The 576,716-nt window shown below is 45.0% G+C and overlaps 2 long non-coding RNA genes across 2 annotated transcripts; one reads left to right on the top strand and one right to left on the bottom strand.

Moving 5' to 3' along the window:
• The first annotated feature begins 9,610 nt into the window (after positions 1-9,610).
• On the top strand, positions 9,611-341,090 carry LOC146799201 (uncharacterized). The gene is made up of 3 exons (XR_014969247.1): positions 9,611-9,883; positions 282,443-282,566; positions 340,976-341,090. It is a non-coding gene; the product is annotated as an uncharacterized LOC146799201 (long non-coding RNA).
• LOC146799202 (uncharacterized) lies at positions 237,621-473,589 on the bottom strand. The gene is made up of 5 exons (XR_014969246.1): positions 473,382-473,589; positions 378,520-378,666; positions 268,990-269,109; positions 238,168-238,421; positions 237,621-237,711 (listed from the first exon to the last, which is right to left on the bottom strand). It is a non-coding gene; the product is annotated as an uncharacterized LOC146799202 (long non-coding RNA).
• Between the last annotated feature and the right edge of the window lie 103,127 nt (positions 473,590-576,716).

Raw genomic sequence — 576,716 nt, forward strand, 5'->3', positions numbered from 1 at the left:
AGCAAAAACGTCTTGCAGTTCTAAATTCCCTGCACTGCAACGTATGTCCCATCTGTATCCACCCACTTTAGAGTGACATGAAAGGGAGGGGCCTTTTTAATGAGGATTGCCACTCCTCTCAAACCCTTGGTGAACCTCGCACGTGCCAGGGCAGTGTATTGTCCCCTTCCCAGGAAAGAACAGCTCGAGCCTATCAGGTGTGTTTCTTGTAGAAATATGATATCGGGATTAAGCCTCTTGAGATAACGAGATACCAGACCCCTTTTGATTTTATTTCCTAATCCGTTGACTTTCCACGTCATTACTGTAAATTTGACTTCTGCCTTTGTGAAACAACTCTTGGTTCATCACCTGCCCGGTTCTCCACCAGAGGCCTGCCCATCCTGCCCCCTCTCTTTTCAACCCCAGTATGCATTCGAACAAATTAAGCAAAACAATCCCCCTCCCCGTGAAACAATCTCAACTCACAACGTGTAACACTATCAAAATTAGCCCCCCACCCCAACTCTTCAGCTACCCACACCACCCCCCAATTCGTCAACATGACAACTCAGGCACAGGTAATCCACTAAGAGATCTATAGCCCTCCCTTCCAACCCGGTCAATTAACTACACAATAATAATGCAGTAACACACAATATACTTCCCTGGCACGGGCCTAAGTCCTGCAATGCCCTCTAAGCTCTAGGGTAGTCTTACTGTCTTTTGGAGGCCACCTGGCCCCTTATCTCAGTCATCTTCGCCATTGCTGGGTAGTTGTTGCTGCTGTGCACTGGCGTTGAGCAAGGTCAGCTCCGGTGCTTCCAGTCGTTGAATGCTTTCAAGTAGTGGGTGCTCGTTGTCTGCGTCAGCTGAGTCTTCCCTCTCCGACAGTTCAGTATGGACAGTGTCATCTGATCTGACCAGGGTTCATGATGGGCGTACCTGCACAGCCGCATCTTTAGACTCTGACAGGTGTTCCTTATTGTCTCTAGATCTCAACGTCCTTCCCGGTGTACCCCCGGCTAAGTTCTGGATTTTCTACACTCGCCTCCGATGTTTTTTTTTGGGTCGTTCTTGGCTTGAGCCGAATCGCTTTTCCGTAAATTGGCCCAAAGCATTGGGTGTCCCACTTCGCAGCTGGGGCCGCTCCTCTATCCAGGACCATGCCTCGTCTGGAGTGAAAAAACAACGTGGAACCTTGAAAAATGACCTTGAGTTTAGCTGGGAACAGTAACATATATTGAAGTCCAAGCGTCCGTAGTTTCGCCTTGATCGGGTCGAAAGTCCGACTCTGCTTCTGCACTTCGTGTGAGTAGTCTGGGAAAACCATCACTTGAGTATTCTCGTATTGGACCTCCCCTTTCTTTCGCAGCTTGCGCCATATCAAATCTCTATCTTGAAAGTTCAGAAAGCAAGCTATCAAAGGTCGAGGAGGGCCCCCCGGCGGCAGCGGGACATTACGCATCCTATGTGCTCATTCTATGACAAAACAGGTCGAGAAGGGAGCATTCTGCAGGGTTTTCTTTAAGAGAGTCAGGAGAAATTGACCCGGATCTACCCGCTTTTTCTGGAAAACCAATAAATCTCAGGTTATTTCTTCAGGCCCTGTCTTCTGCATCATCTACCCTCCAGGCCAACTCCCTCATAGAAGGCAAGAGTCCTGTCACATCTTTCCGTTTGGAGTGAGAGGCATCTTCGAGTCCTCAGATGCAGTGTTCCGCCTCGGTCACTCGTTCAGAGACTTTGCGGAGATCGTGGCGAAGCAGTATCACCTTCGAGCAGATCTCTGCGATCTTCCCCTCCAAGCTTTCCCTGGATGCATGTATGGCTTGCAATATGGTCGCATTGTCTGGAAGAGGAGCAGGACCTCCCTCTGCACCTGTTACGCTGGGAGCACTTTAGTATAGCGGTCCAGTTTCCCCTGTCTGGATGATTTGGGCTCTTTATCTTTCGCCATCGTGAGCGACCTCACGTTAGTGTATGTCCCGGACCATCCTCTCACAGTCACAACCTCCGTCGTATCACTGGCGACTCCACCGCCCCTCATTCCCAGAGCGTCTCGGTTCTTTTGGGACAGCCGCAGCAGCGCTGGACAGGCCGTGTAGGTTGGTGCGGGGATCCAGGGGCGCGCTCGCACTAAGGGAGGTCTAAGGAGTAAGCCACTACTCAGAGTGCTGCCTGAGCCTCCAGTAGTCGTCTTCAGTACAATAGCGATAGGCAAAGTGCGGAGGAGGTAGTGAACTGTTCCCGGTCCACTGGGCCACTTGGTGTACTTCTTTCGGTGCCCACCGTGCATGGGAAGTTAATTGTGCAGGTCCCAGGTCTCAGTCCACACGGCACTAGCGCACCTCTAGGGTTATGACCAGCCTCAAGGAATGGCGGATCTTGGAGTGTATGCGTAGGTGGTGGCAGGAGGTGGGTGAGTCACAGCCGCGTGTCACAGTAAGAGTGCTAGGGCCCAGAGCGCGCATCAAGACAAAGAAGTACGTCCCTCATTGTTGGTTGTGGCCTACTCGACCCCTCTTATGGTATTAGAGTCTGCGGAGAGGGGGCAGACGGAGGAGAGGTAATTTACCTGTGGCCCCACCGAACCTTACTCCACGATAATGCCGTGTCTCCAGCTCCGAAAAGTGTTATCACTGAGAGCAGGAGGGGCCATCACTCACCCAGCAGCGTGAGTCCCAGGGTAGGAGGCCGGAGCACTCCCCAAAGCAGTAGGCACCCAAGCGGAAAGACAGCGGCCTCTGGTGGTTTACTGTCCCATGCAGTAGGCCCAGGGGTCGTACCTCGGTATCCTTTGCGCAGTTCTCCCAGAAAAAAACGCATGTGTCCTGGTGCGTAGTGGCAGAGAGGCTGGGATGGGGTCACAGTGCCACACCGCCTGACTTTCTGCGGAACACACCGTCGGGCCAGCCACGGGGCACAATCCTCATCAATGGAGAGCAGGTGTATCGGCCCTCCAGTGTGCCGTCCGTCGGAATCCAGTCATGGGGCTGCGATCGTGGAGACTGGAGAACTAGCGAGCCGGTCACCCCACCACAGAGGCTCCTGTTCAATCCCAGCAGACGGGTAGTGGCACGATGGCAGCCGCTCCAGCCGTGGAAGTTCTCCCCTCAGTAACAGGGTGTGGGGATGAACCCGTGCTCCCGACTCCCACACCGCCAACTGTGGCCGTTCGGCATCAGCGCAGGAGTCCACCGAGTCAGCCTTACATCGCCGATGTTGCTGCCGCGGCTCAGGATCAGAGAAGCTCACGGTGTCGGATATGGAGATCGTCGCCTTTGTTCTTCCACGTTCACCACTGCCACGCCGGGCGGGAGCACCGCAGCTCCGGCCCCGGGTCCCAGCTATCCTGCTGCAGTCGCCATCCTGAGAGAGACCGCGCGCTGATAATCGCGCTGAAAAGGTCTCGATACAAAGCAAAAGACGCCGCAATACTTCTCGCTGGGCACACCACCGCTTGCCGGCACCATGCGATTGCCAGTGTAGTGTTGCTGCAGTGAAGAGGAACAGGATTATCCCAGGATTTAGACCGGGGCCAGCGGAGCTCGCTATGAACGTGGCTACTTGGCCATCTTGCTGGCCACGCCCCCGCTGCTGTTATTTTTTGTTTTGTTCCCTGGATTTTCTGCTTTTGCTGTAGATCGGCAAAAGTATGTGTGCATGTTGTCGGGCACTTCGGGGCCGGCCTGATCAACGTTGAGGCCATGATGCGCTGTGCCGAGGAGACACGGTGCGTCTTTTTGTTATGGATTGGTTGCTTGTGGGATTTGCTGCTTATTTGACAGGGGAAGCCTATTCCTTGTTCATTATTGTTATGGTGGCAGGGAAGCGATCTTCCAAGCGCAAGCATGTTTTGTCATCTTCGGAGGAACATGAGCCTATTCCTGCTCGCCAGAGTAGATCCAGGGGCCCTGCTGATCCTTCTGCTTTGCTGTCTGCCTCTGAGGTCCAGGATATGATGGAGGCAGTTGTGGCCAGAGCATTGGATGACGGAGCTCAGCCCAAGCACAGGGGCTCACTTCCTGATGTGGGTTCAGTGGTTTCCACCTCTGGAGATTCCTTGGCTTCGGAGACTGACTGCCCATCCACCTATACAGGGAAGTTTGTGCACAGAGAGGAGATCCCAGACATTCTGCAGCACACCTGGGAGAATTTGTTTTTTTTTTTTACTTTCCCATCCGCTGAGGCAGCAGAAGGGATGTTCGCATAATATGTTAAACCTCCCGTTTTTTATATGCCATTTCATAGCAGAATTAAGGACTTGATTACTGGTGAAGGGCGAGACCTGGAACGCTCCTCGGTTCCCTGGGTTCTACAGAAGCTGTATCCATTAGAGGAGGGTGACCAGCCTTCTTCTTCTTCTTCCTTTCGTTCCTCCCGGAAACATTCCAGCCCGTTTTCGGATCATCAGAGGAAGTTCCAGCACAAAAAGTCTTCGGCCTCGGCAGGGGCCAAAGATCAGCAATGTTCCTTCAAGATGAAGTCCTGACAACGATTGCAATTGGGCAACAAATCCTGTGGGCGGCAGGCTTTTGTTTTTTCTCGATGCCTAGTGACGGCATGTGAAGGATCTATGGGCCTTGAACATTGTCAGGAGTGGCTATCGTATTGACTTTGTCAATCTGCCTTCTGGCTGGGGCACCATCCGTACTCCTGTCCCCAGGGATACGGAGAAAAACAGGCTCTTTTGGAAGGTGGTGAAGAGGGCAATTGTTCCTGTTCCCGTGGTGGAGCGGGGAAAGGGTTGTTATTGGATTCTTTTCTGGTTCAGAAGGTACCCGGAGGTGTCAGGCCGGTTCTGAAGGGAGTGAATGGGTGGGTCAGGACCATTTATTTCAAGACGGTGACCTTACAGTCCATAATTCTCTTGGTCGGTGTCTGGGACTTTATGACTTCCATCGACCTCCAAGACACCTACCTCCATGTTCTCATGGCTCTAGATCATTAGAGGTTTCTGAGATTTGTGATTGGGGAAGACCACTTTCAATTCGCTGTATTGCCATTTGGTCTGAAGTCTGTCCCGAGGGTCTTTACAAAGCTGTTGGCCCCTTTGGTGGCAGTGGCTCACTGTCAGTGGATCTTCGTTCATCTGTACCTAGACGATTGGTTGGTTCGTGCTCCCACAAGCCTGTTGGCTCGCAAGCACACGGGTGTTGCTGGCCATGTGTTCAGGCAGTTTGCATTAACAAGTAGTTTCCCGTTTGTTGATTCTTCACTCCAGTGAATATTATTTAGGGCATGTTTTCGATGTCGGGCGGAATTCCTTCCGCCCGACACCGACTCTGTCTCGGGACCACTGACACCCGGTTGGCGGGCCTGACCACCTCATCAGAATGGTACCGAACAGTGTTCAGTCGCATTCCTCTATTTCTCTATGAGAGCATGCATTATGCTCCCATAGTGAAATGGGAGGTGAGGTTCATCCCAGCACCGCGTGGCAGGCACCTCAAGGCACCTGTCACAAGGTGCAGGGAGCAACAGGGGGGCATCATAGGTGCCCCCACGGCCTCCAACTGAGGCCGTGCACCAAAGGGAACCCTGCTGGGGGCCCCCAAACATGATTTCCGACATGGTTGTCATGTCGGACAGGCCAGCATGGAAACCATGTCGGAAATATGCATTGTGATCACAAGGGCAGAAAGGCCCGCCCTTGAGCTTCCGACTGGCGAACGGGGCTCTCTGAGCCCATCAGATGCCAGCCAGAATGACCGGCCAGTTTCCTTTCTGACCACCTCCATCATAATGAGAAAATTTAAATGTATAACCACGTCCACTTGAGGAAGGACCACAATGGTCAGAAATGCACTGAAAAATGGCAATGTTCTTTTCCTTTTGAATTAAGAAGGATACGGACATTGAAAATATATCTATATTTCATTAACTATTAAATCAAATACCCCCTAATAAATGTTTGGTAGACTTTATCAAACTTCATTGGCTGGAGTAATATATTTATGTGTTGAGTTGAGTTGAGTTTAGGGATTACATCTGCGCCTATGAACAGTTGAAGAGCAGACTGTAATGCTAGTCTGTATGTATGTATGTATGTCATTGAATGAAATTACCCCTTTAGAATAATGAAGGGGCCTTCACACAACTTTTTGTTCAATATCCTTGCTTAGAGAATTTGCTTTCATAGCACACCATAAACCGTACAACCCATAGAAAAAGGGAGTGCAACACTAGTAGTGCAACTACAGGGGTACATACTCACTCATATTGAATATGAAGAGACTTCATAATTGTTTGGAGGCAGTTAAATGGGCAACTGAGCCACGAGTGATACTTTCCCCAGAGGCAAAAAAGATGTTGAGTCAATAGAATAGCTATTTAGGTTTCAGGTTTTGAGATGGGTGGGCTTGGATCCTGGGGCCACAGAGTGGATTAAGTTGCTCTCACCTCACCGATGGCAAGCGTGACAGTTAATGGGGTACAGTCCCTCTTATTTCACATGGGAAGGGTAACCAGATGAGTTAGCAAATGGGAAGGCAGAGCTTCCCTGCATGTGAATGATATGCTGTTATGTACAGAAGACCCAAAAGAGTTGATTAGTAGAATTTTAGAAAGCTTTTTAAGTTATAGAAAACAATAATTGGACTGAGTCTGTATTACACTGCATTGAAGGTTCGAGGTTATCACAACAGACAGATTCTGCCTTTCTAATTACAACAGAGAAACCTACCTACCTGGGCATTCATTTGACTAGAAATTAAAATAGTTTTACAAACAGAATCCTAAGAGGCTAGATACACTATCACACAAAGATGCCCCAGGTGAGGAAGGACACACTGTACCTAAAAGAAAAGACTGCACTATTTAAAACTATGGAATTCAACAGTTTCTCATATGATTTGCAGAATGTGCCATTCTGTGTTCTGAATGGTTTATTTTGAACAGTTGAGACAGTTTAACAAAATGTCTTGTGGAGGGAGGGGGGGGGGTGACTCCTAGAATTGTGACTACTGGATATTGGGGGGTGTATGATGGGGCATATGATGGTGGGTTATATCTTTCTAAAGCGTTACTACCCCGTACTCATCATCATCAATACTTTCCTCATGCTAGGCATCTACCCAGAAGCTCTTAAGACAGGCCAGATTCTATCACTCCTGAAGAAGACCACGATAGTCCTTCATGACTTTCCTCAACTACTTGCCCATCACTTACTTATTTTTCATTAGTAAGATCATTGAAAAAGCAGTCTATGCGCTGCTCCAAGATCATATCAATGCCACCAGCAATTTCATGTATGACTGCCAGTGGAGAATGGAGACAGCTACCTTACAAATCTTATACAATGCCCCCCTGACCTCTTATAAAGATGTCCTCCGCCTCCTGAAATTCCTTGGGCTCTCATGTGCTTTCAACACTGTCGACCATCTTATCCTTAGCCAAAATCTTAATTCCTGAATTTGGGCTGATTGGCAACATCCTTAACTTGTATTCCTTCTACCAATCCAACCAACAGCACTTTGTTCACATGGCTACCTCTGGGTAATAGAAGATCACTATCAGCGGGGAATACCACTGGGTTCTATCTTGTATCCATAATCTTCCACTTCTACATGGGGCTCCTTGGGACTTTACTCACTGGTAACAACATCAAACTTCGTCAAGATGCCAAAAACACACAACTCTACTTGAACATCTCCTCCACTTGACATCCAACGCCTCAAACACTTACTTCATCTCAGCCAGACCTTGCTATCCACTATATATCTGAAGCTCAACACCAACAAAACTGAATTGCCGCTATTCGCCAAGAAAGAAAAGTACCAGCTAGTCTAAACAAGACTCAAGCTCATGAATGAGAACCAATTTGAACCCCAATTTTTGCCCAATGCCAAGTCACTCGATTTCACCCTAGACATCAACCTCACACTAAAGAAACCAATTACCAGGACAACAAAGACAGCCTAGTACCAGCTCATTCTACCAAAGAGGGTGAAACTGTTCCTCCCAAAAAGCAATGTTAGAACTGCTGTTCAAGCCCTCCCACTTCTGGATGGTACAAATGCCCTGCTTTCTGGCCTCTCAGACTCCACACTGGCCTGTGTTACATTCATTAAGAGCCTCAAGAAATATAACCGCATTACTCCCATCCTGAAGAACCTGCAAAGGCACCCCTTTCCAGCCTGTACCATCTTCAAAACCAGTTGCTTCATCAACAAAACAAAAGTGGGCACCCCTGCCTATCTGCCTGACAAGCTCACCACCTCCAATGGTACATCTACAGCCAGGGCACCACCAGTCTGGGGACAAAAAGGGGAGAAAAGAAAAAACAAGGAAAGAGGACTTCTTCATGTATGCAACTAGGATCTAGAAAAACATTCCCGTTTCCTTCAGGTCTACCTTAATAATTCTCAAATGTAAGGATGAATTGAAGACACAGTTCTTTAAAAATAAGAGTAGACCACAGTGCTGTAACTCTCTACTTCCACTCTCAAATCCCAGCTATGCCTCCAATCACATGTTGATGGTATCTTTACTTTTGACCTTGTACAGCGGCCCGCAACATTTTTGCTAGTTTGCGATGTACAGTGATAGCAAACATAAATCCATACCTGGTGTCACATATGGTGGTTAATGAATGGACTTTTCTGCCAGTTTCTGTAGTTCCTTTATGGTGGGAAGGCCTGAAGTGATCTTCCATACCCTACTTCAACAGTGATATAATACCAAAAAATAAAACTTATTGGAATGGGCTAGAAGGGGGGCTCTCAAGGGAGCACCTGCATGGGTGGATACATGTCCATGCCCAAAATTGTATATTGGGTAAACCAATTAAGAGGCCCGCCAACGCATGACGCAGCATATGTCCACAATTCGTAAACAGACTGTTAATGCGCCTCTGGTGCACCGTTGGATATTGAAAAATCACAATGTGAACGATCTGAAATGGACTATTCTATCCAAAATAGAAAGAGATCTACGAGGTGGTGACGTGGAAAGGGCACTATTGCAAAGAGAAGCAATGTTATTAGTAAAATACACACGGCTGTGGACGGACTGAACAAATTATCTACAATCTATGAAATCGTCTCCCTTTACTTTTTTCCTAAACGGACATACCAATCCGGACATATATCACTGCAGATGTTAGTGTCACACTAGATAAATCTAGTTTCTTCTGGATATGGAGTGTCCTCACTTTATGATAGTAGTCACATTTTCCTAGTTGAATCATTTTCTCAAATGATTTTATTAGTACCACTGTTTTATGCAATTTAACATCTAAGCTGTTTGTAAGGTGACAGCCCACATTGTTGTGACAATTTTTTGGACATCCAATATTTTTGGGACATCCAATTTTTGGATATCTAATTTTTGGGCATCAATTGTTTGGACATCATTTTTTAGACATCGGCCTGACATTTGTTTTGGTCTCCAAGGTATTCTTTTGGATTTAATGCAGTCTTCATTTAAACTGCATTTAAGTCAACACTCCATGTGACAGCTTCAACAGTGTCGTCACCGGATTGTAAAAACTGTTGGATTGCACATGTTTTTTCTCAATGTTAGCAATAAAGTTGGGTGAGACCAGTGGGGTCACATGACATGGCCCTCGGTATCGTCATAAAAACGCGCACCTAAGTGCCGGCGTTGCTGCTGGCCATAAAATGGATGGGTGTTCCGTACATGGATGCAGAGAATGAAAATACTGGCTCGAGGTGAGCAAACATTGCGCCTCTCTGCTGTTCGGCTTAATTTCGATAACGTGAGTCTCGGCTTAACGTCTTCAAAACAATGCTTTTGCAACAGCACGTCCTGCCTTTTGACCGTTGGCAGTTAAACAGCCTCTTGTTATTTTTCCACTCACCGATTGAAAGGCACGTAAACGCGTGGGCCGCAATAATCTGGATTAAATCCACGGACATTCTTGAGAGGTCGGCTCAAGGTATGTTATAATGCGGTGCTGTGTGGACTATGCTATTCTACCGAACGGACGCTGTGAAGGCTATCTTTGATTCTTGATTGTTCACTTTTCTTCTGGAAGATGCTCTCTTCGTATATTGTTGAAAGAGGCATTATCCATCTCCACCCCTCTTTAAATATCGCCACAAACACTTAAAAACTTCAAGACAATGACATGGACGTCTTGAAAGTAAGTCGATTGAAGTAATTTGTAAATCAACGTTTAGTGCGCTGTCGTGGCGTCTTTACTAAATACTTTCCTTTTTTCCTTACTCTGTCTTTATTTAACAGTGGAGGTTGACACATAATTGACAGTGCACAGCTAGTGCCAACATAGAATTCTGATAAAGTAAAAGTTAAACAGCGTTTGGTGTGAAGTCCGGAGTGCTTACAGAGTGCTGTGGTTTAATGTTAACACGTGCACTTTTTTCTTTTGTTTTTCATTTATAGCTCCCTGTTCCGGGTCTTGAGGATAACACCATTAAAACACTAAAGGGGTTTGAAACACGTCGACCTTTTTTTGTAACCAAACAAGTTCTCTTAAATTTATGTATCAGGTCCAGAGAGTATAAGTACCGTATAAATGGTTAATGAAGTTGATATTTGATGACCTGAATACAGGACTGTTTGGCCAACACTTTCCTAGGGTTAGGTTGTATTTCAGACATTTCTAAACATTGTTACGCCTTAACCTTGCCCTTGGTTTACTCTTTCTCTTTTTTCCAATACTTGTTTGTTTATGTTTTTATTTACTTTTCTTCTACTTCTTTTGGAACTTGAGCTTCTTTACATTTCTTAACTGTTTCAAATGTGATATGTAATGTACTGCCACAAAAAAGTAATGTGTATATAGTTTTATGTGGTCCTGACAACTCTTTGAAAAGTTCATTGAAATAATAACATGAACAAATTGGATTTGAAATCAAACCTTTCAAAAAAATAAGAATAATACAAATTAATATCTTTCAAAATGTATTTTCTCAATCACTATGAGTGTCACTTGTGATTGCGCAGAGTGATTTGTTAAATAGCTATCAGTATTTGCAATTTTGTTGTTGTTCACATTAGTATTGGCCTAGCCTTGCTGATTATGGACCAGAACCCTTTATTGATTTAAACCAAGACAATAGTGACAGCCGACTGCCCCCAACTCACGGTTTTTTGGGAGGGTAGCATAAAAGAGGAAATCTTTGTGCTGCCTTGTTTGCATTCGATTCTCCCTTGGGCTGAGAGGTTATGCAGCACATTACAGATTTGCATATCTTAATAAATGTATTCCAATAATGATCTAAATCTTTACATTTCAAATTTGCAAAGATGCGTAGGTGGTGATGTGTCAATAATCAGTAGACCATCCACAATTTTTCTCTCGGCACAAAAATAATATGGTGTTGCATTTAATTGGCAGAAACTATGCTTATCCTAAACAATGTGAAATTTCCAAACAAAACATATTGGATGTACTCATATTCCGTAAAAGGGAAAGGAAGAATGCAATAAAGTAAACACGAGATGTCTAAATTGTTGATTATAGCTTTAAACAAGGCTGTTAGCCACATTAATGGAGGCTGTATGATTCACAGTGACAAAAATGTAATATAGCAGTACTTCGAAAAACAGTGCTGATCACAGGGACATTCCATCTGCAGGGGAGGAGGAGCTCTGCTGATGAAATGCCGAAAACAGACTGCCTGCAGGGGTTCTCTGCACCTCTCTGAAAGGTTGCCGCTTGCACAGTGAAAGGTGGACTGGCTGCTTCAAACATCCTGCCTGCCTTTCACTAATGTTCTGCCCTCTGAGCAGGCAGGAGTTCATGGATACCAGGGGACAGAGTATTAACTGTAAGAAGGTGCACTGAAGATTTTTGTTCCCGGCGTGCCCTTTTCAATGCGCGCTGAGGTTCAGATCAGGACAGTAAGCCCTATAAATAGATGACCCCAAAAGTCTACTAATATCATTGTGGGTGTTGATTTGAAGTTTGCCATAAAAAACCCAACCCTAGGGCAATTCAGTATTATCTCCCAAAACATAGACAAAATACTGTTTCCTGGAAGAATTAATGATGTGCATAATATCTAAAAAGCAATAACATCAAGGACATCTTATTAATAGACTGCAATACCCATTGGATAGATGTGTCAGTGATCAGTTACATCTTTTGTGTCCTTCCTCAAAGAAAATGATCTCACACAATATTTTTTTAAAAACTTTATTTATCATTTGTTACATCATATAGAAAAAGTCATAGGTGGTAACTGTCAATGTCATCACAATAGATAAAGATAAGATGGAGCTTTAGGCGTCAATACAGTAATCCGACTGAAAAAAGGCTGTAAGGGAAAACCTACAAGGAAGATATACCAAACTCAGTCTTGAAGGACATAATTCCACACCAAGAGCAAATACCCCCTCCACATCAGCGAGTCCACATGCCCACCCGTGCTCAACCATCGCAGATAAAATAACATAATTTAAAGGACAAGAGCATTGCAGAGGACCACAGAATAGAGTCAATTATATGGAAAGGGCGAGGTAAGTCACCCGACCCCCGTAGGGACAATACCCCGTTCCAGTTGGGAGTCAGTGGCCTGTCGAGCTTTTTCTACATAGGATCTGTATGGCCCCCAGATGTCCTTGGGGCGAGAGGAGCCAGGCAGGGTACTGGAATATATTTCACTGTTGATGTTACAGCAGGCCAGACTGCTCATCCAACCTTGCAACGTGGGGGTTGGCCTACGTCCCCAGTGAATAGCAATTGCTCTTTTGGCTAGCAGCAGGCAAATAGCTGCAAACCTCCTAGTAGTTTTAGGGAAGTTGACCACATATCCCAGCTGTGCCACTTCAGGTATGGGGACCAGTGACAGCTCCGTCGTAGCGCCAAGTGTTTTGTGTACCCCCACCCAGTAGGGCTGTAGTTTAGGGCAGGTCCATGTGAGGTGTGCAAAATCAGCATAAGGGGTGTCACATTTACGGCCGTTATGGGGACTGGACGGGTCCAGTCTATGGGCCCTGGCCGGGGTAATATAGATTCTGCGTAAGAACTTAAAGTGTAGTAGCGTATGCCTGCTGTTGAGTGATACTTCTTTGGTTACTGCACAACACTAAGCCCACTGGTCGTCTGTGATGGGTCGGCCTAAATCTTCCTCCCAGAGCTTACGGAACCTGTCATCATTGACCGGTATCATCTCGGAGCATGCCTTATATAGTTTTGAGATGAGGTGAACTCCACTCTCGTTTTCAATGACAAGTGAGAGGGGGTGAACGAGTCCGGTTCGATGGGGAATCCAGGCAGAGTGGCATGATTCGCAGAGCGTATTCAGCCCAGTACAAAGCTGTTCATAAAAGTGGCATCGTGGATGGGGACCTCCTCCGTTGCTGAGAAGATTTGGCCATCTGGAGAAGATTTGGCCATCTGGAGACAAATAGCCCAATTTAGAGATTCCAAATTTGGCCAGTGTGCGCTGCACCAGTTTTTCGCCGGTGACTGGCAGCCAGCGGGCATTGGGGACAGGAAAAGCTGAGGAATAAAGTAAGAGGCGCCGGTGATTCAAAGCAGCTTCTCCCAGGCCCCGCTGGTGGTGGAGACAGTCTGAATATCATTAGGGTCTCTGGGCATGCCCTTGGGTAACACGGTGGATAACCGCTCGGGAAGGGTGAAGTCAGCCTCCGGGCAGAGGAAGGGAATCCTGGCGTCTGGGTGGTACCATGCGAAGGCGTAGCTGCATTGGGCCACCAGGTAATATAAATGAAAATTTGGCACTCTGAACCCTCCCTGCTCATACGGAAGAGTGAGCACCTGCGAGCGCACGCAGGCCTGTTTGCCCCCCACACCAATCTGATAAGATGTGACCGCAACGTCAGGAAAAAACTATTTGTGAGGGGTATGTGAATATTATTGAAAAGATACAAAAATTTAGGGAGCGCCACCATCCTAATGATTGCAACTCTGCCGGTGATGGACAATGGTGACCGCAACCACCTTGCCACTTGAGCCTCCAGGGCGCTGATTGCCTGCCCGTAATTAATGCAAAGGATCTGGGCGGAATCTCGATGAATGTGTATGCCTAGATACTTGACAGTCAGAGCACCATTCGAGGGGGAACTCGCAGTCCCATGATGTCGTAATGGGGGTTAAGGGAAAAATAACCGATTTATGCCAGTTGATGTCTAGGCCAGAGTGTTGACTGAATCGGAGGATATCCCTAATGAGTGGCTCCAGGTTCACCTGGGGATCTCTGACATAAAGGATGGTGTTGTCAGCATAGAGCGAGACCAGAAGAGGACTGGTATTGAATTGAAGGCCTCTCTGCAGATGCCTTTCCTGAAAGTGACAAATTAAGGGGTCCATAGCTAAGATGAACAGTAAGGGTTACAGAGGACAGCCCTGCCGGGTGCCGTGTAAGAGAGAAGGGACGGGAAATCATGCCGTGCAGGCGGAGTCGCGCAGTGGAGAGGCAATATAATAGAGCAGTGGTGGCAATTAATCCTATAGGCATTCCCATATGACAAATAACCGAAATAAAAAAGGGCCATTTTAATGAATCAAAGGCCTTCTCAGTGTCCAATAGGATTACGGCGGCGGGAACATCCAGATTAATTATGTGGAGGACCGAAAAGAGAGTCCTGAGATTCAATGAAGTTGATCGACGGGGGACATAGCCAGATTGAGCCGGCGATATAATATATTCCATCAGCTGGGACAGACAATTGGCGATTATCTTAGCTAAGTTCTTGTAATCTAAGTTCAGTAGGGACAGAGGTCTATATGACCCAAACAACGGGTCTTTGCCCGGCTTAGGGAGGAGTATCACGACCGCCTCACGGAGAGTGGGAGGAAGGATTTGTTTCTCGAGGGCCTCTGCATATACTTCAATTAGTTGCGGCACCAAAAGATCTTTGTATGCCTTATAAAACTCTCCCATAAAGCCATCCCGCCCAGGGGCAGAAGAGCAACGAAGGATATCGATGGCACCAAGGACATCTGCCTCGGAGATTGGTTCTGCTAAAAATCCCTGCATGTTTTTCTCCAAGTATACCAATGAGATCTCCAATAAATAAGCTTCCTGAGCCGTGGAGTCTCGCCCAACCTTGGAGGTATAAAGAGATGTAAAATAATTAAGAAATTCGTCACGAATTTCCAAAGTAGAGCCGGAGAGCATCTGGTTTGTGGAGGATCGCAGCTCCGTAATGTAGGCCCTGTTATAAGGGGGCCGAAGCATCTGAGCCAGTACACGGCCCGGATGCTCCCCCTCGCCGTATCGCCTAGCAGTGTGATATTTGCCTAAGTAAAGGATCTCGCAATCAGCAGTGTCCCTGTATTCGGTGAGGCGGGCCAAACGTTTCCCAGCTGCATCTGGGTTAGGAGAGTGTGTTATAAAGTTGTCCAGTTCGGTCAGGTCACTCTCTAAGCATGCAAGCGTGCTGCGAAGATCCTTGTGAACCCCGGCATGTTTGGCGATACATACTCCCCTGAAGCCCTCCCATAGAACCGCCCAGGTATCAACTGAACCCGTATTGATAGTGAAGTAGTCTTCAATAGCCTCTCGCACTTCGGTATGGAAAAGGTCGTCATTGATGGCGGGGCTTGGGACGCGCCATTGCTGTTCAAACCTTTCAGGTCTGGGAACCCTAAGGAGAAGTTGTACCGGGGAGTGGTCCGAATACGTCCATGGGAGAGTCACAATGGAATGCACCCAGCCGGAGATGGCAGGGGATACGAGCCAATAATCAAGTCTAGTCCAGGTGTTGTGTTGGCCAGCGTAGTAAGTATAGTCAGTGTGGGAAGGGTAGCACTTCCGCCCTATGTCTAAGAGAGAGAAGTGCTCGCAGAGATCGAGCAGAGCACGACACGCACGCTGCTTGACGCCGGGGGAGGCGGCAGTGCTATCTAATGCAGGGTTGAGTTGAAATCTCCCCCCACTAAGAATAGGGTGGGATCTATTTTTGCAAACTAGGAGTGCAGAGAATGAAAACATTCGGTGAGTCAGTGTTCAGAGCGTATATGCACATCAGAGTGGAACTGTGACCCACTAGTGACCCTGTGACAATTAGGTATCTACCCTCAGTGTCCGGTATGACTGAACAGGGGTGGAAGGGGACCCTCTTGTGAATGAGAATGGCCGTGCCCCTAGCGTAGTTGCTGAAATTGGCGAAGTAACTGTGTGCGCCCCAGCTAGAAGCAAAATGACCAGTGTCAGATTTAGGTAAGTGCGTTTCCTGCAAAAAGGCAATGTCCGCGTTATGTTGAATAAGATAATGGACAACATGCTGCCTTTTGCGATTGTCGTTGAGACCCCTGAATTTCCAGGACATCAAGGACAGGCCATCAGGACCCTCAATATTACGCAGTTGAGCCATCTGTTAAACGTAACATGAGTGACAAATATAAGCTCCAACAATTGAATTCCAGCCTTGACAGTGTACCAAACAGAAGAAAACCACAAATGGAAAAACAGTAGCAACGTACCCCCACTCCCCACACCCACCCTTACTACCAATAGAACAAGTCAAACCCATGACAAACCACAATATGTTGAGTACCAATCTACTTTACAGTGGAACTAAGAAACCCTGAAACAGTACATCCGTGTAATCAGAAACAAACCCAAGGTGTACACCGTGAGGGGTGGCAACACCACGTTAGCCAACCAGCTATTTGAAACATGACAGTTTGATGGATAACATTATCCCAATATAGTCCTGCTAGAATAAAGGAGGAACAGTGCAATAGTGTCAACCAGTCCCGGAACCAGAGAAATGTTCCATGCTAGCGTCAGAGCCGCTGTGTGGAGGAGAAGGCCTGCCACCCTCTGCACCCGTCTAAATGGTGGTCTGCCTGTATGCACAACAGAATTCCTGTGCCTCAGAGGGGCTATCAAAGATGCAAGGTCTGCCATTCACATCGATTCTCAGTCTGGCGGGATATAACATGCCATATTTCAGACCTAAGTTCCAGAGGGTGGCTTTGACTCCATTGTATTTGTGACGGGCCTTTTGAACCATGATGGTAAAGTCCGGGAAGAAGGATAATTTGGAGCCCTGCCATGTGGTGTCCCTGCGTTCTCTGGCCAGGCGCAGCGCCGTATCGCCATCCCGAAAGTTCATGATGCATGCAATGATAGGTCGGGGGGGCAGCCCAGATTGGGTTGGGGATCCAGAGTGTGGTGTGCACGCTCCACAACAAAGCCGGGTTAAAGGAGTCCTTCCCATATATGTCAGCCGACAAAAAGGTCTAATCGGCCCGTGGCGGTGGATTCTGGAATCTCACACAATATTTAACCCACCCTACTTACAACAATGGCTTTACTCTGGATCTTATCATTGGTAAAGAAGTTCACTTTAGGTTTAAATCTTTTAATAATATTAGATCTCAGCTTTTGATCCTTTACATCACAATATCGCACCACATAAGGTTGACCAGCTTTATGAGACTAAATTTGCGTGCAGTAATAAACTCCATCCATTAACGTAACCTATCTCAGTAATCCACTCACTATCTGAACACAGTGAGTCTAAATGACCTCCAAAATGGGAAAGAGAAAAACAGACAAAGTCATCAAGGAATAAGAAAGGTCATGTGGTCAACCTTTTATTTCTCCTACCTCCCTGCCCCACAGGAGCTCCTCAGATTAATTTATATATAGCTCACGCTCCGCTGCTTAGAGGGAAGACAATACAATGATCGTACCATCTGGTGCACAGTATCTATGTCTGAGTTCAGGAGCTCCATTGCCAATCCTCATATTTCCTCTGACAGCTTCTCTTTTGTAATATTTGCTGGATTGCCTATTACACTAAGAAGAGGACCATGTGCTAAATTTTCCAATTGTTCCAATATTGCATCGAGCCTGAGGATCCCTCTGCCACCACTGATTTAATGGACGTTAAATCCTTACCTCAGCATCATATGCATTAGAGTTGTTTTCTAGATCCTGGATCCTCTGTGGTGCTCTATGCTGCTCCTGTAGAATTCCCTGCTCCTGCTTGGTAGGCTCTCCATTTTCTCCTGAACTGCCTTCTTAGCAGAGGCTATGGACCCTCTTTTTCCCTCCAGGTCAGATTCCACCCTGGGGGAACACAGAAGGAATCTCTTGCCTAGTGTCATGCTGGCATCCTCTGGATCATGCTGCTCCACGCTGATATCCCTTTTGGGGACCTTTCTAGAAAATAGAAGAAATACCATTCCTTTTTTGTCACCCACCTATCATTGCAACTCTGCAGGATTATGTCTTTCTGTTGTATTTTCTGGGTTCACTCATCCAATTTCTGCTATGGGCATGATGCTGCTGCTTGATGCTGGCAAGATAAAATCACCTGCAGCAATTATTGGTTCCTTTCGTTGTTCACCAACTAGGGATATATAACCTCTCCTGTGGCCTCCCCGACCGCACACCCGTCCCCAAGCATCTCTTGCTGCCTCGCTGGTGAGCTATGGTTCTCAGGTGTTTACTCTGCCTTCTTTCTCTGCTGGAGCTCCATGGTAATTGGTCCTCCCTGTGTGCTGCTGAGCGGGCTATGCAGCCCAGGTTGCTACTGCCACATTGCTTCTAGTGTGCACTACACCCTTCTGATAGTTGACAGGCTGGAGGAAAAAGCAAAGTTAATTTGTATCACTCCCATCAAAGTTGTAGCCTAAGAAATGACCCACATGGTCTTCGTCATCTCATCTTCTCTCTGAGGCCTCAGACTGCCAAGAATAGTGCTGGTGCAAGCAGCTGATAGGAGCTGATCTCGGGGGCTCACAAGAGAAGCAGCCATCTTGGCCTCCGGTCAGCTTCGCCCAAAAGTTCAGTTTACCATTAAAACCTCATGTTGGTTGAACTGCCAGACTATCTACAGATCTTCCAAATTTGGTTTTCCCGCTGTCCCTCTGGAGGGAAACCAAAGTATTGTCTAGGGCAGGCTACTGGTAGCTCTCCAGATTCCAGTCAGTAGCTCCCCCCTGTGCAGCCAAGCTTCATAAATTAGAACGTTTTGCTTGATGTAATTAATATATGTATACAAAATTTGAAAAATGTGTGTATTTTGGAACTCACAAGCTGATGTTCGGAGATAAATAGTTTCCAAAATATATTTAACGCTGATATTTGAATGATGAATCATGCTGCATCTGTTGAGTTTTTACTATTATTGTTACCTTGATGCCACTGGCATTGTGGCTATGGTTGTTGTGTTACCCATATTGAGGAATTCCAAAATGATACAGCATTTTTTTTTACATCACTGCCGCTGCACTAAGGTCATCACTGCTGATAATCTTGCAAAGATTGACCACTAAATGTATTTTATCTGATGTGGTCACTATTACAACACTGACAATATTTTTTAGTACCTCGGAGTGATTTTTAATCGAGCATAAGTCGCTCTTATTAAATAACAGGTCGCAGCCCACTGGCAGAAACCTAATTATTAATTCTGAAAAATAGCCACCAACCTTATTTCTCTTTCTGTTAATAAAGATGTTTATCAAACATTTCCAACAACATTCCACCCGCAGCTCATAAAATTTAAAAAAACAACAGTGTGGTCTTTTAAGAACTCAGGGCCTGATTTCGATTTCACAACCATGATGGATATCCCATCCACTGTATTACAAATGCCATAGGATATAATGCACTTGTAATCCCAAGTACGTGATATCCATCACGTTTGTGTCCCATCTCCCAAACTCTAAAGTTGGCCCTCAATAAGGAGAAGAAAGCAGTTGGAAAATTGGTTGGGATCTGGAGGCAAAGACCATAGATTCCCAATTCAAAAAGTCTCAAATCGGCTAGAAAAACATATTAAAAAACATAAAATCATTGGGCTCGATTCACATAGGTAAACTGCGACGAAAGTCTAACTTTACGACTTTTTGTATTCTTAAAGGGCAGTTACTACTCGTAAATGTCCTATGTGATATAAAAAGTTGAACTTTGCGGCTTTTGGTATTCACAAAGGGCATTTATGAGTAGTAAATGCCCTTTGTGAATACCGAAAGTCGTATAAAGTAAGACTTTTGTCTCATTTTACCTTTGTGCAATGGGCCGAAAGCCTCTTATTTCCAGAATGACTTGAAACAAGGAATAGACCAAACAACTGATCAATTTGATAAACAGATTCACTAAACCACCACAACCAGTCACTCTTGAGTCCTCTAAAGCCAAGTGCAATGGAATTGCCTATTTCTTTCTGACCCAAGAAACAAACAAAAAAAGAAACACTATGGCCTAGATTCGCAAAGACCTTCCGCAATCGTGGCGGAGGCTCTGCAGTCGTGGCGGAATGTTCACACTCGTGCCGGGATCTCGGCAATGACAAATTGCAATGCGGAGTTTCTGCCACGATGCGGAGCCTCTGCCGCCAGTGCCCTATGTAAATCGGGCCCTATCTTAGTAGCACAGGATAATACCTTCAACTCTGAATAAAAGGAAACATCTGACCTAATAAGATACTTTTGAACCCATCTTTACTAATTGCCTAGTAAAAACCTTATAAAATCTAAGGCCCTCATCTAGTGCTAAAGATCCGACTTCAGTTCCCGTAACTAAAAACGTGGCAACTCGCATCCCTCTATACTGGACCAAACACGAGCTGCTCACTGGGACAGAGAGTATTCTCCGACTGCCTAAAAATGGACTGGTCAAACTCTACTGAAAAGCACTCTGCTGCTACCGAAGAAATTCAGGTCACTAACACTGGGTCAATATTTAGGCAAAACAATAGAGAATGTGGTCAACAAACAACTAAAAGACCATATTAAGGATAACAAATTACCAGTTACAAACTAGTTAGCCTTCAGAGAAGGCTGCAACACCCAGACTGCAGACTTAACAGCCATTAAAGATGCAATAACTATTTGAGACAAAGGAGAACATGGCCCTTTAGTTCTCCTGGACATCAGAGCTCTATTTGGTCCAATCCAGTTCTGGCAGCTGGAGACAGAGCTATTCTATGGATCCAAGAAGGCGCCCCCCCCATTGAAGGACCCGCAGCTCATCAATGTACAACGCTGGAAAGCAAGGAATAACCCCTCCACTTCCCAGGGGTAGTGAAACACATGAATCAACAAAGAGAGGGACAGCTGGGGCTTAATAGAGGTCCAACGTACTTGCCCTGAGTTAAGCTAGAAGACAATGAAAGGTGCGGAGTTCCTCGGTGGCAAGTTGGCCACCTGGTGTGGACTTAAGGTAGTGAGGAGGTGGGGGATACCTACTGTCGAAACTAGAACCCTCACACACCCAGCAAGCTAGGTGTCATGCTTCATCATATGGGTCTGCTCCTCGTCGGGCCGGTGCTGCAATGCTCGTCGGGCACCCATAAAGGGGCTCTTTTTCGGAGATCTTTAGTTCCTTGCCGTATAGGTGCCGTGGGTGTGAGGGGCCTAGAGGCGTGTAGATGTGCTGTGTGGATTAAAACAGGTAAGGGAAACCTTTGTGGTCATTTTTATTTATTCTGCAAAGGTCCCAACCTCAATAAAAAGAGAAGAGAGGGGGGTGACTATTTTGTTTTAATGTGACATGTTTCTCGCCTCAGAATGTCACAAAGTGATCAGTTGGCTATTTCCTCAGGACCAGGTGACTAAAAAACTATCTACAGTGGGTGGTGTGGTGCAACGCTACCTACCAATCTTTCTATCCGAGGGTTAATGCTAGGGGTGGGCGGAATTTGCGAAAGCGACTTTCACAAATTATCGCGAAAATGTTAAAAATCTCCGCAAACACGCGGAAATATCGCGAAGATGCGGAAGTTTTTTTCCCGTCCGTTCGCGGTATTTTCTGTGTGGTCGCGGCTCGCCAACTTACCCATGCGGTTGCTCGCGGGCCCGGCCATCTTGTTTTCACTCTTCTCGCAGTGCATGATCGCGAGAAGAAAGACGTGATCGCGCGACGCATGACGTTAATGCGGGCGCGAACTGTCGCGAGACAGCGCAAATGGCTACCAACAATCCAACATCTCGTGGAGAACGCGACCGGATCGGGAAAACTTGTCAGCGAACGCGGGGATTCAGGCAAGGCGATAGCGCGCGCGAGAATGTATTATTTTACAGCGCGAGCAAGAAACAAATTATCGCTAAGCTGCGAAATGCGGAAATTTTGACATTTTCGCGCTCTCCGCGGAACACGAAAATGTCAAATTATAGCAATTTCCGCGAGCGGAACGGAAATTTAGCCCAGGCCTAGTTAATGCCCCGGAGAAGGGCAGCAAACCTCTTTGGTTTTCATGTGCTGCCTCATCAGAACGCAGTGGAGTAATTTGGACACACAGTGTAGTGTCTCTGCTCCCGCTCAGAGCTTCGTGGCTCACCTACCCACTCCGCTGCATCAGGAAGGTGTATATATATATATATATATATATACTGGAGTCGATACGCGTTGTGTAATAAACACTTGGGGCCCGATTCACAGAACTAACTTAAGACAAAATCCTAAACTTACTACCATTTTCGTATTCACAGAAGGCACTTGCTCATTTTGGTATTCACAGAAGACACTTACTCACTTCGGTATTCACAGAAGTTAGGAGTCCTAACTTTAGGACTCCTAAATGCCTTCTGTGAATACCGAAAGTCTTAAAATTAGGATTATTCTCAGTTTAGGTGTTCCTAAACATAGGACACCTAACTTTACTACTACTAAACAGAGAAAAATCCCAATTTTAAGGCTTTTGGTATTCACAGAAGGCATTTAGGAGTCCTAAAGTTAGGACTCCTAACTATACTACTACTAAACTGAGAAAAATCCTAATTTTAAGACTTTCGGTATTCACAGAAGGCATTTAGGAGTCCTAAAGTTAGGACTCCTAACTTCTGTGAATACCGAAATGAGTAAGTGCCATCTGTGAATACCGAAATGATAGTAAGTTTAGGATTTTGTCTTAGTTAGTTCTGTGAATCGGGCCCTTGGAACTTATATTGGTGACCTGTCTGTTTGTCCTGAGAGCGTACGATATTCAAGCTTTTGAGGAACATTGTCATAGCCGGTACGCTCTGCCGGCATGTACGCCACTCTTCACGGGTCCCCGCGCTACGGAAAGAGCAACTCTGGTTTTATATATATATATATATATATATTCACTTAAAAAACCATAGGTTTCACATATGTTATAGTTAGGTGGATATTTCACTCGTAAAAAAACAATGAAATTCCCCCGTTATAGTTAGTTCAGATAACTATAACTCGCGCGCCCGCAATCCTGCTCATGACGTCACATATTACATCACTCATGACATGGTCAGTGGCATCACTCATGACATCACTGATGACATCATCCTTGTGATAGAGTGGCGGTCGCGCGAGTTATAGTTATCTGAACTAACTATAACGGGGGAATTACATTGTTTTTTTACGAGTGAAATATCCACCTAACTATAACATGTGTGAAACCTATGGTTTAAGTGAATTTGCAAGGTTTTTTAAATGCTAACTCCTAACTATAACGTGTGTGAAACCTATGGTTTTTTCAGTGAATTTGTAAGTTTTTTTAAATGCTAAATTATGAATGTATTTTTTTTTATATATATATTCATTTTACAATAAACTACGTATTAAAATTTATTATTTTTTTTATGGTTTTTCAACATGCCGCGATTTAAAAAAAAAAAAAAAAAAAAAAAAAAATCTGCCTTCAGAGACCCCCTGAGAAAGGCTAGGGGGTCAGGAACTCTCTACCCTTCCCCCTTTTCACGTTAGCCACCTTCCTTTTTCACTCTTGCACTGAAAACAAACAAAATGGCGGCCGACACTTCCTGATTTCGAACGTTGACTGGCATGTAACCACCAATCAGAATTACACTCGCGCACGGTGCGCGCACGGCTATAGATATTTATGTGCTTTCACTGCAATTTTCTCAGGAACTACTGAACAGATTGACTCCATATATGCAAAAGGCACATGCCTGACCTGAGGACTACCTCTCTGCCAAATTTCAAGTAATTCTGTGCAGCCGTTCGGGCTGTACCTTCGACTAAAGGTCCTATGGGAAAATGCATGGGGAAAACGCGTTTTGGGACCCCCCTTTTTTTCTCGGCCCCCGCTTGACGAATCCCCCCGAGACTTTCAGGGTAGGAGCTGAGCGGAGCGCCCCATTAGTTTTGAAAATTTCGCGAAGATTCGTCAACCGGCGCCAAAGTTATTCAAAATAGAATTTTGAGATTTCCTATGGAAACACGGTCCTAACTATAACTATCTACTGGCGACCGCCAGTAGATAATAAATATATATATGAAGAAAAGGTTACCCTATGATTGAGAGGCACTCGCAGGAGGCCCATTACAAACCAGGGAAGAGCTCACGGTTGCCGCGCTGCCTGACGCGTTTCGGGCTACGCCCTTTATCAAAGGTATGCTGCGCACAAGTCACCACCAAATGAAACCCAGTATCTTCCCATTTCTTTTATTTCTTTCAGCATGATTAAACTCAGGTGAGTAAATCCGCAGGCATTCTGGGACTTGAAGTCCATCGTAAAACCCATGTGGGCTGCTGATGTCTCGCAAGCACAGTTCTTTAAAAGCACGGCTCCCAAACAAGCAACTTTCCCACTCCTCCTGCTCCGTTGGCCGCTGTTGCCTCCAACAGCGGCGGATCCGCATCACGCAGTGGTGCCTCTCACGACCTGGGTATGGCCGTATGTATGTGAAGAAAAGGTTACCCTACGATTGAGAGGCACTCGCAGGAGGCCCATTACAAACCAGGGAAGAGCTCACGGTTGCCGCGCTGCCTGACGCGTTTCGGGCTACGCCCTTTATCAAAGGTATGCTGCGCACAAGTCACCACCAAATGAAATCCAGTATCTTCCCATTTCTTTTATTTCTTTCAGCATGATTAAACTCAGGTGAGTAAATCCGCAGGCATTCTGGGACTATATAAATATATATATATATATATATTTTTTATCCCACAAGTTGCTCAGATTTGAGGCCGCAACTCGCCAGCAGGTGACTCACAAAGCCATTTTAAAGATCATTGCAGATTCCCATCAAGTATTTTGTCCTTCGGCCTGACGCGTTTCGAAGCCTTTGCGCTTCTCCTCAGAGGCCCCACGCAGGAAATCAGAGCATTTATGCCGCATTTACCCAGCATGCTTTAATGAGACCGCCATTAGTCCCCTCTTTAAGTAAAGTTCAATTTCACACATAGCATGTTGGGAGATGTAGTCACTAGGCAATTCATTACCCTGAATGGGTTCCGTTCCTGCATGTGTTTTAGGACCCGTTTCCAGCCCTCCAGTGGGCTCCCCGATGAGATTCGAACAATGTCAATTATTCTACCTGCTGACGCCACTCAGGGAGGAACATTACCTCTCTGTAGGTCCTGATACGATTACAGGCAGCGCGATCCCTCCACGGCCGGAGCCGCCGCGATATTGATTATCCCACAAGTTGCTCAGATTTGAGGCCGCAACTCGCCAGCAGGTGACTCACAAAGCCATTTTAAAGATCATTGCAGATTCCCATCAAGTATTTTGTCCTTCGGCCTGACGCGTTTCGAAGCCTTTGCGCTTCTCCTCAGAGGCCCCACGCAGGAAATCAGAGCATTTATGCCGCATTTACCCAGCATGCTTTAATGAGACCGCCATTAGTCCCCTCTTTAAGTAAAGTTCAATTTCACACATAGCATGTTGGGAGATGTAGTCACTAGGCAATTCATTACCCTGAATGGGTTCCGTTCCTGCATGTGTTTTAGGACCCGTTTCCAGCCCTCCAGTGGGCTCCCCGATGAGATTCGAACAATGTCAATTATTCTACCTGCTGACGCCACTCAGGGAGGAACATTACCTCTCTGTAGGTCCTGATACGATTACAGGCAGCGCGATCCCTCCACGGCCGGAGCCGCCGCGATATTGATTATCCCACAAGTTGCTCAGATTTGAGGCCGCAACTCGCCAGCAGGTGACTCACAAAGCCATTTTAAAGATCATTGCAGATTCCCATCAAGTATTTTGTCCTTCGGCCTGACGCGTTTCGAAGCCTTTGCGCTTCTCCTCAGAGGCCCCACGCAGGAAATCAGAGCATTTATGCCGCATTTACCCAGCATGCTTTAATGAGACCGCCATTAGTCCCCTCTTTAAGTAAAGTTCAATTTCACACATAGCATGTTGGGAGATGTAGTCACTAGGCAATTCATTACCCTGAATGGGTTCCGTTCCTGCATGTGTTTTAGGACCCGTTTCCAGCCCTCCAGTGGGCTCCCCGATGAGATTCGAACAATGTCAATTATTCTACCTGCTGACGCCACTCAGGGAGGAACATTACCTCTCTGTAGGTCCTGATACGATTACAGGCAGCGCGATCCCTCCACGGCCGGAGCCGCCGCGATATTGATTATCCCACAAGTTGCTCAGATTTGAGGCCGCAACTCGCCAGCAGGTGACTCACAAAGCCATTTTAAAGATCATTGCAGATTCCGTCAAGTATTTTGTCCTTCGGCCTGACGCGTTTCGAAGCCTTTGCGCTTCTCCTCAGAGGCCCCACGCAGGAAATCAGAGCATTTATGCCGCATTTACCCAGCATGCTTTAATGAGACCGCCATTAGTCCCCTCTTTAAGTAAAGTTCAATTTCACACATAGCATGTTGGGAGATGTAGTCACTAGGCAATTCATTACCCTGAATGGGTTCCGTTCCTGCATGTGTTTTAGGACCCGTTTCCAGCCCTCCAGTGGGCTCCCCGATGAGATTCGAACAATGTCAATTATTCTACCTGCTGACGCCACTCAGGGAGGAACATTACCTCTCTGTAGGTCCTGATACGATTACAGGCAGCGCGATCCCTCCACGGCCGGAGCCGCCGCGATATTGATTATCCCACAAGTTGCTCAGATTTGAGGCCGCAACTCGCCAGCAGGTGACTCACAAAGCCATTTTAAAGATCATTGCAGATTCCCATCAAGTATTTTGTCCTTCGGCCTGACGCGTTTCGAAGCCTTTGCGCTTCTCCTCAGAGGCCCCACGCAGGAAATCAGAGCATTTATGCCGCATTTACCCAGCATGCTTTAATGAGACCGCCATTAGTCCCCTCTTTAAGTAAAGTTCAATTTCACACATAGCATGTTGGGAGATGTAGTCACTAGGCAATTCATTACCCTGAATGGGTTCCGTTCCTGCATGTGTTTTAGGACCCGTTTCCAGCCCTCCAGTGGGCTCCCCGATGAGATTCGAACAATGTCAATTATTCTACCTGCTGACGCCACTCAGGGAGGAACATTACCTCTCTGTAGGTCCTGATACGATTACAGGCAGCGCGATCCCTCCACGGCCGGAGCCGCCGCGATATTGATTATCCCACAAGTTGCTCAGATTTGAGGCCGCAACTCGCCAGCAGGTGACTCACAAAGCCATTTTAAAGATCATTGCAGATTCCCATCAAGTATTTTGTCCTTCGGCCTGACGCGTTTCGAAGCCTTTGCGCTTCTCCTCAGAGGCCCCACGTACGGGAAAAGTCCGCCCTGAATGGGCCGCTCCTGTCGAGAGCAGCGAATGCTGGGTCTTGTAGTCCCTGCGGCTGGACCTGCCGCCAAATATCACTGCTCAAGGATTGCCCTCCAAAGGGAAGCACTCCAACACCGTAAGAAGTGTGGTCTAAGGCAACACCAGCACGGGACTACAAGACCCAGCATTCGCTGCACTCGACAGGAGCGGCCCATTCAGGGCGGACTTTTCCCGTACTTAATGAAGGGAGTGCCCGACATATGATTTCATTAACGTCCATGCCCCAGAAGAAGAAGGATGTAAACTTCGAAACGCGTCGGGAAGACGCTAATGAACTGCCAAATGCGATCAGTGCCTCACTGCCTCTCCTATTTCCAATAAAAGGTGTTCACACTACTTATGGTGTTGGAGTGCTTCCCTTTGGAGGGCAATCCTTGAGCAGTGATATTTGGCGGCAGGTCCAGCCGCACGGAATGCACCACCCCTTAATGGGGGCCATGGGACCTTATTTCACTGGTCTCTGTGTTGGAAACATCGTAATGGATCAAAGGAGAAGCGGAAGCACTGAAGCCCATCTGAGGGCTTTAAACTTTTCTGCAGCAGTTTGAACTACGTGTAAGCTGGTCTAAGGCAACACCAGCACGGGACTACAAGACCCAGCATTCGCTGCACTCGACAGGAGCGGCCCATTCAGGGCGTACTTTTCCCGTACTTAATGAAGGGAGTGCCCGACACATGATTTCATTAACGTCCATGCCCCAGAAGTAGAAGGATGGAAACTTCGAAACGCGTCGGGAAGATGCTAATGAACTGCCAAATGCGATCAGTGCCTCACCGCCTCTCCTATTTCCAATAAAAGGTGTTCACACTACTTACGGTGTTGGAGTGCTTCCCTTTGGAGGGCAATCCTTGAGCAGTGATATATATATTCACTGAAAAAACCATAGGTTTCACACACGTTATAGTTAGGAATTAGCATTTAAAAAACCTTGCTAATTCAATGAAAAAACCATAGGTTTCACACATGTTATAGTTAGCTGGAAATTTTACTGATAAAAAACCAATGAAATTCCCCCATTATAGTTACTGTAGGCAACTATAACTCACGCGACCGTAATCCTCTGCTGATGCTAATACTGTATTTAGACACTTATTTGCCGATGTCTTCTTCCATTAAATTTTAGCTATACATATTTTACAAATTTTTTTTTTTCATAAAGACACATATGTCATCACCAGAGGATTACGGTCACGTGAGTTATAGTTGCCTACAGTAACTATAACGGGGGAATTTCATTGGTTTTTTATCAGTAAAATTTCCAGCTAACTATAACATGTGTGAAACCTATGGTTTTTTCATTGAATTAGCAAGGTTTTTTAAATGCTAATTCCTAACTATAACGTGTGTGAAACCTATGGTTTTTTCAGTGAATTTGTACGGTTTTTTAAATGCTAAGTTACTTTACGCCATTCGTGGCGTGCACGCCCACTTAACGCAGTTCGTTCCGTGCGCGCACAGTGAGCACGCGGTGCGCTTCGCGCACCGCGCGCCCACTTTACGCAGTTAGTGCCGTACACGCAAGGTGGGCACGCAGTGCGCTACGCGCACCGCGTGCCCACGTTACGCACCGTGCGCACATGGAGGACATATTATGCGCTTCCTTGTGATAGGTAATCTGTTAAATTTAATTTGTAAGTGAACAGCCAATCAGAATCGCGCTCGCGCACGCCACCGTACGCGTACGGTAAGCGTACCGTAAGCTGGCTCAGGTATATATATTGATTTAAAGGCTATTTTCTCAGAATCTACTGAACAGATTTACACCAAACCTACAAAAGGCACTTCCTTGACCTGAGGACTACCTCTCTGCCAAATTTCTAGTAATTCTGTTCAGCCGTTCGGGCTGTAGCCCTGTCTAAAGGTCCTATGGAAAAATGCATAGGAAAAACGCGTTTTGGGACCCCCCTTTTATCTCAGCCCCCGCTTGACGAATCCCCCCGAGACTTTCAGGGTAGGAGCGGAGCGTAGCGCCCCACCTATTTTGAGAAATTCGCGAGGATTCGTCGACCGGCGCCAAAGTTATTCAAAATAGAATGTTGCGGATTTCCTATGGAAACAGGGTCCTAACTATAACTACCTACTGGCGACCGCCAGTAGGTAATATATATAATTTTTGCTTTACTGCTGGTTAGTCCAGTTTTGAGACAATTATTTTTTAACTCAGAACTACTATTGTAGGTATGTAAACGCAAATTTGTTTTCCTCTCCTTTACTCCAAAGTGAAGTGGTTTGACATCAAGATGATGAGTCCTGCCCTACATAAAATTCATTAAAAAAAATTAAATATATAAATGTGTGTGTCCTCAAAATATATGCTGTACATATTAAGTACTGTCTAATGTGAGCATATCGGCTCTTAGCACCATTTTCTGCAACAGTTCACTGAATCAAGTATGTTTTTCAAAGGGGCAATAGAGGCTCACTCCTTCCGAAGGCGTCTCAGGCAAAGACCCTTTTAGAGACACTTCTGCTTTCCTTTTTCAATCCCGTAGTGGGCCAGAGATACCTCGGACATGGATCCATCCCCTAGTCCACCAAATGTAAGGTCTCCCTGTCATTTCTCTTGCCTTCTCTGACATAGTTACCTTTAGAGCACAAACACCATCCACAGTCCTCGTAAGTTTGTTACATACTACATCTTTGCTTAATTAGTAGGCATTGCTATCCCATTATCAGCAGGGCTTAATTTAAGTTGGTGGTTGCTGGCAGTGTTTAATTTGAGCCGGTGATTTTCGGTGCTCGGCACCAGCACTCAATTGTCAATTCCGGCACTTATGACAGTCTGCCACATGGTAGCACTGTCTGTCTAATTTTGAGATGAGCACAATAACAGTTATTCAATAATTCAATATACCTGCTTCTCAAGCCATTCGTATAGCTTTGGGTCACCTGGAATAGTCTGAATTGTCATACTTCTAGGAGTGTGATGGTTAGTAGTTTTTTGGTACTGTTATTGGCAGCACTGGCAGGGGCAATGGGTGGTGCAAGCTGCAGTGGCCTCTTGACAGTGGCCCTGCCACTTATTTTCTTACAAATTAAGCATCTGTTGCTAGTGAGGGCCACCGGCACTTATTTTTGAGGACTGGCACTAATATTTCAGCATCAGATAATTAATCTTGACAAATGGAGAAAGCAAGAACCTACAAGAGTACATTAAAGGTGCATGGAGTGTCTGGTGGTCAATTAATTTTTTTATTTTTTTTAATGTATTTTTATTTGCTTTTAGAACATTCATACAAACAATGCGATCAAAGCCCAGCACTTACAGGAGGCATAGCAAGGCACAGCTTCGTACCGCCAATTCTAATCTGTACTAACAGTGGTATAGCTCCCCCTACAACCCTGTGGAGTAGTCCCCTGTAATTCATCCAGCCAGTGTCCACCTTCCGGCAGCTGGCTCGGGTATAATTCACCGATGCTTCACTCACAAGGCTCCTTGGTGCTATCGATACCAGTAAACCAAAACCTAGTTACTACCCTATAGTATGACCCTCCCCTCGCCCCCCCATCCCCTTCCCTCCCCCCCCCCCCTCCGGCATGACTTATTGAGTGGATACATGTCAAGGCACCCACTTCTTTCACTCTACCCCACAAGCTCTCCCAACACAGGAGCACCGGCAACCCAAATACAACAATGTCCGACTCTACCCCGCACTCCTAACTCAACCCAGGGGAGGGAGGGACCTGCCCCTCCTCCATTTCTGAGGCCACATCTGTCTCAGAGCCGGCAGCCTTCAAAAGTTCTGTCAGTGCGCCCCAGGCCCGGGCCAAATCCAGCGCCCTATCGCTATGAGCGCGGGTAGCCGCCTGCACCCGAAGGACCGTCTCACAATCTGCCCACCTGGTAAATTCCGCCCTCCATTTCTTCAATCTCGGTCCCCGCTGCGACTTCCAATTAGCAGTAATTTCCCGTTTGACTAGCACCAACCCAAGGTCTATAAATTTACTGGTTATTTTCGTCTTGGAGGTGTGGGGAAACCAGTGCAACAAGCATGGGCCCATATCAAGTTCGAACTCCCTGCCTGTGATGGTACAGAGCAACGACCACACCTCCTCCCAGTAAGCCCTGATCTGTGGGCAACCCCAAAGCATATGGCAAAGATCAGCCCCCTCCGCACGACAGCGGGGGCAGGGCGCCATAGTAGTGTGAAAGTAGCATTGAACCTTAGCTGGGGTTAGATAAGCTCGGTGTAAAATAAAAAATTGTATCTGCTGGAATCGGGCGTTTCTAGAACACTTCCAAGGGCGCTCGACCAGTTCAGCCCACGCTTTATCGGGTATATCCCTTCCAATATCCTCCTCCCATTGCTGTTTCAACCTTTTGAGGGGGACCAACCGTTCGTTAGTCATTCGCAGATACAAGCATGTGACCGCTTTAACGGTGCCCGCTGCCAGCACTACATACTGGCAGGCCAATGAGGTCTGCGGCTCCGATAACCCACTCCTCCACCGGCGCTGAATAGCCGATACTAAGGCCGCATGAAGCAAGTAATCCCCCCGCGGTAGGCCATAATGCTCACAGACAGTCGTAGGGCAACAGCACACCATCTTCGTACAGATCCCCCCCCCTATCGCCGTCAAGCCCGCCTCGCTCCACCCTGTTAATGCCGACCAGTCGCCCCCATGCGGCAGCTGCTGGCACATCAAGAGCTGTATCTCTGGTGCGTATGGGTAGGCGATCCGCGCCCTCCTTTGACTCTTATTCCAACACAACCGATAGGTCTGCACCTCAGTGGACAGATCCCCCGATGCGAAGCGGTTGCTGTAGGATAATCCGGGCTAGGATAGAAGCGGGGGTCCGCCCAGCCGCACCCTCCCCAATTCCTCGGAACTCGTGAGCCACCGTCTGGGTCAGCCATTGGAGCTGAGCGGCTAAATAATAGGTCTCCAGATCTGGAACCGCCAACCCGCCCTCTCCCCGCGGTCTCATCAACTTCTGTAAAGCTACTCGCCGCCGACCGGCATTCCATAGGAACCACGTGATCATCTGTTGGAGTCGTTTAAACAGGGACGCCGGGATCCAGACTGGCAGCGTTCTAAAATAATATAGCAACCGGGGGAGCGCCACCATCTTAAGAAGTGCCACCCTCCCCATCAGGGACAGTGGCAACGTTTGCCAGAAATCCATACTGCCCCGAAGACCACGTATCGCCCTGCCAATGTTGCCCTCCACTAAGTCTGCGCGGTCATGGTATATTCGCGTCCCCAAGTATCCTATACAGGTATATTCCCACCGAACCCCCTCCGTAGTCTGGGGGCCCCCTGCTACCTTGGAGACTGGAAAGAGACACGACTTAGCCCAGTTCACCTTCAGGCCTGCCAGCTCCTTGATACAACTAAGCAGCCTCTTGGCTCCCACCAGGTCGCCCTGTGTATTATTTAAAAACAGGAGGAGGTCATCCGCATATAGCGCTATGTAGTGCGCATCATCATTCACCCGGAGCCCCCCGAACCAACTCCCCGTCCGAGCCTGAGCCGCCAACGGCTCTATGGCCAGGGCGAACAGCAACGGCGATAGAGGGCACCCCTGGCGCGTCCCTCTACCCACCACACAGGGGGCGGATATCGGCCCTCCCGTTCTAGTTCGGGCCGTGGAGTCCCTATATAACAGAGGTCCATGTCACAAAGCGATCTCCTAGGCCAAAGGCACGTAAGACCTGAAATAAATACGGCCATTCCAGGCTGTCAAAGGCCTTTTCTATGTCGACCGAGAAAACGTGTGGGAATAAACCCTGCCTGGTCTCCATGCACCAGTCTAGTCATGTAGGGCAGAAGCCGCGAGGCTAATATCCGGCTCAATACCTTATTATCGGTCGTAAGCATTGCCAGCGGGCGGTAAGCAGTCACATCGGAGGCGGATTTCCCGGGTTTCAACAGCGGTACCATCAACGCCTCTCGCATCGTGGGGGGAAGTCTACCCACAGCCCTCGACTTGTTGTACAAGGACACCAGCCGGGGGGCCAGGACGTCGATATAAGTTGCATAAAATTCAATGGGAAGACCGTCCACTCCCGGAGACTTCTTCCGCGCCATGTGCTTGATCGCGGTCCGGACCTCTCCGATCGTTACGTCCTGACCCAGCAGATCCGCCTCCCCCTTGGTTAGAGCCGGTAAGTTCCCACCAGCTAAGAATCTCCCCAGGTGGGCTTCATCGAGGTCTACTCTACTGGCATACAGTTGCTCATAATAGCCTGCGAAGATAGAATTTATGCCTTGTTGGGTATAGCACACCTCCCCCCGCTGGGTCAGTTAGTGCTAATACGGGGCCCGACTACTGCCGGGGATTCGCCAGCCACGCCAGCAATGCACCAGACTTGTCACGCTCCGCATGTGCCCTGGTCAGATATCGCTTATGGTCGTAGCAACGCAGCCTCTCTACCCCCACTGCCACTGCCTCACGGGCCTCCAACAAGTCCCCCTGCCCCTCCGGGTGCTCTGGGCGAGCACGCTCCAGATCACGCAGGCGCTGATCCGCAGCATCTATGTCCTGAAGGAGGACCCTCCGTACCCCAATCTTCTGCGCAATACAAAGCCCCCTTGCTACCACTTTGAAGGCATCCCACTCTACCTCCACCGAGGAGGCCGTACCCGCATTCTCTTGAAAATACTGGGTGACCCCTTTACCAATCGCCTCCTGAAATACCGGGTCCTCTAACAGTTCCGGATTTAGCTTCCACGCCGCTGGTGGTCAATTAATGAGGCATGAAGTGGATTTTAGACTACTCAGTCTTGGCATTTGGCCCACCGGCATTGAATTGTACCAGCCACGTACTTCTGAGCTGGAGCTTCAGGCACCAGCACTCATTGTTTTATCAATTAAGCGCTGATTACTGGTAAGGACAAACACAAATTCAGAATATAAAACATAATGCAGTGATTGGACTTTATTAATTTCCAGAGGAGCTCTGCTTCTCCATCTTAGAAATACAACAGATTGAGGAAAACAAATAAGGATCTAAACCCATGACTTACAGTTTGCATGCAGCTCCTTGATGCCAGAAAAATAGATCACTGTGCTATATTAGCAGGATTGCACCTTATGAACTGGAAGTAATAAAATGATATCAGTGTCAAAAATAGTTACAAACTTACCAATTTATATAAAATACAAGTGCATGATCTGCATGTTAAATGATGAGCTTTTCAGCAGCCACATTAACTCTCTATGCTACTTTATGAGTCAAAACTGTGACTGGACAAAACACAGAACTCTCCCAGAATTGCATTAACCACCAGAGTTATCTTACCACTATTCTAATCCCCACAAAATTGCTGTGGACACACAGATTTCTGAAGCAGGTGTCTTAACCCTGTAAAATGCATTAAAATGCATCCTCTTTGACTAATTCAGTAAGCTAGAACTGTCCTTCTTGCCAATTTCTTTGCAGCAGTTAAAAAATATATAAATGCATAAGTTAACTGTCAGACTTTGCTTTTTAAGCTCCACTTCTCGTGACTCCACCCCCTTTCCTCTGCCACACCTAGACCCCCAATTTATGAGCTCCCAGAGTAAATTGTTTCCAATTTCAGCATTGAGAATACGTGTAACTAGTGAAGGTGCAATAACGGTGAATGGTGGAAAAAGTGATATGTGCACTAGAAAATAGATACTGTGTACATAGGTCACATAGGAAAACATTTAAACACCCAGAATTGTAACAGCTCGGAGGAATGATGTCCACAGTTAATGCATGACCAAGTTACAAAGTGGGACTCCATAGGAAGTTTAACCAACTCTTCTTTTTCATCTGTAGTCCTCAGAGGGATGAAGGGAGTGATGCACAAAACCATTTTGTGGTCACAAACCTTGCAATTTGCAAAATGACAGGGTTTGTGACAGCAAAATGGTTTTTACTATGTGCTCATCGCACTTTGCAAACCGGAAAGCATTTCAGACTCACAAATTGGGTTTTGTGAGTCCTTCTGAATTGCAGTTAGGAGGGACATGAAACTGTGTCCCATCATAGGTGCGATTCGAAATAGTATGTATCAATGTTTTGCAACCGCAATTATAGTCATAAAACATTAGTAAATTGGCCCCTGCTCAAAGGAGGTGTTAACCCAGCTCGGCATTGTGTTGGGTGAACTCAAGGATAGCAGACCGCTGGGTAGTAGGCAGTGGTCCAGGAGACTACTGCCTGCTCCCTCTGATGTATTTCTAAACGGGAAACATGTTTTTTAAGCAGCTTGTTTTGTGTTTGGGAATGCAAAAAATAGCAACAATAGTTTGCTGTTCTTTTTAGTTCACTATTCCTTTGTGTGTAGCCAATCACCTGGGGTTGCAAATAGTAATCTGTCTCATTAATATTCATTAGTCAGGTCATTATGCGACTCCTAGTGATTGGAGATTTTGCTACATGATCTAGGAGTACATAGGTCGGTATGCAAATTCAGAGACATGTTGCAAAATGTTGGTGTGCATTTTGCATCCTGTTTCAAGGAGCAAGTGCCAAAATACTGCTGACTGCTGATTGACCCTACATTTTATGTCACATTACCAAATACCAATGTGTTGCCTTGCATCACTTAAACTATTGACTTTGAACTACATCTTGCATGTCCAGTTTGTTTATATCGGTATGATGAAGTGTAGAAAAGTGGGTTATTAGTAGGTGGAAAACCTTTAGCTAGTATTATTGCCACAGTCACTAATAAGGTTCAGTCAAGTCCCAATAAATTAATCCTTGCTCAACCCTTAGTACCTTGACAACGAGAAGTAAGGCTTAACTGAATAGACAGGCAAGTAAGTAAGTAGGTAAGTAAGTAAGTAATTAAGTAAGTAAGGCATTCTTTTTTGCTTGATTAATACACATAATTGCGAATAAAACATCTTAAAAACAATACATTATATAAAACATTGTCACATTCATATAATTAATTTATAATCGCCCGTATTTATACGTTTCTTTTCACAGCTTCACCAAGATGTCCGTAACGTTTTGTAGTTTCATTCGTAATCATACATTGAAGCAGTGGTGGCTGGTGACATTTGAAAGTGGTGGGCGTAAACTTTATTGGAGGGCACCGTGGCGAGCGCAGCAAGCGAGCCTGAACATCTTAAGCTTCTCCCCCGAGAAAATTTTGAAAAAGTGTGGGTAAATGGTGCATTTTCAAGAAAATCTGAGACGCAAGAAGTAATAGTGAAAGTGCAGTTATTACATTAATAAAAGGATGTCATATTTCCCTCTGCCTTTCCACAAAGTCTGTAAAGAATTATCCCGGAGGTAAGTTTGAGTCCTTCCTCTTTTTACTTTTATCAGTCTCCTATTACAAAGGCAGCGATTAAGATTTTAATAAATATTAAAACTTTCCATCCATAAACTCCCTCCTTTTCTTTCCTACCCTATTTGCGTAAATCCTCGGAAAGGTGAATTCCTGTTAGTGCAACAGTCTTTCAAACCACAAGCAATTTAAAGATATATGAAAGGTCTGGATCTAGGAAAATCAGAATACAGTTGTCAGGATACAATGCACCAAAGAGCAGGAAGCCCTGTGGAGCAAACGAGTGTGAGATGTGTTTGAATAGCAAATGACTCCAACTTCCTGCCATGCTGTGTATAGATGTTTATATATATATGTGCCTTTTGGAAATGTAGTTGACCACTGCGAAGGCCTAAGTTCCTGTAACGCTCATTATATCTGCACATGATTGGGAAATGTGCTTTGGCACCTCTGGAGACCCAATAGTTTCTTTGTACTGAAACCTCCCCAAAAATGTCTCTTCTCTTTTACAATGAAGGAAAACATTATGATAAATTTGTGCCAAAGCAAGAAACACCATCAAATCAGGCAATGCTATAGAAATGCAGAGATTAAAGTGCGCTAGCGAACCTTATGCTTGCAAGCAGTGACCTTGAGCTATAGACCCCATATGCACAGCATGCGAGGGCAGTGGGATGTGGTTCCTGACATTGTCTCAAATACTCGGAGCATTAGTATTACACATCTTGCATAGGACAGAGAGAAAGGAGAATGACGGAGACCGGGGAATAATCACACCATCCTAAAGCAAAGTAACTTGTGGCATGCAACACTTTTCAGTTCTCTTAAAATGCCAGCTTGTATAACTTTACAATGCAAGCTCCTTGCACTCAGGTTTCTATTTTCACAGGTTTTCCCAATAGTACACACATATAACATTGGGTTTCCCTGAGTGTATTTACTTTTTAGATCGGAAAAATACGAAAAGTAGTTCTTCTTTTGTGTAACTAACTCTCCTTGATGTCGATCATCGCTGCTAGGCCAACATCTATGCGCAGCAACACTACTGCAAAGTGAATTAAAAAAGAATGAGATTTCCATTAAAAAAAAAAAACCAAAGGTGTGGCTGTTTGAATTGCAAATGTGAATATTTTCAGATGTCTGTTTGTGTGCATTATACAGGACTGCACATGGTGCCAGGATCTGGCCAGCATCTGAGTGCACCAACGTAATTTCTTTTAACATAAAACAAAACATAAATATTAATAACGATAAGCAGAAATATGGAAGAATACAGAAATGTAACAAAACAAATACATAATACAAGCAGTATCCCTACCTACCAACTAATTGGAAGAAATCATTTGGCTCCGACTGTTTTTTTTTTTATCTTGGCTCTACTTTATGTTTCTTGTCAAGCTGATTCAAGGTTGTAGAGCCCGCTTCAAATATTGTCTGCTATCAGCACTCACAGAAAAGTCAAGATTTAACATCTTTGATTAACTGACATGTCCCCGGGTAAGTTACAAGGCTCTGCAGATTCCAATGCTTTCTAATTCTAAAATGAGTATTTCTTAGCTTCGTTAATCTACGTTTAGCCTCGGATTTAGTACACACGCAGAGAACAGACCTGAACATATTCCAATCAATCCCCGTGAAGCCCTGTACCCCACCTGCCTCCTAAATACTGGACTGACAAAGAACGAGATGTGCAGCGTGAAGGAAGCTCGATCTCCTCACACCCTTACTCCACAACAACGTTTGCATGCACTTCCCTCAGATCATTGCTGTGACAAGAAAAGCCTGTAGTACCCACACGAACACAAACAAACGCCGCATCTCATCAAACTGCTCTTTTCTGTGGACATACACAGCACGTCCCCGGAACTGTGGCTATCCCAGCCGGGGGTGGAAGTTACTCATGGAAAACAGCAGAGTAAATTGTAGCAGGCCGAGGTCTCATTCGCTGACGTCCAGTCAATTAGACTAAGCATGAGCATCCTGCGTGGGTGAAGGAATTGAGGGGCTACATTGTGCGTGCGGGGACTCTCTGAATCCACGGAGCACAGGGTCAAACGAGGCCAAATATAGGGGCATATTATCAAGCACGGCGTTAAAATTATCGCCGCTTTAGCGGCAGAAGACTACCGCTAAAGCGGCGATAATGGGCTTGATAATATGCCGCAGAGAATTCCAATAGAAGCCCAGGTTGACACCAGAAGATGGGCTTCTATGGGAATTTTCAAGGGCATATTATCAAGCCCATTATCGCCGCTTTAGCTGCAGTTCTCTGCCGCTAAAGCGACGATAATTTTAACGCCGTTTCTTGATAATATGCACCTTCATCCGATAAGGAAACAAATGAACAATGTTAATGCCTCTCAATCCTTGGCCTTCACACTACACTGCAATTTACTTTACTTCCTGCTCGCGCTGTGCAGGATTTCTTCCCCAAATCTCAGCCAGCTGGTAACAATAGTTCTTTCTCCCTCGAGCCCGGGCTTCCTCCAAGGCTGCTGTGTGGTGATTCATCACGCTTGCGCTGCTAGTCGCGGCCCGTGAGTCATGATGCCGCCGGCCGGGACTTAACATGGGAGCCAATCACGAGTGATTGATGAGGCACTGTAGGAGAGCGCCCCAGCCGCGCCATTTTCTCCATGTAGGTAAAAGGGAGAGTGGGTGGTCCTGCTCAAGGGCAGGGGGTCCAAGGCCGACCAAACAGTCAGTACCCACAACAGTGGGCAAGCCACTTCCCCCCCCCCCCCCCCCCCCCCTGCCGTCAAGCAGGACCGCCCACCCGCCCTCCCACAACCAGGCACTTCTGCTTTCGGGCAGTGCAAGAAGCAGAAACATAAAATGGTGGTTTTTACCATTTTATGTTTATGCTTCTTGCACTGTCAGAAAGCAGTGGGGCAACGCCCATATAGAGGAGCCGCCACTGCATTGAAGTCTGATTGACCTTACAGATCGTTGTGCAAGTCAACTTTGTAATTCATTGAGACCTAGACCAAGTTTAAAGTGCAAGTGTGCGGTACAGTAACAGTATTTTCTTTGTGCAAGCAGACTAAAAGAGTGCATCAGCGTCTTCTGTTGTGCAAACAAGGCTATAACAGGGCATCAATATTTTGTTTCAATAAATTACTATAGCAGCATAGACACTAGGCCGTAGTGTTGCTCTTACCTGCTTGCCGCTCCCTTGCAGGTTTCGACTACCAGCAACAACAACGACAGCATTGATTTGTTTCCAGTTGCTTAGAGCCATTAAAAGATTGACCACACTAAAAGAGAGAATCCACTTCTTCATAAAATCATGTTAATACATTTAAAATACCCTGATAACTTTAGGCAGTTTGAGCCGCGGTTACTGTCCCCAGATTCATTAAAAAAAACGCATAGATAAGCTCAATTATACAGTAATTTTAAACCTTGTTAATGTAGCCTAAAAGTATAATAGTATTTGAACAATTTTCTCTGTTCAGGACAGAAGCTTTCAACCAAAGACTCAGAAATCAATTAGATTTTAACCAGATAAAGGTTATGCGGCTAGTTCTAAGTTGGTAGTAGTCACAGACTTTTAGCCACTTTGTCAGTTTGCTGCTGGATTTAGCTTTGTTTTTGCTGCACTCATAAAACGGACCAGGCTACAGGCTAGTTGAATGTCCCCGCCTTCAAAACAAACGTTCACTGCTTGTCTGCATGTTCGAATCTGTCTTTCCTTTAGGAGTGGTTTCAATAGTAATCTTCGCTCCTTATCTAAACCCTTACAGATACACAGTAAATGTAGGACGTCCTCTTTGGCTGCGCCACATAGTCTGCACTATGTTATTTCATTTCATTTAAATGGTGGAAGGTGCAGCATTGTCGGTAAAATTCCCAGTCTCAAACGGAGGAAGCTTTCCTTCACTGCTCTCGTAAAGCCTGTTCCCAGATATGTTTGTGGCAGGCTCCACGAATAAGTCTAAATAACGAGCCATCCGTGGGCCCTCCCTCTCAGTGTAGCCTTATTTACTTCGAGGAATAATATCTTTACAGATTTATTTGCTAATCCTTTCAAACTGTTATAGGACCCAATGGTTTCCCAGAGGTCCTGTAGGCACATAATATTTAATGCTAATTGGAGGTAAGCCATGGCTGGGCTATCTTTTTTCTGTGTCAGCTCCTTCCATAAATATGAGTTCAGTGTTCCAGACTCAGCCACCTTTATTTTGTGCCAGCATTTATTGTAGGCACCTTTGCGTGCTATTTGCTGCTTTTGGAGTCCAAACTCTAGCCTTATTTGTGCCGGCGAGGTATACTGTGGGAGGTTGTAGATTATTCTCATTGCCTTGGGCACCACTTTATCTAAGGTACTCTCAACTCTCCCTCTCATACATTCACTACCATATGTGATAGTTGGTAGAAGCCTTGCTCGGATCACCTCTAATAAAGGGGTAAGGTTGGGGCAATTTATTTTATGCTTTATGTTTTTTAGTGCAACAGCCAGTGCAGTCCCTCTGCATCTAATAGCCACGTTTTTGTTGGAGGAACGTGCCCTTCTTGTCAAAAATTATGCCAAGGTACTTGAATTCTCTTCCGGTTTCTAGCCGATGGCCTCCCAGCATCCATCGATGTTGATGTTTGTTAATCCTCTGATTTAGTACCATCACTTTAGATTTTTCTAAATTTATACATATCCTGTTCTTATCTGAGAAGTTACTTGTGGTACTTATAAGATGCTGCAAGCCGATTGGAGTTCGACTGATTAGTATTAAATCATCGACGTACAGTAAGTTTGAAAGAGTAAAAAAAAACAAATTCGGGGTATGACGGCTGCATTTGTCGAGCTCTGTTGTAAGTTCAGACATAAAAAGATTAAACTGGGTACTCCCTTCCAGCAGATCACAGAACCAACCCCTCCTTTGTGATCTTTAAAAAAAACTTAAGGATCTCCTCCTCACCCAATACCTCTAACCTTCGGACCAACACATGGTAGTACCTTCCCGAAGACTTTCCTTTTTGCTTTGCCCCATCTATTCTGCTCTCTCCTGTTTACATTGTGTACATGTTGTAAAGTGCTCTGATACCCTTGGGTCTTGTCAGCGCTATATAAAACTCTCTAAATAAATAAAATAAAAAAAGGGTAGGAGCCAAGACGCAACCCTGCTTCAGTCCTTTAGTGGTCGGTATTCTCCTCAATAAGTATCGCCTACCCCCAGCTTTATTTGGACCCATGTTTTTGAATGGAGTAAATTTAATTAGGTTTTGGGGCCATTTCCCAGCCAGACAGTTTTACCCAAAGTTTCTCCCTGTCAATGCTGTCGAAGGCGGCTGTATAGTTGATAAAGCAGACAAATAATGGTTCACTGATGTTTTAGTAGCATCTATTAGGAGCGAAAGCGCAAGGATGTTTGTTGTTGTCCCCATACATTTTTGGAATCCCATTTGGTTGATGGGGATTAAGGCTTTTTCAGTTGCCCACTTTATAAGTTCTTCCAGTAGGAGGCCCGCATAATATTTGGCTTCAATATCGATTAGTGCAATGAGCCTATAGTTCTTAGCTTCGTTCCTAATGCCTTTCTTATTGATCAGTAAAATGATTGATCCCTTCCAGGAATCTGGAATTCTTTTGGCTTCCATAATGTGGTTGAAGAGGGGCAGTAATGCTTTGACCCAGTAGTTTGAGTCCTGCTTATATAAGATTGGAGGGACGCCATTAGGGCCGGGCGCACCCTCCTTTCTGCCTTTCGCAATTCTATTCTCAATCTGTTTGATTGTAAGAGCAGATTGAGTCTCCAAGGCTTGCATTGTTGGGATCAGCTGGACACTTCGACACACTACGGCATCTTGTTTGATTTCATCTACTTCGTTATTGAAGTGGTGCCATAGATACTTTGCCCCATCTTCTTCAGTCACATGGGAACTGATTGCAGGAGCCCTTGGGTTCTCTATGCTATTAACTGTCTGCCAAAACCTGGCGCTGTTATTAGTTTTAGCATCATATAATAGTTTAGTCCATAACTTGTCCGCATTGTCCTGTTTTGCTTGCCAGATGAGCTTTTTCTTACTGGACTTTAGCCTCCTTAGTTCCGTCAGTATGTTATCGTCAGAACCCGTTTGGCGAAGACTTCGAATTACTCTGTTTATGTCGGACTTTATTTGCCTTAATTTGGTGGTTTGAATTATAGAAAGATAAATACTTTGCTTGCTAATGAATGTTTCATGATGGACCATTGGCTCCACACATGTTCTGGTTATTTAAGTCTCGCCTAGGCAGCACTTGCGCTGTCTCTTCCAGACATGCAGCATATGCTATAGTGTGGAAGCTTCATGGAAGTTCCGCCCACTCTCCGCCCATCTTTTTCATTGGCTTAGGTTGTAAATGCTACTATTAGAAAAAAGGTTATCCCCAGTTACTTTTAGGTCCAAGAAGAGGGAAAAGGACAATTATATAAAGTTGAAGCCTCTGTCATGCCACGCGATTTGGCCCCTACAGGTGGCAAGTATATAAGGGGCAAAGAGCGTATACACGCCGCTTCGCGCTCTTGCATCGAGCCCCATTTCCGTCACAAGCGCTGTTGCCTGACTTCCTGTTTTGTTCGTTCCGGTTTCCTGTTTGGTGTCGGGGACGTTCCTCGGCGCTGATGGTTGTAGCGTGTGGATCCTGTCGTTACTGACAGTGGAAGGTGTCCTCTCTCTTCAGGATATTCACGAGGGTTGCTCCTGGTTATGGCATCTTCACCCAAGTAAGGTCGGCTGGGTGGTTGGAGTTCCAGGGGTTTCCTGTCTCGCGTTTCCTCGTGTTGAGAGGTCTGACATTGACGGAGCGCTTTCTTCATTCCTAGCGCTTTCTAGCGAGGTGTCCTCTGTCGATCGCCTAGCTGGTTCATGTGTCATTCTTGAATATCATTTAGTATTGTTTTTGCCTGTTGTTAAGGTACTCCAAGTTTGGATTAGCTGGAGTCTTTTCCTTTGTCCGGTTTTCACGCCCCCAGTATACTTTCCTCCCGTCACCTTTACATCCATTCCCTTCATCATCCGGAATAGCTACCTGGAATCCGGTGGTGATATATTGCGAGGACCATTGAGCAGGGGGGTTAGGTTTCCCGCTCTTCTAATTATCAAGCAAGGTACTAGCTCTTCCCCGCCTTCCTCAGGTGTTATAGGGATACTCTACTTTCCCAGGAGAATAATCTTGATATACTTATTCCCTACAGCTGCACCCTAAGGAACTACTACTTAAATCACACCTGTTGGTTCATACAGACTTCTACTTAGCAGCAGAAGATATACCGGTAGGTGTTGGGGGTCCAAGGAAGTAGGGACACAGGGTGGGCGTTACTGAGGTACACCACTAACTACCTTTATCTTACAGCGGGGAAATCTACTTGTTTGCCTTGTGGAGATCTCTTACGCTCCTGTTGTTCCTCCTGACGACATCACCTATCCAGACCTACCGGATCCCCCCACCTATCCTTGTTTTGTTTCCCTGTTTTCCCCAGTGGATTCCTCGCACTCTAGAGTTTGATAGAGTCGGGGAGACACGGGGGACGGCTGTGGACTCATCTACACGACTCCAGACGCTCCTGCAGAACATCCGCGATCCTTACAGCCTCTTAACCGACCTATATCTCTTTTGGCGCCAATAAATGCTCAACAAAAATCTTAGTATGAATACATCAATAATTCCCCATAACCAATAGACTCATTGTCTACAAAACCGTTTTCCTTTTTGTCTTTTGTTTTTTATTTATCAAAAAATATCAAAATATATCATTATTTCATTTCTATGTTTTCTTTTGTAATTTGCAATTAATCATGAAACATATATGTACATACAATCATTAATGTAAACATAGTACACAGAAGTATCAAGTCACAGTTATTTAAACAAATAAGAAAACACCGATTGGCACCATAAGTTCTACATTCTCACCTCACAGCCGTTCTTGCATTCCAACAGTCATACCGCACAAAAAAGGGGAGAAAAAAAGAGAGAGGAAAAAAAACCTTAACTATCAAACAGTAGAAAATGTAATGGAATAGATCAACTGGGATATCATTATTTTTGATTTTTTCCCAGAGTCAAATATAACAGATGGAACGTCAAATAGTATCTCCTCCTTTGTTCTGTTTTAGTCGATCCTTGTAGGGTTTATTGTCCAGTTATGTTGTAGCTGGTCTACGTACGTTTCGGTGAACTGTATTTTGGTATCCCCTTCTTCAGGACCAATGAACAAACAGTTTTTTATTTCTGTGTATTGTATTGTATAAAATATTTATATCGCGCAACTATCACCCCACGGGTATCCTGGCGCAACAAGGGGGATTCTTATTGTAGGCGAGGCATCAGAAGTCTTCATATTCTCATCGCCCTATGGCTTCCAATAGGACAGATATTATACCACAAGTTTGCCCACAAATAGTGTATTCTCTGGTATCGATCTATTTGAACTTTGATCAGCAGAGGAAGAATCTCCAGCCGCGGCTGTCATTCTGTTTCATGATTCAAAGTATCACCATTTCTCTGTCCTCCTGCACTGCAGCTTGACGAGGTCACTCTCATGAGACTCGCGTTGATGACAGCGATGTCCAGAAGGTGCCGAAAAAGCCAAGGTTGTAAATGCTGCCTTCTGATTGGTTTAAGGCTTGTTAGTCCCTCCTCATGACGATCATGTCGTCATTTGTATCCTTCCAAGACTACTGGCCCCTTTACTCCGCACGTTCTTCTGGCGCTGACGGTCGAAGGTCACAGCTTCTCAGAATGAAAGGGGGAGGGCGGGCAAGGCATGCGATGACGTGCTTTCTTCCTGGCCAGAAGGCAGCGCACAAGCTGATTATCGGATCCCCACAGGAATCCTCCAAATATTTAACACAGTATTCCCCCATTCACTTTCACACGGAGTACAGTGAAGGAAGGAAAGAATAATGTTGTCGGTACAAGAAACTTAAAAATAAAACTTAGATCACACCAATGTTACGGGGGTATAAATGCACCTTAAACGTTTAGTAGGCACGGGGAGATGAAGTGATTTGCCCAGGATCACAGAATGTGGAGTGGACCCTGAGGTTCGAAGCTTGGTTAACAGCTCCAAAGTCGGTACGGTGACAGTTTTCTCCTCTCTAAACAGACGCAGGTTCCCGCCCTAGATGTACATATGGAGCCTCGGTAGGATCCTAGGTCACCCCTGTCGCTGAAGTCTAAAGCCGGCCCTTCTTAAAACGACATAGATGTCATATTTCTAGCCCTCCGAGGGCGGTCCTCGTGCTCGCGTGCTCATATGCAAGCAACCAGAAGGAGCCCCAGAAAAGGACAGAACTGTGCATGCCACCTGTGGCGCATGGTCAGGTTTTGGACGCAGACCCCAGTGCGGGCACAGTTGGTTTCAGACGTCGGTGCTTGTGGGCCCTTTGCAAAGTTGCACTTATACTGCTTTCCTGGTTCCTTGTGCTTGCATATTCTGTAGTTACACACCTTGGACTTTATTTGCAGGTTATTTAACACGCACACCCCTGTAATGTGGAATTTTTAAACGTAAGGCAGTGCACGAGCTGATTAGCAGATCCCCGCAGGAATCCTCCAAAATTTTAACACCGTATCTCCCCCTTCACTATCAAATGGAATACAGTGAACAAAGGGAAAAAGGTTGTCATTATTGAAAATTTTAGTGATACAAGAAATTTACAGATAAAACTTAGATCACACCAATCTTACGGGGGGTATAAATGCACCTTAAACGTTCTGAAATATAAATAATGAACAAAGCTGAAAACAAAATTATTATCACATGATATACTCTTAAAGAATGTAATCATGCGAGAATAAAACCGTGACTGCTGTGTTGCAAAAGATTGTGGGAATGCTAATTTTCCAGGGAGTATTGTGCTTCCTGCAGACGCCGTTTCCTGTACTACTATCTTGTAATGGGACTTAGCTCTCTTTATTAATTAGCTGCATAAAGTGCTGCTCCTCTCTTTTCGAATTGCTATAAAACATGTCGCTGCAAAAAGGATTCATTCCTGTTACGAGGGGCCAATGAGTTTTAAGGCTATGGTTGGATATATAAGTTAATCTTTCAATGTTTATTTGTGCCTAGGGGGCAAAACCATGCTTGACCAAAAACAATCATTAGAACTGTACCACTGTGATTGAAACTAACACGGCAATGACACTCTTCAAATGATGCCCTCATTTGAGACATTTAAATATGTTTAATTTTATCCAATTTACTTTGTGTGCATTTTACTTTGTCTTCAAAACATTCATACTTAACTCAAAATATTCAGCAACGTTAATTAACAAAAATGATAAATGTTTTCAGCATAGGTAATTTTTTTTGTTTTTTTGTTCAGGCTCACAAAATATATTTCACTCACTGAAATCTCACCATCAGCGGCCCAACCCAAAAAATAGCGTTTCTCTTAAGAACTGTTTGTACACACTGGACTTTTTGTTTGCATAAGAATCTTAAGCTATTGTTTTCAATGCATTTGTTTAAATGTAAACGCAGCACGTTACACAAACTATTGACATTGTAAATGACAATGCCTTTTATTTATGTTTTTTTACAAACTGCAAGCGGTGTGTAAACACACACTTTGTACTTATAGTCGTTGCTTAGGAAAAGCAAGGCTGGCAGTAACTGCACCTCTTTTACTGACAGCCTTGCTTCTCGTAAGCAAGGATTATAAGTACAAAGTACGTGTTTACGCCCCGCTTGCATATTTTCAAAACACATAAGTAAAAGGCATTGTCATTTACAATGCCAATAGCTCAGACTCTCGCAAATGCAGAAGCACTCCATAGCAGCAGCAGGAGGGTAACTGGACAGAAGCACCAGTGAATGGACAGAAGCAACAGTTAATGTAAAAGGGAATCTTATAGAAGAGCAGAGGTTGATAGCGACATTGGTTGCAGTGCAGTAAAAGTTATCGTGGCAGCTATAGAGAGGAGCTGAAAGGACTATTGGTAGTCTCGAGAGAACCAGATCACGTTAGAACTAAAATAGAGAGAAAGTTGAGGAGGAGAGTGTCACCTTTAAGTAGAGATGGATTAGATACAGCCAGGGGAAATTCAGAAAGTATAAAAGAGTCCAAGGGACAATCTAGGGAGGTTCCTATAGGCTTATGTTGTTGTTTTATAAGCTTTATTTCGACAGCTCATGTCATAAAAGCTTGTTTGATAGAAAACTACCAGTAGAGGTCATTAAATTACCAGAATTGCTTTCTGCTGAGGGCTTTCTTTTTTTTATTTTCTGGCAAGTTCCTCTATTTAACTTTCTTGATAGAAAACGATCAGCAGAGGTCAGTAAAACAACAGCATCACTGTAGCATTCTCTAGATTCCATTCCATAGAAACTGTCTTCCACGAGCACCCATAGACAATAATATTTTTTTCAAATCATGTATTTTTAGTGATATGACCACCAAAGGCCCTGATTTTATATTAAAAACAGAGCTTTGGACTATACCATTCCCCTCTGAAAGGCAAGATTTCTCTACATGTGTTCCCATACCTGGCATGTCACACAGTTTGGTGCTTACTTTCCCTCCATATTAAAAAATAGTAGATGTTTCAGCTCCCAGGCTAATATGCTGCATTGCTAAATACATATAAGGTCCCAAAGGCGAGACCGATGCATTGCAAATGCTTGTTTTATTTTAACTGCACCAAGACTTTTAATACATTTTTTCAAGTTATTCAAGATATATTCATTCAGCAGCTTATTTCCTTCCCACCAAATTTTTGCCTCTCCCAAAAGCTTTTCCGGGTCGCAAGTTTGACATTTAATTCTCTTTTAATTTGATATTACCATTGTACTTGGGTCCTTATCTGGGTGGGTAAGTGCTGTTCCCTGTACAGCAAGTGTAAGTTCTTGTGGTAAATGGTTGCTGTAGTCTGACTTTCCAATTCTGAAATCTTTATTCAATTTGAAAAGTGGTAATAATATGAAGGTGTAGTCTATTGCAGTGTTTGCCAAAGCGTTATGAAAAGTTGTTGTTTGCGGGTGCTCGTCCACAAAACGACCATTTGATGCTACCAGGTTCAAACTTTCTAGGTCCATTAACAGATCTTTAGATACCCTTGTTTGTTTGCCCCTCTTGCAGTCGTCCTGGGGTGGAACCCCCCCATGTAGACAGCTGGTCTTCTGCAGGGTGGGCCTTGTCTGCGCAACTTAAAAGGACCATATTAAAATCTCCTGACACAATCTAATTCGGGGTTGCCTCTTCCGTGATTAGCCTCGTCAACTCGGCCACCAGACGTTTTGCGCCGTTTTTTTCTCTCACGTGGATATATATAAATATTTGCAAGTATTAACCGTTGTTTGTTTTTTTGGCCTACTATGTCCATCTGTATTATTTTTATACCATTATTTGGTGTATTTTTGCTTGTCAATTCCTTGACTGTATTTATGGTTTTTATTGAGGCATATGTTGTGAGATCTCCTTTTAAATGGCCAAATTTAGAGCTTCTGCTTGTCGGTAGATGATATGATTTGTAGCCTTGTAACTGGACTGGTTCTTCCAACCAAGTTTCTTGAAGTAAAAATAGGTCGAACTGTTGAAAGTACATCAATAGATCTTTAGCCATGATTTTAATTCCAAGAACAGATTTTTAATTGTGGTTCATTTTTTAGGTGTTCCATGATCTGTCATGGGGTCTCGAATCTGGTATTTATGGTTCTTGCTATCCAGGACTGTTCTATTGTTGTATTCTTGTGACCTATATCTCGTAGGCTTGGGATATTGCTCTCCCTGCCTTCTGCTGAGGTACTACGGGCCCCTTTGAGCACAGATTTAATGGAGCCATTACTCCTTATATTTCTGGGCCTGTTGTCGTTATGCTTTTGTTGATGTCCAAGCAGTGGCTCTGAGTAGCTGACTTTGTGGTAGAGCTTTAGACGGATCCCCCAGGCTTCTACTTGTTGTTCCTCCTTGAGGATTTTCTCCGCTATTTCCTGTGTGGCCCAGGTTGTTTTAGTTACCTCTTGCTCCGATAGGTGTTTAAGCACTTCGAATTCTACAGATTCCAGATCATGTGATCCTCTCCCGGCCAGGTTGCTGATGGAGGTTAGTAATCAGAGAATGTTTCCTCTATTTGGGATATCGTCCCGGCCTTTCGATTTATATTCTGGAATGAACATGATTGTCTTAGAATCCGTCCGTCGAAAGCTGTTTTGGAGTGTTTCTATACTTGGCTCTGTTTCCTTCCTCCTCCAATGTAGAGGTGGGCGTGATTCAATACTTGGCTCTATTTCCTTCTTCCACAAATTTCGGGGTGGCAGTGATTCGCTTCCCTGTTTGTTTAATATTTCCTCTTTCATTGGCTTAGTGGGCACAGTAACTGCACCTTTTGTTGCTTCGACTGACCGAATTCCCGCTACTAAATGCCTATTTGGGATGAGCGAAGTGGCTTTTGTTTCCAGGGGTATCCGACAGTGTAACTGCCGGATCATTCATTGCACGCTGGCAGTTCCAAATTATAATATTTGGCTCCAATGGTATTCCTAGAGTCTCCTTATGATCTGTATCTGCTGGGCAATTTCCCTATTCCCTTTTTCGATGTATTTGCCTGTGCGATCCCTTACTTGCGCCGCTTGCCCCTGATCTTGGTCTAGTCTCTCTTCTTCGCTTCTGTCAGTTTTTTGTTCCATGTTGTGTTCTCTGCTACTTCCCAGTGTTGATTTGAGTGATACACCTGTTCCTGTTGGAGCTGCCATTTCTGGATGTAAGGGGGAAGGTAGCCCCTTTTGCTTGCTGTTGCTGGCATTTAGTACAGCCCCTGCATCCTTCACAAATGAGAATTTTTAGTATATTTTGGGTTGGTAGCAGATTTTTGTTAGCTTTACTGACTTTGAGGTGACGGTATTACTCTATCTATTTCTACCAGTATGTCTTGGTCTCTATAGGCGTTGACCCCAGTTGTGTCCATAGGTTCGCCCAGGATTTTCTTTTTCCTTTTTCTATTATTAACGCTTGTGATAGACCGCCTTTTTTCCCAGACCTCATACTCCTCTGCAGTGTAGTGCAGTGCAGTCTACTGGTCTGCTGGTCTGCGGGAGAATCTTAATGTGTGAGGGAGTGGGAGGTGGTAGTCGTGGGTGTCACGATCTCTGGGTCTCCTCAGGCTTCTTAGGCTCCCCGTCAGACTTTTTATCGGCTAGTGGGGCCACGGAACCTGCGCTGGTTGCACCTGGAACTAACCAGGCCGTCTCCGCGTTGTTCCGGGTGCGCTCTCTGCTGCTGCCATCTAACTGCGTTAAACTCGCTCTCGCAGTTGGCGTCTTACTGCCTCCGCGAACTACCTGCAGACTGGTCGGCGAATCTCCGTACTTGCCGTTTGCTATTTTGCTTTTCTTTTTTCGCGTTTCCTTATTCCACGGTTGTGGAGCAACGGTAACAGCACAGAGCTCCAGTTCCAGCTCCTGCCCCGATTACGCCCCACTTTCTCTCTCAACGTGCTCTCGGCGTCTCAGGAACCAGAGCACCTCAGCCAGCAGGCTAGTCAAGTCAAATCTCCTGGGCGTCAAAATTCGGTGGTTTCTGGGTGAGCTAAAGAGCAAGGGAGGCGACTTGGGTCCTGCACCTAGTCCCGGTCCTACACCTCCGCCAAACCCTGAGACGCCTGTAATGGTGATGTTTAGCGATATTAAAACGATGGCAGAACTGACTCCGCTGCTCCAATCGGTAAACACCGAGGTAATAATTAGGAGCAAATATGGGAATGAGGGGCTAAGGCAAGCGGGGCACTCCGGGCGGAACTGCAGGCTACACCTGATCTAATAAGGCCGCCTCTGCGGTGCCACCAAGGGCTCATGCTCACTGCAGCCACCAACTAAACGGCGGCTGCGCTAGCCACCAGTAACCGCCAGGCACCCTTTCCTTCACGTCCTTTCCAGCTGCGGCGCTCAGGATGGGTGGGACAGCAGGACAGCAGACACAAGAGCGATGGGAATGATTGGAAATTAGGCGCCAAGCCCGTGCTCCCTCACTGGCTCCCGCTCGCTCACCTCTCTCGCCTTGCATCCCGGCTCACGGCTCTGTCTCGCTCCGTCTCGCTCTCACAGCTTCTACTTCCGCTTCCGGCAATAGTACAAAGACAGGCAAGTGTAAAGCATTTAAGATCACAAAAACAGTAAATAAGTAAAAAAAACACAACACAATAAAAATCCAACACCAATTTAGAATATTTTTATCTTTAAAACGACACCAAAATGACAAAAATCCAATGCAGGGAACTGGAGATATGAATTTTCAAAGATTAAATAAAAAATATGCATTTTAGCTCTGAAAAGCTTCAAAAGCCACTCATGGCTATCTGGTTGCGCTGGACTGGGAAAAGTCAAAGTTTCAGGCTGACCACGATGGAGCGTGGGTCAGATAAGTTGAGCAGCAGGTTCCGGTCAAGATTTTATCGTTGCACGTTGTCTCTTTTTTGGAGCTTTTTCTCTCAACGTTGAGCCCTCTGATCAGGATTTCACATTGACAATGGCGGCTTGCTGCAGTACGATGCCTTGGTGAGCCCTGGAAGTCTTTGTCCTCAGCATCGACAGCAAGGATCTCCGAAGCTGTCAGTTGGACAAATCAGCACGATGAGGCCGATTCTCGAGTCAACGCTTGCGGCTTGGCTCTCAACATTGAGTTGGCCTTGTTCTGGAGCTTTTCACCAAATCTCTGCAAGAAGTTCCCAAACTTTCAATAGTTCTTCTTTTATGGTTCATGTGTGCAGAAAAGTGTCCAGCAGCACCATTCAAGGTTTCAGAATCTCTGGATTGCCTCTTGGGGTCTGGGACTCAGTTTCCCACAGTGCACCTTAGCATTCCAGGAACATCCAGTTGTAGATGGTCAGCTGGAGCAGTCATCTCTTGGTCTGCTGCAGGTGGCTTCTTCCAGCACTTTTCTACCTGTTGCTGCTCAGGGAATAAGCTTTTTCCTTTGAGCCGGCACAGTCCTTTCTTGGTGGAGCCTTGAGAGTGCAGTAGGTCTAGTCCGTCTGAGTGCAAGCCTTCTGTAGTGCAGTCCAAAGGTTTATCAGGGCAATGTTTCTTCTCCAGATGCTCCAGGCAGTGATCTGAGGGGCTCCAGTTCAAGTTGCCACACTCTGCTATGACCACTTACCGCAAAGTGTGGCATATTTTTGACCCAGAATGCACTGTTCTACCAAAATTAAAATGGAGAAATGTATAGTGTGTGTCTGGCTAACTCAACACACAGGTGTGGCTAACATTTCACTACACTCCCCTTCCATCTTTTCTCCTAATCTAATTAGGAGGCTTTCATCTTGCTGGGGATCAAGGAAGTCCAGGCTGGCCTGGGTCCCATGACATCTGCTCTTCTGCCTTTGAAGTCCAGCTTATCTCCCCAGCCCCTTCCTCTCCCTGGCATCTCCAAGAAACAAATCTCCTCCCACTATATTGTTTCAGCCCCAGACCTCTTCACACCTACTCAGGGAGCTGCTTGGCCCAGGCTGTCAAAGACTGACCAATCAGAAGAGGCTGCTACAGGGCTGTTTTAGGTAACTTCAGGATAGTTATTTCTAAAACTACTTTCCTGTAATAGTTACAATAAATCTGATCTTGACAAGTTTTTTGATTTATTGTAACTATTATTTTGATACTATGAATCATATTGCTAGCTAGTACCCATCAAAAGTAAGACTTTCTTAAGTTTAATAAAGCCTTCCCATGTAAGCCTATGGAGCTACTTTGCCTACCCTTCTAAAAGGCTTGCTTCAATCTGATTAATATTTGTCTTCTGTCCCTCCTTTTGGTATCTTGCTCCCTCCCATGGAGCATGGCCCTATTACTTAAGATTTCACTTTCGTCCAGTTCTGTTTGTTTTGATGAACTATTTTGTTTGTTAATTTCTGCCCGTAACACGAGCAAACGTATTTTCAGACGCTCCGTTCCTGTTTATTGTCACATTTACTGGGACAGATGTCGCTCTGAGCTCTGTTCCTGTTTATCGTCACATTTACCACAAATTTACACAAGCGCTTCGTTCCTGTTAACTGTTACATTCCCCGTGAAAAGTTTTGCTCCGAACTCTGTTTATGTTCATTGTCACATTTGCCTATTTGTTTGTTATGTGTTGTAATTTTGGTTTTTACTTTCTTTTAAGCATAGTTTTATTTTTAAAATGTTGGCAGGTGATGTAACTATTCTTTGCTCATTTTGATCCTCATAATGCTCAATCCGTTAGTAGAACCAGAGCACCTTGGAGGATTGTACACGGGAGGGACGGAGCAAGCACCCGACACACTACACATGAGCATAATCTCTGTGTGTGGCTCGTTACTTCAGCTGGCGCCGCAGCCATTTTCTGTAAAGGAGAGTAGAATGCTTCACACTTTAAGGCGGCCTCAGCCACCAGTACTTCTAAAGCATTATAACAAGGTACCCTACCCTTGGGGCACCTAGGGCAGACCTTAGGGGTGACTTACATGTAATAAAATGGTAGTTTTGGACTTTGGAAGTACTTTTATTTCCAAATTCGAATTTTGACCCAGTTTTAATTTAAAACCAGCCTGCAAGACAGGACTGGCTTTAAAATAACAGACACCACAGCAGTGCACACTTAAGTGCATTAAGTCCTTTGGGGTCTCTAAACATACATGCCCTACCGTATACTAGGGACTTATAGGTAGACTGTCTTGGCCAGCAAGAATTCTACTTATTACCATACAATTTTTAAGGACAGAGCACTGGCCCTGGGCTTAGTTAGCAGAGCCCAGAGCACTTTCATAGTCAGTAACCACCAGTATCAGTTTCAAAATAGGGGTTATCGGGGCAAAAATGATGACTTTCCTACACAAAGTTATTTGAAATGTTGGCTACAGCTCTTTTATTTTGAAATGATGTTGTTTATTTAACTTTCTAATCAAAAAAATGAAAGGGAACACACACTGTAATTTCAACGATTAATCTCTGTACTCAGTTTGTAGCGTGCTATAAAGGGTCTCACTCTCTGATCATAGAGCGTGTGTAACAAATCAAGTAGCCGTGTACCGTGTTAGGGTCGGTCCCCTTTAGCATCGCGAATGCCCCTACATCCAGGGGTTGTTTGAAAATGGAGAATGGTGAATTTCGAAACAAGCAATGAGCTGCAGATCACAAATTTGAATCTTGGGAAGGCCAACTGTGAGCTAGTGGCTACCCTGCCCTCCTGTTACCAGATACTGTGGAGACTGTATAGAGGGTGTCCGATCTTTTATTGAGTCAGGCGCACCTATCACAATGAGTCTTGGGTCGGTATGTCTTGTCTCAGACTTGGGAGTGTCAAGTAATATAAGTCACAAAACAACAATGAAGGTAACATGAAATGTAATCCACGTCCACGGGAGGCTATTTTCTTCCCCTGTTGGGGCTTCATCTCAGCCTTGCTTTTTCCTCTGGAAGGGGGGGGGTGGGCTTTACCGGCAAAGTTATGTTATGTTATCCAGAGTTTTGTTAAGCGCTCAGCTACTCGGACAGAGTGTCCCGGCGCTGACAGACCCTAGACCACAAAGCATCTACAGAGAGGAGGACTTACATGCTGAAAAGCCAAGTTTTGAGCTTCTTTCTAAAGGTCGTCAAGTTATCACACTTTCTTAACGCCAGAGGGAGGGCATTCCAGGCGAGTGGCGCTAGGTGTTTAAAGGAACGCCCTCCGATCTGGGCACGCCTAATTGCCGGGACCACAGTGAGGGACAATAACGCAGAGCGCAAGGATCTGGTGGGTCGATAGAAACTGATCCTCTTTCTCATATAGAGAGGGCCAATGCCATGAAGCGTTTTAAATGTCATGGTAAGTGCCTTGAATTCAATACGCTTCTTAATGGGGAGCCAGTGCAGGGATTGCAGTAGTCCCGTGGCATGGGAGCGATGGCTAAGGCCGAAAATAGCTTGCGCGGCCGAATTCTGCACGACTTGTAAGCGCGAGAGAAGGCACTTAGGGAGACCCAGGTACAGGACATTGGCGTAGTCCAGCCTGGAGCCTATCAAGGCCTGCACCGTAATCTTCCTGTGGGCGATGGACAGAACACGAAGAAATTTTCTTAGCATTTTTAAAATGCCAAAGCATTGGCCAACTAGGCTCTGGATCTGCGGTTTCAAGGTGAGACAATTGTCCAACTTAGCGCCGAGATTTTTGGCCACCGAGGCCACATCCGCAGGGGGAAACATGTCAGCAGGCCACCAAGACCTCCAGCATGGATCAGGAGGGCAACCAAAGAAAACAACCTCCGATTTATCAGTTACATTTTAGCTGATTGCAATGGAACCATGTAAAGACCGCGGCCAAGCAGCTCTTAGTACGGTCTCCATTGAAATCCATATTTTTGCTGCACGTGAAAAGAAGCTGAGTGTCATCGGCGTAAGAAACAATCTGGGCTCCAAAAGACTCGACCAGTGCAGCCAGAGGGGACATATAAATATTGAAAAGGATCGGACTTAGTATAGATCCTTGAGGAACTCCTACTTCCAGAGGCGGCACTGTCGTCGAGTACGGAGGTGCCCAGACTCTGTTGGCGGTTGGTCAGAAAAGACTTAAACCATTTAAACACCGTACCTCCAACCCCGATCTCCCCAAGACGGGTCAAAAGGCGGTCATGAGGAACGGTGTCAAACGCCGCCGAGAGATCGAGTAACACCAACAGTGCTTTCCCCCAGAGTCCTGAACTTCCTTGATGGCCTCCACCACCTCTAACAGAGCGGTCTCTGTGCTCATGTTCGTACGGAAGCCGGATTGGGTGTGGTGTAAGAGGCCGTGGGCCTCCACAAAGTGAGAAAGGACAGACTGGACGTGCTTTTCAGTCACTTTAGCCAAAGCGGGGAGTAAAGAAATAGGTCGATGGTTGGCATGGACATCCCGAGCAAATGATGTTTTTTTCAGGAGCGGAATGACCATTGCCTGTTTCCAGGCAGACGGCACAGTCCCTGTAAGCAATGAATAATTTAGAATAGGGTTCACCAGGGGGTTAATAGCACAAGCTATTTTAGCTAAAAACTTTGCGGGACATGGGTCCAGAGGAGAACCAGATCTATTTTGGCAAGGAGTTCCAGTGAAGATTGGGGTGCAATCGTTGGGAAGCTCACCAGACTAGGATTTACCAGGTCCGAGGTAGCGGCCTTAGTTTCAGGACCAAGGGCTCCTCCCCGTGCGAGAGCAGAGAAGGTAGCCTGAATGCTTTTAATTTTATCCGCAAAAAAACTTGCTAATTGCCGAACCCAAGGTTCCGAAAAAGAGCGCCTAGGTGTAATAGCCACTGGAGAGGTAAATTCTTTCACAATTGTGAAGATTTCTTTGCTGGTGTTAGCAGCCTCCTCAATCCGATGAGCGAAATAGGTTTTTTTGGCTAGGAAAACATCCTTATGATAGGCCATGGCGCAACTTCTGTATGCCTCCTTCAGCGGGTCCAGATACTTTGCTCGCCAAGCTCTTTCTGCTTTTTTGCAGAGCTTTCTACTAGAGTTAAGCGCAGGTGTAAACCATGGGGCTGATGCACGTTGGGATTTTTTTGACAGCTGCCTAGGCGGGGCTAAAGCCTCTAGGCACCGTACAAGCCACTCTTGAAAGCACGCAAGGTCCGATTCTAGATCGCCCGTGAGAGAGCAGGGGTGGGTTAGTCGATACTGATCGATCATTTCCACGGTTACTAAGTGGAAAGGACGCGACCGCAGGGCTAGACACCCCGCACCTCTGCTAGTCTTACTGGCTTGTGCCTGGATATTAAAAGCCACCAGAAGATGGTCGGACCATAACACTGGGAGAGGGGGCACAACTGTCACAAAAGTGGTGGAAAAAATCTGATCCAGGGTGTGTCCTTTGTTGTGGGTGGGCAGCATGACATAGGGGAAAAAGGCCCAGTGGGCTAGTAATATCTAGAATTTTGATAGTATCAGACGCCTCCGTCTTATCAAAGTGGATATTAAAATCACCCAGGAGAATAAAATGCTTAAATTGAACGGTCATGCCTGAGATTACAGCGTCCAGCTCCTCATTAAAAGATCCAACCGGGCCAGGGGGTCTATAGACCAAGAGACCAGCGCAAGATTGGCCGGGGGAGAGTGTAAGACAGAAGCCGAGTGCTTCCGCCCCTCGAATGTCGTCAGTAGGTATAATAGAACACTATGGGAACATAAGGGAACAAAAAAAACAAAAAGGACACAGTCCGATCACTTTTGGTCTGGTGACGATATCATGGGAGAGTGTTCCCGTCACCTGTGCTCCCTAACGTGTTGTGCCTAGGTGCCAGGAAGATTTAGTGCTTTGGGGTGGTGTGGCACTTAACCCCCGCCCACCAACCCTTAAAAGAAAAGAACCCTGCTTGGGGCACTTGCCTGGACCTACGACCCTCCTGGGCCATGGGAGTGGAAGTCACAGCCTCCCCTTCTCCTGTTGGAGTGCTGGACTTGAGAGCGTTGCTCCTAGAGTGGTCGTCTGTCTGCTGCTCCTCCTTGTTGGCTGGAAACAATCCTCCAGTCTTCTTTCCCTCGTCTGCTTCTCTCTTCTCCTCGCCTTCCTCGAGTTCGATACGCGGCATCCTCTTGTCATCCGTGGCTCTGCCCAACTGCTCTCTGGTTGGTGGTCAGTCACTTTCCATTTGGACCACTAGACCGCATACCCTGTTTCCGGTCTGAAACATGGCGGCCACCATGTTGGAAAAGTCAGAAGGATCCGTCGTTGTGGGAGGATCCGTAGTGGCGGGAGGGAAGCCCTCACACCAACGTAGGGCCAAATTTATATTTCTCTGCCAGAGAGATGGAGTAAATTACTCCATCGCTCTGGCCGAGGGTGCGCCTGCCAAATTTAGAAATTACTGCCAAGCAAGAGATAATTTCTGAAACATTGGCAGGAACCGTCATCATTGTGGTTCCTGCCAATGCTGTTTACAGTTTGTTGTAGGGCTCTATTTACCATGCATCAGTGTTGTCATAAATGATGTAATTTGAGATGTCATGAGTGTAATTATGAATGCTATGATTTAACATGCTGTTAGCGATGTTAAATGAAAAGGTATAAGCAGTGCATAGAGAATGCAAAAGTTCTAGTTAATTTAGTCTGGGTAGCAAGTTTACAACACTTTATACAGAGGTGCGCGAGCTATAGTCTGTTTCGCTAGGGATGCAAAATTAAAACTAAGTTATAACTATAGCTTTTCAATTTCTAAGGTTTGTTTAGTTTAAGTTGGTTTTATGTAGTAATAATAAATAGATTTTTTAGAACTATAACTAATCTTAAACCTTTGTTTTTTTAATTGAATTTTGTCTGGTTTTTGTTTTATAGAAATGTGTTTCTAATCATAAAATGTTGTTTATTATGGTAGTAATAAAAAAAATGTTTTGGTCCTGTGGTACTTTCGAGAAAGTTTATAATTCATTATGAGCATCAGTGTTGTCTGCATGATTGTTTGCTTTCACTTGTGCTTCCTTGAAAGTAATGCGGTACCTCTATAGATTTTAAAATGATATTTACACAACAGAAATATTTTTTATTTAAAATATGAATCAAGAGTTTATGGCTAGTTACATTTTTAATGGCATATGTGTTATTATTGTAACTGTAGGTTGTGTTTGTGAACAATACAGGTATCCCAGTGGTGTTGAGAAACTACTGCGGTACTTTCACTTTTGTAAAACAGCATTCCATTGGTTTAGAGCTCCATCGAATGTAGGAAACAGGAAGTTTATACGTCCTAGCACCATTAAATTTGATATCTTCAAAGGAGAAGGGTGTGCTCCTTTGTTGAGGGAGTATCTTTTGTTCTGAAGCCACCTTTGAACTTTTGGAGAACTGCAATGGCTCAAGAAGATGATCCTGTGCTGTTGCAAGAGAAGGAAGCAGAGGTGGAATGGAGGAAGAAATAAAGGAATCCAATCTATGGGATTTTCTTTCATTGCCACCTGGAGAGAGAAAAATGGATTTAAAACATTTTACCTGCAACCTATTTAATAAAGTTATTTCCTGTGGTAACGTGAAACAATACTTATTTGATACCACAGGAAAGAAGGAGATAGAAGAGATAGAAGCAGGGACATTGACACCGGACATTTCTTTGGGTAGTGTAACACATTTTACTTTTTCTGCTTCATCAGCATCTCGAACCACAACCTGGTGCATCTGTCCCTCTAGTATCACCTTCTAATTCTTCTGCTCCATTAGCACCTCCACCAACACCTGGTGCATCTCTCCCTCCACCAGTACCTGCTCCTGGTATAGCGGTTCCAATACATATTTGTTGACAGATTTGGGAAATTATAGAGCAATATGGCAGTACAGCGAAGTAGTGTCTCATCTGCCATACTGTCATTACTGCGGGAGAGAGAAATATGACCATTAATTGTGAGGTTGGCATGGGTCACCAGTGTCCTCCCCCAAAAGCCTTATTTTTATATTTACTTTTGTTGTCCTCCTTTTAGACTATTGTTTTGGTTGGTCATGTTGACCTTACAAAAGAAAATGTTCCAAAACAAGAAAGTAAAGTTTTTTTCAGAACTAATCAAATATCTCAAAAGAGTTTCTGCCAATATTAACCCCATTTTTCAGGTATCATAAATACTAAATTATAATTAATATAGAGAACTAGTAAGTGTGACATATGATTGTATTTAATAAACATAATACAAAGCCAATCCTTCATTGTTTTCTTTTTTATGTGTTTCGGACAAAACTACCATTTCTGCTACAATACCATGTCATCATGTAGAGCATTTACAGTTCAAGATGATCATATGGTAGTAGTCATCATTAACTTTTAATTATTTAAGGACTCTACCAAGTTCTTTGCATGAATCAGCATTTAATGTTAAGTATTTCAGTATGTTGTCATGCTCAACAGGTAGTAAGAGTAGATAATGCAAGGTAATTCCTTTTATGTTATGTGCCGCTAAGCCAGTAGGAGCAGTAACTACACAAGATAATTCAGAGAAGGCAACTTTCTGGACATAAAGCAGTAATTACTTTAATAATAAAGCTTTTCCTTGTGCCTGCTAGTCCACTTACGTATTGTAATGTAGGTTCATAAGAAGTACATTCACGTTGTATGTCAATTAAATAACGAACAACTACAAATTTAAAAATACATAAAAGGATCTATAGATCATGCGCTTCCACATGAAAATGTAATTTTCATGTGGAAGCCCATGATCTACAGATCCTTTTATGTATTTTTAAATTTGTAGTTGTTCGTTATTTAATTGACATACAAAGTTATCTAAATTATGCCTTCCTTTTTGACGTGGTCTATTGCATTTAGAACCTCGTCCATGGTAACCACACTTTAGTATAAATAATTGGTTGTCCAAGCGGGTCAGCAGTCCTGAAAGTAGATGGATTATTAGCAGATGGAGCATTGCATTGAATTTCTGCATTCATGTTGCTTTCTTCTATTTCTTGATTTGGCATTTGTAAACATGACAATGCAATGTAATTTTTATAAACATTAAATGCTTCTTCATAGCACTGAAAGAGACATACAAGTTCTTCTTCTTTGAGTTGTGGTGTAAATAGTTAAAGAAGTGCTAAATAGTAACATTCTTTCACTTCTCCTGTGTCACAATTTAGTGTACGATGATAAATAAGAGTAGGTTTACTATGATGAATGAAACAACCAGGGATACCTTCTACTCAATATTTACCACTGTTGACATTTTCGTCACACTGTTTTTATGTGTGTAGAACTGAACAACTGTATAGAGGCATAGTTTTTCTAACAATGGACTTCTCTTTGGGTAGAATGTGTCCAATATTTTATTTTCAGAATGCCTGCATGTGTGTGATCAAAATTAGGCGTGGGCATCACTCATGGAGCAGAATTTTGTGGAGTTACAAAAAAAAAAAACAAAGGCAGCTGCTTATGAAATTGATTTTGCTGCTGCTCGAGTAGATTTTCTACTCAAGCAGCAGCTTTTTGACCATGAATGGTGGCGATCACCTTCAACCACCTTTGATGGGGAAATCTCACCAGGTGCCCTCCTAGCGACCGAAAATCACACTAAGGGATGCCAAATCATGCTTCCGCTTGCAAACTTACCATGTGGCATAAGGTGGAATTTTGCTGGAAACCCTTGTTGCATATGTAACGCAGAGTGGCCAAAACTCTGTCACCTACACCGGTAGAGCAGAATTTGTCGCCCATCCCTAATCAAAATGTCTAATGAACAGTTTTGTGTAGATTTTTCAGAACGCTACGGTTTGATGATAATACTTAATTTTATTTCTTATCTAGCTTTTCTTGTCATGTGACCACAAGTCTGTGTCAAATGCCTTTCTAATACTTGTTAAACCTCATTGCTGCAGACTAGTTATTTTCTTATATTATTTTGTTTTTGGTAGTATTGTGCTACATTTATAGCCCAAAGTGTATTTAAGCCAAAAATTGTCCTCCTTTCAAAATAAAGTTGGTGGTATGATGTAGTTTCCCAATGGCCAATCATATAACTCTTTATAATTTTCTTTTGTCTGCCTCTACGTCCCTTATTCTTGTATGTCAGTGTATGTGCAATATTGTTAGGGTTTGGTTTGTTGGGCAGAAAGTATGGGTTGAAAATTATTTAGGTTTGAAAATAGTTGAACTAGCATGCATTGGTGAAAGAGGTTTGACTTTGAATCAATTACTCCCTCTAATTTCCTCTGTTAGTAAATGGTACCATCCCCACTTAATAGTTATCAACTGTTTTTATTATGTAACTGAAATTAGATTCGAAATTGAGATGGAGACATTTTCCATCCTAATGGCTATGGGCCTGATTTATATAACGGCAGGTGGCTCGCCGCTCCACCATGAAGGAGTAAATTATTCTGTCCCCATCACTGACAGACCAGGCGGTCATTTATAAAAGCATTGGCAGTAACCACTGTGATGGAGGTTTCTGTCAGTGAATTTTACTCTTTGCCACAGGGATGATCAGAAGGACGCAGACGTGTAGCAAATAGTGTTGTTTTTTCTTTTCAAAAAGAAAATCCCAAAATAGGATTTTCTTTTTCGAAAGAAAAAATAGATTGCCCCCCTCGCTTCTCTGCTGGCAGAGGAGCGCTTTATAGATTTTACTGTTCCTTACCGGCAAATTGGTGTGGCGGATATGCACCAATTTCTCCAAAAGCACTTATTCCCCAGCGCCTTCAGAGAAGTTTGGCCATGGCAAAGACAGAGTAGTGTTCACCGTGGCTAAACTTTGGGTCTGCCCACTATTAAATTTGGAGGGTGGACCACTATATTGGGGCAAAGGGAAGTCCATTGCAACGGAGTACCCTCTATGCCAATATATAAATCAGGCCTTGTATTTCCAACCAAACATTTTGCACTCTCAAATATTTAGCAGAGTCACAAGTGGAAGTGGTCTTCTATAAATACAGCTACATTTGAAAGTACTCAAAGACAGGTGAACAAGGCAGTGTCAGCAATCCTTCATGATCATAAAATGTCTTCTATTTTTCAGCTAAATATAAAATGGCAATGCAGCACGGTATAATCCTGATGGTGTACATTTTTCTACCTATGGAAGCCATATTTACATTTCAAATCTAAAAACTTGGCTTGAAAAACATAAATAAATGTGTTTATTAAAAAAAACAAAAAGCTCTTTTAAGAGCCACCCAATATTATGTCTAATTTTATTTTGTCATATACATATATTTTTTATTTCAATAAGTACCGCAGTACTTTATAGATAATTTTGAAGAAGTACCTTGGTACATCGTAAACTAATAAAAACATATAAATCAATAAAAATACTTTTCCCTAACTATCCAGACTTTGCTAAACTGCCTCATGTCCTACTATACATTACAAAAAGAGTAATAAGCTATATTTGGAGTTAAACAAAGACAAAGTGTGGTCTAAACAATATGGCTGCCTTTTTATTCTGCAAGGGTTATAATGAATGTGTTTATTCATTATCATGTACCGCTGAATGCTTTGATGGTCCCAAGGTATACTACAGCCCAATATTTCACTAAGATTTTGCCCCCTGCTACTTAAAAACAACTGAACAAATTCAGATCAAATATCAAAAAGGACCCTTTCCACACTATCATCGATATACCTGCCAAATTTCATATAAATCTGTTCAGCCATTTTGCCACTACGTCTTTTTAAAAAGTCTATGGAAAATGCGTTGGTGGAAAAAGGTGTTTTGGGACCCCCTTTGTTCTTTGCACCCCCTTAACTAATGACCACAAAGCTTTGCATCATCAGCCAATGTAGAAAAAAGAATACTTCTGCAAAGTTTGTGGAGATTCATCAAATGGTGACAAAGTTATTAGCAAGCAAATATCTTTGCAATTCCTACTTCTCAGAATCCTAACTATAATTCGAGAGTGGCCACTGCAACTCTCTAATATGAGTATAAATGCATGCACACACGCACGCGCAAACACACACATAAATAGCCAGAACCCCTTTCAGAGGGCCTTGGGGTCCGAAGGGGCTACAGCGCGCAACAGCGAGGGTTGAGCCCTTTTACTCCTGATGTCTCAGGACTGAACTACTATTGATCTTTAACAACTGGCCAAAATAATCCTTCTGCACTTGACTTTCAGGGTATGTGTGGTCAGAGCAGCCAAGGCCACTTCGGGGGGAGAGTGGCGGGTGGATACAGGATAGTGAACACGGACTCATAACTTAAAATACATGCTGCTGCAATAAATCAATGCCCAGCCAAATACTCACTTGTAAGAAAAGAAAGAAGCATTTTACTTTTGAATGACTTTCTAACTTTACCCACACAAAAGAAAAATACAACACCCACAGACAATTACATAGTCCGTCCCTGAGGTCGGGGCTCTAGTGTTTCTTTGGTGGTTCCCTCACCCACTCACTCCTTGTGTTAGTGATTGTGGTTATTCCCAATTGGCTATGGGTAACAACCTGGGTATGTGCCACTAGTAGTTGAGTCTCAATCGCACACGTGCCACTAGTAGTTGAGTCTCAATAGCCCACTACGACTCTAGCTTAAAGTCAATCGTTTTCAAGACTAGCACGTCAAATAAACAGCAAATTCCCTCGGGCCGACAGGCTCAAAACGAGTCTTACCTGCACCAGCAAGTGTGAAGCATTCAAAGTTCCTAAGTGTGCCCCGTCTGCTGGCATTCATAGAAGCTGCAGGCAAAATCACGTAAATCACCCGCGTGATGACCAGACTGCTGCAGTCAATGGGTACAGACTCGCTCACTTGCGGTCATGCTCTAGAACCGACTGAAGGTGATCTGCAGCTCTTCCTGCGGGGTAAGTCTTTGTTTTACTCCCGATGCGGGGTAGATACAATGATCCTGTCTTGGATCCTTCACCTCAGTGAAGGAGCATGGGTGCTCCCATTGCATCCTCACTTATCCGGTAGGGGTGTAATAAAAGTGGCAGTCCTTGGTGTTCCCAGTGACCCCTTCCAACATACGGGGTCACTGCAACTCGCTGTAGGCAGGCTCCTGCCCGATCCGCACGATGAAGTTCTCCACAGCGGCCACTCCTTGCATACGGGGTCGCTACTGCACAAAGCTTTGGCCCTTACCGCACAGCAGTCTTTTCCACAGTGGCCCCTCTTGGCATACAGGGTCACTGCCATGCCACGCCACTGCACAACACTTTGGCCCTTACCGCATGGTAGGCTTCCCATGGCAGCCTTGCTACTACAGACGGGCTCCAGCCCGATTGGTGCAGCACGACACATGACTAATTTCACAAAGGCCTTCGCTTGGCATACAGGGGTTGCTGACTCTATTCTGCATAGGGCAACAACGTGATTGGCGCAGCAGCCATTTCCTCATACCTCCCATGGGGAGTCCACTCAACAGAGCTTCGTACGTGAACTCACTCCCTCCAACCTTCTCCTCTTCCTCACAGGTCATACTGGACTTGGCAAGCAGGCAGGTGCTGGTGCTCCAGTCTCCAGGGTAGGTGGTCCTAGATTCTCTGGATGATGTCCCCTCACCCAACAGGAAGACTAGCAGGCCTCGGACCCAAATCCTGGTCACAAGCAGAAGTCTTTCAGAGCTCCCCCTTCTCACACAGCCCATCTATCTGCTTGGCAGATGACAACTGTTTGGGGCTCAACCTCCTCTACTTATAGTCCATTTCCAGACACCAAGTGTGATTTAGTTTCTGAGCTTTGAAGTTTTATGTTGGGGGGGGGGGGTCTGCTTCTTTTGAAGTGCCTACTCCTCTGCTCTCTCTTCTTGAAAAGCAGTCTGGCACAGGAGGAATGTCTCCAAAGCTTAACACAGGCCCTGAATGTGACTAGAGTTCACACCAGGATGTCAGCCACAGTTATATGTGCCTCAAAAGGTTAGCCCAGGGCCCCAGCCCTACTCTTTATGATTCTCTTATTATCCCTATCTCCTTCACAAGCCCCTTGATTGTGACCTGAATCAAAGAGCACCCTTTGAAGTGTACAGGGGAAGCCTGGCACTCCCATCCCGAGTGTGTGTCCCACCCAGCTTACAGGAATGCAATGTTTCACCATGCAGGCCTGGGTCTCCCAAAATATAACCCAGGGCCCTCCTTCTAGTATTCCATTCACAGGCACTCATACACCCAATGCATGGTCACGCACGACAGTACTGTATCCTCCATGTACTGTACCACTCAGAGGAACACACACATCCAGCGCCTACATTTAACATGCACACACTCCATCCTTCATATATTGTACTACTCACAGGTACACATACACCAAGCACATACACTCATCATGCACTCACTGCATCCTTCAAGTATTGTTCCACCCACAGATACACATGCACCCAGCACATACAATTATCATGAACGCACTGCACATCACTACATCCTTCATTCACTGTACCACTTATAGGCACTTATATATCCAGCACATGCATTCACCATGCATGTATTGCTTGGTAGTGCAGTATTCCTCTATCGTACCCTTCCAGCACAGATACGCCTTGTCTGCGCTACCCAGCACTTCACACCAATCTGAGGTAGGCTAAGGATGAGCTAAGCACACAGCAGCAGAACTTTAAAAAGTGAGTTTGCCTGTCGGCCTCGCTCCAGTGACAAAGGTTATAAAGGACCTGTTCACTCCTACTGATCACTACACTGTATGCTGCCATCACAGCCCTTATGCTGCTTCACTCCTAGTGAAGGCGGTAGCCTTACACCACTACGAGGGTATCGCTTTGGGTGCCATTCCCGGTCCAACAAAACCGCAATCCGTGAGACACGCCCATGTCATGGTACACACATGCGATCCGTGTCTGCCTAGGACAACAAAAATCAGCATCGGGGATCAGAACTCAGTACAGATGGGCACTCAGGACAGGGGTTCATGTCTATTACCATGCAGAATTCATATACACATATATGTATACAAATTTATATGGAAATTGAAGTTAAAGTACCATCTACTTCAAAAAAAATCAACAAAATAGTAAGAGCAAAGAATCACCAACCACGGTTCAAAATACAATGGATTTAACATCAGGTGACCTCTCCCTGTTGCAGGATCTTTATGATCTGCAAAACAAAAATAGAAGTCAAATCAACAGAGAAGAGGAAAACACAGAAATAAGTACCCAAAGTGTATCACTGCAAACGGCTTTTGTAAGACCTAATACTCTTTTAAAAACAAGTCTAAGTTCAACCCAATCATGCCTCATGATTCTCTGGATACATTTCATGAGCAGGTGGTAGCGCAAATAAAAAAATTGAATTTTGCCCTTCAAAAATCCAAACCAAGGTACACAAATCGAGAGTGGAAATATCACCAACTAATAATGACACTATAAAAGGATAAACAAGTGGTGATCAGAAATTCGGACAAGGGTGGAAATATAGTCCTCTGGTCACTCAAGGACTATACGGAGGAGGCACTTTCCCAACTGAATGATCCTGAGTGTTATAGAAAAAGCTTGATGCAAGCCGTTAAAAACACTCACAATAAATATTGCATGAAACTTTTGGCATGGAAAAGTGCCGGACTGCTAAGATTAAAGGAATATAAATTTTGAAAAAAGGAATATTCAATCATGTCAGCCATCTATTTTATTCCCAAAATACACAAAAACGTGAAGAAACCGCCTCGTAGACCTATATCGGCATGTGATGGTCCCTTTGAGAATATCTCTTGTTATATAGACTATTTTTTACAAGAGTATGTTAAGAATTTGGAATCCTATATACAAGATACTGGGGACTTCCTCCGTAAAATACAAGACATAAAATGGCACAAAGAATATAACCTATTGATGTTACATCATTATACACGTCATTATACACGAGAATTAGTCATGAAGACCGTATCCGGGCATTTGATCACTTCTTCAAGAACCGACCCATGAAGTTTTCACAACACACAAAATGCTGACAAATATCACCTTGTTTTGCCTGGAGAACAATCTATCTATGTTTCAGAGCCAGATTTACCAACAACTAGGTGGGGTGGCTATGGGGGCCAGCTTTTCTCCCAGCTATGCCTGTCTACATATGGGCTGGTGGGAGGAGCTGGTCCTTAAAAAGCAGTTTAGTCATCAGTATCCACACCATGTAGTTACATGGCTCAGATTTATTGATGATCTATTCATTATCTGGCGTGGGACAGAACAAAGTGCCTTGGATTTTGTCTCAAAAATCTATGTGAATGACATTAACCTTAATTTTACAGCTAGCATGAGTATTGAAAAGGTTAACTTTCTTGATGTTGAAGTGAAAATTGCCAATAACAAAATTGAGACAACTTTACATGGAAAGGATACAGCAGGGAATTCAGTGTTACATGCCACCAGCTTGCAATTCGGCACATCTAAAACAAAGTATCCCTTATAGCACAGCTTTCCAAACTTTTCATGTTAGACACACTTTTTGGAGATGCATCATTTTGGGACCCAGTAAGGCAGTGTAGCGAGCGTAGCAAGCAAGCCCGAACCACTTAAAAGGGGTCTGGGGGGGTTCTCCCCCGGAAGACCGACACGCACAGAAAACAGGGACCTGAAGCAATAGAGATCTCCGCGACCGATGCGTATGAAACACAGAAGAAAGTCAGCGTGAAAGACCCAGAGAAGCCCGCACGAGCCAACATCAGCATCCGTCTCAGTCAGAAGAACGTCTCCTTCGTGCCTAAAAACCAAAAGGAAAAAATACAAAAAAAAGGACCAAACAAGCAATGACAAAGTCGATAAATATTTTTTTAAAAAACCTGGAACAAAGACACACCCACAACTCCATCTATATAAAGGCTACACATCACTGCCATGATCCTTTGTAAATTCAAGAGAACAGCCAGCAGAGAACACCATCAGACAGCAACCACAGACACATTCACAACTCACCCATCACACAACCTTCACACCATTAGCACCTCTCCAAAAGCACTCCCACATACACCTTGCAAAACTGACACTCACCCACCCTCACTTGCACCCTCACACACACATCACTCACCACCACCACCCATCACCATGCCCCCAAAGAAGAATCCAAAGTTCACAGATAGTGAGTTAGAAGTCCTGGTAGATGAAATCATCAGAGTAGAGCCGCATTTGTTTGGTACATTGGTCCAAAGGACCCCCATATCACAGAAAAAAAAGATGTGGGCGAGGATTGTGGACAAGATCAACGCACAAGCACCAATGTTGCGCACAAAGGATGACATCCAGAACAGATGGTATGTTGTGCGCAGGAGGGTCAAGAAGCTCATCGAGAAGGATCACGCCTTGAGTCAGCGCACTGGTGGTGGCCCTCCTGCCAAACCACTATACTTCAGGTCCTGTGAGGAGAAGGTGTGGGACATCCTACCACCAGAGAGCCTCCATGGTCTATCAGACATACCAGAGCCTGGTGAGTACACAACCAATATACTCATTATTGTGTGGCAATACACACACATCACTGTCAAGGGGACAGTGAAACCATGCACCGTTAGCAAAGCCACAGTAACCTATAGATAATCATCCCAAGATGTGTATGCTAGTCAGACAAACACAATACCTGCCATCGCATAGTAACTTGTGACTGTGTCATGACATGTACAAACCTACCAACAAATAGAGCAAGGCAGTGTCACAAATCTAAATAAACACTGTCAGACATTTTGCCACTACAAACACACTACCTCACAGTGACGCTGACTGACAGGAATGAATAGTGGGTATGCTGGTGAAGTGAGTATATCCAAAAGCATAATGCGGTTTGTAGTCACAGATAATGCGCCCCCACCCAATTGGCCCATCAAGACCTCTCTGAACCATGCTCACATCACAGGGAGTGGAAAATAACTGACAAGATGGCTGACACTGGGTCCTGCTGTGGGGAGCACAATGCCCTGGTAGGGGTTGTGCTCAAATCAGAAGCAGGACACCACTGCCTGACATCCTGAAAGCCAACTTGCATGCCCTGCAAAGTAAGCACGTTTCATGGTGGGATGTCTGGCCGGGTAGGAAGGAGGACTGACAGCTCTGACCATACTTACCAGCATGTTTCCTCACACACACCCCTCAACACAAACTCCACACAACTCACCTGGGACAATGCATTGACTCACACTCTAATGAAATATCACCCAAACGTACACCACACAGGATTCCGCTGTGTGAAGAAAAGGGGCTCTTTTTGGACTTGTAGCCAAACAAACACCAGGACTGCACTGTCAGCCATCTTGACATTGCTGTCACACTCCCTCACAGAGAAGCAGAGTCAAAAGGAAGGAAGTATGGGCATGCTGGGAAGGGGGGTGTAGCCAAGAACATGATGGGAGTTTTAGTCACAGACAATCCCCACCCACCTACATGGCCCAGCAAGCTCACACTGAACCATGCTCACCTCACAGGGAGTGGAAATGGACTGACAGGATGTCTGACACTGGGCTCTGTTGTGGGGAGCACAAGGCCCTGCTGGGAACTGTGCACCAACAAACAACAGGACTGCACTGTCAGCCATCTTACCATTGCTGTCACACTCCCTCACAGGGAAGCAGAGTCAAAAGGAAGGAAGTATGGGCATGCTGGGAAGGGGGTGTAGCCAAGAGCATGATGGGAGTTGCAGTCACAGACAATCCCCATCCACCTACATGGCCCAGCAAGCTGACACTGAACCATGTTCCCCTCACAGGGAGCGGAAATGGACTGACAAGATGTCTGACACTGGGCTCTTGTGGGGAGCACAAGGCCCTGCTGGGAACTGTGCACCAACAAACAACAGGACTGCACTGACTGACATCCTGAAAGTTAACCTGCACCCACTGCAATGGTGGCACACTTCATGATGGGATAACTGGCCTAGGGTAGAAGGAGGTCCTGACATAAAAACAAATAACACCGATGCTGGTCATACACACAACTTCTCTGATCAAACACATTGCACACGTGGTACCAGTCACTCACAAAGTAAATGCCCGGGCAAGATGGCTGACACATGAGCCTGATAAAGATGTGGCTGCAAATCACACATATGCACTGGCCAACTCAAACACGTCTGCACTCAATCATTGCAACTGTATGTTCAAACTCACTGTCTGGGGATGCAGTGTCCAGGGGTGCCCCCTGCCCTGGCTGTAGAGGTGTGTCTTGCAGATGACAAGTGTGGAGATCCATATATAGTACATTGCACAAAACACACAGGAACTCACATATACATAATTGACAGGGGACATCTGACAATGAATGGAATGGACACACCAATATAGCTGACACTGTAGCATGGTCTCATTCACACTAGGTCTGTTGTGAGCTACATTCCATTCCTACATCGTTCTGCAACATATGCATCCTTCACACAACACACCACTCGCTGTCATAGACACTGTAGACACAAGGTCTAAACTGGACTGCATTGGAGGAGACATGCTACTCGCAGCAGCAAAACCGCAACAAACACAACACTGGCTATCACTGTCATGAGCATGGAAAAGCCAGAGAGCTGCCTTGCTCAATCCATATCACCATGGAGAACATTGACAAGTTAAATCACTTCTGCATGTACAAAACTCAGCACCAGCCTCATTAGCTACGGTGACATCATCACTTGTATGAAATGAGATGGGAACTAGGAATACAGGGAAAAAAACACTTTCCCCCAAGAGATCACAGCCATACTGGACTGTGACCATGTCGTACCAACACACCAATGTGACGCACAAAGACTAGCAAAAACTGCTACCACACATGCCCCAATCTTGCAATATATCCTAAGTGGAATTGCACGTATGTCCTCGTTAAAGGTCAAATGTGTACAGGGATGACACACCTGTGTCAGCCACGTGATGGCCCTTGAGTAGCAATGGCCTTGTACAGTCAAATCTATACATAAGCTGGTCATGCACACACTTCGACATGCACATTGAAATGCTTCATGTTGGCTGTACAATGTGCTACAACAATATCAATCTCTGTCCATGAAAACTTTGGACAATGCAGTGTACAGGCACGCATCCTGACGTACAGTTGCAAATGTCATGTATGTGAACCATTGATGCCTGTAGAAACATAACTTACATTGTGTGTCTCTTCCAAACACAGGTGGTGCTGGGGACACAGCAGCAAACGAAGAGGAGTCCCTGTCCCAGACTCCGGTGGACCCTCCGCTCTCTGGTGTGGATCAGTCTCTGTCCACTTCGGATGACTCTGGTGTGAGTCATCATGCAGCACCACCAGTACAAACATCTGCACCGATGCCTCCAACATCTGGCAACAGACAGAGCACCCCCGCCAACATGGTCAGATCAAGGAGAATTCCGACAGCACAGGGACACAGGCCACCCAGGAAGCTACGGACAACACCACCAGTAACAACACCCAAGGGGGCCCAGGGTCACCTGTGCGTGCCACCGCAGGTTCTGCCCGTGTGGCTAGGGGTGGTGGGAGGGGTGGAAGGCAGAGGTCATGGCTTGCAGAGGGGTCTGGACTGCATGATGACCCCCAACTGGCACGCATTGTAGATGCATATCAGGATAGCACCGGAGGATTCGGCCAGGTAGTGGGGATCCTCAAGGACATTCAACAGGAGCAGGCTGCCCATCATGCTCGCATGGAGTCCAAGTGGGATGAACTTACTGCGGTGCATAGGGACATACTGACATGCCTCCGCCAGATAAGCACCAACATGTCCACAGTTCCCTGTGTGCCCACAACATCTGTTGCCGCTAGATCTGCTAATGCCACAGGGAGGGAGGATGACTCTGGTGGAGAGTCCTCTGCACTGTAGACGCCTGCACCTGAGAATCCCCCCCCCCCCCCCAGGAGAAGAAGAGGGGTCGTCCGAAGACAAGTGAGACGCAGATGGCCATGCACATCCCCCAGGGACACAAACCTGTTCTAGAAAATGTTCTTTGTGTGCAAACCGTTCACCTTGTTGTATATAATCCAACTCGCCAACATGACATGGAGGGTTTATGTTGGTCTAATGTAGCAGATGACTGTGGACTTTACTCTGGACATTTCAGCTACCAACACTTCCAACTCATCTGTGAACTTTGGATTCAAAACCCAATGTAAAGCACCCACCATCCTGTGCACTATCCTCACACATGTTTGTAAATAAACTCACTATCACACTATACTTGCCTTTGTTGTGATTCCAACTTGGTATGTGTCATGGAGATGATGATCTGCTAAAGAACACAGTGCATGCTAACTACTACAGCAATGTGATCACCGTTATGTGAGTCATGGTGATGTGACACATGTGAGGGAGACGCACCACTAGGGCACCACAACACATACTCACCATGGCCATGTAACTCATCGTCTACATTGATGTTGACCAGAAATACAGTGGAATGCACAGACACCACACCTATCCACAGTCCGTGGTAACAAGCCCACTGGTGAGGTAAGCAAATGTCAGTCAGATGTTGGAAGACAGACAACGCACATAACAAAGGGTAGCACAGGTTCATTACACATCAGCAACATGTTTATTCCACAACAGTTGCAAGGTAATTCTACGTGACAGTGGACACGCGGTCACCAAGTGTCAAAGAATTGAAGTCCAGAGGTGTGTGGTACATCACTTGATGGGAATCGACAACTTCCACCCTGGGATTGGATTCTGGGTGTTGGAGGTCAGAGTTGACCAAACAACAGGCAAAGTACCCTGGCAAGGACAGACATAAGACACAGTCAAAAGCACAGCAGAACAGGATAGAAATGCAATACACATGCACAAAACATGTTATAAGAAACCTACACAGAAACAAGTTAGCATGTCAACACTATTGTGGAGTACAGATTACCTGAAAGGACACATCACTGCACGCATCCAGTCAAGTAGCACACAGACACACTCAAACAGCAACAGAGCAGCACAAACACATTTCAGGCTAACTCAATACATTGACATAGCAACCCTGTAAACTCACATTCAGGTGAAGAAGTTGTTGATGAGCTGTGTGCGGACGTCAACCTCATCATCATCACTGGCATCGTGGCCCAGGCCTGGATCCTCCACAGGCGGCGGATGTAGGTCATCGTCATCCTGGATGAGAGGCAACTTCTTCCGCACTGCCATGTTGTGTAGCATGCAATGATAATTTTGCACACCCTTACAGGGTCATATGGGAGGGCCCCTCCGCTCTTGTCCAGGCAGCAGAAGCAGCTTTTCAGGAGACCAAATGTCCGCTCGATCAATCTCCTGGTTCGACCATGTGCCTCATTGTAGCGCATCTCGGGTTCCTGAGGGGTGTCAGCAACCACGGCATGTTCGGTTATCCGGAGTCACCTACATACAAACAATTGAACAATTAGCTGAGTTTTGAAAGAGGGTGGAATACAACATTGCCAAACACACACAATGGTAAACAGTCAGTACACACCGACAAGTCAGGCACGCTGGTTTGGCATCTGTGACATGATCGTTGCAATGCGACCACTCCTAATGATGTAGGCATCGTGCGCAGAACCGGGGAAACATGCACACACATGTGTGATACACATGTCCGCTAGACATACCACCAGAGCATTGATGGAGTGGAAATGTTTCCTGTTCCGGTATGTCTGCTCATGTACCCGTGATGGTACCAGGGCCACATGTGTACCATCAATAGATCCGATGACGTTCGGCATCCTCCCGAGTGTCTAAAAAGCGGCCTTTGTCAGTGAGTTGACCTGGGCTAGGAAACTTGATCTACAGGTCAAGGAAATGCAACATCTCCTCCAAGACATCGCGTAGCACACGACTGAACAAAGTTTGCGACATACCACCAGCAGTAGCCACAGTGTACTGGAAGGTACCGGTAGCAAAGAAGTGCAGGGCTGCAATCACCTTCACCTCTGGGGTCAGTGCTGTAGGATATGTCCGGCAAGGTAGCAGATGTGGCGCCAACTGCTCCGCCAACTCCTCAATCAGTGGCCTGGTGGAGCGTTACCGTCAGATGCAGTCGCGTTCCAGCATGATTTCAAGGTCTGGGAATGGTCTATGGACAGCTGGTGCCCTGCAGTATAGAGATGAACAAAGGAAGATTGTCGATTCATCCACCCATGTGGCTATGACCAAGCAAAATATCACATGATACATCATGACAATACACAATGTACTGAGGTGTGTGCTGTTGGGTATGGGCACATATGTCACCTACATGCCCATCATCTCACATCTCAAGTCCACATGTCTACATAAGTTCCATGTAGTGCAATGGCAAATCATTAGGCTGTGTCACAGTACCGATGTACTGCTGTCATGTTCCAAACGCACACCACAGTGACAAGTGAGGACTGATGTCTCCCAGGCATCACATCTCTTTGACGAGCAGACACCCAGGGTCCCTGTATTGCCACATGGACACTGGCATGACATGATGTATCATGTACATGCCACAAAACAACCATGAGTCCCACATGTAGTGGCCCCTGTTGTCTCTGCAGGCCATACATGGACGTCTCTGAGACACACACACACACACATCATCAATGTTGATGCACAAACCACATGGATGTGGAGACTGTCTACCATTGGGCACATGGGATCAGACACATCTGAGACACAACATGCACACAGACTGTGGGTGTACATCAGAAGTGTGGCTATGGGTCTCACTGTGACGTACATACCATCCCACCCAGGGCTCAGGGTGTATGTGAAATGTCATAAACATATCCAACCTGCAACTGTGTCCATGACTCATGCCCATAACTGTACAGTTGCACATCACAGTGGTAATGTGCACAACACACAAAGGATTCTGTCTCCATGAACCCGTGCACAGCCTGGGAGTGGCTGCACCAAAGTGCCACACAACAAGCCAAATGTTGCCCCCCCTAAACACACAGGTAATGCAGCCTTACATGCCATGGGATACAGTGTGGCACATGCTGTGGTGTGGTAGGTGTGCACCTGAGTCCCTGGCAAGTATTTGTGTGTGGAATCCGTTAACAAGTCACACCAATGTCAACCGACGCGGGTGACTTCTACAGAGACGCATCGCACAGTTGTGGACCGAGCCGTGCGCACGCCTTGGCCAGTGACTGCAATGTAAACCGACGCGGGTGACTTCTACAGAGACGCATACCACAGTTGTGGACCGAGCCATGCGCATGCCTTGGCCAGTGACTGCAATGTGAACCGACGCGGGTGACTTCTACAGAGACGCATCGCACAGTTGTGGACCGAGCCATGCGCACGCCTTGGCCAGTGACTGAAATGTGAACCGATGCGGGTGACTTCTACAGAGACGCATCGCACAGTTGTGGACCGAGCCGTGCGCACGCCTTGGCCAGTGAGACTGCAATGTGAACCGACGCGGGTGACTTTTATGCATACGCGTCGTGCAGGCATGGACCGAGCAGTGCGCACGCCTTGGCCAGTGACTGCAATGTTAACCGACACAGGTGACTTTTAATCATACGCATCGCACAGTTGTGGACCAAGCCGTGCGCACACATAGCCCATTGAATCATATGGAGACGGGTGCGTGTGGATTTTCAAATTACGCGTTGTACAGTTAGTTGAACGAGCCGTGCGCACTTCTTGGCTATGGACTGTCATGGAGACGGACGCGAATTCAAAACTTGTACGAGTCGTGCGCTGGAAATTCAGTTGGCTGCCTACAATAATGTTGCAATTCCTAGGGGGTCATGAAGTTGAAATTTTGAACGATGCGGAAGATGTGTACGAGTGGTACAATTCCATGGATTGGCCAGATTCATAGGATGCAGCCGTGTTGGACCTATCACTTAGGACACATGGCACAGATTCTGCCTCTGCAGCACAGATATAAGGCTGGCTGGCTGGCCCCCAGGAAGCTCACTTGCCTGCACTACATGCTACTGGACCACATCTCTGCTATCACTGCTGCTGTCTCTGCATCCTCTGGCTACTGCTATGGCACGTACTCTGGAGAGAGCCCCAGCCTTCACAGAGGAGGAGAACCAGGCCCTGCTGGACAGGCTCCTTCCACAGTACTGCAAGCTGTATGGGAAACCAGGGAGCAGGTGAGTGTGCAGTCCATTGCCTTCCTAATTGTGCATGTTGTCTGACTAGCAGTACTAGCAGTGTGTACACCAGTGGCATGCGTACCCACTGAGTACTTTCAACCCCCAAAGTGTCTAGCTACATGTGATGAACAGGTGTTCTGCAGCAAAAGTGCATTTTTGCAAGCATTAACTTCCCAGGCAATGTTACCATGTCAGACGGGCAGGGCAATTGTCCATTTCCATGGGTGCACTACCTGTGTACCTCATTTACCTTTGTGATGACTACATGTATATCCAACTGTGTGCAGCACAAATATGTGGCATGTGTGGTAATGGCCTTTTCACTTTGTCATCCTCACAGGTTGATGCCCACCAGAAGCACGAGATCTGGCTGACCATCACCCAGGCAGTTAGATCAGTGGGGGTTTACAAGCACCGGATCCGCAACTGCCAGAAGAGGTGGCAGGACCTTTGGGGCTGCACCCGGAGGATTGCAAGGGTCCAGCTGAAGCTGTTGCCTCCTCGCAGGACACTGACCCCCACATGCTCAGGATTCTGGCGGTGGTCTTCCCGGACCTGGATGGGCAGCTGAAGGTCAGACAGCAGCAAGGAGGGGGTAAGTGCATGCCTAATCTGTGAACTATGTCTGACATGCTATTTGCAGTCTTTTGGCCTGGTTACACTTCCACATTAAGTCGGTCTTGTAGTCCAGGACTCATGTCCCTCAATTGTGTAATGCACCCTCCTCATCTGATCCACAGGTGTGGCCCCTACAGTCTGTGACTTGTTTCACTTGGGCACTGTGTCCCTGCAGTCAGCTATGCTTAAGGTTCCGGACAAAATCTGTTACCGGGATTCTGTTGTGTGCTTCGTGGGTGGGTCAATTGTTTACACAATGCCTGGGATATGACATGTGATCTGTGTGTGCCTTTGATATGTGTATCACTTGCTGTTCTGACTCGCCACATGTGCCTAGGGTATTTCAGACACACCAATGCAGCAGGTGACTCCAATTTTGGGACCTCAGGAGTATGTATATCAAGTGTGTCACACTTGCTTAGCCACCTGCCTACTGTCCAGGGCTATACACTGTTCCACGTAGACCTGGGCAGTCATGCTTACCCCAGGGCATTTAAAAACACTCTGTACTCCCACTCCCGTGTATCAACTTACAGATTGTGCTTAGTGACATGTGCCCTCAGGTGTCTGCCTCTGTGTCATTGTGGCGTGGCTTCCTTTTCAGGACAACTGGGGTGTTAATGAGTTTGAGGGTCAGCAGGACATCTGAGATGTGACTATAGGAGACGAGATCTGTGTGACATATAGGTGTGTGATCACTTGACAGTGCACAATGGTGTATGCAACTGTGAAGTTCAGGAAGCTGTGTTTCATTCACAGCAGACTGAGGTGCTCATGTTCAGGGGGTTGAGTACGCAGTCACTCATATGTCTGATTTGTATGATGTGGGGTCATCAGAGTCCGGAAAATGTTTGCAGGGGATGGACAAGTGCACTTGTCAGCTGCAGAGTTTGCTTTACCCATGACCTATGATTGTGACACAGTGCAGACTGTTGGTGTCTGGATGCCCTGCCCCTGTGACAGGAGACAGTGATGACTGACTTTCCAGGCATGCCTGTGCCATGGCATTTAACTTGCTATGAGGGATCCTGCATTGGAGACAAATGTGCTCCATGCACCCCATTGTGGCATTGACTATCAGGACATGAGAACATCATTGTGTGTGGTGCTGGAATGCATCGCAAGCATGTGAAATGAGACTCTGGCCATCCCTTCTTCCTGACCCCTGTACTGAGTCAATGGCAAGAGATGTGATGTGTGTATCGTGACAAACTTCTACATGTTCACTTGCATTTCCAACAACTGTGTAGGTGGTGCATGTCTGCCCATTGGCGCATTAGCATCCAACATGCAACAGACATATGGGTGCAAGTCCAGGAGGGGTATGAGTGCCAAGGGTTGATGCTCAGACTGACAATTGGCTTATTAAAAAGTGTGAGCACTTTGAGCAATGTTCAGATGATGATGCTAGGGCTTGCCCTGTGATGTGCTGTACTCACTGTGGTGTGTGCGGTCAGTGCAGGTGACTGATGTTGGTCTGGTTTTCCTAATTCTATCCAGATACATCCACGACCACAGGAGGGGACAGCGCCACGGACCAGGAGGAGCCGCAGAGCCAGACTGGGACAGCAAGCGAAGAGTTGGAGGGACCCAGTGGCACAGAGGGCGAGGGACCCACACCGAGGAGTCCTCAGCACCATCCACCCCAGCTGAGGACCACAGCAGCTCGGAGGATGACTCCCTTGTGGAGGCGGGTGTCAGCAGCCACCAAACCCCAGCTCATGAGGCTGTCCCCACCACCACCAACACCACCACCATCACAACCCTCCCATCGGCTCCTATCCCAGAGGTCCGTGGAGGCTCCTTTGTGCCAGGCACTACACCCCCTGCCCCTGTGTCCCCTGCTGCCCTGAGTGTGGAGTATGTGGACTTGCTCCTACAGATCCATGTAGGGCAGACATCAATGCTGAGTGTCCTACATGCACACACCAGTCTCTTGACACAACTGGTGTCATTCATGGAGGGCATGTCATCAGGCATGTCTGCCCTATAGAGGACCAATCAGTCCATGGCCTCCTCCCTGACTGCAACAGTGTCCCTCCTCCAACAGTCCCTCACCCCTCCTTACTCTTCCCCATCCACAATTCCTAGCACCCTACCTGTTCCAAGCACACACACACCAGCACAATAACCCAAACCCACAGACACGGGCAGCACACAAACACCCGAACCAATGTCTAGACATGCACACAAGCAACCTCAGGGGACTGATACCACACTCACAGGGGATGGTTTGCAAACACACACACAGGCATCCACAACCACTCCGCAGTCCTCCGATACCACTCCCTCCAAGACCCCCTCCCTTGCCTCACCTGCAACCACATCTCCCAAGAAGCTCTTCCTCTGTGACCTTGGCCTCTTCCCCACCGACCCAGCAGATCCAGCGTACAAGGGGAAGAGGAAGTCCCCACACACAGAGGGGAGTGCCCCTCTCATCCAGACACCCTCCCCCAGGCACAGGCAGACTGAGGCCCCCACCCGCAAGTCTCCCCGGACCCGGAAGAGCAAGACCCCACCCCCGCCCCGCAGCTCCACGACACAGTCTCCGTCCTCCATCCCCCAGGTCACCACTCCACAGGTTCCCCTGCCACACCCTGCCCCAGGTTCCCCCACCCACAGATACACCATCCCCAAAATGCTGAGTTCCTCCCCCCTAACACTTGCTCTTCCACCCCCACCCCCGGTCAGCCTGTTTGTGCCACTGGTGTGGGGACCGTGGCCCCCCTCTGTCCTGCCGACCTCACCTGAACCCCATTCCGCTCCCATGGAGTTAGGCACTGCAGTGGAGACCACGACCACCCGGTCTGATTTGGGCACTGCAGTGGGGACCCAGTCTACTCCATCTGACCTGCCCACTGCAGTTGTGCCGGCACCCACCCCATCTGACTTGTGCCCCACAGTTGTGACTGCACCCACTATGTCAGACACCTCCATTGCAGTTGCCAGTGACTCTCCTGCACCCACCACCCCTTCACTGCCTCCTTCTGCTAAGCCCTGATCTTGTCCCTGAGGTGCCTGGCCTGCCCGCATGTATGCCCAGCTGAGTGGATGTCCTCTGTCCTTAGCAGTGCAGGCAAGCAACGTGTGACAGTTCTCACTCACACCCTATTTGGATTTTAGATAGGGACTGGCCATTGGCCTTTGTTTTGCATGGACTTTGCATTTGAATTTCAAATTTGCTGAATAAAGCATTTGTTGTTATCCTTGTGAATTTGATTTAGCTGTACATTATGTTGATGATGTTTACCATGACCTTGCTGTTATAATGCTGAATTTTCAATGTTGAATACTGAGGTGTTGATGTTATGTACTCCATGTGGTCCATGAGATATGTATCCTATTCTGGTCGGTATCCATGTCATCCTTTGCTGCAAACTGGGTGTGACATGATTAGTGCAATTTTTGCACATAGATGTAAACATTTCATTTGCATGGTCACATCTGTGGCTTGCACCCATGCACATATGATGTGCTTCCCATTGTCCCATTTATCTATTTCCCTGACTGTGGGCCCATCTCCACTGGACATGCAGGTGTGGGCATCATTGGTGTAGGAGCAACTGTGTCCTCTGTGCAACTTAGTAGACATATGTATTGAGTATGAGCAGATTTATTTATTTATTTGAAAGTTTTATAGAGCGCGGACAAGACCCTTGCGGGAATCAGAGCGCTTAACAGTAAATAAAGTTTTTATACATAAACAAAAGACGAATTGAGGCATCTATACACAAAACATGTTACAAAAGCAAGGTGATCAGGTACAACCGGACGCTATCCTCATGCGACAGGCACCAGGTAGATGGCATGTCCAGCTTGCTTAGCAAGTCCCTTGTCCTAGTCAGGGTAATGGCCACGCTATAGTAGTTCGTCACAAAACATTGGGCTTTATTCAGGTGAATTTGGCCATGAAGATTGATTTTACTTCCTTTTTGAATGAGACAGTAGAGGGGTTAAGTCTGGTTTCGGATGGTAAAGCATTCCAGATTCTTGGTGCCATTCCTGAGAAGGTACGGTTGTATGTTTTTTTCTTGTTGAATCGCTGTGGTTTTAGTAATAGTTTTTCCGCACTTCTGGAAGATCTGAGCCCACCAGAGATAGTCAGCTTCTGTGTTAGATATCTAGGTGCGTTGTGGTGCATGGCTTTATGCGTCATACACGCTATCTTCAAGTGAATTCTGGCTTCCAGGGGAAGCCAGTTCAGTGATTTGAGGTCTGGTGAGATGTGTACATTTCTTTTTGAACCGGTGATGAGTCTCGCTGCGGCATTGATTGAGGCTCTTAGTGGTGCCGTAGTTGCTTTAGGAAGGCCGCAGAGATAGACGCTTCCGTAATCCACTCTGGGGATAACTAGTGCTTGTACTGCTTGCTTGAAGTCCTTGCTTGGTAGGAAAGGTTTCAGCTTCCTCAATGTGTTGATCTGGTAGTTAGCTCCCTTTGTAGCATTGCTGATATGTTTTTGCATATTGAGGCTACTGTCAAGAGTTATTCCCAGTGATTTAGCTGAGTCAACGATGGTAGGTTGACCATTGAGTGCCGTCAGGTGTTTTATCCACTCTTGCATTACAGGGACTTGGGCGGGTGGAGCTATAAGCAGGAATTCGGTTTTCTGGGCATTTAATTTGAGATGTTTTTTTGCCAGCCATATCTGGGTGTCCGCAAGCGTTGAGTTGAGCAGTTTGATGTCTTCTAAAGTGTTGATCTTGAGGAATAGTTGCGTGTCATCCGCGTACATGTGGTAGTGCACGTTAGATGCTTGAAGAAGTTCGGTGAGGGGTTCCATGAACAGGTTAAATAAAGTCGGGGATAAAGAGGACCCTTGCGGTACTCCAAGTGTAACTTGTACGGGTTTTGACATGGTGTTGTTGGCCTTGAATTGTTGTGTTCGATTTTGGAGAAATGAGGTAAACCAGTTTAACACTGCACCTGATAAACCCATTCTATGTTTCAGGAGATCCAGCAAGTTCTCGTGCTTGACCGTATCAAAAGCTGAGGATAAGTCTAGCAGGATGAGTAGGCAGGCTCTGTTTTGATCCAGGATTTGTAGCGCGTCATCAATTATGTGTGTCATGGCTGATTCAGTACTGTAACCTACTCGGAATCCTGATTGGAATTTATTCAGCAAGTCAAAGTGGTCAATATGCCTTGTCAGTTGGAGGTGTACACATTTTTCCAAGAGTTTGGCTAGTGTAGGGATGTTGGAGATAGGGCGATAGTTGTTTAGGTCTGTCGGGTCCGCCGTGGGTTTCTTTAGAATGGGTGAGACCTGCCCCATTTTGAGGGTGTCCGGGATGCAGCCTTGTTGAAGTGAACTGTTTATGATCTTAGTCCAGAGGGGCAGAAGTAGTGGTGTTAGGTCTTTAACGGCGTTTGCGGGTAGAGGATCGGCAAAGTGATTGGCCGGGTTCATGTCCCCAAGTATTTTACTTATGGCTTCTTCGGAGTATGACGCAAAGGATGACCAGTTGGCGTCGTTTTTCGGCTTAGGCTGTGATGGGAAGTGGTACAGTGCAATTGGTAATTCAGGGGAGGACTTCGTGTGCGATCCCATGTGTAGGGTTAGATCATTGAGGAGGTCCATCTTGATGTTATCTGTCTTCAGGGTGAAGAAGGCAGAGAATTCTTCACAGTTGGGTTGCCTGCAATCTAAGTGTTGTGGACGTTGAGGGGTGTCCTTACATTGGGTTTCAATTAGTTCGAAGAGTTTTTTGGGACGATTTCTAGCCTGATCTAGTTGGTGGCTGAAGAATTCTGCTTTAGTGCGCTTGATCTTTCTGAAGTATGCGTTTCTCTTTTGCCTTAGTGTATTTAGGTGATTGGCTGAAGGAGTTGACCGCCAGGTGCGCTCCGAGGCTCTGAGGGAGCGTCTGTCATTGTTGAGCGTACCATTGAACCACGGTTTGGAGTCTTTTATGGAGGCTCTCTTTAGTTGCAGGGGGGCTACCTCATTTATTATCCTGGTCATGGTATTAAGGTAGTGATTGGTAAGGTCATGGACTTCCGACGATCCAGTGGGAGGCAGGAGTAGGTTGTAACTGGACGATGGGAAGGTGTTAGGGTTTATTTTTTTTGTATCTCTTTTCCAGACTTTAGGTCTTGTGGATTGCATCGGGTTCAATTTCACTACTTCCTTGATAAAGAAGGTAATGATATGATGATCTGACCAGTCACAAGGTTGGATCGAGTCGAGCTGAGTGCAGTCTCTTTTTGAGATTATTATATCCAGTATTGAGCCTTTTTCGTGTGTGGGGCTGTTGCATATTTGGGTACGGTCTAGGTCCTCTAAGAAGTTTTTGAGGCTATTCACCATTACATCATTGGGGTCGTTCCAGTGGAGATTGAAGTCGCCTAAGAGTATTTGTGTATTTTGGCGCCCGGTGTTTGTTGATATCATGTCCATGACGTGTTCAATGAAGGCAAGGTTGCCACCTGGTGGATGATATATCGTGTGTAAGGAGCAAAGTGGTTTGTCATTACTGGTGATGTTGAGGCATATGTATTCGCAGGAAGGGAATACCGGGGTAAGTTATCTGTTTACTGATATACTACTCCTGTGTATACAAGCGATGCCCCCGCCTGTTTTATCAGTTCTATCCAGATGACTTAAGGGACACTCTCGTACCCAGGCTGATGTGACCAAAGCCTTCATTGGGTGGTAACTGATGGCTGACTGACCAAGTGTTCTGCTGACATGACTGAGACCTGCTAGGACTATGTTTGGCACAGCTCAGCTTCCACAGGAGTTGAGTCCCCTCAAGTAAGTGTGTTGTTCCGTGACATTGCCTGGGCCCAGGGTGTGTGTTGTGTGAGCATGTGCGTGTGTCTACATCCCTTTTTCTACACAGGCTGTGTTCCCTTGATATGTTCCTGTTGGTGATGCTTGCTGAGTTGTCATGTGTTCATCCCACATCTTTGTCCTGGGCTACCAGATATGTGGGTGCATGACACACTACTGTTCATTGGTGTGTCATCATTGGGATTTGTCAGTTCTGAGTGGTGATGATGTGGCCAGATGCAGATGGGTCACAGTCAGCGGTCCCCATGGCACTTGTTTGTTCGCAATATCATGTAGTTGTCCCTAGGTGGTACCTTTCAGTGATTGAGACATGAGTATGTGTGTTTGACTGCTCCCACTCGTCAGGTTCAGAGGTGCAATGTTGGCAGGTGTCAGCATGTGTGCCTTGTGGTTCTCCTTGGCTTCTGCATTGTCCTGGGACTGTGGCAGGGATTCCGAAGGTTACAGGAGCTTTGACGTCATGGCCATGTACCGCATACTTTGCAGTATGTCTGTCATTCACCAGGGTTGTAAACTGTCCTTGTGTGATGAGTCTGTGCACCTTAGATCCTCCCAACATGACTGTGTTTGTCATGGGTGCATGTGCAATGTCACATGTCCATGTGGGCTTCACTGATGCACATTGGTGCAGTTCAGGGTGTGTGGTGGTGAGAGTGGACAGATGTGAATGTTTGCATGGCTTGGCCCCTACCTCCCTTTTGTCCCTGGATGACGGGCCATGCTGAGTGATTTGTGTTTGTGTAGATGTGATGTACGTTTGTGGCACAGGACACATGTCTGAGTTTCACAGTTTGAAGGACATCTACCTTTGTCATCACAGTGGACGTATCATGCAGGCTTGTGTCACCCCAATGTATGGTCCTTGGGGGTAGTGCTGTTGTGGGTCTGTCTCTTGCTGTTTTAGTTGCTGTTCATTCCAGCTTGTGTCACATGTCTGTTGGGATCCCTCTCATCTCACAATGCCTGATTGCCCACTAAGGGGTGCCCAATTAATGGGTTACTTTTGTACGGCACTGTGTCCACATCTGTGTCATTGTGGTTCAGCCCCCCTCATGTGTTGTGTAGTTTCCTGGGGATCTGAGATACACACACACATGTTGTGTCAGATGTGCAGTGTGATGTTGCCTGTTTGTGTTTGTGCATCTGCACCAGTGCATTGGTATTGCTGTTGTGGGCCATTGGCTGGATGTTGTTTGGGTGATTTTCCCTGCTGTCCCTGTGAGTCATATCTCATCATTCTGCACATTCATCCTGGTTGTTAGGTCCCATTGCTGCCATGGAATGGGAGTTTGTGACCTGACACCTACAGTCTACGCAGGACGTATTGATTTGTGTGCCTCACCACATCTCTTTGGGTATGGGACACAACCACTTCTTTGCCACATAAGTGTTTCATGTGTTGGGACCAGGAATCATACATGCTGTTTGGCATTTGCAGCTTTTACCATGATGACACTTACCTTTTGGTCACTGTGATGATGGGGGTTTAGACCCCATTACCACAATGCTCAACATTTGCTGCAGTTTGGAACCCCACACATAACTTTTGTTCTACACAGTGAGGGGGGTTAGTGCACATTGACACAGTGCTATTGTGATGCTTGACTTGTGTAGGCCCTACTCAGTTTTTGGTCACACATGTGATGGGAGTTACATTGTATGTTCAAAGTCATATTCACTGTTGTGGGCATTTGTCACAGACTACACACTCTTGTCATTATTTTGGGGGGGATGTATTTTGCTGACGTACCTAATGTTGGTGTATGATGGATGTGTGGCGCATCACCCATTCTATGGGTGTGGGTGTTGATATTGATGGTCACACAGCACCCTATGAGTGGGGGTGGCAGTAGTGATAGGCAACATACCCCCTATGAGTGGGGGTGGCAGTAGTGATAGGCAACATACCCCTATGAGTAGGGGTGGCAGTAGTAATAGCAACATACCCCCTATGAGTGGGAGTGGCAGTAGTGGAAGGCAACATACCCCCTATGAGTAGGGGTGGCAGTAGTGATAGGCAACATACCACCTATGAGTGGGGGTGACAGTAGTGATGGACAACAGGTCCCCTATGAGTGGGGGGGCAGTAGTGCTAGGCAACAAGTCTCCTATGAGTGGGGGTGGCAGTAGTGATAGGCAACATACCCCTATGAGTAGGGGTGGCAGTAGTAATAGCAACATACCCCCTATGAGTGGGAGTGGCAGTAGTGGAAGGCAACATACCCCCTATGAGTAGGGGTGGCAGTAGTGATAGGCAACATACCACCTATGAGTAGGGGTGGCAGTAGTGATAGGCAACATACCACCTATGAGTGGGGGTGACAGTAGTGATGGACAACAGGTCCCCTATGAGTGGGGGGGCAGTAGTGCTAGGCAACAAGTCTCCTATGAGTGGGGGTGGCAGTAGTGATAGGCAACATACCCCCTATGAGTGGGGGTGGCATTAGTGATAGGCAACAAGTCCCCTATGAGTGGGGGTGGCAGTAGTGATGGGCATCAGGTCCCCTTATGAGTGGGGGTGGCAGTACTGATAGGCAACAAGTCCCCTATGAGTGGGGGTGGCAGTAGTGATGGGCATCAGGTCCCCTTATGAGTGGGGGTGGCAGTACTGATAGGCAACAAGTCCCCTATGAGTGGGGGTGGCAGTAGTGATAGGCAACTTACCCCCTATGAGTGGGGGTGGCAGTAGTGATGGGCTACAAGTCCCCTATGAGTGGGGGTGGGAGTAGTGATAAGTAACAGGTCCCCTATGAGCTGGAGTGGCAGTAGTGATAGGCAACAAGTCCCCTATGAGTGGGGCTGGTAGTGGTGATGGCCATGCAACCCCTATGGTGGCCTGTTGCTAGTGGACAGGATATGGATCCCCTGGGTGTGTGTGACATTTGGCGGGTACGTGTTGTTTGTTTGTGTGGTGGGTGTCTGACTTACCATCTGCTCCGTCCGCGTCTGTTCCTGATCCGGTCATAGATGTACTGTACTGGTATGACCTGCGCGATGGGATTCATGATGTGTTCGTCTCGTGCACGCTGCTTGTTGCTCCGTCTCGTACCCGTTGCTAGCTGGTCCGTCTCATAGCTGTGGATTGTGTTCTGGCGCGAATCGTACCTGATATGCTGCTTTCCCAGATGCTATGATGTGCTGTACGTGGTGACCCGTCCAGCGCGTATGATTTGCGCATCGTACTTGTCCAGCTGGAAACTGCTCTGGGAACTGCTTCCGGGGGACTCAAATCAGCGATCGGAGGTACGGCTCGTACGGGAAATGCGGCTGGAATCGCAGCCTACGTGTCGGTCAGAATTGTGTCAGTTATGCACATCGTACTTCATTGCCAGGACGGACCGGCTCCCGGAACGTGTCGGTCGTAAGGTAAGGCTATGAACAGCTCTCGGAGGGCTGTCCAACCCAGATCGGAATCGACTCCTAAGTGGAGAAACAAAACGCAGGTAGAGAAAGATTTCTAGCAAGAGGCTACCAAGCAAAAACAATTGACGCAGCCATGGTCAAATCTAGATCTCAGACCGGGTCTGAATTATTACTTAGTAATACGAAAGATGCACACACAGAAAGAGACACTATGACCAATCAGGAAATGGAACCCACTAGATTAATTCTAACTTACAATAAATCAGAAAAACAGTTGAGGAGTATTGCAAAACAAAATTGCCCAATCGTGTTAGATGATCCTATTATAGGCCACCTCCTACCACAAACACCATCAATCACATACAGAAAATCAGCGTCTATGAGCAATGCTCTGGTGAAGAGCAGCCCAGAAGTCACTGCAGTGGGTTCATGGCTCACCGCAAGAAAGGTTTTTTTTAAATGTGCAACCTGTAAAGCATGCAAATTTGGTATTCATAAAACCTCTTATTTAACACCTTTTAGCGACAAAATGCAGCTAATTAACAAACATCTTACATGTAAAACAGATTTTGTCATCTACATATTGTAGTGCACATGTGGACTCCGATATATAGGAAGTACAAAACTACAGGCACACAAAACTAACTAATATACCCAAATGAAACAACCAGGAATTCGACATGAAAGTTATATTTGAAGTTTCGCCACAAGGCAGTTTAGAGCACGCACCTCCGTACCCCTTATATCCAATAGACTGAGATATTAGCCTTCCTCTTAGTAGGGATATACACCCTCAGGGGAGGCAAATCCCAGTTCCAATGCAGCAAGTAGCCACTTGGCGGCGTGCTAGTATTGTGAATATCTGCCTTAAGCAGACCGGTAACATAGTCGGAAGGTGATGTAACCACTTTGGTTATATTAGTTAGTGTCACGCAAACACTTTCATATCTTTAGTTACTGTCATAGATGCCGTAATTATGGTATCAAATGGCACCACTGCATTTGTGAGTGGCAAGTGACGTAACACGAAGGAATCTGTACTTAACTTTCCTTTTCTGTTTCTGTTTCTCTTACCTTTAATAAATGCAAATACATCTGTTTGTGCACATAAGGTTTGTAACACGCTCCGTTTCAAACAGGCATATGTGACATTAACATTGCTGTAAATATAAATATGTAAATATGTCAAATGTTCCAATATGGCCTCCATAGCTGAAGTGCAGCCCAGGGTGATTTTGACTTTAATTCCCCTTTCTGTGCCAAGCACCTTTAGCATGTATGTATAGCACCTCGTCACAACGCTCAGTGTTTGATCAAGGAAGTGTAACGTTCAAAATGCGTAACATTCTGAGGAAATAAATCAATACTGCTTTCCAAACTGTATCTGGGAGTGCGCTATTATTTGCAGGTCTGTGGAAGATATATATATATATATATATGTATATATATTCACTGAAAAAACCATAGGTTTCAGGCACGTTATAGTTAGGAATTAGCATTTAAAAAATCTTAAATTCACTGAAAAAACCATAGGTTTCAGGGGTGTTATAGTTAGCTGGACATTTCACTCGTACAAAACCATTGAAATTCCTCCGTTATAGTTAGTTCTGCTAACTTTAACTCGCGTGCCCACAATCCACTGCTGATGATGTCACATATTACATCATTCATGACATGGCCAGTGACATCACTGATGACATCACTGATGACATCACTGATGACATCTCAGATGACATCTCAAATGACATCACTGATGACATCATCCAGTGAATGTGGTTTGGTTTATTTAAATATGTATTATATATATAGCAATCTGCATTGAAGAATGAGTAGATATATAAATATCTGGGTGGAGTACTTAGTAGCAGTGTGATTGACTGTTTACTTGACTAATTTATAGTGTCTCACTAAATATATTGGATAGTGATTAAACTGTGTGAATATCTGTATCAGTTGTTGTGTAAACTGCTGCGCCAGTTGGGTACTAGCTACGTGAAGGTCTATATTAGTTATTGATTAGTATTTGTATGGGAGAGTAAATGTGTGTGTGGTTCGGTGGGGGGTGTGTGACTGCCCAAAGATGTGTGAATAGTTGATTCAGTAGGTATATGAGGTTAAGACTGCATGTTATAAAAGTTGTTTGGGTGAGTGAATATCTTTATGGGTGTGGTGATGAGCAAATATATCTCTCAATGGTACATGTCCAACAAACTAGAAAAATAAAAGGCAGTGTATGTGACAGTTGTATATAAATACGTGTACATAAGACTCAGTGATTGTATGAGTGACTGTATGGATAACTGTATACTTGTAATAGTGATTTTATAACACACTAAGTATGAGTTACTATCTATATGAATAACTGAAGTGGTGTTTGTATAAGTCTGTAGCTGACTAAATGTAAGTATGATCCATTGTTTGGATAAGTGAGTAGGATGACTGCATAAGTGAATAGGATGTGTGCTTGTGTGTAATGTCGATATAGGTGTATAAGTATATTTGATAGTGTTCTATTGATCATTGACAGCATGTATGAGTGAATCTATAGGTAAGTGATTAGATGTGTGTGTAGATCTAGGAATCACTGAGTGGGTTTTGGTGTGTCAATAGATTCAAATATGGTACTCTTTTTTACAGTGAGTGATGAAAGGTTATACTAGTGTATGATGAGGTGTATCTGATTGTCACGTGGATGATGTCATCAGTGATGTCATTTGAGATGTCATCAATGATGTCACTGACCATGTCATGAATGATGTAATGTGTGACATCATCAGCAGTGGATTGCGGGCGCGCAAGATATATTTAGCAGAACTAACTATAACGGAGGAATTTCAATGGTTTTGTATGAGTGAAATGTCCAGCTGACTATAACACCCCTAAAACCTATGGTTTTTTCAGTGAATTTCTAAGGTTTTTAAATGCTAATTCCTAACTATAACGTGCGTGAAACCTATGGTTTTTTCAGTGAATTTTAATGTTTTTTTAAATGCTAATTTGTAACTATAACGTGCCTGAAACCTATGTTTTTTCAGTTAATTTTTAAGGTGTTTTAAATGCTAGTTTCTAACTACGCCTACAGAGGTAGGACATGTGAAGAAAGAAGAAAAAACACACAGAAAGAAGCAAAAGAAGTCCACAAAGAAAAGTGAAGGAAGACATGCAGAAAGAACAAACAGAGGAGCAGAAAGAGGCCTTGTTGCAAAATCAACAAGTACCCTCAACTTTTTCAGATGAGTACTGGTGGTAACTGACTCTGACTAACCAGTCCTAGAGCCAGTGCTATGCTAAAAGACACTTAGAATACAGTTAAAACACCTTCATACACTAGGGAACACTATGCGTTGGGGTACCCCTGTGATTAGAATGACCTCCTCTGTAAGCCCCTAGTACATAATAGGGCAGGGGGATTAAAATTACCTCTTAAAACGCACCACAGGGCGCGTTTGCACACTGGTGAAGGGAGGGGGACTGAGCTGATGTGTGCAAACACGCCCTGAGTCTGATCTAAGTTGGGAAATTAAGTCCCCTTGAATCCTAAGGGTCCCTAGGGTCAAACTAGCCCACTAGGTACCTCCAGTAAGCGCCACAGAGCTGCGTTGCAGAGAGGTGGAAAAAGGGGCGTGGTCTCTGAACACCTGTCTGCAACAAAGCTCCCTGCCGCATACTGGAGATACCTGGTGGGCTAGTTGGCCCTCTGGGACCCTCAGTATTGAAGGGGAATTAATTCCCCAACTTACAACTTGCCAGGGGGTGCATTTGCACAATGGTGAAGGAAGGGGGCGGGGTCTGAGATGACGTGTGCAAAAACGCCCTGTGGCGCATTTTAAGTTGGGGAATTAATTCCTCTTCAATCCTGAGGGTCCCTGGGGACCAACTAGCCCATCAGGTATCTCCAGTATGCGCCAGGGAGCTGCGTTGCAGAGAGGTGTTCAGAGGCCACGCCCCTTTTTACAACACTAAGCAACGCAGCTCCGTGGCGCTTACTGGAGGTACCTGATGGGCTAGTTAGCCCCCAGGGACCCTCAGGATTCAAGCGGAATTAATTCCTCAACTTAAAAGGCGCCACAGGGTGTTTTTGCACACATGTCACCTCAGGCCCCGCCCCATCCCTTCACCACTGTGCAAACACGCCCCGTGGCACGTTTTAATTTGGGGGATTAACTCCCCTTGAATCCTGAGGGTCCCTGGGGTGCAACTAGCCCACCAGCTACCTCCATTAAGTGCCACAGAGCTGCGTTGCAGAGAGGTGTAAAAAGGGGCGTGGCCTCAGAACACCTCTCTGCAACGCAGCCCCCTGGTGCATACTGGAGGTTCCTGGTGGGCTAGTTGGCCCCCAGGGACCTCCAGTATTCAAGGGGAATTCGTTCCCCATCTGCAAACGCGCCAGGGGGCGCGTTTGCAGAGTGCAGCAAGAAGGGGGCGTGGCCTCCGCTATCCAGTTTTTCTTTTTTTTTTAAGAAGGGGGGCTGTGTGGCCTACCTTGTTTTTCTAATTTATTGGCCTTGGGGACCCCATCCCCCAGGGCCTGCCTCCTAATTCTTAAAAAATAAAAACAAAATTTGGAAGGGGGCCGCGTGGCCCCCCTTCTGAGGCCTTAATCGGCCCCGGGGACCCCATCCCCCGGGGCATGGCCTTTAATTATTTTTTTTTATCTTTCGGAGGGGGGCTGCGTTGCCCCCCTCCTCGGGCCACCTATGGCCCTGGGGACCCCATCCCCCGGGGCCGGCCTTTGATTTTTTAAATTTATTTTTTATTTTGGGGAGGGGGACCACGTGGCCCCCCTCCTGGGCCACTAATAGCCCCGGGGACCCCATCCTCCGGGGCTGGCCACCTCGTTGGGGACCGTGGGGGGGTCCCCAATCCCCCCACGGTCCCAGCCGGCTCCCCGCCTCCTGCGGGAGGCGGCATTGCTTTTAAACATGGGGAGCAGCTATCATGCTGCTCCCCATGTGGAAAAACAATCTGCTTTGCTTCAATGAAGCGAGAGCAGGTTTCCCTGCTCTCGCTTCAATGAAGCAAAGCAGTTTGCAATGACATGGTGAGAGCCGCGAGGCTCCCGCCCTGTCATTGCAAACTACAGTGTCCCGGGGGTGGGCACCCTGGGACACTGCAGGAGCTGGCCCTGGGGGGTGGCAGTCCCCAGGGCCACGACAAGGCTCCAGGAGGGGGGCAGTGCGGCCCCCTCCCACTTAATTTAAAGTCCCGGGGGTGGTGGTACCCGGGGTTTGGGGGTCCGTAACGGACCCCCTATGTTAAATATTTAGTGCCCTGGGGAGGTGGCGGTCCCCGGGGCATGTGGGGGGGCTCAAGCCCCACCTACACAGGTTTATTTTTTTTTAAAAAAGCCCTGGGAGTGGCGGTCCCCGGGGCTGCAGGGGGTCAGTGAGCCCCCCGCATATATTATCACAAAGCCCTGGGGGTGGCGGTCCCTGGGGCTTGGGGGGGCCTTTGAGCCCCCCACCTATGTATATTAAAGCGGTCCTGGGGGGGAGCTAAGAGCCCCCCCATAATGCAGAAAAGCCCCGGGGGTGGCGGTCCCCGGGGCTGTGGGGCCCCTCTGGGCCCCCCATTACCATTGTGCATATTGCCCCCTGGATTGGCGGGATGCGCGGGTCCTAAGCGCATCCCGCGATTTAAAAAAATATATATATTTATTTTTTTGGCCTCGGGGGTCCTTGTGGGACCCCCTGAGCGGGCCTAGGGGGTCAGGGTGTTTCTACCCTGCCCCCTGTTTGCGTTTTTTTCACTGCTTTCTTGTGCCTCGGTAACCGATATGTATGAATGAGTAACAGGAGGTGGTGAAATTAATCATTTATACACCTTGTTTTTCCCCCCTGCAGCACTCACAGAACACCCGGCAACCCCAGCCAGTCAACTATTGGGTCAAGTGCATTAGTGTCGAGGGTAACGTCGTGAGACGACAGTCCAGTCTTGTTTATCATTTTGTCCAACTCCCCCATTCCCTTTATTGCAACTCGGACCGGCATCAATGTGGTTCTTGGAGCTTTAGGGGGGTGGCCGAACTATCAGCGGGCATCGCTCCCTCTGGGTCAAGGAATTCAGTTTAGTGTATCTGAACAGTTTAAAATTTGACACAACTGTATGCTATTACACTGTAGCCAATGACACTCTACACCACTCCACTGTACGCCTCTCCAGTCTTTTCCACTCCAGTCTATGCCACACCACTGTATGCTCTTCCTATGTACAAACCTACACTCTATGCAACTATACTTATGCACCTCTGTTCACAGTATATTCAATCAATCAGGGGGCTTATAAAGTGTGCTACTCACCCGTGAGGGTCTCAAGGCGCTGGGGGAGGGGGAGAGTGCACCTCCGGATCAGTCGAATTTCCAGGTCTTGAGGCACTTCCTGAAGGTGTGCAGAGTGGGGGAGCGTCTGATGTTGACTGGGAGCTCGTTCCAGGTCTTTGCTGCGACGTATAGGAAGGCACTTCCGCCTGCTCTGGTTCTGCAGATGCGTGCGGTCTCTGCCAGGGCGAGATCGGCGGAGCGGGGGTTCCTTTTGGATACGTGGAAGGAGACTCTTTAGTTGAGGTATTTGGGTCCAATATTGTTGAGAGATTTATAGGCGTGGGTGAGAAGCATGAAGGACACTCTCTTCTAGATGAGGAGCCAGTGGAGGCCTCGTACGTGCTGGGTCATGTGCCCGTGTCGTGGTGTTCCGAGGACAAGTCTGGCTGTGGTGTTCTGTATGGTTTGGAGCTTGTGTAGCAGAGTTTTGATGATTCCGGCTTAGAGGGTGTTGCCGTAGTCCAATCTGCTGGTTATGAGTGTTTGGGTGACGGTCTTTCTGCATTCGGGGGGATCTACTTGAAAGTCTTCCGGAGGATGCGGAGCGAGTTAAAACAGGTGGAGTTGAAACAGCTGAATATTAAACTCAGTAGCCACACTATATTAACTATAACTCGCCACTCTACCATGCACTGTGTTCTCACAAATGAGGTGATTTGCTATGTTGTGTTATTGTAAATGCTACTATTTTAGATGGTATATTTGATATAATAGATTAGAGTATAATCAGTGCATGGAGAAGGTGCGAGTAATAGTTAATGCAGTTTGGCTGGATGTATGACGATACATCACGCACACTCCCATCGCGTGCGTTAACAACGCGGCGAATACATCACAAAATCCATCACATCGTCATTTAGAACATCGTGCGCCGTTGCAACGCGAATGCGTTGCTGCTTATAGCCAAGTATGAAACCTCGCCAACGTTAACATCGGACGTCGTAACATCGGACGTCATAACATCGCATCCCCCCGCCCCCCTGCGGCCCCCCCTTACCCATGACGGACAAACGCTGGACAAACATTACAATTACAGATGCTGTGAATTCAGAATTTATTTCCCACAAATAAGTTTTGAATACTAATTTGTTGTTATAAACATTCCAAGTTTACCTATTGTACAGCGCACGTAAATAAATGCCCAAATAAATTGAGAGATCATTAACACACAGTTTTTCTTTGGACCCCCATGAATGTGAAAAGTGTCAACTTTGGTGCGAAGTAGCTGAACTCCCTTGTGTCCTCTGATTGCGCGTCATTAGAACACGTCCACTACAGAGCGGAGACACCTACGCTCAGCAGCTGTGATGAAAAGCCAAGAAGGCGGTCCCTGCGCCGTAGATGATGATCCATGGGTTTCAGTCGGTTTTTCAGTTTCTGCTCCACCGTGCTATGTACACACGTGTGCATGCTGACGATGTGTTGCTTCTGTGGCACCTCACAGGCGGGTCTAACCTGGGATATCTCGAATCCAGGGGCGTAACACAGGCCCCCGCAGGCCCCGCGGTGCGGGGGGCCCCCTGTGCTCCAGGGGCCCCAGCGCAGCCGTCAGCTTCTCTTTCTTCTCGCTCCTCCTCATTTAGTGAAAACCGAGACTTCAAGAAACAGGTATTACCTTCTCTTTCCTCCTTTCGTTTATTTGCTCCCCTGTGAAATGGATCTAAAAAAGAAAAACTGTTTTGCTGGAAACTGTGTCTTTTACTGTCATTTTTCAATTTCTACGTGCAGCCTCGGGGTGGAGAGAAATAAAACATTCCGAATATGAAAAATAAGCAACTAACTAAGGAAAGCAAGACAGAGTGGTTGCAAGGTGGCCACATTGATTTTTTCACACTTAAACACATTAGCGCCACTTTACAGTGTTTGCCAGAGACGCGCTACTTTTGTTTTCTCCTCTCTTTGAACAACATTGTTTTCCCTGAGTGGGAAAGTGCACATTTCCTGGAGGTACTGAAATACCTGCTTGATGTGTGAATTGGAAAAAAATGTGTGCAGCGGCTGTGTGTTCACAAATGTGGTCTTTTCAAAGCAGACTGCCTATGTTTTGTAAGGATATAAAAAATGGACACTGAAACAGGTCCTTTCCATGCCCTTTAGTCATTGCCTTAACTTTTTAGGCAAAAGCACTCACTAATTTCTGAATAATGAGTGTAAAAGGAAAAAGGTAACCATGTTGTTCCTGCTTACATTTCACATGCTTCACTTAATCTTGCATTCCCTGTGAGTGTTTGCTTTTTCTAGGATGTTGTTAATTTTTTTTAGGCGGCATATTGCTCTTGTCTATTGCGTAATTTTAATTGAGGCACATCCAGGTGTTTATAGCGGGTCAGTGCAGTGCAAGTTTCTCTCAGTGGGGCAGTATGGTGTTCAGTGGGGAAGAGGTTGTGGCGCTATGGCCAGAGCTACTGAATTTGGAACTGGTAAACCAGGTTCAGCCTTTATGACCAGTCTCCCAGACCGCTCTACTGAGGGAGCACATTTCCATGCTAGACCTTAGAAGGCCCGCAAGACCTTAGAAGCCCTGGTGTCTTAGCACCAGCAGGTGAACCCTAGCGGTGGCAAGTGCGGGTTAACCTTCTAGGCCTGTCCACCACGATCCAAGAAGTTCACCTCCAGTCTTGGGGGCAGGCCTATGAAGCAGCACACCCTAGAGTGACAGTGACTCTGTCACTGAGGTCACAGGACCCTGGAGCAGGGTGGCTCTAGGGCAGTGCAACCGCACCGGGCACTAACCTCGGGTGGGGGCGTCGTGTTTATAAGTATAATATGGTTTTTAAAGAACTTGCTGCCCCCTTCCTGGCCTCCAACAATTTTCGGCTACAATAAAAATGTCATGATAACTCCAGTGATTAATGTTCTTAGTAGAGAGAGATGGTGTTTTGTCTAGTGGAAGTTTTGACTCATAAAAAGGAAGTGCAGAGGGTTAATGTGCCTGCTGCTAAGAACATGTACCATGCAGATCACAAAGTGCACATAATGTAAATAGGTCAGTGGGTTACTACTTTGTCAGAGAGACCCTATTGTTACTTGCAGTTAATAAGCAAAAATCCTAACATAGAACCGTGAGATATTAACTGTCATGTAAGAGCTGCATGCAAACTGCAAGGTATAAATTAGAGCGTTATGGTTTTTCCCCCAGTCTTTGATTTTCCTAATGTTGCAAAAAAGGGTTCATTTGGCTAGAAATCAATTCTGATTATTAAAGAGAACGCCCAACCATGGAATTACATTTTGAATTCTGAGTTTGTGTTTCTCCAGACCAATCACTATTAAACTATGCTGCCTACTAGTATGCTTGTCATGTGACTCCTACACCTTGTAGTCCTTTGTGGTATGTAACATTTCCTATACAGTGATTTACACACGTATGAATGATTGTCTCTGTGTAATATGTATGATGAAAGTGCTCTGACACCCTACACTGGTATTAGTGGTGCTATACATTTTCTTTGTTATTTTGACATTTTTACACATGCTAACAGTCTCTGCAAAGATCTTTCCTTATTAGTACCAGTGGAACATACAACTGCAGCAGTGAGAAAGGTGATCAGTCAACCTTTGCAAAGGGCCCTCCACTTCACAGCAGCACAAGTCACATTTGTTGTAACATTTGATCCGTTTGAGCTATGAACAATTTATTAGTTACATCGTCAGATTATGCAGCAGATGATGTATTATGTGGCAAATATGGCAGAGCCATAATTATGTGCAAAACATTTGCAAACTAGGATATTTTGCCATTCATGTTTGAACTGCTCTTGTGGAAAAAGGGAGCAGAAGTGCTGATGACAAAAACTCCATGTCTGGGAGAGAAATGGCTTGTGATTCCACTTTTAAGGATATTTGGGACATTCTGTGATTGGAAACATATCCCACTTGGTGAATGTATTTTAATGTCAAAAACTCATATTAAACCTTAAATAAACATGTGTATCTATTGGTTAAATTAAATAACATAATAAATAATAATAATAATAATAATACTGGATTTTATAAAGCGCGAACAGCTACCTCACGAGGAGGTGTCCCGGCGCTAGAGGAACCACAGAAGTCCTGGGGCAGAGATAGAAGACCTAGCGTGGCTGGGAGAAGAGCCAGGTCTTTAGCATCTTCTTAAAGCAGGGTTCAGATGGAGCCTGCTGGATTGCTTGAGGTAGGGAGTTCCACAGAACGGAGACGTTTGCTGAAAAGGTACGACCGCCAAGGCGGGCCTTTTTTGCTCGTGGGACGACCAGTAGGACACGGTCATTTGACCGTAATGCTCGGTTTTGGGAATATCTTGGAAGGCGTTTTTTTAGGTAAAGTGGGCAGGAGCCATGCAAAGATCTGAACGCAAGCGTCAGAGCTTTGAATTTTATCCGGTTGACCACAGGGAGCCAGTGCAGGGTTCGAAGATGCGGAGAGACTGACTGCTTGAAAGGAATTCGCAGTAGCAGCCTCGCAGCCGCGTTTTGAACTACCTGCAGTTTATGGGTTAGGAATTTTGGGAGGCCCAGGTATAGACCATTGGCATAGTCAAGCCGTGAGGTGACCGTTGCATGGACTACCATTTTTCTGCAGCTCTCTGGTAGAAGTTTAAGAAATTTTCGGAGGTTTCTTAGTTTACTTAAACAGCAACCAGCCACTTGTTGGATATGGGAAGTGAAAGACATTTTATCATCCCATCTCACTCCAAGGTTTTTTGCCGAGTGACTGGGCAAGGGGGGGGGGCCCATCTCCACCGGCCACCATAGCTCTGGGGCGGGGGTGGGACTCTTACCGAAAAAGATAACTTCGGTTTTATTGGCATTTAGTTTTAGTTTGTTAGTATTCATCCAGTGAGCAATGTCCTGGAGACAGCCTTTAAAGTTTGCGAAGGATTCCTGTGTCATCTCAGAGTATGGAAATACCAACTGGGTGTCGTCGGCATAAGAAATTGCCTTAACACCCCAGTTGGCAATTAGCGTAAAAAGGGGGGCCAGATAGATATTGAACAAGAGAGGGCTGAGGGCCGAGCCCTGCGGGACTCCACAGTTGAGGGTTTTAGGTGTGGAAGAAATCGTCCCAAGTGCCACCTTCTGCGTTCTCTGAGATAGGTAGGAGTTTATCCACCTCAACGCGTTGTCTTGAATGCCTATCTCTGCCAGCCGGCTGAGTAGTCTAGCGTGGTCCACCGTATCGAAGGCGGCCGACAGATCCAGGAGTACCAGCATAGCTGAACTTCCTGCATCCATCGACCACCTCACTGACTCGGCTACCTCTAGGAGCGCTGTTTCTGTGCTGAAACCGGGTCGAAAGCCAGATTGAGTTTCATGGAGAATGTTGTTGGTTTCCACAAATTTACTCAATTGGCGTTGTATCACTTTTTCCAGCATTTTTCCCGGGGCGGCTAGAAGGGATATTGGGCGGAGATTCGTGAGGTCATCTGGGTCCCCGTTTGGTTTTTTCTTTAGGGGAAGGAGAGTGGCATGCTTCCAAACGTCAGGGAATATTCCTGACGTGATGGAAGAATTCCAGATACTTTGAAGTGTGGGCGCTACAGAGTCCGCTATGGCACTCCATAGTTTAGCAGGACAGGGGTCATCAGGGGAGCCGGATTTACAGCGGCTGAGTTCTTGCCTCACCTCGTTCAGAGGGATATGCGCGAACTGGGTGAGGGTTTCTCCTGTCTCGCCATTGTTCGCTGTGTCCTGTTTCACAGTACTTATTACTGGGCCAAAGGAGTCATATACTTTCTTAATTTTATGATCGAAGTATTCTGAAATTTGCTCGCAAAGTAATGGTATGGGAACAACCTCTCTTTCAATGCATTGAGGTTTGAGGAAGGACTGTACTACTTTAAAAACTTGTTTGCTGGACTGTTCTGCCTGTATAATCGAGTCCGCGTAGAAGCGCTTTTTATTATTCCTAATGGCTTTTCGGAATTTTTTTGATGCTTCCTTATATCTAGTTTTTTCTTCTAAGCCGTAGTTTTCTCTCCAGAGTCTTTCCAGTTTTTTACAAGCCGCTTTCTCCTCTCTAAGTTCCTGCGTAAACCAGGGAGCTGAGGGGGATTCTCTTTTTGATAAAGCCCGAGAGGCTGGGGCAATAGAAGAAACCATCCCTCCTATCCATTCATTGAGTAGTAAAGCATCCATATTGGGATTATTTGTCAAGGGGGGGGTGGTTTGCGCCAGAACCGGGAACATAGACTCAGGGGTCAGTTTTTTCCATTGTCTTTTCATAAAGAAGCATTTACTTGGTGCCTTGGTATCACTTCGAATGTTCAGAGTGAATGGGACAAGTGAGTGATCTGACCATATCAAAGGGAGAGGTTTTTCAGGCCGCACATCCTTGATATTAGCAAAGATGAGATCAATAGTATGGCCCCCAGTGTGTGTGGGGCCTTCATTGATCAGTCTGAGGCCGGCAGCGTCTAACGTTGTTCGGAGCATCTCTGCCATGGCGCAGTCTGCTTTATCCATGTGGATATTAAAATCACCTACCACTAAGAAAAGGGGGTGGAGGAGCGAGCTCTGCACTATCGTGTCTAATAGGGTAGTTAGAATGGGGTCCGCGCTGGCCGGGGGACGATATATCACTAGTCCTGCTAGTGAGAGCTGAGGGCTCACTTGGAAGCAGAAGTGAAGACCTTCAATTCCTTGGATAGCCGTGGCAGCCGAGGATGTCAGTACTAGATGCTCTTTGAAAATAATAGCTACGCCACCGCCTCTTTTTGTCCCAGGCCGGTTGGCGAGGCATATTTTAAATCCCGGAGGGATAGCAAGAGCGATAGAGGTCAAGTTGTCCTCTTTGATCCATGTTTCAGTTAGGACCAGGATATCCCAATCCTTCTCTTGTAGTAGGAGCCAGACCTCATCTGTGTGTTTGACGAGGGATCTACAGTTTAGTAGGCCCGCCCTGAGGTTAGTTTGAGGAGGGGATTTAGGGTTGGGGGGTATTGCGGGGGCAGCGCTGTCAAACGTTATCCCGCAATTGCTACAAGTTTGGGCGGGGTCAAAGGTTGCTGGGTCTATAGAGTGAGGGCAGCAATTGGATGGTGGGTTGAATGCCTTTAGGTCCTCACCTGACCAAGATATCTGTCCACCATATGTTCCGATTTCGGCAGCATGTCTGGCCCCGGCCGCAGTCTGGTCGCGGACGGGCGCAGACGGGCTTGCCTTAGGCGCGCCTTCAGCGCGCGAACGGCGCTCCCGCTGCGCTCGTCCGCTGCGCTTCCTGTGCATGCACATTTGTAGGCGGGAGGGGGGGCGTGGCCTCCAGTGGGCGTGTCCGTCGAGTGCGCCTGCTCTAATGGCGGCCGCTATGTCAACAGGGAAAGCACAACAGCGTCTGCACCGCTGTGTGCAACAAGAGGTCGTTGGCAAAGATTTAAAAGCAGTTTTCACAGCAGGTAAATAAGTGACACCACACAATGTTTTTTTTTAAAAAAATGGTTTTGCCAATGCTAGGTGAGAGTACCTCCAGCTCCCGGCTTCCGCCTCAGGACTGGGTCAGTGGTCTAATCGTTGCGCTGAAGATCAGCGTTTAAGTAGGGAATGAGAAAGGGGCGTGGCCTCCAGTGGGCGTGTCCGTCGAGCGCGCCTGCTCTAATGGCGGCCGCTATGTCAACAGGGAAAGCACAACAGCGTCTGCACCGCTGTGTGCAACAAGAGGTCGTTGGCAAAGATTTAAAAGCAGTTTTCACAGCAGGTAAATAAGTGACACCACACAATGTTTTTTTTTTTTAAAAATGGTTTTGCCAATGCTAGGTGAGAGTACCTCCAGCTCCCGGCTTCCGCCTCAGGACTGGGTCAGTGGTCTAATCGTTGCGCTGAAGATCAGCGTTTAAGTAGGGAATGAGAAAGGGGCGTGGCCTCCAGTGGGCGTGTCCGTCGAGCGCGCCTGCTCTAATGGCGGCCGCTATGTCAACAGGGAAAGCACAACAGCGTCTGCACCGCTGTGTGCAACAAGAGGTCGTTGGCAAAGATTTAAAAGCAGTTTTCACAGCAGGTAAATAAGTGACACCACACAATGTTTTTTTTAAAAAAATGGTTTTGCCAGTGCTAGGTGAGAGTACCTCCAGCTCCCGGCTTCCGCCTCAGGACTGGGTCAGTGGTCTAATCGTTGCGCTGAAGATCAGCGTTTAAGTAGGGAATGAGAAAGGGGCGTGGCCTCCAGTGGGCGTGTCCGTCGAGCGCGCCTGCTCTAATGGCGGCCGCTATGTCAACAGGGAAAGCACAACAGCGTCTGCACCGCTGTGTGCAACAAGAGGTCGTTGGCAAAGATTTAAAAGCAGTTTTCACAGCAGGTAAATAAGTGACACCACACAATGTTTTTTTTTAAAAAAATGGTTTTGCCAATGCTAGGTGAGAGTACCTCCAGCTCCCGGCTTCCGCCTCAGGACTGGGTCAGTGGTCTAATCGTTGCGCTGAAGATCAGCGTTTAAGTAGGGAATGAGAAAGGGGCGTGGCCTCCAGTGGGCGTGTCCGTCGAGCGCGCCTGCTCTAATGGCGGCCGCTATGTCAACAGGGAAAGCACAACAGCGTCTGCACCGCTGTGTGCAACAAGAGGTCGTTGGCAAAGATTTAAAAGCAGTTTTCACAGCAGGTAAATAAGTGACACCCCACAATGTCTCTTTTTAAAAAAAAATGGTTTTGCCAATGCTAGGTGAGAGTACCTCCAGCTCCCGGCTTCCGCCTCAGGACTGGGTCAGTGGTCTAATCGCTGCGCTGAAGATCAGCGTTTAAGTAGGGAATGAGAAAGGGGCGTGGCCTCCAGTGGGCGTGTCCGTCGAGCGCGCCTGCTCTAATGGCGGCCGCTATGTCAACAGGGAAAGCACAACAGCGTCTGCACCGCTGTGTGCAACAAGAGGTCGTTGGCAAAGATTTAAAAGCAGTTTTCACAGCAGGTAAATAAGTGACACCACACAATGTTTTTTTAAAAAAAATGGTTTTGCCAATGCTAGGTGAGAGTACCTCCAGCTCCCGGCTTCCGCCTCAGGACTGGGTCAGTGGTCTACACTGTAACCGGTTAGTGAAATGGGAAACAAATACTAAAAATTGGGATATTTTGCTCTTTCTGCCACACCTCTGACTCCGCCCACTGACCCAATCTAAGTTACTCCGCCCTCTGATTCTCCGCCCACAGTTCCTCTACTTTTTTCCCCCCACTTCACTTCGACCACCGCTTCCATTGTATTTCCTATTACAGGAGGGGCCGCTATCTGGTTCTTGTAAAATGGAGTGCGCGGGAATCGGCTCATTTCTGGAATGGTACAAGCTCATTAACATAGCGCCACGGGCCACGCAGACGAGAGAACCCCTTATAGGCGCAGGCAGAGGCGCAACTATAGAGAGACACATTTCGGGGGGGTGGGGGGCTACCATCAATTTCGGGGGGGAAGGGGGCCCACCATCAATTTCGGGGGGGAGGGCTAATTCTTCCAGTGATAGCCAGAGTGGAGATGCAGGGGCTCTAAGAAGGTGTGAAAGAACAACAAAGTCTCGTTAGCAAGTAAATGGTCTTTTAGAGACTTGTGAAGTACTCGGGTGAGGCTGTGTGTGCGCCAGGGAAGCCGTCTCAACCCGGGCTGACACACACAACGGGAGGGGGGTGGGGGTGAGCTTTGAAGCCCTTTCAGCCCAATGGGGGTTGCACACCTGGGCTCAGGTACATGTTTTCATTGTGTGTAGGGGTCAATGCAAGATAGGGAGTTTTAGGAAGATGAAAGTGCAGGGTGGAGCTGCGGTTGAGTGGGGGATGGTGCCATTGGGGGCTATGGTGACTGAGGCAGATGGGTAGCAGCAATATTTAGATGTAGGGGACACCCATCTGATACCGCTGTAACTGGGAGGTCAGTCACACTGTGAGACATAAGCACTGCCCATGAGGTGGAACATTGTTTTACTCCTTGTGGAGGTGGGCTGTGTAGAAGGGAGGTGAGATTTTACAAAGCGTTTGTAGCACAAATTGTGGAAACATGTTTTGCACTTTAATTTCCAGCCTCTGTGGTGCCTCTCTTCACCATCACCCCACCCTTCCTTCTCCCAGTCTCACTGGCAACCATTAACCTATTCAGAGTCGTCACTAGCTCGGGCAGAAAGCACACTGGGTGCATTCAGCTGCGGCATACTCCACACTCCATTCCATTAATTTTAGGCCTTGCTATAGAGAGTCCTTGCTGATAGCTAAGGTTCACGTCACCGATAAACAAAAATCCACAGAGTGGGCTTTAGGTCACCTGCCTCCAGCCACTGAATTGTTTGGGTCGGCCCCCTTCAGCATTGCTTACTTAAAGAGTATTTCCAATTTGAATGAGCTGCCATCCTATCACGTTCATGCACACCAATTACCCTCACGTGACAACTTTCTACGGCAGTTTCTGTCTTTTGCAACTTCATATTACACTATTGCCACACTGCTATGATAACCAGATCGTGCGACCCAAAAACTAGGACATTTCGCAAAAATAGAGGAAGGACTACAAATTTACAACAATAAAGTGGCAAAGAATGACAGTCCTCATCCCCATAGACACACATAAGAGGCACTAGGAAAATAAATAAAATGTAATTTTTAAAACCAGCATCATGCCTGTTAATTAAATTTCTTACTCATAACAGCTGCTTACTAGCCATGCTTTGGAACACCTAAAAAAGAGCCTCACACTGTTTCCAGTTTACCCTCTCAAAAAACCAGGACATGAGGCACTTTTACCGCAATCTGCCTGGACAACTGTTGAAAAACCGGGACCATCCGGGCAAATCCGGGACGCCTGGTCACCCTAGTGTCACACTACTCCTGTTTATGTTGTACCAAATGTGATTTTGCACCTCATTGAATGGGCGTAACATAGGCCCCACAACTCCTGCGGTGAGGGGAAGCCCCCAAGCTCCAGAGGGCCCCCTCAGCATAGCACCCAGAGCTCCTGATTGAGTCGGAGGGGGCCCCTCCACATACCTTGCAGGGGGGCCCCCTCAAGTTTCGTTACGCCACTGCTCGAATCCCTTCCTTGTCAACTTACTAAGTAAACACCGTCAAAGCCAGTTGGTCTTGCCTTTCCTACCAGGCGTTGTACTGTGACTTTTTGTTGTTGCAGTTTTGTGTAGCGCGAACTCGACCCAGAGGTATTGGAGCGGGGAACAACCTTTACAACGCAACTTTTACAACGCACTACCATTACAACGAAACTGTTACAACGCGAGTGCATTGACAACGCAGGACATTACAACGCAAGTCTTTACATCGACTTGCACTAGATGGCGTGCTAACATTAAAAATAGTGTAGTTTACTATCCCAACACCTTCCCTACTGTTACGTGGACTGGAGTTGGAATAGTAAATTACACTTTTTTAATGTTAGCACGCCATCTAGTGCAAGTCGATGTAAAGACTTGCGTTGTAATGTCCTGCGTTGTCAATGCACTCGCGTTGTAAAACTTTCGTTGTAACATTATGCGTTGTAACAGCATGCGTTGTAACGTCATACATCCTATTGGAGCCCATTACAAGAGCACCAGTTATACATTATTCAAGGTGACATACATTTGAGAGGCGCATAGTGTTTAAGTTTCCAGAATCACTGGATTTTGAGCCGATGTTGAGAGTTGAACTAATCTCACAGTTCGAGTCGGCAGCTTGGGCCGAAACGCCACATCCTCCCCAACGCGTGACTGTCCGTGCGTGTTTTTATTTTTTTACTGCTCTGCATTGTGCAGGAGGCAAAACATGGATCAATAGCGCCAGCGCCCAGCAGCAAAGGCGAGACCTAGTGGCTTTCCCAGTCCTTATTCTTAATCGCAATTGAACGAAAACTAAATGGACCCTGTGCCCTCAAGTTTTTGAGGAAACATAATTTCCACGTCATTGTAAAATAGCGAGAGGGAGTGTTTTTGTGGTGAATGAGTATGCACTTTTATTTAGTCTGGAACGCAATAGTGCCTGAGGTCAAAGGGCTACTTAGCACTCCTCAGCTTGCTATTCGATTCTTTATTTAACATGTTTTCACACAAGAGATGAAAATTGCTTGCTGCACACGTCATTATTTGTTTTAAAAAGCGTCTTGCTGGGCGAGGGTTGTCGAAGATCTGCCTTTCCAGACTTCGTGCTTGACTCTGATTGGCATAATTGCCACTTGTATCCAACTCAAGATAACAGACAGTGTCCAGTAAAACACTCAGTGCAAACATATCAAATGAGCAGGACACGCCTAAATGCTGTCTAGAGAAGAGTGCATAAGTAATACTGGAGGTTTATGTTACCAACAGTCAGACCTGCCAACTTGCACTGTGGCACTGAGTGACAGACGATATTGGCTCACTTCACTGTCGCCTGATGAAGAGCAATCAAAACCGTAAGGAGCAATCCTGAGTAACCTCCTGCCGATATGCGCCTGTCCTGACATCCCCAAGTTTAAAGAAACTACTAAAAACCTGTGTGTTTTTATTCTTCTGTGCCGCCACTGAGTAGCAAGTGCCGAGCAGATACCATAATATAACAACTGCCACGCGTGCTGATCAAGCTGCAGGTAGCGCAAAATACAGCAGCACGATTATTCTGCAACCTCCACCTGCAGATATGCGCCTGTCCTGACATCCCCAAGTGTAAAGAAACGATGCCACTTTCTGTCTCAAAATTATGCAAGTTTAGCAAAGATGCAAAACAACTGGCACGGGACATTTTCGTCTCCATTCGGCCAGAGATTTAAAATTCAACCATGCTACGCACGAGTTTCAGCGTTGCAACTGCACGCGTTGTAAACGGTAGCGATTTAAATGTGCCTGCGCATTACTAGCATGCGATGTAAAAGCATGCGGTGTGAAGCCTCCAGCGATGTAAAATACGCGTTGCGATGGCAGCGCGTGAACACGGAGTCGTTGTAATGGGTGTTTCCTTTTTGGCTACCGAGTTGAATACACTGTATATGGAGTTGCAGGAGTTAAAATAATTTGAAGGTTTTGCATAAAGAATAAATTAAAGGTATCAGTATAAGTTTAGAGTTTATACTTTTTGTGTAGCTTACATCTGGTTTGTAAAGAACAAATAAAGTTATAGTAATTTAAATGTGGTGTATACATTATAAATGTAAGGTATAACTATAACTTTAGAATTGTAATCCTTGTGTAGTTTAGGTTTAGTTTTTAAAAGAATATATAAAGTGTTCCTAACTCTAACAAAGCTTTAACCTTTGTTTTTTTTATTGTGTGTGTACACACATACATACATATATCTCTCTATATATATTTTACCTACTGGCGGTCACCACTAGGAAGCTCTAGTTAGGTCTGCTTTTCCATAGAAAGAGTGTTTGGTGTGCTAATACCGTTTACCCCGTTTGATGAATCTTCACGATACTTTCCAAGGAAAAAAAGTTAATCCACCTCAGCTCATTCCTGGTGAGGTTCGGGGTGATCTGTCAAGCGGCCCTTCAGCCAAATCCCCTATAAGCAGCTAACACCTTGCTGCACACGACCTTTGCCGTGCACAGCATAAGTTTGGCCTTTGACCTCATCTGAGGCCAAATACAAGAAAAAAGAGGAGGGGGCCATATCAGGTCGGATGATCCCATTACCGGGGTGATACCAATACAAAACAGGAAGGGGGCTGTGTGTCCCCCCTCCCGAGCCTCCTTGACCCTGGGGACTCCATCCCCAGAGCCTAATATATTTTAAAGGGGAGGGGGCCAAGCGACCCCCTCCCTGAGCCTTATTTAGCCTGGGGCCTCAGGCCCCATGTCCGTTATCTCTTCAAAGGAGAGGGGGGCCATGCAGCTCCCCTCCCTGAGCCTCAGAATGCCCTGGCAACCCCATCCCTTAGGGCCCCATGTATTTTAAAGGTGATGAGGCCACATGGTCACCTCCCTGAGCCTCTTTAGGCCCTGGAAACATCAGGGTCATTATTTATTTTAAAGGGGAGGGGAACTGTGTGACTACCCTTCCCAAGCCTCTTTAGGCCCTGGCGGCCCCATCCCCAGGGCTTTTTTTTTTAAGGGAGGAGGGTTGCATGGCCCCTCACCAAGCCTTATTAGGCCCATCCTTCAGGGTCTTTTTTTATCAAAAGGCCCTGTGGACCCCATCCCCAGGGCCACTACTTATCCTCAAAGGGAGGGGGCCACACAGCCCCCCTCCTTAAGACGTAAAGAGGCCCTGGGGACCCCATTCCCCAGGTTATGTACTTTTTAAGGGGAGGGGGCTGTGAGGCACCCTTCCTGAGCTGTTTTTGGCCCCAGCGATCCCAACGCAAGGGCCCACATTATTTCGAAGTTGGTGGCCTGGTGTCTACCAAGGGCATCCGCCATCCACAACGTTGAGGGCCATGGGAGGAGCCCCAAGGCCCCCGCTTCTCCAGCTTGCTCCCCTCATGCTGAGGGAACCAACATTGCTACCGCTCGCAGAGAGCAGCTACTTATGCTGCTCCTTCCAGACTGGAGCAATCTCTTAATCTCATTCCCTTAACGTAACAGTGCAGGCAGAGACTTAGGGATCGATTAGGATGGCGGGCTGACTTTAGTCTGCCCGCCACCCTAGCGATGCTGGGACCAGCCTCCAGTGGTGCGGCGGTCCCACACCTGCAATTGAACAAAATATACAACCACATTCAATCCAAGCAAAATGAATGAAAGAATGAAAAAAGAACAGTCATTAATTCCATTAACAGAAATGAGCAAATAACCAAATGTAAAACCAAGAAAGGTTAAAATTACGTACACTAGTATATTAAAATATCATAGAGCATGAATTGAAAAATATTAAACATTTACCAAACCAAATGCATTTTACATTTTCACAAGATGAAGAAGCAGATAAGAGGGAGACAGAGAAAAGAGGGCAAGGAAGGGAAAAGAGGGAAAGCGTATAATAAGCAACAGCAACATTATCTAAAGAACATTATTAACCTACTAAAGTTTTATAACATTTATGGTGGTTCGTAATTGGTAGCAGTGAATATGGATTGAGCAGGTTGTCTGGATAAGAAAGACGTAAGTGGTGACCATAATAGATCCTTTTTAATAATAAAGAAATTGAGGTAGCATATGCACGGTCCAATCTATGATGATGGCATAATAAATTCCACCAACCAGTAAAAGAAATTTTATTGGAATCTTTCCAGTTTGAGGTGATAATCTGTAGGGCAATAGCTATAGTCAAGTCTATGAACTTTCCTACCATACCCTGGGAGTGCCATATAGGAGAGGACCCTCCTACACAATTTGTAAAATATCAAAAGGAAAGGACATGGACAAAATGTTGTTTAGCTTCTCCCAGATGAGCATCCAAAGCTTCTTAACCAAAGGGCATAGGAATAACATATGTAAAAAATCATTCTTATCATGCGAACAAGACCAGCATTTTGCATCATTTGTCAACTTAAATCTGTGAAGATCCGTACGGGTGAGAAATAGACTACTGTAAAAATAATATAATGTATGTGTTGTGCTTGCAGAAAGAAATGAAGTATGAATTTTAGCCCAGAACGATTCTCATGCCTGAAGAGAGAGCACTTTGTTACGGACCTCTTCCCACAAGAGCTCCACCTTGGATTTAGTTCTCAAATCCGTGAGGCAAGACAAAATCCCATGTACCCAGAAGCTTTCATACCAGATGAAAAGTCTAAATTGAGAGATGGGGTTGACCTGCTGGGACGGGGCTGTAAGCCTGAGATAGAAGAGGAAGAGTCTTGAGATGAAGATAATGTGTAGCATAATAAGAAGATATGTCATACTTCTCCTGAATCTCGGAAAAATTCATAGGAGAGCCCCTATTAAGTATATGGCCAATGGTAATGATACCTTTGTTAATCCACTCTCTCCAAAAGAGAACTCTGTTATTTAGTTTTAGGTGCTTATTGTACCAAATCGGAGTTCATGACATAGTGTCCATATAGGAATTAGAATAATCAATTAATGTTTTAGCAATGGCTATGGAATGGGTGAGTATTGGAAAGAAAAGGCCCTGGGAGATAAGAACCCCTTTATTCAAAGAAAAAGGTGGATATTGGGCTTGTTCCAGTTAACCCCAAGTAGTCGATTCTGCTTGAGGGGTTAACGAAAGGGAAGGCCAAATTTGTTTCAACGTAAAGGCAGAATGATATTGTCTAAGATTGAGAAAATTGACCCCCCCAGATTCCTTTGATTATTGCAAACGTACTAATGAGATTTTAGACTTATGACTATTCCATGAAAATTTGATAAGGGAGCGATTAATAGTTTTAAAGAAAGAGAGTGGAATACTGACAGCATGGATAAGTAAAAATTAACTATCGGTAGCAACATCACTTTAATAGTTGCAAGTGTACCCCACCAAGAGAAGAATTACGGGGACCAACCCTCTATCAAAGCCGAGATTTTTGTATTCATTTCTTTAAGATTAATTCTTTAATGTTGTTTGTATATAGAATACCTAAACATTTTATATTTTTTGAAAGCTTGTGTCCTTTAACGTGTCTGGAAGGCAATATTTATTTATAGGAAGGAACTCGATTTGCCTACATTAAGTTTGTACCCAGAAACCTTGGAATAGTCATGTAATAATGAAAAACATTCCGGTACAGATATACCTCGGTTAGTAAGGTATAGTAAAATATCATCCGCATAAGCAGTACATTTAATGTGTATATCTTTAAATTGGAAACCTGTAAATTGCGAAGAAGGGCATTGGTATGTCCATTGTTTTGAAAATTTTAGTCTCTATTTTTGAATGTGTGTATCAAAGGTTATATTAGGGTGAGAGGAGGTCTGCCACTCTATCACAAGGATGATGTCATGAGTGATGTCATGAGTGATGTCATGAGTGATGTCATGAGTGATGTCATTTGAGATGTCATCAGTGATTTCATGAGTGATGTCACTGACCATGTCATGAGTGATGTAATATGTGACGTCATCAGCAGTGCATTGCGGGCGCGCGAGTTATAGTTAGCTGAACTAACTATAACGGGGGAATTTCAATGGTTTTGTACAAGTGAAAAGTCCAGCTAACTATAACGCCCCTGAAACCTATGGTTTTTTCAGTGAATTTCTGAGGTTTTTTAAATGCTAATTCCTAACTATAACGTGCCTGAAACCAATGGTTTTTTCTGTGAATTTCAAAGGTTTTTTAAATGCTAATTTCTAACTATGCCTATAGGACATGTGAAGAAAGAAGAAAAAATGCACAGAAAGAAAAAAAGAAAAAAAGAAGTGCAGAAAGAAGCAACAGAAGTCCTCAAAGACGAAGAAAAGTGCAGGAAGAAAGATAACGTGCAGAAAGAACAAAAGAAGAGCAGAAAGAAGCTTTGCTGCAAAATCATCCTGTACCCTCAACTTTTTCAGATGGATACTGGTGGTAACTGAGTCTGACTAACCAGTCCTAGAGCCAGTGCTATGTTAAAAGACACTTAGAATACAGTGAAAACACCTACATACACTAGGGAACATTATGCGTTGGGGTCCCCCTGTGATTAGCATGACCTCCTCTGTAAGCCCCTAGTATATAATAGGGCAGGGGGATTAAAACTACCTCTTAAAACTGGCCACAGGGCGTTTTTGCACACGTTAACTCAGGCCCCGTCCCCTCCCTTCACCACTGTGTAAACACTCCCTGTGTCCGTTTTTAGTTGGGAGATTACGTTCATTTGAATCCTGAGGGTCCCTAGGGTCCAACTAGCCCACTAGGTACCTCCAGTAAGTGCCACAGAGCTGCGTTGCAGAGAGGTGTAAAAAGTGGCACGGCCTGGACCACCTCTCTGCAATGCAGCTCAGTGAGCTTACTGGAAGCACTTGGTGGGCTAGTTAGCCCCCCAGGGCCCTCAGGATTGAAGGGAAATTATATCCCCAATTTAAAACGTGCCATAGTGCGTGTTTGCACACGTCACCTCAGGCCCCGTCCCCTCCCTTCACCACTGTGTAAACGCGCCCTGTGGCTGTTCTAAGTTGAGAGATTAAGTCCCCTTGAATCCTAAGGGTCCCTACGGTCAAACTAGACCACTAGGTACCTCCAGTAAGCGCCACAGAGCTGCGTTGCAGAGAGGTGTAAAATGGGGCTTGGCCTCTGAACACCTGTCTGCAGCGCAGCTCCCTGGCACATACTGGAGATGCCTGTTGGGCTAGTTGGCCCTCAGGGACCCTCAGTATTGAAGAGGAATTAATTCCCCAACTTACAACTCGCCAGGGGGCGCGTTTGCAGAGTGCTGCAAGGAGTGGGCGTGGCCTCCGGCACGATGCCAGTCTTTAAGAAGGGGGGCTGTGTGGTTCCCCTTCTTATTCTAATTTATTGGCCCTGATGACCCCATCCTCCAGGGCCTGTCTCCTAATTATATTTCCTTGAGAAAAAAATTTGGAAGGGCGCCGCGTGGCCCCCCTCCCAAGGCCTTAATCGGCCCCAGGGCCGCCCACTGTTTTTTTATTATTTAAAAAAAATATATATTTATAAACACACCTAGGACATGCTGGACAAACCGTACGTACCTATCACCATGACGATTTGCGTGATATTCATTAAAAGGCGACTATGCATACAATGAATCCACGTGGAATGTATTTACACCACAAGTGAACCTCTGACATGTCTGATGCCCTACCGTGCCTAATCCCGGTAGACACCCTTGTCGTTTATTTATACAAACATGGGTAGCTATTGACGGGCACATTTAATACACACGCACACCAAGCCATTCAAAGGGGATTCGACAAAAATTCGACCAAATCTATGCAAGAAACCCCCCTCATGGTTAATAAAACACACATCCACTGCCGGATGTGTAATACTTTTTATTTTACTCTCTGGAAAGGGGACATACATCACTTGAGAGTCACAGCGCGCTCCTGGCAGAGCCCAATGCTGTGTTACACCCACCATTGCCTGCCGAGTGCCACACACCTCTATGTTGTATTCCACTAGCTAGTGCATATGCTATGACACTCTCTAGCCCATATGCACTGTAACACCATCCCGTGAATATGTCATGCCACACTTGTCTTCGCACGGGTTATATTGCCCCATCTAACGTGCCTTCCTCGATGCCTATGTTATAACGCACAGCGCTATGCCATACATATTACAATCTGGGATCCATATCTTTGTCACAGTGCATATGCAACATTACACTCCCCAGCACATATTTTATATTACAACTTTAGAGACTAGTTAGGTTACACAACACTGCCCTGTGCATATTACACTCCAAGGCACATATCGCATAGCACGCGCTAGTACCTGTGCTGTCTCGCGCTCTCCAATGAATCTGTCACTGCGCACAATGTATTGCATATTATATTTCACGCCCGGTTCATCTTATATCACACTTTTTGGTGCATAGTTTATACCATACACTATATCTAGTTTTCATTTTCAATCGTGCTCTCAGCACTATGTTCTATATAACACTGTGTTCACCTACCCTTTTCACGGGCATTACATTTTGCGATAGGGGGTGGAGGGTCAGGGTGTGTTTCTGCCAAGTGAGCCCGGAGTCACAGTCACAAACGTCCCCTTCTTCCTGAATAAAAGTGAGATTATGCTGCATACTTGTTCATATTTTAAGTAGTTCTCACAGACACACATTTTAAAAACAATAAAGTTCCTAATACCCACCTTCTATGAACAGTTAGCTTGCTGCCCCATCCACCTCCTCCCTATCCTCTGTTGTCTGAATCCATGGACTAGCCTCCTCCCTCCTGCCATGCATGGTCTGATGTGCTGCCACTGCCCTCCATTTAGCATGATGTACCAGTCCACTCCTCCTGCTCTCCATTGCCCAATTCTATGGGCAATCATTGACCTCCTGCTTAGCCTCTGTGCTTAGCTTGCTGCCCCTATTCTCCTTCCCCCTGCCCTCCGATGTCTTTGTGCATGCCCCTGCTCCATCCTTTTTGACCACCATGTTCCATGGACCTGCCACTCCTATCTACTCTGAGTGTTCTGTTGAGCTGCCACTCCCCTCCCACCTGCCTAGCATTGTCAGATGACTGTAACCTGTCCCTGCCACCTCCACCCTGCCTGTCCACATGCCATGCCCCTATCCCCTTACTCCTGTCCTTCATGGTCCATTTTACTGCCACACCCTTCTGCCCTCCCTGGTCTGTTGTGCTGCAACTGCTCCTCCTGCCTGCCCCGCGCGGTCTGTTGTGAGGCCCCTTCCCCTGAACTCTCTTGTCTGTGCCCAGGTCCTGACCCTCCCTTCTATCCTCCATGGTCCTTTGTGCATGCCCCTGCACCCTCCTTCTTGCCCATCATAGCCATTGTGCTGCCACTAACCCTCCCGCTTGCCATGCATGGTCTTCTGTGCTGCCATGGCCCCTCCCACCTTCCCTGTGTGGTCAGCTAGCTGCTCCTGACCCCCTCCCACCTTCCCTCCATGGTCTGTGTGTATGCCATCAGTCTCACTGTTGCTCTCCATGGTGTGTCTTGTTTCTAGTGCCCATCCTGCCTGACCTCCATGGTCATCTTGCTGCTCCTGCCCTGCCCTATTGCCCCCAGCCCTCTGTTTCCATGTGCAGACCCCCTATTCCCTCCTTCCTGGCTTGTCGGTTCCATTGTAATGCCCCTGATCCGTCCCTCCTGCCCTTTATGGTCTGTTATGCTGCAGCTTTCTCTCCTGTCTGTCCATTATGGTCAGCTAGCTACCATTGCCTCTTTCCCCTCTGTTGTCTGTTGTCCATGTGCATGGTCCTGTCCCCTCCCTATTGCTTTCTATGGATTGTTGTGCTGCACTCCCGTCCCGCATGCCCTGTTTGGTGTATTGTGCTGCTGCAAACCCTGATGCCTGCCCTGTAGGGTCAGTTTGGTGCACCTCTCAATGTCCCTCCTGTCCTCTGTTATCCGAGTCCATGTCCCTACCCCAATTCCTCCTGCCTACCATGATCCAATGTACCATACTTGCGAACATTTTGAACTTGGTAAGAGGGAGATTTTGAAATAAAACTGGGGTATTGATTTTCCCCTTTGAGTTACATTGAAAAAGAGAAGATTGTAGACAGGAACCAGATCAAGTAAAGCCCATTTGAGCTTAAAAACATTGGACGTTTCCTGGCTGAAACGGGTCTGTTGGCAGGTATGGTTGCATGACCACTGCCTCTTCCTTCTGCCCACAATGGTCTATTACATCACCACAGCCTCTCTTGCCAGTCCTGTATTGTTGGTTTGTAGCCCCTGCCCCCCTTTCCACTGCCCTCCATAGTCTGTTGTGCTGCCACTGCCCTTCCTGCCTGCCTAGTGTGGTCAAATTGTTGCCTCTGCACTCTCTTACCTGCCTTCAATTTTCAGAGTCCGTGCCCCTGGCCTCTGCCTCTCAACAGTATCCCAATGAACAACTGGATTGCTAACATTCTATATTTATTACAAAAGTGTGGAACGCCTGACGTCATCTTGATGTAATCAAAACTGTAATGCCTAGAGCATTTCCTTTAGAAATTACATATATGAGATGGTCTTATTTGCATCAAAATTATGGTTAGTGCTCTAAAAAACTAAAATGAGGACATATTTTTCTGAGTTTTCAAATAGCGACAAAGAACTTTTAAATTATTTGTAATCTTAGTTTTTTTATCCAGTTGACCACTTGATTAAATGTTGCATCCACGGGGAGAGGGTGTGGTGTTACTTCCAGAGCTGCAGACTTTGCAACTGGGGAACCAGGTTGGAGTTTCTGCTTCAGCACAACATTCTGTGATTCTGGTCAAATCACTTAATCTCCCCATGTCTACAACCAAAATGAATTTGATATTGTATGATGTAACCAATGCTCATGTAAAGCACTCCAATACCTGACAAGTCTGCACTATATAAAACTGCAAATACACAAAAATTAAGTGTTTTGCACACTTCTGTCATTGGGCTACATTTGGGCTACATTTGGGTGATATTTGGGCTACATTTGGGCTACATTTGGGCTCTTTTGTCTCTGGTGGCCATTTTAGGAGATTTATTTGTTATGAAGTTTCCTGATTTCCTCATTTACTGCAGTCTCCTCAGTAGGAAATGCTTTCAGTTTTTTACTTTGATTCCATCAAGAAGGTATTCAGATATGTCACACATTTGCCATAAATTCTGAATGTTAGCACTCTAGTTGCTCATTAGATCACTGTAGTAAAGCTACTGCTCACCATGGAAGTCTGCTGCTAGTATTAGAAGTGCATGTTTCAGTCTGCATATCAGAATTTTTTAATGATATAGAAGAGGATTTGAGAAGTCACTCAAAATATGCCCTAATTTTTCTTTCTTCAGCACTAATCATAATTTCTATGGCAAAATGAACCCCCTCATTGTGTTCCGTTTTAAATTAAATGTTTTAAGTGTTACCAGTTTATTCCAATCAAGATGGCTTCAGGTATGCCATACTTTTGTCATAAGTAAGACAGTAAGCGCTCTAGTTGATCTTAAGAACACTCTGGGACGTTCTGTCATTGGGATACATTTGGGCTACATCTGGGTGATATTTGGGCTACATTTGGGCTACATTTGGGCTCTTTTGTCTCTGGTGGCCATCTTGGGAGATTTATTTGTTATGAAGTTTCCTAATTTCCTCATTTACTGCAGTCTCCTCAGTAGGAAATGCTTTCAGTTTTTTACTTTGATTCCATCAAGAAGGCATTCAGATGTGTCACACATTTTCCATAAATTCTGAATGTTAGCACTCTAGTTGCTCATAAGATCACTGTAGTAAAGCTACTGCTCACCAGGCAAATCTGCTGCTGGTATTGAAAGTGCATGTTTCAGTCTGCATGTCAGAATTTTTTTATGAAATAAAAGAGGATTTCAGAAGTCAAAATGTGTTTTTCTTTCTGCAGCACTAATCATAATTTATATGGCAAAATGAACCCCCTCATTTTGTTCCTTTGTAAATTAAATGTTTTAAGTGTAGCACATGCCCTGCATTTACCACAGGGGAATGAGCCATGCAAGTCCATCAGACCACGCTGTGGTTTAACCATGGTCTCTTGACCAGGTGATCCTTAATGGATCTGGATCTCCTAAAAGTTATTCCTGGCTTTTCTGGTAGATCGTTCCCAATCACTGTGAAGAACCAGAACCTTTTGGACCTGGCGGCGCAGGGTACGCCCTCCGTCTTCTGAGTTCACCTGCTTCACTACACAGAGACACGGGACACTCTGTCGGCGGTAGAAGTTCAGGTTTATTTAGCTGCAGCTAGTACAGTTATCCTAGAAGTACATAAAGTAGGTTCTCAGGAGACTGCCACTTCACTCTGTGGCACGTTGGATTAAATATCACACAACACAGAATTATTAACAAAACACACGCCCCAAGCAAAGAAGAAATGAGCCAATAGGGTAAGTGGAAAACAAAGCGGAACCAGTAAGAAGGGTTCGAAAACAGAAAGATCAGATGACTCGGAGCAACCTCTCCTCTAACTGTGTTTGTCATCCCACCCCCGAACTAATTTATTAACAGATTACAACTGACTTGCAGGTGGTGAGATACGTTTGTGTGTATTGGAGGACAGGCATGACACAAGAGAATGCTTCCGACATGGAAAGCTTGTTGGAAAGTGACTTTAGGGGCCCCAGCATGGCCCGCTTGCCACAGCGTCCTCCAGTTTGGGGTAGAGGAGGGCCATTCCCCCTGTGTATCCCTGCACTGAGTGGCAGGCACCGTGAGGTGCCTGCCACACAGTGCAAGGATTCACATAAACTCCCATTTCTCTATGGGAGCTTGTGCTGAGGCCAATTTAAGGCCGCCACACAAACTCCCATTGGGAAATGGGAGTTTGCGACCGCACCATGTGCGGTCGCATTGTATTTAGGTATGCGAAACCGCCAACCAATGGTTGGGCGGTTCCCATACGGATACGGTTGCGTCCTCCCGACATCGTAATAAGGTCTTTAGTGGTAAAGGATGTTTCCCACTCTGCAGCAATGACTTTAGGCTAAATATAGGTTTTTGTTTTTGGATTTGCTTCTTCAATGGATCAGGAAGTTTTCTTGGTGTCCACTTTCTCTGGCTCAATCCAGATCTAGCACGTCAGTCTATGCCCTGAGAGATGACACATCTGAATAAAGGTGGTGGCTGAGTGTGTGGTCACTGCAATGCCATCCCCTATTTCATGTTTCCATGTCTGACCAATTAGCAGGGGCACAGAAACCACCCCAGATTAGATAGCTGTCGCATGAACCTAATATACATCAGAGTGGACATTATGAACGCCTGCCTTTGCCACAAAAACACAGATTGCCTGCAAACTGTTTGGTTGCTGGTTTCCCTGGAACTAAACAGTGCCAGTAGAAAAGATGCACTTTGTGGTAATGGATTTCCCTCCAGAGTTTTGGGGGTAACTTTTAATTTGAGTGGCCAGATGGCACTGGCCTATCTCTCACTGTTTCTAGATATAAATTGGCCATGTGACCCATATCAGAGATCACTTTTTACTTGGAGAAGCTCTGTTTACACACAAAGAAAGCACAGTAACAGAGGCAATAGATAAGCATGTATCCACTGAAGGATTAAAATATATACTTCAAGACTAAGGAAGAGGCTTTCTGCTCCTGTGACCTGAATAAGAAAAAGGCTGGCATCATACTATGTTGAGACCCTGTCCAATTTTAAGCAATAAAGTGAAGACCCACCTGCTCTATAAGCTGCAGTGAGAAATGTGTAATGGCTCTGAATGCCAAGATGAGACACCTGTTGCTGCTAATCAGCTTGAATCATGATTGATGATACAGAGAAAATAACTCTTTTCCCACTAATCAATTTTCCACCAAGGGAGATTGCAACTTGCTTGACTTGCATGACTTTGTCCACTACGTGAATATAAGGTGATGACTGAAGCATTTTCTACCTACAGCTGTGTTTCCTCACAGTGAGGTGTGCAGCATTATCCTGGTGATTCCCTAGTGTCCATTGGTCTTACTGGCCCTGATCTAACTACACTGCTGCCCTTCAATTACACCCTTCTTTGTCAAAGGCACTGTGAGTAGGATTGTGTGGGTGCTGCAGCACCCCCAAAATTACAATGCTGCAGTTTAGAAGGTGAGAGAGTAGTTTAATTTAATCCATTTGTAGAGCGCATGGTGACACCACCGGTGTATCCCCATGCTAAAACAGACTCACTAAAAAGGAAGGGAGACAGGTTCTGCTAATAGGACCTAAATTCTTGGGGAGCTCTAATATTCTGAGGAGAATAACCAAGTCTTCAGGTGTCTCCGAAACCTGATTTCTCAAGGCTCCATTCTTAGATCCTCCGGTAGCGTGTTCCACGTTTTGGCAGCGAGGTATCTGAATGAGCGTGCCTCCATTCTTGCTTTGTTAATTCTCGGTACAGTTACCAGCGCCCTACCTTTAGATCTTAGGTTTTGGCTGGGAGTATTTTGAGTTATTAGAGAATATAGATTTCGTTGGCTTTTTATTAACAGTATTCGATGACAATAGTACATTGCTTTGAACATGATTCTTTTCTCAACCTGCAACCAGTGCAATTCTGCCAAGGCTTTCTTTGTAGATGCTCTTCTAGGGAGGCTTAGTACCAAACAAGCAGCCGCATTTTGTACTGACTGAAGATTAGTCAGCCCTTTCTTTGATGCCCCTAAGTATAGTATATTGCCATAGTCCAGTTGGGAGGTCACTAAGGCATGTACAATGGTTTTCCTGGCATTGGTCGGCAGTAAATCGAGGATCTTCCTAAGTATTTTTAGAGTCCCAAAGCATTTCCCTGCTACGGATTTGACTCTCAAATGACAATTTGGAGTCAAACCACACTCTGAGGTTTTTCACCTCAGTTTTTTGGGTAGGTAATTGGCCTAAAGACTCCGACTACCAGGCAGATGTCCATATGTTTGGGGCCTTGCCCACAATCATTACCTCAATTTTGTTCCCATTCAACTTTAAGCAGTGATTTGACATCCATGCTGCCACACCCTCCAAACACATGGAGAATTGGAGAGCTATCTGTTCACCATTTTGAGACAGCATCACAATCAACTGATTGTCGTCAGCGTACGGCACAATTGTAACATTGTACTCCTCCACTAGATCGGCCAATGGTCCCACGTGTAGATTGAATAATGTGGAGCTCAGTATCGATCCCTGTGGAACTCCCTGAGGTAGAGGGATGCTCTTTGACAGGTATGATTGCTGGGCAACTTTGAAGCTACGTGAGGAAAGAAAAGATACCATCTATCGTAATGCAGTACTTCTGATACCGCATTCCTCTAATCTATGAAGGAGCAGCCCATGTGAGACGGTATCAAAGGCCGCGCTGAGATCCAACAGGATCATTGTCGCCGTCTGCACTTCATCCGCGTATTGTCTCATTGTATCCATGGCCATGAGTAGTGCTGACTCTGTAGATTGTGCAGCTCTAAAGCCCGATTGTGATGGGTGCAGTAAATCGTTCGCTATTAAATCGTTCTAATAGCGAAATAGGGCGAAGATTATCTAATACTGCTTTATCTATCGATGGTGCCCGAGATCCAGATTTAATTCCTGTTGCAGTAGCTTTTAGTTCATCTAACTCCTGTACCATGAATACGTCAAGGGTTTCACTTACGAATGTAATATCTATTTTACGCTCTGTGCTCGTCCCCAGTCGGGCTTCCACTGGGAAGGCATTGTATATTTTCGTTACTTTGTCAGCAAAATATTCAGTTACTTTGTTGCAGTTCTCTAATGAGGTGCTTGTCTCATTATTTGAATTATCGCGTGCTTTTAGTGTCTTTAGTGTGGAAAACATTTCTTTGGATGAATTATCTGCTCTTTCAATCTTTCCTGTGTACAAGTCACACCTGGTTTTCTTAATTAGTGCATGGTACTTTTTTAGTTACCTTCTATCGCTCTCTTTGTCCTTGCTACAATAACCCTTCCGCCATGTACGTTCATACCGCTTACACTCCTTTTTAGCTCTCGCCAATGTTTCATTAAACCAGGGCGCCGATGCCTTGTGTCTCTTGGGGCTCCTGGTGCTCAAAGGCGCAATCTCGTCATGTGCATCCGTTATCCAAGTCTCAAATTGCCTATTGGCTATGTTTATGTCCTTATCTAGTTTAAAATTGTTCCTCAATAGTGCCTGAGAAAAGGAGCTAGCATTGAATTTAGTCAATTTCCTCCTAGTAACTTTCAGTGCTGGTCTCACTGTCCTAGGTCTGTGCACAGGTATTGTAAAAAGGACTAGATGGTGATCTGACCAAGGAATCGGCCAAGATGTCCCCACCTCCATCGCCATTGAGTTGGGGAATATTGGGTCTAAAATGTGCCCCCCTTGGTGAGTTGGTGTTTCCACTTTTTGGACTAGATTAAGTGTCCCCAGATCCAGACAGAGGGCTTGGGCATCTTGGTTTTCTTTATTATCAAAGTGTATGTTCATATCCCCCAGTATGAAGAAGTTATTATACCGTAGGGCTAGTTGAAACACTATCTCTCCCAGGCTCTCAATAAATTCGGCTGCTGGGCCTTGTGGCCGGTATATTAAAAAGCCCGCTATGGACTTGTCCTCGGCCACTGACAGTGTAAAGAGGAAGGCCTCACAATTTACTAAGTTAGCTTCCTTTATGCTACACTTCATTGCAGATTTATAAATAATTGCAATTCCGCCCCCTCTTTGTCCCACTCGATCTTGTCTTAGTATCTCATAGCTATCTGGGAGCGCATCCAGAACATCAGGGCCAGAGCTCTCGTTTAACCAGGTCTCAGTAAAAAATAGGGTATTGAATCTCTTTTCTTTCAAAACGTCAAAGCGTCAAAACGTCAAAGGCCTCATATTTATGTTTGGGGAGCGACCGACAATTCAATACAAACATTTGTAGATTACACTCCAGACTCCTTGTGTGATTACTGGCCGTTAGGTTTAGGTTGCAGTACGCGCATGTTAGCGGTTTCCTCTCTACATTGATGTCGTGTTTATAGCATAATGTGTGATAGCTTGTGTAGCTTATCAGCTAAATACATTATCCTGCTTTGGGACATCAAACCTGCAGGGGTTCTGGTCCTTGGGCCCTGCCTGGCGCAGACGGGCGCATTCGGGCTTGCCTTTGGCGTGCCTTCAGCGTGCCAGCAGCGCTTCCGCTGTGCGTCCGCGACAGGGCTCGCATTGTAAGGAGTATCTCCCCCGAGAGACTAGCCTGCCAACCTCCCCAAAATGGCAGTTGTGTGGCGTCCAGCCAAGGAAACCAGCCTCACCAGCACCCTGCAACACGCAGTAGCGCCGGGGACCGACAGCACGCACCAAGAACCGTAAATGTGCAAAAAACAATAGTACAGTCGATAAAGTGTCAATGCGATAAATCCTAAACCTAAGAACAGTTATGAATGCAATAAAATCCTTATCTAAGAGCCGTGATAAAAGATTTAAATATGATTCAATCATATTTGTAAAGCAAGTCCGATATGTAGCTTCAAGCCCCCTTCCTTATAGGAGACCGCTGCACGTCCGCGACAGGGCTTGCATTTTAAGGAGTATCTCCCCCTGAAAGACTAGCCTGCCAACCTCCCCAAAATGGCGGTTGTGAGGCGTCCAGCGAGGAAACAAGCCTCATCAGCACCCTGCAACAGGCAGTAGTGCCGGGGGCCGACAGGACATGCCAAGAACCGTAATAAAGATGCCTTTACATTTTTTTAGCTTGTCACATTAGATGTGTGTTCAAAAACTAAACTCAAATGTCAGGCTTTGTCTTCTGACAATTGCTATTTATTCTTTTACTATGGAGATTGGTATTTACTTTTCTTTCTCTGCCAAGTGAGATTTTTTTTGTAAAGTGAACTATGTGACAATGTTGCTGGGGCACAAGAAGCATGAAAGGAAAGGCTGTAGGATGTAATTTTTTTCTAACAAACAACATCATTTAAATGCCTGTAAATAAACTGTCCACATATTTTAAAATACTTCGTCAGTTAGGAAAGTACAAATGAAGCACATTTTTGTGATTCTGAAGTGTGATGAAGACAAATATTTTAATAGGATCAAACCAAATCAAGACAACTGGAAATACGCAAATGATAAACATTCACTAAAGCTCATTTTCCCCACATTATTGTTTGTACCTAAATGGTTTGTATTTTCAATTTATAAAGCAGAACGGTTACCCAATGATCTATTGGAAGTACAAGTCAGGGGAATTATGCCCAGCAGAAAACAGAATAAACGTTGACAAGAAAAAAGCCAAGTTTTTAAGTCTTTGCAAACAGGAAACAGTTGATCAAGCAGGCATATAAACAGATGAAAAGAATTCCAAGTTTTAGCACTTTGGTGCCGATTTTGATGTCGGATGAATCTGAGTTCGTCCGACATCTATCTGGTACTGGGACCGACCGACCTCCTGTCAGCGTTCCCAAACCAGCAATTAGGATGCAGCCAAACACTGTCCGGTTGTAATCCTATTCTTTAAAATGGTAGCATGCATTCTGACTGGAATGCATGCTCGCACTGTAAAGAGCTGAGGTGCAGTTCATCCCTGCACCCCGTGGCAGGCATATCATGGTGCCTGACAAGGAGTGCATGGATCAAAAGGGGGCACCGTCCGGAGGCCTTGCACCCATGGGGCCCTGCTGTGGGCCCCCAAAGTCGGATTCCGACAGCCTTTCTCTGTCTGAAAGGCCGGCACAGAAACGCTGTAGGAATCAGCCATTGTAATCCCTCAGGCGGAAAGAGCCACCCTTTGGATTACCGGCCCCTTTCCAAATGGCAGACGAGCTGTCCGAGCCCATCGGAAGCCCTTTGGAAAGGCCGTTCGGATTCCTTTTCGACCAACCACATCATAATGGGTCAGTCAGAAAGGAATCCGAACTGGACATTTTGATGCGGTTGGAACCGTCGGTCAGAGCAGTTTCCGACTGCATCGAAATTGGCCCCTAGGATGGAGAAAGCATGCCCCCCAGAGCCTGGTTCCTCTGAATCTACGTACCATGAGCAGGCTGGCATCGGCAGACCTGAGAGACCGAGAGAGGCATAGTGAAAGAACTTGTTCTGAAGATACCTAGGACCTGTTACATTAAAAGCACAAATGGGAATATAGAGAGATTTAAACAGTACCCTTTCTGCTGTAGGTAGCCCGTGAAATTTGTGGAAGGCAGCTGAAGAAGAGGCCTAATGATGAAGTTGCAAAGCCAGCCTTTGCCGTCCCCACCTATATATTAACAGTAAAACTTCATATCTGTGCAAATTTAGTGGCAATTCCAATGGAAAATGCGCCATTTGTAAATGACCGTTCACTACCGTGCCATGCTTTAGTAATATATTTCTACCAGTGTGCTTTAAAAAGCACCACCAGCTACATACCTAACTCCAACCACTCTGATGCTTGATGACGGTGAATCATTTGCTACACTTGTTCTGTGTGTGAGCATGGATTTTTCACAATCTCCATGGCATTAGTGATGGAACATTAATGGTAGCACCACCACTCTGGAAATTGTTCTAGCACCACTGCCCTTTGTAATAAATTGTTTGAGCTGCTTGCTCACCCATTTCGACCATTGCTACTGTGAAAGTTTTAGATTCCTGCCTCACTGTCATATCCCTGCTAACCTGTGCAACTCGCCACGAGTGAAAGTAGAGTCAACATTAACTCTTAAGCAACCATTGCTATGCCTGCTGCACCACCACTGTAATTACTGTTCCCCACATAGTAAAAGAGGGTTGGTGATGGATGGTGCCTACTTTTTTCCTGATTGAATTGTGTATGTGCAACTGAACTGAATAAGACTATCATGTGCATGCTCCTAACAGATCCTGACACTGTGCTTAGGTTGTCCCTTTGCAACCCTGATCAAACTCTCTTTAGTGCATAGAGAACACAGCAAAGTGTTGTAAAGTGCTCATCTGTCTTTTATGTAATGGAATGTGAAGTATGGACCGCTTACATATTTTCTAAGCAACGTAAGTTAAGAGAAATAGAGTCTTACTTCAACACGTAACCAGACAATAGGTTTATTAGACTGTATATATGTGCTAGTTAAAGAGCAGCCTTCAAGAGTATGCATTGTCTAAACCTCCTCGCTACTCACTTAAAAAGTCAAAGTTTAAAAAGGAGATTCTAGGTAATTCTCTGACCCACAGAAGGGTGTTTGAACATAATATTATTCCAAATAGATAATGTTGGACTTTAAAATCATTGTTATATTATGTGTATTTGCAAAGTACACTATCACCATCAGAGGTATCCTGGTGCTGAGCAGGTATATGTGCCTAGCCCTTCCTATGTCAGTATGGTTATATAAAAAGCCTGGGGTTTGGCTTCTTGAGGAATTCAAGAAGAGAGGAGGAGCCTCTGATGTGGAGTGAGAGGCTGTTCCATGCTTTAGGAATGATGTAAGAGAACACCCGTCCTCCTTACCTGATTCTGTGTATGTATGGGGTGTGCGTAAGTAGGAGTCCTGCAGAGCAGAAGTGTTTAGGTGGTTGGTGGAAGGAGATAAAACTGCTCAGGTAGGGTGGCCTAATTTTTTTTTTGCCTTGAATGTGTATGTGAGAAGTCTGAAATTAGCGTGTTGATGTATCATGAGCCAGTGGAGCTCCACGAGGTGTGGTGTGGTGTGTGAGTTCTGAGTGGGAGGTTGAGGATGAGTCTGGTTGACAAGTTCTAGATGGTCTGTAGTCTTCTGGTGAGTTGCTTGGTGACTAGGTCATGAATGAGGGTTTTTCTAGTTTTGCTTGGAAGTTATTTGAAGATATTCCTCAGCACTTTCAGGCTGTGGAAACAGGATGTAGTGGCGACGTTGACTTGTGCGGTCATGTCCTTTTTGCTGTCGATGATGATTCTGAGGGTCCAAGTTCAGCCAGCCACCAGTTGAAGCCCCATGGTGAGATTTTTTTGCCATGAATCACTACTTATGTCTTTCTAATGTTGAGATTGAGACAGTTGGCTTTCATCCAGTTAGTGTCATAGGTCATGTTGACATGAATGTATTTCGGGTCTTTTCCGAGGGCGAGAGTATGAGTTGCATGTTGTCATGGAAAGAATATTGTAAAGTCCAGAATATTGGGGAACATATTATTGAAGGTAAAATTATTGTTTGTTTTTATTTTGTTAATAACATAACATTTTGAATATTGTTTTATTTAATATTGCAGTATAAAATGACATATTTTCTTTTTTTTAAAAGTATTTTATTACTTTGAGTGTTATAAGTTATTATTATTTTTTCAATTTTTTTGCATAGTTTGTTTGGTTTGGGGATGTATTGAAAGAGTTGTATCTGATTTAATTTAAATTTGATAGTTTTTGTCGGTGGGTTGCTCGATTTGTAGCGGAGTTGGTTGGGAAGTGTATTTTTTTTTTTTTTTGTCCTCATTTGCCTTACCCTCAGTATGGGAAATTTCAACCACCTTACATGGCCCAAAAGCGTAGAATGTTATAATGGTGGCGTACATGACCCATTACCGGAGGGACTTTCAACAACTCCATCTAGGTATGTTACAACCTACAGGACCATTGATGGACCTAGGCAAAAACTCGGTCTAAGGAGTATTCAACGCATAATCATAGGATCCGGGGGAAAAAAAAAAAAAAAAAAAAAACCCCGGACATTAACGCCAATTGATCAGAAAATTCCAAAAAGCTAAATTTTGTTTGCTACAAGCTCTGTTAAGGTCCGCTTTAGATGTTTCATATAGAGACGAGAGCCACCCAGAGTGTGATGGGGCAGTTTTCTCTGTCCAATGTATACAAATTTGCCTTCTGGCTAATAAGATTGCGTAGAAAAGAAAGGATCTTGCTCTACCAATGATGTTATCTTCCAACCCAAAGATGATAAGTGATAGGGTTATTGACAGGGATACCTTTAAGATAGAATTTAAAGTGTTCTTCACTTCCTCCCATAATCCAGCAATGACCGGGCAATCCAAGAACATATGAACGTCGCAGGCTTCCATAAGGTCACATTTATTGCACTTCTTATCTGGAAGAAATTTGGAAAGTCTCAACGGTGTTATATATGCCCAATGCGCTGAGAATAGATGGTTTCGTTTTAGCCATGATGGTTTCACAATTCGATGGAGGAGGCCGAAAGAGTTTAACCAAAGCTCTTCACAGTGAAGACCGGTCTCCGCCCCCCATAACTGGTCTGGAAGGAGAAGCTCCCCATCAATTTCCTCCAACAGCTGCCAATACTATGTGGCTACTTCTTTCCCGCCCTGTGGTCGTTCCACTAGCCGTTGCTCCAGTATACTAGCCTTTCCCATGTGGGGGTCTTTACGCCTTTGGGATCTCGCCCAACTTTCCAATTGAATGTATTTAAAATTAGAAAGCCCAGGGCCAACCTGATCCTGTAACACATCCCAAGTTATTAGTGCTCCTTCTTTAAATAGCTGACCCCATCTTATAATACCAGCTTGTTGTATTATGAAAGACAGACTATCCCTCAAACATGGTGAAAGACCAGGCGAGTCCCAAATTGGAGAAAAATTGGAGTAGTAAGACAGCCCAAATCGTTTTCTAATACTAAGCCAAGCTGTAGTCCATGACTGCAAAATTTTTAGTTTAATTTTTTTGAAGAATTTCTGACTCCCAAATTTGGACATGAATCCATCCGCAGTTAAATTCGCCCCCATTAACATAGCTTTATACATTGATCCTGTAGGGAGATTAGATGGTATTTTTAAAAGCATCCTAGAGTGTGACAACAGGAATGCCCAAGCATAATATAATAGATCTGGCAGAGCAAGCCCACCCTTCTCCCTTCTTCTCCTTAACTTTTTCCAAGCTATTCTAGTAGATTTGTAATTCCATATGAAGGAGTTGATTTCTTGTTGACATTTTTCAATTATTTTATAATCAAGTGCCAAGGGGATTGCGTTAAAAATAAATGTAAACTTAGGGAGAATGGACATTTTTACCAAATTTACCCTACCTGTTATGGAGAGTGGCAGATGCGACCAAGATTTTAAAAGTTTTTTAGTCTCCATATATACTCTGTTCAAATTGGATTGTCCGATGCTGCCCACATCTTGGGTAACTCTTATTCCTAGATAGCGCATGGATGTCGAAATATTTACTCCCAGTTGTATATCAGGAAGGTTCCAAACCATTATCTCGGTCTTACTCGAATTGATATCGTAGCCCGAGATATGGCCAAACTCTTCTGCCCATTTAATAACCGCAGGAAATGCTTTTGATGGGTCGGATGTAAAGATCACAATGTCATCCGCATAAAGTGCGACCCGCCTTTCCCATTCTAGAAAGCTAAAAGATGGAATGTTAGCATCCTCTCTCAATAACTGGGCAAATGGTTCGATGTATAAGTTGAAAAGGAGAGGGGAAAGCGGGCAACCCTGCCTTGTACCTCTGGTTATCTTAAAGGCATCTGTCAGAACGCCATTAATCAGCAATCTGGCCACAGGGGCAGCATAAAGCTGTTTTATAGTTCTACAGAAGCCATCCCCACAATTGAATTTTTTAAGTACATCACTCTGGTAGAGCCAATTGACCCTATCGAAAGCCTTAGTTGCATCTAAGGTAAGAGTGGCTAAGGGTATGGAAAAGGCTGTAGCGATGTCTATGGCTCCAATCAGTTGATGTGTTAAATCTGAAAGTTGTCGTCCTTTAATGAAGCCTTTTTGGTCTGTATGAACTATGGTGCCAATGACACTGGCCAGTCTAGCTGAGAGAATTGCTGTAAAAAATTTGTAATCATTATTTAATAATGATATTGGTCTGTATGACCCACATTCAAGTGGAGATTTCCCTGGCTTCGGGATAAGTACAATTGTAGCCTCCCCCCAAGATTTAGGTGGCACCTCTCCTTTTATTAGGATTCCATTAAATAGGGTCGTCAGGACAGGGGCGATAACATTTTCCAAAGATCTATAAATCTCCCCCGGCAGACCGTCTGGACCAGCCGCCTTACCTTTTTTTGATTGTCGAATAGCTTTAGTCACCTCAGCCTCTGTGATCTCAGACTCTAAAGCCTTACTTTGCGATGTCGAGAGGGTAGGAAGCTTAATAGCTGCCAGCCATCTATCTCTTGCCTGCTGATCGTTGGGGAGGTCCTCCCTATATATTGCCTCAAAGAATTCAAAGAAGGCAGTACCTATATCTAGGTTAGTGGATCTTGTCACTACCTCCCCTTCTATCCTGATTTCTTTAATAAATTTGAGGGCTTGATCAGATTTTATCTTCCATGCTAGCACTTTCCCTGCGGCTTCGCCAAATTCAAATTGGGAGGTCTTATGCACTTCCCATCTCTTGTTTACTCTCTCTTGTAGGATATTATTAAGTTGTACCTTCCGCTCATCCAATTTTTCTTGATCCTCTGATGTTCCTGAGGATGAGCCAATCCTTGACTCTAGAAGTTTCATATCAATCTCAAGGCTGGCCACCCTGTCTCTATATATCTTCCGCCTAAAAGAGGCTCTGTTGGTTATCTGACCTCTTAAAAAGGCCTTAAATGTTTCCCAGACAACGGCCGAGCCTGCAGAGTCACTATTTATATCGAAAAAAATTAGTGACTCAGCTACCAAGAATTTGACCTCATCCTCCTCAAGCAAGAGAGTCCGGTCAAAAGACCAAGATGGATAGTTAACGGTGTTTCTAAGTCTCAAGGAAAATGCTAGTGCAGAATGGTCAGATAAGTGCGCAGGTAGATAATCTATCATAGTCAGGGTGTCCTTTAAACAATAACTGAAAAGGGCGTAGTCGATTCTAGAATTATGTTTGAAGCGACTATTCCGAAGAGACACCCCTATCTTATTGCCCGCTCTTTCTCTCCATACATCGGCCAAGCCAAGTTGTGTCATGATTGTAATGAGAGTGTGTCTAGATTTGACGGAGCTACTAGATCTAGATTTTACAGATGTATCCAACCTGGGGTTAAGAACGATATTAAAGTCCCCCATCCAAATCACTGGATCTTGAGCTAATACTAGTTGGTTTCTGACCGCATCCAAATATAATGGATCATCAGAGTTAGGGCCGTAATAACCAACTAAAATATAGATCTGAGCATCCAACGAGACTCTCACTAACAGCCATCTCCCTGAGTGATCTTCTTTACAATCCAGGATTTGAGCTTTTGCGGATTTTTTAAAGATGAATATGATCCCCCTAATATTAGCATTGTGGTCTGTTGAACAAAATTTATCAATCCACCTCTGTTTTTTAAGGAGGGTAATGGCTTCTGTTTTAAGAAGATGTGTCTCCTGGAGAACTATGATCTGCGCCTGGGAATCTCTCAAATATTGTAAAATACAATCTCGTCTACCTCTCACGCGCAGACCATTACCGTTCCAGGACAGAAAATGTATAGATGTCATGCTCTGTATATTATCCCAACTCCTTCATTGTTATGCCCCTTGATTAATAACATCTTGATTATTAAAATATTGAATGGTCCAATTGTGAAAGAAATTGCCTGAGAAGGTAGACAAATGAGGTTTTTTAGATATGCTACCTTACCCCCCCCACCACCGCCCCCCCACCCCAACCCCCCTTGGAAAACCCTCCCCTGTCTATTCTAGCCTGATGTCTGGCCAGATTTACGCCCTCCTAAAGCCCTACCCTTTGACCCCCCTGCTGCTCTGTTGTCAGAATGAGGTAGGAAACTGCTGTTGCCAGCCGATAAAGGTTGGGAAGTGTATTATATACATATGTTTTTTCCAGTTTAAGTGGTTAATGGAATTATTACTTATGAACAATAAGTAATCAATTTGGATATGTACACTTTTGTGTATTTAATTTTTTAAGTATTTTATATTTGCATTTATTAATTAGCACATTTTAGTGTAATGTTTGTCTGTTTTTAATATGTGATTAATTAATAAATGTTTGGTGGGTATTTATAATTATTAGGGGAGTAGGGTAACTGATAAATATATTTTGAATTGGTTAACTTGATTATTGAGAAATGCAAACTATTACCAATTCTTTTCGAAAAATGATATGACTATTTGATTGGTTTAAAAAATTGTAAAGCATACATATTTTGTTAATTTTGAAATGCATTTTTTTAACTATTAATTGGTGAAGTCCTTTATTAATTTTGTTAGCTATGTGTTTAAATATATTGTATTGAGTCAATAGTTCTTGTTTATTGGTTAAAGATTTTTATTTATTCATATATTGCTTAATTAAGTAGTTGTTTTTCTGTTCTGTATAGTTATTTATCAATGTATATTTATTTATTTTTTACACTTATTATTTATTGATCTATATTTTATATTTTATTATTTGCCATGTTGTGAATTGTTATTACTAATTTATATTATAATTGATTAAGATAATGCATCTGATAAGATTGTGATGGTAAGAATGATTGAATATTTGTATTTGTTTATATTTAGTTGGATTTTACTTTGTTTCTATTAATTACAATTAGGAATTGTAAATGTGATTTTCAAAATTCCTAATTTTTATGTACTACTGGTCATGTCGCATTCATCCCTCCAAAGACCATCACTTTCCCTGTTGTTTATCAGTTTGAAGTAGATGTGACGTCTCCAAGGTCCAACACTTTCATTAGTGATGTTCAGGTTAGAATGAGAATAGTATGTACTTTTCTCAATTTGAATGCTACTATGATCGTATATATTTAATATGCATTTTTAAAATGTTTTTTTAGATAGGAGATAAAATTGTAAATACTATGCCCTTATATCCAAATGATATATTTTTATTTTTATTAATGCTTGACGGATTTTATTTATAATAGTATTTGTGAATATATGTAATAATTATTTTTGTTATTGTTTGTATTTGTTTTATTATTGGTAGATATTTTTCATAATTTAATTGCAAATTATATATTTATTCATTGTTTGATAAATGTTAGTTTCAGTAATGTATGTTATATTTATATTTTTATAATGTAACAATTTATTGCATACATTTTAACATAATTGTATCATGTTTTAATAACATGAAATTTTGTATTTGACTTTTTATTTTATTTTAATAGTTTGATTAATTATTGTATTTATTTATGATATTAATTTTTGTACATTTCTATTTTTTGTTTACATTTATTTTAAAGGTAAAAATGTTATAATATTTTAAGGTTAATACATTTATTTTTACATTTTCTTTATTATCCATATTTTTAAATTTAATATTTTTCAAAGTGAATTAATATGACATTGTTAAGTATTTTTAACTATATATACTTGCAAGCACACCTCACCAAAAGCAGCCCAAAGGACCGAAAGAACAAGTCAACCCTTTGATGTATATTTGATTAATGTTCCCAAAGCTCAGAGGGCCCACACTGAAACTCATGAGGGGTTGGTGAACAAGGTAACCCACTGGATACGCTACAAAAGAGGATGCAGATCCATAATAAGAGAGGATATATTGGATGTCAAAAGGTTTGCTTGTGGTAATCAAGAGAGGGACTACATAGGAGTAGCCTTCAGGGATAGAGCCCTTGCAGAAGGTCTGGTTGCATTGGAACTACGTTTCAGACCAGACAATGACATCCAAATAAGACTGAAACTACAGCCCCCAGATTTTAGGTCAGATATTAGGTATAAAAGAAAGTACAAATCTCTGCCTAGGATGGGCGAGACAATCCCAAGGAAAGTATGTACCACTTCCAAAACCTCAGATGTAGAGTGACTTCATAACGCCAGTTCCGATTTCCTTTTAGAAGCATACAAGTCTCCTGCTATCGGTGGGCCCCTTTCTAACATACCACCTATGATGTGTGGCATTGGTAGTCCGGAGGAAACTGATTACAGCACTAATATCAAGGATCACATGTTATTGCTGGGAGGTTGCATACAGCCAAACATTTGTAGCCAAGGCCTGACAGAGTGTGATTGTTTAAGATTGTTATCATGGAATGTTGCAGGTATTAAGTACAAACTTTCAGATCCTGAGTGGGGTGCATTTTTTGACTTACATCCCATTATATTTCAACAAGAAACGTGGGTCACTGATCCAGTACTTCGCCCTGGTTTCCTGACATTGACTGAAAATGCAGCTCCCTCCCCGGCTGGACGCCCATCTGGAGGTCTCCTGATCTGGCTATGTCTAAACTTATTTTCTGAGGTAAAACGATCCCCACTAACTCTAGAGATCTATTGGCCCTGCAAATTAAAATCACCATCCAAACAGGTACTAGATATATAGCCCTGGTGAACATATATATATTAGATCAGTTCCCCCTAATGTACAATCCCTGACTGTAATTAGACTTGAAGAACTGATGGGTCAGTTCCACCCTAACGCGTTAAAAATTGTAGCTGGAGACAGCAACACCAATATCCCGACAAACGCTGAGTGTATTCCCTCAGAACAACTCCCCAACAAGAGTATAAGAAGGCAACGGAAAAATCCAAAGTGTGTGCCCAATTATTAGATTTTACTATTTTCCGTCGGTTAAGAATTGTAAATGGCAACACGGATTCTGATTGTACACCCCGTTCCACTTTTAAAAGAGGCCTTAGCACCTCTAGGGTTGATAATTGATATTTGTTTGGAGTATGAATGTGGCTGCAATTTTGGCGTGAATTGCTTTATATAGGTCTTGGCCAAAGGAATAATTTATTTTTAACTTTTCAGTTATTGGGATCTCCAGCCCTTTGGATCTCAGAACCCCCTTTCCTTGATTTCAAGGCCAATTTAATTGATATGCAGGTTGCCCCTCGACCAGATAGTGATCACCAAGCATTAAGTGCAACCTTTCGATGATCCCTTTTAAATATGTAAAGATGGAAATCGTTGTAGCTGCCTCACTAATTGATACTAATTGATACTACAAACAAACTTAGAAATGTTAAATGGGCAGACCTGATAACGGACCCAAAGAAAATGCCATCTTGGTTTAATAAAACCTGCCGTCTAGGGAAAACGCACTTACTGAGAGCTGTCAAAGAGGGATCAAGGCTAGATATTTTCAAGGCTAGGCACAGTTATAAAACTCTGTTATTTAAAGCAAAAAGGGAATGGGAGGAGAATCAATGGTTGACCATTGCTGAAACACTAGAGAAGGGAGACCTTAAAAGCTTCTGGAAATTATTATCAGTCAATCAGGCCACTGGTAACAATCTAGACCCGGTATTTAAACCTGACACCTGGGTCACCCATTTCAGCAGCCTGTATAGTGGCACACATCCACAAAGTAATGTAATAAGCCTTCTCTTGGACGGGGCTTATGGCCATGCCCCAATGCAATATGAGAAGGAAAATCCTGCTATAGGTGAAGCTCAGCTTACCTTTACTCTATCAGAAACTTACCAAACAGGGAAACTAACAAAAAAGGCAAGGCCCCAGGAATGGATGGTGTCCCTGGTGACCTTTTCCTTTCCCAGCCTGACATCTGGTGTGCATATTTGAATGTTTTATTCAATAGTATATTAAAAGGCATTTCATTCCTCCAACATGACACGGTGTCGTCATAATACCTATTTACAAAAAAAGTGACAGAACAAACCCTTCCAACTACAGACCCATAAGCATGCAAGACAATACACAAACAATATTCTGCAGACAGGTCCTCTTCTAATTGAATGAATGGGTTGAACAGAATAACTTCCTTGATAAGGTGCAAGCAGGGTTTAGAACAAAGGTCAGCAACCTGGACCAGGTCCTCCACTTCAAGGTGATATATGGAAATACGTCACCTTGAAGCTAGACCATCTATATGTCGCTTTCATCGATATGAGAGCGGCATTTGACCTGGTGCCAACAAATACCCTGTGGGAATCATTGGCAGGATATGGTATCCCCCCAGAGCTACTAAGAATACTGATAGCGCTTCACGCTACGACCTATGCATGGCTTAGATGGAACAATGTTGGCGATCTGACAAAAAGGATAAAGATCAAGCAAGGAGTCAGACAAGAGTGTATCCTCCATCACTTTTTTGTTTATATATTAATAGCGCAGCGAGGAAGCGGAAGGAATGCACAAATGATGCCCCTACACTAGCTGGTTTCCCTACCCCTACCCTGATGTTTGCAGATGACGCATTGTTGATTTCTCGTATGCCTATGGGCCTGCAAACAGAATTGAAAATTTTTGCAAAGATAGAGGACTTGAATTAAATCCTTCCAAATCAAAGGTTCTGATTATAAACCCCCACAAAAATATAGAGGCAACCTGCTTATTGAGGGACTTCCTCTAGGAAAAGTGTCCCATTTCGATTATCTTGGGGTGAGGCTAAGCAACAGCCAAACAAGGGGTTCGCATCTGGAAAAAAGCAAAGTCATAGTCCATCAAAAAGCCTCAGCAATAGTGAGAAAATACAGGGCCGTATCAGGAGGTGCGATGTCCCCTGTTCTTATGGTATATGGAGTAGCAGTCGTACCATCGGCGATATATGGACCAGAGATATGGGGCTATGCTACTTCGGTGTCCCTAACAAAGATTGAAAATAAGTTTATTAAGAGCCTATTTAAACTTCCCCCAAGCTCGCCCACCACCCCATTACGACTTGACCTAGCACTTAGTCCCATACACCTAACAGTCCTAATAAAACCATTGTTATATTGGATTAGATTGTGTTCAATGCAAGAATTAGGAACCTATAGAGACTGTGTTAGAGACCTAATAGGTGTTGATAGGTCACTGTGCACTCCATGGCTGAAAAATATTAAAGAAATATCACATAGAATAGGCATGGATGAACTATGGACATCTCCTGAGTCGATTGTTAAGGGCAATGCACAAAAAGCAAAGCAGCTACACTGGGAGGCAGTTTTGATCCAAACATGGGAAACATACCCAGAAAGCACCCTGACAGACCAGTTCCTGAATCATAAGTGTCTCCCAAAGCTTGACCCCTATGTGGATAGAATGTACTCTTTCCAATCCAAACGCCTATATGTTCAGTTCAGATGTGGGCTTCTCCCCCAAATAATTCATACTTCGGCATTGACCAATGTACCTTCTCCATCTAAATTTTGTCCTAACTGCCCTAACATCGAAGAATCGGAGGTTCACTTTATGTTTTTCTGCTCTTCTTATAGTTTTGCCCGAAAGAAATGGCTCATAGCTGTATGAAAACTTGCGGGTCTGAGACACTATTGGAAAGCCATGAGACTCTTCAAGAGTGGCACTAGTGAACAACTAGCCTTTGCAGTATCTCGGTATCTGCATTGTGTGTGGAAATTAAGAAAGAAGGCCATAGATAAAACCTAATTATTATAACTAAACTGGCGATCAACACTCAAATAGGCTGCCTAGTGTCTGCCTTCTCCTTTTTTACACTCAGGATATTGATTGATGCAATATTTTTATGAACTGTTTTTTAGATTGACATATGAATGTGTTTCATTTCTATAATATGATATCTTTTCTTGTTTGACTGTTTGTTGTACGAGAGGATACATTCTCATTTTATAGGGAAGCAGAATTATTATATAGCAGCGATATGGCCATGATCGACTGTATTAATAATGATTGTTAGCTACTATTTTTCCTTTTCAATATGGTTTTATCTGTATATCCCCATGTGCAATAATTTTGTATGTATGATATTTTTTGTTAGTGTTCTTATTTATGCAAACTTTTTATGGCTTGGTGCCGAAGTAAAAGATATCTCTCTACTTGCAATGTCGATATGTTTGTGCACTGTATGTTTGTAGTCACCGTTTTTATACTTTACATAGAAAACACATAGGTGCCGATTCCAATCCTGTAAAACCCGGGTACGAAACGCCGTACGGAGCGTATTCTCCGTCCGACACGTACCCGGGAAATCCACCGTACAATCCAGCAAGTACGATTCGTACAGAAATACCATTTCCGTACGAAACGTACAAAACTCCGTACGGCTAAAAAATACATACAAGTCTGATCCGGGACAGCGCGTACACGACGTCCTTAGGGAGTCAGCCAGCGTTTTACGGACCAGCAAGTACGATTCGTACCTACGTCATTCCGCACAGCAATTTTTTTACGGCAGCTAAAAAACCCCGGAAACCTGAGTCTGACGCGAAAAGGGAGCCCCGGTACGCAACGGACAGACATGGACCCCATCCTACGTGTCATCCCGGCCCTCTTAGCCTACGACCTGGTGCACCGAACCTGACGCACACGCCGCAGAAGGTGAGAACAACACCCAGGGGTCAAGGGGGGGTGAGGGGCATGAAACATACCCCCTACCCAAATTAAAACATACAATATGGAGGACCTACATTACCTCCAGGGTCTGGTCACTTCGGGGGGTGTGTCCACCAATCCCTGCTTACCGCAACAACGGAAGTGGACGTGTATGCGTACCCCTACGGCAACACTACAATAGTGATACGTACCGTACTCACACATACATTGCGTGGGTACGGTCCGTAGCACTATATTAGTGGTGCCATGGGGGTACGCGTGGTACGGACCGTACACACGCCCTCAGAGCGTGTATACGGTCCGTACCACGCGTACCCCTACGTCACCACTACAATGGTGGTACGGACCGTACCCACGCTCTGAGGGCGTGTGTACGGTCCGTACCACCATTGTAGTGGTGATGTAGGGGTACGCGTGGTACGGACCGTACACACGCCCTCAGAGCGTGGGTACGGTCCGTACCACCATTGTAGTGGTGATGTAGGGGTACGCGTGGTACGGACCGTACACACGCTCACAGGGCGTGTACGGGCCGTACCATGCGTACTCCTACGGCACCACGACTATAGTGATACGGACCGCACCCACAAATACATAGTGTGGGTACGGGCCGTATCACCATTGTATTTGTGCCATAGGGGTACTCGTGGTACGGACCATACACACCCCATGAATGCGGGGGTACGGTCCATATTACACGTACCACTACGGCACCAGTACATTTGGGATACAAGGCGTACACACGCCACAAATGTTGGCCTACGGACAGGTGCAGCATATTACCTCTATATTGGTGTGTGTGTAGGCCCAGGACAGCAGTGTACAGCACCAAAGGGGTGGGTGGGTGGCTGCATAGGATTCCCAGCAGTGGACAGACATGTGAGGAGTGGGTGCAGAGGACTCCCAGCAGTGGCCTGCAATATGAGGGGTGGGTGCATATCACTCCCAGCAGTGGACAGACATGTGAGGGGTGGGTGCAGAGGACTCCCAGCAGTGGACAGAGACATGGGGGTGGGTGCATATCACTCCCAGCAGTGGACAGACATGTGAGGGGTGGGTGCAGAGGACTCCAAGCAGTGGACAGAGACATGGGGGTGGGTGCATATTACTCCCAGCAGTGGACAGACATGTGAGGGGTGGGTGCAGAGGACTCCCAGCAGTGGCCTGCAATATGAGGGGTGGGTGCATATCACTCCCAGCAGTGGACAGAAATGTGATGGGTGGGTGCAGAGGACTCCCAGCAGTTGAAGAACCAGAACCTTTTGGACCTGGCGCCCTAGTCTCCGGAGTTCTCCTGCTCAGCTACACAGAGACACGGGACACTCTGTCGGCGTTAGAAGAGTAGGTTTATTAGCTGCAGCTAGTACAGTTATCCTAGAAGTACATAAAGTAGGTTCTCAGGAGACTGCCACTTCACTCTGTGGCGCACAGTCTTATATATCATATGGAAACACATTCATTAACAGAGTAAACTCCCAGAGCAAATAAGGAAAGTTGGAAAACAGGTCAGAACCAATAGGAGAGTTTGGAAAACAAAGTATCAGATGACTCGAGAAGACCTCTCCTCCAACTATGTTTGTCACCCTTCCCTCAAGCTAATTCATTAACAGATTCATAACTAACTTGCAGGTGGCGAGATACGTTTTTGTGTGTTGGAGGACAGTTGTGAAACGAGAGAATGCTATCAGAAGACAGTGAAGGCCAGACGATAAGATAAGGTCAGGAAAGAATAGTGTGAACCAACAGATAGTTGAGACGGGGATTTAGAAAAGCCAGACAGGGATTAGTGTACTCGGCTAGTCCAAACACCAGCTTTGCAAACAGAGGCAGAAAGCGTATTTCGACACCAGGTTACAGAAAAAGCAGAATAGACTTTGTTCGCCGTGCTGCCTGAGTGATGGCAACACAAAATGGCGGCGGGCACAAAATGGCGGGTCGATTCGATCGTGATTAGAAATCGAAGTTCCTCAGACCCTCCTTTTGCCAGAACTCAGGCAAGATAGACTCATGCTAATCTGAGTCAATATCGATTGCCATGAGGTCATCGAGCTGTTGCTGTAACATCATCCTTATGTTTTCTGTTACTTGTGGTTTGGGTTTTGGGATGCACATAGTAGCACAGATGTCACAGATAGCGGGGCCACAGTGCATACAAAGGCAGCAGGAGAAAATTATGGTCAGAATTATTCCTAGAAACGTCAACCCTTTCCAACCCCATTTGGACAGTAGTCCCCAAAACCATTCCGTAAAAGACCAATCTCCTTCGTCCTGGTGAATAGACTCAGAGATTATGTGCAACTTGGAGATAGCTTGGTATACTGTCGGAGCGTCATTAGGTATGAAAATACAGCAACTTGACCCGATCAATTTGCACACTCCACCACGATCGGCAGGAACAAAATCTAAGGCAACTCGATTTTGTAATGTCATAAGACGGTCCTGTAGTTCTGCCGTGATGTTACTTAAGGCTCCTACAGTGATGTCTATTGTAGTCTGTACGACACGGACCAGTTGCCTTATATTTCTGCTGTTGGCCATTGGACCCCAAAAAGGAAGAAATCCTTTAAGGAAATCTCCACCCTTTTGTCCTGCTGTGTCCTTCGAATCAATAATCCCTCTGCGGTATCTGTTTCGATAATGGTTTGCGGAAGCGGTGTAGGTAGGGGGAAGAAGAAAGGCTATATAATAAGTACCAGAGAAACCCGTTGGTAACCATGTGTAAGCCCTATTATAGCAAATGAAATAGGTGCCTCGAGACGGCACTAGAGGAGGCGAGTTCTGAGAGGAATAAATATACGTGTAGGAGCAGTTATCCCTTTGTATAGTGTCAGAAGAGCGATCATTTATCTGTAAGCAGAAGTTGCCCTGATGTGGTATAGTTCAAATGGGTAAGGACTTTCCTTTCCTAACTTTATCACTAAGACTAGACATATATTGGGTGACGTTCCAGTTAGTGTACGCTTTTCTTTCATCAATAGAGATTTTACCATTTTCCATGATTTTAGCCATAGCTACCATTCCTCTAATCAAAGAACTATGACTAAAATCCGGATCGCTAACATGTGAACTAATGGATCGTCTGAATTTGCTTTGATAAGCATTGGAGAAGATGACGAAATAAGCCCAGGCAGAACCTTCATAAGAGAACGGGAGAACTAAGTATGGCATTCCTTTCTCTGTGGTATGTGGCATAAGTCCACACACCCAACAGTCAGTTGTATTGACCACTAATTGGTGCTGATGTAAGAGCTGGACAAAGGAATTGTTATAATATTCAGTTCTTCTAAAGAGTTCATGTGGAGGAAGAGTATGAAAGAGATGTGGAGAGACAGTAGAAGAGAACGAAGAGGAAGAAGGAGAGACAACTTTTTGCTGCAGAGCATAAATAATCCAACCTGTAAACGCCAAAACAATACACAATAATATAATAATACATAACGTTATGCTGAAACGACTATACATTATCTTAGAGAATCTTTTCTTCATTTCATCTTTTCTCTCTCTTTTGTCTAGTGTAGTTTCCATCTTTCTAATGGATGCTCACGGCAATCTTCCTCAATCGCTAAATCACGATGGTCTACCGTCCTATTACACTGTAGGTCCTGCAGGCCTATTGCCACTACTCAGGCCGCAATTCAGACTCCTACTGTGACCCTGCAACCGGGACAGAATACTACACCAGAGAGAAATTTTAAGACTTCTTTGGTCTAGGTCTCAAATCATACCTTTTTTTTCCAGGAATGTTCTGATCTTGAAATAATGTTCGAGGATTAGTCGTATCCAAGCGACGATGTTATGGTATTGCTTCCTGCAGAATGTCGTCGTCCTCTTTCTCAGATAGTGTCCCATTCAGGTGTGCATCACTAAAGGGTACGAATCGTGGAACCTTTTCACTTTCAAAGTCACCAATATCACTGTGTACCCATTGATCGTAGGGCAAAGGCAAAGGCACTTTCTTACAATGCACACCGTGAATCAAATTTTTCTTTCCTTCGACTTTAACTGCTGTTCTCGTAGTGAGTAAAACCATCCGGGGCTCTTTCCACCTCGGTTCCAAATTTCTCATCCTCTGGAAATTTTTAACACAGACCCAGTCTCCTGGTCGGATGGAATGACCTGGGTCTGTGGAGGCCTCCGGCAGAGCACTCTGAACCTGTTGATGGAGAACACGCAATTTAGTCGTAAGATCATGCAAGTAGTCAATCAACATTGGATATGGCAAGTCTGAGTATTTCTTAGGGCGAGAGACTCCCCAGACGTTAGCCGGGCGTCCAAAAATCACTTCGTATGGGCTAAGTCCCAAACGGGAGTGTACTGCAGTTCTGGTGGATAACAAAGCTAATGGCAAAGCATCGGGCCAATTGAGTCCTGTACTTGCTTGAACCTTTGCTAGCTTTAATTTCAAGGTTCCGTTGTAACATTCTACTAAACCCGCTGACTGTAGATGATTTGCCGCATGGAACTTTTGCTTGATACCAAGACCTGCACAAACTTTCTGCATGACTTGGCCAACAAATTCACTCCCATTGTCACTCCAGACAATGCCCGGCAAACCAAACCTGGGAAAGAATTCTTTTAGTAGAATTTTAGCTGTGGATAAGGCTGTGTTATCTTTTAAAGGGTATGCTTCTATCCATTTTGAAAAGGCGCATACTACCACCAGAACATATTTGAGGTTGTTGCATCGTTCCATATGAATATAATCGATTTGCAACACCTCAAATGGATATGTTGGGGGAGCAAAATGACCTGTTGGAGTTGGGGTTCCCTTTCCCGGGTTGTACATTAAACAAATAATACAATGCTTCACTACATTGTCTGCACATTTTGGGATTTGTTCGTTTCTCCACACTGCAGCCAGAAGTTTGCATATACCTTTTGCACTTAAGTGGGCTGGACCATGTGCCATAGTAACCACTGGGAGTACATAGGCATCTGGCAACAGCCAACGTTGTTGTTCAGATAGTTCTATCCAACAACCAATCTCATCTAACATTCCGGTACTTTCTTTCCACTTGTTTAACTCCCTCTCTGAAGCCTCTTTCTGAATCGCTTTTACACTTTCCACTGTATCCTCATACATTCCTCTCTCTTTAACCCAATTCGCAGGACCCGCCACATACATTCGACTTGTTGCATCTCTTGCTGTCTTTTTCGCTATTCCATCTGCAAATGCATTTCCTCGACCAACATCATCTGTAATCTTTTTGTGTGCACTACACTTCACGATTGCTATTTGGGTGGGTAAGGCAAGTGATTCGAGAAGATCAGTCACTAACTGACCATGTTGTATTTTGGTGCCATGTGAAGTGAGAAAACCCCTTTCCTTCCAGAGACGCCCAAAGTTGAACGCTACACCAAAAGCATATTGGCTGTCGGTGTATACGTTCACTCTCTTTCCCTTTGACAATGCACAAGCTCTTGTTAATGCTATCAATTCTGCTGCTTGCGCTGAATTGTGTGTAATGCGTGCAGTTTCCACAACTGTATGTAGAGTAGTTACAGCATAGGCTGAAACTATTTCCATTAGGCATTTTAAAGCAAGAACCGTCTACCCATAGAGTTCCATCCGGATTCTCTAGCGGTGTGTCTTTCAAATCAATTCTTCCCTTTGTCTCTTCCTCGGTACGGAAGAAACAATCATGTTGCTCCTCAACACTTTTCTCATCCGGAAGGGGCAACAGAGTAGCTGGATTTAGGGTATTACATTGTTTAATGTGTACGTGACTAGCCAAAAGTGTCAGCTCGTATCCAGTTAGACGAGCACTCTTCAGGTGCTGCGTTTTTGTTCTGTTTAATAAAGTATCCACTGCATGTGGTACCATGACAATGAGATTGTTATCCAACACCACTCCAGCAGACTGTCGAATAGAAATTGCTGCTGCTGCTGTCGCTTTAAGACAACTGGGCAATGCTTTAGCTACAGGATCTAACGTAGCCGAAAAATAGGCACATGGCCGCTGTTTGTCTCCGAACTGCTGTGTTAGAACTGACAATGCACAACCTTCTCTCTCATGAACATAGAGCGTAAAAGGCTTAGTGTAATCAGGGGTGCCTAGTACAGGAGCAGAACACAGAGCAGTACGTAAGTCAGAAAAGCTCTTTTGGCACTCATCAGTCCATGGAAGGGGCTGAGGCGTATCTTTTAAAGTGAGTGCCAATAAAGGTTTGGCCAACAAAGAGAAGTTAGGGATCCACTGTCTACAGTAAGAAGTAATACCCAGAAAGGCATGTACCTCCCTTTGTGTGGTTGGCACGGACATTCGCGTAATCGCCTGAATTCGTTCTGGTGTTAATCGTCGTCCCTCCTTTGATAGGAGATGACCCAAGTAGGTAACCTCTCGACAAACATATTGTAGTTTGGAAGGTGAAACCTTGTGATTCAAATTAAACAAATGACGTAATAATGCAATAGTGACATCTTTGCAGATATCTTCTGAATCAGCGGCGACTAACAAGTCATCCATGTACTGTATAGGAGCAGCACCAGACGGCAAATGAAAAGTATCGAGATGACATTTTAAAGCTTGGCTGTAAATGGAGGGACTTTCACAATAGCCCTGAGGTGCACGCTTAAACCGGAAGCTTCGGCCTCCAAGAGAGAAGCCACAATTGTCCCTACTCTCTTCTGCAATAGGAATACTAAAGAAGGCATTCTTTAGATCAAAAACAGAGAACCAAGTCGCTGTAGATGGTATCATTGTCAACAGAGCAGTGATATCTGGAACAACAGGAAATTGTGGGACAAAATTTTTGTTTACCTCCCGCAGATCAATTACAAAACGATATATAGGTGGTTGAGAAGGGTGAGTGCGTTTGAGAACAGGAAGAATTGGACTATTGCATGTGTTACCTCTTGTTTCTTCAACCACACCCTTCTGGATCAAATCATGAATGATTTCCAAAAGCACTTTTTCACCCTCAGTAGAGATTCTATACTGCGGAATACGCGGTAATTCAACATTGGGTTTGAGAGTGACAACATAAGGTGGAATCTCAAGACAACCCACATCATTCGGACCCGTGGCCCAAAGCGCTGCTGGAAGAGAAAGCAATTCAGGTGGAAACTGATCTTTGGACAAATACATTGGGGAGATCAATTTCTGTCCTAAAGTAAGATGTACACCAGAAGGAGAACAATATATTGTAGCATGCATTCTTTTCAATAGGTCTAGACCCAACAGATTTTCACCGCAACCGTTCATCAACAGAAGTGGAGCTTACAAATCATAAGGACCAACTGAAATATGCAAAGGGCAAGAAACTGGATTACGAACAGGGGCGCCAGAAAATCCAACAGAAACATTCGTTAAGCCAGACAAAGGTGCCCCAGGGAGTTTAAAATGAATGATAGAACTTCTCATTGCCCCAGTATCTAGAAGAAATGGCTCTGAAACACCCATTGTAGTGACGTTAACATAAGGTCCATTTTGATCTTCTGGGATCGACACAACTCCCTTACTTTGTCCATGGCTGTCCTAGTTAGCATGAAGACTTTCATTCTCACCTTCAATGTAATGGTCTTCATTGTAATACTGTGCAGACCTCACATTTTGCTGATCAAAGTAGTTCACGGAATTGGGAGAAGGAAGGGCACGCTGTTCTTGAGTCAACACACCCCGGCCTCTACCTCTGTTTGCTGACTGAAGGCCAGCACGACCTCGTGGAGCAGATAATGCTCCGTTGCGTTGCAATAAAACCAGACAACTATTCTTAAAATGACCTTCCTCTCTACAATAGGCACATTGATTAGGTCCTAATAAAGGTCGCGGAATATATGGCTCAGGTTTTTGATACAACCTCTGAAGCTGCGGAGGCTGTTGAAATTGAGGCTGAACATAACGAGGAGGATAAGCTTGTTGCAAGAGAACCTTCGTTTTTAATTCTTTCGTCTTTTTCTCTTGCTTTTCTTTTTCCTCTTTATCCCTGTTTTCATAATATTGTGCAGTAGCCAATATCTGAGCAGAAGAAGAAACAGCCCATGGACTTTCTGAATCTTTTAATTTGTGTGACAGCTTGGGGAGCAAATTAAATACGAATGTGTCCACAAATAATCGCTGTCCACCTTCTGTAGCCATATCTTGACCACTGTGATCAATAAAGGTCTCTTCAAAACGAGTAAAGAAGTCAGAGACACTTTCATCTTTCTTTTGTTTGCATGCTGCTAGTTTATCCCAATTTACTCTCAATGCAGGCATCGTAGTTTTCATTAATGTAATGATTCTACCAGGGAGTTCCGAGATCAGAGCATCAGGCTTTGTACCACCCACTTGATTACTATCTGTGGTAGTTATAACATCCCAAGTAGCACCTAATTCCTGCGCGTGATCCTCTCTACGGATCTTAGCCCATATTGTCTGTGGGACTACATTTCCCATCAACATGTCAATATCTGCTAACTTCATAATGCAAGCGTCAACTGTCTGTGATAATTCTTTATAATAACCTGCAGGGTTTTTACGAGGATCCGGTAGAGTCTGCTTAAGGGCTAAAACTTCAGATCTCTTCCAAGGGACATGTACCCATATACGTTGGAAATGAGCAGGGATAGGTGCATTACCACCTACTCCCGCAACCTCTTCTTTCCATACTGGAGGAACCTCTCTCATAGGATAATTTTTCAACGTCGGTCTAACCGACGGATCAGAATCAGGGAAAGCCTGAGAGGACAATAAGGATCTATAAGAAATAAGTGTCCTTACAGCTTTCTCAACTTTAGAACCCACAACAAGTCCTTTATCAAAATCTGTCTGAACATCTAGTAGATCTTGTGGGATCGGACTCGAACTCACATCTTCCCATTCTTTATTACGTGTATCGCACATTACATTAAAAACATATCTTTGCGTAGGCGCGTTCCATTGTAAAAAGGTAGGCATAATATCGAGCACACTGTATTGTGGACCCTTTTTGATCCATCTACGTGCAAGAGAGTCCAACCTTTCTCGTTCTTCGAAATCTGGGAACTGACTACGAGACTGTCTTCGAGCAAAAGCTGGAGACACATTTAAAGCTCCAAAGAAAGGAGATAAAATACCAGTGACTGTGTCTGTAAGACGCTTACGCACAGACGGAGAATTAGACATAAGAATTGGAGACAAAGTATTAGGAGCACTGACAGGAGAAGAACCGATAATTGCAGGAGGAGCAGAAGGCAAAGGAGATCTAAGATCAAGTGATGAGGGTAAAGAAGTCGAGGTTAACGGTAAAACCGGCAAGGGCGGTAATACTGGAGGAGGCAAATGCGGAAGAGCCGTAACAGGCGGAGGTACCGCTGGCGGCTGGACAGGCTGTAACGGCTGAGGTGCATTGGCACTTTGTGCATAGGGCGGAGGCAACCTTAATAAATGGGACATTAGGGGATCTTCTTCTAAATCTTTCTTATTATCGGAAGGAGAAGCAGGCAACACCGGATAGCATTTATCTATCGCCATACGATGCTGTCTTTCTGAAATTTCAGTCGCATTATCAATTTCATCGTCTTTAAACTGTTGGGCAGCCTGTATAATTGTCATACCCTGTGCTTTCCTATCTCGTTTTGCTTGTTTAATTTCTTTCTGTTTGGCTTCCTTACGCCAAAGGCGGAAAGAGTCAAACATTGCCGGCCGGGCTTTTCTTTTGAATAAAACTGCTTCTAAATTGTCTAGCACATCAGGATCAAAACTACCATTTTCTGGCCATTTTAGAACACCATCTTTCTTTGTGTATCGGGTCCATGTCTCGTTAAAGGCAATGGGGCCAATACCATGTTTTGAATAGAGCTCATATGTGGGAGTTCCAACCGAAGGAATCGGACAAGAGTCCTCAAGTCGGGAATCCCTATTACAACCAAAGCAACAAATTCTACCAAACTTAGTCAGACCAGGCATCTCGTAATATTACCAGACTGTTCACAAACTTCAAGGGAGTAAAACTCAGTTTACACAGCACAAATGCACTTACCCTCGGCTTAGTTTATTGCAATAGACAAATCTAAGGACCAAAGAAAAACAAAGAACCAAAATTGTGGGCGCGACCCACGAAAATACTTAACTAAGGACGTCTTCTCCCACCAACAGACGCCCGTCTATCGTCTCGCCTTACCATACATCATCAAAGGAAGGGCCAAAGCAGGGTGGCAGTCAGGGCAGCGGTTGTCAGTAGCCGTCAGGAAGGAGTAACCGCGCTGCAAAAGACCTTCGGACCACTTTCGACATACAGGGGTCGCTTAATGTGGCTCGCGAACCCTCCGGAATTTTCTTGCGGGGTTCCTCACGACCTTCGGGCAGAACCGGTACCACTGAAGCCGCCCCACGTTGGGCGCCAGTTGAAGAACCAGAACCTTTTGGACCTGGCGGCGCAGGGTACGCCCTAGTCTCCGGAGTTCTCCTGCTCAGCTACACAGAGACACTGGACACTCTGTCGGCGTTAGAAGATTAGGTCTATTAGCTGCAGCTAGTACAGTTATCCTAGCAGTACATAAAGTAGGTTCTCAGGAGACTGCCACTTCACTCTGTGGCGCACAGTCTTATATATCATATGGAAACACATTCATTAACAGAGTAAACTCCCAGAGTATACAAGAAAAGAGCCAATAAGGAAAGTTGGAAAACAGGTCAAAACCAATAGGAGAGTTTGGAAAACAAAGTATCAGATGACTCGAAAAGACATCTCATCCAACTATATTTGTCACCCCTCCCTCAAGCTAATTCATTAACAGATTCATAACTAACTTGCAGGTGGCGAGATACGTTTGTGTGTGTTGGAGGACAGTTGTGAAACGAGAGAATGCTAGCAGAAGACAGTGAAGGCCAGACGATAAGATAAGGTCAGGAAAGAATAGTGTGAACCAACAGATAGTTGAGACGGGGATTTAGAAAAGCCAGACAGGGATTAGTGTACTCGGCTAGTCCAAACACCAGCTTTGCAAACAGAGGCAGAAAGCGTATTTCGACACCAGGTTACAGAAAAAGCAGAATAGACTTTGTTCGCCGTGCTGCCTGAGTGATGGGAACACAAAATGGCGGCGGGCACAAAATGGCGGGTCGATTCGATCGTGATTAGAAATCGAAGTTCCTCACAGTGGCCTGCAATATGAGGGGTGGGTGCATATCACTCCCAGCAGTGGACAGACATGTGAGGGGTGGGTGCAGAGGACTCCCAGCAGTGGACAGAGACATGGGGGTGGGTGCATATCACTACCAGCAGTGGACAGACATGTGAGGGGTGGGTGCAGAGGACTCCCAGCAGTGGACAGAGACATGGGTGTGTGTACATCATTATCAGATGACCACAACTCCATGGGTGTATATACGCATCCCTAAATTTTGACGATGATGATAGTGCCATAACAACACATCACTGACAGCAGTGTCCCACTCCCAGGAGGATGGATGTCTTTCCCCCACTGCATGACACACCACATGTGGGTGTGAGGACAAATAACACATGCATACCCACCCCAGGCGGATGCAGCACAATACACACACTGAGATTATGCCACAAGACTGTATAGTCATGTCACTGGCTACTAAACTAAGAGAGCCAAAGGGAACACACACTGTCACGCACATCCCAGGACTGATAGGAATGTACAGGTGCTGGGACAGCCACCAAGATGTTGTCTCTCATGGAAGGAATAGGGTGGAGTTCCCACATATACAATGCCCACAATTGTGAGTCAGGTTCCCAAATACCCTGCAGGACAAGTACCATATGTGTGTTAGGCCGGGATAACACACATGCATAGTGCGGAAAAGGAAGAATGTCTCCATGAAGGCATTTCAACATACTCAATACACAAGTACAGTGACTAGCAAGGATGGCACAGACGATTCAGCCGGAGACATTGCTGAGCAGGCATGGCCATAGTTGAAGGGATCCGTCACCAACAAAGGAAATGTAGAGACAGGTCAGCACAACAATTGTGCAACACTTTGCAGGGAAGATGTCAGGTGCCACAGAGGAAGGAACACTCCTTGGGACAATGTCTCCAAACCAAAATAACACACTCTACTAAGGATTCTTTGCAGAGATCTTGTGATGGCACGCAGATACCCTGGTCCACCTCATGACCATCAGACTAGAACATTTCTCAGAACCATAACACATTACCACAACATCCAACTCCTGGAGCCTCAGCACCAACATCAATACCTGAAATGCAATAGTGGTCAAAGTAAAAAGAAAATGTTTTATTCAGCATAAAAAAAAAATGAATGAAATAACACTATACACAAAGGCCAATGGCCAGTCCTTAATAGAAGTCCTTGGGGGGACACACGGGCACGCGTCTCCCCAAGCTTGCCTGCACAGTGGAACCCTCAGGTTCGTCGACCGGGGGGGCATCATGTGGGGAAGGACCAGGCACCGCAGGGACAGGAGGGGGAAGGGTAGGTGTGGTGGGTGCAGGGGTGGACGTCTCCACCACAGGGGGTGGGGCAGCACCAAAGGTGGAGGTGAGCTCGGCGCTGCACACTTCTACAAGGGCGTCCAGAGTAATCCCTACACCGGAATAAACCCCAGCCCCAACGGAGGGGGCGGTGGGCCGAGGGATGGGGTGCAGCACTCTTGGGGGAGGGGGTGGACATGGGGGGGCTCAACTCCCCTGCCCGGGGACTTCCTCGGCCGCTTGCGGGGTGGGGTCACAGTGGGGCTGAGGTCCAGCAGCCACGTCGATCTCTTTGCGTGACATTTTGGCAGGGGAGCCAAGGGGAGTGCTTTTGGAGGGACTGGGTTGTGAGGCATGCGGACTCAGACTTTGGCTGCGTGTAAGACATTTTGCCCCAGACCCAGTGGGTGTGCCTACCTCCCCCTGAGTGTGCGTGTCAGTAGGTGTGCGCTTGCCCTTCCTTGGTGGTGTGCTGCCTGTGTGTGGTGGGGTGCGTGCATGGGAATGTCTGGGTGTGCATGGGACAGGTATGGGAGTGGGAAGTGTGGATGGTGCTGGCGTAGGGGGGGACGAAGCGCTGCAGGAGACTCACTGCTGCCATTAGTGAAGAGCCCATGGACCGCAGAAACATCCGTTGGTCAGACATCGTTGCTGACATGACCTCCATGAACGACACCATCTGTGTCAGCAGTGTGGTGTGGCCATGGAGGACATTCAGCATCGATGTCTGCCCAACCTGCAACTGCCGCTGAATGTCCACAGACTCTGCAGTGAGGGCAGCAGGGGTGACAGGGGCAGGGGGTGCGGTGCCTGTCCCGAAGGAGACATGGTGGTGCCCTGCATGGACAGAAGGGACAAGAGCAACTGGGAGGGCGGTGATGGGAATGGAGGAGGCGGTGACAGATGTTGGGCTGCTGCCAGGTATTGTAGCAGCCTCCGCCCCCTCGCTGAGGTCAGCCTCGGACCCGTCTGCGTCGTAGTTGGGCTCGTGACCAGACAGGTCCTCCGACTGACTCTCCTCGCCCTCCGTGCCACTGGCTCCCGCAGACTCGCCAGCACTGGTGGCACTGGTGCTGGATCCCTCCTCCAGGTCCGTGCAGGTGTCTCCCGCGGTTTCCTCCTATGATGCTGTGGGCAAGGTGAAGAGACAGAAAAAATCAGTCACCTGTGTACATCTGACACATGAGTCCATAAAAAATAGGTCACAGTGCATATCAGGCAATGCATCATGAGTAACATCTAGATTACTCCGCACATATGTAAGCCCTGTACTCCCCAGTTGGTTGACCCACCATGCCACTTGGACCCAAGGAAAAATAGGAGACACCAGCCAAAAACTTGAATGAGAAATATACTGAAAAGCTAGTGTCTGGGAACAGTTGAGCACAGCAATACAATGGAGTCATGCCACCTCTTGTTTACCCGGAAAGAAACAGTATTGGCGCACCCAAGGCTAAATAACAGACCTGTAAGTACTTTGGAACACAAAACGAAATACATTTTGGTCCCTTGGGAATCACACAACTTTACACAATCGACATGTGTAGAATGTGGGAAGGTGCCATTTTGTGAACAGAACACACATGTGCCTGTATAAAAGATGTCTCCCTAGGAGGTGCACACAAAATGAAGAACCAGAATCTTTTGGGCCTGGCGGCGCAGGGTACGCCTTAATCTTCTAGGTTCTCCTGCTCAGCTACACAGAGACACGGGACACTCTGTTGGCGTAAAAGATCGGATTTTATTAGCTGCAGCTAGTACAGTTATCCTAGAAGTACACAAGGTAGGTTCTCAGGAGACTGCCACTTCACTCTGTGGCGCACAATCTTATATACTATATAGATAACATATACATTAACCAAGTATACACCCAGAACATACAAGAAAGAGCCAATAAGGAAAGTTGGAAAACAGGACAGAACCAATAAGAGAGTTTTGAAAACAAAAGTGTCAGATGACTTGAAGAAACCTCTCCTCCAACTATGTTTGTCACCCCTCCCTCAAACTAATTCATTAACGGATTCGTAACTAACTTGCAGGTGGCAAGATACGTTTGTGTGTGTTGGAGGACAGTTGTGAAACGAGAGAATGCTAGCAGAGGACAGTGAAGGCCAGACGACAAGATAAAGTCAGAGAAGAATAGTGTGAACCAACAGATAGTTGAGACGGGGATTAGAAAAACCAGACAGGGATTAGTGTACTCGGCCAAACCTAACACCAGCTTTGCAAATAGAGGCAGAAGGCGTATTTTCGACACCAGGCTGCAGAAAAAGCAGAATAGACTTTGTTCGCCGTGCTGCCTGAGTGATGGCAACATAAAATGGCGGCGGAGCACAAATGGCGGGCCGATTCGATCACGATCGAAAATTGAAGTTCCTCAGACCCTCCTTTTGCCAGAACTCAGGCAAGATACTCAGGCTCATTTTAATCTGAGTCAATGTCGATGGCCATAAGGTCATCGAGCTATTGCTGTAGCATCATTCTGATATTCTCTGTTCTTTGTGACTTGGGTTTAGGGATGCACATAGTGGCACAGAGGTCGCAGATGGCGGGGCCACAGTGCATACAAAGGCAACAAGAGAATATGATGGCTAAGATTACTCCAAGAAAAGTCAATATTTTCCAACCCCATTTGGACAGTAGTCCCCAAAACCACTCCAATAATGACCAATCTCCTTCGTCCTGATGAATCGACTCAGAGATCATGTGTAACTTAGAGATAGCTTGGTATACTGTCGGAGCGTCATTTGGTATGAAAATACAGCAACTTGACCCGATCAATTTGCATACTCCACCACGATCTGCAAGAACAAAGTCTAAGGCAACTCGGTTTTGTAAAGTCATGAGACGATCGGCCTGTAGTTCTGCCGTGATATTGCTTAAGGCTCCTACAGTGATGTCTATGGTGGTTTCTACGACACAAACCAATTGCCTTATATTTCTTCTGTTGACCATCGGACCCCAAAAAGGAAGAAATCCTTTGAGGAAATCTCCTCCCTCTTGTCCTGGTGTGTCTTTCGAATCAATAATCCCTCTGCCATATCTGTTTCGATGATGATTTGCGGAAGCGGTGTAGGTAGGGGGAAGAAAGAAAGCTATATAGCAAGTACCGGAGAAACCTGTTGGCAACCACGTATAAGCCCTATTATAACAAATGAAATATGTGCCTTGAGACGGGACTAAAGGAGGCAAGTTTTGAGAAGAGTAGACATATGTGTGAGAACAGCTATTTCTTTGTATAGTGTCAGCAGACTGACCATTTATCTGTAAACAGAAATTGCCCTGATGTGGTATAGTCCAAATCGGTGAAGATTTTCCTTTTTTAACTTTATCAATAAGGCTAGTGACATATTGGGTGACGTTCCAGTTAGTGTACGCCTTTCTTTCGTCAATGGAGATCTTACTATTTTCCATGATTTTAGCCATAGCTACCATTCCCTTTATCAATGAACTATGACTAAAATCCGGATCACTAACACGTGAACTAACGGATCGTCTGAATTTGCTTTGATAGGCATTGGAGAAGATGACAAAATAGGCCCAAGCAGAACCTTCATAGGAGAACGGAAGGACTAAATACGGCATTCCTTTTTCTACGGTATGTGGCATGAGTCCACACACCCAACAGGTAGTTGTATTGATCACTAATTGATGTTGATGTAACAACTGGACAAAGGAATTGTTGTAATATTCAGTTCTTCTAATGAGTTCATGTTGAGGAAGGGTATGAAATAGATGTGGAGAGACAGTAGAAGAAGACGAAGAGGTAGAAGGAGAGACAACTTTTTTCTGCAGGGTAATAGCAATCCAATTTAAACATGCCAAAAGAATACATAATAATATAATAATACATAAAGCAATACCACAACGACTATATATTTCTTTGCAATAACTCTTTTTATCTTTACCTTCTCTTTTGCCTAATGTAGTCTCCATCTTTCTAAGTGGATGCTCACGGCAATCTTCCTCAATCACTCAATTATGATTATCTGCCGTCCTATGACACTGCAAGTCCTGCAGGCCTATTGCCACTACTCAGGTCACAATCAAGACTCCTACCGTGACCCTGCAACCAGGACAGAGTACTACACAAGAGAGAAAGATTCTAAGTGTTCTTTGGTCTGGGTCTCAAATTATAGTGTTCTTTTCCAGGGGTGGTCTGGTTTTGGAACAATGTTCGTGGATTGGTCGTATTCAGGCGACGATGTGATGGTATTGCTTCCTGAAGAATGTCGTTGTCCTCTTTCTCAGACAATGTTCCATTCAAGTGTGCATCACTGAAGAGTACAAATCGTGGAACTTTTTCTCTTTCTGAGTCACCAATACCTCTACGAACCCACTGATCAAAGGGTAGAGGCAAAGGCACTTTCTTACAATGCACACCGTGAATCCAATTTTCCTTTCCTTCGAATTTGACTGCTGTTCTCGTGGTCAGAAGTACTAAACGGGGCTCCCTCCACCTGGGCTCCAAATTTTTCATCCTTTGGAAATTCTTGGTGCAGACCCAGTCACCTGGTCGGATGGAATGACCTGGGTCTGTGGAAGCCTCCGGTAAAGCACTCTGAACCTGTTGATGGAGAACACGCAATTTAGTCGTAAGATCATGCAAGTAGTCAATCAACATTGGATATGGCAAGTCTGAGTATTTCTTAGGGCGCGGGACTCCCCATACATTAGCCGGGCGTCCAAAAACTACTTCGTAAGGACTAAGTCCCAAACGAGAGTGTACTGCAGTTCTGGTGGACAGAAGAGCTAATGGTAAAGCATCGGGCCAATTGAGTCCTGTACTAGCCTGAACTTTCGCTAGTTTTTACTTTAAGGTTCCGTTGTAGCATTCTACTAAACCCGCTGACTGTGGATGATTTGCCGCATGGAACGTTTGCTTGATACCAAGACCTGCACAAACTTTTTGCATGACTTGGCCAACAAATTCGCTCCCATTGTCACTCCAGACAATGCGCGGCAAACCAAACCTGGGGAAGAATTCTTTTAGTAAAGCTTTAGCTGTGGATAAGGCTGTGTTGTCTTTTAAAGGGTATGCTTCTATCCATCTTGAAAAGGCGCATACTACCACCAGAACGTATTTAAGGTTGTTGCATCGCTCCATATGAATATAATCGATCTGCAACACCTCAAATGGATATGTTGGAGGAGCAAAGTGACCCGCTGGAGTTGGGGTTCCCTTTCCCGGGTTGTACATCAAACAAATAATACAATGTTTCACTACATTGTCTGCGCATTTTGGGATCTCTTCATTTTGCCACACTGGAGCTAGAAGCTTGCATATACCTTTTGCACTTAAGTGGGCTGGACCATGCGCCATAGTAACCACTGGGAGTACATAGGCATCTGGTAACAGCCAACGTTGATGTTCAGATAATTCCACCCAACAACCCATTTCATCCAACATTCCCGTACTTTCTTCCCACCTACTTAATTCCTTCTCTGTAGCCTCTTTCTGAATCGCTCTTACACTTTCCACTGTATCCTCATACATTCCTCTCTCTCTAACCCAATTTGCAGTACCTGCCACATACATTCGACTTGTTGCATCTCTCGCAGTCTTTTTCGCTACTTCATCTGCAAATGCATTTCCTCGACCAACATCATCTGTAATCTTTTTGTGTGCACTACACTTCACAATTGCTATTTGGGTGGGTAAGGCAAGTGATTCAAGAAGATCAGTCACTAACTGACCATGTTGTATTTTGGTGCCATGTGAAGTGAGGAAACCCCTTTCCTTCCAAAGACGCCCAAAATTAAACGCTACACCAAAGGCATACTGACTGTCGGTATACACGTTTACTCTCTTTCCTTTTGACAATACACATGCTCTCGTTAAAGCTATCAATTCTACTGTTTTAGCTGAATTGTGTCTGATACGTGCAGTTTCCACAACTGTATGCAAAGTAGTTACAGCATAGGCTGAAGCTGTATCTCCATTGGGCATTTTAAAACAAGATCCATCTACCCATAGAGTTCCATCCGGATTCTCTAGCGGCGTGTCTCTTAAGTCAATTCTTCCTTTTGTCTCTTCCTCAGTACGGAAGAAGCAATCATGTTGCTCCTCAACACTTTTCTCATCTGGAAGGGGCAACAGAGTGGTTGGATTTAGGGTATTACATCGTTTGATGTGTACGTGACTAGCCAAAAGCGTCAGCTCGTATCCAGTTAGACGAGCACTCGTAAGATGCTGCGTTTTCGTTCTGTTTAGTAAAGTATCCACTGCATGTGGTACCATGACAATGAGAGTATTATCTAGCGCCACTCCAGCGGACTGTTGAATAGAAATTGCTGCTGCTGCTACTGCTTTGAGACAACTAGGCAATGCCTTAGCTACCGGATCTAACGTAGCCGAAAAATAGGCACATGGCCGTTGTTTGTCTCCAAATTGCTGTGTTAAAACTGACAACGCACAACCTTCTCTCTCATGAACATAGAGTGTAAAAGGCTTAATGTAATCAGGGGTGCCTAGTACAGGAGCAGAACACAGAGCAGTACGTAAGTCAGTGAAACTCTTTTGACACTCGTCAGTCCAAGGAAGAGGCTGAGGCGTATCTTTTAAAGTGAGTGCCAACAAAGGTTTGGCCAACAGAGAGAAGTTAGGGATTCACTGCCTACAGTAGGAAGTAATACCTAGAAAGGCACGTACCTCCCTTTGCGTGGATGGCACAGACATTTGCGTAATCATCTGAATTCGTTCTGGTGTTAATCGTCGTCCCTCCTTTGATAGGAGATGACCCAAGTAGGTAACCTCCCTACGGACATATTGTAATTTGGAAGGTGAAACCTTATGATTCAGATTAAACAAATGGCGTAACAATGCAACAGTGACATTTTTGCAAATATCTTCTGAATCAGCAGCAATTAACAAGTCGTCCATGTACTGCATAAGAGCAGCACCAGACGGCAATTGAAAAGTATCGAGATGACATTTTAAAGCTTGGCTGTAAATGGAAGGACTTTCACAATAGCCCTGAGGTGCGCGCTTAAACTGGAAGCTTCGGCCTCCAAGAGAGAAGCCAAAAATGTCCCTACTCTCTTCGGCAATGGGAATACTAAAGAAGGCATTCTTTAAATCGATAACAGTGAACCAAGTCGCTGTGGAAGGTATCATTGTCAACAGAGCAGTGATATCTGGGACAAAAGGAAATTGTGGTACAACAATTTTGTTTACCTCCCGTAGATCAATCACAAAACGATATACAGGTGGCTGAGAAGGATCAGTGCGTTTAAGAACAGGAAGAATAGGACTATTGCATGTGTTACCTCTCGTTTCTTCAACCACACCCTTCTGAATCAAATCATGAATGATTTCCAAAAGTGCTTTTTCACCTTCAGTGGAAATTCTATATTGCGGAATACGTGGTAATTCAACATTGGGCTTGAGAGTGACAACATAAGGTGGAATTTCGAGACAGCCCACATCATTCGGACCTGTGGCCCAAAGCGTTGCCGGAAGAGAAAGCAATTCAGGTGGAAACTGATCTTTGGACAAATACATTGGAGAAGTCAATTTCTGTCCTAAAGTAAGATGTACGCCAGAAGGAGAACAATATATCGTAGCATGCATTCTTTTCAATAGGTCCAAACCCAACAGATTCTCACCGCAACCATTCGTCAACAGAAGTGGAGCTTCCAAATCATAAGGGCCAATTGAAATGGGCAAAGGGCAAGAAACCGGATTACGAACAGGGGCACCAGAAAATCCTACAGAAACATTCGTTAAGCCAGACAAAGGTGCCCCAGGGAGTTTGGAATGAATGATAGAACTTCTCATCGCCCCAGTATCTGGAAGAAATGGCTCTAAAACACCCATTGTAGTGACGTTAACATAAGGACCACTCTGGTCTACTGGAACCCATACAACTCCCTTACTTTGTCTATGACTGTCCTAGTTGGCATGAAGACTTTCATTTCCGCTTTCAATATAACAATCCTCATTGTAGTACTGTGTAGACTGAGCGTTTTGCTGATCAAAGTAATTCACGGAATTAGAAGGAGGAAGGGAACGCTGTTCTTGGGTCAACATACCTCGACCTCTACCTCTGTTTGCTGACTGGAGGCCAGCACGACCTCGTGGAGCAGATGGTGATCCATTGCGCTACAATAAAACTGGACAACTATTCTTAAAATGACCTTCTTCTCTACAATAGGCACATTGATTAGGTCCTAACAAAGGTCGCGGAATATATGGCTCAGGTCTTTGATACAACCTCTGAAACTGCGGAGGATGTTGAAACTGAGGCTGAACATAGCGAGGAGGATAAGCTTGTTGCAAGAGAACCTTCGTTTTTAATTCTTTCGTCTTTTTCGTCTTTTTCTCTTGCTTTTCTTTCTCTTCTTTATCCCTGTTTTCATAATATTGTGCAGTAGCCAATATCTGGGCAGAAGAAGAAACAGCCCATGAACTTTCAGAATCTTTCAATTTGTGTGACAGCTCAGGAAGCAAGTTAAATACGAATTTGTATACAAATAATCGCTGACCACCCTCTGTAGCCATATCTTGACCACTGTGATCAATAAATGTCTCCTCGAAACGAGTGAAGAAATCAGAGACACTTTCATCTTTCTTTTGTTTGCATGCCGCTAATTTATCCCAATTAACTCTCAATGCAGGCATCATCGTTTTCATTAGTGTAATAATCCTACCAGGGAGTTCTGAAATCAAAGCGTCAGGTTTTGCACCACCCACTTGGTCTCTGTCTGTGGCAGTTATAACATCCCAAGTAGCACCTAATTCCTGTGCGTGATTCTCTTTACGAATCTTAGCCCATATTGTCTGTGGGACTACATTTCCCATTAGCATATCGATATCAGCTAGGTTCATGGTGCAAGCATCAACTGTCTGTGTTAATTCTTTATAATAACCCGCAGGGTTTTTACGAGGATCCGGTAGAGTCTGTTTTAGGGCCAAAACTTCAGATCTCTTCCAGGGGACATGTACCCATATACGCTGAAAATGAGCAGGAATAGCTGGATTAGCACCTGCTCCTGCAACCTCTTCCTTCCATACTGGAGGAACCTCTCTCATGGGGTAATTTTTCAGTGTCAGTTTAACCGACGGAACAGAATCAACGAAAGCCTGAGAGAACAATAAGGATCTATAAGAAATAAGGGGCAGATTTATGTTGCCTGGCGCATCCCTGCAAATCAGCAAGGATGCGCCAGGAATGATGCGTCACGCAAGTTTACCCTTGCGCCACACATGATGCGCCGCATTTATAATGCGGCGCATCATGGCGCAGGAATAAACAGATGCGTGACGCATCCAATGGCGTAAGGTTGGCGCAGTGCTTCAGTTGCGTCGCAAGCGCGACGCAACTCCAGCACTGTTCCAACCAACCCTATCCCTAACATGGTGCGTCAAGCCTTACGCCTGCTTCAAGCAGGCGCAGGGTTTTGGCGCATCAGCGTTGGGAAAGTGACTCAGTCAAATCTTATAGATTTGACTGAGTCACTTTTCAGGGGCGTTCCTGCGACGGAACGCCCCCCCCCCTATGTCGACACGCCCACGTGAAACCTGACGCAGGTTTTACGTGGCGCAGGGCTTTACATCGTGACGCATCTCCATAGATGCGTCACGATGTAAATATGGCGCAACGTGGCGCAGGGTTTACACCGCCGCTGCGTCACAAAAGTGACGCAACGGCGGCGTAAAAGTGGCGCATCTCCGACATAGATCTGCCCCTAAGTGTCCTTACAGCTTTCTCAACCTTAGATCCCACAATAAGTCCTTTATCAAAATCAGTCTGAACATCTAACAGACCCGGAGGAACCGAATTTAAATTCACATCCTCCCATTCTTTAATGAGAGTGTCGCACATTACATTAAAAACATATCTTTGCGTGGGTGCATTCCATTGTGAGAAAGTAAGCATAATATCTAGCACACTATATTGGGGCCCTTTTTGATCCATTTTTGTGCGAGAGATTCCAATCTCTCTCGTTCTTCAGAATCTGGGAACTGACTACGAGATTGTCTTCGAGCAAAAGCCGAAGACACATTTAAAGCTTCAAAGAAAGGAGATAGAATACCAGTGACGGTATCCGTAAGACGCTTACGCACAGACGGAGAATTAGACATAAGAATAGGGGACAAAGTATTAGGCGAACTAATGGAAGGAGAACCGATATTTGCAGGAGGAGCAGAAGGCAAAGGAGATCGAAGATCAGGAGATGAGGGCAAAGAAGTTGAAGTTAAAGGAAAAACTGGCAGAGGCGGTAATACTGGAGGAGGCAAATGCGGAAGAGCCGGAACAGGCGGAGGTACTACTGGCAGTTGAACAGGCTGTAACAACTGGGGTGCATTAGTACCTTGTACATAGGGCAGAGGCAACCTCAATAAATGGGACATTAGGGGATCTTCTTCTATATCTTTCTTATTATCGGAAGGGGAAACAGGCAACACCGGATAGCATTTATCTATTGCCATGCGATGCTGTCTCTCTGAAATTTCAGTCGCATTATCAATTTCATCGTCCTTAAATTGTTGGGCAGCCTGTATAATTGTCATACCCTGTGCTTTTCCATCTCGTTTTGCTTGCTTAATTTCTTTCTGTTTGGCTTCCTTACGCCAAAGGCGGAAAGAGTCAAACATTGCCGGCCGGGCTTTTCTTTTGAATAGAACTGCTTCTAAATTATCTAGCACATCAGGCTCAAAGCTACCATTTTCTGGCCATTTTAGAACACCATCTTTCCTTGTGTATCGGGTCCATACCTCGTTAAAGGCGATGGGGCCAATACCATGTTTTGAATAGAGCTCATATGTGGGAGTTCCAACCGAAGGAATCGGACAAGAGTCCTCAAGCCGGGAATCCCTATTACAACCAACGCAACAAAATTTTCCAAACTTAGTCAGACCAGGCATCTCGTGATTTCACCTGACTGTTCACAAACTGCAAGGGGGTAAAACTCAGTTTACGCAACACAAATGCACTTACCCTCGGCTTCGGCTATTGCAATAGTCGAATCTAAGAAACCAGAAGATCAAAGTACTAAGAAAACAAAATTGTGGGAGCGACCCACCAAATACTTAACTAAGGACGTCTTCTTACACCAACAGAGGCCCGTCTATCGTCTCGCCTTACCATACATCACCAAAGAAAGGGCCAAGGCAGGGCGGCAGTCAGGGCAGCAGTCGTCAGTAGCTGTCAGGAAGGAGTAACCACGCTGCAAAAGACCGTCGGACCACTTTCGACATACAGGGGTCACTTAGTGTGGCTCGCGAACCCTCCGGAATTTTCTTGCGAGGTTCCTCACGACCTTCGGGCAGAACCGGTACCACTGAATCCACCCCACATTGGGCGCCAGTTGAAGAACCAGAACCTTTTGAGCCTGGCGGCGCAGGGTACGCCTTAATCTTCTAGGTTCTCCTGCTCAGCTACACAGAGACACGGGACACTCTGTCGGCGTAAAAGATCGGATTTTATTAGCTGCAGCTAGTACAGTTATCCTAGAAGTACACAAGGTAGGTTCTCAGGAGACTGCCACTTCACTCTGTGGCGCACAATCTTATATACTATATATATAACATATACATTAACCAAGTCTACACCCAGAACATACAAGAAAGAGCCAATAAGGAAAGTTGCAAAACAGGACAGAACCAATAGGAGAGTTTTGAAAACAAAAGTGTCAGATGACTTGAAGAAACCTCTCCTCCAACTATGTTTGTCACCCCTCCCTCAAACTAATTCATTAACGGATTCGTAACTAACTTGCAGGTGGCGAGATACGTTTGTGTGTGTTGGAGGACAGTTGTGAAACGAGAGAATGCTAGCAGAGGACAGTGAAGGCCAGACGACAAGATAAAGTCAGAGAAGAATAGTGTGAACCAACAGATAGTTGAGACGGGGATTAGAAAAACCAGACAGGGATTAGTGTACTCGGCCAAACCTAACACCAGCTTTGCAAATAGAGGCAGAAGGCGTCTTTTCGATACCAGGCTGCAGAAAAAGCAGAATAGACTTTGTCGCCGTGCTGCCTGAGTGATGGCAACATAAAATGGCGGCGGAGCACAAAATGGCGGGTCGATTCGATCACGATCGAAAATTGAAGTTCCTCAAAAACTACATTTACCCAGTCATTGTATGAGCAGGCATCCTTATTGAAAGAAGTCACTGTCCAAAATAAATGGTGTTGCAGAAAGTACATATACATGCGCCCACGGAGGTCTGGATGACTTGACACTCGTAAGTTGGTATCACCACCAACCAAGGACTTACACAAATTCCACAACACTGTGGAAACATGTATTTGTATAATCTGAAAAACAGTCTCATTCGAACAGTGCCTTTTTTTTTTTAAATGTGACAGTGTGTTCCCTGAAAGTGTAAAGGTGGTTTCTTGTGCACTTCCTTTGGAGACATCTGTCATGCAGGCACATTATTGTTCTTCACAACAAAACATCAAAATATAGCATTTAAAACATGAAGACATGTTGACGAGTGTAGAGAGTGCCAAGGTACAATACTTATTGACTAACAACTTGAATTATGCCAGTTGTCACATGGCCATTCGTTCCCTGATGACACAGTTGGGAACACATCTGACCCACTGCCTGTCATGTGGAGTGGCACACATGTCCAAACACAGGACAATGCATAAGCTAATGGGCCTGCAATTGTGTTGTAAAAAGGCATACCTGCACTGAGGAGACACCCTCATGGCAAGCCAGAATGTCCACACAGATGTCAGCACACAAAGACAAAACTACGTAGCACCTGGACCACACACTGGTGCCAAAAAGGTATGAGCAGGAATCATGTATTTAAACTATTGACACATGCTGCAAAGCACACACATTAAACCCTGCACAACATGACTGGGTCAGTGCACGTTGAGTCTCTGTCAAGCCAATTCTTGCACACAGGTCAGACCTGGCAAGGAGACATAAGGTTTGGCCATGTAGGCCTAGCCCGCACAAACCCCCCATCCCTGAGACAATGTGATTGAGACAGATCAAGAAGTGACACCTCTTAATCAGGCTTTACAAAAATGTTCAGCAAGAATTCCCAAATGTACTCCACATCACCTCGTGAGGCTGCCAACACATATTTGTGACAAACAACCATCAACAGATAGTTGCGAATAGACACACAGGCACTGCCCAGTGTGAGTATGCACAAGCCAAATGGGGTCTCCCTGTCCAGTGGACACATGTAGCACACTTTGGATAAATACAAATGAGGCCAGGGAACAATGCCACAGAGGCAAACCAATGCTGAACACACAGAGAATGGGCATAGTGTTGGATGACACACATGATTACGAGGCAAGGGTGTCTCAGGGGACTGTAGTGGGCACACTGCTCATTGTTCCTGGAATGATCTGACTGTAACATGGGCAACCGTCCGGGCACTATGCATATCTCCCACTCATGCACATCATGTCTGAGGCCACAACATCGGTCATGCATGCTGCAAGTGTGTTCATTTGAAACCTCACACTCCTATGTTGAGACTCATCATCAGTGCCAACAAATATGGACCCCCAACTGAGTGAACAGGACAGGGCACAGGCAAGGTACCAACACATGTCACAGACCACCCTCACACATGATGCAGAAAGCAATGTGCACTTGGATTAACTGGCAGCCTAGATGACCATGTGCAATAGTGATTACACACAGACCAGGGGACACATGTCAAGGAGGGGAAGGGATGAATAAGAGCACCGTTTGACTTTGGGGAACAGAATATGCACTGCACATATAAACCCTGGCAGTGTATCCAGGCGACAGAGCACTTCCAAAAGCTGGTTACACACAACACAACAAACACACATGTACCTACCCCCTCCTTGCTGCTGTCTCTCCTGTAACTGCCTATCCAGGTCAGGGAAGACCACCGCCAGGACACGCGTCATGTGGGGGGTCAGGCGTCGGCACCCGCCATGGGGGCATGGAGGTGAGAGCTCCAGCTGGACCCGGGCGATCCGCCGGGTCCAGCACCGGATGTCCTGCCAGCGTTTTCGGACTTGGGCTAGGTGCCGACAGCGATCCCCCGCCGATCTCACGGCTCTGACGAACCGCTTCCAGATCATCCCCTTCTCGTAGGCAGTTACCTGTGAGGATGACAAAGTGAGACAACATCACTACACATGCTCCATGTCACAGAGACACACATTTGAACATCTTTGATATGTTGAACAGGGCATAGGATGCTGCCAAGGAATTTCATCTTTATCATATGGATATTGGCCTCTGTGGAAGCCCCAATGCACTACATGACATTGAACGTACACATGTGGCATGAGGGGTGTGACACACTCCCTGATCATGGCACACACTGTGCATCACATGCAACACCAGGCTGATGGACAGCACCTCTACGCAGTTACATGCCCTAGGCCACTGACGCAACCTCAGCAGAGTACACAGACACACACAGGCACAGATCAATCACCTGCCATTGGCAACAGCGGATACAAACCTCACTCTGCACATGTGCCACTGGCCTGTGGGGTGTCACAGGTGTCGATCTAGCTCAGCAAGTCAGACACACAGCACGGCTTGCTTCTCACATCAGATGGGTAGAGCTGTTGCCTCCTCCATGCAGCTGTGGTGCAACACTTCACATAGACACTCACCCACATGACAAGGAACATTCACACACATCAATGTCCAGGGGGCGTGCACATCACTTGGACACTCTCACCACAGCTCCACTCAACTCACACACATCTGTGGCTATAGTCACCTGTCACACCGGGGGGACCACGGAATCACCTCAGGAGAATAGACAAAAAATGCCACAAAGGATTTGCAATGCTGAATGTGTCATGCACTATGCAGTGAATGTCACAGTAAGCACAATGCAAGTGAGGAGTGCACACATGAACTACATCATGCTCTGCATGAGAGATATAAGCCATCCCCCCCCCCCGGGACCCACTCTAAACAACATTGCATGTCTGTCACACCTGGACACAATGCCAGAAGTGACAGTCATAAAAAAGGTGCACAAGCAAAGGTAGTGGAGTCAGTACTCACCTGCTCCCCTGGTCTCCCATACAGGCTGGGGTACTGTGGGAGGAGCACATTCAGCAAAGCCTCATTCTCCTCAAGTGTGAATGGCGGGGCCCTCTCCACAGACCTTGACATGGTGCCAGAGGAAGCACAGACAGCAGCAGTGTTGTTGACAGGAAAGTTGTGCAGGCAAGTGCCCTCTCATGGGTTCTGGCTGACTTATATCTGTCTTGCTGGGGGCTTTCATTTACAGGAGCACAGAGTGATTGGTCAGACTCATTTGCATCCTACGTTTCCTCCAATCCCTTTACACATACACCAATGACACGAATTTGCATGGTTCAAATTTTGAGCATCATAGCTAGGCAAACCCCACTTTGCAACATTGTAATTTTTGGGCCAACTGACTTTTCCAGCCCACATGATGGCCACATTGCAACTGAAACTCGGTATCCATGACAACCAGCATGCATTTTGGGCCTAACACTTGTCCACTATGTAATGTTTGAATCTTAAAAACATGTACGGTGCATTTCACACGTACCCGTACGGCACCACTACAATAGTGATACGGACCGTACACACGCCCTCCGAGCGTGTGTACGGTCCGTATCACTATAGTAGTGCTGCCGTAGTAGTACACGTGTGTGTACGGTCCGTACCACGCGTACTCCTACGGCAGCACTACTATAGTGATATGGACCGTAAACACGCCCACCGAGCGTGTGTACGGTCCATATCACTATAGTAGTGATGCCGTAGGAGTACGCGTGTGTGTACGGTCCGTACACACACACGTACTCCTACGGCACCACTACTATAGTGATACAGACCGTACATACGACGTGTGTACGGTCCGTACCACGCGTACTCCTACGGCACCACTACTATAGTGATACGGACCGTACACACGCCCTCCGAGCATGTGTACGGTCCGTATCACTATAGTAGTGCTGCCGTAGTAGTACGCGTGTGTGTACGTTCCGTACCACGCATACTCCTACGGCAGCACTACTATAGTGATACGGACAGTACACACGAAGTGTGTACAGTCCGTACCACGCGTACTCCTACGGCAGCACTACTATAGTGATACGGACCGTACACACGCTCTCAGAGCGTGTGTACGGTGTGTTTCACACGCTTACACTGGTGATAGGAGGCACAAACGAAAGGAATGGAGGTCTCAGACTTGCACAAGTCTGTACATCAAGTCATATTCATAGGAGACTTTCATGTACAGGGCCTAGGTGTGTCAGGCAGTGATATTGCACATGTCTCCTCATGTAGTTGCACAATTTATGTGTGAGGACCTGTGTACACATGTCATGTGTGATGGGGCACTATGTGGCACACTTCCCCTTCACACTTTGCACATGTGTGCCTGTAGTACAAATGTGTTAAGCACAGCATCACTGGTATGGCACAGTCACCACCACCCGCAACTGTCCCCTGATGCCAGGGACAGGGACACTAACAACTGTCATTTAACGATCAGCGTACCCCGATGTGACTATGTCATGTGTGTGTCATGTGTTCCCATGAGCTTGATGTTGGTGTTTAGTCAACTACATCTGCTGTTGCCGCATCCAACATGTGTCTGTGTGGAGATGGGCATGTCACACATCTACGCACACCATGCCACATGTGGATTCCCATGTAAGCAGTGTCTGTGTGCATCGAACATGACATTTTGACATGAGGACATATCTGCGTCGTCTCAATGTCTGTGTTTTCTGTTTTCACGTGTCCCCCTTCATCGCAATGTGTGTGATCTGTACATTTGACATTCCAGGTGACCTGTGCGTCTATCTTGCCATCAGCTGTCTGTATGAGATGACATCCTTCAAATGCAGATATGTGGATGTATGTCACTCCTGTCATGTCTCTGGCTGTTCACTCAGACTGGCCCCAAGCTCGTTTCACGGCATGTCATGTATACTTGCCAATCAAAGGGTGTATCTGGCTTTTCGTAGGAGTATCACCAAGCTGGCATACGTGTCCTGGATGTATTGCACAGACCAGACTCTGTATTTAACAGATGTGTAGTAGCAGTTGAGCATGTGCTCTGTTCATTGACATTGATGTTGTTATGCTCTCAATCTTTGTTATTCATTACAATTTTCTGCAGGGCACCGCCTGTCCCCCGACCAATGCCAGACTTGGGTGCCATGAGGGAACGTGCCTGCATCAGACGTTATAGATTCACTCAACAGTTGATTGAGGACTTGACCGCCAAGGTGGCACCACACCTCCAACTGCGACACAGGTATCCTACTGCGCTGACCCCCAAGATGAAGGTGATGGCAGCCCTACATTTTGTTTGTCACAGGTATGTTTCAATTCACCATAGCTGATGTTGGGGGCATGTCACAGACAATGTTCAGCCGTGCCCTGCGTGATGTTTTGGCAGCCATGTTGGAGCACCTTGATGAATTCATCCATTTTCCGACTCCTGAGGAGTTGACAGGTGTCAAGGGTGATTTCTATGCCCTGGGAGGGATGCCCCATGTCATTGGGTCCATTGATGGGACACATGTGGCTTTGGTACCACCACAGGCACAGGAGGTAGCCTATCGCAACCGTAAACATTACCACGCTATAAATGCCCTTGTGGTGTGTCTTGCTAACATGCTGATTTCCCATGTCTGTGACCGTTTTCCAGGGTCAGGACACGATGCCTACATCATGAGGAGTAGCAGGGTGCCACAAATGATGCTGCAGCTGCACAACGAACGAGCATGTCTTGTTGGTGGGTATACTCTGTTTGTCCTGTGTGTTGTGGTATCTTTTGCTCTTACGGCATCTCCTGACCCACTTATTTACATGATGTTTCCATGTAGGGGACTCTGGCTATCCCAACATGCCTTGGCTGATGACGCCTCTCCGCAACCTAAGATCAGCTGCAGATCACCGGTACAACAATGCACACGGGCAGACCAGGCGAGTGATTGAGATGACGTTTGGCCTCCTGAAGAGCCGATTCCGGTGCCTTCACAAGACAGGCGGGTCCCTCCCATATGCACCGGCAAAGGTCTGCAAAATCTTTCTCGTGTGCTGCATGCTGCACAACATGGCAGTGGAGAAGGCAGTGCCACTCATCCTGGAGCAGGATGAGCAGGAACATCCACCCATGGAGGATGAAGGGCTTGGTCACGAGGCAAGTGAGGAGGAGGAGGAGGATGAGGATATCCGGAGTCAGCTCATACGCAACTTTTTCTTATAATGGTGAGTCACTGGGTCTGAGTGTGCACGCTTGTAGCCTTGGGTGCCATGTGTTGCAATGTGTGTGTCCAGCTGACTGTATGCTAAGTGACTTAGATGTGTGTTCTGATGTGTCACCCGAGTGATGATGTAATTCCACACATTTTTGCTGAGACACTTTCTTTTAAATTAGCATGGGGACAACATTGTTCCTGTTGAGTAAATGACCATGTATGCGGAGAAAAATCTTTTAGCTGACTTCTTGTGTGCCTGTCATTCCCAGGTTCTTGCGCATGTTGTCTGCTCGTGTCATCGTTGTCCTCCTGCTATTTCTCATGAGTATTGCAACGTGGGCTGAATCAGCATTCCATGCACGGACATGGCGAAATGTCATTTTGGGTAAGGATTGCAGCAAGGCATTTTGGGTGTGGTACGTGTTTTGAATGTGTGGGGACTGCTCCTGTGCATGTTGTGTTACCATGCATACATGTCGACTCACCATGGGGCACATAACATGTAGCATGACTCCCATGAATTGATAGTCACCCTTCGTGACAGTCATCTGTAATGGTTTTTGGATTCTGATGAAGGCATCAATATGTGTAACACTTCCCTCTGAAACATACGGGATGCTACGGGTGGACATAGTGTGGGACATCCCCATAACAGGCTCAATGGGGAATTGCAGCCTCTCCGTGTGCAGCAGGAGGTGTTTGGCTCATCCCCTTATCCTGTGTGCCAGTTCATTTGGATTTACTACATCCATGTTGTGAAGGGGGTGTCCAGCGTATGTCCCACATGTTCAGTCAAATGACCTTTGAGTTTGTTCATATTGATGCATTTCCCTTAGTGTGAGCATGAGTAATAAAGGTGTTCCTCACCCTCCAAAGTGCCAAATCTCTGTCAATGCAGGTCTCTTGCCACTTTGCATGCGTCATCTCTGGCATAGTTGTCAAAGATTGTGCATATGAGTCTATGTGTAGTTTGGCAACATGCATGCAGTTCTTCATGTATTATAATCTCTATTCTGCATGAAGTCCATGGTTGTGTATGTATTTGGGCCGGTTGCTCCCCCCAACGGGCCGTCAACGCCTGCTGAGGGTGTGTCTCCTGTGTGCAGCTCGGCCTTCTGTTTCCTGATCCTGTGTCAGTCATCTTTGGTGATTGTTCATCCATTTTCTCTGTGTGTGCCATGAGTAACCGGACACTCCTTCCTTTACGTACGCCTGTTGCAGTTGTCCTTTCTGACATCCTTGTCTTTGTGTGCAACTTTCGGCCTAGTATCCAGTACATGCCGCCTGCTGCTGTGGCCCCTGCAGCAAGGGCCCACCAAGTTCACGGATTCGGCAACCCACATGCCTCCAAGATGCTCCTCCCTTCCTCCCTCCACCCATTCATTCTGCTGTCATCAGCTTGTATGTGCCACTGTTGCGGCCACGCGGTGCCAAAGGCAGGACCGTCAGCGCATGCAACGTGCACATTGCACGACCCTCATGTCCTTGCATGACCCACATCACACAACAGTCTCATGTTGCAGCCACCCTCCAAGCAATGTCCAACCGAAAATCAACCACCTGCTCTCATGCATACCCTAGGTGCACACTCGACACCTTTGCATGCTGAGTGTGCAACTCCAACTGCCTACACAGCACTGTCCCACCTTCCAGGCCTTGTCACACCAACCAGGTCATGTCCCTGCTACTCCACACCGGCTCCGTCCACCAGCACGCCATGGGACTCTGTTACCTCCTCAACACAATAGGCCCACACATCACCTTCATGACAGTGACCTGGATGAAAGCATCCTCAGCACACAACTTCTTCATTGCCATCTCAGATGGATACAAGGGCACCCGCAGGGACGGCACTAACAATCCCGGAGGATGAATTGATATCTATTCCCAAGTACGCACTCAGGGTCACAAATCCGGTTTAGCACAAACCCCCTGCAAACCCTCAGAGTAACACTCATCTACAGATCTCCAGGTCTACATCCACAATTACGCAAAGCCATCAACACGTCCATCGTCACGCACGCCCTCACATCCACAGGATACATAGTGGCTGTGGGCCAGGAACTTCTGGCTGGATGAGAACCACACCAGCATCCATCATTGGTCCATCCACATCAGCATCCACGTCTCCGGCGAGCAACACACTGCCACACACCCCGCTACCAATCCCCCGAAGATGCTTGATGTAAGTCAACACAGACATGCTGTGTGGGACACTGGAACCAACACCACCACCACACCCTGCAACCTCACACACTGGATCAGCAACTGAGGCAACAATCTAGCCACGTTGACAGACTTTCCTGTGACGCACATCAACAATTAAGCCACCTGGGACAAGGCAGACCTACTGGACTCATACACGTCTAGCAGGACTCTTGTGCACAGCTTGCAACACAAATAACCATCAGTGGCCTTACAACCCTGGAAAACGGCACACACAGCCATCACCATATCATCAGCAAGGACAATTGGAGATCCTTCTGATGAGGCCGAGGCCAAAAAAACACACGACATCAAGGAGCTCATCAGCATCGTGAGTGCACTGACATCAGCTCTCCATCCAAAAGACACCCCACCCTTGCAAGGCTGAGCCAATCCCTTGCAAATTTCTAACACTGCAAGCTCATGGACATACATGCAAGCTTTGGCACATAGAGGCAAAACGCACTATTATACGCGGGACAAACCCCCCTCAGGTTTTGGACTTCCAGCATCAGCAGATACAACACCCGGCTCATGTGCAACATCCCCTGGGGATCTCCATTAGGCACCTTCCCACACAACACCTCAACCACATCATTCCCCATCCTTGTAGCCCCCGTCCAGCACGTCATGTATGTATCATTTGAGTTAGCCACATTCCATGGTAGATGGAGGCATGCAGTGAACCAGGCCATTCTTAGACAATGGACGGCAGGAACGCTGGCTCTCAAGGAACATCACCGTGCTTCCCTAGCCAGCTAATGTCATCAGGAAGACAGTCAACGAGCAACTGACAAACTTCCTCCACGCAAATAGCTCCAGGCAACCTGCACAAGCCCATCTTCCACAGTAATCACCCCACTGCAACCGTCATCGTTGCCACCAACACCGACAACTTTGCCCTGCTCAACAATAGTGGGGCCACCCCCCTTGACCTCTCCACAGCATTATGCATGATGTGCTCACACACTGTCAGCTCACACATCTCGAACACTGGTATCCAGGGGATGGACCAGGATGAAATCACCAAGTAGCTCACCAGCAAGGCTATGGGAGTGGGACTCAAGCCTTCAGCATGTAGTATAGTGGCGTCATCTGGCACATGGCCCAGCGATCATCTCTCAGCGTGTCAATCTTCAATGTGCCCAGAACCCCCCTCTCCACCATCACATGCGCACACAACCTCATCATCATCTCGTATGCCATTGACAGCCAGCTGCTCCTCACCCTCACCAAAGACGCAGCCATTGCCAGTTCCAACCTTCAAAAAGGCATGAGGTCCGTTGATGAATGGCTGAACATCAGCCACCTGAGGCTGGACTTGTACAGGACTGAGGTAATCATCTGAGGATTGTCCCCTTTCAGCTGGGTCAACTCCTTGTGTCCCACCCGCCAGGGCACTGCACCAGCACCCAGTGGCCACGCAAGCAAGATGGTGTGCATCATGGACTCGTCGCTCACAATTGCCATGCAACTCACCAGCATCTGTACCTCATGCTGCAACACCCTCCGCATGATGCACATGATCCACAGATAGATCCACTCCAAGGCAAGACAGACCGTCCCCCAGGTCCACGACACCAGCCGTGTCAACTACTGCCCCGCCCTCTACGGAGCAAGTACTGCCAAACTCCCGGACAACTTGTCCACATCCAGGGTGCATCTGCACACCTCAGATGCAACATCCCGCGCCCCAGCCACATCACCGCCCACCTGAGATAGCTGCAATGGATCACTGTGTGCTGCAGGATGACCTTCAGACTCCTCACCCACACTCAGGAGGTAGTCCACAACCCCAGACCCCAAACCAACCTTGGACGTCTGTCATCTGAGACCCCGTTGGGCCAACTCCGTGCATCCAACCTTGCCCTGCCACCATTCTTCACATCCACTGAACTCCAGCATGCAGGACATAGTTCTCCCACCTGGCCAAACATACCTGGGACTCCCTCCCCGGGAACCTCCACATGAGCCATGACCTCTATGCCTTAATGATACTCTTCCAAATTTGTCTGTCCGCACAGTATTGCAAGCCCCCCCTCAGCAGCTTGAGGCCATCACGGGTGAGTATTGTGCTCCATGTCTGTATTGGATGATACATTGTGACCCATGTGTGTCCTGTACCGGACTCAGATCCCAGGGTATGGATGGCTGGAGTTAGTTCAACACTCAGGCATTGTTTGACATTTCCCCACACGTATGTTGTGGACTCATGCAAAATGACTGCAACATCTAATTAAAGAAATGTAGTTTTATTCTCGGTGGGGGGCGTGTTTGGTGGTAAAAATAGGTGCTATACAGTGTGCATAGAATCCAAAGTTCACAGGGGGAGATGGGATCCTTGGCATTTGAAGTCATCAGAGTCCAGAACAAAGTGTTTGTCATCATTGGTCAGACTGTGACCAGCAAGTCCATGTGGCAGAGAATGTCAGTGAATGAGGTGCTGCTGTTGCGCATGAAGGACAAGTGTCAGGCCAGGTGACCTGGGAGATGTGGATGGTCCGCTGCCTCTCACGGTCTTTTCCGTGGACAACCTACCTTCCTGGCGGGACCCTCAGATGCAGGCCTTGACGATGTTTGGGACGCTCCGTCGGACGAATCCTCCTCCTCCTCCCTCCCTGTGGCTGCTGTTGGTCTTCACCTGGTGCCACAGGGAGGGTTGCCCATGTTGTCGGCGATCCGACGGAGTGATCGGCTTATGTTCGTTTGCACCGCCAGGAGCTCAGCCAGTCTTGCCTCCATCCGTCCTTGGTGTTGTTGTTGACTGGCGTGTTGCTCGGCCTGCTGTTTCTTGATCTCTGTGAGGGTCTCCACTACCTGGCTGATGGCCCTGGTGTCACGCCGGTATGCGTCCATGATGTTGCGTTTGTGTGACATACCGGTCCCTTCAGCTGGCTGGTCAGGTTCTCGCCTCCGCCTGCCTCCACTCCCACCACCCCTGCCCACACGAGCCTGGCCTGCCGTTGTGGGCACATCGGGTCTACGGGACCCCTGAGGGATGGCAGTTGCGGGGTTGTCTGCCTCCTCCTGGGTGCCCGGCGAACCTTGTCCCTCCAGGTCAGACTGGCTCAGTTGTTCAGTGCGGGCAGGGCTCCTGGGTGTCTCCTGGGATGTGGCAGAAATGGGGGTGGTGGTTGGCACAGATGTACCTGAGGCAGGTGCTGCAGGGGCTTGGACACCAGAGGGTCCAGGTGGGTTGGGGTCATCCGCGGAGTGTTGAGAGGCGTCGCTGCCGGTGGGATCAGGTTCCTCCAGAGCCTGGGACTGCTATTCTTCCCCCCCATTGTTGGGGGGAGATCCATGACGTTGCCCTGTGTGTGAGAGAGAGACAATGTTAATGCTGTTTCATGCGACATCCATGTTTCATACATATTCAAGTTGGCACAGTTCCTCCAGGTAGTTGTATGTGCCTAGCACTACCCTCACTGTTCACTTGTGGATGGGTATGTAGCGGGGCACAGATTGATATGTTCTCCTGAGTGTTTGACATGTAGATTTTTGGCTTGGATGCTTCTTTGGCTATGGATTGATCTTGTTGTGTCACATGTCCATTGTGAGAGTGGGTAAATCCATTGCCTGCCCCGGGGGTGTGTGCTTGTGTAAGGGGTGTGTGTAACAGGGCCTGCTGGTGGGTGTAGTGTGATTTGGCTGTGGGTCTCCCAGGTGATGTATCTGTCCCCTCATGGTGCATGCTGCCATGACAGTGAGTGTGAGTTCCTGTCCTAGATATCTGAGCTTGTGGTGTTGGTGTTTGAGTTTACAGTGGTCACAGGAGGGCCTCAGCAGGGCCAAGTGTCAGCTACCTTGTCAGTACTTTGCCAGTCCCTATGCATTGAGCATGGTGCATCGGTATGTACCTGGGCCATGTGGGCTGAGGGCAATGGTGTCTGCTTCTGAGTTGAACAATGTGTTTTGTGAGCCCCACCCTCACAGCATCCCGGACATCCAGTCTTGGGTTTGTGGTTTGTGTAGCCTGGGACATGGCCTGGCCTTGCTTTGTGGATGGGCCATACACATGTTAGTGGTATGAGCGTTGTTTTTGAGTGTGGTGGTGTCCGGTGAGGGCTTGGGGGTAGTTGCGTGCATTTGGTGTAGTTGGGGTGTGGATGCCATTACCCCCATGTTACGTAAGTTGTTTGTGTACTCACCAGGCTCTGCAACTCATTCGACTCCGTGTACTCCCACCAGCGGAAGCAGGGCCATCACCTTCTCCTCCCAGGGATGGTAATGTACCGGTCTGCGGAGCAGCCCACCTCCAGTGATGTTGCTCTGGGCGTAGTCCTCATTCATTTTGCGCTTGACGGCCCTCCGCAGAACGTACCACCTGGTCCTTCTGATGGGCGCAACAGCATTCACCCTATCGACGATCCTCTGCCACAGGCGCGTGATTTTTCGGCTATGCTGCTCTGTCTGACCAATGTTCCAAAGAGCTGTGGCTCGACTCTGATGACTTCGTTGACAAGGATGTCCAGCTCCTCCCTTGTGAACTTTGGATTCTTGTCTGTGGGCATGGTGTGGGGTGAGGGTGTGGATGGTTGTGGGTGTGTGGGTGTGAATGTGAAGGTGTGTGTGGAAATGTGGAGAGGGGGTTTGTGTGAAGGAGTGTGTGTGAAGGTGTATATGTTAAGGTGTATGGGTGTAGTTGTTGGTGTGTGCTCTCTAGCTGCAGTGAGTCTGTTGCAAAGGCTCATGGTTTGTGTGTGTGGGCCCTTTTTATTGGTCCATTTGTGGGTGGGCCTCAGTTTGAATTTTTGGTGGGTGTGTTATAAGAGGTGGTTGTGAGTTTGGGCCTCTGTTTACCTGTTTGGATGTGCCAGGTCAGTCATTTAGATGTATTTTCTACTGTAGACGTGTTTTGTGGTGTTTTGCGAGTCGAATTGACCCTCCTTGTGCTGTTTTACATTGTCCTGGTTCAGTACGAGTCGTTTTTGCGTATGTAAGGTGCGTACAACATACGCGATGTTGTTGTACCGTGCTCGCATATGCAATGTTGTTGTAAGGTCCGTAGATACGCGATGCTGGGGGACGGTGCTAGGGTACGGTGGTGGGGTACGGTGCGTCCAAGTACGGGGCTGGGGTATGGTGCGGACAAGTACAGGGCTGGGGTACGGTGGTGGGGTACGGTGCGTACAAGTACGGGGCTGGGGTACGGTGCTGGGGTATGGTGCGTCCAAGTACGGGGCTGGGGTACAGTGCTGGGGTACGGTGCGTCCAAGTACGGGGCTGGGGTACGGTGCGTACAAGTACGGGGCTGGGGTACGGTGCGTTCAAGTACGGGGCTGGGGTACGGTGCGTCCAGGTACGGGATTGGGGTACGGTGCGTACAAGTACGGGGCTGGGGTACGGTGCGTCCAAGTACGGTGCTGGGGTACGGTGCTGGGGTACGGTGCGTGCGAGTACGGGGCTGGGGTACGGTGCGGACATGGAGGGGGGGTACGGTGCTGACATACGGGGGTACGGTGCTGACATACGGGGGTACCTGCGGACATACGCGGGGGGGCTGTACGACTCGTATCCCGGGCACAAGTTTACCCGGGATACGAGTGGTACAGACGTTTTACATACGCTTGTGTATTTGGAATGGCGGTACGGATCGTACTTGTGCGCTCGGACTTCAGTTTTACGATTTGTACATAAAACTGTCCGGGTGCATCTCGTAGACCTTTTCCCGAAGCGATTCGTATGTATTTTTCACGTACGAATCGTACTTCACCAGTGGGACGGCACTTGTACGATTCGTACGTAAAAAAATACGGATACGAGTCGTAGGGAAAAAAATGTTAACGGATCGTAATCGGCACCATAATGTTAATATTTGTTTCCTAGATATTTTTGTAACAATATGTTTTGTATCACAGTATTTTTTACCTCAATATTATGCCATTGGAGTCACACTAGTAACTGGCTGATGTTATTCCAGGGGCAATGTCAATACTTGTCACAAGGTTAGCCTACATGTCCTGGAGTACCATTGGCACCAGATAACTGGCTTGCCAGCATTGCCAAGCATTAATGGATCAAGGAACCAAGTTGCAGAGAGCACCACATAAGAAACAATAAACCTCAATACTTTTACTGGTAAGAGCATAAGAAAATGCTATATAGCCAGCCGTGTGAGGATACTGAGTAGAAGCCTATGACAACTGGTGAGTTGCCCGTATAGTTAATCTGCTCAATATGCTAGATTACATAAAACAGAGGTATGGCTGCAATAATTAAATGGCAAGTGTCCCTTCTTGTGACCAGTGCTAAGACTCAAGAGGGAGTAGACCACCCTTAGGCAAGGAACCTTAATCAAACCACCCCTTTTATTTTACTTGCTCCCTTTGTGTGCCATGCTAACCTAAAATCTAGTCCTATAGTTAATTGTGTGCCCTTAAATACCATCACACAGTTGCCTTGAATGTTAGAGAAGGAAAGGAGTCACAGACGGCTAGGGAGGATCAGGTAATTCAGGCTACGGAGCTTAGAAGTGAAATGAGAGTCAAGTAAGAAAGCAAGAAATGTATCAGTAAAAAGAATAAAGAGCTAAAGCAGAAAGAGAAATATGTGGTGTCCGAAGAGAATTCTGTCGACTTTCTGGAGCTAAAGAAGCATGAGAGAACACAAAGACAGAACCTGCATTAGTATGGAGAGCTGTGCCTCATAATGCACTTAGCAGTGACATTACACCCTAAAGCAGTGCTTCTCAAATTTTTTAGAACCACCTATCTTTAATGGACATAAGGCATGTTAACTAAAGCATTGTGTGGTAGCGCACATTTTCTATTGAAATGGCCACTAAATTTGCACAAACATACAGTTTTACTGTTAAAACTATATTGCAGACAAATGATAATGTATGCAAATTGGCTTTCAGATAATATTTGTTTTTATTGATTTGTTTTCATTCTATTAAAATCTCTGAGCCTGATTCACAAAGGTAAGCTTAACATTTCTGTAAATGTATTCTTTTCGGTATTCACAAAACTGCCAATTAAATACTAACTTTAGGACTTGGAGTCTCCATAGTTGAATCGGAGTACTCCGTACCTAACCAGATAGGTCTATCCTATCCTAGGACAGGCCTATCTTTTAATGTGAGGGGGTCTCCGTCTGACTGCAGAGTCTCCACACTCATAAACTTACTATTAAAATGCAGTTTTGTGAATACTGAAAAAGTGAAACGCACACAAGCATGCATTTAAGTTTACCTTTGTGAATCAGGCCCTACATGTCTAAACTGGAATACCAGTGCTTCACTTCCCAACATCTCCTCGCAATGTGACTATTTGAATGACTCACAGAAACAAGGTTCCTCAGAGGAGCTTCCATCTGTCACATCACATGCTCCTCTCATCACACCCGTATCTATGGACTTTGAAGCACTTTGGGTCGCCCTACTTTCAGAGCCCCCAATCATTGCAGCAAGCCCCCTCCCACGACTCGACCCTATCTGATATTGGCACTCACCCCCTATATCCCAAGCCTTTACCTGGCACAAATAATGCTGAATGGCGATCATTCGCAGCCCTACCACCTAATCGCCAGATTCCTTCTCACACCTACTTTTACCCTTTCCTGCCCCTCTTCTCTCCTATTTTGGTCTATGATTGAACTGTTCTTATCACTAATTGGTCTAGAATGTCAGAGGCTCTCTTTGCTAATACTGCTTACAAAATGTTTCTCAATGTATTTGATCTTTCATACTCAAATGAAATAAAAAGAAACATACACAAAAAAAGAAAAGAAAATAGTGCTAAAAAGTGTTAAGCACCAACAGTGATCACCTGGTTGCTTTTGACTGGCACCCAGGCGCAATTTAAGGCGTAGAATGGTGGAGAGATAGCTGGATACAGAAACCAGGTTTATCGCCGTCAGATGTTTTACCTTCAGACTTAGGGCCTGATTTAGAGGTTGGAGGATGGGTTACTCTGTCACAAGCGTGACAGATCTCCTGTCCGCCTTATTACAAGTGCATCATATTCCAATGCACTTGTAATAAGGCAGATGGATATCAGTCACATTTGTAACAGAGTAACCCATCCTCCAAACTCCAAATAAAGCCCTCAGTGTCTGAAATGGGGGTCAAAAACCTGCAGAAGGACATGGTAGCAGGCTGTAGCTGAGAAGGGCTCCATGAGGCTTGATAGTCATTGGACAAGGGCCTGGAAAAGCTGTTGAGTTTTGGAGGGAAAGCTCAGAGTGGTTGGATGTTATACCTTCTGACAGAATGGGTGGGAGGACCTGATTTAGTATTTGGCGTACGGGTTACTCCATCACAAAAGTGATGACTATTTTATCTGTCCCATTACAAGTGCATCATATCCTCACCAAGCTCTAAATCAGACTCGTAGCCTCTGAAATGGGAGTAAAAAATTGGCAGCCGGGCAAGGCAGTAGGCGTTGGCTGACACAGACAGGCTACAGTTGTAAACCTGCATTCGTCTTTGCACTGTTAGAATAGTAATTGGCGGCACAAGGGATCCCGCAGTCCAGACAACTGATCCTTGAAGTCACTCAGATAACCTGGGATGAAGGGAAGATACCAAGTCTTCCTTTTCAGAGAGCAGGGCAGGCCTCAAACAGCCAGGCAGTCCTCTGAGGAACATAAGCAGGTGTTATGCAACAAGGCAGTCCTCTGGGGACCAAGGTAGTCCTTCTGTAATGTCCACTGGTCCAGGAATGTACTGACGAGTTGGCCTTAGCGTCCAATATTTATACCTTTTGCTAGGCTTTGAAGGGTGGAAACCGTCTAGGCTACCCCTACATCTGGTTCTGGAGATTTCATTCCTTCCCCCACCAAGGCTCCAAGAAGTTTGGGGTGACAAAAGCCTAGTATTAGGTTTCTGTGAGTGTGCTGAAGACAAGTCCCTTCAAAGTGCAAATGGGTCAGGGAACAACTCTGCCCCCACCCATTCTGTCAGGATGGGCCATCCTGTTCACACATCAGTCCTTTTGTCTCACTGTCTAGGAGGAATATACAAAGCCTAACATCAGGGGCATGTGACCCAGGACTCTGGCAGCAGGCACCACATGGTTAGAATAAGAAAATGCCACCTTTCTAAAAGTGGCATTTTCAGAATTTGGACTTAAAATCTGACTTTACCATTAAAGAAGATTTTAGATAACAATTCCTTTGAGTCCAAACCTGACATCCGTATCTGGTCCCATTCAGAAGTTAGCACTTACTAAATGTAATAAGGCAACCCAATGTTATCCAATAGGAGAGATAGGCCTCACATGAGTGGAAGACACGTTTAAGAAGTATTGACTACCAGGACATGTACAACCTAAAAACAGATGTCCTACTTTTTAAATAAAACACACCCTGCCCTATGGGCTGCCTAGGGCCTACCTTAGGGGTGACATATATGTTTTAAAAAGGAAGGTGTATGCCTGACAAAAACATTATTTTGCCAGGTCAAATTAGCACTACAGGCTGCAAGGGCAGGCCTGAGACATGTTTTAAAGTGCTACTCTAGTGGGTGGCACAAGGAGTGCTGCAGGCCCACTAGTAGCATTGAATATGCAGGCCCTCTGTAATGTAGTACAGCATATTAGAGATTAATAAGTACATTAAATGTATCACTCAGGTGTAAGCCATTTTAACAATTTTTAGGGCGAGAGCACAAGCAGGGGCTTGGACACCAGAGGGTCCAGGTGGGTTGGGGTCATCCGCGGAGTGTTGAGAGGCGTCGCTGCCGGTGGGATCAGGTTCCTCCAGAGCCTGGGACTGCTATTCTTCCCCCCCATTGTTGGGGGGAGATCCATGACGTTGCCCTGTGTGTGAGAGAGAGACAATGTTAATGCTGTTTCATGCGACATCCATGTTTCATACATATTCAAGTTGGCACAGTTCCTCCAGGTAGTTGTATGTGCCTAGCACTACCCTCACTGTTCACTTGTGGATGGGTATGTAGCGGGGCACAGATTGATATGTTCTCCTGAGTGTTTGACATGTAGATTTTTGGCTTGGATGCTTCTTTGGCTATGGATTGATCTTGTTGTGTCACATGTCCATTGTGAGAGTGGGTAAATCCATTGCCTGCCCCGGAGGTGTGTGCTTGTGTAAGGGGTGTGTGTAACAGGGCCTGCTGGTGGGTGTAGTGTGATTTGGCTGTGGGTCTCCCAGGTGATGTATCTGTCCCCTCATGGTGCATGCTGCCATGACAGTGAGTGTGAGTTCCTGTCCTAGATATCTGAGCTTGTGGTGTTGGTGTTTGAGTTTACAGTGGTCACAGGAGGGCCTCAGCAGGGCCAAGTGTCAGCTACCTTGTCAGTACTTTGCCAGTCCCTATGCATTGAGCATGGTGCATCGGTATGTACCTGGGCCATGTGGGCTGAGGGCAATGGTGTCTGCTTCTGAGTTGAACAATGTGTTTTGTGAGCCCCACCCTCACAGCATCCCGGACATCCAGTCTTGGGTTTGTGGTTTGTGTAGCCTGGGACATGGCCTGGCCTTGCTTTGTGGATGGGCCATACACATGTTAGTGGTATGAGCGTTGTTTTTGAGTGTGGTGGTGTCCGGTGAGGGCTTGGGGGTAGTTGCGTGCATTTGGTGTAGTTGGGGTGTGGATGCCATTACCCCCATGTTACGTAAGTTGTTTGTGTACTCACCAGGCTCTGCAACTCCTTCGACTCCGTGTACTCCCACCAGCGGAAGCAGGGCCATCACCTTCTCCTCCCAGGGATGGTAATGTACCGGTCTGCGGAGCAGCCCACCTCCAGTGATGTTGCTCTGGGCGTAGTCCTCATTCATTTTGCGCTTGACGGCCCTCCGCAGAACGTACCACCTGGCTTGGCATTCATTCCTGGTCCTTCTGATGGGCGCAACAGCATTCACCCTATCGACGATCCTCTGCCACAGGCGCGTGATTTTTCGGCTATGCTGCTCTGTCTGACCAATGTTCCAAAGAGCTGTGGCTCAACTCTGATGACTTCGTTGACAAGGATGTCCAGCTCCTCCCTTGTGAACTTTGGATTCTTGTCTGTGGGCATGGTGTGGGGTGAGGGTGTGGATGGTTGTGGGTGTGTGGGTGTGAATGTGAAGGTGTGTGTGGAAATGTGGAGAGGGGGTTTGTGTGAAGGAGTGTGTGTGAAGGTGTATATGTTAAGGTGTATGGGTGTAGTTGTTGGTGTGTGCTCTCTAGCTGCAGTGAGTCTGTTGCAAAGGCTCATGGTTTGTGTGTGTGGGCCCTTTTGATTGGTCCATTTGTGGGTGGGCCTCAGTTTGAATTTTTGGTGGGTGTGTTATAAGAGGTGGTTGTGAGTTTGGGCCTCTGTTTACCTGTTTGGATGTGCCAGGTCAGTCATTTAGATGTATTTTCTACTGTAGACGTGTTTTGTGGTGTTTTGCGAGTCGAATTGACCCTCCTTGTGCTGTTTTACATTGTCCTGGTTCAGTACGAGTCGTTTTTGCGTATGTAAGGTGCGTACAACATACGCGATGTTGTTGTACCGTGCTCGCATATGCAATGTTGTTGTAAGGTCCGTAGATACGCGATGCTGGGGGACGGTGCTAGGGTACGGTGGTGGGGTACGGTGCGTCCAAGTACGGGGCTGGGGTATGGTGCGGACAAGTACAGGGCTGGGGTACGGTGGTGGGGTACGGTGCGTACAAGTACGGGGCTGGGGTACGGTGCTGGGGTATGGCAAGGGCAGGCCTGAGACATGTTTTAAAGTGCTACTCTAGTGGGTGGCACAAGGAGTGCTGCAGGCCCACTAGTAGCATTGAATATGCAGGCCCTCTGTAATGTAGTACAGCATATTAGAGATTAATAAGTACATTAAATGTATCACTCAGGTGTAAGCCATTTTAACAATTTTTAGGGCGAGAGCACAAGCAATTTAGCACTGGTTAGCAGTGATAAAGTGCACAGAGTCCTAAGGCCAACACAATCTAATTTCAGAAAACTGAAGGGATGAAAGCAAAACGTTTGAGGGAAGAGTACATCAAAGACACCAGTCTAACAGGAATTCAAATTCAAATTTCCTTTAAAAAGAACCCCAAAGTATTTGAGATCCTATTGCAGCACCTATTAAAAGGCACCACAATGGGAGCCCCTAAGGTTGTTCCTGCACGGCATGGACTGTGCAGTCCATGCCGTGCAGGAAAGGGGGTGCATGCAGACAGGGAAGCACAACATGTGCACCCTGAATGTATACCCATGCACAGGGGCAACAGGGGGCCCTATGTGGACCCATTTGTTTCTCTACCCCATGTCTTTTCATGACGGGCTCACCGCCATGAAAAAGCTGGGGGTTGGGAAACTCGTAATATGCTTGCCGGTGCTGCAGCAAGTACAGACCCTTGTTTTTGGTAGTTCTCAATACTAACTTTACTAGCCACTTGCTCTTGAGTTTCCAGCTGAACTTTTGCCCATGTATCGAAGTGCAGCCTTCTGAGTAAAAAGATCAAAGAAGGGAAAAAGCCAAACGCTTAAAGTGATCAATTATGATCTGCAGCATGAAGTGTACCACAGAAGTTCACAAAGTAGGCTGATAAATTGATCTCCAACTTGAACCTCCACAACCAATACCATATGAAATAGATCGGATGAGTCCACGCTGGAATCTCACCTATGATATGAGGATCAGGTTATGCTCTGCTTCTTTCTCCTCCTAATATTGACATTCCTTGTCAAACCAAATATTCATTTTTTCTTGTTTTTACTCGCATGCATTGATTAAATTAATTGATTGTTGTAATTGACATTTTCCCCAAATAATTATATATAGGATCTTCCTTTTGGCAGCCTCTGTAAGCTTCTACTTTGCCCACTGTACCTTCCAGTTACCCACTGATTCCCCATCACATCTAATTGCCATTTTATATGCACTGACTCATTAGTAACAGCCTACAAAATTTCAGAGGCATCTTCTTTCGCAACGCGCATCAAAGAAGCAACCTGGAAATTATCACTTTCATCCCTGGCTAACGCCCTAAAAGAAAAACACGATTGATATGTCTCAAAATCAAAAGCAATATATTCAAACGGGTAACTATGGACCTATGGTATCAATGCACATCTTACTATTATAAACAAGTTGGTGTTGTGATGACCTTATTCTATGATGTTCTTCATGTTGAGTAGCATGCATAATCCTGGTTTGATGCCCATTCTTAAGGGTTGACCTTTGTCATTTATTGAGAATTGGTGGCTGTGGTTCACGGAAGTTTGGAAGGTGAGAACAACTGTCTTCTATTGGTCTTGGGAGGCGGCCAACTAAACTTCTTCACGAAACTTCAGAAGTTCAGGATCAACAGTCTGATCCATCCCCAAGTAAAAACTGGAACAGCAGGGAATGCGGCAAAAGAAACCTTAGGGTAGATACGGGTGAGACTCAGCACCTTATAATTAAGGAAGCTGTATCAAAGCGAACCTAACGCCTGCAGTGTGAGTAGTAAAGAAGATATGTTTGTAATATGTAAATTCCTGTTCGACTCATCTGGCCAACCCATTGCATCTGAGTGAAAATACCATATTGTGATATAGGCACTGGATGTCGATGCACTTTAGCAGGTAAACTACTTGTTTTTCAACAGTTTTAACACAATAAACATATCTAGTTTAGGTGCAACATTCAGCTGTTGTTCTGTTGAGTTGTAATGGGACGTGCTCTGTTGGATTTGTCAAAAGCCTGAATGGCACCAAGGTGCTTTCCCAAGGGATTTTATCTGCAGAAACTTGTATTTCAACTTCTTATACATTGTAGAAAAAGGTTTTATACAACACCCTTTTAATATAATGGTTTTGTTATTGAGTTTTACCAGTTAAGAATCAGTTCACGTTACTCGCACCTCAGTTGATATTCTACTACTGATTGAGCACTCGATTTTACCATGGTAACCCCTTTATGTTGAGGTATTATGTGAGATGTAAATTCTATGGAAAGTGCTGATTATCCAGCTGCTTTTCTGAATCCAGCAGCTGGACCAGCATGTACCAAGGCATTACTAACGAACTGTACTGAGCTGACCATTCTGCACAACAGCAGGAGAGGAGCCGCGTGACCACAGGAAATAGGGTAGCACGAGAATTATTAGCACTGCATTATGTGTCACTCCCGTACTTTTAACATGTCAGGCTCAGATTTGTCTCGTTCAAATTTGTCTCATTGTAAACTTAATGCATTTACAGATCAGAGTGCTGGGAAAGTACGAGCGCTGTCATTGCTGTGATTTCTATAGTTATTATAACTACTATTATCATCGCTGTGATGGGTAGTATTATTCAATTATACAGTAACAAGGATAACTATCCCTAATCAATAATAGTGATAGTAAAGTGACATTTGCTATTGTTTTTTAAAAGATGTTTAAAAAACACACATTCTTGCTTATGTTTTGAATCCGCGCCTTGTTCACGTGGTCATCAACAGTGACCAGTGTGAATAGTTTGAACGAAAGGTCCTACACAATGTGAATATTGACAGTTTACTGGCAAAAAAAACCTCACTGTTTGTCTTGTAAGTAACCTTAAATCACTTTTGGCCATTTTTGAGTGTGTTTGTGTGTGTGTGTGTATGTGTGGAAAACAAATCTTATACACAAAGCAATAAACTAGAATATAAAGTGGCTTCTAATTTGGTTTGCAATTGTACTGAAGATACCTAATTTGGCACGCATATTATCTACTTAAAGTAAAATTAAATACTGAGAGATACACCAAGTGTACTTTAATTCCATTTGCGCTTCTAAACTAATGGATTATGTGGAAGTTGCTTTCCTAAAACCTAACCCCAATCTCCCATCTGTCCTCTCTGCCTGGTTTAATCTATTGAACACTCACCGAAGTCCCTTTCAGTAATAAAGGTTAACTATAGATGGGTTTATTCTGATTGTACTTCAAATCCATATTTGATGTACCAAGAGGAAATTCTCTTTGACTGCAGAAGAAAACAAGCATTGATAAATGCATTAGGTTTCACCTATGGGATTAATAATAGGTTAAGAGGCTGGGAACTGTTGTATGAGTGCAGGGAGAAAGGTGGGGCTGCTCTCTGTGCAGGGTGAGTGGTGCATGAATGAAGGTTGATATGTATATGAGTGTGGGGTGAAAGTGCCTCAATGCATGGTGATTGGTGTGTGTTTAGAGCAGAATGAGAATTGTATGAGTGTACAGGGTGAGAAATGTTACCCTGTACCAGGTGGGATCGTGTGCATGTGCAAATAGCTGAGTGTTTGCATATGGATGTGTGTTTCTGCACAAGTGATTGTGTAAATGAATCCTTACGTATATGAATGTGCCTTTGTGTGAGTGTATCATCTGTGTGTACAGTGCACATGTGTAACATAGCCCTGTGTTGGTGGGGTATGGATTCTCCTAAGCTCAGGGCTTTGTGTTAGCTAGCTCACTGGTGGAGCTTGGCTCAACTCGCCTGTTTGTTACTTAGAGGTACCAATGACACATACAGCTCGAAAATGTACTTACAATAATTTTATTCAATTTCAGCCAACTGAATCACAGTGAGAAACAGGATTATGTGCTGCAATTCATGGAGATGAAAGAGAATCAGACTGATCCAAGACTGCGTAGATGAGGGAGAATAAATGGGACTGCAACAAAGAATCAATAACAGTAAAATACAGAGTTTAAGAAGGCAAGATGAATAGTAGAAGGAAGGGAGTGTGAGGGGTCAGGAAGAAAGGCTGGTGGCTTGATGTGCATTTAAAAGCAGCGCTGAAAGGAATCAGGGCACATTCATGAGGCCGAAGCCATTCCCCCAAGATCCGTCCGTGCCGGGCTCATCACAAAGGCACTAGCGGCAAAAACATACTTTGCAATTGTTATTGCATTTCTTGAACTCAGCCTTGACTAGATATCAGGAGCCTGTCTTTCACTGTGTTCGGCTGAATAGAAGGGCATGCAGTAAGCACGAGGGCAAGAAATCAACTTACCGGCAAAACGTACAGCAAAGAATCCCTAACAGTGAAAAGCAGAGTGCAAGAAAACAAGATGAATAGTAAAAAGAAGGGAGTGTGAGGGGTCAGATGGAAAAGCTGGGGCTTTTCCACATTCAATATATAGCAGGTGCCTGATTTATTCTCCAATAAAACCCTCGTACGTTTTCCTTCACTGTGTGCAGCTGAATAGGAGAGCATGCAGGAAGCGTGAGGGCGACCAATCAACTTGCAAGTGGCATCTTTTCATTTTCAAGGCGGGAGCGCACTCGGGAACTGTGCTGCGGGAGATGACTGCGCGTGTAAGATAGCGTGCTGATTGGCGCAATTCACCACATTAGGGCTACGTATTTTGATTTGTGTTGCTACTGGCAACCGGGAAAGTGCAAGACGCATTGTAGAGTACCATTTAAGTTTGGGTAAAACATCCTTCCCAGTGAAGATACAAAAGCTGCATGTGTGGAGCAGTGCAATCAGATGAATCTCGTTCGGCGGCATAACCTTCAAGTGCAGACTCTACAAAGCTGTGTTTTAATTAAAAGGGAGAAACAGAGGCAGAATGTCTGTCGTCTAGATTAGTGATGTACTGAACAACTGAGGGACCTCACGTTACTCCGAGCTGGACGCAAAGTGAAAGAAGAGGGAGTGCTGAAACGCTTGCTTATAAGAAAGAAGTTCCATCAAAGTGGATGAACACAGTTGTCAGGGTTTCTGCCACAGCTTACCTCTTCTGACTATCACAATATACCAGCATTACTCATAGCATTCCTCCCAACACTTACGAATGAATAAACGTCTTGTACCCTGACTTTTGACCACATTACATGCTGTTGGTGATAGCTAGCTGCAGTTGTGTACCCCTGTTTGTTTGAAAAGGCTTAATAGCTTTCACAAATGTTTTACCATGCATATGCAAGGTCAGATTGCAGGTGCCACGGAAACATCCATAAAATCCATAAGGTCCATGAAATCCACCAGAATAAGCATCAAGCTCATCGTGAACCTTCCGGAAGACAGCCCTCATCAAATTAATCCCGCACCTGTTGCTTGCTATAAGCAATTAGAACGCAACCTTTGTGAATGTGAGAAGCTGGCCTTGTATGCGATGTACACTTATGTAAGTGGACACCTTGCACTAGTCCAGACAACCCTTATGGTGATTTAAGAGGTCTTAGAAAACCTTAGAAAGCTCTCTAAGTGGTAGCTGTGGACAGCAGCCTTCAGGCTTATTCCAGAAGGAGTGTAAAACAGCTTGTTTTACCAGAATGCAATCTTATAGTATAGTCTGAGTGAAAAGAACCACACCAAGTATTTAAAAAAATATGTATTTATTATATAATACTCTCTAGAATGTTCAAGTAAATCCAACATGGAGATAAACAGAATGCACACAATACTTTAGCAAAGAAACACAGTAAATAGCACGAAATATACAGTGGTCACAGGGGGGCGAACGAAAGCATATACCTAGAAAGTGGTATAAGAACCACGACTCAGGTCAAGACAGTGTTGAGAGGACGTAGAATTGCTGGGACCCCAAGGAACCACCCAAGGTGAGTAGATAGGGACCCCACAGAGAACGTGTTCAGTGTGGGAACACGACCGCGTGCTCTGTACAAGTCTATGTGCCAGTCGCGGTTGGATTTTTAATTATTAAGGACCCTTCCCAGTGGACCCTGATGAAACCCCGTGGAAGACAGAAGATTGGAGAGCCACCCCACCCGTGGATGCCCTAGTACCCACGTTACCTACACCAGGGAAGCTGGGTGCATATGTGTGAAGTGGTGTCGGAAACTGCAGTCTAACCCAATGGAGGACTTCAGGAAAGTGCCGCTGCTGGAAGAGGAGAAGGTGTATGTGGGAATCCAAACATGGATTCTTGAAGAGGAGTACCTGAAAGCAGAGGGGACAGAGTCAATGTCACTCAGGAGTGACCAGGAGACTTGGAAGACGAATGCCCTCCGATGTCAGGTGCTTCAGGAAAGGACCAGGCGACGCTGAGGAATGTAGGAGTAACCTCCCCCCTGTCCTGACCCTCCAAAGTTATTGAGAACACATTTTTAGGAACAATATTTGAAATACAACTGTATCATTGTTCTTTTGTACATTTAAATCATGTATGATTTATGGATGAGTATGGTTGATGTGTGGTATGATTGAGAGTATGGCATAGTTTTAATGTTTTGCTTATCTAAATGTATATACATTTTTTGTACTGTGGACAAGATTAAAATATGTTTTGTTAGTTTTCCGTAAGTCAGTGCTCTGTGTGTTTTGAATTATCATGATTGTATGGTATAAAATACAGTTTAGCAGATGTACAAGTACAAACCCCTGTTTTTGCTAGTTCTCAATACTAATTTGACTAGCCACTTGCCCTTTAGTTTCCAGCTGAACTATTGCCCATCTGTTGAAGTGCAGTCTTCAAAGTATAAGGCTCAAAGAAGGGAAAAAGCCAAGTGCTTACGGTGATCAGTTACTGTCGGCAGTATGGCATTTACCACGGAAGTTCACAACGTAGGCTAATAGATCGACATCCAACTTGAACCTTCACAACCAATACCACAGGGAATAGATCGGATGAATCTACCATGGAATCTCACCTATTGCATGAGGATCAGGTTATGCTCTGCTTCTTTCTCCTCCTAACATTGACGTTCCTTGTCAAACCAAATATTCCTATTTTCTTGTTTTTACTCACATGCATTGCTGAAATTGATTGACTGTTATAACGGACATTTTCCCCCGAATAATCTTGTAAAAGATCTTCCTTTTGGCAGCCTCTGTAAGCTTCTACTTTGCGCACCGTACCTTCCAGCTACCCACTAACTTCCCTTCACATCTAATTCGAATTTTCTAAGCACTGACTCATTAGTAACATCCTACAAAATTTCAGAGGCGTTTTCTTCAGCAAGGAGGACCAAAGAAGCAACCTGGAAATTATCACTTTCATCCCTGGCTAACACCCTTTAGGAAAAACACAATTGAAATGCCTCAAAATCAAAAGCGATATAGTCAACCAGGGAACAATTGATGTCTATTATCATTGTACCTGTTACCATTATAAATAAGTTGGTGCTGTGGTGACCTTATTCTATGATGTTCTTCATGTTGAGTAGCATGATTAATCCTGGTTTTATGCCCATTCTTAAGGGTTCACCTCTGTCATTTATGGAGATCTGGTGGCTGTAGTTTATGAAGGTTTAAAAGGTGAGAACAATTGTTTTATAATGGTCTTTAGAGGCGACCAATGAAACGTCTTCACGAAAGGTCAGGAGTTCAGGATCAATTATCTGTTCCAACCCTGAGGAAATACTGGAAACAGCAGGGAATGCTGCAAAAGAAACCTCAGGGTAGATACAGGTTGGATTTAGCACCTTACAATTAAGGAAGCTGTGTCAAAGTGATCCTTACACCTGCAGAGTGAGTAGTAAAGAAGAGATGTTTTTAATATGTAAATTCACATTTGACTCCCCCGGCCATTACCTCATTGTGATAAAGGCACTGTATGTCGATGGCCCTTTAACTGGTAAACTTCTTGTTTTTCAACAGTTTTAACACAATAAAGTTATCCAGTTGTAACATTCAGCTGTTGTTTTTTTTTGGGTTGTTATGGGCCATGTTGTGTTGGATTTGTCAAAATCCTGAATGGCATGGAGATGCTTCCCCAGGAGGTTTTATCTGCAGAAAACTTGTTTCTTAACTTATTACACAGTTTTCACAAAGTTTTTTACAACACACTTTTTTGTTGTTGAGTTTTATCCAGTTAAGAATCAGTTCGTGTTACTCCTCAGTTGGCATTCTGCTAATATTGAGCTCTTTATTTTGCCATGGGTTTTTCAACAGGCACAATTGTATACTTTGCTCCTCTTTGTGCCATTGTTATCTGCTCGTTAGTCATATTATATACAGAGAACAGGGACGTACTGTTGATAAATTGTCAAGGCACATAAATTGAATGTAATGATTGAAGCGTCCAGCACAACAACATAATAGAACTTAACTGAGACTGCCCGTGCTGTAAAATGGACAAATCCTGTTCTAGTATATCTATAGCAGAAGATACAAAGTTGTCCAGTGAATAAATCCAGGATGTTAATGTGGTCATACCATTATCAACATCCGCTAAGGTCTTTTCTAGGTTAATTCTGTCAATTTCTCGAAGTCTCTCTGCAGATTCCTGTTGAGAGATTTTCTAGATTTCATTATAAACAGCATATAAGAAACATTTCTGACGTGGCTTTCTGGGATCTAGTAAAAAAATCCCTTAAATCCATGTCTTCTGACAGTAAGGATAAGTGCTGTTTCCCTTGAGACAGTGTCAAGGTTTTTAGCCAATCGAGGCATAACTTCTCAACACTGTAAGTCACTACCCCCGGATGTTCTTTTTGTAGATATCATTGGTCTGGCCTATGTATACTAAACCCCTCGGTGGTACCCCTGAATCTTGATTGACATCTATTTGTGTCTGTAGGCAAAACTAATCATCCCTTTCACTCTGGGTCTGATGAATTGTATGAAACTGTGTGGATGATGTCATCAACTGTATCCCCACCCGGTGTCGTATAATTTTGCCAGCCCTTAAAGTGTATAGGTGAGGGAATCCGAGGTGTGTTCAAGTCTTTGTTCTTGGCTAGTCCAAGACAAGAAGTCTGTTGCACAGTGTCATTCAGAAAGATGATTTGCTGTGGAACAAGGCATGCTCCAAATAGTGCCTCTGTTCCCTGAACTTGCCATTCCTTTGAACCCCAGACTGATTTTATGTCTATAATGTCCGTCCATAAGTCAAAAGCCTGTTCAGACAGTTGGGAAATAAAGGATGCAGAGTAAATCTGTTTGGGTGTTTGTTAACATACTTTTCTGTGCAGTTATAGGTGCAACCTTATAGTAATATGAGGTTGGGTCTGAAGTGTTAAACCCTGAAAAATAGGAAAACGTCTGTGCAAATGTTCGTGAACTACCTTAGGTGTTGTTGGGCAATGTTCCCATTGATGGTATGTAAAAACATTACATGGCATACTGGATTTGTGTAAAAAGTGATGACCATAATGTTAGTAACAGTACATACTGTCGAAGTCAGTTGTGTCCTCTAACATTTCAATGCTTGAAAATGCAGCGGATTGTTCTAAATCAGACATCATGTTATTTACAGATTCAAAATCCCAATCATCAGAAAATGTACTTAGGGTAATGATATAATTTAAAGAAATTTTAAATACATAAGGTATTTTCAAAAGTTCAGTGGGACCATATACATCATAATCAACCCTGTCCAACACTATATAATCAGGAATTGGAACAGCTGTAATGTTCACGATGAGATGCCATATGAGGTTTCAGGACCAAGTTCACACTTGAAACTGCAGAGCGTTCTGGGCGATAGTTTCCATTCACGAGCAAGCAAAAGGCAGTCATTAGGCCAATCCAGAATAGAAAAAAACAATATTCCAGTTATTATCCAGAGCTATAGCCACGGTGAAACTAGGTAAGTCTTTTTCAGAGAAATGTAGAAATCATGAAGTTGTTTTTTACAGGAAACTGGATCTGGCGTTGATTCAGGTTCACTTGGATCAAGAGAGAAGGTATCAAAGTCAATGAAGTAGCCAGATGCAGTTCGATCTATCTTCTGTAGCTCAGCAGGTTTAGTTGAACTAGCAGATGTCTCTTTTAGAGGCATATTGAAGTAGACATCGGTGGTAGGCCGAATTGATATTTGTCTTTTATTTGTGTTTTGATGCATTGGTAGTAAATTCATTAATTTGTACGGGTGACTCTTGAAATGTTATGAGTCTTTCTGTCTGAACTTCCTGTATGGTAGCGAGAGGAGAGTGGCTGTTACCCAGGAGCCCACGAGGCCTACTATTCAGTAACGGCCACATAGTGTGGTTTGATCAGATCAATGGAGACAAATCTCTTTTCATTCTTGCTGGCAAGGGGTGGAAGAAGTACTGTTCTTGTTCCTTCAACAGCCAAGACAGGGACAGGCTTTCTGTATAATGGCCCAAATTCTTTCTTGCTCACAATCTTTTCCCTAACCAGATCCCCGACTTTTGGGATCCAAACAGGTCTTGCCGTGACTGATTTGACTTCCCCAGAGGGGGTGCATTTTACTTGCACGTTGCTTTGTAGTGCCCGGAATTCATTGAGATCCTATAAAACAGCCAAACGTTTATTGATGTCAAATGTCAGGAACCCACATTCTCGTCCCAAATAGGACTTCGTAAGGAGTGACACCTCATAGGGAATTTCTTGGCATATTGTTGAGATCCCTCTAGACCCCATATAAGTGATTGACCCAACTACCACCCAAACCTAATACTCTTGTTGCTAAAGATTGCTTTAAGTCCCTGTTTTTCCTCTCCATGACCAAATTTCCCTCGGATGGTATGGAGAGCAGTACCACAATGCAGCATCCAAACTTCCCATGACTTCCTTGCAAACCCTAGAGCTAAACACGGGGCCATGATTAAAATGTAATGTGCCAACTGCGTGTGTCCCTATGAAGACTTACAAATCTTTTATAACAGTTTGAGCATCAGCCGAGCGCTGAGGCCAAACCCACAGGAATCTAGAGCATGAATCCACTGCCACCAAGATATACTTGTAAGCCCCATCAGATTCTAGAGGGCGCAGTGGTCCAAATAGACACATGCAAGCGGTCTGTCTGATATTAGTAATGGTGTTTGTGGTGGTCATGCTACTGTTGAATCCTTCATCTGCTGACAGATGTCTCACCTGAGTACAAACGCTTTAGTTTGTTTTGTTAAACCTGGCCACCAATAGCGTTGTTTCAGTAAAGAAACAGTCGCTGTAACTTCTGCGTGTGCAGAACCCAGACCCTCGTGTGCAGCTAGTATTAAGCCCAATCTGCGATCCATGTTTGGTATTACTCTATCCCCCACTCCTAGAATCTGAGCATATGGAATGTTATTTGCATCTAACTTGTAGGAGTACTAGAGTGAAAATTAATTTGGTACAGCTGAGTTGTTGTGTGTAGCAATGACAGCTACCATTATGTCTCCGTCTATTTTCGTTTTGGATTGAGTGATTGCAGCTACAGCAGCAGTTCATTCCACCCCTTTTGCAGCTTTACCAGCCAATGAATTCCCTTCAACGTGAACGCCATCACGTTGATGACTCAGCGTGTGTATCACGTTAGCACTTGGTAGTTCGTTTTTCAACTCAGCTACTTTCACAATCGCACACGCGGCACTGTATTGTTATTTACTTCCTATGGCTGGCTGAGCAGATCTGTCAGTGTAAATAATATATTCATACTGATCTAGAGGCATTATTTCATTTTGGAGTGGATATTCTTGTTCGTATTGCAGGAATGCTTGCGTTGTAAGTGTAGAGTCAAATTTGTAATCTACATCTGTTGCAGTGAGAAAATTAGCCCATTGTATCCATCTTGGATGTAAATCCTTAGCAGTGGAAACACCTGCCTTTGTGACAGCCTCTAAGGTTGGTACTGGAGTTAGAAAAATTATTAGTTTCCCCTGAGCCAGTGATCTTTCTCTCACTACAGCAGTCAGCACTGCTGTCAGAATTTTTTCTGTTGAAGTAAAACGCATTTCTGCGTTTGTGTACAAGTGTGATTTATATAATATTGGTACAGTTTCGCGTTCATTAAAGGTTAGATAAGTGTACCCAGATTGACCCGCTATAATGCTGATCACCAAATTAGTGGTGTTTACACGTGTGTTTAGGTGTTTGGAAGCTATCATGTCAGCTGGTAGGGAACGTAGTATATCGGTGTGTGCCTGTTCCCAATGACGATCTGAAAAATCAGGTTTTATTAGATCGTAGAAAGGTTTTACTTTTTCTGCGTAATCCAAAATGTAAATTCTGCCAAAATTTAAGAATCCCAATATGGATTGTAAGTTTTTCATAGATTTAGGCGGTTGGAGCAGTGCATACTTTTCTAAAAAGTTAGTTGCCAAGATTTTCCCTAAGGGTGGGCGAAAATGTCGAAACTTCTGCGATCCGCGGCGGAACGGAAATATGCAGGGCAGGATTCATTCTGGCACGATGCTCCTGTCATTTTAAACCTCAACAGGAAGCACTTACAGATTTAAATAAAGCAGGTGCCCGAGTTGAAGGTCAAATTCAGTAACACATTAATCAGCACAAAAGATTCGTGAGCACGGTGGAGGCTAGGCAGGTGTGCTTTCTTCCCATATCTACCGTCAACAATTTGCTGTAATCCTTGATGGAGGACTGTGCATCCATGAGTTTCTCGAGCGCAATCCCTGTGTAGTTCCTGACACCAGGAGGTTCTGTCTCCTCATCTGCTGCGCTGGTCAGTCTCTGACCCTTTATAAACAAGAGGCATGGGAACTGCATAGTGCCCCGCCGTTTGGTCCCAGCCCACACACCAGCGGTGTGCAACGTCTTCCCTCCCTTCCCCACTATGATGGACAGCTCACTCGAGGGACCCCGGCGTACATCGGCGCGGTGGCAAAAGTTACAGACACACATGGTCGCTGGAGACAACTCTTCTGGCCCTTTACACAGCTGTAGTGTAGGAAAAGCACTATACATTTACCCACCGAGGTAGCACTTACTGATTAGCCAGTAGAAAGTACTCCAGTTGAGTAGAGGTATTGCACAAAACGATGGCATCTTCTTGGATAAATATGCGGAGATTTTTTGCCGTTTTGCAAATTCCACCCACCCTTAATTTTCCCTTCAATTGAATGCTTATATCCCAAAAATAGGACATTGAGGTGGGTTATTTTTGATTTTTTAAAGTTGAATTTGTAGCCTTCAGAGACGAACCCCAAAATATTGTTGCTCACCCTGGTCAAGTGATCCATTAAATCATCATCCATCAGATAAATATCATCTACATTAGACAAGGCCTCTTCATCCAAACTCTGAAGTATCTCTGTTACCCTAGCTTGGAACAACCCAGGGCTATTCTTATACCCTTGGGGGAGTCGCAAAAATTGTTCTGAGAACCTAACACTGAGAATGCTGTCTAACATCTGCTTTCAGGTGCAAACTTTTGGCAGAAAAAACAATTTGAGATATTTAGTGTTGTTTTGTATTTTTTCCGCACAATGTTATTCATTAATGCGGCAAAGTGTGCATTCTGTACTGTAAATGTTTTAGTGCATGTGTTCAGACGTCTGTAGTCTAAAACTAGACGGTATGAATTATCGGATTTCATTACAGGGAACAAAGGATTATTCATTGAAGAGGTGCAAGTTTCTATTACACCCTGGTATTCAAGTTGATCTAAGATCTCCCTGACTTGTTTTTTCACTTCTTGTTTTATTGTGTACTGTCTCTTTGGAGTTGGAGTAGTTTTTACTGGGATTACATGGTGAGGTGACTCAACATCCCATCCAACATGTTTGCTATATAATGCTGGAGCGAGTGCTACAGCCCTCTCCTTTGCGTATGAATGTTTTAAGTATACTGGAACGAGGTCAGAAAAATCGGGTAAAATTATTGTTTTTCCCTTTGGGCACGCCATAACAATTTCAGGCGGCCAATCGTTTTCAGCCAAAAGTATGTCATATCCATAAATCAGGTTCTCCCAAAAGAGACCTTTAATTTTTCTGGGTTTGTCCCCGTCCATCTGGAGTGTTATTTCATATAATGGGTGTGGGACACTTACCCTTGTATCAGGTGTTTCCACTGTGATGTGTTCATTCAACGCGCTGTCACCAGAAATTCCATCAGGTTCTGGTGAGCTATTGTTACTTCTGCTGCGCTGTCTAGCATCCTCAGAGCACATTCCCCGTTCAGAAGTTGAGTCCTCAGAATTCTGGGCATGTCTAACATTAAGACCTGCTACTTTCTTCTTTTTAAATTGAAGTTTTGATTTTTGTTTCTCTTCTTTTTTGGAAGCATAGTCTAAAGCATGTTGCATGTCTCTGTGCTTTGTACGTTGTTCTTGTTTGTGTTCTGACCGTCCTTCCCTCTCTGAGTTTCTTGGTGAACCCTGAAAGGAACGAGAGGAACCTGTATCAGTATCCTAATTCCTGTCAGGTTTTATAATGTTGTCACTGTTCCTAAGGTTGTACCTCCTTTCAGAGGGCTCCTGTTGAGGAGACCCACCCCTGGATTGAGTCCTAATTTCTCTATTCTTTTTTTAAAAATTATTATTATCCCATTTCTTCTTAGAAGAATCAGGTGCTTGCTTGGTGTTATCTTTTTCAGGACCACCCATGAGTTGAGGTTTTGTTGCTCTAGCCCCCAAACTATCTCTACCTAATTCAGCATAGGTGTCTTCGATAATTTTAGGTAATTCACGCTCCTGTTGTAAAGGAGTGAAATCCCTCAGGCGTTGGTGTATTGCCACCGCTGCTGCCTCCCCTTTTATGTTTGCTAATATAATAGTTCAGTGTTTCCCAAACTGGGGTCCAAGGACCCCCAGGGGTCCCGTGGGACATTCCCAGGGGGTCCACAGGCAGCAGTTATAAAAGCACTGCAAAGTTCCTTGTAAATTAGCAGTTTTCAAGCAACTATAAAAGTGTCAACAAAATGCCAGTGATTAATGTACCTACTTGAGAGAGATGAGAGTTTTGTCCAGTGGCAGTTTTGACTTATCTAATGTGACACAGAGGGTTAATATGCCTACTGCAAAGAATGTGTACAATGCATTTAAAAAAAAAGTATTTTATGTGCATAGGTCAGTGGGTTACTGATTTTGTGACAGAGATTCTTTTGTCACTGTGCATTTCATAAGGCACAATCGTAATCTAGCACATTGTCCTATAAACTGTCTTCAAAGAGCTGCTTGCAAACTGCATGGTAAAAGTTAGGAACATATGTTTATTTCCAGTCTATCATTATCCTGATGCTGCTATTTTCCCACTTCCTGCACATGAACAATTTTGTAATGCCGTTTTGTCACTTCTATGTGTGCTGCCTAATGCAGCACACATGGAAGTTACAAAACATCATTTTTATTAAAGATTGTTTATGTGCAGGAAGGGTCACCTTCCTGAACATATACAATCAAAGGTGTTTTGCTTTTTCCATTGGAAAAAGCAAAAACGAGGAGAAATAAGGCATTTCTCCTCATTTTGCCAAGTTAAGACCAGGTTTTTCATGGTCTTAATTTTGGTCCTGTCTCCTATTTAAGCTGACCTTGTAAATAGAGGGCAGCGTCAAAATCAATGGGTGTTGGAGTGAAACGCCCACTGCAACTCCCAATGCCCACCTTTTTCACGCTAAGCATTGCGTGAAAGGGGGCCTTATTTACAAGGCAGCGTTAAACCACAATAAGTGGCTTAACGCTGCCTTGTAAATAAGGCGAAGCCCCTATTGCCACAGGAACATCGCAAAAAGTGACGTTCCCATGGCGATAGGGACTTGTAAATATGCCCCTAAAATCCTTAGTAATTTAAGTATTTGTTTTGTGTGCACACATGTGTTTATTTATTTCAAATTACTGTTTTAATGTTTGAAATTTAAATCCTGCAAATTGCTTGGGGGTCCCCGACTTCCAGTGGTGACTCAATGGGGGTCATCAGGAGTCAAAAGTTTGGGAACCACTGTAATAGTTGATACCTGGGCAAAATTGCCTAACAATTTAATTCCTATGTTCAGAGCAGGTCCTGCTCCATATTCATTCTGTATTTGTCTTAATACATCTGGTATTACTGCTATTGAAGGGAAACCACGAGTTGTGGTATATATGGCAGCGAAAACTGTACCCCCAGGAGGTACAATCCTCTATCTGGGGAGCTATCACCATTGGCAAGCAGATTGTTAGCATTCTGTGTTTTTCTTGAGGGCTTGTGTGTGGAAACGCTGCCTCTAACTGTGTTTTTTCTGAGCTATCCAGAATGGCATTTGCTCACGCTTAGTGGGCATTTTACCCATAACTGTGTGTAGCATTTGTGGAGTAATTTTAGTTGCAGATTTGTGAATTGGTCCTGGCTGAAGTGTGAGTGTTCTTATTACAAATTGCGTCAAGTTTCTGTAAAGTTTTCTTATTTCTTTATGGTGCTACTGGCATTAGGTCAATATCTGGATGGGGTGTGTAAGCCGCTAAGACTGGCCAAGTGGCTCCTTCTCTTCTGAGTGGACTGAGTCTCACTTTGTCTTTTGTGTGTGGGAGGGCACCTTTAAACTAGTTTACATGCTCCTGGTAGGTGAGCGGAACTTCAATGTCCTAAAATGGGCAGTGTTCCCCTGGTGGTTCATCTTCAGTGTAAGAGTGATATGTATTTTTGCGTGTATCTGCTGGTGGGAAATTTTTAACCTATGAAAAGAATACCCCTGTTATTTATGACTCATGTGCCTCAATCATGAACGTTACTGTCCCATCCCTAACTGTGACTCCATATTCTGCTAGTTTTAAAGTAAGGGCAGTTCCGACATATTCTGAAATGTTTATTTCATCTTCCTGTTCTCCTCCCTTGCTGCGGCCGCACATTGTGCTGGCACAGCGGCGTCTTCGTCAGCCATTATTGGAAAAAGAAAAAGTTTCAAGGAAACTGAGATAAGGTTTTATGCACAATAGGGAACTATTTGTCCCTCAAGCTTGATAAACCTACAACCAATACATAGGACATGCCTACTCAGCTGTGGCGGAATGTTCCGTTCCCACTCTAGACAACTCTGGGTAAATGTGAGTAAGGGTCTCTGAGAACAGCACAACTGAACTACTCAGATTTGACCGTTAAATAAGTACCAAACCAACGTTGGTGGCACCATGTTGTGTAGTTCCTATAAACCTTTATAGGATCTGCGGGATTGGTGTCCAGACAGGTTCCAGACACCCCCACCGAGAATGTTAGCCTGTATACCAGCTAGCTCACAGTGCCGCTATAAACCCCTCTTACCAAGGAGAGAATAGTTCTTGGCAACTATCGAACACGACAACTCTGTCCCATCAGGGATTGTGGAAACAGTACAGTACTTTTCGCTCAGTCACTCGTGCTCACTTCGTCTCAGAGGAAGAGAGCACAGAATAAATGGTGGGGACGTTTTTCAATAAATATTTATTGAACCAGCATCATTCTAATGTAAAATAGGTGTGCTGAAACAACCATAAGACAGAAACAGATATAAATGATTGTAAGCACCAATAGAGTAAAAGAATGGTAGATTACTACCATAGCGCTAAAACAATGAATACAGGCAAGTAAAGTATAAAAATACATGACAGTAATAATACGTACGCCTACGATGCAATCCTAACTAGATGTACCTAAGTGTACCTAGCATGTATGTAGGTGTAGCGCCAGGAAGCCCCCTAGGATAATGCCAACCCCATTACCTGAATTGAGAGACTGTGGGACCTTATCTTTGTCTCGAGATGGACACCCCGTGAGGGATGTCAGACCACAGCATGCTGGAGTGTCTGCATGCAGGAACCACTGCGTCTCATGTCAGTGTGTCAGCATGGAAGTCCTTTTTCTCCTCTCCCTGTCTCAGCAAAGATATGGTGTTTATATACCCAAAGCGGTACTTTCAGGGGATATACCATGCTGTGTCATGTCGGTCTAGGATGACGGAAGGAATGACCTTAATACGTAGTTATTATGCAGGAGATGGTAGTCCTGCTAAGATTCCAAGAATCCTCATGCATAATGAATGAGGCTAGTTTTCGGAGAAAACCCCATGTCATTTAGTAGGTAACTAGGTAAAAGGTCAGTACTATGAACTGTTATGTAGTGTAATGGCAGGGGAAATGTAGGTGAAAGGTTTATTCACTGCCTCAGCCTATTTCGGGGTACCTGTATGAAACAGAACAGGTCGGTAGGGCAGCAACCAGTCTGGACTTGCCACCAGAATCAAAACCAGCCCCCATGTGCCCAGGCATAATAGATTCAACTAAAATTATAAAAAATAAAATATCCTCTTTAAAGAATTTATTTAAGCATTCGTCCAGTAGCATTACTATAATGGAGCCTGCAAAATGTTCTGTTCCTTTAGACATTGCAAGACAGCAATAAAATGGTACACATGAGAAAAACGGAGGAGTGAGAGGAAGATGCGAGAGGGGGGGCGGGCATAGGCAGGAAACATACTCAGAGGAGATAGCGAGGATGGGACTGTGATCCAAGAGGGTGGCAAGTGGGGAAATGTGGAGCATACAGGTCGAGTTGGAAGTGGTGGAAGATCAGCATGAAGAGGAACATAATTAGTGACAAAGAAGGGAGCCAGCAGGAGCTATGGTTGTAAAGTAGTCCACCATGCTGGTCAATGCCAACATTGCATTTCCAGTTGGAAAGGCGCGCTCTAACAGACGATAACATCAGGTGAGGGAGAATTACTATTCAGGCTGATCCAAGCTGGGAACGGCAATTCCTGAAAAGAGGTGAGTCAAAAAAAGCAATGGTTGAATGGGAGCGTTCCTTAAGCCCGTTCTAACCATATGGTAAGCAAAAGGTCTTTCAACCAATGTGCTGTAAACCCAGAATTTTACAAACCTGGAAATAATAATATCCCACTTTGCAAACAAATATTAATGAAATAAATTAATATGGAAACACTACTATATCTTGAAAACACAGACTAACTGTTAGCTTGACAGAGTGTTTTACTTTCGTCCCATGGAAATGTCTGCTGATGCAGTAGGTAACAAAGGCAGTATCAGACCACAGGAGGTAGCCCATAAACCACAGTGAGACTGGGGCAGTACATGATATCAGACAACAATGTCTCAATGTGGAATTCAATGGAAGGACAAGTTATTCAAAGGTGAGCTGTATTTTACAGTATCAGAGGAGTGAATCCATACAGAGAGGACAACAGGAGACCAAGTTTGTAGGAAAGAGTTGTATTTTCAACACATGATGAACATATTGCGTCATATGTACATATCATATAGGTTAAAAAGCACTGCGTGACACTTAGTGAAAGTGTAACCGAAAGAATACTGTGCACAAGTGCTCGTGGAGTTTGTGACGGCGCAAGTGACACATAAAGTGGTATATACAGCGGTGAAACGGCGCAACAGGGAGAACAATGGTACTTTGAATATGCCAAAGTTAGGGCATTTACACAATAAATGTATGAGATTTCAAAGGACAGTAGAGCAAATGCCCATGTTTGTAAATGCGCCAACAGTAACGCTGTTGAAGTCGACGGCGTTTCGGCCCGTGACACTCTAGGCCATCATCAGGACTGGTTACACATATTTTGAACAGTGCTAGGGTAAAGGAAAACAATTCTCAAAAGCTGGACCAAAGAGGGAGAAAAGGGAACAGTCGTACAAATGGTGGTGAGCACGGCGACGTATAGTGGCCGTAGGTACGGGTCTTATGTATGGCCATAGGTGCCGGTGTTCAGGAAGGCCAAGGAACAGTGATCGGTCGAGTGGTGAAGGCGAGAGCGGGTATCACAACGGCACAAGAGTAAAGTGGGGCGTGCCCGAGTTGGCAGAAAAGTCCAGGCATAGAGTAACTAGAGACCGGGGCCAAAGAATGGTGAGCAGTGTGGTGGATTTATGCAAGTGCCCGATACCGGAGTGAAAAGAATTTGAGATCGCGCGAGGTGATGGTAGAAGGGGTGGGAAGGAGTGCCACGGTGGGGGAAGTGGGAAGGCCGGGAGAGAACGGGAAGTGACAGCGGGCAAAACACAAGGAAAGGGACAGAAAACTTACTCGCACGGAAAGGGCGAGCCGAGTGAATCGGCAAAGCTGGACCCCGTGTGGAGTCAGACGGGTCCGGGGAAGTCCAAACTAGACGGGGGAAGAAAGCTGGTGGTGAGGAAAAGGGCCAGGTAGAACGGTGGGAGGGAGACAAACAGGAAAGGAAGAGGGACAAAAAACGTACTCGTTCGGAAAGGGCGAGCCGAACAAAACGGCAACGCTGGACCACGTGAGGTTAGAAGGGTCCGGGGTAGTTCACGCTAGACGGGGACAAAGGACAAGGAGTGAGGAAAGGGCAGGGGGGAACAGTGGGAAAGAGAGGGAGTAAGGGAGACACTTACTTCGGGAGGGAGGCGAAGAGCAATCAATGAAGAAGCTGAAAAGGAAAGGGGAGGTTAGAAACGGGCCAGATGGACGGTTCCAGGGGGAAAAAAGGAGTCGGGAGGAGAACTTACTCACATTTAGGCGAGGCGAGTAAATCACCGAGAGGGGGTCCGTGAAGAGGGGCGTGCCGGTGTGAATCAGGCAGAGAGTGAAGACGGAAGAACACTGGCGAGAGTTATGTGGTCAGTGCTTCCGGGTCACGAGGAGCGTCAACCAATCCACGGGAAGGAGCAGACGGCAGGACGCGCGCGGATGGGTGCTGGGGGATGATATGTTATGTTATGTTATGTTATTTATTCTTTTGTATAGCGCAACGGTTACTCAAAAAGAGTGTCCCGGCGCTTTTAGGTAAGGGGAACAGATTTCAGAATAACACAACACAGCTAAAAGAGGTTAAAAGATAAACAAAAAGAAAGCAAAACTACTGGCAGACCTATTGGGAAAACAGCCAGGTTTTGAGACCTCTTCTAAAATCAAGGAGAGTAGACGCCCCCCGCAAAGGGAGCGGTAGTGCATTCCACATCTGTGGCTGGGAGGTGCTGAAAGGGGAGTGAAGCGGAAAGGTCACCAATAGAACGGAGAAGGAGTCATGGTAACCGATGGTGAAATAGCCGGCAGGTAGCGCGTGTATCGCTCGAGTGGAAAGAGGAGGAGTAAAAAGATGACAATTGAAGGGAAAACAATGGAAACAATATGGTCATATCCATAGACCCAAGGCGAGCCAATTTAGGACGGATAACAACTTATGCAAAAATCACAATAATTACAATACAATCGTTTCAATAGAGCAATGGGCAAACGAAAGGCAGTATTCCTGATAATACACCATGGGTAGACATATTTAAGGGGGGGGGGGCGGGGAGGGGAGGGGAAGGAAGGGGAAGGGAAGGGGATGATAATGTATAAATATTTAACAGAAAGAGACAAAAAGAACAATCAGCAAATTTATAATTGAATACGACCAGTGTACTTTAGGGTAAAAAGCGAAGACAGAAAGAAAAATCAACAAATTAAATACTATACGTATACTTTGGGGTGAACCGGGGGGGGGGGGGTGGGGGGGAAAGAGGGGGGGGGGGGTTTGGGTATGGGGGAGGGAAAAATTAATACGTACAAAGTACAAAATAAAATAAGCAAGGGTAGAGAACGTATCAGCTGTAAAGAAGGCAGACCAGTAGATCACAATCATGCAAAGGATCACAATTATGCAAGGGTAGAGTTCCATTCATCAAGGGAGTTCAGGCCCTGCTCAATGGAGTTAAAGCGAGAGATCCAACGGCATTCGCACCTATTTAGGAGTCTTTGGGTATCACCGCCTCTTAGTGGGATGGACGGTTTGTCAATTACCAGCCAGGTGAACTCGGCTTCACTGTGATTCTTTTCTTTGAAGTGGGAGACCAGGGGGGCTGTTAGGACTCCACATCTAATGCGGCTGCGATGTTGTAGGATGCGGTCCTTTACCATCTGGGTGGTTTGGCCAATGTATATTTTATCGCAGGGGCATTTTATCATGTAGATAACGTTCTGAGATCTGCAGTTGGTGAAGGAATGTAGGTCAAATTTCAACCCATTATGTTCAAACGTCTTTGTATTGGTTGTAGAGGAGCATGCTGCGCATCTTTGGCATCTATAGTGGCCGTGCACCGGCGGTAGTTTCCATGAGTTTGGGAGTGATTCTGATATGCTTGGTGCAGTGGGCCAGGCGATTGCATGCACCAGATGGTCCGGTATGTTTTTGCCCCTGCGGTAAGAGAAGAGAGGTGGTTCATTGAAAATGGCGAGTGGAGCACGAATGTTCCAGTTGGATTTGATAATCTTGGCTAGTTTATTGCTGGAAGGTGAGAAGGTGGACACAAATGGGATGCGAGTATTTGTCCTTTTTTCTTTGGGGGTAAGTAAGGTATCACGGTGGTTATACCATGCTCGTTTTCTTGCCCTGTTGACTAATTTCCTGGGATAGCCGCGGGCCACGAGTTTGGCAGTGAGTATTGCTGCCTCCTTGAAGAAATCTCTGCGCCATTTGCAATTGCGACGGATCCGCAGAAATTGTCCAAATGGAAGACCGTCACGTAGACCACGTGGGTGGTTACTAGAGTAGAGTAGCAAGGTGTTACGCTCTGTGGGTTTTCTGTATAGTGAAGTGCCAATTTTATCATCTTCAATTCGTAAGGTGAGGTCTAGGAATGGAAGATTATCTTCTTTGGGGTCCGCTGTGAATTTGAGATGTTGTTGGCTATTGTGTAACCAATCGACGAAGTGGGACAAAGAGGTTTTGTCGCCTGTCCAGATAAGGAGGATGTCGTCAATGTAGCGACGCCAGAAGGTGATATTATTTCTGAAAGGGTTGAGGTCAGTGAGGATCAGTGTGCTCTCGAGATGATGTACGTACAAAATGGCAAAATTTGGTGCAAAGCATGCGCCCATGGAAACTCCCTTGATCTGTAAATAGTAGGTATCTTTATACAGAAAGTAGTTATTTTCCAGGGCAATTTCCAATAGAGACATCACGAAATCAGTAGGTATTCTTGAGGGAGATGGTCGAGCGTTAAGGATGTTTCTTATAACTTCAAGACCTTCTCTGTGAGGTATGTTGGTATATAGCGATTCGATGTCCATACCAACCATTAAATTGGTACCTGGTATGAAAGGAGTGTCTTCGATCAGGTTGATTAAATCCATGCTGTCGCGCACGAAAGTGTCCGTTTTGGGTACAAATTCCTTAAGGATGCTATCGATGTATTTGCCAATGGGCTCCAGGATGGACCCACAACCAGAGACTATGGGTCTACCAGGTGGGTTTTGTTGATTTTTATGTATTTTAGGTAATACATAGATTACTGGAGTCCGTGGACTGGTTTTGTTGAGGAACAAAGCCTCCTTTTCAGAGATGATATTGTCCAGTTTAGCTTGGTTGGTCAGAGTAAGAATCTTGGATCTTATGCCCGGGAGAGGGTCAGAAGGAAGAGTACGGTAGTGTTCCGTGTTGTTAAGTTGGCGGAGAATTTCCTTATCGTATGCAGTCTGATCTTGTATGACAATACCACCCCCTTTGTCTGCGGGCTTGATGATTAATTCCTTGTTTTTGCTGAGGTGATGGAGTGCCTGTTTTTCTTCCAAGGATAAATTATAAGGGACAAATTCATGTTGTGATTGAATGTCCTTCATTTCAAGTAGAATCCGTCTTTCAAAAGTGAGAACTTCTGGGGGCATAAGTACTGAAGGAGGATTAAAGGTGGATGGTAAATGAAATGGGGAGCGTGTGTTCAGGTCCCGTGAGGGCCTCTCCGAGAAGAACTGTTTCAGTCTGATTCGTCTGAAGAACAACAATAAGTTCTCATGGATTTCGAAGAAGTTACTTCGGTCTGTGGGTACAAACGATAATCCTTTACTAAGGAGATTGGTTTCATATGGCGTGAGGTTATATTGGGAGAGGTTGAAGATAGGGAGTGTCATTGGAGAGTTCATAGTGTTACTTTCAGTTACCATTGGTAAAACTTTCTCCTTGTCTGACGTTCTCCGGAGTATTGGTACTGGTTGTTGCCTCTCGATCTGCCTCTGCCCCTCCCTCGGTTTGACTCTAAAAAACCGGCAGGCAGTAGGGGTTGTGGTCTCGGTGGTTGGTTTCTCTGGGGTCGTGAGGTACTAGGTCCTTCTCCTGGACTAGAGTCCTCGGCTGATGTATTAGAGGAATCAGAAAATGTCCCTTGTTGCTGATTACGATAGCGGCCCCAGTTTCTTTGTTGTTTAGGGGGTTGGTATGGTGTATCGTAAAAATCGTCCTTTAAGTATGGGTAGATGTGGTCGTTGTTGTAGTAGCGGATGTCTCTTTGAATTTTGTTGATTTTCTTGTTTTGTTCAAAGGTATTAAAGGTATTAATGGTGTCGTTCACTTTGTCTAGAAGGTTCTTGGGATCGGTGATGGTAGAGTCCTCGAGGATAAGTTTTTCAAGTTCAGCGATTTCTGCTAGTTCCTTACGACTATGTTCCAAGGCCGTATCGATCCCAAGGACCATCCAATGTCGCGAGCAAGTGGTGGCCAGATGGCTAAACCCAGACCTAAATTTGGGGTCCTGTGTGAAGATTGCCGGGACGTTGCGAATCTGTAAACCGAGCGGGATGACGTTGGATTTGAGATATTCCGTCAGCATACGTGCATGAAGATCAGTACGGATCTGTTTCTTCTTAACCCTTTCAAGTCTGTCCAATAAGATGCAGGATTCAGTTGCACCAGGTGGTGTAGGAGTGATGGAGGATGAAAGAAGAGAAGATCCAGAAAGAATTTTTTGGATATATTCGTCGGAGTAGTTAGGGGTCTCCCTGGAAACCATGCTGTGGGAGAAATAACCACAGCACAGGGCAAGCTAGAATAAATCAAGCAATGATATCGAAAGAAGTCCCAAGGGGGACAACCTTTCGCAACAAGCAGTTGCTCAAAGTAGGCAGTATCAGACCACAGGAGGTAGCCCATAAACCACAGTGAGACTGGGGCAGTACATGATATCAGACAACAATGTCTCAACGTGGAATTCAATGGAAGGACAAGTTATTCAAAGGTGAGCTGTATTTTACAGTATCAGAGGAGTGAATCCATACAGAGAGGACAACAGGAGACCAAGTTTGTAGGAAAGAGTTGTATTTTCAACACATGATGAACATATTGCGTCATATGTACATATCATATAGGTTAAAAAGCACTGCGTGACACTTAGTGAAAGTGTAACCGAAAGAATACTGTGCACAAGTGCTCGTGGAGTTTGTGACGGCGCAAGTGACACATAAAGTGGTATATACAGCGGTGAAACGGCGCAACAGGGAGAACAATGGTACTTTGAATATGCCAAAGATAGGGCATTTACACAATAAATGTATGAGATTTCAAAGGACAGTAGAGCAAATGCCCATGTTTGTAAATGCGCCAACATTAACGCTGTTGAAGTCGACGGCGTTTCGGCCCGTAACACTCTAGGCCATCATCAGGACTAGTTACACATATTTTGAACAGTGCTAGGGTAAAGGAAAACAATTCTCAAAAGCTGGACCAAAGAGGGAGAAAAGGGAACAGTCGTACAAATGGTGGTGAGCACGGCGACGTATAGTGGCCGTAGGTACGGGTCTTATGTATGGCCATAGGTGCCGGTGTTCAGGAAGGCCAAGGAACAGTGATCGGTCGAGTGGTGAAGGCGAGAGCGGGTATCACAACGGCACAAGAGTAAAGTGGGGCGTGCCCGAGTTGGCAGAAAAGTCCAGGCATAGAGTAACTAGAGACCGGGGCCAAAGAATGGTGAGCAGTGTGGTGGATTTATGCAAGTGCCCGATACCGGAGTGAAAAGAATTTGAGATCGCGCGAGGTGATGGTAGAAGGGGTGGGAAGGAGTGCCACGGTGGGGGAAGTGGGAAGGCCGGGAGAGAACGGGAAGTGACAGCGGGCAAAACACAAGGAAAGGGACAGAAAACTTACTCGCACGGAAAGGGCGAGCCGAGTGAATCGGCAAAGCTGGACCCCGTGTGGAGTCAGACGGGTCCGGGGAAGTCCAAACTAGACGGGGGAAGAAAGCTGTTGGTGAGGAATAGGGCCAGGTAGAACGGTGGGAGGGAGACAAACAAGAAAGGAAGAGGGACAAAAAACTTACTCGTTCGGAAAGGGCGAGCCGAACAAAACGGCAACGCTGGACCACGTGAGGTTAGAAGGGTCCGGGGTAGTTCACGCTAGACGGGGACAAAGGACAAGGAGTGAGGAAAGGGCAGGGGGGAACAGTGGGAAAGAGAGGGAGTAAGGGAGACACTTACTTCGGGAGGGAGGCGAAGAGCAATCAATGAAGAAGCTGAAAAGGAAAGGGGAGGTTAGAAACGGGCCAGATGGACGGTTCCGGGGGGAAAAAAGGAGTCGCGAGGAGAACTTACTCACATTTAGGCGAGGCGAGGCGAGTAAATCACCGAGAGGGGGTCCGTGAAGAGGGGCGTGCCGGTGTGAATCAGGCAGAGAGTGAAGACGGAAGAACACTGGCGAGAGTTATGTGGTCAGTGCTTCCGGGTCACGAGGAGCGTCAACCAATCCACGGGAAGGAGCAGACGGCAGGACGCGCGCGGATGGGTGCTGGGGGATGATAGGCTGGGAGGTGCTGAAAGGGGAGTGAAGCGGAAAGGTTACCAATAGAACGGAGAAGGAGTCATGGCAACCGATGGTGAAATAGCCGGCAGGTAGCGCGTGTATCGCTCGAGTGGAAGGAGGAGGAGTAAAAAGATGACAATTGAAGGGAAAACAATGTAAACAATATGGTCATATCCATAGACCCAAGGCGAGCCAATTTAGGACGGATAACAGCTTATGCAAAAATCACAATAATTACAATACAATCGTTTCAATAGAGCAATGGGCAAACGAAAGGCAGTATTCCTGATAATACACCATGGGTAGACATATTTAAGGGGGGAGGGGAGGGGAAGGAAGGGGAAGGGAAGGGGATGATAATGTATAAATATTTAACAGAAAGAGACAAAAAGAACAATCAGCAAATTTATAATTGAATACGACCAGTGTACTTTAGGGTAAAAAGCGAAGACAGAAAGAAAAATCAACAAATTAAATACTATACGTATACTTTGGGGTGAACCGGGGGGGGGGGGTGGGGGTTGGGGGGGGGGGAAAGAGGGGGAGGGGGGGGGGGGGTTTGGGTATGGGGGAGGGAAAAATTAATACGTACAAAGTACAAAATAAAATAAGCAAGGGTAGAGAACGTATCAGCTGTAAAGAAGGCAGACCAGTAGATCACAATCATGCAAAGGATCACAATTATGCAAGGGTAGAGTTCCATTCATCAAGGGAGTTCAGGCCCTGCTCAATGGAGTTAAAGCGAGAGATCCAACGGCATTCGCACCTATTTAGGAGTCTTTGGGTATCACCGCCTCTTAGTGGGATGGACGGTTTGTCAATTACCAGCCAGGTGAACTCGGCTTCACTGTGATTCTTTTCTTTGAAGTGGGAGACCAGGGGGGCTGTTAGGACTCCACATCTAATGCGGCTGCGATGTTGTAGGATGCGGTCCTTTACCATCTGGGTGGTTTGGCCAAAGTATATTTTATCGCAGGGGCATTTTATCATGTAGATAACGTTCTGAGATCTGCAGTTGGTGAAGGAATGTAGATCAAATTTCAACCCATTATGTTCAAACGTCTTTGTATTGGTTGTAGAGGAGCATGCTGCGCATCTTTGGCATCTATAGTGGCCGTGCACCGGCGGTAGTTTCCATGAGTTTGGGAGTGATTCTGATATGCTTGGTGCAGTGGGCCAGGTGATTGCATGCACCAGATGGTCCGCTATGTTTTTGCCCCTGCGGTAAGAGAAGAGAGGTGGTTCATTGAAAATGGCGAGTGGAGCAAGAATGTTCCAGTTGGATTTGATAATCTTGGCTAGTTTATTGCTGGAAGGTGAGAAGGTGGACACAAATGGGATGCGAGTATTTGTCCTTTTTTCTTTGGGGGTAAGTAAGGTATCACGGTGGTTATACCATGCTCGTTTTCTTGCCCTGTTGACTAATTTCCTGGGATAGCCGCGGGCCACGAGTTTGGCAGTGAGTATTGCTGCCTCCTTGAAGAAATCTCTGCGCCATTTGCAATTGCGACGGATCCGCAGAAATTGTCCAAATGGAAGACCGTCACGTAGACCACGTGGGTGGTTACTAGAGTAGAGTAGCAAGGTGTTACGCTCTGTGGGTTTTCTGTATAGTGAAGTGCCAATTTTATCATCTTCAATTCGTAAGGTGAGGTCTAGGAATGGAAGATTATCTTCTTTGGGGTCCGCTGTGAATTTGAGATGTTGTTGGCTATTGTGTAACCAATCGACGAAGTGGGACAAAGAGGTTTTGTCGCCTGTCCAGATAAGGAGGATGTCGTCAATGTAGCGACGCCAGAAGGTGATATTATTTCTGAAAGGGTTGAGGTCAGTGAGGATCAGTGTGCTCTCGAGATGATGTACGTACAAAATGGCAAAATTTGGTGCAAAGCATGCGCCCATGGAAACTCCCTTGATCTGTAAATAGTAGGTATCTTTATACAGAAAGTAGTTATTTTCCAGGGCAATTTCCAATAGAGACATCACGAAATCAGTAGGTATTCTTGAGGGAGATGGTCGAGCGTTAAGGATGTTTCTTATAACTTCAAGACCTTCTCTGTGAGGTATGTTGGTATATAGCGATTCGATGTCCATACCAACCATTAAATTGGTACCTGGTATGAAAGGAGTGTCTTCGATCAGGTTGATTAAATCCATGCTGTCGCGCACGAAAGTGTCCGTTTTGGGTACAAATTCCTTAAGGATGCTATCGATGTATTTGCCAATGGGCTCCAGGATGGACCCACAACCAGAGACTATGGGTCTACCAGGTGGGTTTTGTTGATTTTTATGTATTTTAGGTAATACATAGATTACTGGAGTCCGTGGACTGGTTTTGTTGAGGAACAAAGCCTCCTTTTCAGAGATGATATTGTCCAGTTTAGCTTGGTTGGTCAGAGTAAGAATCTTGGATCTTGTGCCCGGGAGAGGGTCAGAAGGAAGAGTACGGTAGTGTTCCGTGTTGTTAAGTTGGCGGAGAATTTCCTTATCGTATGCAGTCTGATCTTGTATGACAATACCACCCCCTTTGTCTGCGGGCTTGATGATTAATTCCTTGTTTTTGCTGAGGTGATGGAGTGCCTGTTTTTCTTCCAAGGATAAATTATAAGGGACAAATTCATGTTGTGATTGAATGTCCTTCATTTCAAGTAGAATCCGTCTTTCAAAAGTGAGAACTTCTGCGGGCATAAGTACTGAAGGAGGATTAAAGGTGGATGGTAAATGAAATGGGGAGCGTGTGTTCAGGTCCCGTGAGGGCCTCTCCGAGAAGAACTGTTTCAGTCTGATTCGTCTGAAGAACAGCAATAAGTTCTCATGGATTTCGAAGAAGTTACTTCGGTCTGTGGGTACAAACGATAATCCTTTACTAAGGAGATTGGTTTCATATGGCGTGAGGTTATATTGGGAGAGGTTGAAGATAGGGAGTGTCATTGGAGAGTTCATAGTGTTACTTTCAGTTACCATTGGTAAAACTTTCTCCTTGTCTGACGTTCTCCGGAGTATTGGTACTGGTTGTTGCCTCTCGATCTGCCTCTGCCCCTCCCCCGGTTTGACTCTAAAAAACCGGCAGGCAGTAGGGGTTGTGGTCTCGGTGGTTGGTTTCTCTGGGGTCGTGAGGTACTAGGTCCTTCTCCTGGACTAGAGTCCTCGGCTGATGTATTAGAGGAATCAGAAAATGTCACTTGTTGCTGATTACGATAGCGGCCCCAGTTTCTTTGTTGTTTAGGGGGTTGGTATGGTGTATCGTAAAAATCGTCCTTTAAGTATGGGTAGGTGTGGTCGTTGTTGTAGTAGCGGATGTCTCTTTGAATTTTGTTGATTTTCTTGTTTTGTTCAGGAACTAGCAGAAATCGCTGAACTTGAAAAACTTATCCTCGAGGACTCTACCATCACCGATGCCAAGAACCTTCTATACAAAGTGAACGACACCATTAATACCTTTAATACCTTTGAACAAAACAAGAAAATCAACAAAATACGAAATAACTACTTTCTGTATAAAGATACCTACTATTTACAGATCAAGGGAGTTTCCATGGGCGCATGCTTTGCACCAAATTTTGCCATTTTGTACGTACATCATCTCGAGAGCACACTGATCCTCACTGACCTCAACCCTTTCAGAAATAATATCACCTTCTGGCGTCGCTACATTGACGACATCCTCCTTATCTGGACAGGCGACAAAACCTCTTTGACCCACTTCGTCGATTGGTTACACAATAGCCAACAACATCTCAAATTCACAGCGGACCCCAAAGAAGATAATCTTCCATTCCTAGACCTCACCTTACGAATTGAAGATGATAAAATTGGCACTTCACTATACAGAAAACCCACAGAGCGTAACACCTTGCTACTCTACTCTAGTAACCACCCACGTGGTCTACGTGACGGTCTTCCATTTGGACAATTTCTGCGGATCCGTCGCAATTGCAAATGGCGCAGAGATTTCTTCAAGGAGGCAGCAATACTCACTGCCAAACTCGTGGCCCGCGGCTATCCCAGGAAATTAGTCAACAGGGCAAGAAAACGAGCATGGTATAACCACCGTGATACCTTACTTACCCCCAAAGAAAAAAGGACAAATACTCGCATCCCATTTGTGTCCACCTTCTCACCTTCCAGCAATAAACTAGCCAAGATTATCAAATCCAACTGGAACATTCTTGCTCCACTCGCCATTTTCAATGAACCACCTCTCTTCTCTTACCGCAGGGGCAAAAACATAGCGGACCATCTGGTGCATGCAATCACCTGGCCCACTGCACCAAGCATATCAGGCCACTATAGATGCCAAAGATGCGCAGCATGCTCCTCTACAACCAATACAAAGACGTTTGAACATAATGGGTTGAAATTTGACCTACATTCCTTCACCAACTGCAGATCTCAGAACGTTATCTACATGATAAAATGCCCCTGCGATAAAATATACATTGGCCAAACCACCCAGATGGTAAAGGACCGCATCCTACAACATCGCAGCCGCATTAGATGTGGAGTCCTAACAGCCCCCCTGGTCTCCCACTTCAGAGAAAAGAATCACAGTGAAGCCGAGTTCACCTGGCTGGTAATTGACAAACCGTCCATCCCACTAAGAGGCGGTGATACCCAAAGACTCCTAAATAGGTGCGAATGCCGTTGGATCTCTCGCTTTAACTCCATTGAGCAGGGCCTGAACTCCCTTGATGAATGGAACTCTACCCTTGCATAATTGTGATCCTTTGCATGATTGTGATCTACTGGTCTGCCTTCTTTACAGCTGATACGTTCTCTACCCTTGCTTATTTTATTTTGTACTTTGTACGTATTAATTTTTCCCTCCCCCCATACCCAAACCCCCCCCCTCCCCCTCTTTCCCCCCCCCCCCCCCCGGTTCACCCCAAAGTATACGTATAGTATTTAATTTGTTGATTTTTCTTTCTGTCTTCGCTTTTTACCCTAAAGTACACTGGTCGTATTCAATTATAAATTTGCTGATTGTTCTTTTTGTCTCTTTCTGTTAAATATTTATACATTATCATCCCCTTCCCTTCCCCTTCCTTCCCCTCCCCTCCCCCCTTAAATATGTCTACCCATGGTGTATTATCAGGAATACTGCCTTTCGTTTGCCCATTGCTCTATTGAAACGATTGTATTGTAATTATTGTGATTTTTGCATAAGCTGTTATCCGTCCTAAATTGGCTCGCCTTGGGTCTATGGATATGACCATATTGTTTCCATTGTTTTCCCTTCAATTGTCATCTTTTTACTCCTCCTCTTTCCACTCGAGCGATACACCCGCTACCTGCCGGCTATTTCACCATCGGTTGCCATGACTCCTTCTCCGTTCTATTGGTGACCTTTCCGCTTCACTCCCCTTTCAGCACCTCCCAGCCTATCATCCCCCAGCACCCATCCGCGCGCGTCCTGCCGTCTGCTCCTTCCCGTGGATTGGTTGACGCTCCTCGTGACCCGGAAGCACTGACCACATAACTCTCGCCAGTGTTCTTCCGTCTTCACTCTCTGCCTGATTCACACCGGCACGCCCCTCTTCACGGACCCCCTCTCGGTGATTTACTCGCCTCGCCTAAATGTGAGTAAGTTCTCCTCGCGACTCCTTTTTTCCCCCCGGAACCGTCCATCTGGCCCGTTTCTAACCTCCCCTTTCCTTTTCAGCTTCTTCATTGATTGCTCTTCGCCTCCCTCCCGAAGTAAGTGTCTCCCTTACTCCCTCTCTTTCCCACTGTTCCCCCCTGCCCTTTCCTCACTCCTTGTCCTTTGTCCCCGTCTAGCGTGAACTACCCCGGACCCTTCTAACCTCACGTGGTCCAGCGTTGCCGTTTTGTTCGGCTCGCCCTTTCCGAACGAGTACGTTTTTTGTCCCTCTTCCTTTCCTGTTTGTCTCCCTCCCACCGTTCTACCTGGCCCTTTTCCTCACCACCAGCTTTCTTCCCCCGTCTAGTTTGGACTTCCCCGGACCCGTCTGACTCCACACGGGGTCCAGCTTTGCCGATTCACTCGGCTCGCCCTTTCCGTGCGAGTAAGTTTTCTGTCCCTTTCCTTGTGTTTTGCCCGCTGTCACTTCCCGTTCTCTCCCGGCCTTCCCACTTCCCCCACCGTGGCACTCCTTCCCACCCCTTCTACCATCACCTCGCGCGATCTCAAATTCTTTTCACTCCGGTATCGGGCACTTGCATAAATCCACCACACTGCTCACCATTCTTTGGCCCCGGTCTCTAGTTACTCTATGCCTGGACTTTTCTGCCAACTCGGGCACGCCCCACTTTACTCTTGTGCCGTTGTGATACCCGCTCTCGCCTTCACCACTCGACCGATCACTGTTCCTTGGCCTTCCTGAACACCGGCACCTATGGCCATACATAAGACCCGTACCTACGGCCACTATACGTCGCCGTGCTCACCACCATTTGTACGACTGTTCCCTTTTCTCCCTCTTTGGTCCAGCTTTTGAGAATTGTTTTCCTTTACCCTAGCACTGTTCAAAATATGTGTAACCAGTCCTGATGATGGCCTAGAGTGTTACGGGCCGAAACGCCGTCGACTTCAACAGAGTTACTGTTGGCGCATTTACAAACATGGGCATTTGCTCTACTGTCCTTTGAAATCTCATACATTTATTGTGTAAATGCCCTAACTTTGGCATATTCAAAGTACCATTGTTCTCCCTGTTGCGCCGTTTCACCGCTGTATATACCACTTTATGTGTCACTTGCGCCGTCACAAACTCCACGAGCACTTGTGCACAGTATTCTTTCGGTTACACTTTCACTAAGTGTCACGCAGTGCTTTTTAACCTATATGATATGTACATATGACGCAATATGTTCATCATGTGTTGAAAATACAACTCTTTCTACAAACTTGGTCTCCTGTTGTCCTCTCTGTATGGATTCACTCCTCTGATACTGTAAAATACAGCTCACCTTTGAATAACTTGTCCTTCCATTGAATTCCACGTTGAGACATTGTTGTCTGATATCGCAGTAGGTAACAAAGGCACCATTTCAAGATGGCAATTTCTTTAATAAATGTAATACTTCAATCACCAGGCGGCAAAATTAGTTTGCAAATAGGATTATTGTTACTGCACCTGATTTGCACCCATGGGAAAATCGGCACTAGGCACTTTTTGAATACAGCTGCATAATGTGATGCATGTCTTAGTTAAAATAGATTTGGTCCCTTATGACTCACAAAATATCTTTCTCTAGTTGTGAAAATGCACCACCACACCAAAATGAAAAAAAAAATCTGTGTTAAATAGTGCATTACTGTGCAATGCATACAAGTAGCAAGTCAAAAATATTAGATCATTGATATAACACATAAGTACAATTCCTAGAGCTGCAGAGAGTAGAATTGGATCCTTCATTGTGAGATTCTGTAGCTATACTGGAACAACAACATGGCAGTGCACAGACAGCCCTTCCATCATTTTTCACCCACCATGCCACCTCAGTTTGGACCCAGCCTGTGCAAATCAGTCTTGACCCTGCTCCTCATGGGAACAGATCAGCCTGAATTGCCAGGCCACGTCCTTCCTGAACTGGAACACAAGCAATCCAGGACCCGTTTTGCTCTTATTAGAGCTCCTCAGCCAGGTTTAGCTTGATTCCAGTGTCACAGTGAGCTTGGGACCCACGTCGGGCATACCCAGTGCATTTAGGGCATCAAATGCAAAAACAACATGGTGATGGATGGAATGCTTGAATTAATCTCAGCCTTCTACTATGGAGGTTGCAACGGAGTACATCACAAGATGCAGTATTAGAATGGAAAAATCAGTTTGGAACTGTAATATGCATGATGTTTTTAAAAGATAAAAGGTCAAAGTAGAACATTGCAAACCACAGGTAGGTTTTCGTACGGATTGTCATAGATTTTGCTACCCCTCTAACAAACCACGCTTTCAAACCCAGGAACAGCAAAAAGCGTGGGAGTAAAATAGGGTACTACACCAAAAGAAACTGCTGCTTAAATGGCTGATGAAGAATAGGGGCAACATAATAATCTGAATCAATGCAGCAAATTGAGTTCAAAACCTTGAAGAATAATTAGAAGAAAGATATTTAGACCTCTATGGAAGTGATTTTAGCAAAAAGATGACCTGATATTATTGGTTGGGCCAATTGTCATGACTGTAAGAAATCCTGTAAATCAGTGACAGAACTGAATAAAGGTTGTAAGAAGTTAAGTAACAATGATATACGAACAATGGTTTGGGAACAGCACATAAGGTAGTTAAGCTTCAGATCCAGTGTAACAGAATGGGCACCCGTTGACTCCCCCTTTTTAAGCATAAATATATGCGATAAAATGATTGTGTCAATGATACGTTCCTCACAAACATCAAGGGCTCTTGGTCGAAATGGACTTCACATGAATATCATCAAATCAGACTGTAACGTATGGATTCAGCCCACCCTTATTTCAGCAATCCTCAAGCTTAGAGCGATCTCAGAATTGTGGCAGGGATTGTTCCTCCATATTATACCCGACAAAAGAGACGATAGTAATCCCCAAACTTATCACACAATCAACCTATTAGATAGCAAGACTAAACGTTTTGCCAAAATCCTATAAGACTAATTAATAATATGGGTGGAAGACAGAAAGCTCTTCGACTGTATCCATCAGGGGCAGAACAACAACAGGTAATAACTGACAATGAATATTCTGGCAAAGAAAAATATACTATTTTAAGGTGTGTTGATTTTGTTAAGTGCGACTACTTACCCGTAAGGGTCTCAAGGAGCTGGGGGGTGGGGGAGGGTCGCAAGTTGCAGTCCATCAAGGAGGGGGTCTGTTGGATAGCCAGGTTTTGAGGTTTCTTGCGAAGATGGGGCGCGATGTCTGTCTGAGGTGGAGCGGAAGGTTGTTCCAGGCTCTAGACTAAGGTAATACGTTATTTGCCTGTTTCTTAGATTACTCATCAGCTTTTGTCAGGGTAAATATGGCCATTATATGCAAAAAACTGCTTAAACAGAGAATTGAGGGTTCTCTCGTTAGAGCAATTCACCTGTTAGATTGGAAAATCTGGGTCCGAGTCAAGGTCTAGGAACAACAGAAGGTTTTCAGCTTAATTCATACACCTCAGGCATGGGGAGTGCTCGAAGGGAGTGATATACTTCCTGCCAAAGTTAGGGGAAAAAACATTGTCCTGCTCCAATGTGCCGATTATATGCCCCTTTTGGATTCCTCCCCAGTTGGTTTGAACAGGGCACCAGAAGCAATTAATAGCTACAATAATTCTAATGAGTTGGGATCCATGATAGCCGAAACAGAAAAAAATTGTGTATTGTAAACAAAGAAACAAATGTTTTTGGAGGCTGGTCTCTGAAAAACTTGAAAGGTTGTATACGTGTAACTATCTTGGTGTCTGGCAGGATAGGAATGCAGGACCAAAGGCACAATTGCAAGCATTGGAAATCAAATGCGCACATGTGAAGTTTACACTTGGATTATTATTTTTAAATATACAGTCCCACACTGTCATAATTTCATGAAGTGTTCAAAACTAAGTTAGTAACTTTACTCCTATATGGAGCTCTAACGACTGTGCTATGCTGTCTAGAACATGGTTAGCGTACACCTAATTTATTTTACTAGATTTACCAAAGGCAGGCTCAACAAACCAATCGAAGTTGGAGCAGGGATTCTCTGTGTATAAAATACTATGATTGTCTAAACGATGCCGTAATAGACTCTCTCAGGAACTGGCTGTGGATGAAATATCTGAGCGCAATTTATTTTTTAAGGATTAATCAGAGCGCATAAAACTATTGTGGAAGAACAGCAAATTTGTACAGACTGGAATACAATGAATCTGTACAACTCCCTTAAAATGTGAATTAAAAAATGATTTCTGATAAAGAGACCATGAAGTACTCAGCAAACTTTGTCCTTAACACTTACATTTCCCTAACTCCACAATTTAATTTAATAGACCAATTGGATAGGGAAGTTAAAAATTAGTTCATGTCGTTTCAATTCCAGTTCTTCCAGTGCGCCATCAGAGTTGCAAGGGCGAGTGATCCCAAATACATATGTAGAGATTGCTGGTTAAAATGAGGTAAGTTGAATAGTCCTTCCAGGTGCAGCAAAGCAGTTTTGTTGATTACACACTAGGCCACAGGCAGTCCTCCGAGAGTCTTTCTGCTAGTCCAGAGGGTGAAGTGAAGAATGGGTCTGACAGTCCTATTTTTATACCGGGTGCCTTATTTGAAGTAGGAGAAATTTCTAGAGAATACCCTTTGAAGTGCTTGAAATTTTGCGCTTCCCCTGCACTGGGGCCTGGCTGTCTGCATGAACAATGCAGGTATGGCAAGTAATTTGTGTGAGGGAGGACACAGCTTATTCAGTTGCAAGTGGGGGCTGTGCCCAGATCTGCTGCCCCACCCTGCCAGTGATAGCCCATCTAGGCACACCTTATCCCTATATTGTGTGGCTGTCTGGGAGAAATAAATAAAGATGAACTGCCAACTACATCCAAGTCATGTGACCCAGGAACAGGCTGAAGGCACCAAATAGTTAGGGCAGGAAAATGCCAACTGTCTAAAATTGTCCTTTTCAAAATTGTACCTTAAAATCCATCTTTAAAATTAAAGATTTCAATTACATTTTCTCAGAAACCAAACACAACATGCTACCTGTTTGCAATCAAAGGTTAGTACTTATGAAATGTAATAAGGCAACCCAATGTTATCCTAGGGAAGATGTAGATGTCACAGTAGTGAAAAATGAATTTAGGAATTTTCACTACCAGGACATGTAAAACTTAAACGTACATGTCAAACCTTTACATTACAATGCACTCTGGCCTGTGGGCCACCTAGGGTCCACCTTAGGGGTGACGTATTCAATAAAAGGCTTGGCAAGGGGGTTATATAATATTGCCAAGTAGAATGGGCAGTTTAAAACTGCATGCAGGCTGCAATGGCAGACCTGCAACATGTTTTAAGGGGCTTTTAAGTGGGTGGCACAATAAGCGCTGCAGGCCCACTAGTAGCATTTGATTTACAGGCTCTGTGGATGGTACTACAGACCAAATATGGCAATGAGGTGTAAGCCAATTTTACCATGTTTTAGGGAGTGAGCACAAGCATGATAGCACTCGTTAGCAGTGGTAAAGTGCACAAAGTCCTATGGCTGCCAAAAACTAATTCCAGCAAAAATAGGAGGGTAAAGGCAACATGTTTGGGTGAAGACCACCCTAAAGATGACAGGTCTAACACTGGTGCAGTAGCACTGGGACCCAAAGGTAGGATGGGCTGGGCCCTTTCACTGGCTGCTTCTTTTAGTCCTGGCAGTGTTGCCCTCAGAGTTCATTCACGATGCAGTCAGTGTGACACACCTCCAGGGGTAATTCTTACAAAAACACCGGGCTGGCTGCTAGTTTACAGCCCTGCCACAACCCCCTTGTATTCTGTCAATGCAGATCACACATGTTGTCTGTACCAAGCATAGAGTGGCAGGCCTGTGGAGTGCATGCTCAGATTTTTACAAGAATTATACGCATTGGAGAATATAAACGCTGTACAACCTGTGCTCTGTGTTAGAAGATAAATGGTGTGGAACTTTATATTGCAGACTGACAAGGGGTGGCTGCCAGTTTACAGCCCTGCCACAACCCCCTTGTATTCTGTCAATGCAGATCACGCGTGATGTCTCTACCAAGCATAGAGTGGCAGGCCTGTGGAGTGCATGCTCAGATGTTTGCAAGAATTATACTCATTGGAGAATGTAAACGCTGTACAGCCTGTGCTCTGTGTTAGAAGATAAATGGTGTGGAACTCTATATTGAAGACTGACAAGGGCAGACGGTCAGTGAAACTCAGATAAGTTCCCAGTGAAGAGTGCAATAGCAGTATTTTATGTGTTACATGTCCCATTTTTGTTACAAATTATGGCACATGCAAGGAAATAGATATGAGACGTTGATTTTGAAATGCTCCACACTAGTATGCTTTCTCTGCTATACCAACACAGTTCCAAGAGTTACAAGACAGTCTCATTAAACGTACTGTTGGCACAGTGAGATTTACTACTGTTGATAATTATAGACATCTATTGTTGAAATAGCAAATGCCTAACCAAAGGATTCTGATGTTTATTCACAGTGCCACTCTGTCGGTGTTTTCTTCCACAAATTGTCTTCATAAGCATTACTGTTTGTTTGGATTGTCTATGCTTAGTGTTATAAAGTATTTTTGTTCCGAGTCAGAAGAAGACTTGTTTAGAAAATATGGTTGTGGTTTCTAAACTCTTATTAGTATTAATTTTAAATCAAAAACTCATAGCTGTTTTGTTTGGAGATGCAGCACAGTGGCACTATGCAAGGTATATTCTTGTGCAGTGGTAGTACCCTCAGATAATCTTTGAATCCCTGTCCATCTCCTATCACGGTCTGCTCTTTCACTTCTTCTGCCCTTTGCGCTGGTGATAGGTGCAGATATAGTGGGCCTCATTTTGTATGGCACAGCACAAAAGTATCTTGTAGTTGCTGTAGATCATTTTTCAAAGTGGCTAGAGGTGATAATTGTTGAACACATCGACACACACTCTGTAATTAAATTCCTTGGCAATGTTTTCCAAAGAGAAGGTTTGCCCAAATCAGCCTTCACAGATAATGGTGTTCAGTTCACCTCTGAAGCATTTAAGAATTTCCTAGAGCATAATGGCATCAAGCATTGTGCCACCTCACTCTATCATCCAGTGGGGAATGATGCAGTGGAAAGATGTAATGAAGTGATCAAGGGACTGCTACAGTTGGCTAAAAAGTACAGTTTGGCGAGGGAAATTGAATTGTTCTGCACCATTTAGGTAAGTTAAATATACCAATTAGGAGTATAACCAATCACAATAACTTTATTTTTGCTGATAAGATAGCGGCATAAAAAGTATGCTACAATAAAAACATTACAGATAAAAAGACCTCTATTAGCACTCGAAGTTATTATACAAAATAAAAAAAATAAAAAGTCATACTAAATACAAAGAATTCATCAATTAAAAGAAAAAAGGAATAAAGCAGGGGTTAATCATGTTGCAGGGATTCTGCTTATGCACAGAACTATGCACAGGAAACCAGGACCTCAGTGAATTGTGGTGTACCAAAAACTCACCTCAGAACCCAGAACCCCTTATCCGACCAGCATCAGTGTCCCATTCGTTATCCGAGTTTTATCTCGGCGGTCCCAATGTATAGACAACCCAGAACAAGCGACTTAGGGTATTCTCAGGAATGGTGGGAATCAGAAATACCTGTTCGTAATTATTCTCATATCAGTCCACAACAGAATAAACAGAGACACTGTAAAGTTTAAAGAGTTTATTTTATAATCCTCGTGTCCTAAGATGCAGTACTTTGGCTAACATAAGCGGACAAATTATTAAGATCAAAACCATCAGCATAGTTACAATACCATAGAAAATGAAAGGAGTAATCATAATAAAATGACAGTGGATATCAGCCACCTTCCTTTCGCTAGTAAACTAATATTATTATTATTAGACTAATAAAAGGTCTCTAGGCTTGAATGGGGAACCCCCTACCGTAAAGATCAGATTAGTGGAATCACATCACAGGATCAGCTTAGACTCTGCTCCTGGGAAAGCTCTTCTTCTGAATGTGTGCAAAACATGCAGCACTGCAATATTAAAAGCACTCGACTTTCAGGTATTTGCAGCTGCGTGCGTGTTATGGCTAAATAGTGGGCCGATCAACCTGAACCCAACAACATGCACCGTCTAGCGACCCAGACTGTTTCTTTACACAATGTTCAGACCAAGGTCGCTGCTCACTGTTAGCGATGTGAACAACAGACAGTTCTTATGTGAAGCGAAGTCGAGCAAGCATTTCTCAATTAATAACATGTAACTACAGTGTTGTGTACAAAAGCAGCAAAAGCGGCAAGATGGCTTTCTAACATCTAACGCGGTTGTGCTAACTTAGCATTGTACGTATATAGATAGCAGTCTTCACTACACCCCCCTTGATCAGACCACTAACCAGTAGGGGCGCACTTTCAAGAATGCAAAGTTCAAGTTTGATATAACGGAACCAAGGGCATAAATTGTGAGTCCATATAAGGTAAGTGAAAAGTTCGAAGAAAAAAGGGGAGAGAAAAAAACCATTTAAAGGGGAAAAAAATATCATCGATGGATGTACAACGAAATGAAGGGGGAGAAAAGTCAATCCTTCAAGGTATAAGCACAATAAGTTGCAACAGCTTCCAAGAGGAAATCATTGGAACGTTCTGCAAAATTATCTGCCATCCAGTTCAGCAAGAGGAAGGAACACACATGTTCCTCGACAACCGGAGCCTCTAGTACCATCCGAGGACAACTGGTGTGTTCTGCAAGATACCTTCTCGCTAAGAATTCAGCTGCAGCCGTTCCGATGTCCCAATTCCCTAGGACTCCATGTGCTGCTCCACAGGCCATAATCCTGACGCCAGAACAGTCCAACTCATGAGCCACTAAGGGGCTCATTAGCCGATTATAATCCGGGGCAGGAGACACCGAGTTCGACAGGCACAAATCCAGACCCCATTGTAAGGGACAATCTAGGCAATGAAAGACGGGCTGCAGACAAGTAAAGTAGGGAAACCGGAAGGACAATCCATAGGCTATGCTTAAAGTCGCCAGTGGTAAAGTGCCATAGTGTTCAAGCATCCGGTTACGAAGATGGAGCAGCCGTGACATGCTGTCGTGTGACGCAAGTTGTGCATCCATAGCGTAGTACGCAGATCAACAAAAGCACCCCAGCTACGAGGGCGAGAAGCAAAGGGAGACCTCCGAAGACGCTGGAAAAAATAGAATGAAAAAATGCCGGGATCACACCAAAAATAGTTTGAAAGGATGTCACGAGGCCGGAGCCCACAATTTAAAAAAAATGAGCCAGGCCACTTGTTGACGAGGCATTAAAGATAGTCTGAATCAGGGCCCCAAAATGAAGTGGGAGATCAGTATTCAAAATTGCTTGCACCTCTGTGCACGTGTTTGCTACGTGAAGGACAAATGTTTCCCGGGATGAAGTCAACGCGACTTCTTTTTGAGACAATAGAGCCCTTATTCTGCTCATCTTGTCGAACTCTGCTTTCAAGGTTGGAATGAAAGGCCAGATGGATACATCGAGCCGTCCATACGGGGGTTGGAAAAGGACGTTATTACAGCAGACTACTCTCTGTGATACAGTCACTATGTAGGGAATTCCCACTAACATCCCACAGCAAGCTTCATTATTTAATAGCAAATAACTACCGTTAGCAAGCAGCGTAAAAGACGGTGTTATAAATGGCACCGGCATCCCTTTCAGGACGCAAGCTAAATTAGGAGCGTGCACATTACATGCACCATGCAATTGAATATGCCTACACACCACAGAGTGATCTGGAGTGGAAGTGCACTCTTCACCTTTTAAGTAAACCTCTTTTCCGTCCCTCACGCATCTGTACGTGAATGGGAGTGACCAAACTCCGTGCAGGAAGGCAGTACCCAGTTTTTCATATCTGCCAAGGGCATAATGTTTCATGCACGAACTGAACTTAAACAGGGGGAATGGTAATGTGATCAACCCGTGGATAAGCCCCACAGCGGAGTTTAATTCGGCAACAGAGAAAGGTAAAGGTTCTAACTTTTCAATGTGCAGCAATGAATATGTTGCATCTTTCATGGACATGAACTGTTGTTTCGTAGTTAAATTAAAAGGAAGGAACAAAGATGAAGTATTCATTTAATCCCAAGGGACTTTCCCAGCCTTTAGCGTTTGCAACGTCCATGCAAACTGCATAATGGAACGCAATTGATTCTGACCATGATACAAAACAGACAAATCATCCTGCACAATGTCTACCACAGATGAAACAATATTATCTAAGGTATAAATTCTGGAAGACAGGGTGTTAATGCTATTATCTATTACAGCCAATACCTTTTCCATATTGGCTTGATCAATAGCTCGTAATCTGGATGCAGCTTCAATCTGTGATAGCTTCCAAACTTCGTTGTAAACAGCATACACCCATCTTTTGGACCTGCCAACCGCAGGACCCTTAACAAAATCATTCAAATCTATTTTGTCGTTCAATTGTGATAAATGAAGTTTAACAGATGCTAAGGTGGAATGTTGCAGCCAAGACTGGCATAACTTCCCTACTGAGTAGGTAGTTACAGTGTGAGAAGATTCAAAACGGGGGTCTACACGAACTTGTGTATATCCCGGTGCTAAATCCAGAAACCGATGTTGACAGGAATCTGAGCTCGTTTGCCATACTAACCACCCTTCCGGATTCAATTCAGAAATATTGAAGGATGTGTTGGAAATGTATGACTGCAACGTAGCAAGGGACAGATCCGTATGATTATCCCAATTAGGATAAGCACCCAGACCCGGAGTGGAGGGAGAATTTAATTTTTTAGAAGTAGCCAATCCAAAACAGGTGGTCTGAAAAATTGACGAATTCAAAAATGACATGTGGTTCGGGATGAGGCAGGCACGATGCAAAGCTTCTGTTCCCTGTACCTGCCACGGTTTAGAACCTCAAACCGATTTAAGATCGATAGTAGCTTTCCACAGGTCACAGCCTACGATTGCCAACTCGTCCATAAAGGACTTGGAATACAACAATTTGGTGTGTGTCAGTCTAACTTTAGAAGCAGACTCAGCCGCAACCTTAAAATAAAAGGAGGCCGGATTCGACACACTAAAATCAGAAAAATATGTGAATTTGTCCACTAACGTGGTGGACAGAGTTCCCAATGTGTATAATTTCCAAAATTTCGAAACGTATTTGCTTTGTGTAGGATATGCGTGCCATAATGTTGATAGCACAATTGCTCATCATAATTAGCAGTATCTAAATACAAATCTTCAGCATCAAATGCAGCATAATATTTCAAATCAGAAAACAGTGCTTCTATCGCTTGTACATCCCAATCATCCGAGTGGATGTTCGCCTTAACTACATCACCCACAGAAACACGAAATATATTTGGCACATTGATTACTTCAGTGGGACCATGAATCTGAAATTTTACAGCATCCCAAGCGATCCCATCCAGTACAGGCCAGGCAGAAATGTTCACAAAAGTCTGGTCCCTTTTCATAATATGTGATGAGGAGTGGGGGGCCAAAGTTCCATCAATTAGTCCAAATGTAGTTCTTTCTTTCAGGTAGTGTCCATTTATAAGTCTAAAAAATACTACCACAAAACCAATGGACATAAACAAAAAAATACATATGAGCACCAGACAAATGCAAGTCCAAGGGGGAATCAAAAAATGTCTTTTGAATCAGGTCACAAAAATCGAAAACTTTCGATGGGGCAATGGAAGTCATTGAATTAGTGTCAAAGGAGTAACACGACTGGGTAACTGTGGTGGATTGTAAAACAGGCAACGGGACATCCGCAGGATAAGCATTCTCAACATCTTCAGGTAGACCACCAGGTGTCGGTGGCAATAAAGGACCAGTAACTGTATGCATCTCAACAGCAACATCAGGCAAGGTGTTAGAAGCTGGGGCCACAACAGAATTTCTCAGCATCGAAGGGCAAGAAACCGCTGGTGTCATACTAAGAAGAATCGGCCACTCGCTGCAGCTTGACATTGTCAATAGAGATGTACCTGTTATCCTTGCGACCAGGAAGTGGAGGTAAAATGACTGTACGTGTACCCTGTACTCCAAGCACCGGAACTGGTGCACGATAAGAGGGGCCGAACTCCTTCTTGTTCTCCACCTTCTCACAGACCAGATCACCAACTCGAGGTCGCCAGCCGACTACCGGAATCTGAAGCGCAGCATCAGATGTGGAGGGTACGTGTTCCTTCGCTAGACTGTCTCTGGCTTCTTGTAGATTCTGCAATACAGCACAGTGATCATCTACGTCAAAGGGTGCGGCCGATGCCGCCATGTCTAGACCATCAAGGTCTGGGACAAACATTCATATGCCAAAGAGCATCATGTATGGGGTCCGCCCACCCAGAGACCTTCTAGGGAGATTATTAAGTGCACATTGCACGTCATACAAGTGGGCTAGCCAGTTCCGGCCAGTACCTAAAACCCTGGCTGTCAAAGATTGCTTTAAGTCACGGTTCATTCGCTCCACACACTATTACCCTCAGGTCGGTATGGAGACGAAAATTTGACTTGGACCCCCAAATTTCTCATGGCTTCTTTGTACGCCTTAGAGGCGAATGCAGGGCCCTGATCAGAATGAAAGGTATCACATGCAAAACTTCCAACAAAGACACGCAAATCCTTGATGACAGTACGGGCTTCAGCAGTCCTTTGTGGCCACACCCACAGAAAACGTGTGCACGAATCCACTGCAACCAAGATGTATTTGTACGCAGTATCAGAGGTAAATGGACCGCAATGATCTAAATAAACACAACCCAGTGGTTTATTAAATATTCACAACTGAGTTTGTGGTGGGCGCGCCGCAGTTGAAGATTTTATCTGCTGGCAAATGTCACAATTAAGAACATAAGCGCGAGCTTGTTTATATAAACCGCACCACCAGTAACGTTGTTGTAACAGAGATACAGTAGCTGCAACGCCGGCATGTGCGGACGCCATGCCCTCGTGAGCCGCTAAAATCAAAGATGGTCTGCAGTCCGCGTTGGGAATCAATCTGTCACCAACGTTGTTAATCCTCACTAACGGGACGTTATCAGGACTTAAGCGATAATGGTAACGAGAAGGGAAACCTCTAGGATATGTTGTTCCCTTCTCTGTAGCAGCAATAGCTGCCAAGATGTCATCATCGATCTTACTTTGTGATCTTGTAACTGCTGCTACTAAGTATGTCGCCACTGCTGTTTTTGCTGCCTCGTCAGCTAGGCTGTTGCCGACAGCATGGACACCAACTCGTTGGTGACCAAGAGTGTGAATAACATTCACGAGAGGCAGATGTTCTTTAAGTTCTGCCACTCGAACCCAAAGCATTTTATGCTTAATTGTGCTACCTTTGGAATCACGATAGTCATTTCGAGACCAAAAATGTAGATTGTCGTTGTAAGATTGTACACAATAAAACGAGTCACTCACTATAAGAGTAGTGACTCGAGGATCAGCAAACTCCAGTGCAAGCACCAGAGCACGAAGCTCCGCCAACTGTGCGGTACAATCACCCATTGACTGCGTATGCACGACATCGGATTGGAATTCACCATTCACGAAAGTACCGACCACAATTGGGCAGGCCGCTGAATAGGCATGCTTCGATCCAGTAGCCGGTTGCGCAGAACCGTCAGTGTAAATAACACAATGGTAATCCTCGAGCAGGCGCAAAAACAGAGGAGCTGGATGAACGAATTCATACTGCAAGAACTCCTGAGTTTGTAGAGCCGCGTCAAAGATATATGTGACGTCGGGCGATGTCAAGGAAGTGGTCCATTGTATCCACCTTGGATGCAAAGCCTTAGAGTTAGGTACACTTGCTTTCGTCACCGCCTCAAGGGCAGGATATGGTGTTACCACCAACATGCGTTTACCTTGCGATAGCGCTCGTTCTTTCAGAATCGCCATCTGCACTGCCGTCAGAACTTTCTGGACAGCGGAAAATCGCAGTTCAGCCGAAGTGTACAGGTGTGATTTGTAGGCAATGGGGACGGTGTCGCCCTCATTGAACGTTAAGTATGTGAAACCCACTGCGCCCGGCACAATTCTTATGACCAGGTTAGTGTGGTTATCACACGTCAGTAAGTATTTTGAAGCAACAAGGTCAGCTTGCAATGATTGCAATATAGCTGAATGCTCCGGCAGCCAACATGATTTGGAAAAAGTAGGTTGTACCAAGGCATAAAGCGACTTGATACGCTGGGCATAATCAGGAATGTACGTTCGACCGAAATTCAGAAAACCCAGCAGAGATTGTAATTTCTTCAGTGTCGTAGGAGCACGTAGGCATGCGCATTTCTCTAGGAAGTGCGGAGCCAATTCTCGACCTTAATTGTTGAGTTAGCATCCCAAAAACAACACTGTATATTCCGCAATGTGAGACTTCGCAAAGTTGAATTTGTAACCGAAGTCTGCAAACAAAACAATAATGCGATCAACGCAACACAGATGCGGCCACAACTCGTCATCTGTGAGATAAATATCATCCACATACGAGTACGCATCAGGGTCTATGCTCTCTAACAGAGAGACAACACGAGCGGCGAAGACACCAGGGCTGTTTTTATAGCCCATCGGTAATCTTTTGAAATGTTTTTGTTTGCCACCTGAGGTAAATGCCGTCCACTCACTACTAAGAGAGGACAGGTTATGGCTGTAAAAGCCATTGGAAATGTCAAGTGTGGTTTTAAACCGTTTTCTCACGAGACTATCGACGAGAGCTGAACTGTGGGTATTTTGTACTGCGCATGTCCGGCAATGAGAGTTTAAATGCCGGTAATCCAAAACCAGGCGGTACGACCCATCAGGCTTCGTCACAGTGAATAAAGGATTATTCATTGGTGACACACATGTTTCAATTACACCTTGATATTCCAATTGTTCAAGGATAGCCGCGACGTGAGGTCTTGCTTCGCGATGCATGGGATATTGGGGTTGTGGCCGGGGCGTGTACCGCAACGGAATCTCATGGCTGGGAGACAATTTATCCCAGCCTACCTGATTACGATACAAAGCAGGTGCAAGCACCAGAGCCCACTCCTCTGCAAACTTCTTAGCTTGGTCCTTTGACACTGTGTGCGCAAAGGACGGGAGGATCATCTCCTCCCCTCTAGGAGCATCTAAAATGAAAGCCGAGGGCCAATCAGCCGCTGCCAATAGAATATCATAGGAAGAGGTCAGATTATCCCAAAAAATCCCTTGAATCGTGCGTTGTATGCCACCTTCAATTAAAAGGACTATATTATACAGTCTATCAGGGGGAGCCCCTCTAGTGTCAGCAGTTTCTACAGTTATGAACGTATCAGTTGCTGTCGCCACCAGATATGGACGCAGTGCTTGTCGCACTACTGTAACTTCCGCCGCGCTGTCGAGCAGCGTTAGTGCCCATGTCAGGTTCTGAAGCTGTGTCCGCACCATCTGTGGCATACCTCGCTGTTAGCGCAGTAACTTTCTTCTTCTGAAACGGGGGTCGTTGACGTGCAGACTTGTCCTGCTTGCCTTTGCCGTCAGTCTGACGGGGTTGCTCACGACTTTGGGCACCCCTTCCTTTCCCACGGTCTCCGCCACCGGATTGTGAAGCCGATGTTTCCTGTGAAGAACGAGGAGAGCGTTGTTCAGAAACCTGAAATCTATCAGGTGACTTAATACTAGAACGATCGCGCAGATCATATGTGCGTTCGCTAGACGACTGTACGGGTGAGGCAGGACGAGACCCCTGTTTCTGTTGCTGCTTCCCCTATTTCTTTGCTCGCCAATTTTGTTTAGGAAAATTTGGGTGTTCGTCTTTAGTAGACGAGCTCACCTTAGTTTGCTGTACTATATCAGGAACTATCACAGTTGGTTTAACACCCAAGGCACTACGGCCCTAAAGCTTGCGCAATTATTTTAGCGAACTCCTTAGGCCTGTCGAGTTCATCCACGCGGTCCAGCTTATTAGCTACTTGGAACTGCATGGCATCGCCTTTGAGGTTGCCCATTACCATGGAAGCCACCATATCGAACACTCCGACAAGCCTCATTCCTAATTCAACAGCAGCCTCCGCTCCGTGATTCTCTTGAACACGTTTAATGACGGAGGGTAGTACAGACATAGACGGAGTGCCGAAGCACTTCGAGTAGGTCGCGGCAAAGACCTTGCCCCAGTTTGTGCAATCAGCCATATCTGGGACCAAGTCTTTCGGCAAACTAATGGTGAGAATCCTGTGTTTCTCCACAGGAGAGGTATGCGGAAAAACCGCCTCCAGTTGGTCAAATTTCTCAGCAAGCCAATAAGGTGAATCATCCTTACTTTGGGGGCGCTTGCCCATAACCGAATTAACCATAACAGGACTAATAACCACCACGTGGTGGTCCGTTGGTTGTCCCGCAACAGCAGGTGCCCCCACTAAAGCCCTATGAACTGTAATCAGGGCTGTGTGTAGTACCCGCAACTCAGCCACCGCCACCGTGAGATAGCGGGGATGAGGTGTAAATCCGGCTAGCACCGGCCATGTGGCCCCTGCAATAGACAACGGGCCCATTCTAGCCGGTGCAACCGCATGGGGAAGGGCGCCATTAAACCAAATGAAATGCTGCCAGGCAGAAATAGGAAATTTGTGTGTCCTATACGGCGTATAGATCGCAGGTAGCTGCGTGGGAGTATAGGAATGAAATGTATCATCGTCTGCATCCACCGCCGGAAAACTCACCCAAGAGTAAAACAACTCATAAGGGTATAACGCATCAGCGCTCACCACAAAAATAACAGCCATCCTATCATCCGGCACCCCATACGTCGTCAAATGACGGTGTAGAGGTGCACGACTATGTGCGGCTATATCAACCGCCATAAGGACACACTAAAGAGTATCAACGATATCAACAGTAGCACTGGGGTTCAGTAAAAATAACCTTTTTAATGATCAAGCTTGAAAGAACCTATTAGTCGAAACACAGGTAGGTTAAACCCGTCACTCCCGTTAACCGGAAACCAGAGTGAGGGTGTTGTGGACTAATATAAGCACTACAAAGGCGTTTCAAATCAATCGACCAAACGTTAGGTGCGCCATGTTGCAGGGATTCTGCTTATGCACAGAACTATGCACAGGAAACCAGGACCTCAGTGAATTGTGGTGTACCAAAAACTCACCTCAGAACCCAGAACCCCTTATCCGACCAGCATCAGTGTCCCATTCGTTATCCAAGTTTTATCTCGGCGGTCCCAATGTATAAACAACCCAGAACAAGCGACTTAGGGTATTCTCAGGAATGGTGGGAATCAGAAATACCTGTTCGTAATTATTCTCATATCAGTCCACAACAGAATAAACAGAGACACGGTAAAGTTTAAAGAGTTTATTTTATAAACCTCGTGTCCTAAGATGCAGTACTTTGGCTAACATAAGCAGACAAATGATTAAGATCAAAACCATCAGCATAGTTAAAATACCATAGAAAATGAAAAAATGACAGTGGATATCAGCCACCTTCCTTTCGCTAGTAAACTAATATTATTATTATTAGACTAATAAAAGGTCTCTAGGCTTGAATGCGGAACCCCATACCGTAAAGATCAGCTTAGTGGAATCACATCAGAGGATCAGCTTAGACTCTGCTCCTGGGAAAGCTCTTCTTCCGAATGTGTGCAAAACATGCAACACTGCAATATTAAAAGAACTCGACTTTCAGGTATTTGCAGCTGCGTGCGTGTTATGGCTAAATAGTGGGCCGATCAACCTGAACCCAACAACATGCACCGTCTAGCGACCCAGACTGTTTCTTTACACAATGTTCAGACCAAGGTCGCTGCTCACTGTTAGCGATGTGAACAACAGACAGTTCTCATGTGAAGCAAAGTCGAGCAAGCATTTCTCAATTAATAACATGTAACTACAGTGTCGTGTGCAAAAGCAGCAAAAGCGGCAAGATGGCTTTCTAACATCTAACGCGGTTGTGCTAACTTAGCATTGTACGTATATAGATAGCAGTCTTCACTACAATCATATTGAGCCTACTCTCAGTTATGAAATTTGAGCTAAGGAATACATCTTCTTATCTTTAGTGCGGATAAAGGCCAGAGAGAAGCATACCAAGGGTTCCGGTAATTGATGTAAGTAATAAAGTGCTTCGTGGCATTGTCTAATCCCTAGCTTGTGAGTAAGGGAAAGAATAAATCTATTGCTTTAAGTTGTGTAAAAGTTACAAAAGAAGATAATGTGTAGATCATCCTGTGCTGAGTGATTATCACATGGACATAAAGAAAGGGCATCAATGGAATACGTTCTTGGAGGGAGAGCCAACATAAGCGGAATATATTTAATCGAAATCCTAATAATATGTATCTGTGATGGCGATTCATCACAAATGACTGGTATGAAGTTGAAATAATAATTATAGACGGAGCTGAAATATAATGTCTCACAGTAGTCCGATTACCATTAGATTCATACCTCTTTATAGCAAAAATAATCTAGAAGGCGCAACTTCAGTTCTTTTTTGGTAACTTTCAGACAGGATTTCAGGTCCTTGTATAGGTTGTGTAAACCGATTGTCTGGAAGGTTGTCTCCATATAGTTTAACCATTTAATTTGATGTGCGCCATCTAAGTTCAAACAGTCTGTCAGGATATGTCTTGTCAGGGTCAATGTTTCTTTCCTCCAGACTGAATACCACAAGAGAATTGGAGAAATTCGAATTTTGTCTAGTATGTAAGGGAGACTCAGCTCAGAATGGGTTATATATGAGGAACAGGAATGTGGAACACATACCACCCTTTTAAAAAAGCTGTCCTCTATACTCTGCAATTTTGTAGAATTGGAAAAGCCCCAAACAGCTGCCCGGAAAGTGGCAATAGATAATGGTTTTGCCACGTAGATCTTTTATTATTGCATGTAATGGTTTTGAGCCGAGCTTCTTTGTAGGAGTATAGCCATTTTCAATATATTTTAGGAGTTGGAGCACATGCATTGGGGCCTGGCAAGCAGAGTCCCATTGCATGGACTCAAAAAACAGCAGCATCATTCCAAAAAAATGGCAATGATCATACAACAAGAGGGATTTTCCAACACCTACTATTGTTGCTGTCATGGGCAAAATAAACATTTGGATGATCTCAAAGAGATTTTATGATGGCTAAATACCAGGAGAGAATACTTCTGGCTCACATATTTTGCATCTTTCATGAATGACTGAGCCTTGCATCTCTCCTTTATAAATGCTCAATCAAAAGGGAAGTGAGCCATACATTCTGAATGCACAAGGATACAAAAGCCTATCATATAATCAGAGGAAGAAGACACTACATTGCTAGTGGTACTTAATTTCCCTGACAAAGTCTTGCAGTTAAGACACCATATAGCTTGTTGAATATGACAAGGACAATCATAGCACCTAGAGCAATACTTGAAGACATTTCTCTATGGAAATTGTAAGAAATCAGGTTATTAGTTGAGGGTTGGAAGCCCTACTCAGGCAGCAACCACAATCCTTGCCAGGGTGAACCACAAAAGTCACTTAAATAACATGTGCTTAACCCTCGAGTAGCTTGGCACAAAAGCAGTCACACGTAGCTTGGAAGCAATGTGTAAAGTATTTATGCAGCACACACAACAGTAATAAAGTGAAAATAATCCCACATCAAATTAGCAAAATAGAGTCCATTTTTTATAAATTAATCAAGAACAAAACAAAAACAATTCTATCATTAGAACTGGAGATGAGCAATCTCAAAGGTTTAAGTAAAAATAATATTTAGGTGCACAAAGAATCCATTGTGATTATTTGGTCATGGTGGACAGGGACATAGTTACCAGTTCAGGCTGACCATGATGGAACGCAGCTGGATACAGGGCCAAGTTCAATCTGCTGAAGGTAGCACCTTGTGTCCTTGGGGTTGAGATGAGAGGTCTTTGTCAGCCGGTGCCATACTGCATCAATGTCATTGGAGCCGTCGAACAGGAGATGTAATGCAAGGTCCTATGCTGAGATGGGTCATGCTCTGTCAGTGCCATCTAGCTGCCGCTCAGGTGCTGCGATGTGAGGTCCGGCATCAAGATGTGTTGAGCCGTGGCAGGCCAGTGAGCCACTGCTCTGGTTCTGCAATGTGAAGTCTTGTATCAAGATGAGTCATGCTGGGTCGGTGCTGGTGAAGCTGCCGATCAGGAGCTATGTTGTGAAATCCGGTGCCGAGGTGTGTGCACTGTGTTGGTTCCGATAAATCTTTAGTTGTGCCAGGAGGGATACACGCCGAGACCAGCCGAAGGTCTAGGACCTGGGGAAGCAGCTCTTGGGGATCAGATACTCACTCCAGCAGAGGCCAGTAGATTTCAGGCAGGTCAAGTTGCAAATCAGCTGGGCAGTTGTGGGGAGGCCTCTACAGCTTGTTGTGTCCCTGTAGCTCAGACATGGACAGCCTGAGATGAAGGGGGTAGGTCCAGTCTTCCTTCTCAGACATCATGGCCGGCCTCAAACAGCCAGGCCGTCCTCTGGGGAACATAAGCAGGCCTTATGCAACAGGACACTCCTCTGGGGACCAAGGCAGTCCTTCTTCGATGATATCTGCAGGTCCAGGAATGTACTGAAGAGTTGGCCTAAGGGTTCAATATTTATATATGGTGCCAGACTTTGAAGTGGGGGAATCGTCTAGGCTAACTGCACACCTGGTTCTGGAAATTTCATTCCTTCCCCTGCCAAGGCTGCAAGAAGTTTGGGGTGACAAAAGCCAAATGTTAGGTTTCTTTGTGTGTGCTGAAGACAAGTCTCTTCGAAGTGCAAGTGGGGAAGGGAACAACTCTGTCAAGATGGCCCTTACTGTTCGCACATCAGCCTTTTTGTCTCACTGTCTAGGAGGAATATACAAAGCCTACCAGCAGGGGCATGTGACCCAGGACTCTGGCAGCAGTCACCAAATGATCAGAATAAGAAAATTTCACTTTCTAAAAGTGGTATTTTCAGAATTGTAACTTAAGTCCGACTTTACCATTAAAGAGGATTTTAGATTACAATTCATTTGAGTCCAAACTTGACACCCTTATCTGTTCCCATTCAAAAGTTAGCACTAACTATATGTAATAAGGCAACCCAGTGTTATCCATAGGAGAAATAGGCCTACCAGTAGTGTAAGACAAAGTTAGGAGTTATTTACTACCAGGACATGTAAAACTTTAAAACAGATGTCCTACTTTCTAGATACAACACACCCGACCCTATGGACTGTTTAGGGCCTACCTTAGGGGTGACATATATGTTTTCAAAAGGAAGGTGTAGTCCTCGCAAAAGATTTATTTTGCCAGGTCAAATTGGCACTATAGGCTGCACGGGCAGACCTGAAACATGTTTTAAAGTGCTACTCTAGTGGGTGGCACAAGGAGTGCTGTAGGCCAACTAGTAGTATTTAATTTACAGGGCCTGGGTAATGTAGTACAGTATTCTAGGGAATAATAGGTACATCAAATGTGCCCCTCAGGTGTAAGCTGTTTTAACTATGTTTAGGAAGAGAGCACAAGCAATTTAGCACTGGTTAGCAGTCATAAAGTGCGCAGAATCCTAAGGCTAACAAAAACGAATTTCAGAAAACAGAAGGGGTGAAGGTAAGAGGTTTGAGGGAAGACTACACCAAGGGCACCAAGTCTAACAGGAATTCAAACAGAGATTTCCTTTAAAAAGAACCCCAAAATATTTGCATCTTTTACAATACGAGGACTCTAATTTCTAAACCTCCACTTATGAGAATAATCTCTGCTACTGATCAGGAGGATCTACATTATCATAGTGCTGGTGTTATGTTTGTTCTTTAGAAAGTACTCATGTAAACCAATGACACTGGATCCTGAAAGGAGCTCTGTCCAGAAAGGCTAAGCCATCAGCTTATAATATTACGTCAAGTTCTCTGCCGTGAACCTTACATATAAATCCTGCAGCTTGTACCAGTTTCAGGAATATTAGCTAAAAACAAGGTGAATAGCAGGTACATATGTATAAACCCTAATTGTACCAGCCACTTACCCTTTAGTTTCCAGCTGAACTATTGCCAATGCATCAAAGTGCAGTCTTCTGAGTAGAAAGATCAAAGAATGTGAAAAGCCAAGTGCTTATAGTGATCAGTTATGATCTGCAGTATGAAATGTACCAAGGAAGTCCATAAAGTAAGCTAATAAATTGACCTCCAGTTTGAACCTTCACAACCAATACCATAGGGAAGAGATTGGATGAGTGCACACTGGAATCTCACCTATTACATGAGGATCAGGTCGTATGCTACTTCTTTCTCCTCCCAACATTGACCTCCTTCATCAAACCAAATATCACTTTTTTCTTGTTTTTACTCACGTGCATTTCTGAAATTGATTGATTGTTATAATGGATATTTTTCCCCAGATAATCTGATATAGGATCTTCTTTTTGGGAGCCTCTGTAATCTTGTACTTTGTCCACTGCACCTCCCAGTTACCCACTAATTCCCCATCACATCTAATGCAATTTTCTATGAACTGACTGATTCGTAACATCCTACAAAATTTTAGAGGCATGTACTTTCGCAAGGAAACTCAAAGAAGCAACCTGGAAATCATCACTTTCATCCCTGTTTAACACCCTAAAACAAAAACACAATTGAAATGCCTCAAAATCAAAAGCAATGTATGCAACCGGGTAACTATTGACCTCAGGTATCTTTGTAAATCTTACCACTATAAATACATTGGTATTGTGGTGACCTTATTATATATTGTGCTTCATGTTGAGTAGCATGATTAATCCAGGCTGGACGCCCATTCTTAATGTCATATATGGAGATCAGGTGGCTGTCGTTTCCGAAGGTTTGGAAGGTGAGAAAAATTGTCTTCTAATGGTCTTTGGAGGCAACCAACGAAACTTCTTCACGAAAGGTCAGGATTTCAGGATCAATGATCTGATCCATCCTTGAGGAAATACTGGTAACAGCAGGAAATGCTGCAAAGAAAACCTCAGAGCACATGCACGTTAGACTCAGCTCCTTAAAATTAAGGAAGGTGTATCAAAGCAAACCTTTCACCTGCAGTGTGAGTAGTAAAGAAGAGGTGTTTGCAATATGTAAATTCACGTTCAACTCATCCGGCCAACCTATTACTTCTGAGTGAAAATATCATATTGTGATATAGGCACTGTATGTCGATGGCCCCTTAAGAATGTAAACTGCTTGTTTTTCAACAGTTGTAACACAATAAACGTATCCAGTTCAGATGCAACATTCAGCTGTTGTTTTGCTGTGGTGTTATGGAACGTGTTGTATTGGATTTGTCAAAAGCCTGAATGGCATGGAGATGCTTGCCCAGGGGATTTTCTCTCCAGAAACCTGTTTCTCAACTTGTTATACAGGGTACAAAAGTTTTATACAGCACACTTTTAATATGACGGCTTTGATATTGAGTTTTATTCAGTTAAGAATCAGTTCAGGGCACTCGCACCTCAATTGACATTCTGCTACTATTGAGCACTTTATTTTGCCATGGTAACCCATTTATTTTGAGGTATTAAATGAGCTGTAAATTCTATGGAAAGTGCTGATTATCCGGCTGCTTTTCTGAACCCAGCAGGTAGACCAGAAAGTAATAAGGCATTGCTAAAGAACTGTACTAAGCTGACCCTTCCGCACAAAAGAAGGAGATGAACCGCGTGACCACAGGAAATTGGGTAGCACGAGAATTATTATTACTGCATTATGTGTCACTCCTGTACACTTAAAAGGTCACACTCAGACTTGTCTGATTGTAAACTTAATGCATTTACAGAGCAGAGGGCTGAAACTTGCGAGAGCTGTTGTTGCTGTATTTATAATAGTTATTATAATTACTATTTTCATCGCTGTGATGGGTTGTATTAATCAATTATACAGTAACAATGATAAATATCCCTAATCAATAATAGTAATTATGCACAAGTCTAGAAACAATTCTTGAGCTAGTAAAGTAACATTTGCTTTATTTTTAAAAAGATGTTTAAAAAGACACACATTCTTGCTTATGTTTTTAATAAGTGCTGTGTCCACGTGGTCATGAATAATGGACTTGAACAGTATGAATAGTTTGAAAGAAAGGTCCTTAACAATGTGAATGTTGACAGTTTACTGGCAAAACAAACTCACTATTTGTCATATAAGTAAACTAAGTCACTTTTGACAGTTTTTGAGATAAGAACATGTGTGTCTGTTTGTGTGTGTGTTTGTGTGTATGTGTGTGTGCAACACAGATCTTCTACACAAATCAATAAACTAGAATATAAAGGGGCTTCTAATTTGGTTTGCAATTGTATGGAAGATACCTAATTTGGCACGCATATTATCTACTTAAAGTAAAATGAAAACTGAGGAATGCACCAAATTTACTTGAATATGATTCATGGGGGTGCGCAGCTCAAGAAGTCCAATCCAAAGCGATAGTTAGAAAAAATAACTTCTTTATTCTGATAATTTTCTTTTCTAAAAAAACCAACCACTATAAGATATCCAGCCAACGCGTTTCATTCCCAAAAGGGAACTTCCTCAGGGCTGTAAAAATATGACAAAGATACAAACATTACATGTAAATCTCAAGGCACAAGACTAAACAGACAAACTCAAATTGAACACTTAATACAAACACAAAAGAAAAAGCACATGTTGTAAATGCAAAACAGGACAGAGTCACATACAAAACAAAACCTATTTACCGACAAATATATGTAGAACAGTCACATGACAAAATCACAAGAATATATTAATATATACAGAACGTTCAGATAATATCAAGTATTCATAAAAGCAGATGTTATATTAGTGATTAAATATCTCTTATCAAAAAATTGATTCGCAAAGAAGCAAACCCAAAACGTATCCTTATATCTGAGAAACATTAATATCACCTCTAATTTACAATAAATAGACAATTACAATTGCAATAGATAGGCAATCTCATCTAGCTGTTTTGTAGTAACTAATCACAAGTATACCAATAAAGATTCTTACCTAAGAGAATATTCGTATGCGTCACAAGTAGAAAGTTCTTCATATATAATGACTTTAATAGTTCTGAATCGCAAATATGTAGTAATATATAGCTTCATTGGTATGTTCTTATGTATGTCTCCAAGTTGTCTTTAGATCCCCAAACAATGTCCCATAGTCCAAAAGTATCAAGGTGTTTGGAAGGATCTTGTGTTGTAATCGCAGGTCACACAGTGTATTGCACTGTTGCCCAAATAACAAGGATCTGTGCAGGTCTACAGAATATGAAAAAAATCAAAATAAAGAGTGTGATACAACAAAATAGTATAAGCAGTTCAGCAACTCCATCTATAAGACTCAGAAGGGAATCACAATAACCTGTAATATAGAGTTGTGTGTCCCCAAATAAGAACTGCGACTAGAAGGCACCATAATAAAACAATTCACCACATACAAATAAAGTTATTCCTCACCTATAGCTAGTGATCTCCCAAAGCATATTCACTTGATACTAAACAACAAAAGAGGAAGAAAGAAACATACAGTCATAAGAGAGTCTGTAAATAAGGTCCATTCCCCCTTTGATCAAATAAGAATGCCTGACCCTTAGTATGCACATATCTTGACCTATTGTCGTTATCGCATTACACCCCCCCCCATTGAGTTGAAAGGCAACAGTGTTTAAATGGCGACAACGCCTGTAATTCTGGGCAAGAGCATAAATCATAGTATGCACATATCCCGATCACTTATCGACATCGCATAACACATCCCCCATATAATTGACAAGCAACAACATATCTATGGTGACATTGCCTGTAGTTCAGGGCAACACCCCAATACCAGTATCAGATTTTCAAAAGACAACAACGGCGGACCTCCTGTGCAGCACCTCGTGCCAGTTCATATTTATAAGTCCGCTGTGCAAAACTACCCCTGCACCAGCCGTTGAATAGCGCCACTGTGCTCCAGATCAAACAGAAATATGATTCATGGGGGTGCGCAGCTCAAGAAGTCCAATCCAAACCGATAGTTAGAAAAAATTACTTCTTTATTCTGATAATTTTCTTTTCTAAAAAAACCATCGACTATAAGATATCCAGCCAACGCGTTTCATTCCCAAAAGGGAACTTCCTCAGGGCTGTAAAAATATGACAAAGATACAAACAATACATGTAAATCTTAAGGCACAAGACTAAACAGACAAACTCAAATTGAACACTTAAATGTACTTGAATTCCATTTGCGTTTCTAAAGTTATGTGGAAATTGCTTTCCTAAAACCAACCCCCAATCTCCTATCTGTCCTCTCTGCATGGTTTAATCTATTTTACACTCTCCTATTCCTTATGGAAATCCCCCATAAATAAAGGTGGATCATTTTAATATATGTTCTTCTCAGAGTCAAACCTCTAATATTTTTATTAAATTTAAACAAAGCATCTTTGTTCATAGCAAACATTGCACATAAGAGGTTGAAACAATATCTTTGAAGTCCCTTTTAAAATTAAAGGTCAACTATATATGGGTTTATGCTGATTGTAAATTCATATTTGATGTACCAAGAGGAAATTCTCTATGATTATAGAACAAAATATTATCTTTAAGTTTTCACTTACCAAACCACTTATATATATAGCTGGAACAAAATCTGCATTTCATGTATTAACTAATTATCAAGCTTTCTTTGTCCAAGTCCAACTACGTGACACTAGCTCTTGCCGTGGTTAGAACAAAATGTGACAACATAAAATAAAAAACATCAGTCGTCAGGTGCCTCACCCAGACAACTTTCAGAACCCACATCATCACTTGCTGAATTAATTGGACTGGCTCCAGGCTTAAACTGGCACCGCGTCCATACTATTCATGTACATTTAACTGTGTGTTGCTCCCTTCCAGGTGTCGCAGCACTTTGTGCAGTGGTGGAGATAGGGGATTCGGATTCAGTTCTTTCAAGCCTTTCTTATGTATGGAGCATACAAAAGCCAGGAGTACCGGTGAATCAAACTATAATATGTTTCAACTTACAGCCTGAGTTGTGTCTTAACTCTATTGAACACTGCCAAGAAATGGAATACACTAGGGGTCTGATTACAAGTGGCCAGTTAAATTGCAATCAAACAAAAATGCCTGTGTGTGCATGGATCGCAATTACAGATGGTGTGATACAATGTTCCCTCTATTATTTAAGATAACTTTATATGCAAGAATGTGCGGTGTGCAAGCTACCAAAATCAGTGTCATAGTAAGGGTGCCATTGGTTATAAGGCAAACCAGTAAAAAAAGAACCCCCCGACACACACACCTCTGGCTTGGTATTAAAAGACACTCATTACTGGGGTACAGATTGGTCCTTGCACTCCTGGGCATGGGTGCCACTGCATCTGGTGTCCTAATCATTATACCTATAATTACTTTCTATTTGATATCTCCATGCCACTCTTATCTCCTCCTTGCACCTTTAATATCTCTGTTCACTTCCAATCGATCTCCTGGCTTGTCCTTATCACCTTCCTCCCTTTTGTTTTAGCTTTTTTTCTCTCATTGCTCTTCCTTACACTCCCACTTTTCTCTATTTCAGCTCTGCTCCACTTTTCCCTTATTCTGTCTCCTTTCTTCAATCTATGTCCTATTCTTTCCTCTCCCACAAAGTCTCTCTAATCTCTCTGTTCTCTTTCATTTCACCCTTACTCTGTCAAATCTATATCTTGACTATGCTTCTCTCTCATCTTGTTTCTCTCCTTGGCTCCGACCTCTGTGTATGCCACCTCTTGGTCTACCTATTCACTTTAGCTTGTTTTATCGTCCCTTCCTTCTTTCTTTCCTTCCCTTTTTCCTGACATTTCTATGCTTCACTCCCGGTTTCTTTCTTCTTCTCCCCCATTCTCGCTTTCTATTTTACTTCCACATTTCTTCCTCTCCATACATTTCTTTTTGATTCTACACTCAAATCTCCCCTCTACCTCACACTCCCAAATCATATTTCCTCTCCATCTCTCAATTATTTTTTTCCTTCCTATTTTTCTCCTTTCCTAGCCAGCGCCTTCTCTTACTTTCCAATCCCTATTCTTATATTTTCCCCTTTTCTCCACTCTTCAGTCTTTCTTTTCAATCTGTCTTTCCTATTTCCTTGTTCATTTTCTTACCCTGCCTCTCCTCTTCCTTTGTTCTCTTTACTTCATATCCCAGTCTCACCCTTCCATAAATTCCTTAATATCTAGCCTTCATAGCTGCCCTCCTCCTCCCAACCTCATTATATCCACCTCTATTTCATTTCACCCTTTTGTATTTCTGCATTTCTGCTGCCTTTTCGCCACATCCCTCAATGTCTTCAATGTCTCCTTGTATTTTTTTCTACCTCATGACAAGCTCCTGCACAAACCCAATTAATTTAACTTTGATCCCTGCTCCGCTATAGCCTCTGTTCTGAGTTTTACTAGTGCCTGCCTGAGACCGGTTTCACACACTGTGGCAATGACTCTTCCACAACCCCTCCCAGAGGAAGACACACAGAGCTAAACCCGGGGAGACAATTAAAAAAAAAATATTCGCAAAATCAGGGTAAAATCATTCTTGGGTTGATTGAGTTTTGTTTCAGAGAGGACCTGGCCTGGCAGTTTAGGCTAGAATGCTCCTATTGGAGAAGGATCAAAATTGATTTCCATATTTCTGGGTCCAAACTAAGTTGCTCTGGTGGACAAAAGAACAATTGTTTGAAATGATACCCTGAGTTATTGCCATTGATTAGACCTACTGAATGTATTCCTCCCATCACCTTTTGTGCGTTTGATGTAATGCACTAAGTAGCCAAGGGTATGCTCAGACGTGGGCCCCTTGCTCACTGTGCAACTGAAACCAAGCTACACCCGACTAAAGATCCCCAATCAGCATTAAACCTGTCTTGGGTTCCTTGTGTTCCTGTTCATGAATGACCGGGCAGTTCAGAGTGGACTGCTCCTCGTGGAGCAGGTTTAAGACTGAATTGCATATGGCTGGGTCCAAACTGAGGTGCACGGTGGGCAAAAGAAGAATAGGTTGAAATGTCACTTGGAGTGACTTCCCATGTTTAAACTTATTGCCAGCATTTCATTCATCATTTTCAGTGTCTCTGATGTTAAATAAACTGCAGCCAGTGCTGAGAAGACTTCTCTCATGTCTGGGCTGTGATGCCTTTTCACTGGCTGCAGTAAAAGCCCCTGACTATATTCACATGTTAACATCACAAGTGGGACTTGCTGTCTAACCTTCGCCAGAATCCTCAAAAGTTAATAAGCCATGCAGTCATGGCCAGGCCCTCTGCCACCACCCTTGCTACCACTAAGAGGCCCGCTCTACACCTTACCACATGTGATGGCTATAGAACAGTAACACCGATGTGGTTGTTTAGTTCTCTTGTATTTCTATAGTGCTTAATACTGTGACAAAGCTGTGAGGTATTCTAATTTGACTTGTGATTCTAGATACCTCTTGGACTGCATGGTTGATAAGGATGTTGGATGTAGTGTATCCTATATGGGAGATGTTGGATGAGGACCATGAAGTTCAAAGTCATGATTCAAACATGACTCTGTGAACATCGATGCAGATAAATATGAGGTGCCGCAGAGAGAGTGAAAATGTGCCTACTGTTTGATTAAAACACAAATGTGCAGTAGGTGATTTGGCGCAGCTACAGTTTTAGACACCCCTGAAATTTTATGATTTAGCACTCTTCAAGAACCATAATTAAGTGGTAGCTGTTGGAGCAAGTTCAGACCTTCTTTACAATCTGGAACTTGTCTACAGAAATTTGGCATCCTCAATGCCAGGTGCAAACCATTTTCCCCTCATGCTTCAGGGGCCCCCTTCTCTTTGGCATCTTCCTTGCCTTCTGATTTTGCACTTTAAAGCAATATTTGCTCTGCATTGGTCATTTGGTAACCTCACATTAGCTTGCAGTAAGAACATAAATTCTCGTCATAATTTTGACAAGTACCTGTATAGAGATTCTGATCCTGATTTATTAACTCTGCGCTAAGTTTGCATCGCAAAAGTGACACAAACCCAGCACACAGTGTTGTGGTTGGATTTACTTTCCAACGTAAATCATACTTTGTGTAAGAAAGTTGCCCACAGTAATGCAAAGTAGCACTATGCACTAATTTGTGCTACTGTGCATCAAGGGAGCCATACCCTGGGTGGTCCATGCAACCACCCATGGGTTTTGATGCAAATCCCTATCTAATAACATTTATAGACATGGAATTGAGCCAAAAATTATATACCCTCGAGGCCGGCTTAACAGTGGAGTAACTTTTATATGACTCCATATTTTTTAAACTTTGCAAGTGTGATGCACTTTACAGCACACACACAGTGAGAGACGTCTTTAAGGATATTTATTGTACTGGAAGGATCCCATTCCAGTACATAACCTATGCTTGACAGAATTCTCACATCCTTGTTCTAAGGTCAGGCACTGGAATTATAAGATTTTGCGTCCGTGGCCTTTTCTGCATGAGTATGGATTTCCCACACGTGCCACATAATCCATCACCTACTGTATAATTTGCAGATTTGAATCCCAAAATATTGTTTCTAGATTGAATGCATAAAGAGTTACTAAAACCCGGTCTACCCGTATTGCTGCAAGTGGAAGGCCCTTCATAAAGGTTGACTGGTCAGCTTTCTGCTACTCATTGTTGTATTTGGGTGTTAAATGGGTACCAAGGAGGTGGACCATTTGCCCACTAAGGGTTAGCATGTGTGAAATGTCTAAATAATACATTAATAGTATCACAAAATATGCAGCATTACGCCAGATTATATGCAAAGTATTTATTAAACATGAACTGAGAATCGTTCCTGCCCCTTTCTCCCTCCCCCCAAAAGCCAATGCTATTAGTGAACTAAAAGGCAAGTCAGGGTTCATATGTAGCCATATGTTGCCGACGTTAAAATTATGGATGGAGCAAATTTACGAGCTATTAAATCAAACACAAAGAGTAGTTTTGTACAGTGCGAAGCCTGAATTCATGTATTAGAAGATGCCTCTTTTGTGATAAACAAAAAGGAGGATCGGTTTAAAAGTATTTGCCTATTCTTGTATGTGAAAGTTTCATGGTTGCTTACAGTTCTTTGAGCAACCTTGACTTGAAAGTATAGGATCTCTTTACTTGAGCATCCAGACTGGAACCTGTTTCCCCAGTCCCAATGTAAGCAGCACTAGCCATAATGCCACATCCACAACCTCTCATTGCAGTGTGAAAAACAATCACACGTGTTTTGTTTCACACTGCCTGCTAGGGGCCTCTTGAAACACTGCGGTCTTAAAAGAAGCAGCCCTTTTGTCATTTAATTGATTTACTGGGCCTCCTGGTGCACCACCTGCTTTGAAAAGGGACGTTTTCACTCTTCCTTTTGTTATGAATTTTGTTTTTCCAGGGGAAAGCGAGCTCCCACAGAGTGTCTGCTCGCTGTAAGAAGCAAGACTGAGTGCGCGCACACACATGCAGCCTAGTGGAAACATAGGTGTGATGTTTATTGCACCCAAGGATTCCCTGGTACCACTGCATTATTTCCAAAATTTCAGCTGGAATTTACCAAGGAGACAAGAACCATTATCAGAATGAGCATTAGTTCTTTTACAGGCACATGCATCAAAGGAAAAACCGGTCGCAAACGGGCAGATTCTCAGAATCTGCCCCTTTGCGACCGGTATTTTTGCATTTGGGATGCATCATCCCAAATGCAAAAATCGTAATTTAAGGAATCACTAAATTGCGATTGCTTAAATTGCGATTGCATTTAAGGAATCCCAAATTGAGATTCCTTAAATGCAATGCATTAAAGTAAAAAAATTAGCGATTTCGCTACTAGGGGGAGCAAATTACCATGAAGTTGAACTTCATGGTAATTTGCAAAAACTTTGAAAAATGCACTTCTGTGCATTTTTCAAAGTTTCATGTTGCGCACACACATGCCCTGAAGGCATGTGTGTGTGCATCATATGTGCACAGATCACTTTCAGGGGTGCAATAGGGTGTCATTTTTACATCCTTGCACCCTTGAAATTGCATGAGCAATTTGCGAGTACCTACTGTCCCATTCATTCCTATGGGCCTGGAGGCCCATAGGAATGAATGGGACGGCATTCCTTAATTGCGACTCGCAATTTGCGTGTCGCAATTAAGGAATGTGTAGGAATCGCTATTTTTTTAGCGATTCCTACATGCATAGGCTTTTGCAATTCCTTAATTGCGATTCCTTAATAATCGCAATTAAGGAATCGCAAAAGCCTACGTTGATGCATGTGCCAGATAATAGACTGCACAGTACATGTTCTTGCTGCTGTGATCGCCTACATCATTCTACCAGTTTCACCCCATGCTTCTTCTACCACAGCTGCCAGCATGTGATGCTCTTTTTCTTGACAGTATTTACTGATACGGGAACATGTATTTCTTGATATCTTGTGACAGTTATCGGTAAGGTATGGGGGCTCGAGGACACCAATATTTCGAGTTTTAAATATTTAATTGCTCAAAGTCAGGTGCCGGAAAGAGTGGGTTGGAGGTGAGGGTATTCGGGAGTTGTAGGAGGGAGGTTCTGTTAAACCTAAATGTCTACACTTCAGAAGAACAACTGCAGCAATAATAATAATAATAATAATAATAATAATAGTAATAATAACATTATTAATAATAATAACAACAAATCTAATAATAATATTAATAATAATAAAAATTATCTAACTGATAAAGTACCTTCTGCCATACATTATAAGGATATTGCCATTCACAGAGGAGTTCCATAACAATATAGGAATTACGCTGAAAGCTGATTTCCTTTATACGGTTATGAAACTCCATGGTGATTTGCAATATCCTTATCATGTACCCAGGGGTACTTTATCCCATATATATGGTCACACCATCACCTTTCCCACAAACCACTTACACACTTGGTGCGTAGCTCTTCCATATGAAAGAGCAAGCATGTTTGCAAAAATGAAGAATAAAAATAAAGCCTCCAGTGCAAAATTAACACATCAAAAACTTGTTAGATATTTGTTGCAAATAGATATTAGAAACAGTTCAATACAATTCAATTTAAAAATAACAAGCTGCGGTAGCTTGGAATGTGTAGGAATGTCAGCTTTTCTCTGTCTAAGGAGTGCAAAAATAGACATATTCTCTCTGCTTGTCATTGTAAGCTATTAAACTAGAGCAGAAGAAAGAAAAGTAAGTTCTGTTATAGTTGCTTTAAGCAGCTGCTTAATCCCTTCTTTGCTAGGCCTGACCCCATGCTAAGCTTTCTTTTGGATATTTGGGTTAGGTCGCACTTAGGCCCTGTAACTTTTTTGTCCACATAAGGTATCCACGTCAAATTTGCGTCCTTTTCTTCCAACATCCTGAGGATTCTAATGGTTCCCACGGTTTGTGGATTTCCCTGGAGGGGACCGGGAAATTAGCCAAAATACAGTTACATTCTGTTTTTTCTGGGGAAAAATGGTGAAAAAGTGCTGCAGAAGAAAACGTCTGTTTTTTTCCATGCAAATGGTATCACCAAAGGGTTTGTGGTGCTAAAATCACCACCATCTTACCAGCTTTCAGGAACAGGCAGACGTTTGGCAGAAAAACTAAATTTGCTACACAGTTTTGGCATTTTACTGGGACAAAGCGTATTTTTCCTATTTTTTTGTGCCTTCAACCTCTTTCTAGTTAGTGGAAGAAAAGGGTGTGAAACCAATAATGGATCCCCAAAAGCCATACATTTGTGAAAATTAGACACACTTCTGAATTAAACATTTTCTTATAAACAGTTGAAATAAAAAAATATTGAAATTGAGTGGAAGAAACAGCCATTTATGTCAACGTTTTCACCTGTAACTTCTTCTAAGTATGGCAGATGTTTGAAAGCAATATACTGTTACGTCCACTAGACCCTACTGAATATGGTGATATATTAGACTTGTAGGTTCACAAAGAACCCAAGGTACCCAGAGCCAATAACTGAGCTGCACCTTACAACGGTTTATCATTGTGTACCGGGTATATAGCAATTCATTTTGTAAAATAAAAAGAGTGAAAAATAGGTATCAAGGACACCTATGCATTTCTGAAATGGAAACAAAATATAGGGTTTAGAAGCAGTAGTTATTTGCACATCTCCCAAATTGTGGATACCCATACTAGCATGCGAATTAGAGGACATTTTTCATTTTACACAAATGGCTTAAATTTAGAAGGCAGAAATGCAAAGAAAGTCAATTGGTAATAACAAGCATTCTATAATTCTGTGTTCCCTTAAGCCTCTCAATAAAATTGGTACCTTGTTTGCGTGGGTAGCCTAGTTGATACAGGAAAAGGCCCAAATGCAAGGTGGGTACATCAATTTTTCCAAGGGGAGACTGACACTTTTTTCGCAATGTGCCTAGCTGTGGATTTTGGACCCTAGCTCAGCTGGCACCTAAGGAAACCTAACAAACCTGTACATTTTTGAAAACTATGCACCTATGGAAATCCAAGATGGGGTGACTTGTGTGTCTCTCTAGGTTCTATTGCCCAGAAACCCTTGCAAATCTGCAGACCTAGTAAAAATCTTTGCAGACCTAGTAAAAAAAAATCCTCATATTTCTGTGATGAAAAGTTCTAGAATCTGTGGGGAGCCACAAACTTCCACCCACCCAGCATTTCCCCAAGTCTCCCAATAAAAATGGTAACTCACTTGTGTGGGTAGGCCTGGTGCCCGCAATGGGAAACGGCACAAAATGCAACGTGGGCACATCACATTTTTCCAGTTAAAATGGACCCTTTTTTCACAATGTGCTTAGCTGTGGATTTTAGACCGTAACTCAGCCAGCACCTGGGCAAACCTAACGAACCTGTAAATTAAAAAAAATTAGACACCCAGGGGAATCCAGGATGGGGTGACTTGTGTGACTCTCACCAGGTCATGTTACCCAGAATCCCTTGTAAACCTCAAACTTTGTAAACAAAAACACATTTACTTCACTTTTCGGTGATGAAAAGTTCTGGAATTTGTGGGGAGCCACAAACTTCCACCCAGCCAGCACTCTCCTTAGTCTCCCGATAAAAACGGTACCTCACTTGTGTGGGTAGGCCTTGTGCCCGCGACAGGAAATGCCCCAAAACATACTGTGGACACTTCAAAATTATCGTTCGCAAAACTATCTGGTTTGCGAGGGAGTCACCTGCAATCCTGGTCCTGGGCTCGACGGCCATCTGGGGAAACCTACCAAACCTAGACATTTCTGATAACTAGACACCCAGGGGAGTCCAGGGAAGTGTGGCTTGCATGGATCTCCCAACATTTTCCTAACCACCCAATGTTCCCCTAGGTCTCCCAATAAAAATGGTACCTCACTTGTGTGGATAGGCCTAATACCCGTTACAGAAAATGGCCTAGAACGCACTGTGGAGACTTCAAAATTATCGATCGATTTATGCTAGATAGCAGGATGCCTCTGTTTATGGTCATAGGTTTGGCAGCCATATAAGAAAGCCTTCTAAACCCAGGCCTTTCTGAAAACTATACAGATACCTGGAGGAGTCCAGGGAGGTCTGGCTTGCGTGGATCCCCCAATATTTTCTTTCCCAGAATCCCCCGTCAACCTCAAATTTAGCTAAAACATCACATTTTCCTTAAATTTTTGTGTGAGAAAGTTGAGGGATCACAGCAACGGCATACATTTCCTACCACTCAGCATTCCCCTTGTTCTCCTGATAAAAATGATACCTCACTTGTGTAGGTGACTCAAGTCCCTGCGACACGAAAGGGCCAAAAACCTGTGGAGACTGTGGGGGAACCAATGTGGGTCCAAAATGGCAGTTTCTTTATACGTTTTAAGGTTGACTCTGCTTGCGACACCCACAGAAGTGAGGTATCATTTGGATTGATAGACCAAGGGAAACGCTGGGTGTTAGGAAATTTGTACTGGTATGGTGATCCTAGAGCTTTCCCACACAGAACTGTCAGGAAAATATGTCTTTTTAGCTAAATTTGAGGTTTGCAGGGGATTCTGGGTAAAAAAACGTCTTTGGAATCAACACAATCCACACTGCCAGCCCACGCACACCCAGGCACGGCTGGTGTGCTAGACGAGTGGCAGTGTGGGTGGGGCTAGAAGGGGAGTTGGGGTGGGCATACGTGTCACAAGTAGGAAAAATTAAAAATTAAATTAAACAACGTACTTGCAGCTGGTCGTATTGTGCTCTTCTCCTTTCTTCTCCAGGTGGCACAGGCTCCCAGAATGCCATGTGGCCAATACTGAAGCTGCTCTCATGCATGAGAGCAGCTTCAGGATTAGCCTGAGCACCGACGATTGGCTCTCCAGGACAGACTGTGAGTCTGTGCCTTCTCTCTCCAACCCAGCTGCATTGCTAGGTTAGAGAGAGCTTTCACTGCGCATGATGGTTTGGCCATTCTGAGACGGCCAAACCATCATGCTAAATGAAGCGAGGCAATCTACCACTCCCCTCTGTCACCCACCTTGGCCCTCCCCCAAAACTGGGAAAGAAAGGGAACATAAAACAAGTGTTTCTCATCATTTTATTTTCAGTTTCTTGCCATTTTTGGATGGGGTGACACTCCTCTGCCAGAGAGGAGGAGCCGCTGCTGCACACACCACCAGCCAAGCGTCATCCACGCACACCACCTGCCAAGCACCATCCATGCATACCATCAGTCAAGCCCCAGTCCACACACACAGCCAGGCAAGCGTCAGTCCACGCACACCGGTAAGCAAGCACCAGTCTACACATACCACCAGCCAAGTGCAAGTCCTTACACATCACCAGCAAAATGCCAGTACCCACACAGCAAGCCAAAAGCCAGTATATGCAGGCCATAAGCAGAACTCCAGTTCACACACACACAGAAACTTTCTCTGGTATCTAATAGTTTTAAGAACCACTTGGGGGTAAGATGAGCAAACATTTTTGATCTGCCCTCAAGGGGGGGCAAAAACAGCCAAAATGTTTCCCTAAAAAAAAAAAAAGGGCAGTGAGCCTTGTCTATGGGGCCGTTCTCTGACAAGCACATAAATATATCCCTGGTTTCTAGTGGGCTTTCTGCCCCCCGGTAGGGCAGATCGGGGGTAATAGCTCCCATCTGTCCCACAAGGGGGGCAGAAAGACTGTCCAATTTGTGTTTGGGGTCACTGGCAGCCCCCACCCCTGCATATAAAAAACATAATCCATGATGCCTAGTGGGCTTTCTGCCCCCCGGTGGGTAGCAGAAAGACTGGAAATTTCTTTAGGGAGTGGGGGCATTGGCACGCCCATTCTGGGCAGCCCCCATCCCTCAACTACAAAAATATAGTCCCTTGCTGCCTAGTGGGCTTCCTGCCCCCCCGGGGGTACAGATCGGGTGCTATTGCCCTCATATGCTCCAAAGGGGGACTGTCCAATTAGTAGGGGTGGGGGCTGCCCAAAATGGACATGCCAGTGCCCCCATATCTACGTATTTAAAAAAAACATAATCCCTGGTGCTTAGCGGGCTTTCTGCACCCTACCCTGGGGCAGATCAGACGCTATTGCCCTCATCTGCCTCCCAGAGGGGGCAGAAATACGTTGACAATTTCTTTAGTGGTGGGGGCATTGGCATGCGCATTTTGGCCAGCCCTCCCGTCTTTTATAACAAATCCCTGGTGTCTAGTGGGCTTTCTGCCCCCCAGGGGCAGATTGGGGGCTATTGCCCCTACTGAATAATGTCTACAACATTGGAGGAAGTAAAAGCCCAAGGTGCTGCTCCTCCTCCCTGGCACCTAGTGGGTGGATCCCTGCTTGGGGATCGCCCTCCTGCGGCAATCTCCAAGCAGGGATCCACTCCCCTTTACAATGATATCTCTCCTTCTGCCTCGGTGCTCAGGGGGCTGAGATAGCCCACTGAGCACCGAGGCAGTGAAACTAAAATGAGCTGATCGGTTCATTTCAGTTTCTCTGAAATGACGTAATTGTGACGTGTGCGCTGATTGTCATTTCAGAGAAACAATCAGAACAGCCTCGGAGCCAGCTCCCGAGGCTGTTTTGATTTAAATGAAATCCCTCTGGTGCCCGCACCAGAGGGATTTCCTGGGCCATGTGTGCGGACAGCCGCAAAGTGTCAAACCGTGGTTAACGCTGCTTTTTTACGTCTGGTATTTTTCTGACTTAGCCATGATATCCTTTGGAAGGAGGATATCATGGCTAAGTTTGTCTGTCCCTATCAACAAGCTAACGTGAGATTATGGCTGGGTTTCCAGCGATAATCTCACGTTAGCCACTTAGCGTGAGGATTTTTATCGCTATTGAGATAAGCGTTGCTAATAGCACGCTATCTCAGCGATAAAAATCAACGCTAGCCGGCGATAATTATCCTAGCGCTAAGTGCGCTTAGTGATAATTATCGCCGGTTGTTGTTGATATGCCCCATGGTTTTGTGGCAGAAAAGGTTGGGGGTACTCAAATTTGTGAATGCCAACGCATGCCTGCAAATTAAATTTGGTGAAATCCAGAAATTGGCTATCAAGTTTAAGAAGACCTACAACTCATCGATGAGTTAATCACAGTATGGAAGTCTGACAATTGTCAACTATTTTAAGGGGCGCGCACAGTCACCACTCATTATATGAGGACCAAGTTGCCCTCAGTCACGTGGTGAAAAAAATCACTCTGTGAAGGTCCAATAACACGGTCAAGCGAAGACGTATAAGGTTGCCACAAGGCTGATACTTTCAATGAGACGGCGGCTGCCTGGCAGTTAATGCATGATTTTCAGGCAGCTTAGGTGAGAATCAGAATGAGGCCAACCCTGGTCACTCATTCAAAGTGGCGCAAACTGAAAATCATGCTCCTACTTGGAGAAGCATCAGGTTAAATGAAAGCATGTTAGACAGTTTAAGCACATAAAATTGGTTCTCACCTCTGCCAATGCAACTGTTCATGATGGTGCTTCAGGAGCTTTGGAACATTGGCCCCTCTGAGTTTTTCATGCCTTCAATTTAGCGCATCTCATGAAACAGGTAATGAAGCAATCACTTACCTGTAATCTTCATTAACCTGATTTGTAGTCCTCCTCATCCCGGTGCTAACACCTTGAGGCGGGATCACCTCAATGTGCTAGGACTGCGAGGAGGAGCACGCAGATGAGGGATCCATGCACAATTAAAGCAACTGTATAGGGATGCAAGGGGAAACTGTTCTACTCAGGGCTGGAACGGAAACCAAAACCAGCCATGGCAGATTGTGCCTTACCAGCCCCCGTACTGCAAAGAGCACATAGCACACGTTTAAAGAGAGTTTGCAAAAGTTCTTTCACCTAATACTTTTTTTAACCTTTTAACTTTTTCTCATCTCCTATTAACCCAGTTCTTCTATTTTTTACCACAACCCCCCCACCTTTTTCCTCACTCCATCTTCATTCAGTTCCATTTGCCACTTCTTCCTTCCACTTCTCCGTGCAGCTCACACCCTACTCTCATTTCCTTCTCCATCTCCCCCCCCTTATCCTTTCTACTCCTTCTTCCTTCATATATAAATAAGAGTAAGGGGTCAGAATTTGTGTTTAGAGGATGCTACCCAACAACAGCCACTTTACCACTAGTGCCCCCCATCTCTAGGTGGGGTAACTGTCTGTGATGCTGCAAGTGGTCCAGTTAGAAAGGAGGGAAAGGGCTAAAGCATGTGAAAGACTTACCTTCTTGGTGTATCCAAGTAATCACAAAAATCTAAATGCATTCTCTTCATCAAATCCAACACTGCCATTAGGAATCAGTGATATACATTATGCTTCACTAGCATACAAGTAGTTATGATGGTTATGTAGGTTAATGCATTCACTGCAGCAATTGCTGAGTAACACAGACGTCAAAGTAATAATCATCATTTGAGGTTGGTAAAATGATTACCATATTACCACCTGCATACAGCGTGCCATGTTGGGCTTTAGCTAGAAACTGTAATATGTGAGTATATTGCTTATGAGAATTGCTGAGGTTATTAAAACGGTTGCACAAAAGGTCAGATGTGATCAAGGTTTTTTTTATATAAACTGTTAGACCTGTCAGCCCTAGGGTGGTCTCCCCATCTATTTTTGATTGTGCCTCATTCTTTCCATCCTCATTTTTATGTTGGACTAGGTCTCCGGGCGCCTTTTCATTGCCAATCAGTGTTAAGGTGCAGGTGCTCCCTTCTCCCAAGATGGCTGCCACAGACCCCTGCTACTGCAGAGTGGTCTTTATTAGTAGCACCCTAGCTGCCAGGAGCTGGCTGGAACCCCACAACAATGTTGCGACACCAGCCCGCCTTTTTGTCCCATAGGTAGAATGGGGAAGCTCCTGGAATGTGCTGGAACCTTCTAGAAGGGAGGTGTGGTTTTACTTTTGCCGCCTTGGCTAGAGGTCACCTGACCTAGGGCTACTTAACAGAGGGAGGGAACTTTTTCTAGTCAGTTGGCCAGTGGGGTAAAGCAGAGCTGGAGAATCCACACAGAAGTGTAGGCGGTAGGGCCTAGCCAGGGACTTATGCCTCTGAGAGTGACAGGATTTAGGTGCTGCCTCTTAAGTGAGTGAGGGACCCTGTGAAACCCACTGATCTTGCCCAGCAGTAGGAGGACCCAGGACACCTCTGTCCAGCCTGACTAGGAAGGTCCTAGTCGCCAACTCACTCCCTACCCCCCAGAAACGGAACCCCCAAGGGCGCCAGAGACAACAGCGCCATCAAGCTGCATGTGCCAAATGCATGCTGAACCTGAATGCTGAAACTACATGTACCAACTGCAGGCGGAAACTGACCGCGGAGACTTTCTGATATAACTGAACATTACAAATGCCCAAAAGCGGAATGCGGTACTGCTGGGGATCAACCAGGTATTAGCGCTGAGACCCCTGTGCTCCCTGAACTGGCCTGGGATCCCCTGCACCGGGCCCTGCTGAGCGCTGACCAGACCCGCTTAATTTGACCCCCCCCCCCTGCGTGAGGGATCCAAAGAGCGCTCACCGTCGCGGCCCGGAAGCTGAAGTGTGCCCCTCGTGGTGACGAGGCCCGCGGAGAAGCCCGGGGCCCCGTTGCTGCCGTCGCCGCTGGGTGAAGGTGGCGGAAAGATCGAAGGAGGAGTGCGGAGCTGGTGCGGACGCCGAGCGACGTCGCGATCAAGGTAAGCCGGGAAGGCTTGGGAAGGTCCCCGGTGCGCGCCCTATTGTCCGGGAGCTGCACCGCACCCTGCATCCCTGGTACCCCTCCATGGGAGCCCCCCCTGCTCACCCCCGACGACGATACCCCTCCGAGGGATTGGCCCCGTCCGAGCGGACTGACAAGGAGAGTAGTGCCCCACGAACTGCACGGAAACCCTTGAAGCTTGCGGATACGAGTACCGCTCCGATTGCAAGCCCCGCTCTGAAACATTCTAAGTGCCCTTGATACGATTCCTGCTACGATTGCAGGCTTGCGCTGAACTGTTCTAAGTGTCATTGATACGAGTAATGCTACGATTACAGGCTTGCGCTGAAATGTTCTAAGTGTCATTGATACGAGTAATGCTACGATTGCAGGTTTGCCCTGAAATGTTCTAAGTGTCATTGATACGATTCATGCTACGATTGCAGGCTCTACTCTGAGATGTTCTAGGTTATCGTTATACGAGTAGCGCTAAGATTGCAGGCTCCGCCCTGAGAGGGTCGGCGCTTCGTTGTTACAAGTAGCGCTACGGTTGGAAGCTTCATGCCAAAAGTCTATGCGCTCTAATTACGAGCAGCGTGCAAGTGTCCAAAGCTTAGTGGTATTCGCCCGCTGAGGCGCTAAGGGTACTAGGGGTGGCGGGAAGGTCGCAAGATCTGCCCTGAGTCCCAGTTGGCACCCAAGTGTGGCGCTACGACCCACCATCATTACCACAGAGGTTAAGAAGTGCTGGTGAGAATAATGCTGGCGTATACAATGCTAGTGAATCGATTGCCAATCTAAGGGAGCCCTGCTAATGATATCTCATGAACTGCTTGTATACCTCATGACCTGCATGTACACCTCCTGAACTGCATTGTTACCTCAAGAACGGCATGTATATTCCATGAACTGCATTTGCCTCAATGCTTGGATAAACTTGAGTATTTTCATACAGACTACAGTGTGGCGTCCCTTATTGTGTGCGTTCCTTGCTTCAGGGGATGTGGTTGTTGTATGGTCGCTTTACACACAAGCCTTTGGGTGCCCAGCCGCTCGTGTCACGTTACCCCCTTAGGGCCTGGAGACCCCAGGTCTTACATAAACATAGTGGGCATTACATTTAACCATAGTAGTAGGTGATTATGCACAATTAGCAGGGATCAAACTTACATTTAGGGAGACAGATCAACAGACAAATGAGATAGTGCAGGTAGTTCAGCACCTCGCTGCTGATATTTGCTTGTAATCTGAAAGTCTCAGCCACAAATTCCAGTGGGACCATTCGACTTCCACAGTGGATCGCTGTTCTCTAAAAATTAACATTTATCTTACTAGTTTTCGGACAATATAACATGCATTGCCATTTTGGGACCAAGTCTAAAATGTTCTTATCTTGAGGAGACCGCAGTTAGCTGTTGATCAGCCCATCCACTTCCATCTTCTACTCACAGGCAATAATGCTGGAGCATCCTGGGCCTTGAAGCATAATTTCTTAGTCAAATTGATGAAGATTATTCCCTATTGGTCAAAGGAACCTTTTATAACTGACATGAAGCACTGAAAGGGAGAAAACACCAACAATGTAATTTAACCCCATGTGATTCCACCGTCAGGACCAGGAATCACTGAATATGAATAAAGGGCTTTATTTGGAATACCAATCAATCCAGTAAATAGGATAACCATATGCAAATTCAGCAAATGCATCAGTACAATAGGCAAAGTAAAATATCTCAGTTGGTTGAGACGCAATAGAATGAGATACAGAATTGTAACACCCACAATTATACAACAGCGAATCAAAGTGAACAGTTGTTCAATAAAAAACTTCCCATCTCTATTCTAACATTGGTAAAATATAGGAACATCTGTTGAGGGTCTATAATTCGGGAGCATATAAACATAAGCTGTCAGCATGGTCAGACTTCAGTAGAAGTCCAAAGAAAAAGAAAATAAAGTTCAGCATAAAGCTCACAAGAATACGGCAAGCAGAGAGGTTTGTACCTCTAGCCTTTTTTTTTCACCATATATAGGTTGGTATTGCACGTATTACAATATCCTCTCCATTAATGCTGGCTTATAATATGCTGTTATATACAGTCAGTTCAGTCATTGGTGGTCGTTTCCTCATCCCACCTCACTGCTGGCTGTGCTCTGTTTCTTTATTGGTTATTACACCTTCAAAATGGCGCAGGACAGTAATATTTCCTCGAAAACTGGTTCTCTCACAAGCATTGCTACTGTTTCACACAAAGAGAATACTGGCAGAGGTAACAATGGCTTGTTGTTGATATGCCCCATGGTTTTGTGGCAGAAAAGGGTGGGGGTACTCAAATTTGTGAATGCCAACGCATGCCTGCAAATTAAATTTGGTGAAATCCAGAAATTGGCTATCAAGTTTAAGAAGACCTACAACTCATCGATGAGTTAATCACAGTATGGAAGTCTGACAATTGTCAACTATTTTAAGGGGCGCGCACAGTCACCACTCATTATATGAGGACCAAGTTGCCCTCAGTCACGTGGTGAAAAAAATCACTCTGTGAAGGTCCAATAACACGGTCAAGAGAAGGCGTATAAGGTTGCCACAAGACTGATACTTTCAATGAGACGGCGGCTGCCTGCCAGTTAATGCATGATTTTCAGGCAGCTTAGGTGAGAATCAGAATGAGGCCAACCCTGGTCACTCATTCAAAGCGGCGCAAACTGAAAATCATGCTCCTACTTGGAGAAGCATCAGGTTAAATGAAAGCATGTTAGACAGTTTAAGCACATAAAATTGGTGCTCACCTCTGCCAATGCAACTGTTCATGATGGTGCTTCAGGAGCTTTGGAACAGTGGCCCCTCTGAGTTTTTCATGCCTTCAATTTAGCGCATCTCATGAAACAGGTAATGAAGCAATCACTTACCTGTAATCTTCATTAACCTGATTTGTAGTCCTCCTCATCCCGGTGCTAACACCTTGAGGCGGGATCACCTCAATGTGCTAGGACTGCGAGGAGGAGCACGCAGATGAGGGATCCATGCACAATTAAAGCAACTGTATAGGGATGCAAGGGGAAACTGTTCTACTCAGGGCCGGAATGGAAACCAAAACCAGCCATGGCAGATTGTGCCTTACCAGCCCCCGTACTGCAAAGAGCACATAGCACACGTTTAAAGAGAGTTTGCAAAAGTTCTTTCACCTAATACTTTTTTTAACCTTTTAACTTTTTTCATCTCCTATTAACCCAGTTCTTCTATTTTTTACCACAACCCCCCCACCTTTTTCCTCACTCCATCTTCATTCAGTTCCATTTGCCACTTCTTCCTTCCACTTCTCTGTGCAGCTCACACCCTACTCTCATTTCCTTCTCCATCTCCCCCCCTTATCCTTTCTACTCCTTCTTCCTTCATATATAAATAAGAGTAAGGGGTCAGAATTTGTGTTTAGAGGATGCTACCCAACAACAGCCACTTTACCACTAGTGCCACCCATCTCTAGGTGGGGTAACTGTCTGTGATGCTGCAAGTGGTCCAGTTAGAAAGGAGGGAAAGGGCTAAAGCATGTGAAAGACTTACCTTCTTGGTGTATCCAAGTAATCACAAAAATCTAAATGCATTCTCTTCATCAAATCCAACACTGCCATTAGGAATCAGTGATATACATTATGCTTCACTAGCATACAAGTAGTTATGATGGTTATGTAGGTTAATGCATTCACTGCAGCAATTGCTGAGTAACACAGACGTCAAAGTAATAATCATCATTTGAGGTTGGTAAAATGATTACCATATTACCACCTGCATACAGCGTGCCATGTTGGGCTTTAGCTAGAAACTGTAATATGTGAGTATATTGCTTATGAGAATTGCTGAGGTTATTAAAACGGTTACACAAAAGGTCAGATGTGATCAAGGTTTTTTTTATATAAACTGTTAGACCTGTCAGCCCTAGGGTGGTCTCCCCATCTATTTTTGATTGTGCCTCATTCTTTCCATCCTCATTTTTATGTTGGACTAGGTCTCCGGGCGCCTTTTCATTGCCAATCAGTGTTAAGGTGCAGGTGCTCCCTTCGCCCAAGATGGCTGCCACAGACCCCTGCTACTGCAGAGTGGTCTTTATTAGTAGCACCCTAGCTGCCAGGAGCTGGCTGGAACCCCACAACAATGTTGCGACACCAGCCCGCCTTTTTGTCCCATAGGTAGAATGGGGAAGCTCCTGAAATGTGCTGGAACCTTCTAGAAGGGAGGTGTGGTTTTACTTTTGCCGCCTTGGCTAGAGGTCACCTGACCTAGGGCTACTTAACAGAGGGAGGGAACTTTTTCTAGTCAGTTGGCCAGTGGGGTAAAGCAGAGCTGGAGAATCCACACAGAAGTGTAGGCGGTAGGGCCTAGCCAGGGACTTATGCCTCTGAGAGTGACAGGATTTAGGTGCTGCCTCTTAAGTGAGTGAGGGACCCTGTGAAACCCACTGATCTTGCCCAGCAGTAGGAGGACCCAGGACACCTCTGCCCAGCCTGACTAGGAAGGTCCTAGTCGCCAACTCACTCCCTACCCCCCAGAAACAGAACCCCCAAGGGCGCCAGAGACAACAGCGCCATCAAGCTGCATGTGCCAAATGCATGCTGAACCTGAATGCTGAAACTACATGTACCAACTGCAGGCGGAAACTGACCGCGGAGACTTTCTGATATAACTGAACATTACAAATGCCCAAAAGCGGAATGCGGTACTGCTGGGGATCAACCAGGTATTAGCGCTGAGACCCCTGCGCTCCCTGAACTGGCCTGGGATCCCCTGCACCGGGCCCTGCTGAGCGCTGACCAGACCCGCTTAATTTGACCCCCCCCCTGCGTGAGGGATCCAAAGAGCGCTCACCGTCGCGGCCCGGAAGCTGAAGTGTGCCCCTCGTGGTGACGAGGCCCGCGGAGAAGCCCGGGGCCCCGTTGCTGCCGTCGCCGCTGGGTGAAGGTGGCGGAAAGATCGAAGGAGGAGTGCGGAGCTGGTGCGGACGCCGAGCGACGTCGCGATCAAGGTAAGCCGGGAAGGCTTGGGAAGGTCCCCGGTGCGCCCCCTATTGTCCGGGAGCTGCACCGCACCCTGCATCCCTGGTACCCCTCCATGGGAGCCCCCCCTGCTCACCCCCGACGACGATACCCCTCCGAGGGATTGGCCCCGTCCGAGCGGACTGACAAGGAGAGTAGTGCCCCACGAACTGCACGGAAACCCTTGAAGCTTGCGGATACGAGTACCGCTCCGATTGCAATCCCCGCTCTGAAACATTCTAAGTGGCCTTGATACGATTCCTGCTACGATTGCAGGCTTGCGCTGAACTGTTCTAAGTGTCATTGATACGAGTAATGCTACGATTACAGGCTTGCGCTGAAATGTTCTAAGTGTCATTGATACGAGTAATGCTACGATTGCAGGTTTGCCCTGAAATGTTCTAAGTGTCATTGATACGATTCATGCTACGATTGCAGGCTCTACTCTGAGATGTTCTAGGTTATCTTTATACGAGTAGCGCTAAGATTGCAGGCTCCGCCCTGAGAGGGTCGGCGCTTCGTTGTTACAAGTAGCGCTACGGTTGGAAGCTTCATGCCAAAAGTCTATGCGCTCTAATTACGAGCAGCGTGCAAGTGTCCAAAGCTTAGTGGTATTCGCCCGCTGAGGCGCTAAGGGTACTAGGGGTGGCGGGAAGGTCGCAAGATCTGCCCTGAGTCCCGGTTGGCACCCCAGTGTGGCGCTACGACCCACCATCATTACCACAGAGGTTAAGAAGTGCTGGTGAGAATAATGCTGGCGTATACAATGCTAGTGAATCGATTGCCAATCTAAGGGAGCCCTGCTAATGATATCTCATGAACTGCTTGTATACCTCATGACCTGCATGTACACCTCCTGAACTGCATTGTTACCTCAAGAACGGCATGTATATTCCATGAACTGCATTTGCCTCAATGCTTGGATAAACTTGAGTATTTTCATACAGACTACAGTGTGGCGTCCCTTATTGTGTGCGTTCCTTGCTTCAGGGTATGTGGTTGTTGTATGGTCGCTTTACACACAAGCCTTTGGGTGCCCAGCCGCTCGTGTCACGTTACCCCCTTAGGGCCTGGAGACCCCAGGTCTTACATAAACATAGTGGGCATTACATTTACTCCATAGTAGTAGGTGATTATGCACAATTAGCAGGGATCAAACCTACATTTAGGGAGACAGATCAACAGACAAATGAGATAGTGCAGGTAGTTCAGCACCTCGCTGCTGATATTTGCTTGTAATCTGAAAGTCTCAGCCACAAATTCCAGTGGGACCATTCGACTTCCACAGTGGATTGCTGTTCTCTAAAAATTAACATTTATCTTACTAGTTTTCGGACAATATAACATGCATTGCCATTTTGGGACCAAGTCTAAAATGTTCTTATCTTGAGGAGACCGCAGTTAGCTGTTGATCAGCCCATCCACTTCCATCTTCTACTCACAGGCAATAATGCTGGAGCATCCTGGGCCTTGAAGCATAATTTCTTAGTCAAATTGATGAAGATTATTCCCTATTGGTCAAAGGAACCTTTTATAACTGACATGAAGCACTGAAAGGGAGAAAACACCAACAATGTAATTTAACCCCATGTGATTCCACCGTCAGGACCAGGAATCACTGAATATGAATAAAGGGCTTTATTTGGAATACCAATCAATCCAGTAAATAGGATAACCATATGCAAATTCAGCAAATGCATCAGTACAATAGGCAAAGTAAAATATCTCAGTTGGTTGAGACGCAATAGAATGAGATACAGAATTGTAACACCCACAATTATACAACAGCGAATCAAAGTGAACAGTTGTTCAATAAAAAACTTCCCTTCTCTATTCTAACATTGGTAAAATATAGGAACATCTGTTGAGGGTCTATAATTCGGGAGCATATAAACATAAGCTGTCAGCATGGTCAGACTTCAGTAGAAGTCCAAAGAAAAAGAAAATAAAGTTCAGCATAAAGCTCACAAGAATACGGCAAGCAGAGAGGTTTGTACCTCTAGCCTTTTTTTTTCACCATATATAGGTTGGTATTGCACGTATTACAATATCCTCTCCATTAATGCTGGCTTATAATATGCTGTTATATACAGTCAGTTCAGTCATTGGTGGTCGTTTCCTCATCCCACCTCACTGCTGGCTGTGCTCTGTTTCTTTATTGGTTATTACACCTTCAAAATGGCGCAGGACAGTAATATTTCCTCGAAAACTGGTTCTCTCACAAGCATTGCTACTGTTTCACACAAAGAGAATACTGGCAGAGGTAACAATGGCTCAAATAAAGACCCAGCCTCTCCTAGGAAATTCCATTGTCCCCCCCATTACTATGGAGCACTTAAAGGATAAATTAAAAATGCTGAAAACCTTCATGGTGGAAACTACCTCTACTCTTCAACTTCTTGGAGACAAATGGTGTTCTCTTGAGTCTAGGGTATGGGACATTGAAATAAAACTTGCAGAGTCTCACGACGTCACCTTAAAAGTAAACAATATGGATCAGGAAAACACCTCCCTCAAAAGACAAACTGAAGATTTAGAAAATTGAAACAGGCGTAACAATCTTTGCATTTATGGTTTTCCAAAGGTGGCGGAAGGAGGTGATATAATTGCTTTTCTTCAGACAAACTTACCAAAGTTAGTGGGTCTCTCCAGCGGTTCACCACTCAACATTCAAAGAGCACATCGTCTTAGCCCTGGCTCCTCCACCACCAATTCTAATACTAAACCTAGAGGAATGATTATTCTCTTCCTCCAATATACAGACTTGATGTAGGTTCTAGCAGCTTCCAAGCAACGAAAACAGTTGATTTGGTCTGGTCACAGTATTGTTCTTTCACAGGATGTTTCCTCAGCCGCAGCCAGTATTCGCAGAGAATTCTTGAATTTGCACCGCTTGCTGCGCGCTATGAACACATATATGGTCTTATTTATCCATGCATTTTGAAGGTTACCAACAATGACAGGACCACTTCTTTTGACTCTACAACTTAATGAATGTATTAATCTCCATAAGAGAGAATCAATGGACACTGGTGGCTCCTGAAGTTTTATTTATGTTCTGACTTCTAATTCTGTTTTAATCTACAAAATGTTTGTTTTTACTTCACTACTATATTGGTCTTTCACCAGAGGTGTTTTTCTTTTTCCCCTCAGGTCTTTTGTTTGTTACCCTTAGCATCTTTGTATTGCTTATTAACTGCATGTTGTATAATCTTCATATTCATCCCAAGCTTCTCCTCCTAAATGGGTAGGATCTTCATTTCTTTTATGGTTTATTTAGGTGTTTTACTTTAGTACCTCACTTACATATCTATTTCCTTCGTTTTCCTTCTTCTGCGGTCTGATTGTCTCTTCACCTTTTCATTTCCGGACTGAGTTTCCTGGTCGGTTCATTACTCATGGTGCTCCTCTGTCCTTAATTCACTACTTTGCTTTTTAGGTCAAGCTAGACAGCGCAGGTGCTGTCTCTTTGAAACCTGCTGTAATTTGTCTGTGGGCTTCAAGTCCATGCCCTTTCTTACCATTGCTTTTCATTTGTCTATGTCGGTGTCCTTTAAAAAGCATTGCCTGCTAGTGGTCAGTCCTAACTCTTTGTCCCTCCTTTCTCTCTTCTGTTCCCCCCACAGAGCAGGGACTTAGTACTGTCTCATTCCATATGGTTCTTTATCTGTTCTTGGGGGACTATTTTTTTCTTGGTTTTCTGCTCTGTTACTGTTTGTTTGTATTTAGTTTCAGCGTCCTAGCTGCTTACATTCAAATATGGCATTCTTCCTCCCACCTCTTCTTAATGCCACGTTTGTTTTACTGCTGCCTCCCCCACCGTGGCTCACGCTCTGTTGCTAGTATTTTTTATATAGGGCTTTTTGCATTTTTCGATCTCCACTGTTTGGTGGGCTTTTTCTAGTAAGATATTTGCTTGGTTTGTGCTTCGTTTTAAGGGGGAATGGGCTTGTTTTTTCGGTACGGCCTGCAAAGGGTTTACATCCTGCCCTCTCATTTTCCTGGCCTTCGATTCTTGTGCGGGCTACTTACTTTTCCTCCAGTTCTATTTTCTATTGTCCAATGCTTGTTTTCCACTTGTTGCTTGAAGTTACTTTTGCAGCAGTTTCATCCTCAAGGAGTCACATCATTCATCTTGTCATCCTGGACAAATCAACTCAGGCAGCTCCCTTCCTTCCGAGACAGCAGCACAGCAGTGCTTTCAAGTTGCGCTTCCGTTGGTGGGTGTACCAGGATATCCGGCTGCCTATTCCACGATCAGCTCTGCAAGCCATGCCACAGAACAAATTAAGTCCTATAGCGGCAGCTTGGAAGGGTTAAATTGCAAAATATTAACTTACAAGTATTGGATTACCCCTGTGAGACAGTGACATGCTCAGGCTGCACATCTCTCACATGTATAATTAGAGACGTGGATTATTCGAATGTCAACATTAACGAACGGAGATTGCGTATAAAAATAACCCTCTTCTGTTGAAATGTTGCTCTTGCAGTGACCCTTTTCCAGCCTAACTTCACATGACAGCTGTCCCACACCGGCAAGTCCCTTACACCCCACCTAGAGTTTATTTGCTTTTCAAACTTAAGACTTTAGCATGTTCTGTGAAGTGGACTGGAAGGGAGAGAATGGCAACGTAGCCAAGAAGGAACATTGAGAGAGAGAAATAGTAACCTTCTGGAATGCCGCTAATGCAACTGTTAAAATTAATTTGTTTTTGTGGCCTTTGTTTTGCTTCCTCAGAACATTTTTGTGTGTCCTGGCATTTAACTATTGTGAAAGGTACAGCAGCAATGTAGGGCAAAAAGGGCACTAATGTACTTCACTGGGACGATTAAGTTTTTATTTCAATTTGTGTGTCATCGTTTTTTTAATGAAAATGTAAAATGTGCTTTAGTTCTTTGTCGTATTGACATTTAAATGATGTAGGCTATTTTTTCCTGGCTCTTCCATAGCACGTTAATAGCACAAACCAGAAGGCATTTACTTCTGTTTTATACCCTGCTGTTAATTTTTAGAAACAGCTCACAAGGAAACAGTAGGAGTGCAGTGCTTGTTTAGTAGAAGCTTTTCAGCCACATGTTTCTTTCATGGGGTTTCGTAAGCAAAAGTTTACCCACAAAGTAGCCACACTCACCATATCCAACAGCATTTTTTTTCTAGCATGTTCCTTTTAAAAATAAAGCGGTGCGTTTTAATTGTACGTCCATGATAAACTGAAAAAATTATGTGGAATTAACAATATCCCCATCCCCTCCAGACAGACGTAGTGTCAGTGATGCTCGTCGCTGAAAATACACATTTTTTGAGTTCAAATAGTTTTATTGAGAAAAGAAAACAAAACAACAACAAAAAATTGAAGTGACCAAACACATTGTGCAATAAAAAATTGTACATCTTTACATTCCAAGCTCATTACATACCAAACAAAAGAATTAGACCAATAGTAGAAAAGTGAAAGAGAAAAATGCAAAGGAGATGAAATACATATGTCATCTGGGTACGTGATAGAAACTTATGGAACTATTGGGGAGTCTAGGGTGGTTTAAGAACCTCCTGTTGAGAGGGTTGTGGTAGTGAACACTTTTTGGCACTAGGATCAATAAAAAGTGTAACAGGCGACCACAAATCAGCACGTTTGGTTGCCAAGGAGGGTGGGTACACAAAAGCAGTATCTAATCTATGTTTATGGCAAACAGTGTACCACCAAGCCCTGTAAGAAATCTTCGATGAGTCTTTCCAATTGACAGTAATTTGTTGAAAGGCAACCGCCAGCAGTAAATCTATAATCTAAACATTCAGAAAAGTATCATCCCAGATGGGCGAGATACTACCCAAGAAGATGTGAGAGAAAGAAAAAGGAAACTTAGTGTCATAAATCAAATTAATTTGAGACCATACTTGTCTCCAAAAGCGATGTACCTGGGAACAATTGAATAACATGTGAAAAAGGTCAGCATTGGGAGAGGAACATAACCAACATGTGTTGGGAATCGATGAAAAGCGTTTAGATAGAGTAGCTGGTGTAAGCAACAATCTATTATAGACAAAGAATAACGTTTGAGTTGTATTTGCTGCTCTAGAGGCTTTACGTAGTTTGGACCATACACCGTTCCATATTGATAGTGGCCAGCATATGGCAAAATCCTGTTCCCAGGCATCTTCCGTTTTTGTCTTCCGTATCTTGTCATTAACACTTTGTAGATGCTTATAGATAACAGAGGCCTTAGGTGTAGTCAATAACAAGGCCTGAAGACGGGCAGAGGAGTTCAACGTGTCAGAAGTATGTGGTGTAATGGGAAGGTGAGAAAGAGAATCCAACACTGCTGTTTTAAGTAAATTATATTTATTGATAAAGGAGTTAGGTAAATGAAATAGCTGTTGGAGCGTATTAAAGGGTATAAATTGTGAATCTAAGAATAATTGATGTATCCATATGAATCCTTTTTGTCTCCAAGTCTTCCAGTAAAAGGGTCTGTTATGGATTAATACATTTTTATTGTGCCAAATCGTTGAGTTTAAGAAGGATTTTTTAGAATCACGAATAAAGTGAGAGGGCACCTCGAGTAGTTTAGAAGTGTGTTTTATTATGGGAGTAGAAATGGATTGTGGTTTGCGTGAAAAAGAAAGATACTCAGAAAATGAGTAAGGAGTGAGAAAAAGGCGTTCCAATGAGGTCCAAAGAGTACAGTCATCCATAGAATCAAACAACCACAAAGAGGCCTGACGTAATAGGAAAGCTTTCTGGTAAGCAGGAAAATCTGGAAAGTTTACTCCGCCTTCTGATTTAGGGCGAATTAATTTTAACAGGGATATTCTAGGTTTTTTGTTACCCCATACAAAAGAGGATAGAATGGAATTGACTCTTTCAAATAATGCAGTTGTAATGGGGAGCGGTATGTTCGAAATGGTGTATAAAATTATAGGCGATAACATCATCTTTATCGTGTCCAAACGACCCCACCAAGACAAGTAAAGAGGATGCCATTTAGCAGTCAAGTCTGAAATCTTTTGAATACACTTATCTATACATAAGGTTACCATTCCTGGAATTGAAGATGTAAAGTGTAGACCTAAATATTTAATGACTTTCGGATTCCATATAAAGTTGGAGGCTTGGAAGTCTGAACGAAAAGTATATTTCGTTAGAGGTAATATTTCGCATTTGTCTTTATTCAACTTGCACCCAGAAATAGAAGAGTAGGCTCTCACCTCCGCTAAAAAGGCAGGAATTGACTCTTCGGGCTTAGACAAGAAAAGCAAGATGTCATCTGCATAAGCCGCAAGTTTAATGTGAGCATTCGGTGTTTGAAAACCACATATGTTGGGATTTTCGCGTAATTTGGAAAGAAATGGCTCAAGAGCTAAATTAAAGAGGAAAGGCGAAAGAGGACAACCTTGACGGACTCCTCTGCCTAGATTAAAAAAAGAGGAGAGCAAACCATTAGCACATATTGCTGCTCGCGGATTAGAGTAAAGGAGAGATACCAAATTTATAAAAATTTGGACCAAATCCAAACCAAGCCTTTTCGGCATCCAACGCTATTGCTGCTAAAGAATGATCAAGATGGCACGACTTGGATAAAATATCGAAAAAGAGTTGAGTGTTATCAGTTTATGACGCGACCTTTGACAAAGCCAGATTGTTCCTTCCCGAGCAAATTCGGTAGGAAGGAGTCTAGGCGCATGGCTAATGCTTTGGAAAAAATCTTATCATCAATATTAACCATTGAAATGGGTCTGTAGTTTTTGTAAAATTTGGAATCCCTTCCCTCCTTACGGATAAGGCAAATGTGGGCCTCTAAAAAGGAACCAGAAGAGCCATCGGAGGAGATAAAAAAAATGAATAAGTGAATGTAACTTGGGTAGTAAAAGCTTAGAAAAATTTGTATAAAATTCAACAGTAAAGCCATCCGGACCAGGGGCTTTATCCTTTTTAAGATTTTGGAGAGCAGTATGTAATTTCTGCTGGGAAAGATCAGACTCCAAAGGAGATAAGTCCAGAGGTATCTGCTGAGGCCGCTGAATGTCAGAAAAAAATTGTGTTAACAAGTGATCCGTAGGGTCAGTTTCTGAGGAATATAAAGATTTGTAAAAAAGAGCAAATTCATTTAGAATTTCGGCATCTTTAAACTTTAAGACTAATTGTTCATCAAAGACAGAATCAATATTTAATTTGTTTTGGCGAATCTTTAAGTAGTTAGCTAATATTTTTCCTGCTCTATTTTTACCTCCATAAAATTTCGAGCTGAATTTCAACAAATAAAGCAAAGCATCTTCCGTTGTCTTTTTATTAAAGTCCTATTTGGCCTTAACAAGGGTTTTTAAGCAATCCTCTGAATGAGAGGTATGGTATAAATGTTCAAGTGCTTTAATATGCCGGAGGAGATCCATTAAGGTCTAGCGATTAATTTTTTGCTTCTTTGCCACGAAATTGATAATGAAATCTCTTGCTGATGCTTTAAAAGCATCCCAGATAGTTGCAAGTGACAAAGAATCTGTGTGATTCCTTTCAAAATAATCAGTAAAAAAAGAAGTAAATGACGCTGAGAATTTGGAATCCAAGAGGAGAGCGTTATTAAAACGCCATGGTCTGGGAGCATTGTTCCTGGGCAAAATATCAAAACCAATGGAGATGGAGGCATGATCTGACAAGAGAATGGGACCAATGACTGCAAACACAAGAGATTGTGAGATATTATGGGAGACAAACACATAATCAATTCTGGATTGGGTATGATGTGTTGAGGAATAGAAGGAGTATTCCCAGGTGGTGGGATTAGAAAGGCGCCAGGCATCAAGTAACTTATGTGAGATATAGTGTGAGTAAAAGATTTGTGTATGCTATTGGGAGTGAAAGGCACTTTTGAATTCCTGTCAACAAAAGGATCTAACACTTGATTGCAATCCCCAGCCATAATAAAATTCTCCTCAATGCAATTAGAAATTTGAGTGGACAAAGCAGGCCAAAAGGAAGTGTCTCCACCTGTAGGTGCATAAACATTAAGGAGAGAGACTGGGACACCTTTTAGCAATAATTTGACGATAAGCCATCTTCCCTCAACATCGGTTTCTTGTAACACTAAGGTAATTGGAAGAGATTTGCAGCACAATATCGCAACTCCATTTCTTTTACCGTCCCTGGGAGAGAAATAGACCTCACCCACCCAACCCCTTTTTAAATTCATAGACTCAATTTCCGTAAGATGCGTTTCTTGTAGGAAGACAATATCAGCATTCAACTTGGCTAAATTTGATAAAACTCTCTGCCTTTTAATGGGAGAATTTAACCCCTAATGTTCCAAGAAACCAACTTAAGTGACATAACAGATAAAATCAAAATTCATATAAAAATTGAAAACTGTTGACCAATTCGATGCAATAAAAAAAACAACAGTGAAAGAAGCAAAAATTGTGGTACATGAATCTAAGTCCAGATTCATATAAAAGCATGGAAAAATGTGTGAAGTAGAATAAGAGAGGACAGAGAATAGGATGAGCTTAGAATACTGCAAATCATAGTAGATGTAACAACTTATCCAAGGACGTAGAGAAAGAAAAGTCACGGAAGAAAAAGTTTGTACATAAGTTAGATAGTTAAGGAAAGAGATGGAAGGGTGAGCTACAAAACATGAAAGAAAAGTCACAACATAAAACAAACCAACAAAAAACATACCTACAAAAAGGAAAACGCAGGAAGAGACGTGAGGGGGGATGGAACCACATGGAGTAGGCAGCACGTCTGGGGCAGCTGAACAGGGGAACCACGAGAAACTGCATTACAGGCACGAGAAATCTGTAGGGGTGATGAATAACCAGGTTAGAAGGAGTATAAAGGAAAACAGTCAGGAGATATGGTGAGACAGGCAATGACAGATACAACAACTAGGAGCTAATAAACTAGGCAAAATCAACCATCAACATATACTCTATAAAATCCAAGAACAGCAATAGAAGAGAAAAGATATGAAATGTGAGAAGAACAAAATTACAAGAGAACAAAGAAGATAAAACAAACCCACAAATCAGACAAAAATCATACCAAGAGAAGACCGGAGCGAAGCCAGAGTAAACTGAGAAAACAACTTATATATACAATTCTATGCAGAAAAAATGGAGATCGAAACAATGTAAAAATATAACGGACATAACCAACAATGTATAAACATTAGAACATGGAGAACAGCCAACACCAGCACCAAAACCACATGGGGTGAGGAGCTGTTAGCTTAGAATAGAGAACAAAGTCAGGCGTTGAGCGTTAGAGATGAAGGTCGTTGAGTGTCCATAGCAGTCGGGTTACAAGAGTTAATAAAACTCTGCAGTCATACTGGATCTTCGTAAGTTGTTGTTCTGTTGTTATATGTGACTTTGAACAAGCAAGGGTGGAAGAGGCCATAACGGGCACCTAGAGATCGAAGAGCAGGCCCCAAGTTGAGAAAAGCTTTGCGCCTAACAGCAGTGGCTTTGTCATAGTCCTGAGCAAAGAACAAAGTTGAAACTGACCAGGTAATGCATTGAGCCGATTTGACAGCAGACAGCACCAAAAACAGGTCTATATATTCCAGAAAGTATATGATTACTCCTCTTGGTCGTTGTGAGGGTGACATATTGGAAGAAGGACAACCCAGCCTGTGAGCTCTTTGAATGTTGCGCGAAGTGCCCTCCGCCAAATGAAGCACCTTGGAAAGAAAGGAGGTAAAGAAGGTGGGGGGATCAGACCCTTCAATTCCCTCCGCCAAACCATAAATGCATAAGTTATTTCTTCTACTTCGATTTTCAAGGTCCTCGACCTGCTTCTGGAGCGTCGATACTTGAGACTGAAGCTGGGAGACATTCGCACACGTATCACTGAAGGTGGAAATACTTTGTTCAACAGCAGTGACTCTAATGTCAAGTTGAGACCAGTTGTCCATAAGGACTTGAAGCTTAGAGTTGGTTTCCTCCATAAAGGGCTCTTATCTCTTCCAACAGCATCTCCATGAAGACCGGAGAGGCCGATTTAGGAGGAGACGGGAGATTGTGCTTTAGGCGCTTGGTGATAGCCTTACCGGAGGGAGTAGGTAAGGGATCCATGTCGGCCTCCAAGGAGCTTGATATTGACACCTGAGAGTCTTCCAGCTTAGAAAAGGTGGTGAATATCCTGGAATTTTTAATAAAAACATGTTTCTGGTGCGATTTCGTTGACAGAGCACCCTTCGTTCTTCTCATAGAGATATTAGCGCAGTAAAAGTAAGCGTAAAAGTCAAGAGAATGAGGAGGATTGTATGAAGAGCTGCCAAAGGCACAGAAATGTCTCTCAAGTCAGGTTGAAGGTGCACAAAGAGGCTTAAACAGGCAGCAAAACATGAAAAAAGGTAATCGTAAGCAGTGAAAAGAGTGAACAAATTTAACAAAGCCATACAATGAAAATGAGGGCCTCATATGTATAGGGAAATAATAGAAAAGTTCACTATTTTGATACAGTTACGCCTGTGAGATAAGCAAAATGTCTGCCCAAAAAAAAAAAAGGGGTTGGATAAATAGTCACCAGTCTAAAATGCCTCAAAACTGCATTTGAAGGATTCTTGCAATTGGAGAAGAAGCATGCCCAAAAGAAAACAAGAGAAAAAAAAAATATATTTTTTTTTTTTGAGGGACATGTGGGCAGCAAGCTCTCAGTTCAGGGAAAATTGCCGTTGCAACGAGCTAAAATGGCGGCCGCAACATCGTGGGAACGCCTGAGTGACTCCCTTGGGAAATAAAAGCATTCCTTCACTGCGTAGAGGAGCGCTGTTGAGCACACGGCAGCCAGCGCGTTATCCAGTATCCAGTTCGAGTTGTATTTTCGCCCGACATCAAGCCAATACGCAGAAACTCACGGTCCCGGTGAAGCGCTTCAGCCGGACGCCGCCATCCACCGCGGGCGCCAAGCCACGCCCCTCCTGAAAATACACATTTAAGTTGAAGACATTTCAAATTTTTGCTCCCTGGAGGGTCACTGGAGATCCTTGCCCAAATATTTCGGCAATATGTGTGGCTAAATTTTAATGCCTATTTTATGCTGAATATAAGAAGCTAAACTTTCCTGCACTAGACATTATTGTTAAAAAAAATCATGCTAGGCTATCCACGTAATTGCTTTATTTAACCTGTCCGTTTTCAACTAGATAGAAACCACGCAATCAACATTATTTTTCTCTCTGCGTTTCACTTTTTATCTCCCTCAGTCGGTATTCTAACACACGGTAATTGATTTTAATCTTTAAAATGCTTTCAAAAAGTGTGCACTTCATAAAAACGTATCTGCTTTAAAAGAATCCCATACCATAAAATCCTTTTTTTAAACAAAAAACAAAAAAACAAAACAGGTCATATATTTTTTAGACCGGTTGAATTGATTCGGGATGTGATTTTTTTTTTTTAACGATGTATGTAAAGTTTCTGGGATCTCTGGAGCCTCCTGTCCCAAGCCCCCTTCAATGATGTATAAATGATATATTGCAGTGTGGGTGTCACTATAAAGTGACGGCCATATTTGCTGGTGCTGCCGCTGTAAACAACAAGTTGTTTCTGATAATTTTATAGCCTCATTGTTATCTTGATTATTAATACATAGCCATTGTTGAGGTTTTATAAGCATATTTTCTTTAAGTTTGTGAAATTTAAGAAGGAACCTTGAAAATCCATATATATGTTCACATCTAGCTGTGTATTTAGACTTGGCAGCAGTTGACGATTCACCTTGTCAAGTAACACTATTCCACACGTTAAAGGAGCTCGTCTGTCACCTGCCTCTCTGTAAACAAAAATTCAGTCATACCTGTGGGTCTTGTCGCTTCCCAGCTAGACCTGTGCAGTTTCATTATACCTCTGCCTACACACATAGTCAATTAGTAGTTTCAATTCAACCCATTAACCATATCAGCAGTGTCTAAGAGCATAAAAGCTTAGTTATTACTTAAGCATCCTCAGACATTTGTGCTGTATTTATGTGAGGCCCGCTGTGCGGGTACAAAGTTTGCAGTTATTCACCCATTGGAGATGTGCTACTGTTTGCGATTATCTGCTCTACAAGCTCTAGGAATGAACCAGAACATGCCAGCAGCAGGTGTGTACATGGAGGTCAAGCATCAGGTACTGATTTTCATGCTGTTTTTTCCCGTTCTTATTTGCACTTTAAACTTAATTTGGGTTTAATGTTATTTTTTATTACAGCCAAAATACAGTCTGGTTTGGTTCACAATCTAAAAAGACTAAACAATCGAAATAATGAACCAAAAAATACATAGTTGGTTAATTGAATGGGCTGAACAACCAAATGGTCTCCTACCCCAACACACTCACATAGGCATTCCTCTTGCTCTGCAATTACATAGGCACATCTCTAACCCTGCAGTCAACCAGGCACAATGTCAACCAGACATACACACAAGCACAATACTTCCCCTGCACCAACACAGACACAATGTTTACCAATGCATTCACACAAGCAAAGTGCTCACTCTGCACTCATATGGGCACAATGCTCACCTATGGATTCAGAAAGGCACAATACTCACACTACACTTGTACTCCACATAATACCACTCAACACCACATAATTCAACTCCATCTAGTTACACGCTACTCAATACCACATAAATACACCCCACATAAATCTACTGTATGCCAATTAACAATCTACATAAATACACTCCACATCATGCCACATAATTCCACTCAACATAATTTCACTTAATACCACCCTGTTCCATGCCACACTATTCAACTCAACACAAATCCATTCCACACCACATAATTCCACACCAAGTCACTTAATTTCACAACACAATTCCACTCAACTCCACATATACCCAAAACACAACATAAAATTCAACGTCATACCACAAAATTCAACAGCACACCACATAATTAAACACCACTACACATACCATTCCACAAAATTACACATTACAGATAATCCCACTCTACATAATTCCAATACACCAAAACGCATAATTACTATCCACATAAAACCACTACACACCATGCCACATAATTCCACTACAAAAATCCAGTCAACAGCACACAATTCCACACCTCACAATGCCACAACTATCAATTCCAGTCCAACACACATAATTCCAATACACACTACATACATCACCTAACTCCATAACACAGGTAACAAACATTTACATTTACAACCCCAATAGCTTTAACACTTTCTTTTTTTTAACACCCAAACACTCAGATCTGGAGCTTCAATTAATCAATCATTTGTAAAGCGCACTACATACCCGCGAGGGTCTCAAGGCGCTGGGGGGGGGAGCCGCTACTGATCGAACAGCCAGGTCTTGAGTATCCTCCTGAAGGTCAGCAGGTCTTGGGTCTGCCGTAGGGTCAGTGGGAGGGTGTTCCATGTCTTGGCGGCGAGGTGGGAGAAGGATCTCCCGCCGGTGGTTGTTCTTCAGATGTGCGGGACGGTGGCGAGTGAGAGGTCGGTGGAGCGTAGCTGGCGGTTGGGGATGTAGAAGGAGAGCCGTCTGTTGAGGTAGGCTGGGCCGGTTTTGTGGAGTGCTTTGTGTGCGTGGATGAGGAGCTTGAAGGATATCCTCTTGTTGATGGGGAGCCAGTGCAGGTTTCTCAAGTGGGGGGTGATGTGGCCGTGTCGTGGTATGTCGAGGATCAGTCGCGCCAAGGCGTTTTGGATGCGTTGTAGTCGTTTGATGAGCTTGGTCAAGGCTCCCGCGTAGAGTGCGTTTCTGTAGTCGAGTCTGCTGCTGACGAGGGCCTGGGTGACTGCCTTTCTTGTATTTGTCGGGATCCATCTGTAGATCTTGCGGAGCATGCTGAGGGTGTTGAAGCAGGAGGAGGAGACGGCGTGGACTTGCTTGCTCATTGAGAGAGTTGTGTCGAGGATGATTCCCAGGTTGCATGCATGGTCGGTGGGTGTCGGGGCTGCCCCCAGTGCCGTCGGCCACCAAGAGTCGTCCCAGGCTGAGGGGTTGGAGCCGAGGATGAGGACCTCCGTCTTGTCCGAGTTCAGCTTCAGGCGGCTGATCTTCATCCAGTCGGCGACGGCCTTCATTCCTTCATGGAGGTTGGCTTTGGCAGTGATGGGGTCCTTGGTGAGGGAGAGGATCAGCTTAGCTCCTACCTTTATTAAAGTTTTGTATAACGCAAACATGACCCAAGCATGTATCAGAGCGCTTTACAGAAGCGGTGCGACAGACGAACGGGGAGACAATAGTGGCAAAGCAAGAGTAATATACAGTAACAGTAGTATACAACAGTAGTAACAGGAACGTAAAGACAAAATAATGGAGGATATCGGAGCCATGACATTGCAAAATACCATAGGTAGGCAGTGGTGCCAACAAGGACGGCCGAGAATGAGCTTTTAGCACAGAGAAGTACTCCTAAGTAAAGCTTTAATTTCCCTTTTGAAGCACTCTGTTGATGGAATCAGTCTAATTTCCATAGGTGGGGAGTTCCAGATTCTCAGAGCGACACATGAGAAGGCTCGATTGTAGGTTTTCATTTTTTAGAATTTGTTTGGTTTCAACAACAAGTCACTGGAACTCCTGGAGGAGCGGGCACCTCCAGAAAGGACTAGCTCATTTGCAAGGTACAGAGGAGACTTTAAATTAAGTGCTTTGTGGGTCATACAGGCAAGTTTTAGTTGTATCCTTGCCTCGAATGCTAGCCAATTTAGAGATTTCAAAATTGTGGAAATGTGGTTGGATTTCTTGGAGCTCATGATGAACCTTGCAGCCGCATTCAGTGAAGCCCTTAGAGGGGCCAGCCTATACCTTGGTAGCCCACAGAGGGTTGCACTGCCATAATCCAGTCGAGAAATAACTAGCGCTTGCACAGCATATTTGAAGTCATGAGGGGGAAAGAAGGTTTTTAGTATCCTAAGGATGCTCAATTGGAAAGTTTGCTCCGTTGGTAGATGCGCTGATGTGCGCTTGCATGTTTAAGTTCTTATCCAGCACTATTCCCCGAGATCTTGTAGAATCTATGATATGTGGTGTGCAATTGAGAGCGGAGAGATTGTTCATAAATTTCTCCACGTTGAGGGCTGGCTTGGGAGGTGAGATAAGGAGGAATTCTGTTTTGAGGGCGTTCAGTTTGAGATGGTTGTAGGTTAACCGGTTTTGGGTTTTGTGCAGGGTTCCGTTGAGTGTCTTGATATCTTCCGGTGAGGAGATTTTCATGTATAACTGAGTGTCATCCGCATACATGTGATAATGTATGTTAGATGCTTTGAGGATTTCAGTAAGAGGTTCAATGAATAGGTCGAAAAGAGTGGGGGGGGAGAGATGATCCTTGGGGGACCCCCAGAGTGCAAGGACTGGAATTGGAGAGGGTTTGATTGGTTTTAACTCTTTGAGTTCTGTTATGGAGAAAGGAGGCAAACCATTTTAGAACTAAGCCAGAGAACCCCAGCCTATGTTCCAAAAGGTTAAGGGTGTTGTCATGTTTGATGGTGTTAAAGGCTAATGAGAGGTCGAGTAAGATTAAAAGGCAGGATTTGTTCTGGTTAAGCATCGTAAGAGCGTCGTCAACTATATGTGTGATGGCAGTTTCGGTGCTGTATCCCTGACGAAAGCCCTATTGGAATTGATCCAGCAGTTGGAATAGCTCAATGAGGTTACATAGTTGTACCTGAACAAATTTCTCAAGAAGTTTTGCCAAAGTGGGGATTTTTGAGATTGGTCGGAAGTTATTCAGATCCTCATGGTCGGCTGAAGGCTTTTTAAGAATAGGCAGCACCAGACTGAACTTTAAGCAGTCGGGGATCTCACCTTGAAGAAGGGAAGCATTAAAAATCTTGGTCCAGAGAGGGACTAGTGGCCTTATCAGATCTTTGAAGAAAAAAGAGAGAAGGGGATCATTGAAGTGATTAGAAGGTTTCAGGGTAGAAAGAATGTTGAGAATGGATGTGTCATTGAAGGTAGCAAATTGACCATCTGTTTTTTTTTCATCACCAATAAGACAACGCTATCCACACAGTTCCACGCCTCACAATTCAACTCCATGCATTTCCAACCAACACCACATAATTCCACACCAAACTGTCTAATACAACTCAACAACACACCACATACATCCAGTCACACCACGCACTTCCACATCATGCCACAAAAATCAACAGCACACCGCATAATTAAACTCCACTATATACCACTCCACAACACAAAATACCATAGATGCCAACTCTCCAGATTTAGGCGGGAGACTACTGATTTCAAAGCTAGTATCACATCTCCTGATTCCTGTATGCTAAAACCCGATTCCTCTGTGGGCTTAAACTGACAGGGACTGGTCTTGTGAGACTCAGAGCATGCCCTTCCAGTAAGCTGCTCCTCCAGGCCAAGGCACAACATTATCATCACACTATCTCTGCCTGCCATATTGCGTGGTCCATGCTCCTGACAGGTAAGAAAAACAAAATACATATTTGCATTTCAAACATCCGGTCCAGCAGCAGCATTCTGGCACGCACCGTACATGACAATAACCTGATGTAGGCCTCAATTGAAGTCAATGGAGGAAATACATTCTTCCGATTATATTTTTAAATCTCCCACTTCTCTTTTCTAAATTGTTGGCATGTATGAAATATCATTCGATGTAATTACACACCCTAACACACAGTGCCACTCCACATAATTCCAGTACACTCAGTACCACATAATTACTATCCACATAATTACACAGCACACCATGCCACATATTTCGACAGCACAAATCATACCGCACAATTCCATGCCACAAAATTCCCAAACTAATCTAATCCAACCCACATAACTCCACTACACACCACATACATACACTCCATAATGCACAAGTAAAAGAATTGCCATTTACAATGCCAATAGCTCTAACTCGAACAAATGCAAGACCTATTGCATTTCCAATGCTTGTTCTATATTCCTGTGAGCCCCTTTTCTTTTCCTAGTTCATGTTTCAATATTCTGTTTTTTTGCATTAGATGGTATACAATTATGAAGTTATCTTTTTCCTTTTTTTAATGGAGGTAACTATTTTCTTAACATAATGTTTAACATTACTCCCAATGAATAGTTTTAGAATTGTTTCTTGGAATGTCAAGGGCCTTAGAAGCCCCATCAAGAAACACAGAGTTCTTACTAACCTCTCTAAGGGGCATATTATCAAGACAGGCGATAAAATTATTGCCGCTTTAGCGGCAGAAATCTGCCGCTAAAACAGCGATAATGGGCTTGATAATATGCTCTATGGAATTCCAATTGAGGCTCAGGTTAGATGTGAAGGAAATCTAACATGGGCTTCAATTCGAATTCCATAGAGCATATTATCAAGCCCATTATCGCCGTTTTAGCGGCAGTTTTCTGCCGCTAAAGCGGCGATAATTTTATCGCCTGTCTTGATAATATGCCCCTAAATTGCTTGTCATGTTGCTATGTTACAAGAGACATATCTCCTCAAAAAGGATAGTCATATGTTGAAAAAAGATGGGTTAGTTCTGTTTATTGTTCAAATGTTGTTCATCATAAAAATGGTGTGGTTATTCATAAATCTCTGTCTGTTACCATTTTATAGCAAGAAACTGATGACAATGGCAGATGGCTTTATCTTCCTGCTACCATCAATGGTTGCCCCTACTCCTTTTTTAATCTTTATGTGCCTACTGGGATAGAAACTAATTTCTGGGAGTTTCTCTCACCTAAATTAATGTTGGTAATGCATGCCAACCATGTTTTTGGTGCTGACTGCAACCAACTAATGGATCTGCCTTAGAATATATCTCTAACAGCATGCGAAAGTCCTTTCACAGAACAATCACACACAGAGGATTATTTGATGCATGCCATATTTATAATCCCGATCCTTAAGAATATTACTTTTTTTCTTCTACTCACCACTACTCCTCTAGAAAAAGATTATATCTTTTTTGGATACAAATCTCACACAACATCTCTTACACACTGAGCTAAGTCTTATCTTTGTATCAGATCATGCCCTGGTGACAGTTGATTTAGTGCTCACTCAATCTTCCACTTGCTCTAGCAGGTGGCATTTCAATAACTGGTTTACAAGCTCAGCAGTGTGTCACAGGTTTGAGAAATTTATGACTGAATTTTGTATGATAATATCAGTCGAGGTATCAAGTTTCTTCATGTTTGGGACAACTTTAAAGCCACTGCGAGAGTCAATATTAATCATTACATATCGAGTACAAAAAAGGTGACTGCTCTTTTACAGTATATTGAGAAATTAGAACATGTATACCACACCTCGTCTCACAAAGATGTTATAGACTAACTCATCCACGCCAAACTTGATTTTAATAGATCTTCCGTTACCAATGCTAGTAATGCCCTTCTAAAAATCAATGCATAGTACTATAGTACCTCTAACAAAGCAGGTAAGATGATTGCCAACTATTTAAAAGTTACAAAAGAGAGATTTAGGATAGATGCCATTCATGATGATTCCGGTAGTACTTTATTCAAAGATCCGGAAAGTAAGACCCGTTTTGCAGAATTGTTCTCAAATATTTACATTGGGGACACTCTGTCCACTCAGGATTCCCTGGAACCCTTCTTTAATACGATTCCAAAACTACAAACCCCACAGGTTGATGTCTCCCCACTAGAAGCAGATATTTCTTATGCTGAAATAGTTGGGGCCATCTGTAAACTCCCAAAGGACAAAGAACCAGGCCCGATGGTTTTACAATAAAACTTTATTCTAAATTCTCATCTCTTTTGGTTCCTCATATGCTATCATTCTTTCAACATATTTTATTTATTAACACCAAGGTGACTCCTTTACGGAAGCCATGATCTGTCTAATTCCTAAGAAAGATAAAGATTTGGCTGAATGTAAAAATTATAGACAAATTTCCCTTATCAAACAGATTGTAAAATTTTCTCTAACCTATTGGCACTATGGGTTAACAACTTAACCCCTTCTTTAGTCGGAATTGTAAAGTCCGGCTTCGTCAAGGGTCATAACATCTCTCATAATTTAAGCACCTCTTTAAATATTATTCTTGGAGCTTCCAAAAGTGAAATACCATTGGTTGCGGTCACCTAGACACGGAAAAAGATTTTGCCTGTGTCATTCGGGATATCCTTTTTAGAGCTCTCAAGAGGCATTGCTTCGGTCCTACATTTTTGCAGTATATTAAAACTCTCTAGTCTTTCCAATCTATTTCGGTCTTCACTAACGGTCTCCTGTCTCCATATTTCACCCTCGCTAGAGGCACCAGACAGTCCTGCCCTCTATCACCATTACTCTTCATCCTTCCATTGGAACCCTTCTTAGGGAGTGATTACTATGGCGGACGGACTTGAGTCCGTCTGCCATTGTCACAGGAATCGGGACCGCCTGGCGTTATGGTGGCAGTCCTGCACATGCAATTATAATGCGACCGCCACTGTGGCGGTCGTATTGTGCATGTTTACCATTGCGGTGGGTGCTGCTGGCTGCAGCACCCGCCGCAATGGCAAAAATGCAATGGCCTAAATGCATGTTGTGCATTTCCCTACACGGTGCCTGCCATCTGGTGCAAGGAACTGTAGGGGGGCACCATAGGGGCCCCCCAAGTGCACAATTGCATTGCCCCTGCACAAGGGAGGCCCGCAACGGGCCCCCAAAGTCAATCTCTGCCAACCTTTGAATGGCAGAGGAACCGCTATTCAAAGGCATCCTAATGTGGCGGATGGTGCCTGCTAGGCACCGCCACCATTGTAGGTATGCTGGCCAAGTCCGACAGGCAATCATAACGATTGTCTGTGTCGGACCCGTGGCAGACGGGCTTTCCATCCGCGAGCACTCCGCCCGCCATCCTTATCTGGTGGGGGGATAATGGCCACACAATAGTGGTGAACCCGCCACTGGCAGGCGTCCGGTGGCGTATTCACCGCTATCATAATCAGGCTCATAGAATCTCTACGTAGATCCCAAGCTCTTGTTGGCAATACCTATAAACAGTTAAATACTAAATTTACTGCTTATGCTGACATTTTACTTTATGTTTCTGACCCTTCCACCTCCATCCCTGAGTTCATTTAACTTCTGTCTCGCTGCTCTTTAGTTTCCGGTTACAGACTCAACATAAACAAATCTGAAGTTATTCCTCTTAACACATTTTGTCTAAAGGATATGTTTAAAGATACCGGTTTCCTATGGAATTCTTCCAGGACTGACGACTAGATGTACCATAGTGTTTTACCCATTTTGTGTCTATGGGAAAGTGTGCTCGTACATATGGCCTTGAATGTCTAGGAATTCTATATTCTTCATGCATCAAAGAAACAATCAAGGCCAATATAGAAGCTTTAAAACAAAAGATTACTACATTTTCTGCCAAAGAGTCCCATCTTTACCTTTCCTGCTGGGGAAGACTAGCCGCAATTAAAATGATGCTGTGGACCATTATTACTTTTTACCTACAGTTGCTCCCTTTTCAGCTATCTCGCATCTTCTTCCGTTCCATTGATAGTTTATTATCAAAGTTCTTATGGTACAAGCGACTGGCTCGGATTTCTCTATCCAAACTCAAGAAGCCGAAAATAAATGTTGGGATCAACTTCTTGCCTTTTCACAATATCATTTGGCTTTTCTCCTCAAGCAGATTTGGTTCTCTCTAGGTGCTTTTACTTCTACTCCTTCTCCCCTCTGTCATTCTCTCAAACTTTCCCTAATTTCTCCCTTCTCTTTTCTTCAATTTGGTCTTATTTCTCAAAAACATAGACACAAATATTATTTTCTCTCAGACGTCCTTAGACAAAAAACACTGATCCCTCTTCCACCTCAGTTCAATCCTTTGGTCATCTTACATCACCTATCAACTTCTCCAAAGAAGTTAAAGCTGCTTTCATATGTAAACAGCTTTTTATCATAGATCCAGACAGGGCCAAAACTGAACTTACTTGGGAATAGGATCTTCAGTCTTCTTTCGGCATTACTTTATGGAACAAATTATGGCAGAAAATACACCACACTTCTAGCTCAGCCAGCACTACGCAGGCCATGTTTTTCAATAGGCTATTTCTTACTCCTTCCACTTTATTCAGAATGAAATTACTGAACAATAGCAACTGTTCATCTTGTGGCGCCTCTAGCAGACACTTTTTTCTTATGTTCTTTCTCTGTCCCAAGCTCTCACTTTTCTGGCAGCAAGTATGGTATAAACTCTTTCAACTATTCTCTGTTTTATCTCCCTTCCACATAGTTTGTCTTTTTCTCAGTGGCTGTTCAGACATACGGTCAAGAGATAAGACCAAAGGTACGTTTGTGGATCTTCCCCTGGTGGTTGCCTTTCAGGTTATTACCTCTAATTGGACATTTTTTTGACAATGTTTCTTATTCAACATGGTGGAACTTGATATTTTATAATCATAGATTGGATACCTCTCACTCATCCACATTACAGACAACCATTAAGAGAGATTTGCTATGGATTCCTCTGAATTCCTACCTTTCACAACCTTTCAACCCTAATATCACAAACTGAAGTCTCCAAACCTCCTAGAAATCCATTTTTTTCTGGGTTTACCCTTCTGTTATTTTCTATCCCAATTCATAGTTTACTGTATTGCTTCATTTTCCTCACCATTCTCCTTCTTTCTTTTTATTTCCTTATTGGGATCTACATGGTATAGTTAATTTCCCTTCTTTTTCATCTCCCCCCATTTTCTTTATAAAATACATACACGTTACAAGATGCTATTAGTGTTATGTTGCAAAACTGTTTCCTTATTTTCTTGTGAGATTTGATTATTTTATACTGGTTCTGCAATTGTATTTCATGCATACCTTATTTCTTCTCCATTATTAATGCTGTGTTTATATGACATGTCTCACTCATAAGTATATGTCCATATTTTGCTGTACTTCACTCTGATCAATAAAGTATTTTTGAACATAAAAGAAATAAAAGCAGCAGGAGGAAAAACACATTTCTATATAAGTTGCAGCTCGAGATGACATCAACAAAAAGCAGTTTCATTGTAAAATAAAATGTTACTCTGGAAAAACCACTAGTGACTGTTCACATCAATAATGTTTGTATTGTATCTTGGCTGGGCAGTAGACATCATGAAAACCAATTTTGTCAACCATCCTGTACTGATTTTGTTAACAACATGTATATTGCTTTACAGCTGCCAGAAGGACCCTCTGATCTACCTTCGATATGCAGGTTGAAACCTATTGGGCACCCTGAGAGATGTTGGGTGGAATATTTTGTAGGATCAGGACCAGAGGATGTTGCCTACACCTGCTTAAGTGAGTCCTTTTAGATGTTTGGTATTGTCGCTTTTCCCCGACAGAGCTAGGTTAGGTGTTAACTGCTGCATTTACCAACAGTAGAATAGAGAACAATAGCACAAATACCTGTCTTTTAGGAACCTGGATAAATGCATTTATAGGAAGCACTCATTTACCAAGGACTCATTTAATATCAGTTTTTCAATTCTCATCAATTTAATTGCTATATGGAACTCACCTGATACTCACAAGACTGATGTCTCTAACAAAGAAGTATTTAATAATGAAAAAGTGTTATGCACAGTGACCATGAAATGGCAAAAAGACAGAAGTGCTCAGATCTCCACTGATCGCACAATTGAAAAACAGAAATAAACTCTGAATACACGTGTATATACAAAATACAAACATCTTGGATCAGAATATTCAATTTGTGTAGAAGATAGTTTTTTAAAATATCCAAAACTGAGTCCTATTCTATTTCTTGTGATGTTGACACATTTTGATCTCACGTATTGCCTTTAAGGTCATCATCACAAGAGAAGATAGTAAATGACATTGTTTTGTGACAGAAAAGGGTGGGGGTACTCAAATTTGTGAAACCCAATGCTGGCCTGCAAATCATTTTTGGTGAAATCCAGAAATTGACTATTAAATCTAAGAAGACTTATAGCTCCACTGTGAGTTAGTCATGGTATGGGCATCTGAAAATTGACAAGTATTTTATGGGATATGGTCAACAATTACTAAAGAGAACACCAAGTTGCCCTGACTCATGTGGTGGAAAAAAATCACTCTGTGAAGGTCCAGAAACATGGCCAAGATTACACAAGGGGCATAAGGTTGCCACAAGGCAGAAACCGGCAGTGGGCCCATTGCTGTCTGGCGGGGGGGGGGGGGGAGCTTTTAGTTAATGCATGATTTTCAGGGAGCTTAGTTTAGAATCAGAATGAGGTCAATACTGGTCAATTCTTTCAGAGCGGTGCAAATTAAAAACCATGCTCCAGCTTGGAGAAGCATCAGGTTACATGAAAGCACTCTAGACAGTTTAAGCACATAGAAGTGGTGTTCAGCTCTGCTCTGAGCCAATGTTCCAGGAGTTTCAGGACATTGACCCTTCTGAGTTTTTCATGAAACAGGTAATGATTCAATTACTTACCAGTAATCTTCATTAACCTGATTCGTAGTCCTCCTCACCCCAGTCCGAACACATTGAGGGGGTCACTTCAATGTGTTAGTGTTAGAAGGTGGTTCTGACACTCTGAGCCGCCTGGATTTTTCGCTTTTTGAGCACCTATTTGTTGAGCTTTTACTGTGGAAGAGCCTCATATGTTGGGACTCACCCACAGTGAACTCATGATGAAAGAGACTGCGTGTGGATTGTACTGGTGTCCCCCTAGCTTGTAATGCACAATGTAACTAGGAGAGGCTTCCAGACTTACGGGGGGGCCGAGAGGAACTAAAGAGGGGAGTGCACCCTCCCGTGTTTTAACACTGCTTTACCACAAAGTACTCCCCACTACCGACTCGCTAATGAGTGGTTGGATCCATTTGAACAATCCTGGAATTCTGATAGTGTGGAGATCCCTAAGTGAAGTCACTATAGGACACCACTATTGAGTGGGGAAGGAGGCAAATCCTTTTGTTTTATATTCCCTCACACACCCTAGTGGTGTCATGCTTCATCATAGGGACACCCGACGCCTAGAAGTCAGGGTGGGCTCAACCGTCTTTCAGGGAGCTCTTAGGAAGATATTTTTGGCCAGGGGGATAAAGATTAAAAGCCCACCAACAGATCCCAGTTTCCCTTTATTCTTGGATCTGTTGGGGGTGATAATAAAATACAAAGTAAGGGTCAGTAGGGATATTATGGTCGTAAGACCCTATAGCCAACATGTTTCAGTCCTTGTAAGCCCCATAAAGGGTGCTGGACTTTCTTCAGGGCGGAGTAATGTGCCCCCTTGTATGAGTAATAAAGAGAATTTCCCTATACTACTTGTTATAAGGGCAGCTAGCTCTCCTTATTGATTTTTTAAGACAAATTAGTCTCACGTAATCAATCCATCCCGTTTTGGAAGGGGTTTCAACTCCTAGTGGAGAACCAACGCTCTTCGGGGTAGCCCTGTAGTCAAACAGCCATCAAGGGTCCTGCCCCTCCTCCCGTCCTATTTGGAGGTGGTCCCCCTAGCTTGCCTAGGCCGCTGCACAGCAACTGAAGTAAGGGCCACCAGGCTGGTTACATGCAGACACATGTGTACATCGGTGTGCACACGTATACGGGCTACGCAGGGGAGATTCCTGGCTTGCACAGCCAAGGAGCAGGTGCCCATAGGCTGGTGTGGCAGGACTTATGCAGAATTGGGTGGTGACATGGAATAGGCTTTATACACTGGGAAGAAACATACCAGGGAAAGTCAGTGTGTTTTACTGTTTCACTTCATTATTCTCCCATGGAGATGTGGAGCCCATGGGCCAGTGGCACTTTACTAAGGCCTACAAATTCCAGACACGCACTAAAGTCCACTGTAACTTGTGAGAAAAAGTATTCTGCAGAGTCCAAAGTCATATTTGTACCACTTTTGGGTCATCCAGAAATGTTGATATTTCTCTGAGTCAGCTCATCACAAGGGCCTGGCTTTGGGCTAACCCTGCCAGGCTGAATTAATGACCTTCCTCTCCAAGGCGTGGCCTCAGAGGGCCATCCCAGCACAACAAGCATTCCAAGGGCAAGGGCCTCCACTCCAAGCAGAGAAGATGGGTCGAGCTACAGGTTCATCCATCAGTAGCTGACACCAGGTGCCAGGCACCAGGCCGCTCTGGAGCGAAGGCTGCGAGGGGGGGGAAGGAGCTCTCAGAGACCATGTGGCAGGGCACCCTGGACGACGCCATTTTGAACCAACCCAGAGGCCTGGGCAGGAAGGAGGGAGCAGGGGCAGAGAAATGATGTGTCGCTGTGTGATAGGGCAAACGGAGACTTCCTGCCAGCCCCCTCCCCAACTTCTTAAAAGAACTTGCACAGGAAGAGGCGCTCTCTCTGGGGTGTGGTCTGCTGAGGAAGACTGGTGCTGGAGCCTGGTGCAATGGGCAGTTGGAAGGAGGAACCCTCTGACTGTCCCAGGATCCAGAACAGCGCCAGGAGAAGAGACCAGGACCAGTGCGCAGAAGCAGGGGCCTCTGCGCAAGGAGAAGAGAGGCCCCGGAGGAGAGCCAGCCGGAAGGCTGGCGCAGGGAGCCAGTGAAGACAGCTCCCTGCTGAATCCACCTTCTGTGTGACCATGAGGGCAAAGAAAAGTGCTCCCAGTGGCTGTGGTGCGCCAACAGGAGCAAGAAGAGGCCAATATCACCATAATCGGCCACCTGGGGGCCAAGATACGCCTCCCAGAAGGCAGGCGACCTTTGACCTCTGGAAGGACTGACGACGAAGCTCGTGGGGCTCCGCCGCCGGTACACGATGTGCCCCCGGGGTGGGTCAGGCCCCGGGGGATGCCCCCAAGCGAAATAAAGTCGGGGTGTGCCATGAAGGTACCCCGCGAGGTGCCAGGAGTCCACCCTAGCCCCCGCCGAACATGAGGAGCACCATCCCGCTCCCCATGAAGATGTGATGGGGAGGGGCCCGGGACCGCAACTCCGGGCCCCGTGTGAGGACGGAGGCGGGGGAGCGCCGTCGCACCCTCACGAAGATGAAAGTCGGGGGAGCGCCGGCACCCCCCCCCCCGTGAAAATGTGCACAAGGGGCCCAGGACCCGATGCCCGGAAGAAGAAGAGGAGCAGGAGGCGGGCCCGATGCAAAGCCAGGGAGTGCCGTGAAGATTTCCCCAGGGGGTGCCAGGAGCCTACCCTGGCCCCCGACGAAGGAAGGGGAGTGCCGTCGCAGCCCGCGAAGGTGAGCAGAGGGGCCCAGGACCCCATCTCTGAGCCCCAAAGTGCTGGAAGGAGGGGGAAGTGCCGTCACACTCCCCCCGAGGTCTAGCGAGGCCAAAGAGGCCTCCGCGTCTGCCGCCGGAGTGGGCAGAACTGAATGGATGTGCCGGCTTCCGCAGCCGCATCCGGAGGTGCAGACCAAGCGGGGAGCCGGTAGGAGCAGCCGGGGGTGAGTTCCCCGGGCTGCCCTTCAGCCTGGTGATGTAGGAGTGCCCGGGTGGGACCGGGCCTCCCTGAAACAAAAAGAGTGGCTCTCCAGCGAGCCACAGGCACGGGGTTCCAGGGTGGGACCGGGACCCCGAGGTGGACAGAGTGTGGTGCAAGGGGCCCAGGTGGGACCGGGCCCCCCGAGAATCAGCATAAACAGCCGGGGGTGGGCTACCCGAGCCGTATCACTCACCTGGGGGTCCGGGTGAGACCAGACCCTCCAACGGCAAGCAGGCGCAGCCAGAGGCCCACATCGTGGCTCAGATGATGCAAGTGCGCAGGGCCCTCGCCCCAGGTTATGTTCAACTAACTGTATTGGGGGCAAGATGATGTGCATACCTGGGAGTGGTGGTACTAGACCCCCCCCCCGTGGGAGGGATGGAGATGTTATGCAATGTCACAAAGTAATTCCAACAGCTTATGTATATTTGTAAATTGGTGCATAGTATTGAGTAGTGTGTGTGTTTAATAAATGTACTCTTACTTTTATAAAGCAAATAACAGACTGGACAACCAATTATTGAGTGTTATTTCTGCGCACCTGCAAATGGCGATTACAAGCCCACACCACCTCCCTTGAGTAAGCCTCAGACTGCTCTGCAACGCTACCCTCTGAGAGTCAGGCGCTACAATTGGGTGTTTGGTTCCCAGTGAAGGACAAATCTAGTCATGTTATTTGTGCAGGCCTCACAGATGCTGCCTCGTTTTCCAACAGTTAGAGTGTGAGAGAAGCTTGTAGCCAGCACTGGCTTCACAATGTAAGTTGATTACCTTCCCCGATGAACATATCATTTATAATGTTTGCTGAAAAAAAGGAAAAAGTATTCCAAGTGGGGTCCCTGCTCTCAAAAGCACATTACTAGAGCACTGACATATTGATAAAATGTCTGCACTCACTCAGTGGTAAAATCACGTTCAGATATGTGGCAAATAAATAATCTATTTTATATAGTGCCTGGTTCCATAATTGAATGGCTTCACAGCACTACAAATGCCACGTGTCACTATTACCCAGAACAATAATTTTCATTTTGAAGTTTGGAACCCCTGGAAGCAAATGAAGGCTGTGCATGCTACTTTGAACTGTGACCTTATGACCCCCTGTTGTGTGGATCTCCACAATAAGCACTTTAGCCCTCATAGCTGCCTTGTTAGTTAGCCTCTGTGATCTTATGTTGATCGGAAAGCTAACTATCCACAAAATTGCCCATGCACAATTGCTTTTGCTCTGTAGATAGCAAAGAAAGGTTACTTTTTTCATAGAGACGTCTAGTTTGTTCATCTTAATGTTACCATCGGAAGTTAATACATTGTTGCAACTCAATGTTGGTTTGTTAACGTGTTATTTTCCAACATGCATACTGGTTACAATATGCCGTCAAAAACAACCCTAATAGAGTTGTTTTATCTCGCCACCTCTCTTTCCTTTTGTAGGTGTGTGGGTCTGACTTTCACAAGCCTGGTGCAGGGTTTGAGACTGGCATTCCACAGTGCACGGTGTTGGGTGAAAATGAAATATGAAGCTGCCATTTTCATTCTGAGCGATTAGTCAGTAGGTCTCTGGTTTAACTGATAGCCATAAATGGCCTTAAGAGTGGCAAAACGAGCAGTGAAGAATCTTACACAGGGTCAAAATGGCCCCTCTGAGAGCTGAACCTGTGGCACACGGGTTAAATACAGGTCACTGCAGCACTCTTGCTCTAGTAATTGCTTCTGGAAAACGAGGGTTCTGAGGATTTCACATAACCGAGTTCCTGCCCTTTGAATGTGTTTGCGTTGCTTAGTGACAGATAACTCTACAGCTATGAGGGAGCAGCACGGAGTCAAGTCTGCAGCATCCTTGAAAGCCACATTAAGACACTTTCACACGGGGTAAGAATGAGAATCCGCCATTTCTAAGAGGATAGTGCCATACTTAGAGCTCCATGAGTTGAACATGCTGGTTTTGAGTTTCTCGTGGAACTTCAAGAAGTTAGGAATTTTTCTTATTTTTTCCTAGCTTTAGTTCCAGAGCTTAGGTGCGAAAAAGTATTAAGGCTGATTAGCGGTTTTCGTTTTTCTGAAGGGCTGATTTCTAAGTTTAGCCTCAATTTACACTCTGTCCCTCAAAGGTACGTAGTATTTTTCTTTTAGGTAACCTGGCAGGCCTGAGTGAAAAATGTGTGTAACAAATGTGGTTTTGAAGTTTATTCGTGCCCCGACAGTGAGTCGGTGGAGTTGTCCCTTTTGGGGGATTGGATTTTTTATGTGATTTTATTCATCAGGCGGAGTTGGTATATTGCTCTCTTCGAAAGGTTGTTGTTGGTATGGTCCTTAAAGTTTAAAGTGCAGTCGACTGAGAAACCCAGTGAATTATCCTTGGGGAGATTTCTTGTCTAGCCACTGCTCTCTAGGAGGGAGTGGTTTTTGAAGTGCATGAGTATGGATTCAGTTTCGTTTGGATTGAATTTCGGAGGGAAAAGAGTCCTCTCTGTCTCTTTTAAAGAAGTTTTTCTGGCTAGATGTGTCTGATTGGTTGGAGAGTCTGAGATAGAGCTGGGTGTCATCAATGTATTTATGGAATTTTACTTTCTTATCCTTTTTCATTGATGTTAAGGGTTAGATGTATAAGGTAAATAGTAATCTTGAGAATGACGAACCTCATGAGTCACCAGATCCTAAAGTATAAATTAAGATTTAACTGAGTCAAGTTAACAAAGTGTCTACTAGGTAATACAAAGTACCGGAACCAGCAGAGTGATGTGCCTTCTATGCCAACTGTAGTCAAAAGGATTTTGAGTAACACACAATATTAAATTGTGTTGCTAGGTTGAGTAACACTGGAAAGCATGCATCACCTTTATCTAAAGTTTTGCGAATGTCTTTCAAGACATGTAGAGTGTCTGATTCTGTATTAATTAAACTCTGAATCCTGACGGATTTTTTTTAGGAGTGAGCAATACAGTCCACCTTGCTGGCAGAGTTTGCGGAGTTCTGGCTACTACGTATTATGCTTGTAACACAGAGTTCCAGCCAAATTCCGCGAACCGCCACATTGTGGAGTTTTTTTTTGGCGTGCTGCTCGCCAACGGTAGGTTGGCAAGCGCTAGTGAGTTTTGGCGTACCCTAGTGCGATTTTCAGTCAATAGGAAGACCTGTTGAGATTTCTCCAACGCGGGCAGTCGTGACCGTTTGCAGTCAGAAAGCTGCAGCTCAAGTAGAAAATCTACTCTAGCAAAGGCAAAACCAACTCAAGAAGCTTCACCCTGTGGAACGCCGTGTGGTGTAGTTTGTACTGATTTTTCAGTGCGGAACAGGTTTCTAGCGTTAAGTCACAGCACGATGTGCCTATTCCTGCCCCTTTGCGGAATTCCGTGGAATCTCGCAGAGATTTTTTATAACTCCGTGGAATTCCACGGAGTTAAACTCTGCAAATTCCACCCAGGCTTAACTTTTTTGGAGGAAGTTGTTATCGGATATGCGCTTGGCAATTTGAAGAAGTGCCTTTTCAATTATTTTGCCAATGAACAGTGGAGTTGTCATTGGCCTTAAGTTCCGTAGTTTTTCTGGCTCTAAATTTGGTTTCTTCACAAGTGAGGTAACCTGACCAGATTCTAGAACATTCTGGAAGGAACCTTCTAATAGAGATGATGGTATTATTTCAAGGAGAAATGGTAGAAACTGGTCTGAATATGTTCTGACTAGTGTACCAGGCGCAGCTTCTATAAGATGTGAACACACATTGATTATAATTGAAATCTTGCAAAGGGCTTCCATATTCAGAGGTCGGAAGACAGACCATGTGGACACACATCTTGCTGGAGTGGCAGGCAGATGTGGGCTTCTAACAGTGTTAATTCAATGCTTTTGAGTTTTAAGATTTTTTGTTGTTGGTTAGGGTTAGAGCAAAACTTAATTGTTTTGAATACGATTCTTGGTCTGCTGATTGTTTCTTTTGTTCTATTTTTGTAGTAATCCCTGTTTTTGATCACTTAGGGCCTGATTTACATAGGTAGCTTACACTTTTGAATAATTGAGGAACTTCGATTTGCGATCGCGATCGAATCGACCCACCATTTTGTGCTCCGCCGCCATTTTGTGTTGCCATCACTCAGGCAGCACGGCGAACAAAGTCTATTCTGCTTTTTCTACAGCTTCATGTTAAAAACAGCCTTTCTGCCTCTATTTGCAAAGCTGGTGTTAGGACTGGCCGAGTACACTAATCCCCGTCTGGCTTTCTAATCCTCGTCTCAACTATCTGTTGGTTCACACTATTCTTTTCTGACTTTATTTTATCGTCTGGCCTTCACTGTCTTCTGCTAGCATTCTCTCGTTTCACAACTGTCCTCCAACACACACAAACTTATCTCGCCACCTGCAAGTTAGTTACGAGTCAGTTAATAAATTAGTTTGAGCGAGGGGTGACAAACATAGTTGGAGGAGAGGTTTCTTCGAGTCATCTGACACTTTGTTTTCCAATCTCTCCTATTGGTTCTGTCCTGTTTTCCAACTTTCCTTATTGGCTCTTTCTTGTATGCTCTGGGTGTATATTTGGTTAATGTATATGTTTCTATATGGTATATAAGATTGTGCGCCACAGAGTGAAGTGGCAGTCTCCTGAGAACCTACCTTGTGTACTTCTGGGATAACTGTACTAGTTGCAGCTAATAAATCTGATCTTCTAACGCCGACAGAGTGTCCCGTGTCTCTGTGTAGCTAAGCAGGTGAATCCAGGAGACTAAGGCGTACCCTGCACCGCCAGGCCCAAAAGGTTCTGGTTCTTCAACTGGCGCCCAACGTCGGGCGGCTTCAGTGGTACCGGTTCTGCCCGAAGGTCGTGAGGAACCCCGCAATAAAATTCCGGAGGGTTCGCGAGCCACGTTAAGCGACCCCTGTATGTCGAAAGTGGTCCGAAGGTCTTTTGCAGCGCGGTTACTCCTTCCTGACAGCTACTAATGACCGCTGCCCTGACTGCTGCCCTGCCTTGGCCCTTCCTTTGATGTTGTATGGTAAGGCGAGACGATAGACGGGCCTCTGTTGGTGTGAGAAGACGTCCTTAGTTAAGTATCTTCGTGGGTCGCGCCCACAATTTTTGTCCTTTGTTTTCTTAGTATTTGTGGTCCTTAGATTCGAATATTGCAATAGCCGAAGCCGAGGGTAAGTGCATTTGTGCTGCGTAAACTGAGTTTTACCCCCTTGAAGTTTGTGAACAGTCCGGTGAAATCACAAGATGCCTGGTCTGACTAAGTTTGGAAGAATTTGTTGCTTTGGTTGTAATAGGGATTCCCGACTTGAGGACTCTCGTCCGATTCCTTCGGTTGGAACTCCCACATATGAGCTCTATTCGAAACATGGTATTGGCCCCATTGCCTTTAACGAGGCATGGACCCGATACACGAAGAAAGATGGTGTTCTAAAATGGCCAGAAAATGGTAGTTTTGATCCCGATGTGCTAGATAATTTAGAAGCAGTTCTATTCAAAAGAGAAGCCCGGCCGGCAATGTTTGACTCTTTCCGCCTTTGGCGTAAGGAAGCCAAACAGAAAGAAATTAAACAAGCAAAACGAGATAGAAAAGCACAGGGTATGACAATTATACAGGCTGCCCAACAATTCAAAGATGATGAAATTGATAATGCGACTGAAATTTCAGAAAGACAGCATCGCATGGCGATAGATAAATGCTATCCGGTGTTGCCTGTTTCCCCTTCCGATAATAAGAAAGAAATAGAAGAAGATCCCCTAATGTCCCATTTATTGAGGTTACCTCCGCCCTATGCACAAAGTGCCAATGCACCCCAATTGTTACAGCCTGTTCAGCCACCAGCGGTACCTCCGCCTGTTCCGGCTCTTCCGCATTTGCCTCCTCCAGTATTACCGCCTTTGCCGGTTTTACCATTAACTTCAACTTCTGTGCCCTCATCTCCTGATCTTAGATCTCCTTTGCCTTCTGCTCCTCCTGCAATAATCGGTTCTCCTCCTGTCAGTTCTCCTAATACTTTGTCTCCAATTCTTATGCCCAATTCTCCGTCTGTGCGTAAGCGTCTCACAGACAATGTCACTGGGATTCTATCTCCTTTCTTTGGAGCTTTGAATGTGTCTCCGGCTTTTGCTCGAAGACAGTCTCGTAGTCAGTTCCCAGATTTTGAAGAACGAGAAAGGTTAGACTCTCTCGCACGTAAATGGATCAAAAAGGGTCCTCAATACAGTGTGCTTGATATTATGTCTACTTTTTCACAATGGAATGCGCATACGCAAAGATATGTTTTTAATGCAATGTGCGATACTCTCATTAAAGAATGGGAAGATGTGAATTCGAGTCCGATCCCACAAGAGCTATTAGATGTTCAGACTGATTTTGATAAAGGTCTTGTTGTGGGTTCTAAGGTTGAGAAAGCCGTAAGGACACTTATTTCTTATAGATCCTTATTGCTCTCTCAGGTTTCCCTTGATTCTGATCCGTCAGTTAAATTGACACTGAAAAATTATCCCATGAGAGAGGTTCCTCCAGTATGGAAGGAAGAGGTTGCGGGAGTAGGTGCTAATCCAGCTATTCCTGCACATTTTCAACGTATATGGGTACATGTCCCCTGGAAGAGATCTGAAATTTTGGCCCTTAAGCAGACTCTACCGGATCCTCGTAAAAACCCTCCAGGTTATTATAAAGAATTATCACAGACAGTTGATGCTTGCATCATGAACCTAGCTGATATCGATATGTTAATGGGAAATGTAGTTCCACAGACAATATGGGCTAAGATTCGTAAAGAGGATCACGCCCAGGAACTTGGTGCTACTTGGGATGTTATAACTGCATTGATTTCAGAACTCCCTGGTAGGATTATTACATTAATGAAAACTATGATGCCTGCATTGAGAGTTAATTGGGATAAATTAGCAGCATGCAAACAAAAGAAAGATGAAAGTGTCTCTGATTTCTTTACTCATTTCGAGGAGACATTTATTGATCATAGTGGTCAAGATATGGCTACAGAAGGTGGACAGCGATTATTTGTGGACAAATTTGTATTTAATTTGCTTCCCGAGCTGTCATACAAATTGAAAGATTCTGAAAGTTCATGGGCTGTTTCTTCTTCTGCCCAGATATTGGCTACTGCACAATATTATGAAAATGGAGATAAAGAAGAAAAAGAAAAGCAATAGAAAAAGACGAAAAAACTAAAAACAAAGGTTCTCTTGCAACAAGCTTATCCTCCTCGCTATGCTCAGCCTCAGTCACAGCAGCCTCCGCAGTTTCAGAGGTTGTATCAAAAGCCTGAGCCATACATTCCGCGACCTTTGTTAGGACCTAATCAATGTGCCTATTGTAGAGAGGAAGGTCATTTTAAGAGTAGTTGTCCGGTTTTATTGCAGCGCAATGGAACATTATCTGCTCCACGAGGTCGTGCTGGCCTCCAGTCAGCAAACAGAGGTAGAGGTCGAGGTGTGTTGACTCAAGAACAGCGTGTCCTTCCTTCTCCCAATACCATGAACTACTTCGATCAGCAGAATGTTAGGTCTACTCAGTACTGCAATGAAGACCATTATATTGAAAACGGAAATGAAAGTCTTCATGCTAACTAGGACAGCCATGGACAAAGTAAGGGAGTTGTGTCGGTTCCAGTAGACCAGAATGGACTTTATGTTAACGTCACTACAAAGGGTGTTTCAGAGCCATTTCTTCTAGATACTGGGGCGATGAGAAGTTCTATCATTCATTCTAAACTCCCTGGGGCACCTTTGTCTGGCTTAACGAATGTTTCTGTAGGATTTTCCGGCGCCCCTGTTCGTAATCCGGTTTCTTGCCCTTTGCCTATTTCAATTGGCCCTTACGATTTAGAAGCTCCACTTCTGTTGACGAATGGTTGTGGTGAGAATCTTTTGGGTCTAGACCTATTGAAAGAATGCATGCTACGATATATTGTTCTCCTTCTGGTGTACATCTTACTTTAGGACAGAAATTGATTTCCCCAATGTATTTGTCCAAAGATCAGTTTCCACCTGAATTGCTTTCTCTTCCAGCAACGCTTTGGGCCACGGGTCCGAATAATGTGGGTTGTCTTGAGATTCCACCTTATGTTGTCACTCTCAAGCCCAATGTTGAATTAACGCGCATCCCGCAGTATAGGATTTCCACTGAAGGTGAAAAAGCGCTTTTAGAAATCATTCATGATTTGATCCAGAAGGGTGTTGTTGAAGAAACAAGAGGTAACACATGCAATAGTCCTATTCTTCCTGCTCTTAAACGCACTGATCCTTCTCAGCCACCTGTATATCGTTTCGTAATTGATCTGCGGGAGGTAAACAAAATTTTTGTACCACAATTTCCTGTTGTTCCAGATATCACTGCTCTGTTGACGATGATACCTTCCACAGCGACTTGGTTCTCTGTTATTGATCTATAGAATGCCTTCTTTAGTATTCCCATTGCAGAAGAGAGTAGGGACATTTTTGGCTTCTCTCTTGGAGGCCGAAGCTTCTGGTTTAAGCGCGCACCTCAGGGCTATTGTGAAAGTCCCTCCATTTACAGCCAAGCTTTAAAATGTCATCTTGATACTTTTCATTTGCCGTCTGGTGAAGCTCTTATCCAATACATGGATGACTTGTTAGTCGCTGCTGATTTAGAAGATATTTGCAAAAATGTCACTGTTGCATTGTTACGCCATTTGTTTAATCTGAATCATAAGGTTTCACCTTCCAAATTACAATATGTCTGTCGAGAGGTTACCTATTTGGGTCATCTCCTATCAAAGGAGGGATGGCGATTAACACCAGAACGAATTCAGGTGATTACGCAAATGTCTGTGCCATCCACACAAAGGGAGGTACGTGCCTTTCTAGGTATTACTTCTTATTGTAGGCAGTGGATCCCTAACTTCTCTCTGTTGGCCAAGCCTTTGTTGGCACTCACTTTGAAAGATACGCCTCAGCCCCTTCCATGGACTGATGAGTGCCAAAAGAGTTTTACCGACTTACGTACTGCTCTGTGTTCTGCTCCTGTATTGGGTACTCCTGATTACAGTAAGCCTTTTACGCTCTATGTTCACGAGAGAGAAGGTTGTGCGTTGTCAGTTTTAACACAGCAATTTGGAGACAAACAGCGGCCATGTGCCTATTTTTCGGATACATTAGATCCTGTAGCTAAAGCATTGCCTAGTTGTCTCAAAGCGACAGCGGTAGCAGCAATTTCTATTCGACAGTCTGCTGGAATAGTGTTGGATAACACTCTCATTGTCATGGTACCACATGTAGTGGATACCTTACTAAACAGAACAAAAACGCAGCATCTTACGAGTGCTCGTTTAACCGGATACGAGCTGACACTTTTGGCTAGTCACGTACACATCAAACGATGTAATACCCTAAATCCAGCTACTCTGTTGCCCCTTCCAGATGAGAAAAGTGTTGAGGAGCAACATGACTGTTTCTTCCGTACTGAGGAAGAGACAAAAGGAAGAATTGATTTGAAAGACACACCGCTAGAGAATCCGGATGGAACTCTATGGGTAGATGGTTCTTGTTTTAAAATGCCTAATGGAGATACAGTTTCAGCCTATGCTGTAACTACTTTGCATACAATTGTGGAAACAGCACGCATCAGACACAACTCAGCTCAAGCAGCAGAATTGATAGCTTTAACGAGAGCATGTGTATTGTCAAAAGGGAAGAGAGTGAACGTGTATACCGACAGTCAGTATGCCTTTGGTGTAGCGTTTAATTTTGGGCGTCTTTGTAAGGAAAGGGGTTTCCTCACTTCACATGGTACCAAAATACAATATGGTCAGTTAGTAACTGATCTTCTTGAATCACTTGCCTTACCCACCTAAATGGCGATTGTGAAGTGTAGTGCACACAAAAGGATTACAGATTATGTTAGCCGAGGAAATGCATTTGCAGATGAAATAGCGAAAAAGACAGCGAGAGATGCAACAAGTCGAATGTATGTGGCAGGTCCTGCAAATTGGGTTAGAGAGAGAGGAATGTATGAGGATACAGTGGAAAGTGTAAGAGCGATTCAGAAAGAGGCTTCAGAGAAAGAGTTAAGCAAGTGGAAAGAAAGTACAGGAATGTTGGATGAGATGGGTTGTTGGGTGGAATTATCTGAACACCAACGTTGGCTGTTACCAGATGTCTATGTACTTCCAGTGGTTACTATGGCGCATGGGCCAGCCCACTTAAGTGCAAAGGGTATATGCAAACTTCTGGCTCCAGTGTGGCAAAATGAACAAATCCCAAAATGCGCAGACAATATAGTGAAACATTGTATTGTTTGTTTAATGTACAATCCGGGAAAGGGAACCCCAACTCCAGCAGGTCACTTTGCTCCTCCAACATATCCATTTGAGGTGTTGCAGATCGATTATATTCATATGGAGCGATGCAACAACCTTAAATACGTTCTGGTGGTAGTATGTGCCTTTTCAAGATGGATAGAAGCATACCCTTTAAAAGACAACACAGCCTTATCCACAGCTAAAGTTCTATTAAAAGAGTTCTTCCCCAGGTTTGGTTTGCCGCGCATTGTCTGGAGTGACAATGGGAGCGAATTTGTTGGCCAAGTCATGCAAAAAGTTTGTGCAGGTCTTGGTATCAAGCAAGAGTTCCATGCGGCAAATCATCCACAGTCAGCGGGTTTAGTAGAATGCTACAACGGTACATTAAAGTTAAAACTAGCGAAAGTTCAGGCTAGTACAGGACTCAATTGGCCGAATGCCTTACCATTAGCTCTGCTGTCCACCAGAACTGCAGTACACTCTCGTTTGGGACTCAGCCCTTACAAAGTGGTTTTTGGACGTCCGGCTAACGTATGGGGAGTCCCTCGCCCTAAGAAATACTCAGACTTGCCATATCCAATGTTGATTGACTACTTGCATGCTCTTACGACTAAATTGCGTGTTCTCCATCAACAGGTTCAGAGTGCTTTACCGGAGGCTTCCACCGACCCAGGTCATTCCATCCGACCAGGTGACTGGGTCTGTACCAAGAATTTCCAGAGGACGAGAAATTTGGAACCCAGGTGGAGAGAGCCCCGAATGGTTTGCTCACCACGAGAACAGCAGTTAAAGTCGAAGGAAAGAAAAATTGGATTCACGGCGTGCATTGTAAGAAAGTGCCTTTGCCTTTACCTTACGATCAATGGGTGCGCAGGGGCATTGGTGACTTTGAAAGTGAAAAGGTTCCACGATTCATGCCCTTTAGTGATGCACGCCTGAATGGGACACTGTCTGAGAAAGAGGACGACGACATTCTGCAGGAAGCAATACCATCACATCGTCGCTTGAATACGACTAATCCTCGAACATTGTTCCAAGATCAGACCACACCTGGAAAAGAACACTACAATCTAAGACCTAGAACAAAGAACTCTTAAAATTTCTCTCTTGTGTAGTATTCTGTCCCAGTTGCAGGGTCACGGTAGGAGTCTTAATTGTGAGCTGAGTAGTGGCAATAGGCCTGCAGGACTTGCAGTGTCATAGGACGGCAGATAATCATAATTGAGTGATTGAGGAAGATTGCCGTGTGCATCCATTAGAAAGATGGAAACTACACAAAGCAAAAGAGAAAGAAAGGATAAAGTAAAGAAAGAATCCTGTAAATTAATGTACAGTCCTTTTAATATAACCTTATGTATTATTATATTATTGTGTATTGCTTTGGCGTTTATAGGTTGGATTATTTATGCTCTGCAGCAAAAAGTTGTCCCTCCTTCTTCCTCTTCGTCTTCTTCTACTGTCTCTCCACATCTCTTTCATACCCTTCCTCAACATGAACTCATTAGAAGAACTGAATATTATAACAATTCCTTTGTCCAATTGTTACACCAACACCAGTTAGTGGTCAATACGACTGACTGTTGGGTGTGTGGACTTATGCCACATACCACAGAGAAAGGAATGCCATATTTAGTTCTTCCGTTTTCTTATGAGGGTTCTGCTTGGGCTTATTTTGTCATCTTCTCCAATGCCCACCAAAGCAAGTTCAAACGATCCATTAATTCGTATATTGGTGGTCCAGATTTTAGTCATAGCTCATTAATTAAGGGAATGGTAGCTATGGCTAAAATCATGGAAAATAGTAAGATTTCCGTTGATGAAAGAAAAGCGTATACAAACTGGAATGTCACCCATTACGTCACTAGCCTTAATGATAAGGTCAAGCAAAGAAAATCTCCACCAATTTGGACGATTCCTCATCAGGGAAATTTCTGTCTGCAAATTAACGATCGCTCTTCTGACACTATACAAAGAAATAGCTGTTCCCACACATATGTTTACTCCTCTCAAAACTCGCCTCCTCTAGTACCGTCTCAGGGCACATATTTCATTTGTTATAATAGGGCTTATACGTGGTTGCCAACAGGTTTCTCTGGTACTTGCTATATAGCATTCCTACTTCCCCCTACTTACACCGCTTCCGCAAATCATCATCGAAACAGATACGGCAGAGGGATTATTGATTCGAAGGACACAGCAGGACAAGAGGGAGGAGATTTCCTCAAAGGATTTCTTCCCTTCTGGGGTCCAATGGCTAACAGCAGAAATATAAGGCAACTGGTTCGTGTCGTAGAAACTACAATAGACATCACTCTAGGAGCCTTAAGTAATATCACGGCAGAACTACAGGCGGATCGTCTTATGACCTTACAGAATCGAGTTGCCTTAGATTTTGTTCTTGCAGATCGTGGTGGAGTGTGCAAATTGATCGGGTCAAGTTGCTGTATTTTCATACCTAATGACGCTCCGACAGTATACCAAGCTATCTCCAAGTTGCACATAATCTCTGATTGTATTCATCAGGACGAAGGAGATTGGTCTTTTACGGAGGGGTTTTGGGGACTACTGTCCAAATGGGGTTGGAAAGCGTTGACATTTCTTGGAATAATTTTGACCATTATTTTCTCCTGTTGCCTTTGTATGCACTGTGGTCCCGCCATCTGTGACCTATGTGCTACTATGTGCATCCCTAAACCCAAACCACAAGTAACAGAAAACATAAGAATGATGTTACAGCAACAGCTCGATGACCTTATGGCTATCGACATTGACTCAGATTAACATGAGTCTATCTTGCCTGAGTTCTGGCAAAAGGAGGGTCTGAGGAACTTCGATTTGCGATCGCGATCGAATCGACCCACCATTTTGTGCTCCGCCGCCATTTTGTGTTGCCATCACTCAGGCAGCACGACGAACAAAGTCTATTCTGCTTTTTCTGCAGCTTCATGTTAAAAATAGCCTTTCTGCCTCTATTTGCAAAGCTGGTGTTAGGACTGGCCGAGTACACTAATCCCCGTCTGGCTTTCTAATCCTCATCTCAATTATCTGTTGGTTCACACTATTCTTTTCTGACTCTATCTTATCGTCTGGCCTTCACTGTCTTCTGCTAGCATTCTCTCGTTTCACAACTGTCCTCCAACACACACAAACGTATCTCGCCACCTGCAAGTTAGTTACGAATCCGTTAATAAATTAGTTTGTGGGAGGGGTGACAAACATAGTTGGAGGAGAGGTTTCTTCGAGTCATCTGACACTTTGTTTTCCAATCTCTCCTATTGGTTCTGTCCTGTTTTCCAACTTTCCTTATTGGCTCTTTCAAGTATGCTCTGGGTGTATATTTGGTTAATGTATATGTTTCTATATGGCATATAAGATTGTGCGCCACAGAGTGAAGTGGCAGTCTCCTGAGAACCTACCTTGTGTACTTCTGGGATAACTGTACTAGCTGCAGCTAATAAATCTGATCTTCTAACGCCGACAGAGTGTCCCGTGTCTCTGTGTAGCTAAGCAGGTGAATCCAGGAGATTAAGGCGTACCCTGCGCCGCCAGGCCCAAAAGGTTCTGGTTCTTCATAATTTACACATTTTTGCAATATTACTACTTTTTGGCTATTCACAAAATTCAAGTGTAAATTTACATCAAACGTGTAACTTACACTGATTTTGGGCCTGATTCACAAAGGTAATCAACAAAAAGTGATTCTGTTGGGTTATCGGTTACCTCTGTCAGCGCACTAAGTGTCAAAACTGTTATTTTCTCAATTATAACAAACGCATCTCAAGTGCCTAGACACAGAAAACATTTTCACAAACAATAAGGCACATGACTCAAATTGCTGTCTACTGCATATGTTTTATCAGAATTATATAATTCATATATTTGACACATATAATCACGGCTGTCAACACAGGTGAAATATTGCAAGTAAGAGGTGGTCAAGTGACATGAGTGGTCAGTGGTGTGCACTATATACATGGTGGTGAAAATTATGTACATGTGGGTGATCGGCCAGACAGTTATGGAAATACAATGACTCTGTTGGCTGATTATTATTCTTGTGTTGTGCAGAGCCTTGGTCAATCTGGGCCTTGTGCGGTCGTCGACGTTTCAACCCAAACTATGCTCCATTCAGTACTCAAAAGCAGGTCTTCATCAGGACAGAACGGTGGGGGGGGGGGAATTGGACAGCCCTAAAGGAGTGAATCCTGTAAACATATGCAGTAGACAGCAATTTGAGTCATGTGCCTTATTGTTTGTGAAAATGTTTTCTGTGTCTTGGCACTTGAGATATGTTTGTTATAATTGAGAAAATAACAGTTGCGACACTTAGTGCACTGACAGAGGTAACCGATAACCCGACAGAACCACTTTTTGTTGATTACGATATACCCAGGTTCTGAGGGACATAGGGTCACCCCATTTTTTGTCTGATTCACAAAGGTAGCATACACCTTTGAATAAGTTTGCACTTTTGAATTCATTTACTACTTTTCAGTATTCTCAAACTCCATGCGTAAGTTACTACTAAAAAAACAGTAGGGAGTCCAGCGCTACACATGACCAACCACTGCTACTGCAACACCCTCCCCTAGAAAATAATGGAAGTTGAAATACCAGAGGTTGGCCGTGTGCTAGATTTACTACAAAAGTGTAAGATACAACAAAAGTGCAAGTTACTATAAAAAGTGCAATATGTGATTAAGGAAAAGTAGTAAACTTTCTCAAAAGTGTAAACTTACCCAGAATTGCATTGCAGCTTGTAAATCAGGCCCAGATTTGTGAATAGACAAAAAAGTTGTAAACATACTCAAAAGTGTAAATTACTTAAAAGTGTACAACTCCTAGGCCCTATCATTTGGTAGACACAAGTAAGTTACACTCTAATTTTGTCAATAGCCAAAGGTGTCAGTAGTGGTGAATTAGGGTTGTCTCGTTTGTTTATGCTTTCCATGGCTTCAGGGAATGTCAGAGGCAGTAATTTGCTTCCTCCAGTTCTCACACTGGGTGGTTAAAAGGGGACAACTGTCGTCAGAATTTCTCTACGGATCCATTATTCCCTGGGGATCTTGAAAGTGCCCCTAAAGTGTTTCTCAGGCTACTCTACAGCCCCTGTATGTTAACGTCTTCTCTCCCCTACACTGACCCCTTATTTTTTTGCTTCTTCCTTTGTTCTTAAAGTTAATGGAAGCTTCCTACGAGTAAGGAGATGGTATAACAGGATCCTTTGGGGTCTCATAGGCCTTGTCAAATTTTAACTCACTTTCTCTATTTCTAGGTTTGATGTATTCCTCTGTTTCAGAACTGGCTTCTTTTTCATCTCCCAGCTGACAGTTACCTCAGCAGAACTTTGCAAATCTGCACATCTCACTCCTCAAGAAGCCCCATGTAGTCAACGGTGCCATTGAGTCTCTGCCACACCTCCATTTCTCTGTTCCTAGTACTGTTATTGAGGTGGGGGAACTCTGAGTTGCTCCCCCATTTATTGCAAATGACCACAAATCTCCACCCGGCCAGTGGCCTCAGATGCTCTGCAGCCACAATGGTTGCCCTTCACTGAGGCATCCTCAGTTAGGACGATCACTGGCCTTTTATTCCCCCTTCTCTAACTAACCGGTCACATGTGAGCCAGATCTCCCCATTTTTACAGGTGCTGATGCCACATAACCACTGCCATTGGTGTTTACAAGTCCAGATTACTGCTCAATGGGAGATTTCATCTGATTTGATTTGATTTATGAGTTTATAAAGCGCACGAATGCTCATGGGCGTCTTGGCGCTGAGTCAATGTAAAAGTCCAGATCTGCCGGAGAATGGTGTGCTAGCTAAGAAGTAAACAGCCAGGTTTTTACCTCTTTCCTGAATGAGAGTAGCGATGGGCTGTTTTTGATTATAATAGGGAGAAGGTTCCAGGTCTTAGCTGCCTGCAGTAGGAAGCTTATCCCCCCACCTAACTTGCTTGAAGTTAGTAACCTGAATTAGCTTTGCCTGGCTCGAGGCATATTCACTAAGATGGTTGGCTATTCTCCTAGCAGCTGTCAGGTCTTCTCCATTATGATTGCAAATTGCACAATTGAGCATTCAAAGCTCAGGTTCTGCATGTTTTGTCCTCCATATTGTGAGTCATGGCGCCTCGGGATAGATAAATATAGACATTGTAAATAGAAACAAACATTTGCAACCCCAATAGGTCTCGGCTACTCGAGGTAGTGTCTTTGTCAATATTTTTTAGCCATGTTGTACAGCAGCATGGCTGAAAGTTAAGGAGCAAAAGAGCGATGATGCAGCCAGCAATGGGAGGGAGGACGGGGCAGAAGGCAACAGGAAGTGAGTGTGGAGGCAAGACAGAGAGTGAGGGAAAAAACTGCTATGACACTGTTAGTGGTGTCTGCATCATATCACTTTTACTATGGTTGTGGTGAGTCGGTGGGTGACAACACAGACAATGAAGGGAAGGAGTGGGCAAGACAATACGGACATGGAAAGGATGAAGGGTAAATGGGGGTGGGGCAAGCCAACACAGGCAATGATTGGAGAGAGGGTGGGAGCAAGACAACACGGACAACAAATCAAGATATGAAGGGAGGGTGGGGGCAAGCCAACTCGTACAATGCAGGGAGAGCGTGGCAATCCAACAATGACAATGAACAAAGGGAGGGTAGGGGCAATCCATGTATCCATTCATTTGAGTAACTTAAAAGCTAGTGACAAGGGTTGATGCAATGTGTGATCTTGTGTTTTTGCCAGTGTCGGAAATTAATGATCTGCCATAGATACTGCATTTTTTCATGTGTGCATTCCTCAGGTCTCTGGGTGCACCTCTGCACTATCGTAACATTCCCCACCCACACCCAGGTATTTTCTGTGCTTTCTCAGTGGTTAAGAATGGCCCAGCTTCATCTAGCATTGTACTGGACTCTTGTGATATTTTGTGTTTCATGTTGCGCAGGGAGGCCCGTCAGTCCAGAAACTCGCAGATGTTCTTCAAAGCCCAGATGAGCATTCATGCTTCTCAATCACAGCGGCTCTAAAATAATTGTGTACATTATAAAAGAGTTCTGGATCTCCAACTTCAGTTGGTGATGCAACCAAGAGATGGGCACATTCAAACACGTGTGATGGGGCTGTGCTCTTATCCAGATTTTCTAGAAGGAGATCCTGAGTCATGTCAAGGTCACCTTGGGCTACCCCATCCCAGCTGACCCCACTGCTATGCTCTTTGGGATGCGACTGACTGACTGCTATGACAGGGTTGGACTGGACTCTTACATATCAGATTACGGTGGCGGGCAAGCAATTGATTGCCCTTTACTGGAAGAGAAAAGACCCACAACCGTCCTCTCTATGGTTCCACAAGATGTGGCAGGTCCTAGCCATGGAGCATATTACTCCCAGCTTAGCTGACATGGATAAGAAAATAACTCACCTTTGGCAACCTCTCTTTAACTACATTGTAAAGCTTGAATTCAGTAGTCTCACATCACAAAGGCTCAGGGCCCTGTAATTCTTCGATCACCCTTAGGGACGAGGCCCTACACTTGTTGCAGAGGTGGTGAGTGCCATCCTCTCCCCTTTCCCCCCTCCGTCCTCCCTTCCTTTCCACCACCCACTCTCTTGAGACATCCGACAGTCTTTGCGCTAGCACTGCTTCTGATTATATACACACACTGCTATCTCCACAAGCCAGACTTTTAGGAGTACGGACAGCACGTATCAGAGGATGGTGGGGGGATTAGTTATTTGTTGTACCCCTAGAAACGATCCATAAAAAGCTTTGGTATATGCAGTGTTTTATAATGAAAAACACATAAAAAGATTTGTTAAAAAAGAAAAGAGTTCTATTTCTCTCAGACGCAGCAAGATTGTATTTCTACCTCACAGAATGCGTAAGCCAGCCGCGTTCTGATGTAGAAGTTGTTCAAACGTCAGCTGATTACCTTCTCTTTTTTTGTTAAAAATATATTGAAACATTTGAGAATAGAGTGAACTACACAGCAATGGAGAAACGAACAGAGACTAAGGGAGAAAAGGTGGTAACAAAAAGGCAGAGAAAGAGATTGGAGTTGGTGTGTGTAAGCGTGTTCCAGTATGTGAATGTTAATGTTAATAACACATATGTTAATAACACCTATATAGCACGCAAATACCATAGGTCTCTTAGCACTTATCTAAGGGTTATCATACCATGTTGCAGCAAACATTAATATAATGAGAAAGTCAATCTCTTCCAAAAGCCTGTTCAAATAAGAATGTTTTTAGTTTCTTCCAAAAGGAGAGGAGAGCAGTTTCTCTCCTCAAACTTTCCGGTATCCATTCCAGATCTTTGCTATCAGGACTGAAAAAGCCTGAGCGCACAAGGTAGTTTTATGAAAGCTTTGGCAGGTCAACAAAATCGCACCAGAGGAGCGAAGACGCCATCCAGGCACATCATGCCTCAGCCGCTCCTCAATATAGGCTAGTACTGTGCCATACAACATCTTGTGCGCAATACACAGGCCTTTAAACCTGGCCCTCTGATTGACTGGCAGCCAATGCAACTGTTGCAGCAGTACCATGGCATGCACCCGTCTTGGTAGCTTGAACAATAGTCTTGCAGCATCATTCATAACCACTTGGAGCTTACCCATCAGCTTATTGGGGAGGCCAATGTACAGGGCTCTGCCATAGTCCAACCGTGACATGATCATTACAGCCAACACTGTTCGCATAGTTGTAAAAGAAAGAATAAGAACCAATTTACGGAGCTGCCTAAGGGGACCTGTGCAGCTGCCAACTGCTATCGCCACCTGCTTAGCCATTGACAGGTTACTGTCCAGCTTGATAGCTAGGCTTTTCACTACTGGCACAGATTCAGGGATAGGACCTAACTCTTGAGGACAAAACCCAAATACCGTCCATCCACAGATTTCCCTTCATGGTAATAGCCAGAACCTAGGTCTTATCTGGATTCACTTTCTGAGAGCTCACTGTCATCCATTTCACAGTGAACATAAGATAATTCTGCATGTTCAACTGCGCCTGCATGGAAACTCTCAGTCATAAGACCAGCTGGGTATCATCTGCATGGTTAAACAGTTGACAATCCAACTGTGCTAATGCTGCAGTCAGAGGTTGCAGATAGATATTAAACATCTGAGGGGACAGCGCAGACCACTGAGGGACCCCACAAGCAAGCACCTTTTCTGTAGAAACATAGCCACCCATCTGCACCCTCTATGACCGGTCGTTCAAGAATGAAGAAATCCACAAAAGTGCAGACCCTGTGATCCATTAGCTGATGCATAAGCACTTAATGGTCCACCGTATCAAATGCTACCGTAAGGTCCAGCTGAATCAACACGTAGGACATGTTCTTATCAGCTGCCAATCTAAGCTCATTCAGTACGGAGAGCATCACCAACTCAGAACAATGATGGGCCCGAAAGCCTGATTGGTGAGAATAGAGCAATTGATGATCTTCCATATATTTCATGAGGGTTTTATTTACATACCGCCCCAAGATTTTAGTCAGAAATAGCATGTGCCAGGGAGAATGAAAGAGAGAACTAGGAAGCGGCAGTGGCGTAATGAAACTTGAGGGGGCCCCCCTGCAAAGTACATGGAGGGGGCCCCCCATTCTCCGTGCCAGTCAACAGCTCTCAGGCCAGCAACCCGCCATACTGCCCATGAAACACATAAAAACGTGCCTCCCTAAGTGTTTAGTCGACCCTCTCTGAAAACCAGAACATGTGCTAAAATTGTCGAAATCTAGTGGGACAGCTGGTGAAAAACCGGGACTGTCCTGGCGAATCCAGTACACCTAGTCATCCTAGGCCCTCCAGAGGATGGTGCCTTGTGCTCTTCTATAGTAGTCAGTGCTAGCTGCGAGGCAGGGGCTCCTAGTGAGGCACTGCAGCAGAGGCAGGAGCCAATGAAATGTCCCAAGAGGAAGGATGCAGCCATGGACTATCATTTAGAAGTAGCCAGGGATCGCACCTGCGACACCTTGCTACCCACGGCACTCCCCTTGCGACCCATGGCACTCTCCTTGCGACCCATGACACTCCCCTTGCGACCCATGGCACTCCCCTTGCGACCCATGGCAGGTAGATCAAAATGAAGAGCAGAAGGCAAACAGGATGCAGATAAGAACTGTTTACTTTCAGAAACTTCTTGTGTCAGCCGCTTCTGTTTTGTGAAATAAATATATTCATCTTGGCAGTGTACGCTCTGAAAAACTTTCCTCGGTTGTCTTGATTGCAAAGATTAATACAATATACAATCCTTAAAATGTAAAGCCTTATTTCTCTATTCTGGCCAGATAGATAGATTCCAAATGACAATGCTTTGTAAAAGGAATAGATGGCCCTGAATAGGGTGCCCCTGGTGACATGGCCTATCTGGTAAACTTACTATACATTAATACCAGCCTAAGGGCCTGATGAAGAGGAGATTGTATATCTGATAGATATTGAGAACAAAGCCAAACTTTGCAATTATAAAAACTTTTTAAAAATAAATTATGTGACTCCCCACCAAGTCAGCTATGCCAGGTTTGACAAACTCCAGACAGTCCTGGCCTTCGTGCCAATAGCATGTTGCATTTTTGGAGATGTTATTCATTTCCCTCATCTATGAGGTTGGAAATCCCACCATTCAGAGTGCTTAGCTGAAGAGCTGGAAATGGCTGAGGGTATCACACTTGCTATATATCAATCTCGCATAGATGCACATATTCACTCCCTGCCTCTCTCTAGAGTACGCACAAGCACAGCCTGGCCATTTGGAACATCATGATTCTGATTGTGCGGAGTCAAGGGATGCCTACCCAGGCTTGAGACTAGGCTACTACGCTTCACAGGTAGGAAAAGACAATGAGGAGACAGTGAAGCAAGGGAGAGGGCAAACATGTGCAGCAAATAAAGAGCATAAGGGAGAAGCTGAGTGAGACAGAAGGACAAAGAATGGAATAGACAGGCAAAGAGAACAAAATAAACTTATAAATGGATATTGAGGAGAACAGTGAAAGAGAAAGAGAAAGTGAGTCAGATGACTAAACAGAGAGCCAGAGAGAGTATGAGAGAGATAGAGGAATATATATGGAAAGACAGAGAGGCCAAAGCAGGGCACGAAAGTGAGCATGGGATAAAGAACAAGAAAGTGGCAAAGATAGAAAAAGAACACAAGCATGAGTGAGAGGGGTATACACATACAGTTTCTAAGTGCTCTCATTAAGGTTCCAACTCAATGCCACTATTATTTATTTTCAGTTTTTCAAACTCTTTTGTTACAGCGCTGGCATTTTTAGGTGAAATAACTAGATGAGGAACAAGCACACTGATACACATAAGTGGGTGTGTTTTCATTCTGGGCAATGCGGACCTACATGTTTTGTACGTGTCTGCAATCCCTTCCTTGTTTTATGGTCATTGAGACCCTCAGCTGTCTCCAGCTGTGCACCTGAACAAGTGGAATCAAAAGAACTGAACACTCTGAGAAGTCTGAATCAGAGCTTTGAGTACCAAGACATTAGTAAAGGAAAAGCCAATAGAGCACATTGTATGTGGGAGCTATTCTGTTGCTGAAATCTGCCATGTATCTGCAGAAGCGGTCAATAAAACCTTATTGATAATATTGTCCAAACTTGGGCCCCGTAGACTCCTCAAGTCTGAAACCGACTCACGCATCCATGACATCACCAGCAGGTGGTTAGCCAAAGCGGAAATGCGCAACGATCTTAGGAGCATCTGGTGTCAGTGAGCTCATCCAATCATGTTGGACGAGTCCCTCGGGCGTGTGCTGAGATAGACGTCACAGGGGGTTGACTCACGAGTGGCACAAGGTCTTGTTAGTGAAACTGCTCTTCAACACTTGTTTACACGCTTTCATTGCTGACCACAGGACAATGACTTCTAAAAGAGTTCCTGCTTTTATTATTTGTTTTGTAAATCGTTTATAGGTTTGGGTTTTTAACGTGGTGTGAAATAAGCTTATAGTTCTATTTACATTCATATATTAAAACTGAATTTAAAAAAAATATCTGGTCGAACATCTAATTTGGCTGGTAGGAGCCAGAACCCTGCCTGCTCGATGGTATGTCCCTCTCTTGTCCTTCTATTTCTCTACACAGTCCTTCCGTCCCCACTCTTCAGTTTACCCCCTCTGCCTGACCCCTTCCCAGGGCTTTAAGTGGGCCGGGTCTCACTGGGTCTGAATAGCGGCAGTTTTTTTAAGGGGGCCTCGAAACGGGTCTCTATCGGGCTCTGTTTTGTGCCCTGGCACAAGCGGTCCTTTGTTTTCTGGACTGCAATGGCAGCAGGCACATCCATGTGCAGGTGCTCTCACTTCTCACCAGTGGAGAAGTTACCGTATGACGTCATGCCAGGTGAGCGTTGTAGGGGAAGGGAAATCCTTTAAAGAGAGTCCTTTTCTCTCTGAATTTCTCTTCTCTTTTTGAAACTCAGGAGCAGCAACATTGTCGTGGTGTCACCAGGGCTTTAAGTGGAAGTTTTTTCAATATTATATACAAGCCATAGTTGCTGCTTATTTATCTTATGCAACTAACAACCATTGACAGAGCCAATAGTCCTGACTTGTTGTAGGTATTATGTGACTTGTTGTATCATATATCTGGACAAAATTATAGGAACAGCAAAATACGTCGGGTGGCACACTATACTAAACACAGATTTTTAACTTACGTGTTTTTAAGCCACGCCCTTAATTACATTGACCACGTCCCTTTGAGAGACCCCCCCAGTTTTTTCATCCCACTTAAAGCCCTGCTCCTACCCTTCCATCAGGTCTCTTGCATCTTCTGTTCCTCGCCCTCCTGGCCACTTGGTCCACTAGTGAGAGGGAGTCATCAGCCCTGGCACAGAGATGTGCCCTTTGGTCCATGAGCCCTGCAGGAAAGGCCTTACTGAAACACCCCTCGCTCACCCCCCCGCTCGCCCCCTCTGGTGACCTTTGTTTCAGGATCAACTGCTTATTCCTGTATTTTCATCCAGCTCGACAAAAGCCATTTAATGAAAAGTTCCAATTTGACCAGAATTGCATTATCAGGCAGCATGCCAATACAGCGCTTCCTGCCTCACTTCAGGTGTTTCTAAACGCTGTAAATATTGGGTGATGGCATTATCCAATTTCATGATTCTCAATTTACCGGCGTCAGAAGGATGTGGGGACAAGTGGGCCTCACAAGGATTCAGGCTATGAACTGCAGGTCACTTAAGTACCATTGAGAAAGTTCTTTTAAAAGTAGATATAATAAAACTTTGTTATAAAAATTTGATACTTTTTAATTATTTTTGAACTTGTAAATATTAAATATTCCTTTTTCAATTTGGAATACATATTCAATAATCGTATACCGTAGTCAACTGTATGATCTTTTAATAATAATAAAAGCTAAAAAAACATGGACAATGCCTCGGAAATATGACAAACAAGTGTTTTCACTCTGGGTTTGTATGTGTCGTTTCCGAACTTTCAACATTTAAGCCTTGAATAGGAATGCATCGTTATTTTGCGATCCCTGCGCAAAACACCTGTTTGCAAACATTGAAGATACAACAAATCTGCCCCTCGGAGTTTTGCCTCTGTTATGTTTCAGCAAGTAAGACGCGTGGAAATGCAGCGGGTGAAAACGACACAGTGAAGTGCAGATTTTGGTGCAGAAAGCTTCAAAATCCCCAGTTATTTCCTATTATTGGGGGAGAATTTGTAATCGGTGCTGTTTGTCACAGCTGCTAAAATCAATCCTCTGGACCCAGTGGCTGTACTCACAGGTTGCTGCTAGCACTGTCCCATGGCCATTGGGATACTCACAGGCTGCAGACAGCCCCCCTTCCCTTCCCTCCCTGTCCCCTAGCGGAAGCTGCACCCACAAGAGACCCACAGGACACCTTCCTTTATCCCCTGTCTGGGCCATACTTACATGGCCCCTGCCCCCAGCCTGGGCAAAGCTTCTGTCTGTAACCGCGTCGGAGTCAAAGTAGGGTTGTTGTGGGTACTCACAGGCGGGCAGTGTGCGTCCTCCGGGGCCCATGCCCCACTGTCCTGCCATGGATCGGAGTTGTGGTGACCCAAGACAGGCCACGTGTTGGGGGACAGGAACGCCGCAAACACAGAGACGGTGAGTCGGTATGCTGGTTAAACCGGAAAGACCCCGAGCGGTCTTCCGATACTTTTATTTATACCCTCGAGGCGAGCCCGCCTCGAGGGGTGGAGGATGCGTGTATGTGTGTCTACATTGTATGGTAGAGGCCGAGTGGCACTCTACATCCCTCCAACATTTTAGATAGTGTCCTTCATTTCGAAAATCTCTCTCAAGGCGAGGGGCAAACATAGTCTCGGAGTCTTTGACTTGGAGCTGGGTTATTGCGCAGCCTGGAGCCTACTCCCCTGTGGGACACACCGCTCTCACCCTGGCCCCGGGGGTCATGCTCTTCCGCTCGGGTTTGACTCTCCTGACGGTCAGTCGGGGTCCGACCGGAGGCTCCTGGCGGAGTGCCCCCCCATTGCCTCGGGGACGCCCTCTCCGGGGTGTCGGCTCGCTCCGGGAAGTCAAACGGCTCCTCACTCGCGTCTTCACGCGATGGCTCTCCCGCCATTTCCTCTCCGACTCTCTTGAAGTACGATGCGTTCCTGGTCACCCTCACATCGCCTCTTCCGGCTGTTATCATCGTTCCTTTTGCCGATAGCACCGTCCACACCTCTGGTTCACTGGCTTTGTTGTTAGCTCTCTCTCTCCTCTCCTGTACTGCAACATCATCCCGTGCCGGTGGGCTCCAGGATGGATCCGTCGGTATTCCATCTCGTGGTGCTTCTTTAAACAGGAGATGTGCTGGGGCACACTTCGTAGTACAGTGCGGTGTATGCCGATACGCATCAAGGAACTTAGTTAGGGCTGCTTCCGCATCCTGCCCCTGCTCGACGGCAATGCGAAGAGCTCTGTTCAGTGTACGCATCAGTCTCTCAACATCGCCGTTCGCTTGAGGCCACAGAGGAGTGATTCGCCTGTGCCGGATCGCACGTTGTGCCATGTAGTCCCTGAACTCCTGGCCCTGGAAGGGTGGGCCGTTGTCCGACCGGATCACCTCTGGGTTCCCCAGCATGGCGAAGGTCCTCTCCAGAGCCATCCGGATGTGTTGGAACGACGTGGACTCCACCACCTCCACCACCGGGAATTTCGTATACGCGTCCACCATCACCAGCATCTGCCTCCCATCTGGGAAGCTGCCGAAGTCCACACTCACATGGCACCATGGGCGAGGACACGGTTCCTCCGTGATTACCGGCGTGGCTGGTGAGTCCGCTCCTGTGATCGTACATGCTCTGCATCTTCGTACCAGCTCCTCGACCTTCACGTCCATGGCCGGGAACCAGACCTTGTGTCTCAGGCGGGCCTTGGTCTTCGCCATCCCCTGATGGCCCTCATGCGCCAAGCGCAGACACCTCTCCTGAAGTGCGCAGGGAACGACCAGCAGGTGGCCTCGTAGCACTGTGCCGCATTCTCCCACACTCAGCTCGTGGCGGACTTGCCACATCCGCTGCTGGGCATGTTTCTCCTCCTCCGTGAGCACCTGGTTGCCTTCTAGAAACCTTTTCCAGTTGTGGGACGCTAGGGCTTCCTTGACTTTAGTCAGGGTTCCATCCTGTTCAGTCACCCGGCCAACTTCCTCCAGGGTCATCGCGTCCGGGCAGGCATCTCTGCCGATCATCTTCACGTAGGCGTCGGAGTACCCGACGTCCGCGGGGACGCACTCAGGGGGAAGGTCTTCAGGGTGCCGGGACAGGTAGTCAGCCGGATTGTGCGCTCCGGGACGGAAGACCACTGTGAATCGGTATTGCTGCAGTTGTACCGCCCAGCGTTCAATCCGTGGCGGGGCTAACCGTGTGGTGCCGCCAAACAGTGGGACCAGCGGTTTGTGATCCGTGACTACTGTAAAGTCCTGTCCGAACAGATACAGATGGAAATGCTGGCAGGCCCACTTGATCGCGAGGGCCTCTCTTTCAATCTGGGCGTACCGCGTCTCGGTGTCAGACAGTGCCCGACTGGCATATGCGACCGGCTTCCATGTGCCCTTGTCGTGTTCCTGGAGCAACACCGCTCCGAGGCCCACCGGACTGGCATCCACGACAAGCTCCGTCGGCTTCCCCGGGCGGAAGTACGCCATGACCGTTTTGTCCTGTAGGGCCGCCTTGATCTTCGCAAACGCCGCATTGGCCTCCACGGTCCACCGCCAGGGCTGGTCACTTCTCGTGAGGGCACGGAGGGGGTCTGACAATGCCGCCAGGTTCGGGATGAATCTCCCGCAATAAGTTGCCATGCCAAGAAAACTCCTCACTTCTGTTGGTGATTTGGGTATGCTGGCTGACCTCAGGGCGATCGCTTTCTTGGGGTCTACTTTTAGGCCGTCTCGTGTGAAGGTGTAACCAAAGAAATCGATGGATTCCTGATAAAACACACACTTCTCTTTATGTAGAGTGAGGCCATGATCCCTGAGCCGCTGGAGTGTGGCTCTTAATTGTGCGTGGTGATCCTCAAGGGTGCAAGAGAACACTAGGATGTCGTCACTCAGGTTGATCACCCCGGTTAGACCAGACAGGGTTTCCTTGATGGCATTCTGGAATACCTCTGCGGCCGACGATACCCCGAAGCTGAGGCGCTTGTACCTTCTCAGGCCCACATGCGTCGCAAACGTCGTGATGTATCTGCTGCTCGGTTCCAGCTCCAACTGGTGGTAACCCGCGTTGAGGTCTAGTTTGGAAAACCACCTGGCCCCATTAAGATCAGCAACGACATCATCCATGGTCGGCGTGACGTGGCGCTCCCTCTTGACTGCTGCGTTGGGTAGCCGCATGTCGACGCACAGCCTGATTGCCCCGGGCTGCTTCGGTTTGGGGGCGACCACCAACGGGGACACCCAGGGCGTGGGGCCTGAAACCTTCTCGATGACTCCCAGCGCTTCAAGTTTTGCCAGTTCAGCTTCTACTTGTGGCCTCAGGTTGTAGGGTACTCGTCGGTGTCTCAGTGCTACCGGCCTGACCGTGGGGTCTATGTGAAGCTTGAATTGCTTTCCTTTCAGCTTCCCCAGACCTGTGAACAGCTCAGGAAACTCACTTAGAATGTCCTCCGCGTGTGCTTCGTGCACTTCGTTCGTGAAGAACACGAGGCCCAAGTCTTCGGCCGTGTGGCAGCTTAAAAGGGTGCCCCTTTTCCCTTCTGTCACATGAAACCGGGCCATGGTGGTGAGTGACCCACTCGTGACTGGCGCTTCAAACGTGCCCCTCAGGGGAAGGGGGTCGACTCCTCCATATGCATAGATTCTCGCTCTGGTCGGGAGTAGCGGAGGTCGGTGTTCCAGGGCCTCGAATTGTTGGGAGTCCATGACATTCACTGTCGCTCCGGTGTCTATGAGCGCCTGAAGGGTAGTGTCCATTATTCTGACCGAACACATGGGGGGCGGCCTCCGCCGGCTCCCGGACTGGCCTACAAACGATACGTAGTAGATCTCGTCGTCATCTTCTTCCAAGTCGAGGTTGGTCTGGTGCGGCGCCTCCTTTTCCGCCTCCTCGGACCCCGCGATCGACAGTTGGCGGACCCTTTGCGTGAGACCTCGCGGCTTCCTTGGGGCAGGCCGTGGCTGGCTACTGCGGCAGACTTTTGCGTAGTGGTTCAATCTCCCGCAGCGGGAGCACTCGCGCCCTTTTGCTCCACACGTGGCTGTGGGGAGGTGGTCCTCCCCGCAATTCCCGCAGGGCCCTCCAGGTGGCGGTCGTGTTCTCCCAGGCGCAGGTGTCGGCCTCCTCCGAATAGCATCCACGCGCTCCTCCTTGATCTGGGGGGTTCTGGTGGCGGTCTGCACCGGGGCAGGCTTGTGTAGGGCCGCAGCCATCTCTTCCGCCCTGACGTCTGAAAGTTCGTGCGAACGGGCGAGCACCAGAATCTGATCGAGCGTGATCCCCGGCTGGCGCAGTATCAGTTTCCGGAGCAGTTTCGACTTGCATCCAAGAATGATTTGGCTCCGTATCTCTTCCCGGTGGTCGGCAAACCCACAGGTGGCTGCCCGTTTCCGCAGGCGCGCGTGGAACATGTCGATGGACTCATCTTCCAATTGTAGTGACCGTCGAAATTTGAATTTTTCGAAGTCCAGGTTTAGCTGTGGATCGAAATAGCCGTTGAGGGCCGCCACCGCGCCGTCGTAGTCATCCGCATTGCCCGTGTTCGGCAGGGTCTCGAAGAGATCATAGATTTCGGACCCCCCATAGAAAATCAACAGGGAGCGCTTAACAGTTCCATCCGTCTCACGGGTCCCCGTGAAGTAGTTGTTCAGTTGACCGACCCATGCCCTCCAACGGGGTGCAGCAGTGGCCGGATCCACCATCTCGCTGAATGGCGGGAGCGGGTTGGTCGTCGCATTGTGACGGGGTGGGTCAACTGCTTGGCGTCCCCCTCCAGCAGGTGCAGCTGCCTGGGCCGGCGCGGCGCCCCTTCCGGCCCCCGGTTGGTCGCCCATCGCGAGTTGCAGGTACACAGCTTCAGACCTCCCCCGCACGAGCCGGCTGGCGGGTGGGCGAGCGGCAGGGGGCGCTTGGGGCAGGCGTACTCACTCCGACCTCGCAGATGTCAGCGGCGTCCCCTTGCGTCTCTTGAAGGTAGCCAGCGACGCTCCGCGTCCGCAGGGATCACCAGGGCCAGAAATAGGAGTTGCAGCTGCCAAGGCTTGATGAGGGACAGTGGAAGAACCCTCTTGCAGCAGCCAATGCTTGTTGCTGGCGGGACGTGTCAGTCCTCTGTTAATTTATTGCACATTCCAGTCTGGAATTGCCTTCCTCCTCCACCGGTCCCCTTGCACTCGCCAGTGCTTGTTGGGGGAGGGAACACCCACCACGCGGCCAGGCCTCAGCCAGTCAGGAGCCCGGGGCGTCACAGCAGGCAGCAGGAGCTCCACGAGGTTCAGCGGGCGGGGCACGTCCCGGGCCTCGCTGATGAATGCAGAGCCGAGGGAGGTGGGGAGGGTGATGCGCGTTCAGCGCGTCGATGCAGCGCTTCACCGGCCGTCAGCTCGGGGGTTCCTTCGGCCACCACGCTTGCTTCGCGGAGGGCCGGAACAGGCCGGGACAGCAGGCGGCACTCCGGTCTGGAGCGCGACAGGCTGGAAGCGCCGTAGATGAAGGAGCGACGCTTGTGGGCTCCGATGACGCCGCGGGCAGCAGGACGAGTAGGCAGCACGCAGCGGGACCTCCGGCCTCGTCGCCAATGTGGTGACCCAAGACAGGCCACGTGTTGGGGGACAGGAACGCCGCAAACACAGAGACGGTGAGTCGGTATGCTGGTTAAACCGGAAAGACCCCGAGCGGTCTTCCGATACTTTTATTTATACCCTCGAGGCGAGCCCGCCTCGAGGGGTGGAGGATGCGTGTATGTGTGTCTACATTGTATGGTAGAGGCCGAGTGGCACTCTACAGGAGTCAGGCGGGCAACTAGAGCCAAATTTCGGGGGGGGCTGAAAAAGATTTCGGGGGGGGCTGAAAAAGATTTCGGGGGGGGGCTAAGTCTTTGAGCCATAGGCAGAGTGGCTGTAAGAAGGAGTGAAACCACAACAAAAGCCTCATTAACGAGTAAATGGTCTTTTAAAGACCCGTGAAGTACTCAGGTCCGGCTGCAATTAGACGGACGCCAGCCCGCGAGGCTGTCTCAGCCGGGCTGACACACACGACGGGGGGGGGGCTGAAGCCCGGTGAGCCCAATGGGTGTTGCGCGCCTGATCGGAGTACAGGACTGAGCACACAGGTGGTCTCCCACAGGGTGAGGGAGGGCAGAGAGGAATGCCCGGCATCGTGCAGAATAACTTGCCCTGTCTTGACGCAGAACGGAGTCAAACCTTCCGCATTATCAGTCTTCCCCTGCAACATCATTTTTTCCTCCCTCTGCCCCCCCCCCCCCCCCCGCCCCCCCTCCGCAATGACAGTACACCAACCAGCAGCCATCTTTCCCAGGCAGAAAAAATCTGTTCCTGTTGATTGGGGAAAATGGAGTCTGAACAGGCCCGAACTGGAGGTTTTTCCCCAAAGAGCATTTCCTTAGTCTTCTGAGGTCTTTGGGGCTTTTAGGGCAGTTTTCCAGATAATTACAGCAGGCGAGAGAGAGAGAGAGATTGTCTCGGGCCCGGGGGCTGTTTTGTGTTTTCATCCCGGCCCTGTATTGACGAAATATATCTGAATGCTACCTCTTGATTTTACGGGCATGTCCAAAGCTAGCGTAAAGCGTGCCTTGCTTTGTTTTGTATGGTGCACCAGGGCCGGACTGGCCGTAGCGGGCACCGGGCAATCCCCCGGTGGGCCGCATGGGTGGGGGCCGGTTTTGTTACAGGGCCGTTTTTGAAGCATAGCTGCAAAATCGGCCCTGTAACAAAATCGGCCGAAAACCGGCCCTGGCAAAGAGCTCGGCGGCACCCCCAACCACCGGGGAGAGGGGGTGGGGGGCGCGGCTAAGCACTTTGCCAGGGCCGGTTTTGGTTCCCAATCCGGCCCTGCGGTGCACTCTTTCTAGTTTGGAACAGATCTTTTTCCATCTGTGTTTGAATATAGAGCCGCAGATTTGCTTCAGCAATGCTTGGCACATGTACACAAAAATGAACAAACAACATCATGCACTTCAAACGAAAACATACAAAATCACTTTCGTAATGTCAGAAAGAGTTTTTCAGGAAACAGTTTAAAAAAAATATATAAAAGCTGCGGTCATCATGTAAATTGCGATATTTTCATACTGCATGTTAGGAGTAATGGAATATTTTAATATGTTTGCCAATTAAAACACAACTCAAGATAAAATTTTCTATACAGAAAGGAAATTAATAAATGATAACTAAGGTTTGTGACAGATTCCTGAGATGTAGATCAACATTAGCTGAATATTTTCAACATAAATTATGGAATATGTGATACTTTTGCATGTTTCATAGTTTATTAATGGAATAAAAAGTTTAGACCTTTATTCTCACCGAGCTCTCTCTTCTCTTGCCTGACATGTTCTTCTTTGACATTCTATCACCGACTCAGTCCTAACCTGCTTTTACATACCGGCGATCAACATCTTTCATGAAATATGCAACAATTTAACAAAAATATGTGAAATTATGACTATTGCGTGAAATGCATTTGGCCAATAATTTTCATGAAATTTGAACATAAGTAATAACATAACTCACGTACAAAAGACATCATGTGGCCTCTATCCTTTTTCCGGCCTGGCTCTAACTGAAGAGAAACAATGTAACTGGTTACTTTGTTTCTCTTCTGTCCTGGGTCAGCGCGTGCAGGCTGCTTTAGAGAGAGAGAGGCTTGCTTTAGAGCAAGCCTCTCTCTCACAGCTCAGTCTACCCAGCTCTCTACCGAAAAGCTGAGGGGGCCCCCTAAACTTCCTGAAGACTCGGCCCCGCACCCCGGGGGCTGCTGGGGTGTTTATTACGCCCCTGGGAAGCGGGTCTGGGGGGGAGGGGTGTTGAAGGAACAGAAGGGCGAGGAGAATCACAGGACAAGGTAAAGAAATAGGGGGAGCAGAACTAGTGATTCTGGACACATCCTAAAAATAATACATTAACTTACTGGATCTAAAGGTAATGTGATGGTAAAGTACTTATATGCGGCCAATTTCCCACTATAACTATGTTTGGGTCCCAGAGTCTGATGTTGCTCAACATCCTGTGATTCTGCACACATCCTAAGAAATGTATGTGACCTTGTGCAATGAAATGTAAAGCACTCGAAAGCACTTAGGGGCATATTTACAGCAGAATGCAGAAGCTTCTCCATTCTGAAAATGCAAGGATGTACCGTATTCACAAGAATTTTCCCTAGTGCTGGCGCTGAGTTCAGCTGCCTGCCGTTGTTCTTGTGAATACGGCACATCCTTGCATTTTCAGAATGGAGAAGCGTGGAGTTAGCAATGTTTGCTTCATTTCACGCTTCACCAATGGTGTCTGCGTTGGGGGGAAGATTGTTTATGTGCAGGAAGGTCCCCCTTCCTGCACTGTATTATATTGTATTGTATTGTAAATAAGGCAATGCCCCTATTGCCATCACATCACTGAAAGTGACGCTGTGATGGCGATAGGGGCTTGTAAATATGTCCCTTAGTTCCCACTATATGTGAAAAAAGACAAAGGCATGGCAGAGAAAGCAATATGGGTGGGGGGTACAGAAGCACACAAGCGAAACACTAACATGGGGCATGCCCTGCACAGCTTGAATATACATGCAAGCTCCTAGAGTGCTTCGGCAAAAAAGAGTTCCAGAAAGGCAAGGACGGTGGAAGAAGCAATTCAGAAAGGTGGTAAATAGGCTTTGCTCCATGGAAGGAACAAACAAATGCTGGAAGGGCTAAAACAAACAGAGCCAGCAAATGGAAAGAAAGCAACCCTGAGTGACAAAGTAAAAAGTCAATTGTATACAAAAGGAGGAACTCATTCCTAGATCAGCTTTCAAAATGTCCCTAATATAATGTTGCAACCAGATGGCTGGGCTGTCTGGTTGGGTCTGACCTAAAAATTCACAGGATGCAAAACATTCTAAGCTTAATGATGTAAACAATGTAAACAAGCATTGTCAAAACCAATAGGTCTCAACCAAATGAGATATCTTGACTTTGTAAATGTTTGTTTTTTTAGTTATGTTGTAAACATGGTACTGTGTGATATGACATGTCATTGTATAGTATGGTATGCCCTGTAATTGTATGGTATAGTGTGGCTTGTCATCATGTAGTATGATATGCTATGGCCTGTTATTGTATGGTATGTTATAGTATGGAATGGCCTGTCATTGTCTGGTATGGCATGGAGTGTCACTATATAGTATGGGATGGTTTGGCCTGTCATTGTATGGTATGGTGTGTGATTGCTGATTGTATAATATTGTATGATATGGTATGTCATTGGAAAGTATGGTATGGCCTATCATTGTTTGTTATGGTTTATTGTTAATAATAATAAATATGATGTCGATGTACACCATGAAGTATGTATGTATAATAATGAACTTGCATCCCTGTTGGTGAATTCACCTGAATGACCTCCTCCTCAGCCCTGCTTAAGAAATACGTGGTCTGAAAGACCTTGCGACCTAGGCCTGAAGCAACTGATTGCCAGATCACAGGTGGGAGACATGTAACCCTTGGACAAACGCACAAACAGGAAAACCCAGATCGATCCCACAGATAGGTAGCGGCACCACAATGGTCTCAGGAAATTGGCTCCAATAAAAAACATCTGGCCGGAGGGGCGTCCATTCCCAAAAAGATCATAAAGTCAGATGCAACCCTAAGCTAGGAACACACAGCCAATCAGAACACAGCAAGCATGCACACTACACGCAGTGATCATGCGCTCCCCATGCCCGACGTGTGGACACGTACCCACTGGCCCCGTACTGTGTCCACTTGAGGTCGAAGACCACCAGCACTTCTTATCAAAAGACCAGATTTATGGCCCTGTGAATTGGCCCGGATTCCTGTCTCCAAAGGAATGTAAAACTGTTTTATGACACCTCATGTAATGTACAAAATGATGTCCGAAACCAATGTGCTTTGAGACTGTCTTCACACCCTGACTCTTCTGCCTGTTCTCCCATCTGCTGCATTTAATTAAACTAATTGTTCCTGTTTTGCCAAACGCATCTTCTCTTTCATTTTCTCAAGGTAAATTCATATTCAAGCAACATTATGGTTTAGTATGGTATAGTCTTTCGTATAGTATGGTACGATATAGTATCATCTGTCATTCTATAATATGGTATGGTTTGAGACAACAAGAACAGTTGCATTGTTCAGGCTATTATTGGGAATATAATTGCCGAGGTTTAATAAATTTGCACTACACACTATGCTTGCATATTTGCACATACATTTGCATCGACCGACTGGATCAAAAATGTGTAATTTTGCACTGGTGGATGAGTGCAAACACTGATGCAAAATTGCTATTCGTGCTCAAAACTTCAAATGAAACAAGCATAGACAAAGCCAGTAGGTTTCGCCTCTGCGAAATCTACTGGTTTTGTCAATGTGTTTTAGATATGTTACACAGCAGTGCAAGCTGCTAGGGAGCATGGCTTGAAGTTTTTTTTTTTAAAACGCTATGACGCAGCCAGCCTTGACCGCATCATAGCATTTGTTTGTTTTTTAAGTTTTAGCCATGTTGTACAGCAGTTAGCGCTGCTGTGAAACATGTCTTTAAAAACATTGACAAAACCATGTATGCACCAACCAAAATAAAAGTACCCATCAGAAATCTTTGTAATCATACGGAAAATAAAATGGCATATTGTAACCAATCACTGGAAATAAAATTCCATGATTTTTCAATTTCCCAATGTCTTGCTCATTTGACACACATTGCAAACGCACACGTTAGGGCACATTTTATGCAAATGCAGCTGCATAATTTTATATACAAAAGACACATGCTCCATCTGTAAACAAAAGGCCCAGAGTTAGTGAGTGTATGTAAGTGTGCTAGAAAGTGAGAATGAGAATCAGTGCGTATGGGTATGTTTGTGTGTAAGGAACAGTGAGTGGAAGTGAGTATGAATGAGAATGAGCAAGTGAGAGAAGGTGAGTCAGAGTGTAAGAGGGAAAAGAGGCTATGGCCTAGATTATCGAAGGTTTCACTCAACACTGCACAGCACACACAGTTGCTGCATTATATGAGAGGGAGAGAGCAGCAAAGCACTATATCGACAAAAATATGGCACATTCCTGCTCTTTCCCTAGCTCTGGCACACAATGTGGCTACTGAGCGACACACCATAGTGCAAAGGTGTCTGGCATAGGTTCTGTACTGAAAGGGTGTCCTTCCAGGACAAAACACTGTGTTTTGACTAACTTTTCCTACTTCGGGTTTGTGCTGTACAGTCTAGTACACATGCAAAGTGCGAAAAGTTAGGAGAAACAAAAGCATTTCTCCTATTCAATGCCTTCTTTCAAGTGGTGTCTATGATTTGATGCAAAACACTGTCTACTATTGTAAGTAGATAAGGTTTTACGCCAACAACTATTGGTGGTTGCATGGGAATGCCCGTGTGTGTGACCCATGGAATGCCCTCTTGATGCAAAGTAATTCAAAGCAGCGATTTGCACTGCTTTGCGTTACTTCAGGCAACTTTTCAGTGCCATTCAGGTTTTGCTCTGGAAAGTAGATTGTAAAAACATTTTGAGCTGGTTTGCATCACTTTTGTGAAGCAAACCCAGTGCAAAATGGTTGTGAGGGACATTTGGGAAAAAATGGAGTAAACTCCTGGAAGATATTATGCCCCACCACTTTCAAAGAGCACCAGCTATCACTGACGCCAATACTAACTGACGAGATGTTGTCTAATGGCATGAGCTGCCAACTTTGGAATTGGAGAACGAGGTTGGAATCTCAACATCCTGTGATCCTGGGCAAATGACTTGATCTTCCCTGCCTAAAAAAACAAACTGATTCTGTGTAATGTAATCTGGTGCTCATCTAAAGAACCCTGATGCTTTTGGTCCAGGTTTGCTCTATATAAAACTGCCCAAATAAAAAGTGACAGGCACCCGGGAGCATTTTACCCAGAGGATTGAAACTCCTACCTACAGGTCCTCTTAGCTATCCATACACCCCAACCCTGTTTTGCCAACATTATGTTCTTATGTTTTAGGCAGCACTTGGCACTGTTAGGACCAAAACCACAACTTGCCACCTTGCTCTTGGTAGAAAAGTCTGGACTGCTCGAACCAAAAACATTTTCTTCCCTTTTTAGAATGTATTTAGTGCTTCTTAACCCTCACATGAGTAGTAAGCACTATATAAATGCAATGACAAATGAAGAAAATTTGGGATCTCACTTGTTTGCTTGGATGCACAGGAAGTTGCCAGAGATTGCCTTTGAATGGCAGATGTGGTCTCACATCCCAGCATTAACAGGAAGCATTGTCTCTCTTTAAAACAAAGGGTGATCAGTAAAGCACACTGCCAGGCACAATTAGAACCCCCACTCAGGGGCGGCTCCTCCTTGAGAGTGGAGGAGGGGAGCCCAGCCCCGAAAATGCCCCCAAGCCCCAGAGATGAAAATTACCATTTTATTTTTCATCCACCCATCCCGAACCGAGGGTCAGGACAGTGCGGGGCTTGCTGAGTTAGCAGCAGGGAAGAGGGTGGGCTGCCTGGGCACTTTTCAAAGTGTGCATGCCTCTTTGACTGGCTATCTTGTGATGGCCAGTCCTAAGACAGCTGGCTTGGAGCAAGTGCAGGCCTCCAGTGCAAATTGGAAATGCTGAGAGAAGCCGCTCCCTCCAATCCTGGCACATCTCTCATTGTGGTTAACAGCATGAGATCAGTACCAGGATTGGTTAAGGCAGTTGGCAAGGACCGGCGCTGACCATGGGACTGCAGCAGCAGGAGGACGACGAGCAGCGAGGAGGGGGCCATGTTGAAGGTAAGTGTTTGTTTATTTTTTATTTTTACCCACCACCCATTTGCCCGCCCCACCACTTCCCATGGATGCCAGCTGCGACTTCCCCCACTTTGTTTTTTTTTCCCTGGGAGTTCTGAATCATTTTGGATGCTTTCCCACCCTATCGCCTCCTTTGACGAGTCTACAAGCCGCAAGATAAGCTGTTGTCAGAGAAAAGAAAAGTTTTATTTTGATTTAATCTTTTCCTTTTTTTTTTAAACAATCTTTATTCATTTTCCAATTCTCATTCCCACTTACCTCCCCTCTGACCTCCCCGGTCAGGCAGGTATAATCAATCAAATTCATTACATACTTACATAGAGTACCATATGTCAACTGCAATTCAAAGTGACAATTGTGATATCTTCCTCTTAAAATATAATATAATTCTGTACAATCCATCATGACCACTCTCAGTGGGGAAGATAATTCCCCCCCACCTATTCGCCTCTTTGGGTTTGAGTCCACACAAGTAAGGGAGTCCAAATTTTCACTCCTCTTCTTCGTAATTTACTACCTTTTCATTTATATATGGCCATTTCTAGGTTGGATATTGCTAGCAGCCCGGTGAGCCATTGCTGAAATGATGGCGCGTTAGGGTCCAACCAGGCTGACGCAATACACATTCTTAAAGCTGCCATAGCAATACAAATTAATTCATGTCCCGTTCTTACACAATTGGATTCCGAAACCCTTAATAAAATAGCATCATTGGTCAGTATTATTTCAGTTTATAACACTTCAGTTAAATATTCTCCGATATCTGTCTTCAATCTTTTTAACTCATTACATGATGCAAAAATATGAACACTGTCTGCATTAAACATTGTACATCTCGGGCAAAATGTTCCCTTACCTCTCCCCCACTTGGCAATTTTATCTGGGGTGTAATACAAAAAAAATATGTTTTAAAAAATTGTGCCTGTAATCTGGTGGACATTAAAATGGTTTGTGACATCTCATATGCATAGTTGAATGCCTCATTTGATATCCCTACTTTCGCTTGCCACTTCTGTGAATATTTATCCAAATCATCTGGCAGTTCGGCATTAATAAGTGGTATACCTCCCCAATAGAGCTTGCCTTATCCTGAAGTACTTTTTCAACAATTCCGACTTTCTTAAATTGCACCTTTCCCCCCTCCTTCCGTAACAGAAAATCAGAAAAGCTGCCATAGCAATACAAATTAATTCATGTCCCGTTCTTACACAATTGGATTCCGAAACCCTTAATAAAATAGCATCATTGATCAGTATTATTTCAGTTTGTAACACTTCAGTTAAATATTCTCCGATATCTGTCTTCAATCTGTTTAACTCATTACATGATGCAAAAATATGAACACTGTCTGCATTAAACATTGTACATCTCGGGCAGAATGTTCCCTTACCTCTCCCCCACTTGGCAATTTTATCTGGGGTGTAATACAAAAAAAATATGTTTTAAAAAATTGTGCCTGTAATCTGGTGAACATTAAAATGGTTTGTGACATCTCATATGCATAGTTGAATTCCTCATTTGATATCCCTACTTTCGCTTGCCACTTCTGTGAATATTTATCCAAATCATCTGGCAGTTCGGCATTAATAAGTGGTATACCTCTGTACTGCTCGATTTTTCCGGTCCTATTGTGTTGAAGGGTGATTTAGGTGACTTCAGTCTCTTCCCATTCAAGTCTAAGGGTTAGAGTAGTGTATAGAGCCTATTTATTAGGCACTTCGACATGATCCTGTGTTCTTCCCCATAGATCAGGGTTTGCATAAACATCCTAGGGGATAGATTCGTTAGCATTAGGGGTAATCTGTTCTGTAGTGAGGGTATTTCATGGAGCCGTGCTGAATTCAGGCCTGGTAGGCCTTAAACGGGAGAGACTCCATCTTTCCTCCTGCTCTGGCAGCTTGGGATGTTTCTAGGTCATAGGCAGTGTTTTAGTTAGGAGGTGTTATTCGCTTGGAGAGAACCGGTTCAGGCCGGCCCTTATCGAAGGATTGTATTTTTCTTCATGCCGAAGACACTACATCAGGCCGGCCGACTGGGAACGTGTCCTTGGCACGGGGAGGTACAAGAATTTGGTGGGCGGCAGGTTACGGGCTGGAATTTTCCATGAGGAAATGCACATCTATATTAGTGAAAGTTTGAGGCAGATACTAGCACTTGCTTCTAGTCCATGGGCGGCACCTGGCCGTTAGTAGTAAAGCTGCTACTTATTCCAGGGAAGACAGATGACAAACTTGGAGGTGGAGAAAAACCGAGAAATAGATATTCCAAAGAGAAGAGAGTAGCCGATGAGGAAGAGGTCCCAGTGACTCGGAGAGGGAGACGGGAGTAAACCCGTGATTGCGGAGGTGTGACTTCCAGGCGAAGCCGAGGCGCAGACGAGAAGGGAACCTAGATGACCATTGAGTGCAGGCTACATACGACCAAGGTGATGTCAACCCCTTACTATTAGAGTGTACAACTCAATCTTTCACTTTTCTTTGCAGGATATGTGATATGTATTATGTTCCGTGAGTGTGTATGTAATAACTAAATAAAGTAGTAAAGCAATATGTGCTACGTGTTCTTGTGTAAGAGGGTAACCTATTCTTCTAGTCAGCTGTGACTTGACATGGACAGATGTTAATCCTGATCAGGTAGGTGGTAACTGAATAAGGGAGAAAGGAGCCCTTCGAACTGGGGAACAAGTTGTGCTCAACTAGCTGTCTTTGTGTGGTCTGATATATAGTAACACTGATTATGTCGTGGTAATTATAGGATGAACTCGTGTTAAGGCTGCCGTCTGGGCAGGAAGTCCTGGGTCCGTTTGGGACCGCGAGGCTGTGACTGCCGTCTGGGCAGGAAGTCTGTGGCTGCCGTCTGGGCAGGAAGTCCTGGGTCCGTTTGGGACCGCGAGGCTGTGACTTGTCTAAGGCTGCCGTCTGGGCAGGAAGTCCTGGGTCCGTTTGGGACCGCGAGGCTGTGGCTGCCGTCTGGGCAGGAAGTCCTGGGTCCATTTGGGACCGCGAGGCTGTGGCTGCCGTCTGGGCAGGAAGTCCTGGGTCCGTTTGGGACCGCGAGGCTGTGGCTGCCGTCTGGGCAGGAAGTCCTGGGTCCATTTGGGACCGCGAGGCTGTGACTGCCGTCTGGGCAGGAAGTCTGTGGCTGCCGTGTGGGCAGGAAGTCCTGGGTCCGTTTGGGACCGCGAGGCTGTGACTTGTAGGTCTTGGTATATATAGTAGGAATTCCCTGTCCTTAGGTGGTACATATATGTGGTTATTTAGGTGTGAATAGGCCCTAGGGAGGGGGTAACGTTCTGGTTTGGGTTAGAGAGGCTCTGCTGAGCGGGTTCTATCTGATCCGAAAACCCAAGCAGAACATTTGGCGTCACGAACCGTTTACGAAACCTGTGTGCGTTGTGGTTGTCTTGTGTTTGCTTTCGGCACGTGCGTGGTTTTGTTTGCATTTTATTTTTGTATATTTGTGTGTATAGTTTTTATTTTTCTTCCTTCTTTTCTTTCTCTTCTTTTCTTCTTTTTCCTTTTTCATGATGTTTTCTAGAAGGTCTAAATCTACTTTTAAGTTGCCCGTTGATATTCCCGGATGGGATTCAACGCCTTATGAAGCCTTGGCCCGTGAGTGGGCTGATTCTACTGGTTTGAGTGAGAATTGGAATTCTTCTTTGGAGCTGGCAGAGCCGGCTGATGTGATTGCTTGTTTGCAGAAGGCACCCGTATCGAAGGGTGAGGAGATTCCCATTTTGGGGCGCAGAGGTTGGATTCTTTTGTCTGCATACAGGATTCTGCATGAGAGACTGTTGAAGCTACAGATATCTCTTAAAGATGTGGAAGCGCACTTTGTTGAGATTCAGAATTCTCATACTTTGTTGCGGTGTCAAAATAAGTTGCTTGCTGATAAACTTGAGACTTACCAAACTATTGCCGAACGGGCGGCTGTGCGAATTGCTCGTTATAAATACAAGAACAGGCGCGGTCGGGTTTCGACGCGAAAGGTGCGTCTGGTCGTGGCGACAGCCGGGCTGGATTGGAATCCTGATGAATGGGATGGTAATATCTGGAACTCGACTGATTCTTGTTCCTCGGGTGAGGAGTCTGCCAAGCGCGAGTCTTCTCGCTCCCGCCATGATTGTAAGTCTGTTTCTCGCACCTTTGATGGTGCACCCCGTGATTACGCTCGTTCTTCGAGTGGGATCAATGCTTCTTACACTGATTGTCCCTCTACGAGTACTGATCAGGCTCCTTGTGATGCTCGTCCCGCGGTTTCTGCGCATCCAGTTTTCCGTCGGAAGTTGCAGCAGTCTCCCAATGCTCCGCAGGGTATTTCTTTGGACTGTTTAGAAGACTTTACTCAGCAGGAAATTAGTGATATTTTGCAGCGATTTCGGCAGCGAGCTGGTGAGTCCTTGCTCACATGGATGGTGCGCCTTTATGAACTGGGCGCTGCTGGTATTATGTTGGATACTGGCGATTGTTTAAAGTTCTGTTCCTTGAGTTTGGATTCTACTGTGCAGGATCATTTTCGTAACTATAATGGTGTTGGTCAGATTTCTTTACTCCAATTGGCGACTGAGGGTTGTAATCTAAAATATCCTACTGAATCTGACTGGCCTGTGAATGACAAGCCGTGGTATACTTTGCGTGATGCTGCTCAACGTCTCAAAGAGGAGGTGATGAAAACGGCAATTTTTCTGGGTACTGCTGACAGGTTGCTTGATGGTTCATTGACATCTTCTGTGCGGAACCGTATCATTCGATCTTCCCCTGTTGCCTATAAGCAGGTCATGATGACTTTATTGATTAATCAGACTGGTAACGTATTATCTACGGTTTTGGAATCGGTGCGCCAACTCGGTGAGTTGGGTGAGTGGTTTAAACCTGAACGTCAGTCCCGGCCTGACACTCGTACTCCTGGTGAAAATAAACTTACTAGACGTGATATTTTTTCTGGTCTTCTGGCTGATGGTGTGCGGAGGGAGGACATTGATGGTGAGACTACCGCTCGTTTGTGGGAGTTGTTTCGCAAACGTGGCTTGGATCGAAAGGAGGGTGCCCGGCGTGTTCGGACCACTGAGTGTGATCGTGGTGGTTCTGACGGTAGCGGTGATGACGACCGCCGTGGGCGCTCTGTTCGTCGTGATGATCGACGTTCTGCACGTGATGTGTCCCCCCGTCGAGAGAGAGACAGGGAGAGAGAGGGGGAAAGAGAAAGGGGGAGAACTGACTATGTTTACAGCAGACGTAGAGATGATAGGGATCAATCCCCTGAGGTGAGGAGGAGAGAGGATCGTTACAGTTTGGTCGATCGTAACCCGCAGTACAATGCAGAAGATACGAATCCGTTCCGTACTGGGAATGGATATGAACAGGAGGTACCGATACCTAAGAAACGTGAGAGTCTCTATCCTGATTTATCCTGGTACACAGAATGCAGTAAGAATGACTAGGAAATAGGTCAAGCTCCGGTACACAGATGGGCTCACAGAGATAATAGACCCTATGTAGATATTGATATTTATTGGAGACATCGTAATATCCAAAGGGCCCGAGCATTGGTAGATACAGGAGCGGAGGCCACTCTTATTCATGGAAAATCAAAGAAGTTTACAGGTCAGCCTTTTACTATTACCGGATTAGGTGGAAAAGAAACCCCTGCAGTTCAAACTTTGCTTGAAATGAGAATAGGTAGAATTCCCAGAAAAGAGTATTCTGTACTAGTAGTGCCACTTCTAGAATTCATAATTGGGATTGATATTTTGAGAGGAATGACTCTGCATCTAGATGACGGATGTTACCAATTTGGAACAACGCATTATATATCGTCCAGACCTATACGGGTTGGTTGTTTAAGAATGCCCCCCATACAAGTTCCCCATGCGACAAAAGTGGTTTGTCAGAAGCAGTATCGTATTCCAGGTGGTCATGAGGAGATTAGTACCACTATTCAGGAGTTGGTGGATGCAGGAGTCATAACCCCAATTACTTCTGCTTGGAATAATCCTGTTTGGCCGGTGCGTAAGAGTGATAACTCTTGGCGCATGACCGTTGATTATCGAGAATTGAACAAGCACACACCCTCTTTGACTGTTGCAGTACCGGATGTTATTACACTTATTGAGAGAATCCAAAAGCATCCAGGTACATGGTACGCGTCCATTGATATTGCTAATGCTTTCTTTTCAATTCCGATTGCCCCAGAGTGTCAGGAACAATTCAGTTTTACGTGGAACGGGCGTCAGATGACGTTTAGAAGTCTTCCCCAGGGCTATGTGCATAGTCCTACGATATGTCGCCGGCTGGTGGCAGAGCATTTGGCTGAGGTACCGGTTCATCCCCAAATTCAGATATGTCATTATATTGATGATGTTTTGATCCAAGGCGAAACACAAGAGGAAGTTCAGACCCAATTAGACAGAGTCATTGAGTGCCTGCGTGAGAAAGGTTGGGAAATCAACCCAGATAAATTGCAAGGTCCGTCCCAGGCTGTAAAATTTTTGGGTATTAATTGGCATGAAGGGCACCGTGAAGTGATCCCTCAGGTTAAACAGAAGATTCTTGATTTTGCAGTTCCTAGAAATAGGAAAGAAGCCCAGAGCTTCATTGGTCTGTTTGGCTTTTGGCGCCAGCATATTCCTCATTTGAGTCAAATATTGGCCCCCTTGTACCGGGTCACGCGTAAAAAGAATGCATTTGAATGGGATAAACCACAGAAAGATGCGTTTAGTCTGGCAAAAGAGGCAATTCAACATGCTCTGGATTTATGGCCTGTACGTGATGGTGACGTGGATTTGAATGTGTCTGTACAGGGCCTTTATGCAAATTGGAGTTTGTGGCAGAAACAAGGCAGGAGTAAAGTACCGTTAGGTTTTTGGACCAAAAAGTTACCTGATGCTGGTGAACGTTACACACCCTTTGAGAAACAGTTACTTGCTTGTTATTGGGCTCTGGTGGATACCGAGCAATTGACTTTGGAACATGATATAGTTCTGCGTCCGGAAATTCCTATCATGCAGTGGGTTCTGAGTTCGCCGAAAACTCACCGAATTGGACACGCTCAAGAGGCGAGTGTGATTAAATGGAAATGGTACATACAAGACAGGGCACGTGTGGGCCCGAAAGGAGTTGCTTCTTTACATGAGCAGGTGGCGCGAGTGCCATCGACTGAGACTGAGAGTGAATGTTCCGTACCTTTAGCACAGGAGTCTCCTGTCAAGTGGGGTAAGCCTTTTGATGATTTGTCCGCAGCGGAAAGAAACCATGTTTGGTTCACTGATGGTTCAGCGAGGTTTATAGGGATGACACGGCACTGGAAGGCGGTGTCCTATAATCCGATCACACAGAAATTGTTGAGCACAACTGGTGAAGGTAAAAGCAGCCAATTTGCCGAGCTTTACGCTGTTTACCAAGTTTTGAAACAAGAGTTACCTGGTACATGTCATATTTTCACTGATTCTTGGTCTACTGCCAATGGACTGGCTGTTTGGTTGCCAACTTGGCATTCCCATAATTGGAAGTTACATTCCAAAGAATTATGGGGAAAAGAGTTATGGCAAGAAATTTGGGAGATGCTCCCACAGAGTACTGTTACAATCTTCCATGTGGACGCTCACACCCCGATAGATTCTCTTGACAAATTTTTTCATAACATTGCAGATGAGAAGTCTAAAATTGCTGAGGCAGTGGTGGACAGGCAAGATTCTGATATTGCGGGATTGGCGAAATGGGCACACCAGAAGGCAGGACATTTTGGAGAGAAGGCCACTAGCAGGTGGGCTGCTGATCGAGGAATTTATATTCCCTTAGATTTAATCAAAAATGTTATTTTACACTGCCCCGTTTGTCAGCATATCAGACGGCGTAAGGTGCCCCAAATTGTTAAAGGTCATTTACATCGCGGCAAATTGCCCGCTCAAATTTGGCAGATCGATTACATTGGTCCACTTCCCATGAGTAGGAATTGTCAATATGTTTGCACTATTGTTGATACATACAGTGGCCTGCTGGTAGCCCTTCCCTGTAAGCAAGCTACCCAATTGAATACCATTAAAACATTAGAATTAATTATGATGTACTATGGTGTGCCATTCCAAATTCAATCTGATAATGCATCCCATTTTCGTGGAAGATTGGTACAGGAGTTCTGTGCGGAAAACAATATTGAATGGATATTCCATATCCCCTACTACCCACAGGCCTCGGGCCTGGTGGAGAGATTGAATGGCCTGCTAAAGGACCAGCTGCGTAAGTTAACGGATGACAAGTATAAAAATTGGCGAGACTTTTTGCCCCAAGCACTATTGATTTTGAATAATCGTCCTTTTTTAAATGCTGAATCTCCACTCATGCGTTTGTTTCCCCCGAATGCTGAGGCTATGCCTAATGAAATCAGAGAAACTGTGATGTATTGGGAAATTACTCCCGGAGCTTTGGCTCCATGTAGAGCGACCCCAGGGTCGGCAGGTTTAGACTTGCATGCTATGGATGACATTGTTATAAAAAGTAGAGATCGAGTCATCATAGAGACAGGTGTTGGTGTTCAGATACCACCTGGAAATTTCGGATTGATCGCCCCTAGATCGGGGCTGGCTGTAAAAGGCATTCAGGTGCTTGGAGGAATTATCGACAGTGATTATCAGGGAGAGATTAAGGTGCTCCTGCTGAATAGCAGTGAGGTTGACTTACTGATACATCGCACTGACCGAGTGGCTCAATTACTCATAATGCCTGTTTTCAGTGGTGTATTAATGAAAGGCACTGCTCCAACGTTGCTAACTGTACGTGGCCAGAAAGGTTTTGGCTCCACGGATAATCCTGGGGCCAGAGTTTGGGTGCAGTCGCCTAAGAATCCCCCTGAACAAGCAGAGGTCATTGCCACCGGTCAGGATAATACCATTTTGGTTATGAGACCAGGGAAAGATAGCTGGGAAGCGGTCCCGGCTGATAAATGTTATTTACGAGAATGATTAATGCCTGTATTTGGTTCTCTTTCAGATCATTCTTTGGATTGTTGCTGCAGGATGTGTCGGAGCCGGACTGTTTTCGGACTGGTACGACGAGAAAGGAGGGATCCCATCAACCCGGGATGAACTGGGAACCCGAGTGTTGCGTTCCTTCGCTGCATGGGATTCATCATCGAACTTTTGGACCGCACTTGCTAAGAGGGTGACTGACGCCCCTCACTTCTGTTTGACACCGATGAGATCTGTACATGATATTCTGGCGACCTGCCTGGTTGCTGTCCCCGCCTCATTGGAAACTTTAACTCATATTTTTAATGTCTCGAAGGCCCGTCCCAATATTCTCCTGGGTGATTTTGCTACCCATGTATATTGCCCCCTATGTATTGAATTGCCGAACGAGCAAACCCCCATCCAGTCCCAAATACTTACTTATAATATCACACAAGGTGATTTGTGCTTCTTTCTTACGTGTAATCCTAGTGCGATCTCTGAATGTCTGCGCCTAAAACTAAAAGGCGCCACTTCGTTTACAGCTCACGAACGGACTTTGTGCTTTCAGAGGACACCGGCCACATGTGTTTCAGTTCAGAACAATATGACTTGTAATAGTTTGGTAGTTACCCCCAGTCACTATCGCACGATGTTACTACCTGCCGGATGGCTTTTCTCATGTGGTAATACTTCCTGGCCATTTGTCCCTGCAAACATTTCCGGAGGCCCTTGTGCCATTACGAGACTCAGTTTGTTGATGTTCGCATCGCATCCGAATGCCAACTCTCGTGTGCTTCGAGATACTGTAATGTTACAGGAGGATTGTGACCCATCTTTGCATTTATATTCCAAGTCTGAATACCTTAGCTTAGCTGTTTCAATTATTGGTGTTCCTGCTTTGGCGGTTTATAATGCCAAATCTATTGGGAAAATGGCCTGCTGGATGGTGAAATCTATTAATCATACTTCTACAATTTTGTCTGACATGCTATTAGACGCCCAGGGTGAACGTAGGGCCATTTTGCAAAATAGAGCAGCCATTGATTATCTTTTGCTTAAACATGGACATGATTGCTCGGACTTCGAAGGTCTCTGTTGTTTTAACTTGTCTGACCATACACAATCCATTCGTGCTCACATCGACAAGTTGCGTGACTTAACAGAAGAAGTTAGAAAACACATTGACCAGGGCTGGTTTGACTGGCTCTTTAATTGGTTACCTGATATACACGTGCTACGCCAAATATTAGGTGGTATTTTGATTGCTGTTGCTGTTTTGATTTCTATCTGTTGCTTTATTCAGTGTATTCCTTCATTATTTCAATTCTGCATACTTGGTACTAGACATAGATCAGTTAGCTTTGTTTCATATTATTCTTCCACAGATGTTAGCTCCATTTAATGAATGTATAATAGACTGAAGTCAAGGGTGAAATGTACTGCTCGATTTTTCCGGTCCTATTGTGTTGAAGGGTGATTTAGGTGACTTCAGTCTCTTCCCATTCAAGTCTAAGGGTTAGAGTAGTGTATAGAGCCTATTTATTAGGCACTTCGACATGATCCTGTGTTCTTCCCCATAGATCAGGGTTTGCATATACATCCTAGGGGATAGATTCGTTAGCATTAGGGGTAATCTGTTCTGTAGTGAGGGTATTTCATGGAGCCGTGCTGAATTCAGGCCTGGTAGGCCTTAAACGGGAGAGACTCCATCTTTCCTCCTGCTCTGGCAGCTTGGGATGTTTCTAGGTCATAGGCAGTGTTTTAGTTAGGAGGTGTTATTCGCTTGGAGAGAACCGGTTCAGGCCGGCCCTTATCGAAGGATTGTATTTTTCTTCATGCCGAAGACACTACATCAGGCCGGCCGGCTGGGAACGTGTCCTTGGCACGGGGAGGTACAAGAATTTGGTGGGCGGCAGGTTACGGGCTGGAATTTTCCATGAGGAAATGCACATCTATATTAGTGAAAGTTTGAGGCAGATACTAGCACTTGCTTCTAGTCCATGGGCGGCACCTGGCCGTTAGTAGTAAAGCTGCTTAAAGCTGCTACTTATTCCAGGGAAGACAGATGACAAACTTGGAGGTGGAGAAAAACCGAGAAATAGATATTCCAAAGAGAAGAGAGTAGCCGATGAGGAAGAGGTCCCAGTGACTCGGAGAGGGAGACGGGAGTAAACCCGTGATTGCGGAGGTGTGACTTCCAGGCGAAGCCGAGGCGCAGACGAGAAGGGAACCTAGATGACCATTGAGTGCAGGCTACATACGACCAAGGTGATGTCAACCCCTTACTATTAGAGTGTACAACTCAATCTTTCACTTTTCTTTGCAGGATATGTGATATGTATTATGTTCCGTGAGTGTGTATGTAATAACTAAATAAAGTAGTAAAGCAATATGTGCTACGTGTTCTTGTGTAAGAGGGTAACCTATTCTTCTAGTCAGCTGTGACTTGACATGGACAGATGTTAATCCTGATCAGGTAGGTGGTAACTGAATAAGGGAGAAAGGAGCCCTTCGAACTGGGGAACAAGTTGTGCTCAACTAGCTGTCTTTGTGTGGTCTGATATATAGTAACACTGATTATGTCGTGGTAATTATAGGATGAACTCGTGTTAAGGCTGCCGTCTGGGCAGGAAGTCCTGGGTCCGTTTGGGACCGCGAGGCTGTGACTGCCGTCTGGGCAGGAAGTCTGTGGCTGCCGTCTGGGCAGGAAGTCCTGGGTCCGTTTGGGACCGCGAGGCTGTGACTTGTCTAAGGCTGCCGTCTGGGCAGGAAGTCCTGGGTCCGTTTGGGACCGCGAGGCTGTGGCTGCCGTCTGGGCAGGAAGTCCTGGGTCCATTTGGGACCGCGAGGCTGTGGCTGCCGTCTGGGCAGGAAGTCCTGGGTCCGTTTGGGACCGCGAGGCTGTGGCTGCCGTCTGGGCAGGAAGTCCTGGGTCCATTTGGGACCGCGAGGCTGTGACTGCCGTCTGGGCAGGAAGTCTGTGGCTGCCGTCTGGGCAGGAAGTCCTGGGTCCGTTTGGGACCGCGAGGCTGTGACTTGTAGGTCTTGGTATATATAGTAGGAATTCCCTGTCCTTAGGTGGTACATATATGTGGTTATTTAGGTGTGAATAGGCCCTAGGGAGGGGGTAACGTTCTGGTTTGGGTTAGAGAGGCTCTGCTGAGCGGGTTCTATCTGATCCGAAAACCCAAGCAGAACAACCTCCCCAATAGAGCTTGCCTTATCCTGAAGTACTTTTTCAACAATTCCGACTTTCTTAAATTGCACCTTTCCCCCCTCCTTCCGTAACAGAAAATCTCAAATTTGAAGGTACTTAAAAAAATCCCGCCAATCTAGAGTAAAATCTTTTTTCAGTTCTTCAAAAGATCGTAACCCTATGGGGGGGAAAAGGCAACCAATCTGGACAATTTCAGCACTCTTACTTTTCCTCATACAAGATTCTCTGAAAATCTCTGGGAGATTATGATTGTCGGCTAAGGGAGTAGAAAAAGATATTCTGCTGATCCCGAACACTCTCCTTATAGCACTCCATGCTTTAATAACACAAAAAAGGGTTTTAAACCAGTCTTTTTTTTTTATAGTAGCTGTCGTGCAGTTGGCGCCACAGACAGCCACTAGTCTCACTTTCACTTCCCAGCACGAGTTCAAAGATAGATTGAATTATATCTGTCTGTATATCATCCCTTTTGATCTGTAATAGCCCTCTGCTATACAGTAATATAGAGGCCCAATAATATAATTTTAGTGTCGGGAGTGCCAGCCCTTCCCTGTCACTGGATAAGTTAAGAGATTTGTAAGCACGTCTTGGTTGCGAATAAGCCCAGATAAATCAAGAGAATATCCGCTCTATTGTTTTGAACCACTGTGACGTGAATTCAAGACATACTACCCGAAACAAATATAAAATCTTTGGGAAAAACAACATCTTAATAACATTAGAAATTCCTATGATAGATAAATGCAAATTATTAAGATGTTGGAGATCTTTTTGTATAGAATCCATAAGGGGTTCAATATTAAGCTTAACCACATTATCCAACTTAGACGAAATACAAATACCTAAATATCTGACTTTTTCCACTAAGTATATGTCAGTCATTTTTGCTTTGTTGTTAAGGACAATCTGAGTCTGTTTAGGTCAGCCGTTACCAAAGCTATATCATCCGCATAAGCTAAGGTCTTCGTGGGATAGTTCTGTCACCATATTGCTGTTATTTCAGCATTTTCTTCTAATCTATGGATAAATGGATCAATGTAGATCGCAAATAAGAGTGGGCAGCAGGGACAACCCTGCCTCGTACCTCGGGATATTGGCCATTGACCATCACCGCCGCTGTTGGTTCAACATATAGTCTTTGAACTGCTTCGATTAAACCATCCCCAATTCCTACCCTAGACATGGTAGCCCATAAATATTGCCAGGAGACCCTATCAAAGGCTTTTTCAGCATCCAGTAAAACCAGAGCCATAGGGTCTCCTGCAACATTGGTAATAGCAAACAGCATGATGACTCCTTGAATATGGTTTATGGTGGACCACCCCAGAACAAATCCATGTTGACGTTTGGAAATCACTATCCACGGTCTTGACTCTGGTAGCCTCCTCGCTACAACAGATTTTGGCGCTCCATGGAGCACAGTAGCGAAAGGCTACCTTTCTGGGGCCCCTAGAAAAGTTGCCCATAGCGGCATGATGGATGGAAGTGACCAAAGACACCTGTAACTTAATGAGAAATGAATGCCCCAGGCCCTCTACTGAGGGTAAGGTCTGTAACACTCCCAATCTAGACCCAGAACTAATCAAGTTCCTTTTTAAATGTGGGAAAGAGCCCAGAAAAGGCATTGAGAAGTGCCAAGATAAACTCTTGGATGTATTCAGCCCGATCACTAGCATCCTGGAGATGGCCGAAGAAGCGAGGGCAAACAACACCACTATGAACATTGACCTCCTGAGAGGTTGGTCTCAACGTGCAATATGCCATTTAGGCAATGCTAACTCAGAATTAATTACGGAGAGACATAAAGCCCTCCCCTTAAGGATGAATCCTAAACTTGCTGACCTATCCTCCAAAGATGATATGGGGAATGCAAAGGGTCTTCTTTTCGGTAATGACTTTGTTGAATCTCTAGGCAAGTATGTCTTGACATTTACAGCCTTTAGTAAGGCACAATTTAATATGAGACGGGTGTTTAGCTCACCCACACTTTTTGGTCAGGCTGGCAGAAGAGGACCAACCACCAGCTGTGCAAATTACAGGTCCAATTTCTATTGGAAAGATCAGAGGGGTCCCTCTGCTTACTCAAGAGGCTTTCGCCCAAGCTCAAACTTCTTCCCTCAAAGGGGAAGAGGTACAAGATTTCATGGGGAAAGATCGAGACCTCCTAACCAAGCATGGCAAGGTAAGCAAAACTATTTTTCACATACCCCTAAAGGTGGGGGGAGACCAAGGTTTTTTACTCACAGTTGGCAAGACATAACATAAGAACCTTTGGGTCCTGGAAACCGTAGCAGGTTTCAAAATAGATTTCTGGGATACCCCAATCCAAATAAATACACCCAGAGAAATGTGTGTGAATGCAGATCAAACAAAGTTGATAGACTTAGAAGTTTCTCAAATGTTAGATAAAGGAGCATTGGAGAAGGTTACCCCAATAAATTCATCAGAGAAAGGTTTCATAACCACGATATTTTTAGTAGAAAAGAAAGACAAGGGCTGGCGCCCAGTTATAAATCTCAAAGAACTAAACAGTTTCTTGGTTTATAGACACTTCAAGATGGAAGGGATGCATCTTTTAACCCCTTCGATGCGCATGACGGAGCGGTTCCGTCATGCGCATCGGTTGCGCTGTGCGGATGACGGAACCGCTCTATCATGGCCCCGCCCGCGCACGAACCCTTCAGCACAGCGCGGTAATCCGTGCCGCGCTGAAGGGGTTAAGAGACATTCTACAAACTCAAGATTGGCTGGTAAAGTTGGATCTCAAGGCTGCCTGCTTTACCTTATCTATGGACAGGGATTGCCGAAAGTACCTCTGCTTCCTGTGGAAGGGAACTCTTTATCAATTCCTGCGTCTCCCTTTTGGCCCCTCGTCAGCTCCTTGGTGTTTCACCAAAGTTCTTCGTTCAGTGGTAAGTTTTTTGAGGGAAAGAGGAGTTCGACTCATTATCTACCTAGACGACATTCTCATAATGTCGCAGAGCAAATCAGAAGTCCTAACTCACTTATCCAGGACCATAAATCTCTTGGAAAATTTGGGCTTCATTGTAAACACAGAGAAGTCTGTCATGTCCTACTCTCAGGAACTAGAATTCCTTAGTTTCCAGGAAAATTCTATCCACTCACAGTTAGTTTTACCACACCAAAAAGTTTTGAAGATAAAAAAGGAACTGAAGTCAGTCTTATCCAAAGAGTCCATCCTTCTGAGGCACCTAGAACGAGTTCTGGGTCTCTTCTCTTCGTCAATTCATGCAATCTCTCCTGGTCCCCTCCACTACAGAGGCCTCCAGAAATTGAAGGTGTGGGGCTTAGGAAAAGGTCTCTGGTATGGGGACATACTTCCCCTTTCAAATGACGCACGAGAAGATCTTCTATGGTGGCAGATGAACCTAGAAGCTTGGAATGGCAAGGACATCTTCGGCAACCTACCAGACTTCTGCCTAGAATCAGATGCTTGCAATCGCGGTTGGGGAGCACGATTAGGAGAAATGGAAACTGGGGGAAAATAGTCTCTAGAGGAACAATCCCTTCACATAAAGTGTTTGGAGATGCTAGCGCGCTGAATGTCCTAATGAGCTTCAGGGAGCAGTTAGAGAATTCCACCACCCTTATTCGCCTAGACAGGTTCTCAGCTGTCTCCTATATAAAACAGGCTTGGGGGAGCGAAATCCAAAACTTTATCAGATATAGCAGTTCAAATCTGGTATTTCTGCTGGCAATACAAAATTACTCTCATGGCAGAATTTATCCCAGGGGTATCACATGTAAGAGCAGACTGGAACTAAAGATATCTCAAAGACTTCAGCGACTGGATGCTACATCCAGAGGTCTTTTCATTGATAGAAAATCTTTGGGGCCCTATTAGGTTGGACCTCTTTACCAGCAGACTAACTTGCCAGGTCCAGTCTTACTTCAACTGTAGACCAGATCTTTATGCCCTGGCAGTGGACGCCTTCCTACAAGATTGGGGGAAGATGGAGGCTTTTGCCTTTCCCCCCTTCTCCATGATACAGAGAGTGCTATGGAAAGTGAGACAGGAATTCAACAATACCATCCTAATAACTCCATTTTGGAAGTCCCAGGTCTGGTTTCCCGGGGTAATGGAACTCTCAATAGACATCCCACACTTTATCCCAGATTCCTTGGGTCTACTTCTGGGCCCAGACGGAGAAGAACATCCTCTTATTCTAGAAGGGAAGATGAACCTTCTTGCTTGGAGGATCTCGGGGGTTCAGTCAGATATCCTGGCCTTTTAGGAGAGGCTAAAAGCTTACTGGATGAGTCTTGGGCACCAGGCACCAGGAAGAGGTACCTGGGCATCTGGAAAAAGTGGTGTAGTTGGTGCATGGAGAGGAATTTGGATCCAGTGGAAGCCCCTGTTCAACTGATAGCTAACTACATAGCACATCTCTTTTATTCTGGTCTTTCCTACAGAACTATAAACTGTTATAGATCTGCAATTTTGTCAGGTCGCGCTTTGAAAAAATATCTAGCGATTGGTAGTAATGTCTTATTTAAAAGAGTCATGAAAGCGGTTAGATTAAAAAGACCTCCTAAATCTCATTATAACTCTCTTTGAGATGTCAATTTGATTTTCAAACTTTTCTGTAATTGGCAAGACAACACTCTACTTCTTCTCAAGCAAATCTCCATGAAACGTGCACTTTACTTTGTTTAATCTCCTTTAGAAGGGTTTCTGACATTAATGCTCTTGAAATTTCCAACAGGTTTTGTTCTTCTGAAGGTGTTCATTTTGACATTTGGAGGAGAACTAAGACTATGTCAGAGTCCATATTTTATCCCTTTTTCCATGATTGTGAAAAACTGTGTGTGGTTAATTGCATGAAAGGTGATGACTTAAAAATTCAGTCATAGAGCGGATGGCATTAATCAATTACTGCTGTCTTAAGTTAGACACCATGAACCCGTTTCAACTACTACTTCAGCAAGATGGATTCACTCAATTATAAATGAAGCAGGCATAGATCTCACTATATTTAGTGCTCACTCTTCAAGAGGAGCTATGGCCAGTAAGGTTTTCTGGGCAGGGGGTTCTCTCCCAGAAACTCTTAAAGCGGCTGACTGGCACTTTCGCTAAGTTTTATTTAAGACCAGTAGAGCATGTTAGTAATGCAGCCTTGAGTAGATTTAAACATGCATAATGGTAGCCTCCGGTCTTGTAATGAAATGACGATTCTCCAATTACTATACAGAGAGAATCTTGATTTCTTTAAAGACAACAGAGGCTAACATAATCCCATCCTCTTCTCCTGAGGATTTTGGGTTTCATTGAAATTAACTCTGTTGTTATGTCTATAATTATTAGTGATTTACCTCTTTGCGCTTATTGCAATGTTTTGTTCTACACATGTTCTGTTACTTGTTTCCAGTACTTCTTTACTGTAAGGATTTCTTTCTTTTTAGATCATAATGCATAGAGGCTTCTCTTACCAAGGAAAATGCTTTCTACAACTTGGATTCTGCAGCTAAAAGAGGAAGATGATGCAGTGCACAGGATACTTATACTGCTTGTCTGAACATTCTTTACTTTGTGATGTATTCAGTGTTCTTTAAAGGGCTGCATGTTTGGGCAGCAAATAAAAGTATATGCATAATGTTAGCCTCCGATGTCTTTAATAAAATCAAGGTTCTCTCTGCATAGTAATTGGAGAATCGTCATTCTCTTGTTTACTCTGCATACACAACTCACAAGCACAACTTTCTGTACATAAGCCTACATGACTGCATAAGCACCGCACATGGTATTCAGCTCAGAGTCTGTGTTCAGATTTATGTTGAGAATACTTTATGATGCACGGACTGTTCTGAATAGTCTCTTGTTTTCATTTCATGTTTACAGAATACATTGATGAGACCCCTGATGAAGGGCCATTACTGACCCGAAATGCATTGGGTTGAACAAATATTTATGTTACAAATATAATTGCTACCAAGAAATCGAACAATGACATTAATGAACTAAATAAATCACAAGAAGATGATTTAACATTGGATTAAGCGTCACTATTTTGATTAGAAGCCGTATGTTAAAGTGTTAGAATTGGATTATGAAAACAGCACTGTTTTCTTAATAAGTGCTCCTGTCAGCTAGGCAGGGATTTCTCCCTCCTAACACACTTGTTCGCATTGATCATCCAGTGCCTTTGGACACGGCGCAACGATAGGCATGCACACAGATTAAACAGATAATTATAGCTTAACCTCTCGCACATTGAGTGCACTTGGGCACCATTATTGAATTTACCTTATCGAATGACATTGTGATACTGGGTGTGACCCCTAAAGGTGTAGACTGTCGCCCAGTTGCCCTACAACAGTATGCTGGAGCACATTTCTTGAAAATTAACTCCACAAAAAGCAAGGTGTTGTGCTTTCGAGGGATTAAGAGTGCACAAATACTCTGATTACTCATGGCATCTTGGTACACAAAATATACCTTTTTAAGTAAAATTATGTGCAATATACTAAATGACTCAGAACACATACGCAATAGTGTTTGTAAAGCCCAATCACAGGCCAGGGGGCTCGGTTCTTTCTTTAAAACTGCGGGCAGAGACATTTTTCTCATTTCAGTTGGTGTATGAGGACAAAATCCCGCCTACCATTTTAATATGCCATTGCACTAATTCATATGTCAAAGTGGAGTTTTTCAGATAAGTCTGATGGGCAAATACTAAGTAGATTGCTATTACTCAATACTTTAGCCCCCACAGCTGCAATAACATTTGAACCTGGTCTAAACAGTTTGTTGGTACTGGGTTTGGTGGATGTAGTGTAATGGGGTCATTGCATCATGAACAGTAATTGCAACTCCTTAAAACATCTTATGTTTAAAGAAAGTTTTGGATTGAAAAGAGACAAAGCTTTATTTTTGGCGGAATTTTGAGTCTGCTTTAGAGCAATTTAATCTCAATATAAGTGTGATCTCATCTATATTGATGGCTCTGCTTAAGATTTTCTTAAGCAAGCTTCTTGCAAGTTAAGTTTCCGTTGGGATCTGGATTCTTATAAGAATAAAGGAAATTTTGGTTCAGTAATGAATTCCTTTGCTTTGAAATAATCATAGCATTATGTGTCATGGAATATGTCCCACAAGATTAGACATCTCTGGCCACTAATCCGCCTAAATATTGTTCTATTATTTAATTTTTTAAATATTTGTATTACATTTTCCCCAATTGATTCCACAAGGGAGGATACATACTGGAAACAAGAATAAGTATCATCAATTCATTAGTATAATAAGATTGGCATAAACACACAATAATCAAAGAATATTGCTGCATACAATTATTGTTACACTGCCAGAGAGTGAGATACAAAATAATACCCCAGGCTGAGACCAGTAAAGCAGAGAAAGGCACAGAATGAATTTCAACCAGCCACGGTTAAAGCCGCTGAGCAACAAATCAGTACAGGTGATAGAAGAAAGGAGTACCATCATGCAGTGAGCTTCATACCGGTCCCAAACTACGGGAGATAAATGCCAGTTGTACAAATCTTACCCAGGTTACCAGGACATGTCAGGAGATGGGTTGGGACAAATTAAGAAATTTAGAAAGCACTTCATCCTGCTGCCAGAGAAGACCAGATCTGCCACCAATGAGAAATATAAAAATGGCCACACCCCGGCGGGACGATAATCGAGCCCCAGCCCAATTTCTCAGTGGGGCCCAGACCAGTTCGCCTCTCTTTCTGGCTTTCTTGCCTTTATGGATATATAAACACATTTTGAGACTAGATTGACAGTAGTCACATTAGTCACTAGTGAAATGTGACTAGTGCAGTGGGTTTCGCCATGCTGACATGATAGAGATATGGACCATGGCCATCTCTACAAGGACAAACTACTGGCCCGCCCTAGCGACCATGTCAGTATGTGTGCCCAATAATATTAGCTTGGGGGTAATTGTGATGTGCAGCCTCAGGTCCATTATCCTCAACTTAGTAATTTCCAATTTCAAGGGACCAAGAGCCTGACAAGAAACAAACATATGCACCAGATCTGCCCCTTGACTATGACATTGGGTGCAGCTGGTGCCGATATTGCCCCCATCTGGCAATCTTGGCCGGAGTATAGTAAAGGTCAAAGAGGGTTTTAAAATGCTGTGCCTTCAATTCTGCAGAAGCCAGAAAGGTACGGCCAAGTTCTAAAGACTCATAGAAACCAAAATCCGTATTGCCAACCCAAATCTTACATTTGGTAACATGCTTTTCCGAATCCTCTGACATATCTACACTCAAATGTTCATAATTATGGTTGATAGTGCAACTGAAATCACTCCCAATAATTTCAATGAGAGCCGACTCAGCTAGTTCATCCGACACCCTTTCCCTTTTGAGAAGATAATGATGGATCTGAAGATATTTGAAAAACCCTTTCTTGTCCAACACATAATCCTGTTGCAATTGTTCAAATGAGGTGAATATATCACCTATATAAAAGTCACATAAGCTCCTAAGCCCAGTGGCTGTCCACCGGAAACACCAGAGGTCTTGAAATAATGGAGCAAGTCAGCAAGTTCACCAAATTGGGGTGTAATAATTGACTTTACCTAACTAGTTTTCTTCCTAAGCTTAAACCAAATTTTGAAAGTCGCGAAGAGGGTCTTAAATTAAACTTTCTTGCAAAAGCTAGGTTCAGTAGGCATCCACCCTAAGAAATAATTCATATTTTGGAGGAAAATTACATCCTGAGCTGCTCATCGCTTCAATCCCACCAATAAGAAATGTCCTGTATTCTATGGCAGCGGACCACTGGTAAAGTTTAATTTTAGGAACAGCCCACCCACAATATATACAATTATTTAATATATACAGAAAAAAACCTATGTTAAAATGATGTTGAAGATATGTTTATAAAACAATCTATGAAATGTTAAAACATGTTAAACACTGGTAAAGACGTGGAAAATGTACATCATACAATACTATTTATATATGATTTACATTTATTATGTAATAATAAAAATACATTAAACATGCTTTATCTATATATAAATGTTTATTTTTAAATTGAAATATATATATGTTTAAAAATGTAAAAATATACATTAAATAGACTTTGATAGCATAAATAAAATTAAAAAAATGTGTGACGTCTTCATTCTATAAAAATATTTAATTGATAATACTCTTTATTAAAAACATACAGCTAATTATTTTTTCTTACAGTGCTAAATAGCAACAATACTAATTAAATAGCACAAGTTATTTCTACTACATACAAATACAATTTAAACAAGAATTTCCCACTAAAATAACATACATTTCCTCCACAATATAAATTATATGAAGTTTCTTTTCATTTCAAGAGTAGTTCCATTTACTTTCCTCCATGTGTACTTAAATCTGTAAAGACAAAGGCCACTGGCTTTTTTTGTTCTCTTTTCCTGCTGTGACATAACTACTTCTAAACCTTATGAACAGCTTTTATTGGCAATGGCAGTTTAATTGGATACAGCAAAGTGAGAAAAATGAAATAATCATCCTCCTCCCTGTAAAGTCTTTTTCATTTTTGTCAACCAATTTACACTCAAATCCATTCGTGCAAGCTTTCTTAAAAATACTTTTGGGGAAATACTTTTGACGGAGGCGTGTACCTGTAGCAGAAGTGATCATGTAATAGGAAAAATTAACACTGACTACAAATAGAAAACATTAGAAGGCTGGAGCCATTTAAAATTATTATGGGAGTAATTATAAGGACATTTTTAATGAGGAATTAGGCCAAAACATAAAATGAAGGACTGGTGCTGGCTAAGAAAGATTACTGTATTATTACACCGTAATGGGATTATTCACTTCAATTTTATGTTATTTATTTGTTGCCGCTAATCTGAATATGAGGTTCAGATCTTTTGTCAGACGAAGCCGCCCCATTTTTACCATGAACAGAATCTTCTAAATAATGGCATGGTAGAAACTGCCACCCTCAATTATTAGTTGGTGCCACGCCAGGTGAGAAAATGTTTACTGTCAAACACTTGGAGTTACAACCATTCATTCTACATCTGAGTCTTCTATTCTTCTCAGATGGGTTCTTGTTGTCGCACAGCTCGCCAAACTCAAAAGACTGTTCTAGTTGTCTTCCCGTGCAGAGGTCAGCCTAAGATGGCAGAAAACCACATACAACATGTGCAACACTGTAATCTGCATGTTGATATCACACTAGACATAGTAGTGCATTGACGGGAAGACCCACACATTATAGATAATTGCTTGGGAACTGATGAACTTTCGCTATGGTTAATTGTTTATGGTTTATCTCTTACTGTTTTGATGGCTTGCGTACCTCTGCGCAATGATGTAACCCATGCAGGGGCCATATATATTGTTCATACAGCCCATAACTGACTGTTGTGATGTAATACCTTGATTAATCCTAGCTGTGATATGCAGCACCCGAATTTTATGTCAGGAGGTCCACAGACGATCACTGGTTAATTACCAAAAAGCTGTCAATAAAAACATTTGGGGAAAAAAAAGAAATCTTCATGCTGATGCCATGGCCATAATATTGGAATGGGCAACAGAGCAGCTAGCGGAGGAGACAGCCTCTTAAACCACACTTTCCTCCTTTCGACACCACAGCCCCACACTGTACCCTTTTCCAAGGGTGGCATTTTAAGGAGATGGTAAGATTTGGCACGCCAAGGATTGTCCGCCCTACTGTCCACCAAGGACTTGTGAGAAACTGACTTTTGATCAAACTAATTACCAACTGCATGCAACACCTTTCTGGTAAGAAGGCTTGGACCATTTGTAATGTTTACCTAATTAATTTCAATAATTATTCTAAGGATAGATGGTGCAATTGGGATGTATGACGTTACAGCGCATACTTTTACAACGCATGCACTTACAACGCAATTTTTACAACGCAACATCCACTACAACGCATTCCATTACATTGCATGACACTACAACGCATTTTTAAAAACTACCTTTACAACGCATTCCATTACATCGCATACTACCTTTACAACGCATACCATTACAACACATAATATTACATTGCATTTAAGGTAAGTATTGGATAGTATAGGGGTAAAAATTACTATTCTTACTCCAGGGGGTGCAACAGTAGGGTAAGTGTTGGATCGTATAGGGGTAAAAATTACTATTCTTACTCCAGGGGGTGCAACAGTAGGGTAAGTGTTGGATAGTATAGGGGTAAAAATTACTATTCTAACTCCAGGGGGTGCAACAGTAGGGTAAGTGTTGGATAGTATAGGGGTAAAAATTACTATTCTAACTCCAGGGGGTGCAACAGTAGGGTAAGTGTTGGATAGTATAGGGGTAAACATTACTATTCTAACTCCAGGGGGTGCAACAGTAGGGTAAGTGTTGGATAGTATAGGGGTAAAAATTACTATTCTAACTCCAGGGGGTGCAACAGTAGGGTAAGTGTTGGATAGTGTAGTGTAATATTATGCGTTGTAATGGTATGCGTTGTAAAGGTAGTATGCGATGTAATGGAATGCGTTGTAAAGGTAGTTTTTAAAAATGCGTTGTAGTGTCATGCGATGTAATGGAATGCGTTGTAGTGGATGTTGCGTTGTAAAAATTGCGTTGTAAGTGTAGTGCGTTGTAAAAGTTGCGTTGTAAAGGTTGTTCCCCGTGCAATTGCTGCTCTAGATTCAAAGACTAAAAAGTTTAACAAGCAGCAACACTCCTAATCAGCACGACACAGAGTGTGAGTGTTCACCAATTTAGGACGAATGACCGTGGGGCTATCTGTAGCAATTTAGTTTTGAAACCTTGGTTCAAATTTTTGGGAGATCCACTCTGGGCACCAGCATAGTTCAATGGTGCATCATGCAACAGTCCAGTGCCTCCTCTGTAGCATTTGAACCACTGGTGCCCCATCTTCAGCATTATTTCTTGTACTATTCGGGCTGCTGCTGCTTCTGAGGGTGCTTCAACCTGGGATGAATGTGTTTTATGTTGGCAATGCTCCACCCACACCTGTTCAGTGCAGCTTTGATGATGTGGCTATCTATTCTGTAAATGGTCAGAAGCTACTCATTCTCTTTAACAAGGATACCCTGTAATGTACCCACCTTGATCAGCAGATATTCTCTGATGATCTCCACCGAATATTTAGAGTTCTTATTCTTTGCATCCACTACCACTCATTGCCATATGCTCATAAGCCCCATCTTAGATTTCAAGATTCTGAACCCTATTCTGCTTCTCTTCCATACCAGTTTTTTAATTAGATGACACTGTTTTTGTCCCCATTTTTTCTGGCCATTACACTCACTCTCAGTACACAAGTAAAAACAAGACATCAGTACAAGTGAATACTTTTTTCTCCCAAACAGATAAATATATTTGTAGCAGCACTCAAACATATTTCCCCAACCAACCATTATCGTCTTCACTAGAAACTCCCTTTCCCAAGGGCTTTGCTAACATGTCAGGACTGCTGATCTGACAGCTGCCTATGGTTTTGTTTTACTGCTTTAATTATCTGTATGACACTGTGTCGACAGAATTCCAAATATGCTAGACCTGACATCCTTAGTATGGTATTTCTACAAGTCATTTTGCCTTCACTCAGATTTTTGATAAACTAGTTTTTGATGGCATTAGGACTCTGCGCTTTCCTCTTGCTAACCAGTGCTTGTGCGCTCTCCCTTAAGCATCGTGAAATTGGCACACAGCCAACTGGCACATTTAATTCACTTTTAAATGCAACTGCATATACCCAGGGCCTGTAAATTAAATGCTACAAGATGGCTGTAGCACACATTATGCCACCTGTCGCATCCACCCCAGCTCTGGAACACACCAATGATCATTTCACACACGGAGTTCTGCAACACACATCTTTATTCTTCGCCATGCAACGATTAGCTGAACGCAATACGTCATAGACTTTCTTGCCCACACCCAGACACACCCAAATACCTTCCAACTGATTACGTAACTTTGTAGGGAGTTCGTCAAGGACCACAAGAGTCCTGCTGCACATATTCACACAACACTACACCACTCACTAAATGAGCACTGTAAAACATCTTGGGCCTACCACCTCAGACTGTAGAGTAGTTATAAACTTCCATTTCGACCTGCCAAAGTAAATCTTTTTCCTGGCCTAAACCATTGTTTTTAATACTTCTAAGTCACCCCCAAAGTAGACACTAAAGACTTGTTGGGCAGAGTGCATAGTATTTAAAAAGTAGGCCATGTGCACTTATGTTTTACATGTCCTGGCAGTGAAATACTTGTGAAGCTGTTTTTCACTGTTGAAAGACTATGCCTCCCATAGACAAAGGGGCATATGTATCAAGCCCTTTTCCCGTTCGCAAACGGGCCGATTCTTAGAATCACCCATTTGCGAACGGAAAAAAGGCCTTTTGGGATGTGGCATCCCAAAAGGGCATCGCAAATTAGAGAATCGCAAAATTTGCGATTCTATATTTTGCGATTGCATTTAAGGAATCGCAAATTGCGATTCCTTAAATGCAATGTATGAAGCACAGAAAAAGTGTGATTTGGCCTTAAGGAATCGCAAATTACCACCAACTTCAAGTTGGTGGTAATTTGCGATTTCTTTGAAAAAAGCACTTTTTTGCATTTTTCAAAGTGCCATGTGGCGCACATACATGCCCTTAGGGCATGTATGTTTGCCACATGTGCACACATATATATTTCAGGGGTGCAACAGGGTGTCCTTTTGACACCCTGGCACCCCTGAAACTGCATTCTCAATTTGCGATTCTCTAATGGCGAATCGCAAATTGAGAATGTCTTCCCATTCATTCCTATGGGCCTCATAGCCCATAGGAATGAACGGGAAAATATTCCTTAATTGGGATTCTCAATTTGCTAAACGCAATTAAGGAATGCCAAGGAATCGCAAAATATTTGCAAATTTTTTATTACATCCCGTTTTGGGATTCTCAATTAGCGATTCTCTAAAAATCGCTATTTGAGAATCGCAATAACGGTATTTGATACATGTGCCCCTTAGTCTAGGTAGCCTTATTATGATCATTTAAAATCCTCTTGAGTGGCAAAGTTAGATTTGAAGTTGCGATTCTAAAAATGCCACTTTTTAAAGTTGCCATTTTTCTGCCCAGTACAACTATGCCTTTCTGCCAGGGCCCTGGGTCACATGACTGTGAATAACTCTCCTGTTGAGTGTTGTGCATTTTTTCCAGACATGAGGGCAAAAGAGCCCTGGAAAGCTCTTTACTCCTTAGTGTCCCTGTTGTCAGTGCCCCCATTACAGCGCTCCATTGTCACTGCTCTGGCACAAATTTGTGCGCCCCTTTGCCACTGTACCTGTGCATTGTCCCTATATCAAATTCAGTGCCAGTATTCCAATGTGCCTGTCCCTTAAGCAGTCAATTCAATTCATGAAGCTTTATTCGGTTCATAACATATGATGACCATAAAAGCACACAGCAAAACACAGAGATACAAAGATACAGACTAAAAAGAAACACATTTAAAAAATCATACTTTTCCTATAATAAATAGCTTTACAAATAAAACTTGCAGTATAAAAACATATATCAGGGGAATTCATATTAAAAAGCAACCTCATTGCATCTTCCGTATTAAAAATACCATATTTTAAAAACATGGGTTTTAAAAATGTAATCCTTACATTCAAGAACAGAGTACAAATAAGCATAAAGTGCATACTGCTTTGTTTGGAGTGTCCGTCGCACGGGCAAGGGCCAACAGGGTATCTTTTTTGTTGGGGGAAGGCCCCCAAGACATGCACCATTCCTAGCCTTAATCTGGTTAGGACAAATCTATGCGCTGGGCGGGTTACCATGTTCAGGTACTGCTGAAAACCCTCATTTTCAGTGAATTTATAATATATAGTTGAACAGTAATAGAGGGACCAGACTCAACTAAACGTTTTTGGGTTCTAGACAACAAAAAGGATTTTTTCATATCATGTTTGACTAGAACTCGTGGGGAATAACAATCTAATAACAAGTTCAACCCAAAAATAGCCTGATAGCTCTCGACAACATACTTAAGCCAAGGGATTTTCATACAGTTATCTAATTTAAAACAGTCCTTGATAACAAGTTGGTTGAACTCAGTCTCTTCCTTAAGCCAAATTGCTTTGTAAAGTGACAGGGGTCTAAGGGAAACAAGGTCACTCAAATAGGCAGCCCCGACCTCTTTATGAATTAGCTCTGTTGAGGCAGAAGCGGGAAGACACATTAGTTTCTTGAGGAAGGTGTTTTCTTCCCTCTGAAGACAACCAACGTTAGAATAACCCCACAACCCTGCCCCATATAGGGCAATGGAGACACTTTTGGCCTTATATATCTCCATCATGTCTCTTATTCGTCTATCCCCTATTTTTGCGGCAAATTTAAATATGCCGTAGGAACTTTTGGCCATTTTAGTTCTTACATTTATTAAATCCTGGGCCCAACTACCATCGTCTGAGAAAGTGACACCCAAATAGCAGAAATTTCTTACTTGCTGCACTTTCACTCCTTCTATAAAAAAGGCGTGGTTCTTACTGGGCTTAGGCCCGCAAATCATAATATGAGTTTTACTGTTATTTATCAATAGCTTCCTCTCCCCTATAAATTCGGAAAACCGATCCATCAGGCGCTGCAAACCAATAGGTGTCCGAGATAGGAGCACAGCATCATCCGCATAAAGCAGAACCGGCACACCTATCCCGGTAACCTGAGGAGCATCAGCCTTAACTGTTTTCAGGATGGTTTCCACCCCATTAATAAATAAAATAAACAACAAAGGGGCAAGGACACAGCCCTGTCTAATTCCCCGTTTCACACTAAAATTCGGGGTACACTCCCCATTGACCCCATATCGAACGCTTGCTTGCATCTTGATATATAATCTAGCAAGGAAGAAAATAATTTCCTTAGGGGCGCCTAATTCTAACAAGACTGACCAGAGAAGCGGATGATTAACTAGATCAAAAGCTCTACTTAAATCGGCAAAGATACAAATTGCCACGCATAGCCTTGGTATACTTGCCGATTAATAGTTCTAAGTTGAGGCACTGGTCCAAGGTCCCACAGCCCTTTCTAAAACCATATTGGGAGTTGGCAAGAATCCCATTCTCCTCTGCCCACGCTTCCAATCTAAACAGCAACACCCTGCTCATAATCTTCACCGATGAATCCAACAGGCTAATCGGTCGATAATTACAAGCTAAAGCCTTATCCCCCTTTTTATAGATAGGGACAATAATTGAGTCTCCCCATGTGGGCGGAATCAAAGTGGTTACCGCTGCATTGAGGACCAAAGTAAGTATCGGTCCCCAAATCCGCGGTTCGGCCTTATAGACATCAATAGGGACTCCGTCGGGCCCCTGGGCCTTTCCCCCCTTGCTAGCCTTAATACTGCATTCCACCTCACCGAGGGAGATGTCTAGTGGAAGCATGGGCCAATGCCTTTGCTCATTATCAGTCGAGACACTATCTTGAAAAATAGATGAGAAATGTGACACCCAGGCCTCACTTCCCACATGAGAAGAGAGTTGGGGAATTGTATCATCATGTAGGAAGGGGGAATTAATAGTAGACCAGAATAAGCGGCTGTCCAAAGTTTCTGCCGCCTGAGTTAAGTTATCCCAGGCTTCCTGCTGTAGTTCTTTTTTCCTTCTAGTTAGTGCCATTTTGTAATCATATCGTAAGAGTGTGACTAGATTCTTGTCCCTTGGGGTAAGGGCTAGCGCTTTTTTAAGTTGGGAAAAAAGGGCTGTACAAGCATGATCAAACCAACCCTTACCCTTACCTCTCATACCCGGCTTATTTCCCGTAAATATATTATTAATAATCAAATTGATATTAATAAAATTAGTCACAACGGAGATAGCTGAACACCCTGGTGTTAGAATGGTATTAATATCTTCCAAACTTTTAGATATGATTATAGGCACTACTACTGCAGATTTTTCCCCTTTCCACCTAAGCCTAGTTCCGTTAGCTCTATGCGGTTCAATATTAGCTATGGTTCTTGGCGCTTTCTGGTCTCTGCAATTCCATGACTCAATTCGCATGGTAATGCAATTGTGATCACTCATGCTGGAAACATCCTTTATCATGATCGAACACTGGGGCATTAGACTAGATGAAACCAGAATATGATCAATGCTAGAACTAGCGTTCCTCCCAGTAAATGTAGGGATAAAATAACCACTAGCCTCTACATCAGGCCTCACCAGCTCTAAATCATAGGTTGCCATTATACTATTAATAGCCTCCCCATAGGTGTTATGTGGGAAATGAGGCGTATTTTCGCCACTATTGTTTTGTACCCCACAAGCCCTAGAGGAGAACAAACTGCATATTGTAGAATTAAAATCACCTAACCAAATAAGAGTAAGAATGCATTTTGCTTCTGCTACAAGCTTCATGAGGGCACTATCAAGCTCAGCTATTACTTTGTGCCGGGAATTGTTAAAAATATTATTATAGAAATTTATTAAAAGCACTTCAGAACCTTCTGTTAGTCGCACCCAGAGAATTTGGGAATGGGTACCAACTGTTAGATGTTTAACAACCGTCAACTTAAGGTCTACTGATATAAGAAAAAGCAGTCCCCCCTTTGCTCTTCCATGTCTAGACTCAGTAGCATCCAAGCTATAACATATATAACCATCATAGCAAGGTTGAGCAGTACACCAGGATTCTTGAAGACAAAGAATATCATGTGATCTAATCAGGACCTCCCATCCCGGATTGTTTTCCTTAGAGGCCCAACCGGCTATATTCCAGCTAGCAATAGAGATACCCCTATGTGAGCAGTTATTAAGCTCATCTTGAACAGTATTGGGGATGTCTCCATCGCAGCATAGATCAATCACAGGCACACCCAAGCTGCTAGCTACATCATTAATCGATTCCAAATTACCCCCAATAACATTTGCTACTACTGATCCACTGTTAATAGTTCCCAGGTTATCATTAAACTGGGGATCCTCATGAGCTAACTTAAACCCATTAGAGTGTTTAGACAGACCGCTAAGAATAACGGTCGCCTGAGACCTGAATGTCTTCTGATGTCAGTCATTCTGATCTAAGGAGCTCAGGGATTGGTATCTATTCTGAACAGGGATTTCAAAAACTAATTTATAAACACTAAGAACCCTGAGGTCTAAAATTACAAAAAGGGGAAAGAAGAAAGATGAAAAGGTGGTGTGTGAATGAGAAACAAAAGCCCAATTCACCTAGTGAAAGGGCAATCCCTTTAAGGACGTAATCCCTCACTCACCCTGGGTGACATGCTTCATCATATGGGATTCTCCTCCCAGAGAAAAATCCTAGTTTCTCTGGGGGCTACAACCCCCTCTATGAGAGGGAGGAGCTCAGGGATGTTTTGATTTTGCACTAAAGGATGGACTAAATCCACATATGAAGAGCTAGGTGTGAGTGAGGGGTGCAGTGCTAATGAAATGATAGTGCAGTGAAAGTGTGTTAAAACTAGTCACGGGACGGCAAGGAGGAATCTCTTGACACCACCGTACCGATGCTAGATTAAAAATGTGAGCACCACTAGTTCAATATAACCAATGGTGCAATGCAAAAGACAACGGTCGACATGTTTCAGCCAAGGCGCCTAAATAGGCTCGGCTTTCATCAGGACCTAGATAGCTACTGCAAAAAGGAAAGAATTGTGTGAGAACTACACAACAAAGGATACCGTGAACACCCCAGAGTTGCTTGTCGGGTGTACGTCACCTTTACAATTCAAACATCACCTAGACAAAAGAGAATCAGTGTAAGAAAAAGTTGGTTCCAAATGCTAAGTAATGAAAATATAAGAATGTGATGACTTTAAGCATTGGCCACTCACCCGTGAAAACTGGGTGGGAAATTGACCTCCACCTGGCAACCGCTCAGGAAGGAACACCGCTCTGAAAGAAGATGTAAGACTACTGAGGAATGGGGTACTTACATCTCATGAGCGAGTGTGATAAACATGTGGACTAAACATCTAATAGCGAGGGAAACTGACAGAATCACTGAATGCACAAAGTGCTAGTTAATACAAAAAACAGGTTCACCAACATGTTTTTATTGTGAAAAAACCAAAACAAGACCACCACATGTCATGTAAGACTAAGTATGGTGAGTCTGTATGTTTAAACAAAGAGCGAAAGAGCTCAAAGTAACTGTACCTCGTTTACATCAAAATCGTAACGAGTGACCAGACGTACCTATAAAAGATTGTAAAACTACCGCCTTTGAAAAATCATAGTGTTGACTAAAAAGGAAAGCCAATGACCTGCACTGGACCGTCCTTGACAAACCTTTCATACCTCCCCATCTGACAGATTGCTCTTCCTTTCTGTTTAAACGCGAGCAAAGGTGGGTGTACAAGCTTAACACGCACGTTCAAGGACTAAATGACGATATTCCATGGCTGTCCCTATGAATTTCGCATTACAAGTCTACTCTTTGGCCCCATCTTTCACACTCTGCATATGGGAATAACCTATAGGGTATACTTCATGATTCGTTGCTGCTTTTCGTATTCTGCGGCTTCCTTGTTGGGCCACCTTACATTTGCCCCTATGTCTTACATACTTAGACTGCCAGTCAATATTGACTTTTTCTATTCTCCCTCGACAGTCTACTGCTGTCCTGCTTTCCCCAGACATCCATAGTTCATGGCATTAGAGCACGCTTTGTTTTCTTTTCCTTTCCACCCACTTTTAAGTTTAAAATTTTGCAAATATTTTTCCCTGCGGAGCTAGTGCTTTTTTAACTAGGTTCCTCCGTGTTGTATTTAAATGAATTGTTGCCCAAGCCTAATAGCATGAGTTTACATTCATTTCTCGATGTGGGCTTTATTTCACGGAGCGACTCTCCTCATGGAGCTAGTGTCGTATTAACTAGCTCTCCTCCGTGTTGGATTTATAAACGAAGCTTCAGCTCAATAGCATGAGCTTACTTTGATTCTGCGATTTGGGAATATTATGTTTTTCAGAGTGAGTGACACGCATTTCGCTTCCCTCACTCCATAGCTCAACTCTCACACAATGGTAATGAGCGCTGTCATCCATTCACTTAATTACCCGTGGCGCGCATTCCTACAATTTTTGACAGCTTGAACTCAATCGTCGGCTGCATACCCGTCACCGTGGCAACCTGCACACGGGCGGTAGAGCACCATTGATTGGTTCTCCCCATTCGGTGGTTTTCAAACGGGTCCTCCTATTGGCCCAATCCTGATGACACAATCTTTCTTTACGAGACACTGTCCAGCCCCGCGGGACCTCCGGCTGCAGGCTCATTCCGGCCCGGTTCCCCGACGGAGAGGTAGGCGTCTCGTTAAGCTCTGATGCTGTGCGCACACCGCCCTTTTTCTTTCCTTTTTAGTCAACACTATGATTTTTCAAAGGCGGTAGTTTTACAATCTTGTTTTGGTTTTTTCACAATAAAAACATGTTGGTGAACCTGTTTTTTGTATTAACTAGCACTTTGTGCATTCAGTGATTCTGTCAGTTTCCCTCGCTATTAGATGTTTAGTCCACATGTTTATCACACTCGCTCATGAGATGTAAGTACCCCATTCCTCAGTAGTCTTACATCTTCTTTCAGAGCGGTGTTCCTTCCTGAGCGGTTGCCAGGTGGAGGTCAATTTCCCACCCAGTTTTCACGGGTGAGTGGCCAATGCTTAAAGTCATCACATTCTTATATTTTCATTACTTAGCATTTGGAACCAACTTTTTCTTACACTGATTCTCTTTTGTCTAGGTGATGTTTGAATTGTAAAGGTGACGTACACCCGACAAGCAACTCTGGGGTGTTCACGGTATCCTTTGTTGTGTAGTTCTCACACAATTCTTTCCTTTTTGCAGTAGCTATCTAGGTCCTGATGAAAGCCGAGCCTATTTAGGCGCCTTGGCTGAAACATGTCGACCGTTGTCTTTTGCATTGCACCATTGGTTATATTGAACTAGTGGTGCTCACATTTTTAATCTAGCATCGGTACGGTGGTGTCAAGAGATTCCTCCTTGCCGTCCCGTGACTAGTTTTAACACACTTTCACTGCACTATCATTTCATTAGCACTGCACCCCTCACTCACACCTAGCTCTTCATATGTGGATTTAGTCCATCCTTTAGTGCAACATCAAAACATCCCTGAGCTCCTCCCTCTCATAGAGGGGGTTGTAGCCCCCAGAGAAACTAGGATTTTTCTCTGGGAGGAGAATCCCATATGATGAAGCATGTCACCCAGGGTGAGTGAGGGATTACGTCCTTAAAGGGATTGCCCTTTCACTAGGTGAATTGGGCTTTTGTTTCTCATTCACACACCACCTTTTCATCTTTCTTCTTTCCCCTTTTTGTAATTTTAGACCTCAGGGTTCTTAGGGTTTATAAATTACTTTATCTGGGGATATAATCCTGTGCGGTCTTAAAACTTTTCCCTTTGACCCTCCGGTATCTAACCGTTTTGTAATAGATTTCAAAAACTAACCCGTAATTGGGGGATAATAATCTATTTCTGTTTATGGAATGATTAGGAGGGGGGACTCTATCCCTGTTACTAGCATGGGGCGGCTTATTAAGATGGTTGTAAAAATAACCCAAAGGTCGTACAGTTATGTCAGTCTCATTCTGTGATATAGAGGCTGCTCTTAGCAGGACCGTCGCAACATGCTGAGGGTGTTGAAAATTAACAATAACACAATCCCCCCTACATGACTTCCTTGTGTTTCCTATCCAGCTAACCCTTCTTGTAGTTATAATTTGATCAAAGAACTTTACCGGGAACCCGCAATGCTTATTTAGCCAGAAGGTTGTTTTATTTTTTAGTGAGTCCTGCGACTCTAAAGAGGTTCTAGTCCGGCCAAGATCTAAGCAGGGGACATTGGATAGGACAGCAACATAAGGTGCACACTCAGGTGGGAGGTCTACAGATCGGTTGTTGTTGGGTGCAGCTTCCCTAACTGGTGTAGCAGTCATAACAGGCTCCTGCACAGTAGTGCTTGTATTACAAGCCTGTAGTTCACTCCGACTTGCCGGTGCAGGTACTACTTGGACCTGCTTTGTCCGACCACCTGCTCGTGTACCTAGTGTGGCTACTTGCACAGAACAGGCGCTTTTGTTAGTCGGTTTTATGGCAGGTTCAGCTCTACTACCATCCTTCACTGAAGGCCCATGGTGTTCCATCTTAGTCATAAGCCTAGCTAGGGCACTCCCCAATCTAGACACTTCGGCTGTAAGTTCGTCTATTTTGGTGGTTAATGGCTTAACAATCAGCTCAAATTTACTCTCGATATTACCAACTAGTAGATTAAATTGCTCGGTATTAATGGTAAGTGAATTGTCCTTAGCCAAGGCCCCTTTTTCACAAACAAAGTTCTTGGATGCAGGTTCGGCTTTTCTTCTAGTAGAATTTCCTCCCCGTTTGTTAGTTACTTTTCTGCATGCCCTCACTGCACGCGGGGCCGACGGGCATTGCTGTGGGACAAGCTCCGGTACTACCAATAGATCTTCAATCAAGGCAGAAACCGCTGGGGGATCAGAAACTACTACAGGTAGAACTTCGGAATCACAATGGGTGACCACGGACTCAACAGTGTCAGTTATTTCTTCTTCACGGGGTCCCAAGGACAGGGGCAGAGCAGGCAAATTATCTCGCCCTAAGGATTTTCTGCGGTCATTGTTTATCTTGCTTACAACTTTGACCAGATAGTTATCCATGGTTGACTTTTGTTTGGTCATAGTGGCATTAATTGAATTACACAACTACTGCGCAACAACAGGCTATGTGTTGCAGGGCTGTTAAACTGATATTCGCCAATCCCCTGAAACTGGAGGCACACACAGCTCACAGGAATTATCAAACAATCACAAAGAGCTTACTGGATTCTGGGAGCGACCAAAGGGGATGGCCCAGCCCGGCCTCAATCGGTCCTCTGAGGGCCACAGAGGGCCCGCCCTTTGCCCGGGCTTAGCCCGGTGCCGCCCGCGCGCGTCCTCGCGGGACGAGGGACCGAGCCCGCCTTTAAGCGCCTCCTGGCGTGGGATTGTGAGGCGTCCTGCCCCTAGGAATGCTGGGGGTTGTGGTCCGGTGGAGCAAAGCCCAGCCCTGGTAGAGCAGGAAACACCAAACAGCCAGCTGAGGACAAACAGCACACCGAGGGACTTAGCACCGAGCCCGCCTTTAAGCGCCTCCTGTCGCGGGATTGTGAGGCGTCCTGCCCCTAGGAATGCTGGGGGTTGTGGTCCGGTGGAGCAAAGCCCAGCCCTGGTAGAGCAGGAAACACCAAACAGCCAGCTGAGGACAAACAGCACAGTCATTGCACCAGTTCCCCCATATTAACATTTAGATTCCTGTATCACTGCAGGCATCTATTAGCTGGTTGTCTTTTGTTAATACCACATCCAATGTTATTGTTACAGAATCGATATTACAGATTTGGTGTCTTCTCCCTATGTTGGCATATTGTTTCCATATGTAGCTCCTGCTTCAGAGTGTTCCGGTGGAAAAGAAACAGAAGTAGGGACCATGGGCAGGTTGGAAGGGACCCTGACTTATAATGGTTGCAAGAAAAGATATGTGGAAGTGACTGGAAAAGTGGATCATGGTTGGGTGAAGATCTGTTGGTAAGGATAAACTGAAAAGTTGTTAAATTCCATTTTTGTTTATAGAATAATAGCACTCACTTAAAGTAGAGAGAGCCTACCAGTCACATGCATGCATGTGACTGCAGTTCATAATGCATTAATGGCATATAGCAAAATCACTACTGTCACCGGGTTCAGACACTCGTTTAATTTAATCTAATCTAGAGTACTCGTTTCACTGATCTGTTCAGAAAGGAGAATGTGTATGTAATACAACAAAAGCAAAGTTATCAAATGTGTTTCATTGTCATAATGTAGAACTGTAATATTTTCTCCTTGTTTTAGAAAAGGAAATACTGTACACAAAAGGAAATAAGTGTTCTTTTCACAGCGCAGAGCAGGTCTTGTAGTATATTTTGCATGCTGTTCTCATATTCTTGTTAGCTATGCCTGAATATCTGCTAAGCATTTTATTTGAAAAAATCACTTCCTGTTAAGCACCTGGGTCCGGCCAGATATTTAGTGGGCTGTAAACATTAATAATGGTTGACTCGGCCCCACCACGCCCTCCCCCTTGAAGAACCAGAACCTTTTGGGCCTGGCGGCGCAGGGTACGCCTTAATCTCCGGGGTTCTCCTGCTCAGCTACACAGAGACACGGGACACTCTGTTATGCGTTAGAAGATCGGATTTATTAGCTGCAGCTAGTACAGTTATCCCAGAAGTACACGAGGTAGGTTCTCAGGAGACTGCCACTTCCCTCCGTGGCGCACAATCTTATATAGCACATATGTGAAATATACATTAACCAAATACACACCCAAAACATATAGAAAAGAGCCAATAAGAAAAGTTGGAAAACAGAACAGAACCAATAGAAAAGGTTTGAAAACAAAGTATCAGATGACTCGAAGAAGCCTCTCCTCCGACTGTGTTTGTCACCCCTCCCTCGAACTAATTCATTAACAGATCTGCAACTAACTTGCAGGTGGCGAGATACGTTTGTGTGTGTTGGAGGACAGTTGTGAAATGAGAGAATGCTAGCAGAGGACAGCGAAGGCCAGACAATAAGATAAAGTCAGAAGAGAATAGTGTGAACCAACAGATAGTTGAGACAGGGATTAGGAAAACCAGACAGGGATTAGTGTACTCGGCCAGTCCTAACACCAGCTTTGTAAATAGAGGCAGAAGGCTTATTTCGACACGAAGCTGCAGGAAAAGCAGAATAGACTTTGTTCGCCGTGCTGCCTGAGTGAGGGCAACACAAAATGGCGGCGGAGCACAAAATGGCGGGTCGATTCGAGCACGATCGAAATTCGAATTTTCTCACCCTCCACCCTAGTAGCTACGTCCCTCACCTGCCCATTGACTTAGGGATGATAAACCACCAGTTTCTTTGCAATAATTCCATGGTCCTTCAGAAGTGAGTTTATCACAGTAGCTGTAAACTTGTGCAAATTCACCTATATATGCCACATAGAAACTCTTCTCACTTGAAGTAATCATTTAACAAACAAATTGCTTTCTTTGCTGTGGTCACATCTGCATACACTCTTTCCACCCACCGGATAGCCTACCATGTAAATGGAATACTTATATGCTTGGGCTGGACAAGAACATCCACAGGCCCATTGAAGCCAACCTTTACTCTCTTGCCGGGCCCACCTGGTAATCGAACCAGGAGGCTAGCACAGTTCCGAAACCTGGTATCTTCTTCCGTGTAACAAACTGCAATCTCAACAAATCATAGACAGCCTGAGGTGACCACAAAGTGTTACCATAGCATGCTGGTTAAATGATCTGATCCCGATGCAGCTGGTCGGACAGTCCCCTACATCTAAGGGACCTTTAACTGCACCTCTCAGCTTTAAGATGTGCAGCAAGGGTTTACACCCAGCAAACAACATTAAATTCCTCCACAATATAAAAGATGTGAAGTTTCTCAGACCCTCACACTTGCTGTTTTCTTTTCATTTAAAGAGTGGCTCCAGCTGAAAGGCGAACTTTACACGCCCTCGCACTGAAAAGAAATGGGTGGCACTACTGGAGGGCCAGTGACACGTGCCACACAACGTCCGCTTTCAGCATATTCAGCTCTATTCAATAGATAAAGCAGACCTCACCCCTACTAACGTTAACAAGTTCTATCACCATGAAGATGCAGCTAGCCCAAGTTGTCTCCTTGTAGTCGCTGACTTATTCAAAGCTTATTGGTCTAGCATCACCTCCAGCTTATCTGCTTGCACTGAATGTCTGGATCTGCACAGATAGAACATCTGTCTCTTGGACTTGTATCGTAGGAGTAAGAAGGATAGGGTGACTTCTCGCTTCCCAGATCTAGGTTTCATAGTGGCTAAAAGCGTTATTACCCGCAGATGGAAATCTCCGGAGCCCTATTCGGTCACAGCCTGGGAGCACTCGATGTTAAACTTGGTCCAAGCAGAAAGTGTAACTCTCCATAGAGAAGACGCACTTGGATTGCGAAAGTACCCCATAGCTACTTATTGGGGCGCTATTTTATCAGATCTACAGCCTAACCCTTCATCTGCACCAGGCAGTAGTCCTGCGAAGGTGGTAGGGGCACCGGGTGTATAAACTGGTTTCACAGACTAATGTTACCCAGTATGCTTACTCGGATACCCCTCATGCACATTCTAGCTGTGATTACTGGTGGGGCATATTCCATAAGGTATGACGGGCTAAGGAGTAGTGAATGTGGCTTCAGTCATGGGGTCTGTTATGATATTTTGTTTGATTTTCCCTGTCCGCTGTTTATTAAAATATGTGAATCTGTCCTTATCATCCACTATGTTCTTGCAGGTTCTCCGCCTCTCTTGCTCTTTGTTGCAGGGGTTGGCGCACAACCGCCCTACTCATCGTACAGGTATATAAATGCTAGACATGTGCCCTAATTAGAAGTGAAGCTCTAGCACTTCTCATTTCGAATGAGAATATTGGTGTACACGGACCACAGCGTTCTCAATGCATTGTTGGCACTACATGATTATTAAACTAATTCATAATGATTATATAGCGTCATGTATTCCAATGTATGCCATGTCACCTGTCTCTTATACTGGTGTTATTTATTTGAAAACATTAATGAACAGATTCAAACAATAAAAAGAGTAGTACCATTCAATTTCATCCAGGTATATCTAAAGTTGGAAAGGCAAACACCACTGACCTCTTTTGTTCTCTTTTCCTGCTGTGACGTAACTACTTCTAAATATATAAGCACCATTTATTGGCAATGGCAGTTTAATTGTATACAGCAAAGTGAAAAAAATGCATTATCATCCTCCTCCCTGTACAGAATTTGTCATTTTTCTCATCCAACTTGCACTCAATGTCATTCCACAAAAGCTTTCGGTAAGATGCTGGAACCTTATGAGCAAGACGTGTAGCTTCGGCTGAAGCGATCATGTAATCAGAAAAATTAACATTGACTACATATGGAAAATGTCAAAAAGGCTGGAGCCATTTTTATTTTTTACTGAATTAATTATAAGGACATTTTTAAATGAGGAATTAGACCAATACATACAATGAAGGACTGGTGCTAGCTAAGAGGTATTCCTGTATTATTACATCGTAATGGGATTTTTCACTTAAATTTCATCTTATTTTTTTTTTGCAGCTATTCTGAATAGGCTGTTCAAATCTCATGTAAGTTGAAGCCGCCCCTTCTTTACCATGAATGAAATCCTCCAAACAATGGTACTGTTAGGAACTGCCACCCTCAAGTATTAGTTGGTGCCACCAGGTGAGAAAGTGTTTACTGTCAAACACTTGGAGTTGCAATCATCAATGCTTCCTCTATGTCTTATGTTCTTTTCAGAGTGGCCTCTGGGTGTCACACCAGGTGAGAAAGTGCTTACTGTCAAGCACTTGGAGATGCAACCATCAAGGCTACCTTTGAGTTTTATGTTCTTTTCAGAGTGGGCACTGAGTGTCACACCAGGTGAGAAAGTGCTTACTGTCAAGCACTTGGAGATGCAACCATCAATGCGACCTCTGAGCCTTATGTTCTTTTCATAGTGGGTTCTGGGTGTCACACCAGGTGAGAAAGTGCTTACTGTCAAACACTTGGAGTTGCAACCATCAATGCTACATTTGAGTCTCATGTTCTTTTCAGAGTGGGCTCTGGGTGTCACACTGATCTTCAACCTCAAAAGACTGTTTTAGTGCTCTTCCTGTGCAGAGGCCAGCATAAGTTGGCAGCAAACCACGTATGACGTGCAACACTGAAATCTTCATGCTGATGCCATGGCCATCATATTGGAATGGGCAACTAAGCGGCTAGCGGAGAAGATGGCCTTTAAACCACACTTTCCTTCTACCGACACCACAACACCATAATGCATCGCACACCCAAGGTGGCATTTTAAGGAGACAGGAAGATTTGACATGCAAAGGATCCTCCACCCTACTGTCCATCAAGGAGTTGTGAGAAACTGGCTTGCCATCAAAAGAATTGCCAACTGCATTTGACTCATTCGTATTAAAAAGGCTGTAACCATTTATAATGTTTACCTGATTAATTTAAATATTTTTTCTCAGAATAGTTGGCACAAAAATATTTAAATCATATAAATATTAGCATGGCTACTCATTTTTACCACCCTTCAGGGGAGTGTAGGGTTTGTTCGCCTCGTTTTATGTTGTTCATTTTCCAGTCCCCATGATGAATATGCCAGCAAACATTTACTGACTATTTTGAGCACTACCAGAATCTTGTATACAACTGTTCTACAAAAACACTCAAGGTGAGGAAAAATATGATTAAACCAACAAACCTAAAATAGGGTCTGTGTCAGGCCCCTACTACTGTGTAGGGAAGAGATACCTTAAATTTACAGGAAAGGGGATACACTCTACCTACTTCAACCAAATAAAGACAAGTGGGTTTCCCCTACTTAAATATGAGGATTTCCTCCTATAAAATACTCTGCCAGTACCAGAGGAAAGGAAAAAATCATTTTTGTTTGTTGGACCCTGACCCACTCTATTAGTGGGATGCTTCATCATCCAGTCTCATTCTTGGCCCTAAAAACCAGGATGGGCTCAACCATATTTCAGGGAGCACTTTAGATATTTTCACTACCAAGGCGTACCTATAAAGATAAAAATACCTCAAACCAACCCTGGTTTCCCTTTATTAATGGTTGTTTGGGAGTGGTTAAAAGAAATCTCAGTTGGGGGTTAGGATATTATGGTCCTCTGGCCCTAACAACTCGTCAACATGTCTCAGCCCCTTCACTCAGACCACTTGGGTCCAGGGCTTTCATCAGGACATTACATACATACTGCCCCGGATACCCAATCACTTTCCTCAAAGGCCTGCAGCCCTAACTTGTATGCAAGGTGAGATATTACTCACCTTTAGGGTAGCCGTAGTAGGTCTTGATTCCTATGTTAAAGAAACATATAGAGACTCTGTTTGTCAGGAACAAGGTATCCCACGAACAGCACTGAATCATGTTTGTACCTGAGCTTTCAACAATGGTGATGATCAAACATTACATCTCACTCAGTGGCAGTACTGTTATGCAACTTTTGTGCATGCTGTCAGGCGAACATGCAATATGCATGCAAATATTGTCCCCAAACCTTACAGAAAGTATTACTAGTGCCACAGAGGAAAAGGCAGATATAACTACAAGATAAGAGGTTTGTCTTAATAAAAGCAATCCCATGTCTCCGGAGCCTTTCTGGTGTCCATGCATTTCCTGTAGTATTCGGAAATCTAATGTCAAGAATTAAACTGTTTTCACGGAATCTATTCACTAAGGCCATTTTAATTGGTCTTAGTCTATATACTCAATGTTGTCCTTTCTTTAAGAGTGTCTTAGTCATAGTGGGCCCGATTCACAGAACTAACTTAAGACAAAATCCTAAACTTTCTACCATTTTGGTATTCACAGAAGGCACTTACTCATTTTGGTATTCACAGACGGCACTTATTCATTTTGGTATTCACAGAAGTTAGGAGTCCTAACTTTAGGACTCCTAAATGCCTTCTGTGAATACCGAAAGCCTTAAAATTAGGATTTTTCTCAGTTTAGTAGTAGTAAAGTTAGGAGTCCTAACTTTAGGACTCCTAAACTGAGAAAAATCCTAATTTTAAGACTTTCGGTATTCACAGAAGGCTTTTAGGAGTCCTAAAGTTAGGACTCCTAACTTCTGTGAATACCGAAGTGAGTAAGTGTCTTCTGTGAATACCAAAATGAGTAAGTGCCTTCTGTGAATACCAAAATGGTAGTAAGTTTAGGATTTTGTCTTAAGTTAGTTCTGTGAATCGGGCCCGTTATCACTGTGTGCCACATTCTCTATTATGGTCCAACGTAAATCCCTGTCCTTATATTCTTTTTCAAAGTAGTGTTCTGTCCGTCTAGTTGATGTCTTTTTACACCATATAGTGCTTGGTGTTCCCTGATTCTAATCTTAATTTTTCTTGTAGTCATTCCCACGTAGCATCAATTACAAGGCAGTCAATCAGATAACATTTTCCAAGTTACATTTATGGGTAATCAATTGCTTCGATGCCAAAATCACATTTGTGGCTTCCCCAATCTGAGTTAGTTAGGTATTTTAGTACCCTAGGTCTTAAGATCAATATAGTCGTAGCAGGATCAGGTATTATTATGGGATATCCCAACACCCTCTCATATTGGCTTTTGAATGGATCTCCTTCAAAAGATCTTCACTGAAGGGCAGGACCACCATAGATGCAAATTGTCTCCTTCCTGTCCACATCCCCTTCAACACAATCCTGCTATACATGCATACATCTGCTTCAGTTTCATTGGTGTAATTTACATAGTATCATATGTGTATACTTTGACACTTTTGCACAAGGAAGGTATGTCTAGAGTTTCTGCCAATGTTAGATTGGTATATCAGTGATTAAAATACGTTGCCACCTTAACATATACAGCCATTGAATATTGGGCTATGCATCCATCAGTATCGAGTAAATACTGAGTTGCACACAAATTGACAATGCCTTTTCTGACTGAGTGAGGGTCCTACGTAGGGTCAAAGTTTCTCAGTTATATGCAAGTTTATACGGTCCTGTCATGGTGCCCACCATCGGCTGCCGTCCCTCCAGAGCACCCCAGCAGGCCGATGACCCAGCATGGGCTGCCCAGCTACTTTAGTTCAGCCTCACTTTTAAATTAGCACACCTTAGGCAGTCTGGAAGATGGTCTTTGCCCCTCGGTCCGCGCACCAAGCACAGGCAGCCTGCTCTCCTCTAATCTGCCAATCCACTGCCTAGACGGGACCCATCTGAAGCCTACTGGTAAGCGCTGTCACTTCTAATAATCCGTGCGCTGCTGCGGCCATCAAATATGCTGAAAAAGGGAGGTTCATTAGCAAGACCCCATATGTGTCCACCCGCAGACCATACCCTATGGTTTTAAGATTCTTTGCTGAAAGACAGCTAAGCAGTCAAAATCTTCTACAACATCTTGTAGCAAGAATACTGTTTTGCTTCGGATTGAAATTACTCAAGAGCATCTTAAATTTGTCAGTAGCCAAAGGTGTATGTACTAAGCTCTTTGATGAAGTAATATTTTATGACACTTCCTACTCTTCCATCTGCCATGCCAAGTAACGTTTTTGCCCCCTGGTTACGTCCATTTCCCTGTTCTCTCTTTCATTTCCTCCATGTGCTTGTCATGGTTGACATGTTTTCCACTGGAGGTGATTAAAACATATTTTTATCAGGGACCTTCCACATGTGATGCATACAACATGCTTCTGAGACAAACTGACAGCACACCCCTTTCTTCTTCAGCACATCCTTTCCTCAATATCCATGTGTTTCACATGACACAAGCTGATCTGAAGAGATTAGTAGATCTTAACATGGTCTACTTCAGGTCTTGCAACATGCAATTATAAGAAACAGTTAGTCTAGCTATTCCTAATGCCAAAATAATGCCCAACAGTTTATCATCTGTATTTATGAATTGAGGATCTGTATGGAGTAGAATCTCCGCCCAAAGTTTGTGTCTGCGTGTAGAACGTTTCAATGGTTCATGTTTAGGTAGCAATATTTTTTTGTAAGATTGCAAGTTTCTGCTGTGTATATGTCACACTGTGCTTCTGTTTCATTGAGTGGACCTTTTGATAACAATTGCTTTCAGCAAATTACTAAAAAGTGGAAAAAGGCTACTGAAGTTTTTTTTTGGAGCATGGTAGTACAGTGTATGTTGTAATCATAGGCTTTGATAGAGCTTATGCATAGCCAACTTAACTTGTTATCAAAAGAGAATTGTCGTGGTACCCAGTGATTGCATATTTTAGTAATAGTTTAAAGAAATTATAATTCTCAACATTTTAAATTAGAGGAAGTACTCAAGCTACCTTGATTTCTTGAAGTTTAAAGTTGCATAATAATATTTTAGGTGCGGTAGTGATGTTATATTCTCTACACAATGTTTAACAATTGGAAATTATGAATGTATGCTGTTTTTATAATCCTGATATAAAATTGTTTATTTATATAATTCAGATGAAATACACTTCATCATTTCATCCATAAAATATGCTTAATTTTTCTTTTCTATTTCTCTTTCCTGCATACTCTTTCTTCTTTCTCCATTCCTTTTACTCCTTTTTTATTTCTGGATACATATAGAAATACAATAATTTGTCTTCTTTTGCAGCTAGAGAACTACTTTGCAACAATAAACAGTAATATGCTAACTTCAAATTTTAGATCAATACAATATGGTAACAGCTCTTTCAGGGTCTATGTAAGTTACTGTCTATTATTGAATAAAATATTTTAATTCTGAGAAAGTATAATAAACACAAGGATGAAAAATACTTAAGGCGATAGAGGGGAAAATGGCATAACATTATAACGTTCAAGTGCTGAGCTGAAAGCGCAGAATATTTCAATGTGGTTTCTATTCAATAGAAGACACTAGGGCATATGTACAAGCCCCTATCGCCACGGGAACATCACTTTTTGCGACGTTCCCTTGGCAATAGGGGCCTTGCCTTATGTACAAGGCAGCTTTAAGACACTTAACGTGGCTTAACGCTGCCTTGTACATACGGCACCCTTTCACGCTATGTTTAGCGTCAAAGGGGCGTGCAGTGGGTGTTGTGGTGGGCATTCCACAGCAACACCCATTGTATTTGACGCTGCCCTCTATGTACAAGGGTGGCGTACATAGGAGGCAGCGCCAAAATTAAGACCTGAAAAACCCTGTTCTTAAGGTGGCGAAACAAGGAGAAATGCATTATTTCTCCTCGTTTTTGCTTTTTCCATGTGTGCTGCTTTGTGCAGCACACATGTAAAAAGCAAAAATGCCATGGTTTGTTTATGTACAGGAAGGTGTTCGTTCCTGTACATAAACAAACCTTTTTAAAAATGCCATTTTGTAACTTACATGTGTGCTGCTTCATGCAGCACACATGTAAGTTACAAAATGGCATTTTAGGATTGTTTATGTGCAGGAAGGGACACCTTCCTACACATAACCAATCCTCCCCTGCACACAGACACCCTTGCACTCTGGTGCAAGGTGCCTGCGTTGGCGCTAGGTTGTGAAACTTAGCACCATTGCAGGGGGAAACGCAAGGCTGCACTACATTCTTGTAAATATGTTGCAGCCTTGCGTTATCGAAGTGGCGGAGCGCGTCGTGAAGCCAAGGAGGCTAACGACACACTTTGCCACTTCGTCGTACATATGGCCCACAGTGTCTTCTATAGAAAGAGACGTGAAGTATCCACATGACTATTAGCACAACGTTTTAAAGTCTGCAGAGTGCTCTCTACCTGAGGGGTACACTTCCATTGTCCTCATTGCACATACAGTACAGAGGTATAATGATGCACTAACAAACGCAATTCAGTATTTTTTTTTATGAAGAGCATCAAGTGCTCCTCTTGTCGGGGAAAATTTAAGACAGTTTTAAGAGTATGCCATTATAAAGGCCCATTTATATAAAGACAACGTCTAGTGTGGGAGGTCAACAGCTGGACTGGATCATAAGTAAAGCCCCTTAAGCTAATTTGATGAGCCCATTAGAAAGCTGTGGGCAAGAGTAGGTGGATTTCCGTCCTCTGAGAATTTTTAAAAATTCGCTTTTTATCAGAATGGTCTATGCAGGAAGACTGTAGCATGGGAAATAATGTTTTCTTTGATAAAATACGCAAACTAATTAAGAGATGTTTTGTGAGTTACCCATTGCTGTTCTAGCAGCCTAACCAATTGACCCTTAGTGTTCCCAGTGTAAGCAAAATGCATCCCAATCTAGAGACACAATCAGCACACCATACTTTACACAGAATTTGGTTGGGTGGCAAGCAGTTAGCCTGGGCAAAGCCTTCAACAGTCAGTAGACTTTTTGAGGAGTAGCAGAGCAGTTGCATATTTAAAACATTGTGGGTAAACTAAGGGATGAGTGAGCGGATAAGCGGAGAGACCTTTGGAGCAAAAGTCAGATGCCTGAAAAATTTGAGTGCTTGACGAGTCCGGTGATACACAAGACAGGCCACGCTCTTGAGTTTGGGAATTACCTAATCGAGGGTTCTGGCTGTGGGGGAATACAGGTGAAAGTGTAATGAGGTAAAGAAGTGGCAGTGAGCTCCTTAGAGGGAATGGTGTGGGTACTAGTGATTTTGGAGGAGAACTAGGAGACAAAGTTGGAGGTTGAAAGGGATGAACAAGTACTGGTGATGGAAGGGAAGGAGAGTGAACAGAAGGAAGTTGACAATCTGGGCTAAGTATTGGAGGTGGGAGCACTGGGAGGTGAAGCTGTTTTGGAAGTATGCTACTTAGACATTGTCAAACACAGTTGTAAGTGCACCGAGGGTCTGTTTACAGCCATCAAAGTGCTTGGAGAACCAGGGCCTTTTCTGTCCCAAGACCACATTTACATCTTGAGGGTGCAGATAGCATGGTTCATCTGGGATTGTGAACAGGGAAATGTTGCAGCGTCTTGCATGCTATCTTATAAAAGTACACATTAGATAGATATCTGAACGTACACTGAAGACAACTGGAATATGCAAATAATTGGCCGTTATGGCATCCAACAGCACTTGATAGTGTCCGCTACTAATATCATACATACATCTTTTGGGCAATGGGCTACTGTAATCACCAAGGAAATACATAATCAATTTGGTACAACCCTCTGGTCTCACTCCCCAAAAATGGGTACCTAATAGAAACTGACGCTCACCCTATTGATCTAACACATCCTCAAAACTGAATAAGAGTCCAATCTGTGATGAAATGATACAGAAAATCATAACCCACAGTACCAAAAGATGCTGTGATGCCGTACTAATAGTAGGAATTAAGTGAAAAACAGGATCAAATTATTTTATGAATTTTTGCGGGTATTCAATAAATTCCATTTCTCAACATCTATCAATAATCATGATGTTCTCCTGTGGCTGAATCTATTAAAAGCTCTGGAATTTAAAAACAGTTACAAGTGAACATATTGTTAATAATTATCTATACCAAATGATTTGAACAGTAGACGACTGAAATATTCAATACATTTAACAAAAGTTCCACAGCATGGTGTGTGTATTTTAGCTCCCTCAAAGAAGAAACAAGTTAGGTCTGCTCTAAATTCTTCAAAGGTGCTATTGAAAAATATTTGGAACAACTAATCTTGCAACATTGGAATGGGGGTTAAGGTCAGATTTTGCAGACTTTTTGCAAAGTAGGAGACTTTTTCCATCCAAAAATAGTAGACATAAGGAGGAACATTTAAAGGGAGATATTTGAGTGAATTGTCAACCTCATATAAAAGAGCATTAATACATTATTTAATAAGCCTGGGCAGTGTACTCTGCTCCGTTTGCTGATTTTCCCATGCTCTGCGGAGAACGCGGATTTCCGAAAACGCGAAACACAGTTTTTTTCCTCGCTCCCACTCCCCAACGGCAAGTTGGTAAGCGTGAGCGAGGAAAATCCACCTCCAGGCGAGATTTTTACTCACTTGTATTCCCCAACGTCAAGTTAGTGAGCTCAAGCCAGAAAAATCCACCACCCGGCGAGATTTCTCAACGAGGGAGGTCGGATTTCTCAATGCGTGCGGCCATGGGTGGTAATGACCGCACGCATTGAGAAACCTTCTGTCCGCGTTGAGAAAGTTGCTGCTCGAGTAGAAAATCTACTCAAGTGGCAGAAAAGAAGCAGCGCTCTCTTGTGCTGCGTATGGTGCCATTTGCATTGATTATCCAGTGCAGGAAAAGCACCAAAGTGCTGAAAATCAACGCAAGCAGGCGTGACCAAGCACACTCCGCTGCTTGCGGAACTTGGCTTGTTATTTAAATCATTAACCTTTCAAAAACAGGTGGAGCCTACTGGTTTTTGGGTAAGTGGAAGTGTGGCAAGAGGAGGTAGGTCTTCAGAAGAACCTTTGTGGCTCTGCAGCTTATTTTCACACTCAAACAACCATCCCAGTTCAATTATACTTGCATCCTGCATCAAACGGGGTAAACATCCTACCTCGCTAGCAAACTCACTACTTTGATCCAGATGACCCATCAGCCCTGAAAGTAGCAATCACAAGACTGTCTCTAAACTCAACCTACCTGTACCATATGCTATTGATTCAGACCTTCAGCTACCATCTCCAGAACATCCCATACACACATATGTTAGCACTCAAAGAGTGAAGAAGTATGTTCTACTGGAGATGAAAAAAAGCATGTGCCCATGGAATGCTTATGTCATTTGGGGAACCACTGGCCAATAGTCATTCCCTCCCCTAAAAAAGGCCTTAAGGAAAATTAATTTATTTTGACACACAGCATAATGAGACTGAAGAAGAGGGTTGAATACCAGGGGAGTGAAAGTCAACTTTTCTAGAAGTCAGGGTGGTGGGGTTGATTGCAATGGTAACATGCAAAATAATGGTCCTGCAAATTGTGCTATCACATCTCAGGATGCCCCGTTAGGTGCTGTGAAATAGCACTAGTACATTTCACAAAGAAGAAGGTACTGTGAAGCAGAGAGTGCTGGCTGTTCTTTTGTTTAAAGTGATAATTTCTGTTCCACGGATAGCACATTGAATGGTTGTTACACATGAAGCATGGGTGCCATTATTATCTAAATAGTGGTATTTATGTGATCAATCTAAAAGCATGAAACAATGAGTGGACCTTGCTGAGATACATGTTTGTAAGCTCTGGGGAATAAACAGATCTCTGCAGTAGACACTCAACCCACTGAGAGATGTTATTGACTTATATTTTCAGGTTTTCATTCTGTCTGCTGAGTGGAATTTGCACACCCGTCACAAGAGAGGGGTCTGAAAAGAGAGACTAGTCCCACCTCCCACCCTAATACGCATACCTATCATCTGAAAGAGGGATCTGAAAGGAGAGGCCAGTCTCTCCTCACAGCCTATTATGCACACCCGTCATCTGAGAATTTGTATTTTAAAACTGCTAGAATGTGACCCATGGGTAACCTAAAGTCAAAGTCAAAGAGGAAGCTTCGACGTCAAGGAGCAAGATGCGAGGAGCAGTTAGAGGTGATGCGTTGATCCTTATGATTGTAGGCAATGCATTGGTTCCGAGTCGCACAGTTGGGAGACGCGTCATCATCGAACCCCTGGCGATGAAGGGAATGCGTCCTAATTGAGCCACGCTGTTGGTACTGTGATGTCCTTGGAGTGGCGATGTGTTGGAGTCAAAGGGAATGCGTTGGTTCTAACTGGCACAAAGTCGATGATGCACGGATTTTTGAAGAAAACAGCCAGGAATGCTACTTTCAAGGGCCCAGGACTGGATTGGCACCACTTGGCAGTGCAAACTCACAGTTGGTAGAGTCCAGAGGCTGTAGCAGTGTTGTTAAAAGTCCCTGTGACTTCAGAACAGGAGGCAAGCCAGCAAGCCTTTGGAGTCACTTAAGTTCTTGAGGTGTAGAGATGCTGGTCCAGTTCATCTCACTCCCAGGAGAGATGCCAGCAGGCAGCAGACAGCAGGCCAGCACAGCAAAGCAGTTCAGCAAAGTGGCAGTTCTTTCTGGCACCACACCAGTCCTTATTCCTTGGCAGAGTATCCTTAGGTCCAGAAGTTTACTGAGTTGGTGGTGTCAGGGATACAGTACTTATACACGGTTGTGCCTTTGAAGAGGAAGAGAGACATTTGAAGTGCACAAGGTCCCTGTCCTGGCTCTAGACTCACTGCAGGGGGGTATGCAGCTCTTTGTGTGGGAACAGGCACAACTATTCAGGTGCAAGTGTCGGCTCCTCCATCCCATCCTGCCCAGGATGACCCATAAGCCTGGTGATGGCCCATCAGGATGTGAATGGCCCATCAAGCACACCTAGGTTCCATTTGTGTGTGGCTGTCAAGAGAGACTGCACGAAGCCCAGCTGTCACCCACCCCAGAAGTGTACTCAGAGACAGGCAGAGGCACAACTTGGCTTAAGTTTGAAAGTGCTAATTTTCTCTTTTTCCCAGTGCTGCACAATATCATAAAAGGTATTGGCAAAGCCAATTGGTCAACATGGTGAGACCTATTAACTTTGCCAATGCTTGTTTATCATAGGTTTTAAGGTAGCTAACCAGTTAAAAAATTCTGACATTCATCTGGTTTATCACATTGTAATTTCATGCTCAGAATAACATTCAAGCAGTACAGTGCTATGTGAACATCTATGTGAAAGGAAAACTGTGCTGCACAATAGTGATGGAGTTGCATGCAGATGATGTCATTGGCCGCATTCATAATAACTTTGCACTATGGTGCATTGTGTAAAATTAGTATCCTAGAGGTTCATCCACCAGTACACACTTCCACACAAAGACAGCGGCACAAGGGTAAGCCACATAAAATGTGTAACTTTGCTTTGACCACATATCTTATGCACAGGAACAGCATGCAATATTCTGGTTGTCCCTTGTTTGTTCATGCCTTCATTTTTTTTTTTAGTTTGAAAAGCTTTATTTAAGAGAATGTCAATACAAAGATATCAGCGAAGATTGAGGCAATAAGCAAATAAGAATGAAATAACAGTAAAAAGCTAATATCATAAAAACGAGCAAAAGCATTTTATACAGTTTTTAAGGAGAAATGTGAAAAAGGGAAGGGAAGGAGATGAAAAAATAAAAGGGAAGAAAGGGAAAAGGTGACAACATATTATAAAAATATAAAATTATGCTTTAAAGAGTGGGTGCTGTAGGCAAAACAACAATCAAAAAGCAACTTAGAAGAACAAGTAGAACAATAAATAAATCCTGTACTGTTAATATTAATATAGGAGAAGAAGGAGTAATTCCCTCAAGGCGGCTTAAAATTTTCCGAAGTGGTAGTTGATACATTCTTCCGAACCATCTGATCTAAGTATGAGGTAAGAGGTAACCAGAAGAGATCTCTATTATGTGTAGGACCACAGGAGGAGGCAAAAGCAGTTTCAAGCCTGTGAAAATGACATAAAGAGTTCCACCAATGACGGATGGAGAGTTTTGTAAGGGATTTCCAGTTAGAAGAAATGTGTTGAAAGGCTAAAGCCAGCATGAGGTCAAAAAGACCACGAGAATGTAGAGGAAGATCTAAAGAATCAGATAAACTGCCTAGAAAAAGGGTAGATATTGAATATGGAGATGAGAGTATGAAAATACGAGAGATGTATAGCCAAACAGAATTCCAGAATTGAGAAACAGAGGGACATAAGAATAAAAGATGGAAGAGGTTAGCGTTAGGGGCAGAACATGTCCAACAATTAGACTCAGAAGAAGAAGAAAAACGAGCTAGAGAGAGTGGGAAAAGAAATAGTCTATGATATAGGTAGAATAAAGTTTGAGTGAGGGAGGGAGAACGAGAAATTTTCAAAGATCTGGACCAAAGCTTATCCCACAAAGCAACGGACCAAATACAACCCAAGTCCGCCTCCCAAGAAAGTTCCAGTTTAGATTTAGGACGATCTGGATTAGGAGATGAAAAGAATTTATAAATGAGAGAGGCTTTGGGAAGGGTTGAAAGAATTTTATGAAGAGGAACTTGGGAAACAGAGGAAGGAGAGGAAGGAAGAGAGTTAAAAATATCAAGGATAAGTGACATCAGAGTAACAAACTTTTGTAAAAAGGAACAGGGACAATGAAAAGACATCTGAAATTGGGGAAAGGAACAAGGAGACGCTCCGTCAAAAAACTGGTTCACCCATATGATGCCCAGAGACCTCCAGAACTTCCAGAAGATGGGCCTATTATTTATAAGAATGAGCGAATTATACCAAACAGTGGAATCCAGGAAAGATTCCCGAGTAATAGGCATAGGATTGAAAAGAGGCCTTAAAAGAGAAGAGGTATGTTTAAACAAAGGAGATGACGAGTGTGGGGCCTTGGCAGAAAAACGCATGACCTCTCCAAAAGAAAAGGGCAACAACAATATTTGCTCGATGGGAAGCCAGAGAGGAGCGAGAGGAGAAGGAACGGACGCAAGCCATCTGGACGCCTGACGAAAAGAAAATGACTTATGGTAGAGACGGAAGTCTGGGAAATTGACACCACCATTGGACTTGGATTTACGAAGCTGCGCTAAAGAGATTCTAGATTTCTTTTTGTTCCAAAGAAATCTGGACAAACAAGAATCAATACGTTTAAAATGGATTGCGGGGATATGATCGGGTAACATGGATAAAACGTAAATTAAAATGGGGGCTATCATCATCTTGATTGAGTCCAATCGCCCCCACCAAGAGAGAAAGAGGGGGTTCCAGGAGGAGAGTAATCGTTCAATACGAGACAAAACCGCAGACATATTTAGGGTAATTGAAGAGGAAATAGAATTGGAAAACCATACTCCTAAATATTTAATTTTGGAACTATTCCAAGCAAATCCAGTAGGGGAGAAGGCATGAGGGGTGCAGAATTTTGTAAGGGGAAGGATTTCGGTTTTATCCGAATTGATTTTATTTCCCGAGACCTGAGAGAAAGAGTCAAATTCGGACAGTAAAGGGGGAATGGAGGTTTCTGGAGCAGAAATGAAGAGGAGTATATCGTCTGCATACGCAGATAATTTCAATTGATTATCCCCATAGGAAAAACCTGAAATGGAATCATTGGTACGGATAGAAGACAAAAAGGGTTCAAGGGCAAGAACAAAAAGTAAAGGAGATAAGGGGCAACCTTGACGAACACCCCGCTGAAGAGGAAAATATGAAGAAACTTGACCATTGACCAGAACCGAAGCCTGAGGAGAAGAGTACAACAAAGAAATAAGAGAGATAAATTGAGGGCCAAAACCATGCCAAAGCAAAGAAGCAAATACGAAAGACCAGTCAACTCTATCAAAGGCTTTTTCAGCGTCTACAGAAATAGCCGCTAAAGAATAGAAAGGGATGAAACCTGATTTAAAACATTAAGAAAAAGGCGAGAATTATCAGAGGTAAGCCTACCTTTAACAAAACCACATTGCTCCTTACCAATGAGGAGGGGCATTAGGGAATCTAGGCGTAAAGCCAGTACCTTAGCAAACAATTTATAGTCCACATTTACTAAAGAGATCGGGCGGTAGTTCTTACAGAATTTGGGATCGCGACCGTCTTTAGGAATAAGACAGATGGTGGCTTCTTGAAATGTACCCTCTGCCTTACCCGACAGATAAAACGATTGAAAGAGAGAAAGAAGTTTGGGGAGCAAAAGGTCAGAAAAGTGCAAATAAAATTCAACTGAAAAACCATCAGGACCTGGAGATTTACCATTGGTGAGAGTATTCAAAGCCGTAGAAAGTTCATGCAAAGAAAGATCAACTTCCAGGTCTGGGAAATTAAGATGAAACGTCGAGGGCTTAGGAAGCTTGTCAAAATAAGCTTGGATAAGAGAGGGAGAGGGAGAAGATTCAGGTGTATAAAGAGTACGATAAAATAACTGAAACTGGTCAAGAATGTCTTGAGCTTTATGCAATAAAGTATTATCAGAAGAGTAAATAGAATCAATAAAGGAGCGTTCCTTGCGCGACTTAAGATAGTTAGCTAAAAGCTTCCCTGCTTTATTGCGACCACCATAATATCGGGCGCTACTACGAAGAAGCATAGACGAAGCATTATCAGTAGTAGATTTATTGAATTCTAGCTTGGCAAGAATAAGATCCGGAGACATGGAATTCTTAGGGGAAGAATAGAACTTACGCTCCAAAGATTTAATATGGGCTAGAATATTTTTCTGCTTCTGAAGAAAACGCTTCTTTTTCTTGGAAACAAAGTCAATAACAAACCCACGAGCCTTGGCTTTAAAGGAGTCCCAGAGAAGATGGGGGGAGATGTTAGAAACGTCGTTTAACAGGAAGAAATCAGTAGCAAAAGAGCAAAAAGAAGAGGAGAAAAAAGGATCAGTAAGAAGAGAATTGTTAAATCGCCAACAAGAAGGCTTGGGATGCGGAAAAAGGAAGTCAAGATCCATTACAATAGGAGCATGGTCCGAGATGAGTATAGGTTCAATAGAAGAAGAAATTAAATTTTGCGACAAAGAGAGAGAAAGAAAAATATAGTCAAGGCGAGAGAAAGATGAGTGAGGAGGAGAGAAAAAGGAGTAGTCAAGGGTGTCAGGATGTGAAAGCCCCCAAGAATCAGTGAGATGTGCTTGAGAAATAGTATCAAGAAATTGCTTGTGAGGTTTGTGAGGTATGAATCGAACCATTGACTTACGATCAAGAAAGGGGTCCACAATCTGCTTACAGTCACCACCTAGAATGAAGAAGTCATCTTTATATTGAATACATTTGCTCGTAATTGAGGGCCAAAAAAGTAAGTCGGGTTGTGTAGGACCATAAACATTAAACACAGTCAGAGGAATAGAATTGATTGATAACTTAGCTAATATCCACCTACCATCAGAATCTGTTTCTTGTAATAACACTTTACATGGTAACTTTTTATGACATAAAATAGCAACACCATTCTTCTTATTAGTAGAAGGAGAGAATAAAACCGTACCCACCCAACCATGCTTTAACTTGAGAGATTCCGCCTCAGAGAGGTGAGTCTCTTGTAAGAGAACTATGTCAGGATTATAAGAAGCAAGGTGGGAAAGAATCCTCTGACGTTTGATAGGGCTGATAAAACCTTTAACATTCCAGGAAATTACTCTGAATTTAAAAGCTGGAGAACATTAACAGAAACAATACCTACAACAACAGATAAAAAGCAAGAAAAGTGCAAAAAGTGAAAGAGAATAGAAGGAAAAAAAGAAGGCTGAATTAAGGGAGAGGAAAAGAAAAATAAAAAGTGTGAAACTAAGACAAAAAGAATAAAAAGAGAAGACAATGATAGAAGCGGAGGAAGATTGAAAGCAGATAAAAAGAAGAGCGGAGGCAAAAGGAAAAAAGGAGGAGGGGAAAAAGAGAAAAGTACAAGAAGTGACAGTACAAATCCAAAAAGGACGACTGAACATAACATACCTGAAGGGGACACGAAGAGGATATCGGGACAATGGAGAGACGCAACAAGAATGACCTCCCGGAACCAGGAGACCAAACCGGACCGCACCAGGACGGAAGACGATGAGCACAAATCGCAAAAGGGAAGAGAGGAACACAATAATCGATCTGGATAAAGAAAATAAATAGAAAAAATGCTGATAATGGAAAAGACACATAAAGAAATGCATGAGAATGGAAATGTAAACCATCAAACAGCTAAAAAGTTAAAAGCGATAATAAGAATGGGAGAGAAAAAAGGGATGTAAAAAGAAAGAGAACCAGCAACTTAGTGAAAAACAATAAAAAACATCAAATAGAAACTCGTAAGAATGAATCAAAAAGGCGAATCATCAATATAACAGACAACGGCAGTATAAAAACATTATAAGTGAAAACCTGCAAGAAAAAGAAAAGTTAAACATTCAACCACATGCAGAAGCAGAAGTGTCCATGCCAGAATTGGATTGGATATGAATAAAGTTTTTAAGTTCCGCAGGATCTTGAAAAGTTCAAGTTTGAGTCTGGTGAGTAACTTTGAAGGTACAGGGGTGGAATAGGCCGTATCTGGCACCAAGAGTGCGTAATGGGGCACGAAGACTCAAAAATTCTTTCCTTCTGGCTGCAGTAACATTGGAAACATCCTGAGTAAGAAAAACCCTCTGGCCAAACCAGGAAACTTGGCGCTTAGCTCTAGCCGCAGAGAGGACTAGAAGTAAATCTGTAAATTTCAAAAAAAGAATGATGACTCCTCGAGGCTTAGTTGAGGTGGATAAACGAGGACCAAGTCTGTGGGCTCTTTGAATACTCAGAGAGGTGGTAGCAGGCATGTCTAAAAGTTTTAGGAGGAAGGAGGAGAACAACGCGACAGGGTCATCACCTTCCAAAGACTCCGGCAGACCATAAATGCGTAGATTGATCCTCCTATTTCTGTTTTCTAAATACTCAGTATGCTGCTGAAGGGCTAGAACAGACTTTTCGAGAGAAGAAATACGCTTAGAATTGACTTGGATGTCTACAAACTGCTGCTCCACCGAAGACATTCTGTTATCCATAGACATCCATTTTGCTTCAAAAAGCTGCATTTTAGTATTAGTCTCCTCCACGAACGGACGAAGAGCCCGAATCTCTTCCAGCAGAAGCTCCATAGAAATAGGAGGTGACGACTTATCCGGAGGGGGGGGAGAGTCCTGTTTCAAGCGCTTCGAGGATGCGGAGCAAGGAGGTGTTTTGTTTGAGGAAGATTGTGGCAAAGGAGAACGGTTGGGAGCTGCTGCCGCCATATGGTCGGTGGCTGGAGAAGAATCCACAGTTGAGGAGGAAGAAGAAGACGTCGTAGGAGGACTCTTCGAGGGCACAAAAACAAATTTTGGGTTACGTAATTTGCCCATGGATAGCTGAACGCCAAAATAGTGAGGCAAAACAAAAGTCAATGTGCCAGAGAGGACCAACCAACTAGAAAATAGAATGATAGGTAAGTCATACAGCACAGCAGTCAACACAACACAGAGAAAAACAATGAAAACCTCACATCCGAGGGCATAAAGGGAGTACGAATGGGAGAAGGTCCTGAAGTAGGTAGAATTCCACAAGGCTGGCGTAGTAACTTAATGAAGAAGCCAAAAATGACGTGTATGCCAGTTAGTGCGAACACGCATCTGCCATGTTACAACCACAGGAAGTAATAAGGAGTATGACGAAAAGTAGAAAGAACAGCAGGGTGTTCCAGACCCAGGTAGAACTCCCAATCAGCAACAGCAGCTCAACTCCATGAACACATGTAGGAGGCAATCGATAGATCTATTGCCCTTGCCCCAATGAGACAGTTGTTGTTAGGTGCCACAAAAAGAAAAATATATATCTTTAAAGAAATGCCATGACCAGGTTCTCACTCCAATGTTACTGAATTCCCAATGTATAAAAAACGATGTTCTTTGGAACACATGTTAATGTCCACTCAAAAAATGTTCATAGCGCAATTACAGAGGCGCTGACTACAAGCTGCGCACACGCAGGCTGCTGACAAGCAACGTCCTGGACTTAAAATGGCGGACGCGCTGAGGTGTTCCCGCTATGCGGCAAAACGAAGCATTTCAAGGAGAGCGGAAGCATTGTCTGGGCTCACCCGATGCACGAGTCATTCCGCCGCCAGGAACATCCAAAAGGGACGAAAAAGAGGCAAGAACCTCACCGCAAATGACAGGAATCCGTCCCGGTGTATCGGAGCTCCGGTATCAGGCGGCCATCTTAGTCGGCGCCTAAGCCACGCCCCGCTCATGCCTTCATTTGATATCAAGATTTCCAGCAAAGTCAGGGTACGCTATTTTAGAAGACCTGGCTTTGCATGCAAACCTAAAGGTGTTTCTGCTGTACCAAAACCCTATTTGCATAACTTATAAGGGGGATTTGCACTCTGCATCACAAAGCAATTTTGGTGCAGTGCTTGTGTCAACTTTCAGTTAAAAACAGTTTTTGCATGCAAAAGTTCATCAGCACAGCCACTTGCGCCATATTGTGCAAAGAAACGCAGACCTGTGTCGAACAATTGCCTGCACAAATGAACAGTAAATCTGCGCTTGTGTTTTTCCATCAGATTTACATTTGCTAATAAACCTGCTTGACTTGGGTTTTATAAACATGGGCAAAGTGGGCTATTGCCCAGGGTTCTCAACTACTAAGGGCTCCCCAAGGAAAATTAACTTTCTCTCTATTTGACCCCAGTCTGTTCTATATTTCTACCTAAACCACTCTCTCCGGCTCTACTTTCCTCCAACTCAGACTCTGTCTCTCTTCCCAGTGTCCTCTTAAGAATTTGCAGGGTGCCAGGCAAGACATATTTCAACTGTTTTTGTGTGATTCTGCTAAAGTATAACATAACATTTAGCATTGCTTGGCATGATGTAGGCTTAAATTAGCAGGGAATGGTTAATACATTTCAAATTTGTTCCATACTGGGGCCCCCAAAATATGTCTTGCCTGGGGCCCCAACAATCCTTATGATGAAACTACGATAACATAACCTACATTCATAAAAGTCTTCATAACCTAAGATAAAGCATCTGTTGCAGTCTTTACATTGTTTTTCATGAACATTGGGTAAAGTAACTTGTGGCCAACGTAGGGCAAATAAACAAGATGTGTGGGTGGTTGTGAGCTCTTTCTCTAGATAATGGAAAAATATTTAGTTCAATTCACTCTTCCCAATTACCAATAACAGATTTAAGTATCAAGTTCCAAGTCCTCACTAGGAAGTAAAACCTTTGATCGTGCAGTTTCCTAATATATCTTGAAGTCTATAGAATCATGCTTTTCGGGGACCACTTTATATAAAGAAAGCCTCATACATAGAACTTAATTTGAGCCGCTGATGGGGGCGGGCGCACCAGCACTAATTTTTGAGGACTGGCACTTATTTTTTTGCCAGCAGACTTTGACCCAGAGCAATAGAAAGAAAAACATGAAAGGAGGAAAAACGAGGAAGAGAAAGATGAAATGCTTGTTTTGTCCTGTAATGGTTTTTGCAAACCTTCATCGGTCTAAACAAAAGCATTGGCTAAAGGGAATTATGTTTCAAAGAAGCACACATTATCAAATTGGTCCCTGGTACTGAAGGAAATGACTTTGTGTGTAGATGTGGCTCTTAAGAAAAGACATAGCTCACAGTGAAGACAGCCAATCAGTGAAGTGGGCTAACCCATGCCCCATGATGCATGTTCATGTGAGCACAAGAAAAATGTGAAAAGACACAACCACAGATTAATGGATGATCTTTGACTGAAAATCCCTATAAGCAAGTATGTTCTGCACATAATTTTAGTAACATCAAAAGGACTTGGCTAAACCCGGACTTAAAAAAAAAAATCGGCCTGGTGCTGGCATTTGCTAATGATTTTTTCTAATGTTTTTGTAAATCTCTAAAATAGATAGAGAGGGTTGAAAAGATAAATAGCGATGTTAACATAGATAGATAGATAGATAGATAGATAGATAGATAGATAGATAGATAGATAGATAGATAGATAGATAGATATTGAAATAAACAGCACAGCATTATTTAGTAATATAGGGGTCGATTACGATGTGGTTCGGAAAGGCTCAGAATCGTAATCGGGTCTGCCAAATCTGATTTGGAACCCGTCTTTCTGACCGATTCGGAAAGCTTTCTGAACGACCGATTACGATGTTCGCTAAGATTTCGGACTTTCGGTTCCAAATGGATCTTTGTTGTGTGTGGATATGCTTCTTATGAAAGGGCTAAAAGAAGTCACTCAAAGTTAAGTTAGCCAGTGGATGAAGTAGGGTGGCCCACTGCCCCATGCTGTAGGCTGTGGTGGATGGAAGAAAACTATGAATGACACAACAAAAGACAAATGGATAAAGAGAGCTGGCTGAAAGCCCCCTTAAGTAAGAATATTATCTCTATAATTTTAGTAAAATAAATTGAAAGTTCTTGGCTAACATCAGACCTAAAAAGCAGGGATGAAAAATAACCTATTAGAGTGAGCAAAAGAGGCAAGGAGTGTCTGGTGGTGGATAAAAGAGACATGATGTGGAATCAAGACCATACAGACTTAGTATTCAGAACACCCAACATTAGATAGAGCTGACTATGGGTGTATGAGCAAAACTTTGAGCCCCGGCATATATCCTGTTACAAATTAAGCACTAGTCATGTTATACATGGAGTATGCTAGGAAGCTCTCGTCTCTAATTGTTTTCTTTAAAAACAATTTCATTTAAGATATAGAAGTCCAAGATTAAATATTCTTAAAAGACAAATACAAATTCAATAAAATAAAGTATAAATTGGTAGGAAATTTGGAGGTGGAGCGTGAAACTTTGAAAATTCTCACCTAGGGTGTGATGAATTTTGCAACAGATGATTTCCTCGAGTCTTCTGCAGAAATAACTAACTTAACCTACCTCTAGGTGTACTGCTTTCACTGGTATGGAGGGTTTATTTTTTTGTAGCAAATCATTTCTCTTTTGTATCATATAGATTTTGTTATATTCATAAAACAATTTGTTTTCATCACAAAATGGTTGTTTCTTTATAAAGCCTCAATTTGTTTTTAATAATTCAACTCATTTTTCCACAAATGTTCTGTAGTCATGAATTAATTTATTTTTAGAATTTTCTGAGAAAAACATGTTGGGGTGAAATGGGGATAGGGGCAGTTAATTTGCTTTTTAGGGAAATTGTTTATTTTTGACAAAATTACATGTTCCCATTTGGGGAAATAAAATTACTCTTTTCAGAGAACTGAAATATACTGTTATTCTAGGGATGGAGATGCTTTTCAATTTGCTGCTGATCAATTTAATGGGGAAAAAATGAAAATATGTGGAAGACAAGTAGCACTCTCTGTCCCTCCAACTGTAACTGTGAAATGAAGAAATAGAGCTGTAGTGGTTTACCCATAATCAATTATGCTTGAAGTGTGTAGGCCCACCTCCCCTGCTGGTATATGAAAATGTGCAAATGGGAGTTTGAAGAGTGCAGCATGTGCATTATCTGTTGATTATAAGGTATGTCATGCGTTTGGAGATCTTGGTGGAAACTGACAATGTATCTCCTCTAAGGCCCTCATTACAATGGCCCTTTAAATTCCAAGGCCAGCAGTTACTGGTCCATTTGGAATGATCAAATCCATAGAAAAACCACGGATATCTTTACATTTCACACTAAAAGCAACTAAAATGGCTATGTGAGAGTTGGGGGGAAATTTTGAAATTGCTGTGGGTACTGGACCTGTTCTTTTCGATTGCCCTGATTATTCCTCTTATTTTAGAGATCCTCCATAATGAGCCAGATTTTCTGCAGCTGGAAGTCACCAGTAGTACTTCCATCTCATTAATGCTGGGATTGGGAAGAATCAAGCCCATTTTTCTAAGAATGAATGGTGATGCAAGAGCTGGTCAGGTAATGGGTTCATTGATTACGGGTGGTATGCTTGGTAGCGGATGAGAGGATGGAACCTTAGAACAGGAATTAGTTGTGTTTTTCGAGTTGACAAGAGATCTCTCAAAAGAGCAGAACTGCACTCATATGTGCTGCCTGCTGGATAGCCCATTACGGCCTTTGCTCCACAAGAGTGGCAGGGGCTTTCCACCATCCCTGAAAGGATGGATTCCGAAAGGCAGCTAGCCAGACAGGAAGTACTGATCCAAGGAGACCCCAAGACTAGATAGCCAGACACTAGGGGGCCTATTAGGATGGCGGGCGGTGGACCCACCGCGGCACTGGCGGTGCACAAAAATGCATTTTACCGCCCGCCATATTAGTATGGCCAAACATAGCCCATTTCCCGTCTGCCGCAGTGCGACGCGCACCACCATCAAAGTGCGCCCTCCACCGTGGCGGTGTGAGCCAATGGAGACTCACAGCCATGCAGAATGATGTCCGCCCCGCTCCACAAATTAGGATGCTCCAAACAAGCAGTCGCACCGCAGCGGAGAAACCGCCCAAACAGAGATGGCGGAAACTTGACAGCAGAGCGCGAAACCAGAGTCCCGGTCCCTTCCACCCGGTCGCAAGCGCAATGGATCCAGCTCTACACGTCTTCCCGGTGCTGTACCTGATACATCACCAGCAACTCATGGACTGCCGCGGACGCTGCCGCAGGTACGCAATAACACAACCACAACACACAACTCATGGACTGATACAGGGTCCAAATCCTCATCAGACACCCTGGTGGGGACAGGAACCCATCCACAAGTGTACCCACACATGACCCACCTGCCACCAAGTCGCCCCTCCGCATCCAGGACACACATTTTCCGCGATCATGCAGCAATGTCCTGGTCACGTCACCGCAGCGGTGAAGACAAGGGAATACATGCGCACAATGCAGAAGGTAGGGCCAGCGCCAGGCATGGGCAGGGCACGAAGAGCACAGGGCCACATCTCCACCCTCCACACACTAGCCCCCCCTGAAGGCACATGCCATGTGCCCCTCCTGTGCACCCCCATGCACAACAACAAGCCAGGTGAATCCACAGCCTGCACCACACACTAAACAACCAGGGAGACAGCCACATCAGGAGTGGCTGCACAGGAACCCACAGCACAGAAGCACAGGCTCAGGGCAACACACACACACCACAACAACACCACACTCATGGAGATAAAAATGAGTACAAGCACTAAATGAACACACACACATACAAGGAACAAACATCCTACTGGACACACAGCCTGCCAAGTCACACAGACATACCCCATACTGACACACAGACACATAAACACACCACATGCCACCAGCAATGGAGCACAACAAATAGGAAACCCAAAGTGAGGTGCACACAAATGGAAGGCCATGGAGACAAACAACAAGCATGTGTACATCACATCAAGACAAGGAACATGGAACAACACCCTCAGCCCATCAAAGCACACATGGCTGGCACAGTGAGTGAAGTCAAACCGCAGACAGCTCAGTGCAACAACCCAGGGAGACAGCAAGGCAGCCCATGTATAGGCACACGGATGAAAGGAAGGCCCTGAAGTCAAACTGTGAACAGCCACACATATGTTTACAACTACTTCACAGGAGTACGCCAGCAGCACAACACACAGGGCACATTGACACACTCCATGACTGTCAAACACTAGTAGGAATATACACACATACCCCCCTCACACCAGCAGCACACAACACCAGTGCCAAACACACTGAAGGGTGGCAATAGTTGCCAGTCAATACACAGACAAACAATCACACACCCTAGGGATAGTCACACACATCACACACACACAGGGATGCCAGAACAAATGTCTGCACATAAACAACAGACAAACACATAACCCAACAGAAACACACACAGAACCACAAGAAGACCACACATGACCTGTGCAGCTAAACTGTGGAAAGGCAATGGGAGCACAGATGCAACAGGAGTGCACAACCCCATCAGTCAGGAACAATGCACAGACAACATACCACAACACAGACAAGAAGTGTACCATCACAGAAAAACACAACCACATCAAACAAACAACAGATGCACAGGCAGAAAAACCACATAGCAAACACAGCAGGACATCAGGGGATGCACACCAGGCAATGACAAGGACACATACACCCACAGCGCTCCATGCACAACAAGCAGTGTGTGCACACCAAGCACACCAGCCCCACACAGACATGAGTGACATAACATTAACCCACGCAACACCAATCAGCACAGCACAAAGACAACATCACACCCAGGAAGTGAAGCAGTACCACAGCTAACACACATACATTCAACACAACACCAACAGATGCACAAGTCTGGGACAGAAAGGTGGAAATAACTTGACCAGAGGACTGGGCAGCACACACAGTTAAAGTGCATATGAGCAACCATGACTGCCAAACAGCACAAGAACATCACACATAACCTATTGGGGAAATGTCCTGAGTGACACATTGCTCCTGGCCTAAGAACTGCACCACAAAGCACAGTGTCACAAATGAAGTGACGGTGAGTCACACACACATGTAAACCAAGGGGACAGCTGACATCAAAGTGAAGTGTTCTGCATGTCAGTAGGGGACATGGCAGGAGTGTACCATACACAAATAGAGGGAGTGCAGATTCACAATGGGTAGGCATCTGAAGAACAGATAGGGGATTGTATGACACCACACACAACATGCCATACTGGAGGCAAAAAGGCACCATGTGACAGCAATGCCTGAGAAAACACAACCACAATGGCATTGTGGAGCTGCAGGTCTTCACAGTCTCCAGAAACAGTATCAAGACACATGGATGATCAACAAAACACAACACTGACTTGTCAGTCACACACTCTGCATTCTCACAATTGACAAAAACAACAAGTAGGAGTCAGCCAGAACAGCAAGGACACACCAACACACTGCACAGTGCACAACATACAACTCACACATGTGCATACAACCACATCCACAGGGCTGAACAATCAAAACAACAGGCAAACAACTCCTGGGTGACACATGTGTGTAGTTGACAATGCAGGGGCACATACACATCAACACTCCTGACATAGTCACCCTCTTCACACTGCACACTTCTTGACCACCCAAGAGCACACATTGAAAGTAAGCCATGGGACTAGGATGACTGGCTATCACAAGATGACCACACACATACACTACTGGGCACACATAAAGAAAGAATACACATACATGATGACCCTGGCCAGCCTGCCTGCAATCCTGTGGATAGAATTCCACTCAGTGCTGGCAGTGCCCCCCAACCTGACATGTGTACAACATAGCCAACATGAACAAAATAAGAAAATGACAACTGCTTTCTATTTAAAATTGACATCATTGCCCCCACAAGTATCAGGGTCAGGAAGAACTGAAGTCCCTGTCACCCCTGTAAAAAATGGAGGAAGTGAGACAATACATTGGCTATGTTGGAGTGACACACAGAGCATGTGGCACAGTAAACCATATACACACAGAAAAATAACTTTATTCAGTAAGGACACTGATAAAACAGACAACAGGAGCAACTGTCTTTATCCACATTGCACAGATAGGCACCAATATTAGACAAGGGCAAGGTCAGTGGCCATCACCAAGTGCAGAGTAGTTACATGAGATATTGCACAGGCAAGGGGCAAACAGCAGTGAACAACAAGGCCAGTGGCCATGACAAAGTGCAGAGTATGTCCATGAGAAGCTGCACAGGCAAGGGGCGAACAGCAGTGAACAACAAGGCCAGTGGGCAGGGCAAAGTGCAGAGTATGTCCACGAGAAGCTGCACAGGCAAGGGGCAAACAGCAGTGAACAACATGACCAGTGGGCAGGGCAAAGTGCAGAGTATGTCCATGAGAAGCTGCACAGGTAAGGGGCAAACAGCAGTGAACAGCATGACCAGTGGGCAGGGCAAAGTGCAGAGTATGTCCATGAGAAGTTGCACAGGTAAGGGCAAAACAGCAAGGCCAGTGGCCAGTTCAGGGTGCAGAATATGTCCATGAGAAGCTACACATGGAATAGTTGAACACAGCAAAGAGCAACAAGGCCAGTGGCCAAAACGAAGTGCAGAGTATGTCCATGAGAAGCTGCACAGGTAAGGGCAAAACAGCAAGGCCAGTGGCCAGTTCAGGGTGCAGAGTATGTCCATGAGAAGCTGCACAGGCAAGGGGAAAACAGCAGTGAACAACATGACCAGTGGGCAGGGCAAAGTGCAGAGTATGTCCATGAGAAGCAAGCTGCACAGGCAAGGGGCAAACAGCAGTGAACAACATGACCAGTGGGCAGGGCAAAGTGCAGAGTATGTCCATGAGAAGCTGCACAGACTAGGGACAAACAACAGTGAACAACAAGGCCAGTGGGCAGGGCAAAGTGCAGAGTATGTCCATGAGAAGCTGCACAGGCAAGGGCAAGACAGCAAGGCCAGTGGCCAGTTCAGGGTGCAGAGTATGTCCATGAGAAGCTGCACAGGGAATAGTTGAACACAGCAAAGAGCAACAAGGCCAGTGGCCAAAACGAAGTGCAGAGTATGTCCATGAGAAGCTGCACAGGGAATGTGTGCGACTGTACCTTTCCATGGTCAGCAACACAGTCAGGGGATAACAATGTGTAGTACAGGCCCACCTGTGTGAGAGACAGGTGTGTGAGGGTGACTACCACACTGGCTGTGTGTCGGTGACTGTTGGAGCACTTGACCGGGGAGAGAGCAGCCCAGCTGAGGTAGAGCTATCAGTGGCTTGGCAAGCCCGAGGGCTGCTTTGACTAGGTGGTGTAGTGGCACGTGGAGGCGGAGTCATGCAGATGTGAGACACAGTGTGGCTGGGAGATTGTGGAGGGGTGCCTTTCCACTTCTTGGGGATTTTAAATGGCTTCCCTGTCTTGGGGTTAGTATGAGGTGGTGTGGACACAACAGGCACACTAACCACCAAAGCTGCCTCAGGTGCAGACGCTGGCACTCCCTCTGGGGATGTGCTGGATCCAGCGGAACGCTTTGCCTGGCTTCGCCTTTGCCCCTCCATCCCCTGTTTACTAGGTGTAACCCCTTAAGTGCCCTCCTTCCCCTTCTTCAGTGGGCTTGGAATGGGTGTCGAGGTGGTGGGTGGATCTGCCTTGGAGCCCTTCCTAGGTGTACCCTTGGCATGCACCACCTTCTCGGTGGGCACAGCAACTGTATGCTTCTCTTTGCGAAATGCTTTAGGGACAGGAGAGTCCTTGGCTGGGGATGCTTCTGAGGCATGTGAGCCTGAGGCCTGCTTCTTTGCATTCTGGCCCATGGTGTTGCCTGACGGGCTATTGTCTTTGCGCTCTGGGGTGGCTTTGGTCTTCTGTGGAGATGGTGTCTGAGCCCCGGGACCGCTGGGGTTGTTGCTGCTGTGTGCTTCGTGTGCTGTATGGTGACTTTGAGGTCTGTTGAGATTGGCCACTATCGTCAGACGTGGCCAATGCCAGGGGGGTGGACAAAGGGACCGGAGCCGGACTGTGAGTATGTGCCTGTGAAGGGCTGCCGTCACTGTGGAGGACAAAGACTGGACAGTCCGGTGCAACCCACCCACGTCTGGTCATGCCCTCCATGAAAGCAAGCACCTGTGCCAATATTTTGTCGTGGTCAATGAAGGCATTGAGGAGAGCTGTCTGGCCTACACACAGCTGGCGCAAAAGGTCCACAGACTCAGCACTGATGGCAGCTGGGGGGACATGGGCAGGGGCAGCGGTGCCCGGGGTGAAGGACACTCTTCCCCTCTTACTGGGGCCAACACGGGCAGCACCAGAGGAAATGGCTGGGAGGGTGGGCACTGTCCGCTGTGTGGTGGAAGATGATGCAGAGTCCCCGTTCCCTGTGCCCGCCAACATGGATGCATAACCGCTGGCATCAGATGATGTGGAACTTTGCGTCTCAGGCTGGGATTCCTCCAGCAGACTCATGTCCTCCTCTGAGACGCTGGTGACATCTGTGTCACTGGGTTCCTGTGCAGCTGTTGTGCTTGTTTCACCCCCACTGGTGTCCGTCTCCTGTCCCTCCGTGACCACAGGATATGCTGCATGAGAGAGAGAGATGAAGGGTCAGTTCAGTGGCAGCAACATAACTAACATATGCAAGCAAAGCATCACAAAAGATGACTAAATCTACATGTTGCACACCACCCTGTCAAATCACATTGTGCTAACTCACTATATTGACTCATACAGTGCGTGGAAACTGGAAATTCAGGCATAAGTGAGCCATGTGATGACCACACAGCACAACACCCTGCTACTTGCTCCGTTCAACCAGACAAGCAAATAGATCTGAGCACACCTAGGGCCATGATGGGGGCACACTACTTGTTGCCACTGACAGATCTGGATGGAGCAGGAGTGGACAACATAGACACAGACTACAACATGACATTCCACAATGGCCATGAGCCCATGCCACCCACCATGTTGTACTTTGGGGCACAACGCCTGGTGCACATTTGTGTCAGATGTCTAAGCCTCCCAAATCTGAGTGCAGGCAAAGGACGCATTGATGGAGGCACACTCAGATCAGGCACACTGCCGTTCCCTTCCATGTGATTCCCCGGACTACCCCAGTGCAGACGATACCTGAAGACCACGACTCAGAATGCAATGGGAATGCACAGTACTCAAATTACCATAGTAAGTACAGGTAGGGGAAATGCATAACACCTGCACCCAGCCCAGCAGCCACTTACAAGCCACTGCATCACACTACCAACATCACATAGGCCAGCGCTGGCACAGGCTCTGTACACATGCAGCCACTCCCAGCCAAAGTCACCCTTCCCAGAAGGCTCACCCCTGGCTTGCTGTTGATGCTCCTTCAAACGTGCATCCAGCTCAGGCTGTGTCACGGCCAAGATGCGGCCCATTAGTGGTGTCATGCTGCGCCGTGCCAACCACCCAGTGCGAGGAAGCAGCCCCAAGATTATCTCTGCCATTTTTTTGCCAGCCGGCTGATGTCGTCCCACCTCTTGTGGCAGTGGGTGCGCCGTCGGTTTGAGAAACCCAGAGCCCGCACCTTGGCCGCAATGGCCCTCCACACGGCCTTAAGCTGGTGTACCTTGAGCTGCAGGCATGGGAGAAAAGAGGGGGAAATGATCAGTGACACAGTGTTATGTACCTACATCTCTTAGTACAGTAGCATGATACAAACTCATCCAAAATCCACAGACATGTCTAACAGAGACAATAATACATCTCACATGGTACATCTGCATGGGGAAAGCAGATGTAAATGCATGCAGGTGTGAGGGGGAACACAGTCCCTGCACATCTCACCCACATGCAGGATGCCAGCACTGAAACCCCTGTGTAGCCTGCCCACATCTCCAGTCCCTTTTTAGGTTGAGCAAGACATACATCACATATCAACCTGTGTATGGAGGTAGACTCACTGTGTCCAAGACTGCACAGCCCTCAATGTCCCTGCCCTGTGAATAGATAACTGTGTCATGAATGTCCCATTGAGGGACATGATCTCACAAATCCAAAATCCTCTTCACAAGGCTGGTCGTGTGCAATCTACAGTGCTGAGATGCCCCATAGCTGGAGTGCAATGAGAAAAGACTGATGTAATACTCTGTAAGTGAAGTGATGTGTCCTTGTCTTTTTGTGCGGGGACTGTGCAGGCCACCTGTGCTCACACTGAGATGGATAACTGGGGCACACACAGCCATTCAGCCAAGCAATCACTGTTCTGACTCCTGCAAGAACAACTTGCTGCGTCACTGTATGGCTGACAACACAACACAGGTCACTAAAACATACATGTGCAGGCAGGGAAACCTGTGGCATAGGGTACACACACTTTCCCAACCCCACACTTTCAGGCACATACTGCATTAGTCCAACTACATGTGTGCCCCCCCTGCCTACCCCCCTACTGTTGAGGACTTACCACTACATTTGGGGCACCATGTAGCCTTGGGTACTGTATGAACACCTCATTTACCAGGACCTCCAGCTCCTCGCTTGTGAAGGGACTGGCACGGATCTTCTCAGTCCTTGTCATCACTGTGGACATGCGACAACAGCGGCGGAATTGGGTGGTGAGGGGCCTCTGGCAGCAGTCCCTGGGGGCAGCAGCAGGTGAGGGGTCTCTGGCAGCAGTCCCTGGAGGCAGCAGCAGGTGAGGGGTCTCTGGCAGCAGTCCTTGGAGGCAGCAGCAGGTGAGGTGTCTCTGGCAGCAGTCCCTGGAGGCAGCAGCAGATGAGGGGTCTCTGGCAGCAGTCCCTGGGGGGCAGCAGCAGATGAGGGGTCTCTGGCAGCAGTCCCTGGAGGCAACAGCAGGTGAGGGGTCTCTGGCAGCAGTCCCTGGAAACAGCAGCAGATGAGGGGTCTCTGGCAGCAGTCTCTGGGAGCAGTGGAAATGTGAGGCTCCATCCCACACATATATAGCCCCCGGGTCGTTTCAAAGGTGCCAAGCTGCAGCAATTGGTGTTCCAGGTCTGCCTTTTTCAAATGCATCCAATGACCGCCTCCACAGTGGCAGAGCAAGCATACCGCGATTTTCAAAATTGCATCCTGCCACCGCAATTAAGGTTCCCATTGGCTGTGAGGGCATGCTCCATGGCAGTGACACACCGCAGGGGCCAGGCAGGCGCTACCGTGATGGTGTATCACTCAATTGCATCCAATGACCGGATCCGCGGTGGCGGAGCACGCCTACCGTGATTTTCAAAATTGCATCATGCCACCGCAATTAAGGTTCCCATTGGCTGTAAGGGCATGCTCCATGGCGGTGACACACCGCAGGGGCCAGGCGGGCACTACCGCGATGGTGCATCTTTCAATTGCATCCAATGACCGTCTCCGCGGTGGCGGAGCACGCCTAACGCGATTTTCAAAATTGCATCATGCCACCGCAAGGAAGGTTTCCATTGGCTGTAAGGGCATGCTCCATGGCGGTGACACACTGCTGGGGCCAGGCGGTAGCTACTGCAATTTGGGTGCCATACATTGAAATGAAGCACCGTGATTTGGGTGGTGGGGCATACCAACCGCCATTTGAGCTTATCTCCATGGCTATCACTACCGCACTTATGCATTGGGGATTGCTGGTGACACACAGCTGGGGCCAGGCAGTAGCTACCGCGATTTGGGTGCCATACATTCACATGAGGCACTGCGTTTTGGGTGGTGGGGCATGCCAACCGCCATTTGAGCTTATCTCCATGGCTATCACTACCGCACTTATGCATTGGGGATTGCTGGTGACACACAGCTGGGGCCAGGCAGTAGCTACCGCGATTTAGGTGCCATACATTGACATGAGGCACCGCGATTTGGGTGGCGGGCATCCCAACCACCATTTGGGCATGTCTCCATGGCTATCACTACCGCACTTGTGCATTGGGGATTGCTGGTGACACATCGCTGGGGCCAGGCGGTAGCTAACATGATTTGGGTGCCATACAATCACAATGGCCATCTGGCAAACATCAACAGTGCACAGTGCCCACATGGTCAATGGCACATCATTGTGCACACAATACCAATGTTCCATTTACTCCACAGGTGACTAGACATGCCATGTTTGTGTATGTGATTTCGTAGATTGGCATGTACTCCCTCACATGTCACTTATGATATCGATGGCCGTGTACACAGGACAGTGTTGTTATGGACTGTACAATGTGTACACATGTCAATGTGTTGAGGTCCAGTGACAATCACAGCAATCTTTGTCTCAATGAATGATGTTCTTTTTTGCATGTCCTCTTATGTCTGATCATGCACACAATTGTCATTTCTGCTCAGACTGTGGTCATTGTGTTGTTGATGTGTGCCAGGTTCAAATGACGCATGAAGGTGTGTCAGGTACAGCAGCTAGGTATGAGACAGTGGGGTTGATTTGTTACACATATGCTGGATGCTATACTCTCAGGCGTACCCATGGTAAATGTGGCTATATTCCTATGTGCATTCACATTGACCGAGGTGGTGTTTGAGGTACTTGTTTTGTGTAAGTTGACAGGTGTGCCATTTGTGTAGCTGAAGGTGTCCCTACATGTAAGCTGGTCTGTAACTCGATTTTGATGACAGTCATTGTTGGCGTTGTGTCATCCAGAACGTGAGATGCTGTGCCCATCTCATGATGTATTGCATTGACATGTGTCCACTTTCATCTCAACTAGGAGGAGACCAAATCTGCTTCGTCACTTGACAGTGCTGGAGGACATGGAGGTTGAGGCGATCATCCAGAAATGACGTCTGGATAGAGTCACCCTAAAAACCCTTTGTGATATGTTGGAACCCCACCTGCAGCCATCGCAGAACATATTGAACAGCTTTCACCCCAACGTAGAAGGTGATGGCTGTCCTGCATTTTTTTGCCAATGGGTAATTCCAGCACACGGTGGCCAGCGCAGGTGGGATGTCACAACCTATGTTCAGCATGGTGCTGCGTGAAGTACTGTCCGCCATGATGATCCACAAGGACAGATATATCCATTTCCCAGGGGGCCTGAATTGGCAGCTGTGAAGGGAGATTCCTATCCCCTCGGACACATCCCCCATGTTGTTGGTGCCATTGATTGCACCCATGTTGGGCTTGTGCCACCACAGGCACGTGAGCACATCTACAGGAATCGTAAACATTACCACTCCATAAATGTGCAAGTGGTGTGCCTGGCAGATATGATCATCTCACACGTGTGTGCCAAATTCCTAGGCTCAGCCCATGACTCCTACATCCTGCGGAACAGCATTGTACCCAGGCTGATGGCTAATCTGCTTCCCGAGCGTGCATGGATTGTGGGTGAGGATGCCTAGTCATGTGGCGTGCTGGGTGTGTGACCTGCTGCCCTCTGCCTCAGCGGCATAGCAATGTTTATTTGTATTTGTCACACCTAGGTGACTGCATATCCCAACCGTCCCTGGTTGCTGATCCCACTGCGGAATCCCAGGACCCTAGATGAAGTCTGCTACAATGATGCACATGGGAGGACACGTCGTGTGGTGGAGCGTACTTTTGGTCTGCTTAAGTCACGTTTCCGCTGCCTGGACAAGACCGAAGGTGCACTGATGTACTCGCCGGGAAGGTGTGTCAGATTGTAGTGGCATGCTGCATGCTCCATAACCTAGCCATTCGCAAGGAGATTCCCATGCTCCTGGATGATGATGAGGACCCAAGGCCCCCGCCTGCAAACCAACCTGTGTTCAGTGATGAGGACAGTGGAGAGGAGGAAGGTGTTGACCTGTGTCAACAGCTCATTACCCGCTACTTCACTTGAAGGTGGGTGACAATGTACAATGTACCCATTGTCTGATGATGTTGCTGTTGTTGTGAAGGTGTATGTGAGATTTGTGACAGCAACCGGTTGTAGGCTCAGTGGTAAGGGTGGGCGTCAAATTCCGTTCCGCTTGCAGAATTGCGATATTTTGACATTTTCACGTTCCGCTGAGAGCGCGAAAATGCCAAAACTTTCGCAATCTCCCGTGAAACTGAAGTATTTTTCTTGTTCGCGTTTTAAAAATGCATTCTCGTGCGTGCGATCGCCTTACCGAGAACCCTGCGTTCGCCAACAAGTTTTCCAATCCGTTCGCATGCGCCACGAGATATTGATAGCCAGTCGCGCTATCCTGTGAGAGTTCACAATCGCGATCACGTCATTCTCCTCGCCATCAGACACCGCGAGAGTCTGCGATCGCGAACACGTCATTTTCCAGCACGAGAGAGAGCGTGAGGTTGCAAACACGTCAATCTCTACCGCTACAAAGACCATGAGATCGCGAACACGTCATTTTGGACGCGCCATCGACATCCGGCGGAAGTGTGGTGAAGGTCGCGATCGCGAACACGTCAAATTTTCGATTTGGAGAAGAATATTAACTCTAGCTGCATAAAACCTTCTCTAAATGATGATTTGGATGGAAAAAACTCCTCTGATTGACATTTGGCTGTCCTTTTTTTAGTGCAAGGAGTCCTTTTAAAAAAAAAAAACTTTTGGGGGGGAGAGGAAGGAAGTGCCACAGAGTCTCCAACTTCCTGTTCCTGTCCATCAGGCTCCTCCCAGTGCTTTGTCCGTCTCCTGTTCATTCTGCCTTTGGATTTCAGCTGGAAAGATCACTCTTTGTGTCTGCTGCATCATTATCATTGGATTTGAGGACTTTTGAATTTGATATTTTGGTACTTATCATTTTTTTTTTAATTGTTGGGGGTAGCCAGTAGGCCCAGAGCTAGTCATGGGTGGGTGCATAATGAAGCAACTGTTCCTTTGGTGTGTGTTGAATGTTTTTCAAACATCATTTAGGGCATGGGTGGCATTGGATTGAGTTGGAAAATGTGTTTTTTGGGGTGGATTTCTGTTTTTGGGGAGTGTTAAAGAAATACCTTTTTTGTGTGTGTGGCTGGTGTGTTGGTGTGCACCCTCCAGACCTTGTTTTGCCCTGTGGAATTTCGTTTTTGCATTTTATTGCATTAAAAAGGCACAGCAGTGTGGTTTAGCATGCATCTTTTGCCTGGCTTCTTTATAGGCCTTTTGGCAGTTCATTGATTGCCAGGCCTCCAGCTTGTTGCTTGTGATTTGCGAGTGTGCATGTGGCTGTGGGCCTTTTCTGGTGGGAGTTATTAGTGTGCAGCTTTTGCCATATATATATAGGCCTGCATGGTATTCCTTTGTGGCCTAGGCTGCTTGTTGTGGGCCTGTCCATGAGGCTGGCGGCCATTTTGAAGGCAGGCAGTGTGTTTTTTGCAACAGGCCGGCATTGTCTGTCTTCTCTTTCTTGTAGTTGGGTGGGCCTGGCCATGTGGCTGGTGGCCATTTTGAAGCCTAGGCCTGCAAGCGTGTGTGGCCTTGCCTGCCCACGGGCCTGCCTTCATCCAGTAGGCTCAGAGCAGGTAGCCAGAAGTGCATTAAACAAGTGTTTATCTGTGTGTCCTGTTGAATTTAAACATCATGTAGGGCATGGATGGCATTGGATTGAGTTGGAAAATGTGTTTTTTGGGGGGGGACTTTTGTTTTTGGGGGTGTGTTAAAGAAATGCCTTTGTTGTGTGTGTGCCTGGTGTGTTGGTGTGCACCCTGCAGACCTTGTTTTGCCCTGTGGGTTTTCGTTTTTGCATTTTATTGCATTAAAAAGGCATGGCAGTGTGGTTTAGCATGCATCTTTTGCCTTGCTTCTTTATAGGCCTTTTGGCAGTTCATTGATTGCCAGGCCTCCAGCTTGTTGCTTGTGAGTGTCCATGTGGCTTGTGGCCTTTTCTGGTGGGAGTTAATATGGGCCTGCATGGTTTTCCTATTGGCTTACTGCTTTCATCCATCCCCTTTGCCAGCAGCAGCTCCCTTCCATTACATTTGTATTTTAGTGGTTGTTCTTATTCTTTCCTATCCTTCCTGAGAGTGTAGTGTGTGTGTGTGTATACTGTACACAGTAAGTAGTATACCATAGCCCTTGTTGCCAAAGTCTCACAAATGGCTACACTATATCTTCTATTTTTTTGTTTGTACTAGTAGGAATTGAACCACAACAACAAATGCAACATTTCACTGATGTTCTTCTCCTGGCTTATTTGCTTTTAGGTGCACAAAAAGACACAGGAGGAGGTAACTATCAACATCATCCATTGTACTGCCAGACAGAAGTCCTGCTGCGGACCACATCACGTCCAACTGTGACCACAGACATCTCTGCAACTTGTGCACCTGCATCCTGTCTGACCTCTGAAGAAAATGGGCCCAAAGAAAGGTACCAGGTCCTCCAGTACCAAGAAAGTTGCCGGTGAGAAGGAACAGAAAATGCAAGAGGCACTAACCACGACTGGTGTGCCGGCAAATGTGTTTTTTGGGACCAAAAAACACACGCCTGCAGCATCGTTGTCCGGTGGGAACCAAGCTGGGAGCAGCACATTCGCACCAGCGGGCCAACCCCACCAACCTAGGCCCAAGCCCATGAGTGTCGCAGAGGTAGCCAGTCTACTAACGAGCAGCGATGTTGAAATGTCAGTATCGCAAAGTAGTACACAATCAACGCATGCGGCAACTCAGCAGATAAGTCTGCAGCAGCAGGCGCAGCCGCAAGAACAGCAGCAGCAGGCGCAGCCGCAAGAACAGCAGCAGCAGGCGCAGCCGCAAGAACCGCAGCAGCCGGCGCAGCCGCAAGAACCGCAGCAGCTGCAAGAACCGCAGCAGCTGCAAGAACCGCGGCAGCCGCAAGAACCGCCACAACAACAGCCCAAAATAATAGTTGTTCCTCCTGAAGTAGGGGGATTTCAGGAAATCGAGCTTCCTGCAGACAAAGAGGGTCAAGCCACTGTTTCAGAAGATCCATTGTCTTCCAGACCCCCAGCAAGGAAACGGAGGGTTATTCCATCATCTTCTTCTTCAAGCCCCGCTTCTGATGATCTTGATGCCACTTGGAAGCCACCAGCTCAGTCTGAGAGTGATGCACGCCACAAGACAAGGCTAGTGAAAAGGAAGGATCCAGAAAGCCTTGGAGTTATGGAGGTAGATGTACAAGAGGGAGATGATGATGATGACGAGCCAATCATCATGGACATCACTCCCGGCTCAAAGGATATGGAGACCAATATTATTACCCTATCCAAAATGGCTGCAAGGGATGTAGCACGGATACCACCAACCCAGGTAACACCACCATGACCTCGAGCTTCCATATTTTCATTTGCAAAGGAAAGGCAGGGACCTACATCCAGCTCAACCACCACCTCAGTAGGTAGTGGTAGAAGTCGCAGTGTAGCTGCTCAGAGTCACATTCCAAGCACACCCTCCAGTTCATCTGGTATTGAAAGTGGCACATCCAGCAGCACCAGAAAGTTCTCCTCCCCAGTTTGGGACTTCTTTTCGGTTAGCAGTAAGGAGGAGAACATTGCTATATGCTCAATGTGTTGCCATGCTGTTCGGTGGGGTAAGCTTGGTACAAACTATGGTACCGGAGGCCAAACAAGTCATCTCAAAATACACCACACTATCGTGTGGGAGGCTCACCTACTTCGCTTAGAACAAAGTAAAACTCAACCCATTGTTGTTGGGCATGAAGAATCAGGGGACGATATTATCATGGTGGAAGGTGAACAAGAGGGAGACAATTCTAGCCCTGTCCCCAGTAGTGTAGTAGTACCACCCACATCCTCCTCAGCAACATCTCAGTGGCACCTCAGTAAGAGTCTGAGTCAGGCTGAGACACCAAGGCGACCAAGTAGTACTGCAATGATTATGAAACAAAGTGCGTCGTTGAGCCTAACTGGGTTGAAGAAAACTGCACCACAAAGGAAAATAATCCAGACTACCATTGACAGCATGCTTAGGTTGGAGGGGCAGTACCAACGCAACCACCCAACGGCACGGTTGTACAATGCAAAGCTGGCTAAAATGTTAGCGCTGGACCTTCTCCCTTTTTCATTTGTGGAAGGGTTGGGTTTCCTTGAATTTGTGTCAACCATCTGCCCTAAATGGAAGGTTCCCAGCCGGTCCTATTTTGCAAGAGTTGCTGTTCCAGCACTACATCATGATGTGCTAGAATTGGTTAGACAAGCTTTGCAGCAGGGTGCTGTTCACAATATCCACCTAACAACAGGCATGTGGACCAGTTGCCAAGCCACTGATTACATGTGCATCACTGCACACTGGGTCTCATTTGTGGGGGTTAGAGATAAGCTATCTGAAGGTGCTGGTGACGCAGCTGAGATTTTTAAAGCTACTCGGAAACATGCAACTGTATCCATGTTCGCCATGGAGAAATCTCATACTGCTGTAAACATATTGGAAGAGTTTCAGAGCAAGGTTTTTGAATGGCTGCACCCAAGAGGGCTTAAGATTGGTTTTGTTTCCACAGATAATGGCAGTAATGTACTTAAGGCCATGGAGCTTGGTTCCTATTTCAGGGTTCCGTGTTTGGCGCACTGCATTAACATTATTGTTCAAGACTTTCTGAAAAAAGAAGCCATAGTCAGCAACTTATTGACCATCTGCAGAAGAATATGCTCTAATTTCAGCCATTCTTTTAAAGCTCGGAAGCAGCTGAGGATCATTCAACGTGACTATAGAATGTCAGTAAAAGCACTCGTCCAGGAGGTGGGAACAAGTTGGAACTCAACTTATTACATGCTTGACCGTCTGTATGAGCAGTACAGGCCAATCAGTGAATATGTCATGTGAAGACGGGATGCTACTGTGAAAGGCATGAGCCTTCAGATGGACCAATGGTGCCTAGTTAAATGCCTGACTGAGATGCTTCTTCCTTTCGAGGTCTTCACACGTGAAGTCAGCAAGGAGGACTGTACTATGGGCCAAGCTATCCCATTGTTGCAAATGCTAGAGAATCAGCTGAAGGAGGTGTCAGAAGCATACAAAGATGTAGAGGAAAAAAAAGAAGCCTATGAGTTGGTGGCGAGCTTAGCTCGTCGCTTAGCTGACAATACAAGGGTGCAAAATAAGATTTTGTCACAAAAACATTACATTTGTGCCACAATTCTGGATCCACGGACAAAATGGGCACTGAAGACATTAATTCCTTTTTCAGAAATGGATGTTGCCCGGTACAAAACGTGGATAGCTGAGTCAGCGAGTAAGTTGGAAAATGAACGGCTGCTAATTAAAAGCCCGCTTGATAAACCCACAAGTACTGCAGCAGGGCATCCGGCGTCAAGTTCAACTTGGGAGCCTGAGCGCAGTGCGTTTGGCTCAGAACACTCACCAACACTATCTACAACAGCAAGAGCTGTATCTTCAGGCCCAGTAAAATCGTTACAGGATTGGTATTTACAGCAAGGCATTGGTAAGTCCAGTGCTGATGCAACAAGAAAAGAGCCCGAAAAAAGTTTTGCACCCCTGAACATTGAGCAGATGGTTCAGGCCTATCTGGACGACCCAACAGAGGTGTACATTGATCAAAACCCATTGAGGTATTGGTATGGAAAAAGGGCCCAATGGCCAGTGCTCAGCAGGCTGGCGATAAACTATCTGGCTTGCCCTGTCGCAAGTGTCTCTTCAGAACGTGTTTTCAGTGCTGCTGGTTCCATTGTAACAGTGAGAAGGACCAGTCTCTCACCCAAAAACGTGGAGAGGTTAACAATGATCAAAATGAATCAGCACTTTATACCACCGAATTACACAATAGATGAATCAAGGGAGGAAGATGAGGACAGCGGCTCAGGTGACGGAACTGGTGTGTTAGATGATGATTACCTACTTCTGGTTGAACCCCCAGAGTTTGAGGACGAGCTATACTTCCCTAACAATTAGGCTTGCACTTCCAGTTCTTACTGTCTCCCTTCCCTCACTTATTTTCTTTTATTGGTGTATCTGTCTTTCTGGTTTGAAACTTTGAATCACAACAAATCCATCACCGCTGTCTTCTAATTGCCATATACAAGTTTCGGATGGCTGCGCTGCATATCACAGTACACTCCTCAAAATCCTGCACCTCCATCCTCCTGAATCTCCCTAAATCCATTGCCCTCAAGAAGTCAGATGATAATGATTGGATGATGCAAAATAGAAGTAAAAAGAAAAGATATTTCCAAGTCCCTCCAAAATAGGTGGAACATGATTGGTGATGACTACTATAGCTATCCTCTTTTGTGATCTGAGAGAGACTGCCCATTAACTGAAGATGAGAAGGGACAGGTACTGAATGATGCCATGCATTGGACGCTGACTGAGTGATTTTGTTGTTTGTTGTGCATGAAGTTACTTCATTGTGTACTTTATGTAATAATCTACACACTAAAAGTAACTCAAGTCCCTTTTCCCTTCTTGGTTTTTTAATACCAAGTTTGTACTTCTACTGCAGGCCGATACATTGCATTTTGAATATAGGAAGGGGACTCACTCGGTACACCCAGACTGTGTTGAACAACACCATCATGATGTCCACAGTGACATAGTATCTTCACACAGTCACTCAGTACACGGATCGAAGATGATTGATGGAATAAGTCAAGCTGTTTCATGAGTGGCATATAAGGTAAACTAGTAAACAACAACCACAGCAGACCTAAATGTCTGTGTAGCGGTGGAGTCAAGTGTAGCGGTGGTATGACTGCGGTAAATTGTAAAATGCTATGTTGCTTTGTCCAACTCTTTAAAAAAATGTACGCTAAATGAAGGATGTGCAAAGGGTGCCGTCACCGTGGGCCTGCTCTGTCCTGTTGGTATTGTAGGTTAATTCTGGAAACAGACTAGAGTAGAGATGATGCATCCATGCCGCCTCGGAAAGTGTTCTTGTTGTACTACAACATTAACTTGTCCATTTTTTTCAACTTGGTTTTAATCTCAATATCCCTTTTGTTTTTGTATCTACAATTACAGGCCGGGCCTTACCCTGTGCTATACTTGGGAAAACAACAATGCACACTTACCTTACCAATGAATCTACATCTGCCAGGCAAGCAGTGGCGTCACCCAAGATTGGACGGAGCATCCATGGAAGGGAGGACCAAGAGGAATGCCGAGATTCAACTCACCATTTGACCCGGATAACACAGTAACAGTATCAATTTTCATCTTTTAAATAATTTGATTCATTTTTTTTGTCTCCAATCATTACAACAGTGTGTTCTTGTTGTTATTAGTTACTGTTATTATTAGGTTTGTTCTCTGTCTATAATTCATCCCTACAGATATTAAAAAAAAATCTTTGCTGTCTGTAAAAGTAAGCCCGGTAACACTGAACACAAACTGTATGTAATCCGGGTCTCTCCTTATCATCAATCATCATGCATGCCTTATTTCCTTTTTCTCCCTTAGCATATTGATATGGATATGGTAGTCTACAAAGATTCTGTCGTTTGATGTTTGTCCATGCATACTGTTTTTCTTTCTCAAACCTTTCCCCAAAACCCCCTTCCCAACCATTCATCAAACCCTAACCCTCTTCCCCCGGGCTGTGTGACTTATTGAGGTATGACTACATTAAATGTACATCAATAATTTATCACACGCTTGCTGGGGCGGATGTGGCAAAAGCAACAGTACTCCAATTTCAAGGCAGGGCGGGGATCTTCTTCTGCTTGCCCACCTGAGCAGTATATTTGTGAGGTAATTTTTTTACCAAAGGAACCGGCTAATAGTACATCAGCATTAATTCACGGCATTGATTGGATTAACGGATTTCATTCGTTGTCATCCTCCTACACAGCACTAACAGTTACGCTTGTGTCAGTGTGCTGTAGGCCTAGTCAAGTGACTCGACACAACTAGAGTTGCTGTGTACTACTACTAGGCTATCTCCACCTCCATTATGTTTTGTTGTATTTGGGCATATTATTGTTTGGCAGTAAGTTCTGTTCTGTACTGTACTTCATTCTACTACTCCTCGAAGACTCTATCATTTCATTTTCTATTTTGGCAAATGCTGCTGCCAGTGTCTAATACTACCACCACCACAACCATGGCATGTTAGGAAAGAAAACCATCATCACCATGCAGCCATCAATGTGCCTAAGTTCAACATCTAGCAAAGTTAAGAGAAGTTTGGGGGAGGCATAATTAATAATGGACATGTTTTCATTAATTCAATTTCACACACCCCTTTGAGTCCAGTTACAGAATGCCTAGAGTAGAAGAGACTGACAGTACTAGTAGTAGGACAAGTCACTCAGTGAGGGGTGCCACATCTATCTGTTTCTGTCTTACAAAGTCATCCAATTATTAAAATCAAACACTGGCTGTGTGCGGCCCTGCACTAGCAAGGAAAGAAGGATACAATGTGATGTAAAACAGTAACCCACCCAGAAAACATTAACAACATCGTATGTAAACTTAAGTAGAATTATATTATTTAATAGTACCTAACAAAAATAAACTATGTAAAAAAAACACCTGACCCACCCCTCTCCCTAACCCCAACCAATGTCCGTAAAGAAAATGTCATTGTCCAAAAGAGGAAACCCAATGCCCGGATCCCACCCACCCCAAGAATAATTAAAAGAGGGGCAATAAGAACAGGGTCTAAGTTCGGCGGGCTTTTTTCAGGAGGACACGAACTTGATCGTCCAGGCGGGCAACACGGTGCTTCAATGCGCGGCAGTTGCATCCACGGGGGGGGGCAGCACTGATGGAGGGGCGGCGGCGGGCGGCTGCCAGACGGTGGCGCCATACCACTGGAGGGCGGTGGCTGGGGCCCGGGGCATTGGAGGAGGCTGCAGCTGCTGCCGCCTCCTCCTCCTCCTCTTCCAGGCCCACCAGCCGTCGATATTCATTCTGTATTGCCTCCAGTTTCCGACGCCGTGCCTTGGCTGCCAACTCCTTCTGGTCAGGTTTCCCCTTGGAAGGAGTAGCTATATATGAAGAAGAAAAAACAAGACTATTGTAAAATATACTCTTAGCAAAGAAGTAAGACAAATATTTCTACACATAGTGTCACGGTAGCACTAGCAAGCACATAACCTTTGTGGTATGTATGTACTATCCTCCAACTTTCTTGGACTTTAACAATTGTGGGAGTTTCAGGCATTCAACCAACCATGCATCTGATTCCTATCAGCCACCAGAATGCATGCTGCATGCATCCCACGAATCCTTCTCTGCCAGTCATAAATCTTAAATCTCACCCGTCCTGCTTCCTTCCACTCTTCTTTCCCTTTTCGTTCAACCCATCTATCAAGGTCATCTGATCTGACTTTTAGTCTTCTCCATAAAACTTTCACAGCTGAGTTGAAATCATCAGATAGAAGAGGCCATTGGTTACTCAACAACACTCCCGCCACTAATGCTTTTACTAATGCTAAGTAAAGGGTGTCTTCAACCGTTCACAACAAATTCTTACTTAGTACGTCAACTGTACACTAGTATCATACAGTACACCCTTGCAGTGAGTGTCAATAAGTAAGGATTAGGTAACTAACTTACTACCGCCCGCCACTACTGCTGGCTCACCCCCTGCAGCTCCTCCTGCAACTGCCGCCTCCTCCTCTCCTCCGTCAGCAGCCGCATTGCCGCTGGCCCCGGCACTGGTGGTTGGTAGTGCGCCTTGAAAAAACATTACACATTTTTTAGGTGTCATTATCCACCTCCCCCTATTTTTCACTAGCAAGATTGAAAAATGAGTTAATAGTAATACATACATATACAACATACATCACTAGTACAAATCAGGTAGTAGTAGAGTAGACACTAGTAGTTATATGGTCCCTAGAGTCATTCTAGTCTTTGCTTAGTTAGCCCGAGCCATGCTACCATTTTACCTTTGTGTCTTTTATTTTAGCACACGCGTCGTTACCTCGCAGCTTGTTGTATAAAGAGTGACGCCTTTGAGCCCACATGAGTTCATACTGCTACTGTCTAAGCGCTGCGTACAAGGTCAATCAAAACAAGCCACTTTGTTATGGAGTTCTGGTGTTAGTCCATATTGCTTATCTAAAATGCTACACTTTTTGCTACGACTGAGAAATGCTTGCAATATACTAACGCGCACCATTTTTCTCCTAACAGACGGAAGATTCCATTCTAAGAACCAGAAATTTGCAGAGCTTATGATGTAACCATTACTAGCTCCTTCTAAGGTGAGGGGTCCACATAATTCGCTCAGATCTTCATTTATAATTTTATATAAACTATATTCCTATTCCTACAACTGTTCACTTATTTATTAATCCTGATTTCGTTTTTTTTTCTTCGTTCTATAGACTTGTACTTGTTGTAAGTGTAACTAAGGGCAACAATGTTTATAGTTTTAATCTTATGGATTTTGCTGTTGATTATAGAACAACCTACCTAGCTTGTCAGTTGCAAATAAAATAATTTTTGGACTTACATAGACTCGGTGGTATGTGGTGTGGATGGACTTACAAGAGTGAGCGAGCGAAAGGAAGGGTGTGCAAACTGTGCTTGTGCATTGCTTCCACGACTGAGAGGTCGGGAGTGTTATGTTCTGGGTTGTCTACTCATTGGGTATTGGGGGGGGTTCGGAGAGCTAATAGTAATAAAACACTATTATAACTAGTCGGGCAGGGGATTGTGGTGGGTTCTGTTCTGACTGAGGTGTGAGTGTGAGGAAGGTCCAACCTCCCATCACCAACATCCTATTTTCTTGTGCAACTGCGATGTTCTGTCTGTGGAAAATCCCTACAACAGTAGTAGTATGTCCTATCCTATCAAAATAGTAAAATCTGGTTGGGCATTTAGTTGGTGGGAATTGTCGAAAAACATCAAGATTAATAAAGCCTCAAAGATTAAGAAGAATAGAAGGAGTACAAGAGGATAACCCAAAGCACTGGACTCATCAATGGCTAGAGCTACTGGCAAATCTGAGTTTTATTTAAAAACTTTTAAATAAAGAGTGGCCAACTGGGCATGCTTAGCTACAGACTAATAGTAGTAGTACAGAGAATCATAGCAGAGGCAGGGATAACAAGAATCTAGAAACAGATAGTCTAGATCGATTCGAAGGGTAATTGTTGGTAAAACATAGCATTAGGAAACGGAAACAATAGTTCGGGAAACAAAATATGGTGCAGTAAAAGTTAGTGAATAAGAATTAATATTAAAAACAGGAAGACTTACTGAGGCCAGCAGAAGAGCCCTCGTTCTGGTCCTCCTGGACTGGAACTGCTCCCGCCGACTCTGCCCCCGTCTTCTTGCCCCTGGGTGCTGATCATGAAAGATATAAGAAAGGAAGAGACAAACATTGATGATTGGTGTGAAACAAATACAATATTTTTATAAGACTGTCAAAAAAACATTTGTGTAAACAACAATTGCAATAAAATTGACCTATCTAATCTGGTCAACAAGTCGTATCTCGGGATTCGCGGACCGACTAGTTATTATTTATCTACACTAATCCAGTGTTCCATTGTGATTACAGAATACTAACTAAGCCTAAGTAGTACATACCACCTGACCGAGCCCACCTATTCCAGACGTGCCAATTGTATATTAAGTAAGCATTTCTACTTCTTTTAGTCCTCAAAAATGCATAAATGGAGGACATATGCCTGTATTTTTGCATACACAAAATTGTTGGTTCGTTGATGCAGATGTTCTGCTAGTGCTAAGCCTATTAGCACTCACTGAAAAAATTACAAAAGGTTCTACTAAGGACTGGGGTAAGCAGTAGCAGCACTCAGCAGCACGTGACGTAATAGAGAGGGCGTCGCAGACCACTAAAAAATTACAAACTTATAATAAGTAACTAAACCTAAGTATCAATCCACCCCTATCTCTTAGTGACAGGACAAAGGAAGGACTAGAGTCACTCTAGCATTACCTAACTTAAGTTTTCTAAAATAAACTCTTACATAATCACGCAAAACGAGCGCAAACGCAAAGTTGCAAATAACAAGATCAGTAGCGCAGAGCACCAGTGTCATAGCAATCACAGAAGACTTTTAAACGTAAATTACCTGTAATGTATGTAAGCAGCAGCATTCTAGCTGGTCGGAAAAAAAATATATTTGCAATATATAACACAGCAGAATAACAGACACAAAGTAGTAATAATTAAATAGTTACTCACCAAGACCCGGGACTACCACTCCTAGCAGGTCCAGCAGGTCCTGCTCCCGGTCCAGGATATCGGACCACCGGTGCGTCGGATGGTTCTGGCTGCGCCGGACACCCGAGCAGCGAAACACGGCCCGGCGTACCTTCCCCCACTGCTGCCGATGCTCCCGGAGCCCCTACCCGGACCCAGGCCTGCCACCTGCTGCCAGGGTTACGGGGAGGTGGCGCTGCACAAAAAAAAACAGTGCAGCCAACTCCACCTCCCCAAATAAGGCCCGTGCCTGCACCCCTTGTGGGCACCGCCTTCCGCAAGGAAGGCGGTCACGGCTCAGGCTGCGATGCCCCCTGTGGCCCTTTGCCATGGTTCTGGGGTAGGCGGGGGGCGGAAAAGAAAAGGTAAAAATTAAAAAAACAAGTAAAAGAAATGAAAAAAGCAGGTAATAGCAAAAGAGTGAAAAAGTAGTTAAAAAACACAAAAAAAGTAGACAAAAACAAAAAATATAGAGTCAGGAAAATAGAGAGAGAGATAATAAATAAAAAAGATCAAAAAAAAGTTTTCAGAAGCAAAGGATTGAAAAGGTATAGGGAGGATTGAAAAGCAGGCCCCAGAACCATAGCATAGAGTGAAAAACAAAATGGCCGTGCCCCTTGCGACCGCATGGGCAAGTCCGTGAGATATTTTTCCCCCGAGCACGCAAAAAGCATCGCGAACAGGAAATACGTGTTCCCGAACAGGAAATACCTAATGCGAACAAGCGCAAGCATGCATTGCACGACCCGGAACAGGAAAAAGCATCGCGAGCGGGCGGGACAAGTGAAAACAAGATGGCTGCGCCCATTAGCGAACACATGGGCAAGTTGGTGACACATTTCCAACGAGATCACGCAAAAAACATCGCGAACGGGCGGGACAAAAACTTCTGCGTCTTCGTGATATTTCCACGTGTTCGCAATAATTATTAGCGTTTTCGCGAAGATTTGCGTAACGCGATTATGCAATTTCCGCCCACACTTACTCAGTGGTGGCTGACAATGTTTATGGGACAGGTCATTTAGGAACATCTACAGGATGTGTATGTTAACACTTGTTGCCCATTGTGATGTGTGCATGTTGGATTATCTTGATGGTAGGTTTGTGTGATGTCTGTGATGCCACACCCAGACCAGTGAATGTTGTTCTGTTGTGTTTTCCTAGGTCCCTTCAACTTCTCCTTGCCTACATACATTCCATACTCCTGGTACATTGTGATCATGTTGAAGACTGTACATCCTGGAATAAAGACGGAGCAGACACAACAACATGTGTGTAAGGATTTTTTATTTACAATGGTGACATGTGAGGGGGGTGAACATTTACATTGAGGTGATTAGTGGAGCAGTGAGTTGACAGTTATGGTAAATTAGATTATCGAGTAGTCACCACATTGATTGGTGACCCAGTCCAGCAGACAGATGCCATTCACAAGGCAGTGTGGGGAAGGACAGTCCAAAAAGTAAATGCAGTGGTGAAGAGGGTTGCCATCATGGCTGGCTCCGTGACTGGCGTTTGGCAGGTGCTTTGCCTCCAGATACTCCCAGGGTTTTCTTTAGGACGGCCCCTTCGTCGCTTGGCAGGGGGGGCCCCTGCTGCTGGGCCAGTGGGGTCTGAGGACTCACCCCTCTCTGTGACCGCAGGGGAGGATGGTGAACTGTCATCCTGCTGCCCACCAGAGGGAGGTGGAGGTGTTGGTTGTGGTGCAGACCTGTCCCTCAGTACCGCCACGTGCTCGCCCAAGAGGTCCACAATTTGTCCCATGCGGGTGTTGATGGACCTCATCAGCAGGATGAGCTCACAGAACAGTTCGTCCAACCGGCTTGTTCGTCCCTGGGCCCATTCATATTCCCCAAGGACTCTGGTGATGTGGTCCAGGGATTGGGTCCCAGCCTGTTGTTGTCTATGGGTGACCCTGCCCCTCCCACCTTCCCTGCTGCCATGGACCTGTTGCCTCACCACTGTGGGCACCCGCATCTTCTCCCTGCCCTCCTCAGTCGGTGGGGTGGTGTGGTCATCCTCTGAGACAGGGGAAGTGTTGCAGGCAGCACTGGTGGTGGTGATGTTGGTGGTGGTGGTGGTGGAGGACGCACAGGCCGTGACAGCAGGGGTCTGCAGAGACATTTGTATTGCAGCAGATGGGGTGGAAGGGACAATTGGGTCCTGTGACCTGTTGCGCCCTGGCACACCAGATGGGCCGGCTTCGAGCTCATCGTCCAGAGAGTCAACATCCGAGAGTCCATGTACCGGGGGGGAGAGACTGGCTCTGCAGGTTGCTGGTATTGTCCTCTGCAGTCAGTTCTTGGTCACCTGTGGGTCAGATGGGAAATGCTCATTGTAGTGCACCCCACAAGCTTTGTGTTAGCTGTGTGTCATTCACCATTTGTACACTACACAGTTGACTGATTATCACATTGTTTTCTATGTGCACTACTGTGCCTCCTAATATGATGCTGTGGTACATGCATTACTTGTCCATGGTGTGAGGTGTCAATACATACCATGCGCCATGTGCATAATTTGTGATTACAGGGACCTGTTGACATCTAGGGACTAGCACAACATATTATTTCATTGAGGACTCTTTGTTGATTTGTCTGACCTGGCAGAGGTCACATCTGGCCATGGACTGGCCATTGTCATCTCCTGCATACCCTTGTCCTGTCATGTGTATATCTTGATTTGTACGACAAAACATGCTTTCTTATTTTTCGAATGGTCCTTGTTGCCATGTCATGTCAATAGGTGCTGTGCATGATTGTGCACAGACTTTCTTCTATATGTGCATTGGTGTGTCACACTTTGGTTGCTGTGACAGTTTCCTTTGCTTACCTGTGTGCACACTGTGCGTGGCAATAGGATCGTTGTGCATATTTGTGCAATGAGAGGGCTGGTGTTGTCATATGGCACCATTTATTTTGTGACGAATGGCTAGGTGCACGTACTGGCTACTTACCTGTTATGTGTTCACATTTGGTTTTGTTATGTGGCACATCTGTGTGTGCATGGTGAAGGCTTACATCCTGCTCAGTGGTGTCACAAGACAGAACAATATGTTTACCTACCTGTTAGTTTGTTTGAGGTGATCCATTAGATGCCACATGCATCTGGGTAGTATAGAGAGCTACATCTTGCTGTACTGAGGGACAAGGGTGCATGGTGGGAGTAGTATTGCAGGCCTACCACCCAAAAACACCCTCCCATGGAAGATGAATACCTACCTATTAGTTTGATGAGGGTAATGTAATGGCTGCCACATGCTTCTGGGTGGGGTGGGGGAGGGCTTCATCTTGCTAGGCTGTGGGACTTGGGGCATGGTGGGAGTTGTAGTACTGGACTTCCACCCACATACACCCTCCCAGGGAAGAAGTCTACCTACCTGTAAGTTTATTTGGTGTACTGCAATGGCTTGCAAATGCTTCTGGGTGGGGGAGTGCTCCATCTTGCTCAGGTGTAGGCCAGGGGGCATGGTGGGAGTAGTGGTACAGGCCTCCCACCCACAAACACCCTCCCAGGGAAGATGGCTACCTACCTGTTAGTTTGATGAGGGTAATGTAATGGCAGACACATGCTTCTGGGTGGGGTGGGGGAGGGCTCCATCTTGCTGATGCTGTGGGACAAGGGGGTCTGGTGGGAGTTGTAGTGCAGGCTGCCTGTTCACATGCCCCCATGGTACTAATGCTAGCTACATTTTGGGTGAATGGGAGTGAGTGAATGTTGGATCTGTGAGACATGTTTTTGGGAGTGTGTGGTGCAGATGAATGGAATTGTCCTAGGTGGTGTAGCTTTGTAGTTGTGCAATACAGTACATAACAGTGTGGTGGTAGTCATTTGTTTGTACTTACCAGCCTCCACTCCCCCGGGTACTCCTGTGAGACTCTCTGGATGCAGTATGGCAAGCACCTTCTCCTCCCATGGAGTGAATGTTTTTGGTGGGATGGGAGGGCCACCGCCAGTCCTCTGAGCCAGCTCATGGTTCTTGCTCCTCCTCTCTTTCACAACCTTTTTCAATTGTGGTCAGGGAAGGGGCTGGTTTTATACTCAGCTATGTGGGTGTGTCCAGATGGGGGAGTGCTGTCAGGTGTGTTGTGTGGGTTGTCCTGGGATTTGTATTTTTTTTTGCCATGTGGTTGTGTCATTTGGGTGTGTTTTGTGTTTTGGGGGGTCATGGCTGGTTTGCTGTGTGCACTTTGTGGCCTTATTGTGGGATTTTTCATTCGGCCGCCATATTTTTCACGGATCGTCCGCGGCGGTGGCTATGCTGCAGCTCTTCCGCTGGCTCTCCCATTCATCACTGTTTGCGACCGCGGCAGTGTCAGAGTCTGTGAGTGTCTGTGAGAGAGTATCTGTGAGAGAGTGTGAGAGAGTGTCTGAGAGTGTCTGTGAGAGAGTGTGAGAGACTGTCTGAGACTGTCTGAGACTGTCTGTGAGAGAGTGCCTGTGAGAGAGTGTCTGTGAGTGTCTGTGAGAGTCTGTGAGAGAGTGTCTGAGAGAGTCTTTGAGAGTGTCTGTGCGAGAGTGTCTGTGAGAGAGTGTCTGTGAGAGCCTGTGAGAGAGTGTCTGTAAGAGTCTGTGAGAGTGTCTGTGAGAGTCTATGAGAGAGTGTTTGTGAGAGTCTGAGAGAGTGTCTGTGAGAGAGTGTGAGAGTGTGTCTGTGAGAGAGTGTCTGTGAGAGTCTGTGAGAGAGTGTCTGTGAGTCTGTGAGAGAGTGTCTGTGAGAGAGTGTCTGTAAGGGATTCCGTAAGAGAGTGTCTGTGAGAGAGTGTCTGTGAGAGAGTGTCTGTGAGAGAGTGTGAGAGAGTGTCCGAGAGAGTGTCTGTAAGAGAGTCTGTGAGAGAGTCTGTGAGAGAGTGTCTGCGAGAGTATGTGAAAGAGTGTCTGTGAGAGTATGTGAAAGAGTGTCTGTGAGAGTCTGTGAGAGAGTGTCTGTGAGAGTCTGTGAGAGTGTCTGTGAGAGAGTGACTGTGAGAGTCTGTGAGAGAGTGCCTGTGAGTCTGTCAGAGAGTGTCTGGGAGAGTCTGTCAGAGAGTCTCTGGGAGAGTTTGTGAGAGAGTGTTTGAGAGTCTGTGAGAGAGTGTGAGAGAGTGTCTGTGAGAGAGTGTCTGTGAGAGTGCCTGTGAGAGTCTGTGAGAGTGTCTGTGAGAGAGTGTCTATGAGAGAGTGTCTGTGAGAGAGTGTCTGTGAGAGTCTGTGAGAGAGTGTCTGTGAGAGTCTGTGAGAGAGAGTCTGGGAGTCTGTGAGAGAGTATCTGTGAGAGAGTGTCTGTGACAGAGTGTCTGTGAGAGTCGGTGAGAGAGTCTGTGAGAGAGTCCGTGAGAGTGTCTGTGAGAGAGTATCTGTGAGAGAGTGTCTGTGAGAGAGTATCTGTGGGAGTCTGTGAGAGAGTGTCTGTGAGAGTCTGTAAGAGTCTGTGAGAGAGTGTCTGTGAGAGTCTGTGAGAGAGTGTCTGTGAGAGTCTGTAAGAGTCTGTGAGAGAGTGTCTGTGAGAGTCTGTGAGAGAGTGTCTGTGAGAGTCTATGAGAGAGTGTTTGTGAGAGTCTATGAGAGTGTCTGTGAGAGAGTGTGAGAGTGTGTCTGTGAGAGAGTGTCTGTGAGAGTCTGTGAGAGAGTGTCTGTGAGTCTGTGAGAGAGTGTCTGTGAGAGAGTGTCTGTGAGAGATTCTGTAAGAGAGTGTCTGTGAGAGAGTGTCTGTGAGAAAATGTCTGTGAGAGAGTGTGAGAGTGTCCGAGAGAGTGTCTGTAAGAGAGTCTGTGAGAGAATCTGTGAGAGAGTGTCTGCGAGAGTATGTGAAAGAGTGTCTGCGAGAGTATGTGAAAGAGTGTCTGTGTGAGTCTGTGAGAGAGTGTCTGTGAGAGTCTGTGAGAGTGTCTGTGATAGAGTGACTGTGAGAGTCTGTGAGAGAGTATCTTTGAGTCTGTGAGAGAGTGTCTGTGAGAGTCTGTGAGAGAGTGTCTGTGACAGTTTGTGAGAGAGTGTTTGAGAGTCTGTGAGAGAGTGTGAGAGAGTGTCTGTGAGAGAGTGTATGTGAGTGTCTGTGAGAGAGTCTGTGAGAGTGTCTGTGAGAGAGTGTCTATGAGAGAGTGTCTGTGAGAGTCTGTGAGAGTGTCTGTGAGAGTCTGTGAGAGAGAGTCTGTGAGTCTGTGAGAGAGTGTCTGTGAGAGAGTGTCTGTGACAGAGTGTCTGTGAGAGTCTGTGAGAGAGTCTGTGAGAGAGTCTGTGAGAGTGTCTGTGAGAGAGTATCTGTGAGAGAGTGTCTGTGAGAGAGTATCCGTGGGAGTCTGTGAGAGAGTGTCTGTGAGAGCCTGTAAGAGTCTGTGAGAGTGTCTGTGAGGGTCTGTGAGAGAGTGTCTGTGAGAGTCTGTAAGAGTATGTGAGAGAGAGTCTGTGAGTCTGAGAGAGTGTGTGTGAGAGAGTGTGATAGAGTTTCTGTGAGAGTCTGTGAGAGTCTGTGAGAGAGTGTCTGTGAGAGTCTGTGAGAGTGTCTGTGAGAGAGTGTCTGTGAGAGAGTGTCTGTGAGAGTCTAAGAGAGTGTCTGTGAGAGTCTATGAGAGAGTGTGAGAGAGTGTCTGTGAGAGCGTGTCTGTGAGAGTCTGTGAGAGAATGCCTGTGAGAGAGTGTCTGTGAGAGTCTGTGAGAGTCTGTGAGAGAGTGTCTGTGAGAGTGTGTGAGAGTGTCTGTGAGAGTCTGCGAGAGTGTATGTGAGAGTCTGTGAGACATTGTCTGTGAGAGTCTGTGAGAGAGTGTCTGTGAGAGTCTGTGAGAGAGTGTCTGTGAGTCTGAGAGAGTGTCTGTGAGAGTCTGTGAGAGAGTGTCTGTGAGAGTCTGTTAGAGAGTGTCTGTGAGAGAGTGTCTGTGAGTGTCTGTGAGAGAGTGTCTGTGAGAGAGTATCTGTGAGAGTCTGTGAGAGAGTCTGTGAGAGAGAGTCTGTGTGAGAGTGCCTGTGAGAGAGTGTCTGTTAGATGGTCTGTGAGAGAGTGTCTGTGAGAGTGTCAGTGAGAGAGTCTTTATGTGAGAGTGTGAGAGTGTCTGTGAGAGAATGTCAGTGAGAGTCTGTGAGAGAGTGTCTATGAGAGAGTATCTGTGAGAGTCTGTGAGAGAGTGTCTGTGAGAGTCTGTGAGAGAGTGTCTGTGAGAGAGTGTGAGAGAGTGTCTGAGAGTGTCTGTGAGAGTGTCTGTGAGAGTCTGTGTGAGTCTGTGAGAGAGTGTCTGTGAGAGAGTGTCTGTGATAGAGTGTCTGTGATGGACTGTGAGAGTCTGTGAGAGAGTGTCTGTGAGTCTGAGAGAGTGTCTGTGAGAGTCTGCAAGAGAGTGTCTGTGAGAGAGTGTCTGTGAGAGCCTGTGAGAGAGTGTCTGTGAGTCTGTGAGAGAGTGTCTGTGAGAGAGTGTCTGTGAGAGTCTATGAGAGTGTCTGTGAGAGTCTGTTAGAGATCGTCTGTGAGAGTGTCTGTGAGTGTCTGTGAGAGTGTCTGTGAGAGAGTATATGAGAGAGACTGTGAGAGATTTGTGAGAGAGTGTCTGTGAGAGAGTGTGAGAGAGTGTCTGTGAGAGAGTCTGTGAGAGAGTGTATGTGAGAGTGTGAGAGAGTGTCTGTGAGAGTCTGTGAGAGTGTCTTTGAGAGTCTATGAGAGAGTGTCTGTGATAGTGTCTGTGATAGTGTATGTGAGAGTCTGTGAGAGTCTCTGTGAGAGTCTGTAAGAGAGTGTCTGTTAGAGTCTGTAATTGTGTCTGAGTCTTTGAGAGAGTGTCTGTGAGAGAGAGAGCCTGTGAGAGAGTGTCTGTGAGAGAGTGTCTGTGAGAGTTTGTGAGAGAGTGTCTGTGAGAGAGTGTCTGTGAGAGTCTGTGAGAGTGTCTGTGATAGAGTGACTGTGAGAGTCTGTCAGAGAGTGTCTGTGAGAGTCTGTGAGAGAGTGTCTGTGAGAGTTTGTGAGAGAGTGTTTGAGAGCCTGTGAGAGAGTGTGAGAGAGGGTCTGTGAGAGAGTGTCTGTGAGAGTGTCTGTGAGAGAGTGTCTGTGAGAGAGTGTCTGTGAGAGAATGTCTGTGAGAGAGTGTCTGTGAGAGTCTGTGAGAGAGTGTCTGTGAGAGTCTGTGAGAGAGAGTCTGTGAGTCTGTGCGAGAGTGTATGTGAGTCTGTCAGAGAGTGTCTGTGAGAGTCTGTGAGAGAGTGTCTGTGAGAGTTTGTGAGAGAGTGTTTGAGAGTATGTGAGAGAGTGTTAGAGAGTGTCTGTGAGAGAGTGTCCGTGACAGTGTCTGTGAGAGAGTCTGTGAGAGTGTCTGTGAGAGAGTGTCTATGAGAGAATGTCTGTGAGAGAGAGTCTGTGAGTCTGTGAGAGAGTGTCTGTGACAGAGTGTCTGTGAGAGTCTGTGAGAGAGTCTGTGAGAGAGTCTGTGAGAGTGTCTGTGAGAGAGTATCTGTGAGAGAGAGTCTGTGAGAGTCTGTAAGAGTCTGTGAGAGAGTGTGAGAGAGTGCCTGTGAGAGAGTGTCTGTGAGAGTCTGTGAGAGTCTGTGAGAGAGTGTCTGTGAGAGAGTGTCTGTGAGAGAGTGCCTGTGAGAGAGTGTCTGTGAGAGTCTGTGAGAGTCTGTGAGAGTGTCTGTGAGAGTCTGCGAGAGTGTATGTGAGAGTTTGTGAGACATTGTCTGTGAGAGTCTGTGAGAGAGTGTCTGTGAGAGTGTCTGTGAGAGTGTCTGTGAGAGAGTCTGTGAGAGAGTCTTTCAGAGAGAGTGTGTGAGAGAGTGTCTGTGAGAAAGTGTCTGTGAGAGAGTGTCTGTGAGAGAGTGCCTGAGAGTGTCTGTGAGAGAGTGTCTGAGAGAGTCTGTGAGAGAGTGTCTGTGAGAATCTGTGTGAGTCTGTGAGAGAATGTCTGTGAGAGAGTATCTATGATAGAGTGTCTGTGATAGACTGTCTGTGAGAGTCTGTGAGAGAGTCAGTGAGAGTCTGTGAGAGTGTCTGTGAGAGTCTGTGAGAGAGTGTCTGTGAGCGAGTGTCTGTGAGAGTCTATAAGAGAGTGTCTGTGAGAGAGTGTCTGTGAGGGAGTGTCAGTGAGAGAGTGTCTGTGAGAGTCTGTGAGAGAGTGTCTGTGAGAGTCTGTGAGAGAGTGTCTGTGAGAGAGTGTCTGTGAGTCTGTGAGAGTGTATGTGATAGAGTGACTGAGAGTCTGTCAGAGAGTGTCTGTGAGAGTCTGTGAGAGAGTGTCTGTGAGAGTTTGTGAGAGAGTGTTTGAGAGCCTGTGAGAGAGGGTCTGTGAGAGAGTGTCTGTGAGAGTGTCTGGGAGAGAGTGTCTATGAGAGAGTGTCTATGAGAGAATGTCTGTGAGAGAGTGTCTGTGAGAGTCTGTGAGAGAGTGTCTGTGAGAGTCTGTGAGAGAGAGTCTGTGAGTCTGTGCGAGAGTGTATGTGAGTCTGTCAGAGAGTGTCTGTGAGAGTCTGTGAGAGAGTGTCTGTGAGAGTTTGTGAGAGAGTGTTTGAGAGTATGTGAGAGAGTGTTAGAGGGTGTCTGTGAGAGAGTGTCCGTGAGAGTGTCTGTGAGAGAGTCTGTGAGAGTGTATGTGAGAGAGTGTCTATGAGAGAATGTCTGTGACAGAGTGTCTGTGAGAGTCTGTGAGAGAGTCTGTGAGAGAGTCTGTGAGAGTGTCTGTGAGAGAGTATCTGTGAGAGAGAGTCTGTAAGAGTCTGTGAGAGAGTGTCTGTGAGAGTCTGTAAGAGTCTGTGAGAGAGTGTCTGTGAGAGTCTGTAAGAGTCTGTGAGAGAGTGTCTTTGAGAGTCTGAGAGAGTGTGTGAGAGAGTGTGATAGAGTTTCTGTGAGAGAATGTCTGTGAGAGTCTGTAAGAGAGTGTCTGTGAGAGTCTGTGAGAGTGTTTGTGAGAGAGTGTCTGTGAGAGAGTGTCTGTGAGAGTCTGAGAGAGTGTCTGTGAGAGTCTGTGAGAGAGTGTGAGAGAGTGTCTGTGAGAGCGTGTCTGTGAGAGAGTGCCTGTGAGAGAGTGTCTGTGAGAGTCTGTGAGAGTCTGTGAGAGAGTGTCTGTGAGAGAGTGCCTGTGAGAGAGTGTCTGTGAGAGTCAGTGAGAGTGTCTGTGAGAGTCTGCGAGCGTGTATGTGAGAGTTTGTGAGACATTGTCTGTGAGAGTCTGTGAGAGAGTGCTGTGAGAGTGTCTGTGAGAGTGTCTGTGAGAGAGTCTGTGAGAGAGTCTGTGAGAGAGTCTTTCAGAGAGAGTGTGTGAGAGAGTGTCTGTGAGAAAGTGTCTGTGAGAGAGTGTCTGTGAGAGAGTGCCTGAGAGTGTCTGTGAGAGAGTGTCTGAGAGAGTCTGTGAGAGAGTGTCTGTGAGAATCTGTGTGAGTCTGTGAGAGAATGTCTGTGAGAGAGTATCTATGATAGAGTGTCTGTGATAGACTGTCTGTGAGAGTCTGTGAGAGAGTCAGTGAGAGTCAGTGAGAGTGTCTGTGAGAGTCTGTGAGAGAATGTCTGTGAGCGAGTGTCTGTGAGAGTCTGTAAGAGAGTGTCTGTGAGAGAGTGTCTGTGAGGGAGTGTCAGTGAGAGAGTGTCTGTGAGAGTCTGTGAGAGAGTGTCTGTGAGAGTCTGTGAGAGAGTGTCTGTGAGAGTCTGTGAGAGAGTGTCTGTGAGAGAGTGTCTGTGAGTCTGTGAGAGTGTCTGTGATAGAGTGACTGTGAGAGTCTGTCAGAGAGTGTCTGTGAGAGTCTGTGAGAGAGTGTCTGTGAGAGTTTGTGAGAGAGTGTTTGAGAGCCTGTGAGAGAGTGTGTTAGAGGGTCTGTGAGAGAGTGTCTGTGAGAGTGTCTGTGAGAGAGTGTCTGTGAGAGAGTGTCTATGAGAGAATGTCTGTAAGAGAGTGTCTGTGAGAGTCTGTGAGAGAGTGTCTGTGAGAGTCTGTGAGAGAGAGTCTGTGAGTCTGTGCGAGAGTGTATGTGAGTCTGTGAGAGAGTGTGAGAGTCTGTGAGAGAGTGTCTGTGAGAGTTTGTGAGAGAGTGTTTGAGAGTATGTGAGAGAGTGTTAGAGAGTGTCTGTGAGAGAGTGTCCGTGAGAGTGTCTGTGAGAGAGTCTGTGAGAGTGTCTGTGAGAGAGTGTCTATGAGAGAATGTCTGTGAGAGAGAGTCTGTGAGTCTGTGAGAGAGTGTCTGTGAGAGAGTGTCTGTGACAGAGTGTCTGTGAGAGTCTGTGAGAGTCTGTGAGAGAGTCTGTGAGAGTGTCTGTGAGAGAGTATCTGTGAGAGAGAGTCTGTAAGAGTCTGTGAGAGAGTGTCTGTGAGAGTCTGTGAGAGAGTGTCTGTGAGAGTCTGTAAGAGTCTGTGAGAGAGTGTCTTTGAGAGTCTGAGAGAGTGTGTGTGAGAGAGTGTGATAGAGTTTCTGTGAGAGAATGTCTGTGAGAGTCTGTAGGAGAGTGTCTGTGAGAGTCTGTGAGAGTGTTTGTGAGAGAGTGTCTGTGAGAGAGTGTCTGTGAGAGTCTGAGAGAGTGTCTGTGAGAGTCTGTGAGAGAGTGTGAGAGAGTGTCTGTGATAGCGTGTCTGTGATAGCGTGTCTGTGAGAGAGTGCCTGTGAGAGAGTGCCTGTGAGAGAGTGCCTGTGAGAGAGTGTCTGTGAGGGTCTGTGAGAGTCTGTGAGAGAGTGCCTGTGAGAGAGTGTCTGTGAGAGTCTGTGAGACTCTGTGAGAGTGTCTGTGAGAGTCTGCGAGAGTGTATGTGAGAGTCTGTGAGACATTGTCTGTGAGAGTCTGTGAGAGAGTATCTGTGAGAGTGTCTGTGAGAGTGTCTGTGAGAGAGTCTGTGAGAGAGTCTGTGAGAGAGTCTGTGAGAGAGTCTGTGAGAGAGTGTCTGTGAGAAAGTGTCTGTGAGAGAGTGTCTGTGAGAGAGTGCCTGAGAGTGTCTGTGAGAGAGTGCCTGAGAGTGTCTGTGAGAGAGTGTCTGAGAGAGTCTGTGAGAGAGTGTCTGTGAGAATCTGTGTGAGTCTGTGAGAGAATGTCTGTGAGAGAGTATCTATGATAGAAATGAAATGAAATGAAATGAAATGAAAAATTATATTTATATAGCGCGTAACTACCCGGAGGCCTCGTCGCGCTTCAGCAATTACTATGACGAGCTCCAAGGTACATTAGCACGCTTTCGCAAACAAATGGGTTTTTAGGACTTTCCTGAATGCCATCCTATTGTTGATCTGTCTAATACTCACAGGAAGGGAATTCCATAGTTTGGCGGCAGAGTGTGAGAAGGAGCGACCGCCCCAACGGGCTTTGATAACCTTTGTTGGAGTTACTAAGTGCAGTGAGCCGGAACGAAGGGCTCTGGAAGGGACGTAAGGCACTACAAAGGGGAACAAGATGGCAGGGCCTGTTCGATGAAAAGATTTGTGCACTATGCACATCGCCTTAAACTGAGCTCTGGCAGTCATTGGGAGCCAATGAAGCTCCTTAAGGGCTTTCTTAGCTGATTGCCAACGAGGAATCTTAAACAATAGCCGGGCGGCACAGTTTTGGGTGACTTGGAGCCTTTTGGTCACCGCTACAGGGGCGCCCAAATATAAGGCGTTCCCGTAATCCAGGCGAGAGAGAATCAGGGCCTGAACCATGACTCTCCTCGCCTGGAAAGGGAGCAAAGGAAGAACCTTGCGGAGCATTTTCATTAACCCAGCACAAGTTGAGGCAGTCTTGGTGGCTTGGACCGAGAAATCAAGCGCCCTGTCAAGCCAGATTCCAAGGCTCTTTATCTGGGGCTTAGGGAGGGGAGGAGTGCCAAGGCATGTAGGCCAAATAGAGGCCAAAGTGTTCGGTAAGGAATTACCTAATAACATGATCTCCGTCTTCTCCCCGTTAAGTTTAAGACAAGACGCATGCATCCACTCAGCAACAGCCTCTAGACACAGACCCAGGGTGTTAGATGACCCCTCCGAGTGGTCCAAAGAGACCACCAGTTGGGTGTCGTCTGCGTAGGTGACGATACGCACACCAAAGGGCTGAACTATATTTGCTAGAGGTTGCATATAAACATTAAAAAGAGTGGGGCTCAGGGACGAACCCTGCGGAACCCCACAACTGAGTGGTTGCTTGGCCGAGATCGTCTCACCCTCGAACACCTGAAAAAAACGCTCATCCAGGAAGGAAGTCAGCCATTCCAGGGGCGCGCCCGACACACCCATGCCTTTCAAACGATGTAATAGGATGGCATGGTTGACAGTGTCGAACGCGGCACTGAGGTCGAGTAGTATGATGGCTGCTTTTCCTCCCTGGTCCAGCACCGCTCTAGTCTCTTCTGTTACTGCTATAAGGGCAGTTTCAGTTCCATGCTGAGGGCGGAAACCCGTCTGAGAGACACATAGTAGGCTATTAGATTCTAAATAGTCCACTAAGATGTTATTAATGTGTCTCTCAAGAAGTTTGCTCATCCAAGGAAGTAGGGAGATAGGGCGAAAGTTGGCCAAATTGTTCTGATCTAAGGTGGGTTTTTTCAGAAGTGCCCTAACCATCGCACACTTCCATTGGTCTGGGACAGAATTCGAAGCAATGGAAGCATTGAGGACATCCAGGATGGCAGGACGGATGACGTCGATTACTTTGATAAGAGTCTGAGGAGGTGCTGGGTCGTTAGGGGAACCCGAGGTGACTTTAGGGATTATTCCATCCAATGAGGAGGAGTCTAAAAGGGGGAATTTGTCCAACAGTGTCTGTGATAGACTGTCTGTGAGAGTCTGTGAGAGAGTGTCTGTGAGAGAGTGTGAGAGTGTCTGAGAGTGTCTGAGAGAGAGTGTCTGTGAGAGTCTGTGTGAGTCTGTGAGAGAGTGTCTGTGAGAGAGTGTCTGTGATAGAGTGTCTGTGATTGACTGTGAGAGTGTCTGTGAGAGTCTGTGAGAGATTGTCTGTGAGTCTGAGAGAGTGTCTGTGAGAGTCTGTAAGAGAGTGTCTGTGAGAGAGTGTCTGTGAGACAGTGTCTGTGAGAGTCTGTGAGAGAGTGTCTGTGAGAGAGTGTCTGTGAGAGAGTGTCTGTGAGAGAGTGTCTGTGAGTCTGTGAGAGAGTGTATGTGAGAGCCTGTGAGAGAGTGTCTGTGAGTCTGTGAGAGAGTGTCTGTGAGAGTCTATGAGAGAGTGTCTGTGAGAGTCTGTTGGAGATCGACTGTGAGAGAGTGTCTGTGAGTGTCTGTGAGAGAGTATTTGTGAGAGAGTATATGTGAGAGTCTGTGAGAGAGTCTGTGAGAGAGAGTCTGTGAGAGAGTGCCTGTGAGAGAGTGTCTGTGAGAGAGTGTGAGAGAGTGTCTGTGAGAGAGTCAGTGAGAGAGTGTATGTGAGAGTGTGAGAGAAAGTCTGTGAGAGTCTGTGAGAGAGTGTCTTTGAGAGTTTGTGAGAGAGTCTGTGATAGTGTCTGTGATAGTGTTTGTGAGAGTCTGTGAGAGTGTCTGTGAGAGTCTGTAAGAGTGTCTGTGAGAGTCTGTAATTGTGTCTGTGAGAGTCTTTGAGAGAGTGTCTGTGATAGAGAGTCTGTGAGAGAGTGTCTGTGAGAGAGTGTCTGTGAGATTTTGTGAGAGAGTGTCTGTGAGAGTCTGTGAGAGAGTGTCTGTGAGAGTCTGTGAGAGAGTGTCTGTGAAAGAGTGTCCGTGAGAGTCTGTGAGAGAGTGTCTGTGAGCATCTGTGAGAGAGTGTCTGTGAGTCTGAGAGTGTGTCTGTGAGTCTGTGAGAGAGTGTCTGTGAGTGTGTGAGAGAGTGTCACAGAGTCTGTGAGAGTGTCACAGAGTCTGTGAGAGAGTGTCTGTGAGAGTCTGTGAGAGAGTGTCTGTGAGTCTGAGAGAGTGTATGTGAGAGTCTATGAGAGAGTGTCTGTGAGAGTCTGTGAGACAGTGTCTGTGAGAGTCTGTGAGAGTCTATGAGAGAATGTCTGTGAGAGAGTGTGTGAGAGAGTGTCTGTGAGAGTCTATGAGAGAGTGTCTGAGAGTCTGTGAGAGAGTGTCTGTCAGTCTGAGAGTGTCTGTGAGAGAGTGTCTGCGAGAGTGTCAGTGAGAGAGTCTGTGAGAGAGAGTCTGTAAGAGAGAGTCTGTGAGAGAGTGTCTGTGAGAGAATGTCTGTGAGTCTGTGAGAGAGTGTCTGTGAGAGTATGTGAGAGAGTCTGTGAGAGTGTCTGTGAGAGTCTGTGAATGAGTGTCTGTGAGAGAGTGTCTGTGAGAGAGAGTCTGTGAGCGAGAGTCTGTGAGCGAGAGTCTGTGAGCGAGAGTCTGTGAGTGAGAGTCTGTGAGAGAGTGTCTGTGAGAGAGTGCCTATGAGAGTGTCTGTGAGAGAGTCTGTGAGAGAGTGTATGTGAGAGTCTGTGATAGAGTGTTTGTGAGAGTCTTTGAGAGAGTGTCTGTGATATTGTCTGTGATAGTGTATGTGAGAGTCTGTGAGAGTGTCTGTGAAAGTCTGTGAGGGAGTGTCTGTGAGAGAGAGTTTGTGAGTGAGTGTCTGTGAGAGAGTGTTTTTGAGATAGTGTCTGTGAGAGTCTGTGAGAGAGTGCCTGTGAGAGTTTGTGAGAGAGTGTCTGTGATAGTCTGTGAGAGAGTCTGTGAGAGTCTGTGAGAGAGTGTCTGTTAAAGTGTCTGTGAGAGAGTGCCTGTGAGAGAGTGTCTGTGAGAGTCTGTGAGAGAGTGTCTGTAAGAGTCTGTGAGAGAGTGTCTGTGAGAGTCTGTGAGAGAGCATCTGTGAGCCTGAGAGAGTGTCTGTGAGAGTCTGTGAGGGAGTGTCTGTGAGAGTGTCTGTGAGTCTGTGAGAGAGTGTCACAGAGTCTGTGAGAGAGTGTCACAGAGTCTGTGAGAGAGTGTCACAGAGTCTGTGAGAGAGTGTCTGTGAGAGTCTGTGAGAGAGTGTCTGTGAGAGTCTGTGAGAGTGTCTGTGAGTCTGAGTGTATGTGAGAGTCTGTGAGAGAGTGTCTGTGAGTCTGTGAGAGTCTGTGAGAGAATGTGAGAGAGTGTCTGTGAGAGAGTCTGTGAGAGAGAGTCTGTGAGAGTGTCTGTGAGAGTCTGTGAGAGAGTGTCTGTGAGAGTCTGAGAGAGCGTCTGTGAGAGTCTGTGAGAGAGTGTCTGTGAGAGTCTGTGAGAGTGTCTGTGAGAGTCTGTGAGAGTGTCTGTGAGAGAGAGTCTGTGAGAGAGTGTCTGTGAAAGAGTGTCTGTGAAAGACTGTCTGTGAGAGAGTGGGGTAGAGGTAGAATGGTAGAAGAGAGGTAGAGGGGTAGAAGAGAGGTAGAGTAGAGGTAGAGGGGTAGAAGAGAGGTAGGGATATATCGCCAAATGACAAGGAAGCTATCCACTTCAGGAATGTGAAAGAAAGCTCTCCTATCTTGAAAGCTGATTACAAACATCTCCTGAGAAATGGCACGAAACTTTCAAACCACGGAGTCGTTTGAAAGTTTTGCCGCGTTTCTCAGGAGATGCTTGTAAACACGAATAACCTGATTAATTTAACAGTTGGCTCCGCCCAGGATTGCTTAGTAACGCAAATGACAAGAAAGCTATCGACTTCAGGAATGTGAAAGAAAGCTCTCGTATCTTGAAAGCTGATGACCCATGACGAGAGAGGAAAGACATATGGCGCCCCTTTTCGTAAGTGCGAACCCGCGCGCATAACCGCAAACTCTAGGCCACAGTGGTAGCATTTTCTGAAGCCCTTACTAAAAGTATTGCCAGTGCAGCGCATGCGCTGGCTCAGGCGAGACCTAAAAAGGCTCAATGCCGAGCCCCAAGAGCTGTCGTCTTATAACTTTTTTAGGATGTCAAAGCCAAATACTTTGCCTCCCTACTATTGGAAGATCGGGATGCATGGCCAAACTCAAAAAACTGATCCCTTCAATCAAACTGGCTTCAGGCCCATGTTGGGCACCACTGACAACCTAGTGGCCATTAGAATGCTGGTAGCAAAGAAGATAAGGAAAAAACTGCTTCTTTATTGCTGCTTTGTAGATTACAGAAATGCCTTTGCCCATGTCAGTGGCCAGATACTCTGGTCGAAGATCAAAGCCTGGGTCATTCCTGATCCACTACTTCGGGGCATTCAACTACTTTACTCTGAAACATGGGCCAGAGTAAAACTGAACAGTAACTTATTAGTCTCCGACAAGATAAGAATAGAACAACGCTTAGGGTGTGTCCTAGGTCCAGCCCTTTTTAACATGCTCATGTATGACCTGGTACCTGCACTGGACTCTGTAATCAATGATGCACTATAACTGGCGAACCGCCCCATCACTTCCCTGATCCATACCGATGATGTCGTTCCTTTTAAGTCAACCAGCAAAGGAGCTTCAAAGGCTGACTGATGTCTTACAGGAGCGCAAATGGAATGACGGTAGACTTCGAAAAGACAAACACCATGATCTCATGCCGGGAAATGAAAAAAACTGGCACATGGCATATAAGTAACAGCTGTCTGATTACAACATCCAAATACAAATATCTGGGATGCAGGCTGGGCAACTAAGGAGAACATTTAACTCATCTAAATTAATTAAAACTAAAACCTGCCTCACTAAAATTGGCTTTTCAAACGCTCTTTAAATGAACACTCTGGAGCCTCTGTTGAAGATATGAAAAGCCAAACTCATTCCCACACTAGGTCATGGCTGGGAAGCTTTCCGGGGAAACTGGGCACTTTTTTCAACAGGATCCAGAGTTCTGTTTTTAGATCACTATTCAAGCCCCCTCACAACACTTCTGCAACCCAGATCAGGCTGGAATTCAGGTTGTGTAACCAATCTTTACCACAGAAAGCCAGCCTCCTCCAATACCTGCATTCAGCGCGTGCTGCAAAAGAAGGAACACTGAAGAACCTAATCTGGCTGGAATTTGTATAAGTGAACAAAGTAACAGCTCAAAACCCCTGGAAGTTCGCTCTCTCAGACGCTTTGAAGTTCAAAAACGCAGCAGCTGGCTGGAACCAAAATCTCCCCCATCAGCGTTTTAAATTTGTGTTAAACAAAGCCCTCCATAAAGAATCTTTTGAACAGGACCATCTGACCATAATGGGTGGAAAGCATGCAGACCTTGTACTGAGGAGCTACGACGCAAGAGGAGTGCACAAATACATCACTGGGACATTCTTTTGGCACCACAAAACCAAGTTTTGCTCTATCCGAATGGGCAACTTCTCCTCACTAGATCTTCTTCCTCCAAGATCGATTTTCCCTCTCATTAACTAGTGCCTCCTTTGTGGATTGTTCCAGGAGTCTTTACCCCATCTTCTCTGCATTTTCCCCATGTTCACCAACGATCACAGAAGATTCCTTCGTCACCTACTGGATAAACAAGGGATTCGGACACTAGACAACTGTTGACTTTCTTGAACGACACTCGCCCTCAAGCAATCTCCGGTGTGATACAATTTCTGGATAAAGCGAATAAAATGCTAAGAAACTTAGCCTTACTCCATACTTCCCAGGACTATAGGTCAATGACTTTGGAACGTGTCTGTGGCATGAATTTGTTTCACGAGTTTGGGCATGTAAGTTCCTGTTTTCCTTGCTAGTGATAAGACACCACGGGCAGGCTGCTAGGTGACTTCGGCCAGCACGTAGAGGTCCCAAGTTGCATTCGTCCATCATTTCTTGCTGACCTTGAGCTGAGCTTCACCTATCCTACCCTACTGCCATCGCCCCCTTGCCTGGCATCTGATACAGGTAATGCTACTAGGTTTCTGTAATGCTGCTATAGCAATTATTCAGCACTTTTATTTTTAGCACAAGGCACTTTCGACTCCAGTATTATAAGCCTCACTCCTCTCTTTTTTAACAAACTATGTTGTAATTAGGCGCTATTTGCAGAAAATCTTACTCTTTACCCCAATGTAGATAAAGATTCCGTGCAGTCCGTACTAATAAATACTGGTTCCTTTCTCTACCACCCAGCCCGTCTAAATGCCAGCAGTTTAATTAAGTGTAATTTGGGGTTCGAATTGTATTAACCCACTTATTCAAATGAACAACAACAACAAAAACACACGCACCTTGTGGTGTGACAAAGTAGCAGGCATATGCGCAGTGTTCAATATACATGAACTAACCTGGCTGCTTTTTACATACTGTTGCAATTTTGTCATTAAAATAGCTGGGCATTTTGCCAGACATTCGCTTCCATTACTATGTCAGGTCCTATTTATGGCTCAATCCATTTAAGAAGTCATTGTATCTTTCATGATGTCTTTTGCCTTTTTTATGTATTGCATACATTTTAATCATAGTCATTTTATGTTCTTGTTTTGTTGGACTTGATTGTCCAAATAAAGTCTTATTAAACTTGAAACTCAGCTATATATATATATATATATATATATATATATATATATATATATATTACACACACACACTAAGAGCTACAGGATTATCTCCTCACTATGAGATCCAGGAGGAAGGAAGAGAGCACAGTAAGACTGATTACTGCTTTCAACAAAGAGACTCAGGCAGTCAAGATGATGATTCCCAGACATTGACATTGGATTAGGGGTGATCCCATTAGAGGTAAAGAGGTCTCCCTGTTCCCAGAGATTACCTATCGCAAATCTAAATCTTTGCGTGATATCCTGGAGCATAGCTACAGTGGCACACACAACAAGAGAGAAGGCTGGCTGCAGGAAGAAAAGGGCTTCTTCAAATGTGGGAGATGCAAAGCTTGTAAAAAGAATAACAATGTCAGGACTTACAATATAGCGATTAGCAGACAACAGAAGATTAACAAATTCATAACATGCAGCAGTGACTTCTGTTTCTGTTCTGGTATGCCCGTGCGGGCTCAGATATGTTGGAAGCACGATTGGCCTGATCAAAAAGAGAGTACTTGAGCATTACAGGCCCATTAAGAATCTAGATGGAGCCTGCCCAGTTGCAAGACATTGAGCCAAGGTACACGGACAGGATGCTAACCTTCTAGTCTTTTTTTGGTATTGATAGGATTGAAAGGAGCACCAGAGGTGGCAACAGGGAGAGGCAGCTAAGACAGAGAGAGTCAGAGTGTATAATTATGCTTGGGAGCAACTTCCCTGGACAGGGCCGGACTGGCTACCAGGCGTTTTGGTGTGGGCTGATTTTACTGCGGTGGAGACTGATTTTGTTGATGGGGACCTGCGTGTGCTTCCAAATAAACAAAGCAAAACGAATGATTTTAAGCACACGCAGGTCCCCATCAACAAAATTAGCCTCCAGCTTGGCAGCACACCAAAACGCCCGGTAGCCAGTCCAGCCCTGTCCCTGGAGGACTAAACGAAAGCTAAGAACTTCATATACACATCGGCTGATGTGGTAGTAATTTCTTCTTCGGATATAGCTATCTGTTTAGAGTACTCTTGACTACATGTTTCTCCAGTCTCTGCTATCTCATAGTTCTTTCCCCTTTCCCTATATATATACACCAAGAGCTGGATAGCTCGAAACGCGTCGTCTTTTGTGCCCGTGAATAAATGATATTCTCGAAGAACTCAATCGGTGTGGCTCTCATTCTCTGTTTCTCTGTACTGGAAGATTTTCCTGTTTTTATATATATATATATATATATATATATATATATATATATATATATATATATATATATATTACCTACTGGCGGTCGCCAGTAGGTAGTTATAGTTAGGACCACGTTTCCATAGGAAAACCTCAACATTCTATTTTGAATAACTTTGGCGCCGGTCGACGAATCCTCGCGAATTTCTCAAAATAGGTGGGGCGCAACGCTCCGCTCCTACCCTGAAAGTCTCGGGGGGATCCGTCAAGCGGGGGCTGAGATAAAAGGGGGGTCCCAAAACGCGTTTTTCCCATGCATTTTTCCATAGGACCTTTAGAACGAGCTACAGCCCGAACGGCTGAACAGAATTACTCAAAATTTGGCAGAGAGGTAGTCCCTAGGTCAAGGAAGTGCCTTTTGTAGGTTTGGTGTAAATCTGTTCAGTAGATTCTGAGAAAATAGCCTTTAAATCAATATATATATCTGAGCCCGCTTACGGTACGCTTACCGTACGCTTACGGTAAGCGTACGGTGGCGTGCGCGAGCGCGATTCTGATTGGCTCTTAGATCTTAGTAAACATTCGAATCGGTCGAAACCAGGAAGCGGCGGCCGCCATTTTGTGTATTTCACTCTGAAAAAAAAGAGTGAAAACAAGGAAAGGGGGCAATGAGGAGAGTTACAGACCCCCTAACATTTGTAAGGGGGTCAAAGAAGGACAGAAAAGTACAAAAAAAACATTTATTGATTTTAAAAAAAATCACGGGGTACGCGTACGGTAAGCTTACGGTAAGCGTACGGTAAAAAAAATAAAAAAAAATAAATGAAAAGCAGATTTAAGAGTTTAGATATTAGGGAGCTCTAAAAAGAGCTGTTGTGTTTATGAAGTCATTTTTTTAGTGGTACCTACAAGTAAGTACCGATGCAGAGTCTAAGGTTCAAGAGGAAGACTCTGTTCCCTTCATCATTGAAGTGCACACCAACTCCTCTATAAATGTCTTGCATGTCATAACGCAAGTTGTTGTGGTAAATGGCACCCATACCATAGTCACGGAGGAAAGCAGAAACAGATTTGTTGACGTGCTTTCTTGCTTTGTCATCGCACCGCGTGCCCACCGTGCGTGCACGGCACTAACTGCGTAAAGTGGGCGCGCGGTGCGCGAAGCGCACCGTGCGCGCACGGAACGAACTGCGTTAAGTGGGCGCGCACGCCACAAATGGCGTAAAGTAACTTAGCATTTAAAAAACCGTACAAATTCACTGAAAAAACCATAGGTTTCACACACGTTATAGTTAGGAATTAGCATTTAAAAAACCTTGCAAATTCACTGAAAAAACCATAGGTTTCACACATGTTATAGTTAGCGGAAATTTTACTGATAAAAAACCAATGAAATTCCCCCGTTATAGTTAGTGCAGGCAACTATAACTCACGCGACCGCAATCTTCTGCTGATGACATATGTGTCTTTATGAAAAAAAAATATTTGTAATTTATGTATAGCTAAAAATGTATGGAAGAAGACATGGGCAAATAAGTGTCTAAATACAGTATTAGCATCAGCAGAGGATTGCGGTCGCGTGAGTTATAGTTGCCTGCACTAACTATAACGGGGGAATTTCATTGGTTTTTTATCAGTAAAATTTCCGCTAACTATAACATGTGTGAAACCTATGGTTTTTTCAGTGATATATATATATATATATATATTACCTACTGGCGGTCGCCAGTAGGTAGTTATAGTTAGGACCATGTTTCCATAGGAAATCCGCAACATTCTATTTTGAATAACTTTGGCGTCGGTCGACGAATCCTCGCGAATTTTTAAAAATAGGTGGGGCGCTCCGCTCCTACCCTGAAAGTCTCGGGGGGATTCGTCAAGCGGGGGCTGAGATAAAAGGGGGTCCCAAAACGCGTTTTTCCCATGCATTTTTCCATAGGACCTTTAGACAGGGCTACAGCCCGAACGGCTGAACAGAATTACTAGAAATTTGGCAGAGAGGTAGTCCTCAGGTCAAGGAAGTGCCTTTTGTAGGTTTGGTGTAAATCTGTTCAGTAGATTCTGAGAAAATAGCCTTTAAATCAATATATATATCTGAGCCAGCTTACGGTGCGCTTACGGTACGCTTACCGTACGCGTACGGTGGCGTGCGCGAGCGCGATTCTGATTGGCTCTTAGATCTTAGTAAACATTCGAATTGGCCGAAACCAGGAAGCGGCGGCCGCCATTTTCTCTCTCGCACTGAGAGTGATGTTTAAAATATAAAGCACAAAAACATGTAAAGGGGCTGTTTAGACAGCTCCCACACACATAGCAATGTTGAGGGAGTCCCCAAAGATCCCCCAAGGCCAAAAACTGAATTTTTATTTTTTCGCTAATTTCGCCGATTACGCTTACCGTACGCGTACGGTAAAAAATTAATAAAAAAATTATCCACACTCTCCCCACCCCGTGTTCAATTGGTGCCCGAAGGGCACCAATTGTGCATGGTTTATTAAAGATGAGTTAAACTAAAATATTTAAAAAAAAAATAATAAAAAAAAAAATTATCCACACTCTCTCCACCCCGTGTGCAAATGGTGCCCGAAGGGCACCAATTGTGCATGGCTTATAACATATACGAAAAATTAAAATATTACCTTTCAAAACGAAGTGCATCATATGTCCTCCATGTGCGCACGGTGCGCGAAGCGCATCGTGCGTACATGGCCCATCTAGCGTAACGTGGGCACGCGGTGCGCGTAGCGCACCGCGTGCCCACCGTGCGTGCACGGCACTAACTGCGTAAAGTGGGCGCGCGGTGCGCGAAGCGCACCGTGCGCGCACGGAACGAACTGCGTTAAGTGGGCGCGCACGCCACGAATGGCGTAAAGTAACTTAGCATTTAAAAAACCGTACAAATTCACTGAAAAAACCATAGGTTTCACACACGTTATAGTTAGGAATTAGCATTTAAAAAACCTTGCAAATTCACTGAAAAAACCATAGGTTTCACACATGTTATAGTTAGCGGAAATTTTACTGATAAAAAACCAATGAAATTCCCCCGTTATAGTTAGTGCAGGCAACTATAACTCACGCGACCGCAATCTTCTGCTGATGACATATGTGTCTTTATGAAAAAAAAATATTTGTAATATATGTATAGCTAAAAATGTATGGAAGAAGACATGGGCAAATAAGTGTCTAAATACAGTATTAGCATCAGCAGAGGATTGCGGTCGCGTGAGTTATAGTTGCCTGCACTAACTATAACGGGGGAATTTCATTGGTTTTTATCAGTAAAATTTCCGCTAACTATAACATGTGTGAAACCTATGGTTTTTTCAGTGAATATATATATATATATGGTACGCTCTGCAACTGGCCTCACAATCTGGGACAACCTCCTAAATGATGCAAGGGGTTAAGAAACCTTTGAATTACCATGGACCCCAAATTATTAATGAATGCCCAAGTGAATAAGTTAGCAAGATCAATCTTCATTGCCTTGAAAACTCTGTGACGCATCTTCCCACACCAAGAATTTCCATACACAGTCCAGGCTACTGTCTGTATTGTACTGTCTCAACTTGATTACTTTAATGGCTTCTACCACGGATCATCTTTATCAACTATGAAAAAACTACAACAAATTCAGAACTCTGCTGTCAGGCTACGCCTACATGTTAAGACACAAGCCCACATCTCCCCTGCTTTGAGGGCTCTACATTGGTTACCGGTTGCCAGACTAACCACCTTCAAGCTGCTTTGTATCACAGAGAAAGCAATACATGGAACAAGACCACTTTTTCTCAGGAATAAAATCACCAAATACATACAACAAAGGAACTTCTGCTCAAGATTGGCAACTTGCCTCCAAACCCCAGCATACAAGAAAGAAAAATTGGGTGGTACATCTTTCTCTGTTCAAGCAGCCAAACTATGAAATTCATTACCCCCAAACATAAGAGCCATGGATAACTATCACCTTCAAAAGACTACTCTAGAGCTGGCTTTTTCCTACATGACCCCCACAGTCATACACAAATGTACAGCATATGCCGTACATGTAAATAAATATGTATAAATTAATTATATGTATGCATTCAGATATGTGCATTTCATGTACAAAATGTATACTACTTAATGTTTAAAATATATAGATATTCTTTAGGGCTGCTTAACAAATGTATATATTACTTATGGTTAAACAATATATATATATATATATATATATATATATATATATATATATATATATATATATATATATATATATATATATATATATATATATATATATATATATATATATATATATATATATATATATATATATATATTATCTACTGGCGGTCGCCAGTAGATAGTTATAGTTAGGACCGTGTTTCCATAGGAAATCCGCAACATTCTATTTGGAATAACTTTGGCGCCGGTTGACGAATCCTCGCGAAATTTTCAAAATAGGTGGGGCGCTCCGCTCTGCTCCTACCCTGAAAGTCTCGGGGGGATTCGTCAAGCGGGGGCTGAGAAAAAAGGGGGGTCCCAAAACACGTTTTCCCCATGCAATTTTCCATAGGGACCTTTAGTCCAAGGTACAGCCCGAACGGCTGAACAGAATTACTTGAAATTTGGCAGAGAGGTAGTCCTCAGCTCAGGGAAGTGCCTTTTGCAGGTCTGGTGTCAATCTGTTCAGTAGTTCCTGAGAAAATCAAAAGTAAAATCATATATATATGTGGGCGGAGCCTAACCACACATCTCATCCTGAGATCTGATTGGCTGTCAGCACTTCATCCAAGTAGTGTTGGCAGCCATCTTGGGACAAATATACATGATAGCACCTCATTAAAAAGCATTGCAGTTAATAGAAGGTTTTAAGACTTTAGTTACATTATAAATCATTTGTTGATGGTACCATACTCATTTTAGGAATTGTGGTATGTTCTAAGGTGATTTCACCATGTGAAAAAGCCTTCTGCTGGGATATCATGATTGAGAGAAAAATATTTTCTCATGCTTTTCCCACAGAGGTTTGGAAGGTGATCTATAAGCTAAACTGAGAGCTTATTTTCTGTAAATTCACATTATCTTTCTCAGTCATGTGAGAATGAAGTCTGACATTCTCAGTAAAACATGTACATCCAACAAGGGCAGAGACTGTCAGTTGATTCCTTTGTGTTCTACTGCAGCTTCCCAGTGTGTTCCAAAGAACAACTAGAGCGCTAACAGTCCTGCTTATGATAAACGTATGGCACACCTGAAGCCATCTTGCTTGGATTAAAGTGGTAACTCTTAAAACATTTAATTTAAAAAGGAACAAAATGAGGGGGTTCATTTTTCCATAACAAGTATGATTAGTGCTGCAGAAAGAAAAACTAGGGCACATTTTGACTTCTGAAATCCTCTTTTATTTCATTAAAAAATTCTGACATGCAGACTGAAACATGCACTTTCAATACCAGCATCAGTTTTCCCTGGTGAGCAGTAGCTTTACTACAGTGATCTAATGAGCAAAAAGAGAGCTAACATTCTGAATTTATGGCAAATGTGTGACACATCTGAATGCCTTCTTGATGGAATCAAAGTAAAAAACTGAAAGTATTTCCTACTGAGGAGACTGCAGTAAATGAGGAAATTAGGAAACTTCATAACAAATAAGTCTCCCAAGATGGCCACCAGAGACAAAAGAGCCCAAATGTAGCCCAAATATCACCCAGGTGTAGCCCAAGTATAGCCCAATGACAGAATGTCCCAGAGTGTTCTTAAAAACAACTAGAGCACTTACTGTCTTCATTATGACAAAAGTATGGCACACCTGAAGCCATCTTGATTGGAATAAACTGGTAACACTTAAAACATTTAATTTAAAAAGGAATACCATGAGGGGGTTTATTTTGCCATAGAAATTATGATTAATGCTGAAGAAAGAAAATGGGGGCACATTTTGAGTGACTTCTCAAATCCTCTTCTATTTCATGAAAAAATTCTGACATGCAGACTGAAACATGCACTTTTAATACCAGGAGCAGACTTCCATGGTGAACAGTAGTTTTACTACAGTGATCTAATGAGCAACTAGAGTGCTAACTTTCAGAATTTATGGCAAATGTGTGACATATCTGAATACCTTCATGATGGAATCAAAGTAAAAAACTGAAAGCATTTCCTACTGAGGAGACTGCAGTACATGAGGAAATTAGGAAACTTCATAACAAATAAATCTCCCAAGATGGCCACCGGAGACAAAAGAGCCCAAATGTAGCCCAAAATCACCTAGATGTAGCCCAAATATAGCCCAATGACAGAAGTGTGCAAAACACTTATTATTTTGTGTTTTTGCAGTGTTATATAGTGCAGACTTGTCAGGTATTGGAGTGCTTTACACGAGCATTGGTTACATCACACAAGAACAAATTCATTTTGGTTGTAGACATGGGGAGACTAAGTGATTTGACCAGAATCACAGAATGTCGAGCTGAAGCAGAAACTCCAACCTGGTTCCCCAGTTGCAAAGTCTGCAGTTCTGGAAGTAACACCACATCCTCTCCCCTAAGTGCAACATTTAATCAAGTGGTCAACTGGATAAAAAAACATAAAGGTAACAAATAATTTAAAAGTGCTTTGTCGCTATTTGAAAACTCAGAAAATATGTCCTTATTTTAGTCTTTTAGAGCACTAACCATAATGTTGATGCCAATAAGACCCTCTCATATATGTAATTTCTAAAGGAAATGCTCTAGGTATTACAGTTTTGATTACATCAAGATGACGTCAGGCGTTCCACACTTTTGTAATAAATATAGAATGTTAGCAATCTAGTTGTTCATTAGGATACTGTTGAGAGGCAGAGGCCAGGGGCACGGACTCTGAAAATTGAAGGCAGGTAGGAGGGTGCAAAGGCAACAATTTAACCACACTGAGCAGGCAGGAAGGGCCGTGGCAGCACAACAGACTATGGAGGGCAGTGGAAAGGGGGGCAGGGGCAACAAACCAACAATACAGGACTTGCAAGAGAGGCTGTGGCAATGTAATAGACCATTGTGGGCAGAAGGAAGAGGCAATGGTAGTACAACCATACATGCCAACAGACCCGATTCAGCCAGGAAACGTCCAATGTTTTTAAGCTCAAATGGGCTTTATTTGATCTGTCTCCTGTCTACAATCTCCTCTTTTTCAATGTAACTCAAAGGGGAAAATCAATACCCCAGCTTTTTTTCAAAATCTCCCTCTTACCAAGTTCAAAATGTTCACAAGTATGGTACATTGGATCATGGAAGGAAATGGGGTAGGGACATGGACTTGGATAACAGAGGACAGGAGGGACATGGAGAGGTGCACCAAGCTGACCCTGTAGGGCAGGCATCAGGGTTTGCAGCAGCACAATACACCACACAGGGCATGCGGGACGGGAGTGCAGCACAACAATCCATAGAAAGCAAGAGGGAGGGGACAGGACCATGCACATGGACAACAGAGAACAGAGGGGCAAGAGGCAATGGTAGCTAGCTGACCATAATGGACAGACAGGAGAGAAAGCTGCAGCATAACAGACCATAAAGGGCAGGAGGGAAGGATCAAGGGCATTACAATGGAACAGACAAGCCAGGAGGGAGGGAGTAGGGGTCTGCACATGTAAATAGAGGGCTGGGGGCAAGGGGGCAGGGCAGGAGCAGCAAGATAGCCATGGAGGTCAGGCAGGATGGGCACTAGAAGCAATACACACCATGAAGAGCAACAGTGAGACTGTGATGGCAGACACACAGACCATGGAGGGAAGGTGGGAGGGGGTCAGGGGCAGCTAACTGACCACACAGGGAAGGTGGGAGGGGCCATGGCAGCACAGAAGACCATGCATGGCAAGTGGGAGGGTTAGTGGCAGCACAATGGCTGTGATGGGCAAGAAGGAGGGTGCAGGGGCATGCACAAAGGACGATGGAGGATAGAAGGGAGGGTCAGGACCTGTGCACAGACAAGAAAGTTCAGGGGAAGGGGCCTCACAACAGACCGCACGGGGGAGGCAGGAGGAGCAGTTGCAGCACAACAGACCAGGGAGGGCAGAAGGGTGTGGCAGTACAATGGACCGTGTAGGACAGGAGGAAGAGGATAGGGGCATGGCATGTGGACAAGCAGGGTGGAGGTGGCAGGGACAGGTTACAGTCATCTGACAATGCTAGGCAGGTGGGAGGGGAGTGGCAGCTCAACAGAACACTCAGAGTAGATAGGAGTGGCAGGTCCATGGAACATGGTGGGCAAAAAGGATGGAGCAGGGGCATGCACAAAGACATCGGAGGGCAGGGGGAAGGAGAATAGGGGCAGTAAGCAGGAGGTCAATGATGGGGCATAGAATTGGGCAATGGAGGGCAGGAGGAGGGGACTGGTACATCATACTAAATTGAGGGCAGTGGCAGCACATCAGACCATGCATGGCAGGAGGGAGGAGGCTAGTCCATGGATTCACACAACAGAGGATAGGGAGGAGGGGGATGGGGCAGCAAGCTAACTGTTCAGAGAAGGCGGGTATTAGGAACTTTATTGTTTTTAAAACGTGTGTCTGTGCGAACTACTTAAAATATGAACAAGTATGCAGCATAATCTCACTTTTATTCAGGAAGAAGAGGACGTTTGTGACTGTGACTCCGGGCTCACATGGCAGAAACACCCCCTGACCCTCCACCCCCTATCGCAAAATGTAATGCCTGTGAAAAGGGTAGGTGAACACAGTGTTATATAGAACATAGTCCTGAGAGCACGGTTGAAAATGAAAACTAGATATAGTGTATGGCATCGAGGAAGGCACGTTAGATGGGGCAATATAACCCGTGCAAAGACAAGTGTGGCATGACATATTCACGGGGTGGTGTTACAGTGCACATGGGCTAGAGAGTGTCATAGCATATGCACTAGCTGGTGGAATACAACACAGAGGTGTGTGGCACTCGGCAGGCAATGGTGGGTGTAATACAGCATTGGGCTCTGCCAGGAGCGCGCTGTGACTCTCAAGTGATGTTCGTCCCCTTTCCAGAGAGTAAAATAAAAAGTATTACACATCCGGCAGTGGATGTGTGTTTTATTAACCGTGAGGGGGGTTTCTTACATAGTTTTGGTCGAATTTTTGTCGAATTCCCTTTGAATGGCTTGGTGCGCATGTGTATTAAATGTGCCCGTCAATAGCTACCCATGTTTGTATAAATAAACGACAAGGGTGTCTACCGGGATTAGGCACGGTAGGGCATCAGACATGTCAGAGCTTCACTAGTGGTGTAAATACATTCCACGTGGATTCATTGTATGCATAGTCGCCTTTTAATGAATATCACTCGAATCGTCATGGTGATAGGTACGTACGGTTTGTCCAGCATGTCCTAGGTGTGTCTATAAATATATATTTTTTTAAAATAATAAAAAACAGTGGCTGGCCCTGGGGATTGGGGTAAAAAAAATATAATTAGGAGACAGGCCCTGGGGGATGGGGTCATCAGGGCCAATACATTAGAATACGAAGGGGAACCACACAGCTCCCCTTCTTAAAAAATTAAAATAAATAAAAGACTGGCATCTTGCCGGAGGCCACGCCCCCTCCTTGCAGCACTATGCAAACGCGCCCCCTGGCGAGTTGTAAGTTGGGGTATTAATTCCTCTTCAATACTGAGGGTCCCTTAGGGCCAACTAGCCCAACAGGCATCTCCAGTATGCGCCAGGGAGCTGCGCTGCAGACAGGTGTTCTGAGGCCAAGCCCCTTTTTACACCTCTCTGCAACGCAGCTCTGTGGCGCTTACTGGAGGTACCTAGTGGTCTAGTTTGACCCTAGGGACCCTTAGGATTCAAGGGGACTTAATCTCTCAACTTAGAACAGCCACAGGGCGCATTTACACAGTGGTGAAGGGAGGGGACGGGGCCTGAGGTGACGTGTGTAAACACGCACTATGGCACGTTTTAAATTGGGGATATAATTTCCCTTCAATACTGAGGGCCCCTGGGGGCTAACTAGCCCACCAAGTGCTTCCAGTAAGCGCCACTGAACTGCATTGCAGAGAGGTGGTCCAGGCTGTGCCACTTTTTACACCTCTCTGCAACGCAGCTCTGTGGCACTTACTGGAGGTACCTAGTGGGCTAGTTGGACCCTAGGGACCCTCAGGATTCAAATGAACTTAATCTCCCAACTAAAAACGAACACAGGGCGTGTTTACACAGTGGTGAAGGGAGGGGACGGGGCCTGAGTTAACGTGTGCAAAAACGCCCTGTGGCCTGTTTTAAGAGGTAGTTTTAATCCCCCTGCCCTATTATATACTAGGGGCTTACAGAGGAGGTCATGCTAATCACAGGGGGACCCCAACGCATAATGTTCCCTAGAGTATGTAGGTGTTTTCACTGTATTCTAAGTGTCTTTTAACATAGCACTGGCTCTAGGACTGGTTAGTCAGACTCAGTTACCACCAGTATCCGTCTGAAAAAGTTGAGGGTACAGGATGATTTTGCAACAAGGATTCTTTCTGCTCTTCTTTTTGTTCTTTCTGCACGTTATCCTTCTTCCTGCACTTTTCTTCGTCTTTGAGGACTTCTGTTGCTTATTTCTGCACTTCTTTTTTTTCTTTCTGTGCATTTTTTCTTCTTTCTTCACATGTCCTATCTCTGTAGGCATAGTTAGAAATTAGCATTTAAAAAACCTTTGAAATTCACAGAAAAAAACATAGGTTTCAGGCACGTTATAGTTAGGAATTAGCATTTAAAAAACCTCAGAAATTCACTGAAAAAACCATAGGTTTCAGGGGTGTTATAGTTAGCTGGACTTTTCACTTGTACAAAACCATTGAAATTCCCCCATTATAGTTAGTTCAGCTAACTATAACTCGCGCGCCCGCAATGCACTGCTGATGACGTCACATATTACATCACTCATGACATGGTCAGTGACATCACTCATGACATCACTCATGACATCTCAAATGACATCACTGATGACATCACTGATGACATCACTGATGACATCATCCTTGTGATAGAGTGGCAGACCTCCTCTCACCCTAATATAACCTTTGATACACACATTCAAAAATAGAGACTACAATTTTCAAAACAATGGACATACCAATACCAGTTACAACAACCTCTTCAGTAATTCTAAGATCCACATCCACATCCACTCATTCACCAACAGTCCTATACAGTCACTCATACATGTACTCACTCATCATATGTACTCATACACCTATACATCCTGCTACACAATGCCACTCATCCATAGAGTTACTCACACACATAGTCACTCATGCTAATAAAGAATCAAACATACATTTACTTGCATATACAGTTATACACACACCACCACACTTACTTCTACGGAAACTTACACATACTTATTCTTTTAAACAATCACTTATAGAAACACATACTTATTCATACAGGAACTCTTTCAATCTCTCACTCTCACATATACTCACTTATATACACCAATAGTCACATATACTAGTTTAAAACATATGTAGTTACTCATAAAGACACTATTGAGACAGTCATTCACTCACTAACACACCCATACACACACTCATCCACCCATACAGTCCTGCACACATGCTGTCTTCAACACATACAAACAGTGAGTCACTCATTCATGCACCTATGCACTACGTAATACCCCCCACCGAACCATGGAGACACCCAGACTGATACTCAAAAAACCAACTAATAACCTATATAGACACCCATGTAGCTAATCACCAACCCATGCAGCCACTTATACACAAAGTGAGAGACTGATACAGATATTTACATATTTAAACATTACTCACTAAGCCATGTATTCACTATGATACACTTAATCAGTCAGTTACACAATCAATTCTTCAAAAACAAATCATCCATTTAGACACTTATATACCCATTTATTCTTCCACCGACCTTGAGATATACATATATAAAACATATTTAATTTTCAGAAAAACAGACATTCACTGGATGATGTCATCAGTGATGTCATCAGTGATGTCATGAGTGATGTCACTGACCATGTCATGAGTGATGTAATATGTGACGTCATCAGCAGTGCACTGCGGGCGCGCGAGTTATAGTTAGCTGAACTAACTATAACGGGGGAATTTCAATGGTTTTGTACGAGTGAAAAGTCCAGCTAACTATAACACCCCTGAAACCTAAGGTTTTTTCAGTGAATATAGATATATATATAAATATATATTTGAACAGTAATGTATGCTCATCATATCTACAGGTCACTGTAAAGTTTTCATTGAAGTTATTTGATTAGATGCTTAAGAATCCCTGCTTATTTATTTATCTACCACAGTATGGAAATATGATCCCAACAATTGTATCTATAAGTTTTTCACTATTGAAATATTGAGCAAAATAAAATAAAACATAATATATATAGTGTGAGGTGCCTTGCAGCTGTGAGGCATAGGAGGAGCTAGTGATCACGTGATGGGGTGTGATCACTTTTAAACAACTTAGTAATAGACCCCTTGGAACTTCGAGGACACTGAAATGGGCACTGAGGAAAGCCAATTAATGGCTGAAACGCGTCTGCCTAGCGTTTCAGGGACCTTTGGATTACTAGCGCTTTTACAACATTAAAGCCTACTTTTGATCCCCCGGAGCTGTGTCACACTCTTTTCTTTTCAGAAGAGAGACTGGTAGCGATGTTTTGCCAGTCTGCAGGTGCTGGATTGTGACTGCCTGCTCGGTCTGGAGCAACAAATTTTACCTGTAAACTCTGGTTTGCGCATAAAACTGCTACGCGTCGCCCCCCCAGTGCCCCACTTGATGGAATCTGTTCTATTGGGAAGAGAGGAGGCAGAATTTATTGTTCCCGATTAAGGGAGACAAACGAAGGACTTTACCTGCTGAACGGCTGCAGAGGCGAGGGAGCACCGGCCAACACTGTTTGGAGGCATCACGTGATGTATTAGAAGTCCCGTCACTGCATTGGGCTTTAAAGGTGGACTCCAACGCCCAAAATGCAGTGCAGCAGCAGGAATAGTGTGAGGTGCCTTGCAGCTGTGAGGCATAGGTGGAGCTAGTGATCACGTGATGGGGTGTTATCACTTTTAAACAACTTAGTAACAGACCCCCTGGAACATCGAGGACACTGAAATGGGCACTGAGGAAAGCCAATTAATGGCTGAAACGCGTCTACCTAGCGTTTCAGGGACCTTTGGATTGCCAGCGCTTTTACAACGTTAAAGCCTACTTTTGATCCCCGGATCTGTGTCACACTCTATTCTTTTCAGAAGAGAGACTGGTAGCGATGTTTTGCCAGGCTGCAAGTGCTGGCTTGTGACTGCCCTCTCGGTCTGGAGCAATGCGTTTTACCTGTAAACTCTGGTTTGCGCATAAAACTGCTACGCGTCGCCCCCCCCAGTGCCTCACTTGGTGGAATCTGTTGCATTGGGAAGAGAGGAGGCAGAATTTATTTTTCCTGATTAAGGGAGAGAGACTGATAGCGATATATAGCTATATCTATATCTATATCTATATCTATATAGACCATAGGTTTCATGTACGTTATAGTTAGGAATTGGCATTTAAAAAAAATATAATATGTGACGTCATCAGCAGTGCATTGCGGGGGCGCGAGTTATAGTTAGCTGAACTAACTATAACAGGGGAATTTCTAGGGTTTTGTACGAGGGAAATGTCCAGCTAACTATAACGCCCCTGAAACCAATGGTTTTTTCAGTGAATTTCTAAGGTTTTCTAAATGCCAATTCCTAACTATAACGCCCCTGAAACCTTTGGTTTTTTCAGTGAATTTCAAAGGTTTTTTAAATGCCAATTCCTAACTATAACGTGCATGAAACCTATGGTTTTTTCAGTGAATTTCAAAGGTTTTTTAAATGCTAATTCCTATCTATAACTCATCTCTGAAGATCTCACGAAAAGCATTCTTTTTTAAAGTAGGGTGCACCATAGTTTTGTGGAAAAGCATCTTTGTGATTGGTTAAGAAAAAGCAGTTTTAACGTGGAGTATATATCATAGGATAAAATTTGCTCAGCTCAACCACACCTGCTACTTGCATTTGGAAGGCACTGTTCGAACTTAAAACAATCGTCAACTTTTAACCTGCATGTGTCGTTAAATGTACAAGAAAATGTTACAAAAAAATACCGTAAAGTTTTAAAAAATTGATGAACTTTTAACCTACACTCATTGTAGAATGTTCTAGAAAGTGTGTTGATAGAATACGTTGCACTTCTGACTTCTATGTGTTGTTGAATATTTAAAAAAATGGTTCATATGAAAAATTTAAAAGAAACCAATAGAGAAGTTTTGAAACCTAAAAGAATCAAGGAACTATTCTAATTTATTCTTTACATGTATTTATGTGTGCAGCAACAAAATTATAGACACAACAGCACTAGGAAGAGGAAGAAGCAGGGAGTGGGGGGAGGGCGGAGATGGGCAGAATGGCACACATGCACAATTAAGTTCAACACACATATAGACTAACAATGGCCAAAATGAAACACACCAACAAGGAGCACAAGTCACACAACCTGCCAATATCACACCACTGAACGAGCATAGAAGTGAAAACCACACTGCATTCATACAGGATGTGTACAAAGGCCAGTCGTTGGTGTTGTGGGATGTCTGCGACCGTGGTCATCATGGATGAGATGCCCAGCATGTGGCACATGGTCGAGTTCACTGTGTGTTATGTTGCCAAACGGCTGCTCCTCCATCCCACGAGCCCCCACAATTTTGTACGGTGAGCTGTTGTATCTCGTGCACTCGTACGGCACGCCATTGTAATTCCTATTTGTGCATGTCCTGCTACAATCCAACAACAACATCACAGTGCCGTTTGGAGGTGGTGCATGCCACTTTACAACATCGACTGCTGCGGCTCTTGTAACAGGCCACACCAGAACACAGAGACACACTTACCGCACTTCCTGTACACGGACATGTCCGAGACACCCCGTTCCCCTTGCCGGATAGGCACACCCCTGCACTGACATGTGAACAACAGACCAGCACACGCCAGTTGTGCATGCAGGAGGATGCGTACATAGCTACGCATCCAGGCTCACTGCCAACGCTGAGGTGACAGCGCACTGTGATGTTGCAGGGCTCGTGCCTATCATGCTAAGACAATGACCACAGGGACACACTTACTAAGATGTGGGTTTGGGGGGCATTGGCAGTCCTGGAGTTGTTGAGATGAGTCTTCTGGCCCTCATGGGTATCCCTGTATCATGCTCATTGACTCTATGGCACCTGTGGGTGTTCTGGTGTGGCTCTTGGCTGTGTTCCCTTTCGTGGTGCAGGTAGTTGTCCTGCTTAACACCAGCAGAAAGCAGGTGTACAATCCCTGGTGCTAACGTGTCTTATCGCCGGAATTTGTTTCGCATTGCAATTGGCGTGAATGTTGTGATGTGATTTTTTTCGTGTGCACAACAATATACGAACTGAGCAGTGTATCTCGTCAAGATCCAGCACCTGACGCACTATTCCCAATCAATATAAATACAATGAGATTTCTTAATAGATTTTGTGTGTACACTGTAAGTGCAGCCAATACCTCAGTGCAATACAATACAGGATTTTAGTATTTAGAATAAATCGCAAAGGTGCACCTCATGTCTTTTTGCACGGGAACGGCTACTCTCCATTTCATTATCAGCACTTTAACGGAAGTAAAGTTGAGATAAATCTAACACACTATTCAGAAGTTGATGCAAACTGCAGATATCACTAGTATTCCAGCGATAAGTGCCCCAAAATTTAACACCATGGTGGACTCCATCAAATAACAGTAATAAGAACAAGAAAGAGTCACACAGCAGTTAAGAGAACAACCAAAAACATTAAACCTTTTTTTTTCAAACTATTTTTTATAATAATAAATATATAAACGATAAACTATTTTCAAACTTTATTTTTTTATTAACATAAATATAAACAATAAACTAATAAACAAAATGTAACAACAATAATACAAAATAACAAGGCGGAACACTCCTATGGGAACCACGGATGTCGATGACAGACCTGGAAAATCAAAAAGATTGTTAAAAAAAAACAACATGGTATTCTCAACAAAATACCACAAGAAACAAATCACAGATATATAAAATGTATACAGCTAACAAAATTTTATAAGATTAACTTACAAAAACTGTAAACGTTGCCGCTTTAAAATATTTACCGAATCTGAGGAATTTTGTTTTGCAGAACACAACGTTTTTCTTCAGTGGTGAAGACATTTTTAACTTTTTCCAAGGGGCAAACAAAGAGCAATGCCACCTTCTTCATTCGCAAGATTTGCCAAAGAGTTCTGTTACGAGGGGATCCTAACAAAAAATACTCGTGCGGCACAGCAAGTATGATGAAACACCTAAGGACCCTTCATCCAAACAATCTTGCACGAGAAGAGTGCAAACAGATGAGAAACACTCCTGTTCTGTATCTGTAAAAAATAAACACAAATAAATGTATATTAATAACTTTCAAATTTATACTATTCCATTACTGTACAAACACATTTTATATAAAAACTGACTAAGAAACTATAGCCCTGAACCACAAGTGTGACGATCGTTAAAACACTACATGCATAGTGCATCCTACTTTGAAGCAGTTCATGCCCTAAAGCCTACCTCACTAAAAGACTACATGCTAACTGACTAAATGATTACAGTACTATAAGGAGACACACTGGGTGAGTGACAGGGTGTTTGCTAGAAGAGTATGAATACTAACTAGGGAATTGAAGGTGTGAAACACAACTGTGTAGGTGATTAGAGGACTGCATCCATACTGCATAGGCATTTAAAGCAGTCCATGTGCTAAGGCCTGGCTCACTGCATGACTACTTGGGTACTGACTGAATGATTAGAGTACAGCAAGGAGAGTGCCTAGGTGAATTTATAAGTGCTAGGCTTTTCGCACAGGGAATGGATTAGAATTTGGTACTGAATGGGTCACTAGAGGAGTGCAAAGGCAGACACAAGTGCTGGACTGTATGGATACTGACTAGGAAATTGAAAGTGTGAAAGACAAGTGTCTAGGTGGTTAGAAGACTGCATGCATAGTGCATAGGGGTTTGAAGCAGTCCATGTGCTAAGGCCTGGCTCAGTGTATGAATACTTAGGCACTGACTGAATGATTAGAGTACTGCAAAGATAGTATCTTGGTGAATTTATAAGTGTTTGGGTTTTAGCACAGTGAATGGATTAGTACATGGTGCTGAATGGGTCACTAGAGGACTGCAAAGGGTGTGACAGGGTACTTCCTGGAAGTGTATGGATACTGACTAGGGAATTGAAGGTGAGAAAGACAATTGTGTAGGTGGTTAGAGGACTGCATGCATAGTGGATAAGGATTTGAAGCAGTCCATATACTAAGGCCTGGGTCACTGGATGAGTACTTGGGTACTGACTGAATGATTAGAGTACTGTAAGTAGAGTGCCTGGGTGAATTTATTAGGGTTTGGCGCAGTGAATGGATTAGTACATGATGCTGAATGGGTCACTAGAGGAGTGCAAATGGAGTGACAGGGTGTTTGCTGGAAGTGAACGGATACTGACTGGGGAATTGAAGGTGTAAAAGACAAGTGTGTAGGTGCTTAGAGGACTGCATTCACAGTGGATAGGGGTTTGAAGAAGTCCATATGCTAAGACCTGGCTCTGTGCATGAATACTTAGGCAGTGACTGAATCATTAGAGTACTGGAAAGAGAGTGTCTTGGTGAATTTATAAGTGTTTGGGTTTTGGCACAGTGAATGGATTAGTACATGCTGTTGAATGGGTCTCTGGAGGACTGCAAAGGAAGTGACAGGATATTTCCTGGAAGTGTATGAATACTGACTAGGGAATTGAAGGTGTAAAATACAAGTGTATAGTATGTTAGAACACTACATGCATACTGCATAGACATTTGAAGCAGTCTATTTGGTACTTAGAAACTGACTAAATAATCAGACTACTTCTAGGACAGTGCTTAGGTAAAACTTTTAAATTTTCAGTTCTGCCACAGTGAACAGAATAGTACATGGTACTGCACCTTAGTGTCAAACAATTACTCATTTTATCAATGCATAAGCAAAGACTAGCTTCTAATGCTACTAAAACTTGACAACATGAGAGGTTTTAAATTAGTTATCTGTCAGCAAATACACAATGTTACCAAACGCTTCTCTCACAGTGGTTCTCAAACGCACACAGACTCACAGTGTGATTCTAGACAACAACCACTATACCTAGGAGTTTACCAAAAATCATTCACTACTGTGGAAGTGGTAAGCGAACTGCACACAATCTTCATATTTCAGGACTGCACTTTTATGTCAAAGCCTGACTCATATAATCAAAGCATAAGCAAAGACTGGCTTCTAATGCTACTAAAACTTCACAACATGACCGGTTTTAAAACAGGTATATGTCAGCAAATACACGATGTTACCAAATGCTTCTCTCACAATCCTTACCCAAATGCACACAGACTCACAGTGTGATTTTAGACAAGCAACACTATCCTAGGAGTTTACCAAAACTCATTCACTACTCTGGAAGAGTTAATGGTACTGCACACAATCTACATATTTAAGTACACCACATCAGTGTCAAAGCATGACTCCTTTAATAAACGCATAAGCAAAGACTGGATTCTAATCCTACTAAAACTTCACAACATGACAGGTTTTAAAACAGTTATCTGTCAGCAAATACATGATGTTACCAAATGCTTCTCTCACAGTGATCCCAAATACACACTAATTCACAGTGTGATTCTAGACAAGCACCACTATCCCTATGAGTTTACCAAAACTCATTCACTACAGTGCAAGTGGTAAGGGAACTGCACACAATCTACATATTTCACAACTGCAATTTACTGTCAATGCCTGACTCATATAATGAAAGCATAAGCCATAACTGTCTTCCAATGCTACTAAAACCTGACAACATGACATGTTTTAAAACAGTTATCTATCAGCAAATACAAGATTTTCCAAACACTTCTGTCACAGTGGTTCCCAAATGCACACAGACTCACAGTGTGATTCTAGACAAACAACACTATCCCTAGGAGTTTACCAAAACTCATTCACTACTATGGAAGTGGTAAGGGAACTGCACACAATCTACATATTTCAGGACTGCACTTTTCTGTCAAAGCCTGACTCATTTAATCAAATCATAAGCCATAACTGTCTTCTAATGCTACTAAAACTTCACAACATGACAAGTTAAAACAGTTATCTGTCAGCAAATACACGATGTTACCAAATGCTTCTCTCACAGTGGTTCCCAAATGCACACAGACTCACTATGTGATTCTAGACAAACAACACTATCCCTTGCACTATACCAAAACGCATTTCTTCATCTAGAAGTAGTACTACATTTTAGTATAGAAACATAACGTAACTCATTTCACAAATTCATAAACAATGACTGGTTTCTAATTCTACCAAAATATAAAAACTGCACAGTTATCTGTTTACAAACACATGAAAAACACAAATGCCTATCACAGAATGGTTTCTACATGCACACACATTGTAGAGAAAAAAAGTACTCCCTACACTTTAGCAGGAAAAATACATTAGTCTGATTAAAATCAAAATAGTCTACATACATCCCCTCACAATTAAATAACTAATCTTTCAAGTTCTTTTGTAGATTAAGAAGTATATCAATCACTCACCATATTTTCTTTTACAGAATCTCTGCACTGTGCACCTCTCAGCAAAAGCAAAGAATGAAAAAGTTTCCCTTTCATTTTACAAACATATACATATAAACATCAAATCACAATCCTTCGCACATAAACTCAAAAGCAAACACACATTTCTATTGGTTAAACATTTCAACCCTTTCCAACTGAAATACATTTCAACCCTTCCCCGTATCTGCCTTCTGCCTGTTACCATAGAAACAGGTCATGGAACACTGCACTGAGCTCACAGGTCACAAGTTCAGCACACAATGTTCCTACACAAGACAGGAAGTGTGCTTGACTTTTCAACATATCAGCTTATCATATATAATGTTCCTTACAATCTGTTTTTGTTAACCAATAACAATCATACCTTTAAAAAACAGAAATATACACCCTACCTTTCAGTGTAGAAAGTTGTCATGCAACCAATGATTTCTTGTCCTTTTTCAAAAAACGTTGCCATGAATCCGCGCACCCACCGCAAGAGAATCCGTGCATCCAACGCGATAGGATGCGCGCACCGTGCGCGCATTTCCCCGTGTTTTTTATTTTTTTTAAAAAGGGGGCCCCAGGGGGTCCTTTTGGGACCCCCTAAGCACCTCTAGAGGGTCAAAGTATTTCCACTCTGCCCCCTTTATGTGTTTTACACACTTATTCCCCTTGCATCTTCAGCCTCGCTTCTACCGAGGCAGAAAATGGCCGCCAACAGTTCCTGGTTTCGAATGTAGAGAGACACTCGACAGCCAATTAGCATTCAGCGCGTGATCGGGAAGGTGCGCGCTCGATTCAGGGAGGGTGCGCGCTCGGTTCGGGGAGGGTGCGCTTACGGTGCGGGTACGGTCCGCGGATCCTCCGCGGCCATAGATATCAATAACTTTTTTACCCTAATTTTCTCAGGAACTACTGAACAGATTCACACCATATATGTAAAAGGCACGAGTCCGAACTGAGGACTACCTCTTTGCCAAATTTGCTGTCATTCCGTTCAGCGGTTCGGGCTGTAGCTGCGACAACAGATCCTATGGGAAATTGCATGGGGAAAAAGCGTTTTGGGACCCCCCTTTTTTCTCGGCCCCCGCTTGACGGATCACCGCAAAACTTTCAGGGTAGGAGCGGAGCGGAGCTGGGCAAAAGTTTGGAAAATTTCGCGAGGATTCGTCAACCGGCGCTAACGTTATTCCAAATATAATGTTGCGGATTTCCTTTGGAAAATAGGTCCTAACTATAACTATCTACTGGCGACCGCCAGTAGATAATATATATATATATATTTTTTTTTAAAAGATTTTTTTAGTATGGATAGATAGTTAGAAATTCAGACTTTCAGGTGTTGCTGTACGTAAAAGCTAATTTATTTGTGTTTTAAATACATATATATACATATTTAAAACACAAATAAATTAGCTTTTACGTACAGCAACACCTGAAAGTCTGAATTTCTAACTATCTATCCATACTTGCATATATGGAAATTTATTAAATAAAATGTTATATACCTTTATCATTTTTCTTTAAGCATGTATATATGTATACCCTTTCTATGTAATTATATATCTATATATTTTATTACTTTACTCCTACTGTGTAAAGAAAGGAAGAAAAAAAAAACTGAAAAAATCCTATCAACTCCCTCCAATGCACTGCTCTATGTCTTCCCCTATAGTACCCCTCTCAATTTATCATCTACCTCCATTCTCTCTGACTGATCCCAAACCTCATTCTACTACCATGATCTCCCTAAGATCCTTTCCTGACTCTTACTTCCTCTATCCCTCCTTGCCTCACCCCAAACCTTAGTCTACTACTATAATTCTCCGACATAACCCTTTTTAAACTCTCCCCTTCTCTATCCCTCCTTGACCCACCCCAAACCTCATGTTACTACTAGGCTCTCCAAAATAACTCTTCCTAGATTCTTCCCTCCTGTATCCCTCCTTTGAATCATCACAAACCTCATTTTACTGCAATGATCTACCTAATACCCCTTTCTAGACTCTTCCATCCTCTATCCCTCCTTTGACTCATCCCAAATCTCATTAAACTAGCATGATCTCCCATGTAACAGTACATAGACTCTTTCCTCCTCGATCCGTCTTTTATCCTATTCAATCAAACTAGCAGACTCACATGCCCACCGCTCAAATTGACAACTTATATTACCCTATACTAATCCACTACTAACCCTTTGAGTTCCGGAGTAGCGTGCTACTCGCCAAAAAGCGCATCAGCGCCTCATCAGGGGTAGTAAGCGCTATCTAAATGCGATTACAATAAACAATAAAATGAACATGGCTCCTGACGTGCCTCTTGATTCACTAATAGCATTGACATCAGGGCTGGGGCAGGAATGTTTCTCAGTTCATGTTTAAAAACCCTCACTTTTAATAAATATATTATTAAACCATGATGTGGTAGCACACTGTGATTTACAGACAGCACATTTCACACTGAAATGGCCACAAACTTTCCAACTGGCATGCAGTTTTACTGATAAAACTATATAATGTAAAAACGATAATGTGTGGAAAACGGGTTTTAGCAAATACATATAATTTGCACATCTCTTAGTAAAGTGTTCTAATTTGTTTTGATCCTATTAAAATCGGGAAACATCGTTTACAACGCGGGGATTACATCGCGATGCCATTACATCGCGGTTTTTACAACGCAAGTCGTTACAACGACTTGCGCTAGATGGCGCTCTAGGACAAGGAATAGTATAATTTACTATCCAACACCTTCCGTACTGTACGTAGACTGGAGTTGGAATAGTAAATTATACTACTCCTAAGTCCTATTCCTTGTCCTAGAGCGCCATCTAGCGCAAGTCGTTGTAACGACGTGCGTTGTCAAAACCGCGATGTAATGTACCGCGATGTAAATGTATGCGTTGTAACGTCATACATCCATTAAAATCTTGTTTTCTTCCCACTTCAGAATTACAAACAATGGACTTTCATAAATTCCAATATTTTCGAAATATTAGTACAGTTCATTTACAAGCTATTTATATATTGTGTGTTAGAAAAACACCTTCCTTGTACCCGAACACAATTTTCAGACAGTTCACTTCACAAAATCCTCCAACTTTGCAGTCAGAAAGAAAAGTAAACACCAATCTCTAGTAGTGGCAGCTGGTGGAATTTGAAAGTGGTGCACATAAGAGCAGTGAATGAATTTGTGCGTGCAAGTGAACGAAGCGAGCAAGCCTGATGTTTACAAGGGGGAATAGGGTGGGTTCTCCCCTCAGAAAAGTTTTCAAAATTGGTGTACTTTGGTTCAATTTTCAGCACTATTTCTGTGATAACTGCACTAATATGTTTTCGATCTCCTCCTACCACAGGGGCAGCTTCATATTTGTCATGAAAGGCAAATCAGAATTGTTCAGACAATGCAAGGTGACAGTTTGACAGGCTTGTGTCTAACTAGTTAAATTGCACAAATTCTTTTTTAGGCATGGCGCAATTAAGTGAATTTCCCAGAATTACAGGATATTGAACCGACGCTGAGACTTGAACCTGGTTCCAAGTTCTAAAGTAGGCAGCTCTGGTCTAACAACACATCCTCTCCTATGTTCAATGCTCAGTGAATGAAAGACATGGCTAGTGTCAGTCAGTCAGTCAGTCAGCAAATAGCTTTATTTTGGCTGAGAGCCATAAAAAGATTCAACATAGACTCAACAAGCATTTACAATGCAACGGTCTCGGCAATATTATAGGTAGAGCTATTGGTATTGCTCATAATTTTTTTTATCATTTTTGTATCCCTAAATAAATGGCATTGTCATTTCTATTGGCATTAGCTTTTTTTTTTTGCATATGTGATACCTATTGCATTAGCAGAGAGAGAGTGAGGTAGTGAGATAGAGAGAGAGAGTGAGGTATTGAAATAGAGAGTGAGGTAGTGAGAGAGAGTGAGGTAGATAGAGAGTGAGGTAGTGAGATAGAGAGTGAGGTAGTGAGATAGAGAGCCGCCAGTGCTGTACCTGTTATTTAGGTTAAGGAAGCTTGCACTGATGCTGTGGATGTGTGTGTGTGTGTGTGTCCCGCCTGCGCCCCCCCCGCACCCCCCTCCCCTGGTCTGGTAGAGCTGCTGTACTATTCTCTATGTGAGGGAAGCTTGCACTGCTGCGGACTATAGTGTCTGTTCTGTCTGAGAGGGAAGCTTGCGGTGCTGTGCCTGCGCTGTATATATAACGTGGCGATGGAAGCTTGCACTGCCTACTCTCCACCTCTTTGTACTCACATCGAAGCACTGTTCTTGTTCTTTCTGCTTCTGCCAGGTCTAAAGTACAGAGTTCTTTGCCATCAGTTCACAGCATATGCTGTACTCTGAATAAAGACCTCATATTCTCCCGCCCAGCCAAAAAGTCTGTTTCCTCTTCTCCAGCATCTAGCACCAGTACCTTGTCTTTCCCGTCCGCCACCCCAGTCGGGCCCCCACCACTTCAAGCTCCTCCTCCATGCTCCCCAAGATGTGAGGTGTCAGAGCTCCTGGCCTCATTACTGGCGACTTCAAAGCTCTCCCCAAGAAAATAGAAAACAAGCAAGAGATACCAACCCTGTTAATTAGACGAGATAGAAAATGCCGACATTTTGCTAAATATTGTTTTCTGCGTGTTTGAAGTACATATGTCCAGACTTGATGTCTGGATAGACAGACTTGGGGGAGGGGGACATGCCCCCTCTCAGGCGCCTTACATCCTTCACCCTTTAACAGAGAGAGGGCTTTTGCATATGTACCCTGATTCCAAAGGAGTGTGTGTGTGGGGGGGGGTGCTCTGGCTCATGACCGGGGTCTCTGTTCATCTCATTCCCAACACACGTTTAACAGACAGCCCTCCGTCGTTTGCTGGGGGATACGCCCCCTGTGCAGAGCATTCTATGGGGGGTATGGGGCTATGCTCCAAGTGAACAAAGATACATAACAAGTTATCAAGCACCATTTTAAATAAAACCTTGTTTACATGTATGTAGCAATAAGGATGAAAACGCCCCCGTTTCTGTTATTTTAACGTTTGTAAATAAAAAAGAATTCTCTCAACCATTTCAAATGGAATTTTGCGCCGCACGTCTGGATTACCTCTTCAGCTGGGGCATGGGTAGGTGTTACTTTTTGCAGGTCGTTTCCCTGCAAGAACTGTTTGTTTCCCAGCTGCTGTGAGTATGCAGATCGGCTGCTTTCCCTCAAGTAGGGAGAGTGAAAAAAGCTGCTTTTCTTCTCAGAGCCAGGCCAGGCAATGTCAGTGAGAGCCGTTGAGCATGAGATGGCATGACCCAGCCCACCCGTTCACTATCTCAACTTTTCTGCTCCAGAGACTTAAGCAGGGCAGGCTGGGTAGGAGCTGGACAGGATGGGTCCCAGAGGCATCACGTCGATGCTGCTCCTTTGTCTTTAGTCGGGTCTGTTCTGGGGAGCAGAAAGGGGGGCCATGCCAGTGGCAAGGGTTGGAATGCAGGGAGCTGATCACGTGTGACGGAAGCAGTTCAGTCCCACGTAAGACAAGCGCAGGCACGATGATCAACAAGTAAAGTTGTAAAGAAAGAGAGAACGGAGTCAAGGTGAGAAAGACAGCAAGAGTAGGAGATGAATTAGGTCAGCTATTGGAAAGAAGAAAATAATGAAGAGGGGAGTTTGAGAGAGATTCGTTTAAGAGAGTGAGGGCGAGAAAGAAACAACCGGACGTGGGTAGATACCGAAGAAACGAAGAGGGGAGAGACAGAGTCCTGCGCACTCCTCCCCTGCCGCTAGGAGGGAGGGAGGAAGGAACACCCACAGCCCGTTGCCAGCAGCCGCACGGCTAAACCGGGAGAGCCCGGGGCGAAATAGGGAGGACTATTCAATGCTGCACCTTGTACGAGATGCATGCGGGGGGGAGGGGGTCTTTGGTGCCCAAAAGAAACTACACTCACCGCAAACAAAAGGCACGGCGTGAAAACCCGGTGTGCAGGGCAGCGAGGAGGACGCAGCGCTGGGGCGACACACGAGTAGTAGATGGAAATGTGAAACGTGGTTACTAATTAAGATACAGGGCCTAACTAGGCGGGCAGCGCGAGAGAGCAACAGCAAGAAGATCCTCACGGCCAGACGATCCGTGAAAAAATGGCGGATGGGAGCTTCCAAACTTTTTCGGATTCGGGGGCGTGTTCCTGCTGTTCGAAAAAGGGCGTGGCTAAAAAGTGGAAAGAACGGCAAGGAACACGCCCCCGAATCTGAAAAAGACGGAGCCTATTTGGAGGGACGGCTCTCTCCTCCAATGGCGGGCCTCCGTTTAGGAAGCCAGCCAATGGAGGAGAAGCAAAAAGAGAGGCGGGCTAAATAGCCACTCTAGAAAACATAACATCTCCGACTTACGGTTCTGCCTTCGGCAGACCGGTAGTCCTCGACCTAAAAAGGAATAAAATTAGTCAAATGAACAATACAACAGTCTCAAATAAAGACGCAAAATCACCCAAAAAATGAAATATGAAATAATACATATAGCAAAATACATATGTGTCACATATAAAACCTTGTCAATTTATGTTAGAACAGCCGAAAAGCCAATTGCAAGTCAAATTATAAAAAATATACAGAAAAAACAAGTGAACACTGCCCAGAATTATATAAATAATAAGCTGTGTATCCATATGCTTTAAAGATTGCAGACTCATAGTGTAAGAGCTAAGACCAGATGAGCGCAGTATAGGGCGTAAATATTGAAGTCTAAGCCACAAAAAACTTTAAATGGGCAAGAGATTGCTTTGAGATGTAATCACATGGACAGCGGGATAAAGTAGAAAATCAAGTAACCTGCTGCAGAAAGACTACCAAAAAGTGTAAAGTGCATAGTCTGAGAAGGGTCAGGTAACATCTTTGTTTGGGGTTAGCTATAAATATTAGCTATGCTTTTATCCCTTCTCTGGATTTTATCTGTAAATACCAACAAACCAAATTCATGGATTGACTATTGGTGAACTAACATAATTTCTGTGTTTGTGATAGAGAGATTTCACCAAACTCATTGAGTTATTTCACCAAACTCATTGAGTTATTATCAATTTAGTTTTGTGAATAAAACACTTTGGAATTCCAAGGTCGGTGAGCAAGCTAGCCAGGGAAGAGAATCATATGATCTTGCCTGATGCAATCTTCAAGAACTAATCGGGAGAAATGAGTATGGGAAGAATGTCAAATCTTGAGCCATCAATCCATCAATCAGCATTTGCATAGTGCAGCACTGTCACCCTTAGGGGTATCCAGCCACTGAGGTTGCTGTGTTACTGTGGAAAAGCCAGGTCTTGAGTTTCTTTCTGAAGTCCACCAGGGAGGGTGCTGTTTGGAGGTAGAGGGTCTGGTCCTTCCAGGTCTTCGCAGCGATGTAGGAGAATGAGTGGCCCCAGTTACTGCTGTGACAGAAGCAGGGGGTGCAAGGGAGAGAGAGGAGGACTGCAGGTGTCTTGCGGACTGACGGACGTTCAGTCAACGGTTGATGTAAGATGGTCCTTGATCGTGTAGGGCTTTGTAGGCGTGTGTGAGGATCTTGAACTGGCATCTCTTCTGGATAGGGAGTCAGTGGAAATTTCTGAGGCGTGAGGTGATGTGGGTCTGTTTGGGGAGGTCCAGAATTAGTCTGGCTGCTGTGTTCTTTATGGTCTGGAGTCTTCTAAGGAGCTGGGTGACAATTCCGATGTAGAGAGCATTGCCGTAGTGGAGGTGGCTGGAGATGAGGGCCTGCATGACGGTCTTTCTGGTGTTGATTGGGTTCCATTTGAAGGTTCTGCAGAGCATGCGAAGGGTGTGGATGCAGGATGAGGTGACTGCGTTGACTTGCTTCATGATCAGTTGACTGTAATGGATGATGCCAAGGTTGCATGCGTGATTTGTTGGTGTGGGTGTTGGTCCGAGTTTCGCTGGCCACCAGTTGTGGCCCATACGGATGTGTTATTCCAGAAGATGATTACTTCAGTTTTGCTGTTTTTACTTTGAGATAGTTATCTCTCATCCATTTGGCTATGTTGATCATGGTGTTGCAGAAGTTGGTTTTGGTGTTGGAGGAGGCCTCAGTGAGCGAGAGGATTAGTTGCGTGTCGTCTGCGTAGAAGATTATGTTGAGTCTGTGGGATCTGATGACATCTGCGAGGGAAGTCATGAAGATGTTGAACAGGATGGCGCTGAGGGATGATCCTTGGGGTACACTACATATGATGTCCTTGGGTGCAGAGGTGAAGGGAGGCAGTTGGATGCTCCATGTGCGTGCTATAAGGAAAGAGGCAATCCACTTGAGGGCATTTTGCTGTATGCCGATGTTGCAGAGTCTGTCAATGAGGGTGTAGGGGGAGATTGTGTTGAACACAGCAGAAAGGTTGAGGTGGATCCGGGCCACCGTTTCTCCATGATTGAGGAGAGTTCTGATGTGGTCTGTGGCAGCAATCAACGTGGTCTCGGTGCTGTGATTAGCACAGAATCCCGATTGTGAGGCATCAAATGGGTGGTTTTGTTCCATGATTATATATCCCTGTTTATTTATTTACCCACCACAATATGTAAATATGACCCTAACAATTGTATCCATAAGTGCTTCACTATTGAAATACTGAGCGAAATAAATTAAAAATTAAAAATTGTATATATATTTAGAAATATATACATATATAATATATATATATATATATATATATATATATATATATATATATATATATATATATATATATATCCAGACGAAAGCTGCACCAACAATTGAAGCACCACACATGTGCGTCTTCAACCTTTTTATTTCGGCAAGTTGCAGGGAAATCAGGCTCAGCATCACAGCGTAAGTTACCAAACATGTTTCGGGCTTCCTTAGCCCTTGCTCACTGGTATTCCTCGGGAGGCACAGCACAAAAGTTTCCCGGCGCATTTGCAGCATTTAATAGTGTAGTCCCGCCCTGTGGGCGTGCCTCGCAACGGCATGCTGGTCTCGGTAGTTTTGGGCTGATTCTCATCACTCGTGGATATCGCTGTGTCTCCCAAACGTTTCTTAAACCCCAAGTGGGTAACTGAAAATGTCAAGTCTGGGTCCCTGCTCGTGATCTTGCCAAAAATGGTCACGCCATTCCATTATGCGCCAATACAATTAAAGCGCACTGGAGCTGCTCGTCCGCAGCGGGGTGTCTCGCGACCTGGGCAAGGCCGCTAATATATCCAGACGAAAGCTGCACCAACAATTGAGGCACCACACATGTGCGTCTTCAACCTTTTTATTTCGGCAAGTTGCAAGGAAATCAGGCTCAGCATCACAGCGTAAGTTACCAAACATGTTTCGGGCTTCCTTAGCCCTTGCTCACTGGTATTCCTCGGGAGGCACAGCACAAAAGTTTCCCGCCGCATTTGCAGCATTTAATAGTGTAGTCCCGCCCTGTGGGCGTGCCTCGCAACGGCATGCTGGTCTCGGTAGTTTTGGGCTGATTCTCATCACTCGTGGATATCGCTGTGTCTCCCAAACGTTTCTTAAACCCCAAGTGGGTAACTGAAAATGTCAAGTCTGGGTCCCTGCTCGTGATCTTGCCAAAAATGGTCACGCCATTCCATTATGCGCCAATACAATTAAAGCGCACTGGAGCTGCTCGTCCGCAGCGGGGTGTCTCGCGACCTGGGCAAGGCCGCTAATATATCCAGACGAAAGCTGCACCAACAATTGAGGCACCACACATGTGCGTCTTCAACCTTTTTATTTCGGCAAGTTGCAGGGAAATCAGGCTCAGCATCACAGCGTAAGTTACCAAACATGTTTCGGGCTTCCTTAGCCCTTGCTCACTGGTATTCCTCGGGAGGCACAGCACAAAAGTTTCCCGCCGCATTTGCAGCATTTAATAGTGTAGTCCCGCCCTGTGGGCGTGCCTCGCAACGGCATGCTGGTCTCGGTAGTTTTGGGCTGATTCTCATCACTCGTGGATATCGCTGTGTCTCCCAAACGTTTCTTAAACCCCAAGTGGGTAACTGAAAATGTCAAGTCTGGGTCCCTGCTCGTGATCTTGCCAAAAATGGTCACGCCATTCCATTATGCGCCAATACAATTAAAGCGCACTGGAGCTGCTCGTCCGCAGCGGGGTGTCTCGCGACCTGGGCAAGGCCGCTAATATATCCAGACGAAAGCTGCACCAACAATTGAGGCACCACACATGTGCATCTTCAACCTTTTTATTTCGGCAAGTTGCAGGGAAATCAGGCTCAGCATCACAGCGTAAGTTACCAAACATGTTTCGAGGAATACCAGTGAGCAAGGGTTAAGGAAGCCCGAAACATGTTTGGTAACTTACGCTGTGAGGCTGAGCCTGATTTCCCTGCAACTTGCCGAAATAAAAAGGTTGAAGACGCACATGTGTGGTGCCTCAATTGTTGGTGCAGCTTTCGTCTGGATATATTAGCGGTCTTGCCCAGGTCGCGAGACACCCCGCTGCGGACGAGCAGCTCCAGTGCGCTTTAATTGTATTGGCGCATAATAGAATGGCGTGACCATTTTTGGCAAGATCACGAGCAGGGACCCAGACTTGACATTTTCAGTTACCCACTTGGGGTTTAAGAAACGTTTGGGAGACACAGCGATATCCACGAGTGATGAGAATCAGCCCAAAACTACCGAGACCAGCATGCCGTTGCGAGGCACGCCCACAGGGCGGGACTACACTATTAAATGCTGCAAATGCGGCGGGAAACTTTTGTGCTGTGCCTCCCGAGGAATACCAGTGAGCAAGGGCTAAGGAAGCCCGAAACATGTTTGGTAACTTACGCTGTGATGCTGAGCCTGATTTCCCTGCAACTTGCCGAAATAAAAAGGTTGAAGACGCACATGTGTGGTGCCTCAATTGTTGGTGCAGCTTTCGTCTGGATATATTAGCGGCCTTGCCCAGGTCGCGAGACACCCCGCTGCGGACGAGCAGCTCCAGTGCGCTTTAATTGTATTGGCGCATAATAGAATGGCGTGACCATTTTTGGCAAGATCACGAGCAGGGACCCAGACTTGACATTTTCAGTTACCCACTTGGGGTTTAAGAAACGTTTGGGAGACACAGCGATATCCACGAGTGATGAGAATCAGCCCAAAACTACCGAGACCAGCATGCCGTTGCGAGGCACGCCCACAGGGCGGGACTACACTATTAAATGCTGCAAATGCGGCGGGAAACTTTTGTGCTGTGCCTCCCGAGGAATACCAGTGAGCAAGGGCTAAGGAAGTAGGCCTGGGCAAAAATTTCGTTCCGTTCGTGGAAATTGCGATAATTTGACATTTTTGCGTTCCGCGGAGAGCGCGAAAATGTCAAAAATTCCGGTTTCCGCAGCTTGGCGATAATTTGTTTCTTGCTCGCGCTGTAAAATGATACATTCTCGCGCGCGCGCGATCGCCTTACCTGAATCCCTGCGTTCGCCGACAAGTTTTCTTGATCCGGTCGCGTTCTCCATGAGATGTTGTATTGTTTTTAGCCATTTGCGCTGTCTCGCGACAGTTCGCGCCCGCAGTGACGTCATGCGTCGCGCGATCACGTCTTTCTTCTCGCGATCATGCACCGCGAGAACAACTCAAAACAAGATGGCCGCGCCCGCAAGCAACCACATGGGTAAGTTGGCGACCCGCAACCATGCAGAAAATCTCGCGAACATGCCGGAAAAAAACTTCCGCATCTTTGCGATATTTCTGCTTGTTTGCGATAATTTTAAACATTCTCGCGATAATTTGCGAAGGTTAATTCCGCAAATTCCGCCCACCCCTATAAGGAAGCCCGAAACATGTTTGTTAACTTACGCTGTGATGCTGAGCCTGATTTCCCTGCAACTTGCCGAAATAAAAAGGTTGAAGACGCACATGTGTGGTGCCTCAATTGTTGGTGCAGCTTTCGTCTGGATATATTAGCGGCCTTGCCCAGGTCGCGAGACACCCCGCTGCGGACGAGCAGCTCCAGTGCGCTTTAATTGTATTGGCGCATAATAGAATGGCGTGACCATTTTTGGCAAGATCACGAGCAGGGACCCAGACTTGACATTTTCAGTTACCCACTTGGGGTTTAAGAAACGTTTGGGAAACACAGCGATATCCACGAGTGATGAGAATCAGCCCAAAACTACTGAGACCAGCATGCCGTTGCGAGGCACGCCCACAGGGCGGGACTACACTATTAAATGCTGCAAATGCGGCGGGAAACTTTTGTGCTGTGCCTCCCGAGGAATACCAGTGAGCAAGGGCTAAGGAAGCCCGAAACATGTTTGGTAACTTACGCTGTGATGCTGAGCCTGATTTCCCTGCAACTTGCCGAAATAAAAAGGTTGAAGACGCACATGTGTGGTGCCTCAATTGTTGGTGCAGCTTTCGTCTGGATATATTAGCGGCCTTGCCCAGGTCGCGAGACACCCCGCTGCGGACGAGCAGCTCCAGTGCGCTTTAATTGTATTGGCGCATAATAGAATGGCGTGACCATTTTTGGCAAGATCACGAGCAGGGACCCAGACTTGACATTTTCAGTTACCCACTTGGGGTTTAAGAAACATTTGGGAGACACAGCGATATCCACGAGTGATGAGAATCAGCCCAAAACTACCGAGACCAGCATGCCGTTGCGTGGCACGCCCACAGGGCGGGACTACACTATTAAATGCTGCAAATGCGGCGGGAAACTTTTGTGCTGTGCCTCCCGAGGAATACCAGTGAGCAAGGGCTAAGGAAGCCCGAAACATGTTTGGTAACTTACGCTGTGATGCTGAGCCTGATTTCCCCGCAACTTGCCGAAATAAAAAGGTTGAAGACGCACATGTGTGGTGCCTCAATTGTTGGTGCAGCTTTCGTCTGGATATATTAGGGGCCTTGCCCAGGTCGCGAGACACCCCGCTGCGGACGAGCAGCTCCAGTGCGCTTTAATTGTATTGGCGCATAATAGAATGGCGTGACCATTTTTGGCAAGATCACGAGCAGGGACCCAGACTTGACATTTTCAGTTACCCACTTGGGGTTTAAGAAACGTTTGGGAGACACAGCGATATCCACGAGTGATGAGAATCAGCCCAAAACTACCGAGACCAGCATGCCGTTGCGAGGCACGCCCACAGGGCGGGAGTACACTATTAAATGCTGCAAATGCGGCGGGAAACTTTTGTGCTGTGCCTCCCGAGGAATACCAGTGAGCAAGGGCTAAGGAAGCCCGAAACATGTTTGGTAACTTACGCTGTGATGCTGAGCCTGATTTCCCTGCAACTTGCCGAAATAAAAAGGTTGAAGACGCACATGTGTGGGGCCTCAATTGTTGGTGCAGCTTTCGTCTGGATATATTAGCGGCCTTGCCCAGGTCGCGAGACACCCCGCTGCGGACGAGCAGCTCCAGTGCGCTTTAATTGTATTGGCGCTTAATAGAATGGCGTGACCATTTTTGGCAAGATCACGAGCAGGGACCCAGACTTGACATTTTCAGTTACCCACTTGGGGTTTAAGAAACGTTTGGGAGACACAGCGATATCCACGAGTGATGAGAATCAGCCCAAAACTACCGAGACCAGCATGCCGTTGCGAGGCACGCCCACAGGGCGGGACTACACTATTAAATGCTGCAAATGCGGCGGGAAACTTTTGTGCTGTGCCTCCCGAGGAATACCAGTGAGCAAGGGCTAAGGAAGCCCGAAACATGTTTGGTAACTTACGCTGTGATGCTGAGCCTGATTTCCCTGCAACTTGCCGAAATAAAAAGGTTGAAGACGCACATGTGCGGTGCCTCAATTGTTGGTGCAGCTTTCGTCTGGATATATTAGCGGCCTTGCCCAGGTCGCGAGACACCCCGCTGTGGACGAGCAGCTCCAGTGCGCTTTAATTGTATTGGCGCATAATAGAATGGCGTGACCATTTTTGGCAAGATCACGAGCAGGGACCCAGACTTGACATTTTCCGTTACCCACTTGGGGTTTAAGAAACATTTGGGAGACACAGCGATATCCACGAGTGATGAGAATCAGCCCAAAACTACCGAGACCAGCATGCCGTTGCGAGGCACGCCCACAGGGCGGGACTACACTATTAAATGCTGCAAATGCGGCGGGAAACTTTTGTGCTGTGCCTCCCGAGGAATACCAGTGAGCAAGGGCTAAGGAAGCCCGAAACATGTTTGGTAACTTACGCTGTGATGCTGAGCCTGATTTCCCTGCAACTTGCCGAAATAAAAAGGTTGAAGACGCACATGCTTGGTGCCTCAATTGTTGGTGCAGCTTTCGTCTGGATATATTAGCGGCCTTGCCCAGGTCGCGAGACACCCCGCTGCGGACGAGCAGCTCCAGTGCGCTTTAATTGTATTGGCGCATAATAGAATGGCGTGACCATTTTTGGCAAGATCACGAGCAGGGACCCAGACTTGACATTTTCAGTTACCCACTTGGGGTTTAAGAAACGTTTGGGAGACACAGCGATATCCACGAGTGATGAGAATCAGCCCAAAACTACCGAGACCAGCATGCCGTTGCGAGGCACGCCCACAGGGCGGGACTACACTATTAAATGCTGCAAATGCGGCGGGAAACTTTTGTGCTGTGCCTCCCGAGGAATACCAGTGAGCAAGGGCTAAGGAAGCCCGAAACATGTTTGGTAACTTACGCTGTGATGCTGAGCCTGATTTCCCTGCAACTTGCCGAAATAAAAAGGTTGAAGATGCACATGTGTGGTGCCTCAATTGTTGGTGCAGCTTTCGTCTGGATATATATATATATATATATATATATATATATATATATATATATGTATTTATATATATATATATGTATTTACATACATATATATATATTTATATTTAAAACACAAATACATTGGCTTTTATATACAGCAACACCTGAAAGTCAGAATTTTTAACTATCTGTCCATATGCCCTTTCTATGTAATTATGTCTCTATATATTTTATTACTTTACTCCTACTGTATTCCAGGTAGTCGGTGAGCTGTTGGTTGATGGCTTTCTCAAGCCATAGGAGGAGTGGCTCAAACCTTACTGTATCCTCCAAGAAAGGAAGCCTCAGTTCGAGGTGGGTGATAAAACATGCGGTACTCCTCGGGGATGCTTACAACCTGCACAGGATTTTTTTTTTATGGTTTACAGGCTCCCTGGGTTAGTATAACTCCACACACCCAGGGAAAGGCATTTGCTTTCATACAATTACATTAGTTTGCTAATAGGCTTATAAGCTAATGGCCAGGTTTCTTTGAAATTCAAAAAATTGCATTGATTGCCCTGGCAAACTTACAGGCTCTCTGAGACAGGAGCTTAGCCCATCTAAAAAATTTCCTCCAGCATAATATCAAGAAAATTCAAGTTTTGCACCATGGATGTTGGGGTTCCACTTATGTTATGTTTGCATCAACGTGTTTTTTTGGTCCACAGATCATGATGTATAATTTCTGGTGGTTAACCTTTAATTTAAGCTCCCCCATAAAACCATTAAAGGAGTCAGACTGCAGACTATCAGCGGTTTGAGCAATTAAAACCACATCATCTTTGTAAAATAGGGCAGGGACTGGGCAGCTCCCTACCATTGGTAGATCCTTTCCTCTTGTCACCAGCACTGAATCGAACGAAATAACATAAACAAGAAATGAAAAAGGAGCTAAAATACAGCTCTGTCTTACTCCTCTACTAAATCTAAAAGGTGGGGTACATTCTCTGTTTAGGCCATATCGAACCTATGTGAGCGTTCCCCAATGCAAACTCTTCAAGAGTTTAATCAAGGAGTTATCGATGCCCATCTTGGCCATCATGTCCCATAACCTGCCCCTATAAACCATGTCCAACGCGCTGGAGTGGTCCATAAATGCCGTGTGGAGGTCACCTCCCCTCATTTGACCATATTTCCCTGTTAACAGGAGCAAGTTCAGGGTTTGCTCAACTGTCCCAACTCCTGGGCTAAAGCCATATTGCACATCGGAGAAAATATTTTTGTCCACCGCTCAGTCATTACGTTTTTGAAGGACAACCCTCCCTAAAATCTTTACAGATGAGTCCAAGAGGGAGATAGATTGGTAACAGGTTGGCTAGTGTTTTTGAACATCAGGTCAGTCATATCTCTATGGATGCTGATTTTCAAGGACCACTCCCATTCCTCTTACCACAGATAATCAGCCAAGTCTCACAAATGACTCCACAAATATCTACATAAATAGCAGGACCACGGAATACAGGAGTGGCACCTGCACATGGAAAACTATACCAAACATGCATTTGTGACCAGAATCTGAATTTAAAGCTGTAGCTCTAACCTGACTTTTTATTGCCACAAAATGCTTATCTATTTAACCTTCCCCAAGCGCCGCTACCATTCCTTTTTTTTTTAAACTTGTTGCCATTGGGTGTAATAACACAACATAACATAATTTCCTTCAAAATGAAGAGCAATAATGAAACAAATTGATACAAAAATACATAAGAACTAAACAATTCAGGTTGAGTATGGAAGAACGAAATGGAGGGGGATAGGTCATTAAGAAGAATCATTACATGACAGCAGAATATTGGTGCAGAGCATACACTTGCACACATGCAAAATAAGGTAACAGTTCCTGAAGAAATATATAGGCCAGTATGGTCTACTCAGCGTAAGGAAGGGGAAAAGGAGAGAATGGCAAAGGGTCTTAGACCAGGTTCGAAAGTGATAGTGTGATGGAGACTAGAGACTCCTGGATGGTACTAGAAGTGCCCTCACACACCCTTGCGGGTGCAAAGCATCATCATCGGGCTGTGCTCCTCGTGGGGGTGGCGCTGCAGTCCCTCACGGGCCCTAAAAAGGGCTCTCTATCGGAGATCTTTTGGTGGAGTCGCCGTAGTTGTGCGTGTGGGTGTGTGGGGAGGGGGGTGGTGGTGAGGCTAAAAAGACCTAATGGTGCCCTAACTGTTTATTGGTGGGCCCAGGAGGTCTGCTAAAAATTGCGGGGGATAATGTTATGTAAACATTCTGGGTGGGGGACAAAAAGCTGTAAATACGTCCCGCTGCTCTCGGCCCGTAAGAGTGAGGGTTTAGAGTGAGAGAGAGGGAGTGTAAGTGATGGTCAACATGTTTCGCGCTGTTGCCGGTCCCTAATGGATCCTAGCGCTTCGTCAGGACCAGGTTGGTGATTAAAAAGAAAAGAAAGGGGTGGGATTCAGAAACAAGGGGGAGAGTATACTGTAATCCCAGAAACACAACAAAGTTGTGAGAGGGACACGGATTATTCGTGTCCTTGACGTCGAACCTGTGATAGAGAGGGAGAGAATAAAACATTTAAAATATATTGTGGGGCTTCCTACGAAAAGGGGGCTCGAAAAAACATGCACCAGAGAGATGAGTTTTCCAGCCATAGTCGTGCTAGGAACGGGTGCTCGTGCCCTGTATAACGTCTATGGAAGCGTCAAGCAATGGGGATTAAAACAAGACAAACACAAACAGCAAGTGAGTTTATTCAGATTGCCCTTATTAAGTCCCTTCTAAGATAACCAGGCTTGATGTGATGGTGGGGTTAAAGAGACTCAGTGACAGCGCTGTATGTGGAGACAGGAGTTGACTCACATCAGTGGGCGATTGGTTGACTCGTCTACAAGTAATGCTGGGGGTGGTCAAAGAGTTAAAATGAACCCCTAGTAGTATTTAAATAAAATAGCCCAGACATGATAAGGTGGTTCGATATGAGTATGGCATGGACGTGAAGGGATCATACCATAGCTTGCAAGTGCTGTGTGCGTGATAGTACAGGTGACGAGTGTGGACGTAACAAGAATAAATACATGCTTGTATACAGTGGTTGAATAGATAGTCCTACCCGCTAGAAGTCCGGGTCCACGCGGTGCCGGGTCTTGACAAACTGGGGCGGGGGCTTCAGCTGTAAAGGTAATGGGTTAAGGATAGAAACCATGCAGCATAAGTATGGAGGGGGTTGTTGTTGTGCCATGGTTCTCACACGGGGTTTAGAAGTAGTCACGCCGTCTATCGCAACCAGCACAAAGATTGTATAGAGGTCGCTGAGGACCGTAGGACGTACTTACATCTGCCCCGGGACGTTGCCACAACAACCTAAGGTGCCTCCAGAGTCGCCGGTGCTGCTAATCCGCGGCGCAGCGTCTTAAATGTGCGCTCGAAGATTAATGGTCAGATGGGTAGGGTGGAAACTAAGAAGAGACTCAGCTACGTCTCGAAGGGTGGCGGCCATCTTGGAACGGCACAAAAAGTCCGAACAAATTCCTTACGCTTTAAGGTGGGGGCTGATGTCATAAATGGTGGGGTTAGGCAGAGTGTGGGTATAAGTATCCCGCATAGCTATATGCAGTGATATGGGAATGCGTATGACTGTGTATCCAATATTGTTATTTGTTGGATGCAGTTACGTCTACAAGAGAGTAGCGGCGGCCCCTCTTTATTAGCTGAGGACGGCAACCTTCCATCTGGCAGCAGGGATGACGACTGGAAAGCCCTACAAACTCTGAGGAGGCTACAAATTAAAACAGCCCTACATGGTACAATTATGACCGAGTACCTAAGAGCCAATATCGCTCCCAATGGTTTACTTGTCACGCTCTCGCCACGTATATTCCTTGAGGACATCATTTTTCGACGGGAATGGTCCCGCATTGCATGGAAGTGTACGAGGGATTGGCTGGTGTTAATCATCAACACAGCCAAAAGACTATCGGACGAACTCCTAATACAAATTACAATGTCCGAGAATAGACTTAAGACAGGCATCTCCATCACTACCTTCAAGTCACGCCTGTCTGAGATCAATCAGGAGATGAACGATCATAAGGAATACCTGACTAAACAAAAGATTCACCAACTCCAGAAGGATGTGAAAAGATTTGATAAAGAGAAAATCTTTCCATACACGAAAGAAGACTATGTTAGTCAAACTCCTGAGACTTCGGATGATGCTAGTAGCAACCACTCGTCAGGTTCCAATAATAGCAACTCTAGCTATGATAATAGGCAACCAAGGTACCGAGGAGGATACAGACAACCACCACCACCTCCTCCCCTGTTTCAAGGCTTCCCGGGCCTCCCGTACCAACCACCTATGTATCAAGGACCATGGATGGGCCCCCAACCTCTCTGGAACCACCCACCGGGACTACACCAGCCGATACCTCAGTACAACCAATTTCCGAACCCCCCTTTTCTAAACAGAGGGAGGGGCAGAGGAAGAGGCAGGAGAAGAACAGGAGGAAAAAATGTCCAGTGGCAAGACCAGGACAGGATGACTCTCAGGAGCAAGTCAACGAAACCCTAGTAGTGAATCTATCATCTAGATCACTCACCCCGGATGAACAACAACTCCTGGAGAAAGGCCTTGGTTTTGTTCCAACTCCCAGAGAGGATGATTTTAGACTCCATCAGGAACTTCACCTCTTCTTTAGGAAAATTCGCCTCAAGGCATTTTTTTATGGTAAACCTGCTCCCCCCACAGTAGGGACTGGTCTGAAGAATAAATCCAGGTTCACCCCCACATCAGCCATGACACCTAACGAAGTCCTCACTTTCGAACAGGCAGTCCTTAAAGAAGTCACCGAGACCAGAGTCACTGGCCATCACTATGACAACCTATCCAAGGCAGAACGAAGTATCCTGTCAAGTCTTGCGGATGACCAGACGATCATCCTAAAACCAGCTGATAAGGGCGGCGCGATCGTCATCCTTGACAAAGGGATTTATGAAGCGGAATGTGAGAGACAACTTTCAGATACCAAATACTACCAACTCATTGAAACGGACCCTACGCCACGCCTCGTGAACATGATACAGAGCCTGACCACAGAAGGCGAGGCTGAGGATTGGATCTCGCATGATGAGGCCCTTTTTCTAAACCAAACTAACCCACGGACACCGTATTTCTACTGTCTTCCTAAAATTCACAAAGGCATGAATCCGCCGCCAGGACGCCCCATAGTCTCGGGTATTGATTCCTTACTTGAACCTCTGAGTAAGTTCTGCGACTTCTTCTTACGACCTCTAGTCAGCAAGACACCCACTTACCTGAGAGACACGATGGAGGTACTCAATCTGATACAACTTTTTGACTCTCCAGAGACGATTGACTTGCTCGTCACTATGGACGTTGAGGCACTATACACGAACATCCCGCAGGATGCCACCCTGACAGTCCTTGAACGTGCCCTACAGAATGTGGACCCATGGCCATACATCACTCCGATACCCTTCATCTGCAATTGTGCCCATCTTGCACTTAAAGAAAATTTCTTCGCATTCAACAATAAACTTTATCACCAAATCCAAGGTACATGCATGGGCAGCACCTTTGCGCCGAGCCTGGCATGCCTCTATATGGCCGACTTGGAGGAAGTAAAAATTAGAACACCCTCCAACCCATTCCATAACAACATCCTTCTCTGGCGCCGATACATCGACGATATCCTCATCTTTTGGAGAGGTAGTGTTGAGGAATGTATCTCCTTTTTCACCTGGATGAATACCATTGACCCGTTCCTCAGATTCACAGGAACTCACTCCCCCGAATCCATACCATTTCTGGACCTCCTTATAACACTCAAAGAGGGTGGGCTTTACACAACCAACTATAAAAAACCCACGGACAGAAATAGCCTCCTACTTTATCAGAGCCACCACCCTAAGTCACTTAGGGACAACCTCCCTGTGGGCCAGTTCCTCCGCCTAAGAAGAAATTGTAACACCCTCAATGAGTTCGAGACACAGGCAACCATACTGAGTAAAAACCTCACTGCTAGAAACTACCCGGCCAACATCATCAAAATAGCTCATAAGAGGGCAAGAAATAACCATCGGGAGTCTTTGTTGGAAACAAGAACAAGACCAGAGAACTCTACACTCACCTGCGTGACCTCATTCACCCCTCGTTCCAACACTATCCAAAAAATAGTGAAAAGACACTGGCGAATACTAAGTACTGGGACGTTTGACCCGGGACCTCCCCCCCTGTTTGCCTTCAAACGCACTCAAAACTTGAGGGACATCCTTGTACATACACGCCCCAGAACCATTCCTAAACCGTCTCCAACCCTCTGGCACTTACCTCCCATTTCGGGCCACTTCCCCTGTGGGTCGTGTTCGTGCTGTTCCCAAACTAGATCTACCAAGGAGGTTGATCTAGGCATGCCTAGACCATGGCAATTAAAACGCCATACAAACTGCAACTCCAAGAACTGCATCTATTTACTGACATGTCCATGCGGACTCCACTACATCGGGATGACGTCAAGACCTGTCAAGACACGCATTGGGGAACACAAAAGCACAATACGATGCAAACGAACCCAAACGAGGTTGCAGAACCATTTTCTCGAACTCAACCACCCCCCTGAGAGCTTACGTTGGGTTGTCATTGATCACAACCCTTCCTGGTCAACTGGGACCCTCTTCAAAACCGAACAGCGATGGGTCTTTAGACTCAAGTCCAATGTGTCTGGCCTCAATGACGACATTCCGTGGACCACACTCCACGCCTAATTCTTTACCATTTAGAAAATGTAGCACACCTTCCACCTGCCGTACCATCATGAATGAGCATCCTTAGATGGTGGCACCCTATATCCCCCCGTGGTATACTGAATTCCCGACATATACTTTTGCCAACCAACCCCTTAGCACCAGCCTCCTTGGGGAACTTGTAGACTCTTCCAATATACGAGCATAACACTGGCTCTCTATGTGTTGTGACATTCTGACACTCGTGAAACACACTCCTATGGTCCTAACATAACGATTCTGGATCATCGAACCATATGCAGTCTACAACTATTACATATGGTTATATGGTTATATGGGACACCTATATGTACACTTTCCCCTTCCTCCACCACTTATGATACTAGCACCGGCCACACAGCAATAGACATAGGTTCGGACACTTTACCGTTCCAAGATGGCCGCCGCTACTCTCTTGTAGACGTAACTGCATCCAACAAATAACAATATTGGATACACAGTCATACGCATTCCCATATCACTGCATATAGCTATGCGGGATACTTATACCCACACTCTGCCTAACCCCACCATTTACGACATCAGCCCCCACCTTAAAGCGTAAGGAATTTGTTCGGACTTTTTGTGCCGTTCCAAGATGGCCGCCACCCTTCGAGACGTAGCTGAGTCTCTTCTTAGTTTCCACCCTACCCATCTGACCATTAATCTTCGAGCGCACATTTAAGACGCTGCGCCGCGGATTAGCAGCACCGGCGACTCTGGAGGCACCTTAGGTTGTTGTGGCAACGTCCCGGGGCAGATGTAAGTACGTCCTACGGTCCTCAGCGACCTCTATACAATCTTTGTGCTGGTTGCGATAGACGGCGTGACTACTTCTAAACCCCGTGTGAGAACCATGGCACAACAACAACCCCCTCCATACTTATGCTGCATGGTTTCTATCCTTAACCCATTACCTTTACAGCTGAAGCCCCCGCCCCAGTTTGTCAAGACCCGGCACCGCGTGGACCCGGACTTCTAGCGGGTAGGACTATCTATTCAACCACTGTATACAAGCATGTATTTATTCTTGTTACGTCCACACTCGTCACCTGTACTATCACGCACACAGCACTTGCAAGCTATGGTATGATCCCTTCACGTCCATGCCATACTCATATCGAACCACCTTATCATGTCTGGGCTATTTTATTTAAATACTACTAGGGGTTCATTTTAACTCTTTGACCACCCCCAGCATTACTTGTAGACGAGTCAACCAATCGCCCACTGATGTGAGTCAACTCCTGTCTCCACATACAGCGCTGTCACTGAGTCTCTTTAACCCCACCATCACATCAAGCCTGGTTATCTTAGAAGGGACTTAATAAGGGCAATCTGAATAAACTCACTTGCTGTTTGTGTTTGTCTTGTTTTAATCCCCATTGCTTGACGCTTCCATAGACGTTATACAGGGCACGAGCACCCGTTCCTAGCACGACTATGGCTGGAAAACTCATCTCTCTGGTGCATGTTTTTTCGAGCCCCCTTTTCGTAGGAAGCCCCACAATATATTTTAAATGTTTTATTCTCTCCCTCTCTATCACAGGTTCGACGTCAAGGACACGAATAATCCGTGTCCCTCTCACAACTTTGTTGTGTTTCTGGGATTACAGTATACTCTCCCCCTTGTTTCTGAATCCCACCCCTTTCTTTTCTTTTTAATCACCAACCTGGTCCTGACGAAGCGCTAGGATCCATTAGGGACCGGCAACAGCGCGAAACATGTTGACCATCACTTACACTCCCTCTCTCTCACTCTAAACCCTCACTCTTACGGGCCGAGAGCAGCGGGACGTATTTACAGCTTTTTGTCCCCCACCCAGAATGTTTACATAACATTATCCCCCGCAATTTTTAGCAGACCTCCTGGGCCCACCAATAAACAGTTAGGGCACCATTAGGTCTTTTTAGCCTCACCACCACCCCCCTCCCCACACACCCACACGCACAACTACGGCGACTCCACCAAAAGATCTCCGATAGAGAGCCCTTTTTAGGGCCCGTGAGGGACTGCAGCGCCACCCCCACGAGGAGCACAGCCCGATGATGATGCTTTGCACCCGCAAGGGTGTGTGAGGGCACTTCTAGTACCATCCAGGAGTCTCTAGTCTCCATCACACTATCACTTTCGAACCTGGTCTAAGACCCTTTGCCATTCTCTCCTTTTCCCCTTCCTTACGCTGAGTAGACCATACTGGCCTATATATTTCTTCAGGAACTGTTACCTTATTTTGCATGTGGTTTAACTTTAGGAGCATCGGTACAGGACCTTTTCCCTTTCCTACTCATCCGCTCCTTGTCCCCCCCATTCTCCCTGAAGTGTGCATACATACACTTGCACAACCTTTAAATGTGAAAGAATGAAATTAACAATGCGCACTAACTACGAGCCAGTGAGTCAGCTCATAGGTTAATGACCATCTGGGGTTGTATTATGGAGGTGCCCTGGGGGCGCAACAGGCATTTGTACCTGCTTTGCGCGCCCCTGGGACACGTTGGTATTACAGAAAGGGACGCAGGCACGTGCACGGCCCCTTCTGTAATACCGATAGCGCTGGTGCACATGCAGTGCCAGTGCTATCTTCAGAGGACATTCCCTCATTTGGTGCACTGTCAGTGCAGCCCCTGATTGCAGCACTCTGGAGGAGGGAAAGAGGGTCCTATTGACCCCCATATCATCAAGAGAGGGAAGAAAAGCTCTATATTTAAGGAGGTCCTACACCCATGTTACTTCGGGGGAAGTAGTTCCTCGTAAGTAGGAGAGTCCACAGATCGGTGGAATCACATGGCGAGCCACTGGGATCTCAGGGGATCCGGATGGTCAGATCTTAATGCCCTCGCAAACCTGGTAGGGTGTCATGCTTCATCATATGGCGCTCCTCGTCAACCCGGCGCTGCAATTCCTGAAGGGCCTGGGGGCTCTTTATCGGAGATCTTTTGATCTTTAGATGCCGTTGGATGAGTGCATGAAAGGGTATTGTGAGGAAGTTAGGGTTGTGATAGGGGTTTGTATAAAATAGTCTAAGGTAACCAAAGGAGTGTTTATGGGGTAAAGGTACCTTGACTAAATAAAAACATAGGTGCTATCCTTCAGTGGCGATGTACCTTGATAGCTATAAATTACAGTGATAAGGTGGGGTCGACATTTTTCATGCCTAATGTTGCCAGGAGGGTCAATTGGCATTTCATCAGGACCGAAACAAATTAATCCTACCCTAAGTTATTCAATAGAACACCCTCTGAGTAAAGGGTGGCCATTTATGAAATACAATACTGCACCTGGATTGATGCATGGAGCAGATTTGACTTGGGTTAAAAAAGGGATAAAAACATAGTTCAGCGGGCATCCTACCTTAAAGAGCAACCTTCCTCCATAATTGAAAGGAAAATGACACCACACATTTATAATCTCTAATTAATTAAACTCCCTAAATAGTGGAGTTACATCACAAAAATAGAAGGCAATGTCTAAAAGCAGCACTCACAGAACATACATCTTGCAAATCAACAGTTTGAGTGTAAACATAAGTGACTACAGTGAAATTGAAGTAAAAGCAGTAATTATTGCGGGATGAATCATGGGGTGATATAGGAGAAATCTCCACGAGGGTTGCTACAGGTTAAATGTAATATGCATGTGCCTAATGGCCTTACCCGAAGGTTTGAAAAGTATGGCCCCTTAGGTAAGACAAAGGGTCCCGGCGTAGCTACAGGACAGCTGGTAGTCCAAGAAAATAAAAGAAAGTAGAGTGTCAAAGGATTAGGGTAATCAGCATAGTTAGTGGCATTTAGGCAGAGTACATCCTTGCCTCAAAATGGTGAAACATAATGTGAAGGAGCACTTACATGGTGAGCCCCCAACATTATCCCTAGACCTACCCTCCTCCGTCTTCCTGGAGAGGCCAAATCCACGGGAGCTGCACGTAAAATAGTGCAGGACGAGGGGGTTACATGGTGCAGCCAGTACGGACGCTCGAGTACCAAATATTTGGCGGAATCACTTCGGAGAGCCGAGAAAGGATTTTTGATTCAGGTGGGTCCTTCAGGTTTGTAAAGTACCACGTCCGAAAAAGGACGGGGACAAAAATCAAGAGAGAGAGGTTGCCAGCACCACAACCTGCGGCCCTGCGACCCGCAACCATTCCTCATGATGCCTAAGTCACGTTGGTGTCTGTACCAACTAGAGGCTGGGCGTGCAGTCGTAAACTGGCAGCCATGTTGAACGTGCAATAAATCCTCAGTCATAACCTCAGCAACTGGAGTTACAGAACCTTAATATGCCCAGAAGTGTTTATCTTGTGTTTCTAACAATACGATAATGGAAAGGATGTGGAAAAGGTCTTAACTATAATCCATCAATCTACTGGGGGGAGGCTGCCCATATAGGTGGAGCAATGACGATGCAATCTTGGGAGCCATCTTGTAGCAGACTCTCAAGCAGTTGTCCCACTGAGAGTGGTGGTCATGCAAATCAGAAAGTCTATTGTATATCAATGGAACGGGTCATACCGGTCCCACAGTGGTCAATAAATAAGTTATTTTGTGACCCAACAGAGGGTGAAAGTGACATAGTTCATCAGTATAGAAAACTCAGAGTGGGAAGCAGTTGTCCCAATAAGAATAGCGGTCACACAAGTCAGATGGACCCTAGTTTTCAAGTGGGACGGGACATGTCAATCCCTAAATGGTCAGTCAATGGGTTATGTAGTGACCTATCTAAGAATGGAAATAACATTTGCTAAGCGTAGAAATCTAAATTAGAGAAGAACAGAGAGAATAGTTCTTCTGCCTCTTACAGTTTGTGAAGTCTAGGATACAGCACGCTCTCTCCCACAGATGAGTGTTTCCAGATAGTGTTTTATGTCATATGCAGGGAAGGGAGAGCTATTAACGGTCAAGTTCATGCCACTGAATATCATCATTAAGACCATTCACATGTGTCGATAAACAGAAAATCCAAGGTTTCTCTTTTTTTAACAGTTTCTTCTTGTTCCAGAGGTTGTTTGTTTCCAGCACGGTCCACTTCTTATCATCTGGTGTATGGTGTTGTTCGACATAGTGTGAGCTCACTTTGGTGGAGTTCTTTTGGCACCGGATGTTATGGCGGTGTTCAGCTATGCGTGTTTTTACCAGTCTACTGGTCATGCCAATGTACCGAAGTTTACAAGGGCACTCAATTAGGTATATGCTGTTTCTGGTGTTGCAGTTAGTATGGATTATCTGGGTCCATGAGTGGCTGTTGTCCAAAGTGACTTCTTTGGATGGGTCCGTTAATTTACAGACACCACACTGGCCACAGGGATAGTGCCCTGTGACGGGTGGCCAATTCCACAGTGTTCTCTGAACTGTTTTAGTTTTGCTTTGTGGTCTCTTGTATGTACCAGAAGGTTGCGAAGATTATTAGCGCATTTGAACGCAAATCGTGGCATTGGAATGTGTAACGATCCAGACTGTACAATCCGCCAATGTTTGCGTATTACCTTCTGGATCTGGTTAGAGTTTGGAGTAAATGTTGTAACACAGTTGATTGTGTCCTCCTCTTGTCTGACTCTGGGTTCAAGAAGGGCCCCTCTATTGTTGTTTTTAGCCCTTTTATGTGCCTTTTTGATTACGGGTGTCGGATCATTCTGAGCCTCCAAGTTTCTGCTGAGGAGTTCGGCTTCCTTCTTAACCCTCTCCGTGCTCATGACGGAACCACTCCGTCATGAGCCACGGGTGCCGTGTGCTCATGACGGAGTGGTTCCGTCATGCTGCGGCCGTTGGCGGCCACTCCGCCCACGCGGCGCTAATTCCCCGCCTGTGCGGGCGATTAGCGCAGTGGGCGGAGACGTGACGGAACCACTCCGTCATGAGCACAGCTCACCCGTGACTCGTGACGGAGTGGTTCCGTCACGAGCACAGCGGCACCGCAAATGCCCCCAAACCCCCCCGGCGCCGCGGCGGAATTCCTGCCGCGGCAAAGGGGTTAAAGTTGAGTGTTGAACTGCAGTTATGGCGTAGGGGTAAGAACCGGCCAAACGGGAGATTATTCAGAATGGCCTTGGGGTGGTGACTGTGATAACGTAGTAAATGATTGCAATCTGCTGGCTTTTTTAACATGGTAGTCGATAGTTGTCCTTCTGTTAGGGGGATTCTAAGGCTTAAAAATGTGGGGTCATATGTATCAAGCCTTTTTCCCATTTGCAAACTGGCCGATTCTCAGAATTGACCCGTTTGCGAATTGGAAAAAGCCTTTTGGGATGTATCATCCGAAAAGGCCAGCGCAAAATAGAGAATTGCAAAATTTGCGATTCTCTATTTTGAGAATGCAATTAATGTATTGCAAATTGCGATTCCTTAAATGCAATTCTGAAAGCACCAGAAATTTGCTATTTGGCCTTAAGGAATTGCAAATTACCACCCACTTCAAGTTGGTGGTAATTTGCGATTTTCTTTAAAAAAGCACTTTTTTGATTTTTTTAAAGTGCCATATGTCGTACATACATGTCCTTAGGGCATGTATGGGCGCAAAATGTGCACACATGCATATTTCAGGGGTGCAACAGGGTGTCCTTTTAGCACCCTTGCAACCTTGAAATTGCATTCTCAATTTGCAATTCTCTAGTTGGTAATCGCAAATTGAGAATGTCTTCCCATTCATTCCTATGGGCCTCCTAGCCCATAGGAATGAATAGGAAGGTATTCCTTAATTGCGAATCTCAATTTGCGATTCGCAAATAAGGAATATATAGGATTCACAAAAATGTGAGCAAATCCTACATACATTGCATTTTGCGATTCTCTAATTGCGATTCACAAAAAATCGCAATTTGAGATTCGCAAAACTCTTTTTTGATACATATGGCCCGTGATCTTTTGATCTGAGACCGGTTTCGTGAATTTAAGACAGGGATTCATTGAATTTTTCCATACATAAAAGGAATCGCAAGTGTTATCGTCATCATTCCAGAAGATTATGATGTCATCAATATACAGTCGCCAAGTCTTAATATTAGTCACATAAACGTTGTCACTGTAGATGTGCAGGAGCTCAAATTCGGCCATGTACAAACACACCAGGCTAGGGGCAAAGGTGCCGCCCATGGAAGTCTCCTGGACCTGATGGAATAGTGTATCTTGGAATTGTAGCTCACTCAATGATAAAACTGACAGGAGTTTGTAAGGTCCAGGTTTCAGTGAGTAGACAAGCCTCAACAACATTCAGTGTGGCCTCCTGAGGGATGTTTGTGTACAAAGACTCCATGTCTAGCGTGATCAAGTGGGTGATGTCATCATATGAGTCTACTTCAGTGATCAAATTCAGGACATCTTTGGTGTCCTGTAGGTAGGATGACACTTTCTTCACTAGTGGCTGTAGGAGGTGATCGCAGAATTTACTCAGTGGTTCTAGAAGGGATCCTATTCCTGAGAAAATGCGTCGTCCTGGTGAAGGGAGGACACTCTTGTGTATTTTGGGAAGGATGTAAAAGTATGGAACCCTCTGGTTGCTATTGATATTGGGGGATATCCAGACTTGTGATTCAGCTGAGTTGACAAGGGTATTTATTCTGGTCGGTAGAGTTGCTGTAGGATGCGGGTAAGATATCAGTAGTACCTGTTGTCAGAAAGTTGTCGCAGACATTCGTGAATGTAGTCTGTGGTTTGTAGAATCATGACGGCTCCCCCTTTATCAGCTGGTTTAATCATGATGGAGTCATCATTGGATAATCCCTGATGATGTTCCTCTCCTGAGATGTCGTGTTTGTAGAAGGGTCTGTTGTTTTCCAGGCGGTGGATATCCTTGAGAACGGCCTGTTCAAAGGTGAGGATTTCAAAGAGTGTCATCCACTTATGAGGGGTAAATCTTGATGGTGCTCGTAGCCCTGTTTCTTCAGTTATGGGTGGTGTCCTATCTTGAAAGTAGGCTCTTAGTCTCAGATTTCTGAAGAAAATGTGTAATTCTGTGGTTAGGATCAAAGTGTCCTCATGTGGGGTGGGTATAAACCCCAAACCTTTTTCCAAGACTCCATTTTCCATAGGAGTCAGCATCTTGGGTGATAGATTGACCACTAACTTTGTGGGTTCTTCTTGCTTCTGAGTTGCATCTGTAGCAGTGAATGAGGCTCCGGTGGGTCTTGCCACTGTACGCACTTGTGAATCCCTCCTCTTTTGTCTCTACCCCTGCCCCTTCCTAAAAAAGGCTGTTGGGTGGGGTTGTGTTGGTAAAAAGAGGGTTGGTGTTGCTGCAGCATTTGAAACATGGGGTTCCGGGGTGGGCCTAGGTAGGGACCCATCGGGTATCCGTATATGGGTTGTGGTGGTGGCACCCTATTGTTTTTATAGCTGCCCCAGCTCTCTCCACTCGACAAACTGCTGAAAGATCTCTGCCGGCAGCGGTTAGTCGTAAAGCCCTCTTCTAAGGAGCTATCGCCCCCTGTCGCTTGGTACTCTTCTCTGATATAAGGCTATACCTTTTCCTTATCAAATTTCTTAATATCCTTTTGCAATTTATTAATCTTTTTTCGCATAAGTTGGTCCTTGTGTTCCTCCATTTCGGAGTTAATTTCCGCAAGACGTGTTTTAAAGGTAGATATATTGATGCCTGCTTTTCAGGTGTTCTCATCGACTATAATTTGAATAAGTAGATTATCAGAGAGACGTTTGGCTGTGTTGATGATCAGAATTAGTCAGTCGCATGTGCATTTCAACGCAATTTGCGACCATTCAAGTCTGAACCCAATTTCTTCCAAGAAGATACGTGGTGCTGTGGTTACCAATAACCCATTGGGGGTTATGTTGGCTCATAGGTATTCTGTCATTAGTGCCCCATGCAGGACAATTTGAGTTTGTAGTTTCTTCTGGGCTGATACTGTACTCCAATCGTCACTTTTGCTACTTGATGGGTCATACCCATCAGTTCCCAATAGTGACGGAGCTCATAGGATTTCAGCCACAATGTCATCACTGAAGCTAAGACCTTGAGTGTGCATGGTTGTTAGGGAGGGAGAAGGAAGTGAGATGAGCAGTTATCCTATTTGGCGGATGATGTTAAACTCTGTGAGGATTGTCGAGATGAGAGAGTGCTAAAAAGAGGTACACAGACGTCTCATTGACCCCCCCAGACATCCCCTTGATGGCGGGTGCAGTCACTCACTGCACCCGACTACAACGGGATCTCTAATCGCCTTTAAAAGTGCAATCCATAAAATAGGGTGCACTTTTCCTGTTTGCGCTCTGCGCACCTGTTTTAATTAATTGAGCCTGTGTTACATAATTTGGCCCCGGTGGACATATGAAAACATGTATTGATGTTGAGGATCTCAGGGCTGACGGATGTGCAAGCCTGATGTAATCAATAGATGAAACAGTGTTAACTGACAAGTAGACCTGGGTTAGCATTAGGTGAGATTACAGGCGGTGACGGTATCTGCATGTCTTTAGTTTGTAAATAGGCTAATAGAGGCTAATAGAGGTTCCCATAAATCTTTGGGGTGGGATTGTGAAGGCATTAATTCCCAAAAATGGGACAGGTGCTCATAATAATATTTTGCGCCCTGCAGCCAAGCGCCTATTGTGGGAACTGTGTGTCTGCCCCAGTTTATGGCCACCTTGTGTTTGGCCAGGAGAAGTAGCATAGCTGTGAGCCTACGGTCCATGGATGGATTGTCCTTGACGTAACCCAGCAAGCCCATCAAGGGAATACATGGGGCCTGCTGTCCAGTTATTGTGTATAACCGAAAAGACATTCCCCTAAAACTCCACCACTCTAGGGCACGAAGGAAGCTTGAGGTCCGGTGCATCGGCCGCAGTGGCTTAAAATACACTTTGATGCAACTGTTGCTAACGAGTGTGCCTAAGGAAACGTGCCTGGATACCTGACATCTGTTTTGACGAGGCAGCTCTGCACTGTATGCATTTCTTATAATGGAAGATGGATGGTAATTGCTTTTTACAATTACCATCTATCCTCTATAACACTGTGAAATTAGAAGGGTGCAGCCCCTCAGCTCAACAATAGAAACTCTAGGATAAAATAAGCAGCAATGTGTAAGAAGACATAAACTGACATTTGACCTTTGTCTTTGAATGCACAGCAAATTTGACAAGATAATTGGACCCTGACAATAGCTCGCCCTATTAAAATCTGAGTTACCATGGCGAGTTCGCAAATACATTTTTCGATGCCTGCAAACTGAGCATTGATTCAAGTCAACAACATTCACAGAATAGCGGATGCGACATCATATGGCATCACAAGAAGGGAGCTGACATGCCCTTTAACCTCAATAGCATAGTAAGCAACGCCATCCAACCTTAACAATGCACCATGGGCTTGGCTTATTGTATTGTACATTTCTTAAACGAAACTGTAACCTGGAACTCATAACTTTGCACAATCCAGTACCTGTTAAAAAGGCACCCGCTAATAAAATATGCAACAACCTTGTTTTTCACTTTCCCATAAAAATGGTTATGATATCGGCATATTGTGACCAAAATATTGTGTGACAAATGCACAGTATCCTAAATATTGTTTACAAAATTTCGTCGCATTGGAGTTAATAACAGACAGTCTACACCAAATGGAGCGATATTTTGTAAAAAAAAAAATATTTAGGAGAAAATATTTATGTCAGATGATATTTTTATTATTGCTATTCTGAGATTTAGTCATAAAAATGAACACCCCCTAACATCAGCAGATAAGAATATATCACTTGATCTGAGAGGTCACATGTTCTGGAATCTACTATCTGTATTGCTGTCTCTGCTGGTAGGGAAATGTCTGTGTTCACGGTGTGCAATGGTGATATGCAGCACTACTGAGCAGTCGAGTCTTTACATACTGCCACCACCAAACAATAGGGTCTTCTATCTTCTAGTGCAAATTCCATGCTACGTGGTAGGTGTGTTTTGCCATCATAGGTGGACCAAAAGGTTAGGAATTCTGACGACCCGTTCCTGGGAAGACCCCGTGACCCCCTATCTTGACACTCTGTAACTAGTGCACACTATGATTTTCTCCATTGTTGCTATTGGGTGTACTCGAACAAGCAATTACCTCGATACCATGAAAATTAACAAAGTAATTGCTGTTTTTTTTTTATAGAAATACAGCAAATGGAATTTAAGACTCAATACTTGTAGAGATATTGGCCAAAGAGGAGAACATGAAAACCGTACTACGGATTGCCATACACTAAAAGAGACTTGAAGGAATCAACACATAAATGTCTGAATTAAAATAATTTTTATCTAACATTATAAGAGTGAAACTAAAAAAGCAGTACAACACTTCTCACACAAAGCAAACTCTCCTTATACTAAGGAACACTTAACTAATCCAAAATGCCCACCAAACCAAACAATGGGTCAAAAATACAAATATAATTGACCTGGGAAGTGGACTTTAGATCTGGAGTTTAGAGTCCCTGGGGATAAGGGACTCAGAAATTTCACATCACTTCCAACATATCCAATTCTGGCTAATTGTGTGTGCAACGAATGGTTCATACAATGACAGTTTCAGGCCTTTTTAGGCAGAAGTGAAGCCAAGGGCAGAGGAAGCAACAGAAAACCTCCTCATGAGTGAACAGTGAATTCCTCCAAAATGACTCGGAGCATGGGGAGGGGTCAACTACCTCAACAAAAATAGATCTGTCAGCCTTTCAAAAACGCACTTGACAGCACTTAACATTAAGGAAATCAATAGGGGGGTCTATGGTTTATCCCCACAATATCCATGACCCCTTTTAGTCTAGAGCCGAACTTCACCAGTTCTTCACCAAAATCTGCACTTCTTTTGCTTGACACGACTGACCTCAGAGAGTGAAAATGAAATTGGTCTAAAGTGTAAATCCACATTCAATACAACCTCGAGCATAATTCCACCTGAAATGATCCCTTTTGAGAAAGGAGTACTTGCAGATTTAACCAAATAAAAGTACAAGTATGCAGTGAATTTCACCAGAATGAAAAAGAGGCACTCAGAGAGCTGATGTCTAACAATGACATTGCCCTCAACCAAGCAGACAAAGGGGAAGCAATTGTGGTTCTCAACTAGGTAAGGTATAAGCAGTGCTTAATTTGCAGAAGAATAAGTGCTGACGCCCAAAGCTCTGCAGCCGGCACCCTATACCGTTACTGGTAGTCTTAAATTCACTCATGCCACTTTAATACACTACACTCTTCTAGGTTCATGCTTTCTTCCTTTGCAACCGTTTTTCAATCTTTCTCTTTTTCTTTCTTTCCCTTTGTGCGTTTTCTCATGTTGTTGGGAAATGTATGAGGAGGAATAATACATGCTGGCTCCAAAAATGAGGGCTGGTGAGCTTCACTGGCAACCACCGGCTAACATTAAGCACTGGGGGTTATAAGGAAGAATGTTTAACAGAAGCATTACAAAATTATTGGCAATGAACCTACCAACTCCCTCAGTGTAACTATCAATGCTATAGTTGAGGAAGCTACATTGGCAGGGTCCATAGTAAATGCAATTTTCTCATATCAGAAAACTCCATCACACCATATGTTTATATATTACTAAAGATTAACTAAAATAAATGTCCTCTGTCAGGCAGACCTATCATATCTGGAATTGGTTCAACACTTGAACATCTTTTGAAATGCATTGACTTCTTTTTACTACCTCTAGCTAGAGGTATGACATCCTATATAAAAACTACCAAGAACAATTTTACCTCATAGAAACACATACCTTTGTCCCATCCAGCCAGAATATGATCAGTCTGGATGTAGAATCACTGTACACTGGCATCCCCTTGAGAGTGATGAACTATCTCCTAAGATCAGTACAGTGGCCATACTGCACATCTACAAACTGTGCTACTGACAAGTTAGTCTCAGCATGGTGTGTTCCAGGTTTTAGGTCTCCTTGTGCCTACACATAGTCAGCACAAGTATGGGCAGTGCCTGTGCCCCCAGTCTATTATCATTCTACATGAAAACAACCTCTGCAGTATCAGATTCGCTTTTGGTGCTACATAGATGACATTCTTCTCGTTTGCTCAGTGATGGAAAAATAAGCTAACCATTTCCCCCATTGGATCAACACAGTAGGTTTTCATCTACATTTTACTACGACCATGGACAGGAAACAACCATCATTGCTTGACTTACTTCTTTTGACAAAATATGACAAGTTAGAGACTAAAGATCTACTGACAAGATCTCACGCTGATCTTCTCCAACCACCATCCACTGGCTTTTAAGGAAAACCTACCAGTAGGATAATTCTTAAAAATACACAGAAAGTGCTCTAAGTTCTTCTCATATGGTCAACAAGTTACCCAATTCAGCAAAAAACGAATAATATGGGGACACCACTAGCAGCATGGAAGAGAGCACAGGCTATTAAGTTACAGAGAGGCTCTTTTAGAGCAACACACAAAACAGCAGAACTAAGAGACTAACCTATGTAACTAACTTTTCCACATTATCAAACCACCTAAAGTAAATGATTAATGAGCACCTGGCGAATTGAGAAATACTTCAAGAATAGATTGAAAAAACATTATTTGCTTTTAAAATAAGAAGTATTAGAGATATTGTTATACGATCAAAAACACATAACCAGACTACCCAACAAATTAATGTATGAACCTTCCCCTACCTGTGGATGAAGCAGTAAATGTAAACCAGCAGTACATACCAACATTTTCTTCTTTGGCTTAAGAGAACCATGGGTACTAAAAGAACATACCAATTGTAATAGTTAAAACGTCACCTAAGTCGTTACATGCCCCTGGTCCTTGAAATATATGTAACTATGACCACACGGAAATCAAAATTTGTATTATGGGACACAGAATTTGCTTTGGATGCAGCAAAGTTAGGGCCAACATAAGGAACAAAATGAGAAGAATTTCAATTGGACTCTACACTAGAAATGTGTTGAAGGGGATTTTCTGTTATGTCCACAGATAAAGGTGCCGATTCCGATCCTGGAAAAATTTTCCCCGTACGACTCGTATCCGGTCTTTTTACCGTACGAATCGTACAAGTAGCGTACAAACTGCCAAGTACGATTCGTATGGGAAAAAGTCCATACGAATCGCATTTGGAAAATTTCTCCACACGTCCTCGGGTCGGAAAAAGTGTCCGACACATCCCCGGACGATTTTACGTACAAATGTGAAAAGTGAAGTCCGAGCGCGCAAGTACGATCCATCCCGTGCGTCCGATGTTACAACCGTATGGAAAATGCACTGTACGGACCAAACTCCCATAGCAACCATGGAGACATGTGCCCGCATACGCGCTGACCCCCCCAGCCCCCGTGAGTACGCGCCGAACCCCCCGTGTATGTACACCCGTGTACGTACGAGTCGTACCCCCCCTGTATGTACACCCGTGTACGTACGAGTCGTACCCCCTGTGTATGTACACCCGTGTACGTACGAGTCGTACCCCCACCCGTGTATGTACACCCGTGTATGTACGAGTCGTACCCCCGTGTATGTACACCCGTGTACGTATGAGTCGTACCCCCACCCGTGTATGTACACCCGTGTACGTATGAGTCGTACCCCCACCCGTGTATGTACACCCGTGTACGTATGAGTCGTACCCCCACCCGTGTATGTACACCCGTGTACGTACGAGTCGTACCCCCCGTGTATGTACACCCATGTACGTACGAGTCGTACCCCCCGTGTATGTACACCCGTGTACGTACGAGTCGTACCCCCACCCGTGTATGTACACCCGTGTACTTACGAGTCGTACCCTCACCCATGTATGTACGGTGCGTACCCCCAGCGCGTAGCGCGTACACGGGTGTACATACACGGGGGGTTCGGCGTGCACTCACGGGGGCTGGGGGGGGTACGGCGCGTACCGGGCCCCCTAATCTGGTCGTTTCGCGGCGTACTTCGCTTTTCCGGCACTTTTTGGGTGCCGTAAAAATATTGCCGTCCGGACTGCTGTCGGTTGGAATCGTACTTCCTGGTTCGTGAAACGCTGCCTGAAAGCGTCCCGACGTCACGTCGGAGCATTCCCGGATCACATTCGTATGTATATTTTCGTCGGTCGGCGTTTTTTACGATTCGTACGGAAATGGTGTTTCCGTGCGAATCGTACTTCCATGTTTGTAATGTTTTTTTCCCGGGTACGAGTCGGGCGGAGAAAACGCTCCGACCGACGGTTCGTACCCGGTTTTTCCAGGATCGGAATCGGCACCAAAGTAGGGTTAAATTATGAGGTAGTCTGGAATGTGACCTGTGCCTACTTCATTGTTTACGTCTTCATCCACACAGAGCACGAGTCAGGTACAGATGACCACTGATAAAGACACCACCATTTCCTTAAACTGGCAGACCCACTATATGCATAGAGACCTTAGTAATTCCAAGAGTGGTCTGCCTTTTTCATAAATCACTGTGTAAATGTTATCTGCACTCAATTCCAATTTAGGGGCCTATTAGGATGGCGGGCGGACTTTAGTCTGCCCGCCAGCCTCGCGGTGCTTGGACCGGCTGCCAGACGTGCAGCGGTGCTGCACTGCTGATTAGGATGCGACCGCCACCCTGGCAGTCGTATTCCGCATATTTGACATTGCGGCAGGGTGCTGCTTACAGCAGCACATGCTGCAATGCCAAATCAACATGTTGTTCATTCCCATGCATAACGTGGCAGGCACACATGGAAGCTGCGGTTGAGCATATCTTTATTCTCCAACATTTGTTCACACACTGTACATTACGTCAGACTTCACAAAACCACACCCTAACACCCCCCTGTATATCACGTAGTTCCTGTTCAGAGATTTCCCAGAATCACAAGGGTGCTAGTGCATACAGCATCACTATGCTACGCACACCACAGCGCAATGGCCTCATGATAACTTTGGCATCCCCACCCCGATGCAGTACAAGTCTCCTAAATGAGTAGACATCTGGGCACTAATTGTCGGCATTGGGTGTGATCTCCAGCAAATGTGGGAAGGACATGTGTCAGGTATTATTTACATTAATTAAACTTGCCACAACGCCTCTGCCTACTGTTAAGACCTTTCATCATGAAACCTACGTACCGTACAGGAACTTCAAACAATCCTTCATCGCCCTCATGCTTTTAAAGAATTAGAAAATTTTATTTTGGATGAGTGAAATGAGTAATGCCTTGTGTGTATTTCTACACTACTATGCCCACATGTGTTGGTGTGTGTATGGGTGTGATAATGACAGGTCCATAGACTGTGTAATACAACACTGTTTGGCATCACAATATGTGTTTTTCAGTTCATAAGGACATTTATAATACATTACCTGTTTACTTTCTGGCCCAAATGATTCAAAGTTTAATCAACTGAATTATCTTGTTTATGTCAAGAGCATTCCATCCCACCTTTACTCTTGCTCATGAGTTGTCCCTAAAGAACCTGTGGCTGCACCTCTCCTGTGCCTGCCTGGGGTGTGTGGGTTACACCCAATCATTACTAGATTGACTCTTGACACTGTTTAGCATGGTTGGCTTTACACAGCCCTCTCCTCTAGGTCCCTCTACTTTTATTTCTGGGGGATTAAATAGACCCTATACAACAATTGTCTGTATTCAGTGCCTGCCAGAGATCGCATGGAATCATCTACCATGGCAAGCCTCCAGGGCTTTCCCTGCACCCCTGCACTTCTAGGGGGTTTGATAGACACTCTGCCATCAGAGCCTGTATCCAGTGAATGTCGTAAACATCTCCTCTCTGACTCATGGTTAGATTTACATATACACCTGTAAAACCAATGTTGCTACCTCACATCTTCGTCATGTAGAATATAATAGTGCGGAAGTCAGGGGTCTCAAGCAACCAGACTGGGTATCAGCTACTATTCCTGGTAACCAAGGGCAGTTTCTCCATTAGGGCTCAGGAGCTGCACCCCTCAGTAATTCCTACACGCTTATCCCCAAAAATATTAAATAGAAAAATCAACGTATTTAAGTCTGGTCTATCTGTCTCAGGCTGCCTGCCCTGCCTCGCTCTGAACAGGGAACCAGTAAATCAAGTTTCGGCAATGTGACGCACAGTGCAAGGCTTACCTTTCTAAAGCCCTCATTGCAATTGTAGTCTATGGTGGTATCCACTGTAGGTCAGTGGCGCTGGTAGCATCACAGTTTTGACCGTCAGAGTCTGCATCCCAGCATGAGGCCAGACGTACATCATTCGCAGGCATAGATCGCACCCTTTCCAATTTGTCACATGGTAGGACTGGATGCAAGCACATGTGATTTGGCACCTTGTCCTCGGTAATGGTATGTGTTATAATGCAAAACATGTGTTATGTATATTATGCTGAGACCCCTGGTCATGCTAACCTCCACCACTGTGAAACCCTAGGACCTGGCTGCAGGTCGCTGACTGGTTTAGAAGTGGAACTGCTGTATTTGTTCCACCACAAAATTGATCCAGAAGACGAGCAGGGTTTTTGTTCCCTTGTGAAGCTGATCCAAATATATTAGTCAAGCGCAAAGGGAGAAATATGTGCTTATAGTATAGAAAATTAGATGCTGTATGGGGTTAAAACTGGCCCCTATCTCCATGCACTTAACCTTAATGCCAAAAACATGGATCGATTTATTACGAACAAAGAATGTTAAAATCTGTTAAGATAATGCGTGTCAGCGATTTAGTTCCGCTTTTATTTCAAATGTTTTACTTAATCTTGCATTCCCTAAGAGCGTTAGCTATTTCATCATGTGTTTCTGTATTTTTTTCGTGCATCTTATTACTCTTATATAATGCATACTTTGAGTTGTGCCAGGTATTTGTGAGGGGCTTTGATTGAGAACTCTGGCGCTGAGGGTGATGGCAAACAAATTGTCTGTCAGTGGATTGGCCTCCCTGCAGAGCACACAGACAATGGTCATGTATTCCAGTTGCAATTGAAATTCTCTGTAAATGCGTGTGTGAAGTGGGTACATAGATGTCAAAATATTTACAAGACAAAAGCAAAAGAAAATTAAGTGCTCTACGAGTGAGTTCATTATATGTTTGGGGGTGGGAACATGAGGGAGATGCAAGGAAGTGAATTCAATGGAGAGTGAAAAGAGGGAACTGAAGGGGAAAGATATGAGGTTGAAGATGCGTAAATGAACTAGATGTGCAGAGAAATACGGCATACATATCTAACATAAAGTGCACATAACTGAAGACCAATACTCCTTTCACAGGCCTCAATAATACTTAATTCACAGCCTCACAATTTCAGATTTGAAACAATTTCCATGTTAATTATAACATTCATTGTTGTTTCTCATTTATTTTAAACAGATAACAACCAATGACAAAGCTAATAGTAGTGGCAGGTATTAGGTGTATGTCAGTTGTTATGTTATATATCTGGATGCAAATACATCTCAGAGAGAAACCAAAATACCCATTGGGTGGCACACTATGGGAATCACAGATATTTATTTAGCATGTTCCCTTTTAGAGAGCCCCCATTTGTTTCGTCACACTTAAAGACCTGTCTGCACATATTTCTATATGACTGATTGCACCCAGCAGCAGTCGGTGATTTCCGAACCCTTTCTCCCAAAGTCGACGCCACATGCAGTGCAATACACTGGGCAAGCACACACTTTAGAGGGCCTGAAGTTTTCACATTGTTCAACGTGTGCATTACAGTAACTGCTGAACATATTAATGTAGTAAGAAATGGGGTAGTATTTAATGTGTTTAGTATTTCAAGACTATACGTTCCCACTGCTTTATAAACCTTGCTATCTCATAAAATTCATTTGCTTTAAAATGCACCATTTGCCAATCTTTTTTCAATATTTTTCTTGGGAGGAGGGACCCACCGGTACCCCACGTTTGTCATTATGCTTGTTCGCTTTGCTCAGTACATAAAAGTCATACCCAACTTTTACACCTCACCACTTTTAAATGTCACCATCCGCTACTGCTGGTAACACTAGAATGGTGTCCATGAGAGTTTACTGCCTGCAGACAGTCACACACACAAAGCTGAAGGTCACATAGCACCATTTAAAAAAAATAATTATAAGTTGTTTGTGGGCTGTGATTCTTCCACAAGGCAATACTACCTTCTACATCATGCATCCACACCTGCAAGAAACACAATTCTTGAGACTCATGTGAGAGAGTCGACTGTGATTGAGCCAGAAAGGCTGGGACCTGCAACCACTTCCTTTGCTCTCTTGACCATGTCAGAAGAGATAAGTGATGTAAGGTGCCCATTTAAACGTTTGTTCTTTTAAGAAACAGTTTCCATATTTCAAACAGCATTGGCAAAACCAATCAGTCTGGCCTTTCGTACGACTACAGTAGCTTAAGTAATTACTTGATTTCCTAGAGTTCCTTCTTTACATTTCAATAAGTACTTCAGTACTTTCTAGATACTTTTGCGAAAGTCAATCAGTCAATAAATAAAACATTTATAAACCATGGCACATCACCCGTGACGGTCTTGAGGCACTTGGGGAGTTAGCTGCTGTGTGGTGGTCTTCAATTGAACATCCAGGTCTTAAGTTCTTTCATGAATTGCTGGAGTGATGGGACAGTCCTGAGATGCAGGGGGAGGTTGTTCCAGGTCCTGGCCGCCAGGTGCAAAAAAGGGTATGCAGACAGAATATTGAGTGAAATGTCAACTTACACAAATATCAAGTTGGAAATATCGTGATACAGAAATATCGACAGCAGAATATCGTGGTCAAGAATATCGACTTTAAGGTAAGAAATATAATTTTTTTAAATATCAAAGTCATTAATATCGTTTGCAAAAATATAGTTGTTTAAAATATCGATTTTTTAATTAGTGTTATGTATTTTGGTATGTATTTTAAATGTATGTGATCTATTTTTTGTATAAGTATTGTTTTTGTTTTTTAATATATGTGTCACATTTTTAGTAGTTATCAATTTTATTTTAAATAAATTTTGCGTTTCTTAGTTGCGTAGCGGGCTGTGGGTTCATAGCGGATTAGGGTGGGAAGTAATTTAATTATAATAAATTAATGATTATTTTTTATTTAGTAATATTGATTTAATTTAGATTTTATAGTGTTAATTGTGGAAAGTAATTTATTATTAATTATTTATTTATTAGCTGTTAATCAATATTAATTAATTAATTGGTAATAAATTATGGTAATTGTGTTATTGTTTTAGGAGCAGGTTGTGGGGTTTATAGGGGTAAAGTGTGGGAAGTAATTTAATTATTATAAATTAATGATTTTTTAAAATGTATTGATATTTATTTAATTTAGATTTATAGTGCTAATTGTAGGAATTAATTCATTATTAAGTGATTATTAATTGGTTGTTAATTATTATTAATTAAGTAATGTTTGATTAATTATGTTAATTGTTTCATCTCTTTAGGAGTGGGTTGTGGTGTTTATAGGGGTAAAGGGTGGGAAGTATTTTTAATTAATTAATAAGCATTCGTTAATTAATGCTAATTAATTAATTTAAATATGGCAAATTTTTAATTAATTTTAGATGCGAGTTGTGGGGTTTATAGTGGGAAAGGGCGGAAGTAATTTATTTTTAATTAATTATTAAATAGTTGTTAATTGATGTTAATTTATTATTTTAAAATTAATTATGCAAATTGTGTGGGCTGTGGGGTTTATAGGGGTAGAGGGTGGAAAGTAATTTATGTTTAATTAATTAATAATTAGTTGATCATTAATATTAATTGATCAATTGATAATTAATTAGGATTACTGTTTATTTCTTCCTGTGTGAGTTTTGGTTTTACTGGTGTAACGTTTGGGGAGTAAATTAATTCTTATCTGTTTCAATTTTTTTAATTAATAATATTTCTTTAGTTGATAGTTAATTATGTTCATTATGGAGGTACATTTTAAAAAAATGTAGATGTGTGTTGTGAATTGTGCGCTGTTATAGGTTAGGAAATAAAAAAGATTAAATGTATGTAATAACTAATGTTTTTGTTTATAAATAATTTCTAATTAAAAATAGTTGTTTGTAAATTATTTTTACATTTAGTTAATCTAATATTTCTAGGTATTTGTCATATCAATTTAAGATGATTTTATGTTTCTATTTTTAGATTTTTTCAAATATTATATATTTTTCATTAAAAAAAATATTTTGTGTTGGTGATATTTTGTTTGTTTTTAATTTTGAACTGACTGGCGTGGGAATATTAATTTGTACCCCTCCGTTATCCAACACTTTCCCTAGTGTTGCACTAACTGGAGTGGGAATTGTATTTTCTACCCCTCTGCTATCCAACACTTTCCCTACTGTTGCATTCACTGGAATGGGAATAGTCAGATTTAATCCTCCGCTATCCAACACATTCCCTATCATTGTAACAATCACTGGAGTTGGAATAGTAAGTTTTACCCTTCCGCTATCCAAGACGTTCCCTACTGTTGCACTCACTGGAGTGGGAATAGTCATTTTTATCCCTCTGCTATCCAACACTTTCCCTTCTGTTGCACTCATTGGAGTGGGAATAGTCATTTTTGCTCCTCCATTATCCAACACTTTCCCTACTGTTGCATTCACTGGCGTGGGAATAGTCATTTTTACCCCTCCGCTATCCAACACTTTCCCTACTGTTGTACTCACTGGAGTGTAAAATTTAAGTTTAAAGACTTTTAAATAGTTGAATCTTCAAATTTATAATATAATGTTTTTTATTAGATTTTATGTTATTGGTGCATGTATATATATATATATTTATTTGTAAATTTTCATATATACAATTATAAAATAAATAGTTTATTAATTGTTTTAAAGTAAATATATATATATATTACATTTTATATATGTATGTTTACATTTTTAAAATTACATTTATTTGTTATATTTCAGGAAGGTACTGATGTTGTCAGTGGCTGTGATCAGGGATGTCTCGGTGCTGCGGTTGGCTTGAAATCCGGATTGGGAGGGGTCCAAGAGGTTATGATGCTCCAGGTGGTGGGTGAGGTGCCGGTTTATCACTTTCTCTAGGACTTTTGCTGGAAAAGAGAGCAGAGAGATGGGGTGGTAGTTCTTCGGTTCGGCTGGGTAAGAGGATATTTTTTTCAGGAGGGGCCTAACCTCCCCGTGTTTCCAGTCCTCAGGAAAGGAGACCGATGTGATGAAGGTGTTCAGGACTTTCCTGAGTTCAACACCGATTGTCTTGGTGGGGGCAGGGATCCATGGGTGCTCCAGAGTGAACTGAGATTATGATGAGGATGGTTTCTTGCTTGGTGAGGAAGTCCCATTGAGTGCAGAGGTGTTCGGGGTTCAGGTCCGTGGGTGTGAGCTGGTTAAAACTGTCAACAGCGGAGGGTTGGGATTCAAAGTTTTCATAGATGGCAAAGATCTTGTCATGGAAGAATTCCGCAAGGTTGTTTCATAGTTCTTGAGAGGGTGTGATGTTCTCAGTGGCAGAGCGATTCAAGAATTCCTTCATGATGGTGATCAGTTCCTTGCTGCGGTTTGTGATGGCTTCGATGTGGTTTGCTAGGGCATTCTTATTTTCTTTCAGGAGGCGGTGGTACTGTTTGAATGCTGTCTTGAAGGTAGTGCGGTCTTATTTTTTTTGCTGATCTGCCATTTCCTTTCTAGTTGCCGGCTGATGCCCTTGGTGGCTTTTAACTCATCTATGAACCAGCTGGCTCTTTTTGTTGGTCCTTTGGTGTTGGCTGTCTTTGTGGGGGTAATTGAGTTGGCGCAATCTGTGATCCACCAGGAGAGGTTTTTGCTGCTGCCTGTTGTGGGTCAGATGTTGAGTCTGGGAGGTGGGAGCATAGTGCGTTGTTTCACTGGTCTTCTGATATCTTTTTCCAGTCTCTGCGCATTGATCTTGGGGGCATGATGCCGGCATTGGTGGGTCTTGAGTGGATGCTGCAATGGTCGGTCCAGGTCAGCTGTGTAGCATTGCTACACTTCACTCTGTCGCTGGAGGGGAAGATGGGGTTGAGTGTATGTCCTGTGATGCGGGTAGGGTTGGTGACCAGTTGTTTGAGGCTGATGTTATTAATGCTCTCCAGGAGGTCAGTTGTGTTGGTATCACTAGGGTCGTCGAGGTGGAAGTTGAGATCCCCTAGGAAGATGTAGTGCTCGAAGTTGATGGCGATCGGAGTGACTAAGTCTGGGATGGCATTGCAGAAGCTTCGGCGTGGTCCAGGTGGTCTGTAGGTGAGGGTGCCTCTAATGGTGGTTTTTCTGTCTGTGTGAAGTTGAAAGTTGAGATTTTCCATTATCGGGGTTGGGTCATCTGGGGAGAACGAGCATCGGGTGGTGTCCTTGTAGATTATGGCAATTCCACCTCCGTGTTTGTTGGTTCAGTCCTGGTATGTTATTTTGTATCCTTCAGGGGTGTTAAAGGCAATATCTGTAGTGGAGGAGGGATTCAGCCAGGTCTCCATGACAAAGATGATGTCAGGGGTGGGGGATGAAATTGAGCCCTAAATCTCGGTGGCGTGACTTTTGAGTGTTTGTGTGTTGTGTAGGATGCACTGGAGGTTGTCCAAGGTGATTGACGTCGATGTTTTGGACGTGGTTGTGTTTGCGGTGTCTCTGGTGCTGTCAGCTGCTTCGGTGTTGCAGGTTAAGTGGCAGTGCCAGCAGAACTATTGTCCTTTGGTGGTGTGTGGGGATGTGTGGCAATAGTGGTTGCTGAGGTGTCTGGGATCCAAGGCTCGGAGGTCCGCAGCAGTGTAGCTGCATGGGGTGGAAGAGCCAGGGTTCCAGGTGCTGGTCACGGTCCAGGCACGGAAGGGCTCAGACGTGCTTGCCTTTGGTGCGCCAACAGCACGGGCATGCAGTGGCCTCCATATGTAGTCTTGGGAGGACCTGGCTGGGAAGCAGGAGGGCAGGGAGCAGGAAACGGCGGGAACACAGATGGCGGGAACAAAATGAAGGCAACCAAACACAGAATTACGCTTGGGGGAAAATAAGCAATAAAATAAGATAATTACAAGCTTGCAAACTTTACATCTAACAGCAATGCAGCACACACCAAAAGCGTCGGGAAGCCATTCCCTGCAGATCGGGTTCGAGCACAGTATGGTGAAGGGCTCAAGGACTATTTTCGCGCCACAGTGCCTCTAACCAACAGGAGCAGCAGCGGAGGAGCCTCATGCCTGACCTAGGAGGTCAAGGGCAACTCACTGGAGCCATGCAGCAGCCTCTATATATAATCCTAGGAGGTGAGAGGGGCTGGCTGGGAGGTGGGAGGGATGGGAGTGGGAAATAGCGGGAACTCCGACAGCGGGAACAAAATGCGAGCAACCCAACACAGAATTACACTCGGAGGAGAATAAACAATCAAATAAGGTAAATTACAAGCTGGAACACTTTATGCGAGTACTGTACCACGATACCGCGGTACTCCGTAAACCTTTGAAAAAATATATTAATCAATAATAATACTCTCCTCCACCTGTAGAGGCTTTCCCAAACTGCCTCATTTCTTCCTATGCATTACATAAACATTACTAAGCTTTATTTTATGTAAAAACACAGAACAAGTAGAAAGTGTGGTTTAAACAAGATGGCTACCTTTTCATTTTGCAATGGCTTAGATGAACACATAATATTGTGATTCATCGCCATGCACCGCGCTGTACCGCAAAGGATACCGTGGTGCACTGTGGGCCAATATACCACTAAGGTTTGACCTTTATAACTTAGAAACTTTTAAACCAATCCAGATCCATGTCAGATTAAAAAGCCTAAGGAAAATCCAATAGTTGAAAAAAGTGTTTTGGTACCTCTTTTTTCTTTACACTCCCTTAACAAATCAGCACAAAAGTTTGCATCATTAGACCATATAGAAAAAGGAATAGTCTGCAAAGTTTTGTGGACATTCATCAATCGTTGACAAAGCTATTAGCAAGGAAAGGTATGAGAAATTCCTATCTCTGGGAATCCTAACTGTTGGATCTCCCCATCTCTGCAGGGTCACCCCAAACCTTTTACCTTTTACCCTCCACTTTTTGCTGAATTTGTTTTTGCTTGCCTTAGGACTCTATGCACTTTACCAATGCTAACTAGCGCTAAAGTGCTTGGACTCTCTCCCCTAAACATGATCAAATTGGTCTACACCTGATTGCATGTTTAATTTACTTATAGTCCCTTGAAGAGTGGAATACCAAAAAACCCAGGGTCTGTAAATTACATGCTACTAGTGGGCTTGCAACACTTACTGTGTCACCCACTTCAGTAGCCCCTAAAGAATGTCCCAGGCCATTTCAGCCTGATTGCAGTTTTAAACTGCCAATTTGACTTGGTAATATAAACACACTGTGTCACGTGGCCGGTGGGGACATTGTCGACATCACTAAGTTAGCATGAGCCTTTCAGCCATTAATCAGCTTTGCGTACGTTACTAGCTGATTTTATTTGACCACAACTTTTGTCCGTGCCTTTCACATGGGATCTGTTCAATGTGCTTGTTCTCTGTCTGTTCCTGGAGTTTAGTCTGAACATTGTGAGCAAGGTCGATAAACAATGCCCCTTGTTATTCGGTTCTGGTCAGGCCCTAGCACTTAGACAAAACATACCAATGCAGCTGGTGAGAGACTGGCATTTTGATATTACGGGGATGCATGCATGGGGAACACACACTTGGAGAGGGACCTTTCCAGGGAGAAGAGCAAGGCAGTTCCTATGATGTAGATCTACCATCTATGCACTAAGGTATGGGGTCTGCTGACAAAGCCCAGAGATCTTCTGTTATATAATAATACATATTCCTACCAAGGGGAGAGAGGTTAGGCTGAACTTTCTTTTCTCTATTGTCTCTATTGTCTTTTCATTATGACACCTCCCATTATGATATATGGCCTAGCTGCGATGTTCACATTATTCATTTCACTTATCTCCTGATCAAGTCCCGTTTGCAACTATTCCGTCTGTTGAAGATCGGCTGATTCCCAACGAGGACAGCAGACTTCCATTGATCGTTATTGCACATGAAGGCGTGACTTCTACACATGCCGGAGTCTCTGCGACAGTTTCTCTTTTACAGCAACGTTTTTGGTGGCGTGGCTTATATAGACAGACTCATAATAATGTACTTTCTTGTGACATTTGTCAACAAATTAAGCCCTCTACGGTTACACGCCCATATCATACACAGCTTTACATTTCAAACCAACCGTTTGGTTGTATTTATCTTGATCACTACGGTCCTTTGACGTCTGACGCTGCATATAAACATATTTTGGTTGCAGTGGATTTGTGCACTAGATTCCTTTGGGTTCGGCCGGAACGTAGTGCTGACGCTCGAAATGTCATTAGAGATTTGCGTGTCTTTGTCGGGACATTTGCCTGTGGCACCTTCAATTCTGACCAAGGTCCGGTGTTTGCCTCTAAGGCTTACAAGGATGCAATGAAGTCTCTGGGGGTGCTGGTGCAACTTTCGTCTCCATACAGGCCTGAGGGCAATTCAGTAGTGGAGCGAATGAACCGTGACTTGAAGCAATCTTTGTCAGCTAGAGTCTTAGGTACTGGCAGGAATTGGCTAACTCATTTTATTCGGAGGTTAACATGCACTTAATAATCTCCCTAGAAGATCTCCGGGTGGGCGGACCCCATATGAAATGCTCTTCGGCATTAAAATGTTTGTGCCAGACCTTGATGCTCTAGACGTTGTGGCGGCTGCCGCAACATTTGACGTGGATAACCATTCTACCATGTTACAGGAACTACAAAAGACCTGTGACACACTTGCTAAAGACCATTCGCCCTCGTCCGCAGAAGCAGCTATGCTGATTCCTATTACAGGCTGGCTTCCTAAAGTTGGTGATCTGGTCTGAGAAAAGCTGGAGAACAAAAAAGAATTCGGTCCCTCTTATCGTGCACCAGTCTCAGTTGTTGGATTAAAGGGTACTCGTACAGTGATTTTGTCTCCATGGCCGCAAGGAAAATCGATTTAATTCTATTGAACATGTCAAGCTACACCATATGGCCGATTCTGAATAGTGTGTCCACAAACATTCCTCGGCGGGATGTTTCTTTGAGTTTCACCGCCTACTATGCAACTGCAAAGTGATGTGGAGACATCGGTCGATTTGAAGCCTGTATCTTCAGTAGCTTCAGTCACGCATGAATATGCCTCTCCACCTCTTAAATTTACAGTTGACTTCCCAATACTGAAATCCATTCCTCTTCTAATACAGAAAGGCCCCCGTTGTTTCACCTGGGAGCGAATGGTTATTATATGGACAAAAATAGCTTTTCCTCAACTTCTTCTCTTCGGCTACCACGGTAAAAGAGACCCCAACTCGATTTTCTGTTTTCATCTCCTGGTTTCGTAGAACATATCTGGTTCCTCCTTGGACACACATCTGGATGGTGCTAACAATGGTGTTTCTCTTTATGTGGATTGGTTTTGTGACTGTCTTTTTCCTTCTAATAAATGCCCAATACTTATCTGAACGCTCTGCTGCCCATCTGGTGGATGGATTATTGGCCCCACACACTTCGTCTCATATAATGAAAATGGATCAATCTCTCGTGAATATTTCAGCATTTCCTGTTATTGATGGTATTGTTTGGGAAAAACTTCCATTCTAAATTTACGGCCCAGTTGAGATAATTCAAATTCCATATGTGTTTTGTGTTTCTTTAGGTGATGTCATCACACAAGGAATACATTCGGGCGACTGGGATGTCAAAGCTGTCCATTCCCTGTTTTCCGTTTTGAAATATTATACTGCCTTTGAGACTGAAGATTTGTATTTAAATCCTGCAAGCTATTCTGACTTATTCTGTTTTCAACATTATGGTCATCATTATTTACACAAAACAAGCACTGTCAGACCTGTGGTGAATTATACACAATGGGAACATTGTCCAAAACCGTTTAAGGGGAGTTCACCAACACAGAAAAATAAAGTATGTATATTGTTCACGGTACAATCTTTCGGACCCGACCTCTTATTATTACAAACTGAACGTACAAACACGTTCTAAATTTATGTTGATCCATACTAAATTGGTATTCTCTTCTTCTTTCATAAATGACCTGTCCCTGAAGGGGTATGATTACTGGAAGGACACAAATGATTTGAAATCAATATGGGGTACAACATTTTTCCAGGTCCAGGATACTGAATCATTACATCGTGCTTGTTTAATTCCATCACAGTTGATATTTTTAAATGACACTGTGCAACCGACTACATGTTTTGGTTTAGCTACTACTAAAAATTTGAATGCTCTGCACTTTGTGGCATAAAATACATGGGGTAATATCCGAAGTATTACATATCCGTCTTTCACCGGAGGCGAGACGCTGCCTCCTCAACATTTGGGAACCCACAGACCTTAACACTCACCAAACACAGTGGGCCACCCTGGGATTCATGATAGCAAAAAGAAACATCGCTAAATTGTGGGGAGCGGCTAAACCACCTACGTTAGAGGCCTGGGAGAGAGATCTTGATTGGTGTATGTTTAGGGAGAATACGGTGTATAACGCTAGGGGTTGCCCCAAAAAGTGGGCACGTATCTGGAGCCATTGGAATAGCTATCGAGGTGAAATTTGTACACCGACCGAATGTCCTGACCCATGTGCACCCCCTACCCAGTGATGTTCCCTTCTTGTGATGTAAGGTAATCCTTGTCTTCCAAATGTCGTTATTGTTTCTTTCAGTTCTGGTGTCCTCTGTATTGTCTATGTGAACCGATGCTTGTTTCAATAAAAAGAATTATTAAAAAAAAAATGGGAATTCTCCCTCAATTCTCCCATTGGCTGCCTATGGCGCATGGCCAGAATACTAAAATATTCCATGGACGTACTATATGAAATGGTTCTAAATGGTACTCTTAACTCCTCCGATAGTAATCAATTAGGCTGGTTAATGTGGCCAATAAATACCAATGCATGTCAATTGTGCTTTTCTAATGCTTCCACCGGGTTTACGCTCAGTAGACCTGGCCCTCGCTTTCCCCAGTCACATACAGTTACTACATACACAGTAGGTAAATTATGCCAGCAATGGTTGGGTCACTCCACATTGTCATCTGTCAAACAACATTTGTCTCTTTTAGATGGGGACATCGATTTGCCTGACTTCCTTTTAGGGCCAAAATCCCCTCGCAATAAACAATTTATATATGCTGCATATAATGAATTTTGGAAATTGTCCCAAATGGAAGCTCCTTTCCGCTTACGACAACTTGATCAGGATAATTTATGCAAAGTTCTTGATGTAGTTGATAATAACATTAATACATTGTCTTCTCGTATTTACACGTTGGATAATATTGTTTCTTCTGTGAATGATATCGTACAAAATGATGTATCTGTGTTATACCATGGTCAAAATCAGTTAAGGTCTGTAATGCAATTCAGTTGGACATTTCAAACATTGAAAAGTGGAAAAGTTTCATGGGATTATTTCAATGCTTCTGCCTTATCTACCGCTGAGACTGAATCTTCAGTGTGGTTAATACATGGGGTTATCTCATTACCAATTTCCCTGTTTAAATTCACAGCATGCATGAAGCACTATCCAATTGGGAGGTACGAATGACTTGGTAGTAGTTTTCTCCCTGAGTTATGGTCGTTACTATTTAAATTCCGCTGTCAACAGGAGGAAAAGGAAGTATTCCTTACAGTGGAGGACTGTGATTCTACCGTCGGACATTCCTTCGTATGTAAACAAGTTAAATTGTATGGAGCTTGCAACGTTTCAGCCCCTAATTTGACCTGTTTTTTAAAAGGGACTCCAGTCCCTGCTATAATTCCCACCCTAACTTTACTTTCTAATAGTGGTTATCTTATCCTGAATAACCACAATTGCTGCGGCTTACGGGCAGGCATCCCGTATATAGTAACTGTTTCACAACGTGTTACATGTTGCAGCAATGTTCTCTTCCACCCCCACAGGGAGTTGTTGATAGCTCACTATGGCCTTAATTCCAACTTTGAAGACGACTTCAACAAGTTAAGCATATTCAAAGTGGTATTGTTTCAACAACAAGTCGCTCTCACATCGGCTCGAGAGACCTTCGAATTACAGGTGGCTAGAACATCAAGTAAGATTCAGTCACTGCTGAATACAAATCTCCCACTCCATTTTGGAGAGTTAATACACCAAATATTTAATGCGTCTGACACAGAAGGACTGGCTCATTTCTTCAAACTTGTAGGACCCGGCCTTGTGTCATCATTTCAGACTATATTCGGTGTAATACCTGCTTTTATTCATTCCATTTTTTCCAGTGTCTTCTGTAGATTTCCCCTTGCTGGTTTGCAGTGCACTACTTATTTTCTGCCTACCACGTAATGGCTGCCCGTCCTGTGGTTCAGCTCAGCCCCGTACAATTATGGCTGTACCGTGAACGAATGCGGCAGCTTCTTGGATGCTTGCCATTAGCCACTTTGGGCATCAGTTATCGGCTTAACTTCCGCTACGCCTACTTCACCTGCGTGCAACCTGTGTTCTACTGTTGCTGGCGCCCCTTCAATTGGGCCCTGGATGTTTGCCTCTCCAAAACATCGCATGTTGTCCTGGATTATGAACTGTTGGTGGGTCCGTTGTTGTCCCATGACCAGGACTGTTCCGGGGACAACCGCTTGATGTATTCGGCTACTCTTGGAGTTCTGGCTGGTTTGAGTACCTGTCCTTCTGCACAGCGCCTATTACAGCAGAGTGTCATCGAATTTCATGCAGGTTGCCTGCTAATGCTCCTTGAAGCAGAGGATTATGAAGAGCAAGTCTGTTCATTCATTTTGATTAATTGGATTGCAACCCTCTTTGGAGGAAGGGATGTGGATGCCATTTTGGATCTGATTGCCTGGCACAGCACATGTGATCTTTTTGCTTTCGTTGGAGAACCCTAATTTGTCTTGGGGGTCTTTTTGACATTTTATGCCACAATTTATAAAGTTTTTCGATTCAATTTTTTCTTTTTGTGCTGCTTGTTTCAAAATGAATATTTGAAATTGGTAAAAAAGAAAAAAGAAAAAAAAGTGATACCAAACAAAAACAAAAAATTGCTTTTGATTTAAAATTTGGCTTATTGCAGATAGCTTTGGCTCTGCTTACCTAAGTGTTCTTTTTGGATCTGTGCTATGGACCTGGCTAACGGGAGGGTGTCACGTGGCCGATGGGGATTGTCCACATCACTAAGTTAGCATGAGCCTTTCAGCCATTACTCAGCTTTGCGCACGTTCCTAGCTGATTTTATTTTACAACAACTTTTGTCTGTGCCTTTCACATGGGAACTGTTCAATGTATTTGTTCTCTGTCTATTCCTGGAGTTTAGTCTGAACATTGTGAGCAAGGTCGGTAAACAATACCCCTTGTTATTCTGTTCTGGTCAGGCCCTAGCACTTAGACAAAACATACCAATGCAGCTGGTGAGAGACTGGCATTTTGATATTACGGGGATGCATGCATGGGGAACACACACTTAGAGAGGGACCTTTCCAGGGAGAAGAGCAATGCGGGTACTATGATGTAGATCTACCATCTAGGCACTAAGGTATGGGGTCTGCTGACAAAGCCCAGAGATCTTCTGTTATATAATAATACCTATTCCTACCAAGGGGAGGGAGATTTGGCTAAACTGTCTTTTCTCTATTGACTTTTCAATATGACATCTCCCTTTATGATATATGACCTAGCTGCGATGCTGACGATATTTGTATTATACATTTTCCTGCTTGTTGTGGCACGTATACTGCATTTTAGAGCAAGTTAGTTAAAATAAATATTCTCAAATATTTTGTGTCTCTGACTTTATTGTGGACAAGAACAAGACTGCGAGCGAAAGGGTGTGTCTTGCTACCGCGATTCCTGAGAGACTCAGGAGTGTTGTGTTCTGGGGTGTCTAATCATTTGCTTCTCAGTGAGTGAGTAGTAGAGCGAGTGAGACACTATAGCTAGTCGGTCCTGGGCTCGTGGGCACTAAGGTGGTAGGAAGGCTAAGTCCCTACACACCGAGGTCCCATAATCCTGGCCTAGTTCTGTGTATGTGCAGAATCCCTGCAACAACTGCCAAGCATTAAACTCCCCTTTCATTGCATATAAAGCACCAGTAAGTTTTACATGCCCTGGTAGTGAAAAACTCTTAAACTTGTTTTTCACTACCCACAAGATAACTTTGAGTTGCCTTAATACATTTTATAAGTTCTAACGTTTGATTGAAGACTGATGAGCATTTCATATTTGGCATCTGGTGAAGTCAGATTTTAAATTACAATTTTGAAAATGCCACTTTTGGAAAGTTGTCATTTAGTACCTACAACATCCTCTAGGTTACATGATTTGGTGTAACTGTCAGTTTGACTTTGTGAATTCTTCCCAAAAAGTCACACAATAGGTTTGCTTGAATGGGCCATCTGCTGACAGGGTGGAGGGGTGAAGCTATGCAGAGCACCACTTGCAACTGAAAGGGCTGTGAGCTGCCTTCACAGAAAGGGCTTTCCACCTTCACATTATCTCTGCAGCCAGCTTTGAGCCAGGGCAGGGGAGTTCGGAAATTCTAAGCACTTCACAGAGAAATGTCCAGAAACTTCTCCCAGCTTCCAAGAAGATACAAGGTATTAAAATGGGGCCCTCGGACCCACTCTTGAGTTTACATTCTGAACCTGCAGAAGGACTCTCAGAGGACTGCCTGCTGCTGTGTACTCCACAAGACTGCTTTACTGCACCTGGAAGGGCTGCTTTGCTGCCTGGAACATGCCTTGAACCATCTGAGGTGAGCCCCGCTGTTTGAGCCATGCATCTTCACCTGAACCCAGGACTACCAGAGTGAATCCAAGGGCTAGTTTGCTGGCCTCCTGTTCAGAGCCACAGGGACATAAAAGACTCCCACCATATTGAACCCGACCTGCGAGTTTTGAAGCCGTAAGTTGTGTCTTGCCAGTCCTGGACCCTTGGTTGTCGTGCTAAAGGTGCTCAGATAGCCGAACTCCAAAACTTGGGACCATATTTTTGGCTGAAAACTGCTCTGTGAACCAAGAGACAAATAGGACCAACCTGTGTGTCGATCTGCCCAAGATGCATCGCCAGTCGGCCTGACTGCGGCTGCTACAGCTACGTTCTTCTCTACAGCAGAAAATCCTGTTCAGCAGTCAGTTGCCAAAGGGGTATCCAAGCTCCTGGAACTGTCTTCAGCTACAGCCTCTTGCCTTATCCAGCTGCAGATTTTCAACTTCCCAAAAAGTGACTAAGTCCGAAAGTAGAATTCTTTACAGCAACTTCATCCAGTAACTCCACTACAACGCTTCCTCCTTGGACACACCTGCAGCCTTGCCCCGCTGAAATTTTCCTTCTCAGAAAATTTTTTGTTGGAAATTTTTCTAAGTTCGAAGGTAAACGCCGACCATGCCCAATTCACTTATTGTATCTGACGCGCCGTTGGTCATATTCTTCGACTTTGAACCGGTCTCATGCGACTAGATGTCCACAGTTGGTGCTCTAATCTTTCAGACGCTAGTTAACTTTTTACTCTAAAATTGAAACATTTATAACTCAGGTTCAACTGATTGGATTTTATCTTTTTGGTGTCTAATAATTTATTACAATTTACTCGTGTTGTGTTTTCTCTTTAATACTGTTTGTATGCTGCATGAATACTTTGCACATTGCCTCCAAGACCCCAGTCAACCAACAACCCAATTTCACACACTAACTATAACTACAGAGAGGCTATGGCCACTCTGTAATGCTGCAATTACTTGAAGGCACAGAGCGGCTTAAGTATATCTTAAGTAAATCTATATCTATCTATCTATCTATCTATCTATCTATCTATCTATCTATCTATCTATCTAGATAGATAGATAGATAGATAGATAGATAGATAGATAGATAGATAGATAGATAGATAGATAGATAGATAGATAGATAGATAGATAGATAGATAGATAGATAGATAGATAGATAGATAGATAGATAGATAGACCAGAAAAAGCTTACTGGAATTGGGCTAATGAGATGGAGCTCCACAGGCATGATGGTGGTTTCCTTACAGAGGCCTTTTAGCTTTTAAGACGCTCTGTGCCTTCAAGCCCTTAATCGATTTTTTGACAGTACCAGGGGGTAGATCCTTGTTTCTTAAATTCCGGTTTGGCGTACTGCCCCATATGTCATTTACATCGAATTAAAAGCACCAGGTTGGTGGTGGTGTGCACTGCCCAGTTTGTTCCAGTGCTGAGGAGTCCCTTGCTCATTTTATGTTCTTGTGTCCCAGGTATACTCAGCCAAGGAAAAAATTGATACTTCCAGTATGTACACTGATGGGGTGCAGACAGTATAGTTTGTCACTTAGGCTGTTGAACACTGGAACCAATTAAGCTAAAGTATGTGCAGTGGCCAAATATTCAAGATGGTGTTGGGCTGTACGTGCCAGAGCTTTGGGCCATTGAAGGGTACAATATGAGTCAGCATTGAGAGTAGTAAGGGTGAGTGACGCCTAAGCATAGCTGACTCTAATGTGATTTTGCCGGACAATATCGGAGGGTACTGACCCCTCCCTTCCGTGGCTAATCCTGTTCTTGCACTATTATTGCTGTTATATTCTGTTACACTGCTTTAGTGGTTGCTGATACTTATGCTTTAATTTTGTTCATCCTGTTTTAAGCATGGACATTGATGTCTTTGTTTCAGACTATTGGCATTATACCTAGGATTGATTTCCTATGAGTACTGTGTCTGGATGATCTTATGTCTTATTTTAATCTTATACCCTGTCGCTATTGCAGCAACTAAAGTTGACCAATAGAGAAGGATCTGCTTTGGGGATGTTGAGATGTCTAGACTAAGTTAATGCACTGTTAGGAGCACATAGCGGACTCAAAAGAAAGTTTTTGTCCTCCTATACTTTGCTTATATGTTATCTACATCTAATGTTCTTGATAGATGCATGTACTACTCTAATAGAATTTAAATTTTATCCAGACCATTTTTAACATTTTGTAAATGCTTTTATATATAATGTATTTCGCCAATTTTAAAGAATATTTGATGAATTATGCAGTCAGACCACTTGCACTTTGCTGTCTATGGGGCTAGGTTCCATATGCCCACTTGAGCTCCTTTCTGCTTTTGCTCATTATAATCCCTATGCAATGTGTTCTATGAGATCATGAGATCAGGAATGATGTGTACTTGATATTAAGTTGTGTATCTGTTGCTTATGTTTTATACTTTTATGTCTCTCAGCCAAATAAAGCTATTGAATTGGATATATATATATATATATATATATATATATATATATATATATATATATATATATATATATATATATATATGTATGTATATATATATATATATATATATATATATATATATATATATATATATATATATATTCACTGAAAAAAACATAGGTTTCAGGGGCGTTATAGTTAGCTGGACTTTTCACTCGTACAGAACCATTGAAATTCCCCCGTTATAGTTAGTTCAGCTAACTATAACTCGCGCGCCCGCAATGCACTGCTGATGACGTCACATATTACATCACTCATGACATGGTCAGTGACATCACTCATGACATCACTGATGACATCTCAAATGACATCACTGATGACATCATCCTTGTGATAGAGTGGCAGACCTCCTCTTCCCCTAATATAACCTTTGATACACACATTCAAAAATAGAAACTACAATTTTCAAAACAATGGACATACCAATATCAGTTACAACAAGCTATTCAGTAATTCTAAGATCCACATACACATCCACTCATTCACCAACAGTCCTATACAGTCACTCATACATGTACTCACTCATCATATGTACTCATACACCTATACATCCTGTTACACAACGCCACTCATCCATAGAGTTACTCACACACATAGTCACTCATGCTAATAAAGAATCAAACATCCATTTACTTGCATATACAGTTATACACACACCACCACACTTACTTCTACAGAAACTTACACATACTTAGTCTTTTAAACAATCACTTATAGAAACACATACTTATTCATACAGGAACTCTTTCAATCTCTCACTCTCACATATACTCACTTATATACACCAATAGTCACATATACTAGTTTAAAACATATGTAGTTACTCATAAATACACTATTGAGACAGTCATTCACTCACTAAAACACCCATGCACACACTCATCCACCCATACAGTCCTGCACACATGCTGTCTTCAACACATACAAACAGAGAGTCACTCATTCATGCACCTATGCACTACGTAATACCCCCCACCGAACCATACAGACACTCAGACACTCATACTGATACTCAAAAAACCAACTAATAACCTATATAGACACTCATGTAGCTACTCACCAACCCATGCAGCCACTTATACACAAAGTGAGAGACTGATACAGATATTTACATATTTAAACATTACTCACTAAGCCATGTATTCACTAAGATACACTTAATCAGTCAGTTATACAATCAATTTTTCAAAAACAAATCATCCATTTAGACACTTATATACCCATTTATTCTTCCATCGACCTTGAGATATACATATATAAAACATATGTAATTTTCAGAAAAACACACATTCACTGGATGATGTCATCAGTGATGTCATTTGAGATGTCATCAGTGATGTCATGAGTGATGTCACTGACCATGTCAGGATTGAAGGGGAATTATTTTCCCAACTAAATACGCGCCATAGGGCGTGTTTGCACACGTCACCTCAGGCCCCGTCCCCTCCCTTCCCCACTGTGTAAACACGCCCTGTGGCCGTTTTTTAAGTTGGGAGATTAAGTCCCCTTGAATCCTGAGGATCCCTAGGGGCAAAATAGCCCACTAGGTACGACCAGTAAGCGGCATTGCAGAGAGGTGTAAAAAGGGGCACGGCCTGCACCACCTCTCTGCAACGCAGAGCAGTGGCGCTTACTGGAAGCGCATGGTGGGCTAGTTGGCCCCCAGGGTCCCTCAGGATTAGAAGGGAATTATTTCCCCAACTTAAAACGCACCACAGGGCGTGTTTGCACACGTCAACTCAGGCCCCGTCCCCTCCCTTCACCACTGTGTAAACGCGCCCTGTGGCCGTTCTAAGTTGAGAGATTAAGTCCCCTTGAATCCTAAGGGTCCTTAGGGTCAAACTATCCCACTAGGTACCTCCAGTAAGCGCCACAGAGCTGCGTTGCATAGAGGTGTAAAAAGGGGCGTGGCCTCAGAACACCTGTCTGCAACGCAGCTCCCTGGCGCATACTGGAGATACCTGTTGGGCTAGTTGGCCCTCAGGGACATCCAGTATTGAAGGGGAATTAATTCCCCAACTTACAACTGGCCAGGGGGCGCGTTTGCAGAGTGCTGTAAGGAGGGGGCGGGGCCTCCGGCGCGATGCCGGTCTTTTATTTATTTTAGTTTTTTAAGAAGGAGGGCTGTGTCTTTTTCTAATTTACTGGCCCTGGAGACCCCATCCCCCAGGGCCTGCACCCTAATTTTTTTTGTTGAAAAAAGTTAATTTGGCCCTCCCAAGGCCATAATCGGCCCCGGGGACCCCAACCCCCTTTTTTTTTTATTCTTTAGGAGGGAGCTGCTTTGCCCCCCTCCTCAGGCCACTTATGGCCCCGGGGACCCCATCCCCCGGGGCCGGCCTTTGTTTTTTATTATTCAAAAAATGTATATATTTATAGAAACACCTAGGACATGCTGGACAAACCGTATGTACCTATCACCATGACGATTTGCGTGATATTCATTAAAAGGCGACTATGCATAGAATGAATCCACATGGAATGTATTTACACCGCTAGTGAAGTTCTGACGTGTCTGACGCCCTACCGTGCCTAATCCCGGCGCCCCCGCCGGTGGGTACTCTCCAAGTAGACACCCTTGTCGTTTATTTATACAAACATGGGTAGCTATTGACGGGCACATTTATATACACATTTAATATACACGCACACCAAGCCATTCAAAGGGGATTCGACAAAAATTCGACCAAACTATGCAAGAAACCCCCCTCACGGTTAATAAAACACACATCCACCGCCGGATGTGTAATACTTTTTATTTTACTCTCTGGAAAGGAGACGAACCTCACTTGAGAGTCACAGCGTGCTCCTGGCTGAGCCCAATGCTGTGTTACACCCACCAGTGCCCGCCGAGTGCCTCACACCTCTGTGTTGTATTCCACCAGCTAGTGCGTATGCTCTGACACTCTCTAGCCCATGTGCACTGTAACACCACCCCGTGAATATGTCATGCCACACTTGCCTTCGCGTGGGTTATATTGCCCCATCTGACGTGCCTTCCTCGATGCCTATGTTATAACGCACAGCGCTATGCCATAAATATTACAATCTGGGATCCATATCTTTGTCACTGTGCATATGCAACGTTACACTCCCCAGCACATATTTTATATTACAACTTTAGAGACTAGTTAGGTTACACAACACTGCCATGTGCATATTACACTCTCGACATTTTAATTAAAGCAGAATCCGGCGAATTACACACAAGCCTGTATAGGAAGAGCAGTGAGCGAAACACGCTTCTTAAATACACCAGCCACCACCCACGCAACCTCAGGGACAATTTGCCCTTTGGCCAATTCCTGAGGTTGCGTAGGAACTGCTCCAAGAAAGAGGATTTCTTTGCAGAGTCAGCAGGCCTTCTCACCAGACTACTAGAACGTGGCTACCCAATCAGACTCCTCAAAAAAGCACGTAAACGTGCTTGGCACAACCACAGGGAGTTTCTATTGGTCCCAAAATGTAAAACCAATTCAAATGAAGACAGGATTGTCTGTGTGAGCACCTTTAATACTAAAAGCAGTGCCATAAAGAAAACAATCAACCGACACTGGCATTTAGTGTCGGATGAGTTGGGTAATATCCCACCGCCTCTACACGCCTTTAGAAAGGGCAAGAACGTAAGGGACCATGTGGTCAAATCATTACTTCCGATACAACGTCCACAGGGTCAAACCACACTATGGGGTATTCCACCAATCAAAGGGCACCGCAAATGTGGCCTCTGTAAAGCCTGTGCCATGACTGTGGAAATCACTGAATTTACACACAACGGTCAAAACTATACACTACAGGAGCATAGTAACTGTAACACCAGTGGGGTTATTTATGCAATCATTTGCCCTTGTGGCTTTATGTATATAGGACAGACCAGCCAGAAAGTCAAATGTCGAATCCTACAACATTGTAGCCGCATACGCTGCATGGTACAAGGCGCACCACTAGTAGAACACTTCAGGAGGTTCGAACACACACCAGAAAGTCTGAAATGGTGGGTCGTTGAGAAGGTGAAACCCAATCCAAGAGGAGGTGACTTTGGTAACATTCTTAGTAAAAGGGAATGTAGGTGGATACATTCTCTTGATACGATCACACATGGCCTGAGCGAATTTGAGGAGATAGGGAGACAGGTCTCAATACTGGGTATTGTGTGAAACCATTCCCCCACTCTGTTGCACACTAGGGGCTCATTTGGGCTTTCATCTCATGTAGATACACTGTACACTACATCCTTACTGTGTATTGTTCATACTGGTCCTCCAACTACCTAGAACGTGACTCAATGGATCCCTGTATGAATGAATCCTTGAAGTCATCAATATATGTTGGAGCTTCTATCCATGCGCAACGTGATTATCATCCTTTTAATTTTAATTTTAATTGTTCTTTGAATTATACATACTCTGTGCAAATACTCTTGAAACCAATATGTATAACCTTATATACTGTATATTCATCTCCCTTAAATTAATTCTCTGATGAATGAATCCTTGAAGTTAACATGGTTATCATTATATGTTGGAGCTTCTATCCATGCGCAACGTGATTATCGTCCTCCAATTTTAATTGTTTTTTGAATTATGAATACTTTGTGTAATTACTCTTGAAACCAATATGTATAACTTTATATACTGTATATTCTCTGATTTACTGAGATCGTGTGAAATACCTTGTCCTTACCACCGTAGAATTCAAGTGGCAATTATAACCTGGGACACACCCCCCCCTCCTATACATCTCGCCGGATCCATTACACATAATTCAATTATGTATCCACCTCGCAGAAATTGAACCTTTCTTCACACATCAGGACTCTTATCCCGGTCGGGATAGTCTTTCATCCCTGTCCGTTCCGTACCGGCGGCGTCAGCCCGGTGTGAATGACGTCGCGTACGGTTTATACTTTGGAGTGGCGGCCGCTACCTCCCTTCGAGCCAACTCACTTGGGAATTGCTCGCGGCCGGACATAAGGTAATGACACCCATTGGGAGCGCTCGACCCCATCTACCGCCTCCCCTTTTAATCTAATCAACTCACGCTTCGGCTTAACTTAACTCACGCTTCGGCTCCTTTCAGATAAACTTGGCCTTGAATGCCCCGGACACGGTCTGAACAGAGCGAGAGATTGTTTAACCCTCAAACCACTACTAGGTAAATATACTCCCTTTATCGTAAGTGGGCATTATTGTCTTTTCAATCCCGCATTTTTGAGGGGTTGGCTAATTAATTTATCGCCTTTAACCCTAGGCAACTTATTGACGCACACTTATCGAGTGATTGCTGGGCCCACTAATCGACGGACCCTGACACACTAGGACCCGGGTTTCATTGACCCTGACGGGTAAGCCTCAACCCGGTTTCCTTCTTTTTAATCAATTTTACTCCCCAATGCAATACCTGACTCACCCCCCCTCTTTTAATTCACCACTTAGATCATTATAAGAGTTGGTTGCCCCATTTTCGTCCTGAGGAAGATCCGCACGGCCGAGGTTTAAATTACCCTCGCGGCCACAAGACGGATCGAAACGTCGACGCCCCTAGTACCTGGCCTGGACCACACACGCTGTTTTCTTTGAAAAAACGTGCACCACAAGAAGTTATATCTGTATGAAATGAAATGTAAAATTGTGTATTTACCATACATGTGGCCAGTCCCGATGGAACGGTGAATTACAACCGTTTCTTTTTTGTTTTGAAAATATCAACCTCTATCTCCTATGCCACTACTTTGAAGTCTTTTCACATCCCCTTTTCACTTGAGCACCTTCTCCCCGCACGTTCCATCTGGAGCAACCCTCTACAATGATTGCTTAATGATTGTACTGCTTTGATTTATAAAAACGATTACATTAGTACTGTATACCATTGGCATGAAGAATTAAATGCATGGTTGAGTAAAACATTGGGTATTGCATTTTTACTGTTTATATATATTATTGTATTCACTACTTCGAGCGGGTGCGGCTGCACCAGATCAACGCTCATAAAAAATTGGTAATTCTATGGAACTCAAGGAGTATTGACTAATGCTTTTCTAAAGTAGGTCTAGGACCATTGTTTTTTGTATTATACTATACCCAGGTCCAGTACCGTATTAGGGTAACCCCATTTCTATAATGGCCATATTACACTCCAAGGCGCATATCGCATAGCACGCGCTAGTGTCTGTGCTATCTCGCGCTCTCCAATGAATCTGTCATTGCGCACAATGTATTGCATATTATATTTCACGCCCCGGTTCATCTTATATCACACTTTTTGGTGCATAGTTTATACCATATACTATATCTAGTTTTCATTTTCAATCGTGCTCTCAGGACTTTGTTCTATATAACACTGCGTCCACCTACCCTTTTCACGGGCATTCCATTTTGCGATCGGGGTGGAGGGTCAGGGGGTGTTTCTGCCAAGTGAGCCCGGAGTCACAGTCACAAACGTCCTCTTCTTCCTGAATAAAAGTGAGATTATGCTGCATACTTGTTCATATTTTAAGTAGTTTGCACAGACACACATTTTAAAAACAATAAAGTTACTAATACCCACCTTCGCTGAACAGTTAGCTTGCTGCCCCATCCACCTCCTCCCTATCCTCTGTTGTCTGAATCCATGGACTAGCCTCCTCCCTCCTGCCATGCATGGTCTGATGTGCTGCCACTGCCCTCCATTTAGCATGATGTACCAGTCCACTCCTCCTGCCCTCCATTGCCCAATTCTATGGCCCATCATTGACCTCCTGCTTAGCCTCTGTGCTTAGCTTGCTGCCCCTATTCTCCTTCCCCCTGCCCTCCGATGTCTTTGTGCATGCCCCTGCTCCATCCTTTTTGCCCACCATGTTCCATGGACCTGCCACTCCTATCTACTCAGAGTGTTCTGTTGAGCTGCCACTCCCCTCCCACCTGCCTAGCATTGTCAGATGACTGTAACCTGTCCCTGCCACCTCCACCCTGCCTGTCCACATGCCATGCCCCTATCCCCTTCCTCCTGTCCTCCATGGTCCATTTTACTGCCACACCCTTCTGCCCTCCCTGGTCTGTTGTGCTGCAACTGCTCCTCCTGCCTGCCCTGCGCGGTCTGTTGTGAGGCTCCCTCCAATGAACTCTCTTGTCTGTGCCCAGGTCCTGACCCTCCCTTTTATCCTCCATGGTCCTTTGTGCATGCCCCTGCACCCTCCTTCTTGCCCATCATAGCCATTGTGCTGCCACTAACCCTCCCGCTTGCCATGCATGGTCTTCTGTGCTGCCATGGCCCCTCCCACCTTCCCTGTGTGGTCAGCTAGCTGCCCCTGACACCCTCCCACCTTCCCTCCATGGTCTGTATGTATGCCATCATAATCTCATTGTTGCTCTCCATGGTGTGTCTTGTTTCTAGTGCCCAACCTGCCTGACCTCCATGGTCATCTTGCTGCTCCTGCCCTTCCCCCTTGCCCCCAGCCCTCTGTTTCCATGTGCAGACCCCTATTCCCTCCCTCCTGGCTTGTCTGTTCCATTGTAATGCCCCTGATCCGTCCCTCCTGCCCTTTATGGTCTGTTATGATGTAGCTTTCTCTCCTGTCTGTCCATTATGGTCAGCTAGCTACCATTGCCTCTTTCCCCTCTGTTCTCTGTTTTCCATGTGCATGGCCCTGTCCCCTCCCTATTGCTTTCTATGGATTGCTGTGCTGCACTCCCGTCCCGCATGCGCTGTGTGGTGTATTGTGCAGCTGCAAACCCTGATGCCTGCCCTGTAGGGTCAGTTTGGTGCACCTCTCCATGTCCCTCCTGTCCTCTGTTATCCGAGTCCATGTCCCTACCCCAATTCCTCCTGCCTACCATGATCCAATGTACCATACTTGTGAACATTTTGAACTTGGTAAGAGGGAGATTTTGAAAAAAAACTGGGGTATTGATTTTCCCCTTTGAGTTACATTGAAAAAGAGGAGATTGTAGACAGGAGACAGATCAAATAAAGCCCATTTGAGCTTAAAAACATTGGACGTTTCCTGGCTGAAACGGGTCTGTTGGCATGTATGGTTGTACTACCACTGCCTCTTCCTTCTGCCCACAATGGTCTATTATATTGCCACAGCCTCTCTTGCCAGTCCTGTATTGTTGGTTTGTTGCCCATGCCCCCCTTTCCACTGCCCTCCATAGTCTGTTGTTCTGCCACTGCCCTTCCTGCCTGCCCAGTGCGGTCAAATTGTTGCATCTGCACTCTCCTACCTGCCTTCAATTTTCAGAGTCCGTGCCCCTGGCCTCTGCCTCTCAACAGTATCCCAATGAACAACTAGATTGCTAACATTCTATATTCATTACAAAAGTGTGGAACGCCTGACGTCATCTTGATGTAATCAAAACTGTAATACCTAGAGTATTTCCTTTAGAAATTACATATATGAGAGGGTCTTATTTGCATCAAAATTATGGTTAGTGCTCTAAAAAACTAAAATGAGGACTTATTTTCTGAGTTTTCAAATAGCGACAAAGAATTTTTAAATTATTTGTAATCTTTCTGTTTTTTTTATCCAGTTGACCACTTGATTAAATGTTGCACCTAGAGGAGAGGATGTGGTGTTACTTCCAGAGCTGCAGACTTTGCAACTGGGGAACCAGGTTGGAGTTTCTGCTTCAGCTCAACATTTTGTGATTCTGGTCAAATCACTTAATCTCCCCATGTCTACAACCAAAATGAATTTGATCTCGTGTGATGTAACCAATGCTCATGTAAAGCAATCCAATACCTGACAAGTCTGCACTATATAAAACTGCAAATACACAAAAAATAAGTGTTTGCACACTTCTGTCATTGGGCTACATGTAGGCTACATCTGGGTGATATTTGTGCTGCATTTTGGCTCTTTTGTCTCTGGTGGCCATCTTGGGAGATTTATTTGTTATGAAGTTTCCTAATTTCCTCATTTACTGCAGTCTCCTCAGTAGGAAATGCTTTCAGTTTTTTACTTTGATTCCATCAAGAAGGTATTCAGATATGTCACACATTTGCCATAAATTCTGAATGTTAGCACTCTAGTTGCTCATTAAATCACTGTAGTAAAGCTACTGCTCACCACGGAAGTCTGCTGCTGGTATTAAAAGTGCATTTTTCAGTCTGCATATCAGAATTTTTTAATGAAATAGAAGAGGATTTGAGAAGTCACTCAAAATGTGCCCTAATTTTTCTTTCTTCAGCACTAATCATAATTTCTATGGCAAAATGAACCCCCTCATTGTGTTCCTTTTTAAATTAAATGTTTTAAGTGTTACCAGTTTATTCCAATCAAGATGGCTTCAGGTGTGCCACACGTTTGTCATAAGTAAGACAGTAAGCGCTCTAGTTGTTCTTAAGAACACTCTGGGACATTCTGTCATTGGGCTATACTTGGGCTACATCTGGGTGATATTTGGGCTACATTTGGGCTCTTTTGTCTCTTGTGGCCATCTTGGGAGATTTATTTGTTATGAAGTTTCCTAATTTCCTCATTTACTGCAGTCTCCTCAGTGGGAATACTTTCAGTTTTTTATTTTGGTTCCATCAAGAAGGCATTCAGATGCGTCACACATTTGCCATAAATTCTGAATGTTAGCACTCTAGTTGCTCATTAGATCAGTGTAGTAAAACTACTGCTCACCAGGGAAGTCTGCTGCTGGTATTCAAAGTGCATGTTTCAGTCTGCATGTCAGAATTTTTTTATGAAATAGAAGAGGATTTGAGAAGTCAAAATGTGCCCTAATTTTTCTTTCTGCAGAACTAATCATAATTTCTATGGCAAAATGAACCCCCTAATTTTGTTCCTTTGTAAACTAAATGTTTTAAGTGTTACCACTTTATTCCATTCAAGATGGCTTCAGGTTGCCATACTTTTGTCATAAGTATGACTGTTAGCGCTCTAGCTGTTTGTTAGAACACTCTGGGACATTCTGTCATTGGGCTATACTTGGGCTGCATCTGGGTGATATTTGGGCTACATTTGGGCTCTTTTGTCTCTGGTGGCCATCTTGGGAGATTTATTTGTTATGAAGTTTCCTAATTTCCTGCGGTCTCGTCAGTGGAAAATACTTTCAGTTTTTTACTTTGGTTCCATCAAGAAGGCATTCAGATGTGTCACACATTTGCCATACATTCTGAATGTTAGCACTCTAGTTGCTCATCAGATCACTGTAGTAAAGCTACTGCTCACCAGGGAAGTCTGCTGCTGGTATTCAAAGTGCATGTTCCTGTCTGCATGTCAGAATTTTTTTATGAAAGAGAAGAGGATTTGAGAAGTCAAAATGTGCCCTAATTTTTCTTTCTGCAGCACTAATCATAATTTCTATGGCAAAAAGAACCCCCTCATTTTGTTCCTTTGTAAATTAAATGTTTTAAGTGTTACCACTTTATTCCAATCAAGATGGCTTCAGGTGTGCCATACTTTTGTCATAAGTAAGACTATTAGCGCTCTAGTTGTTTGTTAGAACACTCTGGGACATTCTGTCATTAGGCTATACTTGGGCTACATCTGAGTGATATTTGGGCTACATTTGGGTTCTTTTGTCTATGGTGGCCATTTTGGGAGACTTATTTGTTATGATGTTTCCTAATTTCCTCATTTACTACAGTCTCCTCAGTAGGAAATACTTTCAGTTTTTTACTTTGATTCCATCAAGAAGGCATTCAGATGTGTCACACATTTGCCATAAATTCAGAATGTTAGCACTCTAGTTGCTTATTAGATCACTGTAGTAAAGCTACTGCTCACCAGGGAAGTCTGCTGCTGGTATTGAAAGTGCATGTTTCAGTCTGCATGTCAGAATTTTTTAATGAAATAGAAGAGGATTTGAGAAGTCACTCAAAATGTGGCCTAATTTTTCTTTCTGCAGCACTAATCATTCTTTCTATGGCAAAATGACCCCCCTCATTTTGTTCCTTTTTAAATTTAATGTTTTAAGAGTTACCACTTTATTCCAACCAGGATGGCTTCAGGTGTGCCATACGTTTGTCATAAGTAGGACTGTTAGCGCTCTAGTTGTTCTTTAGAACACTCTGGGAAGCTGCAGTAGAACACAAAGGAATCAACTGACAGTCTCCGCCCTTGTTGGATGTACATGTTTTACTGAGAATGTCAGACTTCATTCTCACATGACTGAGAAAGATAATGTGAATTTACAGAAAATATGCTCTCAGTTTAGCTTATAGATTTGAAAACTCAGACAATATGTCCTTATTTTAGTCTTTTAGAGCACTAACCATAATTTTGATGCCAATAAGACCCTCTCATATATGTAATTTCTAAAGGAAATGCTCTAGTTATTACAGTTTTGATTATATCAAGATGACGTCAGGTGTTCCACACTTTTGTAATAAATATAGAATGTTAGCAATCTAGTTGTTCAATAGGATACTGTTGAGAGGAAGAGGCCAGGGGCACGGACTCTGAAAATTGAAGGCAGGTAGGAGGGTGCAAAGGCAACAATTTAACCACACAGAGCAGGCAGGAAGGGCTGTGGAAGCACAACAGACTATGGAGGGCAGTGGAAAGGGGCGCAGGGGCAACAAACCAACAATACAGGACTTGCAAGAGAGGCTGTGGTAATGTAATAGACCATTGTGGGCAGAAGGAAGAGGCAATGGTAGTACAACCATACATGCCAACAGACCCGATTCAGCCAGGAAACGTCCAATGTTTTTGATCTGTCTCCTGTCTACAATCTCCTCTTTTTCAATGTAACTCAAAGGGGAAAATCAATACCCCAGTTTTTTTTCAAAATCTCCCTCTTACCAAGTTCAAAATGTTCGCAAGTATGGTACATTGGATCATGGAAGGAAATGGGGTAGGGACATGGACTTGGATAACATAGGACAGGAGGGACATGGAGAGGTGCACCAAACTGACCCTGCAGGGCAGGCATCAGGGTTTGCAGCAGCACAATACACCACACAGGGCATGCGGGACAGGAGTGCAGCACAACAATCCATAGAAAGCAAGAGGGAGGGGACAGGACCATGCACATAGACAACAGAGAACAGAGGGGCAAAAGGCAATGGTAGCTAGCTGACCATAATGGACAGACAGGAGAGAAAGCTGCAGCATAACAGACCATAAAGGGCAGGAGGGACGGATCAGGGGCATTACAATGGAACAGACAAGCCAGGAGGGAGGGAGTAGGGGTCTGCACATGTAAATAGAGGGCTGGGGGCAAGGGGGCAGGGCAGGAGCAGCAAGATAGCCATGGAGGTCAGGCAGGATGGGCACTAGAAGCAAGACACACCATGAAGAGCAACAGTGAGACTGTGATGGCATACACACAGACCATGGAGGGAAGGTGGGAGGGGGTGAGGGGCAGCTAACTGACCACACAGGGAAGGTGGGAGGGGCCATGGCAGCACAGAAGACCATGCATGGCAAGTGGGAGGGTTAGTGGCAGCACAATGGCTATGATGGGCAAGAAGGAGGGTGCAGGGGCATGCACAAAGGACGATGGAGGATAGAAGGTAGGGTCAGGACCTGTGCACAGACAAGAAAGTTCAGGGGAAGGGGCCTCACAACAGACCGCACTGGGCAGGCAGGAGGAGCAGTTGCAGCACAACAGACCAGGGAGGGCAGAAGGGTGTGGCAGTACAATGGACCATGTAGGACAGGAGGAAGAGGATAGGGGCATGGCTTGTGGACAGGCAGGGTGGAGGTGGCAGGGACAGGTTACAGTCATCTGACAATGCTAGGCAGGTGGGAGGGGAGTGGCAGCTCAACAGAACACTCTGAGTAGATAGGAGTGGCAGGTCCATGGAACATGGTGGGCAAAAAGGATGGAGCAGGGGCATGCACAAAGACATCGGTGGGCAGGGGGAAGGAGAATAGGGGCAGCAAGCTAAGCACAGAGTTTAAGCAGGAGGTCAATGATGGGGCATAGAATTGGGCAATGGAGGGCAGGAGGAGTGGACTGGTACATCATACTAAATTGAGGGCAGTGGCAGCACATCAGACCATGCATGGCAGGAGGGAGGAGGCTAGTCCATAGATTCACACAACAGAGGATAGGGAGGAGGGGGATGGGGCAGCAAGCTAACTGTTCAGAGAAGGCGGGTATTAGGAACTTTATTGTTTTTAAAACGTGTATCTGTGCGAACTACTTAAAATATGAACAAGTATGCAGCATAATCTCACTTTTATTCAGGAAGAAGAGGACGTTTGTGACTGTGACTCCGGGCTCACTTGGCAGAAACACCCCCTGACCCTCCACCCCCTATCGCAAAATGTAATGCCCGTGAAAAGGGTAGGTGAACACAGTGTTATATAGAACATAGTCCTGAGAGCACGATTGAAAATGAAAACTAGATAGTGTATGGTATAAACTATGCACCAAAAAGTGTGATATAAGATGAACCGGGCGTGAAATATAATATGCAATACATTGTGCGCAATGACAGATTCATTGGAGAGCGCGAGATAGCACAGGCACTAGCGCATGCTATGCGATATGCGCCTTGGAGTGTAATATGCACAGGGCAGTGTTGTGTAACCTAACTAGTCTCTAAAGTTGTAATATAAAATATGTGCTGGGGAGTGTAACGTTGCATATGCACTGTGACAAAGATATGGATCCCAGATTGTAATATGTATGGCATAGCACTGTGCGTTATAACATAGGCATCGAGGAAGGCACGTTAGATGGGGCAATATAACCCGTGCGAAGACAAGTGTGGCATGACATATTCACGGGGTGGTGTTACAGTGCACATGGGCTAGAGAGTGTCATAGCATATGCACTAGATAGTGGAATACAACACAGAGGTGTGTGGCACTCGGCAGGCAATGGTGGGTGTAACACAGCATTGGGCTCTGCCAGGAGCGCGCTGTGACTCTCAAGTAATGTTCGTCCCCTTTCCAGAGAGTAAAATAAAAAGTATTACACATCCGGCAGTTGATGTGTGTTTTATTAACCGTGAGGGGGGTTTCTTGCATAGTTTTTGTCGAATTTTTGTCGAATCCCCTTTGAATGGCTTGGTGTGCATGTGTATTAAATGTGCCCGTCAATAGCTACCCATGTTTGTATAAATAAACGACAAGGGTGTCTACCGGGATTAGGCATGGTAGGGCATCAGACATGTCAGAGCTTCACTAGTGGTGGGTGTGAATACATTCCACGTGGATTCATTGTATGCATAGTCGCCTTTTAATGAATATCACGCAAATCGTCATGGTGATAGGTACGTACGGTTTGTCCAGCATGTCCTAGGTGTGTCTATAAATATATATTTTTTTAAAATAATAAAAAACAGTGGCCGGCCCTGGGGATTGGGGTAAAAAAAATATAATTAGGAGACAGGCCCTGGGGGATGGTGTCATCAGGGCCAATAAATTAGAATAAGAAGGGGAACCACACAGCCCCCCTTCTTAAACAATTAAAATAAATAAAAGACTGGCATCGTGCCGGAGGCCATGCCCCCTCCTTGCAGCACTCTGCAAACGCGCCCCCTGGCGAGTTGTAAGTTGGGGAATTAATTCCTCTTCAATACTGAGGGTCCCTGAGGGCCAACTAGCCCAACAGGCATCTCCAGTATGCGCCAGGGAGCTGCGCTGCAGACAGGTGTTCTGAGGCCAAGCCCCTTTTTACACCTCTCTGCAACGCAGCTCTGTGCGCTTACTGGAGGTACCTAGTGGTCTAGTTTGACCCTAAGGACCCTTAGGATTCAAGGGGACTTAATCTCTCAACTTAGAACAGCCACAGGGCGCGTTTACACAGTGGTGAAGGGAGGGGACGGGGCCTGAGGTGACGTGTGCAAACACGCACTATGGCACGTTGTAAATTGGGGATATAATTTCCCTTCAATACTGAGGGCCCCTGGGGGCTAACTAGCCCACCAAGTGCTTCCAGTAAGCGCCACTGAGCTGCATTGCAGAGAGGTGGTCCAGGCCGTGCCACTTTTTACACCTCTCTGCAACGCAGCTCTGTGGCACTTACTGGAGGTACCTAGTGGGCTAGTTGGACCCTAGGGACCCTCAGGATTCAAATGAACTTAATCTCCCAACTAAAAACGGACACAGGGCGTGTTTACACAGTGGTGAAGGGAGGGGACGGGGCCTGAGTTAACGTGTGCAAAAACGCCCTGTGGCCTGTTTTAAGAGGTAGTTTTAATCCCCCTGCCCTATTATATACTAGGGGCTTACAGAGGAGGTCATACTAATCACAGGGGGACCCCAACGCATAATGTTCCCTAGAGTATGTAGGGGCTTTCACTGTATTCTAAGTGTCTTTTAACATAGCACTGGCTCTAGGACTGGTTAGTCAGACTCAGTTACCACCAGTATCCGTCTGAAAAAGTTGAGGGTACAGGATGATTTTGCAACAAGGCTTCTTTCTGCTCTTCTTTTTGTTCTTTCTGTGCATTTTTTCTTCTTTCTTCACATGTCCTATCTCTGTAGGCATAGTTAGAAATTAGCATTTAAAAAACCTTTGAAATTCACAGAAAAAACCATAGGTTTCAGGCACGTTATAGTTAGGAATTAGCATTTAAAAAACCTCAGAAATTCACTGAAAAAACCATAGGTTTCAGGGGTGTTATAGTTAGCTGGACTTTTCACTTGTACAAAACCATTGAAATTCCCCCGTTATAGTTAGTTCAGCTAACTATAACTCGCGCGCCCGCAATGCACTGCTGATGACGTCACATATTACATCACTCATGACATGGTCAGTGACATCACTCATGACATCACTGATGACATCTCAAATGACATCACTGATGACATCATCCTTGTGATAGAGTGGCAGACCTCCTCTCACCCTAATATAACCTTTGATACACACATTCAAAAATAGAGACTAAAATTTTCAAAACAATGGACATACCAATACCAGTTACAACAACCTCTTCGGTAATTCTAAGATCCACATACACATCCACTCATTCACCAACAGTCCTATACAGTCACTCATACATGTACTCACTCATCATATGTACTCATACACCTATACATCCTGTTACACAATGCCACTCATCCATAGAGTTACTCACACACATAGTCACTCTTGCTAATAAAGAATCAAACATACATTTACTTGCATATACAGTTATACACACACCACCACACTTACTTCTACAGAAACTTACACATACTTAGTCTTTTAAACAATCACTTATAGAAACACATACTTATTCATAAAGGAACTCTTTCAATCTCTCACTCTTACATATACTCACTTATATACACCAATAGTCACATATACTAGTTTAAAACATATGTAGTTACTCATAAGACACTATTGAAACAGTCATTCACTCACTAACACGCCCATACACACACTCATCCACCCATACAGTCCTGCACACATGCTGTGTTCAGGGTGCTGAGCTGCTGAAGACTGCGGTGACCCGGGAGCCTGTATATGCTGGCACCGCGGAGTGAACTGAGGCCTGGGATTGTTGCGGGCCCCATTCAAGGTGAGGTGCGGGCGGCGAAGGTTGGACCTGTGCCCCTAGGGAGATTGCAGTGTACCCTAGGGGCTAGCGCACATTGCGCGCGGGGCACAGGACAGAACGGGCGGTTGCACCCCCGCTGGGCGACAAGCAGCGACTGGCAATATAACCCGGGAGCAGCCACCTAGTGTACAGGTGCTGGGTGACGGTGTACCTGGAGTGTCCAGAGGAATAGGAGGCCGCGGAGGAGCTGGAGGGGGCTGTTTGCTGGCAGGCCTGGAGATACTGCTAGCCTGCAGACTGGTGAAGCAGGGAGCGGGCGCCATTTTAAAGGAAGCGCCATTTTCAGCGAGACTACAACTCTCGACACGAGTGGTGAGCCTGAAAGCGGAGGGCACGCCCAGTGATAGGGAGTGGGGCCTTAGTGAGACTCAGAGTCGGGGATCTGGGCGGAGCGGCCAGGAGAGCGCGGCCCCTGCTGGGGCACTGACTAGTCGTACTGCCACGGATGGACCAACCAGCACGTTAATAGGTGCAGCTTTGAAGTGGTGGCGCAGCACGCAGTTGGGGTGCAATAGAGTGGGCGCGCCCAGGGACTCAGTGGTCTACTGGTGGGCACCTATCGGGTGTACCAGGTGGGGTCGAGGCATGCCTGTACTGGTCCCATCGAGTACCATCAGTGAGGGACACAGGAGGTCCTGCCGGGCAGTGCACCAGAGACGCAAGGACAGTGGTGCGTTGCCCCAGAAAAAGCGAGGTATAGCAAAAGAACCCCCGCGCTGATTAGGGGAAATTGATGGTGGATTGAACACCCCCCTGGTGCCTGTTGCTGGCACAAACTGGATGGTTTCTTTCCCTCCAATGCTTGAGAACGGACATCGGGTCCCTGAGGATCAGGTGGAACTCCAGACGTCGCTCAAGGGGGGGGGGGGGGGGAGCCCGCGGGATGCTCTGATAGCTGTGTGGCGCTGCACAATTTTCACCTAGACAACAGGAGGGGACCCTGACCCGGGGGACCTGCAATTGGTTGTGCCCTCATAACCTGTGGACAGCTTGTGGATGCCTACTGCTCAACAACTCGTGATGGGCCGGCTGCGGGACAAGTCGCAGCAAGGACAGGCGCGCATGGGGAGCCTGGACCCCCCACAAGGGCACCCAAATGGAGACATGGAGCTGCAAGCGGCGGCCCTCTCGGCCAAAATGGACTCTGTACTTGCGGCGGTGGCGAGGATTGGCACTACCCTGGAGCAGACCAAGGAGTCCCTAGAAACGCGGATCGACAAGGTCACGTCGAATTTCACCCTCCTCCACGCTGATCACCGTAAACTGGCCGAGAGAGTTGCGGCACACAGTCAGACGCTTCAAGAGCTTCAGCCCGTTACCCAGAGCCACAGCGCAGCACTGTGCTTGACCGGGTCCATGCGCTCGAAGACCGGATAGACGATGAGGAAGGGCGCTCCCGACGCAACAATATCCGCGTGGTGGGCCTTCCGGAGGGAGAGGAGGGAAGAAACCCGGAGCAATATGTTGAGCGCTGGTTGCGTGATCTTCTGCCCCAAGGGGGTGTTATCCCAACAATTTGTAGTGGAAAGAGCGCACAGAGTGCCGGTGCAGAGGCCCAGGCCGGGGGCCAGGCCCTGACCGTTCCTCTTCAAACTCCTCAATTATCGGGACAGGGACGTGGTCCTGAGTGAAACTCAAAAATCAGGCGACCTGACCGTGGGCAGCAGTCGTGTTATGTTTTTCCCGGACTATACCGCAGCTGTGCAGCGGCGACGGAGCAACTATATGGCGGTGAAGCGTCAACTTCGGGAGCTGGCGCTGCCTTACTCCCTGCTGTTCCCAGCCCGGCTGAGAGTGGTCACGAAGGAGGGGGCTCGCTTCTTCGACTCCCCGACGTGTGGGACTGGCTGGAAGAGTCGGGGCAGTGGACAGGAACAAGACCTTCAGGTTCAGATGTCGGCGCCGCCCGGAGAGAAGGTCCAGAAGGCGTAGGCGCCGGGGGGCGTACCAATCTGCAAGACCAGGCCCAGTAGCACCTAGCCCAGAGAGAATCGGAATGGAATGATAGGAGATACTTGAGGCAGTGGCGACCCTTGGGACACCGCATAGCAGTGACCGCATGGAGGCCCACACATGCAGTGCTCCGGGAACCAGTGGCGCGTCGTCTCCATCCACTGTGTTCTCGGAAGACTCAAATTTGCCAGTGGTGACCCCACAGACTGCTGACCAGATTGTGTGATATTATGTCAGTGTGCTAAGTTCGGACAGGGTTTGCACACACTAGCTGAAACTTGCTGTTCCCTTTTATATGTAAGCACACATGTCATTGAACTGCACTGTGTACTGGGGGGTCCTCGGAGCTTAACGGGGCACATGTGTAACACCAGGGGGCAGCCTGCTGCGCGTGGGCGGGGTGCACATGGCGTTAGATGCCACACTTGTCTACACTCGTAGGCCCCTGCCGCTGGGACTTGCACCAGACCTGTGCGTTCATTTAATTCACGACACGCTACTGCACCTCCTGCACTCAGAGTAGACATGGGAGGGGGAATAGTGCAAACAAGTCACCGTTATCGCACGAACCCCACCAGGCACTACACTGGAATAGCTCACCATTGACTGGAGTTTCTGAGGTTTGGACGGACGTCCCTTCGGGGATACGCCCTATTTATTACACTGTTTGCAGTTGTTATATTGTTCACATGGCAGCGCATCAACATGCTCCCCTTGGACCATAGCCCAAATCCCCCCCTGGTGCAGCCACTTCGCCCCAAGCCACGCCTGACTACCCAGATTTATGATGACACACACTAATATTGTGACCTGGAACATACGTGGCATGCACACACCGTCGAAGCGTTACTCCATCTTTTCCTACCTACAGCGGCACTCTGTGGGGATTGCCCTCCTACAGGAAACGTACATGACCCGGACGGAGCTTGACAGGCTTTGCAGGCGTTGGAGAGGGCAAATATACGGCACCACCTTTTCAGCGCACGCGCGGGGTACACTGATCTGGGTGCGGGTGGGCATCCCCTTCAATTGTGAGGAGGTGGAGGTGGATCGGGAGGGCAGGTACACGCTAGTGCGGGGGAAACTGAATGGTCAAGAGATGTTGCTGGGATCGTTATATGCACCTAATGTGGTTCAGTCGTCCTTTCTAACGCGGCTGACCCAGCTCCTGCGCCACTATGCTGGGCTCCCCTGGTTGCTAGGAGGAGACTTCAATATGGTGCTGGATGTCCAGTTAGACAGATTTTTTCCCCCCCTACGTGCCACAGTGTCGGAGTCCAACGCGCAGGCGCTAAGGGACTGGCTCGCGCACTGGGCGCTGCAGCACCTGTGGTGCATACTCCACCCGACGGATAGGATCAACTCCTACTACTCAGCAGTACATGATTTGCATGTCCGTTGGACAGGATAGTGGGTTCCCAATCATTGCTCCCGCTTATTGCGCAGTCAGAATACCTGGAGCGGACGCACTCTGATCATAACCCCCTGTGGTTTCGGATCAGCTGGGAGACGGACCGCTCACCGGTGCCCACTTGGCTACTTCAACCAAGTGCACTGGAGGACTCGGTGTTTCGCTCTTCTCTAGGTACGGCTATCTTAGACTATTTTGACATTAATGAAGGGACAGCGAGCAGCTCATTAGTGGAGTGTGACGCCCACAAAGTGGCCGTCCGGGGGCGCTGCTTGGGGCCCAAGTGGAACATACGTAGGACGCTTTCAGATTCCCTGGCGCGCTTAGAGGATGAGCTCTTACAGTATGAGCGGGAGGGAGAAGGAGGGGTAGACATTCGCACAGGTTGGAGGATCTCCGTGCCAAACATGCAGAGCTTCTGGAGCGGCTCCGATGCCATAACTATGCGGCGCACACGGCCAGAACGCACGCTTGGGCGGATAGAGCGGGCCACCTACTGGCTTGGTTGATATGGCAGGAGGAACGCCGTGCCCCGATAGGAGCAATTCGAAGGGTGGACGGGATGCTGGTATATACGCAGCGCGAAATCCACCGGGCCTTCACTGATCACTATAGGCAATTGTACAAGGCAAAAAGGGATTGGACCCAGGCACCTTCTGGAGGGGTTTTTGGACTCTATCCAACTGCCCAGAGCCCCAGAGGAGCATAAGGAAGCACTCAATAAACCTCTCTCCCTAGAGGAAATTGGGGAGGCGATCCAATCAATGGCATCCGAGAAAACGCCGGGGCCAGACGGTTTGCCTGCGGAGTACTAAAAAGCATATCGTGAGTCCCTGGCGCCGTTACTTCACGCGCTCTACAGCAAAGCGATAGAGGAAGGATCGCTGCCCCCTTCCATGCTGGAGGCGTTCCTGGTCTCCCTGCCTAAGCCAGACAGAGACCACATGGCTTTGGGATCATACAGACCCCTGGCGATGCTTAACGTGGATTATAAAATCCTCGCAAAAGTGCTGGCGGAACGGTTGGCACCAGTGGTCCCCCACTTAGTACATGCAGACCAAAACGGGTTTGTCCCTGCGAGGTCCACGTCATTAAATCTCAGGAGGTATTTCAGGGTGGCAGCCGAGGCCGTACATGAGTGGCCCAGAGCGGGATGCCTTATCCTAGATCTGGAGAAGGTGTTTGATTGCCTAGAATGGGATTATCTGTCAGCGGTACTGTTGCGGTATGGGTTGGACGGGGGGTTCCTCCAGATGGTCTACCTGCTCTACAAGAACCCCACAGTCCGTTTGCGGCTGGGCCCCTACGTCTCTGAAGCGGTGCCGGTGGGCCGGGGCACTCGGCAGGGGTGCCCTCTGTCCCCGTTGCTGTTCGCACTGGCGATTGAGCCCCTAGCGGTGGCTATACGGGCGACTCTAGGGGATGGTATACCACTGGGGGACATGGTTCATCAGGTGTCGCTCTATGCTGACAACCTGTTGGTGTATGTGAGGGACGTGGGGTGCATGCCGGAGCGGCTGGCCCAGCTGCTGCAGACCTTTGCCACTATCTCGGGACTTCGAGTGAATGCGGGTAAATCCTGTCTTTATGCTTTTAGCGCAGGGACCGCGGACCTGGGATACTGCCTTGACGGTACGCAGGTCCAGTGGAAAGAGGGCACCTTCCGATACCTGGGGATACAAATCTACCGTCGCCCAGCAGATTTATTTGATGGGAACCTGGGAAGGACGGTCACGGCGCTTAAATCGCAGGTGCGCTTCTGGAGTACACTTCCACTGACGACTATAGGTAGGGTGGCGCTCGCCAAAATGGTCATGCTCCCCCACCTCCTGTACTACTTTGTTAATTTGCCGCTATTTAATCTGGCCCCCTTCTTTGGCATGCTCAATAGGACGTTGCGGGACTTTGTCTGGGGCACTGCTAGACATAGGCTGGCGCTTGCGAAATTATTCCTGTCGACAGATCGGGGTGGCCTGGCTGCTCCTTGTTTCGAACACTACTATCTGGCCGCTCAACTGCAATGGGTTGCTCGCTGGTTGGCGGATAGAGGCAGGGATGATACAGCCACAACAATGGCGCCTTACTCGCTAGAACAAATAACCAGACTCTTCCACCCTCTTGCTACAGTCACGCGGCCGACGCCGCTCCTCTTGGCTGTGGCATACAAGTGCTACCGAAGGGCCCTATATCTCACCCGCACTGTTGTCCCTTATGCGCCGGCCATATCTCTGGAGGGTTCCCCTAGTGGTGGAGGGGTGCTTGCGGCTCCTGCGCTCGTGGAATGGTGGGAGGCCGATGTACGTACGCTAGGAGATCTATACCGGGATGGTGAGCTCATACCATACGAGACCCTAGTGGCAGAGGACTGGCTCCCGCCCGGGGGGTTCTTGGCCCACCGCTCCCTGATGGCGAGATTGGCTGCCAAATGGGGGGACATGACCTCAGAGCCCAGCCAGCATCTAACCATGCAATCCCTGCACGTCATGGGGAGAGGCAGGCACCTGGTTCGCTGGTTCGTGGCATCGCTAAGGGAACATGCGGCGGTCAGCTTTGGCCCGCTTCGATGCAAATGGGAACTGGACCTGGGGCGGCCACTAGTGGATAAGGAGTGGGAAAGGATACTTAAAAGTCCCCTGTGTATCCCCAGGAACATGCGGTTCCGCCAAATCCAGTTATTCATTGTCCACAGGGCTTATCTCACACCAGAGCTGATCAACAGGTATTTTCACTGCAACGATGCACTGTGCCCTAGGTGTAATGAGCTAGGGGCGGGGTTCTTGCACATGCTGTGGAGCTGTCCTGGGTTGGGCACCTATTGGCGCGTGATCAGTGGGTTGCTGCAGGGTAGCGCGGGTCGTACCATACGCTTTGACTGGCCCGAACACATCATGCACCACTTTAAGAGGTCTCCTAAAGACAAGGTAACGTCCCGATTCTTGGATCTGGGACTCGTAGTAGCAAAGCGCCTCCTTACAAGGAGGTGGAAGGCATACGACCCGCTGCACACACGGGCATGGAGCTCCTCATTCCAGGCATGGGCTAGGGCAGAGGGGACTGCCATCCGAAGGGAGGAAACCCTGGGGTTGCGGAAGGAGCCTATAGCGGCCCGCTGGGAGCAGATGCTCTGCGCGCTACAGCAGCTGGAAAGGGAGGGCCACATGGGACATACGGGGGAAGTTGGCAGTGTCCACGTGGGTGGAGGCATGCCACAGGCTGCTGTACTGACGGGATAGTATGGTCCCACTTTCTCCTACCCTATCCTGGCGCGAGTGCAACTACACTAATGCGGTTATGGCTGAGGAGCACACAAGTGACCCTGGGGGTGAGGGGTGGGGACAGAGGTAGAGGGGGAGGGAGTTAAGCATGTACAAATGGTTTACGCTGCCATTTTTATGGTTTCTTTGCTTTGTAAGTAATTCATCTGTTTCATTGCTTGAGCTGAATGATCGGCATAGGATCACACGAGTAACTGAGAGGTTGGCACACGTTTTTTTTACTACGCCTTAGAGACTGCACCAGAATTGAAAAAATGTAGTACAGCTAGCTCCTGGATGAGCATTCTCTGTTTCATTTGCAGTACAGTTTGAACGCATGTTAAACTAAAGTGGTCACACAAACATGTACTGATTAACAATGTATGCATGCTTGCAAACTTCTGTATGCAATGCCTGTTATCACTGTGTGTATTCTTAAAATAATAAAAAGAGATTTGATTAAAAAAAAAGTGAACTAATACATTTTATTGATGGTCTATACAAATGCCAATCCTTATTTATTTAGAGTCATGTTTTTAATGTGCCACAAAGCGTTAGCTTCTTCCAGTCCCAGAGTAGCACGATCTACATGTACATAAGTCATGACTTTATCAAGAAAAAGATTTCTACATGCTTTAGTATCCATACCTTTATGGGGGTAAAGAAACAGATTTCGTGCATCCCATAAGCACATATAGCACAGTTTAACAGTCGCCACGCAGTAGGGGGACGTTTTGCAGAAATGTCTTGTCCATAAAGAAGGGCATTAAAGGATAAAGCAGAAATACCCGCAATGTTCAAAAGGAAAGGCTGCAATAAAGTCAAAAAGTTTTTGGCATAAAGGCAACCCCACAGCAGGTGGAAAACAGTTTCTTCAATGCTGCATCTCGTGCGTGGGCAACATGCTGTGGGGAATGAGATTTTTCCCAGCACACGTAAACAGTAATTACAGATATTACATTGGCATGCTGTAAGCCACAATCAAACGCAATTAAGTGCCACAGGATGACTTCGTTATCTTTATTGTCAACTTCTTCTGACAATCTGACAGCCGACACGTGTTTCGTCGCACTTGGGCAATCTCCTGCGACTTTATCAAGGCTCTGTCTTTCTTGTAGTAACTTGTTTTGTGGTGATAATTCCAACCCACAAACGGGGTGTTCTGTTCTTTGCGATGTCTTGATATTAGACAGCGCCCTTACTCGAGGAGACACGAGGAGCGACACTACTGACTGCGCGAGTACGAATAAGGATATATTACATCCGATCTTCAGAGACCAAATTGGACCCGTGAGCATTTACCCTTTTAATATCAAGACGTCGCAAAGAACAGAACACCCCGTTTGTGGGTTGGAATTATCACCACAAAACAAGTTACTACAAGAAAGACAGAGCCTTGATAAAGTCGCGGGAGATTGCCCAAGTGCGACGAAACACATGTCGGCTGTCAGATTGTCAGAAGAAGTTGACAATAAAGATAACGAAGTCATCCTGTGGCACTTAATTGCGTTTGATTGTGGCTTACAGCATGCCAATGTAATATCTGTAATTACTGTTTACGTGTGCTGGGAAAAATCTAATTTTCTGCTATTATTGCTAGCTACGGCTTGCAATTCTCTTTGGGGGGTTCAGTGGTGCCCCTCTCCCTTCAGCACCGAAATTTCGACCTATACATCCCCTATACTTTTATGACTAGTTTCTGAGTGGCGCCACATTCCTATCTTTAACCACTACCTTGCAATTGTCAACATGCTGTGGGGGCCAATCCTCGTCGATGCTGAAAGACTTTTACGGGGAGGCATCCATGGACAGCCATCCAAGCCAGGTCTCATTGACTGTGGATAATGTCTCTGTGGCCTACCATCTTCCACACCCTCAAAGACTGTGGTTCTGACAGGATACCCAACACGATAGGCTCCTCTTGTTTCCGTAGCTCCTGTTTCAGTCTGGTAGGGTGGATGCATACATCTCGATCAAAAAGTTCAGTGTCCAAAGTCTGTATGAAGGAGCAAAGCCACTTGTAGTATGGCGGTGCATTGTGTGCCAGAGGAGAATGGTTAGAATGGGCAAATAGTCCAAAACGTCTGAGCATTGCCCCCACAAAATAAAGTGTAAATAAGTCAGGGACTGAAAACCATGTCTTCATCTGTACGGGACACAACATAGCATAACAACTTAGAAAACAAAAAGGTCTTAAGATCTGGAAAAAAATTTCAGGTTTTACAAACTTTCTCTCTACTTAGTTTCTCCATCCTAGAGTTCCATAGGAAGGTAAAAAGCATTTTTTGCAATTTCTGTAAAGTGTGGTACCGAAGAGGGAAAACCATTGCAAGGTACAGAAACAGTGGAAACAAGACAGCTTTACTGACTAACATCTTTCCTTCTAAGGTTAGCTTGCGCAAAGACCAAAGAGACAGTTTCTTTAGTACTTTAGCCTGGACTTCCATCCAATTTTTTTTCACATGCCCTTGCCCCCCAAATACACTCCCAAAATGTTAGTGGGTTCTGTGGTAACGTTACCGGCAGATTTGTCAGTCGATCCCAGGGACCTGTACTCAGGCAGACACTCTTCCCAATGTTTAAACCCAACCCTGATATTTCCTGGAAAAGAGAGGCCTGCAAAAGAGTTCTGCGCACAGAGACTGCGGTAGTACACAACACAGTCACATAATCCATGTATGCAATGACCTTGTTCTGGACCCCAGAACCACCAGGTACAAATACACCTTTTACCAGTTTGTCCTTTCTTAATTTGCACAAAAAAGGCTCCAACACACAAACAAAAAGAATGGGAGACATTGGGCACCCCTGACGCACTCCAGTGTGAATAGGAAAAGCAGTGGTATATAATCCGTTGATACTAACTTTGCTCTGAGCACCTTGGTAGAGAGTACGTATCATGTGTACAAATGCAGGAGGAACATTCATTTTTGCTAACACCAGATAGAGAAGTTGATGTAAAATGTTGTCGAAAGCCTTATGAAAGTCCAGGCTAAGAACACCTAGAGGGAGCGCTCTTTCTTGATTGTACCAAAGTGCATCTCTTAAGGTAACAAGGCTATCCACAATAGTGCGCCTTCTGATAGCACATGCTTGATCAGGTTGAACACAAGAGTGCATAACTCCTCGGAGGCGGCGCGCAAGTACTTTAGCTATGAGCTTGTAATCAACGTTCAAAAGAGAAATTGGCTGCCAATTTTGCAGGGAGTTCTCGTCCCTGGTTTTGTACAAGAGAATGATGACCCCAGCGGAGGAATCTGTAGAAAAAGTGTTATTAGTAAACCTTCGTTGACAACACCCATGTAGTCCATACATAACAGGGCCCAAAATTTGCGGTAGAACTCCCAAGTGAGCCCATCTATCCCAGGGCTAGAACCTCTGGGAGAGGACTGTAATGCAGATAGCAAATCCTCCCCATCAAAAGGCTGTTCCAGGAATTCTACTTGATCAGTATTAAGACCCCTTTCCAGTCCTGAACAATATTCTTCAAAGTCCTGAAAAGAAGAAGGGTTAGGTTGTGGTGCAGCATATAAGTGTGTATAAAAGTCAAAAGCTATCTGTTTGCAATGCTCAATGCCTTGCAAAATATCCCCATGCTCATTATGTAGCTTTGTCAGCAATTTATGGGAGGAATTTGCTTTTTTTAAAAAGAAAGATGTACAGTTTTCATTTTCCTGATAGTATTTAACTCATATTGTAGCCTTATTCCTTTTTGCCAACCAGTTATTCGTATCCAGTGTGACTAAGCGGATTTCATCTTTCACATCTTTTCCAGCCTCCCCCAATTGTTGGAGAAGAATAAGGCGCCAATGTAATTTCTGGTAAGCGTCCCATTCAGTGCGGCGTTTGAGCCGGCCTTGTTCTTGAAAGAAATTTTTTTTTTTATGTTTCACCCAACACCACCATTTGTACTTATTTGGAAACCTGTTTTTCTGTCTTTCCCATGTATGATAGTGTTTGATGTATCTATCACAAATCATTTCATCTTGAAGGAGCTCATTATTTAATTTCCAAAAGCCTGGGCCCCTTTGAGGCCGGCCTGGTGTCGTGAACCAGACAGCCAGAATATGATGATACAAAAATGTGACTGGTGTAAGGCTGCATTTATCTGCGCTCAAAGTTTTGGATGCAAACACAAAGTCAACTTAGAAAACAAAAAGGTCTTAAGATCTGGAAAAAATTTTCAGGTTTTACAAACTTTCTCTCTACTTAGTTTCTCCATCCTAGAGTTCCATAGGAAGGTAAAAAGCATTTTTTGCAATTTCTGTAAAGTGTGGTACCGAAGAGGGAAAACCATTGCAAGGTACAGAAACAGTGGAAACAAGACAGCTTTACTGACTAACATCTTTCCTTCTAAGGTTAGCTTGCGCAAAGACCAAAGAGACAGTTTCTTTAGTACTTTAGCCTGGACTTCCATCCAATTTTTTTTCACATGCCCTTGCCCCCCAAATACACTCCCAAAATGTTAGTGGGTTCTGTGGTAACGTTACCGGCAGATTTGTCAGTCGATCCCAGGGACCTGTACTCAGGCAGACACTCTTCCCAATGTTTAAACCCAACCCTGATATTTCCTGGAAAAGAGAGGCCTGCAAAAGAGTTCTGCGCACAGAGACTGCGGTAGTACACAACACAGTCACATAATCCATGTATGCAATGACCTTGTTCTGGACCCCAGAACCACCAGGTACAAATACACCTTTTACCAGTTTGTCCTTTCTTAATTTGCACAAAAAAGGCTCCAACACACAAACAAAAAGAATGGGAGACATTGGGCACCCCTGACGCACTCCAGTGTGAATAGGAAAAGCAGTGGTATATAATCCGTTGATACTAACTTTGCTCTGAGCACCTTGGTAGAGAGTACGTATCATGTGTACAAATGCAGGAGGAACATTCATTTTTGCTAACACCAGATAGAGAAGTTGATGTAAAATGTTGTCGAAAGCCTTATGAAAGTCCAGGCTAAGAACACCTAGAGGGAGCGCTCTTTCTGATTGTACCAAAGTGCATCTCTTAAGGTAACAAGGCTATCCACAATAGTGCGCCTTCTGATAGCACATGCTTGATCAGGTTGAACACAAGAGTGCATAACTCCTCGGAGGCGGCGCGCAAGTACTTTAGCTATGAGCTTGTAATCAACGTTCAAAAGAGAAATTGGCTGCCAATTTTGCAGGGAGTTCTCGTCCCTGGTTTTGTACAAGAGAATGATGACCCCAGCGGAGGAATCTGTAGAAAAAGTGTTATTAGTAAACCTTCGTTGACAACACCCATGTAGTCCATACATAACAGGGCCCAAAATTTGCGGTAGAACTCCCAAGTGAGCCCATCTATCCCAGGGCTAGAACCTCTGGGAGAGGACTGTAATGCAGATAGCAAATCCTCCCCATCAAAAGGCTGTTCCAGGAATTCTACTTGATCAGTATTAAGACCCCTTTCCAGTCCTGAACAATATTCTTCAAAGTCCTGAAAAGAAGAAGGGTTAGGTTGTGGTGCAGCATATAAGTGTGTATAAAAGTCAAAAGCTATCTGTTTGCAATGCTCAATGCCTTGCAAAATATCCCCATGCTCATTATGTAGCTTTGTCAGCAATTTATGGGAGGATTTTGCTTTTTTTAAAAAGAAAGATGTACAGTTTTCATTTTCCTGATAGTATTTAACTCATATTGTAGCCTTATTCCTTTTTGCCAACCAGTTATTCGTATCCAGTGTGACTAAGCGGATTTCATCTTTCACATCTTTTCCAGCCTCCCCCAATTGTTGGAGAAGAATAAGGCGCCAATGTAATTTCTGGTAAGCGTCCCATTCAGTGCGGCGTTTGAGCCGGCCTTGTTCTTGAAAGAAATTTTTTTTTTTATGTTTCACCCAACACCACCATTTGTACTTATTTGGAAACCTGTTTTTCTGTCTTTCCCATGTATGATAGTGTTTGATGTATCTATCACAAATCATTTCATCTTGAAGGAGCTCATTATTTAATTTCCAAAAGCCTGGGCCCCTTTGAGGCCGGCCTGGTGTCGTGAACCAGACAGCCAGAATATGATGATACAAAAATGTGACTGGTGTAAGGCTGCATTTATCTGCGCTCAAAGTTTTGGATGCAAACACAAAGTCCAAGCGGGAGCGGGCGTTCCATGATCTGCCTCCCACGTAAAGCCTATACCAGGAGGATGGTGTTTCCTGTACGTGTCATAGAGTTCTAAATCATGAATGAGAGATGACAACAGTTTAGAAGTCACATCCAGTGTGTAAGTCGCCTGTGCACCCTGCCTATCCTTAGAATGCAAAATGCAATTAAAATCCCCCACCAGAAGGGTTGGCGTGGCACCTGCAAGAAAAGGTTTGATAACTTGAAACAACTGTTCTCTCTCTGGCTTGGTAGCAGGAGCATACACAGCACACAATTTGAAAGGGAAGCCATCCATTAACACGGACAGCAATATAGCTCTCCCTGGCCACAGTAGTTTTTCCTCTGTGATCTGCCAATGTGTATGCTTAAAAAGAACTACGATACCATCATTCCTGTTAGCGCCCCCAGACCATGCCGAGGGCCCATAGGGCCAATATTGCTGAAAAGAAAAATATTTTGGTTGATAAGAAAGATAACATTATTGTAAACAAATAACATAGAAATTCGTATTCCCAAAATAATCAACGACTGTCTTCCTACGCAATTCTGTCCCCAAACCTCTCACATTGCAAGAGGCTAGGGATATGGCCATGATGATGAAAAGGAAAAAAACAGCCATACTGCGGAATTTGTGACATGTTCCCCAGAACCATCCGATCCAGCCTTATAAACCTCTTCAGAACTCTGGGGAGTGGAAGCCGAAAAAAGGGCCTCCAAGTTCGGCGTTCTCTCCTCTCCAAATCAAGAAGTGGACTATCTGTGATTTCCAGAACCTGGGCGTCCTCCTAATATGCCTCCTCTGAATCAGAGAGGCTTAATAAGGCGTCAAACCTTCCCCTTCTTGAAAAGCGATCCAGAGAGGAAGGACGACGCTTAGAACCTGTGGGGAAAGGGGGATCCGCTACTTGTTTAGAGGTACGTGATTTTCTCCTATTTGAGGTATAAGTAGGCCACCCACTATGATCCATTTCCTTGTCCTGACTCTTGTCCACAGCAGGAGGGCCTACTTTAAAAACTGGGGATTTTGCTGCTTTTTTTGCTGCCTTTACCAACCGCTGCTGTTTAGGAGTTGGCTGCACTGTTGGGGAAATAACCGAAAAGATTGTCTCAGACACCGCCAAAAGTGAATCCTCAGAAGTGGAGGGTGCCTGGTCAGTACCCTGAGAGGGGGCTGGAACTGACTCAGTTGGTCATAGGCCAGCACGCCACGCCCAGGGGCGTAACACAGGCCCCCGCAGCCCCCGCGGTTCAGGGGGGCCCCACACTCCAGGGGCCCCCTCCGCAGTCCTGCCAAGTCTCACGCTACTACAGGCGTGAGACTAACGCATTTCAGTGTGGTACTCTGCATTACCGCACTGAAATGCATTGTCACGCATATACATAGTGACTCTCTTTGCGTTGTCACTGAAGCTCTGCTGCCTAAATGTGTAGCAGCTGGATGGCGCCTCGAGGTTCACACTCACTGTTAAAATGTTACGTAGCTAGCATGAATCATTGTGCTGGCGCCGCTGGGGAACGTCACACCCTGCTGCCAGCGTGGAGTTCCATTTGTTGCAGGTGCTGGCTATGCAGGTTACGCCAAATTCAATCACGCCACTTTCAGCCTCGAACTGCTTGCTACCGGTCGCAGCCCACGTGGTGAAATGGGCGGGAGCAGGCTGGCGCCGCGTGAAGTGTGTCTCATGTTTTTGGGGCCTCTCTTCAGTGCAGGATTGGCATCTTGTCTACCCTCACTCCTGCCTTCTGTTTGCTGCCGAGAGGTAATGAATGCCCACTCGAGAGCTGTCTTAGGCTGCGTGTTTCACCATTTGTAGAAGCTCTCTACCACGTGTATAGATGAAAGCTGGCGTTTTTCATGCGAAACTGTTACATATAAAGTCTCTCTCTCACCGAACCAATCATATAATGGGAAGTTGCTAATGAAATCTTTCTATGAGAAAAGACAATTTAGAATTACTTAATTTATACAAGCGTAACGGTTTCATTATGAACAAGCATTTACAATGCAATGGTCTCGGCATTGTTAAAGTTAGAGCTATTGGCATTGCTCATGACATTATTTTTGTTTATGTTTTTAAAACATTTAAAGAAACTGCATTGTTATTTACAATGATGTCAATAGCTTAATCACTCTCAAATGCGAGACCTATTGCATTTGCACCCACACACAGAGCCACACCCACAGAGCCACCCACCCACACAGAGCCACCCACACACACAGAGCCACTCACCCACACAGAGCCACCCACACAGAGCAACCCACACACAAATAGAGGCACCCACAGAGCCACCTATACACACAGTTACCCACACACAGCCAGAGCCACCACGCATAGAACCACCTACAAAAAAGCCACCCCCACAGAGCCACCCACACACAGAGCCACCCACACACACACACACACACACACAGCCACCCACACACACAGAGCCACCCACCCACACACAAACACACACACACACACACACACACACAGACCTAAAAAGGAGGGGTGACTTCAAGGGCCAAGACAGATGTGAGGAGCGGAGCAAAGTCAGGGTGGAGCGGGGCATGTAGGGCCAAAGAATAGCGAAGGGCTGGAAGCCAAGGCGAGAACTTGGGACAAGAGACGAGGGTGGGGGGTTGAAGGACAGAAAGGTAGGGAGATATTAGGGGAAAGGGAGAAGAGCGGAACTCAGCCTATGATTGGCGCATGGCCAAAAGGCAGCAGTCCAGGGCTCAAAGAGAGGACAGCGTGCGGCTGTAATACGAAGAGAAGAGGCGCGGGCGAAAAAGGGGAGAGGGCAGAAGCAATAATGTGTATTGTATTGTAATTGCAATTAAACAGCGTTGACGACTTGACGAAGTGTTGAAGCGCTTTTACGGTGAGTAGCACGCTACTCCAGCACCCATTTGGATTAGTGTAGGAAATTACAAGAAAAAAAGAGCGAGGGTAAGAAATCCAGATATTTAGGGCAAGAGTGGCCGATAAGAGTAAAAGATGGTGTCTTTCAGGGAAAATTAGTGGAACATATCGAGTGAAAGAAGAGAAACTAGAGAAGGTACAAAGGAGGACCCACAAGGACTGGGGGGGTGGGGGGTAAAGGAGTTGGATGGGTCATGGAGCTGTAATTCGGAAGGTGTGGGGCAGTTAGAAATGGTGTTTAAAAGCTAGGCGCTTTGAATGCTGTTTGCGTTCATTGTTTCCACTGCCTCTGTACAGCACACACACACTCATTCGCTTTCTGCCTTCAGAAGAAGGGCCTCCGAGCTCAGAACATCCTATTCTAACCAGTTGTTTATCTGTCTGAGAACAGAGCGACTCCCTGCAGCATGTGCCAGGCGCAGACAAAAGAGCCGACTCAACACAGACAACACACGTGCACTACCCCCACGGGGCCCTGCGCTTTACACGTGTGTGGGGTGGACTGAGCTACCAGTGCCACTTTCCACACAGCGACTGACTTAACCAAGGAAGAAATCGCCCTTTCACCGCAGAGACTATTGGCACTGAACTACCCTATGAAGAACGTATTTAGGTTTCACGAATACATTAAACCTAGTGCATTGCCTGCCAGGCTGACTTACCATACCCATGACAGATGAACGCACCAACAGTCATTTTAGATATCCAATTACCCCAGCATCATACTTCCCGTGACACTCTCCTCTGGGAAATGCATCCGTGTGCTCTTGGACTGGTTGCTTCTGCTCGGTACGGCTCGGCCTGACACCCACGCAGAGTAGCTTTCTTTTTTAACCCTAACTGCAGCAAGAATGACATATGGACCCCGAGTGCCAGGGGGAGGAGAGCGAACAGCGCCAGCCGGAGGCAGGAGCACCGAGGGAGCCGAGAGCAGGGGATGGGTCACTGCTTTAAAGACCGCGATCCCTTTGTTACTTGCAGTTCATAAATTGTGCTCCTTCTAATATGGCCTAGTGAGGCATGAAAGCCAGCCACCCTTCAGTACAAGCTGGAGAGTGATGCCGGAATACTGCACAGGGGTGCACAGCCCACACCCCACCGCACTCTACCAAGCCTTTCTCTGCTGCCCATCCCGCCAGCGCTCTGTAGCGACTGCAAGTTGGCGCTTTATAGAAATCACCGAAATAAATATGTAGACTTGACAGGAGTCCGGTGAGCACACTACGACTCCGGTGGGTGCGCAACGCCCGTTGGGTATGAGAGGGGTGCCCTTAATGTCAACCACACCATTATGTAAATGATAACAATTAATGGGTACAAGCAGTGTTTTAGAGCTATCACACATACGCGGGGCGTGCGTGCGTGGGTGGGGGTGGGGGGGAGTATTCGGTCTGGGTAAGGGATCTGAATCGGCAACGGAGCACATAACTACGGGAGGGCTACGGGTGTACGGGGGCACGGGTTGCAAGGGAGATCCGCCGAGTCTGGAAGGGGGGTTTCAATAGACCACAGGGGCTGCAAAAGGGTGAGGAGGAGGACGGAGCCTGGGTGGGTCTGTGGAGCGCTGGGACAGTACAAGAGCAACGAGGCCGCATGGGGTGCAATTGGAGGAGCCCAGAGTCTGTAGGGTGCGGGGCAGCGAGGTCAGCATGCCCGGCTCCAGGAATTGTTTTTTGGGAGGGCAAAGGATCAGGGCACAAGTCCTAAACAAGGGGGAAAGGCGTCCAAGGCACGGTGCGGATCCCTGCTCATCGAAGGGCAGCGCCGCCAACTATACTCACAACAGCACGAAGATCCTCACGGCCAGAGGACAGCAAAACAATGGCGGATGGAAGCTCCGAAACTTTTTCGGATTCGGGGGCGTGTTCCTGCTGTTCTAAAAGGGCGTGGCTAAAAAGTGGAAAGAACAGCAAGGAACACGCCCCCGAATCTGAAAAAGACGGAGCCTATTTGGAGGGACAGCTCTCTCCTCCAATGGCGGGCCTCCGTTTAGGAAGCCAGCCAATGGAGGAGAGGCAAAAAGAGAGGCGGGCTAAGGAGCCACTCTAGGAAACATTAAATCTCGACTTCCGGTTCTGCCTTCGGCAGACCGGTAGTCCTCGACCTAAAAAGGAGAGCTGTTTTTTTAATAGTTATATGACACAACAGACAATGATTCTATACAAGTTGCTTTTTGATCGTTTTCCTTATTGAAGCGAGTTTTATGTTACAAGTCTAACATTCGAGTACAATTGAATTAATGTTTGAACATTTATGTAGTCACGATCCATATTTGAGTCATCTTCAATTTTTATGAGTGGCAAGATCTGTCAGTTTCCCACTGTTTTTCTTTATGCAGGTTGGGGGCTGGGGGTCTACCGTCACAGCCAAGAAGGCAGCGCCCATGGACACAGTGTCTGTTTTAGCCCAGGATATTGTGATTACATAGACTGGTACCAGCCTGAGGCAGCAGGCATTTTTCCCAGCACTTACAGTGATTCTTAGTAAGTCAAAGACTTGCTGGAGAGAGAGCGGTGTTTTTTCTAGTGGCATTTTTGAGCTGACTCGTCATATAGTAGTGCAGAGGGTTAACATGCCTTCAGCAAAGAACCGAACTGCATTTTATGTAGATAGCTCATTGGGTTATTAGTTTTGCCACAGAGATCCTTTTGTTTCTTATGGTTCAGCTGCACCTGCAGCTGAGTTGGAGGAGGGGGTGCTTTGCTTAGACATAACTTGTGGGTGTAAAAGCTCCTGCTGTAGAGTTACTTGTGGGTCCAGCAGTTTTCCCACAACAATAAAAACATCAAAGTTAACTGATAAATAATGTTCCTGTTAGAGAGAGATCAGAGTTTTGCCTAGTAGCAGTTTTTAATCACCATAAAGTAGCGCAGAGGGTTAAAATGCAGGCTGCAAAGATCAGGTGCTTTGCACCAGTTTCAAGATCTTCTTAGAGTTTCATGTTGCTCAAGTGGTTGTAATCTCTGATATGTTTCTTTTTCCATGTACTGCATTGCTTGATTTTGCTCATAGGAGTGCAGGAGAAGTGATAGGAGGAAGCAGTCCATTAGCGCTCTGCACAGAAGGTAAACAGGAGCACACAGCATTTATGTTTTGTCAAGCAGAGAGGCAGCGACTGTAATAACTACGATTATTATGGAAGTGGCCATCCTATAAATGACAAAGCTAGAAGAGTGTCTCATCTCAGTGGAAATGTACACACTTACGACTTAGGAACTAAAGGTGGAAACTGTATATATATTTTTTACCTTATTGCATTAGCACCCGATTATGCCTGAGACTGAATGATGGTTTAATCTCCTAGTTATACTTGCTATGCTAAGCTATAAAATTAGCTTTTCGGCTAGCATGCAGTCATGAATGATCAGATCAATGAAATCGGAGCAGCTGCAGTGCCTGTCTGCCCACTGTTACTGAGAACTACAGTCACGCAGTCTGTCTCCCGTTAGTGCACTTCCATTTCTGGTGCTTTGCAGCAGTTTTAAGATCTTCTTAGAATTTCTTGTTGCTCAAATGGGTATAATTTTGAATATTTATATGTTTCCGCCATCTACATTGCTTGAGTTTGCTCTTGAGAAAGTGCCACTCATAGTCGTTGAAATGTCACTCATAATTACACTGAAATTATGAAAATGTCACACACAGCAATCTGAAACTATGCTCTGACAATCAAGTACTGTCACAAACCTTCTAAGAAGCCTGCGGTGAATTGAATTAATTACCGAGCTCACATCACAGAGCTTCTGACCGGCGGGTGCAGCAGCCGCCCAGGACAGTGTCTGTCACTGGACAACAGCAGACTCTGAGGACAATCCTGGACTAAGGAGGCGGGTGGTAAATGACTCGAAGTAAGTACCAGCCACCGAGTTTCGATTAACACCATGGGCTGCACTGCAGTGCTAAAAAATCTTTTAAACGGTTTCAATTACAGTTGTTCCCGGTATTATATGCGCTCTATGGAATACGGAGCAGTTAACAGTATCCGTGTTTTGAGAACATATCTTTGATATTCTTTGTTGTCTATTTTTGAACTTTTATGCAGTGCGACACTGAACCGAAGAAAAGCTTTAAAGCAGCACCAGTTTTTAGGCCCGGGCAGATTAGAGTAACTGAATGTTATGCAGTTCAAATTACCTCAAATTACCGTGCGCGCATTCTACCACATAAATATTTGGGAAGCATATCAGCTTAAGGTGCTTTGCTCTGAGCTGATAAGTAGAGTCGCTGTACAGCTACAGGTAAACAAAAAGAAGAAATATGTAAATAACATGGTTTTAGAGGAGCATAAATGAAACTTCTACAAGGTTGAACTGAAGTGTTTTTACCAATGTGCTTCTTGTCGCGTTACATACAACATCTAAAGTCGGAAATTTGCATGCACTGTGAGGCTTCAATCTGCCTAAGTTTCTGTTGCATATACCTTATAAATATAAAACAACAGACCACTCAGGCCAGAGACTCACGATTTTGTAGCCAAAAATGGCTTCATTGTAGCTGTCTACACCTTAAAATGCTTCAATATGGGTGTGCTGGCTCACAGGTATGTGTGTACACACTTGGAGAGAATTCTGTGTGTGTATTTGTGTAACCGGGATGTCAATATGCAGATGCACACTCACAAGATACAAAGAAGGTGCAGGGTTCGTGGTAATCTCACGTGTGCGGCGATGGCAGGAGTATGAATGCACATTCGTCGATAATCTCATCAGGTGTGTGGATGTCAATGCACTGATTTTTGTCTGTGAGTACATATAAATTCGAGAATGTAAATTCGATTCAGTGCGTTGCAGGTGAATGAGTGCAGATTGAGTGCAGACAGTGAGTCTGCCGCTGCGAGTTCCACGTTGACTGACAGTGGCTCCTCTTCAAGTACACTTTAGTTTTCACCATATAATACTTCGCCCCATAGGTCAACCACCAGTGAAATTCCACTCCGTGTGTGCCACCAGTTTGCTGCCTGTCCTCATGGGGACCATTGCGAGAGCAGACAAGCTTTTACAGTCATCTCTGCTGAAGCAGGATCTCAAAAGATCTGACTGCAGTTCCTCCCGTGCCGTGCTGAAACACAGCAAACGTTTCAGAGTTTAAAAATAGTCCCTCATGAATTATAAAGGAGGAGGGAGGGGTGTAATTTCTGATATTTATCTGTTGCCTCATCTTCATTGCTTGATTTTGCTCACTAGCAAGTGTCACAATTATGAAAATGTCACACATAGCAATTTGAAACCTTGGCAACTCTGCCTCCGCGGCCGCGCAGCCGGCATATTAAAACATGTGGGCAACTTTAATTTCATTATTGCCAATGCTAACTAACCTTTCAGCAAAGCACAGACACGCGCTTCTCTGGCAGCTGCAGTGAGTGTGACAGACTGCTCTACTTTGTGCAGTGCACTGCTGCTCTGCCCTGGTACTTTAATTTCTTAAAGTTTGCACGAAATGTCATCGACCAGGCTGGGCTCCGTGGCTATCACTGGCTTTTGCGCTGTGGTGGCAGTCACGTGACGTCATGGGGGATCAAGGGACCAAGAACCGTAAAGCTCCTCTGCACAAGACCGCGGACTGCGGGTCTCAGCCAACAGAGGAGTTAAGGGGGAACAAGGGACCAAGAACCGTAAGGCTCCTCTGCACGAGACCGCGGACTGCGGGCCTCAGCCAACAGAGGAGTATAGGGGATCAGTGGACCAAGAACCGTAAGGCTCCTCTGCACGAGACCGCGGACTGCGGGTCTCAGTCAACAGAGGAGTTAATGGGGATCAGAGGACCAGCGCAGCGTTTCCCTTGCCTGTGACCGAAGCAATCGGGTTACCGCTGCCTATGGGGCGCAACGTAACAAGGTGGCGGAATTCTTCTTCCGCTCTTCTCCAGCGTTCCGCAAAAAGGTGCCTTTGCACTCTTACTGCCCCACGCACAGTGGTTTTCAGGCAGAGTCTGCGAAGGGCTCGTTCCACGGAATTATCGGCAATGCGGAAGTCTTTCCATTGCCTCTTTAACCTCTCGACCGGCATTGCGTGAGTGTCACATGGAGCGTGACTCGCAAAGCTTGCCGGGAATTGTAGTCACGAAAGGTAGAATCGTTCCAATACCTGCTATGCTGTATTGGAGGCAGTCAGTGAATAACCGGCAGCGTAAACGTGACAGTTACAGGTAAGGAATTGGAGAGCGTGTTGTTGACCTTGAATTTTTGTGTACGGTTATGGAGGAAGGAGGTAAACCAGTTCAACACAGTGCCTGACAGACTCATTCTGTGCTCCAGGAGATCTATTCGTTTCTGGTGTTTGACCGTATCAAAGGCTGAGGAAAGGTCTAGCAGGATGAGTAAGCACAAACCGTTCTGGTGAAGGATTTGTAACGCTTCATCAATCAATCAATCAGTATTTCTATAGAGCGCGCTACTCACCCGTGAGGGTCACAATGCGCTAGAGGGGAGGGAGGGGGGATCTGCTGCTACTGCTCGAAAAGCCAAGTCTTGAGGTGTTTCCTGAAGGTGAGGTGGTCCTGGGTCAGTCGAAGGTGGGCTGGGAGGGAGTTGCACGTCTTGGCAGCCAGGTAGGAGAAAGACCTTCCTCCGGTGGTGGTTCTGCGAATCCGTGGGATGGTGGCAAGGGCGAGGCTGGCGGAGCGGGCGGGTAGGTGTGTAGAAAGTGAGGCGGTTGTTGAGGTATTTGGGCCCATGTTGTGGAGGGGTTTGTGTGTGTGGGTGAGGACCCTGAACGTGATCCTCTTGTTGACGGGGAGCCAGTGCAGGTCTCTCAGGTGGGCGGAGATGTGGCTGTGGCGGGGGATGTCAAGGATGAGTCGTGCGGATGCGTTCTGTATGCGCTGGAGTCTTTTCTGAAGTTTGGCCGTGGGTTCAGCGTAGAGGGCGTTCACGTAGTCTAGTCAGCTGGTGACGAGGGCCTGGGTGACCGCCTTTCTGGTTCCGGTGGGGATCCATCGGAAGATCTTACGGAGCATGCACAGGGTGTTGAAGCATGTGGATGAGATGGCGTTGACTTGCTTGGTCATCGTGAGGGAGGAGTCCAGGATAAATCCCAGGTTGCGTGCGTGGTCCGTGGGTGTCGGTGCGGTGCCCAGCTCAGTGGGCCACCAGGAGTCGTCCCATGCGGAAGGGGAAGGTCCTAGGATGAGGACTTCTGTTTTGTCTGAGTTCAGTTTCAGACGGCTGAGTTTCATCCATTCTGCGATGTCTCTCATACCTTCCTGGAAGCTGGCTCTGGCGGGGTCTTTGGTGAGGGAGAGTATCAGCTGGGTGTCGTCGGCGTAGGAGATGATGTTGAGGTTGTGGTTGTGTGCGATGGTGGCGAGGGGGCTCATGTAGATATTGAAGAGGGTGGGGCTGAGCGAGGATCCCTGGGGAACGCCGCAGATGATCTTGGTGGCTGCGGAGCGGAAGGGGGGTAGGCGGACTCTCTGGGTTCTGTCGGAGAGGAACGAAGTGATCCAGTCCAGGGCCTTTCCTTGGATCCCAGCGTTGCGGAGGCGGATTATTAGGGTGCGGTGGCAGACAGTGTCGAAGGCGGCCGAGACGTCTAGGAGGATGAGCGCGGTAGTTTCCCCGTTGTCGAGCCGGGTCCTGATGTCGTCGGTGGCTGCAATGAGGGCGGTCTCGGTGCTGTGGTTGGCTCGGAATCCGGACTGGGATGGGTCGAGGGAGCCGTTAGCCTCGAGGAAAGCAGTCAGCTGTTTATTGACGGTCTTCTCAATGACTTTTGCCGGGAAGGGGAGAAGAGAGATGGGGCGGAAGTTCTTGAGGTCTTTCGGGTCCGCTGTAGGTTTCTTCAGTAGGGCTTTGATTTCTGCGTGCTTCCAGCTCTCTGGGAAGGTGACGGATATGAAGGAGTTGTTTATGACATTCCGGAGTTGGGGTGCGATGATGGCGTCGGCTGTGTTGAAGATGTGGTGAGGGCATGGGTCGGAGGGAGAGCCGGAGTGGATGGTGTTCATCACGTGGGTGGTGTCTTCAGTGCTGGTGGGCGTCCAAGCGTTGATGGTGGTGGTAGGGGGTGTAGGTTCAGTGGCTGGAGGCGCGGTCTGGGCATTGAAGCTGTCGTGTATGTCGGCGATCTTGCGGTGGAAGAACATGGCGAGGGAGTTGCAGAGGCCTTGTGATGGTGTGATGTCGTTGCTGCTGGCGTTGGGGTTGGAGAGCTCTTTTACGATGCTGAAGAGTTCCTTGCTGTTGTGAGTGTTGTTGTCCAGCCATTCTTTGAACAAAGTTTTTTTTTGTGGTGCGGATCCGCTGGTGGTGTATGCACGTGGCGTTCTTGAGGGCTGTCAGGTTTTCTGTCATCTGTTCGAGGCGCCAGGCTTTCTCCAGGGTACGACAGGATCTCTTTGACTCCTTAAGGTCTTCGGTGAACCATGTGGCTCTCCTGTTGCTGGGCCTGACTGGAGGGGTTCTCAGAGGTGCAAGGGCATTGGCGCAGTTGGTGATCCACTGTGTGAAGTTGTGAGTTGCAGCGTTGGTGTCAGTCGTGTCAGAGGGAGGGTTCTGGTTCAGTGCTGTGGATAGCTGGTCGGTGGTTACTTTGCTCCAGCATCTGCGAGGATCTGTTGCGGGCGGTGGTGGGATGTTGTTTTCTTGAAGGTGAAATGGATACAGCTGTGGTCGGTCCAGTGTAGTCCGGAGGAGTGGCTGAAGGTTATGTGGCTGCTGGCAGAGAAGATGGGGCCGAGCGTGTGGCTGGCGGAGTGGGTGGGGGTGTTCACAAGTTGCTTGAGTCCGAGGATGGCGAGGTTGTCGAGGAGGCTGGTGGTGTTGCTGTCGTTGTTGTTCTCTAGGTGGAAGTTCAGGTCTCCTAGGAGGATGTAGTCTGGCGAGGCGAGGGCGTGCGGGCTGATGAAGTCGGCGATGATTTCACTGAATTGTGTGCGTGGGCCCGGGGGTCTGTAGATGAGGGTGGTCTTGGGGTGGGTGTGGATCTTGAAGTGTAGGTGTTCAGCGGCGTTGAGGGTGTCATCGGAATTGGTTGTGATGCTAATGGTGTTCCTATAGATTATGGCGATTCCTCCTCCGGTTTGGTTGGCGCGGTCCTTCCGGGTGATTTTGTAGCCGTCCGGGATGGCTATGGCGATGTCGGGGGCTGAGGAGGCGTTCATCCAGGTTTCCGTGAGGAAGGCGATGTCCGGTGCTGTAGTGTCGAGGAGGTCCCAAAGTTCGGCGGCGTGTTTGTAGACGGAGCGGGTGTTGAGCAGGATGCACTTGAGATGGCTGTTGTTGTTGTTGCCTGGTCCGGGGGGAGGGGTGCGGGTGTGGAGGCAGGTGAATTTGCAGGCTTGGCAGGTGAAAGGTCCATGGGTGCGCTTCGGGGTGGCCTGGTGGCAAGCAGGAGGTCTGCCGGTGTTAAGTGCGTTGAGGGCGGTGGTGTTGTATCTCAGTCGGGGTTCCTGGCATCGACAAGGACCAGGGGTTATGGTGATGGGCGCGGTCCAGGCACGGATGGGCGCAGACGGGCTTGCCTTAGGCGCGTCCGCTTCACGCGTCCGCTGCGTGGCCGCTGCGCGGCCTCCATATGAGGGGTAGAGGGAGGGAGGAGCAGCAGGGAGGTGGGAGCGGGGCGGCCAATGGGAGGCAAGGGGACAGGGCCGCAGGTACGCAGCAGCGGGAACAGCGGGGGAAACGGATGGATGGCGAGGGAACAGTAAAGGGCACAAAAGAAGATAAAAACAGACACAAAAGACAAGCAGGGGCACAAAAGGGAGAAGTGGTACAGAAGGCAACCAGGGGCACAAGGGGAGAGATGGTACAGAAGGCAAAATGGGGTACAGGTTACGAGGGCACAGAAGGCAAAAGGACGGAAAAAAGTACTGCAACAAGGCGCTTACTGAAAGCAGAGGGCTGACACAGGCAGCAGAGGCAGCTGATCACAGGACACACAGGGGCTGCATGTCGGTGAGGGGAGCGACCTGCCTGGAGACAGGGTCAAAGGTCGCTCTCTCTATCGCTGCGCGGCCTCCATATGAGGGGTAGAGGGAGGGAGGAGCATCAGGGAGGTGGGAGCGGGGCGGCCAATGGGAGGCAAGGGGGCGGGGTCGCAGGGACGCAGCGGCGGGAACAGCGGGGGAAACGGACGGACGGCGAGGGAACAGTAAAGGGCACAAAAGAAGATAAAAACGGGCACAGAAGGCAAGCAGGGGCACAAAAGGGAGAAGTGGTACAGAAGGCAACCAGGGTCACAAGGGGAGAGATGGTACAGAAGGCAAAATGGGGCACAGGTTACAAGGGCACAGAAGGCAAAAGGACGGAAAAAAGTACTGCAACAAGGCGCTTACTGAAAGCTGAGGGCTGACACAGGCAGCAGAGGCAGCTGATCACAGGACACACAGGGGCTGCGTGGCGGTGAGGGGAGCGACCTGCCTGGAGACAGGGTCAAAGGTCGCTCTCTCTATTGCTGCACAGCCTCCATATGAGGGGTAGAGGGAGGGAGGAGCATCAGGGAGGTGGGAGCGGGGCGGCCAATGGGAGGCAAGGGGGCGGTGTCGCAGGGACGCAGCGGCGGGAACAGCAGGGGAAACGGACGGACGGCGAGGGAACAGTAAAGGGCACAAAAGAAGATAAAAACGGGCACAGAAGGCAAGCAGGGGCACAAAGGGGAGAAGTGGTACAGAAGGCAACCAGGGGCACAAGGGGAGAGATGGTACAGAAGGCAAAATGGGGCACAGGTTACGAGGGCACAGAAGGCAAAAGGACGGAAAAAAGTACTGCAACAAGGCGCTTACTGAAAGCAGATGGCTGACACAGGCAGCAGAGGCAGCTGATCACAGGACACACAGGGGCTGCGTGGCGGTGAGAGGAGCGACCTGCCTGGAGACAGGGTCAAAGGTCGCTCTCTCTATCGCTGCGCGGCCTCCATGTGAGGGGTAGAGGGAGGGAGGAGCAGCAGGGAGGTGGGAGTGGGGCGGCCAATGGGAGGCAAGGGGGCGGGGCTGCAGGGACGCAGCGGCGGGAACAGCGTGGGAAACGGACGGACGGCGAGGGAACAGTAAAGGGCACAAAAGAAGATAAAAACGGGCACAGAAGGCAAGCAGGGGCACAAAAGGGAGAAGTGGTACAGAAGGCAACCAGGGGCACAAGGAGAGAGATGGTACAGAAGGCAAAATGGGGCACAGGTTACGAGGGCACAGAAGGCAAAAGGACGGAAAAAAGTACTGCAACAAGGCGCTCACTGAAAGCAGAGGGCTGACACAGGCTGCAGAGGCAGCTGATCACAGGACACACAGAGGCTGCGTGGCGGTGAGGGGAGCGACCTGCCTGGAGACAGGGTCAAAGGTCATCAATAATGTGTGTAATGGCTGATTCTGTGCTGTGACCTGCTCTGAAACCTGATTGGTGTTTATTTAGGAGGTAAAAGTGATCTATTTGATTAGTCAGTTGTCGGTGTACACATTTTTCCAGCAGTTTGGCCAAGGTGGGAATATTGGATATGGGACGATAGTTGTTAAGGTCCGTAGGGTCAGCTGTGGGTTTCTTTAGGATAGGTGAAACTTGACCTGCTTTGAGGGAGTCCGGGATGCAGCCTTGTTGAAGTGAGCTGTTAATGATTTTGCTCCAAAGTGGAAGAAGCCAAGGTTAAAGGTCTTTGACTGCATTGGCAGGGAGAGGGTCAATGAGGTGATTGGCCGGTTTCAGGGCATTGAGAATCTTGCCTAGGGCGTCTTCAGTGTACGTATGAAAGGAAGACCATGCTGCCTAGTTTTAGGGCCAGGCTTAGGGGGGAGTTGGCATGTCGCGGTTGGAAATGAGGTGGTGATTTTCGTATGAGGAGCAATGTGTAGTAATCGGTCATTGAGGAGATCCTTCATGATGTTGTCGGTCTTCAGATTAAAGGAGGTAGAGAATTCCTCACAGTTTGGTTGTGGGCGAGCTAGGTCTTGTAGCCGTTGGGGTGCGTCCTTGGATTGATTTTTGATTAATTCGAAAAGTTGTTTGGGACGTTTTTTTGCTTGGTCTAGTTGATGGCTGAAGAAGTCAGCTTTAGTGCGCTTAATCTTTTTGTAGTATGCATTTCTCTTTTTCCTTAGTAGTTTAAGGTGGTTAGCAGATGGGACTGATCTCCAGTTGCGTTCCAATGATCTGAGGGCCCGTCTGTCGTCATTAAGCAGAGCGTTGTAGCAGGGCTTGGAGTCTTTAATGGGAGCTCTCTTAAGTTGCAGAGGGGCTACCTCATTAATTATCATGGTCATAGCGTTGAGATAGTGGTTGGTGAGATCATGGACGTCAGAGGTGCCTACAGGGGGCTGGAGCAGGTTGTAGCTGGAGGAGGGTAGTGAGTTGGGGTTAAGTTTTTTCAAGTCTCTTTTCCAGATCTTTGGTTTTGTGGATTGCGCTGAGTTGAGTTTAGTGGTTTCCTTGATATAGAAGGCAATAATATGATGGACCGACCAGTCACAAGGTTGGATCGAATCAACATGGATGACGTCAATTTTGGAGATTATAAGATCAAGAGTTGAGCCTTTATTGTGTGTCAGGTTGTTGCAGGATTGGATGAGGGCTAGATCATCCAGGAAGTTTTTGAAGCTGTTGACCACTGAGTCATTGTTGTCATTCCAATGGAGATTGAAGTCGCCAAGAAATATTTGGGTATTTTGTCGCCCATTGTTAGAAGAGATAAGGTCCATGAGGTGTTCGATGAAGAGGAGATTGTCTCCTGGAGGCTGATAGATGATGTGGAGTGAGCATACTGATTTGCCATTGCAGCTAGTGTCCAGGCATAAGAATTCACATGATGGGAAAGTAGGCAATATGGCTGTGTTTATGGTGATGCTGCTACGATGTATACAGGCTATGCCACCCCCTATCTTGTCCGTTCTGTCTAATCTAATGATGTCGTAGTCAGGTGGTACTAGGATGTCGAGGAGAGGGGTGGAGGATTCTGTTAACCAGGTTTCAGTTAGAAATAACAGGTCCAGCTCCTGAGAGACGATGAGGTCAGCTGTGTCGGCTGCGTGTCTGGAGGCCGATCTACAGTTTAGCAGAGTGCATTTCAGATGGGGTGAAATGAGGGAAGAGGAGGGGTCCTGAATGATAGGGATTCTTCTTAGGTTATTATCACTAACTCCTCTGTTGTTGTGTGTAGCAGGTCTGCAGGGGTTGAGGAGGATAGTCGGAATGGTCATGTGAGAGGATGTAAAGGAGTTGGGGAGGGAGGGGAGGGAGGGTTCATAAGAGTGCAGAAGAGAGAGAAGATCGCTCTCCGAAAACGGATTGGTGCTGCGCATTGAGCGTGTTAGTGTGTTGTGGGACGGAACTGTTTTCCAGCTGGGTGGGGGCATTTTAGAGGCAGATGAAATGAGGTCCGGGCGCTCATGTAATTTATAGGTCTTTGAGGGAGTGAAGCGCAATGAATGCCTCGACAACATGACCTTGAACGACTGAAGCTCCGCTTTAATTTGGTGCAATGTGATCATAATTTTCTAGGGTCTGGTGCAGATGATAGTGAGGTTGGTGAGTGTGTTATGTCTGAGGATGGCTGTGTGGGAGGGTGTAACGTGGGGGTGGCTGGCTGTTGTGAGGGAGTAGGGATAGTATGGAGGGTGGATTGCTCAGAAGGAAGCGTGGTATCAGAAAGGGGGCGAGGTGATACGTTATGAGCCCGCAGTCTACGTGGGGGGGGTGACTGAGCTGTGGGGAGTATGTGTCAGGAGAGGCCGTGTCTGGCAAAGGGGAGGTGGCGGAAGAGTTGGAATCAGTGGGTTATAAGCCGTCTAAGGGAGGCGCGTAGGCTGTCTCAGTCGTGCTGGGCAGTAGAATGCACGGGTCGGGTGCAGTGGCGGGAGGAGTGTGGATGGCAGGGGTGCACGGGGGGAGTGATACATTTAATTTTACAGACTCAGCCTTAACCTGTAATCGAATTCAGCAATTTTTAGAAGCAATTTTTTCCTTCTGCTTGTGCTCACATCACCAATCGTGTAGGCTGTTAATATTATGGTTACATATTTGTTTAACTGCCGTCAGGTTACACGGGCACTAGAGCCCTTCCATTTCTGGTGTTTTCCACTAGTTTTAAGATCTTCTTTAAGTTTCTCGTTGCTAAAATTTGTGTGATTTCTGATATTTATGTGTATGTTTCCCTCGTCTTTGCTTGATTTTGCTCACTAGAAAGTGTCACTTATAGTTGTTGAATGTCACTCATAATTTCACTGAAATTATGAAAATGTCACACATAGCAATATAGCAATATGAAACCTTGGCAGCTATGCCCACTCGCGTCTGCCACTGAAGCTGCAGGCCAGGCCTCAGTTGAGTCAGTCTGTCGCCTACACATTCTCAAGTTTGAAAAGTTGTCTCACACGGCATAATTTTCAACCTCCATGTCTTCAATGGAATGTGTGTATATTTGTTTAAAAACACACTTATTGATTCATCGCGTCCATCTCTCCTCTCTAGCTCCGACCTCTCAGTGTATAAATAGACACCTTTCAGGAACAATCGACATAGGCCTAGAGCTCTGGTAATGCCAGACAAGAAAGAGCCTTCCTGTAGTCTGATTTAGGAAATACAAGCTTGTTCTTGTAAGCCTTGGAATTATAAGTGCACAATTGGACAGTGTAATATCGCATTTGTTTCACGATACCGAGGAGTGACATATTCCTCCTATGTGAGTATTTCAGCAGCACAACACACAAGATGATGGACGGAATGTTGCTCATTGGCAAAACATTCACCCCCAGTCACAGATCTGGGTTTAATCCATCGTTATTTTGCTCACCACGCCACCCCAGTTCAGACATGGCCATATGTAAATCAGTCTTGACCCTGTGCCTCATGGGAACAGTCCAGCCCGAACTGCCAAGCCATGTCTTCCCTGGACCGGAATCAAGCATCCTAGGACCGGTTTCGGGGTTTCACCCCCCTTCAGCAAGGATAGCTTGACTCCAGTGGCGTAGTGAGCACGGGACCCACGTCTGGGCATAACCTTCCCACATAGGGCGAACAGCAAAACACACAAGATGATGGACGGAATGTTGCACATTGGCAAAACATTCACCCGAGTCACAGATCTGCGTTTAATCCATCGTTATTTTGCTCACCATGCCACCCCAGTTCAGACATGGCCATATGCAAATCAGTCTTGACCCTGTGCCTCATGGGAACAGGGTCAAGACTGATTTGCATATGGCTGGGTTCAAACTGGAATGGCATGGTGAGCAAAAAAACGATAGATTTAGGCCCAGATCTCTGCACTGGGGTGAATGTATGACATTGTTCTGCATTCTGTCCATCAACTGTTGTTTTTGCATTTGTCACCCCGAGTGGGACGGGTATGCTCAGACGTGAGTCCCGTGCTCTTCATGCCACTGGAATCAAGCTATCCTGGCTGAAGAGGGGTGAAACCCCGAACCCGGTCCTAGGATGCTTGGTTCCAGTCCGGGGAGGACCTGGCTTGGCAGTTCGGACTGGACTGTTCCCATGAGGCACAGGGTCAAGAATGATTTGCATATGGCTGGGTTCAAACTGGAATGGCATGGTGAGCAAAAAAACGATGGATTTAGGCCCAGATCTCTGTACTGGGGTGAATGTATGACATTGTTCTGCATTCTGCCCATCAACTGTTACTTTTGCATTTGTCACCCGAGTGGGACGGGTATACTCAGACGTGAGTCCCGTGCTCTCCATGCCACTCGAATCAAGCTATACTAGCTGAAGAGGGGTGAAACCCCGAAACCGGTCCTAGGATGCTTGGTTCCAGTCCGGGAGGACCTGGCTTGGCAGTTCGGGCTGGACTGTTCCCATGAGGCACAGGGTCAAGACTGATTTGCATATGGCTGGGTTCAAACTGGAATGGCATGGTGAGCAAAAAAACGATGGATTTAGGCCCAGATCTCTGTAATGGGGTGAATGTATGACATTGTTCTGCATTCTGTCCATCAACTGTTGTTTTTGCATTTGTCACCCCGAGTGGCACGGTTATCCTCCGACGTGAGTCCCATGCTCTCTATGCCACTGGAATCAAGCTATCCTGGCTGAAGAGGGGTGAAACCCCAAAACCGGTCCTAGGATGCGTGGTTCCAGTCCGGGGAGGACCTGGATTGGCAGTTCGGGCTGGACTGTTCCCATGAGGCACAGGGTCAAGACTGATTTGCATATGGCTGGGTTCAAACTGGAATGGAATGGTGAGCAAAAAAACAATGGCTTTAGGCCCAGATCTCTGTACTGGGGTGAATTGAGAAAATTCGATTTTCGATCGTGATCGAATCGACCCGCCATTTTGTGCTCCGCTGCCATTTTGTGTTGCCCTCACTCAGGCAGCACGGCGAACAAAGTCTATTTTGCTTTTTCTGCAGCTTCGTGTCGAAATAACCCTTCTGCCTCTATTTGCAAAGCTGGTGTTAGGACTGGCCGAGTACACTAATCCCTGTCTGGTTTTTCTAATCTCCGTCTCAACTATCTGTTGGTTCACACTATTCTTTTCTGACTTTATCTTATCGTCTGGCCTTCACTGTCCTCTGCTAGCATTCTCTCGTTTCACAACTGTCCTCCAACACACACAAACGTATCTCGCCACCTGCAAGTTAGTTGCGGATCTGTTAATGAATTAGTTCAAGGGAGGGGTGACAAACACAGTTGGAGGAAAGGCTTCTTCGAGTCATCTGATACTTTTGTTTTCAAACCTTTTCTATTGGTTCTGTCCTGTTTTCCAACTTTTCTTATTGGCTCCTTCTTATATGTTCTGGGTGTGTATTTGGTTAATGTATATGTCACCTATATACTATAAAAGATTGTACGCCACGGAGTAAAGTGGCAGTCTCCTGAAAACCTACCTTGTGTACTTCTGGGATAACTGTACTAGCTGCAGCTAATAAATCCGATCTTCTAACGCCTAACAGACTGTCCCGTGTCTCTGTGTAGTTGAGCAGGAGAACCCAGGAGATTAAGGCGTACCCTGTGCCGCCAGGCCCAAAAGGTTCTGGTTCTTCAGAATGTATGACATTGTTCTGCATTCTGTCCATCAACTGTTGTTTTTGCATCTTACAGCAGCACAACATGCATGTCTGTGGGCTAAAACGTTGTGTTGCACTATGTGCTGGTGCAGGTGATTGTCTTTCTGATGCCAGATTTTGCAAACAGAAACAAAAGACAGTGCCTCCAATTTTTAATTTATGTTTGTTGTGTTTGTATAGAGCCTTCTCCCATTAGCATGGGTCACTCCTACTCTGGGCATCGGTGTCACGGGGTCCCGGGTTTATCAGTGACCGGTTGCATATGGCTCTCTTTGTTTAGTTGTGTATGACAGGTAGAACTTTGGTCATGTTGAATTTAGTAATGGGTAATGTCGATTAAAGTGAAAGTAAAATTGATGTAATGCTGTCCCACATCTTTGTTCTGCGTTATGTGCATAGATGTATCCATTTGACCCAGTTATTTGCTGGGGTAAATGTCTCCTCGTCAATGGGTTTTAGATATGTGCTTATAAAAGGATGTATGTACTTGCATGCATTAGGACCCCTGGGTTGCATGGCCCAGAATATGGAAAAAACATATTGAAATCATTGCAGAAACACCAATTTCCAAGTTATACCCCATTCCGTATGGGAACTTTCTTAATAGTGGGGGGCACTGCACCGAGGAATTCCAGCATACTTCATTATTAGGATGATAACACCTCATCTGGAGTCCCTCATTAAGAGGGCCATAGTGTGGAGCTGCTGTTGGGCTCACAGCTCTCGGGAGACAGTGCTGTCTCTTCTTGAGCTAGGGCCTTCGGCCTTTGTTTGCACTGTGACAGAGACGGGTGATTTGGGGGCTCAGAATGATTGTTGTTTATTCAGTAGCAAACAGGATAAGAAAGTACTGTGTGTTTGTGTTAGCAGGCCCCACCCTTAGCCCATCCTTACACCGATAAACTTCTCTTTACTGCTCCTTGAACCCCTCCTGTTTAGTATGAACTATTGCTCATTTCTCAGCAGCTTTCCATTGTCCCTCTGACAATTACAGCTAAATCGTAGGTTTATGTGTGTGGAGACCTTTGACACTTTTACAGAAATCTCGACATAGAAAAGATAGGGGGTATGGAGGGCTCTGCTTGTAGGTTTGTGAATAGCATTTTATAGTACATGAGAAGTCCTACCTAGTACTACTTTATGCATTACAAAATGCAGTTTGTCAATGGACCCCTTTTTGATCTGTTTCAAAATCTTAACCACACCCATGCTAAATACCTACAACAGCTACAACAGACAGTGTGTTGTTTTATGGTCACTTATACAGGTGCCAAAACGGCGCCTCCTCTGTAGCCTGTAAAGAGGTCCAACCAGCTGTGCACAGCCTCCACTGATGCATGGACATGGATTCTGCCAGCTCTGCTCACAGCCTCCTCTGAGGCCTGGAGTGTTCCCTGCTAGATGTGTTCACAGCCTCCTCTAAGGTCTTAACACGCCTTGCCAGCTGTACATAGTGTCCTCTGAGGGCTGCAAATGGATCCTGCCAGTTGTGTACACCGGCTGTTCAGAGGTCATAGTGGGTCCTGCCAGCTAGCTGTGCACAGTCTCGTCTGAAGCATGTAAATTGATCCTGTTAGCTGTAGTCAGCCTCTTCTGAGACCAGTAAATGGATGCTGACGGCTGTGTGCACAGCCTCCTCTGAGTTCCTAATGGGTCCTAGCAGCTGCGTACGCAGCTTCCTTTCAGGCCTTTACATGAATGCTGCCAGATGTGTGCACAGACTCCTCTAAGGGAGTAAATGGATCATGACAGGTCTTAAGCAGGCTCATTTGAGGCTTGTAAATGTATTCTGCCAGATGTGTGCACAGCTATCTCTAAGACTGTAAATGGATCCTGCCAGCTGTTTATGCAGATAGCTTTGAGGCTTGTAAATGGATGCAGTCGGATGTGTGCACAGCCTCCTCTGAGACTGTAGATGGAGCCTGCCAGTTGTTTGCTCAGCCTGCTTTGAGGCCTGTAAATGGATGCAGTTGGTTGTGTGCACAGCCTTCTCTGAGGCTGTAAATGGAGCCTACCAGTTGTTTATTCAGTGTACTTTGAGGCCTGTAAATGGATGCTGTGAAATATGTGCACAGCTTCCGACTGAGCAGGAAGACTGTGCACGGACGTCTTTGTTTGTTTGGGCTAATTTCTAGCCTTCCCTTGGGTCTTGTGTTGTGGAGGAGCCCTAGTGTGCAGACGCAAGTATGGGGCCAGCAGAGGGCAAGCACCCAGGGTATGGTGGGGGAGTCTCAGCTTTGCAGAGCACTCTGAGATATGTTTGGAGTGGGCTGTGACACTTGCACTCTGGCGATGACCCCTGTGCTCAGCGTCTAGTTGGCCACTCTTCCAGCATGTGTCTGGCCAGTAGGACAGCCCCCTTCTGCAATTCCAGTACAGAGATCCACTCAGAGTTGCATATGTGCCCAATAAGTTCTGAGCTGCAGCTGGAACTTCTAGCCCAGTACTGGGGCACCTCACTCACTGATTCACCTCTACCCAAAAGTGCTATGGCATAGAGTAGAGTGGTGTAGAGTTCGGGCCATCAGCGCAGTAGTTGTAGCGCGCAGCTGCAGCATGGGTGCACCAGTTGCCTCATATCAGTACTGCGGCCAGACGGCCTGCCTCATAAATTAAATGGTGCGCTTCTGAGCCTCTCAATTGTGAAGATGGTCTGGCCCTCTCTCCTGTTTACGAGCCCAGCATCATCATCTTTGTTGTAGCACATTCTGATGACCAAGTTACAGATAGAGCTACACAACTATAGGGTCAGCAATTACATGTTATGGTACGTTATTTATGTTTATACAATGCATTCTATGGAAAATATGGCCCACGGCCCAAATACCATGTCTGTGCTTAGTTAGATGTAAGCAAAATGTTCTATTTAATGTGTTGTGTTGTAAATTTGTGTGTGTTCCATGCTACTGAAAAGTGCTCTTTGGGGCCACATTGCAGCCAGCTGTATAGTATATCTGCGCTATGTGGAGTGTATGCAAGGTCTGTCCAGAGCGTTCTGTTCGATGCTTGCATGTGTTTTAAACTACTTACAATGCTCTTGGGAGCTGCGTGCCATCCATCTATATGGTTTTTCTGAGCTATGTGCTATATAAGCTCTACCCAGTGAGCGCTATTACATGTCAGCGTGTGATGTACATTATTGAAAAGTGTTGCTGGGTGCTACAGTGCACCACAACAGTCAGCTGTACGCTCTATCTGAGGTGCAGAGTCAACATACCTTTGTAAACTGGTTACAGAGGCTTAGTTTTTTTCTGGTTCCAGGACCCCCTGGCCCCCCACTCTGTCTATTCCTTCCATTTGAAATTTACATTTACTGCTGTAGTGTGAGAATGCATCTCATGAAAAGGAATATAAAGTAGGGCTGCCAAAATAAAAATGCCAGCCATGTGTTTAAAGAGCCTGGAAAGACCTCGTCTTGGTACTAAATAGGGTACTAAATAAAACAAGTATGTATTCATTTGTAATGTGACTTTTCTGTCTTTGTTCCCTTTAATTATCAGTCATGGATCTCATCATTCAGGCAGCCCTAGAACACAATTAAAGTGCATTATATTTATATTTTCAGTTCGCACAGATAAGTGCTGAAAATATGGCTTTAGGTGACTGCTTATTTTTGTCGGGGGGGGCAGAGTGGTAGTTGGTGGGCCGGGCCGCTGGGGGGGGGCGCTCATTGTGCTTTGCAGGGGGGCCCCCTCAAGTTTCGTTACGCCACTGGCCAGGCCTTTATATCCAACGCCTCCTGTTTAAGGCGCAGGGTTTCAGCACACTCTGCCTCTGTTTCCTCTGCCTGTTGGAACTGTAAATCGCTGTCTATTTCTGGCGAGGGGTCCTCCTCATACTCCTCATCATTTTCCTCATCATTCTCCTGAGACACCCCACATCTCCGAATCTCTATGCCATCTTTAACCCCCAAAATCTCAGAGTCAGTGACATCCTGGCCTGCATCAGAGATGGCCGCTGCAGCTCGTGGGACAGATGGGGGGGGGGGGGTGCGTAGGACTCTGCACACTGCCAGCCGAAGCATAGGAAAACTTCCCTTTAGGACAGGTCTTAAACAGATGTTCTGTACTGCCACATAGGTCACAATTTTTTGGGACCACACAGCCTTGCGCCTTATGATCTACACCCCCACAATTCCTGCAAACCATGCCGGAGCACTGTTCTTTAGCATGGCCAAATTGCTGGCAAAATCTGCAGAAGAGGTGTGGTGCAGCGGCCAGGGTGCCTGACTCCAGACTACGGGATTCACGGTTCGATCCCCGGCATCGGCGGCAGGTTAGCCCAGCACCATGTGACTCTGGGAAAAGGCTCACTTAATCTTCCCAAGGGCCCCCAGTACCAGGACACCATGTCGGAGGTAGCTGTGTGCTTTAAAAATACTGGTATTTCATTTCATTTCAACAGGGGCTGTCCTGAATACACCAAGAACCCCTTATTTGCCCCCAGGGAGAAAGTCTGTGGGGGGTGCGCCAAGCCCTGTTTACCAGTTGGGTCTTCCTTAAACGTGACTGTATACTTCGTTTTCCCATTCCATATTCCACAGATGTTTTTTTATTTTTTGCCCACTCCTGATGGTACTGCAGTAACGTACCAAAAACACCTGAATCAACCTTTGATCAGTATACGGGTTGTACATGTGTACCACAAGAATAACTTCCTTTGGGGCAGACATGGAAGTAACAGTAAGGCCACTGAAAGACCTGCTGTCTTACGATCTGCCACATGCTGCAAACAACTCTAACAAAAAGAGTCACTCGAGAAAGTCACATCTTAAATGCCTCTGGTAGACAAATCCTGTATACACTCCACAGCATGTTCTGCAATGCTACATTCCTTCTTAATAATCTCATCCACTAGAAATAAAACATTTTTCTCCTTGTGGTGCACTTCACTTACTTCAACTCGCACAGTGTTTGGCACAAAATCAAAGGCATGTAATGGAGACCTCTAGCAGCCACACCATGTGCCACGTAAGTGGCAGTATTAAAGGCAGAGAGGGCAGCCGTGTGGTTAAATCAAGCAAGGCTGTCACCTCGCTCAGCCTAAGCCTCTGTCTCTGGAAGGGAGAGGGGTGGAAGGAGCAGGGAGCAGAGAGCAGAGGACAGAGATGTGCTGCAGCTCACAGCTGCGAAGCTGTGCCGAAGGGCACCATGGCCCCCCCAGCGGGGGCTCTCTGTACGAGAACGCATGTAGCCGTGACATTGTGAATGGAATAGAGGATGGGGCCAGCTGGTCTCCTGCTGTATCTGCTACAATGTTGCAACACACCTCTGGGCCAGCTGGTCTCCTGCTGTATCTGCTACAATGTTACAACACACATCCGTGGTCTGGGATCCAACTTCAGCAGCTGCAGGCTCCTACTCAGAGAAAGCCCCACAGGTCTCCCACCGTCTTGAGGCTTCAGCCAGGTCCCTGACAAGCCAGGAGTCGTAGGCCCGTCCTCGCCGCCTTAGGGATTCCCTAGTGACCATTCCCCAGTGATGGCCTGTCCACCTCACCCAGGAGTGTCAGCCTTGCCCCGGGCAAGCCAGGGTACGAAGGCCCAAACTCACAAGATTAGTGAGACAGGAAGTCTCGATCTCCGGCTCACCTTCACCCCTAGTGACGCAGCCTGACTCCAGTCAAGCCAGAGTGACACAGGCCCAGCCCTTCAGGGATCAGGAGTCACCTCTAGCACTTCAGCACTAACCAAGCTGTACTTGGTCTTTACATGCTTAAATGCATATGGTCATTTCAAAAAAGTGAAAATTTAAATTTAGCAAGCGTGAAAGAGGTGATGATTTTGGGATCCTCCCTAACCTAGGGGGAGAACCAAGCAGATGCCTTGAAAACAAAGAGCACATCTAGCTGAACGATTCGGTGGTGGTCCCATCCTCTTAGGACCACCCCAAGCACAGTTATGTCCCTCACAAGTCAAATGCAAAAACATGGAAATTATTACATCAAGTTCCACTAGTTGTTACTAGGTGTTCCTCACAAGTCAAATGCAAAAGCATTGAAACCCTTTCATGAATCTGCAGTTTCAATAGTCGTTACTAGGTGTCCCTCATGAGTCAAATGCAAAAGCATTTGACTTGAGAGACACCTAGCAACGACTAGTTGAACTGCAGCGTGATGTAATAATTTCAATGCTTTTGCATTTGACTTGTGAGGGACACCTAGTAACGACTAGTTGAACTGCAGCTCTTTGTAGAATTATTTTAATATTGGATACTATAATATTTACTGCCCACTGCTAATCTCGTCCCATAATGCTTTTATGGGCCTTTGGTTGGGATTGTATTTTTGCCCATAACTGTGCTTGGGGTGGTCCTAAGAGGATGGGACCACCACTGAATCGTTCAGCATGATATGCTCTTTGTGTTCCAGGCATCTGTTTGGTCCTCCCCCTAGGTTAGGGGGGACCCCAGTTTCATCACCTCTCTCATTGCCTTATACTTTACATTTTCAAAGTTAACTTTTGTGAATTGGTTATATGCTTTTTAGCATGTAAAGTTGCTTTAACACAGCATTTATGGGTGCAGTTTAATAGTTGACTTCCGCTACGTGGAGGAACGGAGTTTTTGGAATCTACGCAAACTTCGGCAGCGGAGTTCATTGCCCAGGCCTAAACACTTCAACCAGGAAGTGTTGGCAGACATCTTTGGACTCAGCTTCAGCCAAGTCCCCAGATTAAACCCCAGCCCAAAAAAGCATTAAAAAAATAAAATAATTCCCTTGAAATCTCAAAATTTGCAAATTCGCAGCAAAAATAATATTTTTTCAAAGAGCGGTGTCAGGATCCCTAATGTGAGTCCTAAAGCGAAGGAACTTAGTTCAATAGGCGTTTCGGTTTCGAATGGGCTTCAATGGTCGAGTTTGTGGCATGCCCGCAATTCCAAGATGGCCGCTCAGGCGCTGGGGTCTGCGGTCTAGTTGTTTACAAATCCAGAGAGACGATGTGACGCGCGCACGCCTGAAGTAATGCGCACTTCACCAAGACATTTCCTCAGAGAAGACGTGTTCGAGTGTGTTCCCAGTTCTGAAGTGAATTTTGGAGTAAGAAGCTTTCCAGAGTAACGCTTGAGAGTAGTTCCAAGTCAAGTCAACCGATACTTACCGAAGAGGTCAGAGAAGCCGCTAGAGTCCGCAGTGGGCTATTTAATGGGAGTCGAGTTCGGAGTCACCTCGTCTCTACAGGGAGAAAACCAGTGAAGACTTTAGCCGCACCTGAAAAGAAAACCGAAGAAAGCTAAGTGAATTACTGATAGATAATTCGTTCACATGAAAATACAAGCAGTGTTTGGTGACGCAATAAGTAAAACACTTACCAAGGTCAGCAGAGATCAGCATACAGAGTCCTGTAACAGAAAATGAAGAACATTATAGGATTTACTGAGAAAAGGAAAAATTAATAGACAATACCAACAGTTAACTAGGAAAGTAAGGAGAAAGACTTACCAGAGTTATAGCAGCTCCGCAGTAACCTAAGGAGAGGAAGCAAACAGGAAAAGTTAAAGGCACAAAAGGTTTAATTTAGAAGACGACAGTTTTTAGAAAAGCAAGAGGCAAGAAAAGAAAGAAGAGAAATCACGAGAAGAAAGAGAAGGCCACACACAGAAACATTGATGCGGTGGTTCCCAAACTGTGCGCCGCGGCACCCCTGTGAGCCATTAGGACTTGCAAGGGGCGCCGCGCACGTCTTTGAAATGTAGGGAAAATATCTGGTGTTGTAATGTGAACAATTAAAAAATCACAAGTCTTTTTTCGCCCCGAGTATGTAATGTTTACAGGGGGAATTAAAAGCTCTACCGATAGCCGCAGGCAGTTTGATTTGGCCCAGCCGCAGCGCATAAATACCGGGGACGTAATAATGGTATCTGTCAGTCGGCATCGGTAATCGTGGTTTGGCCCAGCTGCAGTGCAACACATGGGGGAGTTGAAAGTGCCACCTGTAAAATCAGGAATCATGCTTTTGCCCAAAGCGTACAACCGCCATACCCACGTACGTGCTTCACGTAGTTTAGGCGGGCCAGGCATACGACTCGCATTCAGAGATGCCGAGCGTTATTGCTGCCTGGGTTCCTCCGCAACTCTAGAGACCCTCTCCTTTACCTACAAGTAGGTTCACCCATGCGCTTCATCGGCGGTAGAAATGAAATATATAATAATAAATGAATGACGTGTAATTAAAATGCGGGCTGCAACACTTGACTTTTCTGGCTTTGGCACTTGCTGCCCTTGTTGCATAACCGTGTTAGGGCGAGCAGCGGGCCTGGCCTGTGCAGCAAGACCAGTAAGTGCCAAAGCCAGGAAAGTCAAGTGTTGCAGCCCGCATTTTAATTTACATGTGTTTGAGGAAGACTGCGGTAGGTAGTGATTAGGGCCGGCTGCTCGGTTCTGACAGATGACAGCTCTAAGAAGAGGGTTAGACCCTAACCCTCTCTTCTTAGAGCTGTCATCTGTCAGAGTCGAGCAGCCGGTCCTAATCACTGCTGCTTCCTCAATGACATGTACATTAAAATGCAGGGTGCAGCACTTGGCTTGCCTTTCTTTGGCACTTACTGGCATCGTTGCACCCCGCTGCTCTCCCTCAGACTTTAAGAATTGTTTACTGTTTGTGCTGGAAACTGCAGTTCTTTGCACTGGTCTAACGTTTACACACCAACTTTTAAAAAGAAATTGGTTACGTTACTTTATTTTGCTGGAACCAATGACGTCAATATAATAAATAAAATAATTGTGCTAGTTTTGTAAAGATTTGTAGGCCCCACGTCTAATTGTGGTAGTAAAGCAACTTTTTTTTTTTTAAAGGACCAACTGTTAATTACAGGTTTTGGACAGATTTATGATAACATTGCATTTAGCAATACTGGAGAAAGTGATATTCAATATTAGCTTTTCTTGCAGTGGTAAATGTAAGCAGTCTCTGCCTTTCACGTGGCACGGAAAAAAAGGCGAAAGTTATCTTGACTTATGATGTCCATTTGACCCATGCAGTGACCCTCCGACTGTGTAAAATAGTATGCCATGAACAATGATGATGAGTCACTAATTTGCTTGGCACTGGCTCTCCTCTTTCAATGTGGGGCCCTTCAGTTTCTAAACTAAATCACAAATTTGCAGGGGTTCTGCCATATTAGTTCAACCTTTGAGACACTGAGGTTATGTCATCCCCAGAAGAGAATAAAAGAGAAATGACATCAAATGTTCATGCACACACACACACACACAAATGCATATATGTGTGCGTGCACACACAGACACGTACATATACATACTCAACCAATTAAAGTTTTTTATTAAATTACAGTTATATTTTTATTTTGTTATAAATATGATTATAATACCTTGATCAGCTTCATCACAATTAATGTCAGGGAGAAAACTAGAAGTACTCCCAAGGTAGGGCTTACATCCCCGCAGCTGTAAAAAAAAAAGTGATATGATGGGGAGCCGCGGCCAATGGGCAATTAGATCAAGGGAGCCGCAGTTCGAAAAAGTTTGGGAACCACTGCATTAATGGTAGGTTTTAAAAGAGAAAGAGTTAGAAGATGTTTAAAAAACAAAGAATAAATAGGTATAATAAAAAGATATATGTTTTACAGATAATTAGTGACATCAATAACAAGAAAGAAGAAAAGGCAGAGTTGAACAGGAAGAGAGGCACAGAGTTCAGGATTCTGGGTGGGTAGAAAAATCATAAGAGAAGAAAAGAGACAGAATAGAGTAGAGAAGGAATAATATTTTGTTGTGTGCTTAGTTACCCTTAGGAGTCTTCAGAAGGCAGAGCGATAGCTGACGAAGAATTCCAGATAGGAGAACCAGAAGGTCCAGAACCAGTCTCTTCTATCGTTTATTATTTTATCCAATTTCCCCCTTCCCCCTTGCTGATCAGTTAGAGCCAAAGACATTTCTTGGGGCTGAGTGATTAGTAGTGGAGGTCGGGAAGCTAGCGACTTCTGTTCCTGTGCAAGACAACGGTAACCAGCGAGAAGCTGAAGGTGAGCTCTGACAGAGTGAAGTGCCCACGTATTAATCTTGCACCCGAACAGAAAAGAAATGGTTGAGGGAATAAATTTACAGACCTTAGGGTCAGTCCTAGAGGCGATACAAAAGGAATTGGTAGGAGTTAAGGAAGAGAATCAAAGTCTAAGGCAGGAGGTCATGAATTCTAGGAAAGAGACGGCAGAATTAGCACAGAGGATGAGACAACCGTATTCAACTGGAAGGGAGGGTCCCACCACATCAATGGGAGACACAAATAAGCTAACAACACAAGTAATCCATTCCTTATCGCCAGTGATACCGTTGGCAGCGCCAGAGAGATTCAGTGGGGACCCACAAAAGGCGCAGGTGTTTATTACACAATGTTCACTTCATTTCTTGTGTCGCCCTTCTATCTTTCCTGATGCGCAATCTAAGGTAGCCTTCATTTTGTCATATTTAAGTGGAAATGCAGCGGCATGGTCGATGCCGATAGTTTCACGAGATGATCCATTATTTCAGAATTTTGATGAGTTCAAGAAAGAATTTCTGAGAATCTTTGACCGAAGACGGATCTCTCAAGCAGTAGATAACGAACTCTTGGAATTGAAGCAGGGAAATAGAGACTTAGTGGCTCATCTAGCTCAATTCAACAAACTTGTAATGGAGACTGATTGGCCAGAGAACAAGAGGACAGCAATATTTTATCGAGGCCTGCGAGATGAACTAAAAGATGGTTTGGCTCAAATACCGAATCGTCCAACTGAAATTTCCGCTCTGATAGACCTAGTGCTAGAACTGGATTTCCGGCAAGGAGAGCGAAGGGGAGAGAGAAGACGAGAGTACAGAAGTACGGTTCTGCGATTTGACCCAGCTAAGGCTGAAACAGGAAGGAGTACAGAAGGAACCACAGGATCTGAACCTATGCAAATAGGAACGATTCGGGGACCGCTCACAAAAGAGGAGAAGGAAAAAAGACGAGCCAACAACTTATGTATGTATTGTGGATCTAATGGACATTTTGTGCGAAATTGTCCAAGAAAGCCAAAGGGTCCATTTAAGCCGAAGGAAAAACTCGCAGCACCACCTGTAGAAGGAGTTGTGCAGGTGGATGCGAATCAGAAATCAACTCCACAGGAACATCGGCTGGCGAATACATTACAGTCGTCTTCGCCCCATTTGATTTTATCTTTGACAATCCGATTTCGTGAAAAAATAATGAAAGGAGTGACTGTGATGGTGGACTCAGGAGCCACAGGTAATTTCTGTGATCTGAAATTCGCGGCTAAGATTGGGCTGCAAGCAATTGCCAAGGCTAGAAGTGAACCAGTTCGAGCAATCGATGGTACCAATCTATCCTCAGGGCCAATCACGAGTCACACAGAGTTAGTAGAGCTGATTCGAGAAGATGGGCATAGAGAAGCTATACACTTTAATTTAATTGATGCCCCCCAATTTCAACTCATATTGGGACTTCCTTGGCTCACAGAGCACAATCCTTCAATCAATTGGAACAACAGAACAATTGAAATGAACTCAGCATATTGTAGAGAGAACTGTTTTGGGGCTTACGAGGCAATGAGTAAACAGAACCCGGCTCACGCCTTATGTTCAGCTGGAGTCTCCATGTGCGTAATAAAAACGCAAACAATTCCACAAGAATATCAAGATTTTGAGGACGTTTTCAACGAACAAGAAGCTGAGCAACTGCCGCCTCATCGAGTTTACGATTGCAAAATAGACTTGGAGCCAGGGGCGAATTTGCCTTGCAGTCAAGTGTACGCCTTGACGGAACAAGAGAATCATCACCTGAGGGAGTATATTGACAAGTACCTGGCCAATGGATTTATACGTCCTTCCCAATCGCCAGTGTCCTCGCCACTATTTTTTGTGCCTAAGAAGGAGCAGGGCGAGTTGAGAACGTGCATTGATTATAGAGCCATAAATCGAATAACAAAGAAGAACAGGTATCCTCTTCCCCTTATCTCCGTCTTGTTGGACCAGATCAAAGGAGCACAGATGTTCACGAAGTTGAATTTAAGGGGAGCTTATCACCTTATTCGAGTGAGAGAGGGAGACGAGTGGAAGACGGCCTTCAGGACACGCTTGGGCCTATTTGAATACCAGGTGATGCCCTATGGGTTGTGTAATGCACCTGCAGCGTTTCAACACTTCATAAATGATGTGCTCAGTGAATTCATAGATCAATGTGCAATTGTGTATATTGATGATATACTAATCTACTCAAAGGATACGCAGGAGCATCAAACACAGGTTCGAGGAGTTTTACAAAAACTGCGAGAGAACAAACTATTTGTCAAGTTGGAGAAATGTGCTTTTGGAGTTTCACAGGTAGAGTTCTTGGGCTTTGTAATCTCGCCAGCAGGAATTCATATGGACAAACGGAAGATTCAAGCCGTACAAGAATGGAAGTCACCCACTTGTGTGAAAGAAGTCCAAGCGTTCATAGGGTTCGCAAATTTCTATCGGAGATTTATTGGAGAATTTTCCCGACGAATACTACCCTTGACACGACTACTGAAGAAAGGGACACGATTCGAATGGTCGGAGGATGCAGAGCAAGCCTTTAAAGATTTGAAGATAGAGTTCACCACTGCGCCTATCCTCCTTCATGCCGATCCGATGGAGCCCTTTTATGTCGAGACAGATGCCTCGGACCTTGCGATTGGTGGAGTTCTTTCTCAAAGGAATAAGGTAACGGGCCAGTTACACCCGGTGGCTTATCGATCCAGGAAATTGACACCAGCGGAAATCAATTATACGATTACGGAAAAAGAGTTGCTGGCAATAAAAGACGCCTTCAAGGAGTGGAGACATTATCTAATGGGGGCCCACCATGTGGTAACAGTCTACACGGACCATCGAAACTTAAAATTCCTGAAGTCAGCCAGAACCTTGACACCTCGCCAACTCCGTTGGTCACTGTACTTTGCCGATTACGATTTTGTGATAACCTATCGGCCGGGTGCACAGAATGGAAAGGCGGATGCTTTGTCTAGGTTGGGAACCGGAGAAGAAAGAAGTCCACTAAGCGCTCAAGTGATCATACCGGATACCAAGATTATAGGCGCCACAGATATATTGAACTTTAAGGAAAAAGTAATCCAAGCTCTAACCCCAGAAGAAATGCAGCAATGGACGCAACTAGAACCAGGAAGAGAAATTCGTGATGAATTACCATTTAAAGAAGGTGCATTGTATCTGCCGACTACAGCATTGCAGAAGCAAGCCCTGCAGGAATGCCATGATCACCTGTTGGCTGGCCACAAGGGAGAGTTCAAGACAGCAGATCTAATTAAAAGAAAATATTGGTGGCCACAGATGAGCAAAGACATAGAACAATATGTAAAGACTTGTGAGATATGCGCTCAGGGAAAATCAGAACGGCACGCTCCTCAAGGGCTGTTGCAACCCCTGCCCATTCCTCCTCATCCTTGGCATACAATCACCCTAGACTTAATTACAGACTTACCATCCTGTCAAGGGACAAATACAATACTAGTAATAGTAGATGCATACACGAAAATGACACACTTCTTGGCCTTAAAGGGGATCCCTACAGCAAAACAGTTAGCAAGGCACTTTAGTACCCAGATTGTCAGATTACATGGAATACCCAAGATCGTAATATCAGACCGGGGAACCCAATTTGTTTCGCATTTCTGGAAGGCTTTTATGAAAGGGTTAGGAGTAGAAACTCGTTTTTCCACCAGTTTCCATCCGGAGACGGATGGACAAACGGAAAGGGTGAACCAGGAATTGGAGCAATATTTACGGCTGTTCTTGTTGAAACAGGAGGGAGAATAGCCGGACTACTTGTGGACAGCAGAATTCGCTCATAATAACGCGAAGAATGTGTCCACTGGATATTCCCCGTTCTACTTAAACTATGGTAGACATCCAAATTCAGCAGTACAAGATGTAGAGCTCACAGTCCCAGCAGTCAAGGATTTGGTAGCTCATTTAAATTCAGTACATGAAATAGCATCAAAGAATCTAGTGCAGGCTAAGGAAAAGTATAAGAAGTATGCAGATAAGAAAAGAAAGAAACCTCCTCCACTAGGAATAGGAGATAAAGTCTGGTTGAATACAAAAAATTTAAGGCTAAAAGGTAACCGAAAATTTCAGCCACGATTTATCGGCCCTTACCCAATTGCAGAGCAGATCGGTCCAGTGACCTATAAATTGACTTTACCCTCCCAATTCAAAATTCACCCAGTGTTTCATGTTTCCCTTTTGAAGAAGGCAGTTCCTAATTTGAGAAAAGAATCGATTCCAAACCCAATTCAGCTAAATACAGGAGTGGAGTTTGAGGTGAAAGAAATTCTGGACTCAATATTAGTCAGAGGTAAATTGTATTGTTTAGTAGATTGGAAAGGCTACGGCCCAGAGGAGCGGTCTTGGGAATTAGATTCAGATGTTCATGCTCCTAGGCTAATAAAACTTTTTTATCAGCGCAACCCAACCAAGCCCAGAGTGGAAGGACTACCCTTGGTGGGGGGTACTGTCAGGATCCCTAATGTGAGTCCTAAAGCGAAGCGCAAGGAACTTAGTTCAATAGGCGTTTCGGTTTCGAATGGGCTTCAATGGTCGAGTTTGTGGCATGCCCGCAATTCCAAGATGGCCGCTCAGGCGCTGGGGTCTGCAGTCTAGTTGTTTACAAATCCAGAGAGACGATGTGACGCGCGCACGCCTGAAGTAATGCGCACTTCACCAAGACATTTCCTCAGAGAAGACGTGTTCGAGTGTGTTCCCAGTTCTGAAGTGAATTTTGGAGTAAGAAGCTTTCCAGAGTAACGCTTGAGAGTAGTTCCAAGTCAAGAAACCGATACTTACCGAAGAGGTCAGAGAAGCCGCTAGAGTCCGCAGTGGGCTATTTAACGGGAGTCGAGTTCGGAGTCACCTCGTCTCTACAGGGAGAAAACCAGTGAAGACTTCAGTCGCACCTGAAAAGAAAACCGAAGAAAGCTAAGTGAATTACTGATAGATAATTCGTTCACATTAAAATGCGAGCAGTGTTTGGTGACGCAATAAGTAACACACTTACCAAGGTCAGCAGAGATCAGCATACAGAGTCCTGTAACAGAAAATGGAGAACATTATAGGATTTACTGAGAAAAGGAAAAATTAATAGACAATACCAACAGTTAACTAGGAAAGTAAGGAGAAAGACTTACCAGAGTTATAGCAGCTCCGCAGTAACCTAAGGAGAGGAAGCAAACAGGAAAAGTTAAAGGCACAAAAGGTTTAATTTAGAAGACGACAGTTTTTAGAAAAGCAAGAGGCAAGAAAAGAAAGAAGAGAAATCACGAGAAGAAAGAGATGGCCACACACAGAAACATTAATGGTAGGTTTTAAAAGAGAAAGAGTTAGAAGATGTTTAAAAACCAAAAAGAATAAATAGGTATAATAAAAAGATATATGTTTTACAGATAATTAGTGACATCAATAACAAGAAAGAAGAAAAGGCAGAGTTGAACAGGAAGAGAGGCACAGAGTTCAGGATTCTGGGTAGGTAGAAAAATCATAAGAGAAGAGAAGAAAAGAGACAGAATAGAGTAGAGAAGGAATAATATTTTGTTGTGTGCTTAGTTACCCTTAGGAGTCTTCAGAAGGCAGAGCGATAGCTGACGAAGAATTCCAGATAGGAGAACCAGAAGGTCCAGAACCAGTCTCTTCTATCGTTTATTATTTTATCCAATTTCCCCCTTCCCCCTTGCTGATCAGTTAGAGCCAAAGGCATTTCTTGGGGCTGAGTGATTAGTAGTGGGAGTCGGGAAGCTAGCGACTTCTGTTCCTGTGCAAGACAACGGTAACCAGCGAGAAGCTGAAGGTGAGCTCTGACAAGCGGACTCCGGTGCTTGTTTTGAAAAGGGCCCCTGGGTGGGCCAGGTCCATGGGGGGGTGTACATGGCCCCCCTCCTGAGGCTCTTTGAGCCCTGGGGACCACAACCTCTCCGGGGCTTCATTTAAATTTTGGAGGGGGGCCACACTGACCACCTCCATAAGCTCAGATTAGCCCCGGTAACCACCACCACCCTAGGGCTAGTTTTATTAAGAGATGGGGGCCACGTGGACCTCCCCAAGCCCTGGGACCACCCCCTCTCTGGGCCTTAAAATAAAATGCTCGGGGTGGCCGCGTGGACCCCCGAGCCATGGTGACCACCACCTCCCTGAGGTTTCACTTAAATATGTAGCGTGGGGGCCACAGAAACCCCCGTGTCCTGGGGTCCCCCATCTCTTTTGTTTTTATTTAAAGAAGAAGGTGGGCCAGGACATAGTTGTTTGCTTCCACCAAGTCAGAGCAAACACTCTGCTTCCAGCAAGTGGGAGCTGACAAAATGCGCTCACTTGCTGGAAGATGAGGTTTTATCTATTTCCCTGCCCACTGTCAAGCAGGCAGGTAAACAGATGAAAGTATTGCTCTCACAGACCAGGAGGTGCATGTTTAGCAGCTCCCATCTGTGAGAGCAATGTCGGCTCCCGCAGGAGGCGGAGAGGCGGCAGGGACCGCAGGGGCCTTGAGGTTTCCCCCGCAGTCCCGGGAGAAAAGGGCAGAAAGAGGCAAAGTACAGCTGAGAAACGAGCAGAAAGAGGCAGAATAAAGGCCAGCAATGAGCAGAAAGAGGCAAGATAAAGGTGAGAAACGAGCAGAAAGAGGCAAAATAAAGGTCAGAAACTAGCAGAAAGAGGCAGAATAAAGATCAGCAACAAGCAGAAAGAGGCAATATAAAGGAGAGAAACAAGCAGAAAGAGGCAGAAAAAAGGTCAGCAATGAGCAGAAAGAGGAAAAATAAAGGTCAGAAACAAGCAAAAAGAGGTAAAATAGAGGTCAGAAACAAGCAGCAAGAGGCAGAATAAATGTGAGAAATGAGCAGGAAAAGGCTGAATAAAGGTCAGAAATGAGCAGAAAGAGTCAAAATAGAGATCAGAAACGAGCAGACAACGACATTCAGACATGCATGCACCCACTCACAGACCCACACAGAGACTAATGCATTTACTCACAGACCCAGTCAGACACTCCTGCACTCACTCACAGACCCACTCAGACATTCATGCACCCATTCACAGAGACTCTCAGACACTCATGCACCCACTCACAGACCCACTTACAGGTCCACATAGGCACTCCTATACCCACTTACACAGCTATGTACACACCCATACAGTCACTCACACATGCACACACATACCCATACAGTCACTCACACACCCACAAACCCACTTACACACCTACTCACACACCCACTCACCTACCTATACAGCCACTCACAAATTCATGAAAAAAAAGGTTACAGTGATGTTATAGTTAGGAAATAGAATTAGAAAAACAAAACATAGATATTCACTGAATAAACAAAGGTTACAGGGACATTATAGTTAGGAAATAGAATTTAAAAAACCTTACAAATTCACAGAAAAAACAAAGGTTACAGGGACGTTATAGTTGGGTTTAGATTTTACATGTCCAAAACCATTGAAACTCAGCAGTTATAGTTGCCTAAGTGAACTATAACTTATGCCCCCACAATGCACTGCTTCTGACCTTACATATTACATCACTCATTACATGGTCAGTGACATCAATGATGACATCATTGATGACATCTCAAATTACATCACTGATAACATCATCCACAGAACCTCTCACATACCCATACAACCTCTCATATACCTACTCACATACCCACACAACCACTCACACATACATTCACAGACCCATACAACTGCTGATACACACACACTCACTCACTCATACAGCCACTCAGACAACCACACACTCACCTATACAGCCACTCACAGACCCATACAGCTACTCACACCCCCACAAAACCACTAACACACACACTCAGACCCAGACAGGCACTCACACACTCACTCACACACCCATACAGCCACTCACATACCCATTCATATACCCACACAGCCACTCACACATTCACTCACCATACGGCTACTAACAGAGATACTCACTTATCCATACAGCCACTAACACATCCATTCACTCATCTACAAAACCACTTACATATCCTAGAACCTCACTGCTACAATTAAATCCCGGGAAGACAATGGGAGACTGCAACCAGCAACCTGATGAACTAGGCCTTTTCCAACCGCTAGGCATGTGTCCTAACTGCTCTTTTTCATTTCATCCCGCTTATGTGGGATCTAATATGGCGGGCACAGAGTCAGTAAACTCTTTGTGCACAGCTGAGAAATCTGTTGCCTGCATTCTGATAAACGCAAGATCCCTTGTAAAGCACAGCACTGAATGTGCTAACTTGTTGATGGATCTGGACGTAAAAATTGCTTTTATTACTGAAACCTGGATGGACGAAGCATCCGGTCCAGATCTAGTTAAAGCTACCCCACCAGGTTTCTTTTGCGAAGTATTGAACCGCCCGAATAAGAGGGGCGGAGGCTTGGCCATCATTTATCACAGCTCCTACTCTGGAACTTTCAATGCAATTTCTCTCCCATCCTGCGAAGCACTCGCATTTAACATCAGACTAACTAGTCATTTTTCATTTAAAGGAACACTTGTTTATAGACCCCCTGGGCCCAAACATATATTTTTCTCCTCGCTAGGAACCCTTGTAGAAAACGCGTTTTTGGGAAACTCACAAACCATATTAGGGGATTTTAATTTCTATCTCGAACAGACAGATGAGCCTGATACAGCCCGCCTTCTTAATATCATGGAAACAGCGGAGTTAGTACAGCATGTAACTGGCCCTTCACACACAGCTGGACATACCCTAGATGGGGTTTTTTCAAATACCCCGGAGTTATCCTTTATAGCACTGCTACCCCTGGCCTGGTCAGACCATGCGGGAGTTCGTTTTAATCTTAATCTTACACCGCACACAGATAGTGATCGGTATTTAACTGATAAGAAAGAAATTAGAGCCTGGATTAGGGTGCATGTAGAGGACATCGCTAGTGCTCTGACTAACATGCCTATACCCATTGCTAGGAACGCGAACGAGGCGGCTTTGGCCTATACCAATTTGCTTACGCAGGCATGTGCTGACCTAGCTCCTCCTAAATTAGTGCTTCTCAAAAGGAGCGTACCTTCAGCCCCCTGGTACTCGACCGACCTCAAAGTACAAAAATGTATCTGTAAGAGATTGGAGCGAAACTGGAGGAAGAATTATGCCATTACAGAAAAAATGGAATACTTGGCTATCCTGGCAACCTATAAAGGCATGCTGCGCAAAGCAAAACAGAAGTATTTTGCGACCCAGATTTCAGCAGCTAAGAATTGCTCTAAGGAGCTGTTTGCCACTATCACAAAATTATCCTCTCCTGCACCGACCTCCATTTCGGCTAGCACTGAGCTCTGCGAAAGCATTGCGTCGTTTTTCTCCACCAAGGTTAATAATATCTTTACTAGCCTCAGCAACTCAATCAGGTGGGAGGAGAAGGCAGAGGAAAGACTCACTGAAGGGGACACGTCATCCATTACCCTGGAGGAATTTGTTCCGCTTACAATACAAAATACCTTGGATTTGCTCACTAAAGCTAATTCAGGTTCCCCTCATGACCCCTGTCCACTAAGGATTATGAAACTAGTACCGGGGCCGATAGCCAACCTTCTTACACCCATTTTCAATGGGATGTTTCAAGAAGCAATCTTTCCTAACATCTGGAAGACGGCTTCCATTCTCCCTCTCCTGAAGAAACCGAGTTTAGATGCGACGGACCCTAACAATTTTCGCCCTATTTCCCGACTTCCCCTCCCGGCGAAACTTGTGGAAAAAGCAATGAACACACAGCTTACAGCATTCATAAAGGCATCTTCCTTGCTGGATGTATCCCAGCATGGGTTTAGGGAGGGCCACAGCACCGAATCCGCTTTGATCGCGGCAACAGATCAGATCAGGTTAGCAGTTGATCAGGGCGGCAGAGCAGCCTTGATCCTGCTGGACCTATCCGCCGCATTCGATACGGTCCATCACGGATTGTTGATGGACCGGCTGAGGAAAGGAGGTGTCCGGCACAAAGCATGGAAATTGCTGAACTCCTTTCTCTCAGAGCGGAGTCAAACAGTGGCATTGGGAAATTTCACCTCTCGCCCTTTCTCCCTGCCCTGCGGGGTTCCACAGGGGTCCTCACTAAGCCCAACACTTTTTAATGTGTACGTTGCCTCCCTTGCACCCATCATTAGATCTTATGGCTTTAGTGTCACGTCATACGCTGACGACACACAGATCGTCGTGTCTCTATACCCCGGAAGTGACGTGGGGATGGATGTCAATTTCCAGGCCTGCATGCTTGAGGTGGCCCGGTGGATGGCCAGCAACTGCCTCAGGCTAAACTCTACGAAAACTGAGGTAATGCTGTTTGGAAATAACCCCAGCTTTTGGACTCCCACCTGGTGGCCTCAGGAACTAGGAGCATGTCCCAGCCCAGTAAGTAATGTAAAAAACCTCGGGATGGTGCTGGATGACAAACTCACTATGTCACTACAGATTAAGGCAGTAGCATCTAAAACAGGCTTCATTCTAAGAATGTTGAGAAAGATCCTGTTTTTTCTTCCTCCCGAAAGTCGACAAACGGTGGTCACCGCTCTTGTGTCCTCCAGACTCGACTATTGCAACAGCCTTTATCTGAATATGCAGGAAAATCTGATGCACAGACTGCAATTACTACAAAATGCGGCGGCCAGACTACTGACGGGCATTCCAAAGTTCTCCCCGATTTCCAAGGCTATCCATGATTTGCATTGGTTGCCTATCTACAAGAGAGTTCAATTTAAATCCTTGTGCTTGGTGTTCAAGGCCTTGAAGGGTGATGGCGCAGGATACCTGATTAAGCATCTTACCAGGTATGTTCCTGCCCGGCACCTTCGTTCGGCAGAGGCTGGACTTGTCTCCATTCCTACCATAAAAAAAGTCCGTTGGGGAGGACGCAGGTTCTCCTATGGGGCTGCCAAGCTCTGGAACAAACTTCCTCCCCATTTGAGACTTATGGAGAATCTTCTCCAGTTTAGGAAAGCTCTAAAAACTTGGTTGTTTTGATAACTAAGCCAGCTTAATTTTCAGGATTTGTGGACAGCGCCAGGACACCTACTTGGTAATCGCGCGCTTTACAAAACACCATAATAATAATATCCATTCACACATCAATACAATCACTCACATGCTAACTCACTCATCTATACAACCACTCATACAAATCTTACTATGCAAAGCTGCCACTCACACACCCACTTACATACCCATACACCCAGTCAAACAGCTACTCACTTACCCATACATCCACTTACACACCCAGTCACTCACCCTTAGATCCATTCATGCAGCCACTAAGTCACCCATAGTCACTGACACACACTCATCCAACCATAGAACTACTCACACAGCCACCACAGTCACTGATACAACTTCTCACACACACTCACCCACTCATAAAGACACTTGCAGTCACTCACTCACTCACCACTCATTTATTCACTTTCCTTTTCCTGGAAAACATAACATATGGGGGAGGGATATCCTGACCCCATGTGGTCAGCTTTGTGGTATATATACTGAAAACATGCATTTCCTTAAGTCGTTATTAGAGGTCTCCCTCGGGTAGTAAAATGCAAAAGCATTGAAATTCTTTCATTAAGCTGCAGGTTCTCAACTTGGTACCAGAGGTACCCCTCAAGTCAACTGCAAAATCTTCAAAATTATTTTCTTAAGGCGTTAATAAAGGTCTGTCTTGAATCAAATGCAAAAACATTGAAAGTCTTTTGCTAAGCTGCAGTTCCACAAATTGTTACTAGAGGTACCTCTCGTGTCAGATACAAGTGCTTGAAATGTCAATCACAAACCTGTCTGAGGGGTTGTAGCTTCAACCTTAAAATGTTGATATACACTCTAGTTGCTCTAATGACTTGTGCTCATTTTCTGTAGGATAAATAAAAATGCCAAAGCTGTTTTATAGTGAGAAGCCAATATTGCAACTTACAATAAATGTCTTGAGTGTTATGTAAATACCTGTTGACACCCTACTATACATAGGCACTAGCAGTCACTGGGCAGTCTCTAAAAGTTCTATTTTTGGGGAACTTTGAGGCCTATTACGATACCGCAACGGAGCACGGGATCGACCGCCGAAGTTGCGGTGGTTCCGCTAGGCAAATTACGATGCGCCCGCCACACTGGCGGGCACATTCCTCGCGTTCAACATTGCGGCGGGCGGTGCTGTTAGCAGCAGCCGCTGCTATGTTGGAGCCCATGCTGTGCAGTGCCTGCACAACGTGACAGGCACTGCGTGGTGCCTGCCACCTTTTACAGCCTTTAGCATCTGCATACTGGTAATAATGGTTATCATTCATAATGTTATATATTTCTGCCCTGCAAATGTATATGTCGGAGAGAATCTAATATGTGCTGCATATGTAACAAATGCCTGCTAACTGAAGGGAGAACTAGAAGACCTGACTTACTTAACGGACTTACAAACTCATGTGATGCAGACATGGGCTGTCAATGGAGGTGGCGATCCCCCCAAATCAAGGGGGAAAAGCGGCAGACGGTCTTTCTGTCCGCCACGGTGCCTCCCGCCATTCTAATATGGTGGGGGCAAAGATAGGTCATTTGGCAGGCAGATTGCCACCGCCGGGCTGGCAGTGACGATCCGCCCGCCATCCAAATAGACCCCATTGACTTTGGTGTATATGTAAATGTTGAAGGACAAAATGCAGTTACTCAAAATGAAAGCATTCAATGGCTGAAGTGGGTTGATCTGTTCATGTATTCTTTTTACTGTGGTTGGAGCGAGTATCATTTAAGAGACATTTGAACAGACCAATGGTGGAAGAGTTTTGCCTGAGAGCTACTATATATGTTTGTATTCTTGTATGATGTTGTTTGGAAAACATGAGGCCAGTAAGATGACATGGCTTCACACTCATGGGCTAGTGAGGATATCACAGCCCAAGGGATAGCAATCTTGAGGGAGAGGAGACGTAAGTAAGACACTATGGGGTCTATTAGGATGGCGTTCGGATGGCACCCGTTGGGCCGGCGGTGGCAAC

The sequence above is a fragment of the Triturus cristatus genome, chromosome 9 (assembly GCF_964204655.1).
Source record: "Triturus cristatus chromosome 9, aTriCri1.1, whole genome shotgun sequence".
In the NCBI taxonomy this organism is placed as follows: Eukaryota; Metazoa; Chordata; class Amphibia; order Caudata; family Salamandridae; genus Triturus; species Triturus cristatus.